Below are 476,490 nucleotides of genomic sequence, written 5' to 3' on the forward strand. Positions count from 1 at the left end.
CATAGGCATCATTTTTGCATCACCATAGTTATTCTACATTGAAGGTAGCATTGCTTTATTACAAATTCATATAAGAATGAAAACATTTAATGGTTGAGTCCTTTTTCAAAGTGACAAAAAATTGTCTTTTTGACATTTTTCCTTCAAAAGTTTGAGCTATGTGATGTTTTAGGACAGAAATCAGTTTTGTATACTTTTCAAATGCAAGAATGACAAGCTCTAAAGGGAAAGTCAACATAATAAATAGGAAAGATAAAAGCTAACTCTTACCAATCCTAAGGTGACTGGTACCAGTCACTAGGCAAAGCTATGAAAGTAGAAAATATAAATCTAAAGCAAGAGGACCACTGTGCACTAACTCCATTGGGACATTAAAGTGCCAATATTCTTTCATAGCAGTCATCACCAAGGACATCAGTTATATAAAAATGTGATATAAAGATGGGAACAAATAGATATCCTTCTACAAATGAAGTAAAAGTGGGTTGTTTTCCATCTGTAATGTTGATAAATGAAAGGTTGAACTATTTGGTGAAAAACATCAGCAGCCTTTGAGACATCTTTTGCAATCACTTTCTACACCTTTCTACTCACTAACATCAGGGCAATGCAGAACATAGGTTGATTGTAGGTCTTTTTACACATACATATGCATCTATGTAAAGTGCAGGAGCTGCAAATACAGGAGCAGCCTAAGCATCTACTTAATGCAGTCTGTTTCAGTCTGTTTCTCACAGTGATCAGTACCAGATGCTGCAAAGGAAATTTCCACAGAATCCAGGAGGTAAGCAGTCATGGAAGAACTGATGTGCAAGAACAGATTCTTCCTAACTTCACGGCGTAGCTGGTGCATGCCCTGAATAATGGCATCTATGCCATTTCCAAATTCACTCTCTCCCATCACCTTCATAACATATATCCTTTTTAGTGAACCCCTTGTCCTTCTTTCTGTACCCTGCTGTAAGCTTCCCCCATCACCACAGCTTCATCAGTCTGCGCCCCAAGAATCCATGGGCCAGCTCTAACACCACAGCTGTACAACCTCTGCTCAAACTGCCAAAAATGAGCTGTGAGCCTGTACAAAGATGAGAAAAAAGAAAATTACATGATTGTTAAGAGCTCAAGGATTTGAGAGAGGAAAGATGCATAATTCTAAATTAAAAAGAGAGGGAGGCTTGTCAGGAGCTACTGGATCAAGTCACCAATACCATGAGTGTTGGTAGAGCTGGCAGCAGTCCAGCAGTGCATTGCAGGGCGCTGTGACTGATGCCTGCCTGGGCAGCAAAGACACTGGGTGCCATAGCTGGAGCAGTGAGTGTATTCCTTAGCCTAAGAGGTCATTAAATCCAGGCTATTTTTTTTGTGTGAGTCAGTGAGCACTTGCTTAGTACTTGTAAGCTGTGCATATCCTGCTTGTAGAAGATCACAGGGTATGGCTACACATGCCCAAAGAAACCAACTCAAAACAGGGACCATAACAACTAATGTGCACTTATTTCTGAAATCTGCTGGACTCTTAATCTCAGTAATTTATTGAACAATCAAATCCATGGATTATGTGTTGTATAAAACACTGGTGATGATTGTGTAAACTGGGAGAAATCACACATTTCTGAGTCCATGCTGCAGATGCCTGACTGAAGCAAATCTTTTTCAACATGATGTTTTATATTAATTTTTAATCTCTGCAAAGCCAGGCAATTCCTACCTCCCAATTTGCTCATACTGTGATGATTCAACCTTGGCATTTTTACCAGATTCACCACAGGGCATTAGTTGCAATATGTGTTTACAGTTTATTGAGAAGATAGCCCACAACTGTGCCTATTTTGTTTTTACAAGCATTTTTGTTCAGTTACACTGGACAAAGCACTCAGCAGCATAGTATTTCATGAGGTCATCTTTTGCACTAGTGATTTTTTTGCAGTAGTAATGAAAATTTCTGAAACAGAATATTGTCTCTAATTACTTTCACTCACATAATTTAACCATCTAAAGGTTAAGTGTCTCATTTAGGCTAATTGACTTCGCTGCCTCAGTGGTTCCTGGAGAGGAACAGAGGTCTTAGCAAAAGCTCTCCAGTGTATTTTTGGTACTTACTTTATCCCAACATTAATCACTCTCCAGGAGTCCCCTCTCTTTCTGCTGAGTACAGAGGTGGTAAAAAGGATAATTTTGAAATGGATGCCCACCCTTGCTTTTATGCAGTGTACACATGAAGTCCTCTGCAGATGGAATCATAGAATCATAACGGTTGGAAAGGACCTTAAGATCATCTAGTTCCAACCCCCCTGCCATGGGCAGGGACACCTTGCCCTAAAACACGTGGTCCAAGGCTCTGTCCAACCTGGCCTTGAACACCGCCAGGGATGGAGCATCCACAACCTCCCTGGGCAACCCATTCCAGCGCTTCACCACCCTCACTGTAAAGAACTTCTTCCTTATATCTAATCTAAACTTCCCCTGTTTAAGTTTGAACCCATTACCCCTTGTCCTATCACTACAGTCCCTAAGGAAGAGTCCCTCTCCAGCATCCTTGTAGACCCCCTTCAGATACTGGAAGGCTGCGAAGAAGTCTCCACGCAGCCTTCTCTTCTCCAGGCTGAACAGCCCCAACTCTCTCAGCCTGTCTTCATACGGGAGGTGCTCCAGCCCCCTTATCATCCTCGTGGCCCTCCTCTGGACTCGCTCCAACAGCTCCATGTCCTTTTTATGTTGGGGACACCAGAACTGTACACAGTACTCCAAGTGAGGTCTCACAAGAGCAGAGTAGAGGGGCAGGATCACCTCCTTTGACCTGCTGGTCACGCTCCTTTTGATGCAGCCCAGGATACGGTTGGCTTTCTGGGCTGCAAGCGCACACTGCTGGCTCATGTTAAGCTTCTTGTCAACCAACACCCCCAAGTCCTTCTCTGCAGGGCTGCTCTGAATCTCTTCTCCACCCAACCTGTAGCAGTGCCTGGGATTGACCCGACCCAGGTGTAGGACCTTACACTTGGCTTGGTTAAACTTCATAAGGTTGGCATCAGCCCACCTCACAAGCATGTCAAGGTCCCTCTGGATGGCATCCCTTCCCTCCAGCGTATCAACCGAACCACACAGCTTGGTGTCACCAGCAAACTTGCTGAGGGCGCACTCAATCCCACTGTCCATGTCGCCGACAAAGATGTTGAACAGGACCGGTCCCAACACCGATCCCTGAGGGACACCACTCGTTACAGGTTTCCAACTGGACATCGAGCCATTTACCACAACTCTCTGTGTGCGGCCATCGAGCCAGTTTTTGATCCACCGAGTGGTCCATCTATCAAATTGTTGTCTCTCCAATTTAGAGACAAGGATGTCGTGCGGGACAGTGTCGAACGCTTTGCACAAGTCCAGGTAGATGACGTCAACTGCTCTGCCCCTGTCCATCGCTTCCGTGGCTCCATCATAGAAGGCCACCAAATTGGTCAGGCAGGATTTCCCCTTAGTGAAGCCATGTTGGCTGTCACCAACCACCTCATTGTTTTTCATGTGCCTTAGCATGTTTTCCAGGAGAAACTGTTCCAAGATTTTGCCAGGCACAGAGGTGAGGCTGACTGGTTTGTAGTTCCCTGGGTCTTCCACCTTCCCCTTCTTGAAAATGGAGGTTATATTACCCTTCTTCCACTCATCGGGAACTTCACCTGACTGCCAGGATTTTTCAAATATGATAGACAGTGGTTTAGCAACTTCATTCGCCAGCTCCTTCAGGACCCGCGGATGGATTTCATCAGGTCCCATGGACTTGTGCACATTCAGGTTCTTAAGATGGTCTCGAACCTGATCCTATCCTACAGTGGGCCTAAGGTCTTCATTCTCACAGTCCCTGCATTTGCTTTCCAAGACTTTTGTGGTGTGATCAGAGCATTTGCTGGTGAAGACTGAGGCAAAGAAGTCATTAAGAACCTCAGCCTTCTCCAGATCCATGGTAGCCAGTTCTCCTGATAGCTTCCGGAGAGGGCCCACATTGTCCCTAGTCTGTCTTTTATTTGCTACGTATCTATAGAATTCTTTCCTGTTATCTTTCACATCCCTTGCCAAACTTAATTGTAGCTGGGCCTTAGCTTTCCTAACCTGGTCCCTAGCTTCCTGGGCAATGCTCCTATATTCTTCCCAGGCCACCTGTCCTCGCTTCCACCTTCTATAAGCTTCTTTTTTCCCCTCTAAGTTTCCTCACCAGCTCCTTGTCCATCCATGGAGGTCTCCTGGCCCTCCTGCTGTACTTTCTTCTAGTCGGGATGCAACACTCTTGAGCACGTAGGAGGTGATCCTTGACTATCGACCAGCAGTCTTGGGCCCCCCTGCCCTCTAGGACTGTATCCCATGAAACCTTACTAAAGAGGTTCCTAAAGAGGCCAAAGTCTGCTCTCTTGAAGTCCAGGGCAGTGAGCTTGCTGCATGCTCTTCTCACTGTCCTGAGGATCTCAAACTCAACCATCTTGTGATCACTAGAGCCAAGGCTGCCCTGGAGCGTCACATTTCCAACCGGTCCCTCCCTGTTAGTGAGCACGAGGTCAAGCATGGCACCTCTCCTCGTCGGCTCCTCTATTGCTTGAAAGAGGAAGTTGTCTTCCACACAATTGAGGAACCTCCTGCATTGCTTGTGCCGGGCCGTACCGTCCCTCCAACAGATGTCAGGATGGTTGAAGTCCCCCATGAGGACCAGGGCCTGCGAGCGTGAGGCCTGTCTGTAGAGCGCTTCATCCACAGAGTCCTCTTGATCAGGCGGCCTCTAACAGATCCGCACCGTAACGTCCCCCATTGCTGTTTTCCCTTTGATCCTGACCCACAAACACTCTGTTACCTCATCACCCGTCCCCAGACAGAGTTCCATACTCTCTAGCCTATCACTGACATAGACAGCAATGCCCCCTCCCCGTCTGCCTGGCCTGTCTTTTCTAAACAGCCTGTAACCTTCCATTCCGACACTCCAGTCATAGGAGCCATCCCACCATGTTTCTGTGATACCAAGGACATCATATCCCTGTAGCCTTGCACACATCTCTAATTCCTCTTGCTTGTTCCCCATACTACGGGCGTTTGTATAGAGGCACCTTAGCCGAGCTCCAAATGCAGCCGACTCAATGGCTGGGGCAGCTGGAACATCTCTACATCGCTCCAAGCACTTATTACAGGTGCTGGCAACTGACCAGGAGTGTTGGGATGGATCAGTGCTCCCCTCCCCCAACTCATCTAGTATAAAGCTTTCTTGACCAGCCTGGCAAGCCTCCTACCAAAACAGCTCTTCCCCTTCTTTGTCAGACCAGCTCCACCAGCCTCCAGTAGATCTGGCCTCTCAAATGGAGCCCCATGTTCTAAATAGCCAAACCCCTGACTATGGCACCACCATTCTAACCATTTATTAACCTGCCAAACGCGCCTAGCTTTTTTAAGGTCCTCCCCTTTGTCCTGGAGAATCGATGAAAAAACTATCTGAGCTCCAGAGCCCCTAACCACCTCTCGCAGGGCTTTGTAGTCCTTCTGAATGTTCTCCAGGCTACTGCTATCTATATCTCTAGCACCCACATGGACCACTAGAAGGGGGTAATAGTCAGCAGGACTTACTAGAGCAGGCAGCCTCTCAGCAACATCCCTGATCCGAGCCCCTGGCAGGCAACACACCTCCCTCGAGACTGGATCAGGCCGGCAGATGAGTGCCTCTGTGCCTTTCAAAGTAGAGTCACCTACTACTGTGACCCGCTGCTTTTTCCTGGAGGCACCAGTAGTGATCCTCTTTACTGGTGCATCAGCAGGATGCTCACTAGGTGTGGTGGGTGCTTTCTCATTAGCCCCCTGCAGAACTGCGAAGCGGTTCTGGGTGGGGACATCAGATCTAGGAGGAAGCCCCTTGTCGTTAATTGTCCTCTTCCTCCTTTTTTTGTTCGTTTTTCTCGTGACTAATTCCCAGCTTCCCGGGTTGCTGCCCTCCTTCTTTCCTATATGAGCAATGCTGGACGTTTGCAGCCCCTGCGCAGTTTGGGCCTGGAGCAAGCAGCCCAGCTTCCTCTCAGCTTCCTTGGCATCTTTTAGCTCACCAACAGCCTCCCGCAGCTCAGCCACCTGCTGCAGGAGGACCTCCACCACGGCACACCGAGTGCAGCCCTGTCCATTGTGCACCCTCGCCTCAAGAGACCAGTCGAGGCACTTTCTACGCTGCGAAGTCTGCGCCGCAGCCTCCCCTCTCATCGGCTCTGTCTGGGTGCCTACGCTGGCCACCGCCGGGGCAGAGCTCCCAGAGCGGGCCCTGGTCCTGAGACGGGTGCTCACCCTCCCGCTCGCCGCCCGCTCGCCCTGACTGCGCCAACTGCCGCGCCACGCCCTGACTGCCGTGCCACGCCCTGCTCGCTCGCCCTCCTGGTCGCTCGCGCTCCCTCGGGTGGGTTTTTCCCCACTGAGGGCTGGTGCCGTCACTCCTGGCGCCGCCCCCTGTGAGTCACTGCTCGCGTGAGCGGAGCTGCCGGCTCCCGGGAAAATCCTGTCGAGGACTTGAGGCTCCTTCGGTGGCTGTTGCCGCTCCGAACTGAGGCTCCTGGACGCTGTGCTTCCCCCCGCTCCGGTGTTAAAGGCGTCCTCTCTGGAGATACTCACCTCGGCAACTGGACTGCAAAGAAATGACACAGCTTGAAATCACAGTTAGTTGATACATATTATTTTAGGGATATAGGAAGCAAGCTTGAGATTTTATATTCCAAACCAAACAAAAACCCCAGGACTCTGTCTTTTGCATTGTTAGGGTGAAAGTTGGATGAAGCTTCACTCAATTTGGTGAGCACAACGGGTCTTTTGCACAGCTGTTCAGCCCAAAGTAGTTCAGCTTCTTTTGTGATTTTTAGGGTTTGGGTTTTTTTTTTTTGGTGAGGTGGAATTTCAGTAGAAGCATCACAAAAGCCCAGACCACAAGTCCACCAGTAAGGCCACGAATATGGTTTTGCAGCTGGTCATCATATTTCAAGAAGATACACAAAAACTGGAGTGTCCAACAATAAGTATAATCAAAGATGTAAAACCACAAAGATATAATAAAATGGGATTGTTTAGCTTAATAATGAGAAAGCTGATAGCGAAGAGTAGGAACTTGATGATTTTCAAAAACCATCATGGAGGAAAAGAAATTATCACAGCAAAGAAAATTTCAGGGTAGACATCAGGAAAAACCTCCTCATAGTAAAGAAGTGCCTGGGGGGACTTGCCAAGTTTTCATTACTGGAACTTGTCAAAGCTAAACAAGACAATGTCTACCAGGAATGACATAGGCATAGATGCTCTGCCCTAGGGAAAGGGAAACAGAACAAATACATCCTTCCTCTGTAATCTTTCATTCTTTAAATAATTTCTTATTTATAATTTATTTCTTCTTTCTCTGAGCTGCCAGGAGCCTCATGAAGTTTAAAAAGGAAGTGCAAACTCGTGCACCTGCACCAGTACATGCTGGGGCAACCCAGCTGGAAAGCAGCTCTGCAGAAAAGGACCTGGGTGTCCTGGGGGACACAACATTGATCATGAGCCAGCAATGTGCCCTCACTACAAAGGCAGCTAATGTTATCCTGGGCTGCATTAGGAGGACTGCTGCCAGTAGATAGAAGGAGGTGATCCTTCCCCTCTAACTCAGCACCTGTGGGCCATGCCTGGAGTACTCTGTCCAGTTCTGGGCTCCCCAGTACAAGAGGGAGATGGATGTGCTGGAGAGAGACCAGCACAGGGCTGCAAAGATGATTAAGGGACTGGAGCATCTCTCCTATGAGGAAAGGCTGAGACATCTGGGACTGTTCAGCCTGGAGAAGAGAGGGCTCAGGGGGGATCTTACCAATGCATATAAATACCTGAAGGGAGGGTGCAAAGAGGACAGAGCCAGGTTCTTTTCGGTGGTGACCAGTGACAGGACCAGAGGTAATGCTGGCACAAACTGAAACAACTCCCAGCTTGCCCAGGGAGGTTGTGGAGTCTCCATTCTTCAAGATTCAAACCCATCTAGACACAGTCCTGGGCAGCCTGCTTTAGGTGGCTCTGCTTGAGCAGAGGGATTGGACCAGATGACTTCTGGAGGTCCGTTCCAACCTCAACCACTCTCTGATTCTGTAATCAATATGGGAAGTAAGCAGACCCACAGAACAATTTTGAATATTACTGGAATTGCTCTTTCCCTACATGTCTGTCTTTTTCTGACACTTGTACCAAGTGTCCATGTGTATGGGCAGGAGGGGATAAATAGCAGACAGCTCCTCAGAGGTGGAGTCCCTGCTCAGCTTCCAGTGACCTCCCTAGGAGCTAATGGTGTTTATCAGCACACTAAATAAAGGTTACTTTTCTTTCCTCCCCATCATCCTTCCCAGCAGAATTTAAGCTTCTGCATAAAGGGGGCTAAAACACAGTCTGACAGATTGTCAAAATTATGCTCTTTATTTCTCTAGAGGATGCCAGAGAAGAAAATCCTTAAGTAAATGATTGAAGACTGTTATAGTCTTCATAATGTTTAAGTAAAGCAAAGACTCTCTGTCTCACGTATGCTTCACTTTTACCAGTCCTCAGTTAACATTAACGAGAGTGTAACAAAATCTTCATTCACCGACACTATGAAACATAACAAAAATGGGGTTGCCAATGAAATAACTTTATTGGCATTTTCGAAATACCTTTTTGCATTTCTGGTTTTTTAGGGTTTGTGTTTTGGTTTTTTTTATTTGGCCTGTTTCCAATTGATAATTAGATTTGAAAATCTGAATCTACTTCACCTAAATACATAAACTGTATGCTAAAACATTTTGCCAGGAGCAAGAGTCTATGCTAAAAAGAGATTTCAGATTCCATATTTCCCCTTCTGCCTTGTGATACTGAAACCCGGACTTTCCTAACTTATTTGGACCTTCCCACTCAAGTTAAGCTTAGCTATACAACCTTCCAAATCCCACCTCCTGCACAATAGTACCTTCTTTTTAATCCATCACAGAAATGCAACTCACTGGTTTCTTTCTTTACAGGCATGCCACAACCTGCCCTAACTTCCTTAAACTATTTCTAATGCATTTACTGGTCTTTAAAGCGATGTAAATATTTTGTTTCAGGTGTTAAACATTCTTCTTTATCATAGGGAAAAGACAGCCAATACTGTACTGAGTATGTTTAGTGGGTGGTGTCTAAATGATGACCCAAGAATATGCATTCTGGAAGCACCAGGAGGTTACCAGGAAAGACTGATATTTACCTGAAGGTATCAAATATCAGTAAGCATGCATGAAAATAAGCAGCACAAAAATTATTTTGATTGCAAGATAAAATAGCAAAGTTCTAAATCTAAAGTAGCCACCAAAAATAATCTTTTAAATTTTCTACACATGAAATTTCAAGATAATCAATCCTCTTTATGCTACAGCTTCTCCCCATACAACATGTAGATGCAATACTTCTTTTCTCTCTTTCTTTCTCTTTTTAAAAGACTTACTATTGTCACTGGCTATAAAAGCCAGCCAGATGAAGTGCTTCACTGTATGTCTTTAATTAAGCTAGTAAGAACATTTAATAGAGCCATTTTTTAATTTTCTCCTGCCACTCTACAATAAAAACGCACTCCCTAGTCTCCCAGTCACCTTTTAAAAACCTCATATAATGAGAAAGAGATATATTGGGCTTTTGATCCTTGCCATTTGGCTAGTACACTTTACTTTTATTCTTCCTTTGTGGGAGTGGAGATATTCAGTACAACATTGTTAGAGTTGCCCCTCTAAAAGTCTTTTCCTGAAGAACATTATACTGATTTTTGAGAATATTTTATTTATAGAGCTTAATATGTCTTTGCTTTTATTACTGAAGGCTGTACTGCAGCAAAGGTCTAACAGACAAACCTGAAAGTACACTAGTTATCCCAACTGTTCAGACTTTCCAGACCCAGATTGGCACTTACTGAGTTTCATTAGCCTTTCTAGGGGGCAGGAAGCTCGAAATGTAATGCAGTTATAAAACCTAAACCCTCTGTACACTCTGGGAGCAAGAGTGTATGGAACAGAGGGGTTAAAAAACAGAGCTTTTATTTCATTGATGCGCCTGACAGAAACCTCATGTAATGGGTGCCATAGCAGAAGAAAGGGGTTTAGCATAATAGTGGGGTCTCAAATACAACCTGGGCTTGAAGAACAGGTTCTTTCAACTTTCTGACAGTAAAATTTAGAAAGGTGAATTTGTTAATAGTGGAGATAAGTAATATCATCTGGGTGCTGTGTTCCTGTGGACTTGGGAAATGTTAAAAAGCTCAGCGTATCCCCAAATGAGCAGTACTGCTAAGAGGTAGACTTGGAATTTGGATCTGGTGATACTGTCATGTACAAACCCTCACATTTTCCAACCCTAACTGTTCCATGATTCTATAAAGAAATCTCATCTCTAATCTAGCAAAATAACCATATAGTTATGCTTGGCTAAATATAATTCCTAACCCAACTGGTATCAGAGCAGGGATTATTTGTTTCCAGCCCAAATTACTTTGACATGTCAGTCAGTGGTGGATTTTCACATATTAGTTACTTACAGCTTCCTCTGAAGCCATGATCTGCTTGTTTAGCAGTAGTTCAGTGGCTCACTGTGCCACAAGTAAGTTAAGCGTGAGCTGTATGCATTTCAACGGAGCCGTTGGCAGAGAAAGTCAATCCCTCTGTTGACGGGAGCTATAGACAACCTACTTGTGTAAGGCAAGCTGCAGTACTCTACCAGGTTACTGTGCCTCACAGCAAAAAGCTATGCAGTAATTTCCTCCTCTTTTCAGTGACATTTCAGTTGACATCCATATTATCAATGTGTATTTTCCATTGAAAGGTTAAGTAAGTTATATAGCTGACTCCAAAGGTATTTTTGGAAAATAACTTTTCAGCTTTCCTGAGATTTGTAACCATCTGGCAATGCACATGGACATCTGATATGAATACCTGAGGCAAGACCTCTAACCCTGTCTCAGCTGTAACCAGCCATAAAATATAAATAAGCAATGTATGAATGTGAAAGATGAAACAGGAAAAGTCAGTCTTGGAGCTGATATTCAGGAGTGACTTACTGTTTCATGGGTTTCAGGCTTTTTTCCCCTCCACTGTGATTTCTGATTTCTTGGACAGATATTTCCAAAAGCAGTAAAAGACTGCAGATGCAATACTTTATTAGATACCATCTAACATAAGATCTACCAGTGGCTGGTTACAACATCACAGATATCTTGCAGGTCTCCTTTAACTGCAAATATCAAAAGGGTAACATCTTAGTAATTGTATACTTTGATTTTGTTATATGTTCTGCTAAAATATACTGTATGTCTATGTAAATATATCAAGTTAATAATATAGAATACCTACAGATCTGCACTCATCTCAAAGCATTCATCCACAATATCTTTGTTACAGAGTTCAGCAGTTACTTTTCCGTAGATTCTGAGTACAAGACACATTCCATTGCACAGCAGAAACCAACTGACATAACACAATAGACAACTTTGTAACATACAGTAAATACGAGTCTCTTCCTGACTGTGGTAGATCATAGCAACATTTTTGCCAAATACTTGCATTGTTTTGTAGAACTACAATATTTCAAAGCTTTATTCAGATGGTGATTTATCAGTATCTCAATTTCAGAAATATATCTCATGAAATAAAATCGGTTTATGATAATCTCAAGCATTTAGCTTGTTTCATGGCACTGTTTGTCTGAAATGGGCTAAACTTCCCAGACTGAGCTGGAAAAACAGCACATAATGTGGCAGTCCATATTTAAACTGCTTTCTAGCAACAAGTGTCTGCAAAGACACGCAGCAGCATGCAAAATTTGTAATGTGGAGAACTAATGCTTCCAAAAATAAGGATACAAAGATCCTGAGTACTCAGTACAATAAATTAACACCTTCTATCTAACAGAGCAGGTTTAAAATCAGGTTACATCAGTCTCACATAAGACGTTAACTTACTCCAAAAATAGTTTGCATGCATGTGAGTCATTGTACACAAAACTGATTTTTTCCACTTCTACCAATTGACAATTATGAATGGCTCCAGTCCCTGGAAAAATTCTCAAATAACAAAAATCTGGCAACCAGGCAAATACATTGCATGCCTAGCTACAGGGATCCACATCTGTATGGGTTCTTTTCTCCGATTCCTGCCACTGCAAGTTTCAAGTGCTATTACACTGGTAAGTAAATCTTACTCACTGCCACGACTGCCACAAAAGAGGTAAGGTCACATGAGGTATTTCTCAAATAATCTGTTTCCTATAAAGCCTTCAGTGACTCAAAAGAGAATTTGAAAAATGTGGGGGAAACTAAATGCTGATGAATGACAATGTATCTATGAAGAAAAAAAGCAAATTACTATATTTGTAAAACCCATAATTGCCTGTGAGAACGACCTCACTTAACTATAAGTTATCGCACTCTTGTGATTCCAGTTCCTGAATGGCATTAATTTATCATTAGGAAGGTTTTGCACTTCATAGGAATATTTTCCTCTAATGTCAAGAGGATTACAATATAGCTCTGCAGAAAGTCTGAACAGCATTTACAAATGACAGTGGGTAGCCAGAAAAACTTTTCACAGCTTAGGTCTCTGCGTAGCTTTGTTTTAGTTATTTGTATGTATTTTGATAGCAAGTTCTCTAGACTGAAATGGAAGTGTCTGCTTTCCTCCGACCTTCTTAGACCTTCTGACTTTCTCCTGTTGAATGGCAAGCTCATTTCCCCAAAGTAATGACTGCTGCTCATACTTTTCTTTTTTCCCTTCCTATTGGATACTTCACAGTTTAAAAAAAACCCAGTTACTTGGAATCTTTTTGATTTCACTGGATTATTGTCACCTTCCTGGTATCTAGTTTCTATTCTACCTGCTTAATTCTTCCTAGAAATGCTGTCAAAATGTTTATTCACCAAATACCCAGAAGTAAAAAAAAAAAATGCATTTGCACAAGATGTTTCAGCCAACATATGCACACGTACTGTAAGATACACATGTGTGTATACATGTAAGTACATATACAGGTAACAGTTTTCCAGGTTACTCAGATTTTTCAGCTCCACTGATTCCCAGGCATGCTGTAAGTCCTCAGTATATGCAAAACTCACATATCCTCTGTTACATGCTTTTAGATGAACTCAGGTGCCTAAATGTAACACTGAATTTGAAACTTATTTCTAGCAATTCTAAATTCTGGAAATTCAGATGTAATGCTCCAATCAACAACATTCCCTGAAAATAAAGTAAAAATAAGCCAATAGTTTGCTTCACTACAGTAAGCACTGTGTTCTACAAAATACCTCAGAAAGGTCTGTATATCCTGCCAAATTTAAGTAAAGGAATGCATTACTAATAAAAAAAAAATTGTCTGTCTAAGCCTCCTGATCACCATTAAGAAAGTTCTCCTCAGCTACCTTCAGCAGCAAATTTTAATCAGAAGAATGGTTTGTTTTCTTGTCCCCAAATAAGTTCTACTTCTAGAGCTCCTCATCCTGCCCTCTGGAAATTATGAAGATAGAAAGGACAATACATAAAGTCTACAGAAATAAGTGATAACAACAGAAACAGTAGATCAGAAGAAAATGGTAGGTCAGAATTGCAAATTTGCAAGGCTTTTAGTATGGGAGAAAAAATAATAATGAAAAATACCAGTGGCAGCAGATCTGAGAGACAAACTTTGGCTTCCAACTGAAACCTTTCAAAATGTCCAGATGGTTTGACAAGTCCAAGTTGCTGAATCGTGGGGAAGTGTCTCTCTTGGCAAGCATTAACCTGATCTTTTTGTCAAGCAGAGGAGTAGAGAGGAGAGAAAGCCTGAGACAGGGAATCACTGCAGCTTACTGCATACCTTGCTATGGCAAGGTCCACTGGCACCCCTGTAAGTTTAGGAGCTGGTGGGAACTGGTGACTTAGTCATCCATCCACTCAGTTCCTAGGTATTCTATACGAGCAATGACACTAAAATCCAACTTTAAAAGGATTTAATACAGTAAAATATAAACTTACATAAATGGAAGTATTTTTATCACATTAACAAAAATAGTGAGGGGAAAGTCCATCATAGAATGATAGAACAGTTTTGTGTTGGAAAGGACCTTAAGATCATCTAGTTCCAATCCCCCTGCCATGGGCAGCATATTTTCACAGAAAACATGTCAAGAAGTTGCTCTTTGGATTGTATTGCCTGAAACGCATGCATTGTGTAGGAAAAAATACCAGGGCATGCAGCAGATGCATTAAATTGGCTCACAGAGATTTCAAAACATAGTTTTGATTATGGAGATACCAGCAACTACAGTGAGTCTAATGGGACTCCCAAGGACTCTTGGTGAAAGATTATTTAACATTTTTATTGATTAATCAGGCAATTCATGTCAAGCTTGCCATTAACAAACAGATGATTTTAATAAAGGATGATGTTACTTTCCTGTTATGGATCAATTTGATTTGCTTTACAGTCAAAGTAATTTCATTGTAGATAACTGCACCATAATATATCTGGAAAAAAAAAAATGCATTGTATGCTGGTTTCAAAAAATGCCTTGAAAAGCAGTAATCACAGGAGAACATACAGAGAACTGTCTGAATAGGAGACCTTGGTGAAACAGTATGGCAAAAGGGATTAGAACAACCTTTCAGGGGTCTGTAAAGGGGAATACAAAGTAGAAGGTAGGGAGTAAAAGAATGCTGAAGAGGGACTCTTTACAAGCGTATGTAGTGATAAGACAAGGAGAAATTGCTTTAAACTAAAAGAGGGTGGATTCAGATTACGCACTAGGAAGAAACTGTTCACTGTGAGGGTGGTGAGGCCCTGGCACAGGTTGCCCAGAGAAGCTGTGGCTGCCCCATCCCTGGCAGTGTTCAAGGCCAGGTTGGACGGGGCTTGCAGCAACTTGGTCTAGTGGAAGGTGTCCCTGCCTATGGTGGGGGGGTTGGACCTACATGATCTTTAAGGCTCCTTCCAACCCAAACCATTCTGTGATTCTGACATGATTCTAAGTACCTTTGCACATATACTACTATAACACTAATTTGGTATAATTTGCTTCCTAATTTGGTGTATCCGTTTACAACATCCAAATACTGCAAAGTGTTCAAAGGAGTGTCACAGAAAGTGGTCTAGATGCTGAAAATTATAATGCTTATAGCATTATATCATAATGCCATCAAATTATGATAGGTGTCTTACAGGGCTTGGGATATCCAGTTTCTTGAAGTGAAGTTTCACAGCTGATTTCATGAGTGCATCCTGGAAGATGCAAATGGAAAACATATCCAAGAATAGGTGCTAGTCAATCTCTGTGAAAAGATGTATTAAGATCCAGTGACTGGAATTTTAATTTAGGCACACAGAAAAGAGATACAATTGTTTTAGTTGCAAACAAGTCACACCACTGTTTGATCTCACCATGAGAGTCACCAAATCACATATATGCTAAATCCTTGATATCTCTGAATGTATCAGTTCCTCCATTCTTCTCTTTCCTTTACGGGACATGATAAGAAAAGTTCCCTGAATTGCTCTCAATATACCCACATAACACATGCTGGAACGGTTTAACCTCACTGGACTGTTGGGGTTTCACAAAGAAATACATGCGCATTGCCAGTATGGCAGAAATACATGTCCCAGCCTTACACTTCATAAAAGCATTACCTAATATATGGAATTCACAGAACGGAAAATTAAAAACTGTAAATATTTACAGCAGTCACTGACTTACTGCCTAAATTAGGGCACTCAGGATAGGATATGTCCCTTCTAATCTTACACAGCTGTGGCCACAGGTCCCCCTTCCAGTCAACAGAGAGAACTGAGGGAGTGGTTCACCTGGACTACCTGACAGCCATCTAAAGGTGAACCACACACCATGAACGTTTGCAGTATAGGATTAGGTGAGATCAATCCAGTCATGCACCTCGATGATGAAACCTGAGAAGTACAAAAAGCAACATTTCTGACATAATTACGTGGGCATTAACAGGTAACAGGTTTCTCTTAGAGTTAATAGGAGGGCTCTCTTAACTCAAGGCCTTTTGGCATACACAAGCCCTGGCATCAGATGGACTGAGACTAACAGCAGGATCAGCATTAACAAAATGAAAGCATGAATTTGCATGCCTAATATTTAACTGTTCTTTCGAGGTGTAGCTATAAAATGCACTCATCCAAAAGATATTTATTTAGGCACAGGCAGCACCAATTGACTTGAGTAAATCACAGTATCCTTTAGCTTGGACAAAACCTTTAAGATCATCAAGTCCAACCGTTAACCATGCACTGCCAAGACCAACACTAAACCATGTCCCCAAGCACCACATCTAGACATCTACTAAATACCTCCAGGGACAGTCAGTCAACCACTTCTCTGGGTAGCCTGTTCCAATGCTTCACGGCCATTTTGGTGAAGAAATTTCCCCTGCTATCCAAGGTAAACCTCCCCTGCTGGGAAGCATGGGATAGGGGTAGAGAGATTGCCAGTGTGCAAGGCAGTTTTCAGCAACTTGAACATGGCAATACCCAAGTGTTACTTGGTCACACTCGAGTATCTGGAGTGCTGTGGGGGCACTGAGAGCTGCCACCCCCTGCAACGAGATGCACTTTGCAGTGTGGAAAGAGAAAGCGGTTTTTAGGCAGGGGACATCTTTTATGAGCCTAATCTAAAAATAAATAAATAAATAAATAAATAAAGCCAAATAAAACCACACACAAAAAAAAAAAAAAAAAAAGAAAAAAAAACCCCCACCTAACCAAACCAAACCCCAACCACAAAAACCAACCACAAACCTAACAATGGAAGATCTTCAGATCTTTAGTCACGCCTATAATTACACTAAAACCTATCACATTCTGTTTTAGGTAAGCGTGGGAGCTGCAGACCATGTGCCACGGTAACGGGCTGAGACCTGGCACGGCCAGACCTTGGTCAAAAAACCATGGGTACTGCCCACAAGAAGGGCAGCTCCCTTCAGTAATAGCCTGAGGAATGCCCATGGATGGTCACACACAGTTTCGCTACCCACAGAAGATGAGGAGAGGGAGAAGGCCCGCCGGACAGGGAGCGAAGCAGGGATGAAGGCACCTGGGGGCCGGGAAGATGATCTCCCCTTAGGAGCCCAGCCGAGACCCCGCACAGCCAGGCGGGCACACCCCATCCGCCACCGCTCCCTCGGGCGGCAACGGCCCCGAAGCCAAACCCCACGGGACGGCTCCCGACGAACGCCCCGGCCGGGCCGGGCCCGTCCCCAGCCGGGGTCCGCGGCGGCGGGGGCGGAGGCAGCGGGCAGGCGCCTCCCTGAGCGGCGCCCCCGGTCCTGACGGCGCTTCCGGGCGGGGGAGCCGGGATGTGCGTCCGGGTTGGGTCGGCCGCAGCGAGCGGTTTCCTCTCGCCTTCCCTCCTGCCCTGCCTCCCTCCCTGCCTCGCCGCCGCTGAGGTGGAGCTGCCGCCGTGCCCTCTGAGGGAGCGCCGGCCGCGCCGCTCCTGCAAGGGAACGGGTCGGTGAGCGGGGCCGCGGGCGGGAATCGAGGCTCCGGCCGGCGGCTGGGAGAGCCTCGGGGCGGGAGGGCGCTGGCGGGAGCGGGGCTGGGGAGGCGGCGGGGCGGGCAGCGGAGCGGCCGGGGCCGCGGGAGGGGGCCGAGCCTCCGCTCTCGGTGTGGCCGTGAGGTGGGTCCTGGCCGAGCGTCGGTCCTCGCTTCACATGGCCGTACAGAGCCGTGGGGGCAGAGCTGGCGCGGGGTCAGCAGCGTTCGCCGAATACCCGATAGAAACGTTCGTGTGCGGGTGTTGAGTGCGACCAGCGGCAGTCCAGACACGTTATCTGCATAGCGAGCTGGAGCGAAGGTATCGGGTAGCCCAGCTCTTCCAGCACGGGGCGCCTGTGTGTGGGCAAAGTCTTTAAAATAGGTGTATTTTCTCCTTTGAAAGGGGGGTTGCTTACCTCTTGGGGGGAAATTTGCTGCCCTGCAGATGCGAAGTCTTACTGTGCTGGTATCCTGGCACAGCAAAAGGCGGGGAAAGCCTAGCTTTTACCAGGTAGACAGCGATGGAGTTGTAACAAGAGGGGCAACCACGAGAGGCTTCAGGGCCTTGGGATGACTGGTTAAGGGATTGGGAGCACAAGAAGTGTTCTCCTCTATCTTACCAGTTGCAGGGAATGAGGAGGGAAGAAATGGGCAGAGCCAGCAGATCAACACCTGGCTCTGAGCCTGGTGTCACCAGGATTTGAGGTTCTTTGATCATGGACACCAGGTCTGCTGGCAGGTCCCCTGTCTCAAAGGGGGGAAAGTATCTTCACACAGGAGTTTTAAAGATCACAGGATCTTTAAACTAGATTTGAAGGGAGAAAGGGCTAAAACCAGGCGCACTAGAGATAAGCCTGGGGGCAGCATGCCAGTGTTTGATGAACGGTGTGCTGGCAAGGTCCTTCCCTGTATGATAAGGGAGTGTTTCTACTGTCTAGAGCTTGATGATGCTGATGGTAGGGTTGAGTGTTTATGGATAAGAATCATGGGGAAAGGCCAACAAGGCAGGTATCGTGGTGGGTGTCTGTTACAGACCACCCGACCAGGACAAAGAGGCAGATGAAATATTCTCTAAGGAGCTGGGAGAAGTGTCGCAGCTGTTAGCCCTTGTTCTCGTGGAGGACTTCAATTTACCAGCTGTCTGCTGGAAATACAGTACAGCAGAGAGGAAGCAGTGTCGGAGGTTCCTGGAGTGTGTGGAAGATAGATAACTTCCTGACACAGCTGGTGAGGGAGCCCGCTAGGGAAGGCTGGACCTGCTGTTTGTGAACAGACAAGGACCTGTAGGCAGTGTGATGTCTGGATGCTGCCTTGGGCGTACTGATCATGAAATTGATAGAGATTTTGATTCTTGGAGAAGTAATGAGGGGTCAGCAGAACTGGTCAGCGTTCTCCTGTAGAAACTGGCTGCTCATAGCTTGGCCAGGTGTACTCTTTGCTAGCTAAAAAACTGGCTGGAAGGATGATCCCAAAGATTGGTGGTGAATGGGGTTAAATCCATTTGGCAGCTGGTCACAAGTGGTGTTCCCCAGGGCTCAGTCCTGGGGCCAGTTCTGTTTAGTATCTTTATCAGTGATCTGGATGAGGGGATCGAGTGCACCATCAGTCAGTTTGCAGATGACACCAAGATGGGTGGGAGGATTGATCTGTTGGAGGGTAGGAAGGCTCTGCAGAGGCATCTGCACAGGCTGGATCAATGGGCTGTGGCCAGTGGTATGAGGTTCGACAGCTGAAGTGCTGGGTCCTGCATTTGGGCTACAGCAACCCCATGGAACGCTCCAGGCTTGGGGAAGAGTGGCTGGAAAGGTGCTCAGCAGACCTGGGGGTGCTGATTGGCAGCTGAACATGAGCAGCTTGTGCCCGGGCAGCCAAGAAGGCCGACAGCACCCTGGCCTGTGTCAGCAATAGTGTGGCGAGCAGGGCCAGGGCAGTGATCATCTCGCTGTACTTGGCACTGGTGAGACTGCACCTCGAATCCTGTGTTCAGTCCTGGGCCCCTCTCTACAAGAGAGACATTGAGGTGCTGGAGCAGGTCCAGAGAAGGGCAACAAAGCTGGTGAAGGGTCTGGAGCACAAGTCTGATGAGGAGCATCTGAGGGAACTGGGGTTGTTTAGTCTGGAGAAGAGAAGGCTCAGGGAGGGCCTTATTGCTCTCTACAACTGCCTGAAAGGAGGTTGCCCAAGATCACTTAAGCAGCCTGTGACAGAGATGGAAATATTGTACTGTGTGATTCCTGAAGTGTGTGATCATCCTTCCTCTTGCTTTCTTTTCACAGCGCTTTTCTGAACATAGCCGTTTACTTTGTTTACAGAATCAGTCGTTTCCTGAATAAGCCAGAGGGTCATCTGAGACGCAGAGATGTTGGAAGAAGATATGGAGGTGGCTATCAAGGTGGTAGTAGTAGGAAATGGAGCTGTTGGGAAGTCCAGTATGATTCAGCGATACTGCAAAGGGATTTTTACAAAAGACTACAAGAAAACTATTGGTGTAGATTTCCTGGAAAGACAAATCCAGTATGTATTAAACAGCTGCTGTGCTATTGATTTTTACCGTTCCCTTTCTTTCTTTGTTGTGTTGCCATCCTCAGATTTATGAAGGCTTGGAAGACCAGGCCTGCTGCTTCCGAAGCACAGTAAAGGGAGTTGTTTTCTCTCTTGCATGTGGGCTAAAATTATATCACTCTATTTTCTGTCCAAGATTTAGAATTCTAATTAAAATTTGGAACTTCCGTTGTACTAAGAGTTTTGACAAGTTTCCGTTGTATTCTACCACCTGTTAATTTTTATTTTTTTTAATTTCTTGTGGAAGAAATAGATGTGCTTATGATAAAAGGATTACACAAATTTATTAGCCAATATAGATAAAAATTATTGTGGAAAAATAAATATGCTATAGATTTAGTCTGCATGCAATATCAAGAGATAATACCCAATTATGTTTGATAAAATGGAAAATACTGTGGTAATGAGAAATCAGAAAACTCTATAAAGTCTGTAAGATGATTAAAAAGACAAAAGGAGCATTATTCAGGTACCTAAGTTTTGTTTTGATGTCTAGGAAAGGAAGAGGAATATGTAATACATATTGTCAGTAAAGAGCTTGTAATGTCATTGAGTGACTATTGCCATAGTATGTTACAGAGGTGAACCATCATTAATATTAAGTTACATTATATTTAAATCAAGTTCAGTTTGACTTGGATTACTCTGCTGTTGTAGAAATTGAAGTATTTCCATGTCAGTTGTTTCGAATAGCTTTTGTTCACTGTATGGATTAAAAAAATGTGTTGTTTATTTCAGAGTTAATGATGAAGACGTCAGGCTAATGTTATGGGACACTGCGGGTCAAGAAGAATTTGATGCAATAACTAAGGCCTACTACAGAGGTGAAAATACCATGTTTGTCATTTGACAGTTTGTCTGCACATCTCTGAAATATTTTCCTATCTTTGTGTTAAGAATTTTAGTTATTTCATGTCTGTGCACAGCATGATGTTTGCCTTTTTCAATTCTTAAATGTTTTTCCCCTTCATGTAAAATCCTTGCCTTAATTAAATGCCACTTCATGCAGGGTGATCAGCAGTGCCCTTTAAAAATCATAGACCAAAATGAGACAAATGCTTGTGCAGAAACTTCACAGAACGTAGCCATTCAAACAATCAGACACAAAGTTATGTTTTCCCTCTAGAAGAGTTTTATTCTGTGAGACATGTATTTGTAAATGTTCTCAAAGCTATGGCTGAGGCACTTAGAAATTAATCCAAGGGAAAAAATATCCACCAGTCATCTTAGAATGATAGTTTACTAGGCATGATAGTTCTCTCGCTAGTACAGGCTGCCTTGAACATGTTAACACAACGGAGTAATAAGGAAAGTGTATTTACTTCATAAAATGGAAACGGTATCATTCAGTCATATAAAGGCAGTCCATCTATTTAGCCAGTTACAAATTGCATGTTTAGGCTTTCTTTGCACATAACAGTGGTTGTGAAAATCTTGCCTTTTTGGTTTTAAACGTGGGAGATACGAACAACTTGGCAAAGATTCCATGATTCAGTTCTTGACAAACTAATTACCCAATGGATGGGAAAAAGACTGAGTTATTTTTACTGCCCCTGTCCATTGCATTCTACATGCGCTATATATAAATTGAATAAGGAGGTCTGATGATGTAAGTCACCCCCTTATTACCTGCCATATGGTAGAACTTTGCCCTCTGAACTTACTATTGCCCAGTTATCTCCATGTTTTAGAGTTCAGAAGGAATGGGTGGAAGGAGAGAGAAGAAGTGAAAGTCTCTTAGAGTGGAAACTTCACAATAGGTTTTCTAGTCTTAAAACTGGACAAGGTGATGCTTACAGATGGTGAGAGTCTTTTAATAAATATTCTCATCTCTAGTAGAGCAAAGAACGTGGGAGGCTTTATTAAGTTGGTTTGCCAGGTGATAGGTTAAATTCAGCATTGACAAATGCAAACTAACCTGCTTTGGAAAGAATAATTCATTTTACACCTATCTCACCGGATTCTAAGTGGAATTGCATTAGAATAATTGCATACATTAGAATATGGTGTGGACACTAGGGAAAACAAACAGAATTTTAGAACAGAAATAATAAGGAAAATTATGGAACACTGCTACTATTTTATTGGTAGAGCTTGATTTGAAATTCTGAGGGTAGTTCTTACTCTGTATAAAATCATACTGGAAGGATCTTAATGGCATGTGAAGGAATTTTAAAGAGCATAGGAAAACTTTTGTAAAGATAGACTGAACTTGGCTTTTAAAAGCTAAATAAAAGGAAACCTCACAAAAGAACTCAAGTGCTTTGTGTCAAAGAAACACAAAGACAAACAGAATACAGGAATGGGGGATATTTGGTGAAACTCAGAGGAAAAAAAAATTCTGCTGATGAAATATTTTTTCATTCTATGTGTAATTAGTTTGTGATACTCACCACAAGATGACACTAGTCTCAAAGACATTAGCTATCTATTTCTTTTACATTCTTTTACTCAATAGCAAATATATTAAAGGCATATAAATAATAAAGTGTTTCTCTGTGTGTTCATATGCAAAGAAAAGTAGTTTCTTAAAGATAACAAAGGGCTACTGAACAGTCAAAGACCACTCACTAATCAGCTGTGGAAGTACCTTCTCGGTGTCTATGGGGTTTAACTATTGTATGTTAAGGCTGTTACAAAACCGTAACAAAAATGGTATAAAACACTTTCTTTAATGTATCATAGTGCTGTGATAGAACGAGTATGAATTAGAAATACACTTATTTTCTCCAAAACAATTTACTTGAAGTAATCACAGCTTCCTCTGAAAACTCTAAATTTTCTGCTTTTCAACATCAGAATTACTGTAGCACAAAGAACAGTGTGCTTTACAGATCCTGCATGCAGAAAAATATTTGCCTTCTGGCCTCCATTAAGCTGTCTGCAAAACAGTGAACAATAAGCAAAACTCTCTTTCCCTTTTTTCCAGCCTTTCCACACCCTTTCCTACTCTCTCCCCTGCATACATGCAGCATGCTGGAAATAGCTTGAAAGGTAACAGCCCCGTAGCCATCATGAAAAACGGGTATAATGATCAAAATAATATGGCAATCTGTTTTCATCAGGGTAATTTATGACCACTGCTTTGACACAAGCCACCACTTGTGGTGGTAAAAGTGCACTTTGATGGGAGAAACTTGAAAATCCCTTATATTTTAAATACTTTATAGATAATTTTGTTCATTTGTTGGTTGGTTGATTTGTATTTATTTGTATTTGTACTTGACTTGTATACTTTTAGGAGCCCAGGCTTGTGTTCTTGTGTTTTCTACAACTGACAGAGAGTCCTTCAAAGCAATCCCTACCTGGAAGGAAAAAGTTGTGACTGAAGTTGGAGACATTCCCACAGTTCTTGTGCAGAATAAGATTGATCTTCTTGATGACTCTTGCATAAAGAAGTAGGAGTTTTATCTTACTGTTTTTAAAGAACAGTATATGCCCTCTGTATGCACACGTTTAAAAAATGTATAAATTTATGGGAGTTCGTGGTGGAGACTTATGGTATCTTGGTTGTCAAACCCATACCCTGCATTGAAATGTGCCCTAGGAGCACAGGTGACAGGTATTGCTGCATGAGTGTAGTTGCTTGGGCAGATGTGCTTACAAAACTAGGAGCTTTCTGTTTACTTCACGCCTTCCTCTGAAGTGTCAGCCAGAAAAACAGAGGAATAACACAAAGAGTTTGATTGTGCCATAATATAATTCTCTCTCTGTCTTTTTTCTCTCTTTTTAATCAGAAATTCTAAACCTGAAGATTTTCTCTCCTGTTAAAATTTACAGATACTGTTAAACTGTGCTGTGCACCAGTGAAGTTACATTGTCTAGTTTGCCTAGTGAATGCTTCCTAAAATGATGAAGAAGTATTAAACAGGTTGTTTAGAAAAGTAACTTAATATTCTTTGCTTCACTTTTCTTTAATTTGTTTTTATTGCTCATTTTTATCAAAACATTATAACTCTATAGAAATCCATAGCTGGTAATATTCTCCAACTGCATGGTGCTGTGCCTTCTTCACTGCATTTTTCTTTACAGGTTTTGCTGTCAGTTCATTCTGCCTTTGTATATATGACCAATTTCATTTGTGCCATCAAATCAGCTTAACAAATTCTAACTCTTATTTACCACAGCATATCATGTAGAAAATACTGCACAAAATCGACCATTCTCCACTTCTTTGTTTCTACCATCTTCCTAAGAGATTTAAATTCTTTCTTCTTTTTGTTGTTTCCTGCACTGGCTTTCTTTGTTCTCTGTTTGCTATCATTGATGACATAAATCAGCTTCTACTCCCTCTGCAAAGAATACTGAGGATTTTTCAAAGGAAAAGCAAAATTGCATTTGAACTCCTCCTTTGTTCATGGTATGTCACTTAGGTTTTGTTCTCAGAATACTCCATCTGCCTCAGTAACATCATCTTTCTGATGACGTGATTTCCCTTGGTGAAATTTTCATAAGTTTCCTCAACTTGTCCTTAAAATTTCACACAAGTTTTCTTTCACTTCACAGAAGAAAGTAATCCTTGATTTCACGTCCACACTCATCTGATTGCAGAGTCTATTGCTTCATTAAAGCATACTTAAGGATTACTTTGTTGTTGTTGTTTTGACTTTGCAGTAGTAATTGTTCTGATTCTAGTGCTGTTAATTACAGCCTTTTTCCTTCTGGTTTCACTGACACCTGTCTTTGAACCCTTGGGAAATTTTAGTTAATGAAGTCAATAAATATTTGAAAAGCAATTACTTTTGGTTACAGAGAAACTGCATGTAAAATACCATCTTTTTAAGGTGGAGATACTGTAAACAAATTAAGGAACAGCTATTTTTTGACTGAGTATTTCTCAACCCACTTTGCTATGTTTAACTTACCATGAAGCATTTTGTCTATAAGAGTAAATGCTGACAAATAATACAAATTAGTATTTACAAAATCTTCTTCTGTTCTGCAGTGAAGAGGCAGAAGCACTGGCAAAAAAGCTAAAGTTAAGGTTCTACCGAGCGTCTGTGAAGGAAGACCTAAATGTAACTGAAGGTACGAGGTGCAGCAGAGTGTCTGTCCTGCCCTGTCCCTCTGCTCTGCAGTGCTGTACAGCGCTCCAGTTTGGAGCTGCTCTGTTATTTCTCAGGTTGTTACATGCTGTTGGTAATCCTTTTGATTTTCCTTAGCAGGACACTTTCAACCAAGTAGAATTACTTGGTATCAGTGTGTTAGGCCCGTTTCCTTGTGTACATCTTTCCTTTCTCTTCCACAATCAGTGCATAGCTTCAATATTTAGAAGTGCCAATGTGTTAAGGCTGCTTAGTCCTAATGACTGTCATAAAAGCACTGAGCTTTGAAAAAAAATTATATGTATAAGTTCAATTACTACAATATATAAATTGTTGAACAGACTATTTTGTAATTGTTAATTATTGATATAAACAATTACTTAATAGTTCAGTTAAATAAAGTATATGAAAAGATTGGATCTCTTGCAGGTGACATTTGACTAGTTCCCAACTATCACTGTTAAATGTACATAATTTCATAACAGTACTGTTACAAAATTCAGTCACTATCTTTTGTGGGGTATGTTTGAATAAATATGAGTCTGATAAGTTTGTTTGCTTAATCAGGCAAACTTAATAGTAAACTAATTGTTTCTTGTCTGTTAACACCTTGGAAGATGAATCTGCAAGAGAAAATGTAAAATGTTTCTGTATCTTTGCATGAGTTATTAATTACAAATATAAATAATCATAACACATATAGGTTCTGAAAATTCTCCTATAGCTTTTGGTTTGGTTGGTTGGGTGTTGGTTTTTTTTCCAGAATCCTAGGTAGACTTTTTATACCCCAATACAAATGAGGGTAGCATGAGTTAATTAGAGAAATGTTGCTGCCAAGTTGTATTAATAGACTTTACATGACTGCTGTTATTCTAAGACTTCTTGCAAAAAAAACCATATGTTAAATTCCTATATAACTTTTAAAAGTTCCAGGTGGCATGAATTCGCACATTTGGCAAAATGTATGTGGCAGCTTTATTATAGGAGAATTGTTTCTATCTGCTGTGCAAGTACTGCAGGCTGTAAGACCTGGGTAGACTCTGGACTAGCCTGGATTCTGCTCAGGTACACAGGCCTGCTGAGAGAGAATCACCTACCAGATCATGCTAAACCTGTCACCACGCAGAATTTTGATACAGAGGTATTAGTGCTGATATGAAGAGTATTTTTAAGCACACCTTTTTTTTTTTTTTTACATTCCAGTTTTTAAGTACTTAGCTGATAAATATCTTCAAAGGCTTAAGCAACAGACAGCTGAAGATCCAGAACTAGTACATACAAGCAGTAACAAGATTGGTATGTATACTGTTATAAAAAACCATAAACATTACTTTGTGCCATCACAGCTTACGGTCTCACGTGTTTCCTTATGGAGTTAATACAAGGTGAATCAGGGTCTATTATGTTCCTATGTTAGGATATTGCCTCCTTTCCTTCTCTAAAATAACTTTATGACTCTCTAAAGTTACATGACTCTCAAACTGATGTACTAAAGTTTCTAGCAAACGTTTGGCAAGTGCTCTTTTATTAAATTTGCTTAAACAAAGATTGTGTAAGGACTTGAGAAAGGATGCTTGCTGGATTTTTTAATGTAATTAGTATTAGTGTTACTCATCTTGGTGTGGATTTACTGGAGACTCACAGTGAAAGAATCTGGCATGTAATCAGAACGTGTTTGTAAACTGCCTTTTGTAAGGGAATACCGAACTTCCATAGCCCTTCTTTAAAGCACTTCTGAGTCAGTTCATTTATTTTCCTTTTTAAAACACCCCCTTTTATTCAGGCTTTTTTCCTTACCTTTATCTCAGCAAAGTTTCCAACTTTAAAATTGTCATGTTTTTCTTTTATTATACTGCTCAACTAACCGTAACTTTGTTACCATGCTATTAGTAGCGTACACATATGCAGATGAGTGCATATGCTGCCCTTCAATTACATAGATGGAAACCTGCTTTAAATACTGCCTGGCTAGTAATTCCAACTGGCTCTTCTTCAAGTTTAGCTGCAAAATTGACCCAGAAATAGAAAAAGCCTTTAAAAACTAGAGTATGCATTTGAGATGTCCTACTATGCAGTAGTAAGAGTTGTGTCTGAAGTGTTAATGTATTGTGCTACAGGAAGTAAAGAAATACAAATACTTTTTTTGTCTTTAAATTCTGTAGGTGTTTTTAACACAGATGGTGGGAGTGACTCCAACCAAAATTCTAGCACTCTTAATGGAGGAGATGTCATCAACCTGAAACCAAACAAACAGAGGACCAAGAAAAACAGAAGTCCTTTCAGCAACTGCAGCATACCTTAGACCACTTTAGGAGGAAGAAAACCCAAGCCAGTGAATTGGATGAAGTTGTGCAATTGAATACAGAATAAAGCCAGCTGTAGAGGTATTTTTACCAGTGCTTTAGCAAATCTTGTGCCTATGGGATTCTTGAGAGAGGGTGGATTTATATAACCTTGCTGATGCAGTGGTTTTGGGTGTGGGGAGTGAGACACCTGGTGGCAAAACACAGAACCGCGGCTGCCCCGTGCACTTCGTATAAATTAGGCAAGCTTCTTTTTCAAGGAATTATTTACAGAGCTATGAACTAGGTATTGCTGAATTGCAAAGCACGTTTAGCACAAGGATAATACTTACAAGTATAGGTACAGACCGTCTGTTGTGGTTTAAACCCAGCCAGCAACCAAGTACCATGCAGCCGCTTGCTCACTGCCACCCCCCTTTCCTCCTTCCCAGGCAGGATGGGGAGGACAATCAAAAGAATGTAAACCCCACGGGTTCAGATACGAACAGTGTAGTAACTGAAGTACAATATAGGGATAATAGGAATAATACCAACAATAACAATACTGATAATGATAGGGAACAAAAAAAAAGATAACTGAGAATTCAGAAAACCCAAGTGATGCACAACACAGTTGCTGACCACCAACTGACTGATACCCAGCCCAACCCGAGCAGCAATCTGGGCCTTCCGGGTGACTCCCCCCAGTTTATATACTGGGCATGACGTGCTGTGGTATGGAATACCCCTTTGGCTAGTTTGGGTCAGGTGTCCTGTCTCTGCTCCCTCCTGGCTTCTTGTGCCCCTCCTCACTGGTAGAGCTGAGAGACTGAAAAGTCCTTGATCAGGGTAACTGCTGCTCAGCAACACTAAAACTTTGGTGTGTTATCAGCATTGTTCTTAGACTAAAGCCAAAACACAGCACTGCACCAGCTACTAGGAAGAAAAGTAACTCTATCCCAGCCAAAACCAGGACACTGTAACACTATGGCCCAAGGTAAAGTAGCAACCTTGCAGCTAAATTTCAAAGAAAACATTAGAATTCGTTAGACAGACACTAAGAAGATAAATGAAGATCAAAAAGAAGACACTATGTTTTATGTCTGACTATATTATATGGATTCTGGCAGTTCTGTTGGTGCAATATATTTGTATTATATACACGAATGCTGAGGTATACGTAAATGTTTGGTATGAATAATTAGGCTAAATTCCAGTGTATTTGTTCCTTGGAGATCAGACAATGATCATAAAATAGCATCTTCCAAAAAAAGTTTCCTTTCAAAATGTTGCATTTCGGATGAGGCTTTCCCAGCTGCCACTGTGTATATTTAACTTGCTCTACTTTGGGCCTAAAAGCTTAGATTTAAAAATGTATGGTGCCAAAAATGCTCCTTTTTACTTAATGCTGTGCTACAGATGTTTTTGTAACTTTGTTTTTCTCTATCTTAACCAGTTGAACAAATAACAGTCTTTGACACTAATAGCTATTCAGCAGAAACATATATCGTATTCCTGTTCAAATTCGGTTGTTGTATCCTGTGTTGTCTATGAAAAAGGAACTTGCAACATGTGTGTCACAAAATATTTATCTTCTCTGGAAAATTTTTTCATAGATACCGTAAACTAAGTCATGGAGGATCCAAAAAATTGTAGCTGGTGACTGCATGACGTTTGTGAGACGTTCTTGAATGTCGTCTCACATTCAAAGTTAGCTGCTGGCTACAGAAAATCTGATTCTGCAAGATCAGAGACATGGCAAAAATTGTTCAAAGTGCTTAAATAACTCTACAGAATTGATTTAGATGTTTAGGAGTCCAAATCTCAATTCAAGTAATATGGGCTTAGGCTCCTAAATCATTACGGTGCTGTTAAAAATGCTAAGCAAGGTATCTTCTATTGACCAAAAATAAACACTTTTTAATCCTCTTCAAGAGCACGCATGCCTTGTAAAAAGTATTGTTTTGTTTACATGGTTTTGTATGGTATAGTTTTAACTTTCTAGGATTTCTACAATGAACCTGCCAGTGACAAATGCAAAATATGCTGCTTGAAAGAATTCAGAGTTTTAATAGTTTTGTAAACGGTGTATGAGAGTGAAAATGAGTTGAGTGATCCTATATATTTTTGGAGGAAGGACTTTTCACTGTGTGAATTCATGTAGGAAGCTTGACTTACTTTGTTACTAAGTCAATGAGTATGAAAACTGAAATGTACTTTTTGCCACTGCCTGCAGGGAGAGAAGTGTTTGGTGAATTATGCACAAACACCAGAGATCTCTGAACTCTGTATTTTACGTTTACTTGTGTTAGACTTTGTACCAAGTACCGTTGTTTCTTTGACAAGCTGTTAGAGCATCTCCTGTTGCTGGCACTAAGGTGGCCTTCAAGGCACTCGATCCCCTTTGCTGGTGCAGCAAAGTGTGTGTACTTCACCGTAATGTTTCCTGTAGTTTCTCCTGGATAAAGGCCTTTGTTTTTTAACATGTGTGTTTAATCCCTGTATGTATGTATGTATAAATGGAGTCTGTTGGTCTTCTCAATTTCAGAAGTAACGTACTTAGCATAAGGCTTACAATTGTACATCATGCGGCCGCCTTACAGCTTCAGGGTGTAGGATAGAGGGTATGAGTGAAGAGTTTTGACAACTGTTTTTAATATGGGAACTTTTACATTTTGTGTCTGTCTGCCAGTTTCACCTGTTTTAATTAATTTTTCTTGAAAAAGAAACAAGCCACAGAGTGTCCAAAACATCCTTTTTGCCTTGTTTGACTTTGTACAGAGTACTGAAAAATAAGTCTGTGTTACGTATAATGACCATTTGTACTATTACATGTTATACAGTGGACATCATACTATTACATAAGCCATTTGTATTTAAGGTCTGTCATTATAAACCACTGTTTTAAGGCCTGAAAACCGAGTAGAAATTTTTATAGGTGGAGACTTGACAGACTTGCAAAATTTAGGATATGTTGAAATTCAGTACACGCACTATAACGTAGGAATATAGACGTGCAGCATTGGGTAACAGTGAGCTTTCACTTCATTCCATTCCCGTCTTAAGTCTAAAGTGGCTCTTTCTTTGTTGTGACTTTGCAGTGCTTGTTCTCCAGTGAGAACGACTGAGGTGGAAACTGTCCCCATTAGCATTTTTCTGGGGAGTGTTCTGCATGTGCACTGCTTGAAAATCTGTTGGTTTATCCTACTGGGGTTAGTGTGGAGATGGAAACCAGGTGACTTGCGCATTGCAGGAATCCTTAGGTATTCACCTCACTCCTCAGTGGGAGGAACTTGCGCCTTTTGGATGCAGAGGCACACCTAGACATTTAGCACCCACATTAATCTTTATTGAAAACACTGGCCTCATCTCCTCTCCATTAAAATACCAAATGTCTCAGTAATTGTTAAAGCCTTAGTGAAGTAAGTGTGACACCAAAGCCCCTGTCGTTTCCGTTTCCGTGTTGTGTCCATTCAGTGAATGGGTGTTCTCCCAGGAAGTGGGACATTGCTTGATGCAAAGCTGTAATGCTAGGGATGTGTTTCCAACTGGAAATAAGGAATCTCAGAGTTGTAAGACTGAGCACACTAAGATTTTTGTGCATGGGGGATGGGTAGTTAATTTAAAAAGAAAATGAAATATTCCACTTCAGACAATTGTGGAGCAACACTTACCATTTTTACTCAAAATGCCTGCATTGCCATACTGTCACTTGATTTCCTGTTTAATTTTTTTATGCTTCAGTAAAATGCATCATCTTTTTTTTCCCTCCTCAATTGCTGGGCTACACAACGTATCCGACACGTAGCTTTCTCTTTGCGTTGCTTCTGCAATTGTATGTTATGCTAAAGGGAACTGTGCAGCTGACCACGTTGCACTGCCTGTAGTTACACAGTGGTACCTGCACAATACTGAGCATACACGCACTTTGAACCTCTGAATTCATCTTCAAGTTGGTAGCTACCAGGTAATAACTGAATGAATGATTTGCCCTGCAGAACCCTCTTGTGGGAATTCAGTCATACAGCAAACTAACAAGCATGCTGCTTGGATTCCGGTGGCGCTACCTAGACCCTACTGCTTCTCTAAATGTAATCGTAGACCTCTGGTTGAAGCTGCAGTACCTGCACGCTAATGGTGCATAAACCAGAGAGCAACGAGCTTGGTTTCATCAAAACCACCTTACTATCTTCCTGTAGGAAGTGACAGTTGTGCCTGTCTTCTAATGCTCAAACAGTATTGAGAGAAGAAAATACTTCTCTGTGTGAAATATGGCATTCAAACAGGTAATCAAAATTAGAGAAGAAAAAATGCAGCAATGCTTAGATTTAAGGTGAAAGGTGCTGTAATAGAATTAAGACAACCCTTCAAACAGTTCCATGTCAAAGAAGTGCTCTGTATGAGTAATCTCAAGGCCAGGTGAGTCCCACTGCTGAACTAGACTCATTCTCAGGTTTCTAGTAGCAGGGTAATACTGATAAATAATTTGTGGATGAGTGTTCTTCCTTCTCTTCCCAAGATAAATGTGGTTCAGCAGGACCGAATAAAGTTGGTCAAAAAAACCTGAATCTGGACCAGGAGAAATCCAGCTCTCACTGTGAGGGTGAAGATGCATTGTTACTAATAAATGACTTCCTCTTATTTGCAAGTTCACATGAATCTGAATGGTCAAAACATAATGTTCAGAACTGGTTTTATCACCGTCATGATCTCAAGTAAATGTAATATATTTTTAGGGAAAAAAAATTCAACATAACTTACGGTAAATCCTCAATTGGAAAATAAATGTTTAAAACTGAATATTCTGTGCATGCCGGTCCTGTAAAATCCCCAGAGGTCATTCTGCTGTTCTCGTTACAAAAGTTACATTAGTTGTACCATGCAACTTAAACATGTTTATTTCATTACTGTTTGGTCTGATACAAGTCTTTCTTTCGTGGTTATATTCAATTGTCGGCCTATTGCAAAAAATTGCCCTAACCCTAGCTGTGCAGCCTGAACCTGCTCGGAAAACTTGTTTGCCTGATTCCGGTCCATATGTTGGGAGCAGTTGGGATCCGAGGCAGCACGTTAGGTACCCCCACCTAGCAGAAGGGCCATTTCTGAGCCCTTGCCTCTGGCTTCTTCACCGCACAGTTCCAGTATGAAATACAGATTTCTGTTCTGTGCTTTCCGGTCACTTTGTTTTTCACACTTGGTCTGGCTAATGCAGTGACAAGGTTTAAATGAATGGTTGTAGACATGGGAAGTGGCATTAAAATACTGCTAATGTATCAAAGGTGCCTGATGCATTTTCTGAAAAGAAACAGGTAAATGCTCACTGGTGGTTTGGGTTTTGTGTGGTTTTGTATTGTTCTTTCTTAGTAAAACAGAACTCGGCATGAGTCTGCCTCTTCGCCCAGGTGTCTGAGGAATCTGGGAAGCAATATACTCCTGCTTCCTCCTGCATGTGGTTTTGCACACAGGAAAACAAGTTGCTTGCTGAACACCCCAATAAGGATTAATTGGCAATGTTTTAGGCAAGAAAGAACCTTGAAAGGTGAGAAAACTCACATTTTTATGGTCATGAAGTTTTAGGTCAGGGAAGTGCTTAACTACAACTGAGTGAAGACCTTGAGAAAGCGAAGCTTTGATGGTATCTGGGTGGGTTTTACATACTGTGCAGCTGTTCTGTGTTCAGCCTGGGGAAGCTGGGCAGCCCCCGAGGTAACTCCAGTTTTAAAAGCAAAACAAAGTGTCTTGTGCTGTGTCTTACTCACATTAACTGTGTGAAAGAAACTTTTTGGACAGTGTCAATGTTTTTAAAATTGGATTGTTCACATATGTGGGATCTTTACTGGATGTGGCATGTCAGCATGCAGGCCTAAAGCACAGGAGAGGGTAGTGATGGCTGTACTGCAGACCTCCTGGGGGTCAGGTAATGTGGGATTTAGGGAAGTGGAAGGCAAACAGACAAGAAAGAATGGTAAAAATAAACAAGTTACTTAGGTCAGGTAAGTCTAACCTGCAGTATTAACTCATCTCTAGATATAAAGGTTGTGATCATTTTGTCCTTGAGAACAAAAACACTTGCACGAGAGCTACAGAAAAGAATAGCTATTGGTACAATGAGGAGGATCTAAAAAGGAAAACAAAAAAACCTTAATGCTTTTGGCCTAAATTGTCTTATAATGGCCTTAAATCCCCCAAATATTGAAGGAATATTCTAAGCACTAAGCTATGTTCAACTTGACTGCTTCACAGCACAGTTTCTGAGAACAACCCCGCTGTGTGTTATTTTCAAGGTGTTTAATGCTGTTAGCTGGAAGATTTACTTTGCTTGTTAAAATTCACAAGGAGCTAAAACACATGAATATAAGCAGTGATTTTTAAAGTGGAATGATAAAATTAATCTCACCAAATTCATGGAAACTTTTCCCAATCTATCTCAAAGCTGGAACTTTCGCTCTTCGAAAGCGCCACCCTGAAGTGCCGTTTCTGCAAACAGAACTCAGTGTCGGTGCCCTCACAGCTGCTGAGGTTCCCAAGAAGTTCCCAGAACTGCAGCGTGTTTCCATGCGTACAGGGGGTTTACAGCCCCGGCACCTCCCATCTCACACAAGGAATGAATATGGTGTCAGAGAATTCAACTGTTCTGCTCTGTGGCTTCACAGGTGATGATGAGAAATGAATGTGTGGAATAGTAGCTGATAAAATACAATTCCCTTTATACTAAAATTACCGGGCAACCTTGAACTACAGGTGGTGGGTGGCCACCAGCCTCCCTGGGCAGGTGTGGAAGAGTGGAGCACAGGACCTGGAGCTCATTTCTAGCCTTGGTTGTGGATGCATTGCTTTTCACTTCCTCAGTTACAAACAGGAGGTACAAGCCTGTCTCTTGGAAGTACTCTGATCTACTTATGAACAGTGCAGAATTACTCAACTACATGTGGTCATGAGCAGGACAGTGTGTGGTTTATGAAAATACCATCAACAGTTTATTAATAGTTTTTGATTTATTGCCATGATTTGTCTTCTGTCCCCAAAAGTCTAGTTCACACACTATGTATACAGCAGAGAAAAGATGAAATCTCATGATAGGACAAACCAATTTTAGTTAAAACAAAACCAACCCAGGAGAATGGAGGAAAGATTTTGACAGTTCCTGACAGTTCAGCAGAAGCACTACTACAACTTGCAGCAGAGCAGGATTGATTTCTAGAGGAGCATTCTTTATTGCCAAAAGAAAACGCTGATGCTACCAAAACCCATTAAATGCTTGCACCTCGCAATCAAAGATACTTTGGTGCTGGGCATGCGTACATATGCACGTGCTTGCACAGGGAGATCTGTTTTTCCTTAGCTTCTGTGTGCTTTTTATGGAGCTTTGCTCATCCTGCGGTTTGCCAGAAGTAGCCCAGAGGACAGTTTAATCCTGTTTGCTGTTGCAAGACTGTCGAACAGATGACTTCTGATGCTCCAACAACGTGATGGACTTTTCCGAATTTTCCAAGTTTCTGAGCAGAGTCTCTAGCCGCCTTTTGATCTTCTTCTGATCCTCAATGGCACACCCAATCACCACAGACTGAAACTTCTGATCGATGGGTCCTGCTGGCACGTCAGATGTGCACGCACCATAAAGCGACATTAAGCGGATTTTGGCGTCTTCCAAATCATCTAGAAGTTTATTGACGATTTCATCGATCATCTTGGTGGCATGCAGGAGGGACTCCTGCTGCTGGGCATTCCGGATGGTTTCCACAGAAACCTCCACCGTGAGGGTTCGGCCCATCAGGCGATTAGCTGTCAAATTAAGCTCTTCTCTCTCACCTACGTTGAAAAAGAGAAAATATTCTAGGTTACGGGGGAATACTTTCCTGTGCAAATAACATCACAGAATCATAGAATGGTCTGGGTTGGAAAGGACCTTAAGATCATCTAGTTCCAACCCCGCTGCCATGGGCAGGGACACCTCGCACTAAACCATGTCACCCAAGGCTCTGTCCAACCTGGCCTTGAACACCGCCAGGGATGGAGCATTCAGAACTTCCTTGGGCAACCCATTCCAGTGCTTCACCACCCTCACAGTAAAGAACTTCTTCCTTATAGCTAATCTAAATCTCTTCTGTTTAAGTCTTCTCCCCTCAGGACAACCAAACTGTTACAACTTAGCAATAAGCAAGGTTGTTTTTTTAAGTGGCAATCAACAAGATTTCCAGGGGGCAGAAAAGAGTTTTTTGCCTTTGCCCGAGTCCTACTTATTTCACAGAAGCGTCGTCTGATTTGAAATGAGGCATTAAGCTCTCCTAAGAATGTAAGCAATGCTTTTCTGCTGCCAACACACCACTTGTTGTGTCACATTAAAGCAAAGCATACAATATTACCAGAAAACATTATTCATTAACCCAACTGGCATGTGAAGGCCCTTCTGTGCCACCAGGAGGGTGAGAATTAGACAGCACCCCGGAAGGCCATAAAGAGAAAACTGATTTCTGACTACCAGATGCAATTAGGGGCCATGAAGAAACTGGGTTTCCCCAAACCATGGACACAACATATTTGACATGTAGGGTCCTGAAAAGCCAATGAACCAGCAATTTGAAGCACCTGATATACAACACACATTTAGGGAATGTATTTAAAGCTGTGTATCTTAATCATCAGGTTCCTGCAGGCTGTACCCTGTGTAGCACTCAGGCCTGTGCAGAACTCAAAGTCACTAAAATGCTGGTTTTTCAACTGTATTTAAGCATCATCATTATCATCAACTTCCCTCCCTCAGCTGAGCTGTATTACCCTGATTTTGAAGATAAGCCAGTGAACTGAGTATGGGCTGTCACGTTGTCCTGGTTTCAGCTTAAACCACGACACACATATACGTAGTGATGTTCATGGCATATCATCCAGCTGAACAACAGTATCTGAAGTTACACAGTCAAGAAAAAGGGGGTCCCAGGATACAGGAATCCTGAGCTGGCTCCAGGGCCTGCACCTTCACCAGCAGCAGCATACACGCAAGCAGAGCTGCTCCCTAAGGCACGGGCTGTCTGACTTCGAATCAGTCGGGAGGGCATGGCAAAGCAGCTGCTTACCTTCGCTGATGTGCCTCATGTCCTGGCTGTTCTGTATGTTGTGGATCATTTCTAGCAGCGTTTCTTTCTCTTGTTCCATAGCAGATGCTGCGTCACGGAAAGCCTCTACCCTGAACATGGTTGAACCAAACAAAATGTTTAAATAATAAAATAGCTGTTCACCTCTATAGCTGCCAAGAACTGTTTTTTTAAGCTTCAGCTTAAGACATGCAGTCAGTTCTTAATTATCCATGAGCCAGCCTCTCCAATTTCATGACCTTTGCCTGTATCTTATCTTCACTTTTCAAGATTCAGTATAATTTACAAAAACCCAAACCAACAGTAACTCAATCAGACTTACATCTTCTGTTTTACTGACAGTGCTGTTCTGTCCTACTCTATGGTTAGTCTGGATATCCAGAGCCTGATGGTATTATAACCCCACAGCAGAAGTCCTGTAGCTAACTGCGAACTGTTATCAGCTGCTGAACTGGAAGAGAAACAGACCAAGTCTCCATCAGGAAACCTGGGGGTGAAGGTAGCAGCAAGGGAGAATGGATGCAGCAAGGGGGCCTGGCTCCCCCGCCACCCTGAGGCCTGCAGCACAGAAGCCCTGTGACCCACCTACAAAGCAACAAACTCAAGATGCCACCTTGGAGCCAAATGACCCCTTTCACAAGGGAGAAAAATGGGCAAGAGGGACAAACTCACACACTTGTCTTAATGTGAGCAAGTGGCATGCCTTGGCTGCTGGGAGAAGATGTTGCACCACCTGTCCTCGTGGTCTCTGGTGTTTTCAATGGCCCGATGCTCACTGTGATTCACACAGGGAGGAAGGTTCTGTGGGAGCAGCTCCTGCTTCTGGGCTTGCAGGGAAGCACAAAACTCGGTTCCTCCTGGAATAGGACTCCTGCTCTAGTCCTGTTCACTGTGCTGAAACACACATGATGCGGTGAGGGCGAGGGGGAAGCCCAGCAGGAATTGCTCTCCTTGACAACTTCAGCCTTGAGAAGCTGTGTGGTTGCATGCCCCCAGTCTGCCCTCCTCCTCGTGGCATAAGGTACAGACCCTTCTGGCCATGGGCAAAGTGAAAATGCCATACTAGAAATGTGAGTGCAGGTCCTTAGTTCATGTCTTACCCCCCGCCATGGTTTTAAGGAAAGGATTTTGCATTAAGCTGAGTAATATGGAAAAGCACACTTGGGAACTATGTACTTTGGAGACCAAGGACAAGAGAGAAACGTCACCCTCCCGTGGCTTTGCCCCAGAGGCCTGAGGGTAGGGGCTCATAGAGGACTCGTCAAGCTGCAACTGGCTGCAAGAGTTGTGCCTAAAACATCAACTCTGCACTCCCAGACCCCGCAGAAAAGCAGAACATCACGTGAACCTGGCTGAGAGTTTCAGATGCTTCCAGCGCACAGCCCAAGAGGTCTAGCTGCTGTGAGCAGCACGGGAATCCATCTATCCCGAAATGTTTATTAAACCTGGCCAGGAAAGGGGAAACAAACCAAAACATCGGTAAGTCTCTTAGGTGCTCTGTGCTCTTCAACATGACCCTGCCCTGAAATGGTGGTGGCTCACTGCTGCTCTTGCGACAGGTACCGAGCTGCTGCTCCTTCCTTCCTTCCCTCCTCACAGGCTGGCTGAGGGCAGGTAACTTCAGAGAACAGCAGTAAGAGAAAAGAGGACGAAAGAATACTGAAGAATAGGAGCATCTGAGGATATAAATAGTCACACTTTGCATGCAGCCTGCTCACAAAATGGGTCTGTTTTACAAAATATTTAGCCTAATTTAGTCAGTGAAAGCACAAGCTTCAGGCCTTGCCTTTAATGTTCATTCTGAGGAGGAGTGGGAAAAAGTTAATGCAATGCAAATTCCTGCCGAGAGCAAATGCTTTTAATTATTATTTTGGAGCGGTTAGTAAGAGCAATGAGGCAGGTGGAGTCATTCCATGCCTCAGATGTCTGCACTTTGTAATTTAGGAAGTCTAGCAGTATTTTCATAAATGCCTCACCACGTCTTTTTAAAAACCCACAGTTTTCATTGTTTTATAAATGCATCGTGGCCACTGGAGAGCTTAAAATGAAAAATTGCAATGGCGTTTTTAAATCAGATTCAGTATATTAATGTACTGCCTTAAAAACTGAAGGTCTGCCTTCAGCGGATGGATCAATCCCTGATCTCCACAGGCTTTGCTGGGTCCTATGAAGAATGTGGAAGAACTGCATTGCAGAGATGCATCCTGAATTGGTGCAATTCTAGAGAGTGCGTAGAACATCATCACTGCTTCCAAAAGCCAGCTACTGGTATGCGAGGTAGGACCTAAAAGCCCATTGATCAGAATTCATGAGTGTATGCTGAAACACCCCCCCCCACACACAATTTACCAACTGGAACTTTGGCTGACATTATTTTACAGAGAGTCATGTAACCAAATCTTGAGAACTATTTTATTTGCAGGAATTGCTACTTGGGAATTATCTTAACCACTTCTTCAACTGCAACACAGAATGCCACACAACTAAAATCCACTGGGATTTTGATTTTAGTGTGTTTGCTTCCACAAATGGCAGTCAAAATGAGCACCTACCCCAGCACTGTGTAATGGCACAGGGAGGAGGCAACGCAGCTCCTGCCACGGGGGCAAAGGGACAGGGAAGCAGCACGTGAGGGCTTCTCTTTGCTCTTCCTTCTAAAAATTTCCATCTTGTTCCATCACACCAGTAATAATTGGTCTAAATAACCCTAAAAATTAAATTCTTCAGTTTTCAGAGAGCTCTTGAAGGCAGAGTGGAGGCACAAAATAATAACATAGCGTATTGGCAGCAAACATAGCACCTCAACAGCCAGCCAGCAGGAGCTGCAGCTTGAACAGGAGATGGGAGGAGATGGCTTGAGAAAGGCAAGGCAAGGGAGCACAGGAAACAGGCAGCTGGCGCTGCTAGGGACCTGGGTCGCAAAACATCCGGACAAGATCACTTCAGAACAGCGCTCTAGAGGGAAGAGAAAAGGAAACCACTTACACCAGCCTCAGGAAAATGGTCAGTGCTCCAGAGAAGATGCTGGGGGCTCTGTCAAGGTGAGATGCCCACCACATCCCTGCCCTATTTCACTGCCCTGGCCTGTAGCGAGGCCTTGGGGCAAGAGTCTCCTCCCGGCCCCCAGCCCGCAAGGACTGCACACCTTTCCTTCCTCTCCCTCTGCAAGAGTGCCAGGTCCACGCCTTGTAGTCAGCTCTGCTGACTTCTTCCCTAAAATGTGCTTTACCTCCATAGGTTTGTGTGATTACTTCCTTGGGATGGGGGACAAAGAAAGAAGATTGGAAGAGATAAACCTCCAGCAAAGGTGATTGCTGTGGAACAGGGTGGAAACACAATCCAAGTCTCAAAAAAAAACCAACCAAAGAAGGCAAAGAAAAGTGAACACAAAATACTCATATTCCTGCCCAATTATCACTTATCTTGATGTGGCAACATGGTCTTTTTCTAACAGATGAAAACATCCAGTTGTATTTTTACTTGGAGTGTGTTTGTCGCATTGAACATCAACTAAATATTCCACCCATTACCTAAGACTTAGAAAAACATTCCTGACTTCTGGTTTTGCGCGGTCCGAGCGCGACGAGCCGCACGGTGCCTTTCTTTCCCAGATGCCATTCCCATGAGCAGAGCATTCCCCTGAGGAACAGGTGGACCGGCCGTGCTTTGTCTCCAGATGAGAAACTGGACACCCGCTTTCTTAGGGCAGCTGCAATAACTCCGTCCTTCACACGACTCCTGACTCAAACAGCTCTCTGTTAAAGCTGGAGGTGCGGACAAGTGTTCAAAGGCAGTAAGAACCATCTGATGATGGTGTGGCCTTCTGCCTGACACGGGGCTGTGCGCAGTGGGCAGAGACAACGCGGGGGGGTTCGCCCTGACATCCTCAGCTGCTTAGACTGAGCTTCCGCTCTCAGGTGAGCGGAGGCATACAAATGAATGGTGGGGGAATGTGGCTGTTCCGAGGGAGAACAGGAGAAAAAGCATGAAAAATGAAGTTTTTAGGAAAGAAAAAACCAAGAGTCTGACCTATCTCATGTACCATTATGCCCCGGACTGCGTGTTCACTGAACCACCAGAACACGGTGACTCATGAGCACAGACTCCGGTCCTGCTTCCAGCTGCTCCCGAGATGTCTTGGCACTCACAGGCAGCCAGGGCAACAGGAAGATCCAAGCCCTTACAAGGGACAAACGTGCCACCTGCCCCCCTGCCCATGGGCTCGCTCCCTGGCAGCCAAATTTATCCCTCTTTCCCACTCACTTTCCTTAAGAGAAAAGGTCCCTCTGCAAACACTGGGCAGGGACGTACAAAAATACCCTGATACTGTCAGAAAAGCAGCTCTTGGGGTGGAAGGGAAGGGAAAAAAGGGAAAGCTGTTCAAACCAGCGCATTTCTGACGGGATGAGGGCTGCCTCGGGGTTCAGCCGACCTTAAACAACTCAAGAATGAGGACTGTCAGGGGGCTGTAATTCACTTCGACAAATTTGCACTTATTATATTTGCAAGCAGCATCTCGAGGGTCTGTAGCTAAACTAAACCGTCTGGAGAAGGAAGAAGTGTGGAAGCTCTTCCTCCTGCCATTCAAATAACTTTGCAATGAGGCATGTTGGTTAGTTGGGCATGGAAAAAACACAAGAATTCAGTGACTTTGATTAAAGTAGTTTGACTCTTTCTTTGTAAACTGCTCCTCGTTTAGAACTATGCCTGTCTGAAAGACCCACAGCAAACTGGGAGGTGTAATTTGGGGTGTCATTTCTGGTTAACCAAACCGTCTGCTTTATTTCGGAGACAGCGAATGCGAAACGCATCTTTGCATACCCTGCTGCTTATTTTGCAGTTACATATTCATGCGCCAGACCTGGATGTGAGCAGCGAGACTTGTTTGCAGACAGTGATTTGGTTTAGTCAAATTCAGAGAAGTCTGAGAAGGACTTCAAGGAGATTCACTCGAGCTGAGGGAAAGGCTAATATAATAGCGCAGAAAGTCCACTCCCAATTAATGCAAAGCACTGCGGGCAGAAAGGGGAAAACGCAACTCCTGTGTCCCACAGAGCTCTGTTAATTACAGGAAAGTCCTAGAAACATTGTGGGTGGTTCTGCGAGAGCCGCTGATCAATATGCGGCTGTAATGAAGGAAAGGGCGTGCTGCAACAGTACCGGCAGGAGGTGAATCAGTGGTACACCCACAGCGCCCACGCATCCAGCCACCCCGGGACAGACACCGTGTAATTAGGCAGAGCTGAGAGGACGAGGGAGATGATTAAAGGCGAGGAATCGCCTCTCATGCTGCCGAGCTGGGGAAAAATCAAATGGGATTATTTGGGGAACGGCAAGTAGCAGGAGGAGACCAGATGCGCCTTGGCGCAGCGAGGAAATACGCATCGTGTTCGGGGCTACTTCGGAAACATACACCTAAGCTGCAGGATGCGATGCTACTCATTTAGAGTTACACGAGTTTCCGTACACTTCAGAGAGGAGGTGGACATAAGCACGGGTAATGAGCACATCCATAGCTGAACCAGTGAGCGCAAAGGGAGGCTGGGGAGACACGAAGCCTCACACATCACCACCGCGCACCGCACATCACTCACACGCCACCACATTCAGCACCGCAGGTGAAAGGCTGGCAAGGGCCTCTGAGAGGCCGAATGACACCACGTTTTACTCTCGTATTTCCTCTATCTCCTTGTTAAACCCCTGCCCGACGGGCGCGGGACAGGGACCGCAGGGCTGCGGAGCGGGATAAGGGACACGGCCCTCGCCGGGCCACTGCTGCCCGGCACTACGCCCAACCCGCCGTCCCCTGAGTGCTGAGGGCTCCCCAAGCCCTAAAGCGTAACGAATCCAAACACCCCTTTGCGCTTCCCCCGGTGAGTGTCTGTTCTCACACCTCCACGCACATACCCCCACCCGCGTGTTCCCAGGGCACGCCACCTCACCTCACACCAGCAGCTGCCATTTTTAAGCCTGCCCCCGCCACCCTCGGTGAGGGGGATCCTCTTCCCGAGGTCACCTCAGGAAGCCTCACCCAGCGCCGTTCCCCTCCCGCCGGGGAAGGCCTCCCGCCCGCCGTGAGGAGCGGAGCCACCGGCTCCCTCCCGCCGCCCGGGCCCCCACCTGAGCTCCAGCTGGTCCAGGTTCTCGAGCAGGCGGCTGGAGCGGTCCGCCATGGATGTGGAGCGGTAGAAGCGGCCTCGGAGCTGCCCGCCGGACGACTGCTGCTGCTGCTGCGCCCCCTCGCTGGCCTTGGCGCTGATCTTGGCCTGGGCCATAGCACCCGCCTGCTGCCGCCGGCGGATCCGCGCTGCGGCCGCTCCCTCCCCGCGCCCCGCAGGCGGCGGCCGAATGCCGGCACCTCGCTCATGGCCAAAGAAGGAACCCGCCCCGCCGCCTACCCCCGCGGCCACCCCGCCTCCGCGGCCCCGCGGGCACCGCCTCACGCAGCGCGGCGGGCGCCTGGTGGCCTGCCCCGGCCCGCCCCGCTCCGCCTCGGGGGTCCGCGCCGCCGGCCCCGGCCCGGTGCGGGGTGTGGTGGCGGGAGCGGCCGCGGGCAGGACTCGCAGCGCTATCGCTGCGGCAGGAGCGCTGGCTCTGGCCGGCTGGATCATCAGCGAGAGGGGCTCCGGTGGGCCACACGCGGGGGTCAATCCCACGGCGGGGACAAGTGTTCCCCGTTGCTGCCCGCACCCCGGTGTCACCGCATCCCACCGCGAGCGGTGCCCGGCCACCGCCATGCACCCTCGCTGACCCAGGGCAGGAGCCCGGAGCTTCCTGGGGTGCAGAGACCCCCGAGCTGCCCCGCTTCTGTCCCCATCAGGGAACTTGGGGGTGACAACAGCAGCAAAACCCGGACCAGCCCAAAGCAGCAAACTCTGCCTCTTGCTAAACCAGAAGCTAAGGGAGGAACAGTGAGGTTTTCAATAACTATATTAACCTTGTTCGAGATGGTAGCTGTTAGTATGAGGATTTGCCCTCCAGAACTGTTCTATGTGGTTCGTTTATTGGTTTGCTCGTTAAAGAAAACAAGAAAGTCCACCACCGCCCAGCTGTTATTTTTATGGAAAGATAGTAAAAAAGTGAGCTACAAAGCTGAAAACTCAAGAAATGGGTGGAAGAAAACAGTAAGTGCTTTAAAAACCCAGAAGCCTGTTTGAGGGGAGAGAAACATTGGAAAAAAGTAAAGCAGAGACAGCCCTTGTTGAAAGCAGAACCTGAACAGTGTTCCTAAAAACAAGATACTTGAGGTGCTGCCACTGGCAGCACATCTTTCTGGTGCCAAGCATAACAGGGCCCTGACTACCTGCAGAAAAGAAGCCGTTCCACCAGCTGTTATTGTCCAAGGTGGTACAAAAAGCCTTACTGGAAAGAAAAGTGCTTAATGTTCTCTTTCTATGCCAGAGAGGGAAAAATCCCTCTAATTCATGTTAGCCAAGGTAGTGGATCTACCCCTAGTAATGATTTATTCCGAGATCCTGTGTAACTTGACTGTACAAAGTGGTACCTTTTCTCTGGCAAGTGCCCACCCCACCAACTTAGCCAATGACTCGCACAGAATCTCTTCTACTTTGGATTCCTGCTGGGAGCGTTGGTTCCAACAATTCAAGCCACACTTGGGCTTTACTTGCTACTACAGTGAGTATTTAAAAAGGAATTTGCTTATCCCCAAAGTCCAGGTTTGGGCAGATACCCCATGGCTCTAACAGACTAATTTTTGGCACCTGGCTGAGAGGGATTTTGTTGCACAGGGATACTGTTTGTGTGCTTATCCCGCTGTGATTCAAAATAGCCGTTTTCTCAGGCTCGTCCATTCAGAATGATATCATGTCCCAAGTGCCCTCGTTAAATTAATTGCCTGAGTTTTCTTTGTTTTACGTAGCTGGATAAGTAAGGGTAAGGCTTGCTGCCTGTGAGCTCATGGGAATAACCTCTTTTGAACTATTGTTCCATCCATCTCTCTACGGTCTTTATAGAAGACGATTAAAAACTGCTTCCCACCCCAAACAGAAACCCTTTGTAGCCATGACAAACAGTTTGCAACCATTTATTTTTCCTGGGATCCTTCTATTCTTCCCATGCCAATTGGTTAAGTATCAATTAGATTGGGTTTAAAAAGCAGAAATCAAAGTAGCTGAGCAGCTATGAACACGTTTTTGACTTGCACAGGGGCTTAATGCTACGCGGGTAGAAGCTGCAGTGGAACACAGCACAGAACAGCTGTAGTTGCGTCGAGACACATCACATATGACTTACCCTCTTTGGCAGTAAAATGGCATTTTACCCTAGAAGTGAGACTGGCACAAACCACGAAACAAAAACATAAGCTTAGAAAAAAAGGCCTTCCAGGACAAGCCTTGACATTAGTGTCTCTACAACCCAGGTATTTTCCCATCTAGAAACTTGGAGGGACCATGAAAATTTGCTCTTCCTGTTCTCTAGAGGGGTAGATTGTCCCCTGTCCCCTCTGTTTCTTGCTGAGGTACGTAAAGGGATAGTTATCACCACTTTTCCAAAACAGCAGATGGCTGGACTGGAAAGATAGGAATCTGTCTCTGGAGGAAGTGACCTACACTTGGACTAGAAGTAGTCTGGGGAAACCAAAGGTAGGAACCGGGTCCTTCAGGGCCATGAGGCAACAGCCCTCGCATCTGAAACAAGGCACAGATTTCCCCTCCTCCTCCCCATGGTCTGTGGTGAAGAGCAGTGATGGCCTGGTGAATGCTGGTGCTCTCACGCCCATGTACCCCTGTCCTCATCTTTTCCACAGCTGTGTTCATGTGATGAACATGATGAACATGAGGGCATACTGGTGATCACAGCCCTGGCTGCAGGTACCAGCAAGTATAACGTGAGCAGAGGGTGCCTGTCTCATGGTTTCTGCAGTCCCACCTCCGCAGAGAAGTTGCTGGATGTCTCTGTTTTAAACTACAGCATTGTTAAAAAAAATGGGTGCCATTTGCAAAACAGCAGTGTACAGAAGAGTCTCTTTCACAGGCACAAGGTCCCTTGAGGTAGCGGAAAGAGCAACTTTCCCAGGGCTCGGGCATCTGATGTATCTGCAGAAGTCCCAGAGCCATGGAGATGACTCTGTGATCTACACCAAAAGCACTACAAATTGTCACACTGCTAAATAGTACCTTAGTTCCAGCTTTGCCTTATTCCAAACCCTGATATATACCTTGTCACACATACCCGAACACTTACATATGAGCTGTCATGGAATAGGATCAAAGAGAAAGTCCACACCCAAGAAATGCCATGCCAGAAATTCCTCCCTTCATCTACAGGAGCTTCATCTGAAAAACTGTCTTTATGCGCAAGTCTTATGGAAACACAGCAGTTCCCACACCCAGAAGGATGCAGCCATGGCTTGGGCCAGCCAACCAAAGGCACTCTGCAGTCTCCCCAGCGCCATCACAGCAGCAGTGAAGATGAGTTTTTAGGGTATGTCTGCCATAACCAACATGAGTTTTTAGGTTATGCTTTCACTCAAAATATGTACCTGCTGTCACAGTGCCCTCTCACTTAGCACCCGCTGAACCTGTGCTTCTGTGTCTTGAAGGCTATCGTTACCAATGCTAATCCAAGCTAGCCCCGGTTTTGCCTATTCACATCACTGTTTTAGCGTGCAGACAAGCCCGTCAGAAGTCTGACTGGAGTCCTCTAGCTCAGAAGCCATCTGAAAGCTGGTGTGACCATTTCGGGGCACGCAGCAGCTCATTCTCGCGGAGAGGGAAATTGCCTAGGAAATGAGCCAGTGAATTCTGTATAGCTGCAGATGCTGCGCTGATTGTCAATGGGGCTCTGCACAGAAGAAAAACAAACAGAAGGACTCCAGAAATGAGGATACTGCAGTCAAAGTGAACTTGCACAGATCTGCAAAAGGAACTTCACATTAGAGCTCCATGCACACCAAACTTTGCCATCCAACTGCACGCCTTGTGTGTACTTGTCGCTTGCCATGAGTTGTCTGACTTGTTTACATCCACTTTTACAGTATCTCAGACCACGTTATTTGACCAAGATTGTTACAACTGAGCTCTAAATCACTTGAATGAAAGATTTAGACAGGAAACTCGAGGATCTTTAGAAGCGTCAGGAAAACATGCAGATGCAGACCTTAATAAAGCTGCTTAGCTGGAAAGAATTGCCAGAAAGTGGCTTTGTGCTAACATCAGCCAATTTTCTGAATTAGTTTTGAAACAGTTCGTCATCCATCCTCCTCACCTCCCTCCAGTTTGCAGCAGTCACTGTAAACATTGCCAGGACAGCACAGGCAGATGATAGAACACTTTCCTTTTAAGAAAGAAAATGGCCTAACTTCATACCTCCATAAACTTCACCATATTTGGTAAGGTTTGGGTGAAGGTTTGCATTCTGTGACCACTGTAGGAGCAGCAGTGGTCATTTCTGCGTACCCTGAAGAGCTGAGAAAATTAACCCACCACTCACAAACACATACAAGGCAAGCAGCTTACAGCAAGCTCATCTCAATTTTTTATTTAGGTTTTTTAAACATGATTAAGCTTCAGAAGCCATCAGGCAGGCACAACATTGTACTGCTCCAGCGATTTTCCTAACAGTTGCACTGACTTGTTTGGCATCTCATCTTGTCTCCGAACATGACCAGAGAAAGGGATTTTGGTTTGTACGAAAGAATATGGCACACAAAGCACCAAAGAGATTAAGAGCCTGATAGCAATCTTGACTTGTCACCATTTTAGTTTTGTAAGACTTATGCATGCACCACACAGAAATTCAGAGCATTAAAGCCAACAGCTGGTAGTAGCCAGGTGGAGGTCAGATTTTTTCCCTCATTAAAGATAAATATGAAAAGCACCACAGGGTTACTTTGGACTAATGAAGGGTGAACTCAAACATCACCACAAAAGCAAATTCTCTTCAGGACGGCTGGACAAATCGCTTCCAGTACAAATGTAAAGGATGCTGGGCAGGCTTCTTTTCACAGATGAGATGTGCTTGTAAATGCAGACAAATCTCTCTGCATATGCAGAGCAAACCTCAAAAATTTCAGCCAGTTGAACAAGACTCCCCAGCCAGAAACATTAAGTCCTGGAACACAATGATTTACAAGACACTTTTTCCAGCTGAGGATCAAGGCGCAGCACCGCAAGATGCTGGTGAGCAACAAGTCACATGTCTGTACATGCAGTGTTTTAAGAACCCAATTTTCTCTGTTCTTCTGGAAACAGAAGTATCAGAAGCCTCTGATGGAAGAAAACTTTACAAAGAAAAATTTCAGGGAGTTAAAGAGAACCTCAAAGAGACCAAAGAAAATGAGGACAAATTTCAGTATGTTGATAATTCTGGAGAGTACTTTTAACATGAAGAGAATACAGAGACTAGACCTCTATTTAGCTGTTCTATAAAAGCCATAGCAGCAGTGGTTGGGTTTTGCTACTTGTTTTGGTAAGCAGATGAGGAGGCCAATACAATGTGTTCAATAACTGGAGCTCCAAGTATAGGCAATGTGTGTGCACATATGGCTGATTAAGTCATGGCCCATCAGGTACAGGCAAACTTCACATATAGGACAGAATAAAATGGTATGAGGAATAAAGCACGCGATCAAAATCTAACTTAGCAGACTCTGGAGAAGACAAGCCTACCCAGGTTTTAAACGTTTGTTGAGCCAAGCAAAGAGCTTTCTGAGCTTGAAACATCTTTTCATGTGAAAGGAATTTGAAACTTTAGGGTCTACGATGAAAAAAAAAAAAAACCCAACCCACCTGTCCAAAAGCCTTTATAACTTGAGCTGAGATGGTTTTGAAGTTGAAAATTTTTCAGTCTCATTCCACTGCTTATTAGAAGAACTTGGTGTTCGAAAACCTGGAACTGATTTAGCTTGAGTCAGTAGCTACAGGCAACTCAAAATCTTCCTGAATAGTGCTTCCTCAGCAACAGTATGAAGTACACACCCAGATTTGAACAGGAGTGCGATGAATCCAAGATTTGCAGTGGGAAAGTAAGCAGCAAGCACAAGGGAAAAACATCAAGAGGTCCTGTTCACTCTACCAGCTGGGTGTCAGAGTCAAACGCACTGGAAGCCTTCAGACTATTTTCTGCTGTATGACTGCTAAAGAGCACTGAGGTAACTCATTAGATTCTTCATTAAGTCTACTTGTTTCAGAAATGGCAATTATATCAGAATCACGATTGGCAATAAAGCAGTGCTGGTCTTGCAGCTTTTCTAACCATGATGACACATGGTTACAGAATAGCTGTAGCTCTATTCTGACTCTGAAATCGAGAGTGAGAAAAACCTATCCTTGCCCTTATCTTCCTCTCCACAAGTAGTATTTGTTTGTATAATAAATATTTAGAATTACAGCAGTTAGAAGCAAACTCACAGGCTGATGAACAATAATAATCAAGCTGGCATTTTATTACATTGAGATTTCTTATTGATTGACAGCAGTCACTAACTGAAGTATAATAGGCTGGTAAAGCTGGACAGCTTGCATAGGTATTTTTAAGCAAAGGAACTGAGAAAGGTGACAGATAACAGTTTTAAAACACAGAAATAATTGTGCACCTTAAAATAAGGACAGTACAAAAATAATTAACACATTTACATTCATTTATCCAAGGCCACCTCTTCATGAACACAAGGGAGTTAAGATGATAGTATATAGGGATAATACAGCTTAAATTCTCTCATGTCTATTCCAAACAGAAACTAGAAAGCTTATTTAGCTTCTGTTCCCTTAAAAAGTTGTTCCATCCTCAGATCAGGGAGAGGAACCGAACCTCTCAAACTTTAACCCACCAAATCCAACACTCTACCATGCTACTACTGAAAGAACATACACATTTATAAAAATAAAGCTAACAAGCTAACTGTACAGTCTGTGGTCCTGGATCTGACATTTATAACAAACAGGACATAGGCAAAATTATGGTCCATGAGGTGAGACTGGCCACAGGCAAGAGTCAGGCCATGTGTTCAATTTATAAACCTGGGATCTAAGCTTCTCTTTATAACAAGATTAGCTAGGCAAATCTGAGATAATTGGAGTTTACTATTTTTGTCCATTGCAAAGACCACATGAAAATGTAAAGACAATGACATCTTGTGACAGAAACATTAAATACAAGAACCAATTTAAACAAAAATGAACAACTAAATACCCCAAAATACCTAGTAAGACCAGCCTACTAATTAGGCAACAACTTATACAGCTAGACTGGAGAAACTTAGTCATCTCCCATTAGAAACAGAATATGCAAAGACTTAAAAAATTATTTTTATCATACACAATATATTGCAGCAGATATCCATAAACTCCAACTGCTCATCAGCATGACAGGGGACATCAGATTATAAACATAACGATGCAAGATACAGACATGTTCTGAAGTGGTATTTCTGAACCTTTGTAAATAGATGAACACGCTTCCATTTTGGTAAGCAGCTCTGATGACATGGTGTTAGTGCACTGAAGTATCTTCATTTACATTTCCTCAAGGCTCCTCCTGATAGCTTCTTCCAATTCTGCATCTTGCTCTGTATAAATACAAACCCCAAGTATAATCTCAAACTATGGTCAATAACCAGTCATAAACACAACTACATTAATATTACTAAATAAAACAACAACTGCCAACTTGTGTGGCAATGTCAGTAGACTGCAAAAAACCTAACAGAATTAAAGTATTTTCCCTCCTCCTGTCTTATGCAATATTTTCAACGCTTGAAAATATAGGAACAACCTCTACAACCTGCCACTCTATTAATTAGGGGCAGCCCAATGATTAATTTAAGAGTATAATGCAACTACATATTTACTGGTCAAAATAGTACCAAGATTAGAACCCATATGTACCCACCAAGAAAAATAAAGTATTAAAACAAAACCATGTATCAAGCAGAGAGGTTTCACTATTTTCATTCCAGCTCCTTCTCAATAGATATTCCTGTATCTACATTGTAAGTTGGCACCACTGTTGTCACTCTTGCTAGGAAGGCCAGAAATCAGCAGTAAGAATAGTCTAGATCAGGGCTGTAACATTTTTAATAATGTGTGTGTGAGGAAGACTGCATTGCACTCATCTGACTTGTTAACCTCTCCTAAATACCTCTCATAATATTCAAAAAAGAAACTCAGTTGCTGCATTACGTTTAGGTTGTTTTGGGCACTAAATTGTTTGGTGTTTGTGATTTAAATATCCTAAGGCATATATGTACAGTAAATATTAATACCAATGGTATAAATGGAAAAATTAAAGCAGCTTTTAGACACAGTATCATTCTTGAATTATTAATCTTCTGCTTTAGGAGGATACAAGCACATCCTATTAGAAAAGCTGTCCTTATAAGAAAAGAAACAGTAATTATATATATTAACGTAATATATATTAAAGCTTTAATTATTGCTGGGATGTTTTATGCAAGGCCTAGATTTGGAACAGAAATAGTACCAATGAATGCTCTCTCATGGCAGTAGACCCATATTTATTCACCTGGACTTTAGTGTAAATCTAGTATTACTGATAAAAAGAGATACTAGTTTCTGAAAGGAAAATATTACATGGTCACAGAAGCAAAAAACAAAATTTTGAAACCAAAATAAAGCAGAAAGGCATCTGCAGACAACTGCTTGATTAAAATATTTTGTCAGTTAGCCACTAAGCATGTGCAAGAATCAAGAACAAGATCCAAACTGTGACTCTGTTGCTAATGGCATGCAGTTATCTCCACAGCCATACCCAGATTGTCCGCTACTCCCCGGAGCTGCTGAAGCAGCTTTTTCTGCCTCCTACACTTGCTTTTTGCTTCCTCCTGTTCCAGAAGTTGCGTGCTTTTTCCTTCTTACCCCTTTCTGGGGTTGATTTTGCTGCCTCGTTCACTCTTACCCTGTGATAGAACTGCCACTAACCACGCAGTGAACACAGCTGAAGCCAGGCTGCTTCAGAAGGTCACATGCCTTCAGCACTGCATCAGAACTGGGATGTCCTGTGTGCACCAAATGCCACAGCTCTACCTGATGCCAATACCCTGTGCTAGGGGCACCTGAGCACAGCAGACTTTCAGTACTGTAGATCAATATGGTGGACATTTAAGAACAATATTTAATAACAGCTAGTAAACGTATAACTGAATATATTCTGGGAATGTGAGATTCGGATATCAGTTTCATCTCGACCCCGTATGAATTATTTATTACTTTTTTTCTTTGGATAATTTTATTTCCATCAGGTGAAAGAGCAGAGTTCACCCTTTAAACAATAAATTGTTTTCAAAGTGCACTGTAGTCTACAACCAAAAATTAATGACTATGTTGTACGAACCACCACTAAGCACTACAGCAAAAGGATAGAAACAATTTCAAATAAGGCAAGATATTATGTGAGCAGACAGCTGTGCTGCTGATTCAAACTTGTGCATAGATTTACAGCTCTTTAGGAGACCAGAGTGCTTTGTTGAGATATAATACCTAATTTTGAACTACTTATTCAGAAGTTCAACTATTTAGTCAGTGGTTCTAGTCTGAGTCAACAGTCATATTAAACGGGTACAAAGTGAGCTCAGACAAGTTTTTAATTGAACAGTACCCTGTGGTGCAGCAATAAAATAGATTTTCAGTCTGTGGCATACTTCTGAGGTTAGGAAATTACTTTTTTTTAATATTTATAACTCACAGTGTTCTTGACTGCTCAGGATTTCCCGGCATATTTTAGAGATTATTCCTAAGAGGTCCCTTGCCATAAAACCGACTGCATTCTTAGTTTCTGTATCTTCTGTAAATTAACAGCACCCCTGAACACAGAAAAGTAAAAATTAACAGACCTTCCTGTTCCTTTGCTTCCTCTAAGCTCCTCTTCATTGTTAGTTTGAGATCTTCATCCTCTTCACTATCTGAACCTTAAACGCACAAATGAAGCATAAATTACACATTTCTTCTAACAATAATAATAATAATAATAATAAAAAAAGGTAACAGTCCACTCTTGCAATTCTCTTACTGTAACAACATTGTAGGTTGCATTTGAAGAAATACACTTGTTATGGTCTGAAAATCAAGGTAAAAATACATTACAGTGGTAGTTTAAGACAGTAACTCGAGACAGTTATTTTTCAGCTTCGTTCTTCCTTTTCTACCTAAAATCTAGAGGAAGACTGCTACAATTGTATATTATTTTAAAGTAGTAAGAAATAATAGGTGTATGAGCTATTGTTACTGTCTACTGCGTTTGCTTTTTTGTAATAGTTAAAAAAAAAAAAAGACATTACTTTCTACAAAGTGTATCAAGGATTTAATTACGGGAAGAAGTGCTGTAGTGTGTCTCTGCCTACACATGATCTTAGCTGTATTTTGTTACCTAAATGTAGTGCTGCAACTCAACTGAGCAGTGCAATTCAGCAGATGTTGTTCAAGTCTCACAGAAGAAAAAGTCAACACATTTAATCTGCTAACTCATCATAGCCAAGCCCAGGCAAAATCCCACCACCTTTCCCTTCGTTCATGCTCTTCATAAGGCTCCAGAATGACAGCTCTGTTTGGAAGTGTCTAGTAGGGATCGGTGTACCTAAGGTGGTTTTTTTGTTTGCTTTAAACAGTCTCAGTAAACTACAGGTTAAAAAATAAACAAGTCAATGAGTCACACCATGTATTCATTCTCCTGCTACAGGCTATTGCTATTTTGGGAGATGGTCTCTGTAATGAGGTCTTACAGTATTGGCAATCAACTAGGTCTCCTACGGTCATACCAACAGAAGTGCTTCCCTTAAAGTCATCACATTTATTAGTACACCAGTGTACTTCTGATTAAATTTAGAACAAAGCAAAGAACATTTCAATATGGACATTTAATTTACTGACTGTGTGACTTGTGCATTTTAAATTACCCAAGTTAGGTATTCAAAGTGACGGGTACACTTTCTAAAAGTTGTTTTCAAACCTCTGACATATATACCTTCTTAGAACAGCAATGTTGCCGACTTTCCCAATTCCAGGAATACAAACTCCAACAGCTAGTATCAAATAGCGATCAGGAGCCCACAAAGATGTCAGAAACAGCTGGATATACACTGCAGTTAAAATGGTCTTTCTCCAGTCACCTGGAAGACTGACTGTGAATCTTTTTTGGAGCTGCCTACTATCTCTGGGCAGAAGAGATACTATTTTTTACACCATCTTCCAAAGCAAAAGAAAGAAAAATCCACACAATGCCAAAAAAAAAGTCATTACAGTCACTTCTGAAAGGGAGGAAAAAGTGCAAAGAAAAGGCTTTGCGCAACTGGCTTATCCCTTATTAACCCTCCTTCTAATCTTCCAGCCTGGAAGACATCCCATACTGCTCTAAAAAGTTTTCTACCTGTTAGAGGTGTAACAGCTGAGGCAATCTCTCTTTAACTCATCTCTTAGCATAAGCATAATGGAAGAATTGAGTTCTTGTGAGCAGGAGCATTAAGGCATCATACAAAAGGGTCTCTGGTTTGCTACCATTTCAAATAAAAACGCACTTTTCTGAAGGCCTGTATGATTTTTTAGGCAACTTGACAGAAGGCAATATTCTTCTAATTGGCATCTTGCATAGATGCTTAAACAGCAGAGGACAGGAGTAGACAGAAATCCAGGAGTTTCTTTCAGATACGAACTAAGGAAGTCAACATTCCTGGAACTGGTTATAGAGTCAGTGAGCATTCACCACAGAAGCAGCCATGATGGCAACCCACTGACACGCTGTTAAAAGACAGCATTTCCTCACTGCTGGCTTCCCCAACCCAGGCAACAGGCTAACTTGATGCTCATTTTTCAGAATGCTAAGCTGACTTTACGGACAATTCTGACAGTTATGAATGCTGAAACAGGGTTTGTAGATAGAATTATTATCTGAATTCATTAAAAAAGTTTAGGATTCATTGTTTATATTAGTGCAGGCCTCATCTTACCAAAATGTTTTGCTAGTCACGCCATCTTAATTACACCCCTGTAATAACATGGGGTACACATTCATATTGGAACAGAGGTATATGCAAACTGGCATGCAAAATGTTTAAACATTTCAAAACCAAGCTGCCTGGCTCATGATTTATCACTGCACCTGATATGCAGTAACTAAATGCTGCTTGATAGTTATAACATCACGGAGAGCAGGTTTGCTTAAAGCATAGTTGAAGACACCACCATTCCACTGCCAGAAACTACGAAACTTGAATACCATTACTACTGATGATTTGATAGTTTGAGGAGGAAAAAAAATCAGCTTGGAGTCAAATGTGTTTATGAAGCATGTTAAAAGTCTTATGAGCTACACTCTGCCTTCGCTGGTCATTATTTGCAAGACTTCTCTCCTCTCTACCCAATTATATTAATGCACATTCAACTTCCCATGAAGGCAGTGACTGAATTCTCTGAAATCTGAGTGGCTAAGAAAGAGCTAAATCTTATTTAGGAGCTTTTCACGCTAAGGCTTGTCAGTATCTTAAATTACACTGAGACTTTCCTTATCCAAAGCGAAAACCATAGTTATGCTTGTCCTCAGTGTTTCCCCCCCTCTCACCCCCACACTCCCCAAAGCTACACAGAGCAAAGACTAAAGGCACAAAAGCAGTAAAGACAAGAATTTTAAGATGTTCTGATATGGCTTTACAGGAATCAGGAATAAAACTGTAACAGTCAGAAGAAAAGCTGTCTGCAGGCAAAAATCCTAGGCAGAAATGCTCCAACAAATAAGGAATTCAGCTCTCTTTAGGGGCCAGACTGCAAGAACTATTAGTGCGGAACTCGGCACTTGTCATCCGAAGAGAAGGAAAGGTCAACTGATGGAACTGATGCATTTTCAAGTCAGAAGACTTGAAACCAGGCTGCTTTTCCACATGGGACAGGTCACTGTGCTTGATCTAATGTTACTCAGTGCGTCTGTACCCTGCAACTGAACTCTGCTCTCAAGGATATCTTAGATTCCAGTTAAGAACATACTCATGCAAGTACCACAGAATGGCTGAGATTGGCAGTGACCTCTGGAGGTCTCTTGTGCAGCCCCCTGCTCAAGCAGGATCACCTCGAGCCAGCTGCCCAGGACCATGTCCAGCCTGGTTTTTAATACTATTGAACAGACTGCGTACTGGGGAGCTCAGAACTTGACAGTTGTGGCTGTACCAGTGCTAAGAGGGAAAGGACCAACCCCTCCACCTGCTGGCAGCAGTCCTCCTAATGCAGCCCAGGGTACTTTAACTTTCAGCCAGGAGAGCACATTGCTGCCTCATGGTCAACCTGGTGCTCACCAGGACCCCCAGGTCCTTTTCTGCAAAGCTGTTTTTCAGCTGGTTGACCTCTCCAGGTGCAGGACTCCACACTTCTTGTTGAACTTCATGAGGTTCCTGTCAGCCCATTTCTCCCCTGTCAAGGTTCCTCTGGATGGCAGCACGACCCTTTGGTGTATCAGCTGCCACTCAGGTTTGTGTCCCCAGCAAACCTGCTGAGGGTGCACTCTGCCCCACCATATAGGCCATTGGTGAAGACATTAAACAGGAGCAGACCCAGTACTGACCCCTGGGGTACACAGCTGGTTACTGGCCTCCAACTGGGCTTCATGCCACTGACCACCATGTTTTGGGTCTGGCCATTCAGCAAGTTTTCAATCCACCTCATAGTTTCCTCATCCAGCCCATGCTTCATCAGCATATACTGCTGGTACTGCTGCCATCTTCTGATGATGGAGACTAAAAAAGAATGTTTAATTTGGAGAAATCGGGCATTTCCTGTCTCTCTTGTTAAAATGCTCAGCACATTCTGTAGCTCCCAACTCCTCCAGGGTCGGAGAAAAAGCAATTGCCCAGTTTCTCAGCCAAGAAATCTTAAGACATGGCCGCTTCTCTGGTACATTTTGTTAAATAAACAACAGCTAAGAAACTCTGACTGTACATATTCTCTCAAAGAACTCCTCCTGCTCACTATTGTCCTCACATACTGCCAAATTCCTGCTGGAGGAACAAAAAAGAAAATAGGAAAGCAAATTCTGAATGAACATGCAACTCAGAGATCTGATAGTTTAACCCTATAGATGCGAGTAAATATAGTGATTTTTTGACCTTTCACGAGTCTCTCATAGAAACCCACTCTGGGGAGAGGCTGGTAAACTTTCACAGCATGCAAGCGCCACCCGCTGTCCTGACATCAAAGCGCCACAGCTTGAATTTGGATTAGCTGCCCAAATGGCTCAGTGTAATTCCCCACCTATATCTGATTCTGTTATCTTGCAGCCTCCCAGGTCACCACCATCCCCTTAATTTCCATGAGGTTTACCAGTTCCTCTATCTCACTAGGCTGGATTTCCCTTCCCCAGCCTTAGTCCTCTTCCCTGCCACACAAGTTCTTAAGACCTGACTACTTCAGTGTGCAGTCTCACACCATCACTTCTCTCTCCTACAACTTTCCTTTTCAGTAACTCCCAATCTCATCTGCCTCTTTCCCATCCCAATGTATGTTAATATCACACTTAACTTGCTGTCTCTCTAACCACTGGACCTTTTCCTTTTACAGCTGATGCCTGAAATTTTAGTTCTACTTTACCTTAAGGACACCATTAAAGTTACCTCATTCAGGATCCTACCCTAACTACTTAGCCAAAAACCTTAAGATCAGTACCCCATCCTTACCTTCAGTAGCAATCACATTCAGTATGCGTGATCATACTGCCTTTAAAATACTGTTCTTGGCTTCCAGAATCCTTTCATTTATTCCTTCTTCAACAGTCACAGCAGGATCCTTACACACTTCTCCCCAATACTTACTGCTCTAATCTCCATTTCTTCATTAAGGTAACATCACCTGTAAATGCAAGTACAGCTACTCCCTGCTGAGCGTTCACGAACACACAAGACCTCTCTTCCTCCAGATGTCTGCATCTCTCCCTGCAGATGCTCATTCATCTGTTCATTCAAGCCAATACCATGAAGGTCATTCAGAGTTTCATTTAACCTTCATCTTAGACACCTCTCAAATTCACATCCAGATTAAACTAAACCTTGAAGAATTTTTTGTGTGACCTGGGTGGGGGAGGTCTTTTGAGTTCATCCACTTGGCTACAATTCTTGTTCAGACTCATTATCTTAGGTGTCAATACACTGTTTTCTCCCTAGGGCATATACATATGTTCAAAGATGCACACAAGAGATGCCACTGACATACCAAAGCCAGTAGTAACTTCCTGTTGTAGCTAAACACAAGGCTACAACTCAAAGGTGACTTTCTTATCACCCCCTACTGCAATAAGCTGTGGTCACCATAAGAACAGTGTAAATAAATGAATATATTCTTGATAGAGTAACTATCATTCATTCACGGTGCATCACACTGCAGGTGCTCATGCCCTTCATATTCAGCCTCTTTGGACAGTGGGGGCTGAAGGCTGCGACCTATCTTCAGTCATTCACAGTCCGTGTTAACTGAAGGTTCGGAAGAAGCAGAGACTGGGCTCAGATGTGGTATTCATATCGGACCTAACACCCACAAAAACATGACTACTGAGAAGGCTAGCAATTATTCTCAGTGTCTTCTGTAAATTAATCCTTGAACTTTTCTTAAATTCTTTTGTTGGTTGTATGTAAACCATAACATTTTGGGGATAGTGGGAGCTAGCTGGGAAGCTTAGCAGCATTGAGATGAACTGAAATCCTGCTCTTCCAAATATAAACTCTCATAGAAGCTGCATTCAGTAGTATTTAAACACTTCAGGCAATAGCAGCAGATTGAAGATGCAGGCTGACAACTCCACTTGAGCACAGTGGAAGCAAACTTCATAGGACAGTGAAAGAGGTGTACTTGGTTGGTTGGCAGACAAGAGAGTACAGCACTACACCACTGATTTTCTCAGTCTCGTGAGACAACCTGGCTCTAAAAGAAAGGAGAAGAAATACTAAAAAAAAATTTGGTCCTCTGATTATTAAAAAAAGTCTGTTTTACTTAAGAGCTCAGCTATTAAAGGATCTCATATGAATATGACTGTGAGAAGTACAGTTAAGCTAAAACCACCAATTCATGCAAAAATCACTCTTATGAACCAAGAAGTTGTGGCATTCCTGTCTGTGTCAGGATGGGTATGATGACCCATAACCTACCATCAGCTTTGCCCTCAACATCATCCAGCACTCATTTAAAGTATAAGCTGTAGCACTACTGTCATGACTAGATATCGAGCGTAAAGACATAAGGGAATAATGGTAATTTTCTGCATGCTACAAACTCTTCTTTGCAAAGGAATTACAAAAAGAGACATTGAAAACTTTTCTGCGCTTCTCAAACCACTTAACATGCATGAATCTCCCATCATGTGTTGTGCTTTCAACATAAAAGAAAAAACTCTGTATTTATGAACCCAGGTTTAGCAGCAGAAGAGAGCAAATAAGAATAAGTATCTTGCCTACTCTTTTCATACCTCAAAGGAAATTCATGCATCCACTACAGCCAATGGTCTCCTAAGGTAACATACAGTTGATATCCTATTGCAAAATATGCAGGAACTTTATTTATTTATTCTAAAATGAATGCACATACCACTGCTCCCACAGCAGTTCTGCTGACACAGTAAAATGGTTCACAAGGTGCAACTGCCAGACAGTGCCACAATCCAAACACAACCCAGCTGCTCACAAGCTGATGACAGCTTGGTGAAGATGACTCAGGGAAATAGCTTTTTCCTTTTGCAGCTCATCCAATACCAACAACTGTCTTACATTTTTCAACACAATTCTCTGTTGTAACTGTTTCTCACTTATTTCTTCTTCCAGAATAATAGCCATAGGCTTGAGAAAGTCACAAAGCAAGTGAGTCTTATTTATATTTCCTTATATTCAGCTGCATTTCTGTAACAGGACAACAGGCTATACCAGCCTGTGATACACTGCACTTTCCATCTCAGACCTCCAATACTGGTCTTGCCACACTAAGACTTGCAAATGCTTGCTGGTGCTGCTGAGCCACACAGTGAAGTGTGTCTTAGGTGGTGGCTTTATCTCTTAAAAACTTCATAGGCTTTTGGTAACAACATCATCCCACTACGCAGCAACCACAGGCCTATCAGCAAAACTGAATTTTCTAACATCCTGGTTTAATACAGGAAGAAGACAAAGGCAACTCTCACTGTTGGGTCTCCCCCTATTGACACTGTCTGGAGAAGGGGAAGAAGGATGGCTCAAGACAATTCTGTTCCTTCCAAATATGCCAGGGAATGCCAACAGCCAAGGGACTCATGCACAATTCCATCACCTTCCAGCTCAAAGTATTATTTTTAATAACAACCCCGTGCATAACTGAAGTGGGATGCAACAGCAACTTAAGTTCTGGGGCCTCCCAGTAGTGCCCATCACCCTAACAGTAAATTTAATATTAACATAGTAAAGGACATCGAAAGATGGTTTAGATTAGGAATCTTCTGAAAGCAAGACCAATATAAAAATAATTACTGGAGTATAAATTATACACAGAAAACGGATCAAAGTCATCACCTCTGAGCCAGTGTACCCTGGTAAATAAAGCTATACTGGCAGAACTACCCAGGCAGGGAGCTGGAGTACCTCTGCATAGCAAGAGTCATTCCCCTCTCCTCACCGTCTGGTATTGTCAAGTCACACAAACTGTACAAGAAAGGAAACCCCTACAGCTAAACTGACTTACAGCTAAATTGACTTAAATTGACTGCTTGCAAGTTACATCTCTCTTCTAAACTCTTCCTTCCGAAAACATGCAAAGGTCCTGAAGCAAAACCAGCCTCCCACATTAATATACAATTATAGCTATAATTACATTCAAAGAGATCTATCAATCTAGGAATTTCAATCCGCTCTGCAAAGAAAACGTTCGTAGTGGGAATGCAATAATTCAATGTGTAGCTTTATGGATAACTGTGGAGAAAAGTCATCTTCCCCCTTGAGCAAAACGAACTGCACTAGTGGAAGTTCTTTACAGTTCTGTAATTCACTACGCCAAGAAATTTTACTGGCATGGCTGCTTCTGGCTGGGAATCACATCTCCGTAATGAAGCTGAAAAGTCTAGACGAGCAAATGCTTGGGGTGGCCAGGAAACACTATCAGCACCTTTTCTGTATCAGAAGCAGATAAATCAACCCCAGCTCACCACAGATCATTCTTTTTCAGGAAACCATTTAATTATTCTGTCTTTTTCCCTTTACTTGATTGATGCCAATTCACCATTCAGTAGTAGCACTCCACTCCAGTCTTCCTGGTAGGACAGCAGCACCATGTGATAGCTCTCATACACCCGCATCAAGACTAGCAGTGTGTTTTTCTGAAAGTAGCTTAGGCCTAATTCAACCTTCTGTAATATGCGCTCAATTTTCAAGCCCCCAAAACCACAAGAAGAAACCAGGAAAAGCAATGTGTCTACAGAGAGATGTCAGGTCATTTTCTAGGAAACCTTTACTTCAAGGTAATTCAAAATACTGAGAATTATTAAAACTCATCTCAGCTCTAGTATCCTTTGCATGAAAATGAGCTAGCTCAAACCTCTTTGATTATCCTACGTAAAACCAGTGTGATCATTTTAGCATGCCACTAATTAGAATGTGGCATTCTAGAGAACGTAAACGTTTTCATTGATGTGTTACCTCCAAACGGATTCATGAGCCATGTGCCAGTGAAGACACTGATCAAGTGACTGCAAGTAGCTAGGAGGACAGTCAGAGTTAAAATAGGCAAAGATATTTTGGGAAATAACAATGCTTTAGCATGGTCACATTTGTTACAGACCCAGAACAAATCAAGTAAATCAGATTTGAGTACAAAGTGACAAATATGCACACAAGAGTGCACTAAACAGCTGCTGTTTAACTAGAAAGGAGTTTTCAGGCTGAAACAACAGTTTGTGTCCTGCTATAATAAAGAATAAAGCAAGGACAGTTCGTTATGTTGAATAAAAATGCTTAATTAAGTCTGGTTTCAAAGCTTGCCCCAAGAAAATTGTTTTTCTGATCTATACTTCATTGAAATACCAGTACAATACAAGAATCAAAGCAACAGCTTGTGTTACCAACACAAAGCGTTCAAGTCTTTTATTGGAAAGAACTATCAACTGGGAAGATTGTGTTTAATGTTTACTTTCTACCTTTTGTGGTATCAGAAATGCTGTTTAGCAAGGCATACATCATGTCTCCTTCAATGTGGTGGGGATTTAGGATGCGAGCTGGCCGCTGGGTCATCTTAAATTGAGTTTCCAGTTCCAGGAAGCTTTTGTCTCCAGAAAGAATAGTGAAAGGAATTTGCTTGGGCAGGTGCTCATCCAGACGACCAGCCTATATGGAAACAAATGACAAGTGTTGAACTGAGATCATGTTTTTATCTTGGCGAGCTTTTTGTAGGACACATCTTCATAGGAAAGCTTTCTACAGCAACTTACCTCCACTTTTATGGTCCAATGCACATTATACCACTGTGAAAGGCATTATTTCAATAGTTTGACACTGCATTTATTCTATACATATGACAACAGGTATAGAAAATGGCTACCAGAACAGTACAGATGGAATATGGAACAAATTCCCAGAGAGGAGCATTTCAGAACCAGCTCCACATACAAGAAATCACTTGTGCAGTGTATTTTAAGAATTCTGAAAAAAGTTAACGTAACATACAAACACTGCTGCAAAACATATAGTTGGATTCTCAAATAGTTTTATTTAAGTGATAAAGCACTGTAATTAAGAACCCCATGGCGTCCCCCATTCTTGTCCTTCACCTGCACCTCTCCCAACCCAGCCAAAGCCCTAGGTCTACTGAAGAGAGACTCTGCTCTTTATCAGCCCAGCAGGGTCTCTGAAACTGGCACCCATCCAACTCCACCTGAAAAATGGTTCTAGATTTGGGCTACTTGAAGAGAGAGGCAGGAGGTACATTTCTCAGAAACTGTAAGATTTGTGGGTGGTTTTTTATTCTTCATTCCCTAATCAGCCCCCTTCCCCTCCACAACAGACTGATATTCTACTTGGGCTAAGTTTTATTCCTATGGAAATTAAAAAATGTAAATCATTCCTCAACAGGCTGTCTTCAGTGACAGGTTTATCATTCTTTGTAGCGGACATAGGAGGCCCATGCAGTCATCTAGTAATTAGTATTTAACATCAACAACACATATCACTTGCCACTCTTCTCTGGGTACAGAAATGTAACAATAAAGCAAGCATGCACCAACTTACATGGACACAGATAGCAAAGTCTGCTGCTTCCCTTCTGGTACCGCAACGTGGATGAAGAAAGAAACATCCAATCCTCTTAAGGTAATTGTAAATTTTGCAATGCACTGGAGGTTTCCAGTTGCTGTAGCCTCCTAAACAGCGAAGAAAAGTAAACAAAAATCAAACCAACCAACCAACACCCCAAACCACAAAACAAAAAGGGGGGGGGGGAGGAATGGGAAAAAAGAAACCCACCAGGGGAAAACAACCCAACCAAACAGAAAAACCCCAACACCCCCTTCCCCCAAAAGCCAACCAGAAATGCCCCATGAATCAAGAATGCAAGGCAAAAGCAAAGATAAATTCTGACTTTAAAGTCAGAATTTATTTTCACCAATGTGAAAGATAAAATAAACATATAACCAAAATCCCCAAAGAACCCTTATTCTTGGGTTAGTAACCAAAGAAGGAAAAAGTAGCTAGCCTGATCCTACACAAAGCCTCTCATTCAATTTTGTATGAATTTTATTCCTAATCCCGAGAAACTCATCTTCTAGACATCATGTGCTTTTAGACACAGGATGCACTTTTTTCCCCAGTTATAAGCACAGTTATGGTTAACATGCAGAAGCAGAGGAGCTCTGCTAACATATTACAAGTAACAGAAATGCTTCTCTAAGGGAATCCCGTACTAGTGTAATGCCCAAGATTATTTTGAACAGACTAACTGCTTGACATATCACATGTCAGAACTGTTTAAGAATCCAAGAACTGGAGCAACAGCTGAAACAAATGCTAGAGTCCTGACAAACACCTGGGTGCAGTCAAGGATAAGCAAAATAAGGCTACAACTGGGGAAAAAAAACTAAGCGTGGCAATTTTCTCTACAGCATCTGAAAACACGTAGTTACTGGCTGAGAAAACAGTTGGATAGAGATGAGCCGAGTAATAGGCCTGCTACAGATAAAAATATCAGGCTGAAACAGGTTGCAAGGGAAAAGAAATGAGCAGCAAGTCTCTCAAGAAGAGAGGAGAAAGCAGGAGACAAACAAATGGAAGGACAATTTGAAGAGAGTAAGAATTTCATAATATTCCCAATTACTAAGAAATAATGGATCTGCAGTGGGGAGGAAAAAATGTTGCTCTACCTGCCCGATGATAGAATGGCTGGATGCAAGAAAGGATTTTGAATGCAAAGTGAAAGCATCATTGATCACACTTCATGTGAGCACCTGTGGAACTAATGCCCAAGTAAAGAGGCTGCAGAACACTGTGTTTCCCATCACTGTGTTACCCTGCCCATTCCCAGTCTGACAAAGATGTAGATGCAATCTTCACTAGATTTCTGCTATTCCCCCACTTTTTCAGCTTAATGGCTATAAGAGGGTAACAAAAATGATCTCAAAGCTCAAAGATTTAGTTACAGACTACACAGTAATAACTTAGGGGTATCCCTCCATGAGAAAAATGCTTTTTGCAAGTCATTCTCATCTGTTGTGACAGCCTTTGTCATTGCTATTTGGGAAAGACTTGTAATCACCAACCCTTGCTTTTGGCGGCATAAATGTACAACACAGACATTTGACCAGGACAGCTGAAAACAGTGACAGAACGGTATTTACTCTGTCAGAGCTAGAACACAAATGGGTGAGGGATATGATATCTGAAAACAGAAACAATACAATGGAGAATACAATGGAGGAACTCAAAGCAAAGCTAAGCCTGTGTTAGCAACAGGAATAACAAAAATAATGCAAAAGCATCATACAAAAATAATAAAAAAATACAATCAGAAATGTTGTTTGGGAAATGCTGGGGAGGAAAAAGAAAATCAGAAAAGACAGGGATGTCACTGTATTTTTATAGGCTAAAACCAAGAATAGCATGCATCAAGTAACGCTGTAAACCATCGTTACGAGAGGGCACCTACACAATAAATCCAGATGTGTCTGGGAGCCTTAGTGTACCCAGGCTCTCTAACAACACACATGACACTAAAACCGCTCAAGTATTCTCTGATAAGAATATGGCCCATTTTAATCACCACTAACTCTTCATTGTGGGTTTCTCAGTTCAAGTGCTCCACGGGCTATTCCGACAGGGCAGCCTACATGCAGCAACCCTGCTGAAGAAATTTCAACTCCTGCAAGAAATGGAGCAGCATTGACAAGGGCTGTGCTGTGCCAGCAGGTGCCTGTGTTTGGAATATCCCTGAGCACAGTCTTAACTAGCACACAGCTACCTTCAGGTAAGATTATCGCGTTAATAAAGGTTCCTAAGAACAGATTAGTAACACGAAGACCATACTATGGATTATTTCTCTTTCTTAGACAGGTCAGAGAAGAGACATTTCTGACAATAACACAGTTCAGACATTCCTGGGTTCAATCAATTTTTTTCTAAACCAAACCAGGGCGTTTTAGCCTTGGAAAAGAGTAACAGCACAGAAGACCATGTCATAACAAACAGAGCAGTTAATGACAAACCAGTTTTGAGTAATTTAGATAGAATAACAAAGTATGAGTGAAGGCAAGTGTCTGAATTCAAGTGAGGAAAGTTTGACATAACTGTGTAAAATTACCCTTTACTAAATAATTATCTATAAAACCCAGACAGAGTAGCTTTGGACTTTAGGTGTCAAACAGGCCTGACATTTCTACAAGTCACATTCCTAATAGTTACTTATCTGTAGAAAAAGAAAAAAATGTTTTTCCCAGGCCAAATGGATTCAGTAACTGTAGAAACAAAAACCAAAGCAATAAAAAACCAAACCAAATCTTGAATCACAAGAGGCTTAGAAGTCAAGGAGTGCAGAGGTGAAGTGAAATTTGACAAGGCGGCAAGCTGGGCAAAGCCTTACGAGAGAGAAGAATAAAACAACAGCTTGTTCAGCCATATAGAAAAGAGAATATAAACAAATGGAGCAGCCAGGCAGCAAGGATGAAATAGAAATTCAGGATTACTAGGTATAATCTAACCCCTCAAGATCAGCGTTTTCTGTGGCTTTGTGTGCATGCACAAGAATACTGTTACTGTGCAGACAGGCCAAAGGCTAGGTAATGACAATACAGGTAATGTCCGAGCAGAACACAACACTCAGGAGCATAACCTGCTTTAACAGAAAAGACCAGAAGACTGGTCCCCAGAACTCCTAACAACCAGACATTAGACTGCAGGTCCAGGAGCACAGCTGACTGAAGAACTTACACTTTACATTAGCAGACATACTTGCTTTGCCTTCATCAGCTAACTGGAATGCCTGTTTCTAAGTGGGAGGGGGTGTTTGTGGGGTGATTCAACAGGCCTTTCTGTCCAGCCTCTGCAGCATGAAAACTCTCAGTTTTCAGGATGTTCTTGATTATCTCTTCCTTTCAAAGATAATCAAGAACATTAAGTAAAGAAGTGGTGCAGTGCAATGGTGTTTACTAAGTGTAAAACACACCTGACAACTCCTACAAGTCTGTTAAGATGATGCTTGTATTTCAGGCAATATATAATTTGAAACTATCCCTTACACAGACTTTACTGAAGTATTCAATGTACCACAGGCAAAATAATTATGAAGGCAGACACTGAGAAAACCAGTAGAAAAAGCATGACGTGGACAAGAATAGTCAGGTAAGGAAAAGTATCAAATTCAAGGGATGCTATTGATAGACTTGGCAAAATTTTTTCTTCCAAACCCATAACAATGTGAATTCCACCCATCACCCAGTACCATTACTGGTATCTTCCAGATGTGAGATATACCTATTAATGTATAGGATGACCAGGGACATCTTTAAGGAGCAAGCCAGAGACAGAACAATTAAAGAATATAAAATCATGCCTTTTGGAACTAAAAATAAGAACAACAATTACGACAAGGAGTTGAGAGCTTGAAAGAAAACAGTCTCCGAGTATTATGGCTGTCCTGATAATGATGAAAACCTAGTATGATGCCACCCGAGTAAGTTCAACAGGGAAGACAGAAAGACTCCTAAACCATTCAGCAATTTTGGAACAATATGCTACAAGAAATAATAAGAATAGAGGAGGTTAAGATTGACTTAGAAAAGTTAAGAACATTTCCGTTACATGGTGCCTGTGACACAGTAACTAAAGGGGCCCTAATGGCTGGTTGCTCCTGTTCTTCATTCTCTCAAAGAATCTCTGCTCTGAGTAGACTTGTTAATGTCATCTTCTTATTTCCTTCAACCACTTTTTACCTTGAAAGCCCCAGATAAATGTCCCTTGGTTCAGGTTAGCTGGCAGCTGCGTGAATAAGCTTCCCCAGTTGTCCAGATCCACTAACACAATGTGAGTCATGGTACTCAGGTAGTCAAGATCAGGAAGTTCATCATCTTCAGTGGGATAAAAAGGATGACTATCTGGTCAATCAACATACATGAACTTAAGACATGCTTTTGCAAATTCACGTATTCAACTGTCCCATAAGCTAAAAGTTACAAAACATGATTCTGTTTGGTAATTGCATTGTTTTTAAATCAACCGAAGTAGCATTTAATAATACACAAATCAGACAAAAGAAAGCAGAATCTAACTATTTGATGGTATAGAGCTGGATAGCTTTCTGGCAGGCACAGAAAGCTGTTGTCCTGCACTGAGACATTTTAATAGTCCATTTAATATTCAACTGCGCACCTCTGACATTAAATTGCTTGCACGTATAAACACATGTCAAATGTTTAGAGACATACTTTTTGTTGCATATCTACATTAATGTGAACCTTTTAATCAAAAGCATTATAACATCACGAGTAATTAAACCACTTCCAATTTCTGAACACAAGGTACACCTTCGGCATTCTTGATGTCATTCTTAGAAGTGACATGAACTTCAAAAAAAAAAATATTTGCATGCTCAAGGCAAAAAAACCCCTAATACGTACTAGGAATATAAATTCTTAGCTGAAATTATTTTTTGGCAAGCTAAGGAAATTGAGAAGATGATGTTATAATAGGACTGTCCACACAGAAAGCACTACCAGGCTCAAAGATTTGTACGTACAGAGGTGGCAAGTTTCTCTTGAATGTGTGCATATTACGGACCACTTCTACGTTTCTAGGAGTTAGATCTCTGTTTGGGGTCCTGGGATGTCCTCTTCCTTTAAACACCAAATTCTGTTCCCAACTAATTTGAAAATTAAATGTTTTGGTCCCAGGGTCCTCATATCTGCCTACTTTTTATCTTTTCTTAAAGCCTTCACACATATGGCATATAGCAATGAATTGTTGAGTCCAAGTTCTGGAAACTCAAACACTGAGAATTCAAAATGCAGCTTTGAGAAATAACAAATATTAAATTCTGAACTGATTTATAGGCTGGATGCAGGCAAATGGTATGCTACATACTTGTACTGACACTGAAACAGAGTGTGCTTAAGACCGTATTAAGAAAAACCCAAAGGTACAAACCTTCCTCAGGCTCTTCAGAACATGTAGAGCTCCCTCTTTCTTCGTTCTGGATTTGTCCCCGCCGAGGAGACGACTGTGGTCTTTCCCAAGTCTTGGGTGGAGATGCCTGAAATTTTAGCTGGTGATGTTTTCTGTCCACACAAGCCCCACTTGCTGTGAACTGGAATACTGCATTATCAAATTCTGTTGCAAGACTTGATAGATCAGGTTTCTGCAAGAAGCAGTGTTTCATGTGATAGTGCTGATGTGCACCCTGAAGATCATCGAAGTTTTTGTTGCATGCAGCACATCTAACAACAAACATCTCTTCTCTACGTTTTGTTGACATGTGAGTGTTGAGATGACTGTTCAAATCAGCAAAATTCTGTGCAGTTGCAGAACAGGTGCAGCATCGAAACCATAAGTTTCCTTTTTGCAGCATGGCTTTCTGACAATTCTCATAATCATTCTTCCTGTTCCTTCTGGAGATGTAAGTTGTTCGGCAACCACAGGTTAAACGGTCTCCTTTTTCTACTGGGAGGAAGTCCTCCTCTTTCTTTATGGATACTTCCACCTGCTCAGGCACAAATGTGTAGTCCATGCTATGAATCTCCCTATAATGGATTAGAAATTCCTCTTCTCTGTCAAAGAAGAGATTACCACAAAGGCCACAGAAGAATTTAGTCTGTACCTCCTGGTTATGATGCTCTTGGAAGTGTCGCAGTAGCGTTCCTTCTTTACGGAAGTAATTTGTGCATAAGCCACAGCAGTATCTGTGAAATGAATGGCTTTCTAAGGACATGCAATGTTGTTTAACACTCTCTTCAGATTCAAACATTTCCTCACAAATGCAGCATTGCCATTTTCCCAGAATAGGGCTTTTTTCAGGGGAGAGTTCTATAGGGCTAGGAATGTCTTTCCTTTCATCTGCAGAAATGCACACTGTGTCAGAAGCAGATGGCATAGGTTCATCTTCTGGAGCTTCTTGCTCATAATAGTAACTATGACCACCATGAAATTCAGTCACGTGTCCCATAATATCCTCTTCTCTGACATCTACAGAGCATGCTCTGCACCAGAGAAGAAAATTAGTCAAGTGTGCTCCCCCATGGAATCGACTCATATGCAGGCGGATAATGCTTGAATTTTCAGCAAGCTTTCCACACACAGCACACTTGTGACAGATCCTATTTGCTGATAAAATGTGTTTTTCTACTGACTCTTCCGTAAAAAACTTTCGAAGGCATTCACAAAACCAGGCTTTTACTTTGTGGGCACTGCCGTGACTTTGCTTTGCTACGTGACCTTCATTCTTGTCTTTTAAATCGCTCCTCCGTTTTGAAGGAGCAGACCCCGTCTCGCTGGTAGACTCATCAGAAGTCAAATGTCTTTTAAGCAGTGGTCTTGACCGATCTACAGTATGCCACAAATGAGACTGATTTTTATTTTTTCCATTGATATGACAGAACATCAAGATGGACTCTGCCATTGTAGTAATAGCTTTAATGTTATGTTGAGTGGTTTGCTTATGCTGGGTGATTTGATTCTGATCAGCAAAGAGTTTATCACAGTTCTCGCAGTAACCTTCTGTTTTAAAGATCTCTGCAACTTGGGAGATGCTCTTCTTTGAGAGTGCCACAGGCCCAGAATTATAACAGTGTGTTCTAGAATGGATTAACAACAAGAAAAAAGTAAAGAGGTTATGATATAACCTATAATGAAACATTTTAAAACTTTCAGATGTACTCTGACATATTACCTAATAGCTGCAGCAATTAGTGCATGCAATAAAGTTGCCATAATGCAACTTTAACTCGCCTACTAGCCTGCCAAGAAAAACATACAATACCTATCTAGTCTCTGCACTTTGAAGAGAATTAGGTGCTGATTTCCAAAACTAGCACTTAGATTGATGCTTATGTTGTTGACTCAATACATTTTAGAATCCAAATGCTGCCAATTTAGAAACAATTTAGAAACTGCCAATTTAGTGGAACAGAGACCAAGTTCTGTTGTTCTGCTACAGAAAGAAAGAAAAGGATACAGACATCAATCAGCATTCCGCAGTGGATTGTGCGGGATAAGGCAGGAAAAAGACATGGAAAGGGGATAGTTTTTTGATGGCTTACTCAGGAAGTCAAATTCTTATAGTCCTAGATGCCCTGAAATCCACTAGCACCACTAAGAACATGTCTACCTATCTATGGATATTCACATTATGCAGACAGCTGTCTCTCACAAACCTGAAATGAGCCGTTAATTCCATATGCGAGCGTAGTGTCTGGTGGCAGGATATACACTTCACTTGGAAGGGGACCTCTTTGCACAGAGATATCAGAAGGTTCTTTGCATAGGATGGGAAAGGTAGAAGAAGGCCAGCCTTCATTTCGTCTATAATATGGAATGGTAGGAAGTGCAACCACATATTAAAGAGTTCTTTCACAGCATTTCAGCTCTCAGATGACATAGTTAAACACAGAATCACAGAGTCGTTAGGGACGGAAAGGACCACTGGAGATCATAGAGTTCAAACCCCCTGCCAAGGCAGGGCCACCTAGAGCAGGTTACACAGGAACTCGTTTGTCACAGGGTTCAGAAAGCAAGCTACCATGTGTCAGCTGAATGAAAGTAATTGTGCAATGGAAGCTTAAAGTAAAAACTGCATTAATTTTTAAAATTTCTCTGTAAATTTCATACCTGAATTTGCATCTTGCTTTTTCATACTTAGTGACTAACTCTACCTACCTATTCCTCCCTTTAGAAGGAATCTAGAAGGTCAGGTCAGATCTCTCTAGAAGATTCTTATTGACCATCTTCCCCTCTGTCTATCACCACCTGCCTACTCTACTATGTATGCTTTTGTTTAAAGCCATAGTGTGTTTAAAAAGAAAAAATGCAATTCATTTAACAAATTCCCACACCCTCTGACCAGCTCTCTCTTTCCCATCCTCAATATTAATTCTCCTTAAATTTTTAGGTGCAGGACTCCTGTTGTTCCCAGTACATACTCCATATCCACCTCCAGGTATCAGCAGTATAAGAAATCTTCTGTTGAAAGAGACCCAGTTTTAAAGGCATCTACAGTCAGCACATTCAGAACTAATAATCTATTTGAGAATAAAAGTCCTGTGCAGCTGATTGTCACTTCCGTGAAGATGGCAGTACTGACCTGACCTGCAGGAAGATTCCTTCAAAGCCTGTATTTACTGTACACTTCCTGCAGACACTCGATGGGAGGGCAGAAGTAGAACATACAGTTATGAAGATGAGAAATAACTATACTAATCCCTTTGGCCATGTAGGCTTATCCTGAAAGCTACACTATCCACAATGTGGTAGCTTCTTGAAAAAAAAGTCAACACCATCTATATCTCATTTGTCTACCTAACATTAAAGTAAATGCTTTAATGCCTATGGCTTATGTCAAAGCCAAAAAAAGTCAGTATAGTTATGATGGTCATTAACCCTGTTTCCAAGACCACAATCAGACAGGTATCTTCTGTGGAATCTAGCAAGTATGGTTCTCAGCCTGGAGAAGAGAAGACTGTGTGGTTACCTCATAGCAGCCTTCCAGTATCTGAAAGGGACCTACAAGGATGCTGGGGAGGGACTCTTCCTTAGGGACTGTAGTGGCAGGACAAGGGGTAATGGGTTTAAACTTAAACAGGGGAAGTTTAGGTTAGATACAAGGAAGAAGTTCTTTATAGCGAGGGTGAGGCAGTGGAATGGGTTGCCCAAGGAAGTTGTGGATGCTCCATCCCTGGCAGTACTCAAGGCCAGGTTGGACAGAGCCTTGGGTGACATGGTTTAGTGCGAGGTGTCCCTGCCCATGGCAGGGGGTTGGAACTAGATGATCTTAAGGTCCTTTCTAACCCTAACCATTCTGATTCTATAGTTCAGGATTTTACCAGCTCACAACATAACTTGTATTTTAGCTTTCAGCAGCAATGCAGCCAGTGCAAGGAGTAAGACCAGCAGCAATGTTCCAGCTAAGCAGGATAAATTTGCAATTATATGGAAGAGAAACTTTCACAGGTCTTTTCCACCAGGAATGCCAAAGACAACTACAAGAAAAATAGCTCCAGACTTCAGGCAGTACAGTAAGGGGAGGGAACATCACAGCCAGCCTGACTGAAATTGAAAAAGAAATTTATGTGTTTTGGTCTGAATTCCTATCAACATGCTAAATGTAAACTTATTTAGGACAGTAGTTGTACAGAGTCACTGGAGGATGGGAAGCATATATGAGAGACCTGACAGCATGGAGATAAAGGAAAGTCTGCTTCTTATTACAGCAATTGTGATGGAAGAATCACTTCTACACAAAAATATGAATTTCAAAGCATCTCCTCTTACAAAACTGGATCACATTTAAGACCTTAAAAGAAAAATAAGAATTCATTAAAAACAAGCTTTAAAACCTTAAGCTTTTTTACACAGCACAATTAAGTCATTTCATAGCATATGGATCAATTATCAGAAGGAATGAAAGCAGTATACTTAGTAGCAACATACCACTCAATTTAGAATCCTGGAGGAAGTGGTTCTCTCCTGACATATGCTGCAAGCATTCCTCTCTTCTGGTGAAGAGAAGGAAGCAGTCTGGGCAAGCAAAACACTGAATAAGCTGCGGCGGGAGATCTTTTATATGTCCATCATTTTCATCTAGCTGGAAGAGAAAATGATCTAGTTAGGAAAAATTAAGTCAAGAAACTATTCCCAGTTCTCCTCACGTCCTTCCATTCCTCTATCCCTTCTGTAGTAATGTTGACACTTTCAGTTTTTCAGATACCACATCTATGTTTATCTACAGCCTACCCCTATGCACTTCAGTTAGTGAGACACAAGGGACTGGCCAGATTGCCTTCCTACATTGGCAACTTTTCCATTCCCTTCTTGCACAACTGGGAGCAAGCACCTTCCCCAGGAACTATGGGCTCCATCGGCTCTCAGCTAGTCCCTTTACCCGGCCTCTCAAAAAAAGCTCCTATCACCAAAGCAGCTGTTTTTCCCTAATCTTGCTAACCACCAATTTCTCAAAATGCTGCTCCTCTGAGCAGTCTGACAGGTCTGTGACTGTCAGCAAAGTTAACTCCTTCCACCCCTTTTGCCTTCTACATCAACTTCACGTCTCTGCCTTCAGGGCAAAAATCCTTTAATTTTGCTTCTGACATTTTTGCTTACTCCTTCCTTACGCCACTCAAAGAATCTTCATGATATGCTTATGCTTTTTTCCACAGCATTTAGGATTATCTCCCCATCCTTCTACACCAAAATAATCCCATCTTCCTGCCTGCTGCAAGAGCCACTCGCTAACTACAGCTAATGCCCTTGGACACACTACAGATACGCAACTTGGAAGCAATGGGAAAAGAGCAAGGACAAACTACGATGTAATCTTTCACGCTTGTCAGGTATGACTACGCATCAGGAGTTACTACGACTAACTAAAAGTAGTCTGATGCTCAGAGTATTTAAAACTTCCCCTAAATTTAACACAGCTTCTCCAGACTAGGCAGATATACAACAACATTTGTTATTAACACACTAAACTTTGAAAACACTATCCATTATCCAATTCAACACCAGACTGCTTAAGTGAAACAATGCACCCAGAAGATAACACCTGAGCATCTGTCAATGAACTGAGGTTTTACAGGGGTAAGTTATGAACAGAAGGGAAAGAGAGCATCATTAAAAGAAAAAGAGTGAAGGTAGGAAGGAACAAGATCCTCAAATACCATTAGCTTATATTCAAATCAAAACTCAAAAAATCAAAAGATTATCCTTTTCTCTTCTGGAAGCTAACTATTGAGTAGCAGCAAATACATAGTAACAGAAGAAACAGTTACATCTGAATCACTCAAGTTTTTTTTCCCCTCATTCTGCTGCCTCTCTTTTCTCCATATCTTTTCTGGTGCTTCTCTTTTTATGTCACTTATTTCATCCTAATTTCTTGCCTTTACCTTTCAGTTTTGGAGATGCAAAAAAAAAAAAAAGGGAATACCTTACAACAGCACCAATAGAGGGACAAGAGGTTCAAGAGATAACTACAGTCCTCTCAAAAGTACACTGGTCTAATGGTCTAGATCTCATGAGAGTACTGTCAGGATGCGCTGTTTGAAACAGCAGAATAAGAAAAATTATCTTGAAGACTAAAAGAAGGGAGGGGAGAAAGAAGGTTAAAAGGAGAAAAAAACCAAAATCAGTGCATAGTTATACATCTTGAAACCCCCTAGTACTTTCGGTCAGGTGAGTTACCTATCCTCATGATCTTGCCTTAGATAAAAGATGATCACTGTACTGCTGAGAGGTCGAAAATATTTGGCTGCATATCACACAGGCGACAGCATTATTTGGGGGCCCACGTAATGTGACTGTTGGGTCACAAGGAGAATGATCGAACCTGGAGAGAAAGAAGTAATTAACAAAGTAGTCCCCTCTAAATAGTCAAAACAGTTTTTTAAGGGGGAAAGGGGAAGGAAAATCTGTCTCTTGAGTTGTTGGACAAAACCCTATCAAATGAACCTAAACTGTAGAATTCCTCACTTCCTCTATCATTAACCATACCAGTTGAAGTATCCTGTACAGAGCTGATTCTCCCTGCAGCTTACCTGTTATAATGACCACTCTGCAGAGGAATCATACCGTTTTTAAGAGCAAAACCTCAATTTCCTACAGAGGAATTTTAAAAATATATTTATTTTTACCTCCATGCACTAGTTCTGGCTGGGATGGAGTTAATTTTCTTTGTAGCAGCTTATACAGTGGGTGTGTTCTGGAATTATGAACAACAGTGTTGATAGCACAGGGATGTTTTAGCTATTGCTGAGCAGTGCTTGCGCAGCGAAAAGGCTGCCTTTGTTTTCCAGACTGCCCCACCAGCACAAAGGCTGGGGGCAGGCAAGAGGCTGGAGGGAACACAGCTGGGACAGCCAACACCAACTGACCCAAGGGGTCTCCCATACCATGAACACTGTGCTCAGCAGTAAAAGCTGGGGGAAGGAGGAGAAAAGAGGGGATGTTTGGAATGATAGTGTTCGCCTTCCCAAGTAACTGTTATGTGTGATAAAGCCCTGCCCACCAATGGGAATTCCTTATTTTGCTTTGCTTGTGTGCACAGCTTTTGCTTTACCTGTTTTTATCTCAGCCCAGAGTTTTCTCACATTTACCCTTCTGATTCTCTTCGCACCCCACTGGGGCGAGTGAGTGAGTGGCTCTCTGGGGCTGAGCTGACACCAGGGTTAACCCACAACACCCCCCTCAGCTCCTCTCCTCACCATTTCCCCATGGACATTCAGTCGTTAAAAGGCAGTATATGCTGGAACTGACCCCAGACACAGCGAGTGCTGACTAGCACTGATGAGCTCTGAACAGTTGTCTGGCCTGTAGCTCTTGCTTCTCTTTCCCTTCATTAGGGGTATTTTTAATCTTACCATCAAGTGTATATTTGCACTTTTTCAAGTTTGGATGAAGATGTAACAGAACCAGAGAACAGAAATGTTGTTTCTCAAAAATCAAAAAATGCTCAAAAGGAGAGAATCAATTCTGAATGAAAAACATCAAATGAAAAAACAACCAACCAGGAAGTTCATCACATCATTTACATAAAATCTGTAACATATTAACCTGCTCTCCAAATGGAATTTTGTCACTATAGGTACTTTAAAGTAGACTTGATGTTGATATACTAAGTTGAAGCATATTATTTCTTTATTTCTTTCACTATGTCCTTACCTTTGAAGGTGACCTAGGAGAAGATGTCCATTATCAAACTCTCTGTTGCAGTGCATCACAGGGCAAGCCATGGGACTGGTGTTGACTTTCCTCTGATGTGCTCTCTTACAAACACCCCTTTTTCCACAGTTAACACTTTCTGGTTTGAGACCTGTGTTATAAAACAAAGCACTTAACCAGAATCTGAATTACAGAGGCTTAAGAAAACAAAAACGCAAGCCCTAAAACATTTAAAAATCAAGTTATATTGATCCTTAAAAGCAAGCTAACAATGCACTGTAACTCAATCCTGCTACAGTAAGTCTGCTCTTTCATTTGAAGAATCTGTCTCTTCAGTCCCCAGTAGGATTACTTGTCAAACACTTCTGACACCTTCCACAAGGTCCTCTATGCAGTATTTTATACTGATTGAACATCGTGACGTTATACATATTTATGTAGACATTTTCCTGAGCAACAGTTCAACAGTAATGTTTTTCCTTCTAGCAGCTTTGCTTATAAAAGTAGTTAACATTGCCTTAGTGGTTTTCAGACTTTGTATATTGAATTTGGTAAGCAGCGAAACATTAGAAGAATAGCTTTTATGGAAATGAGTGTTTAAGAACTTTCAAATGCCACACTGTAGCACAGTTAATATTGTAGGATTTGGTTATGCATGAGGCACCTGCAAGCTCAATGCAATTATCATATGCTCTATCCCGTAATAATGCAAGACTTAGAAAACGTATCACAGAAACTTAAAGTTTCCTATTCTTACCTGGCATTTTTAACCACTGGTCCACACATAATCTTGCAGCTTCTGTGTCACTGTTTGCCCGAATAAATTCGAGCTCTTGCAACCCATGAGCATATTGGGAGTCAACCTTCTCCTGAAGGGGAAAAATGTGTAATTTTAATTCAGCAGGTTACATTACCTGATGAGGATTGAGGAGCCACACAGCAGGAAAATACTCATCATTAACAAAAGGATTTTTTAGCCTTCATTCTTGGACTACTTTAAAAGCTACATAGCTATCTCTGACTGCACTTTACAGTGAGAAAGTATGTGGAGACATTATACTGAGAAAGTATGTGGAGACATTAACAGATTGCCAGATTCTAAGCAGAGGAGACAGGAGAGGGATTTAGGCCTCTCTGGTCTTCAAGGCTACTTTGGACTATATCTAACAGCCTTTTACACTGTTGCATTAAAGTCATGTCATCTGTTGTAGATTATTAACAAGTTGTAACTATAGTACAATTCTGTGACTTTAAAAATCATTAAGGGTGTTCAGAAAATTAGTCTGGAAAAGTCAGCATGTTCCACAACTATTAGATTTGCCCCTGTTGAATTTCATGAGGTTCTTGTAAGCCCATTCCTTCAAGTGGTCTGGGTCCCACTGATAGCAGCCCTACCCTTAAGCCTATTGACTGCACCTCCCAGTTCATAATAACAAAAAAAATCCCATGTCTTTCAAATAGCTGCACAATACAATTAATAGAATTCAACTTTAAAATTCTGCCTTATACATAGAAAATTTTATCCCATTATGAAATATTACCTGATACAGAGATTTCATGTGGCAAATGGCTTCCCCAAAATCTCAGACAAAAGCAGGTAGATAACTAGGTTTGCACAATGGTGGTTTGCAATAATTGTTAGTTTTCAATTATTTAACCAGAATAACTGATGCTGAGGTCCCTCCGCTATACATACAAACAAGAGAACAAGTTTTTGCCACTGGCTTGCATGAAGTTACTTTTCCCCCACGCTTATGAACTGCAATAAGACTAGCAAACTGATCAGCTAAAAGCCACTGAAGAGACAAAGTCCACACTGTGTGTCAAACAATGCCCCAAAAGGAAAAATCTCTATTTTGCTCATCCATCATTTAACTTACTTAATAGTGAAAATAAACACGGTCATGACTACAAGGCCCACATGATACAATTCTACTGAATTCTACATAACAAAAAAACCCCCATAGTAAAATATGTCCAATACCTTAAAGGCTTTGTTTTTCTCTTCTTTTTGCTGTTTCTCAACTTCTACATGACGTGCCAGACGATCCAAGGTTAACGCAACTCGTTCTTTCTGATAGTCAATGTGATCTTTACACTTAGTATTTCTCTACAATGGAAAAGTTAAGCTTTTATTTGGTAACTGTTAAGTAACAGCCACTAATACAGTCAAAAGTGATGCCCAAGATCAGGATGCAATTCAGTACACAATTCCAACCCTAAATTCCATGATCTACCTTGCCAGTTTTCTCTTCCTATTTACCAGCACCTGTAACTTCTGTTAACAAACGAACAATCCCCACCCCCTACATATTCAAGGCAATTCAACATCAACATTAGCCTCACTAAAGCACATAGATGATCATGCTGGGTGTCCTACAAGTCTCAAATTAAAAATTCAGTAAATTCTTCTAAGCAGGTAAACAAAATTGCTAAAGATTTCAAAGGCAACATGCAGCCCACCTGAAAAACTGAGAGCTGGTATCATTCTTGTTCTTAGGCAACACTGCCCGCTATCTTCAGAAAGGCCGATTAGCTTTTTCTAGCATGAGGGCCATACACTGTAGTTTGCTCCTGCTGCACAATCAACTCTAGCAATTAGCCCTGAGGAGTGAGCCTGTGCATGTACAGAAATCCCACCTTTCCTTAAGAACCAGGTTTGTTTCATACATCCTATATTGCAACACTGGAAAACATAAGCCAAAGATGTCCGCTGCTGCCAAAAACAACTCTAGCAGAGTCATTCTCAGTCCCCTGAGGGGACTACAGATTGTGCCTACTCTCCTACTACAGATTGTACTACAGACAGATTGTGCCTACTCTGCAGGTCTCCCTCGAAGGCCCTGCAGAGTAGGCACAATAAGCTTCGGGGATACCTGAACTGACCTGCTTCTGACTCTTACATTCTTAAGAGGAATTATGAAGAATGAGGCTGAGTTTGTCATCAGAATAAGATCCTCCAATCTATGAACTGCTCCTTACAAGTTACTTTAGAAGAAAAATGCCTGGGAATAGGCCAGATAACATGTGCAGGCTAGAAACCGAACACACCGATTTATGAGGTCATTTGTATTTTTCTTCAACACACTTGCTAAAACCACTGAAAGTCAAATAAATGTTCCAAGTCCATTTCAAGGCAGCAAAAAATGGCTCAGGAAAAAATGAACTGTTGGCATTCTTACCTTCCACTCAAGAGTAGGTAAAAATCAAAAGACGTCAATGCTGGTTTATTTATTACTTGTTAAAAACACCTCTAACAAGTATTTTTATGAAAAGTAACTGATGGGAAAAAATACAGGAGACTAATTATTTTATCAGCTGAGAAGCCCCAAAATGTATTACAGCATACTCACATGAACATAAGAACTGCTATTAGGTTCTTCATCCTCGCTACTGACAAGATCAATGCTTTCAAGTACAGGCCTTAAAGGTCCTTCCTGAAAGGAGTGTTAAAACACACACACAATATTATGTTGTATTCCTTGGAGATAAAATGTTGCATGCATTACAGCACACTGTCAGCATTACCTGAAGGAGAACTTCCCCAAGGTTTTAAGAGGCTGCAAGTCATGGAATTCTCACATGGCAGCTTTTCCACTTAACAGACTAATCCACAGAATTGGTAAAACATGCAAGTAAGTATTCACAAATAATTCAAATATCAGCATATAGATATCAACTAGAAAAAAAGTTCAAATTAACAGTCTTACTTTGGTTAATAACCTTATATTCTTCACTTTCTCAAGCAACTTAGATCTACATTTTTAAAGATACTCAACTTGTGCCGTTAATTCAGTGGTAATAGGGTAGCAAGCTGTTACCAAGAGAGGAATGGCCTTAAATTTTACTAAGAAATGCTAAATGGGCTTTCATTGTTTTCAGGATTTGTTTTGATTGGCTGTTTTTAAAAGACACAAATTCCAGCTCCAAAAGCATGGTGGGTTGACCCTGGCTGGATGCCAGGTGCCCCCCAAGCTGCTCTATCACTGCCCTCCTCAGATGGGGCAGGGGAATAAGATGGAAAAAACCCTCATGGGTGAAGACAAAAGCAGTTTAAAAAAGCAAAAGCAAAGGCCATGCACAGAAGCAGAGGAAAATGAAAGATTTATTCTCTGGTTCCCACCAGCAGGCAATGGCCAGCCGCTTCCTGGGAAGCAGGGCAGCAGTGGCTGCAGAAGACAAACGTAACAACGAATGCCATCCCTCCTTTCTCTTAGCTTTTATTGCTGAGCAGATGTCACATGGTGTGGAATATCCCTTTTGTCAGTTTGGGCCAGCTGTCCTGGCTGTGTCCCCTCCCACGATCTTGCCCACCCCCAGCCTACTGATGAGGGGGCATACTGGAGAGACATCCCTGATGCTGTGTGAGCACTGCTCAGCAGTAGCCAGAACACTGGTGTGTTATCAACACCTTTCTAGCTACCAACGCAAAGCAGAGCACTATGAGGACTTCTGTGGCGGAAATTCACTAATATCAGCCAGACCCAATACAAAAAGAAGTGAAAATCTTTAAGCATTCCAAGCATTAAGAAAGTGAGAAACAGTCTCATACACTTTTGAGCCCTGAAAGCTACTCCTTTCTGAGCGGATATTACATAAGCACAAGCATCTTCTCTGTATTAGAATCACAATGAAATGGAGTCACCCATCCACACCACATACTCAGAGCACAAAGACATGTCCATTTAGTCTCTCCAGCATTCAGTTCCAAAAATGTGCATCGAGGAAGCCTGGTCAGGACTCCATGCAAAGACAGAAGGACAAAGGACCCTGGACATCAACAAGTACTTAAGTTTTCTCTATTCCTCTAACATTTCTACTACCAGCTTCTGGTAGTAGGATGTTGGCACAAACATGAAAAAGCAAACGGAGAAGCATAATTAAAGCCAGCAACCCAAACTAAGCATGTAAGTCTTAATTTCTTTAAAGAAGATATATAAAATAATGTCTGGAGCTCCATTCACATGCACTATGACGAGTCTTCAGCTTTTAAAGGCAAAAAAACCCAGCACTTCATCCACATAATCTGATGTCGTGCAAGACTATAAACAAAGCCCTATCGTGCTACATTATCACATGCCAACTAAATCATCAGTGTAATAAACACGAAACAGGATGAGTAACTCTACATACACCAACCAAAAATACTGCTGGTGACTCTAACTCACATCCATGGTTATGTGTGTACACATCTTCAGTGAGAGGCCAAGCTAACTAAAATCACCACATGCCATAAAATGTTTCCTACCCCAAGTTGTTATCTTACCTCAGAGCAAATAAACCAAAACCAAAGATAAGGTTTTGGTGGTGAGGGGTGGTGGTGGCTGTTGTATTTGTACATGTAATGCCATCTACATTATACGACAGTGGTTCTGACTAAACTACAGTATTAACCGTTTGTCTGGCAATACTGCTGGCAGATACCACAGAGCTATTGCATAATGCACAGGTATTCTTTATTTGTTAGAAAGTTAAGTTTTCCAGGCAGGAGGAGGACTTAAAATAGTCAGCAGACTGACTTCTTGAAGAGGTGCAGTACTATATCCACCATCTCTGCCATTTATTTGGCAGTGTCCTCAAGATCTTGACAATCAACCAGCTAGGGCAGGCTGAGAAGATTTACTGTCTCACAAGAAGTAGCAGAGAGAACAGCAGCAAGCAATTCTCTCTGCTGTCTTTACTGCATCTCATTCTTTACATTCTTCCACCTTTCAAGGCTGTAAAGCTGTTCAGCTGGCCAGGCATAAACAGCCCTCACTGTCTCACTGGCAAGAAGAGGGATGAGATCTTGGACAAATGACAAAATTTACAGGAATCAAGCTCAAAAGAGTGCTTAACTTTTTATGATTAAAGAGAACATGGTTTTCTATATGAAATGTAAAAAACCCCTCCACAACAGGTTTGCTTTTGTAGAAACTGTCAACCTCTATAAACTTGTTGGAAATTAAATCTTTATTAACAACAAGTGTTAGCAAGTAACAGTTCAAAGATAGACTCGAACCACCTGACTGTCCAATCAGTTCAGTGATGTGTTTTGAACGTTCAACTCTGATTCTAATAGCTGTAGCTTCTTTAAATGCAGAGGTTTTCCTTATTTCTGTATTTGCTCCCTGGGTTCAGCAACTAGTTAAGGAAGTTGACAGCTGAAAAGCAGATTATCTTGCTTTCAAGCCTAGGAAGTTCTAGCGACCAGAACAGTAAATTCACTGTAACACAAGTAATATTATACCTGTTTAAATGTTGTTTGCATACATGAAACATTCTTTTTTCCCCTCTGAATTCTGTGCCTCTTACTACACAATTTTTGTGCACTACTTTTTGGGTTGCATTCCAGTTTTAACACAAGTGCAAAAGGGTAATTCTTAAAAATTACTCCTCAAAAGACGTACACTCTTATTTTCCACAAAAACAAAGTGGGAAAGAAAAAAACCTAAACCCTGAAAAACCAACCAAACCACGACACCATCTGCCTATATACACTCCTGCATAATGCAGTTCCCAAATGTAGCATTTATTTGGGCTAGTTTGTATTTTTTGTGTTTCACTGGTTGGTTGTTTAACCTTTAGATGAAGATTAAAAAAAACCCCTGAAATTAAGAGTGTAAGAACTACAATCCTGGGTCCAATCAGGAACTCACCTGTGCTACAAAAGACAGAGAGAATTGGGGAAGATGGTATAAAATTATCCCAAGTATATCCACTCTGCACCTGCTTAAGTCAATATATGAGAAAGCTTGATTGAGAGGCATAGAATCATAGAATAGTAAGGGTTGGAAAGGACCTTAAGATCATCTAGTTCCAACCCCCCTGCCATGGGCAGGGACACCTTGCCCTAAACCACGTGGTCCAAGGCTCTGTCCAACCTGGCCTTGAACACCGCCAGGGATGGAGCATCCACAACCTCCCTGGGCAACCCATTCCAGTGCCTCACCACCCTCACTATAAAGAACTTCTTCCTTATATCTAATCTAAACTTCCCCTGTTTAAGTTTGAACCCATTACCCCTTGTCCTATCACTACAGTCCCTAAGGAAGAGTCCCTCTCCAGCATCCTCGCAGACCCCCTTCAGATACTGGAAGGCTGCTATGAGGTCTCCATGCAGCCTTCTCTTCTCCAGGCTGAACAGCCCCAACTCTCTCAGCCTGTCTTCATATGAGAGGTGCTCCAGCCCCCTTATCATCCTCGTGGCCCTCCTCTGGACTTGCTCCAACAGCTCCATGTCCTTTTTATGTTGAGGACACCAGAACTGTACGCAGTACTCCAAGTGAGGTCTCACAAGAGCAGAGTAGAGGGGCAGGATCACCTCCTTCAGCCTGCTGGTCACACTTCTTTTGATGCAGCCCAGGATACGGTTGGATTTCTGGGCTGCAAGCGCATACTGCTGGCTCATGTTAAGCTTCTTGTCAACCAACACCCCCAAGTCCTTCTCTGCAGGGCTGCTCTGAATCTCTTCTCTGCCCAACCTGTAGCAGTGCCTGGGATTGCCCCAACCCAGGTGTAGGACCTTACACTTGGCTTGGTTAAACTTCATAAGGTTGGCATCGGCCCACCTCACAAGTGTGTCAGGGTCCCTCTGGATGGCATCCCTTCCCTCCAGCGTATCAACCGAACCACACAGCTTGGTGTCGTCGGCAAACTTGCTGAGGGCGCACTCAATCCCACTGTCCATGTTGCCGACAAAGATGTTGAACAGGACCGGTCCCAACACCGATCCCTGAGGGACATCACTCGTTACAGGTTTCCAACTGGACATCGAGCCATTTACCACAGCTCTGTGTGCAGCCATCGAGCCAGTTTTTTATCCACCGAGTGGTCCATCTATCAAATTGATGTCCCTCCAATTTAGAGACAAGGATGTCGTGCGGGGCAGTGTAGAACGCAAAAAAAAAAAAAAAAAAAAAAAAAATTAATCTTCATAACCGGTTGGGAGAGGATTAACATGGGGGTTGTGGAACAGAGTTTTCTTCCCGTCATCCCAGGGGAAAGGCTTGGTCTGGATCCGGAGGTGAGTGTAAGGAATAAACTCGGGTCTCTCGTGCTTCTTCCCTTTCAGGTAGCAGTTCAGCATGCAAACACCCACAACAGGCAGGGCCACCACGAAGGTCAGGCATCATTAACATCACAACGCTGGTTTAGATCCATCCCAGCTACATCCCAGATTGTTAATACAATCAAATCTGTTTAATTGGTGGCTGGCAAAAATGGATCCTCATATTCATCTCCAAGGACAGTTTCTCCTCAAGGGGTTCTGTGAAGCTCATTTTTACTGTCTCCAGAAGTTTTCTCAGAAGGTCCTAAACTGTGGTCTCTCTTTCTCCCCATTCCTTATTTCCATCAATCTTTGGGTAACCAGGCCTAGCTAACAGACACCTGGCCCACTGGCATGTCATGTAAAGCTTTTTTGTTTGTTCAGTTGAAATGCATTCAGGCCAAATACCCAGTTTACTTAAAAAGCACAATTAAACTTCTGCATAATTATACATACACTAGCACACAGAAAGCATGAAACTAGCTTTCAATATGTGTGACCACAAACTTAATATATCTTTGACAAAATAATTACGTAAGAATAATTGTGTACACATGTGTAAACACACTAATTATCATGGAAGAAGGTTGCATTAAAGTGCACTAAAAAGATCTGGCATAAGTTGTACTATTTGTGCTCTAAGTCTTTGTCCCCATAGGTTTCCAGCTTTAAGACTGCTGAGTAACTGACCCACGTTGTGAAACAACACGTACTTAGAAAGTTTTGATTTCTGCAGCCTTGCAAATAATAAAATTCAAGTCCTTGGCTGACTTGGGTTGGCAGCAAAAACCAAAGTCCTGTTTCAGAGATGCTTCATAACACCTCTACAATTTTATTCAGTTCCTGCTGTGATGTAACTGAAAGCCAGAGAAGCAAGTATTTGAGTCTGCATACCTAATATTTAACACCCCATGGCGAAAGGAAACAAAACATTTACGTAGTAACATGTTTTGGCAAATCACTTGATTTTGGTATATCCCAGGGCCAAGTGTTCTTCAGATACCATTTTTATTGGAAAACAACAATTACAAGGAAAACTAAAAACTTGACCTGCTCCTTAAGACCTCTGCAGGAACTCAGAACTGCAACTGGTTTTAATGAATCAATTTTTCTAACATCATCAGTTCCCAAAATAGGCCAGAAGTCCTCTTCAGGTTTGAAATAAAATGAAGCATTCATTTGCAAGAAAGTAATCGGCTGCTCAAACTCTTCCAGGACAGAAAGGGGCTGTATCTTTTGTTATGAAGTGCAGCCAAAACACTGCAAAAGGTCAAGGCTGCAAAGTGGATGAAGTATATTTGTTTTTCCTGAATCTGAAATTGAAATCACTATTGAACAAGCCAGGGCCTATGGAATCATGTTTTTCTTTGAATTTGGACTTCTGAAATAAAAATCACCAACAGTGAAGAAAACTTGGCATAAGTTGCATCAGAAAATTAAAGTAATTTTTAAATACATAGATCTTCAATTTTCCAGTTGTTATTTTGCATATATAATCTTCCTATGCACTTAACACATGTTTACAGAAATTAAACACGAACACCCTCCTTAACATTGTTTGCCATTGTAACACAACAGAGGAGTCATGAGGTATTTAAATACTTTACAAAACCATGCATTAGCTTGAAGTCCCACATGAAGTAACAGAAGTAAGGGCAGCCCCTGCCTAGAAAAGACACCAAGTTTATCAGGGAAAACTTGTATTTTTTAAAAAAGCAGCATAATGAAGAGCTTCATCTTTAAAGAAATGTCAGGAAAAAATATTAGCGGATCAATACCATTAAAAAAACCCCCAAAACAATTCAGGAGTCCAGTGCTTTCAGTGCAGACTGTGGCAACTTGAATAATCTGTCTACTTAAGTGCTATAGACCCCATTAAACCTGTGAACCTCCTCACTCTTGCCTTACCATTACCAAGGAAACAGAATGGGGGACCATCCTATTTTAAGAAATCGAGCCATTAGGAATACTGGCTCGCACTGTAGATACAACTATATTGTATTTTTCTGCTGGTATGCAAAACTTTAGAGTTTAATGACTTTAAGCAGCCAAAATATGTTGTAATGCAGAATTAAAAGGTGGGGAATCATGGAAGACCAGCTAAGTTTCCTGAATGAGGGTGAATCTGGCTGTAAAAGCTGAAAAAACTCTAGCAGCAGCAGAGCTTTTGCTCCATCAAATGGGGATTTTCCTCACAGTCCTACAGTAAGAATTCAAATACCCTAAGGCAAGTAATTGAATTGGAAAACCACCCCAAACAACGAAATAAAAAACACACATCACAAAACCCCTTCCCCCCAAAACAAGCACACAAAAAACCCACACCAATGACCAGGTAGCATTCATACACAACATCTATGATGAAGTCTACACACATTATTATACGGAAATGATGATCTAAAGCTAGCCAGGTAGTTTACAAATCCTTTTGCAAAGTCCAAGTTCACTCTCAGAGGGGCAAATGGGAGATCTGATGACACACTGCCCATATTAGGTGATGGTCAGGGTCGCACACCTTTCCCCTCATCTTCACCAATGACAACAGTAAGCTCTTCACCCCGAGATACCAATCCTGCACAAACTAGCCTAAGCACAGTCATCTTCCTATATATAGCAGCCTCGCTTAGAAGCAATCATCCCTGGGACCACAGATGCTCCGTATTATCCACAGGTGAAAGCAAGAAAAAGTTAACAGAAGCATCGATTTTAATAGATCTCTCTCAATTACTGCTCCTGGTGCTCCAGCAGCCCTTCTATCATTACACATTCAAAGCCATACTAGCTTCCTCAATTCTTTGCCCAGTATTTCAAGAAAATGAAGCTTACACAATCATGCTACATGTGAATGCTTGTGTGTGTATATAATGAACTTTGAACTCGTTAGTCAATTTTGACCAATTAAAAGACCAAGAAGCCTCAGAGATCAACTACTTGTAATTTTCACAAAAATATACGTCCCTCGTACTTGAGCACCTAAATACCCCTGCAGAGAAGGTCTGTGCATTTAACTTCATCAACTTTAATCAAACACCATACAACATAATTAAAAAAAAATAATCTAGTTACTGTTCAGCATTAAGGATAAGACAAATCCATAGGAAATCAACCATTATTAGTCCTGGCATCAATTAACCACTTGATCTTATTTGAATAATTTGTTCCTTAAGGAAAATCATCTTTCTGTTCTTGCACATATCCCTGCCATCCAGCACCTCCGTAGGATGATATATTGAGGCCAGAACACAAGCAGCATCAAAACCACTCTGCTCCTCTTGGACATTCAACAGATATGGTTCTTAAAGTCACACCACATAAGCCACATGTCAGCATCAGACTAGGTCTTGTACTGTAGCTATTATACAGTGCTTCACAACTTAAGAAGACTGTTTAAGGCCTCTAACCCATTATTTCCTTCCTCTTCTTCTAAACAAAGTATAGTGGTTTACACAGTTTTGCAGAATGAGCAGTGCTTTATTCCATTAACTTCAGTGGGACTACTAATGAAGCAAAATGCTATGCAATCTGATTACCAGAAAAGTCAGCTACAGTGGCTTCTCCTATACCTCACTGATCACTGTAATCCCTCACTCACCTGCTGGGACACTCAAGTCTATATTCTCTGTATAGAACCAACTGACATAATTTTACACTCTTCCAAAAAAAAAACCAAACCAAAACCCAAAAAACCCAACCCAACAAAAAAACCACCCAAAAACCAAGCACATAAACCTTTAAGATTCACAAATTAAATTATCTTTAAATCCAGAAGTAATGCTTTCCACTGAAAATAAGACCACAGCCACAGCACAAAAAGACCCCCTCCTGTTTCACTGGGCTACCGAGAACATACTACAACAGGCAGTGCATTTCCAGTAACAGATCTACTTACTCCAACGAACTCAATCTCATCATCTTCACTTTCAGAGGTTGATGGTCTCTTGGAAACGCTGCTGAAGTTACGAGACTCCATTACCTAAACAGAAACAAAACATGCTTCATGAATTTATTTTGTAAGTTTTCTTTAACCACGCAGCATTTTCCGTTTCACGCCTACTTTGGCTTTACGGCCACAGTTCAATGCTCAAGTGGCAAACCGGAGCTCTCGCCTAACGGCGCTGATGCTACCGGCAGAACAGAGGACAGTTTAACAACAGCCGCGAGGTGCGCTCCGGCGTTATTAGCAGCTACGGGCATTTCTGATGCTTCCGGCCGCTGCAGAACCAGCGCAGAGCCTGGCCCCGGAGCTTCCTGCTTCAAAACAAGCGCCATCCGCCTAAACGGAAACACCTCCGCGAGCGGCCCGGAGCGGCGGCGGCCCCGGCCCCAGCGGCCGGCGCTGCTGACTCACGTTTCTCTACCCGCATGGGCACCACGGCCCCCGGTCAGTCAGACCGCCGCAAAGGCCGCCCCGCCTCGGGGGAGCGGCGGCCTCCCCGCCCGCTCCGCGGGGTTGGGTTGCTAAGCCACGGCCCCGCGCCGCTCGCAAGGCCCCGGCCCCGCCGCAGCTGGCAGCGCCCGAGGGCACCCCAACGCACCGGCCCAGCGCGCCTCCGCTTCCTCTTCACCCCGGGGGCGGCGGGGAGGGGAGAGGTGGGGCGGGAGCGGGGCGCGGCTTGCCGGGATTTGTAGTTGCCCGCCTGCTTCGCCTCGCTTCCCCCATGGCAGGTGCCGGCGCTACTGCGGCAACGCCATGGCGCAGCGCCCCCTTCCCCCGCGGCGGCGTTTCGGGGCGCTTTCCTTCAATAATCTCCTGCCTCCGCTGTTCCCCCTTCGGTGGGGATGCGCAGAGTGCCTGCCCACAGGAGGAAAAGCCGCACGCCGCTTCCGGGGCAGGCGGAAGGTGGCGGCCATCGGGCTGACAGCAGGCAGGGGGGAAGGCGGGAAAGCCGCCTGTGCAGGGCGGGCCGTTAGCGCCGCGCTGAGGCGGAGGGCGCAGAGGGTCCCGCTGGTGCTCGCTGCGCGCCTGTGGTGCGCCGCGTTCAGGCCACCTCAGCGCCTGCTCACGACAGCTTCCCTGCGGGAGACCGTGCCAAGGCAGTTCGTGCAGTCTAGACAGGCAGTGTCCACTGCTCTCCCCTCATCTACTAGGCCAGTCTTCTCTTTATCAAGTTGATCAAGCATGACTTCCCAGTGGTAATGCCATACTGATGACTCCAGATAATTTTCACATCACTGAAGTGCCTGAAAATGCTTTCCAGGATTAGCAGCCCCATTGCCTTCTTGGGGGATCAGGGTGGAACTGACTAGCCTGTAGTTCTGTGCATCGTCCTTCTTGCCCTTCTTGAAGATGGAGGTGACGCTTTCCTCCAGTACTCAAGCTCCTTTCCTATTCACTATGATTGATCAAAGATTATCAGGAGGGGCTTTGCAATGATATCTTCCAGCTCCCTCAGCACTTGTGGGTGCATCCCATCAGGGCCCATTATGTCCAGTTTGCTTAAGTATCCTCTGAGCTGATCCTCTTCCAAAAAGGATAAATCCTCCTTGGTTCAGCCTTTCCCCCTGATCTGTAGGGTTTCTGAAGGCTGGTCTTGATAGTAAAGACTGGGGCAAGAAGGCATTCAGTAACTCAGCCTTTTCCACATCCTGTGTCACCACGTCACCTGTCATTTAGCAAAGGGCCCATTTTCCCCTAGTCTTTTTTGTGTCACCTATGTACTTACAGAAGGCATTCTTGCTGTCACAAGTAGGATGGCTTTGATATCCCTGGCTAGATCCAAGTCCAACTGGGCTTTAGCTTTCCTAACTTCATCTCTATATGCTCAAACAATGTTTCTGTATTTCTCACAGGTTACACCTCCTTGCTTCTACCCTTTGTATGCTTCTTTTATGTGTTTGAGTTTGACCAGGAGCTGCTTCTTCATCTACACAGGCCTTCTGTCATTTGTGCCTGACTTCCTTTCGCTGGAATGAACTGCTCCTGAACTTGGAGGATGCGATCCTTAAATATATAAACCAGCTTTCTCAGGCCCATCTTAAATCCAGGGCCTTATCCCAGGGGGCTCTTCCAAGCAGGTCTTTGAAGAGGCCAACGTTCACTCTCCTGAAGTCTAGGATTGTGAGCCTGCTTTTTACACTCCTCCCTCCCCTCAGGATACTGAGCTACACCATCTCATGGTCACTGCAGCCAAGGCTGCCTTTCAGCTTCACATTCCCAACAAGCTCCTTGTTGGTATGAGGTCCAGCAAAGCACTGCTCTTCACTGGTCCTTGTTGACTCCCTTATTACTTGGAAGCGGAAGTTACCAGTGCGCTCCAGGAACCTCATGGATTGCTTATGTCCTGCTTTGTTGTCCCTCCAGGAAATATCTGCATGGTTGAAGTCCTCCATGAGGACAAGGGCTTGTGAACGTGAAGCTGCTCCTATCTACCTCATTTGCTTGTTCTTCCTGGTCAGGCAGCCTACAGCAGACATTATAATATCACCTTTACCTGTCCTCTTTCAGTCCCTCTCCACAAACTCTCATTTGGTTCCTTGTCCATCACCAGGCAGAGCTCTATACGCCCCAGATGCTCTTTCACATAAAGGGCAACTTCCCCTCCTTGATTTCCTAGCCTGTCCATCCTAAGGTGCTGGTCACCCTTCACTGTAACACTCCAGTCAGGGATGCCATCCGCCACATCTCTGTGATCCCAACAAGATCCCTGCAGCTGCACACAGACTAACTCACCAGGTTTATTCCCCATACTCCTTGCACAGTCAGCCATCATACTGGCAAAAACAATTTCACCCTGCTTAGTGAGGTGGATATCATCTCTCTCAAGCAGATGCTGATCTGCAAGCAGTGTCCGGTAGTCATACAACACAAAACCTTGTAAAGACAGTTACTATTACTAACATTAGTCTTAAGCCTCCTTCCATAGGTGAATGAAAAAAATAGCTTTATGATAGAATACAGACACACTGAGATGCAAGCTTTATATACTAGTTATATACTCATTAACAAATGCAACTTAATCACTACTGTTGGACTGTAAAACAACACTGATTTGAGCAGTGGTGTTTATGGCATTATTAAAGTAATAGAAACCTGACTACCACTTGGAAAACTAAAGTCATTGCTGCCTAAACTTTCATGTTTTGCATTTATAACTTAAATTTGCTAATGGTGTATTGATAGCAGCCATTCTGTTTGTATCTTGCATTTGCACTTAATTACTTTTGATTCTTGAGGACAGCTAATATGAGGTGCAATAGTAACAAGTTACTAGCACAGCAAGGTGGCATTATTTTTCCAAACTCTGATACCCAATGGAAATAACACTTTTCAATATGAATGTTTCAGCAGTAATTCATGTAAATGCTTACTCTTGTAATGACCCATCCAAACATCCACCTTTTATTTAAACAGTACAGTTAAGGAAAAAAAGTAGTAAGGGAAGTGCCATGCAATCACGTCAGCATTTCCAATATGCTAACAAAACTCTGAAACCCTGAATTTGTGTATTTCAGCTAATTCCTGGGAAAGCACAGGCCTCCCAGTTTGGGTCAACTTAGGAAAGTTCTTATACAGAGTTTATTTCATAGAGAGGAGGGAAAATGTAGCCTGCTGGACTTCCTGGCTGCACGGCACGGTCGCTATCTAATTCGGTATGACAGCAGGCATTTTCAACACAGGCAGTAGATTGCCAAAGGCAGGAGCAGACAAACCTAGGAGAGCAGGGCGTGCTCACAGGCTCCTCTTCATGAGCCAGGATCTCCAAGTCCAAACCTCCAAACAAGGTCTGGGTATCACAGAAGATGTGGAAGCTCTTTCTCAGCAAACTGTCTTTACAAACTCTGTAATGCTCTGTAGCAACTAATTCCACATATTCATTATGTGCCCTTGATTATTTTTTTCATAGAATTTAAATGTATTTGAACATCCTTGTTTCCTCTCCTTGCTCATAAAAGTGATTGAAACATTGCCTTTCTAAACATCGATTTCCTTCTTGTGTCAAGAATGCATGCTGCCATGTGCTCTTGATCTAGCAAATTTGGATGTCTGGTGGTTTGGTTTTTTTGTTATACTCTTATCTATATACCATAATAAGAGGGGACATGCATTAAAACCCCTGATTTATTCAAGAGGGTACCCTTTCAGGAAGTTTTTTATCACGTTCTTCACACATCTCCATTTTTTTCCCTTCTGCAGAAGCAAGCATTCTTACTGAGCAGTTCATAATAAACAATGACCGCGTTCTTTTCCATGGTAATCTTCAAATTTAATCTAAAATGCAGTAGTAGAAACAAACAGTTCAAATTATTAGTTTTAGCATTGCTTACCTTTTCAGCACTTACAGTCATACAGCTGTTAGGTTTTCTGCAGTAGCTGTCAGCCTTCTCCAATTCTGAGTAACGCAAATGTGTTCTCTGTCACTCATGTAAGAAGCATTTTATGCTTCGTGGCACCACACATTTACGTATCACCACTTGATTTTGGTGCAAATTTTGGGAGAAACAGCATTAGACTGTTCTGCTCTTCTCTCCCTTTCTGTTACTTCTGAAGTGTCTAATCTATGATTATCTAGGCTTGAATTTTGTGTTCTCAGAACTTGTCAGGGTCATTTTGGAAAACAACTTGTATTTTCCTCCTTCTTGTCATACCACAAGGAGAATGGCTTTTCTGTTAACTGTATAGTTGTGTAAAAGCTATTTATCTTCTATCCATTGGCATAACATCGGTCCTATACTTTAGGTAAGAGGAAGGGACTTCTCTTTGCAGCTTGCTCCCTCTTTACTGTTTGGTAAAACATTAAAATGTCTCCTCTTTGTTGTTCTTTTTGTTCAAAACACCCATTGCTCTCCCTGCCCCTTTACCCTACCATGAAAACCCTCCTCTACTCTTTGTGGTGAGCCACCAGCCGCACTGGTTTTCCTCCGACAACTTACCAGTTCAGCAGAACAGAAAACCACAGAACATCATGATCTGCACTGCTGCACCAGCAGCAGGAAGAGCAGCTGCTCTGTGTGCCTGCCCAAGTGCTTCTGCACCTCCTGAGCAGCAGAACAGCTGCAGCTGTGCTGTATCAGCTGTGACAACTTTAAGGTTAGAGAGCCCTTGTAAGGTGGGCCAACCCCTTCCACAGCTAAAACTTACCAGCTGTACAGAAGCTGGCTTCAGAACAATTATTAAAGAGAAAATAAAAAGCAAGCAAGAGACAAAAAACCCAACCTTATGTGTTAAGAATATACAACAGAGGCTGATGTAAGAAAAAGCCCAGAAGACAGTAAGGACAATAAAATAGAACTAGACATAGTAATGTTTCATTTTATTTGATAGAAAGTTGCTTCAAAAATATGATTAACTATATACATTCTTATATGCTGTACATACAACTACATATACAAAATGTACATAATAGCAAACATCCTTCTGTTACATTTTATAGATGGTAGTTAATAACATGAGATATATTTCATACCTGCTTTCATCCTGATCCTATCTAGAAGAAATTGATAGAGATGAGACATGAAAAAGGCTAGCAGATCACTTAATTCATACCCCAGCCCCCACTACAGTCTTCTCCACAGTGTATTTTATGAGTGCATTGCTCTAGTACAGTTAGGTTTGCAGCACTTTCCTTTAGAGGCATTTGGCTGCTAACCTTATCCATTTTTTTCCCAGCATTCGCCCTAACGCTATTCGTAAATTATTTCTGTAACTCAGATCTCCAGAGTTATAGAAATCTTCCTCAAATCAAGCTAGGTTTCTTTAATTTTATAATGTGAGGGTGTCTGTTGGTTTTGGTTTTGAATTTGTTTTTCATCTTGATTCCTTAGTTGCCTCTTTGCCATATATAAAATCAATTCAACTATTAGTACTCTGTTCTGGGGGAAGTACACTCAAGCATAAAAGCTATAATCCAAGTGTTCTCTCCTTCCTGTTCTACCAGCCACTGTAAACCTGAAATCAGTCAGCGAGGTAAAAAAATGTACCTTCCCCCCTCCTGTTCCTCCTCAGGCAATTGTAGGGTGTGTGACTGCCAGCTGCTCCCTGGGACAAGTGGTGTCAGGTCTCAAGAGGAACTGGCAGTTGCTGGGATTTTTCTGGTCCCAGTCCCAGAGGGAATGCTCCACTCTCTCTCCAGGCAAGAGGTAGCATACCAACATTGAAACACAGGGAGTAGAAGCTGGTACCTCAGCCCTTCACTAGTCACTTTCACACAAGAAATTGTCCTCCATTTCCTGACTGGAGGGGTCGGGCAACCTTACCCTGTGGACCTGATGTTCAGGGAAGAAGGGACAGTGAGAGCTGCCAAACCTGCAGAGTTCCAGCAGCAGCAGGCCTGCGAGAGAAGCCCCAGCCTCCACAACCAAACAGGCTATCCTGGAGGACTCTTCCCTGAGCTGAGGGAACATGGCTTCTTTCATTACCTTTCCAGCTTCCAGAGGTTAAAAATAAGCTGCTGCTTTCCTGCAAGCATCTTGAGAGCTGCAGTTTCATTGCCCTAAGAATGTTTAACAGCATCCTTAATGATCTATTTTATTTCTCTGCTCATGTGGCCCTGTGCTTTCTAACCCTGTGCTAGCCATACATAGGGTTCATTTCACTTGGACATTTTTCTATTATCTTTTTATATCTCTGTATCTTTTTAATATTAAGATGCAAGAGCTTTCTCTGATCAGAAAAGCAGTTTTCCATCAGCTGTCAAGGTGAAGGCAAGGGGATTACGGTTCCTCTTACACATTCTTTTGGCATTATTTTAAATAATGTTTTTTTCTAACTAAGGGGAACTCTACTTGTATTCTTCAGAGCAAGTTTATGTTTTCTGAATTACCGCATAACATGCATATATTTAATAATATCTTAAAGCCAAAGATATTAATATGCCTTTATTTTCTTTCTAGGTTGTGGGATTTTCATTTGTTTGAGAAAATACTTCTCAGGCTTCTCTTCTGCCTACATTATCTCTGTCCACTGTTGCTAGGCCCGTTTAGATTTTATTTCCTTTTTATTTTATACTACTCTATAATCTCAGTTGAGAATTTGAACTGGTATGAAATATCTTCTGTTATTCCTTGTCTGAATTCCTGAGATCCTGCCTGCAACCTTGGTTGGGAGAGGGCGCTGGTGAGCTGCTGGCGAGATGGGACTCCGCCTTAGAAGAAGTGGGCTTGAAACAGTCCTCCTGACCTTGTGGGATGGGAGGTGGAGGAGTCAGGTGGCTGTCACTTTGCTGCACTTGTGCATTAGCAGCTGGTGAATCATCATCCTGCTGGTCTTGTGTACTGGGAGGAACAGCGGAAGAGATGATGCCCTGAGGAGCAGCTGCTGAACCACTGTTGAGACAATTTATAACTAATCTTGAAATGCTAACATTACATGTGCAATTACTATTTTTCTTAGTTTCCGAGCAGCAGAGCGAGTTAACTAGTTAACTAACTGCACCGACACATTCCCGTTCCTTGTTTCACCTCAGCCTTATGATTCTGAGATGGTGACTTGTCTGTCTCATTGGATTTGACTGCAAATTCCTTCCCTTGAATTGTAATTGTATTCTGGAGAAAGGCGGAGGAGGTGGGCAAGGAAGGAGGAGCAGCAAGGGAGGAGATCAAAACTGCAGTGTCACCAGTTTTACTTGTGCGTAAACTGTTACTAAAGGTACTGCATAACAGGATTTTCTCTTGACCCCTCTGTACTTCGTTGCTGGAAGGTGAACTGAAGGCATTAACAGTGAGATTATGAGCACTTTCAAATTCTAATTTTCTTACAGAGAAAACTTGTGTCACCTGAGTTAAAGGAATCACCACCGTTATCTTTATTACCTACAAGGTGCTTAAATGCTTTTACAATGAGGAAATTATGAACAGATGTAAAATGAATCCATTATAAAAGCATTCAAATAAGACTAGGTGGGTGCTATCTGCATTGGTTTCAATGGATGCTGGACTAGATCTTACGTAAGTACTTATCAATAACAGACATAAAAACCACGTTTAAAATATCAAGTTTAAATTAAAATGTCTATAGGCAGCATTAAAAAAACAACCCAGAATTGTTATAGTGCTAGCTAAAGATCCTCCCGTAAGGATTCAGGAATACTGTGTCTGTACATAAGAAGATTAGGAATTAGCAAAATTTATGGATTCATCTGATGAAAACAAAGATTTAAAATATAAAATATATTTAAGATTTAGTACTTTCAAAGAATATAGTCTGTGTTTCTGTGCTGTTATTTTCCCACCTGTGTCAAGGACAAGGAAAAATACCACGGTGAGTCTCGAGGTGAAAAGCACTAATGTAAGAAACTGGATTTTAGCTGGGCTGGTGCATTTGTTTATTGTTTCCAGATGGGAAAACCTGTGTATGTGGATTCTTCCAATAGATATTATCTGAGTATTTCTCAAGTAGTAATTCATAGACCGCTTGTAGTCCATGGAGTACTACCAGGTGGCTTAGAGAGGAATTTTAGTAGCACTAAAAGCACTGCTACTTTTCAAACAATTGTGTTGTAACACAGTCAAATATCTTGGGGGTGGGTTTTTTGATTGGTTGGTTGGTTTTTGGGTTGTTGTTGTTGTTGTTATGAAGTGTCTTACAGTTAGAAATATGGATTTTAAAACATGCATGAGATAACTGAACTACTTCAATATGGAAAGTGTAGGTAAGGAAAAATCTGTTCTCCCTGTCTCACTGATTTGAATCTCTTGTCCATTCCTTGTTAATCTCTTATCCTGTTCCTGAGGAGAGGCTGAGAGAGCTGGCACTGTTTTGCCTCAAGAAGGCTCAAGCAGACCTTATCTGTGTGTATTAATATCTGATGGGAAGGTGTAAAGAAGATGGAGCCTCTTCTCAGTGATGCCCAGTGGCAGGACCAGAAGCAACAGGCACAAACTGAAACACAGGAGGTGACATCTGGACATCAGGAAACATCTTTTCACTGTGATGGTGACCGGGCACGGGTTGCCCAGAGAGGTGGCAGAGTCTCCATCTTTGGAGATATTCAACTGAACTGTACATGGCTCTGAGCAACCTGGTCTAGATGGCCCTGCTTTGAGCAGCAAGAGCTGGACTAGCCAATCTATAAAGGTGCCTCCCAACCTCAATTATTCTGTGATGCGTACATTTGGTGTATGTGGGAACAGTACTATGCAAATAGCTGACTTTACTGAAGATAGGGATGAGTTCAGCAATTTCAGACTGAAAAATAAGAATACCCTTAATAAGCAAGAGGTTACTTAGTAATTCCTCTGTCCCAATAATTTAGATTCTTCTGGCAGTAAAAGATTGCTAATTCAGCTTTCCAGCAGTACTTTTATCAGTAGGTATAAAAGAAGTGCAATTTTCCTTATCTTTACTTGTGGGTTAATTGAGGCGCTAGAGGTGACATGAAAATGGAACTAACTGGTCTCTGGAGAGCCTACAGAGAATAATAAGAAAAGTAAATAATGCCAAATCTAAACTAGACATATTGATCAAAGGAACTCCATGTGTTTACTTCTGTATTCCCTTCCTGTAATTTAAATGGCCTTGTGCTGCTTTGCCTAGAATGAACAACTTTTTCTGTGCCATAATGTTAAGCTGGACTGCTTCTGTATTAGGTATTTTCATAACCTTGTACAAAAAGTATTTACTTACTTGACCATGCATATATGAACATGTACCTTCATGGTAATTTTAAGACTGCTTTTAGATTTTGTTACCACAGGGTAATAAAAGGAATGACACATTGCAGACTACCTTTTTTTTTTTTTAAGACTTACCAAAAGCTATGCCTCTGAAAAGCACCTGAGTTAAGATCTTTGCTTAAAATTGGCTTCTTGGTGCAATTGTTCAGTTTTTGTCCCATCATTCGTCTAATTAAAGCATCATCTGTGTTTGGAAACAACTGTTTTGTGATTCCTGCAAAATAGAGAGACGATATATGTGAGGACTGCAAATCAGGGAAACAATAGATATGTTATCTAAAATGCATTTCTTCCATCTTTGAAACTTCCAGCTACTTCAGCTTTTGCTCCAGTTACTTTGCTGTCTCCACACACTACTTCATAGGTTTTGCAGTTGCCAGATCTTGTTTTTCTCTGCGCTTTCCATACTGCTGTGCCTGCTCTTGGCAGACTCAAAGGGAACTCCAGGGCCACAAGGGCTTCCTGTAGTGAGTGACTGGTGTATGCTCATTCTCCTTCTCTTTGTTCTGTTCTTGATCAGAGAGTCCTTTTCCTATCCTTATCAGTCCTCATGCCTCTGAACCTTACAGTGCTTTTTAATTAATTTTCATTTGCAGGTGATGTCTCTTTCCCTTAAAAATTCCCTTCTGTTTTGCCTGGCTAACTTGTTTTGAATGCAATACTAACAGGACTCAACATCAGGAATGCGATTCCTGCACCCCTCTTCTTCATCATCTTCCCTTTCCCTTGACTTTTTATCCCCTTTAATTTCAAGTCTTACAGTTTCTATCTTCTTTAAATAATTTGATCTACTAACTCATTTTCTACAGTCTAAAACTCCCAGGCTTCCTTCTTATTTTTCTTTTTCTCTTGTATAATGTTGACACTTCTCTATTTGAATTCAGAAGTGTTCTCATTTCTCTTAACACACTTCTTTGACTACTCTATAGGCTCCCCTTTGTCACTGAATTCCTTGCAGCATGCTGTATTCAGTATCCTGATTATCTTCTCTGCTTTCCTTTTCAGCTTTGCCTAGACCCTTCGCCAGAATCCACCTTTAGAAGTCATTTGTAGCTCTTAGAATCATAGAATCATTTAGGTTGGAAAAGACGATTAAGATCATTGAGTCCAACAGTTCTTATCCCATGAAATCTTTTAAAATTTCCTCATACATCATGAAATGGTCTCATCTTACAGCCTCTAAAGATACTTTCACTGTCTTAAACACCCCTTCCTTTTCTCTCTGGACTTTGGTCCTTGTTCTCTAGCTAGGTTCTTCAGGACAAGAGGTTTCTGCAGCTGGTAACTTCTGAAACTGCTGGGCAACTTCAATAAAACTGGACCAAGGTAGAGGAACTGGAGATAAGCTGGGAAGGGAACAGATAGTCCAAGGGAATGGCAATGGGGGAGGGATTCTAGCACAGAATTTAGGCTATGTTGTTCAAGTATAAAGCTGTAGGTGTAAATCAAATAAAATCCAGACTTCATGGGCTCACAAAATACTGTTCTCTTTAAAGCTACTACTTTCATCTGCATCTTTCCTATGCACCAAACTTCTTCTGCCTTAAACCTCAGCATAAACCAAATTTTTTTGCCTCTCTGATCACTATTCCTGTCTTCCATACTTACTGTCTCATTTTGCCTCCAGCGCTATTTAAAATGTCAGAATTCATAATGTTCACTAACTTCAGAATACAGCAGACATCATTTTAAATTTGACCCCAGTGTGTCCTCTCTTTGGCTTCCTTATCTGTTAGCATCATGCTCTGAGTTTGACTGTTGTAGATTAACCTTTCAAAGGCTAAAAAAATTTACAGTATCACTGTGCCTGAGTAACCACTTAAATAAACCCCACAAAATTCACACAATAGGAATACTGCTGCTTAGCATTTCACTGCCAGCATTTGTAACAGATGGTTTAAATGTATGTAGCTGCAGAAGGAAATATGAAACAGCACATCACCTGAGCAGACCAGCTGTTAAGCATTACAGCCCCTCCCTCAGAGAAAGCCCTCTGTCAAGTCAGCACCACATCGAGTAACATTAACAAGCCATCACCTATGATCTCCTGAACTTCATTCTGATTCATAGCTGGTTTTGCCGCTTTATCCTTTGAAGAGGAGGACTTTGCACCTGTGAGGCTGTGTGTAGCCATGTATTCATGTGTATAAAGTGCTTGCATCAAGTCATTTATAAACTTTTGAGGTTTGCTCTTGTTACAAAGTGCAATCTGCCATTTTTCGATCTTGAACTGGAAAACAAAATTGGTCATAGGCATAACTATTGCAGTTCTCTAGAAATATTATATAATATTACCTCTGAATTATCTTTTTAATTTTCTTTTTCTAAACCATAATTTCAAATGCAATCTCTGCAAACTGTGTGCTTGATATCAACACTAAGCTTTCACACCACTCAGTGTTTGGAACTATACATGCAGGTGCTGGTGAGACTAAGGACCTCATTCATCCTAGCAAACACTTCCCCAAGCAATCCTTACTAGTCAGTAGCGGAGGCAGGACATGTTCAGGCATATCTAAATCCTTCTGCTTGCACTCCATGCAGGCTGGCTGTGCTCCAGTTCTGGCATGGGTTCTGTACAGCCTTGGGAGCATGGCGCTATGCCCAAGCTAATATTCCTGCCTCTGAGCAGACAGGGCCTAAGAACTGTGACATCTGGTCCTGGGCTCTGAGAATGACTTCTACACACAGCACTTGTACAGCCTAAGCATTTGAACTCTCCTAAGGAGCAGTTTTGAGCTACCCTTATTAGGTTAGGTTGCTTAGAAAATTAGGTCTTTTTATTTCTTTGGAGAGGGTAGGTCAAATTTTGTGTATTGCAATATTCAGTCAAAATCACACCTTGATAATTTTTAATAGGTTTTTTGGCATTTTAGAACCCCACAACAACATAGAAGAACGATTTCCACCGATTGGCATGACTCAGTGCATAAGAATGTAAATTGCGAATGCAGAAGCTAGAATTATTCTTTTGGTTGCATCTTTATTTTTTTCATGTACAGCCTTTGTGCCTCTGATTTCTCAATGATGCTCTGTTATAATTACAGGGTACAGGAGAACTTCTTTACTCATGTACGTACTCATGGATGTACTCCATACATACATGTATTTCTACCGGTGTCTAGAACAAGAGGAGGAACATACCATTCTCCATTTACTCATTAACCGTTTAAAGAGACTGCTGGTATTTTTCTTAGATCATCTCTGAAACACTACCATTCCCCTTTGGCATCTAAAACATTAGCCTGGAACCTATCCTTGGATCTCAGTAGTTTCTTCATGCATCCACAGTCACAGATGTGCAAAGTCACCGAAATCAAAACCAGTTTTAGAGTGGAGCCACCACACTGAATTAAGTCTTGTACTTCCCATGGAAAGAGCCTTCTGCACAAAAGGAGTTCATTAGTCATGTCATCAACTGAACGATGATAAAACTATTTTTACTAATGCTTATTTTTTATATTGGTTATACTATAGCAGTAAAGTCTGTACTGTATAAAGTTTTAATTTTTGTGCCTGAAATTGCCTTTTAACTGACCTGTTTTTCGGTCTGTTGCTCCTCATCTTCCATATTCAAAGTTATTGGTGAGCTGGAGTTACTGTGCATAGCTGCGTATGAATCTGCTAACGGATTGTTAGATGCTTTCCAAACAGCATGTGAATGCAAAGTGGATGCAGATGATGTCACTCCCCCTTTGAGCAGTGCTTCAGCCATCCCTACCAGTTCCTCAAAATGGGTGACTGCCTGGGGCAACACTGAAATCAAATGGAAAGCGAGGGGTAAAATAGTAATTGAAGCTTTCAGACTCTAATTAAATAAGCATGTATATTTTTGCAGTTAGATTCCTGTTACAATGCAAGAGAGTCAAATTAGTCAGCAAAGAGGCTCTAACATACTTTTTTCCTGTTCTCTCAAATGTTTACCTGCCATTCTGCTCTCCCCACCCCTGAAGAGCCAGCCTGTTTCTAGAATAGGTCAGTTCTCTGCAACGCCAGGAGGAACCGTTACTTTACAGCCATCATGGCACTAAGCAGGATATTTCTCTTTTTTCTTTTTGCTCTCTCAAAATCTCTACAAGTCTGTAAAGGCATCAAATATGGGGTAAATAATGTTATGTCTGATTTTTTTTTTTCTTCAAATAAGTTACATAGACTGCATAGATTTTTTTATTTTTTAATCTATAAAGAATATATTTTAAATACCCTTTTCTTCAAGTAATATTTAATTTCAAATATAAACTTTTATTGAGTCCATTAAGAAAAATCAATTCAGAGCAAAAAGGATGCAAGAGATGAAGAATCAGCAAGATAGAGAATCACTAAAGTACAGAAAACACTGTAGAAGCCTAATGCAAGTGCTTACGGTGCAAGGTAGTGGACATAAATGTGTCAGAGAAGACGTCAGACACTAACAGAATGTTTAAAAATAATATTCGAAAAGGTGGATATGAATGATTCAAACCAAGACGAGTAACATATGGAATGGGATCAGGTGGGCAATGAAACTGTTAAGCACTTGAAAAATCAGATAAGAATAAAAAAGGGGATACTAGGCTGTCTAGGGATGCTCCTTCCCTTGCCAAAAACTCTTTAAACCTTACTCATTCACTAATGTTTTGCAATTTTGGATGCAGCCTTGGCTGCCCAGCGTAAGGGACAGGGACAAGTAAGAGAGGCTTCAGAGACGATAACTAACTGATGAAGGATTCATTTATAAAAGAACCTCTGGGAAAGGACTACATTTGTTGCACCTGGAACCGAGATTACCGGTAATGAGGAATTACCAAAGTAATCAGAAATTAAATCATTCCAGAATGAATAAAATTTCAGTAGATCAAGACAGACTGCTAATAAATAGTCACTTGGACTGGTCAGTGGAGTGTTCGAGTCTAGCCAATGGTTATACACAGCATACAGAAAGGTTCTCTTGGGAACAACTGACAGGATTTAGACAGATTTTTCCATTTGTAACTCTACGATTGCATGCCCCCCATGTAAGACATCTTTTCTAAGTGCTGCTAGAATTAAATGTTGCCATGTATCAAACACTTTGATGCTAATGGTAGGCCTTGATCGTGTCAGGTGCCTGATCATTGTAATACCCATCCAAATGGCCTCTTATAAATCAAGCTTTTCCATGGCCTTCAGGGTTTCCTCTTTATCACAATACTTCCCCTGACTTTACCTTGAAGCATCACCAGGGCCTGCCTCAGGCGGCAGTTTTCTCTCATGGTGTCTGTCAGCTTCCGCTTGAGACCTTTTATTTTGGCACACAGTTCTACCTTGGACAGCTGAAATAAAGGCTCTTCATCCTCGCTGCTACTTTCACTGTACAGAAAGTTGCTTCCTGAATAAGGTTCTCTCTGGAAAAAAACCCCATACAAACTGTGCTATCCAGAGCAACAACAACATAAAATTAAAGCATTAAAACTAACATTAAAACATCTGGCAAATAGAATATTCTCTCTGTACATTTGTTTATACAGAATGTATAAACAGACTCAGTGCATTTTAATAATAGCTGTTTCTGAACACAGTTATTACCATTCCTCTTAACTGTAAAAATGAAATGTCAGTGTAATACATAACTGTTAGGTATTTCTCTCTGTGTTCTCCATTCACTGATTTTCCAAGGTAGTGTGTTTTAGAACTAACTTTACTAAAACAGAAGTCTTACACCCCCCTAAACAAATACATTCCAGTTTGCTTTTCGCTTAATACATCAAAATTGCTGAAGATGAGATGTTTACCTGTTTGTTAATTAAAGATGTTTCAAGTTGAGTCAGGATGTTGGCAGGAGCAGATGCCTGCAATGATTTCTTCCTCTTTATATGCTTCATCATCTTCCCCTGCAAACAGGAGCATAATAGTGCCTTTGCATTCCTATAGAGCCTTTCACTACAGTATTTCATAGTATACCGTAAACTTTTATTCACCGTGCATTTGACACTCTTGGTTAGTATTTCTGAAAAATATGTTTGTAACTTTTATGTTTTCTTTTCCTGTATTTTGTCAGTGCCAATCTCAGCACAATGCAAAGCTTAGAAAACCTGGTCCCTTCCTTTTCTTATGCAGTGGTCAGATTTTTGTCTCACAGCAGCCATGTCTTGAACACTTCCCTCTTTAAATAGCAAAGGACAAAATCTGCTGGCCTAATTACTATAACAGGTTATTGTGCTGAGGTACTACATGAAGATGCCTACATTTATGATACGTATTTGTGTATTATATTGTGAAGAATCAATAATTACAGTCTATTTCATTCCATTACAGATCTACCAATATCAGGTAGAGAAAGACAGAAACTCACTTCTTTATCCAGGTCACTGTCCTCGCTTTCTGAGAATATCATTTCTATCCTCTTCCTCTTGCCTTTTCCAAGGACTTGTATTTTTGTAATTTCATCTGCTCGTAATATCTTTTGCATCATTTCCACCAGCTCTTGGGGGTCATCTGAAGTGATGGGGGGAAAAAAAAAGGCCGAAGCACAGAAAATCAGGTAGCAATACAACCAAATTAAAATTTCCTATCAAGCAAATGTTCTGGAACTGCACTCACCACTCATGTACACAACTTTCACCAGGTGCCTTTCTGTCTTTCTTTCTCCCACAGGCCAGTTTACTAGCACGTGCTCATTTGGTTTCAGAAGTCTTTCTAGTTCGTCGTCATCACTGGGAAGGTCTTGTATCCATGAAGTCTCTCCAATTTGCAGTGAATTATCATTTACAAAATCAAACAGTGTGAATTTTTTCATTGTTAAGTGGTTTTCTTGTCACACAGACACTGCCTGCAGGATGTCATCGGAAAAATAGCTGTTACTGTGTCATGCCACAGGAATGTTACAAGGATACTTTAAAAAGCCCCAACCAACCTTCCTGTTCCTGGATATTGGTAATTATCTAGATCAGGAAACGAAAACTAGCCAAGCAGCGTGTTATATCGCCCCTGAAATATGGGAGATGGGTTGCTCCATACATGTACATCAGGCAGTTGCCTCCAAAACTATGCACAGAGAACAGCCTGCCTCACTGAGCCCTTACTTCCACATTACTGCGACGCCTGATCTATCTCCTGTCTGGGATCTCTATTACTACTACATTTGCCTCAACAAAAGTTTTCAGTCCAGCCTCTGACTAAAAGATATAGGTGTCATAAAAAATCCCTAGACTGAAGGAAAGTACTAGCTATACATGCTATTAAGAGGGATGTATGACTTCCAGGGCTGTATTAATCATGTCGCAGGAAGCAAGATGTACAATAGCAGCCACAGATACCCAATCCAGAATAACACAGGACAACTGACTGCGTGAGGTACGACACATTCTGGCAGTGGAAAATTTGACGTACAAAAGAAATGACAGGACTGGAAGAGAGCTGAGCTGCTTCATGAAGAGTGATAGCAGCAAGGAGAACCCAACCCCAAATATACAGCTAAATTCTTTGCTTACATAGAACAATACTTTTAAAGCAAAGGGTTATTTCTGGGCTTTTTAAAGCGATGAAGTTCTGCACTGGGAGAAGGGAACAAGTCATACTTTGTGCTTTATTTTTCAAATTACACTGATATGCCTTACACAAAAGTGTGAAATGTAACATACATTATTAAACTCTACTGGAAATGTAACCAGTAAGTGCTTCCATTATACTTGGAGAAGATATTTTATACTTTAAAATTATTAAATCAGATAAATAAATAGAAAATCTGATTTTGTCAAACCTTGATTTTTTTTTTTTTCCCAGCAAACATATGGTTTAGCCTGTCAGTTCCCAAAGGTGAAATACTTTTACAGAGCTGAAAACTCATCAATTCCCAGATGTGATAGCATGACTTGCGATTTACTTGGCCTCAATCAGTCAGAAGCAAATCTAGTGCCTCGTGCAGAGGCTGCCAAAAAGGAAATTCAGAGCTAGGAAAGGAGAATTATGCAGGGCTATTATGTCAAAGTGAGAAAATCTGGCTGCAGTGCTTCAAGAAGCAACATCAGTTCGTTTGAAAGCCCAGCTCACCGCTATTCACCAGGTCTGTGCTACGCCTCAACAAAGCTGGCTTTTCACACATCGGTGAACTTGTTAGTTTGCTAAAGACAGCTGCGTTCTTGTCAACATGTTTACTGATACAATGAGGCAAGTGGCTTAAGAAATCACCATTAAAGAGAGTATTAAATCATGCTTTTATGCAGAATGCGTTGAGTGTACTAGTAGTAGGATTGATAAGTACTGCCCTGCTGAAGAAAGGAGATCGTGTTTGCAAGAATTCATGTTAATTTTATTTAAAAACAGTTAGAAAGACTGGGAACATCCCTCCCATGTAAATTCTGGAGAGGAAGCAGTCTGAATGTCTATGCTTAGCATGAACCACCAGAGGCCTCATTCTGCCACTGGTCCATGCTAAGTGGATCCCCACACCCCAGACAGGGATCACTCGAATGAACAAACATATAGACAAAGCAGAACCTCAAGGAAGAAAAGTTTCAGCATTGACCTCACTAGGGATAGGTGAGGCCCAAAATCAAACAGCATGTTTGCCCTAACGACAATATACAGGATTTAAAACAGTTGGTGTATGCAATCACAGGGGGCATCAGTATTCTTTCTTCTTTTGCAAAAATACCCCAGTCAGTTAACATGAAGATGTTAACTTCTACCTCTGATCAACCCAGCACAGCAATCCCCATCACACAGTGCTTCGATTCTCAAATGAAGTACTTTGAGCTTTCCCATCCTTGGCCCTTGGCAGTTGTGAGCTACTTCGTTACTCTCCTAAAAACCTACATAAGATGAACAGAATTGCAGCAAAGTTTGAGCTGCTACAGCTAACAGCTGATGGACTGACTTCTGTATTCTTTTAATGTCTCCCTGTAGTCCCCTAGCAGTCTGTATGTTGTCTCTCATTTTGTATTGAGACAAATGTTCTCTGAGCTATGGGACATGCTTGTGGTCTTCGCTCATACAGGGTTAGCAAGTGAGCCCTGGATTTCCAGGGACACATTGAATACACAGGCTGTTCACATTATGGAGGGCGAGTGATGATTCCCCACAGCACTGGGGATATTCACATACACACTGTGTCAACACTGTGCACATTGATAGTAAGCCCAACAGCTTTTGGAAGGTATCAGACTTGTGTACATGTAATACAGCTTAATGGAATGGATGCACATGTGGACTTCTGGATGTTTGGAGCCCATGACAACAGTGCAGTGCCACTGGTAGGCACTGGGAAGCACATGACCAGCAAAATTCCCCACAGTCTTTACACCAGACAAGCACCTGGATCCACAAAAATCCATCCCACCACTCAAAGCCAGGGACAGTTTCACCATGGTCATGTCAGGATCTGGAGCTCAGCAGTTTGTCTATGTTATCTGTAAAACTCTTCTAAGCTGTCAAGATTCTTGCCTGTGGTGGGAGGATGTACTAGTAAACAGCTAAACTGACTTCACCAAGAGCCTTAACAGCTGCCAAATTAAAATACAAGCTACATAAGATGCTGAGAGAAATGAGGAATGCATTTCACAGATAGTCAAGGAGGAGAGATGGGGTCGAAGCACTCCCTTAGCTCCCAGCATGAGTCTGAAAGCCTCCCAGCAGCTTCCCGAGGCTTGTGCTCAGTCCCGTTGCTCCTGCTGCTTTTGAAGGGACTAAGGCAGGTAAGCAGTTGTGGGGCAGCAACAGTGACTGGCCACATCCCCTCTCCTCTGCTGCAGCTCTGCTGGGCATCAGCTCAACTGTTTGCATTACAGGTAAAATGACAAAATTATTACATTGCCAAATAAAAGGAACAGAGGGCAATAGTTGATAGTATTTTTCTGTCATGGAGCTACGGCTTCAGCTTCTGCAGTAGACATTAATCAAGCTATGTCTTTTCACAGAATTTATTGTGACAATCCATGGGCCCTGGGGATAATACTTAACTGTCTGCTGGCATCATCTCTAGGCAATGATTAAAGGGAATGGAAAGGTAGAACAAAATGTCTCTAATGAGGAAAAGGAACAGTAAAATACTTCGCTTACTAGAAGCGAAGTCCTGCAGGGTTTTCTCACCCTGTTTTCCCAACTGGAGTCAATGTGAACCTTGTCTGAGTCAGGACTGCTGGAGGTGCCTCCCTCTAAAATGTTTTATTTGCCAAAACAGACTAAAGGCAAAATATACTGTATCATCAGGAAAACAACTCCAACAAACCAAAACCAAACAAACCTTGGGTACTGGTATTGACCTTACCAAACTTCTACTGCCTTAATAGTGAGAGGTTGTCTAGCCACGTTTGCCTCAGGCACCACAGAAAGAGAGGTGATTCATCTCACCCTAAGACATGTATCTAAAAGACAGCAGATGACTTATTGTCTGGAGAGCCTGTTTCTCTCAACTGACTATCCAGTGACTACCCAGGGATAGGTATGTCTCCTTACAGAAGCTGCCATGGTCCAACCCATCCTATATTAGGTTTTTCTGATTTTGAATAGTAGGATGGATTCCAGCAGACCTTCTGCTCTCGGGAGCCAAAAGGATGAAGTCTTTTAACGTGTATCTGGTTCCGTTTTAAATCTTTCTAATACAGTTCTGCAAGCCATCACGTAAGATTTCTGACACTGAGTGCTTTGTTCAGTGGTTTAATTGGAAGATACATAATGGTTCACAGACATTACCCTGTGTGCAGCTACTAACCACAGACAGAATTAAATGACCTTTGAAAGCCACTTATGTTTTGTGAGTTACTTAATTCTGCTCTATTCTCCATTTGAAAACACTAGCTACTTATTTGAGAAGTACTGAAATGCAAATCTATGATTTTCCACTCTTCTAAGACACAAATCTGTCTTTACTTTTTCTAAAAGCAGGTGATTTGTAGAAGGGGTGATAAAAAAAAAAAAGAGCCATTTAATTTTAAAGCTCTGCAGAGAAAACATTAATTGGACTCTTAATTTTTACGAACATGTTAGCACCTCACATTCTGCACAGATGCTACACATTTGCACACAGAATATTGTTACTAAGCAACCCCAAAAGCCAGAACAAAAAAAAAAAAAAATACCCAGCAAAACCACAAAAGTCCTTTAAAGACATATCTCACCCTTTGACTGACATAGTCTGTTCCATTCAGCCAGAGCTGGCAGATGGCTTGATGAGATCATTATTTCTCTTTCCTTTCAGTAAACGCAGTGTAAAGTATTACAGATGTACAACATGAGATTGTATGCCCACTCAGTGGGTCTGATTCTGTCATCTTGTAATAGGGCTTTGCCACCGATTTCAGCAAAACAAGAAACTGTACCACAACTGTGCAACACAGATCCATAATAAAGTACTAACATTTTATATTATCTACAGTGTAAGTCCAGTCTTTAGTAATCCCAGTTTTCTTTGAGGAAAAAAATCCCAAACCAAACCAAAACCCAACCTTTGCTAGACTAGAAATTCATCTACCTCACTCAAAACTATTTATTTCCAATTCAGCATAATAAATTGTAGTCACAGATTTGGTTTGTGTTAGACTGTGGCATTTTACACTGAACTTGTCAGGACACTAAACACAATGTTGGTGTAAGACTCGAGCTGCGCTGAAGTCTCAAAATTCCCAGTATTCTGTGGCAAGTGTATGATGGAAAACATAACCATATTTAAGAATGTTATATACTCTCCTGTGGGTTCTAATCTTATCCCCTGATACCAGTGTAAGATTTACTAGCAATTCCACTGGAATTAGGCACTGTTGGAAGAACGCAGAAGTGTTGTTACCACTCAAAAGATTTACAATGTGATATCTTAGTCATTTTATGGGGAAATGTGACTTAAAAGCACAAATCTGCTGTTCTCAGCTGAGAAATAGAGAGTACAGATTTTCCAGAATCATCAGTATCGCTGTGTTCCAAATTCATCTGGAAATCTGAGGGAGCATCTATGAGAACATTACTGCAACTTTCAAGATTATAAATGCACAGAAATGATCCCACTTGCCTTCCACAGGAAGGATAAAATGACATGATTTTTGTAAGTGATATCCAACACGTCATTTCTTGACGATAAAGCACTCTCCTGGTGTGACTAGCTATGAAATAATCTGAGATACTTCTCTAAACAGCGATCCAATTCAGGGTAAAGCAACATCTTCTGACTTTATTTATGCAGATAGTCTTGCTGACTTCAAAGCCTCAGCAGCATTTACAATCCACAGGATTATATGCAGAATTTGGCCAATACCTTGTCCTACAAGCCAGAATTTATTTGAGTGACCCAAGGTAGCCATTATTATTTTTCACACTAGTGCCCTCCATACCATGAGTTTTAGCAACCTGGAAGTTCTATAAAATAACATTAATATCTAAATATGCCAAAGCCCTTTGCAGGACTGTGCCTTAAATCAAAAGCTTGAAGAAGTTTGTTGGAAAAGTTCTGATTTTTGCATCAAAATAATAATTTTATTTGTAATACTGAGTGATAGGAAAAGATGACTAATTCGTTTACTAAGCAGGTATATTTAGTAAGTCTAGAAGTACTAAACTTTTGTTCTAACTAACAATTTGTTCAACTAACAGTGAAACACAGTGTTCATTTTAATAAATTACAAGACTGTAACCTAGCATTGTTATTGGGCTTTCAGTGCAGGATTCAGTTCTAGATTAAAATGCCTACATTTAGATGTCACTGTTGCACCAGGTGTCTAATTTACCACTGCAGTCACGGGAGAGCTAGGGATCAATTTGGCTTCCTATATGTAAGTATCTAGAGCCAGTGTCCTCTGGTATTCTGCTTGGCCTTCAGTTGCTACTCCAGAAATGCAAATCTCCCACAGGTCTTTTATCTCAACTGCCATCCCTTTGGAGATGTCTCAGCCTTTGGCAACTCCAACAGTCGTAAGAGTCAAGCCCTTATCGAACTCAACTAAAACTCCCTGGAGAACAATTCAGCTTATTTCAAATGCTCTAGGGCTCAATTCAGTTGCCTAAAAATAAATGTGTGGTGCAATGTTAGATACCATAAATTATTATACCTGGCCTCCAACTGCCTCTTCTGATGGGCACATGTCCCACACAGGGCCTAGACCCTCTCCCAGGCTCATGAGGGTGGTTACTAACTCCAGGCACCTCAAATGGCACTAAACACATCAGTTCATGAAAGTGAGTTGGGCCCCAGTGATTGAACTGCGTTTAAATAGCTTAGATACCTCACATACTTATAAACCACATACATACATTTATTTATCTATCTTTATCTTAATCACACACTCAGTGAAAGATCCCCATCAAGATGCCAAATGACAAGACACATGAAGTTATCTTAATTCTACATCACAGATTAGTATCTTTATTAAATAGCTATTTCAGAGCCAGCAGATGGAAAACAATACCATTTTGATTGGCTTGTTCACAAATGCCATGCTCAACAAAATGCACCAATATACAGACCAACCAAAATCAGTTTATTTATTGAGCTGGATGAGACACCCAAGCTACAGGAATTTGAATAGTCACATGAAAGCTCTTTCCATGCAGGTTAATATATCCAAACTCTTAGAAGCCGTAAGTAGCCTGAGAGGAGAAACAAGTCAGTGTGGCTCTGTAGTGTCCAACACTTGGCTATACTCATTCTGACCTGGCTCGGGTAACCCAACACAACACCTCTTAACAGCTCCCTAATTATAAAGGTTAAAGACCTTTATAGGTTAAAGTGATGCATTCACTTATTTTGTCTAAAGATGTTTATGGGAAGGCAACATCGTTAGGGAAAGTCTGACCACATGCAAATCTGTGCTGAGGTGCAAAAACTGTGCACTTGCTCATGCAGTCGAACACCCTTTTCCTAAAGGCTGAAAAATAATTAGACATACTTTCCACATGCAACTAATGTGCTTTCAAATTGGACTTGTTCAAAGAAGCCCACTGATAACCTGATACATACATATATATATAGCCCACTTATATACCTGATAGTATATAAGAGGATGCATCTTACTCTTTTTATAAGGTGGCATAAGTTCTATCTTTTGATAAGCTGTGCTGCCCCAAAGCATTGCTATCGGTGACATTCTCCTTTCAGCTCTAAGAGCACAGAAGTGAAATAGCAGCTAGGAAATCCCAGGCTTGAGCTCTAGTCGGTATTTAATAACCTAGTGGCATCTTAACTATCTCTACTCATATGTTTTAACTGGCTGTCATAGGTGAGTGATGATAGATTAGAAGTCATGCCTGCTCTTTCACTCCAAAGCTCTTCCTCAATTGCTCTGTTTTTGCAGCATGTTGGTAGGAGGGAATGAACTTCATGATGTCCAGTTAAAGAAAAAAAATCTGCATTACTATTAAAGGTCATGAGGTAGAACAAGAAACATATACATTGTCCTCTTACTCCAGGGACTACTACTGCAACTATGAGTAGTTCTGCGTGTCCTTAAAGAATTGGCAGAAAGGCACTTGTCTGCAAGGACAACAACCTCAAACCTTATTAGAGCTATTTTTTCCCCTCCTGTAAAATTAAATGTCTTTTTAGTGTATGTAGTTCAACCTAACTTTATAAATTAATATAAGAGCTGAACAACCAGTGTTGTGTATCGGTCTGAAACAATCCTTAAAACAACTTCCAATTATATACATAAAATACTAATGAAGTGCAATTCCCCCTGGGATGCAAGGCTGCATTCAGATTGACAACTGCTACATTAAATACTGCCAAAAATGAATACAGAGCAAATTTTAACCAAGGACAAAGGGGCATACCACTGCTGTAATAAAAAAAAGCCATAGGAGTTTTAGCAGTATATTTCCATCTGGGGTCAAGATCAGCCTCTCTGTCTGCAAAGTCAATTTATGCCCACAGAATTCCTGCCAGCATTTTTCCAGCAACACTGTAAGCCATGAGTGTACAGCTGCATGGCTCACAGTCCCTTCGATTTACATTTAGTCTAATAAACAGAGGGAATCAAAACATGCAAGTTGTGTGAGTTGATGAACCTGCAAAATAAGGACAATTACCTCTACATATATAAAGCAGGCAGGAATTTGGTTTTACATGGTCACCTAAGACACCTGCAGACAGCAGGATGTTCCAGTCATGCAGGGGCCTAGTCTGTAGCACTGCAATCACACAGTTTGGTTTTGGGTAAATCATACAACCTTTACAATTTAGCTTCTTTTTCAAAGGATCTGAAATAATAATACATATTTTCCTAATTTCAGTGATACTGTAAGAATTAACTAATGCTAGCGTGCCTTCCAAACATACAAAGCACTTTATGGAGGAAGCAATTTAACAAGCTTGGCAGAACAAAGATGTGCAATAACCTTGCTGAATTTAGAACATATCATTTCACGTAACAGATTTTTTTGAAATGTGATGCTTGTATCAAGCTAGAAATTGTTTTTCTCTCAGCTGAAGAATGTATTTTATAAGGTTTAATCATCTACCACAAACTCCCACATCTTCTCATACACCATGCTTAAACTGCTAGGACAGCGTGCAACCCGTGAAGTAGAATATTGAGGGGGACAGTCAATTACTTCATAGCATAAAGTTGATAATACTCATATATGATGATATTTTCTGTATTTAGTTTGCTTGCTTCTTTGATTTCTACTGTATTTACTTTTTGATTAGTAAATCAAAAAGTAGATTAGGTTCCTGTTTGATTAGAACAAAGCAAAGATTTTGTTAAGAAGTCTTAGATGATTAAAGAACCCTTCTAACCAGTTAAGGAGTCACTTCAGCAGAACATTTTACTTCATTATAATTAAGTAGTAGAAACACAGTCCTTAAAGCATAGCTACATAGCAGTGAAAGAAAATGATCTTATCCTTTCACTTCCTCAGCAACTCTTCTGAAATCACATCATGTATCAAATCCTATTCTCATGTCCACATCGCCAGATCTAGCATGTGACCGTTTTCTTTTGGCTCACTGATACAGGGACTCTTATAATTGCAGAATGAGGTCCACAAAGCCTGAATCTGCAGGAGCAGAGAGGTGCCTGCACAGAATTGTGGAGTGCCCTTGAATCCCATGGCTCACGCTGATGGAGGTCAGCAGATGTCTGCAGGCATGGGTTCTCCACTCAAAATGCCATCATATTTTCTTTTTACAATTGTTTTTTATCTCCTTTCAGCCTAACCCACAGTACTCACAGTTTCTTTTAAAAAGCATTGCTGAACCTCATGTAAATTGACAAGGAATATGCACTACTCCATAGATCGTACTGTAATTCTGCATACATTACAACGGTAAGGGTAAGGGAAGGAAGTATCTCTGCCTTCAGCTTTGTTGGGCAAGACTGCTAAGTCAGAACAGGTTATCATGAAAGACTGGCTGAAAGAGTATTTTAGGTCAACTCTGTCTTGTCTCTCTGCAGGAAGGCTGCTGGTGCTATAACACATTTCCCACTCAACTCTTCCATTAAACTGCAGAAGTTTGACATGATTTCTCTGCTGTTCCTCTCCCTTACACAACTTGGGAAAACTAGTAAACAACTGCATTCTACAGTGACTACAACCAGAGAAACATCTTCCTGTCCTGTTCCTTTCCACTGCAAACGCTTGCTGCTCACCTCTTTTCTGCAGAGTCTCTGAAGCAGAACTTTCTTTTTTCATCCCTCTGCCAAAGTAGTTATCACCACCTCCTCCCTCAGCATTGCTCATGTAAAAGGCTGCTTCCATGCCAAAAACTTCAGCTATGCCTGTGACTCTGTTGCTGCCCTGTTTCCCTCTGATGCCCATCATAACAAACATCTGCAGGATGCTACCTCCCACTTTCTCGCACCTCCACGTCATGCATACTCTGAAATGGCAGCAGTACCCCTTATTTATTTCAGGGTTGATGGCTGCCTTCTAAGATTACAAAACGCTCTTGGACTTAATTTCAGCCTCTCAGTAAATTAGATCTGTCTTCTGACCTCCCTTGCCATTCCACACACTCTTGTCACACTCAGTCTCAAGACTCCGTTACCTTCTTTTACTTCCTCTTCTCTGAAATAGCTTCACCTCCGGGATTCTCCTTCTGAGGTCAAATCTCAGCTGAGAGGTTTTGTTTTAACCTTCTCTCTTCATTCCTTTTCTCTTCTCTGTTTATTATCCTTAAGATTCATGAAAAGTTTCCTGGAAAACATTCTGTAAAGAAGCTTAGATTAAAAATGCTGTACATGTAAAGCCTCTTTTAATTTCTCTTTATTACCATTTGAGAACCCCCCCCCATGTCTACCCACAAGTAGTTTGCTTATTTTATTGTGAAATAACTTTACCAACTTAAACTTTATGGAAGTAATATTTTAACCACACTACCACACCCTGCAGTATTTAACAAACACAGAGCAGCAATGAATATAAAGAAAGCCATAGCAGGAGTTTGCTATACATGTGAGACATTTGACTCAGAAGCCTGGAGCAGTAGCTCTCTGAAAGAATCACACACATCAGCATTTCTTGTACTAAGCTGTACTCTTTTGCATTTGGAAAAAAAATATTAAGCAGTTGTCATGAAATTTTTTATATCCTTTTGGCAAGATATTATCCTCAAGACACCAGCGGGCTCCCAGTTTTAGAAGGGAAAAGCTATAAACCTTAAACTAACAAGCTAACATTAGAGATCTGTCTGTCAGACGTTTTCTATGCCCTGTGAATAATGCACACCAAGAATAACGTGAAAATAACCATTCCCTCTCACTTCTCTGCAATTTACCGTGCAGTCACTGCCATGGTACATTTCCTCTAGCATCCCCTTCTGAAACAATAAATAAGTGCAGAGCCAAAGGTGGTGAAAAGTTTCCTGCTCCTGCAACGCACTGCAGCGCAGCAGCACTGCAGCAGGGCAGCACGCTGCCAGGAGGATCACTCTGATTTGCTTCATGTTACACTGAGGGAACATGAACCGTTTGAATAATCTCCAGGTAATCTGCATTAAAACCATTTTACTGCAGTGTACTGCGGTATTAGGAAAGATTTCAATATCCCACCACGTGATGCAAGACAACCTTATAGCATTTGTCAGCTCCCCGGCAGCGAGGGAAAGCTTTAAATCACAGGCTGCGACGTAGCAACTTCCCATGTTACAGAGCAATGACAGGCAATTCTGGCTCGCTACGCTGGTGTATAGTGTGAAATGATACAAAATTCTTGCAATAAAATATTATAGACCTAAAAGCCAACTTTCTTTTTCCTTTCTTTACTTAGTCCCCCAACCTGGTATCAAGAGAATCTTTCAATGAAAATGGATTTCCATAACATTAAGGGTACAGTGAAGTGTTACAATGTTATTTGCTCAGTGACAATTTAATTTTAGTATTCCAGAGACTATTTTTCCCACTTTTACTTAAGCTACCATGGATATGTTTCCCTCTCTGCCCGTCCAGCTTGCATATTTTGTAGTTAATTTAAATCTGCACATATGCTTTTCTATATAGTTTTATGGAAGTCATATAAAGCAGTAGCATTTCAATCTTATTCCAGTGTTTACACATAGAGATTTTCAATATTTCTATGAAGTTATAGAGTCACAGAGTCATAGAATAGTTTGGGTTGGAAGGGACATTTAAAGGCCATCTCGTCCAATCCCCCTGCAATGAGCAGGGACATCTTCAACTACATCAGGCTGCTTAGAGCCCCGTCCAACCTGACCTTGACATTTCGGAAATGTTCCTCAGATTTATGTGCTCACATCAAAGACGCATGAAAAGAGCATGGATTTTGTCTGGAATTAACCCAACTTTTCCCTCAATAACACAGGCAAACACACTACTGCAAAACAGTACCTGGATGTATTTTCAGCACCTGAGTTTTTCTGGCGCTCGGTGAGACAAGGGAGTTTAGAACTGCAATTTCAAAGACCTCTGAAACGGTCTGAAGTACGGAGCATCATCAAAGTAACAGCTACAGAGGTTCCGACGGTGACATGGGTGAACCCTGTTACTATCCGCAATAGCAACCCGCACACGCCAGGTTGTTTGCGCCACACTTGACGCCTCAGCTCGGGCCGCAGCTCGCTGCAGTTTACTGCAGTACGAGGGTAACAGACACGGCACGGCCCCGCTGCAGCAGCCCCTGCGCCAGCCAACTTCCACTCGGCTTCCACGCAGGAATCCCTCCGGCGAGCGCGCAAACCGCACGCGGCCCGGGCACCAGCAGCACACCCGGTGTGTGCCCTGCACCCCGCACCCGTGACAGCCGGCGCGGGGCTCTGCCCGAATCCCAGCCGCGGGACCTGGGGTCGGCGCGACGCGCGGGCCCTGCCAGGACGTGTCCCGTCAGCGCTCCCCAGCCCCTTCCCCCCGCGACGGCGCGGCCACCACATCGCGCTCCACGATCCTTGCCGCGGCTCCGCCCGCCCGGGGCGCCGCCGCAGAGCCTTCCCGGCCACCGCGCACAGGCCGGCACGGGAGACCCCAGCCGCGCCGCGCCCCGCCCCGCCGGCCCTCTCCCCTCAGGTGAGCCCGGCCCGCGCGGGAAGCCGCCCCGGTACCTGGCAGCGGCCATTTTCCGCCTCCCTCTGCAGCAGCTCCAGTGCCGTGATGTCACCGGCCACCCCGGCCCAGTCCCAGCGGCGGCGGGTTGCACTGCGCCGCGATCCTTCCTCCCTCCCGCCGGCGGCGGCGGCGGCACCCCCGCTCCTCCTCCTCCCGCCGCCCCGCCCCGCCGCCATGCTGCCCCCGCCCCTCTCCGCCCGCCCGGCCGGTGCCGCGGGCGCTCATCCCGCCGCGCTCCTCGCTGCCGCGCGGGCGCGGAAGGGAAACCCCGCCGCAATAGTCACCGCGGCGGCGGCTGCTGCTGAGTCACGGCCTGGATTGCATCCCGCTCCTTCACCTCACCCTCCTTCATCTCCTCCTCCTCATCCCCCGCGCCGCCGCCCCCAGCCCGGCTGCCGGCTCCAGCAGCGCGGTGCCGGCGGCGATGCCCGCCCCGCTGCTGGGGGGAGAGGCTGCCCGGCGCTGCCCGGCCCCTCGCCGCTCGCCGCAGACCCGCGCACGCACAGGGGCAGCCGGGCGCTTGAGCCATGATTGCCGCGGCTTTCCTCGTCCTGCTGAGACCCTACAGCATCCAGTACGCCCTCTTCTTGCTCCTGCTGCTGCTGGGGACCATCGCCACGATTTTATTCTTCTGCTGCTGGCACCGCAGGCTGCAGAAAGGGAGGCATCCCATCAAATCCGTCTTTTCGGGTCGCTCAAGGAGCCGAGGTAAGAGACGCTGCTGGTACCCGAGAGTGGGGGGGAGGGTAGTGCGGTGTGTGTGCCCCGGGCCCACCGTATCCTATCCCATTCCATCCCGCGGTTTCTGCCGGGGGAGGGCCGCTCTGCCTCGGGTTAGCCGGGCAAAGGCTGCAAAGAAAACCAAAGCCGAGCCCAGGACTGCGGCAGCCTTGTCTCCACCCATCCCTTAGCGAAACCTGGGCCAGAGGGAGGGAAGCGAAGGGCTGGGAACCCCTCCAGGCCTCCGCGGGCTCTCAAGTGCAGCAGAACTTTATGCTCAACTTCTTCCCGATGAATTAAATATAAATGCCGGGCGGAGCTGCCGGCTGCGCCGGGAGAGCCAGACCCCGTCCAAGGATATGCGCCAAAGAGCGAGCTATTAGGCAGAACCGTTAGCCAGAGCGAAATTCGTGGTGGAGCTGGTGGAGCCTGTGTGTCTTTCTGCTTCTCTTCCAGATGCTGTCATGAGAACTCATCACTTTCGCTCTGAGGTAATTTATTTAGCACGCAATTTCAAGGTCAGAAGTTGTTCTCTTTACCTGAGTACATGTTGTCGTGTTCTTTTGTTAATGAAATCACGTAGCACACTTTTCATTTTGCATGAAAGACACGATGTCCTCCGTCATTTCTTGTTTATTTTTCCCCATGCGAAGTGGGAGCTCTTCCTTCACATTACCTTAACCGGCCTGCTGATTCCTGTCATTTCCAAAGCAATTGGCTACTTCAGGAAGAGCTATGCCTGCTGTGTGTGCCAGACCTCCCTCTGTCCAAAAAGCAACCCTGAGCCCAGTTACTGCCTGCACTGTAAACGTGTGCAGCGCTGGTGGGTTTTGCCTGCAGGGCTTCCCCTGGCTTGCTTTGCCTCCAGCCCTCACCTGCGCCTCACTCCCTGTCAGGGAAGTTGCCTGCCTGGCTTGGACGCTGCCGCGGGCGATCCCGGAAGGATCCAGACTACAAGCCTGCTCAGCAGGCACCTCATTTCATGACTCTGTGTTCATAGCTCAGAGGAATCAGAACTCTTAGATGACAGTGCTAACAGCATAAGGTGAAACCCGGTCACTTCCTAGGGATTCCGAATGAGGAGATAATTGCTGGGAAGGTATGGAAAATAATGTTTGGTTTAGCATCTACTTTGTTTCCATGCTGCCTTGTAGAGCTCCTGTCTAGATATTTCTCTTGCCTGGTTTCCTGCTATTGATTTAAGGCGTATCTTCATGGTATTGCCTGTTATTCTGGAAGCCTTGAGACAGAGTTGTGCACTGAAATGAGCTCTTGGGTTAGATTATTGGCATTCTTCCTTACCCGCTTGTGGATGAGAAAATTACCCAATTATGAGCAATGTTTTCAGAGGTAGTGTGCATGCAATACATTTTTGCAACATGGTTCATATTGGCAATTTGCTTTAAACTGCTTACTATTCTGAAATTTGTATGCACTATCGCCAAAAGAAGATGATCTAGGGAGCATCCTATCTTTAACTCATGAAGTCTGTTTTTGTTACTGGCTGAACAGTGCTGCACTAAAGCCGACAAACCAACCTGTCCCTTTGGAAGTCAAAAGATTTTTTTCATTATGTATTTCCTCCAATATGAAATACTTGGTTTCCACATAAAGTTCTCTTACTCTTGAGACTAGATAGAGGTAAAGTTTAATTTGTTATGCCCTTTTAAAATCTATGTTGTCCTGTATGGTGAATCTTAAAAGGGAAGTTTGCAAATTAACTAGTTTATTTTTATTAATTCAGCATGTGGTTATTTGCGTATCACCCAGCTGGAAATAGACAAATTTAAAATATTTCATAGAAGTTTCCATTTACTGCAATGTGCTGGAATAAACCAGTAAGAACTGTTATATTCTTTCATAGTTTTCTAAATTTTGTTTAGATAGGTTAACACCAGTGCTAATAGTCTAAAGTGCCCTTTTAAGTAAGTGATGTGGAGCTGATTTCCCCTTCGCTCTCTGATAATAGACTTTCAATTCTTAAGAGAAAATGATGACTCAATTTCCAGTTCTTTTTCAAGCAAAACCTTATTTTAACCAATCTAACTGAATTGATCAATAACAAATTGCAGGCATACTCCCATGAAAATATTGGCAGCATTATCTGAAACAGAATTAGACATTCTCATTCTATATCAGCACAAAACATTATGCGCTTCCAATAAGATGTTCATGAAAGCAAAGCATATAGGCTTTGCATAATCCCCATCTCCTTCCCCCCCATGAACATAGCATCTCAACTTCAAGTTTTATAGCTTCCACTATGCTCAGTTGTTTGTTGGGTGCAGTGATAAGTGGCGTTTCTTAATGATAATAAAAGATAATGAAAATAGGTTCATGGTAAATAGGAGTGGGTTGGCATTCATCTCCTGAGAGCCGGGTTCAAATCCAACTTCGATCACACGTGAACATGCAGGTGGTCTAGAGGCAGTGCACAGAGAATTATAGTTGCCCTATCTACAGAGCGATTGGCAATTCCTGCATGATTGGCTGCCTGCCAGGAAAGCCTTATATTTGGAAAAATAGATGTGTAGCAAATTTATGTTGAGATTCTTTGCCAGAGCTACAGCTCTCATGGTGCATGCCTACATTGTCTTTGTCTATATGCAGTGAGGACTATTTAATCGTTTCCTTTAGTACTGAACCCCACATTAAAAAATAAGACCCCATACTATGGAAGGGAAAATACTTAAATGCGTTTGAAGATGTATTTATGATCCTTTTCAGCTCTCCTGTTCTGAAATTTATATGCCACCAGTGAATTGAATCCACAATTCCATTTTTGAGGGTCTTGATTTTGAATGTCTCTGCAAAACATCTCATTATTATACAGCAAAAGTCTATGCAGATATTCCTTATTACAGAATGAACTTAAACACTCGACCCCCTGCCTCAAAAGGAGGTAAATTTGTGTGAATCGTTATGAATATAAAGTAGGTTAAACTCTATCTTTGTTAGAGGAGCTTCATAACAGAAAAATGTACCAGCAGGAAGATGTGAGAGTTTCCTGAGGTAGTACAGCAGCCTCTTCACCTCCCCACTAATATTTATTTACTACCATCTGAAATTTGTTAGGCCTATTCTTTAATATATTTTTTTATTGCGGTCCTTTAAGTTCATTAGGACTATAACTGCTCTTAAGATCTCTCCATGCTCCAGGTACTATAGATACTCCATGAAGTCACATAGGAATCACACCCAGAATAGTTAATGTTTCTAATCCAAGGGAGACCTAGATATGCCATGGCTGTAAAAAGAAAACAAGTAAATTTCCAACGGCAATATTCATTGCTTACATGACAAATCAGACTTTGATGTAGCTGTTTGCAGTAGTCTCTCTTTATTTTGAGAATCAGTTGTAGAATGAAATGTCTGTGCTCGCTGAAAACCATGCCAAAATAACAGTATAACTTGGTGAGAGTTTTATCAAAATAGGGACTATGATCCATTGTTGGTGGTATTATTATTGTTATTGTTAATTATTTTTCCTTTTATATTCAAAAATGTGAATGTTATCAGTGATTCACTGACTTCTCATGCTCGCTGCAGAGTTTGTTTTTTCATGAAGTATAGGAATTTTCTCTGAGTACTTTGGGGTTTGATGTATTTCAGTGTTTAGCATCTTACACTTTACAAAGAGGTCAATGTCTTCTGTCCCTTACAATTTAAAGGCATTGCTTAATGTGTTTGTGTTGCCACTTCTTTCTGAATTAGTTTTCCTTGTTGTTGAAGACTCTGCAGTCATGGGATTATGTGAGATTTTTACCTTTCAATTAAAAAGGAAGTAAGCTTCTAGCCCTTAGGCTAGAAGGAATTAATCCAAATGGTATAATTCTTAAAATCTTTGGATTAGGGATAAGAACTGTTGAAAAGGAAGGTTCTCATTTAGGGTCTTGAAATGGTTGGTTTTATGAGATTGTGAAGGGATAGTTGATGATTTTCATGCTATTGGGAAAAATCACCAGATTTATACATCTTTAGCCTGACTTTTTCCTCTGAGCATTTCAGTTTTCCTTTATCTTACCTTTTAAATTAGAAATACTGTGATCTCAGGAACTGAAGGTAGTGGTGTCAGTGGGTGGTCATGAGCCGTATGGTATCTTTTTGTATATTTTGGGCAAGTTTCCTGTGAATGTTTCCACTGAGACCTACAGGTATAAACCTACTAGGAAGCAAATCCATAGAAGTTTTAAAGTCCATTGTAAATCCCGACTTCATATAACCCAGGTGCATGTCTGGTGGGACTAGACACACCAGTAAGGCAAACAGGAGCTGACACTTTATGGAAAGACTCTCTGGGAGGGCTGGCAGCTTGTATTAACCACAGCTGTAGCAAAGGAATAACATTTCGTCATTTCAGTTTTGCAGACCCCATATTTTACTCTAAGTATACTGAACAGTCACTACTCAGTCTATTGTTTTGACAAGGCTGGTAGTGAAATAGGTCAGCCAAGACTGATGACAATTTTTAAGAGCAAATGAATTTGCTAAATCATCCATTATGGTACAATGGATGCAAAGCTATCATACACCACTATCTGGTAAATGTATATGTCGACCTTGCCAACAACTGATGCCCAGAAAAAGTGTTCATAAATCTATCCCTAAGCATACCTTTACCATAATCGTCCCCCTTCTGAGGCTGATTGTGAGACAGTTGCCTAAAAATAGGTCTAGATATCTTACAAAACAATAATAAATAGTCTTTGAAGAGTTGCACCATAATTCATCCTGAGCATTGCAGTTATTTATAAACTGCTCCAGATACGTACAGATCCAGTGAAAAGAGAAATCAGCAGACCCTCCAAGCTGAATTCTAGTCTTCTATTTGATTGGAAGGAGTGCATTCAAGGAGCTACAGAAATGTACAGGTCTAGCCAGAAAAATACATTCATTCACCTATTGAAAGGCTGTCTCATTGTCTTTGTGGAGCTGAATCAGCCTGAAAATATTTTACCTTTGTGTTCAACACGCTTTTCCCCCAGGATGTTTAAACTGTTTTTCCATTAGCTGTCTAAGAGTTAAGGAACAGGTTCAAGGGAGAATAAATCGGAGACAAAAATAAGTTGTTTTCTGAGATGTATGAAAGCAGTTATGAACAGGAATTAATGGAGAGCTATAAATACAGTTTACACTGTATAAGGACAAATCCTTCTATCCATTTTTCATAACATGTCCAATAATGTGGCCCAGACAGTACACCACACTGAGCTGTTAGATGACAGACTAGGTACTGAGATTCTGCTTACTGTATGTTGTCTGTCCATCACTGTCAGTCAGCTTTATTCGCTGCAGTGCTGCCTTTAGATAGCTCAGCAAGCATCACTCTATGCTGAGAAACAGCCCGTTTGGCAGTCGTATCACAAAATAGATGGCAATTCCCCAGTTGATGCAGCAAGACCATTTGAGCTGACTCCAGAGGAGTTAATTTGGGTACCTTTACTCTGTTCTGTGGTATAGTGTAGAAATGCCTGATATGTTTGTATAGCCAACTGGTTGCCTGCATCTCTATTTTAGCTTCCCACAGTCTGCAGAGCATTGAAATGCTGAGGGGATCTTCCTGGCTCCATCAATCACCTGATAAAGTACTGACATTGTGTCACAGTCCACATCAGTAGTAAGGCACGGTCTTGATACACTGCATGGTGGGACCTGCATTATAAATGAACACATCCTCAGAGTTCTCTAACAGGATAGGGACAACCACTGCATATAGATCCAGTACATAATAAAAGTTCTTCCTATTTAGTTTCCCATTAATACAGTTATGTCAACAACCTCCTACCTGTCATGTAAGGATTTACACATGCAGGATTCTCAGTAGGTACTATTATCTCTGGAAATGTGTGTTTTAGATGAGGTTTCAGTTTTGGTTGTTGTATGCTGGCTATAGTGCAGCAGCTGCTTGCCAGCCAGCAGAGCCCTGGTTTCAGGGGGTTGCAGGTGGAGCATGGCTTGTCGCCATCCGTTAGCAGCCATGTTATACACATGTACAGAATGAGAACTGCTGGCTCCTGGTTTTGGATGAAACTAACCTCAGGTTGAAACTGTGAATTAAAATAGCTGAGGTCATGCTTGTGGTGGGCACACATATTACCACATCTGCTGCGGAAACTCTTCTTGTACAGACAGAAAGGATCTTGCAGGGATCCATAAATCACATTCAACTCAGAAAAGCTTCACCATCTACACTGATTTCTCAGTTACTGTGGTTAGATTATTAGCGTGACAGATCAGGTTGTGGATGCCCCTTCAGAAACTGCTCAGCTCTTTAGACTGAGGGTATTAAATGAAAGAACAGGGTAGTATGACCCTGGGGGCTGTTTCTGCTCCTGGGCTGTTACATTCATTTGCCTAGGGCATGGAAACATCACCCTCTCTTCCACTCCAGGCTTTTTTAAGGAGAGGCATGTTTTGATGTGCTATGGAAGAACCACAGAGAGCATGTGGAAGTCACCTTGCTGTTTTCGTGCAGGATCCTATTCAGCTGAGCTGGGCAGGTACCCTCCAAAGCTGTGACCTCTCCAGCTGCCCCCTGTGCTCAGCAGCCTGGGAAGGTCTCTGGCTCTAAGGAGGGTGTGCTTGGCCCCCTCCAGCTCCCCTGGGCAAGGACTCAGGACTGTGTGGCAGAGGTGCTTGAGCAGGTCATCAGGCCCACAGCTGATATGGCTGATCTTGACCTAGTGCTAGCAAAGCTGGCTTGGTTTTGGCCTGATTCCCAAAGCTTCTAGCTCTCCTGCAAGCCTGGGTACCTGCTATCTGGGTACTTCTGTCATCAAAAGTGTCTGAGCCCCTGCTGTGCTCCCTTGTGCCCTACTGTCTTGCATCAAGGAGGGTCGGAGGTTTGCTGTTCCTGACTCATCAGTGGGAATGAAACATGAGTTACAGCTCAAGTGTGAAAACACTACATCAGCTATAGAAACTAACTGTGGTTGACATTTGGGCAGAGACAACGTTTCTTGCAAGTTGTGGCAGTGTCCTTATTGCCCCTGTCCACTCAGCTGCTTTAAATCTAGCACTTGGCTTCAGGATGGCAGTGTGAACAGTGCAGACTGGTAGTGAAACATAGTTCTTACAAGACTTAATTTATGATTGTCGAAATTGATAGCAGTAACTATACTGAAATACATAATCACAGCAGACTGAGGTATTGTGTTTATTCTCCTGCTTTGTTCTAGAGAGAACAAAATGATACAACTAGGTCGAGGCACCTGATCTGGTGCCGCTACCTTCCTGCATGTAAAGCGCAGCCGGAGTTGGAAAGTGACTTTGCAGAAACAGCATCCTCTTATACAGCATGATAAACTCGCTGTAGGCATTTACAGTTTTAGTGTGTAGAGCTACTCAGGTGATCTGGTGTGGGTGTCTGCTTCGGGATGAGCCAAACGGGGTCTTCAGGCCTCGCTGAATGTATCCACTAAATCTTTCATTGGCTACAGCAGGAGCTTAGATTAGTTGCTTCTGAAGGAGAGACCCATTTGGATCTGTTGTTGGTGTCTGAATCTAGGTATCTTAATAGATATCTAGATATCTAGATTCTGCCTTAGGTGTCATTTTATTTTTTAAACATATGCCTGTTAAGTCTCTCATCAGTTTTGTATCTGTTTTATGCTTGACAAAGTACAGACCCATCTTCACATGCTGTGGTGGCATAAATTCTATTACCAGTTTATGCTTCAAACAAACACATTGGGCAGAGGAGAGTAATTTATTTGTACCAGATATCAGGCAGCGCCTGCATGGTTTAGCAGTCTGTGCATTTATTTCTTATTCTCCTTCTTACTGTATTTTTAATATTGAAAGTTAATTCCTTATGGCAGATTTTTGATGTATACTGTACACTGCCCTAGCTGAGGAAAAGTGATGAGATGTAAAACAGAGGAAGCAGGGGTGAATAGGGACATGCTTGAGGAGTGTGCTAGTGTATTCTAAATTAAACTTTCCCTTGCAGACCACTGATTAAGCAGGACTCGGATTTATTTTTGTTCTTAAATAATTGTTCAGTTTCTACAGAAGGCTTGCAGTGCCCTGAGGTAATGGTGAAGAAACTGGGACAAGCCATTGCAAAGGCAAGGCAGCTGTGGAGGGCTGCAAGCCGCCTTATCAGAGAATGATAGGACTGCTTGGAGAACAGTTTCTGTGATTTATAGGTTTAGACAGGAAAGAGTATTTAAAGGGTATCTTGAAGCATGACTGGGCATGCTATTTGGCTATTTGCTTACACATCCTCAGATTTTCCCAGTGTTACAGCCTACCTGCTTTGATAGGAAAACTCAAACATATTGTGTAAACCAGCAGTGTAATGCAGCATGGGTTATTAAAAACTGTATTCTAAATTCACATCTAAACCCTAGGTTCACACAAGGGCTCGTATGTATACACTTGCGGGCCCACTTAAGAAGTTGAAAGCAGGTTATTGATGATGTATTTCATGAACTCGGTTGGAAAAGTAATCTTGTGCAGGTTATATAAAAGTCAATTGCTTTTAATCCCTTTGAACATGTGGACTGATCTTGGAAGATGACACATGCCAAATCACAGACTTCAATATCTGAGAAATGGTTCCAGCACTGCTTAGAGTTTAGGTTTTAGAAGATAAGAATAATATCTCCTAAAATAAACATAAGGCATGCAAAGCAGCATCAGTGAAAGCTTGTTAATGAGGGAGTGGAATGAGAAATTGAATGTAAAAATCTTACATTTGATGTTTTAAATCTTGATTCAGATCTTTATAGGAGTAACCCTTAGGTTAGATTAAAAAAAAAAACAAACAAAAACCAGACAAAAAAAACACCAAAAAAACCCAAAACAAGAGAACCACACACACACATAAGGTTGCAGTCTATGTTTTGAGACTTGATAGAATCAGGAAAGAGCAAATGTTGTTGTATCCTTCTTGTACATTTGTGAAGTAATATACTGTATGAGTACAGGTAATCTTCCTGCTAAGACCTAGCTTTAATTAGCAATCTTTACTATTAAAGAGGATGTATAATTAGTTAGAGGACTTAAGTTGAATCCCGGATTTTGGGTTGAACTTGCAGAACTGGCAATTAAATAAATGTTCTGAGGTTTTATTTGCTTCTTTGTAAGCTGAGGATAATTGGGATGGAAGTCACTACACGAGAAGAAGGGAAATAATGCAATCTTGGTCACTTCTCAATTTAGAACTGTTTGTACAATATAGATGCATATATATGTTTATATGTGCAGCAGGAAGGCTCTTAAATTTCTCTCCTTCAGCATGCAGGGGAATTTGATACAATGAAGTTGCTTAATTAAACCTGCCTTTTTAGTTCAAGTAGGTACCTCAGCTATAGGGTTTAATTCTATTTCAGCCTGTCTGCAAAACAGCTGAGAATTCAGCATCTTGAGAATGGTTTTGATACTACACATACTAATGCCTCCAGGCCCTAAGATGTTGCAGGTTGCATATACATTCATGCATTCACAACCCGTGTCAAAAACCTTAAAACCAAGCACTCAAAGTTCGATATCCTATTTGAGCTCCCTTTGGCTTTAGTATTCATTAGTGCACCTGCAAAAGTGCATTTAATCTGTGGGACTCACTCAAGTATCTGTAAAAACTCTGCAAACACAAGAGTTGAGTTCTGCTGTCATTTCTCCAATTGTGCTGAGTTGTGGCTTACTGCTAGCTAGCACTTCTTCTGTGGTTCGCTGAAGTTCTGCCAAGAGTGTAAACTGGGCTGAAGTCCAGTCCACTGGAGTTAATGCAAAGATTTCTGTTGACTTCAGCTGGACATCAGATAATGCACGCTTATTTCTCTTGAAGTTAGTGTTTAGTGGTTCTGAAAACACATACTGGCTGGAAAGGTCGAGTTCCGAGATTAGAATTCTGACACTCAACATATTCTACATAAAATAACACACTGGAAAAAATGAAGAATGAATATGGTTCCTTACCAAGCATAAAAATAATAGATAATGTATGATGAAGGCAGTAGGGGTAATAGAAACTAGAATAGAAAAGGAAAGGATCTGGTGAAATAATACAATTGTATACTGAAAGAATGGAGGAGTCAAAGACTTAGGTCACTAATAAGCAATAATGCACACATGGGATAGGAATGATGTATTCATATGGTGCTACTAAAGTATCAGACAAAAAAAAAAAAGGAAGAAACACAGAAAAACTAAATGAAAGAAAAAGGTTCAACATATTATCCGAAATGTCCTCATCTGTAAATGACAGACAAGTTTTTTAGGAAGTTTCAAAATTCTTGTTATTATATTAATGAATGGGCTAGGAATGGGAATAGGCAAAAACATAACGAGGATTGCAGATCATGACATACTTGATTATCAAATACCAGACCATAGTGAAGAAATTCTGAAGAATGGGGCAAATGAACACACATGATGTTCATAAGTGCAAGGCTGGGTATGTTACAGAGAAAAGTTGTTTCTCCACTTTATTAATATTTAAGTTTCTGGTCTCCAGAAAGGGCCTTTTGAATTACTTTTGACAATTCGGTGAAGACATCTTTCAGATGTATAGTCTGATCAGAAAAAAAGATGGGATGGATGATATTTAAACAAGAAAAAACATGCTATACTATTATATAAATGAGCAGTACACATTTATAAGAGCACTGTGCTGAATTATGGGGATCCAGTGAGAGTGATGTCTGAATAAGGACAAAAAAAGAGATACTGGAAGAGACTGGAATTGTTTCCTGTAGGAGGAAAATAAGAGGAAATCTGATGATAAAATATGTATGGAATGATGAATACTGTATTGAAGGCAGATCAAAACCTAGTCATCATGGGTCTGATACATCCTATCTTATTTTGAATACTTACAGTATAGATGTCTACAAGTGAAGTAATCGGCTTGGGCCCTCTTTATGGCCAGTGGGGAGAAATAGGTGCCATTCCTCTGACCTGCTGACTTCAGTGGCTTGAAAGGGAACCCAGGGAGGGGAGGTCTGCTGAGCTTCCGTCAGAGCGCTTCCACGCTGTGTTTCTATACACAAGAAATCAGTCACTGAATCAGAGGTGTGAAGTTCAAACTTGGCTGGATAAGAAGGTATTTTCTTACAAGACCCCTTACTGTGGAATTAATTTTATACAACCAGTTGGTTGTGCGCTCTGGCACGCAGCATCCAGGCTTTGCAAAATTCACTGTTGGTTTGTGTGTAAGGATAAACACAAAGGGTCCAATTCCAGGAAAAAAAAACCCAGTAAAACCTTTCAGAGAAGACTTAAAAGGATGAATTTAATCTAAAAGAGGATGATCTCCCCAGCCTCCTTCCACAGACAGAAAACCTCCCTTGAGAGAGGTGAACTAGGCTTTGGCCCTGATCCAGCCTCCAGAGAACCTCTCTATTTCTGCTGACTGTAGAGTATGACTAGGAAGATCAGTCTTTGCGGATTCAAACAGACTCTAACTGGAAGGATGCACATGAATGCTTTGGGAGAGAAGGTAATCCCAGGTTCAATTCACCTCTCATCTTCCTCTGTGGTATCTAAAACTGGTCCTGGTGGTCATCTGAGTTGTTTCTTTAAGGAAGAATACTTTGTAGTGTAAATATTTGTGCAGTTATTTTAGTATTTCAAAGACAGATTGTCTAAAAATATGTATTTGAAGTCTTGTTTGGTTTGCCTTGTTTCAGAATTTTACAGGCATAAAAATGAGTCAGAAAGTACGGTCTAGGAATGAGCAACTCCCTCTCAGTGCAAAGAACAAGAAAAGGTTTGTCACTGTCCAGTGACACAGCATTCACATGATACTGGAAACTACAAATTGCTTAACAGTGTTAGAGCAACCGCGTTGTGTTGCCTGTGTGATTTAAAAATCTCTAGTGTTTTCTCAGTGATTTGGTCTCAGGCAGTGTACTGTGCCTCCCTGAGTAGTTTGTAGTACTTTTCTGCTCTTCTCTGAGCACTGACTTAACCTCTAAAATAGTGCTGTCTTTGCCAAATAGATACTTGTGTAATTTTCCCTTTTTAAAAAATTTTGATTGCTGTATTAATCTGGTAAGTTTTCAATTTTGGGTTCAAATGAAGGATAAATAACACAGCTGACACAAGAAGCATCTGTTCATTTCACTGTTGAGAAGGCATTGCTAGTCATTCTAGTTTTGCATTGAGTGCAGGAGTAGCATCTCCCATACGTTGCATCACTTTTGTCTCTGGTCTTCATGATTGATTACCAAATTGTGACATTTTCCAGATCTGTGTTTTTGCTCTGGCAAAGTCTCTCTGCAGGAATGAGTAAGCGTTTTGGGTTTTGGTCTGAGGACTCTGCCCTTGTGAGATTATCTTTGTTGATATGGAATTAATTTTCCACCTGAAATCATGATCCTCTGCCTTTATTGCATTATAATCCTCCCCAGAGCAACCATTTGTGATACTGTGGGCAGATTATGACTTCAACTGAAGAATAAGCTTCAGCAAACAGAAGCAGATGAGCTCTTAAAGAGATAAAGATCCCATTTTCTTGCTACTAATAAACAGCAAAAGCAAAAAAATATATAAAATACAAAGGAGAAGCACTGTATATATAAACAGACTTTTCTGGAAGTTGTGACATTTTCATATTGAAACATAATACTCAATCAGTAAACTTTCAAGTATTTTGAGATACTTCAAGTGAGATAGACCCACATACTTAAATCCCTATTTGGGATGCATTTCTAAGCACTTTTAGAGCTGCTTAGCTTCTACCAAATTCTTCTGTTACATAAACATACTTTCCCAAAGAGTTTTATCCAGCTAATGGGGATGGGAGTATGGTGAGGGAGCAGCTGCAGCACAGGGTATATAACCAGGCTTCAGCCAGTAGCCATCATCAGTAAATGAATCGTAATGCATTTAATGTGTAGAAATCACTTATGAATTCAGAACTTGGAATAGATTTATTGGGTATTTTGGTCCCCTAAGGAATATTTTCTTTTCCTGTGGAATAATCCCCGATGCATGCTAATATTTTTTTGTGAAAGAAAATTTCCACAAGAAGTAAGCTCTGTAATAGCAGGCTCTCCGTGTTGTATTTTTCCCCTGTCACACTGAATAGCCTAGTATCATGTTGAATGATATGTTGTAAGTATGTGTTAGGATTTCACAGTGTAGAATGTGGCAATAAGTTTTCCCATTGCAATAGTGTGGCAGAGTATGTGTCTCACAGATTTACATCTTTCAATGTTTAGAGGTCTTCCTAAACCTGCGCAGGTCTGCTGGCTTCAGTGGCTTCCGCTATGCTGCTTGCGTTAGCTGATATGGAGATGGTCCTGCTTCCATTAAGATACAGGGAGTCGAAGTCTGGCCATACCTGTAGTCTGAATGACTATTGCTTCAGAAGAATAGGAGGGATCATAAAAAAGGGTTCAGGAAATTTTGGCTGTATTTTTCCATCCTATATATTTCGTAGCCATGATGCACCACATACATGAACCCCCCCCGATGGACTAAAGCAGAGTTGGGCTCTGTTCCTGTCCCTCCTGTCCAGTATTCAGGAGTAGAAGGTTGCTGCCTGGAACTTACTTCACCTTGGCACTTCAATCTTTTCACATCGCCTGTTGCATGCGAATGTATATCTGTAGCAATTATTAGCATGTGTACGTAAATATATGTTTGTGTGTTTTGGCTATTTAGGAGTATGTTTACTTACTGGAGCACACCTTTAAATAATGAAAATAGCTGCCTGTCTCTCTGGCTGCCTAGAACAGACTGCATGCTCTTCCCTTGCAGTCTCATGAACATTAGAGGAGTAAATCCAGTTTGCACAGAGCCATATATCTGACTTTTGATTGCTTTAATTTACCAGTGTAACAACATTTTAGCATAACTTTTTGGTGCTGATTTCCTGATTAAAACAAAACAAAAAGGCAAAACAAAACACAAAAACCAAAAGCTAAGAGAAGGGTGAAAAAAGAACCGCAGGTTTATATGGAAATGTATTGCTCCCACTAGTTTTCAGCTGGCAGGAACTCAGGGTATTTAGATTCACAGCATACATTTCTGCAGTTTTAGGTAAAATCTCCCCTTGTAGAAGCTTGCTTCTTTATATGGTCCAGCCATTTCTGGGTGCTACATTTGTGGCATAAGAACTTCAGCAGACATATGGCAGCGTTCAAGGCCAAGTTGGACAGAGTCTTGAGCGACGTGGTTTAGTGTGTGGTGACCCTGCCCATGGCAGGGGGGTTGGAACTAGATGATCTTAAGGTCCTTTCCAACCCAAACTATTCTATGATTCTGTGAGTTTACTAGAAAAATAAAAGAAGGTAGAAAATAAGGAATTGTTGCATCTATTCTTGCTTTTGAAAGGGAATATAGTCCTTAAACTGCAGAGTGTCATGAAGGACATAGATTTGGCTCACTTATTGTGAAAGCTGATGTGACTAAGTGAATTAAGCTCTTATTTACAGCCTGGCCAAATTTAATATCAACCAACATTTAATCCAGTACAAATGACGCATGGCAGGCTCGTGCATGTTCGTAAGGGGACTCAGTGAAATGAGAGAATGCTCCTTGTAAATGCTCTGCAGGTAGCAATAGCGGGCTAGCATTATACGTGTTGCCATTAAAGGAATTAAATTCTGTAAGGCTATGAGACATTCTGGATGATGAGATTTTCACAGCAAGCCTCTAAAAAGCATTTGTGAAGGGCATCTTTTCCTGAGTTTATTAATTTGGCCAAATATACATGTATATCTCAGATGGCAGCAAAAGGCAGCATTCTGTCTTAATTATTTATTCCAAATGGTAAAGTCTTCCCTCACATCTAGCAGCATCAGAACTCTTAACAAGCACGGTTAGTCATCAGTAAATACGACAATTGCCAGCTACCAATTTTTCTTCATTTTCATTCTCAGGAAAAAATGCACCTTTTCAGCTCATGCTCCCTAAAACAATTTCTCTTGAGGCCAAGAATTAACCTGGAAAATTTTAATTATAAATTTTAAATTAGAACTGTTTAGTTATAAATAACTAAAAGCATGAGCTTATAAAGCAAAGCAACAGGAGTTACTCCTACTAGTTGTGTCAATAACATATAATTGAGAAATATAAACCAAATGTGGTCTTAACAGCACTTGGCAACAGCTCTTTGCAGTTTGTATAGATAGTATATTAATTTAAGATGAGCATGCTTGTACCTCAAGTTGTTGTTAAGATCCTGTATGATTTTTCTGTTGTTACACAGCTCCATTCTGGGAGATGTCAAACACGATGATTGCTTTTTCTGTTACAGGGCTTTAGATCAAGTCCTCGTCATGCTAGAAGACGTGTAGCACCACGCCTTGAGGAAACACAACCCATAGTGGAAGCTCACCACCTAAGTGAGCAGGAAACTTCTGTAAGAAAAAGAAAAATCAAGAAAAGCAGCCGAGTTCAACCAGAATTTTATCATTCTGTCCAAGTTACCCCGACTCGAAAACCTGTAAGTATTCTACCTTGAGGGATAAACAGCACTCAGTGTATTATAGAGGCATGTAATATAATTCTAATATTTTGGCCATCCATATTCTCTTCCTCAATTTAAAAACCTTTTCAGTTCTAATGTTGAGTGAATCTATATATAAATTTGTTAGACTGTATTTAATGCTGATGCATAACTCTAAAAATAATCTAGTTCTGAAGAAGGGGTTTTGAATTTTGATTTCTGTCTAATATTCAGTCTTTATTCAATATTCCTATAAGATACTTAATCTGATAGTCTTATAGGGATGTGACTTAACAGGTTTTTGTAGTACATGTGCATGTTATTGAAATTCCTCACTCAGATTTAACAGAGATTCTATGTACTGAACCAAGTTGATATTAAAACTCATTACTAGATACAATTTTGAGGTCTTTTCTACTTTATACAGTATTTATGATCTTTCTGCTTAACAAAGCTTGTATCAAGTCTCATCATTCTTTGCTCCTCAGCTTGACCTACACATAGTTCTTTTAATATTGATAACCTACTTTTAGTAAGGAAATACGACAATTCACTGAAACACTTAGTTCATAATGTAAATGTGTGTAAGGATCCTTCCTGCAGATACACTGCATTTCTCCTTTTAGAGAGCTCATTGTTTTGATACATTTGCTGACTAACCTATCTGTACCAATGTTAAAGGGATTGAACTACTTCTATTAAGCCAGTATTAATAAAAACATAACTACTGAGCATACCCTAAAAAAGACTATCTTGAGGTTGCTCCAACCTGACTGAACCTTCCTAGATTTGTGTCAGTTGAGCACCAAGAATTATCAGTGAGCGCTGAAGCTGGTTTGAGAAGGAGCATTTGCTGATGGAAATACGTTGCCTGAGAGAGCAAGAAAATTGTGCAAAGACAGAGCTGCCAACAACTGCCAGAATTTTTACCTTTCAGCGGATACATTTTGCTTGTCTGCTTTCACTTCACTACTTGGCAATTTCCTCTGTTCTCTCATGCTTCTACTTATTTTTTTATTTTACTGGGGTGCTGTTTACATGGTTTAATTTCATCTGGTGGATTTGTCTTCTGCTCTTTTTTAAAGGATCTGCTCTTCCTTTCTTATCAACCATCTCTCTTTCACTCCCATCCTATCTTGCACTCTTAGACTACTTTGTCTATTATTCTTACTAGGTCTCTTTTCACCAGGCTCTCTGCTATTCATTACTTGCTTCTGGTTCTTTCTCTGCTTTGTTGTCCTTCCTTCATCTCTTCCATCATTTCATCTATTACTTTCTATCCCATTCCTGTTTTTTGGATTCCCTTTTTTGTTTGATTGTTCTTAATTTTTTCCATGGTAGGCCTATGCTGTAGGTAAGCCTGCCTGTGATTGCTGAGGCTATTACCAACTGCCACTGTTTACCAACATGGGAAAAGGAGCATCAGTGGTGCTGAGCTGAAGAGCTAAACCTGTGGAAACTGTGTAAACAGCAAAACAGGCTTTGAAGAATGGATTAGTGAAGCTTAAGAAAGCCCTGCTTTTCCCCCAAGTCAGTAACATGTCAGGGACTTCAGGACCAGCAAAGAAAAAAATGTATAAGAGTAGAAAATGTGCAGTGTTACTATGTAACTTCACTTTCCTATCATTTCATGGGTCTGTGCTGTGTCTGACAAGACCTACCACTGAAACAATAATAAATCCCAGATTTAGAGAAAACTTGTCTCAGTGCTGTCACCATTATGTCACTGTCTTTTGGCAGTATATCTCTTATGCAACCAGATATAGTTCTTTTGATAGCCTTTTGTTCTACAGCCTCAATGAACTCAACTTCATTTCCACAAAAAAGAATAAATCATTATCTGTCTTAGACTACAATCCAGAAAACGTAAGTCACCAATTTTATTTCTCATGGACATTGCAAGTTATTCTGAATATATTATTAATGCCATGGTGACAGGGTGAATAAGGTTCATGCCATGACAAATTACTGCAGCTTTGTGAAGTTCCACACAGTCACTGTGTCATCCATCCCGCAGCTTGTAGCAGCTTCATTCCATGTAGTCTCAATGTCTCGAAGATGAGAGACTTTTGGCCTTTATCATTGTACAGTTTTACATCATTCAGTGCCAGAAATGCTCGTTAAGCTGCATAATTTCTTTCCATTATTTTTTCCTGTTATTCCTAGCTCTGCCCACTTGAACCACTTTAAATAAATCATCTGTTGTCTTGATGTTTACGCTATGGAAATATCTGTAGGCAGCTATGGCCATATCCTGCTTAGTCATCACTTGAAAAAAATATGTATCATGTCTGCTAACTAGGAGACTTAATTTCTCCTCATAAAACAGTTCTCCCTCTGATCATTCTTGTTGCTTTTTTTCCTACTTGTGCTTCTTTGTCCCTATTTTCTGACAAGAGAGAATGGTATTTCCAAAGTAACTATAAACCAGCCTTATGGAAAGGATTTCTTTGCTCCAGGAAATTTTTGAGAAATCGGTCTGAAAATACATTAGCCTGTTTTGTTACTGTACAAGATACATACTCAAAGACTTTTCAGATATTTCATTAGAAGTCTTAATGGATGTCTAGATGCTAGGCTAATATTATTCCTGCTAATATAGATTATTTGTATTTGGCTGGTTTTGTTGTGTCTAAATCCTGTTTTGCAGTTTCCTAGCCATGGCTATAATTATCTGAATTTGCTTGGATTATTTCTCGCTTCCTGCATAGCAACCTGAGATCTTTCCAGTATTGTCCGTGATCTTGTCAGATCTAAATTAGGTGCAATTGTGTGTATTGGAGTAATCCTGCTGAAGACAATAATTGCTCCGCTTGAAAATCTACATGAGCAGATATTTGCAGAAATAGAACATCAGTTTCCTCTGAAAATTTCATTATTGTTTTACACCTTCCAGGTCATAAATGAAGACATTAAATACATTTTGTCCTAATACTGATCCTTACCAGAGTGAATGGCAATTTTCACCTTATTTTATTCACCTTCCTGCAGTGCAACATCAACATAATGGTGTGTAGCTTATCCCTTTTATGGCATATAGTTATATCTTGCACTCTCTAGGTCACCTTCTCATTGGTGGCTGTATTATTTGTACTGACATTCTCTAAAGGTGACAGTTTTACATCAGCTTCACTCTGAGGAGAGTACAGAAGCGTGCTTTGAATTTTTGAACACACTGGAGAACTCTTGAGGAGAAACAGAACTGTGTTCTTTGAATCAACATGACTTCATGCAAGTCAAAGGAGCGTCACATACCATTCCTTTCAGCAATCAGGTAGCTGATTCTGTATGGGTAGTTAAATTTTCCAAAGGTGTGAAAGATGTGCAAAAGTCTCCTAGTGTGAGCTTGCTGCTGTCTAGCAATACTTGTCCGGGGCAAATTTTAAACTGGCGGATTTATTTACAAGCATTTTGCAGTTATTATCTGTATTTTAAATAGTGGTCTGCTTTGAAGCAAAACTATAAAACTTTGCATGTTATTAATAGGTTTCTTTCCTGTGCTGGCCTGGAACTGAGAGATGGCATTTAGTTTGTGTAAACGTATCTGTCTCCTGAGCTGTGGGGTCAATCAGACATACAGTTCTGCCAGATTCTAATCTCACCTACATGTCTAAATACATAGGTGAAAAGAGATGCTGTCAGAGCAGTGTCTTTTGACATCTCAATTGTTAACCACTTTGAAGGGCTCCTAAATTGCCTGAATCATGTAGCCACCAAGAATTATTTAAGATCATGAGTTGCAGTACCAGAATTTGCACTTGGGTTTGTCTTAACAGCATCACGACATGCGGCAGATGAGACTACAGAGACTGAGGCATAAATATACCCGGTTCCTTCACTTTGCAATGTGAAATCCCTGTTTCTACTCAGAAGCCTTGTACTTCGCACATCCAAATTTACCGGTCTATTTTGCCCCAGCACTGTAGCGACAGCATATTTTGAGTTGATTATGTACTGAGTAGTGTAAAAAAGAAAAAATGCATCTCTGAAGTAATCTACAAAGAATAAACTGATGACAAATAGCGATTTCAGAAGCGCTGCTGTTTGTAGGTATCCCTCCATGTCTCCTAATGAACCTGTTCATAATTATTTAAAGACTGCCCTTTGCTGAAGCAGTGTAGCTCCTTAGGGGTGGGTGCAGCATTGCTACCAGTCACTACAAGGGAACAGAGAGGGAGGCCAGATGTCTGGGAGGACACATGTAAAAAATCTACTCATGTAAGCTGCTTTGCTTGGCTCCACTGAGACCACTGCCATGTCTGAAATGGAGCTTGCACTGTAAAGACTCTGATGATGCAAGCTTGAAAGCAAAGTTTATCAGTTTCTAATGCATGTAAAACCATAAGCTGTCCCATCCATGGGTCTTGTTCAGCTATCCTAGTTTTTGCTTTTGTGTGTTTAAGCCTTAAAACTAATGAGAAAAATGGTACAACAGTTCTGCAAGAAAAACATTTAGTAGGTTTTCTTTAAACATCTGATACCAAATCATTTATAGGAGTCTGGGTATTAGCTGACACTTAGCTTACTAGAGATAAAATTGTTCATATAGATGAAGTTGTTGTAGAGAGCTTTTCCGGACATTTTAGTATATCTCCTTAAATAATTGCAATTTCATTTTCTTAATTTCCATTTCTTCTTAGTCTGATGTTATTTACTAGTTTTCCAACACCGTGATGTACTTTACGTGGTATTTGAAGGACCCAATACAGGTGACATACAAAACCTAGTTATTAACCTGCACAAGACTTGGTTAATTCCAACTATTAGCTATTTATTCCTGTCCTGGGTTCAGCATTCATAGCTTCCTTCTTTTGAGACACCTGCTTGTGTTGATTAGTCTCCCATGAATTGCATTTAGAAGCAAATATTGCAAAATATTATCATATCATTTTTTGCCTTCAGCATCTTTATGACCATTATATTAATGTTCTCAAAACGTGTGACGAAGCTGTGAGCTACTGTATGCTTATGTGCATATACACAGGCATCCTCTCTCCGGGTAGTTTGAGCACAGCCATGATGAAGAAAAGCAGGGAACACATGAATGAATATAATAAAGGGAAACAAGGACTGCAGGTTTTCCTTCAAGACTGTTGTGGTTTAACCTGGCAGGCAGCTAAACACCAAACTCACTCCCTCTCCCCCCGCCCCAGCGGGATGGGGTAGAGAATCAGAAAAAGGGTAAAACTCATCGGTTGAGATAAAGACAGTTTAATAGGACAGCAAAGGAAGAGAAAATAATGATAAAAGAACATACTAAACAAGTGATGCCCAATGCAATTGCTCACCACCCGCTGAGTGATGCCCAGCCTGTCCTTGAGCAGCAGGCCCCCCAGCCAACTCCTCCCAGCTTTACTGTTCAGCGTAACATCTTATGGTATGGAATATCCCCTGAGTCAGCTGGCATCAGCTGTCCTGGCTGTATCCCCTCCCAGCTTCTTGTGCGCCCCCAGCCCACTCACTGGCAGGGCAGCATGAGAAACTGAAAAGTCCTTGACTAAGCGTAAGCCCTGCCCAGCAACAACTAAAACATCAGTGTGTTATCAACAGTATCCTCATTCTAAGTCCAAAACACAGCACTCTACCAGCTACTAGGAAAAAAATTAACTCTATCCCAGCTGAAGCCAGGACGAAGACCTAAAGGATATTGAATGGGCATTTTGAGAAGCTCAAGAGAGTTTATTAGGTGATTGATTTGTAAAGTTTTTAACAAGATTTAAACATCTAGCCATGTTAAACATTTAAAATACCTCAAAGAACCTATTTTAGGCGTGTAGGTTCTTTGCAAATAAATGATAAATCTAGTCATCTTTGAAATAAAGAGAAAGCCTTCAGTGGTCATTAGGTTGGCTTCAAAGGTGCCTCTTCTCTTTCCAAGCATACACACACCTACCAAGAGACTGTTTACATCTCTTTCTCAGACTGTTGTGTGTAATTATTTTTCTTATAGCAAATAACTCCTCCCTGACAAATTCTTCATAAACAGTTTTGCACAAAGACTTCATTTTCCCACTTTTCTGCAAGCTTCTGTGACCTCCTCCCTTGCTGCCTGCTCCCCATTTCCTCCAGGCTTTTTTTCCCTCTCCACCCTGAAGCTCATCTATTGCATTGTACAAATTGCCAGTTTCTTCCACTCTTCCTGCCCAGCTCCTCCCGGGCAGTTTAGGTTTTTAAAGGCATTTCTTAAAGGTGTATTGCCATGAGTTTTACTGCACCGGGGAGATGATGTATTTACAACTTTAAACCTGCTGTTTGTTAAAACATAATGGTAACATGTAAAGAATTAGATATGAAATTTAAAATTATTGTCTTCCCAGTGATTTTTTTTCTATGAAGGAGTCACTACAGCTATTAAGCATAATGCAAAAGAAACAGTTAATTGCAGTAGTGCAAATAATTACTGATGACACATCTATGTAAAAATACATAGAAATAAGCATAGCAGTAACAGGACAAATTCACGTTTAGAGCACCTTAACTGACTACACTGCAAGCTCGTATTTGGAGAGTTAAGGTAATCTGAATTAATTTTCTCCTGTGGTGGCAGATCATGCTTGTTTTGAGTGTATTGACTTAGATTTACATGTGTGTGGTTGAAAATAGCATCACTTCTGTGTTATTTTTCTATACACAGTTCCAAAGCATCCTACACCTGCAGGCAAAGTCCTCTAACGTAGCAGGTTTTGTCTTGATAGGTAAGCTGATTCCATATAATTTTCATCTGTATCAATTTTCATTCCCAGGGGAAATGCTTATTTACTGAAAATGGGATGAGAGCTAAAACCAGCCTGGCTCTGTTTGATCTGAAGTGTTGAAAGAGGGTCAAAGTGCACCCTTGGTCCTTGGAGCTGAAGCTAACCTGCTACTAAATTAGAAGTGAATGAGGAAAAGTATTCCTCAACTGTTGTATCAAAGAAATAGAGCTGTAAAGCCTTGGCTTGAAAAATGCCTAATAGGTTTTTTTCCACTGCTATTTTGGCATGATTTGTATTAACTGGGATTTTGTGCTCATTGTAAAACAATATTACCTGTGTGCAGTGCAGCGTCGCTGGGAAATTATTTGTAACTGTTCAGAATTTTTCTTTTTTAAATCCTAGTGTCCCTTCTTAGGAAGTAATAACATCAAACCTAAGCTGCTAAACTGTGCCAGCATGAAAAAATATTTTATGTAAGTGATCATAAATAGTAAGTTCTGTATGGTAGCTGAAGGCAGGGTAAAAACAAATATTAATCAGCTCTGATTTTGTTACAGTGGTGGTGTTCGCACAACTTAAAATGACCTAATTGTCTCACAGATGCACAGTAATTATAGAATCTAAATGCAGATGTTTCCTTTTCCTTCACTGCCACAGGAGTCACTCTTCAGAGTTGTATTGTGTCACATCCTACTGTGGCACATAAACAGTACATCTTTATATAGCAAGGGACTCCCTTATCCATTTGTATTTATATCTAATGCTACACATGGGTATTATGTTAAAAGAATAGTTTGGCAAAGGCAAGTATTCAAATGTAAGGAAGCTCTGGAATTGAAGTTACACGTGCAGCTTTAATTCAGTTGATTATGCATATGCACTGTCGTGTAGATTTTAACTGTATGGTGGCGTACGGGTTTTTCACAGGATGTACTCTGTATTCATGGTAGGATGGAAGTGCTCTTAGGATGACTCTTATGTGTAGGAGTTCTGCTGCAGAAGTTGTAAAGCGTGTAAATGAATAAAACAGGAGATTGCAGGGAGAGGATCTCTTATTTCTTTAAAAAGCAGTGGGTGCTGCCTTGCAGATTGAAGGGTGGGCACAAGGCCGCTGTGAATGTGCTGAACAACTGGCTTAAAACATTTTTGTATTCCAGTTTCTAAGTGCCAGTTGCTAAGCATGTAGTTGGGTTTATAAAAGTTCTCAAGCTGCTACTTACCACTGAGCTCCATGTGTGCTGTGGTCTCAGTATTACTGATATGCAATTCTAATAACTCACAAAAATTGGATCTCTGGCATCTCAATGTGACCTAGGTTACAAAATTGACTTCCTGGTTTCAGTTCACACCCTGTGTAATGGGAAAGATCATTAGTATTTGTGAAGCAATCAGATACTACTATAGTAATGAGCACCACAAACCAGTCTGTGAAATGGTAATTTCTTCTTCACACCAGCATTTGAATAGCATGAAGTAAGTTAAGTTCTGGGGCTGCCCACTGAACACAGGATGACAAAACAAAATACTGAACAACTGTTTATGGAGTGAGCATCACCCAGCGTTTGCACTAAATGAGAGCGAGACACTGGAGATGTAATAGTATACAATCGTATCATTATGATTGCATCATGATGTACAAACAGGCTGAACTAAGGTTGCATGGTGAACCTTGAATCTAGGATTTGGTCATGTTTTAGTGCTTGACTTTGCAACCTTAAGGAAAGTATTTTAACAAGAACTTTGTGTTTAACTTCCTACTGTGTTAAAAAAAAAAGTAAACTTTAAAACAAAGCTCCATTGTGTGGCTCATCAGCAGGTTTTGACACTTGAACTACAACACAGAAAATTCTGCTATTATATTTCAGTGAAAGGCTGACTCTATCTGTATTCCTCCGTATGACTCAGTAACACAGGGAAAGAGATATTCTTTTCTAGAGGAACTCTCAGCTTCAGGAACTTCAGGAACCCTCAGGCTGGAGATGGGGTGAAATTTCCATTTCCTACCAGGCTCCTGAGGGAGATGCGCTTTTTTGTGCTCATTCTTCCCAAGCATGGCTCTATCTGTGCTGTCTCCTCCAGCCTGCTCCTGACCTGCCTCTGCCCCACTGCTGGCTCCTTCACTGCTGCCCAGTCCTCACTTTTCTGGTGACCTTAGCCCTTTTCCTCTTGTTTTGTCAGTCCTTGTATCACTCCTCCCTGTCACAGCCTTGCATAACCCTTCCCAGGCTCACCTGGTCACTTATCCCGTTGCTCTGAGGCACTTGTTCAACCAGTCTCTTTCAATTTTGTGTCTCCCTGTGGCCTGTGGTTGTGTACTCCTTCCTTGGCTCTTGTCTCCTTTCTCAGAGACCTTTTCCTCACACACAGTTCCTACTCTCCCTGCTCATTAGACTACTTCATTCAAAGCTTTTTGCTGAGGCAATACCAGTTTCATGCCAGCATGTCATATCTTTAGCTCTCCCAGCACTGACAGTTACTAGTCCCAGCAGTTACCTTGCAGTCTGTTTCTCCTCTGGTCTTTGTCCAGAGTCTGCTGCTCCCTTGAAAGCTTTTCAGCTGCAGCTCCCAGACTCTGCCGGACTCTGTGTTTGTCCCTCAGGCTGTCAGTCCTGGTGTATTTCTCCAGTCCTTTCCTCCAGTGCACCGGTTCCGGTGTTTGTCCTTTCTGCATTCAGGCTTCTTCCTCTTGCTGCCTAAGCACAGCCCAGCAAGTCACGGAGAGCATAAAAGAAAGTCTCGCGCCTGTCAGGTCTGGTGCCTGACTTCCCCTGCTCTCCATGCCTCTTGTCTGCACTGCCATCAGCCCACAACTACAGCAGGTAACCATCAGACAGAAAGATTAGTTTTGCCTCCGTATCTCCAAGCCGGAAGGATCCTGCTCAGCTCCTCGGTGGGGATGGTAGGTGTCCAGAGAGCGAAGGTAAGAGCCGCAAGGGTGGAATTCATTTGGTCAGTCTGTGGTGGTGGCGTATTGGTCCAGCAGCTGAAAGACCCCGGGGAGTCTTGAGAGGCTTTCTGTAGTGGGTGCCAATCTACAGAGATTTTAGTTCATACATTGGAGACATTTTAATTGATAAATTCAAACTTGTTAAAAAAAAAAATCTGATAAAATCACATTGTTAGTCACCTGGGCCCTAGGAATAGTTAGATCAAATTATTTACCTTTGCAAAGAAGGATTACTAGCAGATGAGGAATGATAAAAAGAAGTTGACTTGCTCAGCAAATCCAAAAAGGCTGAGAGGAGATACTGTGCAGGCTGTGAACACATCAGGGAAGCAAAACAGTTATTCAAGGAAATGAACACCGGTGGTTGCAAGAAAACAAAAGACCAGGAATAAGTTTTGGCTGGCAACTAGAGGAAGATTACTTGTAATCAAGAGAGCAGTAAGTTCTGGAGCAGCTCTCTTGGCAGAGCAGTGAGATGAAACCCAGACTTTAAAAGCTTTACTTTATACTTCCTGATGCCATATTTATATCTCAAAGACTTATCACTCTGGCAAATGTAGACAAATTTTTAACATAGATGGCAAAAAGCCTATGTCTAGTTTAAAGGATATTCGTATTTGAAGTATCCATCCCAAAAGCTTTAGAGTCTTCTCAAAAAAGATCACAGGGCTATTTTTTTAATGTTGACAAATAACTATGGGATGTTTTCACCATCTTGCTCTCAGACTTTTCAGTCAGCCTTTGGCTAATTTTTTCAAGAAAATTCAACCTTGGGCAGGGAATATTTTCAACCAAACATAAGGCAGCTTATAATGGATTTTATAAGAGAAAAGAATCTGATAATTATTAACAGTATTACTAGTGTTGTGTAATTATAAGAACTGTGTTTTCAAATAGTTAAATGTTGATTGATTCCTGCATCAAGTCTTGAAATTTTGTTTTAAAATATGGGATTGAAACAGTTTGAGAAGAACAAATTAATGTTTCATTCTATAAGGAGGAAAACTTATCAGTCAGGAGTGTTACCAGTTGTTACTAAAAGCAGAATAGCAATACTACTGCTTTAGATTTTCATTATGTCATTAAAGATAAAAAATGTTCTTAGTCCTCCTTTTATTTTTTTTTTCTTGAAAACAAGCTGTGCCTATCTGAGATTCAAAAGCTACTTAGAACTTTAATTTGTTCCTTGCTGTCCAGAGTATTTTCATACTCTGATATACCTTTTATGGCAGGAGTAATTTGGTTTGCTATTAAAACATACATAATACAATCTACAATGAGAGGTTTAGAAGGCTGAGGGAAGTATTTGAAGATAGATGATTTATTATTCCAGACTCTTCCCCTGTTAGATGGTTGGCCTTGAAGGCATAGTAAGCAGATAGAACTCTCTGCCTTCCTCAAATCTTAGTTGTTCTGTCACATTATTCTCCTTTGTGTCTGGCAGACTAGGGGGATCTGAGTGGATGCAAGATAGCTGCAATTAAAAATTAATACAAAACCTATTTTTAGATAATGGGAAAGGGTTGGGTTTTTTTGAAACAGTTATATACAGCAGTCATCTAAGGTGTATGCATTTCTTTTACAGAAATTATTCACAATTTTGACATCGAACTCCTGACATTTTAGGTATTTTAGGTATTAATACCTTTGAAGCATTAATTTTGAAACAAGAGAAAGATAATTATAATGGAAGTAACACTTTTATGTTGCTGATAGTTTTAGCATAAAACTCAACTAAAATACCTATTCCCCATGCTGTAGCTTCTTCCCAGATACTCAGAGCTCCAAATATTCTGTTCTCATCTGCAAAACCTTCAGTACCTTTCTATTGGCTTCTATAATGTAGGTAAGCTATTTCAAGATTAAATCCTACAGTTCATATTGAAAAATTAAACAGAGGAAATAGGTGAGAAATAAAGGAATGGATTATATATACAACATATCAGGGCTGTCATGTTGATGGTATTATTAATTTTCAAGTAATACTCAAAAAGAATCCACATTTCTGTTAGCACAGTTTTCCTCAGCAGCTTTTCAAGAGCACTGATAGCTTGGGCACAACACAGCTAGTTTAAGCTGAATATTACTTGGCCTCACTTATATACAGGTCTTGGTTAGACTGAATTAAGCATGCCTTGCTTTTCAGTGGATTCATTTGAAAACCAAAAAACAACCAGCAGCTTTTCCTTGCATAGCAACATACTTTCCATGCCTTATTTTGCTCTAACAATGGCTATCCCCCTTGGTGGAAGTTGCTGAGATCTGTGGTGATTATCTTGACAGTATCTGATCCATCAGCTCATCTCACAGTTAACAGGGAGCTACAATTGTGGAGCATCTCTCAGTGTTCTGCTCTTGAAAGAGATCTCCCATGAATTAACAAAATTAAACAGAAACTCTACTTGTAGATTATGCTACCTGGTGTAGCATAATATTTATTAATTTCTTTTTTTTTAGCTACTAGAAGATGGTATCACTTCAGGCCAATAAGTACTTGAAATTTGATGTATCTCTGCAAAATTGATGTACGAGCTACACTGTGGTTTCTGTTGCCTCCATTGTATGTCTCATCCAGGGACTACTTCAATATTTTACCCAATTACTACTTAAAGCAGAATATATAAGCAGTCATCAGAGCAGGGATGAAGCACATCCTTCTCCCCAGAGAGTGCCTTGCGTGCTCTGATGCAGAGCACTGTGCTCCCTCTTCCTCTTTCTCATTCCACACCAAGAAATCTTGAACTCTTTTTTTTTTTTAAACCTGTACCACTTCCACAACCAGGAGGTTGTTGCAGAATAGTTTCTAGGCTGACTGATGGGAGACAAGGGTTTGAGCCTGGGTTTCAAGCTTCTTAAGACAATAAGGACAAGGTAAACAGCTGCTTCACTTCTTTTAGGATTCAAAAGAAACTGTTGTGAAAGGGTGACTGAAGACCGATTTCAGGAGAAGGTTTGAGGGTATCTTATGTCCCTGAAGAATGAGATGCTGCATCACCAGTTTTTTTCTGACTACTTAGTTCCTACCAACACCTCAGTTTTGCATCACATTGGGTTTAGATGTGCAAATAGATGGTTATCCAGTGAACACAGTTTTAATGTTACAAAACTGTATTGTAGTGACCAAGTACATATGTGGATCTAGCCCTTTAACCATTTTAATTTCATGTCCTCAAATAACCTATTTCTTTCATGAAAGTTGCTTCTGCAAGGTTATTTTAGAAGTGATGGAATGGTAGAGCTTGACCTACCTAGCATCCAGAAAAGATCCCATCTCCTTTTGAAAGCCTATGAAAGCATCAGCATTTCCTTGTATGAATACAATCACAGGCTCAAAATGCATGTGACAGAGTAAACACTGAAGCTTATTTCCATCTTCTACCTTTAAAAAGAAAGAATGTAAAATCTCTCCAAAAAGCAATAATTTGTCTTGATGTTTGAAAAGCCTACCTGTTCACAAAGGTAGTTTAACATTGGTTCAGACCCTGGGTGCTCTGAAGTTTCAGATTTAGTGTATTTGCCTTCCAGCTTTCTGCTTGTTGCTTTATAAATGACTGGCAGAGAACCATAAAAAATATTCACTTAATATGGCTGTGTCTCCACTGGTGGATTTTTGGTGGTGTTTTTTTATTTTTTATTTTTTAAGCTTAGCATTGTTGGTTTTACATTGCCCTTGTTTATACTTTCATTTGTGTGTCTGTTTTGGATTTTGACCATTTCTGACAACATGCAGTCCCAAGGGACTTTCATAGCCTGATTACATATATTGGATGTTTTGTATTCCGCATTGCATTATCATCTAATCAGGTTAAAGTGGTAAAGATTTACTAATGGGAACATTCAGTTGCCCTAGATTTTGTCTCAAATTTATTAAGTTTTTTTGCTTTAAAAGTTGATCCACTTTAATATCAGTCAATCCTGGGATGTTAAAGGACAAAAATAGCCTGTTACATTCAACTGGTATTCTAAAATATTCTAAATTAGGAGGAATCTTGTTGAAACACACTCAGCTCATAATTGAAACACTTCATTTCTGTTCATATTTATCCATTGCCCACAATAAACATAATGAAAAGAAAATGTGTTCCAGGAATTCTGAGATAGTTTAGTACAAGTGAAATATAAATAACTCATAACTAAACTGAAAATTAAGTTTCAGGCAATGTTGACCTGTACTTCTCAACAGCTTAAAAAACCAACGGTGTGAAAGGACTCATTGCAGTGGAAAATCTTCTCAAAGATAAGATGTAAAAGTGCAAGATACTTCATTATATATATCATTAGATGTGGCCAGTAGAGTCTCCGATGTGTCATAGAGTTGGGGAATTTTTGCAACATGATGATAATTCAGTATCAGCCTCTCAGCAGCTTTTGCCAGCTGGACTGCTTGACCGAGTTTAAAACCTGACCTCTGCTAATGCTTCTGCCTCAAGGAATGATGGTGCAAAACCCACTGCTGTTCTTGAGGGTATCAGATCCTATACAGCAGTGGCTTATCTGATGTATGGTGTTGTGTGTTACCTTACACCTTTTTCCAGCTACACCATCTTCCACCTAGTTTCCACCTGATCTTCTGTGGTGCTGCACCAATGACAAACAGTCCTCCTTGCCCTCCTCAAGGGAAATCGTGCCTTGGTGCTTAGCCAAATTAATCTCTTACGAGAAGTAGACTAAATACTTCTTTGAAATCATCCCCATTACTGGAAACCAGCTCGCTTTTACAGCATGGTAGCAAGCCTGACTCTCGGGCGGCTCCTGCAAATCACCTGATTACAAAGAAAACTGTAGACACTGGCAGAAATTAGTTTTGCTCTCCTAAATGCTTCTCCTGAGCACTTTGCCTCCCAGGACACAGCAGTGAGGACTCTGTGTGCAGTTTGCACCCCCCTGTGGTACTGTCAGTGAAACGATGCATTAACTTTAATCCTGTAATTTGAACGCAGAGTAAACTCCGCTTAGATTTGCTTATGTATGACCAAGAGGCTTCAGTGCCCAAGCTGCTATATGCATAACTGCTATGCAAATGCAACGCTTCCCACTGACCAACAATAAGGGCTACACATAAGTCTTTAGGCTAATGAGCAGAAGGAATGCATAATCAGAGGCATAGAATAAGCAGCTACAGCATCTGGGCTGTGACCTTACGGGCCTTCAAGCTAAGAAGGGTCAAGCCCTGACCCTTTCTGAGTCCCAGAGCAGGCTAGGTAAGGATGTATCTGATCAATATTTTAGTGGATATAAAAGGCACTTCACTCATGTAACCCAAAAAAGTGTTGGTATTATTAACAGTTATGTTTTTCACTTGCATACGGCAGTGTGCTTTATAGAACAAGAACAGAAGTGCCTTACATGTTCCAATTTTAACAGAATATAACTTTTTTTTTCTTTTTCACATGCTTCCCTAATTAATTGGCCAGGAACCCTTTTCAGGATAGTACAGATGTTCTGCATTATTTTGTATTTTTTGAACCCATTAATGTGCTGCTGTAATCATGGGATGCTTTTTTGGGACTTACGGCTAGAAACAAACCATCCAGCAGGATGAGTGGTAAGCATGTTGTGAATAGTGGCTGCCCAAAAGGAGAACAGTTACAGTCTTGTTTTTAAAGCTATTAATTTACTCAAGAAAAGCGGTTGTTCAGTACATTATAAATGTCTCTGGAATAGCAAAGTTGAGATTCTTGAAAATACTTATGTTCTCATAGCTCTGTGTACACATAACTCAGAAGCATCTCCATGCTGAATAAAATAGTAAACTGCAATTAAGTTAAAAGTTGACATTTCTTAGATGAGAGTTTGCTAGATTTTGCTGTTATGAAAAATTCCTTTCTGAGCTTCCTGCCCTGTTCTGAAAATAAGATGTGATTCCTTAAGAGTTAGTAAGATAAAGTGGGCTTTGTTCATTCATTTTATTAATGCATGCATTAAGTAAGGCAGAAGATCAACTTAAAAGAAGACGGTGAGTTGTAATACATGCAGATGCCAAAGGTTGCTCTGTCATTGCCTGTTCAGTCTGATTTCATAAAGATACAGGAGTAGGGTCTTCTGACATAGCTTATCTTCAGTACTGTAGCATAGCTGAACAGGACAGTCTCCTCTTCCCTAAAACTGACATCTCAGTAGAGAGTATGTAGAATATGTTCAGTGGTGCATATGGAACGATCGCTCAACGGTGCTTTCAGTTTCTAAGGGTAGGAGGAACTACAGAAGGAGTTGTTACTATAAAAAATAAGAATGGGCTATTACAGCCTCTTTTGAGGAAAGTAAATCCTCCTGGTTAAAAGATGTAGTATACTTGCAAAGATAAATCTGAGAGCTGAGAGATCTTTCTTCCAAGCCTCAATAATAACTGCTCTTGTACTTTGTGCTTCCATATTCCAAGTGGCTACATAAGTACTAACTTATTGCTATAGAATCCTTACAACGCCATGTCTGGGCTCTTTCTAATTTTCATATTATGGATTAGAAATGAAGAAGGTGAAGAAATTGGGAAGTAAAATCTGTCTCCATGGATGTGATATGAAGATATTGAGGGTTGCTGAGCAGCCAGTAGAAGATACAGGCCTGAAAGAGGATATTCAGAGCTGGGATTAAAGGGAACGCTTTCTCTTTCATGGAAAAAATCTGGAGCTGAGGATAGGCCACAAGAAGCCTAATCCCTGACTAAGCACATCAGGGGCCTTGTTAGCCCTACCTGGTACAGCAGAGTGCCCTCTGTGTCCTGCAGCAAGCTGTGCGCTTCCAGCTCCCAGCGGGAAGACACCTGTATGTGACCATGCTGCTTTTTGAGAGCCTACGGGGAGTTTTATCTTATTATATAAACTGGCAGCAAAATATTCCCGGCACTAGAACTAATTATGGAGGCAATCAGGGCTGGGATCAGACATCACATGTTTCTGTTTTTCTGCACGTAGCTCTTGCTCTCTCCACATAACAATTCAGCAAACAAGAATTCAGTTAATTAGCTTGATGTATTCATTCCCTCCCCCTCTCCCCTTTCGAACTTCACCATGAAGGAGAAAAGAGGATTGGGATAAAAGCGAAGGAGGTCAGGAGGAGCAACCACTAATAAGAGATCCCCTCTTATTTAGCAGATTATTTAACTATATGTTATTGGCAGCTTTATGCATAGCAAAGAGTTACATGTTGTTACTGTAAAGTATGCAGGTTTTGAGTTTTAAAATGGGTAAAATACCCCCAGTGTAATGATAATGATTCACTTGTCCACCTCATGAGACAATAAAAAGGTTCAGACAGCAACAATAAATTTTAAGTTTTATCAGTTCTCAGTCACAGCACAAATTTCTTCTGTAAGTAAAGGTACATTTTAAACCCCCCAAAAACAAACAAACAGGGCTATAAGACAAGCCTAAGATAATAGCTGTTTTAATATAAAAATATCTGGAATCTAGATGGGCTGAATGAAGGCTGTCTCTGCCTAACAAAGCAAAGCATACTACACCTCTCCAGGTTGAGAATAGGATACCCCTAAAAATTAACATCATAGCTGGGCCAGCACCAGGTTACACATTTGAAAGACTGTCAGGACAGCTCCCATGTGAAATCACAACTCAAACCCATCGTTTCCTAGCTAAATGCCCTGGAGAAACCACAAGTCTCTCCAGTCAGAATCACAGAATGGTTTGGGTTGGAAGGGACCTTAAAGATCATCTAGTTCCAACCCCCTGCCATGGGCAGGGACACCTTCCATTAGACCAGGTTGCTCAAAGCCCCATCCAACTTGGCCTTGAACACTGCCAGGGATGGGGCAACCACAGTTTCTCTGGGCAACCTGTGCCAGTGTCTCACCACTCTCATAGTAAGAAATTTCTTCCTTATATCAAATCTAAATCTACCCTCTTTCAGTTTAAATCCCTTCCCCTTTGTCCTGTCACTACATGCCCTTGTAAAAAGTCCCTTGTAGGCCCCTTTAGGCACTGGAAGCTGTGCTAAGGTCTCCCCTGAGCCTTCTCTTCTGCGGGCTGAACAAGCACAACTCTCCCAGCCTGTCTGCATAGATGCTCCAGCCCTGTGAGCATCTTCATGGCCCTCCTCTGGACTTGCTCTAGAAAACGCAGAGAAACGGCACCTTGCCCCCATCGCGCCCTGACAGCCCATGTGTAACACTGTATCCTAAATCCTCAACATGGTGTCGAAGTGTTACTGTTCTGACATCTCTGTTTCCTAGTTCACCCTGAACAGGGAAGCTAGAAATGGCCGTAGCCTTATCCCTGCACTGCATCAGTGCTTGTTTACGTTTCTGGAAGCGCTCCTTTTGGGGGGAAGGGAGAGGGGAATTACTGGGAAGCCTGGAGGCGGATACTGTCTGGGATCTGGCGTTTGTTTGCCGAAGCTGCCCTGGCAAAGCGTGACCGAAAGCCGCCCGGTGTGCCCCGATACTCAAAGGGGCTGCCCTGAGCAACCGTATCCCCCCCTCCCTGACCGTGCTCGGGAGCGCGGGGGGGGAGCCCGTCGGGGCTGCCCGGGCGGTAGCACAGCTCCCGCCGCCCGACGCGGGGTCCCGCGGGCCTGGGTCGTTCCCAGAGCCGAGTTTACACGAACCACTTCAGCAGCAGCTCGGTGACGGCCGATCTTCCCCGTGTCCTGGGGGGGGAGCCAAACGCTATGGATTTGTAGCCCGGAAGGTTGTTTTTTTTCCTGGGTTGCTGCTGCTGCTGGGTTTATTGTTGGGGCTCACTGGGAGGCTCATTCGGAGCTGGTGGCCCGGCCGCAGGCCACGGCTGTGCCCGCACATCCCTCCAAATGCATTCCCCCTAAAGACCGGCTGTTCTTTGGAGGATCGCCCTCAGCGCTCCGCACACGCACCCCTCTTCCCCCCCCCCAAATTCACGGCGATGGTGAGCGGCGTCCTTCTCCCCTACCCTCCTTTTCCCGTGAGATGCTCTTCCACGCCACGCGGGGCGGGTACTTGCCGGTGCTGCCGGAGGCCCCTTGTCCCGAGCCGCTGCCCACGCACCGCGTCTGTCTGTCTGTCTCCCCATGCAGAGCTCCGGCAACGCGTCCTACCGATGCTCCATGTCGTCCTCCGCCGATTTCTCCGACGAGGAGGACTTCAGCCAGAGGTCGGGGACGGTGTCGCCGGCGCCGGGGGACACGCTGCCCTGGAACCTGCCCAAACATGAGCGGTCCAAGCGGAAGATCCAGGGCGGCTCCGTGCTGGACCCCGCCGAGCGGGCTGTGCTGCGCATTGCCGGTAAGGCGCGGCCGGGGCTAGCGGGGTGGCGGGAACGCAGAGGGACCTCCGGTTCCTCGCCCGGGTGACCGCGGCCCCTCCGAGCGGTGACTAAGCTCTTCCCTGGGCCGCGTTTTCCGGCGAGGGGAACTGGTGCGTGTGGGAGAGTGCAGGTGCGCCCGTTCAACTTTCGGGAGAAAACGCATCGGCGGCGCGGGGGATGCAGCCGCGGCCTTGGCCATCTCGTCCGCTGCCGGCACTTCGGCTGGGGGGATTGAGGGAGGTCCCCGCCGCCCCGGGTGGAAGCGGCGGCGGGCTGCCAGCAGTGCGCGGAGCGGCCGCTGCCGCCCCGAGGGGCCAGGCGCTGGTCTTTGTCCGTGCGGGGCCGTGGCTGCGCTCGGGTGGGGAGGGGAGCACGGGGACCGGGACGGAGCCTCCCGGCGTGCCGGGGCCGCGGCCCGGCGGCACATGATGTCGAAAATAGGGCGGAGGTCTGCTTCTCCCCGGCGAGAGCTGAAAACCGCCTGTGAATGAATCTCGGGAAGACGCGGCGGTCCTCCGTGCTCCCCGGGCACCGCTAATCCTCCCTTTCCCCCTCTTTTGTGTGTGCCTCCGCGCGTCCCCTCCCGGGACACTGATTCCCAGCGTAGCGCTTCGTAACGGCGCTGCTGGGGGCAGCGGGGGACACGGTGGCGGAGGGCGCTCTGCGCAGCCGGGTTCTCGCCAGCCGCAGAACGCAGTCACAGGAGGGAGGATGCGGAGCCGGCTCAGCCCGGCTCGGCTCAGCCCAGCCCAGCCCAGCCCAGCCCAGCCCGGCCGCCGCGGAGCTCGCCGCCGCCCCCCGGAGGCAGAGCGCGGGGCGGGGGCCCGTGGCCAGGGCAGGAGGCACCGCTTCGGGCAGGCCCGGCGGCGGGGTCAGGGCCGGGAGGCGGTGGCGGGGCGCAGGCGCGATGGGGGATACGGCCGGGGGCTGGTGCGCGGCGGTGGCACCTGCGGCGGGGCCGGGACCCGCACCCGGGACTCCCCGGCCCTACCCCGCCCCGCCGCCGGGGTAGCGGCCGCTCCCGCACCGGGCAGTGCCGGGGCTGCCCACAGGGGCCTTGCCCGTGACCCCCCCGGCGCTGTCCGCTGTGCTGCTGCCCCTCCGTGCCGCAGGGCTCCGTTGCCCCTGCCGACCCGTCTGTGCCGCGGGCGTCACGTCCCCGACCCGGCAGCCGCCACCCTTCTCATCCCGGGGGGAGGCCGGGGCAGAAACACGGGGCTGGGCGGGCGGGAGGCAGCTCGGGGCCGCGCCGCGAAGGCAGAGCTCGGCGGCCCCGCAGGCGGTGCATCGGCGATGGGGCCGGGGCCGGGGCCGGGCGGCTGCGGCGGGGAGGCGGTGGCTGCCGCCGGGCTGGGGCCGCCCCCCTGCGCGCTCCGAGGGGCGGCCACCGAAACCCGAGCGTCCGGCGGGGGCGTTTCCTCGGCCGGGCTGGCAGCGCCCTCCCCCCGCCCGCCTCCCGCTAGCCCTGGGTGTTCTCCCGCGCCATCCCCCAGGCCGTCTCCGGGCAGCCCGGAGCCGCGCAGGGCAGCGGGTAGGGTTAGCCTCCGGCCATGGCTGGCTACCTCTCACCCGGCGCGTATTTCTACGCCGAGGAGCAGGAGTACCTGCAAGCGTACGAAGATGTCTTGGAGAGATACAAAGGTAGGGCAGCCCTCCCCGCAGCGGCGCCGCCGCACCCGGCCGGGCTGCCGCTCGCTCCGAAGGCTGCGGCGCGGCGGGGGCAGGTGCGGTGTCCTCGCCGTGAGGGGACGGGGATGGCCCCGGGTCCCGGCGGGGGAGAACGGGCGGCAGCGGGCGGCGGCTTCTGCCATAAATGAAAATACCATCCCTGCGGCCCCGGTGGGCGAGACGCGCAGCCCTGTGCTTAGAAGTCTCTTTTTTTCCCAGCGAAATGCAGACACGGTGATATAGGTCGCGGTGTGCATTTGTGTTTAAAGCTTCCGATTATTTTGACCTTTTTATTTTGGATTTGCTTTGTGGGCGGGCAGAGCATGAGCATAGTTCATGTAGCACCTGAGCTTTTTCATCAGAAAATGAGGAAAAAGGCGTTTGTCACAGCAGAGATGCATACAGCTAAATTTATCTTGCTAGAAAATGTAAATGACATTGCTAGAAATGTACCAAGAGATGGTTCGGGAGATGTGACTTGTTACTGTTCTCAGTACATTTGCTAATATTAAATCTGAAAATGCTCATCAGAAGTGTTGCGGGTCTGATTTTAATTCAAGTGTGAAAGGGATGGAGTTAACTATTCCGATGGAATCTTCATCCCAGAAATAGTTTTTACAGCATGTCACAGCATATGCTGACATTTGCAGTGCCGAGTCCTTTTGTAATGTTTGGGAAAGAGGTTAGATTTTTATAGCTGGAATTTTTCAGCTGCTTGTTTCCAGTCAGTTCTAAAGATTTTGGTTAAATGGTTTCCCCTGATGGGAATGGGAGTGGCATAGTTGAAGACAGCTTGATTTGAAGGTACCAATAGCTGATTGTATTTAATCCAGGTTGTTAGTGGTACTATTTTGAAAATTAAACCCTCTACAGATGGTTATTTTGACATGAGAACTTGTTAGGTCTAAGTCTACTTTATACTTATGTCACTTGCGATTTCATGTGTCATTAACAGTGTTGACTAATGACTCCTTTGTGTCTGCTGCCCATTGTGTCAATGCAGCTATGGAGCATGTGCACTATTTCTGGACTGAAATGCATTAGTGCATTTCAGTTGAGAAATAATTACTGTTTGTAATAGATCCTTTTCAGAAGCACATCTTTATTCCATTCTCTCCTGTTAAGTCATCAATTTACATGTAGCTGAACTGATTTTTGCAGAATTTTAAAGCAAGTAGACTGTTTGCTTCGTAAATAAAGATAACACTGAGAAAACTTGTTTTTCTGTTCTGGTTCTAATCTAGAGCATTGCTGTTCTGCTTTACATTACCTTTGATTTGCTGCTGGAGTCGGGTTTAATGAGGTTCATTCTCCTACCAGTTTGTCTACTTGCTAAAAACCTGGGAAAGAGATTAGGCCTAATTTCCCCTATTTCAGTGAGAGGTTTATTAGGAGAAGGATTGAAAGATTTGGGTTAAATATTGGGGGACAAAGCAATTGTAATTAAAATAAGCTCCTAAAACCAATTCACATTTCTATTAGAAATAAAGCACATTCTGGAAATACATATGATATTGTGGGGGTAACATTGGTCCACTCACGTGCTATTTTCAGTGACAGCCAAATCCTGAAATGATTTGGAAGGATCCAGTTTCTGTTGTCTTAGGTTTTAGTGTCATATTTAGTATACTGGTATGCTGTGTTTTGCTGCTCGAGGTATACTGTATTCAGCCATTGGGAGCAAAGGTAAAGATTCAGGCTCGTTTTAATTAAGATATATTGGAAACCTGGAAAACACATTTTTAAAAATGTGTTTCCAAGCCGGTCATGATTTCCCATCCGAGTCCCAGTAGTATGACTTCACTACAGCAATTGTTGTTCTGATGACTTGCTATGGGAGCTGATCTAATCAGAAAAGAATTGCTACAATATAGGCTTTGAAGAGGGAGTGCCATTTCTTTGGATTTCCCTGTTTTGTAAACACTGCTTTTAATTTTCTAAATCAAATGCAAACCATGTTGATCTTATACATTTTTAAAATAAGCTCCAATCCATAATTTTAATCTAATAGTTCTTTTCCCCCCTCCTTTTTACAGTCTGCAGAACACTCTCGTATTCATCTAGGGCATTATCAGGGTGCCAAATTATCTATACCCCAGCTGTTAAGTACTGTAACTAGCAGAGTCAGCTGTACAGAATTCATTGCCTGTCTTGGAAGGCTGGGGATCGTATGATGCCACACCATTAAGACGTTTGGGCAGATTGATTTAGGAAGAGAGAAAATCAGTCCTTTTTAAATGTAGAAAAATGACATTGTACTTCTCACCCGTTTCCACAGCCAAAGTAGGCTGCAGATCTTGAAGACTGTGCAATTCCAAGTACCTTGTTGCTTTAACAGTTGAAACCAGAGTGTTTGTATGTCTCCAAATTCTGTCTGCTGACTGTGTCTGTGGCTGTGACAGTAAATAATTAGGCAACTGTTTGCTAAATCTGAGATGGCACAGAAGAGCTATTTGCTATGGGAGGAGAGTGGTGTTTTCTGATTCCTGGTCAGCTCAGTTGCTGGCTGTCATGGTGTTTTTTCTTGATTCATACAGTAATTTGTTGGCAGTACTTCTAAAGCAGGAGGAAAAAAAGTCACGTTATCTCAGATGGTTGAGAAATCATGTTGAATCAAGCTACTTATTCACAAGGGAAAAAAATGCTTCTTTGTTAGTAGCACCTCGAAGAATTCAGTGGCAAAGCCTTTGTTGTGATAGTGGTGGTAAAATGTCTACTACATTTTATCTGAAATGTTTGATGTATTTCACATCTTGTTTGTGACTGAATAGGAAGATGAGAAATCGTGCAAGTATTTGTTAATATGAGTAACAGTTAAAAAAATCTATTTGATTTCTCTAGGAGATTGTGAAGAACTTAAAATATTAGTCTTGCTACTTTGTTAGTTATCTCACCATTGCCCGGGAACAAAAATGAATCAAGTTATTGTTAGCTGCAGTCTTCTTGATAAATAAGAAAATGTCCAGTGATATTTAATGCACATTTAATTTTTCAAATACTAAATTCCACCTCTATCAGATGACATAGGTATGCATTGTTCCATACCAACATTATTTGAGTATTAAATATTTGAAGATCCCCATTTTAAGCATTAGCTGCAGTGCATTCATAAGGTTTCCTCAGGTATAAATCTGAAGTAATGCACCAAGATTCAAGACGTGCATATATGATCCCTCTGAAATTGTATAGTTCATTTCAGGTAAAACTCTTCTGTATTTCAGTTCAGGTAATAAACCTTTATTTAAATATCAATTGCAACAACCTTCTTTTCCTGCAAGATTTTGAACATTTATGTAATAAAGCTGCTTCCCTTTGACATCATTATTGCAACGGGCACGTCTGCTGATGGCTGCAGGTTGGCTGTTTCTGGAAAAGAACTAATTCTCAGAGTTAAGTACTGAGTAAATGACAGTTATTCGAGAACATTCTTACAACCGTGCAAGCTATAAAAGTTTAAAATACATAGGGTTATCTGGGTCCCGTAGACCCTTTAGTGGTGTCGATTTTGGTTCTGTAGGAAACGTATCTGTTAGAAAATTCAGTTTGAGGTGACCGTCCACAGAAAATACAGCCTTGCAGTTCAGGAACTTGACTAAATTATTGTCAGTGATAGGAAAGCTATCACATAAATGTTTTCTTTGGATTGATGCATGATTATAGCCTCTCTCTATGCGAGAAGGAGGTGCAGGTCTGGGACTGGGGATAGTAAAACTCAGGCTAGGTTATTTAAAGTTTGGTACATTCTGTTTCACTATTGGCATTTCTCTCTTGCTTTAAAAACACCTGTAGTACTACACATTCAGCTGGAGCATGGCAAACAGTTCTGTTTCTGTATTCTGAGAACAAAGATGGTGCAGATGGACAAGAGCTAGCAGGTCATCTGATGTATTTTGTTGCCTGTGTAAGGTTCAGAGGTGATGTAATTTGTTCTAATGATTGATTGAAGGCAGCATCAAGTAAAGCTGTTTTGGCATTGTTTGGGTATAGTTTTGGAATGAAGATAAAAAAATAGATGCCTGTCATCCAGCTCTTTGGAGCTGACTGCAGGAAGGGACCATTTGCTCAGAAAGGTTTTTGTACATCTGAAAATGAAGCTGCTGCTGCGTTTTAGGAATTTGGAAGCTCTTAAATGTGTTTGGTGTCAGACTTAGTCCAGGGATATTCTTCTTCAGAGATGGCTTCATAGGGCAAAGACAGGAAGGGCCATGGCAGACACTTGGGCTCTGGGCTCTGTGAACTTCTCAATTTCCTTATTGATGCTCTGAACTAAGGGGCCTGAACTTACAGTCTGCAGAGATACTGCTCTTCTGGGCTCTTGGCTGTGAACTAATCAGATCTCCTGCTCCAGGGCTTCTGATTTTGAACTTGAAAAGAAACCCTGGAGTGAGTAATTGAGGAGATTCTTCTAATTTATTTTCTTTCTCCTTTGGCGTAACAAAAACCGGTGGCATAGAGGTGTTAGTTTTGTAGAGTGTATAAGGAATTTCTGCCATGGATGGTTTTGTCCAGCATCTTTTCAGGTGCTGGTAGTGTCTAGCCTTAGAATCTATTGCTTTTTTGTTCATGTAGGACAGTTGGGGTTTTTTTCTGACTGGTGGAGGGTACGTGTGGATTATCCAGCTGCATGTCACCTAGTCCATTCTTTGCCATGGTGAAAGTCTGCAGCACAATGACGCTGTCATTTCGCCTGTTCCTAGCGCATTTCCTACAGCAGGTTAGCCTTCTGGGAATGGAGGATTTTAGCCAACAAGAAGTACCTTCAGTTAGGGATGGACACGTAATGGCATTTGTGCTGCATGAAGTCAGGCAAAATTAATAGACTCCTTGAGCCATGTAGAAATGTAAAACCTGCAGTTTTACTCTGTTTCAACGTTCCTTCTCCTTTAAGACGTAAGTTCTCACTTTTCAATTACTTAGAGATGGGATTTTTTTTTTTTTTTGAGTGCACTTCATCCTAAATATGAACCAGATCATGCTGATTTGACTTGTGTGAGCACTTCACTTGAGCTAAGTTGAAGAGGTCTTAATTTTGTTGGAATAAAATAATGAGAACCTGGGTGTTAGCCAGTTCAGCGAAGTTTTGTCTGTGTAAAGGCCTGAAGATTTGGGCAGCAGTTTCTGAAGCTGAGTTTGATGGCATACATAAACTGCAGTTCCGTCTCCATGGCTTTAAAAGATACCTGTTTGAATGACTAAGGTGGGCAGAGTTTGGCCATTGATTCCAGTATTTTTGGTATGTGAATTAGGGCAGACATCAAAGGTCTGTTTCATTGCTTTTCTGGTACTTCCCAATTCCCATTGAGTCAGCAACATCTTTTAAATAGAGCTCACAGGAATATTCCATAATTCCTCTTTTATAGCCAAAACCAGGAGGTTATGAAGTATGGGAGGTGGGAGGAATAAACTTCAGTCACCAATGTGTTTAAAAGGCTTGTTTTGGCTTAGTTTATATTTTGGGTCGAGGTGTTTCTAACTGTTTGCTGTGATCTGGTTTGCTAATCTCTAGTGATATTTTGCTTGAAACCAGATTATACTATTTTATTTTATTTTATTTTATTTTATTTTATTTTATTTTATTTTATTTTATTTATTTTTTCTCTACGCTGCTCAAAGCATGCCTGATCTGGGGAACTTCAACATATACTTGGAATTAAGCATTTTGTAAAATAAAAATAGGCTTATTCACATGCTTGAAGTTAAGTGCAAGTATTTATCAATTCAGGCTTAAAAGAATAAAGTTTTGTAAATGTCAAATATGAATGCAGCTTATTGCTGCATGCCTGAAATGTTTCCCATAAAACATCATTAAAGCAGTTTAATTTAACAAAGCCTTGATTTTCTGTAGTGGGTGAAAATATTCATGCACTGAATGCTTTCAGTCAGCCCAGCTTTCTAACAGGTGAAACAATGCTTACAAAGACACTTCAGTCTGGGGGTCAAATCCTGAAGGGCATGTTAATAGTCAGATCTTACAAGTTGATCTGTGTAGGCAGACTCCGGTGCTTTTGTGGGAATATACTGGCTCCAGAAATTCACCCACACAAGCCTCTTCCCAAGACTGGGGCCCAAGTAATAGCTTAGCCTTTAATAAGGCATATTCCTGCTGAAATCATTTGTCCTTTAGGGTATTCTGATTTGGTCTTAGCTGCCTTAAAAGCAAGTTAGTATGTTTCTGGACTTAATTTCGTTATACCTGGTAAATACTTAATTTTGTTGTGGAGTTTAACCTGTCAACTTTTTGGATTTGTACATTTTAAAGTGAATAAATTTGTGAAAGAACAAAGATTGTAGGCAAATATATCCAGGGTTAAATTCTGTACATTGCAATTACACAATTAGTGTAACTATTTCTGTAAGACAAGGAGGATTAGGCCTCTGATGGGCTTTCCAGTAGCATAGGCCAAAATCTGTTCTTGATTATAGCCACATGGCCCTTTTGAACTTGGTTTGCTCTTAAATGTATTTTCATTGTTCAGTTTCATGGTTACTATGTGAAATTACATTACTTAATGACATGTTCTGCAATGCATATAACTACGGATCAGCAATTAAGTGGCGTTCGTAGCCTAACTATGCTGTAAAACTAAATTAGTTTGGCCTGAGATTCAGGTATCCAGCTATCTGACAGCTATGACACTTTGCACCACTTGGATCTAAAATTAGTAGAGCTCTTCTATACTGGCATTAGAAATGTGTATGTGTTTTGGTTTGCAACATGGGTAAAAGTCTGACTCTCTATACATCTCTCAGAGACATGTTTCAGGCAATGGGCAGATGAGGCTATGGGTGAACAGAGAGGCCCCCCCAAGTCTTCTGCTGAGTACTGAAATGGGTATCCTGTCATCCTGCTTGCAGACTTTCCTTCTGCCTGATCAGGTTACAGTCTGGATGTTCCTCTTGTGACAAGGTCTCTTAGGCAGGGTAAAAGCAGCATAAGAAAGCCTATGTGGTCATTCTGACAGGCAATTTACAGTAGTAATGGTAATAAAGTGCTAGCAAAAGAGTGTTTTCGAGAAATACTGTGGTTTTTACTCAACAAAACTTCTGTTAATTTTGGTAGGAGTCACGAACTTAGTTATTGACATCTATAAATATTTAATGCCTTAAATTACTTTGCCTTTAGATAAATTTTTAATCTAGAGATAAAGGGTTTGCATTACATCCTAGAATTTGGGAAATGACTCCAGTAGTTGTCTGGAGAAGCCACTGCTGCGTAGTTGTACATAATTTCTGGGAATAAGGAAATGTTGCTAAAATAGTTCTGTTTTCAGAGTAGGATATTTGCAAAACCACACAGGAGCAGTTTGATTGCTAGCCCTGATGATTTTTAATAGAAATTAGGTTTAGTTTCATTGCTGTTTGTGCCTTGGAAATTCTCTCGCAGTGACTTGGTTGGTTTTGTTCAGATCATAACCTAATCCTGGAAACCATATTATAATGCTGTGTATTACAGATCAGTTCTGCATATAAAACTCAGGTTTTTGAAAGATTTTAAATATGAAATCTTACCAGGAGAGAATCCATCATGATTTTTAGAAAGAAGTTGATTTCAGAATTTAAAAAGGACCTGTCTTGAACGTACTGACATTTTCTTGTATTGTAGAGCAAATTTTTTTCTCAGGCTTATGGCTTCTACCCTCTTTGTTCAATTTTTAACAAAACAATTGCTGAGAAACATATGTTACAGTTTTGGGAAGGCTTTTGGTTTTCTTCTTTGCAGATAGCTTTTCTGATGTCCAGTTCACACTAGGGCTAAAGCGACATTTGGCTCAGGAAATCTTGAGAAAATATCTCAAGAACAGACACAGAGGAGCTACAGGAAGAAAGCCAAAGTTGATTAGGTCCCTTGATGAAATTACCTTACAATTTGACTGTGCTCAACAGGATACTTTTGCACTGTTCTGTTTCAGTTTTTTAAAATAGAACTCTTGTTAATCAAGTCCATACACTCCTTATGAGGCCAGATCTAGCTTACCTCTGAGAATATAAGCATAAACTCTGATTTTCTGCCTGTTGCTGTTGCGAATTGTATTAAATGAAATCAAGTTGATTCGTGTGAGCAGTACATGTTTCTACCTAAATTGTACATTTATTATTGCTTTCTCATGGATATACATTTCCTTTAGATCTTGTGTTGCACTGAATCAGTCCAGCCGTCCAGCATGCTGTTTATAGTGGGTTTATGGTAGCACTGAGCAGCTAATCTGTAGTTTGCAAGCATCAAACAGTTACGATCTAAGTTATAATCTAATTTGTAAAGATGATATTGGTGCCCTAGAAACAATACATGTTTATGCCTCCATATTTTAACCATCTTACTGAACCAGTTTTTGGCTTTGGGAACCACATAATACTCAAGGGAATTTAAAGAATTAAGTTTACACTTGGAGAGCATGTGTGTCTCCTCCATAATTTGCAATTTAATACCAAATGTAAGGATTTGATTAAATAGTATTAGAAAGTTGAGGATCATCTTTATTCTAAGCATGAAATGTATTTTGAATTTGGTGCCTAGTTTTTTGTAGTAATTTCGGTGACCAACATTGTGAATGGTCTGTTGAGATTTAGATGTATGACTAAAACATTGATGAGTCTTCGTACAAGTTGTGCTGGTTGTTGGATTTTTGTTTTTGATTTGTGTTTCCTCAACCAATACACTTTGAGTTTACCCACCTCTGATCTTCTGTCATTTGCCTTCTGGGCATACTTCTTCATTGAAGGTTGCATGCCCTCTTCTGTTTTCCTAGTCAGAAATACCTCAAGGGCAGGGCAGGGAAGCCTTTTTTCATTTTAAAAAGCTCCTATAAAACCCAGTGTGACTCCTGTTACTCTACCCTTGGTTCCCCGTTCTTCCTTCCTCTATCACTTTGAAGTTAAATCTTAGCTGTAGATGGGATTCCTTGTGGGCCTGCATCTACAAAGTGCAGGTGAAAGATTGGCTTGCTTTCAGGGGCTTCTTGTGGGACACACTTGCACACCCCCTGTAGCAAGTTTGCAAAGGAGTGAATCACAGTGGTCCCTTCCTACTTGAGGTTGAAAAGGAGGAGGAGACCTCAATTCCAGACTTCTGCCTACCTGCTGCTGGAGCAGAGAACACCCATGGAGCACTAGCTCTGTTCCTAGAAAGCAGCACGGATTTCGCTTCCTGAACTGTGATTGAAGCCATAGAGAAACCTTTGAGCTTTTCCTTTCCATAATCAAATATGAAATATGGATATATGTGGAACGAGATTTCTCAGTCTATGTGCCCTTGTGCTGGTACCTGCTGTGCTTGAGTTCCTAGAGTCGGGATAAAGCCTAACTGGGACTTAAGTCTCAGGTCATGCTGGTGTCCTACTGTGAGAGTTTTTCAAGTGTAGCATTTAATCCCTCTCAGTGAAAGTACTGAGAGAGAGATGAATGCCCAGGGGACAGACACTGACATGGTCACTTTGTTTGAAATGATTGCCCTTTTTTTGCTCTTGGTTTCAACACTCTTAACTCTCACCTGGGCCTGTGAGCATTGCCGCTCAGGATGAGAGTCAGTCTGGTCCCGTGCTTACACTTCGACTGCCAAATGCTCCCTCCCTTCTGAGTGTGACCACGTTAGTTAATTATGCAGTGCACTAAGATGTCTTTTGTATCTCAGCAGCATAACCCCCCAAGATTTGTTTTCTGTGTATTGGCTTAACTAATGACTCAGCTGATAAATAATTTTAAGTTGATTTATTTGCCTTTTTCCCCTTTTGAGTAAATAAAGAGGCCATCACCGTATTTATCTCAATGACTAACTGTTAGTGTTGACAAATGGCTTAGATGCTATGTGAGATAATGGTGTCTACTTGTAATTTGATTTTGTCAGTGTAGCAAATAAGTGAAAGGGAGTCCTAACATTTTTGGTCTTTTCAGTTGGGTTTTCTTTTTGTTTGTTTTTTTTATTTCAGTTAAAATGCTTTTAATTCTGTATTTCATGATCAAAAATCTCAGCTCCTGCAATCTCTTTACATGTCTAAGTTCTCCCCCTGCCATAGTACTAAAGCACTTAATGACTGTATATGCACTTCAGTGCTCCTACTACTTTGTGAGACAAGACAGCGTGATTGTATGTGGTACCTTTGTTGCGTTACTGTTTTATGTCATAGGTCTGATATGTATTTAAAAAATTTTTTTTTAGATAATTCTAGAATACCAACTATAAGATTTATTGATCTGTGTGCAGTTAGAAGGCAGTTTTCCACTGGTCGTCTTGGTAGTTCAGAGATGCTCAGCTTCTGCTTTTCATTCCCAATATTTATTTTTTTAAATTGTATTTCATATCCTGTCATTGTCTAATAACCTTTCAGTTTCAGTAGGTTGGGTTTTAAGTCTTAAAATTTTGGAGTTCTCCCAGTCTGAAAACATCTGTGTGATCAGACAAGATTGCATTTTTTTGTTTACTGCCTTCTCCAACTCTTTAATAAATGCAGAATGCATTAGTGATTTCTGTAAAACCACACCATTCTTCTCGCACTGGAAGGCAGCCAAAATTCAAGACTTAATTATTCTGTAAGACATTTTTCAGGATACAAAAGGATTACATGCTATATCCTAGCTGGTTTTGGTCAGGTTTTGGAAACGTATGTCAACTTTCCCTCTATTTATCTATATATACCTATACCTCTCTCTCTGTATATATATACATACATATATATACACACCCCCACCCCACCGCCTTTTTTATTTATTTATTTTTATTTTTTTTTAACTCTACTGAGTCCAAACAGTTGTGGAGAAATTTGATTTATCATTGCAGAAATTATGGGAATTTGGCATTATATTCTTAGTATCTTTCCCAGTATTTTAGGGCTTTTGTTTTGTTTTAATTTGCACTTTCCAGTTACTCCCAGTAGAGCTGATCAGAACTGCATAATAATTTCTCAATTCTTTTAATTTCTTGCAAATAATCTGGAGAATGATGATGTGTTTTAGTGTAAGTTTTTGTAAGCAGCTTTCTTCTCTGATACCTTAAGTTCTTTCTGGATTTGTAGCAAGGTGATGGTAGTTGGCTATGTAAGCTGCTTGTAGGTGGATGTAATTAGGTTTCCTGTGCAGCTACGTAATTTCTTCTTTGAGACTCCTTCCTGTGATGGAACGTGGTAATTTCTCTGTAAAAGGAGGCTTTGGGGAAAGAAACAATTTGTTGTCTTAAAAGCTAAGTTCTCGCTCAGTAAAGAATTTATTCAGATACTTAGCCCTTGCAGTAGCATGCCTCATCTTGCTCCCTCTGTGATTCTGATCATCCATGAACATGTGCATTATTGTCTGATTTGTAACAAAATTCTCTTTGATAGGTGCTGTGTCTCTTATATTGTTTGTTATCCTGGTTTTCCAACCATTGCATGGGTAGGGCTTCTATCTCACCAAGGAAAACATTTCTGGCATAGCAAACTTTTATAACGTGTCTGTTTATTTGTTGGCATTGGACATTCAGATTACTAGCCTTCTGCTACTGAAGTAAATAATAAAAAATAAATAGGGGTGTGTGTGTATTGTTAATCTTAACAGTATATGTTATGTGTTTAAGTAGTGTTGCTTTAGTTTTAGTTTCTCCTGCTTCTGTGTGACTTACCTCTTATGCTTTACTCTGTTTTATAATTATAAATCTTGGTTATTTTAAATACAGGTGATTTTGAAATATAACTTCATTTATGACATTTGAAATCTTAACTGCAGTAAGGTTTTCAGCTGTTTGGTGGTCTCATACTGATCTTGTAAAATGCTTCTAACACTTGAACAAGATGGCATCGTGAGTGCCTTCCTCATTGTTAATAACAAGTGATCCCAAATCCTGTCCAGCATATTGACAGTGCATTCTGTAATCCTGCAGATAAGTATCTGTTAAATTATATCTTGAGACAATCAAAATAAATACTGAATGAAGATTTCAAGATTTAACCTTTTTAAATTAGCAGTAATTTTTTTTCTTTCCCTGATTTGGAGGCAGTAATGGCATTTTTATTAACTTCGGTAACTACATATTTGTATTCCCCTGTTCGCCCGGTTCATCTTCCCTGTGCTGAACATTTCCTGATGGATACTATTGGCTGCTTTATGAAGAATGGCATCCTTCATGATCTAACTGCTTCTTCCTGCAAAGTTTGTAAACAGGAATTTTTGTGTGTCAGTTACTGTTGATATTTTTAGTATGACAACCCATTTATCTGCAGGCGGAGCTTTTTATCTCACCCGTTGGCCCATTTTCACTTTTGGCATCAGGGTAAAGCTATTTCTATGATTTAATTGGTATCATAATTGCTGTTAGTGTTGGTTTTGTCCAGGCCCGGAGGGCAATAATGGCCCTGACTGTCCCTGTCCAGTCCCTCACCTGCCCATAGCCCAGGACCCCACACCAGCCCCTGGGGCCGTCAGCCCCTGTCCCAGCGATGCCACAGCAGGGCTGGTCTGCAGCTCCCCACAGCCCTGCCCTGCCCAGCTATGGGCCCTGCTGAGCTTGGCCCATGCATGAGCCCATGTCCTGGCCCAGCCTCAGCCTGGCACCAGGGAGGTGCCAATGCCTGGGGCTGAGGCTGCCCGGTGCCCCCGGCTGCCCTGCTCCTGGCTGGGGCTGTGGGACGGGCCCTGGCTGCCAGGCCCTGCCCTGATGGACCCTCCTTGGGGAGGCCCTGCCAACCCTAGAAAGCCACTGGCCTCCGTTGCACCATGGCAGTTCCCTGCAGGTCCATCTTTTGCTTCACATAGTTTCTCTTGTTTAAATTGCCTTTCTACTACTAGTTACTTTCTTTCTTTGTAATTTTAGCCTCTCTCCTGGCTTCACGATATGTGCATGGCAACTTTTCAGATCGGAGTGTGGTTTACACCATTGTGGCTTCCCGTGCCTTCCTGGCTTGTGTTATATCGCGTCCTGTGTGGTGTCAGCCATTCTAGTAATTACTGTGTAGTTGAAAAACTGCTGCGTGAAAATAATGCATTGTAATGATGTGTAAGACGGTGTTAATGATGCAGTTTCTGTGGATATAAAATTAATTTGTTTATTCAGCTTTGGTAAAGCTTGACTGAAGCTTTCTGACAGGTACCTGCACTGCCCTTTCTCAATTATGGATGTCTGTTTACTTAAGGGGAAAAAAACAGGCCTCTCCCTTCTCTTCACACTTTTGAACTTTTAATCAGAAAGGAGTATGGAAAAGTTCAGTTTTAGGGCTGATAAGTGATTTCATTACAGTTGGGCATAGTAATTGGCGGCTGTCATGTCTGCTTGGGGAGCATAGCTGCAATAAGTAGCTTTTGTTACTCTTCCTTGCTGTAGGAATAGTTATGAAATGCCTGCAGAAACTCTTCAATTGCTCTTACAATGTGATGGATTAAATACTACTTATTGTATATATTGAGGTTTTTTTTTTGTTTGTTTCCTCCTCCAAGCCCATTTCTGAGTAGACTAAAATGTAACGCCAATAAAAGACTTCGTTCAGGAGGTGAGGATCTCAGAAAGGTATTCAGAGAATATGAAGCATCAAGAAGTCTTAGAGAAAGTGAAGAATTGAGATAAAGGCACTGCCTTTTTATGAGGAGTTGACAGGAAGATCAAACATGTGCTTGAAGATAATGGCTTTTATTATTATTAGCAGGGCTTAATTACTTCAGCCAGTGATGGAGAAGGAAGAGCTGTAGAACAAGTTCATTGCACAATTTAAAAGGTACTAAGAAGTAACTTTAACAAGACACTAGGGAGCTGGGAAGAGAGCTCTCTTAGGAGCTACGAGACCTCATGCTTCATGTGTATGTATCACTAGTTGGAAAAATAATGAGGTGATGTTTGGAAAATACTGTGATCCTTGGAAGAAAGGCTCTGCAGTGTATTGTTATGCTGATTTGATACCCACCATTCAGACCACCCAGCAGAAAACTCTTTTGTCCAGTACAGCCAAGAAATGAAGTCTGAGAGGTGCTAAAGGCTTAATGCAAACTCAGTGATGTTTAGCAGAAAGAGTGTATGTAACAAGGCCACATAGTAGAGAAAGGGTAAAATACAGTCCTAAATCTTGCCTAAATTAGGATGTTCCATACAGCAGTCCAGGTTAGTTGCTTTCAACCACTGCCACCTGCTTTAGGCATCTGAATTTATGAGGAGTATCAGTGTTTGGCTTAAAAGGCCCTTGGATATCTGTGTCTTCTCAGAAATACTGAATTGCTCTCGTCTTCTGCCTAGGGTTCACTGTATGCCAAGGGTCAGACAGCAAGCTGCCTGCATGTTTTCTTTGGTTTACTAACCAGGGAAACCTAATCCAAAACTGAATGCTGCTTCTGTGTGAATTTGCATAAGAATAACAGTGATTTGAGTATTTGCCTGAGAATTAGACATAATTTTAGGCCTCTCTGAGCTTGAAGAGTTTTGATTATCTGCAACCCAGAATGCCACAAGTTTTCAGATGTTTGGGTAGGAATATAGTGTTCTTCTTGTAAAACTGAGTTACTGTGTGAACTTGTGGGAGTAAGGAGACTGAAAGGAAGGCAAGTTATAGATTGGTGTGCGGAAGAGGAAAGTGTAGGTTCTGGTTCTTGCCTTGTTTTTTGTTTGCTGATGTTTATATTCATAGAAAATTTGGAGAACAGGATGAAACAGTGAGCTGAACTCCACTGTATGGTAACACTTCTACTTCCGGCCAAAGAAATTCCACTAATGTATTCAACATCGACAACACATATAAAAAGTAGAGCTGTCAACATCAAGAATACCAAGAGAGGTTATGACGCTGCCATTTGAGGGTGTAGATGTCTTCATCGAAAACACAGATAATGTCTTCCACTCTGTTGAGAGCAGGGGATCCACACAGCAATCTGTGATAGGAAACTCTATAAAAACTCTGTCAGAATTAGGCTGTGGCAGGCAGCTGGAGCAGTTTTTATGAAAGCAACAATGAGGATTTGGAAAATACCCATAATTTCCCTTCTCCCTAATACCTTCTCATCTGTCATCTGGGTAAGAGGATGGAAACTCAGAGGAACTTTTTGGGGAGCAGAGAGTGCTGATTGCTCTGCGAGGGACTGGGAGCCGGCGGTGATAACCAGGCTAGCAAAGACCCTGCCCATGGGCGCAGCCCCACAGCCTCTGAGCGAGGCAGGCCTAGGGGCAGTAGCCATAGTCAGCAGTTTGGATCCCCCAGGTGGGTTGGGATGTACCACAGGCCCTTAAGAGAACTGCCGAGACTGACAAGTCTCCAGTAGTGCCATCACTGGCTTCCCTTCATCATGGACTAATAAAACACCTTGGTGCTGAATTGAGTTGCACACACTAAATCACTCATTTCCTCCCTGCCCTATATATACAGTGTATTTTTTAATATTCTCTCCATAGAGTGGTTACTTCCAATATTGTTACACATTCCTTAAATAATGAGACAGAAATTGGTTTGCAGTGTTCTGTTGCCCAGAAGAGAAATGTCTGTAGTTGTTCAGGTGAGTAGAAGATGCATTCATTCTGTCCCTGTGGCTACTGGCGTGCTGCTTTGCCTGTCATGGTCTGATGTCCTGCTGTAACGTGGGAAGTGCTCCAGCCAGACCAGGAGTACCTGCAGCAGCTAACATGATTGTTAGCTAGTTAAGTACTCCAGATAAGGACTGCTTTGTGTAGGCCTAGGATGGTTTAGTTTAGAGGAGGGGATTATCTGCTAGATGAGATTCTTTGTAGCACGCTAGAGAGATACAGTTGAAGAAGGGAAGAGATTCTTGCAAGGCCTTGCACAGTCTCATGTAGACTTTGTAACTGACAGCCCTTGACTATTTGTTGTGTTTAAAGCAACTCTTGTGGGTTGTTTGTTTGTTTGTTTGTTCTGTTTTTTAGTTACATTTCAGCTTGCCACCCCATGCAGATTTTCTGTATCTTGTCCTTGTCTCATGATCCTAAAGCTTTTCCTGGCTGTCAAAAGTCTGTTGCTGTGAGGTCAGCTTGGGATCCAGCAATTTTGAAATCTGTGAATCTCCCCTCACGTGTCTGTGAATGTTGCCTTCATGACCTTACGCCAAGTCAAATATCACTTGAGCTATTTTTGGTAGCTGTTATTTCAGCAACAAATTTCTACCTGAATCTCTAAGCAACAGCATTTCATCAGGACCATGAATTTCACCTGTGGATCATTTCTGAATGATGGATATTCTTCTAAAACTTCCCTTCTTTTTAGAACCACATTTAGTACAGAAGAAATAGAAAGAGGTTCAATGTTCCTAAGATGTTGGTTTCTTTTACTGACTGTTTCTTCCTCTGTTTGTTGTGGTATGTGGAAGTTAAGAAGGCACAGCTGTCTTCACAGCTGATATTAAAGTGCATAACCTAGTTAATCTTGCCAGGATACCAGCTGTCTGGTAACCTTTTCCTCCAGCTGAACATCAGGACTCACTCCAGGAGCGCAGTTGCTGCATCCTCCACACACTTCCAGGGTAGGTGAGAACTGGAGTTAGCACAGCAGCAATGTGGTGTAAACTGTGAGCAGCTAAGCAGTACAAGCAATATGCTTTGGACTTAACCGCTGAATTGGATATTTTGTTCAGGAGAGTAACGTTTCAGCTGCTGCTTGACCAAGGCAGCTGAAATGGCTCTTGCATATCTTTCTTGGAGAGGATGGTGTTGGCCAGTCCTGTGCAGTGGGGCTCGTACTGACTTGCTTGCGATAGAGTACAACCAGCTTTGCACACCATAATTCAGTGAGACACGGGGCGCATGATCATTTCTGTTGTTTGGAAATAACCAGCGTCACAAGCATCCTGGGTTTTTGCACCTCCTGCGTGCATCTGAAAGGACTGTAATAACTGCTGTGTGGTGTTGCAAAACAGAGAAGTTGCTCTAGACTAAGACAAAATGAGAGATTACAGTGCATGAGCTAATCTGTATTAGCTGCCTTGTGTGTCTGCTCATGCTCAGTGGTGAAATGGGATGTAACTAACTCACTCTTTCAACAAGCAATGTGCTTCTAGGCACATCTGACATTTGCCTCAGAGTAACTGTGATATATCTGATAGCGCTCCATGTCCCTTCATTGCCTGGCCTCATAGTACCCAACTTGTCTTGGGAAGGCATTTCCTTTCCCAGAACGCAGCAGACAGCGTGACTGATGTTTGCAAGGATTAGAGGTAAGGGATTCAGGGTAGTCATTGTGGTACTTTGAAACCTGGATTAAAAAGTTGAGGCAAAAGTTGCTTGTCTTGTGCTTACATCCATGCTAGTAAATTAATGTAGTTGGGACCATTCTGTGATACTGATGCCCACGGCCATGGAAGAGCCTGCGTCCATGCTTTGAAATGCTCTTTTTCTCCAGATGGGGCTGCAGGCAAGCTCTGCTGGGAATGGTGCATGACCCATGCTCACCCTGAGCTGTGCCTGAGGATTGTCTGGGGCACAGACAGTTGGCATGGGCTGCAAGCAAGCTAGGGATGGCTTCATGAAAAACTCCCTAGAATTGTGGGATTTAATTCCAGTGCCCAGGAACACCAGGCTGGTGTTTAATTTTCTAGGGTAGATGTAGTCTGAAAACTGTCCTAACATTTTTTTTACAAGTTTAGTTTTTTAGAATTTCTAGGCTTTGGTAAGTGTCATTGTTGGCTCCTGCTCACAGTAACTAAGCAATCTAAATCCTGATGTCCTATTTCTAGGCAAATTCATGATGCCAAGATTGGAAGAATTGTATGAGCATATTTAGAGCAAAAAATTTTGTTCTGAATACTAAGCTATGGTGAAAGATTCCAAATTAATGAAAGGGTTATTTAATTTGTTATGATTTTTATTTGTTTGATAAAGTATTCCATCTGCTTGGAGAAGCTGCTTCTGGTGGTTTTCCTGACATTTTTGTAAGTTAGTTTTTGCAAATACAATTTCAGTTTGTGTTTAAAATGGGTATTTCATAAGGGAGTATTCCAGTCCATGGGATAAGGAAACTCAGACATTTCAGGAAGGGTTGAAACAAAAAACCTGATGTAAATTTAAGGTTTGATGCTATTACTACATGATCTAAGCAATGCTTAAATGGTCAGGAAGGTTATATATGAGCATTGAGAAGAAGTTGAATACTTGGCTGAAAAACTAGTATAAGATCATTACACAAAACAAAGGTGCTTGCTTTCTTCCTAGATATGATAGGCACAGAAGGAGTAAGCACTAATGCTTGTATATATTTTAGTAAGATTTTGATACTGTTATTGATATAACAGTTACTTGAGCATTGCAATATGTCAAGTCCACCCTAGAATAAGCTGAAGTGCAGTGGAAATGTGCCTCCTAGTTTAGAGGAGAAAAAGGAATAATTAATAATCTGCAATAGCGTTAAAAGTTGAAGGCTTACATACAATCAGTATCTGCAGAATTGCGATGCAGTAAAAATTTGGGAGAATGTGAAATGGTTACAAGTTGTATGCTGTTATGGTCTGTCCCGTGGTCTTTGGCAGAGCTGACTATGAAAAATACAAAAGTAATTTTGCTTGGTTGTGTTGATGGAGTGTTGTATTCCTCATTTGCTTGTTCTAAATAGGAGTTTGTGAAATGTGAAAAATATAGTTCCCTTAGGTAAGGCTTATTACTTCTAAAAATACCAATGATTTGTGTGGAAAGAGGATTTTGGCAGCCTTTTCATATGGAAGAAATTAATTTTGTTTTCTCAAAATTTAGGAAAATTGATTTATTTTTTTTTTTAATTTTTTTTTTTACCCCTAAAAATAGTTTATCTCCTTAAAGCAGAAGATCTGTGATTTAAGGCTTCTTCGAAAGTCCTTCAGAGAGCACATATTTATGTGCATGTGTACACATAAACATGCACCACACATGTGCAGCATTAAACTGTGATTTTTAAAATGGAATGACTGTACATACTTACAGATTATTCGGTTAATAGGTTTATGGTAAAAGGATTTTTATCTTCAGAGAGAAAAAAAAAAGAATTAAAATCTCAATGGCATTTATTGGTTGAAAAAAGACTAATTTTAATAATATTGGGGGGGAGGGTGGTGGTGTCTGTGGGACATATGGATTTTCTTTACACTAACTTAGCTCTGGATACCTTATTTTAGGTTCTGACCCAGTCATTTTGCCACATTCAATTTGTCTTAGGTCAGATTGTATCTTTCCTGAAAACTTCAGTTGTTCGCACTACCTCTTGGCTGGTTAGCCTAGCTCAGGGGAGAACAGCCACCATAAATAATAATGTATGAGATGCAGAGTGAAATTGGATTACTGCTTAGTCATTGTTTTCACTGTGATATGAAGATGATGAGTTAGCAGCTAATGAGCTGCACTTGTTTGCAGTGCATCCTCTGGCAAATTAGACAAGGTGAATGGTCATCATCAGCCCCCTAGAAGAAGATTTAAATGCATAGGATGTCAGTAAGAGTTAACACTAATTTCAGATTCAGTTAACTCTGCGGTAGAGGCAAGGGGAAGAAGAAAGCTGACCAAAGAGAGTGCAGTAGATTGTTACATCAAAAATGTATAATGTAATGGTGCCCAGGGTTTGGGCTGAAGAGTCTGAATTCAGAGCACGTGCAGAAACATCTCATTCTCCAGCTCTAGAGAGCTGGTTGATTTACTGACTTTGGGCAAATTTTTATACTCATCTTCTTCAAGGCAATGGAGCCCCATAATTAAAAGGAATTGCCAGCACTGTCTGAGTAATGTAAAGATGTAGCAAGATCAGCAGAAAATGTAAATAAACAGTAGATAAAAAGTATTGCTTTTTCAGCAAAATAGAATGTGTTTAAAAGACCAAAAGAGCAGAAAAAGATCTGAAAGCTGTAATGAATACATAGATCTGAGCTCAAAATATCATGCTATCCTGAAAAGCTTAATATTTACTGTCGAGTGTTTATTATGTTTATAGAACTAGATGTAGCAGGAGCACTAAAATAATAGAACCATTTTAAACTGTACTGGAAATATGGCAGACTAGGAAAAGCTAACCTTAATTTTAAGTAATATATATCCTAAGTTTGTACATCCTTTCCTTTATTTTTTTAATCATAATTTACCTTCTTTTGCTCAGTAGTTTTCTGTAGTCTGAAATAGCATAAAGTGCTTGTGGGACCCAAGATGCAGAGATCACCTTCTGCTTGAAATGCTGAGATCAGATACCTTGTTCCTCCATTCCCAGCAGCACAAAAAATGCTCTCCAGAAGTGATGTGGGGTAACTGGATTTGGAGCAGACAAGATCAAAGGCAATGCTTACTTTACAAAAGTCACAGTTGTTTCTTTTATACCCCACTGTATTTTGTGGGCTAGCTTAACCTTTTTGAGTATGAGGAAAGTCTTCATTCATCAATTAAATCTCTTCCTAAAGTAGAATGCTTGGAAAGCATGTGAGTTTGTGTGACCACAAAGCTCTAGAAGACTAAGACCTCATGCAACCCAGTGTTGACTGCTGACATGACACTCATGTAAAGTGATTTGCAGACACTTCCAGAAGAGCTGATGTCTTCAGTGGAAAGAACTGTTTTCTTTCTGACTTTTTTTCCCATGTTGGAGTTACAGTTACATTGCATAATTGAAAACTCCTTATGGCATGGTCACTGCAAACTGAAGTTTGTAGGAAGAATAGGAAAAATTAGTTAGGAAAATTAGTTGCCCATAATTCTTTCTATTCATCTAGATTGTTTGAAGAGAAAGTAAATAACCATGCAATGTAGGAGTCTTCTCATGTGAGAAGTAAAGCTGTGAAAAGGAATGCAGTAGTTTCTCAAATAAAAAGGCAGCCTCCCACACGGGCTGAACAGATCACTGCTGTAATGAGGTATTTAAATTCAGTCATCACTTGAAGTCCTTGATAAATGTCATAGTACTGTTCTTGCAAGTCTTGTTATTGCAAGTTTGCATGAATAGTTTACAACTAATCAAGAATTAAAAGATGGGGAGGATGAAGTTGTATGTGTATCGGTATGCATATGTGTATAGGCTTGAGTTGTCCTGAGTGTCAAAGTGCCTCATGAGGCAAAGGTAGTGTGCTCAGCTGTACGGATGAGGGAGAAGATTGTGGAAGGTTAGCAGAATTAGTGATTTTGCTTTTCTTTGTTCGAGGAAAGGGAGGAATTTCACTCTGCCTTCCTGCCTCTTAGGTATGGAAAAGGAGCCTCTCTGTAAAATGGGGCTCGTCTGGGTTTGAAAATCTGGGCTGTGCTGGCTCTCCTAGGAAGGCTACAAATATAAAGACTGCTCATGGACTACTGTTAAAGAAAGGAAGGGGAGAGACGAACAGTTGCTCTATTCTCTCCTGAATAGGCTGTAACAACATACATTTATACCTCTAAAAACTGATATATTTTTGCTATAGATGTTCAAAGGACTTCATGATGATATAACAGATGAGGAATTTCAGGAACATTTCAAGACTTTGGATAACACCGCTTCATTCCCTTTGCCTAGTCACTGAGCATTGGCTGATTTCTTGTAGGTAGGAGTTGTTCTGGAGAAGTGTTTTGAAGTTAGAGTACAGAGGTGGTATTTCAGCTTGAGTTAAAACTGGTTTTTGCCTTTGAAATGTCTTTGCGATGAGTTACGGTGATGCATAGCTTAAGACTGAGGTGCCCAAAGCTGCTCTTGCTCTATGAAATAACGAATGTTTTTTGCTGCCAGTGGTAGGAGTGCTCCACAATATATGCTCTTTTTCTTTGGTAAAAAACTGTAACTAGCCTGGTAGCATGAATCATTTTCAGAGGAAGGTATGTGAAGTCAGTGCTACCGAGAGGTGTTTTTAAAGGCCCTTACTCATAAAAAAATAAAGTTACATAAGCACTGTTTCAGACATGGACTTTTAAAAATACCTGTGTGATGCTTGTTACGGAAGACTTGATAGTAAATCAGTCCATTGCAGTTTCATTTTTCCTTATGACAATTAATTTTTTAATGTATTTGAAAGTCACTTGGGTATTTATACTTACACTACTACTTCTGCATGTTGTTGGCAGAATGCTAGAGAGTAACGCTTTAAAGAGTGTGAGTAGCTGCAGTTAAAGACCCTGTTATATCTTACATCAGTTGTTGTGATCAAGGGTTTGACTTTTGTCACGTTATCTCTAAAATACTCCATTGCGTTCATAGCTTTGTCTTTTACTTATGTAAAAGTATGTTTATACCAAAAAAGATGGTATGTTTGAACTTCTTACTGTTGCATTAAAAAAAACCCAAACCCGAACCCCAAACAAAAACAACAGAAAAACCAACCAACCACTCCCTGGCCAATCATGATAATATTAAGGGACATGCAGAAGGCTAAGACAGAAATGTTGTGGTCAAGAGTAATCACTGAGTTGTCAAAATTAGGAGTGTGGGACCTTAAACTCAGAACCACTCTGTCTGTTGACTACAGAGTGCTTTCCAGGTCCTGCCTCACAACCTATCCAGGACCTGACTTGGGGTGAGCCTCAGGCACGCACTAAGCTTTTGCTTTTCTTTTGTGTCTCCTTTCAACCTGAATCCTGGTTTCCAAGGAAAGGAAACATGGGTATGAGGGTGGAAGAAAGCTGTAGTGTGCTCAGATTAGGTCCTCAGTCTGAATAATCTTACAGCCTATTGCAGAACATGGATACTCTGCAGTGTGGGTGTAGCCTACAGAGCAGTGAAGTCTGCTGGTGGGTCATCAGCAGATGACCACCTTGATGAGTCAGGACTTTCTCCACTGAAAATGGAAGAATGCTCATGACTAAGGTGCTGTAACACAATGGAGGCAAATGCAGTGACTTTGGCAGAGGAGAAAACTGAGAAGCTTCTACTTTATCTTTTTGCAAAGCCACACACAGACAATGTGGTGTGTGAGTTTTAAGTTGTGGATTCAGCCTTGAAATGGCTGCTAAACAACACTTGATATCAGTCTGCTGGTAATGGTGTGGGAGAGCAAAACCTTTATTTTGAGGAAGTGATCTTGCATGCTATTTTTGAGGTAACGTAAGAGCATGATTGTGCTACGATTAGGATGGTCAAAACCAGATGTCTACTAAGCTTATTTCATTAGGATGATGAACTTAAAGAGGAGGACTGTAGAAGTACGTGGCGATGGTGAATTTTAAGTACAGGAAGCAGCTGATGTTCAAAGAGCTTCAGGGTATTTATTACAGAAATGGAGTATGAAGAAAGAAGTCTCCAACATGGAAGACTCCAGCCCTGGAAACCTGATGATATGTCTCTGCTAACCTAAACAGATGTGCATTTATCTCCTTCCAGGGAAACAAATCTGCCTATGACTGTGAATTCTGAACCTTTGAAAATTTTCCTGTGATAGTTTTTATAATTGTGGCTCATGAATGTGAGACAAAAGTAGTTGAACACCTAGAATCATTCATTGTCCTTATGAATGACATCTCTCTGTAGGCTGACAGTCATTCTTGCTTGCATGTTTTTTCATATTCACATTCCCTTTTACATGAGGAGGTATGTTTGTAAAGAACTTTGTAAGATTTGCTTTTCATGTAGTTAAAAACCTTTATGCTTTTAAGTACTCATTGCAATTCTGAATGCTACAGCTTGCCTTGTAATTGGCAAATATTCTTGCAGAATGCTAACTAACATTTGAAAACTCACCATTGTCCTGCCCACATTTTTGATCACTTCCTTTAGAATGAAAGTGTGGAAGGGGATTAACTTTTGCAGACTACTGAGTCTGCATTTTTGCCTTCATTACAACCACACTGAAATCTCAACCCTTGCATGGGAGTTACTGCTGGTGGGATCTGTCTTGTCTTTTGGTTAGTACAGTGTCATCCGCTGTGCTGTCAAATACAGAAAATGTAGGATATGGTTACAGAAATCATATGACTGGGACATTTTTTGCCTTTAAAAAACCCCAAAAACTTAAGTTTTTTGTTTTGGTTTTTTTTTTGGCTGATCAAATATTGTAAGGCAGTTTGTGTAAAAACCCCAACAGTGTAATGTCAGACCCAGTTTCTCTGGAAACTGTAAGATGGAGACAGAAAGAACTTGAGCCTGATTGGAGTTGCACATAGTATTTTCATTTTTACAATTCTTTATGCCTTAGCAGTAGGAGAGATGTCCTTTGTGAAGGAAACTCTTGCATCAGTTGGATTCCAAAAGTATTTCAAGATTTTTCCATCTTAAAGCAGGAGAAAGTTAGTGAATACTCAAACTCAAAAGAAATTTTAACAACCAGAAATTTTCTTGCAGTTTGGGAAAACCTGTTTCCAAAGGAAGGAGTATGTTTGTATGTTTGGGGGTTTCCACTCGCACATTTACAGTACTGCTAAGAGCTTCCAGGCTGTTCTTTGCTTATGATGGAGCGCTCGTGGCTCTCACAGAGAGGCCTGTGCTCCTGGAGGATGTAGAATTGAGACCCATGAGAATTTCAGTATGATAAAACTTGAAAATAGGTGACTTCTTTGACTTTATAGTAAGATACACTGTGAGTCACTAGCATTCCATGCTGAAGTCTCCTTCTATTACGCTGATAATAACGGTATCAGTTTCATTAATAATTATACTTTTCATGTTTTTTAAATTTTCCTTGAGCTCTGTGACAAATACTGAAATAACATGGGGTGAATGTTCTTCTGAGATTTGTGTTCACTTTTTTTCTGGGTGATTTCCAGAATATATCAACACAGGTAAGTACTGTCCTGTTCCTTTCACGGGAATAAGAAGGTGTGCAAGTTCAGGCTGCCTGGAGTGGGTTACCAGAAGGAAGCAGGAAAATCTAGTGATTTTGGCTAAATTTTTGACTTTTATCTGCTAGATGACATGAGTCTGTAAATACATTTGGATTAAAAGATTATGTATTTTATCATCCAAATATAAATGTGTTTACATGGTTTGAGTGGAGGTTGGCATTGGACAGGGCAAGTAGACAGGAATTATTCCCCCGGGTTCCTCAGAGCTGGTGTCCCAGTACTGAGGGAAGTTCCAACTTCTCCAAAACACTGGCAGTTGCTTCTTGCTAATTACACTTTATAACTGTACTTTCTTATTTTAGACATCTCTGTTATAACAGAGTTTCCAATTTCTGCACCAAAATGTTTACCATATTATTTTTTTAATTCACTTTCATATTATCTGGTGTTTTCATTTAAACTTAGCTGAGATGTAAAATTAACTCAGGTAAATCCAATAGGCAGGCACAAATAAAATGTAAGGGGTTGGTAAAGGTTGAGCGATGTCATAGAGTAATTTCCTGGGGCATCTGCAGCCTGGGGAATTTGAGGATCCAACTGGAGATTGCTGGGCCCAGGAACAATGCTTGACCTTCCATAGATGTGTGATTCAGCAAGTGAAGAGGCTTGCTAAATCCCCTTCTAATAATAAACAGTCATTAACTGTCAGAGAAAAAAATTACCAGGACCTTTAATGTTCTTCACTAACAAAATCTCCTTCTAATGGGGTTCCATGGCAACATGTTTCAGGTGCGTAAATCAGTGGCTAAAATGCTTTTCCCTGGGAAAGTAGTATCACTGCAAAGTTCCATCAGATTTTCCTGAAAGAAGTTTTCTTAAAAAAAAACCAAACAACAACAACAACAAAAAAAGCCAAACAACAACAACAACAACAAAATTCACGTCCCAAGCAGAGAAGAAATCAGATTAAAAAAAGAAGGGGGAGAAACCTCCTTAATGAAACAAGAACACAGCATCTCGAATTCAAACTCTAGGAGTGTCATCTTCTAGTAGTGAGTTTTTTGAGGCCTGCTTAGTGATGCACCTTCTGGATGTTCTTGTAGTGCCTGTGTTACAGTGCAGTTGCTTTGTACTGGGGAAAAACAACTTCTGGGCCATAACGTAATCTCTGCTAAAGATCTATTATGATTTCCCTTATTTGAAGTTGAAATTGTAAGTGGGTTCCATTATAAAAGGTGAATTGCTCAACACTTCATTGATTGAGGTTTTTTCTAGTGGTTTGACAGATACCTGGCACCAAAGAGTAAAATTTGATTTTACTCTTTTCTAGTGAAAAAGAAATAGGGAAACTTTGAAAGAATCTTTCTGTTGGCTGTTTTTTTGAAAGATAACCTCAAAGTGAAAAATAAGGAGTATGGTAAAGCAGAAGGAGCACGTGCACTACACTGACCTATTTAGTCTGTATTTCATCTGGTGGTGATAATCTGGGATGATACTCCTTAATTCTGCTAAGACTATTTACAAGAAGCTGTGGTCTTTTTTTGCTTTTTTAAATGGTTTGAAAGTAATGCCATTTTAATGGTGCTGGGTAGTCTGGAGTTTGAAAAGTAATCATCCTTTGAGAACAGTAACAATCGACAAAATAGTTGACTTTCCAAAATTGGAAAAAATGGTTCTTGAGGTGAAATAGTTGTGTTGTCCAGATAGAGGCATCAGGACTTGCAGGCCTCCCACAATGCTGCTTTCCTTCTGGAATAAACACCTTTGTCTCTTGTAAACATGATAGCCCCCTTGCCCTGTATGGGTTATACTAAAATTACGTGGTGGCTGTGATTAACTGCTTTGTTTGCACTAGATTTCAGGGTGAGATTGCAGTTCTCCCCTTCGTGTCTTCAGTTTGACATCATTGGAGTAAACCACCTATTGGTGTGTGAAATGTTTCCTATCCATGGCTGTTTTCTCTTTCCTCCTTAGTGAGAAGGCTCGTAGTTCTGTTCACAGAAATATGCTTTAATGTTTAATTAATATGGAATTTAAATGTTTCCAAATTAATTTGTGCCTATGGTTGTGCTTGGGGAGGGGGAGGGGAAAAGGGGGAATTTATATTGTGTATGTATATGTACATTTTCTGTAACTTTTGGTTGAGAGAGTAACTTTGGAAGTTGATCAGTTAAATACCAGATGCCCTGCCAGTTCAGAATGGCAAAATTCATTATGTCCTGCTGTTGCACATTCAGACTAAGCATTTTTGGGTAAAGAGGACTCTGACGTTCTAATTTCCCATTCTGCTGTCTGCAGTAATGGATTTTCAATACGCTAATGAAAAGTGTAGGAAAATTGGAAGGCAGAAGCTGGCAGGTAAAGATGACAAATTTATTTTGGCCTTGCTGTTGGCTAAAGGAGAGCTGGAAAAGCCAGAGACTGCCAGACAGTGCTTCCTGGCAAGGAGAACTGACCTATCTCATACCTTTGGAAAAAGCACTCTGGATGACTAGATGTGCTACAAAATTCTTACTCCTTGCATCTGGGAAGTTGTTTTGTGGCCTGTTACCATCATTCTGGAGACTGGAATGTTCGTACCTCTGCAACTGGTTTACATGCTGAGCCAAGGCACAATAAATAAGGTTGACACAGAAAGCCATAGTGATAGTCATCCTTTTCTGTTCTAAGTCTGGTGATTACACAGGCTTAAAATGGATGTTGCCTTTTCATAGTTCAGTCTCTTTTTTTTGGTAATTTTTCTTTCCATTTCTGTAGTACCTATGTGTCCCAGATCAACCTTGGTTCCTTGCATTCTGTTGGACTGTGGATGAACACCTCATAAAGAGGTTTTGTTAGGCTTTGTGGCAACCAGACAAAGTGAGTTGTAGAATAATATTTTGCAGAAGTTCAAAACAAGCTTGTTCTGTTTTTTTCATTTTAGTCTTATAAATTACTCTTGTTAATCTCATGATATTACTACATTTTAAAATAATTTTGCAGAGTCTAGTATCTATTGCTGTAGTGCAAGAACAGTGTGATCTTATGACTGGTGAAGTAACTCTGTTATTTTAGTCAGATTTTTTCAGTTTATTTGAAGGAACACAACATCAGGAAGACCGAACTGGCTAGAAGAGGTAAATTATTCCTGTAAGTCAATTCTATTCTATGACCTAAGTCATTCTAACCAGGAATTTAAAAGGAAAAAAGCACCCCACCATGAAAATGGTTGTTTTACTATTAAGCTAAAGAGGAATTCACTGTTAGCCAGTGCTGAAGTGCAATAAATAGGAAAAAAGTGTTGTGGCACTTTTATGTACTTACATTTTGATGTGCATTACCTGTTAATCACACATACTAAACATGGTTGCACAGTTCTGAATAAACAGTACTAGCAATCTGCCAAGGTAGTACTGAGCGTGCGTATTAGTTGTCATCAGAGATTCTTTTTCATATTGGCTGTAACTTTTACCAGGTGATGTAATTTTTTCCTGACTACACAAATATAATTAATTAATGAAGAAAACCCTCATTTAATTCCTTAAAGAGGATTTATGGGTGTAGGGGTATTGTTTGTTTGTTAGTTTGTTTTAACTAATGGTTCAGGTATGGTGAAGAAATGGTCTTTTGCCAGCCTTTCCATCTCTTTCCAGCTTGAGAAATATATTTAATTCTCTACTTAGCCAAGTTGAATGCTTACCTATCCTACTTGGAGGACATCGTCCTAATTCTACAAAGGTTGGATAAACTTGATATTCTCTTCAAGGTATGTTTTAGAGTGCAGAAATTAAAACCCAAAGTGATTTAGATTATATCTGCTTGAGCGGCTACCTTTTTGGCATGATCCAGCATGACAGTTGAGTTCAGCTGGCCAAGTTGCGGTAACAGCTCTTGACTGTAAATGTCTGGGGGCTGCTGGCAAGTCTGTGTTATAGGCTGGTGGAGCTGGCTTCCTCCCTCTTTTGACAGACCTGGAATCAGTTGACCTTCTAGTAGTAGTCCATTTTTTCATTTCGCCTTTTGCAGCAGGAATCAACTTGTATTGAGGATAAGTTTAGAATTAAAATCACATCTTTTACAACAAATATTAAACCTTTAATTTGCTATTGTTTTCCCAAAGTAATTTGTTTCAAAGTGTAAGTCTTCATCAGTGGTGATCATGGAGTTCTGCTTTTTTTTCTCTATTAGTGTTTTTATTTTAGCCTTAGAAACATAGCTTCGTTGGAAGATTGCTTGAGGCTGTTGCAGATGCTCTTTGTGATATGCTGCTGCTTAGTAAGAAGGAGAAGTATCAGACTACTAACAATTACATCCTTTCCCTAAGGCGATCTTTTAGGTGATTTGAGTTAGAATACTAATAGCAATTTGATTAGAATTTGAATACTAATAAAAACAAAAGAGAAGCAGCTTAAACTTTCAGATATTGTCTCTACTTTCACCTGTCCTGTGGTTTAGAAGAATGCTCTTCAAGGTATGGGGGTGAAGTTTTAGGTAATATGAATCAGGAAGGTGGCCAGCCTGGGAAAGCACATCCGTTATTCATACTGCACAGCTGTAGGATTTCTGCTGCTAGCAATGTGACTCCTGTAAAAACTGTGCTTCCCAATGCCAATTTTGGTTGCTCTGTAATGGGATGACTTTTAAAAGTAGTTAGGTAACAAGACAGAATCCCTCAGCACTTTCCAGTATCTCATAACTGGAAGCGAAAAGTTGGCTATTTTAACTTCTTTCTGATTTATTTATATGCTGAATCCATTTTCTTAGTAGGAACACATCTTGCATTCTGGCATTGCTACTTCACATATGGCTCAAGAGGCTCAGATCAGGTTCCTGAACATGGAATTAATCTCATTCTCTAGCTATTTCTGCATCCCTTCCATCATCCTGGCCTGTATGAGATCAATGCCAGGTTTCCGCTGGATTAAAACTTAGAAGAGTCTAATAATATTAACCCTACCTCCCAGCTTTCTACATTAAAGATGTTGAGCAGTGTTTTTGGATCTTGTTTCTAGAAAATGAGTGAGTGGAATAACATGTTAATAGATGATAATAGTACATGGTATTTGGGGGTTTAGGGATTGTTTTAAAAAATAAATTGAAATCATGTAATTTATTTTCTCCACAAAGTCATTCCCTTCTGAAATGGCACTATGTACTGTCAATTGCCCTCATAGTAAAACTTCAGTAAGAATTTTTGTTAATCGGTATTTGGTTGTTTGACATATTTAATAGATGAACAGTGTCGAGATTGGTAAAAGAGAAGGTGAATTTATTCAGTTGAACTGAGTTTTCTTTTTTCTTGTTTTTTTCCCCCACAAAAATATTTTAGGGCTCGTTTTCTAAGATTTAAGCATGAAGTTTATACCAAATACACATTGAAGTGTAGCTACTTGGCTCTTTTTTATCAAACTGCTGACTCAATTTTGCTTGCTTTGGCACCCAGAATGAGAGGCTTAAAGATATTGAAGATTACATCTTCCAAGATTGCTTTCAAATCCTGTTTCCTTCTTGGCTGCTGTAGCAGATTCCAAACATGACCTCTCTACGTTTGTGAACTCTATACATCTGTTAACTGTTTATGTGCAAAAATGTACAAGTACAAATCCTGTGATAACATGACATCACTCAGTCACACCAGATGTTGCCTGCTCCCTATCTGCTAATCCAAAAAGGTAGATTCATTAGACCTAGCAGTTGATCTGAAGTAGGTGACTATATAATTATCTTGCTTATTTACGTTGTTTCAGGTTATTGCAGAAAGTCTGTATGCTTCACTTAAGAGGATGAGCAACTCTGTAGCTTAGACCTTCTTGCTGATGTCTGCTGTCCTTTTTGTCGAACTGGGATACCTCCGTTTTGCTCAATGGGATATTTATTTTGGTATCAGTTGAGCAACAGTTAAGCAGTGCATTCCCAAGCCTCTTCTCCCCTGTCTTTATTATGATAATCTGTGTTTAAGCTTGGGTGTATGATAGGCCTAGCCAACTCAGTATCAAGGGGTCACAGTGGTTCCCTGCATAATTCTGAATTCTTTTTCCTCTAATGGAGGAGAGCGTTTGCCCCAAAAAGAGCAGTGGTAATGTAGATTGTTCTCGTTTTCACCGCTGCTCTTTCATTGTAATAAATGTCTGTGAAAACTGTATAGCTGATCATTCAGACAAATACCAGTTTCCGGGTACACAAAGATAATGGTCTGCTTTTATGGAAAAAATGCATCTTTGGAACCACACTCTGAAAAATAATTAAAAAAAAAAAAAAGGAGAGGAACTCCTGAAAAATGCTCATGATGGAAGATGTCTCTCGCTGCGAGGTCTCTGTTTTTGAAGTGCAAAGCTCCAGTGGATGCCACTGGAGACGTATACCAATGCAGGGAAAACTCTTTGTCAGTAGGCATTTTGGATGCCTCCTTGCTGTTTGTCCCTTGAAACACCAAATGTGTATGTAGCAGAAGTGGGAGCCAAAGGACTCAAGACCCTCAAGTCTCTAACTTATGTCTCTTAACTTTCATTATCAGGGAGATACAACTTCTCTTGCTTCACAGCTGTCAATGTGAAAGATTTTCATCTGTAGTATTCCACTGATATAAAAATATAATTTAAATATAGTATTGAAATCCATGGTGGTTTTACACTTGTCACTGCTTTTTATTGTCTTAGTCATCACTCCATTTCTTAGCTACTTGAAAAGGGCACTACTAAAAACTGATGCTATTATTTTTCACTTTATATATGACTCCAGTTCTGAAGCATTGCTGCTTGTCACAATCTGCCTTTTCCAGTGGCTATAACAGAAAGCCATAGCTGAACCTTTCTGTTTTCCCAGGAGTTTTATGCAACTGGAGTCAGATACTGGGAATTTGGACTCTCATGTTACCCACCCTCCCGCCATGGTCACTCCCTGTATTTCATCATGTCCATATCTTTGAGTTTGGTGGTCCTTTTGAAAATACCAAAGCATTTTAGGATATTCATCATACCATGGCCATGGGTTTAGTCTCTGGGCAGTTCAGTCTGGGTGGCTGCACAGCTGTTGTTACAAGGATAGTGGTACTTTCCTCTTTGCAATCACAGTTCCCAGGCAGTAGTATTTTTGTGAATAGTATAGCAAAGTCCTGATCTCAATCTCACTGAGATTAATGCAAGTATTTCTCTTTGATTGTAGGATCTTTTGTTCGGAGTGTTAAGTTTTAAGAAGATAAAAGTATACAAGGATTTAATTGTTCATATTAATATTAACTGAGATAATTTAACCTGTTCAGTATTTAGTCACGTAAATGCTTATGCTTCACAGTGGCACAGCATGTTTGGGTAATGTTAAGGAGTTATTCCAGTGTAAAATGGATGAACATCTACAAGGATGCCGGAAAGGCACTCTTCATCAGGGGCTGTAGTGCCAGGACAAGGGGCAATGGGTTCAAGCTTAAACAGGGAAGATTTAGGTTAGATATAAGGATATTTACTAGATATCTAAGGATATTTACTGTGAGGGTGGTGAGGCACTGGAACAGGCTGCCCAAGGAAGTTGTGGATGCCCCATCCCTGGCAGTGTTCAAGGCCAGGTTGGACAGAGCCTTGAGCAACCTGGTCTAGTGGTAGGTGTCCCTGCCCATGGCAGGGGGTTGGAACTAGATGATCTTGAGGTCCTTTCCAACTTTAACCATTCTATGATTCCATATAATTGAGTCATGAATATTTTACCTTTCCATTGCATTTGTCACACAAATCCAAGTGACGCCTCCTTATTTCACCCCTTGGGATTAGAATTCTCTGGGTTTTCCTTGGTATGTTGTCCTCTAAAATAAAATAAAGTACTAACGCTGGTCATTTTATTCTGTGCCTTATAATAATAGCTGTTCTTACAGAGGTTGTGTTTCTAGTTTTATATTATTTCATAAGAATCCCAGTTTATAGTACAAACAATAAGATTTTGGCTTGGATGGTAGCAGAGAAAATTTTGGTAATACAAATCCTAAAGATTGAAACAAGATTCAAAAGTTGAAAGCAATGAAAGAGGTTATTGCTGCACAAGTTAGGGAAGACAGTCCAAAAGTAATAGTGACACCATGGCTTCATCTTAGTCTGCATGATAAATGTGCTGTGTGCATCATGTGAAATTATTGCTGGAACCTGCCATGGAAGAGTAAGAACCCAGCTGACTGTTTAATATGTTCCTTACACAGGGCTGAATGTATGACATGGAGCGTAAGAGCTGATGCAGGAGCTGACCTTATCAAAGGAGAAAATAGTTTAAAAAATTTATGAATCTTCCTAATGTTTTTATATGAGAGCATGGGGAAAAACTTAGTTGTGTCTGGAACAGGATAGTCGATTTCTTTTCATAATTTTTGGCCTGGTTAGTTGTTGTTTTACTACTGTTGAATAGTGCTGCAAGTCCCTCAATTTTAGTGGTGGTTTAACTTTGCCAAAGGAGTTGTGTGGATGCAAGGCACACCCATCATTATTATTTAAATGTTTATATTACATTACCACTTGGATAGGTAGGAGGTGAGGAGGCATCTGTGTCCTGTATGAAGAAAATGAAGTGCATGGGAATGTGTGGAGTGATGAGATAAAATTTAAAAAGAGAATTAGGAAGATTTGGCAGGCTGTGCATGTAAATCACACTTCTGAAAATCCAGGTCTTGAACCAAGACATCTTTCTTGAATGGAAACAGAAGTAGATGCATTGTAAAATTTTAACTCTAGCTTTACAATTTCCATACATTTCAACATCAGAATGGTCTGTTTTCTGTAAGCTCTGTACATAGGTATTGTTTATTACAGGGACTAATTTTGCAGAATATAAATAGCTTCTGTTAATATGCAAATTCATATACATAGCATGGAGAATGTCATTACATATTTCATTTGTAACTTTAAAATGCCTGTTACAGAGGTTATATGACATGATAAAAGTGTTCACATGAAATAGTAGGTATACATGCTTCAGCCTTTCACCTGCAGCTTGCTGGAATGCATCCAGCCAGGACCTGGTAAACAACCAGGCCCTGAGGGGCCTTCTCTCCCCAGTTTCTTTTCATCGGCAGGCAGTTCAGCTGCAGTGTTGTTGGACAGCCAAAGACAAAAGCAGAAATGCTGCAGTAGTTACCTAGATTCCGTCTTTGTTTTGCTCAAGATGGATGTGGTCGTTCAAATGGTCCCTGTCCTTTCTTATGCCCCTTTCTGACATCAAGATAAAGTAATTTCTTCTTCTTGAACTACTTCAACCGGAACAGGTTTGCATTTGTTATAATTTCATCTGCCAGCTGTGATCTGCCTTCCATCTGCAGGGAGACAAGGTCACTTGAACCTTTCACTCTGTCTTGGGTGGCTTGTTAACCCCATCACTTCTGGGACCCAAGCAGGGCTGTTACCTTTTACTCTTTTCTGCATTGTGCTGTAGAGGGGACTTGGCAGGCTACTGGATGAGCCGTGCTGCAGACACCGTATGTCAGTATGGTTCTAATTAAATCCTTGATGGTGAGAACCAGGGGGAACAATGCCAGGTGCCTTCCCCTACTGAAAGCTATTTTCATGTCTAGAAAAGTGCAAGAGAGCTGTAACTTGTGTTTATAAGTGCACTTACAGAACAAAAGCTGCTGAAAAAGGCAAAGAAAATTGTGTTTCCCAGTTCTGCAAGGAGGAGAGCTGGGTTTGGAGAGTTTGATTTGACTGATCATAAGTTAAACTAGTTAAGCTTTTGTGGCAAAGAACAAATATAAACAAATCTGTTTGTTTACTAGTAGTAAACTCTGCTGCCATGATCTTTAATAACAGCATGTGTGCAACCAGATGATGTTCCATTGCAGTGAACTAAAATTAACAGATTAAATTTAACCTACTGTAAATGTGAAAACCATTTGTTAAAAATGGGAGAAGATTGGCTTTTAAAAATAAGGAAAACCCCCCTAATTAAACTAATTAAAATTAATTAAAAGATTACTTTAAGACAGCTACAAAATGGCTATAAAGTTTAGAGTGCAGATGTGACATCTGTCTTCAAGAGCTTTGGCACAGCAAGGCTGTTCTCACACACCTCTAGGACGTGGTTAAACGTGTTTTATAGGTGGGGCTGTGATGTTTAGATGCGAGCATCTCAATTACGTTACATTATCAAGGTTGTCTCTTGTGTATCCATTCCTTCTGCTGACTTTCATGTAACATGGAGGAAAAGAGGTGCGTCCTGTTTGGATGACAAGTGCTTAGGGACAGGGGTATCAAAAGGATGAAAACACAATAAAGGGATGGTGGATAGCAAAAAATAAAAGGGGGAATAGTCAGTGTGGTGGAGGGAAGCAGGAGACCAAGAATAGGATATTTAGGAGGAGATGGGGGTAAAGAAAGGAAGGCCACAGAAGGCCAGATAGTTGCAGAAGGGGATTGAGAAGAGCTGCATTAATGGGTGGATAAAGGGCTTTGGAGAATACACCCTGGAAGTTAAGCACAAGAATTCTTGGTCTGCACACAATTTTTCTGTCCAAAAATACATTGAAACTGCAGATAGTCTGTGTCATCCTCCTTTCGTGGCTATTCTGTGTAGAAGATAGAAAGGCCTTTTTAATGTCGTAATTTAATTCATCAGGCAAGTGGTAGAAAGAGCAGGCCCATGTCTCTTATCAGAATAGTTTAATATTTCTTCAGTTTTAAGGTAAAAGTCCTTGCTAAAAGACTATATGATTACAAATGAAGTGCTCAGACTTGGAATAGAAATTGTAGTATGAAAGTTGTAAATCCAAGGTAAAATTTCAGCAAATCTTTACAGTTAGATCTGACCAAAAGAGTACACGAGTGGGCCTTTAAAGCAGCCTAACTAGGTGTTAATAGCACTCGTTAAAATTTAACTGCGGGATTTAAAGGGCTTCTCTATACCCGCAGTTACAGGATTCCTTGGGGTAGAGGGACTGCTTCCAGAAGAGCAGTTTATTTCCGTTGATCTTAATCCACTGTAATGTAGTTTGTCTGTCCATTCAGTTTAAACTGGAATCACATAAGGCAGTGGTATTCATGAAGTTAGGCAAGGTTAGTTTAAAAGTATTTTTAAAAAATTGTCTGGTATCTTCTCCTTTCAGTTTATTCTCCTGTGAGGGCTAGGTAATCATTAAAACAAAAAGCAAGAGCAGCATTTCTGAAATTGCACATTTAAAGTTACAGCAAAGCTCCCAGTAATATCCTAGAAATCAACATGTGTGCTAGGAGCTGGTTCAGAACTGTGCCTGACTCCTAGGCAGCATCGGCCTTGTGGATGCCCTCTGGATTACTGAGGATGTGTGTATGGCTGAGCTGCAGCTTTCCATCTCAGTTCCTTCCCAAACCAGTTGATATTTTGTTGTTTATGGGTCTTTCACCATAGTTACTAGGGTGGTGAAACTATGCTAAAATTAGTATTGGAGGGAGAAGTTCTTTGGGAAAGTTTTCTGGAGAAGGGGCTTCGCTGTTTTATTCTGGAATTATATTTGTCTTCTCTGACCCCATTGCATAACAACCTGGAATTTAATTTTTATTATATAAAAATTATGTTTATAATTTAAAATTTGATATGTATTAAATATATAAAAATAAAATTATATGTGTCATTCTATTTAAATATGTATGCTCTTGGGCAGACATTGTGTTCCTTCATCTTGCTTTGCTTTCTGTATTCATTGCTGATGAACTGGGTGGTACAAATGCGAACAGAGCTGTAAGACGTATTTCCTTTAACCTTTTCTCTGGGTGGGCTTTCGTTTAAAACAGTTCTTGCAGAAGTGTTGCCTAAAAGTAAAGAAAGAAAAAAAGATGTTTGCAGTAGCTGTCTGTTCCAGTGTTTTTTGAGTACATAGCACAATGGAAGGCAATCAGTGACTACCACAGTATAAACAAGCTAACAAAGAAATACAGTAAAATGTTATTATCCTTTTCCTGTCTTTCAGCTCCTAACTTTCCCTTGCGTAAGACAGAAAAGTGAAATACAGTTCTTGCTCTGGTGCAAACGCAGAGCCCAGTCAGGCAGTGGGGCAGATGCAGCCAAGTTCCCCATCCGAGTACAGTAACAAACTGCTTATCCAATGCTTACAGGCATAAGCAGAGGACATGCTGTCTGTAGGGAAAATGTGTGAATAGCTTTGGTGTCTTTGTTACTCAGTTTCCTATAAAAATACTCAGTTTTACTTAGCTATTTATTTAGCTGTGTTCAGCGCAAGTTAGAGATTTTCCAGTGTGTTCACAAAATGCTGTAAAAACATTTAATGTGGCCATTAGCTAGTACTTCCTTGTACTGGCAGTTTCTAAAAATGTGCAGCTAAGGACCAATAGGTATGCTACTGCTTTTCATTTTCATCGCTTTATTTCTGATATAAGTTTTAAGGTTTTTTATTTTCAAGGAGATTTATTTTGAATGTGGGTGTGTTTGTGTATTTATAATTCTTCTTTCTGAAGATGTCTAAGCCAGCCACTTTGAACAGGGCATGAGCTTCTGTTTGCTGTTGGTAACCATGACTCATCTGTGTTATTTTTAACACTGCAAACAGGAGTGTATTTTTTTTTCCCCAAATGATTCTGTTCTCTCCCCCCCCCCCCCCCCCCCCATGGTTGAGTTTTTCACTTTATTTACCATCAATCTGGAAACCTAGCTTATATAGCTGTAACCCAGCAAGCTGCCTAGAGCTGAATATTTCAACAATTGCTGTTGTTGTGTTGTAACTGGAGCTGTTAACACAGGGTGACATTCTTGCCCTTTATTAGTCAGTCGGCTTTGTGCAGCTGTTCCGGGTGGCATTTGGGGAGACAAGATCTATCACACCTACAGTGTCTGTGGGTCCCTGAAAACTGAGGAATGTTTCGGCTGTAGTCTGTGTGATAAAGAAGAAGAAAAAAATGTTAAACCCAACAAAAAGGCATATCCTTGACAGAATTATGCTTGTAAACACATCCAGAGTCCTGTTGATTTGGTTCAGTCAGTACACCCAAAGCAAAGAATTAAAGACAGACTTGGGTTCACTTTTTTTTAACCTCCCTAGTAACATTGTCAGAGCCAATCTTAAGAAAATTGTTCCTTTATAAATAATATTTTCACAGAAGCACGAGCTTTTGCTGTGACTACCATTCTAAATAATGCTTTGCAAAACCCAGGCTTTCTGAATAAGCTTCCTCTTAGTGTCATGTATCCCTCAGGGATTTTGGAGGCAATCCTCAGCACTGCATAACTGGTCCAAGAAAATACTGATCTGTCTGGGAGACTGGTCTCTGATTCTGCCTTTAAGCTTCGTAATGTTAATAAATATTTTTGCCTTTTCATAATGGTATACATCCTCAGTAAGCCATTAGCCTATAAAATGTTTGCCTTTGCAAAGATAGTGGTGTCAGGCCTGCCTGTTAAACAGCTTTTTCATTCTTGACCTTTTGATTGTTAATGCTCAGTAATCTCCTTCTTCAGTTATAGAAGAGTAGTGTTTCAGGAGTCTCTTCTAGCACAAGCATCCTGGACTTTTGCTTGAAAGATCTTACCCAGCTCACTGGTTTGTAAGTCATGGACTTCTGCTGCAGCTCTGTCCCAGTTACTCCTTGTTTCAGGTGTATGGTCTGTATAATTGTGTTTCTAGTATTCTTTAATGCGACTTACAGAAATTGATACTCCTTTGGTAATACACAGGTGTAAGAAATATACAGTCCCCTTCTAGCATGGGGACAGTTCCAGAAGATCTCTGTGTTGGGGCTTTGCTGGATCACATCTGTTTGGGTTTCATGGAGCATCTTTGCCAAAGATAAGTTCCATTCATACCATCATTTTTTATTAGCAAAAAATCTTGCTGGTTTTGTAGGAGAGCATTTAATCAGGTCTGTTATTTCTCTGTAGCTGCACCTTACATGAAAGAATACAAATTTAATGAAATTCAATTTGCTGCAGTGGGTGTAGAACAATTTTAACGTGTATAACAAGCCAGTTGTTAACAAAATCCCACTCAGTTGCAAATAAATTTCCCTCCCCCCCAAGTTGTAGCACCCTGCAGTACTGTAAAATCAAGTACTTCACATCTTGCCAGCGTCTTGTGACTGGTAGACTGTATCTTATTTCATTACAGTAATTTCAGACAGTAACTCATTCGATCCTTTTATCTTGGGCAGTAACTATTTGAGGCTTACATATGCTCTTAGCATTTTAATAAAAAAAGCTCCTCCCTTTAAAGAACTGTGAGAGTTGTAGGGACTCTTAGATGGCACCTGAGCTTGCTTTTAGTAAGGTAGTTTGGGTAATACAACAGTTCAGCTAGGGCTGGGTGCCATAAGCTGACTTGCTTTATGCCCTTCCATTTTCCCTTAGGCTGGATTGGCCCTGGCCATGTCTGTAAGCTGCAAAACAGCCATTTTGACCTAACAAACTGTAGTGTTTCTTGTATGTGTTGCTGCAGAAGACAAGACTTCGATTTGTCCCTCAGTGCCGTGGTGACATATGAGAGAACAGAGCTACATAGACAACAGAGAGATCGGACCTGCTCAATCCAGTCCTCATGCTTTTAACCTTCACAGAAGTTTGCTTTTGGTTTTAAGGAGTGGGTCTGGCTCTACCAGCTGTCTGTAGACTTTGTCTATCCAGCTGTCTGTATGTGTTTCCTTCCTATTTGAATAACAACAGCTTAAGTGAGAAGGCAAATCTCCTCCATGACTGAACACTTGGTTCCGTTTATTTTTGCATGATTCCTGCCGTGGGTTCTTGGAGCCCCTTTCCTCCTCTGCAGTCATTCCTGTCACCTGGTTTCCTTTCATCAGCTCTGTCACACGACCTCATGTGCTGGGGACCCTCCTTGACCTCGTGCTTGGCTGGCCTGTGTCAATGTGCAAGTTCTTCAGGTCATGGGCTAACCAGGGTTCCTGAGGCTTCATGATCATTCTGAGCATCAGATTTCTACTTTTGGGATGCCAAATATCCATATATAAAAGCACTGTTAATTCTATATTGCAATAATAATAAAAAGCTATTAGAACAAAACCCATTTATAGTCCAATAATATTTGCGAAGACTAAAAATACATCCTAGCTTGGCCAGAGAGGCAAGTTTTGGTCTCGCAACCACGGTGGTGGTAATCAATCCCTCTGCCTGGGACAGGCAGGTGGCATGTCACTCAGCCTGGCTCCCTTACTGTCATCCTGGCTCTATTGCACTTGTGCTCTCTGTCTCAAAGTACATTAGACTTCTTAAGGTTGTATTTCATCTCCTCTTATAGCATAAATCTCCTATTGAGTATAAGTCTTTAAGGATTTAGAGGGAGCCGGGCAAACATGGAATAGTCATTGCAGTGGCTAAGTTGGTGGTGATTTTTGTAATCCAGTTACAGGTCTATATTCTGATCAGTGTTCTTCCCAGGATTTGGAGTTTTCTGAAATACTTGCATTGTAGTTACATTTTTCATTATTTCTCTGTACCTACAAACTAAGCTTGAAGTACATTATTATGTATTTCAGCATTCCAAGAGAAAAACATGATTCTCTACATTCTACCATAGTGTTTTCCATCATCTCATGAGATGAAAGGATATATAACAGAAATTTGAAGTACAGGAGTGAAGAAAATCAACTAGCACTGAAGTCATCGTATGCACATTTTTAGTCCTCTGAGAACAGAAATTGGGCGTCAAGGTTTTAGTGAATAATTTATGTTTTGCTGAGTTGAGAATACGGAGTATGGCTTTTAAAACATGGGAGTAAGGCTGTAACTGAAGATTTGGCTAGAGAAATCTTTAAAAGCTTTTGGAGATGAAAGGCGTAATTATTTCAGAGTAAGGGGAGATGGAGCTCATGAATGACTCCGGGAAGAGAGGTGTTGCACAAGTGCGCTTATTTGGTGTTATAATTAGTGTGAAATCTGAGTACCTTTATACTTCTGGCTAGGTAGCTAAATCCAGAAGAAGGACCTTTTGGGGTTCTTTGGCACAATGATTTTGGAAAGCAGGCTTGCGTTAGCTACTGTGTCAGTAAAACTTATACTGAAATTTGTCAAAGTATGACGTAAAGGTGTGACAAGATACACAAATCTCTCATATACTTCCAGTTCTCCAGATCTGAAGGATCTGTAGGGTGCTGGAAACCCCTTAAAACTCATTTGTACCCATTATCTTGGGTACATTGGCTTCATTGGGTATCTTGGCTTCATTTATACCCGTTTATCTTGAATTGAAGCTTCTTTGCTGTTGAAAAAAAGGTAGCATCTCTGTCTGGAAACAAAATTTGATTGATCTTTAACTTTGCCTTTTACTGAAAATGTTCAAATGACTTAATAATTTAAGGCTAACAGGAGCAAAGGATATGAAATAGATTAAAAATGTTAATTGCACAAATTGCAAAACCAAGAATTTGTAAATTTAAGTGTTTTTCTTCCAGGCTAACTTCCAGTTCAATAGTTGGAGTACCCTTTGGGTTTGTGTTTGGGTTCTTGAGAACAGATGGAGATATTTTATGAGTTAGCTGTGTAGGTCTTTTTTGTCATTACTAGCGGAAAGGAAGCCCTGAAAGAGCTTGGTGTTTACCCATTGCTTACAAAGAAATCCTGTTGTGACTCCTTCAGTTGGATGCATCCATACTGTAGACTTTTGCAGTTAGGTCAGATGGATTGTGCTGCTGTTGTTTTCGTTTTTAAAACTGCCCACAGCAGAGGTGTTAAGGAATAGTCTTCAGAGGGAAAAATCTTGGGTTTTTTTACTGTACCTACAGGAGTTTGGGATCAATTATAACTAATGATATTAATGTAATTTTGAAAAGGTTTTAGATATATTCCTTTATTGCCATAAGGTACAGTGCTTCAAACAAGATTCAGAATCCTCTTACTAAATTTCAGAGTGCAGAATATCAGCCTGGCACTTGCTTTTTGCAGATTCGTATGGTCACACACGAGGAGGCAGTTTAAGTTGGCAGTAAGATTATGGCCACATGTAAAATGATCTCTCTTACGGATACAAATATACATTTTGCTAATAATTTTTGATTTATGCTTTTGGTTGAAAACTCTCTTTATCTTTCATAAAAACAGTAAAGCTCTGCAGTTATTCATACAGAAACTTTATTTTGAATGTACTTTATAGCTTCTTTAGTGATAGTTTTGTTAAGCGCTATCACTAGTACTGTAACCTCCGGTTACAGAGCTCCCCACCTTTCTCTTTCAGATGCATCAGAAATGTGGCTATTTTAATAATTTCTTCTTTGCAAAGAATTACTTGGAGAGAAAAAAATTGTAAACTCTCTGAAATGAAGATGATTTGTATGCATATGCTGGGCTGGTTGGTCATTTCAACAGACTTTGTAACAGAGACTACAGTTTTGGGGGGATACTGCTGCATTTCTTTCTCAATTCATGAGAAGGATCTTGTTCATTATGCAGCTCAAAAAGTGGTTATTCTGTAAAAAGTGTAGATAAATCAGATGAGAGAAGTAATTTCTGAAAACTATATAGACAGAGCATAGTGCAAGCAAAGCAGGTGTAGGTGCTTCGTCCAAATCTTTAGAGCTCCAACACATCAGAGTTCTTGTGTTAGCTGGATTCTTTTGATTGATACTTGTGATATGTCATAGTAGTTTGGCTATAATTTGTAGAGCGTACAGTCCTTTCATCTTTAAATACATTCAGTATTTATGAGCAGTTTGATCCATCCTTGTGACTTGACCTGTTGCTGTAGCAAAGCTGTTTGAGCTATGTTTTGCTCCATCTCTTGTATCTCCTGTTTGCTTTGCCATCTGTTTGGGTGAAATACAGCCAAAATTAAACTTCCTGTCATATTGATCCACAAATTTCCTCAAGTTCAGTCACTTTTTCTTCTATTTTTTGTCACTGTTGAGAGCATTTAGAGTTGCTAAGGCTGATATACACAACTCCTCTCAGGTTCTTATTGTCTGGTTTCAGACTACAGAGTGCTTCTGAAACCGCACCTTTCCTTCTGTGTGGCCAGCGTAAGCTGTCCTCCAGAGAGGTCTGAGTCTTGTAGTGACTGCCATAAGTTCTATCTTTATGCTACTCCAGATACCAAGCTTAAGCAGTTATTTCAACATGTGTTTTCACTAAAATCATTATCTTGCTATATTGTTGTCCTTCAGTCCTCCTCTTCACCTACAAAATGTATGAGCTTCTTGTCTTTATCTTCAGTACCACTCAAAGCTCTCTTTGCCCTATCACTTCTCATTCCTTACATTTTCCTATTCTTCAGATAGTGCCATTTTCAAAACTTACTTTGTGCATTGTTCTTACGTTGCTCTTTGTCAGCCATTCTGTGTGCACTGCCTTCTCAGAAGTGATCTTTTCATGTTCTTGAAACTTTAAAATCCCTATCCATGGTGGCACTTCTCTTATCTATGGGACAGCACGGAGCTGCTATTAATATGAAGTCATCGGAGGTCCGTGGACCTTTGAGTATGGGTGAAGGAGGGCAGAGCATCTATTGAGGTGGGTTTAGACATCCCACACTCCGGGGGATCAGAAGAGCAAAGGTGTCTCATCTCCTCCAGCGCTCCCTTGGTGCCTCTACCACTGAGTAAAATCCGTAACAGGCTGGTTCTGGTCATGCAGTTAGAGCAAATGGGAAGGGGTATTTAGGTGGTTAGTAAGTTTAATGAAGAAACAGGTACCTGCCCTAACATCATCCCCAAGCCCCACTGGCCCCTTATTCAATGAGCGTTAGTACTTTCACAGGACTTGATAAGTAATTTTTGCATCATTATCATGGATGATTCAAATGATACTGTAAATTTCCTAAATCAATGCATGCTGCCATGGGTATGGGAAGGCAGTGGATCATTGAATGAAAGATGTCATTTTAATTGGTGGTTTATGTGTGGAAATTCACTTTCAGAAAGAGTGGTAATTATTTGGGAATAATTTTCATGGGACTAAATTACCACTATTATTCCTTTCTCTGTATCCTGAGTTCACAGCTTTTACATTCAGCTTAATAGCACCAGCACAGCCACATAGAGCAATTGTGGTTTACATTTTCTACTAGCATAGGTAGGGTGTTTGTTTCATACAGAGCAGGAGCTTTGTGATCATACCAAAGCTCATACAGAACTTTCACAGTTCTCTCTGTAATTTACAAGTTAGAGATACATTTTGATAGACTGTGAATATGCATAGTAAGTCTGTGTTAAAGGAGCAGGTGCTTAAGCTGGATAGATGCTTGGCAAGTTTGCATGTTTCAGACTCTCTGAATTATAAAATAAGAATTTAAGATAGGAAAGATAATTGGATGATCAAGGCCTCCTGTCCAGCCAGGTAACTCTCTCCTCTACCCCGCTGCATGTTGTTTCCAGCTGCTTTCCACTGCTTTTCCAGATGTTTGTATAGCTGTATATCCTGTACAGCAACACTGTATTTGAAAAGCAGGCACACCTCAGTCTTTAAGTAAATAGTTTTCCTATTTTCCTTCTAAACATCATTTTGCACATCTCAGCATGACAGCTCAACCAGCTGGCTTCTCTTTACACAAATGAAAAAATTGCTTTGCTATTAAGTCTTTGTGAAGTGAATTGAGACCGTAGATATTCCCAGTGAAAGAATGTGTGTGTAATAGTTCAGCTCTGTGAAAGCATTCACTTTGGGTTTGTGTGATAACCAACAAAAGTGGTCAGTGTTTGGTTTTTTTTTGTAGGCTTCTTTTGAAAGTAAAATCTGTTCGTTGGAGCAGGTATTCAAGTGAAATTGACTGGGATACTTTTTGTTTCAATATTTTACTATTTTATTTATGTGAGCTGGCATTAAATCTCTGGAAGTCTGATAGTGGTTTCAGAGTGTGCGTGTTCTTTGTCTTCCTGAAACAGAGAAAACAGCCTAGTAGTTCTTTTACGTTTCTTTGTTGTGGAGGAGAATCTGTTATTGTTCATGAAACTGAAGGAAGAACAACGGGTGAGCGTGCTGGTGGAGATGAATGAGGAGCAGTATCATATATGGCTGTGGCGTAAACATCAGCTGGTTTATTTTATTCTTTAAATGCCCATGGATCCTGATTCTTGTTCTGGTAATCTTCACACTGCATGCGAACCAAATTCATCTCCTTTAATGTAAATGTATCAAAGAGTGTGAAGATCAGAGGGGAGGGCAAGACCTCCTGATTTAGCCAAACCCAGCATCACAAATCTCTGCCTGTATCCCCTGTTTTCAAGCTCTCTCTTTGCTCTACTAGGGAGTATATTCATGTACTTTGTGTGCTGCATTAAAGTTTCATAGTCTTAGCTTGTACTGAGGAAGTGGTGATGTAAACTGTGCTGTTCAGAGGCTATGTGTGTCACATGGAAACATTACTGCTTACCCTCCAGTTCTGCACACTCTGCGGCAGTCTGGAGTTAACACAGTTACTGCAAGCACAGGACTTCAAAGGTTGGCTGAACAGTTTGAACAGGCAGTGCTATTCTGGGTCTTCTGTCAGGACCTTTCCATGGATTTCTTGGAATGTATCCCTCTGCTTTTTCTCTAAGGGAGAGTGTAAAAGCAGAGCAGCAGGACTTGATCAAAGGACAGACATATATAGAGTCAGTGTAGACCTCCTGGCTCTGGGGGCTTGGGGAAAGTGATTGCAGTTTTCTTACTGTAGTGCTGCTTACTGCAGTGACCTGAGTTTGCACTAGGTTAGTGAAATAGGCTCTAGTCTCATAAGCCTTTTGCTGTTTGGTTAGGCTCATTTCTACAGTATGGGATTTCTCTTAAAACTCGCATCAACACTTTAAAATATATAAGCTGTCATTTGGTGTTACAGAAACCCATTTTTAATTTGCATGAAAACTTCCTGTCAGTTAGGGTCCACCAGGGATCGATACTGGGCCTAACACTGCTTAATATCTTCATAATGATCTGGAAGATGGGATCAAGTGTATCCTGACAAACTTGGATGACAATACCAAATTGGGTGGGGGAAGAGGACGCTTTGGAAGGAAGGGACACCCTGCAGGATGACCTGGATAGGCTGGAAGAGTGGGCTAACAAGAACCTGATGAAGTTCAACAAGGACAAGTGTAAGGTCTCGCACCTGGGAAAACAAAATCCAAGAGAGCAGCACAGGCTGGGATCTACTTGGCTGGGGAGCAGCTCTGTGGAAAGGGACCTGGGGGTCCTGGTGGACAGCGAGCTCAATATGGGTGAACAGTGTGCAGCTGCAGTAAAGAAAGCCAGCAGGGTTGCATCAACAAGGGCATCACCAGCAGAGATAAAGTCGTTATTCCACTCTACTCAGTGCTTGTCAGGCCACACTTAGAATACTGTGTTCAGTTATGGTCAGATGGGGACAGGCTGGAGAGGGTGCAGAGAAGGGCCGATGATTAAAGGACTGGGAAGCCTGTTGTGTGAGGAAAGGCTAAGAGAACTGACTTTGTTCTGCCTTGAGGAAAAAAAGGTTCAGGGGAGACCTTGTCACTGTGTGTTTCAGCATTTAAAGGGTGGCTACAAAGAAGTAGCTACAAAAGGCTACAAAGCCACTCCCTTTTTGCAGGGAGTTAATGGAAAAGAGGAGGCATAGTGGGCACAAGTTACTTCTGGGGAGATTCCGGTTGGACACGAGGAAAATTTTTCACGATGAGAGCAATCATCCATTGGAATGATCTCCCCAGGGAAGTGGTGGGTTCCCCAACACTGGACGCTTTTGGCATTCGGCTGGACAGGGTGCTAGGTCCTCTAGTCTGGGTCATACTTTTGCAGAGAAAGGTTGGACCAGATGATTCTTGAGGTCCCAACCTGTTATTCTGTGATTCTGTGGATTCCTTGATCACTCTAGTGATCCAGCCCTCAAACAAACAGCAAAAAATCCCACCAACCAACAACCTCAGCTTTTTGTTGGGGTGGTAATCTACAAAGGGGTGATGGAGCCACAAGTCAGGAGGGGCTGTGATATACCTCGCAGCACAGGTTAATGTCTACTAAGATTTTATTATTTTTTTTTTTTTTGACTATGTGCAGGTTTAACATGTCTTGATAGCTGGATATAACATTTTCACATGGGTCTTCTCTCTCATATAGAAGGCAGAAATCAAACAAATGGAACAGGCTTATAGGGAACTACTGTTACTTTGTTATTTCCTTGTATTTCTCCTGTGTTCTGTTCTTGATTTCTCATTTAATATTTTAGCTGTAAACTTTCAGGGGCTGGGACCCACATTTGATTTATGTTTGTAAACCTTTTGGAGCACTATGGGACTGGCAGACACTAGAAAAATGCTTTTTGAGCTCATTTCATGTCTCATATCTCATATTAGATATTTAAGTACACACTGCAAAATGACTGAGATCCTATGAGTACGACGTAATCTCTTGGGCTTCCTTTTGGTTTTGATCTATGTGCACACAGTGAAATAACAATATTTCTTCCATACAGGTGTGGGAATCTTTAATTTAAATTCCTGCAAATCATATCAGAAGTACAGTTCTTGTTCCAGTAGTTGGAGATTTACATAGCATCTTCTGCACAGGGTAGTAGAGCCTGGCAAACCTGCAGAGATTTTGTGCAGCTGAGTTAATCCCCACGTTTCAGGAGTAGGCCAGCTGAATCCTTCATCTTGCTTCCAGCATAGATGGAAAGAAGTAGTGGCAGAAAGAAGGTCCCAGTGAGAATTTGAGGAGTGCAGTTTCTTATTGAGCCAGATGGGTGTGCAATTAGCAAATTTTTGAATGTTTTCAGGGCACAAAGTGTTTTCTTCTTGCCTATTGTGGTTTCATGTTTGCTTGCATCTCTAGAGTCTAGGTGTGGTGCGTTACAGAGTATCACAAGTTTAAATGGTGAGCCAGTCATTCTTACGGTTTAGATTTTGTATGGTCTTTATTTTTGTTTTTGAGGTGGTCATAGCTCTATCAAAGTCATTGGGAGTTCTATGATTGCTTCTTCATCTGCAATTAGGATTAAACTCTTACCTCCAAAAGTATCAAAGAGCCTTATTTTGTTTCGAGCAAACGATGGTGCTAGCAGAGAACAATATTGCGTGCTATGCCTTCTTTCTGTTTCAGCAAATACCTCTTGATATCAGTCTATATCAGTCTTCATGATGAATGTTGTAGTCAAACATACCTGACATTCATACTGTCATGCGTGATCTGATATAGCTGGGAAGTGGCTAGTTTGGAAACTGTAAAGAGTTTAGCCACAGCAGTCCACATCTTCATGAGATGAAAAATCTGTCTGTGGCTTAGATCGTGAATTCATGCCCCCAGATACAGCTGTTTTACTACAGTTATCCAAAGTAGCTTGTTAAAGGGTGTCCAGAGTTCGTCAGCAGGAGCCTGAGGTCTCGCTTGGGGCCAGGAGGGAAGAGTACCCAAGCCACGTGGGCAGCTTGAGCTTCCCATACTCCAGAGAAGTCTCCTCACTGATCCATGAAGTTCTGCGAGATCTTTGCCTTGCATTGACTCAGGGAAACTGCACTTACTTGTTTACATGTAGAATTGGGTCTTTTGTTTAAGAAACAATATGTGAACAACTGGGGTGTGTGTGCAAATGGTGCAGCTAATGGTACGATTTTTTTGACTCTGTATTTGAGTGCTGATAAGCCCATCTAATCAATTAACAGATTGTTTTGGGGATATGAGTCTAAATATTGCATTTCATTTTGCAGCAAGGTAGCATCATATTTTCCAGAGAGAGTTGTGTGTTTTGGGAAGCCTTTCACAAGAGCCAATAGCAGAGCAAATAGAACAGTTCGTATGTGACTAAAGGCTTTTTTATCTTGCAAGCATTTTAAATTCATTGCAGATATACTGCTAACATAACAAAGCAATTAATTTCAGATTTTATGGTCTGTTCTATTCATTTTAATAAACAGACATGTTAATCAAACATTATCCTGGTATTTAGTTATGAAGAATTGCAGCATTTCAAAGATAAGTATTGTTCCCGATCACAACATTTAAACTTCTGTGATATTTTAAGTCTTCTCTCTGTGAATTCTGTAATATTTCAAGTCTTCTCTCTGCAGTATTGTTTCGTTGCTTCACTTGTAAGGCTGGGAAGCTGCCGAAGCGGGTCACTGGAGATGGGTGAACAGACATGCATTAAGTAAATCATACATGAAAGGGCGATATCTTTGGGTTCTGCTTGCAGCTGTTGCAGTCAAGACAACTTCATTGGGAAGCCCACTTAAGGGATGACTGAATGTAATGCAAAATTGAAATGCTGAAGTTTCCCAGTTTATTTTCAGTATTGCTCATTTTTAGTGTGTGTTTTCCTGCAACTTATATAAAATTGAGCATTTCCCAGTCCACTGCACTTACATCTGTCGTGCATTTAATTCACATTCTGCCTATGAATTACATTGATCATTTCTTTAAAGAACATTTTTTTCAGAAAAATTTGCATTTGAATAGCTAAATGCATATCCACAGAAACGATTTGGCAAGTAAAATTTGCAATGCTATTTTGTAAAAGAGATAAAAATATTCTCTTTGAAAAACGTATTAGAGATCTTAAACATTGATTGTTTTTGTCATGAAGACTGAACGCTAAATGACAGAAGCCAGTGGGGGCTTTACTTAGTTAGCTGTTAAGTTCAGTGAGGTCTGAGTTTGGTCTTACTTGACTGTAATTCCAGGAAAACCACATGATTTCTGGTTCATCCTCAGCTCTCAATGCATGTAGTTTAATAAAAGTAGAGCACAAAGGGGTATCAGATCTTAGAATAAATGGGCAAACCTTTTATTCTGATTCATCTTTGTAATCAGACTAGCTGTATATGTGACCTTTCACCCCAGCATGTAAGAAATCTCATTGTTTTTCAGAGGAAAGGAAGCTGGAGGTAGGCTTAAATTCTTCACAGAATAATTGGAGCAATGAAAAAAATTAAGGGAAGACCTAAACTGAGGTTCACGTTTCATTGCTATTGAAATTAAGAATGCAAAGTTCGGATAGGAGTAAATTTCAATTACTTCGGTAACTATGTGCATATATGATCTAACATGACGTATAAAGTGCAGCTTTGTAAGAGTTGATGGCTTATCCGATAGGAGCATGCACAAGAGGAGCCACTCAGTTGAAAGAACCTTGCCATATCAATGCAGATCTCATAAGAGGAGATAATAATGGAGTGAGATACATTTTCTGGGAACATACAGGTCAGATGATGCCAATTGCTGAGTATTTCCATTTGTGAGGGCAGCAGCTGGTTGTGAGACACAATGGTTTCGCCTCACCAGTGTCCTCTTCTGACAGCAGCTGGTAGTGGATGCCTTGGCAGAAGTAGGAGGAAGATGAGGCGGCATTTTTCCCATCCTCACGGCTGCTGAACATGAGCCAGCTTGTGCCCGGGCAGCCAAGAAGGCTGACGGCATCCTGGCCTGTGTCAGCAATAGTGTGGCCAGCAGGGCCAGGGCAGTGATCATCCCCTGTACTCGGCACTGGTGAGACTGCACCTCGAATCCTGTGTTCAGTCCTGGGTCCCTCTCTACAAGAGAGACATTGAGGTGCTGGAGCAGGTCCAGAGAAGGGCAACAAAGCTGGTGAAGGGTCTGGAGCACAAGTCTGATGAGGAGCATCTGAGGGAACTGGGGTTGTTTAGTCTGGAGAAGAGAAGACTCAGGGGCGGCCTTATCGCTCTCTACAACTGCCTGAAAGGAGGTTGTAGTGAGGCAGGTCTTGGTCTCTTCTCCCAAGTAACAAGCGATAGGGCAAGAGGTAATGGCCTCAAGTTGTGCCAGGGGAGGTTTAGATTAGATATTAGGGGAAATCTTCATGAGAAGGGTTGTCAAGCATTGGGACAGGCTGCCCAGGAAGGTGGTTGAGTCACCATCCCTGGAGGTGTTTAAAAGATGCATAGATGTAGTGTTTGGGAACATGGTGAACTTGGCAGTGCTAGGTTTACCATCAGACTCAAATGATCTTAAAGGTCTTTTCCAACCTAAACGATTCTGTGATTCTCTCCAGGAGAGTACTGAAGAGGCATCAATGCCACGTGTAGCTTTTGGTGTAATCCTGGCAGTAAGCCTGTCCTCCAGAGAAACTGTTCTAATTTGCAAACACTTCGATCCATGCAAGTGATAAGGATTCATGGAAGGGGGCATTGGTGTTAGAAGGATCTGGCCTCTGAATTTGTCTTTGGGATTGAGGAATGACAAGAATGTGTAAGGAGATACCTTAGTTGCAGCAACTGTTTTTTAAGTCCAAATTTTCTAATCTGGAGCCTCTTTAGATGCTGCTGTGTTACAGTGTAGGTTCATAAAGTAGGTGGTCTGTTAAGACTGGAGCCATTTTTTTGAGGTACTTTCCAAGCACTTAAAACTCAACAGACTTTTCAGTATGTGTGTCTGATACATGAGAATAATGTCTGCAATAAATGTGTCTGCGATAACAGGTAAAAGCAGAGAAACTCAAGTTGATTAACTAACCCTTGAGGGTTTATTGCGATGATCTACAGATCAGATGATCTGGGAAGATGTGTTTTCTTTCTGCAACTCCTGCCTCACCTGCATTCTCAAATTACCTTCGCTTAAATGGTACTGCTGCTGCTCGTTTCATGGTGATGCTCTTTCCTTACTACTCACTGTTGGTAGAGGGAAGAAAAATAGACTTCCTGGTTTAAAAAGCTCAACATTTGTACTCAAATGTGTATTAGTGCACGTAAAAAAGTCAAAACAAGCAAACACAGATGTTTAGTTTACTCCTTCTTGTGAGTTAAACCCAGAGGACTGGCAGCTTTGCTTGCTGTGACAGCAGATGGGCTGTTTGCTCCTGCCTTTTTAAAAAGGGGAGTTGCTACTTTGTGTAAGCTAGGAGAAGCTCTGGTCACGCCTTGGCTCTCCTTTCCCTGAGGAGAAAAGCAGCCCTGCAGTTTTGAAGGGAAGAATGAAAGAGTTTGCTGAAGATGAAAAGGATCGGAGTGCAAAGCTGGTGGAAGTGATGTGCTGCATGGGTCAGTAATGTAGCCCAGCGCTGGGCTGGCAGGGCAGCAGGGCTGGCTGCCTTTGGAGAGAGCAGGGCTCTCTGGAGGGAAGCTTCGCTCCAGAGGCTTTCAATGGGTTTCCTTCCCTAGTCTGGTAGTTCTTCTGTAGTTAGCTCCCTGTTTTCTGCTTCATCTGCGGGGTTTGATTTGGTGTGCTCTGCTCAGAGCTTCGGCACACTGAATACTGTTGCACTGTGTTTTCCTCCCAGTGTGCATTTGCTTTCTGGAAGCATTTGGGGTTTTGATTAAACATCACAGTTGTGATGGTTTTTTTGGTTTCTTTTTTTCCTTTTTTTCTTTTATTTTTCTTCAATCCTGGTGTTTTTTACAACGTGACAGGTGGCAGCTTTCTTCCTTGTCACACATTTCTGTGTGTTGAGTACAGAGTTTTTCTGCAAGCGTTTGTGTAATAAATGCATATATAAATGCAATAGGGGTAGTAAGCATCACTTATGTATGTTGTCATTTCAGTTGAAACTGGAGTTTAAATTAATGGTGACTGCATGTTCTAACAAGATACAAGGAAGTGTTTGGGTTTTTTTTTTTAACTCTTTTTTTCTCTTTCTTTTTTTTTTTTTCACTGTTGTCACAGTAACACTTCCCAAAGTGTAAACTTTTGTAGTGATTAGTCTGAACTAGCTGAAGTTACCTTAGAAAAAAAGACACATTGTGGGCTGGGATATTAAAATATTGAGAAAACTCGTGTTCCTTTTAAAACAGCTACCCATGATGGAACAGTTACAAGTATTCCTGGATTTCTTTTGTTTCTGAGGTTTTCCGTTCTCTACAACTACCAAACAAGGGCTTCTACATTATTAGGGTAAATAACTGATGTCAGAAACACTGTCTTGCTGGATGAAAGCTATAGGGAAATGTATATATAGCAAAAGGTTTTCTTAATCTGCCGTATTTTTTTCTCCTGTAGTGCAGCTTTGCTCTTTAGTTTGTCTCTTACTCCTCTTTTTTGGGTCTTCAACTAGAATAAGAGAGTGTGGCACTGTGAAGCAGGGAAAAAGCATATGCCAGAAGCTTGGAAGATCTTGGGTGGCATGGAAAAGGCATGTAGGGAACAGCAGCTGTTCAGTAGAGAGCTGAATGTGCACATACGCTACACATACTACCTGAAGAACTCATTGCCACAGTGAACTGTAGCAGCAGAAGTTATAGATGTGTTAAAAAAGGATTGGAAAAAATAACAGAAAAAATGCATCTATGACTCTTAAGTGCAAAGATATGTATAAGCATGTAGAAAGTTTGTGAGTCACATATGGTGAGTATACAAAGGCTTCACAAGGCTTTTGCTTGTCTTGTTTTTGCATTTGTTCCTGAATACTCATAGTCATTTCTCAGTACTGGTAGAAACAGCACACGGTGCTCAGTTTGGCTCAGGGTGGACTCTTGCATGATCTCATGCTGTTTTGAAAGACCTCTGTATCACACCAGAGACTTGAAAGTCCATGAATGTGGACCTTCCATTAATTTTTATTTTATTACTTATGTTACCTTTGACCAATCTGAAAAGAGTATTTATTTTTTAAAATATAAAATGCATGTTCTCATTCAACCTTCTGGTGGTGGCAGTAGCTGCAGAAGGGGTCTTGTTTTGCTACCTGAGCTCATTGCTCATTCTCAGTCACACTACAAATAGCCTGAGTCAATGAAACAGCTGCAGTTTTGTTGTATGGGGTCTTAGGGGATCTCGCTATTTTAGGCTTGCACAGATGGTCCCGGTCCTAAAGCACTACGACTCCTGCTCCAGGGAGCTCTGGGACTGTGAACGGGCTCTGTAGCAGTTGTACTGGCTAATGACCATACATAGGTTTGTGGAGATAACTCTTGTGCTGGAGTGGTGGTTAGGGTTTCTCTAACATGGCTCAGTAGAACACATGTATATTCTTCCCATCCATAAGTGGGATGCTTTCTTACCCTGGGTCTATTGCTTTCATTGTTTCTTTTTAATATTTCGTGGGCAATCATTGATGCTAACTGCCACGCCAGGGAGCAAACTGTTGGCAGTGGCTGGGTCCCATATCTGGGTTAGTAGACATCCCTATTTATTTTATAGAGGATTAGAAGAAAGAGAGTCCTTTTTCTGACTGAAGCTGTAGGTCATCCTTGCATGTTGGAACAAGGATGATATTCCAGTTGCAAAGCATAGTGATTAAAAGAGCCAGCTTGCGTATAGTGAGAGATTTTCTATTGCTAAATACTTTAATAACGGATTGTGTTTTAGAGGCTGTAAGTAGTGTTCATAGCTCTTAGAAAGTTTGTTTTGATCTTTTTAGTACATTTTATGGGATGGTTGACTTCTAGAAAATTGTGTTTTTGTTAGTAGTGCTGCTACTGTACCATCAGGGCTGGTGTCCTGGAGGAACTCACCCAGAGCTTTTCCTCAAGAAACTTTTTCATGACGTGCTGTGATGTACTGCAAAAACATTTGCATGTTTTTATTTTGATCAGACATTTTGGAGCTTTTCCAGCTTTTTATTCTGTTTTTAAACCTTATTAGAATGCCTAATTTTATAAAGCTCTCCGTAATTAAAAAAAACCCCAAACAAACCACAAACCAAACAAACCCCTGCGTCATTTGTAGATCTGTTAAACCCTTTTCTTTTTCCTTTTTGCCTCCAGATGAGCGGGACAAAGTGCAAAAGAAAACCTTCACAAAATGGATAAATCAACATCTCATGAAGGTCAGTTGATATTTCTATGATGTCTGGATGACTGATTACTGTAGCAGTGATTGTGTCTTTTACTAATTGTTTGATTTCAGGATGCATCTGTGTTACATATAATAAAGGTGATCTTAAATTGTGAGATTTATGCATGTACTTGGTCTTTGAAGAGTCATGGGGGAGTTGAAATGCTGCTGTCTGATATCCCAAGGGGATCTATTTGAATACTTGAATTTGAAATTAAAATGAGTCAAAGTTTAAGGGATATGATTTTGTCCTGCAAAGCTTGAATCTTTTCTGGCATTACTGTGTCATGGCTGTAGTACCACTGCTAAGGCAAATAATAATAAAAGAGAGTAAATTTGTTTGAAAGTACCATGTTGAGGACAGGGGAATGACCTTGAGGAGTTCTGGATCATCCCGTGGCATCAGTATGCTGCTCGTGGATTAGAAATAGAGGTTTTCTAGGGACAAAAGTCACTTTTCAATATCTTTCTTTTGAATAGCACTGAACCTTGCCTCAGGGACAGAGCACATTATTTTTACAACATGTACAGCTTTTAGTCAACAGACAACTAAAGGCCATGAGTTCACCTTCACTGCATGGCCCTTCAGTTCGAAATTTAATCTGCTGTTTCAGTGCCAGCTGTCTAGCCCAGATATTTCTCTGGAGAAACAGACTGTATAATTACTTAACATAACATGCTTTGATTCCCCCTGTCCCCACGGGAGGGGTGTGGGGAAAGGGGGGGAGTAAGAGTCATATTAAATAAAAACGTATCTGCATCTGTCAGAGTTGAGATTTAATTGATGAGTGTAATGTTTATACACTGTTGGAAAGATCTGCTTGTATTCTTATTTAGAGAAAAATATGGGGGTTGGGGAGGGGCAACTTATCTCTTTGCTACTTATAGCTGCTCTTATGGGTATTTGAGAAATATTGGACACCAAAAAACTGAATTCCTTCAGGGTTGTTTAAAACGAACTGTTTGGGTTCAGTTTTTTGTTTTGCTTGTTTTTTTCTGGCTCCTCAGACCTGTAGAAGATGCAGAATTCTGGTTTCACATATTCTAAGAATTTGAAATCTATGTAGCCCTTGGAAACGGTGTGACATAGGGAGCTAACAAGGCCCAGATGTGAGATTGGTCCCAGTTTTGTCTTTAGCGAGAGACCTCTCTTCCAGAGTGGTCTTTTGGTCCTTCCCACCATGACTGAGCCATCAGGAGTGGTCCTGACACCAGCCTCAGTGCAGCACACAGCCTTTCTGTGGGCAGGGTGAGTCTGGAGTCACAGAATGGCTTTTAATACTGCTCATACCAAGAGGTTTTCCTTTGTGGATTTGCTAGACCCAAAGGAATCATGCTGCAGAGAAACAGCTGCTCCAAGGAACCCTTCTGTGCAGATGCCTCCTCACCATAATCTTGAAATGCCCCAGTGGCCCCATAGCCTTGCAGAAGTCTTCTACTTGCTAATGAAAGGAGACAAGAAGCTGCAGACCTGCAGTCATTTCTTTCTGAATTTTACCTCATAATGTAAGAAATGGATCCATTGTCCAGTACTTCAGACAAATTAGATCTAAAGAAAAAAACATACAGGAAGATTGCCAGTGCTCTGCCAGCAAAATGCAATCTCCAAGTTAACCATCAGGCATTTATTCTTCTAATTGAGGGCAATTGTTACCGTATTTGTAGAGGCTACTAGTCTTTTATATATTAAAGATGCATTTTAAAGATGCAGTTTTTATTTTCTGTAGGATATGGAAAAACCTGTCTGAAGCTTTTTGGAGAGCAATCTTTTAACAGAAGTTAAAAACGATGCCTGTTTTTACAGAAGAGCAGTGTATTGAGAAATCATATACACCATCATTTTACACGCTTCTGAAACACGCACAGTCATCATTGCCATACTGTTAACCTCTTTGGAGTAGCTTAAAGAAGATTTAGGCTCTAAACCTGCAAAGAAATCGGGGTAAAGAGTTCATACTAAATCCTTTTGACTTGCTTGCCAAGGTCAGTGGCCTTAGGCCTTCATCTTCACACCTTCAGTGTGAGTGACTGTAAAGGTAGATATAGATAGATGTACAGATATATGTGCGTATGTCTTTGTACTGCTGGCCTTGATTTTCATCTCACATTCCTCACTTTAGAATTCAGTACAGATCAATAACTTTCACGACTTTACTTTTAACTGTAGCTCTTCCATTACCGTGGAATTTATGCAGCAACACAGCTTTATTGTTTGGAGATACTCAGTTCGAAAGCAGTTGGTGATACAGGTGTCAAATTGCTGTTCTTACAGCATTGTTTTTAGAACAATGACTTGCATGGAAATTAAAATACATCCTTCAAATGCACTCTCAAGACACAAGGGCACATTTAGAAAATATGGTATAATGGAGGGAATATAAAAGCAGCACAGTAAATGAGTGTGCATTTTTAGCAGAGTCATTAGACCTATCCTGGTCTCTACATTAAGTTGAATTTGAATCTAGTTTTCAGCTACCTCAAATTTAATAAATACATGAAACTCTTATTTGCCCATTCATTGCCAGTGTTGCAGACAAAAAGGTGGGAATCAGCTTATTTCAGGCATCTCAATATGTTTATTTGAGCTAGTTACCCAGACTTCTCTTGTTGGTAGCAGAGAACGGGTCTTTCTAGATGAATTGTGTCCTGGAAGTGCTTTCACTCCACTGGCTGAAAAAGGATGTCAGTGTGCTTTATCTGTCACTGTGTAGGGTTCAACCAGAAGCAGAAAGGATGAAGGTGATTATGGTAATTATGGGAGATCATGGAAAACACCAGATTGTGTGGCTAGGACCTGGCTATGAGCATGGGGACGGATTGCATTTTTTCTTTCATCTTTTTCTCCGTCCTGTTTATGTTCTTTACTTTCTCTTTCTCCTGTTTCTTTTCTCTGTCCCCGGTTTCAATTTTGGTTCTCTTTTGTCTGTCTTTTCTATTTTTCTTTTATCTTCTTGTCTCTTTCTATTCTTTCCCTGCCTTCTTAGTTCTTTCCTCGCTCATTTTAATTAATTTCCTGTTCTGCAGTCCTTGGGAAAGTACTGGACTTGTATTCCTTTATAGCACTATGTTCAAAAGAGTTTTTTTTAGGTCAGCAGCATGATGCTTTTGTGGGTTACCTTCATTCATTGGGGGATGGCATGGAAGCTTACTGTCATTCTTCTAATTAAATTCTGTGTTTATGGGATTTACTGAGTAACAAACTCTGCAGCAAGTGCAGAGGAGGGCCACAAGGATGGTAAGAGGCCTGGAGCACCTCCCGTATGAAGACAGGTGAGAAAGTTGGGGCTGTTCAGCCTGGAGAAGAGAAGGCTGCGTGGAGACCTCATAGCAGCCTTCCAGTATCTGAAGGGGGTCTGCAAGGATGCTGGGGAGGGACTCTTCCTTAGGGACTGTAGTGGTAGGACAAGGGGTAATGGGTTCAAACTTCAACAGGGGAAGTTCAGGTTGGATATAAGGAAGAAGTTCTTTACAGTGAGGGTGGTGAGGCACTGGAATGGGTTGCCCAGGGAGGTTGTGGATGCTCCATCCCTGGCAGTGTTCAAGGCCAGGTTGGACAGAGCCTTGGGAGACATGGTCTAGAGTGAGGCGTCCCTGCCCATGGCAGGGGGGTTGGAACTAGATGATCTTAAGGTCCTTTCCAACCCAAACCATTTTGTGATTCTGTGAAACAAGATGGCTGAGAAATATTTATCTTTCTGCCCTCTGTTCCCCATCCTTAGTTGCATTGGATTCAAAGCATGTAAGGGCATAGTATATAAAATTCAGTGTATAAGATTAGTCATTTGGCAGTGCAGTTGATTTTGCTAAACTAGAAACACAGTCATTTCAGAAATATTTCCTGCAGATGATCTTGAGATACACATACTTTGAGAGACAGGTATGTAATCTGTTAAGTTATCTTTGAATTCCACAGTTTCAGATCAAGTGGACTGTCACTACATTTTTTAAATGCTGACGTTTTTCTTCATAATTGATAAGAGCATTGATTAGAGCATTGCATTTGCTAAGGCTAGTGTTTAATGTCTGAAGGCGAGGCTCCAGTTTAAACGTTATCTTTTACTTGTTGACATATGGGCTGAAGAGGTGAGATATTGGACTTCAGACTCGCCTGCTGCTGTGGTATGAGCCTCCAAAGAGAAACTCACATGCCGATGTAGAGTGGCAGTGGGGTAGAGATCCCTCTTAACTTCTCTAAACCTGCCTCTGCTTCCAGCAAGTGTTTCACTTTGCTGCTGTCAGAACAGGATGTTAAATTCTAGTACTTGCTCCAGCAGTAAGTAACCTTTGATGTTACAAGGAATTCATGTGAGAAAGGAGTTTCGTTCTAGTGTAGTGTTCACATGGTCCTAAAGCACCCAAAGAAAACTCCAACTTTCATGAAAGCCCAGAAATTCTTCTGGCACTCCTTTAAATCCCAACCCCCAAAACCTAAGGAAAGAATCAGAGAAGCATGAAATACAGGGGAAAGATGAGAGAAAAGTTGGAAAATAAAAAAAGTTGAAGATGAAAAAGAAGTAAAAGCAAATTCTTCTTTGTTGTTCAGTTCCTTTCTCAAACTGATTTAAAAATACTTCTGTAGTGCCAGGTCTTAGACTTGACAATTAAATGGGATATTTTTAAATACTTGAAGTTTCTTTATCAGAGGTTATAATGTACAGAAAATAGGACTAAAGGCAAGGCAAACAGGGGCTGGCTAGATTAGTGCTCTGATGGGAAAATATGGTGAACACCCAGGTATCTTATCTTCAAGGGAAAACATTTCTTCTTTTTCATGGAAGAAAAGGTTGTAGACAGCCTCTTAACTGACCTTTGAGCAGCAATAATGGGCCCCTGGAATGCCCGAGCAGCTCCCTGGAGAAGAAGGGTTGTCCTCCCCACTGGCACTGGCAGGAAGCCCCACCACCAAGTGCCCACCGGGGTGCAGGTTGGCTTGAGACCCTCGACTGGCTGGACCTTAGGAGAAACACCCTGGAGATAGGAGCAGCGGGCAGCATCCCTGCACAGTCAGTAGTTACTCCACAAGTCACTTTTAAAGGTCTTATTAGCAAGAAAGCTTTTATGAGTAGCAGGACAAAATGCTTTTAAAAGTATTGTTTTAAAGCTCTCTGTACAAAATCATGTGTTGCAGTGATAGTGCATTAGAGAGAGCACAGCTTTTCATTGTTCAAAGGCTGAATGAATAATTCAGAGTAGGAACCTGAAGTTATTGATTCCTGTGCGTCCTTCAGGCAGCACATGGTTTGCAAATGGCTGCTTAGGTCGATTGCTTTGTGAAATATTCAGGTATGCCCTTAATGGCAGAGGGACGTTCCTGATACAGCGCAGTCACTCCCTTGCTGAAAGCTGGCACTTTACTGACACTAATAGTTATCGTTCTAGATAGCACTACTCTGCAGTATCTTCTTTTCAGCAATGCAGTTAATCTGTTATTTAAAATGCCCCACCACCTCTTCTTTTAGAGAAGAACACTTTTTAGCTCTACGTTTATTTTAAGGGCTGAGGTGCCTGGTGTTAGTCTAATGGTAGTGACTTCTAAAAAAAACCTCAATTTTAACACCTTTCATTTTTGAAACATACTTGATGAAAAAAGCATGGGTTTTTTGTTTTTTTTTTTTTTCTTTTTTTCCCCTGCGTTAAGGAAAATAAAAGGAAGATTGGTTGCTGTGCTCTTGCATCTAAATGAGTCTTCTGTGTATTCCTCTTAGTTAATTGTGACAGCTGCTGCAATCTGTTGGGAGTGAATCCTGTAAAGTCCCTCTTCCAACATGGCACGCAGCTTGCTTTAGGCATTGGGTGCAGCTGAAGTACCAGTATTTCCTGCTCTGTTTTGTTTTTCAATTGTTCAGCGAGGCCTATTGTCTGCTTGGTAGATAGAAGAATATTTCAGTTTTTCTCGGTCTTGAAGTGTTTTTTGTTTGAGATACGCCTCTTCCAAAAAATTAAAGAAAAATAACTCTCGAAGAAACTCTTCAGTAAATGGTTTTGTTGTTATCCCTGGAAATATGCACCATTATAGTTTATTCACTCTGCATTGTGTACAGATTTTACAAAGATCTTCACCTGGAGGTAAAACACACAGAATCTTTCCTCTGCTTAATATAATCTGTGGCAAAAGCAGTTTGCAAAGCAGATCAGCAAGTAAACTCAGGACTTTTTTAGTGTTTAATCAGAGTTTAGATGGGAGAAGAAGGTAACCAGGAGACGGGGGGAAAAAATAGTGACAGAATACCAGAAGTTAAAGCTGGAAAAGAGGAGGGTATTGTACAAAGTTTTAAAGCCTAGTGGAAAACTGCATCACAAAAATCTCTCTGCAAGCAAATAAATAAATAAATAAATAAATCCAAGTCAATAAAAACTGTGCCACAGATTTCAAGTTTATTTGATCCTTTTTAATGCATTCAGACTTCATGACTAATTGAGGGCAGGAAAGAAAATAATTGAAAACAGTAAATTAAATATATATGAAATATATGATAGCTTGAGTGCATTGATATTTTTATATCACACAGCACTACAGAACCAGTTGAGTGTATGCTTTTATGATCCCTTTCATTGTGGGTTGTTTTTTTAAATTGTTTTATATAGGTGGTCATATATGAAAGAGTGATTATAAGGTGAATTAAGTAATGAGATTACTGCATGATGAAATAGAACCTCTAGAATCAGTATGTTTTCTATGATAGACTAATACATTAATATATTAATTCATTCTCTTTTTGTGGCTTAATTGTTTGAAATTAACTCTCATCATAGATTTTATTTAATGTTATTTATTCCTTAGAGATTGCAAGAGATAAAATTCTACCATTGGTAATTAAGTGTGGGCTTTTTATGAATTGTTAAATTATGCATGGAATTATTTTTTATCTATATACTTTTGATGTATCTGTATTTCATAATCATTTATATACCAGGACAGAAATACTATGGCTTGATCTAGCTCCCATGGGGCCAATGTAACTGTGTCATTGGCTCCAGTGGGAGTAGTATTTGTCCCAGTATGTGGACTCCACACAGTGAGCAACTTCCAACACATGAATTACCTAAAAAGTTTGATCTATGGCAATATTTGCTATAATTTGGGAAGGTAGGCTTGCCCTGAGGTAACTTGGATGTGTGACTGCATGAGGACCTAAGAAGGCATCAGAATAAACATGCTTTTCCTATAAAGAAGCATGTGTTATCTGTTAAAGGCTTTTAAGGTGCTTGTAAACAGGGAAATTTAAAGGTAGTAACATAACATTTAAAATTCTCCTCTACCTAGAGTACCTTGACTTTAATCAGAATCACGTATCTGCCAGCCTTATACTTTACCTGCTTTAGGCATGTGTGGAGTGTATTGTCTTTGGTCAGAGTTAGTGTATCCCTGTAGTTTTAAGCTGCGAAAGCTGGATTTATTAGATGAGTTTGATGTTATTAGCATTATATTTGCATACTTTGAAAAATTTTAAACTTCATCCCTGGTTAGTTATGTTTGACAGCGTATAGTAAAGGTCTGGAAAGGTGAGGGTAATTTGGAAGCATGAAGGGAGAAGAAAACTGGGTGCGCTGTGGGACTGAAACACCATTTCTCTGGCCGAAGTTTGAAACAGAACAAAAGGTGATTGTGGTTGCTGTTGATTTGAGGTGCTGAACTGAAACAAGGATGCTGATGGTAGGTTTTTGGTGGCTAACCAGCATCGGAAGGACAGGACAGTACAGCAGTGGGGAAAATCATTCATCATCATAACTGACAGGAGGAGCAGATGTGGAGATCTGCATTTGAACACCTACAAAGGTGCCCTCAGTAGCCTATGCAAGAAAGAGGCATTCGTTTGGCACAGCTCAGCTCATCCCCAAGCAAGTGTGCAAATCAGGTCAGAGCACACTTGCCATTCTGTTCCCTGCTGGCTGCAGGAGTTGGGGTGGCTGCCTCTGGTGTGGACGTGTGTCTTGCGAGAGGAGTGCCAACCCAAAGAGACCTTCAGCAAGTCGCTAGCAAAGCTGCTGGTTAGTTAGGTCCGGACTGATTGGGAGGGACTGCTTCAAAATTTAGAAAGGGAAGGTAACTTAACAGCAAGTGATTGCAAAATTCCTGGCTTACCTCTCAACACATGGAAGTGAGTAGTAAAAAGAGGATAGTGAACTTCTGAACAGCAGGACTGGGGAAAGCAATAGGTAGAATCTTCGGAAATTATCCAGGAGAGGGAGGAATGCAGGAGATCTGGCAGTTATTGAAGGTGTTTGTGTTGGAGGTACAAAAGCAGGCTGCAGACAGGCAGGACAGATAGGAGGTATGGTATAGAATATACTGCTGCTTTTCAGAGATGTGTGAAATTACAAAGGAGCCATACAAGAAGTGGAAATAAGAGCAGCAGGACTAGAGATTCATATAAAGGAGTTAGTAAAGCATAATAGGGTTAAATCAGACAAGAAAAAGGTCTAGAAGGAGTTACAGTGTGACATGAGTCTACAGGAGAAAGGTTCTGTAATTATGTCAGAATATGAAGAAGAAAGAAGTATGGATGCATTACCAATGAAAAAAAAAACCAAACCAAGAGAAATAGTTTTGAATGGTGTAGAAAAGTCTGAATTGTTCCGGCCTCTTGAGTCTACAAAATACTGACTTAATGGAACAGTTTTTCGTAAGACAAGGGTGAAATTCAGATAAGGAAAAAGCAGGTGGAAGAATCTTCAGATAAGTTATGTGCTTTCTGGTTGCACAGCTTTATTCGCCCAGTACTTGGGAACTAATTGAAGTGATTTATAACACTTTATCATTCTGTTTAAGGATTCAGAGAGGGCAGGGGACTCGTAGGAGTCTGCAGTTATGGTAAGAATAATACTTCTCTCCCAAGCAGAAGAAAAGAATGGGGAGTTACAGACCTCACAGGGTGGTTTTTCTCCCTGGGAAGACTGTGCAACAGCTGGTGTTTGAAGCAGGCAGATGAAGGGGAAGCTGTCTACATGGTGTATCTACATTTTTTGACACGCTGCCACATGTACTTTTATTAGCATTACTTTCACAAAATCTGATCGAAAGGATCCCAGTTACAGTTTACTTGGATATTGCCATCAGTAATAGCTGCAGCTAGAATGGCACTAGGAAAAGCCAGTGCCATCAGTTGTGGCTGCCATCAATCAGGTGCTGCAGCAGCATCATCTGGCTCTGGGAGGCTGATGCTGTGAGCAATGACCCATCTCCCTTCCACCCAGAGACGGCATCCAAGCGCCTGCTGCCCTTGCTGTGCCGCACCTTCAAGTGAGGATTTGACCTCTGTCACTTCATCCTTGTAGTGATATCCCTGCTTCTGTAACACTGCGCTGTACTTTTCTCTGGCTCAGGCCTTTTGTCATGTCGTCAGCAACAAGTGTCACCCTTGCCCTGCACAAATTTTAGAGGGTCCATTGCCTGCACTGGGCTGCATTGGCTTGTGCCCAGGTTGCTCCAGGAACTACAGATGAGTTCTGCATCATGCCTGTGGGCCAGCACAGCGCTTAGGGGACAAGGAGACAGCTTGTAATTCTGCCTTGCCCTAGACACATGAGTGTGCTTGTGGGCACGATTGCGAAACTCCGCCTGGCTGCACTGCTCCAGATCTTTGTGACGACAAGAGGTTTGTACTGTGACGACAGTACGACATCCGTACTAAAGCAGTTAGAAGATAAGTTTTCTCAGAGATCAAGGACAGGTTGTGATATTTTGAGTTTGTTTAGTCTGAAACAGACAAGACTGAAGGGAGGCGTGATAACGTGTCTTCAGTATGTAAAAGGTGGTTGTGCAGATGCTTGTGAACAAGTATTTTCAGAGGTCAGGCTCTAAGGGGAGGGACAACAAAAAATTCAGTTTAGTTTACAGAAGATTAGGTTGAAGATTAGCAAGGAAAAATCCCCCTCTCTGAAAGCAAGTCAGTGTAGTAAAGCAATGAAGTATATGTACAACATGTTACATTTCCTTCATTTGAATTGTCAAGAATAAATTAAAAAAGCATCTCTGGCGTGTTCTAGCCAAACTCCATTTCTCCACTGCACTGGGTCAGGTGAGGTGATCTTTTCAGTCCTTTTTAGCCTTATAGTTGTATTACTCTGTGACAGCCTTGTAAGACCCAGCCATTTTCTGGCAAAATAATATTCAACTTTGGAGTCTTAGCACTGATCACTGCCAAGTTTTTTACTAAAGCTTTTATTTTATTAAATTAGTCATTTCCATCTGCATCAGTCCTACAATTCCAGTGAGAATGCCCTCTTTCAGTGGGCTGCCATGTAACGTGAAGCTTAGAAAGGCATAAATACAGATTAATGGAGACTACAAAGCCAACATTTAAGCCTTTCTAAGTATAATATTTTTAAAATAGCACAGAATAAACGTCACAAGTGAGGCTTTAAGCAGGTTGTGATATAAAAAATATGATAGAGATATTGAGAGCGTTTTATAATGACGTTTGGTTGGTTGTTTTGGGGTTTTTTGGGTTTTTTTTGTTTTAGTTTTTCTAGGATATTTATAAATATCTTTAGTCTTCTGCACAAATGCTTCTGAACAGAGAGTACTACACTGAGGAGAAATCATAGAGTTTCTGAGGTGCAAAAGAAAGAAGAGAGATGGACATGCTGTGCATTAAAATCACGACTGTCACAAGAAGCATTAATGGGCCGGGTGCAATGTGTGGAGTCACCTGGGACCTCCCATGACATATGCCACATGAGGCATCTGTCCTTCATGCTCACTGAGAACTGTCCACATAATGATGCTGATTTGGTTGATTTGGTGAAGTAGATATTAAAGCTGGCTGGACAACTTTCAATTGTAGCAATAGCGGAGTAGATGTCCATTTCATGTTAATAGATACCCATTTCTGCTGAGCTTGTGAATTTATACAGCATGGGCTGCGCTCAGACGGATTTGCTGATCCCAATATGCAAAGTTTACAGGCAGCTGACCAAGACCGTGCAAGTGTTAAAAGCAGTGAGGGTACTGCCGTGATGATGATGATAAGCAGAATGGGACCTATGGAGGAATTCTGAGTGGCTGGACCATTGTTGGTTGGAGAGAACCTTTCAGCCCATTCTTCAAAAAGATTTGAGATGTGTGAGCTGGAATAGAAACACGATTTATTTTTCCATAGGAGATGGAAAGAAGGTTTTTTTGACATTTAGGGCACTTGATTAAACTTGTTCTGTACAATAATGGTGTTTCAGATATCACACAACTACTAAAATCCAGAATAGGGTTCAGGGATGTGCATGTTTATGTCCGACTGTTTGCTGTATATGTAAGATTATGTACCAGCTTGCATACTTGCTGATTTGGGGATTAGGAGAATATTGGAATATTTCATGAAACCAAATACAGAAAGATAATAAGAAAAATGTTAGGACAAGATTTAGAAATGGTCTTTTTTATTCATTTGAGTAACAGTATGTTTACCTCAAAGCCATACAAGTATCTTTTTTGTGATTATTAAAAGATATCCAGAGACATGTGAAATAATGGAAAGCCGAGGCAAAATGCAAAATAGAATATGCAAAGCAATGGATTAATGGGATGGTCAAGTTGTCTGCAAGGAACGTGAAGGTTAATGTTAAAAAAAAAAAAAAAAAAAAAAAGAAATTGTGACTGATCCAAGCTTTTAGCTACAAGCACAGGGCTGTAGAGGGGTGGAACACACGAAGGGTGTTAAAATCATAAAGTTCAACACGCTAATTGAGTGTTGAGCATTGGCCAGATCAGAAAGTGAAGGATGAATCCAAGGATGCAATCAAGGATGAATCTTCAGTTAGAAAACATCTGTTATAAAGCAAGATCAGGGCCATTGAACTCACTTGGTACAGGAGACTTGTTTAAATGTGACTTAGTGAAAGTACTTGATATCTTAAAGTAATGTTATGAAATTAAATGAGTAGTGTTAGCTGTGTCTGCTGTTCAGGAGAATTAATAGGAACAAAATTAAACAGCTAGAAAATGGCTCCTGAGTATGAAATAAAGGACTGTTTAATTTCAGAGAACTGCAAGAAATGTTTCCTGCGGAGTGGGTTATTAGACTGGCAAGCAAAAGGAAAGAGTGAAAGTGGGTTCTGGATCACTGGACCTAAAACTGTATTTGCCAGACTTTGCTTGCAAGTGAACAGGCGCACAGAAAGACTTGGCACAAGTTTTTCCCCTTGTGCCATCTCTCCTCCAGCGCTGGCTGCAGGCCCACACTGTTGGGCTGGGGGGAGCAAGTCTTTGTGTCCTGGGCACTGGATGTCCAGTGCTGGAGCATGTGCGCCAGCACGGAGGTGGGGGACAGCACCACCTGCAGCCCAGCACTCGGGCTGCCTGTGCTCTACCCTGTCCCCAGGGATAGCTGTTCGCCGGGGGTCACTGCCACCGGCTTACCCAGTGGTCACATCCTGCCAGAGCTTGTTTGTTTTTAACAGAATGGAGGAAGTTTATTATAGGATTCGGTACAAAACAACAGTTGTGATCAGGGTGTGTATTTGGAGTTTGTTTTCCTCCTCACCCCTCCAAAATAAATTTGGGTTTAAAGTAAGGAGATTAAAGAACATGAGAGACTTAGAGGGAGGATGTCAATCTGCATGTAACCACTTTGACTCCCTGATCTCTTGGTTGGCCATGCACCACAGCTCAGTGCCTTGCTGCGCTTCGCGGCCTGTCGGGATGGAAGTTACCCAAGGTGGAGCGGCCCTGCAGTGTTATCAAGCAGTGCTTGTGTACTTTACATGGGGGAATCTAAAAAATGTGTAGAGCAAAATAAGTAGTCTTGAAGATGTCTGAAGAAGCAGCAGTGCTTGGCGGATCAGTCACGTGGGAATGTTTTGACAAATCTATATTTTGACAATTACATGCTGCATGGATCTTGTTACAACCTGCTCAGAATTTTAGAGTGTTTCTCGTAAGTAAATCATGCTGTATATGTTAGCATTTTTGTACATAAATTCAGCTCCTCGTATGAGATGTTTTTCTTACTCTTGTGGCATAGGGTTATCTGTTTTCATGCAGTTAGAACTGCTGTTGTGATTCCTTAATTTTCAAAGGTGAAAAGACTAAACCATACAAATTTTCAAAACTGAAAGAAAACTGTTTCCTCATGAGTAAAGCTTTTAATACAATTTGTCCTTTAAAAACAAGCTTAAGTACATTTTTAGGAAGCTGAAACATTAGGGAAACTCATCAGGATGTCAGGACCTCAGGCAGTAGCCGCAGGAGTTTTTCAGATGTCTTCATGCTGATGGCATTTTCTGTGGAACAGTGTAATTATAGGAGCTCTTAACTATCTGTGTCTATTATCTTGAAGAAAAGCGTTTTACTGTAGTTGAAGTGAATGGGAGTCTTAAGGGATCTTTTTTCCACTGGCATTGAATCAGGTTCTTGAAGAATAAATTTGAAGTTTATTGTGAAGCTTGCGGTGGCCTTGTGCCAGCTGTCGCTTGGACTTATCGGTGACCTCAGTGGTAATCAAGGCCTGACCCTTTTTTCCCAAACACAACCCTTACAGTTCTAACTTTTGAGCCTTGGCCCATTTTCCTCTGGAAAAGCAGTAATGCTTTATGTGTGTGCCGGGCATTTAATTAACTTTGCTTCCAGAAGCGAGGAGAACAGTACTTGAAAAGACTTTCTCAGGCTATGTGGTCTGAAAAGCCTCTGTTGGATCTGTAATGTAGTAATTCTTGTTAATGCCTGGGGATGACACTGATTTTATAAAGGCTTGTCAGCTGAAAATCAGTTATTCAAAATAAATGTGAATCAGATTTCTTTCTCATTTTGCCTGTTCTGGAAACTGTATGAAAAAGTCTAATTTGGCATGTTGTCATAATGATCAGTTCAATGATAACATAGGCAAGGATACTCCTGATGTTTTAAGAAAGGTGCTTGATTACAATAGCCTGCTTTCCTCACCCTGTAAACATGGATAATTTTGCAAGTGTGTGAGCACAAAACTCTGCCTTGTTTCTGAGCCCTGCAGCCTGCCACAGTGGTTGCTTCACTTCCCTCAGGTTGTTCCTGGTAGCTGCCGGTACATGGGAGTTACTTCTAGTTATTCCTGCTTGATCTAATTATATATTCTCTCCTGCCTCTTTAGCCTCTTTGACTCTAGATTCTGCAGCACATTAATGTTTGTTTCCGCTCCTTCCTCCACTATTTCAGTTGAGAAGATGGTCCCTTGCATTTTAGGTGCTGGGCTGGAACACACAGTGCCCTAAAACGAATCTCGTGTTAGGTCTCTCTACATGTATGCTGGGTGTGCACTGCTGTATACACAGAAAGGGCCACAACCCTATTTTCCTGCCACATTTACTGCTGAATAAGAAAAGGGGTGTGATTCTTCTGTGTTGTCATAGAATCATAAAATAGTTTGGGCTGGAAGGGACATTTAAAGGTCATCCAGTCCAACGCCCCTGCAATGAGCAGGGACATCTTCAACTAGGGTTGCTCAGAGCCCTGTCCAGCCTGTTTCCAGGGATGGGGCATCTGCCACCTCTCTGGGCAACCTGCTCCAGTGTTTCAGCACCCTCATTGTAAAAGAAATTGTTTCTTCCTTCTATCTAATCTAAATTTGCCCTCTTTTAGTTTAAAACCCTTCCCCTTTGTCCTATCACAGCATGCCCTAGTGGATGTGTGGCAGTGTGAGAGAAAGTAGCCTTCGTACTTTACTCCAGTCTGTGTGTCTTCTGTCTATCCTTTTCAACACCACGCTGGTTTTGTTTGTGGAAGCAGAAGGGACAGTCCATCCCCTTTTACCCATACAACAATAAGCAGCCTGTGGTTTTATTGTGTAAAACTATAGATTTTGTTCCAGTATCAGCACAACACAACTAAAAATATCAAGAAAAATTGTAAGAAACAAACATGCTGTGGAAGATGGCTTGCTCTTTGCTGTGACCCATGGCAAAAATAGAGATCACTATGTGCAGATTCAGTTCCCTAAATATGGACATCTAAGACTGTTTTTGGCGTGTGAGGTTATTCAGGACAGACATCTGTGGGGACTGGCCAGCAGGACTTAGGCAAGCCTTTGTCCTCCTGGAGAAGCAGGTGGAGGCCAAGTGGCATACATCCTAAACATAAAGCAGCCCTATAGGTGTGTGTCCAGGCAGCTGAATCGTGTATTTGTTCTTTGTTGGTGGAAAGGAGATCCAGGCAGAATGAAGGAAGTGGTGACAGATTTGCTGTGATGCCAGCCCGCAGAGGAGGAAACTAAGCCTGGCGGGCCAGGCTTTAACTGCAGAAGCAGAATGGAATGGTACATGAGGTTGGAACTGATAGCAACTTGATTGTAAGGACAACCAGATGTGTCAGCTGAACAGTATGATAAAGCTATGCGAGTTATGCAGGGTATTAGATTGCTAGCTTTGGGAGGCAGCAGCCATCTTCACCGTCTTCGTTTGTCAAGTGCTTAGTATGCTGGTATTTGGGGGCAAGACTGCAGCTCTGTGGCTGCTACTGTTTTAAAAGCTGTTTTTTACTAGTGGTAGTGCACGTTCACCAAGGCACTAGACTGCAAAGCTTAATTTTACAGGAGAAGCACGATAGCAAAATATTTCATGCTCATGTCAAGGGAGATAGAAGTTTTCCTTACCACAAACATCATAGTATACCTGCCAAAGGATGACGATCAGAAGATGAATCACTTCTGAAACAATGCTTCAAATTCTCCCCGTCTCCTTTGACTGATGCAGCCACTTTTCTTCTCTTTTGTCAGATGCCCCTCAGCCATGCAGTATCTCCCACGTCTTCCTGAAAGAATCTCTTCTCATGCCCAAATTATCAAAGCTACCACACTCACGTGGGCATATTGCAAAAAGTTGCCTGAGGCAGCATGTAACCTACTTTGCACGTGGACCTTGCAAAATGTAGGGCTGACAAATCTGCAGTTTTATTGTAAAGCCACAAGAACTGTTGTGAAATGCCATGGGGCTCAGCAGATCCCACAGATCCATCCAGGGACTCCCATGCGCGTCTAGTACTTGTGGTACTATGTGTTCCGAAGGAGCCTGAATGTGGCAGCACAACAGTGATGAAATAGTAATACTCGTATCTTGTGAGTTTAAAGATCTGAGAATTCATTATATATGTTGAGAAGCAAGACTTGGCCAAGCGATAGAGAGGAATGATTTTTGCAAGCTTTTTCTCAAGTGTAGGCAAGCGTAGGATCTCTTGAGAAGCACAAGATACTCCTTTTTAAAATAAGTGATCTGCTGCTTTGAATGAACATGCTTGCTGCACATCAGTTGCCCAAATACTTCTTTTTAGGTGGACATCTGCTGCTCAAAGTATTGGAGGAAATTCCTTATTATCAGCATACCAACGTAGTATGTCCTACGTAGTTAGTCCTCACAGTAATTGTCAGCCAATGGTAGAACTAAGACAGACATCTAAGGAGTACTGCTGGTTTTCTTGTTTTGGCAGCTCTATGCCACTTTCTTCATACACAGTATGAGTTCATCTCTAAAGCATCTGTGATTTCTAGAAAGATAGGCTGGGGAAGATGGTTGTCTCTGTAATACTTTGGAAACCTCAGAGTATGAGAAACAAACAGAAGGTCAACAAATGTGTGTTGTGAGAGACAGATGAGCAGGATAACAAAATTATCCAGCAGGATTACAAAATTATCCTTCATCTAATGGAAAATAAAAGTAGACGGATTAGAAACGGTAGTATTTTCTCATCCTACAATTCAGATACCTGCACGCTGGGCAACTCCCATGACTTCTGCGTTGAAAAGAGTGTAGGCATTGGCTTGGTGCTCCACAGATAGTTCTGCTGTGCTGGTGCAGTGGCTTTTATAAGTACACCCCCTTCCTCTGTCCTTTAACCTGATATCCTCCCATGCTTCTGGTCACCAGCATGTGCTGTGAGTCTGCTCTGGTTTGGGATTCTACTCTCCTAAGGGAAGTGGAGAGTGTCACATCCTGGCCGGTTGGGCAGGGAGGAGTGGGGAACCCTCTGCGGGCCTTTATTGTAAAGAAAACTTGCCTGCTTTTGTCAGAAAGAGTTTAGCACTCAGTTTTGCATAGTTCTCTGAATAGCAAAATAAAAAGTCACAGTTGGTTTGGGCTAAAAATTAGAGACCCTTGTGTTTTTCATCTTTTAAGCATTTAGCACAATCAGATCTCGTATCAGGGATTTTAATTATATCTACACGGCTTCCCTTTTCCTTCTTTTTACTACTGATGTAGTAAGAAAACATCTGTTCTGTTTCTTTGCTCAGCTTAACAGTACTTCAGTATTACCAGAGAATTTTTCTCTTGGATTTTCTTTTTTTTTCTTTCCCCCCCCCTTTTTTTTTTTTTAAATGAGTTGTTTACAGGATTATAATTTTTTTTTTAATCACAATTTAAATTAAGATTGTATTATTTTGCATATATGTGTGAGTGTGTAAAGCTGTGTATGTAAGAGTACTGGTATGTAACTTGACTGTGTATGGAGAGTCTGTATGAACGTTTTGGAAAACATCAGTTGTAATTCCTTATGGAACAGTCTTCTAGATGACTTGTTCTGGCTAGTCTTCAGCACAAGCATAAATATGTTCTGATGTTATTCTCAATTAAGATGATGGTCTTTCTGAAAACAGATTGTAGGGCAATTTCCTGTTTAAAAGTGTAAGTAAGAAAACTTGAACTAAAAAGCATTCATGAAGCTACTCACTGGTATGGAAACCGTTATTTATTCAACAAGATGGATCTAGAAATTCCCCCGAAAGTCAGGTAAATGGAGCTATTGTGTGAAGCTGAAGATCTGGGTCAATTCCTGCTGCTCTTGTTGTATACACAAAAATGTTGGCAGTCAGTTGAGTGTCCCAAAGATCTCGTATTGGAAGTACAGTTCATCTCTGGCAGAGGTGGTAACATCAGAAGAAATTTCTGATGTCGTGTTTTATGCTCTGTAAGCTTAGGAAGTTTCTGATTTGGTGCCAGGGAACTGACATTAAATTGCAGCTGGAAAGCCCTCAACCACATTGAATTGTAGCTGGAAAGCCCTCAACCTCTGCCCTGGGTGGAAATGTCAAAATTTTCTGCTTCCAAGAAATGAGGTCCTTTGTTTCATGTTTAAAGAGCAGCTGGCTGAAATTGTGAAAGAAATTTCAGATAAAGTTATAGTTAAGCTAATGCTAAGAAACAAGAAGTTGGCCTGTGGACAGACATCTCCCAGCTTTGTTGAGCCTGTCAAAAAAACTAGAGCTTTTGTCTGTCTTGCTTCTCGTTATATCTGCTCCCTCGCTCATGGTTGGCCTCACAGGGGCCTGCTGGTTACCAACTGGTCTCAACCTGATCTAGCTGAATGAGGTCAGCTGGCAAAAGCTGGCCATCTATGGGGGGTACCACAGGAGGGAATCAGTTGGGTGGGTGACTGTTGGTGATAGAGTGTTGCTAAGCTGTACAGAGCATTAACCTCTGCCACTGGCACAGCTTGTAGGAAGGGCTGTACGTGTCCTTGGCTTCACTAGATCAACCTCGTGTCATATTTCTTTGGTATGGTATATAAGGTGTATGTGTGGGCTATCGGGAAAACGCGCAAAATACTGGGAAATCTGAGGTGACCAAACATGTTAACTGGTAGATGGTATGCTTTGATTAGCAATAAGTTTAAGGCCAGAAAGTGCATTAACTTTTGGCCTGACTCCAGTGAACATGTATACTGATGATAATATATACATTGTGTGTATATTTTCATAATTCATAGGCTCTAGCTAGTGTTGTCTCTTAGTGATGGTTATTTAGGCCAAAATAGGTGGGTATTTGGTATCATTTAAATTGTCAGATACTGATTTTTTTCATTGCTATATGCATTCATTACCCATAACTTCATATTATTTTTCTTTTCCTTTTTCAGTAAAATGAAATAAAATGTGATGGAAGTGTGTGAGCATAGGCATAGACGTGAATTTTGCCTGTTAAAATTAATCTGGGTTTGTAAATTTGTCATGAAAGAGAATAAATTTAAAAAGCCACGCTGAGGTATATCTGAGATTTATCTGTATATTAAAAGATGTGTTAATATGAGTGTGAATTCTCAGGTATAAATGGGGATCTTCTATTTAATTTTTGCATTTATCTGTGCAGGTTCGCAAACATGTGAATGACTTGTATGAAGACCTAAGAGATGGACATAACTTGATCTCACTTTTAGAAGTCCTTTCTGGAGACACCTTGGTAAGATTTTTGATCAGAATTCAGTGATTCCAGTTTGTTACATACACATTTGCTCTGTTTGTTAACTCTGCTATCAACTGCTGTCAGTTTCTTTGATATTTTCCATACTATGTGACTTGATGCCAAAGACACAAGTTGTATTTCTGTTGGTAAAATATTCCACTGTGAATTCTGTGGGGGAATGCAATCTGTTCTCTTCATTTCCTGTGGTCAGTGAGACTTCCTTTCTCAATAGGGTAATGCGCTACTTTTTTCTGTTCTTCCTTTTCTTTACAGTTTTCTTTTAACAAGTACTGGATGCTTAATATCCCTTCACATTAAAGGGAGTAACTTACAAATAACAAGGATAAAATGTCCCTGAAATTGTCTAACACACTCCTCAGGTGTCATTTCCTTTCTTTGTGAGCATTACTTCCCTTGCTTGGTATTTGTTCTCTTCGTTATGTTCTTCTTTTCATGCTCTTCTTTTCATTTGTGGTCTGTCTTGTGTTTTTGCTGTCCTGTCTCCTGTTTGTTATATTCATTAGCCAAGAGAGCGAGATTTTTTGAAGACCTTACGGTTGGTGAGTTCAACAGAAGCATGCGCAATTGAACAGCATGAGGATGTGGAGGATGAGGATAAGGGGGTAGGTGCCGACCCCCATAACTGTACTAATGTAGTGTTTGAAGTGTGGTGTCTGCTAATGTGAATTCTTAGTTTGGTGTGCTGCAGTAGTGTGCTGTAGGAAGGACAAAAGAACTCACGTTGGTAAACCAGGATACCTATGTTTATGATGGAGGTATGGTAAAGACAAATTTATATTCAGCCTTTTTGTGAACAGCTAAAACACAAATGTTCACGATTTCTATTTGTTTTCTTTCATTAAACTGTACAAAACCGTGGCACAAGTGTGTACTGGACAACATTGTCAAGATATGACAAAGTAGTATTTTTAATAATAAATAGGGAAATACCGTAATTCCATTAAGTCAAGATTATTTTTTTTACTTGCAAACAGTATTGCCCATATACAAGTAATTTAGACAAAGGCTTGAAGGCTCTTCTTTGTGAAGTCAATGGCAGAAAATTGATTTGTCTTAATTAGAAGCACCAGTCTACTGCACCCAAGGTGTATTTGACATAATACTGGATAATATTTTAATAATATTTTAATTCAGATGTGCAGATCTATTTAGAATTTATCAAATGTGATAGCTATTTGTCAAAACAGATAGTCAAAGTAGTCAAAGATAGTCAAAGTAGAAGTGTCGCGACAGCTCTGTGTAGCAGCTACTAAATACATGGATTGTTTGCAGGATTTATCTTTCTTGCAAGAAAATGCTGAATTATCCTTTCATTGTATTTTAACCATCCAGAAGGGAAATATCTACTTTTAAAGTGTAAAATGCTGCGTGCATGTTAGTCCAAGTGAGCTGTTTCATGCCTTTGTAGACCTCGCATTATCAGCATTTGCTGAAGAAACTGAAGGGTCCAAGTGCCTTCTTTGGCTCCCTGTGTGTTGTGTTGCAGTTGTGATTTCAGTGGAATTTGTGTGCTTTTTTTCTGGGATATAACTCAAAATGCTGCATTTTAGCTGTACATAAAAAAAAAAAAAATTAGAATATTTCCCCTCTGAGATGCTATACCTAAATACATAGTTCTGGATTTATTATACCCTCTTTGTTGTGGAAAAACAAGTTCCAGGTCGCAGCCCCTTGTTCCATACAGAAAGCTACTTGGTAGCAAGGTCTGCAGAGCTTCGAATCCTGGGCTATCAGTGTGAAAAATAAGGGGCTAAACAGAAAGTTCTGTAATGGAAATTAAAATAATTTGTGTCTTAGTTTATGCTTCTTATTCAACTCCATTTTCTCATGTTTCCTTTTGGCAAGCATCTGATACTCCACAGGGGGAAAAAATGGCAGTTGAGGAAAGCTTGGGCTTGTCTGTGTGTTTTGCAATGATTGTCTGAGGAAATACTCATATTAATGGCTGATCCCTAGCAGTTATAGCCCGCTTCAGTTTATTGCTGTCAAGGTTTGTGAAAAATCCGAAATAAGGAAGAATAATAAAAGGATTTGGATATGATGATATAAATTTAACTGCTTTCCCATTGCTGATCTGTGACAGCTAAGTAAAGTATGGTTTTTCTGTGTGATTCTTCTTGGTGATTTTACACTAACTGCATGCAGTTTTGCCATGTTTCCATTAACACACCACTCGTGCTTATTTTGCAGTTTCTTCTTGCTGGTTTTGACTTTGCTTTGAGAAGAGTGACTTGCTGTGTTTTTTTCCATGCTTTAGAATGTTCTACCCAAGTCAAGAGTTTAAACTTACACCCTAGGGCTGTATATGTTGTATTATTCTGTTTTGAGGAAGATATTATCTTTATTAGAGGCTTTAAATAAAGATGTGTTGATAACATAATGATTATGCAGTCGTACCATAAATAAACAACATTAAATCATAAAGTTGCATACAGAGGTAAAGCTTTTCCATCACGGAGTTTACCAGAGCAACATAAAGGTTCATCACATTACTTATATTTTGCTTTGCTTAATACACTGTAAATCTTTTATAATAATAAATGGCAATTTAGTGTCTGTAGGTAGATCCTTGTAGGGACTTTTTTAGCCCTCTTAGCCTTAATAGTACTTAAATGTGTCAGGGAAGCAGCTATCAGCCCGCATGGATGAATGTTACAGTTTGGGACCACTGATCTCTCCTGCCATTCACTGTGCCAAAAAATGTCAACTACAGTTTAAAAAAATAAATTGTTAAAGCACGTTTTTCCACCAAAGGTATTGGCTTCATTAAAACTGCAGTGCTTCACATGTGTTACACGGTGTCTTTTAAGTCAGACCGTTTGTTCTTTTGTCTGACAAGAAAATTTCACAACTATTGTTTTCCAATTTTAGCCCCGAGAAAAAGGTCGGATGCGTTTTCACAGACTCCAGAACGTCCAAATTGCACTTGACTATTTGAAAAAACGCCAGGTATGGTGAAAAGCTTAATAAATGCTAATGAAAATTTTGTTACCTGTGGCTAATAAATATGTCCTGCTTGGTCCTTTATGCTTGCTGTATATTAGCTGCCTGTGTAGGCTTGGCTTGATCTCATGCTCGATATGGTTGAGATAGATGTGGCAAAGGTAACTTTACACCACCCTTCTCTGAGCAATAACATCAACGCACTCCATGTGGTATGTGATGCTAAAGAGGAGAAAATTATGGGTTTGATCCTCAGGAGTTGCTTATAGTAAAGTTAACTATCTTTCATGCTCCCAGGCACTGGCTGGTATGCGGTTTTGTTCACAACCTAATTTTTAGTGCAAAATGCAGATTCAAAGAAATTGATTATGTTTGTTTTGGGAAAACTTTCTCAAGCCTTGATCCTGATGAAAGCAAACCTGGTGCCCTAGAGAGGCAGCAGAATCACCTGTGGAAGATTGAGGCTTAATTTCACCTGTATCTGCTTTAAGCCAAACACTTGAAACCCACACTGCTGGGTGGTTTTCCACTGCTGTGAGTTTCTTTCTGCTCCTGAATTTCTTTTAAACATTTACAAGGCTCATGCTTTCTCCTTTGCAAAATAGCGATATTAAAAAAATGTCCAAAACATGGAAGGAAAAACTGTACCTCTCTATCCGTCCCACCCAAATAAACTGGCACTGGAAATCTGCTCTCTGATTGGTCGATATTTATTTTTAAATTTTACTTGCTCCTTAAAAGGTTTGAAAAAATATGAGGTGGCAAACCACAAACAGATACTTAATTCGGTTATAAAACCAGATGTCTTTTCATATTTTGAGTGAAATTGAAAACTATCTTTTGGGTCAGTGATGGGATATGTGTGCACCGAGAACTCAATCCTGCTTTGCTGATTTCAAAGCGAACTTTTCCTGTTAACCTAAGTGAGCCATAGAACAAATACACTATGAAATGAAAGGATAGCTGCTTGAAATACCAGTCCCAGCAGCATTTTTATGCAGCGAGACCTCTGGGCTTGTGCTGCACCATGCCTTATTTATGCACAACAGATGGTGTGTATTAAAACACAGGAGATGTAGGATCAGGTCATCTTCATGTTTATGAATGTGCACGTGTTACTGGGAACTGCAGGTCTCCATCACGCTGCCGTCAATTGTGATCTGAGGTTTTTTGTACTCTCTATAAGCTCACAGTTTTGTGAACATGGCTGTACTCCACTGTACAGAGTGCTTGTAGGGTTTTGACTGTCTTGGCAAGTTGCCACTGGGACTTGCATTTGATAAGGTTTCATCCTCCCGTTAGGTGTTTCTAAACTGTATTTAGGAGGTAACTTGCTCAGGTTGGGTGTATAACCTCCAAACACAATGCTTTATTGTGATTGTAGGGCAGAGAGATCCTATATGTTGATAATTTTGAAGCCTGACTTGGAAAGAAAAAAACCCAAAGATAAGCCATATTTGGCTGTCAAATAAAACATATTTGACAAATATGTCAAATAAGACAATTTTGACAAATATCTCAAATAAGATGGTTTTGCCAAACACAAACAGTTTTTATAATGCAGTGGGAGGAGGACATTTGGGTTTGGTTTTAATTTCTTTTTTTGTTCTGTGGTATATACTCTCTTTCTTCCAAAGAGTGTTTTTGGTTTGGTGGTGTCTTCTCCCTGTCTCCGCTAATAGTTAAGATTATGTCTGCAGATCAAAAGCAGGACATGCCTTTGCTTGTTCAGTTGATAACAGGATATATGTTAAAAAGCATACGCATGTAACTTTGCTAACATAAGCAAAAAATGCCTTTTAGCTGAGTCATCTTTAATTGCTAGGCTATACGGACACATAATACATATAGAGAAATGAAACTTAATAAAATAAGACAAAATAGAGTTATTGATCTCAGTCTGGATGTGAGTTTATGGGAGTGGCAATAATCTCAGCCTTTGTTTTAATCCTGTTAACCATTTCATGTTTATAGCACTGTGAATGAGTACAACAGCAGAAGTGATAATAATTGTTGTAATTATTAAGCCGTTGGTTATTTAAATGTGATACTGAATCCCTGGTTTTGTCAAACCAGATCGTTGTGTTTTAGCAGACCAGTTCTCCTGCTGCTGAATTTCAGCTCTGGTGCAGAAAAGTGGTGAGGGAATAAAGGCAGTGACAGCTTCCCAGGTCTCAGCACTGCCCTGAGACTGATACACCCGTTCCAGATCATCGTATTCTTGTTATCCTTTCCCTTCTGACAAGGACTGAGGTGAAGGGTAGTTGTCACAGGGAGCGAATCTGCCGGTGTAGCTGAGGAATCTTCTCAGTTCGGTGGGAGAGGGCAATTTCTGACGGGCTGCTGACAGCCAGAATGCAATTCCTTTCTGCTTTTGAGAATTAAAAAAACCAACAGAGTAGACTCAGGCAGTGAGTAATGCATTGTTTATAGTCACACCTGTGTTAACGCACTATATATCTGTGGTATTTATTTCAAGTTTCTGTGTATTTTCTTTCTACAATGGCAGGTGAAACTGGTTAACATCAGAAATGATGACATAACAGATGGGAATCCCAAATTGACTTTGGGGTTGATATGGACCATAATTTTGCACTTTCAGGTAAGCCTCATTTTGTTTGACAATATGTTCTTGGTCAGATTCTTTTGCAGAGTATGATGAATGTGACAACTTAGACAGGACTCCATATAGGCTGTCCAGAAATATAGATTATGTCTCTTCTGTAATGTGTATTTGAAGGTTTTGATGATATAACTTATTTCATGGTGTAAACTGAATCTTAAGGTGGTGTTTGTTTGCTAATTTCATGTCTGTGGAGAAGAAAATTGGTTTTGAACATCTTTAGAGACAATAGTTGATGTATTCCAACATTTGGACAAACTGTCTAGTTTTATTCTACAGGCTTCTTTTGATGAGTATTAAAATACATGAAAAAGTTTTAAATCTTTTTTTCATTCTGGATCTGAATTTCTCTGCTGATAGGAGTATCAGCAAGCACGACTTAGCCTTTTTGAGCAGTTCATAACACTTCAGCACTTGTTTTCAGACCAGCGATGGTAATGCGGGTCACACTAGGTGGCACTCTGGTTGTTGTACACTGGTGTTATTGTGTACAGTATAATGCAGCTTTACAGTGTGTGGTGTTAAATTGCTCCTCAAAATGAGGCTTTCATAATGGCTGTGGCTGTAGATGATGTAATTCAGATGACAGATAATTCCCATTTAGTGACTGCAGCATTGTTCGTGATAAACTCCCTGCTGTGCAAGCATTTTAAATGATCAGCAAATTACATGATCATACAGAAAAAACATAGTTTACTTAGGAATATCCCACACTGGTTTTATGACTGGGAAAAATTTTCTTAAAAAAACCTCCAGAAAGGCAGCTAGGATCTAATTTGCCTTTCTGCAAATCCTAATGAGGGACAGAAGACATGAATAAGGCCAGCGTGGCCCTGCTCTAAACAGGGTGCACAGCTTAGCCCAGGCCAGTGCACAGGGTAAAGGAGAAACCGCTACCTGCTCACAACTAGAAAGGACCTGAAATTCCCTCAGCACTCCCTTGTCATGCCAGTCTTTGCTCCCACATGGTTATATGGAGAAAGAAGGCTTGGTTTAAATATATTTAAGCATCACCCATGGAATTAGGCAGCAATTGAACGTTGCTGTGTTTTAAGAAATAAAGATTATTAAAAACTTATTAATAGAAGCTGTGAGTGGAAATGAAACCTTTCCTTGATGTATGTTTTCTTTCTGCACCTGGTTAATAGTTTTTTGCAGGGTGAAGTTGTTAGTTTTTCTTACTAGCTGAAGCAGAGGACATCTGACACAATTTTGGGTGCTTATAAAAAGTGATGAAAGTTAGAATTACTAGTTGTATCTGTAAAAGAAGGGAAAACATTTATGTAACAGTAACTAATCTAGGTGTCATGGTGCAACAAGGATTTTCCACTGTCAGGTGGCCAGCTCCATATGAAATCTGTTGAAGCATTTAAATTGTAGCTGAAGCAAACTTACTTAACGCTGTCCTGACCTCTAAGAGGTGGAAACTAAATGTCTACCAATACAGTGCAGATCTGTCAGAATAGAACAGAACAGAGTATTTCAGGTGGAAGGGAACTATAACAATCATCTAGTCCAACTGTCTGACCAATTCAGCACCGACCAAAAGCTAAAGCATGTAGTTAAGTGTATTGTTGAAATGCCTCTTAAACACTGACAGGTTTGGGGCATCGACCACCTCTCTAGGCAGTCTGTTCCAGTGTTTGACCACTCTCTCAGTAAAGAAATAACCACTACTTTCCACAAGTAGTGGTTCTTGTACTAAATAATAAGCCTCACTAGTAAATACAAAATAACTGAAGAACAGGATTTAAAAAGAAAAAAAAAAGTTGTCTTTTTTGCAAGTAATGGCTGCCGTACCTACACTGAATGCGGAAGGGATTTGTAAAGTGGTCTCAGAGACACCCTCTGTGCTAATCTGTGCTAGCCTGACATTTGCTTGTATGCAACTTCTTTTGAAGTATATGGCAGCTTGGTCTCATTGACACCTATATGTGGCCAATTCAGATTCAGAATGTATAATGCAGTTCCAAAGAGTGTGCATACACCTCACATATTTTTTTGGCTTCACTTAGATTATGAATGAGGGAAAAATCTGAACAGAAAAGACAACAGCAGGCTTCACAAAGGGATGAAGCTTCATGATAACAACTGTGTTTATGCATGGAGTAATCCTGTAGATATTGAGAAAGTTGTGATGAGATTCAGTTTGAAATTAAGACACCTAAATCCAGATGCTTATGGGGAGCTGTGTTTATATGCATTGTGTCTAAATTGTCCCTATAATCTGATAATCTGAATGATAAAGGTTTAGTCTACAGAGCCAGTATAGCCTAGACGGTGAGTCAACTGACCAGCTACTAGAGACTCATTCATTTCACTAAACATAAACATCTCTGTTGTTGGAAATTTACGAGACACCCATGTGAGTACAAGAAATATGATGTAGGTCTTATGGGAAGCCCACTATTATCAGATCAGGCAGGATAAACTGCAACTTAAATGGTGGTAAAGATATTTAGCAACAATTAGAGGCCTAGCCAGTAGAGTGGGTGAGGTTGGTGGAGCAAATCACATCACTTGCAGTAGAAACATAGAGCACCTACTGAGCTGTTCAGCTGTCCAGCATAAGTACTTAGTGTGATCTGAGATTACACATCATATCCAGTAGCATATGCAGTGAGAAGGAAGCTTCCTTAGGTCCTGTGGTGTATATGCTATCCCCATGTAGGTATCTCAGATAGTTTTAAGTGTCTTAAATGTTCCAGTCAGTTGACTTTCTTCTTATTTCTCTACTTCAGGGTGTGAAACATTCCTGTTGATGCGTTGATTGTACTAACTAGATCTCCAGGGCATTTGATTTAGTTTCATAAAGACAGGTGACATCTGAGTGACATCTGAGACGTGCCAGACTATCCAGCACATGCATGTGGAGTTCTTTGATGAGACACCAGATGTATGAGAGACCTATGCTCTTCCAGACCTACAGCTGGAGGCCAGTTGGGATATAGCGGAATATCTCAAAGAGCTCTAGAAGTCCATATTTCAGAAACTAAATCCTGCCTCCACTGGAAAAGATGGTCTCTTCAAGAGCTAGCCATCACTTAAACATGTAGACATGTATGTCAGGGTGTCTTAATCTGAACTACTCCTTAAATTTTCCCAGCATTTGCAGAAGTAGTTAATTTCTCAGTGAGTATAAGGAGCTGTTTCCTGGGTGATGTTACTGCCTCTGCTCCATCATTTAAGTCTGTTCTAATAACAGTGCAACCTGGAAGGTAGTCAAGATGCCAGGTACTTTTTTTGGCTGTTGTTTATGGCTTCTTGTTTCTCTGAGTCATAACTCTTATCTGAAGGATAATATTTCCTCAAAATAGAAAATCCTTCTGAGTATTGGAAGGAATTTAGGAATGATTTAGGGGAAAGACATGATGAACAAAAATGAAAGATGATATGCCTTTGAGGATTATGTTTCTCTTGCATCTGAATTACGCCTAGAGATGGTTATGGCTTTGTGACTTGGTACCCATAATTAAATAAATACAAATGTTGTTCTGAGTTATACCACTGACTTTTGCAGTTGCACAAGTCAAGAAATTCTTCTGTGTCCAAAGTAATTACATACAAGATGCAGAAAGGTGGAATGGGAAATCTAGTAGTTTATTGAGTTGTTAGAAAATAATTTGTCCTGTGGGTACTGAAAATCCCTGAGACATGTATGTTATTAGGATTTAGGCAAGCTTTCAGTGTATATATTTCATATGCTTTTAATAAGACGCAGCATTTAAAAATTCATTTTCTTAATGTAATAACTAATGTAAGTTATTTTCCTGGCACCTGTAGAAGATGCTAAATCAGATTAGAGTATTCTGTATAATTATAGGCTGCATGTATAAATATCCAAATTAATACTTGAATGCACTCCTTCAACACCCAATATATTTTCACTGATGAAACTGGAATGGACGAGCTGCCATAAATGAAAGAAGATTTTGGCGTCAGTAAGTAACCACAATTTTAGTAAGATAATTTTTGTAAAAATTGGTGATCGCTTCTTTTCTAACCACTGCAGTCATTCTATAATTTAGTAAGTGTTAATTATGTAGAATAATTTGCAGTTGGTTGGAAAAAAGCATGACAAAACAAAGCAAAACTTGCAACTTTAAATTTTCAGGCCTCCAAAATTAGGCCTTTGTGAACTCAGACCTCCAAAAATTTCTGGAGCTTCTAAGACATGACTTGGTAGACTTTTTCCATTTCAGTTTCATCATCATTTTGCAGTTCAGGAACTGCTATGAAACACTTTTCCTTCCACTCTCCCCAGCTCCCTGCTGTCAGGCCTCTTTGCAGGATGCTGCTTTTCGAGGCTTCAGTCAGTAGTGCTTTTGTCTGGATGTTACAGTACAGTTATATCTCTCTGGCCAGATGGGTGCTTTCTCTCAGGCTTCCTTGGGACACATATAACCTCTTCACATTTCCCTTGTCAATCAGCAAATACTGATTTTTTTTCTAGGGTTTTTTTTTTTGCTTCTGATTCCCCATAAACCTGTGAGCAAAATTCATTCTTTATCAGTCTGCCCCAAAGCAGTGTATGGACTGTTCATTTGGTCCAGCAGATCAGTAGTTAACCTTTTACCTGTGTTGGGCAAAAAGTAAGAAGGGTGGATTTGTTTGTAGATGACTTGTCTGAGGTAAAGGGCAACTACCCAGCCATTTCTCGAGTTCCTGATAACCCTTACTGCAGCTAGGTCTCCAAGCCTGGAATAAGGGTAGTAATTAGATGCATTGGTTGTGAAGGCTGTGGCCTTGGAGCCCAAGGGTTGAAGTTTAATCTGCCTCTGCTTTAAAATAGCTAGAACAGTTCAAGGTCTGATCTTCTCAGAGGTTTAAAGATGGAGCTATGTTGCCAGTTGTCTAATCTCTGGCTATAAGTAGTCATAGGATAAACTGTATTGCACCTGGGAGCTGCAATTCCCGGTCAGTAGCCATTGCAGCAGACCTGTCATTCAGCATTTGGTAGGGTATATACTCTTCCTGTATTTTATCCCTCAGCTGAACTCTAGTTATGTCTTCTAGAATTCTTCAGCAATTTAAGAAAAAAATGCTGTCTCTCAGGTAAGAAAATGAGTACGGAGTTCTCGGAATTTCTGCGTCTCATCTGAACCACAGCAAGGATGAGAGGCATTAAGGCTCATTGCAGAGTCATTTTTAGATTTTATCTCTACAAATATTGGGATATCTGTAGCAGGATAAGCTTTATGAGCACTTAGCTCATCTGTTTGGTTCTTTTTGTCCTTAAGCGCATAAAACCACCAGCAAGGAACAAATTCCTCTTTTTGTAAGCCATGTCAGTGGATATAAAACCTCTCCCACTCAAGGTTGTGACTTCTGGTAGCTCAGTGGTACCTGAAAGCTGACCAGTACTTTCAGATTTTGAGGAGTGGTTGCTGGTCCAGCTCAAACAGCTCTGAATGTAACCTTTTGTTTGTGCTGGCAAGCCTTTATTTTTTGACTTGTTCTCTATCTCGTGCTGCTTTAATTTTCACTTTCTCTTTGGCTTATGTTTATCTCTCTGTCATTTTGCATGTGACCTATCGGCTGTACAAAAAAATGCTTGCTGGTTATCTGGTATGCTGTTTTAGTACCATGAAATGACACGTCCCATTTATGCTAAATGCTCCATTGCTTTTGCTGTGTTGCATAAACTAGAAAAGAGGAGGAAGGGATCTTAGATCCAAGACTACCTGAAATGCGTTCCTGGTAAGCTTTTGATAAAACATACTAGGCATGGTTTCACTGGCAAAGTGGAATAACCTTTCCTTTACAACATTTGCTTACTATATGAAACAAATGATAGAGCATAAATTAGCAATGTTCAATGTACAAAGGATGAATGGTCTCAGAGGCTTGAAGACTCACATTCAACAACACTGCCACTATAATGTGTAATACACCTGTCCATTTTAAGAACATAATGCATTTCACAGACATGATTGATAAATTACAGAAACCTATGGTTGAATGCAAACCTATACAAGTCTGCATGAGCTACTTCATGGCTCAGTGTTGATCTTTGTTTGCTATGTCTGAATGTTAACCTCTTTATTTGTGATTAAGCAGCTTCTAAGACAGATCAAATTGCAGATAAGTGTTGGTCTAATCCTTTATTCATGTTACACTTCTCAAGGGTTTATGTGGCCAGAAAAAGGCTTTCACTAATGTCCCTTTCAAGCTTTCCAGCATTGGTGAGAAAAAGTTTGTACCTTTGGGTTTTTCATTTAAAAACCAAAACCAACCAACCAAAAAAAACCCCCACAACAATCCATGATAGTATATTTTTAATAGCTTTGATAATCTGGATCTTTGGCTTTAGCCAGCACTGAGCTTCCTTTCTGGTCTAGTCAGAAGTCTGAGACAATGTCACTGGTGTGGTCAGGTCTTTACTATGTTGTGGTGGTTCTCGTAGGCCTCAGTGGTAGTCTCTTATGATGCTTTAGAACATCATATTTTTTTGCTCTAATAGACAGGTTTTAGAAGAAACTTCAATTTCCCTTTTCTCGATCTCCAGTTTAATCCTGGTATCTCTGTCTCTTCCCTTGCAGAGAACAAAGTTACAATGTTATAGATTTTCAGTTAGTGGTCATTTTGTCTTTAGTTACACACACTTTCGGTTAGCATCTTCCCTTAACACGGAATATGATTTTGCATAGGGTTTTTTATATAAAAACCCCCACAACTAATATAAATATAAATTGTCTGTTTGTTTGTCCTTGATCTTTTCTTTGGTTCAAGAGCATAAATGACTTACTTAAAGTGACTGTAAAGTTACTTTTTGGTTCATGGAAAAACAACAGCAGAAAGAGAGGAGGTAGCCTTTTCACTCAGGAACAGCTGGTTAGTATTGTTAAATTGGTTATCAAGTACCCAAAATACAGTTTTTCTTACCTATTTCTAGGAAGATAGAAAGGCACAAATACTGCTAATAATCTGCAGAGATATATCTGAAATACATTTATTCCTAGCTAATATTTACCAATGGTCTTTAATATGTTTTTCGATTAGACAGTTAATGTAGCATGAAAACTTGCAATTGTTCATTCAAATGCCGGATACTCTTTAATATTTTACATAATTTCTGCTTTATCAAGATAATAAGATTTTATAAGAGTACATAATATAATATTTTAATATTATTATCCTGTGATCTATTTAACCATATGTTATTGTTACTAGATATGTTGTTGTTAAAACAGAAGCTATATCTGTGTGAAATTATATCAGTCTTGGTCCGTTGCACTGCAAAATCCTGAATCATCTTTTCTGATGAGAGAGGAGAAAGAGAGGTATATTTTCAGGCATAAAAGCCATTTGTTTGTACAAACACAGTGATGTCATTTACAGAGACTGTTTTATGTTTAATGTGCTTTTGTGCTCATTAAAAAGCGGCCATGTCAGGACCCATCTCAGTCCCATGTGGAAGGATGTTTTAAATCAGTGAGTCCTCTGGCTTTGGCTGAAAGTCACTTTTCTAAGCTGACTAGAATACAGCTTTTTCACTGTGAGTAAAGGGAGCAAATGTCACAACCACACCCATATGTTAAGCACGGGACAGAGGCAAATACAAATTGAGTCCATGAAAGAGCGTGGTCATAGCATAAACATCTCCTTTGAAAAGAAATATGTTAGCATTGTACCTGTACCTAGCTGCCTGTCAGTGGTACGCAGTATTCTGTAACAGCCTTCTAGTCCCTTAGCGTTACGGTACAAAATTTCTAGCACTGCCATCAAATTTTGCCCCACTTCCCTGAAAGTCATAAGTTGCAATGAGCATCCATATTCTTAGAAATTCTTTGGAGGCTGATCCTACTTCTCTGCTGTATTACTTATTCTAGATCCTGTCAGTAAAAAGTCGTACAATATTTCAGTGGAACTGGCCCCTGGGATAAAGTCTCTGTGTTTCATTATTGCAATTCTTTTTTGAATAAGCAAGCAAAACTCGATGGTAACACCTGATAATGCTTGGCAAGTCACTTGCTAGTTCTTTCTCAGCATGAGAAGCCATACACATCTACCCCTGCTGATGTGTGTTGGTTTTAGTAAGTTTTGCATATCAGTAACAAAAATGAAGTGGAAACTTAAAAAGAGATTTTCCAAACAAAGTATGCCAGAGATTAGGCTTGGCTGCATTTTAATAGTGTACGTTTCTGCCTAGTTTCAGGTGTAGTTAGATGCTTCTTGGCTGTTATATTGAGAGCTACACAGAAATGCCTATGGAACAGGAGCATGGGAGGGGGATAAAGCTCCATTTTTGTAAACATTAACTTTGTGGACCGTTTTCTAGACAGACTGGCTCTTAGGATTTGTTTTACCTTTATCTGCTAGAAGGTTTAACTCTGCTGTCAAGTTCCAGCCCCCAGTACACAGCACCACTGCCCTGAGCTAGCTGTTAGGCTTCTATGATAGTAGCAAAGCAGCAGGTTATTTATAGCTGACAAATTGGTGAAAAATCACAACAGCTGCTGTGAAAACTCCACATACAAAAATTTGACTCCCAACAAGCTGTCACAGCAATCTCTCATCCTTTGCTTTAATCTTCCTTTCTGTGGATCATTGGACACGTAATAAAAACATCTGAAGTGCAAACCAACTCTCCTAACTAAATCCCTGCTATTTGCTGTGCTGCTTGCTTTTGGATTTGGAGTGTAGCTAATAGTTTCAAAGGTTCCTGCATATTTTTCTACTTCATCTTGTTCAAGTTACTATATGAAACAAGAAGTTAAAATGCATGCGAGAATTTTCTATTGCTCATAAGTGCTATGTCATCTCCGTGAAAGGCCATCAGCATTACAGCCCAACGCTGGAGCTGTGATGTTTATTTAAGAGGATTGGTGGCCAGAAATAAGCCACAGTGTCTAATCAGACACAGGCCCTGCCTGGGCAGCGTGCCACAACGTTTATTGCGTGTGCATTTCTCATAAGCAAAATGGCTACGAACTGAGGAGGATGGACGGGCAGCCTGGAAGAAATTACAGTGCAAACGGTGGTTCTGAACTTTCTGAGGAGGATTTAAGTGTATGTAAATATACTGGAATGAATGAGACTGTGTGACTGTAAGTTACCGAAAGCCAAATGGGGAATGTCTGTGGATGTGTGAGGGCTGAAAAAGAAGAACAGTGTTTAGATCCTGCCAAAGCTCCCTTAAGTCCAGCTAAACATTCCCCTGGAAGAAAATATTTCAGAAGAAAAAGGAGAAAGAAATCAACCGAGGAGGGACCAGATTCAGTACAGGTTAATGAAAAAGAAGAAAAAAGCCAATATGAAGTGGGGATTTCAGAAAACATCGAGATTCATCCCAAGGGTGTGGAATTGCCTGATTCCGTCCCCCGGAGAGTGACAGTGGCTGGTAATGCTCTGCCTGTGAGTAGAGACCCTTCGGCTGATCTTGTTAAAGCAGAAGTTTTTCTGGGTGAAACAAAGAGTGATTCTCTTTGTGGGGGCAGTTTTCATGGTGATAATCAGAGGCTCACCAAGACTGATGAAACAGAGACATGGTTACAGGAGCAAGACAAGAGCAATTCAGAGAAAAACTGTACAAGGAAAAGGAAGTATTTGGAGGATGGCAACAGGAGAGAATTAGCATTCCTGAAGAAATCTAGTGGTCTTTGTTACGGAAAAGCAGCCAGCTTGGATTCTGCTATCCACGTTTTAGGAAAAAAATGTGAAGAAACTGGGTTAAACATAACTCCTTACAGAATCATTGAAGATGTCCCAGAAAGCAATAAATCTGAAAAGTTGCATCACTTTCTTTCTGAAAGCAAAAGTGATCCACTGCTTGAACAAAAGAGGTTTTATTCTGCTGATGCTCTGCTTTCCCAGTTGCCAAAAGAGAAGGCATTATTTAGCACTCCTCCAAACAGAAGCAAGGTAAATATTTTGGCACAATACGTTATCCTTGAAAGTTAGCTCAGCATAAGTATTGGAACAGGATGTTTTCTGTCACAAAAGTATCTGCCCTTTGCTTTATAAGCCTTTTACCCATGCTGTGATACTACAGGTGGTTGTTGGACAGAACATATTACTTGATTGTTTTCATAGGTTGTGTAATACCTCTGTACTTCAGGAGTATTGCTGTATCCTTGTGCTGTTTTGCTGTCTGTGGTTTGATTTGGTTCCTAATTTAGTGAAGAGATTTTCATGTTAAAATGGTTCTAGAAGGTGAAGTGAATTTTAGAGAGTTGTTTAAGTTCACATTCAGTATCTGCAGTAAATTTTATTATCAACTCTTGACGGTCTTGTAATTCCTTTGAGTTTTGTATCAAGGGAAGGAATTTTTTTAATTCTTTTCTGTTATGGCCAGTAGGAACTGAAGAATGATAGAAATATGTAGGCAGCTTGAAATAGAAGTGAGCATAAATCATGTTAATAATGCTCTAGATTTTTTTAAAAAGTTATTTCCTCTCAAACTGTCTGGATGACCTGTTAATATTAATTATTGAAATTCCTGCTTTGTCTGAGGATACAATTATTTTCCTTTTACAACAAAAGAAACCAAAGCACAGGCTTACTCGCAGAATGCCTGAAGGAAAGCAAATTTTTGTCTGTTGGTATCCATGCTTACCAATTCACTTAATTCAATCCACATTAACAGTTCTGCCCCACTTATCTTCAGCGCAACTGAGATCTATAAGCGTGGGTCAAATGCTGATAGAAGAATCTGGTCCAAAACTGATTTCCCCCCTTGCTCAACAGGGACATCTGAGCTTTGAGTTGAGTGAACAGAGGCAATGGGCATATGCCAAAGGTACTCTTTCCGGGAAAGAGCTAACTACAATTCTGTTGTTTATATTATTTACTGTAGTAACAGGAATCAAAATTACATTTTTTCCGAGCTTAGTTTTTAAATACAGATACACACTAGTACAAATAACCTCCTAATACACATGAAGATCTTTGCCCTCTTAATCTTAACTGGAATTCAGGAACAGCTTAGGGATGTTCTTTGAATTGAACAAAACGTCATTACCGAGTAAGAGAGCATGAGGCCGTGTCTGTTTAGCCAAGCATGGCCACTTTTGCCTGCATAATCATCTAATATTGCTGCAGTTACTACTCCAGCAAGGCATATACCTCTTGTTACCACAGGCAGAAGGGGGGAGAAAAAGAGGCTTCTGTTGAGCTGTTACATCAACACTGAGACTTGTGCTGCTATCATCAATAAAGCACTGCATAATGATAAGAAAACTACTGGCAGATCAGGCTAAATGACCAAGTTGCTGAAATAGCTAGTTTTCAGTTCAGTTCTAGAGCAGGTGGCAGTTTGCATTAAGGTCAAGAGGTGAATCAGGACTGAAACAGGCTTCCTGGAGCAACTCCCCTTCTGTGTGATGTTTTAGCATAATGCAGGTAGAGTAGAAAATCAAGGCTGCAATCTTGGCTTCTCTGCAGGGAATAGTGCCACTGTGATATTGATGTGTTGAAACAAGCCAGGGTTTTTTTTTCAGTGTAAGCAAAAGATAGCTACCAGCTTGTGTTACCACCAGTTTTTGGTGGTTGTCAGCTTGTGTCAAGACCAATGGCTTATGTGTATCACATTATCAATTGTTGTCATTATTCTTGCAGTCTAATTTGTTGTAGTTTCCATTCTGGTTTATGGACGTAAATGTATTTTAGAAAAAAATGTCTGGTATCTAAACAGCATCACTCAGGTACTTCCAGTACTCAACTGTTGTCTTGACTTCAAGTTCCTCAGCTATTTTTTTGCCATGCATCTACATAGTGTTTGATACAGTGGATTTCTTCTCATCTGCAGCATTACTAATAGCCTGCAGGAATAAAACACATGTATTCGAGTAAGGTTAAAGGCAGTATAGTTGCTTTTAAATAAAAAAATGTAGATTATTTATGATCAGCATATTCAGTAGAATACTTCTGGCTAGGTAATCATCTGTTTATTACTGCAGTTATAATTGTAAATAGTTGTAAGATAGCAAGACACATTCCAACAGTGCGTTCCGTCGTATAATCTTGTATTATCTATTCATGTAGTACAGTTAAGGGAGGGAGAAATGCCAGTTGGTCTTCCGGAATGTGGTTTGCTGGGCAAAGGTGCAAGAGTGTGGAGTTTCGCTTTATTGGCATTGTTTGCTTCCTTGTAATATTTGCAAGAAGCAGGTGCAATGCACTTTAAATGCTGGTGAATGAAGGAGATCTATAATTCATTAGTTCATTAATGGAACTACAAAACTAGGCTGGAAAGGTTCTGGACAGATCATCTAGGTCATCTCTGTATCTGAAGGCAAGATAACTTAAAGAAAACCATTCTTGACTGATACCTGTTCTTCTGGGTCTGCCTTATTGGTGGTTTCACATACTTCCTGAGTAATTATTCCATTGTTTATCTGTCTTTTGTACTAAAAAGTGAGTTTAACTAAAAACACATATGCTCATTTTAAACTCATTAGTTCTTTTTCTATTCCCAGAAGAGCTGATTTATTAACTTGTTTTTCAAAAGCATTTTACATATTTGAAGACTGTTGGCACATCTCCCCTTAGTTTTCTCTGCTTTAGACTAAAAAAAAAAAAAAACAACCCAATTTTTCAGTCTTTCCTAACAGGTCATATGTTTTTAGATCTTTGTCATTCTTGTTTTTCTCTTTCGATCTGCTTCAACTGATCCAATATTTTTTGAAGGGTGTTGTCCAAAGCTGGATTCTTACTTGTTTGTGTTCATAGAATCACAAAATCATGGAATAGTTTGGGTTGGAAGGGACCTTAAAGATCATCTAGTTCCAACACCTGTGCCATGGGCAGGGACACCTGCCTCTAGACCAGATTCTCGAAGCCTCATCCAACCTGGCCTTGAACACTGCCAGGGATGGGGCAGCCACAGCTTCTCTGGGCAACCTGTGCCAGTGTCTCACCACCCTCACAGTAAAGAACTTCTTCCTAACATCTAATCTAAATCTCCCCTCTGTCAGTTTAAAGCCATTACCCACTGTCCTGTCACTACATGCCCTTGTGAAAAGTCCCTCTCCAGCTGTCTTGTAGGTCCCTTTTAGGTACTGGAAGCTGCTCTAAGGTCTCCCCAGAGCCTTCTCTTTTCCAGCCTGAACAAGCCCAACTTTGTCAGCCTGTACTCAAAACTGCATCACTGGAACCAGTGCAAGCAAAGAGCTTGAGGCTTTCTGGTGTGTGGATTTTGTATACTGTGTGAAGCAGAGGGAACTTACAGGCAGAGAAAAAACACTTGAAGTTGTAGGGATGAACTAGTTCTCCCAGTTAGATACAAGAAACAAGAGTATTTAGTGCCGATTAAGACTTTGATCTTGAAATATAAGGGCTGTGCAAATAATTACCTTTATTTGCTATGTTTTTTCATATCACTTTTTCTTGCATAACTTGTAATTCACAGGCTTTGAGATAATTTGGTGAACTGGATCTCTAACAAACAACTGTTCAAACTCATGCAAACTCAGTAATTTTTTCCATGCTTACAGGAACAAATGTCCTCTTAGTAACAGCTTCTAGTGGGTAAATGATAGGCTTGTGGGATATAAGAATGAAAGGTTCACACAAACTTTTGCTTTGAAGGACAAAATTTGAACAGTAGATTTGATTGCCACTTAACTTATTTTCTGTTCTGGTATTCCTCATGTAGTAGTCCTTTTTCTTTCCTGTGACAAATGGTGTTAAAAATATTAATGATAATGTGTAATTGGTAGATGTGGCTGTCAAAGGCAAGATGTGTTCTTTCTTTCTCTGACACCTTATTTTGTGGGGCTAGTATTTTACTTCTTAAGTAGTTCCAAGTTGATAGGGCATCCAAAGTAGAGCTTCTAAGTGTAATAAAATATAGCTCTTTGAGTCACCATTTCCCTGGGCGTATTTTAATACTTTTAAAATATGAATACAGTGTTTATGAACAAGTCTGAAATCTTAGCTTTGGAATCTGAAACACTTTATTTAGAGAACAGCTCAGGCTGTTTCAGATCTCAGGCTAATGTTAGTTCCTTAACCAGTACTGAAATGGGCTACCTCAATGAGTGAAAAGCGATTTCAGTTTTTGAACCCAGCCTAGTCTGTTCCTTTTTATTCAGATGGCCAGTTGGGGTGCCAACTGGTACTTGGAAGATTTTGGATTGAAAACGTGTTGATCTTGGGGTAATGAGCTAAATTCATGGTTTAGCCATCCAATATATGGACTGTGAGCTTGCCTAGTGGTCACTTCCAGAGTGAGAAGTGTTCTCCTTGTGTTTGTGTCCATAGCTACAAATGTTGTTTGAACGTAACAACAGATAAAAGTACAACCTTCAGAAGTTGCCTTCATGTCTGAAATCAGTTGTTTCCAGAGGAATCTAATGTGCACTCAAATATGCTGTGTTTGCTCTCTCTGCAGTCTGAAATGTCCACAGCCATCGCTGGTCAGTCAGCCGTGAAGGAGGCTGGAGGTTTGAACTTAGCAGTAAGGAATGGCCATTAGCAAATTACATTGTTAGCTTGCTTGTGCTGGAATATATTAAAAAATGTGATACTTAAGGATTACACACAGAGGATTTTCTGAAAATGATGGGGAAAAAAATACAGGGTTTTTGGGTTTTTTTTGCTAGGCATCTGGCACTTCCAGATGACATCATCTCTTTCAGAAGCGTTGTCCGGATAAGTGGTAGATGGTTGACTTCATTTATATTGTGGTTTGGTTGTTCTGTGATGAATAGAAACTAAAGCTACTGAAAAAATATTTAGTTTGCTTTCTTGCTTTGAAATACCAAAGAATAAAGGTAACCCACACTAAGGAAGTCTTACACTACAAATGAGTTCCCTGGAACTTTACAAGAAAATTTTCACAGTGATTTTGAGTTGGTCTTTCGCTACAGTGGATTCCCTGTTGTCTTCACATGCAGGACTCACACCATCTGTATTTTGTGTGATTTCATGTAGTAAATACTTGGTGCAGGATTTTGAAATTTATAGAAATTTATATTTAAACTTATAGAAATTTATAAACAGTCACAGCTGCATGTGTTCCCTTCAGTATTTTAAACAAAAAAGTTGGGGGGGGTTTAATTTTTTTTCTTTCTATTTCTTTCCCTTTTCTCTTTGATCTTTCTGAAAAATGTGCAGTGTTGAAGCTGGAGACAAAAGGATGAAAAAACTGTCAGATCTTCAGAGGTTATTTGTGGGCTACTTGAACAGTTAAAAATATTTTGCTTTCTAACACTGATGCCTGTATTTTTCCCTTAGCTAGAGTCATCAGATATGGCGGCCTGTGACAAGTACCTGAAGAACAGCTTTCACAACTTGTGATTTTGTGGATTCTTGGATAGAAAATAAATTAATTTGCTCCCTGTATTAAATTTACTTACAATTTACTGTATAGCTATAAATGCTCATCTCCCCTGAAGGTGTGACAGCTGGTTAAGCTGAAATTGCAGCAAGCACAGAGGCAGCTACGTTCCTTTACTAAAGCATTACCAAAGGCTTTAATGAAGGGCTTCCTTTAGTCCCTGCTTCCTAGTGCTTCAACCATCTCTTGTCAGGCATTGATGTAGCAGTATTGGTAGGAAAGTTAAGTCTCTGTTCCTGGCACTGTTTTGTGTGTTTTCTAATGTGAGAAGACCCTCTAATTTCCATCCTAGCCTGTCTGAAGTCCCCCAGCAATAGACCAGGCAGAAGATACCTTTGTATGCAGAGGTTTCCAGGCCAGGAGGCATCGTTATGACTGTCCCACTTGACCTCATGAATGTAGCTCCCTGGTTTACAGTAGAGCAGGATCGCTGGAATTGTCAGAGCTCAAGATAAGCCTCTTCTGCAGCTAACTGGAGCACCTGTCTCACCCCCAACGTTGTTTGTGGGCAGACCTCCACTGAGCCCTGACCTCAGTGTGGCTCCAGAGCTGGAGGAGACCTGTCTCTCCCTGCGGCGCTGGGTGTAGACTTGTGTGATAAAGCTTCTTACAGGTGGGCTCATGGGGGTGCTTGTTGTCCACCCACAAACCTTGGCATTATCTCAAGCCCTCTTGCCTCTGCCCAAGCACCTGTGCCTGCTTTTTGTGATGTCTGAGCTATGGTACTCGGGTCCTTTTGCAGTGCCTCATGGTACCTGGGTTCTGAATGTTCTCTGTAATAACATTATATTATCTATTCTTGTTTGAATAAGTGGTAAAAAGTGGTCACTTAAAAGAAAGACAACATGCAATAGAACTTCCTTTTCAAGGCATGTTTTCTTTTAGTTCTGCCTTGCAGTTCACATTTACATTGAGTACAGTGTCTATAACATGAGGTGCAAAGAATAGGTGTGAAAATTGGGGAAATGTCTGCTTCATGTTTATACTGAGGTAGTTTTCTAAGCAAACTGACTGAATTTCATTAGGGAAGAATTTAATGTACTAGAAAGTAGTATTTGTATGTAAAATTTCCAGTACTTTCATGCTTTCCCTAACATGAAGTTGATAATGCTTAGGTAATACAAAACCAAACCTTCTGTATTAGGCAAAATTTTTATTTCTAATCTTTCAGTCACTCCCAAATGCTTCTCAGAAAACTTTACCCTAAAACTGTTATCGTTTTTCACTGTAGATGACGATTTTATTACTGAATTCCATACAAACAAATACTAGAAATTAATCTGTTTCAAGAGAGGAGCATTGTAGCTATATAAAGTATATATAATATAAATATGGGTATTACGTAAGCATAATATATACATATAAAGCTATGTACATATAAAACATTGTATTTTATATATTATATATATTTTATATATAATATATATACATAAATTATACAATTTATGTATAATAGGTATAATACATAAAATAGATTATTATGTGCATTACCAGCATAAGATAGTCACATATTTTTCATAATGTAGTAGTGGTATATTGTCACCAGAAATTAAGAGGCTGAAAACTGGCTAACTGAAGAAAACTGTTGAAAAAGCTATGAATTTTGTATTTCATTGAAGACAGTAAGAGTGCATAAGGATAGGATATGAAAGAATATTAATACAGTACATAAATAATTATCATATTCATGTTTGCAGATATCAGACAGGAAATTCTTCAGTAACACAGAGTGGTTTCCTGCAATGTTTTAAACATTCTTATGGGCTAGGTGTAATTGTAATATTTACATTAACTGTATTTTAGATATCTGATATCCATGTTACTGGAGAGTCAGAGGACATGTCTGCTAAAGAGAGACTGCTCCTGTGGTCGCAGCAAACAACCGAGGGTTATGCTGGAATACATTGTGAAAATTTCACTACCTGCTGGCGTGATGGAAGATTATTTAATGCCATCATTCATAAATACAGGTGAGTAATCTGTTCTCTTGGAAAATGTTCATTACAGAATTTGAATGTACATAGAAAAAGGGCTCTGTATGCCCGTAATAGCACTGCAGCTGTGGAGATGATACGGGTTTTTCCTGGACAGTTCACTGCTCTTTGCAGCCACGGGATGCCTATTAGCCCTTGTGTGACATTCCTTCCTCAGAGAAACACCTCCATGAATCCTGCACATCATGGTACATCTCCAAGCTGCTGAGAAGAATGTCCCCAGGGTTCAGTCTTCTCCACAATCCCTTTTTATCATACTTACATTTAAGAATAGGCAGGGTAGAGTCCAAAGCTGCACTGCTGGTGAAAGCCGTCAACTACTGCATGATCTGAGATATGCCTAAGATCTCTGTATTCTTCTCTATATGGCTTTACCATGTCCCTGGAGCCTAGAGCTTCCACAGCGTTTCTGCTGGGAGCACAGGTCTACTCTGAGATGCATCTCTTGCATCTCCAGGGTATTCTTATGGAAAATGGGACCAGCTGGCTTGAATGTTCTCAGTTTGAGAACAGAATTGTGTTGCTGTATGCTTTTGTGACCAAACTCTTACCAAGTTAAACAGACATTGGTAGAACCACTGGTGGCTGTGGCTAGAAGCTAAAGGATACAGTATGTTGAGTTGAAATATACTTAAAGATGTCTGCTGTCAGGAGAGGATTTCTAGTTCTGGATTCTAGGTGAGAACAGGTCTCTCTTGACAAAGCTGACTTTGGCATCACAGCACAGCAGAGGAAAAAGATTTAAGATCATCACTGTGCTCAGTGTTTCCTCTTGGTTGGTGGCATCTCTCTAATTTTGTACGGTTTTGTTTCCTGAATTGAGTAACAGGGTTTGTATCTTAGAGTACCACATGGGAGTGTATTGTGGCCACTGGGCTGATTAGTGTGTGCTGATTTGTCCTGTGCAAAGCTTGCAACTTTTGGGTTTTATTACAGCATGTGTAGTTTGTGCTGTATGCCCTGGGGCATATCATAAAGAAGTTTGAGGGTTCATCACTTCTTGGTAAAATACTGAAGTATACCAAGTACTGAAGTCCCAAGTAAGGCAAATTTGGTGTTTTCATGCAGCTCCGTGGAACAGACCCTGGAATGGATTATTCTATTCTTGGATATCCTCTTGTGGGACCACTTGGCTCACCATAGAAAGAAGCCTAGACAGAGCCAACATGTATGTGGTGTGGGGACTAGGACACTAAAGTAAAATGGGAGATGAGTCAGCAGATGCAGCTGCAGCTTTTTCCTTTTCCTCACATGCTGTGTAGAGAAGCTGCAAGTATAATATACAGTGCTCTGAGTCCCAGAGAAGTTAGCTGTGGCAGTGCATAACTTCATGGTAAAATGGAGCTGCATCTGAATCAATGAGGTCTTTTTCTGACTGTGCTTCTGTTCTGGGTAGCCAGTCAGGGAGGAGGTGCATGCCAGCAAGAAAGTCTTCTTTTAGTAACATTGGCAAGACAAAGGGAAATAGCTGGCGGAAGACTAGGCTGTTTTACTTTGGGACAGAACAGCCAAAAGAATGAACACAGCACAGGCAAGTATTTGAAAAAATAAACAATGTGAAAGATACATAGATGTGGGAGGGAAAAAAGGAAGAAGCTTAATGAGATGGAATAATGGAAAATAGTTTCCAGAGCTGCTTCAGCCTGTATACCACTTCCATAGAGCAGTGTGGGCTTTTCAGCTCAGCAGCTAGTTGTTGTGGTACAGATCAGTTAAGCAATAACGAACAACTTGAGTTCTGTCCCCCGGCTGTGCGAATGTTAATGCCTTGGGATATGACTAAGTACCTGCAGCTGCTTTGCTGGAGCAGTGTTTCTGGCAGCGTTCTGTGAGTTTGATTCACAGTGTTTCAGCAGGGAAGCACAGGCACCTTTGACATGAGTGCCTTGCACAAAGCGGATGATTCAGTGGCTGAGGAGCAGAGTCCGCGTTTTGTGTGCTTCTGTGCCAGTTTAGATTTAGCTTATCCTCTTCCTGTATACATAGCTTCTCCACCTAAGGATCCCGTATGCTTCCCAGGAATGTTTACCGCCTTATCTGATGTCTTTTTGCTGTGAGAGGTTACAGACTTTTGGTCTCCATCTAGCTTGTTAAATCAGTGAAGCTCTTCCACTGGTTTCAGTGAGCTTCTATGTTTCTTTCTTTTGCTGTTTAGTACCACTAAAACCACTAAAACGGAGATGATAATTTCCAGCTATTGCTCACAAGATAGGAATGGTCTTCCCAAACAGTCATCTAATATTTTTGACTACAGTGTTTTACTCCAGAGAGCTCTTTTAAAGTTTGGTTTGTGTCCTGAGCAGTAAGTAGGTTAAACACTAACAGAATGTGCATGTTTCTGGCAGTGATTCTCCATACGCTTTATTTGTCCGTTTTAGTAGCTCCCAGTGTGTGGATCACAGGTGGTTTCAGGAGCTAGGCTGAGCATCCTGTGGGTGCTGCAGGCTGGTGTGCTTCGCCGGGGTGGATGACCAGATGTGTCTGCTTGGGTGGTGGGGTTGGACTGTGGTGCTGCCATCATGAAGCACGCCTGTGGGTGCACATCTGTTGGTTGTGGTGCAGTGTGGCAGCCTGTCCTGCACCAGTTATGCCGTGCTCACTGGAGATACCTCTCCTTACAGAAGCACAGTGCACCCTGGGCCAGGAAGAATATCCTCTGTCTGTGAGTAGGGATGTGACTTCCAGTGTTGGAAGGGATTTAAGTGGGCCCAGACCTAATTTTTAGGAGATGACATTTAGTGCTACGACAGTAATAACCGTAAGGCTCAGAAATACCCAGGCGTGTTCATGGTAGCTAGAATTGCAGTTGTACTGAGTGATAGTAAGCTGTACGCTGGATAGAGAGTACACGTGTACCCATGTCATGGCACAGCAGCGGGGGCTCCTCACGGAGGATCCGGTACATCAGGGCAGGTCCTGGCAGCCAGGGCCCGTCCCACAGCCCCAGCCAGGAGCAGGGCAGCCTCAGCCCCAGGCATTGGCACCTCCCTGGGGATGGGTCTGACGGGTGGGTCACAGGTAGGCTGCGCTGCTGCAGGGGCCATAGCCCAGCTGGGGGCCAGAGGTGAGAGCCCCAGCAGCTCCTGGAGGACAGGAGTTACGCTGTCTCTGAGCTGAACCCGAGCGCAGACAGGCAAACGCCATGCTTGCAGCCCTGACACCATGGCTGAGAGGCCTTTTCTGCATGTGCCACTGAGAACACAATCCACGTGAGTCCAGCATGATCCCTGCAGTCGGTCATCTGTGAGGCGGTGAAATACCACTGTCCAGTTTGAGGTGACAGGGCTGGAGTGGCAGGTTATAATTACTTCCTTTCCAGGCATAGGCAATCTGTCTATATTATAAGTACGCAGCAGCTTCAGGATTTCAGGAAATTGCTGAAGCTGTGGTGGGCTGGGTGAGAAGCTGGGCTATGAATCAGTTGCCAGCAGGCAGGGAGCCTCTCCCTTCAGCAGGGCTGAGACCTCACCTGCTCTTAATGGCAGGTCAGAATTGTTTCATCTGGGCTGATGGTAGCGGTCTCCATTTCTTTTGTCTTTGTCCAGGCAGCGGATGCCAGCACTTTTTGGTGCAAGCCAGCTAAGATCATGATGCAGAACTGCAGGAATAGGGCACAGATTTGCCATGTCTCCCTGCTCTCCCAAAGTGTGTGGGAGAAGCAGGATGTGGCCAACATTTCCCTGGCATGAGTAACAGTAGTACCCACTGCAGCATCTCTGGGGAGATCAGCGGGCCGGTGTGTGCTGTGGGTGAGCCACGTTCCTCCCACCTCCCAGCCCCGTGAGCACCCACAGCTGGGCTGGCAGCACTCTGCTGCCAGCGCCAAGCCTGGGGATGCCGGATCACATGCACTCAAGCCAGTCACCTGCTCTCCTGAGCAAAGGCAAGGTGTTTGTTTTCTTTCCTCTTGAGCAACAAGGGTTAGGTTGTCAGGGCTTTTCGTAAGGGCCTGCACTCACTTTCTTTATTACTTCTCTTAAGGATATGAATGAGTTTCCAGTGATATTTCAGTGTTCCTTAAATCAAGGAAAGTAATTTTATGAATGACAGAAATAAGCGGAAAAAATTACTCTATTTGAGGTACTTGGATACAACTTCTTTCCCCCCCCCCTCCAAATTTAGGAGAATGTAATTTGTTCTCACATGAAAAGGTTGCTTATGTTTTCAACAGTTTCCAGTGGTCTGTGTTTATAGGGTAAGATTGAGGATTACTTGGCTGAACTTTTGAAGCTTCTATTTTATGACATCCTGTACGTGGTTAAATCCCTGGGAAATGAATGGGTCTCCACACTGGTCTCAAGAACTGTCCCAAGGGGCTCCATTGCAGGCCCTGTATTTTGCTTTTAATGCTGTTGCTCTGTGTGAATATTTGTTCTTACATAGAAAGACCAAATAAAATTATAAATTTAAGAAGTCAGTTTTAATACTGAACGTTACCAGGTTTGTTAATTGTACGATTTTATTTAAGTCTATCAGCTTTCAGACTGTTTTTTGAACCTCTACATGTTTCTTCAGATCTGTGATCAGGCCATTAGCAAAAGCTACAGGTATGCCCAGGAGATTCGAGAACATGGTGTACGTCATCTGTTACGTAATTTGCCTTTTATATCTTAATTTTTCATCGAAGACGTCTGTTATTTGCTTCAGTATGTTGTGTTGGAAGGAATCTGACTTCAGGCAGTTTCAAAAGTACGTGATGTTTCTTTCATACCATCATATCATATGTAGGAAAAACCTGTAAGACAGATTTCAAAGTTGGAGGCTGACTTTAATCGACGTGTAGTGCCCAGATTTTCCTGGAAATACTGCTGTCTGCACACTGGGGTCTTCCATCTTGCAGCTCTTACCGCCTCACGTATTTCTAGTCACTAGACTCTGTTTTAGGTAAATGCTCTTGATTTGTGTTTTCATTTTCTTATGTATATACCTTTTGCCCTGGCAAAAGAAATACAATTTTTTTTGGACTGTATCCCATTGTTAAAAGGTATAGAAACAGTTGGTGTCTGTAGAGAATGAAGGTTACTCTTCTTTCATTAGGAGTTGCATGTCAGATTGGCGCTAGTAATCTGAATTACAGATCTACCTTATACTTTGCAGATGCATTTATTTTAAAGCAAAGCAAATTCAAATAAAAAGTTATCCCAAAGTAACAAACTGCTTTTTTTTTTTGACCTCATACTGCCCTGAGCCTTTGGTACATAAGGACTGCAGGCAAGTTCACTGAAAAAGTGTTCGAAAATAGAATTTAAGAAATAGCAAAGATAATAGCTGGAAGATTTACAGTTAAATGACATCTGTAGACCCTTTTTAAGGACAGTTGCTACTGATACTCAGGAAACAGACATGATTACAGACCAGCTCATCTTACTTTGTAAAATAAAAAAATGAAGTATGGAGGGTAGGAAAAGATTAACGTCAGACAGATGCTTTTGGTAAAAAATGTGCGCACTCCTTTCCACATTTTATTTTTTTATTCTTACAATTTTTAATAACAGAGAGGTAATTTTGCTTTTAGTGTTTACGAAAGGAATTCCAGCAAGAGCAGTATGTTCTGGTGTAACTAGATAATAGCATTTAATGAGTAGCCCCAGCGGTGCCTGTGTGGTGAAAAATAGTGTCTGTTCAGGAAGCACTGCAAACTCCCTTCCCAGATAAAGCCATGTTTTTAAGGTCTAGTCTCAGGTCTTAGGTCTCTTCTAGTAAATGAAGTCTTGAGAGCAGTCCTGGGTCAGTGTTGTCCCCTGAACTGGGCTTTCGTATTGCCTGGGAGGGTGTGACTTCTAGGTGAATTTCAGCAACCATTCAAAATGGTTAGGAAAAAAGTGAATAAACTGTGTTTAGGTCAGGCAGCAGTCTGACAAGCAAGCAGGACCGTAGTTTACACATGAAGGGTTTGAGACAAGAAAACAAGCAAGGTTGTTTTGTATAATGCTATACCAAGGTTCGCCAAGACCACATGCAGACAGTTGTCTAAAATTTTGGCACCACTTAACAAGAATGGTAAGTATTAGAAGTGCTGCACAGAGGGAAAGTGGTAGGAGAGTTCAAAGGGATGCATTTTGAGCACAAGTTTGGAGAAAAGTGGTTTTTACTATACTGTAAAAGAAATGTGGGGATCTGATCCAAAGGAGCCTTTGCTACTGGTAAACTTTGTGCAAGACCTTAATGATGCCTGCAGTTTTTAGTTTGTGTATGGTTTACAGAGAAAAAGGAGAAAATGGCTACTATTTCCAGGTGAAGGAGGAGCAGAGGCTAACAGTGAATGCAGCACACAAAGATTGTAGGTACACTGGGTGCTGACAAATTTTCCAGCTTCACAGTGCTTTTCTTTTAAACCATTACTTTCATAACTCCATACACTTTCAGGATTAATAAGTGGATGTTTTTCGGAGTGCAACAAGCTAGATTCCTGCCTGCTGAATAACTGTTCTGGTTTAGAACAAGCTGTTTCAACCTTATGCAGGACGATTTGCTGTGTATATATAGTTAATTGAACACTAAGCTCCTGGCTGCAGTGCATGTGGCATCCCTCCGATGTTAAAACATGTTGCAGCTGATCAGGTACTGACATGAACACATTCCTTAAGGGGAGGGATAGCGATGCCTCAATTTGCAGTAACATGTTGGAACACCCTGGGGGAATGAATGAGAAAGAAACTAAATATTACACAGTGTCAAGCCTTAAAATGCTAGGGGATATGTTTTAAGTAAAGAGATTAGTTGGGTCTGCTAGTTTCAGCTTGCTGTTTTGTGACTCGTAATTTATTGTTAGCCAGCTTTAACAAAAAGAAAATGTGAGTTTGGTTACATTGCCCCCCCTTCCCACCCACTTCGTTGTTCAGAATCGTGGTTGTTTCTGTTTCCAACAGTTTTTATTATGTAGAAGAAACAAACTTGGCATTAAGAATTGACCATTTGGGAAAAGATAAACAGCATTTAGGCTGATTAAAAATATTGACAAGCAGACGTGCCTTTAATGTTACTTGTCTGAGTATGCATATACATATAACTAATGGGTTTAGAAATAGCAAGTAACCTCAGCTGCAGTTCAGTTGAATGCACTCAGAAAAATTCTTTGATGTATCTTGGTAAAGACTGTATCAAAATAGTACTGGAAGCAGGCCTGCAATATTAACATCTTGTGTGGTGGTGGTGGTTAGCCTTAGTGGGTATTAGATGGAAGACTTCCAGGCAATTGGGTTGATTAATTTCAGATCTGGACTTAAAATGATCCTTGTGTATACGTTGCTGGATCCTACTACTAAGCAGCAGCCGAATGAAAGCCAACAGCCCCATACAGAGAGACCTTGACAGGCTTGAGAGGTGGGCCCATGCAAACCTGGTGAAGTTCAGGAAGGCCAAGTGCAAGGTCCTGCTCCTGGGTCGGGGCAATGCCAAGCACAACTACAGGCTGGGTGGAGAATACATTGAGAGCAGCCCTGAGGAAAAAGAATTGGGGGTGTTGATTGACAAGAAGCTCAACATGAGCCGGCAGTGTGCGCTTGCAGCCCAGAAAGCCAACCGTATCCTGGGCTGCATCAAAAGGAGCGTGACCAGCAGGTCGAAGGAGGAGATTCTCCCCCTCTACTCTGTTCCTGTGAGACCCCACCTGCAGTACCATGTCCAGCTCTGGGGTCCCCAACACAAGAGGGACGTGGACCTGTTGGAATGAGTCCAGAGAAGGGCCATGAAGATGCTCAGAGGGATGGAGCATCTATGGAGACAGGCTGAGAGAGTTGGGCTTGTTCAGCCTGAAGCAAAAAGGCTCCAGGGAGACCTTAGAGCAGTTTCCAGTGCCTAAAGAGGGTCTACAAAAATGCTGGAGAGGGACTTCTTACAAGGGCATGTAGGGATAAGAGAAGGGGGAATGGCTTTAAACTGGAAGAGGGTAGATTTAGATTAGATATTAGGAAGAAATTCCTTACTGTGAAGGTGGTGAGGCACTGGAACAGGTTTCCCTGAGAAGTTGTGGCTGCCCTGTCCCTGGAAGTGTTCAAGGCCGGGTCGGATGGGGCTTTGAGCAACCTGATCTAGTGGAAAGTGAGGGGTTGGACCTAGATGATCTTTAAGGTACCCTCCAACCCAAACCATTCTGTGATTCTTTTTGTAATAACTGAGGGGAAAAAAAAATACTGGGATGAAATCAAAGCTATTATCTTGCTTAGGCCAAATGGGGATAAAGTAAAAAGTAAAGCTTTGGATTGAAAGGCCAAGTTTTTCTTAAGGGTGTCAGAAGTCTTTATCCAAAAGGGCATGGTGTCTGAGCAGTGGTGGCATATATGCCCGTGACCAAGAGGTCTTGGTCTTCTGGCAATGCTTTTGGCAAATTTGTGGCACATGTAGAAATGGTTGCCTCCCATGCAGGATGGCTCAAGAAGCCTTCGGGAAATCTTCTGAGCTTATTGCAATACCTCACCCTTCTTCCCTGTTGGTAACTGTATTAGTCCCACTAGGAAGCCAGTGTGTCGGGCCATCACTGCTAGGGTCTGGGGGAGCAGAACAGAAAAATCATTTGGTTGGGTTTCTTGATTGTCTCTTTGGTATTCAAACACTCTAAGGAAGGATATGTTATTTATGATTATTTCTGTAGATTGCACAGTGTGGGTTGAGGTTAACAGCTATGAGCCTCGTTCCTGTTTAAATTTTACCATAGACAAAAAGTTGGCACAGTTACTATACCATTCTGGTTTTGTCATGACAAAACCATCTCATATTACAAAGAGAATGTAAAATCTGGTTTTAAAGTTGGTGAAAGAACTGGCTGAGATTCTTTCTAGTTTCACTGATGTGTGTACTGAGCTTCAAATCTACATTGCAAACCTACTGCCAAGTTGTGATAAGGGCTCGTTAGGCATGGCTGAAGCTGAACACCACGTGTAACTAATAGGTCTTTGATGTTACAATGCCTCAATTGTGTCTTTATCTAAATCAGTATGGCAAGTGACAGGTAAAGTTTTGCTGTGCTAACAAAGGTGGGTCAGGAGGTGTCAGTAGATTTATTAAACTCTGCTTGTCAAATCAAGGACATGCATGATAGAAGGAATTATCTGAATTAGCTATGTATATTGTTATCTGAGAAAAATCCCCAATTTAGTGAGAAAACCAGAGCTTCTGAAAGAGGAGTGGCCTAGGGTATAGTGGAAGATAGTGTTGACTCGGGAGTCAATGTTGTACCTCCTTTCCTCAGCATAGTGTTTCTGACACCAAGGAGCATGCTGCAGAACCTTGTGCTGCATGTCTGTATTGTGGTCCTTGATTCTGATGATGGAGGAGATCTGTTCCTCCTTCATGCCACGAAGTCATAGCTGCTTGCCATTTTCTTCGAGAGAAACTCTCCTCTTCCTCCTCTGTAAGTGATCTGACACTGTGGAAGGAAATCTGAATTTAGTCTGCTCCCTGAAACTTGGGCTTCCAGGTTCTCTGAAACTGGGTTACTGAACGCAGCTAGTCCTATATGCCCTTTTATTCCCTAAGACACAGCATCCTTTATATTGAAGCTCCCATGCAATGATGGAAAGAAAAAAATCAGGAAAATAACTGTGGTAGGCATATACATTAGTAAAGCATACCTCCAACTCTGTAAGCAGATCTCATGGTCATGACAATGTACAGAGCGCTGCATCTGCAATCACTGAGCATCAATAGAAATGCATAGGTCACAAGAATAGCATGTGTTAGTTGAAGTCCAGGAGTCATTCTCATTGTGTTGATGCCTCAGTCTTTCCAAAACAGGCTCTTTGGCAAGCTTATTTTGAACAAGACTTGGGTTTGTACCTGACGTGGAGACAAATTCTTTAGTAACTTCCCAAACATTGACTCTACATACAAGATGGTGTAAATATTTTTTAGCGTTTTTGAAGCTCAGCTAAGGGATAGGTTAAATGGTAGGTGTTACTATATAGTAAGTTAAATAATAAATAGATTTTGCTTTATCATCTCATTTATAGAGTTCCTGGGAAAGTAACAGGAGATATATGTTAGAAGAGAGAGAGCTAATGTGTCTGTTTTACATGGACATTTACTATTTTCTGATTCCTTTTGTGGTAATCTTTCTGCTATTAACCAAAATCTCTAGAGTAGATGATAACATATCTCTTGTTGTCTCTTCTGAAATATATGTTGAATCCTATCTGCTTGAGAAGTCTCTCTATTATTGTCTTTTTTTTTAAATTTATTTTATGACTGTGTATTCTGGCATGATCTTAATTTGTTTCACTAGTCCTCCCATCCCTGAAAAATGCATGAGGCTGTTTGACACCTGTCCTTTTCAATTGTCTGTGAACAATGAAGCAAAGAATTTGTTTAATTTTTATAGCCATTTTCTAATGACAGCAGTGGAAAAGCTAACTGGACTGTAGTGACTGTAGTGATTCACTTCACTGCATCTTCAGTCATGTTTTCTCTGAGTTCTGCTTGAAACTAACTACATTAATATTTCTGCTCAATATAAGCCAAAAAAGAAATATCATTTTAATATCAGGTATTACTCAGGCAGCATCCAGGGTTTTGACTGAAACGGAATTGTGTAAACAGCTTAGATGGTTCATGTAAATAACTTCAGGCTTGTCAGTTAGCTTTGTGAACCCATTTAACAGTATTTTCATGTGCAATATTACTCTGTAATCTTAGTAATATTACTCTGGAATATTACTATTTTACTAGGTATTAGGTTCTGTCTATGGGAACATCCTCACATGCCTAACTTTGTTTATTATGCACAACTCTTTGATTTCAAGGAGTCTTTGCAGAGTAGAAAGCTTGCATTTGATCCATGTAACTTGCATTAAAAACCCCTTCATTTCTTTATGCTGTTCTGCAGATCCATTTCACTTGCTTCTCTGTGTGGTGCTATTTATTTTCTTGACTTGATCATAATTTTGTCAGCTTCCTAATTGAAATTAATCACATCTTTTTTTTTTTCCCCCCTCACTTCTGATACAAATTGTGTCTAATTTCTAACACCTACACTAAGATCTCAAATGGCAGGCACCAGTCTTTTATAAATGAAATGATTAATGACTTGCGATGTAGAAGCCAAACCCCTTGACTTAGGTGTGGCCGCAGCAGAAGCATCTCCTTTGCATGGAATGTTCTAACGCGGCTGGTGTTCGGGATGTTTATGTGTGTGTTTTGATGGCAGGGGCACAGCCCAGTGAAAAATCTGCCATAAGATGACTCACACTATTATGACAGAAGGTAGAGTCATTGTCTTTTACTTAAAATGCATTTAATTTAGTTCTCAATTGTGTATAAAACCACTTAATAGTTTATGCAAATTGATATAAAATATATTTATACTACATGACAAATAGCTTCTACAAAACTCATGTACTTTCTCTTTAGCCTTAAAAGTGAAAATGTTTGCCATGATGGATGGTGCTAATGGTAAATCTAGTGTTTACTTCAATTAAGACAATTAGAAAAATACGTATTAGAACGATACTCCTCACAATTGCAATTTAAGCAGTTAGTAGCATTTCAGAGTTCAAAGGAGAAATAGAATACTAAAGATACTGGAAAATAATTGTCAGCCTTTATTATACAGTCCCACAACACTCACCATGCACAATTTGTGCATGGTAATACCATATTGCCTTGGTTCTTCAGAGAAGGATGGTTGGTGTTCAGTGATCACAGCACTGAAATCTACATGTGAATGCTCAAATTCAAATTCCCATGTACCTAATTAGTGGACAGGTATCTCTGCAAGCTTACAGCAGGTAAAAATTACTTTTATTTAAAATCATGAGAAAACACTCTTAAACAAAGGGAACAGTGTTGCAATCTGATTTCCTGAGCCATGTTTTTTGGATGCATTATTCTGGGGCTAAAAAAAGGCTTTTAGTGAGCTCTGGGAGGTAAGCCCCTTTTCCCGTGGCTTTGCAATGTATCCCTCTACTATTTGGAAAGAGGAAAGGGTGACCTGCAGAGGGTGGAGGTCTCAAGCCCCTGGCAGCATGCACTTCCCGTTGTCAGTACCAGGTGCTTTTGTATTCAAGACGTAATACCTTTTCCCTTTTATAAACTACCAGTGGGCTTGTTCTCAGTCAGCTATTGAGCCTCTGTCTGCTTCAAAAAACCAACAGAGGCGAATGCTGTCTTCTGTAGTATTTTCTGGTAGATCAAAACTTTAGATGTAGACTGGTTAATCTAAGTCGGTATGCTGTGTGTTAAGAGTATAATTAACTGAAAACACCAGTGTTCATTGCAATTTTCCCTTGTTCTTAAAGGGGATCTGGAATAACCCTATGCTATTAGGAGCTGCAGTGATAGGAAGGTATGTTTAAAAGGCGAGGGGGCGTTTCACAGAGTGGTCTGTGATTTTTGAGTAATACATCATTTTAGAGATATTACTCAATATCAGTTGTTTTCATCATTTTTTTACTTGTATCGCTGTGAGATACAGATGAGAACCTCACCTTCTCTTCATCTAAATGAAAGCTTTATTCTGAGAAGATTATCATGTCAGTGTCTCTGCAGCTTGCAGCTCGTTTTCTGAGAATAGTCAAGGCTTTTACAGTAACTTGTCATTTCTTGTTCTGAGAGTTGGCAATCGAACAGGCAGTGTGATTCTTGAGCCATTTTTATCAAGTGTGAAACAAATGTAAAGAAGGCAGGTGAAAAAAAATAACCAAACCACCAGTGTACGCTTACAGAAACCTGCTTCTCTTGTCAAAACCATTGTGTGAAAGCGATATTTATTACTCATACCATTTCTATTATTGTGGCTGAAATAAGAGACTGGAGTGCTCTGTTTCCTTTTCTAGTATTGCCTTTTATTTTTCATGGGTTTTCTGTGCTGCTGAGAGCAACAGATGATACTGGTTTTGTTGCATTGTTTTCATTGCACTCAAATTCAGAGATGAATGGCATGAGCTTCATTGTGCTCCCACTAAGCATATTGGAAGTGGAAAGTCCTGCTGGTTTAGGAGGATTATGTTTCTTTTTACACCGCCTAAGTTTTGTTATTAATTAAATGTTCTTTCAAGAAATAATAGGTGCAGTATTATTATTGGTCTTGTAGACTTGTCTTCTAAAGAGCACAAGGAAACCAGTGATTCTAAATGGTTGAAAAGAAAAACATTTTTATTTACAGTGCACTTGTAGTTAGTTCAAAGACAAGCTTGTATTGAGTTTCACCTTTTTGTGATCAAGGGAATTTTGGGGTGTTGCCAAATGGAATGGTATCATTCGTTTTGAACAATGTGATATTTAACAGTTTTATTTCCGTCTGTTGCAATAATTTAAAGCTTCTGCTACATAAAACTAAAAAAGTAGTTTCTCTAGAAAATGAGAAAATTTAAGGACCGTGTTGTTCACTAATGCTTATATGTCGTGTTTTTTTCTTACAGGGTTTTGTTTTAGGGTTTCGTTTCTTCAGTGTGGGACTGGCTTTCATAGCGTAGGATTCAGTAGCAATGGTTTCAGGCCCTTGTGACTCTAATCAGCTTCAGTGAGATGAATTTTTGCTTAGCATCTTTGAAAATCCCTTCTTCCTTTTAGTTGTTACGGCTAAGAGGACTCCCAGTGTTGAAAGAGGCAGACAGTAACACACTCTGCCCTGAGAATCGCAAGATCTAAAAGCCAAGTACCACATAGCAATCCTAAAGGACAGTATTAATTTGAAGTTTTACAGTAATTTTAAACATAAAAGTAGTGATGTTGGTACAGGATGATACTTATGGGCCTTAAAAATGTTTATAGGTAAGATCAGCTTAAGAGAAGTATTCCATTAAAACAAGAATGTTGTGTCTGGCAATGGAGTTTAGCAGGATGAAGGTGTGAAGGTGTAAGTGCATGGGCTGAGGGTTGTCTACAAGAGAACCGGCAGCAATGTTTATCCGAAGGAAGGGCTTCAGTGCAGTTCGAACAACACTTCTTTAAAGCCCAGTAAGAATCACTGTCTTCCAGTCTGAAGTGATGTTTTTGTGACTGAACTTGTTTCTGTATGGGTTCTCACATGTGCTGAAGAGTTTGATGCAGGATGACTAAAAACTTGTAAGGGCAGTAGAAATGAACTTCTTCATGGAAATCAGTCCTAAGGGAAAAGTGAGTTTAACCTGCTTAAAGGCAGTGGAAAGGAGAAGGTGCTATAGTAGAATGGCAGTACACATTAAGAAATAAGCATAAGAAAATACATATAGAGAGATATATATATATAAGGGATGGCTAAAACGTTTAGCTTGTAGATAAAGAACTGACAGTGTTGTAGTTGCCTGCTGCTTGTGTTTATCACTTAGCACTTACCTCAGCTTCACATGATTTTAATGAAATCTCTCTTAATGAAAAGTCTGTTGCTGTATCCGTCCATGGTCTTGGTTTGTTTTACTAATACAGCAGTGATTTAAAGCTGGGAAAGAGTTGTAATCAATTGTTACTTTTTTTATTTGACAGGCCGGACCTGATAGACATGAATACCGTTGCTGTTCAAAGCAACCTTGCAAATTTAGAACATGCTTTTTTTGTAGCAGAAAAACTTGGTGTTGCCAGACTTCTGGATCCCGAAGGTAAGATAACTGCAAAGGGCTTTGTTGCAAAAACCCTAACGTTAAAATAAAATCCAGTCTGCCTGCAGGTTGTAGCGTATTTGTGGGCATTCTTACAACTACATGATAAAGTGCTGTTCTGTCTTGCTCTTTTAGATGTTGATGTTTCTTCACCTGATGAGAAGTCAGTAATAACTTATGTGTCATCACTTTATGATGCATTTCCCAAAGTACCAGAAGGTGGTGAAGGCATTGGTGCAAATGTAAGTAGGAGAAAAATACTTGTGCAGTGTGTGAGCTTCATTAACACAGTTGTTGATTTCAGAATGTTAGCTGGATCATCTGCAGGACTGCTGTCACACTTCTCTTTGACATGGTTTTCCAGGCTGAGACTTTAGAGGCTTAGCTGCTATTTCATGTTCTGGACATGAAAATATTGTGCAGAGGGCTTAACTGAAACCAAAATACCTGAAGTTGGAGAAAGATAAGAGTGAAAGTTCTTACTTCTCAGTCATGGACCTATAAATTGTGCCTCTCTGATCAGTTTGAAGTTTATTAAACTAGAAAATTTTGTGTTTTCAGTGGAATTATTTGGGACCAAAACTGGAGAGTGAAATCATATATTTGGAAGCTTTAAGTGAACTGTCATGAGCAAGTAAATATTGTTTCAGGGTTTAGAAATCTATTTTCTGTGTGTGTGAAGACCTCAGAGTTCAAAGATAAAGCAAAAATGAGCTCTCATATTATTTTCTTCTGATCTGTGGTCTGGGTTGTGCTTTGGTAGGATGTTGAAGTCAAATGGGTTGAATATCAGAATATGGTGAACTACCTCATGCAGTGGATCAGACACCATGTCACAATAATGTCTGACAGAACGTTTCCCAACAATCCTGTGGAATTGAAGGTGAGGTGTGGTGTCTTAAACTCCTTGTTGGAATGACACTTTATCTTACTGACTCAAAGCATGCTTGAACAAACGAAGTGCCTGTTGATTTATATAATCAACTATAAAACAGTACTACTCTTTAACCTTTTCAGAGTACAATACATTATAACATATGAACAATCAAAAGCTAATCTTTAGCTTGTCACTGATCATTTTTTGTAGAACTCAAGTAGAACAGTGTAAGAACATAAGCTTATGAAGAATATTAAGAGAGGATTTGGAAAGTAAGGTTACATTCACTGTAAGTAAAAGTTAATGATGGTTTTTATGTTTCTGTAGGCACTTTATAAACAATATTTACAGTTTAAAGAAACAGAAATTCCACCAAAGGAGGCAGATATAGTAAAAATTCAACAGCTATATAAACTGCTAGAGGTAAGTTTTAACAAGCATTAAAATGTATAAAGTTCCTTTTCTCTGGCTTAAAATAACAAATATGTATGATTGTTAAGGTCTGGATAGAATTTGGACGCATCAAACTTCCTCAAGGCTACCATCCAAATGATACTGAAAAAGAATGGGGAAAGCTTATTATTGCTATGCTGGAAAGAGACAAGACGCTTCGGCCTGAAGTGGAGAGGTATGCTAGTGAATGTTTGGCAGGCTTGGTTAATACATTTTTGGTTGGATTAACCTGTATTGAAAATTGTAGATGTCAGTTTCCCTGATAACATCCACATTATTTTTCTAGATCAAGTAATTCTGCCTTTGTTCAAGGCCTGAATTTCTTTACCTACTTCACAAAAGCAGGTCCAGATGGAAATAACTTGGGTGGTTTCAGAAGGTCATGACGAATAGTATCTGTGCCTCAGATCATGAACACACTTAAACACAAATATAACCACCTTCTCTGTACAGTTAGTCAGAGCTAGGTTCATACCACTTTGCTGTCTCATTTGGACTTGATTTCATATAAGCAACATCCTCATCCTTTACATGAAATGTATATTTCACTTGGTACACAGCATTGTGGGCTAACAGTCTGTTCTGAGGTTATTTGAAACTTGACTGTACTCAAGAGCACAGTCTTCCACAGTAGTAGAGTGTGTGATGCTGTTTGGTACATCACTAGTAACATACTGAGCGAGTTTAAAACGTTGATGCAGTCTTAGAGTATTTTTGCTTTTTAATGGTACCTCTTTTGAGTTCTGTGGCAGACACAGGTGCTATGCATTCATTAATTAAAAAAAACCCCCAAAACCCCAAAGCTTTTTATCTACGTTAAATGAATAATAGGGCTTCTTCCTGCAGGTAGGTATAGACACCTGGGTCTGGATTCATTCTGCTTAACTTTAAGCATCCAAAGGAGACACGTAAGAACTGAATCACTTTATAGAGTATCCTGGCACTGACTCTCTGGTGACAATAGGGTGACGATTCTCTCTGGTTTAGGTGCCTGAAATCAAGTGTGAAGAATCCAGATCATTGCGTAGGAAGTCATCAGAAAGACAGATTTTAGCCAGAGAAGGTCCTAATGACAGTCAGAGTTAAATATGTGTCATGCTCACAAAGGCAAGAGCATAACTGAAATGGCATGTTCAATGCGAGGTGTTGATTCACAGCTTTCTGCTGTGAAAGAAGTTCCTATAGAGAAATACAAGGTTGTCCCCCCTTGTGCAGAGCAGAACACTGGAAAGCAGCTTGCTTTCCAGTGGAAACACAGCTTGCTAGATCCTTGTAGGTTAGTCTGTCCTGACCTGCCAAAAGCAAAGTTAGTGCCTGCCTTCGCCAAAAGAAATTCTGTTCATACTTGCCAAAAGCTGGATTATCTTTGTCGAGAATGTGTAGAAATGACATTAGTTTGTTTTTACTTTTTTATTCAGATAGACTGAGCACAGGATAAACCAAACATAAACGTAAACTCCTTCCCATATTTCAAGATTGATAAACACTCAAAGTGACAGATCATATGGTGATGGTTACTTCATGTGGTGGTCACTGTAAAATGAAAGAGAAAAGTTAATTAAGTGATTCTGGCTTAGTGACCAAGTTAAAATCGTTGGTTGATCTGGACAGAAGCACTTGGTCCATGTTTGTTGTATTGGTCACTAGCGCATCTCACTAATAGGAGGTTTTTATACAGTTCCTGGGCTGAGATTTGGTTGTGGCAAAAATGTGACCTTAGCTAATACTGAAATTTGGCAAATCCTAAATATTTCAAGTCTTGTGAATACATCTGAATGTATTAACACAGATTGACAACATGTGGTCAGATTGCTGTATGAGATCGAAATTAGTATGATGTCAGTGAGGAGAGTGCCAAACTGAGCTGTAGTTTGCACAACTAGCAGAGTTTGGCATTACTGCAGGGGTGTGTCTATGCCTTTGCTGTGCTCTTCTGTATAAACACAGTCATGATGTGGGTGTGGGTTTTCAGGAGGTCCGAAAAGCAGGGGGTGAAATACTGAAAAAAACATCCCTAACCCAAAATCTGGGTTAAAATGTAAACTCAAGGGCATTTATCAGATTTTTCTTACTTGCTTTGCGGTCAAAACAGCAAGAAGCAATTAGCTCTGAACGTGGAAGAAGTTGAAGGGAAATTTGCAGGAGGACAGATTAGTGGGACAGGGCAGTTAGTAAACATGCATACTTGGACAGTGGAGTAAAGATGGTGGGTTGGATGGTGTACAGGTGTCTCAGGTTATATTGGCATGTGCTGATTAACCATGATATTTCCCCTGGTTTATTGTGCAGTTCTATTTGAAGGTAAAAGAGTCAGCCCAACCTGGAGGTGTTTTGTAGCATACCATGGAGCGTGGAGTTCTCACTTCACACTCCTTTTTGAAACCTTTCATTGAAGCAGACTCTTCAGAAACACTGCAAGGACTTCTTTAAGGTCTTATTTGGCTTGCAGACATTTAGTGACACTTAAATAAAATATTTGGTGTGTCTGTCTCCTAGAAACGCCCTAATGTTGCTGCCTAGTCTGTACTTGCAAAGCTTTAATGCAAGGTAGGGAAGCCAAAAGCAAGGTAGCATACATAGCCCGAGGTAAAATCCTTTGAAGAGCTGGCAGAATATTAATTGCTGGGTTTTGAGTATGCGTACCGAAGCCTATTTAAAGGAGGAGTGCTGGGTGTTTCAAAAGCCAGTAGTGAAATTTCATCCCTAGAAGCTGTACATTTTGTAGGAGATTTATCTTTTAATTTTTCAGCAAATGTAAACAGCCAGAAGGACCATGCTCTGGACGTGAAAATGAATAGCAGTAGTTATAGTTATCATAGCAGTGATTCAGTGTTTAGCAACAGTACTAGTGCTCGAACCAGCATTGACTCTAACGAGAATTTCCTTTCTGTTAATTGTGGTCCCACACTGATTAAATCTTGTATAAGCTTTGGTAATGGCACCTTAGAAGGAAACAGGTAACTTGGCATATGCATTTGTGCTTTGTGTTGGATGCTGGCTGTTTGTTTTTAGAGTCATGCAACATGTATAGAAAATATAAATAATACTTATTTTTCTGAAATGTTCTGGCATTACCTAGGTTGGAAATGCTGCAGCAGATCGCAAACAGAATTCAGCGGGACAGCCGGAGCTGTGAAGAAAAACTAATACTTGCCCGGAATGCTCTGCAGTCTGTAAGTCAGTCGGTGATTTTACTTGTCTGTGTGCACGAACTTAATGCAGTGGAATGGTTTCTTAAAACAAACAACCAAAAAAAACCCTTGAGGATTTTTGAGTGCGTAGTTAATAGCTGCTAGTTTTATTTTCATTGTACTGTTAATTTAGCATTTCTTTGAGAAAATACCAAAAATTGCCTAGACTGAATTCTGTTACATTTTTTTTTGTCAGTAGATGTAAAGCTTTGCAATTGTTTCCAGATCAGAAGAAGTTTCTACAAAAATATTAAGAATTCTTACAGCTCTTTTCTGTTTGGTTTAGCTGCGGGGCTTAATGGCTTTCTCTTATTTATTCAGGACACTAAGCGATTGGAGTCAGGGCTCCAATTCCAACATGAAGCAGAGATTGCTGGTTATCTTCTTGAATCTGAGAACCTTCTCCGCCAGCAATTGATTAATACCCAAATTCTTACCGATGGAAAATACTATCAGGCAGACCAGCTTGTGCAAAGGTACTTTTCAGTGTATTTATATGAATAAATAAGTAAATGGATACCCATTATGGACAACATTTTCAAATCATTATGTCTATGGATAAACTTGACAATCTGTTACTGGACACCAAATAAAGATTATCAGGTATTCTGGTGGGTACATTGCCCATAAATGTTGAAGACAAGAGGAGCTGTTAGTACTCATTTGTTAAATTGAAGTCATTCATCAGAACATGACTTTAATGTTTACTAGATACTTGAGTATAAAGATGTTAGCTTATATTTTTGCACCTAAAATGCTTTTAGAATTTGCTAACTTTGATTTTAAAAATGGAGGCAAGATTTCTGGTGATAGCTCTAGGTGTCTTAACAGGTAATAAGTGGGGTAACATTGGCTTATATGTGGCAAAGTGCGTACAGTCTTGGCAGAAAGATGCATTTAAACAGCATAATGCAATTTTATGAAGAAGTGGCTCCAAAATTTTTCAGAATTCATCCTGGACTGGGTGGGATCAAGCACAAAACAACTCCTTGGCAGTGAACTAACTGCAAGCGTTCGATCTGCTGCAACATGTAGTATCTTGTAAGATTTCTGCTTTGCTGATTGTTCCCTGGAATTGTGTATGGTGCATGCTAGTGCCCATATCATGCTGATTTTCTAGTCATCACCTGATCTCTGCCTCTATTACCTGTATTTATAGAAGTATAAGCTGATGTACCCTATACTTTCTGATAGAAATGCTTATTTATAAATATTTAAGTATGATTAAAGTGTAACAGGTCATATGAATTCATATTACTATTCAGTTCAACGTGATAAACCTTAATTATAAGTATTCATCAAAATGATCTTCGTTTATTTATTTTTTTTTTTTTAACAGAGTTGCAAAGCTTCATGATGAACTGATGGCCATACGGGCCGAATGTTCTTCCGTATACAACAAGGGGCGTGCACTGACAACAGAGCAGACAAAGCTGATGATATCAGGAATAACTGAAAGCTTAAACTCAGGATTTACAACAAATTTAACCCCTGAATCAAATGCTGCAATGACCCAAGGTTTAACACCTACTTTGGCTTCTTCCAGCTTGACATCTGGCCTTTCATCAGGTCTTACTTCCAGACTCACACCAACCATCACTCCCACTTACACAGCAGGCGTCCCACCACGGTTAATTCAAAGCTATGTGACAGGAGTAGACAGTGGGACTCTGCAAACACTCAAACTGATGCAAATCAGGAAACCTCTTATGAAATCAGCTTTTGTGGATCAGAATTTACCAGAAGAAGAGGTGAACATGAAATTTGTCCAGGACCTATTGAGCTGGGTGGAAGAAATGCAGGTAGCAATCTTATAGAAACAGTCTGCTTCTAATGATTACATTTATTCCTGGTAGGTCATGGCTAATTTTTCCTTCTTGTTTGTAAGGTGCAACTTGATCGAGCAGAATGGGGTTCAGATTTACCAAGTGTTGAAAGCCATTTAGAAAATCACAAAAATGTCCACAAAGCTATTGAGGAATTTGAATCCAGCCTTAAAGAAGCTAAAATGAGTGAGGTACAGCACCATATGCTTTATTTCTTTGGTTACTTTCTTACTAGGTGACCCATAAACTAATGTTGAATTTTAGAACTGTCTGTCTGAGTTTTACTTCTGATCACTAGATGACACATCATGAAATCAGTAGATCTAATAATTTAACATATCTAACCAATTTGTTGTCTTTTAACCTCATATACCAAATACAGATCCAAATGACTGCCCCTCTTAAACTCAGTTATGCAGAAAAATTGCACAAACTGGAGAGTCAGTATTCAAAACTCTTGGTAAGTTTGTGATACCTCTCTGATGCTCAGCTTTTCAATGTACATCATCTTTGATACGGGATGAGCGTTAAATTCTGATATTTGTAAATCTTTTTTACTTTTAATAAAGAACACATCAAGAAATCAGGAAAGGCATCTAGATACTCTTCACAATTTTGTGTCTCGTGCTACTAGAGAGCTGATATGGCTCAATGAAAAAGAAGAGGAAGAGGTTGCATATGACTGGAGTGAAAGAAACCCCAATATAACAAGAAAAAAGGAATACCATGCAGTATGTATTGCTAGCATAATGCAGAGAGAATACTTAAACAATCTTTCAGAATTCAAGAGATTCCTAAAACATTTCTGACTTTTTTTTTTTTTTTTTTTTTTTTTTGTCTGGGAAAAAGGAGTTAATGAGAGAACTTGATCAAAAAGAAGAAGTTATTAAATCAGTTCAAGAAATAGCTGAGCAATTGCTTCTTGAGAATCATCCAGCCAGGCTAACCATTGAGGTAAGTTAGCAAAAACAACACAGAAACAGGAAAACGGTTTTGTGATTTAATAGACTTCAGATTTTTGGGGAAAAGAAAGGAAGTGCTAACTCACAAGAAATGGAACAACAAAACTCTAAATAGTGGGGCCTTTTTAATTACATCTTCTATGTCACTGTTGTGTCTGTCTTTGTTTCAAAAGAAAGTAAACATCTTGGGTCACTTAGGTAAAACCCCCTGGAATTTAAAATTGAAATTTCCAGAGTTGGTCTGTGCAGGTATTTCTGGTCGTGCATTGCATTGTCAGGCTGGCAGCACAGAACAGTCCTTTTGTGGTTTCTCTCCTGTTGTGTTGAAAGGAGTTTCAGTAGAGCTTTTTAGTTGCTTATGTATGGGTTCCAGTTATTGTTTAGGGTTGGTTTCACAACGAAACGTGTTTGGATGTTAAAAATCTGACCAGGTGATGTGATTTACTTCAGGATTGAATCAAGCTCTATATTATAGGTAAACCATTTACAGAAAATTTATTGTAGCTGTTGTAGGGTCATAGCAAGTTTCCAAAGGAGAATGTAAAATGCTTTTCCCTGTAGATCTTCAAGAAAAGAGTAAATACAGACAGTGGGTGGTAAAAATGGAAACAATAAAAATTTTTATTATATAAGAATTATATAATATTTTTTATAATTTATTTTTATAATTTTTTATAATTTATTTTTTATAATTTATTTTTTATAATTTATTTTTTATAAATTTTATAATATGTTTTATTATATAAGAATTAAAAAACAGAGAGGATGGATTCTTATGGTTCTCCAGCTCAGTGAGTTTATGTCTGCGTAAATTGGAAACATGAAGAAAACTCCTCCCTTCTTTCCTTCTCATGACATTTACTTGGAATAATAAATTACTTTTTATGTAATACGGGGAGTTCTGTTCTTCAAAAGTATATGCTGTTCTAATGGCTTCTTATCAGTGGAATATACTTAATATATATGAATGTATCAAGTATACATATTATGAAACCAGACCATCACAGTGAAAATGATTATGCAGGTTATGATGTCTGCAATAATGCTATATAGGGACATTTGGGGAGGAAGGGGGGGGGAGAGAGAGAAATTTGTAGGAAATTGATGCCTTTTCTGCAAAAGAATCTAGGCACTAAGGCATCATTTTGAAATTCACTGAAACCAATGGAAAAAGTATTGAATTCCCCGAGCAGCATACGGAATTGAAAAATTGAGCTACTTGGCTGATTTCAAAGTCAAGAGTACCCTCTGCTGGTGAGCACTCGTGCAGTGCATCTCTAGTGGCAGCACCCTGCAGACAGTATAGGAGGCATCATTCGAGTAGGGTTACGTTTAAGTTTCTGTGCAACTGCTACACAAAATTATACATTGCAGCGAGTCCTGATCAATTATTTTTATTGTGTATTCAGTGTTACTATAATAATCTGATTTGTCTCCAGGCAAGAATCCAGCTATTTCGATCGAGTAAATAGAGGCACAGAATTGTAGATGAGCTTAGACTGGGGCAACCTCAGAAGATGTAGTCCAGCCCCTGCTTAAAGCAGTGTCAGGGCTTTTACTGGCTGAATTCTGGACATGCCTGAGGATGGTGATTTCACAGCCCCTCTGGGCAAGATTTGTTATGTTTGACTATGCTGTAGGACGGGTTTTTTTCTCACTTCTAATTGGAATTTTCTTTGCTGCAGCTTGCTTTTCCCGGGTGAGGAGCTCAGGTTTAGATGCTTGTGTTTGCTATGTTACTTTTGTGTTTCCCAAATTCTGTAATTGTATGCGTGTTTTAATTTTAATTTCCTTTTACAAAATACATCTCTCTTCCTTAAAGGCCTATAGAGCTGCAATGCAGACACAATGGAGCTGGATTCTTCAGCTCTGTCACTGTGTTGAACAACATTTGAGAGAAAATGCTGCATATTTTGAGGTAAGAAAGGAAATCAATGAGAATGTGAAATGTTTTTAAGTTTTTTCCATAGTCAGAAAGTTCCACCAAACATGCTAGTTGCTGTCTCACAGCTGTTGTAGAATTGACAATTGTCATACTCAATCATTAGATAATAAGCCATGCTCCTGCAGTGTTGCCAGGTCTGTATTGTCTTCACTACAGTTATATCAGTTCACAGCAGATGAAAATACGGCCTGGCGTTTTTTCAGAGTGCCACAGCTGCAAGTAGAGACTCTGAGAACAAAGACATGTTCTCTCCCTGTCATGTACGACTGCCATCAATATAGCTTCTGCAGATGATGTAGAGGGGAGGGTTGGTGATGGCCGAGGGAGAACATATTTAGGTGGCTGTTCTAGGACTACCCAGATAGAAACGGAATGTAAGGGGAAGAAATGGGAATTCTGGATTTAAGAAATGAGGTTTCAGGGACAGATGGGGTGAGGATTATCACGGGACATTTCCCTTCCCAGTTGTGCTTAACCAGGACCCTAGTATGGAGGTGCAGACGCCCATGCAGAATTGCCAAGCGTGGCAGCTCATTTCCCCTCCTGCATGAAATGGTTGCTCCAGGGTGCTTGCTGAATTTTGCAGCTAGTTTGCTGCAGTTTGTAGGCTTTGTCTGTTCTTTACATATGAAAGCAATTGTAATTCTAAGGGAAGTAAGAATCACTTCAGAAAAAATTTTCCATTGCAGGAACAGTAATTAACTAAGGTTCAATAACTGCTGAATTAATTTTGCATGTAGGTAGTACCAAGAATAACTGGTGTTACAGTGTGTGCCTTCTTGAAGAGTACTTTTAGACATGAGATCATGAATAATGTCGTGTGGTGAAGCGGTCATGTCAAGCTACTAGAAAAGATTATTTGTAAAGAGACATCACAAAGAAAAGCTTCATAGTGTAGCTGTTTGTATACTATTTAGCTTGTTTAAAAATAACCGAGATATTTATCTCATCCTAGTTTTTCACTGATGCCAAAGAAGCCATGGACTATTTGAAGAATTTGAAAGACACCATATACAGAAAATACAGTTGTGATAGATCAAGCAGCCTTCATAGGCTGGAAGACCTTGTCCAGGAGTCTATGGTGAGAATTTAAGCATCCTATTAATGCGAGTTACAATTAAACAAGAAATTTGTAGATTATAGTTGAATATAAAAGATGTGTGTTAAAATTATTCTTTTAAAGTGGAGGGGAAAAAATATATTTTTTAGAACTTACACTTAAATAATTGTATCTCTCCATATGAAATTACTTTTGCATAACTTCAAAATGTAGCTTTAATTATTTCTCTATTTTTACAGTCCCAGATGTTGTGGGAAACCAATGGCTTCAGAAGGATACTTGTTCTTGTAAAATGTATTACTTTTAAGAAACACAGTAAAAGAAGTCATGAAAAGAAAAGCTTAACAGGATCAAAGAAGCAGCACTGTACTCTAGCCATCTCTTCTGACGTATTCTTCTCTTAACTGTTTTAGGAAGAAAAAGAACAACTCTTGCAGTATAAAAGCACAGTAGCAGGCCTTGTGGGAAGAGCAAAGGCAATAATTCAGCTGAAGCCAAGGAACCCTGACTGTATACTCAAAACATCCATCCCAATTAAAGCCATCTGTGACTATAGACAAATTGAGGTTAGAAACTTGAATTTCCTCAAATCAATTAGAGATGTGAGAATTAAACTAAAGTTTCATTAATTACCCGGTGAATGTTCCCGGTGAATGCTGGGCTCTAAATTTCTTCCACCCTACTAAACAAGAGCAAATACTTGTGTTGAACATTGGTTTTCTTGTTCTGTTGCTTATTTGTTGACACCATATACAGAAGGGCTTTGTAGAAGTGTTTTGTAATTAAATGATTCTGCTTTTCTGTTAATACTAGATAACTATTTACAAAGATGATGAGTGTATATTAGCAAACAACTCCCATCGTGCTAAATGGAAGGTCATTAGCCCGAGTGGTAATGAGGCCATGGTTCCATCTGTATGCTTTACAGTTCCTCCACCAAACAAAGAAGCGATAGATACAGCTAACAGGTAGGGAGAAAACAAAACATTTTAAAATAATACATTTATATGAAGCTTGGGTTAAAGTAACAACTCTTTTTTCTCTGTTTCATTTGTTACTCTGATCTAAAGTTGGAGTCTTTTTATGTTTCAGGATTGAACAGCAATTTCAGAATGTTCTGGCCCTTTGGCACGAGTCACATGTAAACATGAAGAGTGTGGTGTCCTGGCATTACCTGACAAATGAAATTAAAGCAGTTCGAGCTGGCAATGTTGCCTCGGTATGTGCTATGCCTAGAAAGGGCCTTGTGGCCATTCGCTACAGTACCCAGAAACGTATAATCAACAATTTGCAGCCGTCTTCATCTGCCGTGTGGGAATAGCTGGCGGTGGCCGTGCTGGTTACCACTGTGCAACATTCTGCATTGATCTAAACAGCCATACACAGCTATGTTTGGGGAAGGAGAAGAGAGGTGGCATCATGACAGCTACCTGCAGCTTTATTGTGCTAATCTCTCTAGTCACCTATTTTCAGCAGAGGGACAGGATCTCTCGAAAGCAATGAATTTTGTTCTGCAAGAGTCTACCTTTCTGCATTTATGTTGGAAATATCTGGGGAGATTAGCTTCATGAGGCTAAGATTAATCTTCATGAAACCCCCCCTTATTATTTCCTTGCACTGCAGTTTCTTACGAATGGTTGAACAGCTGTGAAGTGACATTTAGTCTTTCAACTGAACACTCATTCCTTCATAATGCATTTTTTCATTCTTACACATACCTGTAACCTCAAATGTTAAATAACTGGCTAGGATCGATTTATCAGAAATGAAGTAGTGATACAGATCAAAATGCTGTTCTTTCTGGCTCAAACAGTGTGTGAGATCACTGAATTACACAATATTAGATGTATAGCATAATGCTATTTAATATCATAGTGTATTATACAACATTGGTGTATATCTGTCCACAAACTGTTGAAATAGTATTTGCAATACCCAAAATGACATTTTCACTCCTAATTTCCCACTGTTGCTGTTGGAAAGAAGGAATCCGAAATAATTCTTGAAGTGTCCCTACTTGTATGACTTTTGCTGGTTGCTTGTTTTGTTGCTATGTGGCAGTAGATGGAGAAATGGTGCCTGATGTAGGGTTGGCTTAACGCAGTTCATTGCTGGCATTAAAGATGGAAAAGGATTTTATGGTGGGTATAAACTATCTGTTGTCAAGTGGACTCCAACTTAGGAACAAGTAAGCTATCAGAACCTTGATTCTTTGACTTTACCATCTTAGTAATTGGACGATGTTGCTTTTTGATAAAAAGTGTTACAAGGAACTGTGTGAGTCATTGCTGATCCTGCCGTGGGTTTATAATTTGTTGCAGATAAAGACCATGCTGCCAGGTGAACATCAGCAGGTTCTAAGCAATTTGCAGTCCCGCTTTGATGATTTTGTGGAAGATAGCCAGGAGTCCAAGATCTTTACAAGCTCCGATACAGCACAGCTGGAAAGGGAAGTTAATGTTTGCAAGCAATACTATCAAGAGCTTTTGAAATCTGCAGAAAGAGGTAAAACGTAGCTGAGAACAGTAGAAAGATGTCATCAGAAAAGAGATTGTAATTCTTGATTAAACTTCTCTCTGAGTACAAACTCTAGTGAATTACCAATTTTATCATATTTGTATTGTTACTGTCCTGATTCTTCTGAACAGCTAGAGAGCCATCATTTTAAGTGTGCACAATTACATTGTACAGAAGCTTTAAATTTTTTTAACTTTGTATATTGAGCTGTGTAAAAATATTGATGTGTTACGTAATATATAGAGTGCTACAAAAAATTTATATCAAAGAATTTATGCTGTGCATTACACCTCACTGTTTAGTCATGCCTGCCTTGTTTTTGAATGCTGGAAATGCAACTTGCTTACTTTGTTGAGTTCATAAACCAAATTAGAACTTTTTTCACACTGTTAAGACAAGAAAAGTGTCCTAAATATTTTCCGAGCTCCACAGAATACCTGTAGTTACTGCTCTCTTAAATCTGTTTTTAAATACAGTAAGAACAAAAAAACCTCAAATATGTGTTCTGATTTACTGTGAAGTGGCTAATGACTTAAAGAAATAACAGTAGTGCAAAGCTGATTACTGCATTAACATAATTCACTACGCTTAAGGAAAGATGTGCATCTGAGAAAGAGGACTTAAAGAAGTCCTGGAGGTTTACTGTAGTATTGTATCTGATACCAGCTGACTGAAAGAATCAGTCACTGGGTTCAGCAGTTGTCTGCATAGGGGTGATGCCTGTACCTGGAATGGATGTTCAAAGATGTATGCTAATTTTTCATGTCTGAGGAGGTGATCTAATAATAGCTAATATTTAAGGGTTCCTTAAAGTTTGCCTTACAGCCAGAATTCCAATTGGAACTGATGGGGTTTCAGCCAGTTATGAAAAGACCTGTAGAATGGTGACTTTATAAAGCGTTTCATTAGAAGACATGGTGAAAATGACATGATGGCTTTGTTTGCTAACATGTGCATGTTTCTTTCATCAGAGGAGCAGGAAGAATCTGTTTACAATCTGTACATCTCTGAAGTCAGAAATATCAGACTACGGCTGGAGAATTGTGAGGAGCGGTTAATACAGCAGATCCGAACCCCAGTGGAAAGGGATGATGTACATGAAAACTTGGTTAGGATTTCAGAGCAAGAGGTGAGCTCCTGAGAAAGGCTGTTTTACCTAGGAAAAGAGCGTTTTTTTTAAAAGAGATGTATCCAGATCTTTTGAGTGTAGCCAGGAAGGTTTGTGGCTTGAAAAGAGTCAAAGATTAAGCTTGTGTTTGTGAAAAAAGAGATACCAATGAATGACAACCGTTAGTTTCTCTCTTATGCATATGTTTATTTTTTAAAAAATTGATGGCGTTCACATAAGACAAGCAAAGGAGACCAGCCCTCTACTGATTATGATATATAGACTATACATCAAGTTGATGTAGAATAAAAGCACTGTCAATCACCTTTCATTTTACAGGAACTGAAGAAAGAACTGGATCGACTGAAGGATGACTTGAGAGTCATTACAGATAAATGTGAAGAGTTTTTCAGTCAAGCTGCTGGTTCACCTTCAGTCCCTGCTCTGCGCTCTGAGCTCAGTGTTGTTATTCAGAACATGAACCAAGTTTATTCCATGTCTTCCATTTACATAGATAAGTACGTAATAGGCCATCTCCACATATGTTCTAGTTTAGTTCTGTCTTCAAAATAAATTAAAGATATTTGTATGAGAATACTGATCAAGGAAAAGGGAGTTAACATTTTAACATTGTATAAAGGGATACCCAGTGATATGGAAAGGCTGAAAAACAGGTGCATTGAATGTTGTTATTTATGGTTCAGTTAACAGGAGATTACTGTTTTTCAGATTAAAAACGATAAAATTGGTGCTGAAGAACACCCAAGAAGCAGAATTGTTAGTAAAACGCTATGAAACTAAGCTGTGTGAAGAAGAGGCAGTAACAGCTGACAAGAACAATATTGAAAATCTGATGGGTACATTGAAGGTAAGAGTTGGCCGGTACTTTTTCATGAGCAAATTAAAAAAGATAGGAAAATGATCTGTCTTATAACACCTGTTTTAGTTAAGCTGTACTGTATATTATATCAAAAGTTGGCTTATGTATTTGGAGGAAAGTATGTATTAGGATTGACATCTCAGAAAAAAATGAGAGCTTTGGAGTATTAGGAATTGAGTAGTTTGCATGTGCATTCTTGCTGTTAGGAAATGCTTTGAAGTATCTGATCTTCCAAGAGTGGCACTTAATGCTGCCATAAGACTTATTTTTTGACTCTTCAGAAGGTAACATATGCTTATGGTAACATAAATATATTGTTATATAAATGTGCCACAATAACATTCCTGCTGCTGCTACGGTATACTAATCAGGGCTTCCTAGGAGCTTTGGCAGACATCTTTCAGAAAGGGTGAGATTGAAATTCAGCATATACGTCATTTTAATGTTGTAAATAATGAGTAATGCTTTTTTGTTAGGCAGAATGATTGGCATCTAGCTACTGATTTTTTGAAAGCTGTAGTGTATAAGATAAGCATGCTTATTTGCTGTCTGTGTTTTGATCTCTGTGTTGTGGGGGATGCTGTTACTTAGAATTATTTTGTCAGTTCATGTTTGCTAATGAATTGCTTCAGACCAGTGTTTGAGCAACGAGAAGTAAAATACTTGTTTAAATATTTTTTCATTTATTCATTTATACATTTTACTCATGTAAAATACTCATTTATAAAGTAGTGTCATAATTTAGGAGTTATTTACAATTTATCATTTGTCACACACTAGCAATGGAGATCTGAAGTAGATGAGAAAAGACAAGTGTTCCATTCCTTAGAGGATGAACTGCAGAAGGCAAAGATGATCAATGATCAGATGTTTAAAATGCACAAGGAACGTGATCTTGACTTTGACTGGCATAAAGAAAAAGTTGATCAGTTAGCCGAGAGGTGGCAAAACATTCATTCTCAAATTGAAAATAGGTTTGTATAACTTTTTGTTATAATCTCTTCATGTTTTATGCTGATTTTTGTTGGTTCTGAGGAAGAATAATCAGAATCGAATGTTGAAATAGGTCAGAAGAGTTTTCTGAACTGTTCGTGAAATGTACTAAGATAAAGGATTCTTACTTTTTCTGTGCTGTTGACACTGTTGTCTTACTTTTCCATAGGAAATGTCTGTGACTCTTGAGCACCAAAAGATTAACAAGATGTAGAAACTTTATTTTCTTACAACTTAATGAGACACAGTAGAGAGAAATTGTATTTTTTTTTTTCTTTCTAAAAAAAGCCTGCAGAAATGGCTTGCTGTTCTGTGGAAATACCATCTGTTTTCTCCAGTTGATAGGCTAAACTGATGAGCTTACTCATCAGTTATGATTGGATTCATGTTAACTTGCTTTTAATAGCGTAAGTGCTAAGTCTGGAAGTCCTTAGTTTCCATTGACTTCTGTGATAATTTTGTCACAATAACTTTTGGTGAAGTGCCAGTATTTTCTTGTGGTGTAAAACTGTTTCCATGCAGCCTCAATATCCAGTTGAGATGTTGCTCTAAATTCAGCCATAGAAAACCCTAACAAGAGCATTAAAGGTAGTGCTGTTGATATAGAAGTTCATACAACAACCTTTCACATTTTTGTCTTTGTTTTCTAAGGGGTGAATAGCCACTCAGGTGCAATACTGAAGTTGTTCACTTGTAATTAACTAATTTAGTTGTCTCAGTTTAATATTGTTGGAAATTAAAAGGAAGGTGGGTAAAAGCTGACTCATTTAAGCTGACTGCAGAATGGGTAGCTTTAAACCCACCTCAGATTTTTCATTGTTTTATAGCATGACATAACTTAAATGATAAACCAGTAGTTTTATGAGGTACTGAAGTGTCCTTATTTCCTCAGAGAGCAAATGTGAACCACATGCTTTCCTCAGAGGACTATATCCTGAATAGAAGATGCTGAAAAATTACTGTTAATACATAGTGGCTTCTAGTGTCAATAGGACAGATTGCAATAGTTGCAGCATGGAGCTGTAAACAAGCTGCTTTCTGCAAATGTTCGCTCTGCTGCTTGCTAACAGTTTGACACTGATGATCATTATATAAAACATATGTACAAATATTGGCTGCAGTTACCATGATCCTTTCTCTTTTCCATGGTTATTAGCTTTAAAACATGCTAAAGTATGAAATCTGAGCACTGCAGTTTCCTCTGCTCTTTTTCAGTCTCCTTGTGGCATCTTTAGAACAGGGCTAGAGTGGTTAAAAGTATTCATTCCGAGTCAAACTATAAAAAATTGTTTAATAAGTATGCTTATCCTGCAGTGTTTTGAAGTGGTCATGTTCATATGATCTTTGAAGTAATGGTGTAAGGAAAGAAAAACTGTCAGTGTTCTCATCATCATGGAAACAACTTTCAAGAAAAACACAGCACTCTCGGGCCAAAACAGATTTAAAAATGGACTTACAGGATCAGTTGCTTTTGCACTTTAGAATAATGAAAGGCTTTAGTTTTAGTGTAACTCCTGTGGTTTTGTGGGAGGCACAGAGTGTGGTGAACAACTACTCAACTCCAGCACATCACACTCCTCTCTGGTTCACATAGGTCACATTTGAAATACTCTCACTTCTTATAACAGAATTAATGGCTTTTGCAGAGCCTCCTCTCTTGCTTGGGGTTTCCTGTGCTCATGGAGTTTCAAGCAGTTCAGCTCACTAATGAGGGATATATGCAGAGTTTCCTCTGTAGTAGGATCTCTGCTGGGAATCTTGGTGTGTGAGAAGTTAAATTACTGTTCAGTTAGTGTTATTTTAGTATCCTTATAGTGTGAGCTATAGCAGACCTAAAGCATCCAAAGCCTTTAAAGCTCTATTTGGTTTAGTGTTGTACTTTTTGTCTTTAATATTCCTCTTCTCCCCTTTGGCTTATCTTCTAAAATAAAATCAGGTTGCGTGACTTAGAAGGTATTAATAAATCTCTGAAGTATTACAAAGATACTTACAATTCTTTGGACACTTGGATTCAACAAGTGGAAGATACTCAGCGAAAGATTCAAGAAATCCATCCTGAAAATAGCAAAGCATTGGCTAAACAGTTGAACCAGCATAAGGTATGAAAAAGATTTCATTGTAGGAAAGTAACGAAGAATGACCAGATAATTAAAACATCAGTTTAATACAGTGCTGTCAGTCACATTTCTTGATATGGGGTTCTTATATCCCTCAGCCCTTAAATTGTAAAAATTCTAAGTCATTGCCAGCTTTTATGGTTTTATATTTATAATGCAGCTAGCATCATGTATATATCATTCACTAACTATTGCCTTTTTATAGATGAGATTGTTTTGGTCCTCAAATCTGTGAGAAGAGTAAAACCTTGCAGAGTAACTAAAATTCTGGACTCTACTTATGACATCATTTTTTATTCAATACTGCTCTTGGTATTTATGGATATAGAAATATTTTCCTGGAAGCAGAGCTAAACTCAGTGACTGTCTGCTGCAAGAAGGAAATGCAGCTTAAATAAGAGACAGAATAACAAATTATATGCATTATGTGTTATACTCCTGATTTAATTTTAAATTCACTCACCGGCTATTAAACCTGGCAGTTTTTTTTCACTGCTTCTGTAATGTAAGCCTGACAAAGCCCAGGACGTAGGTTTCACCATATGTACACACATGGAAATGAGCATATTATGTAAATTTTATGATGTCAGATAAAGTAGAAATGCTAATAATAATAGTAATAACTCTTTAAGATAAAGATGTAGATTAATTTTTTACAGATGCTGGTTTCTGAGATTGAAATGAAACAAAGCAAGGTAGATGAATGCCAGAAGTATTCAGAACAATACTCAGCTGCTGTGAAGGTAATAAATAATGTCATACTTAGAATCCTTTTTTTAAAGTGTCAGTATCATGTGGAATGCCAATCATTTTGCATATTTTCTCTTTTTGCAGGACTATGAGTTGCAGACTATGACCTACAGAGCTATGGTTGACTCCCAACAAAAATCTCCAGTAAAACGCAGAAGAATGCAAAGCTCATCAGATTTCATTATTCAAGAGGTAAATGGGTATCTTATGACAGGAAAACATGGGGGATTTGAGTCTTTGCTTTAAACAGAATAAACACAAGAATGAGATTTAGGATTTATTAGTGATTAAATAGCATAGCCCAAGCAGATTATTTTTTTCTCTATAGGTATGTGATGTGATAAGTGTTGGTCATTATGCAGTATCTGGATAATGAGACAGTGTATTGCTGTTGAATTATAAAAAAGCTATATGAGAGATGTACCTTAGTAAAAGTGTTTAGAACTATATCTGGGTTGGATCTTGATAAATATGTCTCCCTGCTAACTGTTAGAGAGAGGAACAGTGACCAGCACTATTTGCCCCCCTTATAACCTGTTCTTACAGGGAGAGAAGAATCAAGTGACTGTGAAGTCAAAACATTGTTTTCTGTTTTTTCTCCTTATGGCTATCCTCATAGATTCTTAGGATTTATTTATGCAAGTGCACTCTGTTGATGGCATTCAACTTTGGAATCAAGAGTAGGACTTTGGATTCCACAGTTAGGATTTTGGAATCAAAATCGGGATGGAGTCTAGAGTAGTGTTTATCACTTCTTTGAAGGATAATGTGTTTCCCTCTATCTCTCCCCACCTCTTTGTTTCTCTGCAGTTCATGGATTTAAGGACTCGTTATACTGCCTTAGTGACCTTGATGACACAATACATTAAGTTTGCAGGTGACTCTTTGAAAAGACTGGAAGAGGAAGAGGTAGGTCATCCCCTGGCAGCCAACCAAGCAAAAATAACAGCTAGGTGTATGAAGAGCAATATACCTGTTGGAATTACTCACAAAGTTAGCACCAGATATGAAAGACTAAAATTCCTTGTACAGGTGGATAGGAGTGTTAAATTATGCCATTAACATTCAGATAAGCAAAATCCTATACCATGCATGCATTTTACCAGTTCTTCCAGCTAGAAGGATCATATGAGTCACTAAATTCTGATGGAGATGTAGTTGCATATAGTACATTTTAACATGTTCATATTTTAGGGCTTGATCTTTTGGATAAATGCTGACATTAAGATGAGGGCAACCTTAGTGTGCATGCGCTGTTGATCTTCTATCCAGGCCTTAATACTCCATAGTGTGCATTCTGCTCCACTTAACAACATATAAGGAAGATCTTTAAACAGGGAGGTGTGATGCCCTCTCAATTAATTTCTGAAGTTTCTTTGACATGTTTAGATATTTTCTTCCTTCTACCTTTCTACTGCATCGATTCCTTGGGCTCAGACAGTGTTTTATTTATGCTTAGGGTTGAATCTTAGTAACAAGAGTAGGTTACTGAAATCAAGCAGAAAAATTACTCAAAATACACGCCTGCTGCAGAGTCAACCTTCCAAATAATTGAGAAGAAAATACTTTCAAAATCTTCACTTTCTCTTGAAATGTTTCTCTCCAAAAGAGATTATATAGTCATTCTTTAAACAAATCAAAAAATGAATAGTCCTTTTCAAAGGAGGAATGATATTTTTATTTTCTTCTGGGATGACCTCTGAAGTCTGTGATTGTTCCAAGATTTTTCTTCCATGCCAATCTTTCTTCCTAACTCTCAGAAATAGCATTAAGAATGCATGGAATAAGGAAAAAATAAGATGCTTTCCATGATCTCTCAGTTTATTCCATGTGCTGTCATGCTTGGGGCTTACCAGAGGAGTGAACTCCAGCAACCTGTGAAGTCAGCTGAAATCTTTCAACGTTTGGAATGTAATGAAGCTGTTGAATTTGGAGAGGAAAATGCATCTAATGAAAGCATGATGGATGTGGAATATTTGCAAAAAGATAATTCTTCCAGTATTCCTGAACACACAGAAAATAAGTTGGAAATGGACAGAAGAAAGTTAGATGTAAGCAGATATGATGAAATCAAACCTGGTAGAACATTGAAGCAAATTTTAACTTTCAGTGGTCAAGAAAGTAGCATTAGTGGCAATAGTGAAAAAAAGCTACATACAGAGCAAGAGAATTTACTGGGTTTTGGTAATCAAATTAAAGAAGAAAATTATAGAAAAGGTTGTTTTGTTTCAACTGAGATTTGTGTGAGTGTGAGTAGCAGTCCTTGTGAAATGTTAAATGAGCAAATTCTTAATGGAGAGAGACACAAAACAGGGGGAGTATCAAAGTTGCCTGAAGTGGTAATGATACACAAAACCACAGGAAAAGATTTTTCAGGAAAGTCAGGGAGTGACGTTTTGACAAAGGAAGAATGTGAGATGCAATCGGAAAGTAATTTTGAGCTAACAGTGAAGATAAGTGAAGTTACTCCAAAAACTGGAAAGCGTGCCCTGGACAAGCAGCAGGATTTTTCACCAAGAGTTCATTTTGAACGTCAGCATAAAGAACATTGCTTTGCAGAAAGTAATAGCCATAATACTTTAGACTCTGAAGACAGAGAGTTTCAAATGTGTGGTGAAAGGGATGCAATACCTTTGGAGAAAGTTGCATCTTCTTTCAGAGAGGTGGCAGCGCACAAGGGAAGTGAAAAAACAAAGTTAGATTTGCAATCTGTGAGCAATCCAGGCTTTTCTGGTGGTGTTGAAAGGTATACAAACAAACTGCACAGAGCATCTCTGGATAAAAGTTACTTCATAGCAGAAAACAAAATCCTACAAAAATCAAATTTAAATCCAAATGAAGCCAAGAGTACAATGCAAGAAATTTTGCCTGTCTCTTCAGGAAAAATTTTGGAGAATAGGTATGCAACACAAGTCTCTGAATCGTATCAGTTAGATTTTGAAGTGTCACCAGTGCAGAATGATCCAAGTTTAGGGACAGAATTGTTAGGAAGTGCTGGTGATTTAAATGCAAATACAGCCCCCTCAGAAATAATTTCTGAAGGAGAGGATTATTTTCCATTATCAGAACATGGATTAGCAAAAAAGTTTTTGAGTCACAATGAGAAAGGAAGTGAGAAGAAGATATCACAGACTAACATTTATGGTTTGGACAACATGAGTATAAGTGGGAATAAGCTGAGTGTAGAACACAGCTTAGAACAGGGCCAGAAATATAAAGATTTATTGCTAGTTGCAGAAAGGGACAATAGAGATAAGGGCCATAGCACAAAGGGACCTGGGAAAAACACTGAACTCCAGAAAACATCCTGTGAAAAAGCAGAGAAAAAAGCCTCACTTGAAAAAAAAGAAAAGCAAAAAAAAAGAGACAATGACAATGAAGAGAAAAGGAGCACAACTAATATTAAGGTACCAGAGTTTTTATGCAATGAAAATGAAACAGTTAATTTAACAATGATTCTAAACCAACACAAATCAACATCTGAATCTCATAATATGTCAAGGTCAAGTGATTTAAAATTGATTGAACAGAATTTAAACTAAAAATATGCTAATGATCTGTTAATTACTGTGCATTTTGTGATCCCTAAATTTTTTAAGTTCTTATAAATTTATTTTTATGTTTATTTTGTATTACTGTTTAATTACCATCTTTTCTCCACCCAGCTGATGCTCAGCCATGTTCATTAGAAATAATGAAAGCTAACAAGATATAGTTTGTGACTGTATTTTTATTTTAGTTCTCGATTTTCAAGCACATTAGATTTTGTATATATGGGAGCATAAAGAAGATCTGATAAGAAACCAATTTAAATGTTTTGTATCTGTTGAGGTCTGTTCAAAATTGTGACATGGGGAAATACGGAGAGGAACTGAAGAAGCTGCCTTTGCATTAGCCTTTTAGGAAATGTTTTGTGTATCATATGAAAAATAAGTAAATGTGGCAAATTTGAACTAACCCAACATGTTGTTGATTTGAAAATGTTGCTATAATTACCCTTCATGCCATGTTTGTATGATCATAGGAATATAGGTGTGTTCTTAGTTCATGTTAGCTCACATTTGGTAACTAACACCGTAACAGTGCTAATGAAGACGAGGTATGTATAGTTTCAACCATATTATTTCTGGTGAATACACATCTTGTATGAGTTTCCCTTGATCTGCCAGCATATGGAGACTACTGGCTGACTGGTTTTCACTAGGATTTTCCAAATTACCATGTTTATACTTCTAACTGTGTCTACACTGCAGAGTAGCTGTGCTCTTACCAGTGCCCCGGCTGAGCCAGTGGAGGCACTGGGACTGTGGAACACACTACAAAGCATAGGTGTGCTGCAGTTTAGATACTTCGCTCTCTGGAGCTGGTGCATCTTGGCTGTAGCTCTCTGTATTGCTTTGCTTCTTGGATGGGATTTCCAAACTTCTCTTGTGTGATTTTTGCTTGCAAGCATAAAATCCTTCTCTTAATTCTTACTGAACTGATGCAGAAATGGTAGGCCACTTTTGCCTTGGGAATTCTTGTGCATAGTGTTTGGCTCAGTGTTTGCTCTACCTATTTGTTTGGAGATAAAGCATATGCAAGCTGTTGTCTGACGCTGCTTACCGCTAGGAGGCACCTGACTGCAGTGAAAGGCTTCAGGACTTCCTCACTTTGTGGATCTTTATGAAGGCTTTCATATTTGGCTAATGGTAGCTTCCTGAAGCCTGATGGTGGTGGGAACTGCTCATCCTACTTTCTGGACGTACCGTATATATATGAGTAAGTATTTTCCATTCTGCTTTTCAAAGAGCCTAACATTTCAGATGCTGTATTACAAAAAGTACATATCAACATATCTCATTCTTCTACAGATTTTGAAGAATAAGGAAGCATCAGTGCGTGAGGCATATTCAGATCTAAAGGCACAGCAAAATAGCACAATTGATGAGAACAGAAAACTCATGGGAAAGGTAAAAAACCTTGAGCAGATGTTGGAGGATGTGAAGAAACAAAAATTCCAAGTGGAACAGGAGCTTCCTAGACTTAAGGAAGCTGCAGAAAAAGAGCGGAAGAAGCAGCAAAAGGACATGGAAGAGATCCGTCTTCAGAAGACCAGGGCTGAGCAAGAGGCAAAACAGTGTCGTAGGGATCTAGAGAACATTGAGAAAGAGAAAGCAGATGCAGAGGAGGAGTTGGAGCATGTAAGGCAGCTCATTTTGCAGGCAGAGACTCAAAGAAGTATACTGGAAGAAAACCTTCGTGCTTTTCGAAATCAAATAGAAGAAAGCGCCTTTACCAGAAGAAACCTTGAAGAGCATCTAAGAAGAAAAGATACTAATCTTCATGATTTAGAGCAACAAAAAAGAAAATTAATGGAAGAGCTGAAGAAAAAAACAGAAGGAGAGGAGAAATTTATGAAACTGATAAAGCAAATGGAACAAGACCTTGAATTTAAAGGGAGCCTATTGGAAATAAAGATGCAAGAGAGAGAGAAGACTGAAGCCAGAGGGAAAGTCGTTGAAGGCAGGTACTCTGTAACTAGAGAAACTTCCCTGCCAACTTTGACAGCTGGGCAAGGCAGCCAGTGTAGGACTGATTCTGAAATTACAAGTTTCCAGAAGAAGCAAGAAGCCAGAAAGGTAGAAGAGTTTAAACAAAAGGTAGATGAGCTAATCCTTGCTAACAGGAAAGCTGATAAAACTATTAAAGACCTGAAATATGAACTGAATGAAATTGAGCTTCAGAAATCGTCAACAGAAGAAAAGTCTCGTTTATTAAAAGAAAAACTAGACAAAGTCAATAGTGAACTTAAATGCCTAAAAATCAAGTTGGAGGAAAAAGACCAAGTAGAGCAGGGATATTTGCAACGGCTGAAAGAACTGGACAAGCAACTACATAGAACCACAGATAAAGCTGAAGAGGTGATGCAAGAAGCTATAGATCTTAAGAAAATTAAGATGAACTATCAGGAGGAGCTGAAATCCCTTCAGCAAGAAAAGGCACAATTAAAAAGAGAAGTAGAGGAACTAACTAGGTCAAAGACAAAAAGTGAAATCACTATCAAACATTTAAATTCACAAATCTGTTCTCTTCAAAAAGAGAAGCTGGCAGCTGAACACAAAACACAGTCATGCAAAGGAGAAGCAAATAATCTTCAAGACCAATATGAGAAAATTCAAGAACAGTTGCTTCAAAAAACAAAAGTAGAGAAAGAAAACCAGCAGGAAATTCAGATGCTGAAGAATGAATTAGCCAAAAGTAATCAGGTGTCAGAAACATTGAAACGAAAGATAGAAGACCTTAATAAATGGAACACTGACACAAAACTACTGATGAAGCAAATTCAGTCTGAATCGGAGAAGATGACTTTGGAAAAACAAAGTATTCAGAGAAAAAATGATGCATTAAAATCCCTAGCAGATGGTTTCAAAGAACAACTGCATACAACAAATGAACAATTGCACAAACAAACAATAATGGAGCAAGAATTCATATGTAAAATCAAAAGCCTAGAAGTCGATCTAGCAAAAGCAAAAGATGTAGCTAATGAATATAAACAAAAATGCGATAAACAAAATGCTTCCACCCTAACCACTGACCGGGAGGTTAAAAATCTAAATGCCCAAATAAATGCTCTAACTATGGAAAAGAGATTGAGTGAGCAGAAGATACAACTACAACAAGCTCATATACAAGAGCTAAGTAGTAAATTAAAAAAATTACAGGATGAACTCCATCAAAAGACTCTGGATGAACAAATGGCACGCAAGATGATGATTCTGTTTCAGGAAGAATCCATTAAATTTAAACACTCTGCAGAGGAATTTAGGAAAAAAGTTGAAAAATTACTGGAATCCCATAGCATCACAGAAAAGGATATTTCTGACATAAAACTAGAATGTGTTGCTCTTCAGCAGGAAAAGCATATGGCTGAGGAAAACATCATGCTGTACAAGGTACAGATGGAAGATCTGCAAGAAAGGCTTAAAAAATGTCATGAACAACTACAGCAAGGGAAGCAGGCTGAAATGGACTATCAGCAGAAGTGCAGGAGACTTGAAGAAGAATTGGAAGCACAGAAGCGCATGGTTGAGAGCTTGAAACAGAAAATGGATCTGCAGCTCAGAGAGAGTGAACATAGGTTTCTTTTGTTTCAGAATGAAGTTCACCAAAATAATAAACTTCAAGATTGTGGATTCAAACTGAGCTGTGAGAGAAGAGGGAATGATTTCAATTACCTGAGTGACACCACAGCTCGAGAGTTTGAGCAGCTTCCTCCACATGCAAAACCTAGCTCACCTTTGTTAAGGCAGAAGCAGGAGAGACCAGGTTTTAAATCTGATCAGATAGAAGGAAATACATTGTACATGAGTGCTGATGATAGGATGCCGAGAGAGGTGGAGTTCCAGATGTCAAGAATAAACCAATCGGGAGAAGAAAATTCAAGCCCACAATCTTTTACGGAGTTGATTTCTCAAACGAGTACACACTTTGAGATAACTTTCGATAAAGGAAGCCAAATATCTGGAACATCTGAATGGGATACATTGAGAAACAGGAACCTACACAGTTCCAGACAAACTATTAGACATGGAGAAGACATGAAACATGAATTGGGAGTGGTAAAACTGCATCCCTTGGAGGTACACACTACCTTTTGTGAGGGTTTGCCTTTCTAGTGCTGGTTTTTACTAGGCTATTTGGTTGGTTTTAGTTATACTTTATCACTATTCTGTATTCTCTCTAATGTTTCTTGCCTTGGTGAAGGGAACCCCTTCATTCTTACATGACACAAAAAACTTTTTATTAGACATTTGTAACAGGTTTGTTAATATCTAAGAAAAACATCATTTTAAAAGTTTATGTTGGAAATAGGAATTCACATATACCATTGTATCATTTTTGGTCAAAATAAGCTTTGATTAACAGTGCTAAGTTCATATAGTAACAAACAACAGTTGTTGCTTAGTCTAGTCATGTTCCTGTTATTGAATAAGTATTTGAAATGGCAAATGCACTTTAATACTGTAGCTATCTATATTTCTCTGCTCTCCAATGCTCGTAGCAATTCTCCTTTCTGATTTACGTTCAGATTCTCCCTTTTGTTTCTCTGGTGGTGGATTTAGGAGTATATTATGTACAGCATAGTTCTGCAGATGTATTTCTCACTGTGTCAAAAAATTCCTATTTACAGATAGTGAAGAACAAGCAATATGACATGCATGTTGAAGTCACAACATTAAACCAAGAAAATGACAAGACTTTTGGTAATGAAGAGAGAATGCTTGAGGGATACAAAACATCCGAAAGGTTTAGGAAAGAAGACTTTGCAAAGTTGAGCTCTTTCTTAGGGAGAGAGAGTTTGAAAACTGTTGACGATGCTACTCAGTTGGAGTATTTCACGGAGGAATATGATAATATTAAATTTCAAGGTCTCCGACATGATGTAACTGCCAGACAGTTGATCGAAGTTAAACTTCTAGACAGGCTCACAGTTGAGCAGCTTCTCTCAGGGCAGAAAACTATTGATGAGGTTCAGAAAAGTCTTGAAAAATTTTTAACTAAACCCACAGCTATAGCTGGGCTGTACCTTGAATCCAGCAAAGAGATACTCTCTTTTGCTGCAGCAGCAAAAAGAAGAATCATAGGAAAAGCACTGGCATTAGCGTTATTAGAGGCCCAAGCAGCTACTGGTTTTATCATTGATCCCACAACAGGTCAGAAATTCTCTGTTGATGATTCGGTTATTAGAGGGCTTGCAGATACTGAATTCAAGAGTAGACTGCATGAGGCAGAGAAAGCTGTTTTGGGCTATTGCTGTTCTGGGAAAGTGATGTCTGTGTATCAGGCTATGGAAGCTCGACTCTTAGAAAGACAAAAAGGTAAAAATATCCTCGAGGCTCAGATTGCAAGCGGGGGAGTCATTGATCCTGTAAGAAGTGTCCGTGTGCCTCCAGAAACCGCGGTGCAGCTCGGTTTGCTTAATAATACAACTTTAAAATTTCTGCATGAACCTTCTAGTAATGCAAAATGTTTTCACAATCCAAACAACAGGAAAGCAATGTACTACTGTGATCTGCTGAAAATGTGTTTATTTAGTGTAAGCGGTAAATGCTTTCTGCTTCCAGTTGGTGAAAGGAAAATAAGCAGCCCATCAGCAGAGAAAAGTCATAAAATTTCTGTGGTAGATGTCGAAACAGGAGCTGAAATGACTTCATATGAGGCCTATCAAAAAAATTGTGTTGATAAAGCTACATATCTTGAGCTTTCAAAACAGGAATTTGATTGGAGGGAGTCAACGTGTTTTGACTCTGATGGGAATTCTTTTCTTTTGCTTACAGATCTTAAAACTGGTGTACAGTTTAATATCGAGGAGACCTTAAATCAGGGTAGAATTGGCAGAGCATTAGTCAATAAATATAAGGAGGGTTTAATCACAGCTAATGAGTTCGGTGATATTTTAGCTAGCAGTTCACAGCCAAATAAAGATTTAAACAGTCCTGTTGCAGGGTTCTGGCTTTCTGAAACCAATGAAAGAATTCCAGTCTTAAAAGCCTCACGGAAAAACTTGGTAGATAGGGTTACTGCCCTCCGATGCCTTGAAGCTCAGGTTGGTACAGGAGGCATAATTGATCCGTTTACTGGGAAAAAGTACAGTGTTTCAGAAGCTTTGCAAAGGGAGTTAATCGATGATGGATGTGTCAAGCACATGCAGCAGTGTGAACTGATCTTCACTGGGATCATTCACCCTGTAAAGAACACAGTAACGTCAGCTGTTGAAGCTATGAACTTAAATGCTGTAGACAAAGAAATGGGCATGCGCTGCCTGGAGTATCAGTATTTGACTGGTGGGTTGATAGATCCAAAGTCTCATTCCAGATTGACAATGGAAAATGCAATCAAGAATGGTATTATTGATGCTGTCACAGCTACAAAGATGAAAGATGAAAAATTGCATGTTAAAGTTTTAACATGCCCCAAAACAAAGAAGAAGATAACCTACAAAGAAGCTTTAGAGAGAGCTGTTTTTGATTGCCACACTGGGCTGCGACTGTTAGAAGCAGCTCAGCCCATGAAAACGGGAATTTCCAGTCTTTACTATAATTCATAATGGAATAAAGATATTAGTAGTCATTTTGGAGCCTGCTTTAAAACCCATTCAAGTCATGAAAAAAAATCTCTGGTGGCCTTATGGAAAACCATAAATGGTGGTTTTTAAAGTAATCATGAATTACTGTAAAACTAATTAGTGCAAACCACTGATTAGTATAAAGCACTAAAACTGGAATTAGATATTACTTGTTAGAAAGTTGAAATGTATAGATAAACTTAGGCAGATTCATAATTTCAAAATGCAGAGTATATGTTCAGTCTTTACCTGAAGGCCTTGTCTGACATGAAGGTAGTGTACGTGAGAAGTTATACTGAGGTTGGTGCAGTTAACATTAATGCAAAATGGGTAGATTTAGGTGAGACAAGAATCAGATTCTCATATTAAAAATGGAAAGGGATTTCCCGCTTTGCAAATGATCACAGTGCAGTATTTCATGTGACCTGATACTTAATTTAATACTGCAAATCAGTTTGCAGACATCATTTCTTGTACGAAAGTGGCAGTAAAGCATACAAGGGTTAAATCTGCAGTCCAGTAACTATGTATACATAAGTAATTTTTCTCACACTGGTATTCCATTCATTTTAGTGCGCTACTCACATCATAAAGTTAAATATCCCAATTTTTTCTTACTTCAGGTAACTTTTTTATTTAGAATTGTTTTCATGCTCTAGTGGGCAAATGAGTTACAATTACATATCAAATTAAAATCCATTAAAATAAAATGTCTTCATTTTTACTTCTGATACATGGAAGGGTTTAAGTATGTTTTCTAAGTATTGATGAATTTTAAACTACTAACAGATTGTACCACTGTAAAAAGAAATGTACTTTCCTATGCAGAAAGAGATTAAATGTCTCAGTATTTTACTTTTATTGTTCTTATTTCTGTAGACATAAAAGCAATGTATTCTTCTTACTTGTAATTTAGTAATCCGTGTGCATAGACTGCAAAATTGTGATATCCTGTGCTCGCTGTACACATTCGCACCTGAGGGTAATGCAAAGGCAGCAATTCAAAGATGCTTTATATGCAGATGCTTGGATTTTATCTGCTGAGTAATGGCTGGGAAGCTATGCTTTTTCTTAATATCAGTTCTTTTTAAATGAATGTACATGCGTATGAATAAGCACCATAATCATAATTACAAATCATTTAAGGAATTATTTTGTTCATGTCTATAATTATGTGGCATTTTTGTTCATACATCAAAGTGTCAGTGATGCATGTAGTGAAAAATAAAAAGAAATCATTTGATGTTTATGTGATAATATTGCCATTGTGATAGAATTATGTTTCTGTGGACATTACTGTTAAATATTCCAAGAATTTACATGTTTTTTATAATTCGTGGTGCTTATCAGAAATCAATGGAAGAAGAAAAGAAGGAACATGTTGAGAAAGCTGGGGATTTACTGAAATGGGTGTCAAACCTCAGCAAGACACTCAGCAAGGAAGAAGGAGAAAAGCCTGAAAAGACAGATTTGCCTAAGCAGCAGGTACACAGATGTCTTCTGGTAAAATACCACTTCCTCTTTTTAGGTTTTTGTGTCGATTAAAATGACAAAATACACACTCCACATTTTACTAAAGATGTAGTTTCACATTTGGCTGTGAGTGGGGGGTTGGGTAAATCAGAGAATCGTAGAATGGTTGGAAAGGACCTTAAGATCATCTAGTTCCATACCCCATTGCCATAGGCAGGGACACCTCACACAAGACCATGTTGCCCAAGGCTCTGTCCAACCTGGCCTTGAACGTTGCCAGGGACAGAGCATTTACCAGTTCTTTGGGCAACTTCTTCTAGTGCCTCACCACCCTCACAGTAAAGAACTTCTTCCTTATAGCTAACCTGAACTTCCCAATGAACATCAGTGTTTAGGGACACAAACATCTTATTCAGGAAGAAGCACAAGCTGCTTTTTACAGGCTTGGTGTGTGACGCTACACAATGTCAGTTTAGGGAAACTAGACTCTGCACCCCATAACTCCACCTTTGTTAGAGGGACACTGCATCCTGGGAGGATGGCGTTTCATAGGTCTTACTCCTTGTCCTGAAATACTTCAGTGAATAAGATGGTAACTTCTACCCTGGCACCAGGAAAGAGAAAGGTGGCAGGAGGGGCCTGAGGGCCAGGTTTCTCTCTAGTTGCTTTTAAAAAGTTATTCTGAGGGGTCTCTAACAGGATTATCAAAAAGCCTGCTGTTTTAGGGAATTCAGCAGGTGTCAACTGAGAGCCCTCTTTATTATCACACTAATCCACAGGCTGCTGGAGTGGCCCATCTTGACACCTTTTGTATTTAACCCATACATGATTGTTGTGTTCACTTGCAATTCTGACCATAGATTTCCATCTGTGAAGTTTCCTATCATTTTCAACAGCTCCCCTGCTGTCCCATAAAATAGATTTGTGACACCTAAAAAGATTTCAGTAGGTGAAGGTCTACCTGCACGCTGAGCAGCAGAGGGACGGAGCAGTGTCTTGTCCACATCCCTCACTACAGGGCTGGATGTGTGGTCATGCAAACATGACTTTGCCCCTCCTTGGCGGCCTGTTTCTGGTGTTCTATTCTGGTCACACATGCTGGTGCCAATTAGAGCCACTGAAGCAGCATGTGCATAAATAAAGCTTGCTGTCAGGCAGGTCAGCAGTCCTGCAGTCTTGATGGCCACTGGTCCCATCACAGTGCTTGTTCATAGGGGACCAGTGCTAGTTCTGTTACTGAGTTTGTTCCTGTATCTATAGGAGGAAGTAACCTTGTATTTGAACATGTTCATTGGTAAATCACTAGTAGGACCCGGATTTGCAAAAACATTGAACACTGGTCTTTTTCTGTCCTTGTTAATGACAACAGTGCAAATCTTTGTTAGCGTTGGGCCAGTGCTCAGCTCCTTAGAGCATCTCGGCTTACCACAGCAACTATAGGTGGCATCTTCCCTGCCCAGCCTGACCCCTCAGTGAGTAACCTGTGAGTTAGCTGTCTTGGCTTCCTCTGGCCTACCGGAGATGGGTGTTTGCTGAGGGTGTTTCCTTCCCTTGTGAAACAGCCCTGCAAGATAGCAGCACCTTCCAGAGGTGTCTGATTTCGTGTCTCCAGTGACAGGTGCTGTGGCAGGTTTTGTAGAAACATGTACATTTTATAGCTAATGTTATCTGAAATACATTTCACATGGAGGACTGGGGTTGCTATAGTGTGTAAGCATAGACTGGGCGAAGCTGGTGCCAGTAACAGCAGAGCTCACACAGCAGCTGCAGTGACACCAGTTCCCCAAGTGACACATGGCTCCATGTGCTACCTCAGCTTGCACACATTGTCTTCTTGTGTAGTACACACAGTGCTTGCTCTCTTGGTTTCTGTCCAAGCAGCACAAGTGGTGGGATTGTGGCTTGCTGGTGGTGATTGCGAAGGGAGACTGTTCAAGAACATGTTCAGGCCCTTTGACACAAGGCACATGGGGACAAAACTGGTTGTGTCCAGACCCACATGAACATAGGGCCCAAGCACCTTGCTAGAATTGTCTTAGCACTTATGTCAAATATATCTCAGGCTTGCTAGTAAGTGTATAAGTTGTAGACTCCCCTTCGATAATTTGCCCCTATTCATCCTAAATGAATGCTTTTCTTTGAAGAGACTGCAGACAGTTTCTCAGAGAAGTTAGAAGATTAAATTCTTGCAGGTTCTGCTGCCAGAACAAGTGCTTTAGTGGGGATAACACAGAAATAATAGCAGGGAGAATATTAATAAATAATTCATTTTTTTCCAAGTATCTGATACTTCGTTTGTCATTGAATTTCATGAAGGTTTGTGGCTGTCTGTTATGGTTTTTGTTTTAAAATTATCTCTCATTTTGGTGAGCAACATTTTGAACACATATCTACATAAAGCTGCTTTAAACTGTGCAAACTATAATAAATGGTTTTAAATTATTCATTAATTTCAGACAAATAACATGTTAAATTCTATTTGTTTCACTCAGTAGTTTTATAATACAAACAGCTTATTTAACCAAAAGATATAGCACAATGACTTATGTGTATGTAAATGATACAATTCCTTAATAATTAATATTGCTCTAAGAATAGCTGGTTTAAAAAAAACCAAATTCTTATATTATTGAGTCTAGTCCTAGAGTTCTAGGGTAGAAATACTATGTTGTTTGTTTGGTTTTCTTGTTATAGCTGCGCATAATTAAGTCTTGAACACGGATTGTTTATTTTTCAGATTTCCCTGCATGAAATGTCAACCAAGAAAGAACAAATTGCTGAAGCTCTGCAGACTACACAGTCATTTTTAGCTAAGCACAGTGACAAGTATGCAATTTTTTATTGTTCAAATAATGTAAATAAATTGAATCAGTTTGCTTAAAAAGAAATCATATCCTCATCTTACAGTTCCAGTTACTTTTCATGTACGAATGTGGTTTTTTCCGTAATTTTATAATTTTGTCTTCCCATTATGGGAAACTTCATGTAGTTCTGTTTATTTCAAGAATTTGGCTAGGTTTATATACCTCTGGTCGGCTTAAAAAACATTAAACAATAATTTTAATCTGAAGTCAAAATAATTAACAAATTAATAGTAAATTAGTACTTGAACTGTATGTCACAAGTTTGTTTCATCTGTGTCTGAAATCAGAGTGTTTAAGATACTAAATTGCTGAGGTATCTTATGACTCCTTGCTAGCTGTTATCTGTCTTAACTGGTAATCAGTAGGCAAAGGCACATGGAAAGGTTAAATGCTTTAGCGATAATTCAATAATCAAATTCTAGATTAATGTAGCTTCTTTTCCTCAGTAACTACAAGCAAATTGTAGCTTTCCTGAACATCTTTGTAATTAGGCTGTATTTTTTTCAGACTTTTAGCAATTTCCCATGCAGATCACTCCCTGCAGGTTACAAATTAGTCAGAGATCATCATCTTCCTTTATTTTCTTAATAGAATGACAGATGAAGAGAGAAATGAAATGGAAAAGCAAGTCAGATCCCTCCAGGAGAGCTACAGCTTGTTATCCAATGAAGCTTTGAAGCAGCTACAGGAAGCACAGTATTTGGGTGATGAAAAGATGGAAGAAAAGGTAACAAGATTGAAACTTACATTTCAGTTTCTTTTGAGGTTTACTGCATGGTTTTGGAACTACACATGATCAGCAAAAGAAGCTCTGCAGTTAACAGTGTGTGAAGGAACTTGAGATTTAATTGACTGAAGGTTCTGTGTATTTGCTATGGCCTACCGTGTGTGATCTTACCTGTGCATATGAACATTCTGCTCATCAGATTTTTTTGTGAAGAGTCTTAATAATGTGTGCCTTGCATGAAGAAAGATAAACAAATCATTCATCTCTTAACTCTCCTCTTAAAAGCCATTCTTTGACTGCTAGATAAGTCTGTTTCCGCTGCAAAAATGACATCATAAAATAACATGTTAATCTCTCCCATATATCACTCAGAAATGTCCCACAAGACGTCTACTTTCAGTTTTTCTTGAAATTTATCTGGCTTTGAAAATGGGAGCACATAATGTGATTTGCTCTGAGACACTACAAATACATTTGTTAATGGATCTTAATCTTAAATATGGAATTCTCAAAAATTATGTTACAAACAAGTGTTCTCATACAAGCATAGAAGAGGCAGTGTCTGTAATGAGTTCAAATAATGTTGCCAGACTGACTTCATGCTTTCCATGCAAACTAAATGCAGTATTTGGTGCTAGAGTACCTGATTCCATATTGTTGAGTGTATATACAGAAATGCTGTATGCTGTAAACATGAATAGCATGGTGGTTTTGAATCGCATACTGTTTCTGAATATTCTAACATTTCACAGACATTTAAAGCATGAAAATTTGTCTTTCAGGTATATATTCTATTTGCTCACTCTGCAATCATTTCTTCTATCGTCTTTCACTAACCCTGTTTATGTACGCAAAGCATAGGTTTTCAATTCACAGATGCATGTTGATTTTAAATCTTTTATCACATCGTGTGCTGTTGAATGACTGACATAGATCACTTGCGCATTTGAGCTGCTAACATTCACAGCATTCCTCCAGGCCTGGTGAGTACATGTTTTTATGCTTATCATGCATTCAAAATCAAAAGAAAATTTAAAACATACAGTCTGAAAATAGTGATAGTTTTTCTTTTGTATTCCTTTTCAGGTGAATAAAGTCATTGCTGGTGTCATTGACCAAACGACTGGAGAAGTCCTGTCAGTCTTTCAGTCTATTTTAAAAGGTTTTATTGACTATGACACTGGGATTAGATTGCTGGAGAATCAGCTGATCCTTTCTGGAATAGTTTCTCCAGAATTAGGAGTATGTTATGATTTGGAAGAAGCTAAAGCTCATGCCTTAATTGATGAGCAGACTCTGTTGCAGTTGCAGGAATTAAGTTATGCAAAGAAGGTTATTTCAGAATCATCATTATCAAATCTTCCAGTTGTTTCAGCCTTAGAACAAGGTCTAATTTCAGAACCTTTGGCTATTAAAATTCTAGGGAATCAGCTTTCAAGTGAGCACTTGATTTTGCCATCTACTGGAGAAAACCTGACTTTGCAGAATGCTTTCCGGAGAAATCTGGTATCTCCAACATTATATGCAAAACTTCTGGAAAGACAAGATACTTGTAAAGATCTCATAGACCCCAACTGTGCTGAGAAGATTTCCCTTGAACAGATGTTTCATAGAAGCATAATACACAAAGAAACAGGGCTAAGACTTCTACCTGTGAAACCACAAGAAAAAGGTAGAATCATGTTCAAATGTGGAAGGAGGATAACTGTTTTGAGGGCAGCCCATGAAGGACTCATCGATCGGGAAACAATGTTCAGGCTGCTGGGTGCTCAGTTAATATCTGGAGGTATAATTGACCCTGACTCAGGGAAACGAATGACTGTTGAAGAGGCCATGAGACAAGAGATGATAGATCAGGACACTGCTTGTGGGATCCTCACACATCAGGTTCAGAGTGGTGGAATCCTTTGTCAAAATTCAGGACAACGCTTGACTGTTGATGAAGCTGTACGATGCAACTTAATATCATCTACCAGTGCGCTGCTGGTATTAGAAGCACAGAGAGGCTTTGTTGGACTAATTTGGCCTCACACTGGTGAAATATTCCCTGTATCAACTTCTTTGCACCAAGAGATGATAACAGATGAGCTGGCATTCAAAATACTAAATAATAGGCAGAAAATAGCTGCGCTTTACATTCCAGAAACTTGTGAAATAATCAGTCTAGATAAGGCTGCACAGTCAGGGATAATAGACATGAATACTGTAACTGTTTTGACCAATGTTACTTTACCAGATAAAATGCCCAATGTAGAAGAATTAGAGTCCCCTTGTAAAAACGCTGCAAAATGGTTATCGACATATGAATTCCTGCCGTCTGTATTGCATGACTGTGAGGAGGAACGTGAAGATTCTGGCATAGAAGGCCCTATATATCATAATTTTGATCAAGCTAAGAAACTATTCATGTCTTATCTAATGGTAAATAGTTATATGGATGCAAACACTGGAGGAAGACTTTTGTTATATGATGGACAACTGCAAGAAGCCATCAGTATGTTGCTGGAAGGTGGTGGTGGTGCTGTGTACAGTGCTGATGTGTCAGAAGTGGAGTTTAATAACAAATACATAAGCCAAAAAGGAATTAACCTAAAGTTGGCTGGTAGTGTCCACTTTAATAATGTCGCAGGCAGTGTTCAGGGTGATCTTTCGGATGCTGAGGATACTTCTAGTAATGAGAAATTAATTCAGTTTGAAGATTGTGAGAATTATGTATCTTCACAAGGAGATCTTCATGTGCATGGACCTGATGTTTGTGATGCTATTGGTACTGAGCAATCAGAATATACACAGGAGACGTTGTTAACTAACCCTACAGGACTTAGAAATGTAATAAGTAGCACTCAAAACTGCATTAACAGAAATGCACTCAGAGGTCTTCCGGCGGTTTCTGAGTGGACAGAACTGTGTAAGCAAGATAATCAGAAGGCAAATTCAGGAAACGTTGAAGGATATCTTCTAAATAACTCAAATCCAAATCTCCTTTCAGAAACAGAGAAAGGAGATATTTCTATGGCAGACAGTCTGCATAATGAAAACAGGAATGATAAAACCCCACAAAATTCCTTGAGCGTAAATGATTTGTCAGATAATGAAACCTGGGTAGAGCTGCGTAGGTGCACAAAATACGAGCCTTGCATACTGCAAGCTGGCAATAGCAGAACAGTACAGGATAACAGCAATAAAGATGATTTTCAGAGAAGTTTTGGTTCATCCATCAGTGGAGATACTGAATATAGACTTCCAGAGGAATTGGTTAGGCAGTGTGGTGACATACTACAATTTGGAGATAATGGATACAGTAAGCAATCTCTACAGGACTACGCTGATGTACATAACAGACTATCCCTAGAGGACTGTCTTTGTGCACATGACAGGCCATCTTTGGAGGATTGTACTGATTTGCAGAGTAAGCTGTTTCTAGAAGACAGTGGAGACATGCACAGCAGGCCTTCACGGGGTCATGACACTGTTACACATGGTGGACCACTGGTGGGGGACAGTAACAGTACAGCACTAAGGCTAACAGTAGAAGAAAGCAATCTTAAATTCGAAAAGTTACTGCTGTGTGACAGTAGTTCTGACTCATCCATAGAGGACAGTGATGGTCTCACACAGTTTGAAAGTAGCTGCTTTGAGCATGAGTGTGGTGAGGTAGCTGCTGCAGATGACAGCTCTCAGCTTGATGATGATGACGATGATGCCTACGAAACACCTCGGGTTGATGATGATGACAGTGATGTCTATGATACTCCACAAATTGATGATGATGATTCCTATGAAAGTCCTCAAGGTGATGATGGTTTTGATACCTTGAAGTTCGGGGATGATGAAACACGAGAGCCAGAATTGTCTGGAACATCAGTTCCATTAGGTTTTCTAGAGGAGAGGAGTGGTCTAATAACCCTTAGAGAAGAGACTAGCTCTTTTCAAGATCTTGCAGCTGATGGTGGAAAGAGTGTCCATGTAAATCTGATGGGGATACCTGAGAATGTAAATACAGCTTCTGCAAGTGCTGAAACTATGGAAAGAATCCCTGAGGATGAAAGGGAACTAAGAGGGAACTTTGGAGGGAAGGAGCAAAAATTACCAGTTACTCTACAAAGTGAAGGAAGCAATGAGGGAGGCCTTAGTTCTTTACAGAAGGTGCATGAATCAGAAGTACAAGTCAGAAATGAGGACAATGAACTGAAAGGGGAAAGTGACTCTTATGAGGATGAATCTGAAGGTTCACAGGACGAGGAAGGCTATGAGGAAGATGATGACAGTTATGATGACTCTGACACTGATTCTGACAGTGGTGAAGAAATGGATATTTTTCATTCACATCATCAATGCATAAGCAAAGGTGACCAGCTGTTAATTTCCTTAGGTGACATAGAAAATACTGATGAAAATAATCAGAATGTTGATGACTGTTGCTATTCTTTAGGCCACAAGGCAGGATATACTTTACAATTCCAGTCTAACCGTGAAAATGGAAGACTATTCTCAGGAAAATGTGAATCTGCATCAGATGTTTCTGGGGAAAGATGTGTTGGTCTTACGTGTACAAGTGAAGAAGACAGACAGCGGGAAACAGAAGATGAATACAGGACTTATGTTAAAAGTAAACAAACGTCACAAGATACCACTGAGCTTATTCAGTCTGAAAATACCTTTGACACTAAGTGGCCATCCTGTAAGAGTGAAGCAAATGATAAAACACAGCTTAAGGTTCCAAGTTCTCAGTTTGATGATTCTGTGACACCTGATGTTAGTGTAACAGACTTCATAATTACAAAGCAAGCTACTGATGATGATGAAAGTACTCAGACAGATTTGCTTCTCTTGGAATCCTTTACTGATGGCATGAATAAAAACAGTAATACCATGCCAATGTTACATTCAAATAATGGGCAAAGACAGAGCAAAGCAGTATTTGCAGAGGAAAAAGTATTAAATGATATGGCTGGGATGGAACGACTAAAGGAAATTTCATCCCAAATGGACAACAAATTTCTTACGGATGTGCCTTACATAAGTAATGGTGATAGTTCAGTTAGTGACCAAGTACATCCAGTCACCATTTGGAAGCATGGTCAGATAGGAAGAGGTTTTGAAATTCTTACAGAAAATAGAGTAAATATTATGGAGGAATGTGATACCATGGGGCCAAGTAAAAGTCCCATTCAGATGGAAAGCCTTGGGGAAATATTTGATGCATCAGTAATTAAAGCTGATAGAGAAACTCCTGTTTCAAGTAAAGAAAAAGTAAATGCTGATCAAGTTTTGCTTGACGTTGGAGATGGCGTGAAATCAGATGTATTTAAGAGAGATTTTAACATTTCTGCTTCTTTAACACAACACACAACAGGCATAAAAGAAGGTGGCCATTCAGAATTGAATAAAACTGAATCCTGTTGCTTTGAGGGCAGGGAAGAAAGGAAAAAGGGAATATGGAATGAAAAGGATTTTCTGCTAAATGTGGAGGAAAAGCATTTAAGTGAATTTAACACTTACTCTTTTCCCCCAAATGATACAGTGAAACCAAAGGAAATTAGCATAACTAAAGAAACAGCGAGAGTTATCTGTCAAAATACTGACGATGTTCTTAAAGACTTTTCAGAAAACAATGGTAGTAAATTTTCCACAATAAAAGCAGGTGCTTTAAGAAGTATTGAGGATGCCAAAGAATCAAGGGATGGGAGTGAAGTGCTACCTTTTAGGAGTTCTACCTGTACTGGTAATGTTTCTTCTGCAATTCCAAGCAGCACAGGGGTTGAATTGATTTACGGTGTCCAGAATGAACATGAGATGTTGAAAAACATGAAGGGAGAAAGTTGCACAGCCAGCGAGACTTCTTCCCTTGGAAATGGTTTCAAAAAACAAATGTCCATGGAGTCACTGCAAAAGGAAATGGGACCCTGCAAAGATTTTCAAGTAAAGGATGGTATTTCACAATCACCAGAAATGTCTGATGTGCTAGTGGAAGACTTAAAGAGTATATTACAAAGGAAATTGAAAATGGGACATGGTTACTGCAAGCAGGAGGGTGAACCCCTAAGTTACTCTGATACCAAAATTTTAATGCAAAATTTACTTGCAATGGTTAGAAGCACCCAGCTTGTGAGTGACACATCTAGTGAGTCAAATCTCAAGCAAATAAGCGATGCTATCAGAGCTGCATTAATGGTTACCACACCGTGTCCAGAGCCAAAGGACAGTGATGCTCTTTCATTGCCTTGGCCTGACTGCAGAAGTCCTGATCTTCTTCATGATATACTCAAGCAGGAATCCTGCAAGCAAAAGATGGCTGATCCAAATGAAAGGAAGAGTGAAATAGACATGAAAGCTCCTGTTCCGAAACTTACTACTTCTGAGTTTCTGGAGATTTTTCAAATTTCACCAGGAGATGAAAGTACAAGCAAGTTAGAGGAGCTGATAAGTGGTTTGCTTACAAGCTCACAGATTGCTGGTGTCACCACAGAATGTGAGGGTAAAGGCAAAGTAGATGGGCTTTGTACTCTTGTCTCAACAGAACAATCGGAGTTTGGATCAGAATTTGCTAAGGAGAAAGCATTGGCAGATGACCCAGCTGTTGCTTGGAAAAATGACCAGGAACATGGGAATACGGACACCCTCTCCAAAGGCTTTACAGAGCCTGTTTTCAAACCAAAAGGAGCAGTCCTGGAAGACACCTCCACTTGCACAGTAAGTAACAGCAACTGATAACGTGGTATGTGTCCTGTGTGAAAAGAACTGCATGAATCCTTCCAAGTGCTGGAGAGAATAATTAAACTGGAAAAATGGTTGAAAAAATAAATTGTAAATTTAAAATATAATTAAAACAAGGACTTTTATTGCTTATTTTAAAGCCTGTCCATTTGGAGAACCTTATCTTACTGTTAAAATTCATTTTCAGGTCAATGGAGTACAGCAGTGTTTAAAGCTAACAGAGAAAATGAGAGGACATTTGGCAGTGCTTCAAGATATGAAAAGCCGCCTGGATGTCCAGCAGCCTATTAGTAACAACCTGGAAATACTAAAAGATGAAATGGAACAGCTAGAGGTAAGTGAAGTATTCTTTATGCTTGTACTTCAGTGATGAGTGCTAGGAAAAGCCCTTGGATTAAAAAAAGAGAGATTTCAAATATAATTAAAGTTATTCAGATTTAAATGTCTTTCTTGTATAGTAATTTAATGCATTTTATATATATTCTCTTTGTAGTCATTTGAATCAGGACTGGCTACTTTTGCAATTATCTTAAAAAAGGACATGAAGTTGACAGAGGAGTTTTTAAAGCTTTGTAACAGGGATATTCCTGAAGAGAAACTTAAAGAGCTGAAGATAAGTTACAACTACCTGCAGGAAGCATTTTTGGCGGTCTGTGATACATCTTCGAAACGAGCAAAACAAATAGTCTCTGCTGTTGACTTGGAAATGGTATGTTTCTATCAGCGTACGTTTTAACCTTCTTGAAGAAGGTTTCTTTACCTTCTTCAAGATAATTTGTCTAAAAAGAATTTTTTTTCCTTTATTTTGTTTTATCTTACTATAAAAATACATGTATGATTCTATTTCATGTGAGAGAAAATGTGACTAGACTCCAGAAGCATAAATAAATATACAGCTTCCCTTTGTAGTCTAAGCTTGCAGTATCACACGAGGAACTTTTAAACAAACTGCAGAGATTTTCAGACTGGATCACAGAAAATGGGAAAATCATGAATGACTTCACAGTGAATACTAATGATATGGAAGAAATGAAGCAAAGTTTACAGCTATTTAAAGTAAGTATTCTTTATGACAGGTGTTGGTGCTTATTATGAATGACAAATGTTGCTACTTACTATGAGTTATCAGCTAGTTTTTTTATACCTGTTTATTAATCTCTTACTGAAACAGATGGATAGAACTGATTCATTAAGATGACAACTACTTCATAATCCAGTAATAAAACCTTGCTGATTTGCATTATCTCCTGAAAAAACTTTTGATGGAGTTTGGCTTACTGAGAAAGCTATTGGTTCTGCTTACATTTGTGGCAATAAATCTGACCCTTTTTGGAAATCTGATTTATAATACAGATACTTCAGTGGTTAAAATTGGGTCTTTATGTATATGGTCCAGAAACTTTACTGAATTACCTTCCAAATCAATTATATGGGAGAATGGAAGATGAGGAAAAATACCTTCATTACACACTCTATGAAATGAGTCAGGAAAAACAAGTCAGATCAACTTTTTAGTAATGTTCATACACTGCTGTATGTATGAATGATAAAAATGACATTGTTTTATGGTGCTTTAATAGTGTTCCAGTATGCATGGTAATGTCATGTGTGTAACCGTGGGCAGAATTTGCCATGCTGTTGGAAATGGGGCTTCTCATTGTGGAGTCAAGAATAGGAATGCTTTCAAGTAAATATTTTAACATTTCTGGGTCTTCAGACCTAGAACCTGGAAATGTTAAACCTAAAATGCCATAAATCTCCCAGAGTTGAAGGTCAGCCAGTTGTCAGACATCCATGAGAAAGAGAGATGTTCAAGGTCATCTTATTTATTACTTGGACGTGGACTGTCTCAGAGGCAAACCATGCATAAATTCAAAATGCTGTGTCTGAATGTGTTAGAATGATTCTGACATGGAGTTTTGATTTACTGTGGCTAAACTGTCTCTGAAAAGTATTTTGGAAGAAGGGCTAAGAAAAGAGTGATACTTGTGTTTTATTTGTACTGAATTTGTCTTCGTTGCTAGTCATTTCCTTCTGTTCATTCACAGAGCAGTGCTGCAGAGCTTGGCTGTAAAAAAACACAACTGGAGTCCACTGCGTTTGATGTTCAGTTCTTCATTTCTGAACATGCTCAAGATCTTTCTCCTAATCAGAGCAAACAACTGCTGAGGCTCTTAAATACTACCCAGAAATCTTTCCAGGAAGTACAGGAAGCAATAACATCTCAAGTGGAAAGTTTAGAGACTCAATTACAGGCAGCGCAAGAGCTGGGTGATCAGAAGGTTTGCCTTTGTGTGTAAATGTGTGCTGAGTGTTTCTGTCTATGGATGAGGAATTTTAATACCAGCATGCAGTATTAAGTGTATTCCTATCTTAGGTTTTACTATTGATGATTCTACAGGGATGGTATTGATCAACTTGGTGAATTTTCATTTTTGTCTTTCCTTGGTACAGTCACAGAAACAGCATCTTAGATTATGGACAGACACAGTTTTGGGCACGAGCATCTGTACAGCCTGAGGTGACCAGGTCTGCTCTTCCTAGCAGTGAGATAAATTTACTTGAGGTTTCTCACAGGTGGTGTTTAGCAGCTGTATCAGTAGTTAGATAAAGCAGTGGACCCTTTCAGCTGCAGCTGTATTGAGCAGTGAATTTACTATCACACCATTGCTCATCGCTTCTGTCCTGCTGAAGATATTTTCCTTTAATTTGCCAGGTCTTGACCTTTCTTTCTAGGTCTTTATAGTCAAAGAATCAGATTTGCTACCATGGCTTATTTTGACTGAGACAAGTTAGAGGGACAAACATATGAGTAAATCAGTGCTGATATTTGCAGTTCTAGGCATGGGCATTGGGAAAGCTATGCGTCTAGTTAGGACAGTTATGTCTTCAGCTGGCATGGCTGCAGTTGGCAAGCATAAGTAGCCTTTGTAGAGTCAAAGGAGGCTGATAAGATGCTGCAGTGTAACTGCATCTCCTCTTCTCTCATAGAAGCCTTCTTAAGACTCAGAATAACCACCTCAGCCTCCAGTTTATGCATAGTGAAAGGTGTTATAGCATTCTGAAGACTTCGTATTATTTTGCCATTCTAAGAACATTTGTTTCCACCATACTTTGTGAAAAGAATGTGAAACTGAGTAAAGAAAAGGCACAGATAACTTCTAGGACTTAGTAACAATAATGAGCTTGCATGTTTTGTTCTTTTCTATTGCTTAAAAAGTCAATGTTTCTATTCAGGTAACATATTATGCATACCAACAAACACTAACTCACAATCACAACTAACCTCTGTTTTGATATCCTTTTTTCAGAATTAATAGTGTTTATCACAGGCTTCAAGCGGTTAAGAGACTGGACTTTCACTCCTGTCGTTTGGAGATTTCATCTTTCACATGTGTGCATGGCCAGACTTCTACTGGGCAATTCCATCAAACATGGTCTCTTTTACTTACAACATACTTGAGGTTTATTATCCATAACTTCTGTATGTTCATCTTGCTCTTTGTACCACTGCTATCATGTTTACAGCATACTTTTAAAATGATTGCTTTGCAATATTGATATTCAAAGGTAATTCCTATTAGAGTGTCTTTTGGTTCCTGAAGTGAGGATGTTTTTGTTTTATTGTTCAATTTACTTGGCTCTCATATAGGATGTGGCTGAACGGCAGCAGGAATGCAAAGAGAAACTGCAGGAAATCTGTGATTTGCTTACACAGACTGAAAATCGACTCATTGGACAGCAAGAGTCTCTTGTTATTGGAGACAGCAAGGCTGAGCTGGAACAATACCAGACCAAACAGGAGGTATGCACAATTCTAGTTGGATAAGTTAAAGAAGCTGGAGTGCAGAGGAGAGTGACTAGACTCTTTTGTTGAAGAACAAGACTTGTCATGTGAGAGGAGAGTAAAATAGATTTGTTTGACCTACCAAAAGTAAAGGCTTAACGGCATGCATTTAGCCCGCTCCCCATGAATACATTTTAGTATGTGCCACTGAGAGAAAAGAGATTTTCAACCTAGGAGACATTACAATAGGGAGTATGTACTAGGCATTTCAAGAAGTACTCTTGGTGCAGGCATGGAATTTGTTATATATTACCTAAGATTGTTCCTGTCAGATGTGATAAAACCACACTTGTTTATGATGCTAAAATAATGTAACCAGCTTTTTAACTGCTCATCAGTCGGTGCTTATTCCTGTTCACAGTATTTTGAAGAATTTTGCTGGAGGCTTTCTCTTGACTGAGGCTTTCCATTGCCGCACTCTTCTTTTGGTTTGAATTCTTTTTTTCTAGTGTTGCTTGCAGTCTCCTTGGTGTAAGAGAACACCTTCAGTTTGCTTGTTTTCCTGTTGAGACCTTGCCTTTCAGCTTTATCCTGTCATCTATAAGCTTTTACTCTGTCCTGACTGATACTAATTGGGTTTATAATAGTTAAAGGACTGAAGGACGTGGTACTCTTCTTCTTCCTTCTCCTAGTAGTATTTTACTATACTCTAGAACTCCAAGTCAGGTTTAGTAATCTATAAAGGCAGAAGTTTCCTTATTCATTTTGCCTTGCTTTACCTAGCTCCAAAGTAACAAATCTAGTTTGTCGAAGTTGTTATAGTCAGTAGAAAGATACAGACACCTCTGGGATACCTCTTAATATCGTTTACCTTTCTTAAGAATTTATGGCCTACATGGGGTACCCATGGGAATGAAGAACTGGTGTAGAATATGGTTAATTTTTTTTCCATCAGCTGTTTGTGACTGCCTAGCAGACCAGTTGTGATTTCCCGAATGATTTTGTGTAGACACCATTGTAGCAGAGTGTCTCAGGAGTGAATTGAGGGCTTAAAAAAGGTATTTTTTAGATTTGACAGAGCTTGCATCCTCAGTGAGCTGTTTGAAAGGGAGCACATGGATCTTTGTCATAGAAGAAGAATCGTGTCTTGATATAGTGTCCCCAGGAAAAATCTTTCTAACATACTTGCTCAAGTGCTAAAATAAGCTGCAGATTTAGCTGCCAAGCTATATTCTATAATTGCTGCAAAATCTGTGGTGTAGGATGAGAATCAAATGTTTTGTCTTGCAGCTTTAAGAGTGTTACACAGCATATAAAGAAAAAACCTTCCTTATTTCAGTAACTGGGTGAATGTATTCAGTAGCATAATTATTGTTAAAATTAAAGCTCCCCTCAAAAAACTGGGAGGCAGGGGTTTTATCTGACTCTTACAGGACTAGGCAAACTGCTTTGGATACACTAAAACTAAACATCTGTCCTCTGTGGAATTTAATTGACTTAAACATTCTTTGGAAATTGAAATATTATGATTGATTACAATTAAAGAAAAATATTCTTATGGCATTTCTGGCCTGAACAAAACCTGAAAACTTCCACCTGGGAAAGATGACCACAAGTTTCTGACTTCTGTTCAGTCCCCTTATTCTCTTCAGCTTTCTGTTGAGATGGTAGTGGAATGGAATTTGTCCGCAGACTCACTAACTACAGTGTAGCAGATTTACTTTATCTCTTGATACCTAAAAAGTAAGATATATTTTCTTCTGTATGCATGGGTATACAATATTTGGGCTGCTAAACAAAGGAAAAATGTGGCCTCATTCTGAATAGGAGTGGAAGCCAACAGGCTTGCAATTTAAAAAAAAGAAAAAGATTGAGCTGCAGCAACATTGTCAGATGTTGAATTGATTTTTTTTCTGCAATAATCCTATCTGCAATTTTGTATCATATAATGTATCACGTGCTCTCCCAGGTTAGAAAAGACCATTATGGTCTTTCCTTACCCCTAGAACAGAGACAGTTCAAATAAAGGTTATTGGAAAGATCTAGTCAATAATTTACTTACTCTTATTTTCTTTCTTTTTTCTCAAAAGGAAATACAAAAAGACATGAGAATGAGTGCCCAGACATTGGCAGAGATTGTGAAAAATACTGAATCCTTCTTGAAAGAGAACGGAGAAAAGTTGTCACAAGAAGACAAGACTATTCTGGAACAGAAACTGAATGAAGCTAAGACAAAGTGTTTGCTCCTTAGCCAGAAGGCAGAAGAGTCCAAAAAAGAACTGGATAAAGCGATGACAACAGCAATTAAGCAAGAAACAGAAAAGGTTTTTGGGCAACCATTTTATACCTTTATCAAACTTTCTATGTCTCTTACGGAATTATTCTTGCGACTTATTATTGTGTGGTGGGTTCATCCTGGCTGGTCCTCAGGTGCACACCAAAGCTGCTCTATCACTCCACTTCTCAGCTGGAGAGAGAATATAACAAAAGGCTCATGGGTCAAGATAAGGACAAGGAGAGATTACTCAGCAATTACTGTTATGGGCAAAATAGACTTGACTTGGGGAAATTAATTCATTACCAATCAAATCAGAGTAGGGTAATGAGAAATAAAAAACACCTTCACCCCACCCCTCCCTTTTTCCTGGCTTTAACTTTACTTCTGAATTCTCTAACTCCTTCCTCCCAGTAGCACAGGGGAACTGGGAATGGGGGTTGTGGTCAGTACATCACACGTTGTCTGTATAGCTCTTTCCTCCTCAGGAGGAGGACCCCTCATGCTCTTCCCCTGCTCCAGCATGGGTCCCCTGCAGTTACAAGTCCTGCCTGCAAATCTGATCCAGTATGGGCTCCTCCCTCCACAGGACCACAGGTCCTGCCAGGAGCCTGCTCCAGTGCAGGCTTCCCATAGGGTCAGAGCCTCCTTTGGGCATGCCCCTGCTCTGGTGTGAGGTCCTGCACGTGCTGCAGGTGGAGATCTGCTCCACTGTGGACCTCCATGGGCTGCAGGGGCACAGCCTGCCTCACCATGGGCTGCACCACGGGCTGCAGGGAAATCTCTGCTCTGGCACCTGGAGCACCTCCTGCCCTCCTTCTGCACTGACCTTCGTGTCTGCAGAGCTGTTTCTCTCATGTTCTCACTCCTCTTTCCAGCTGCAGTTGCATGGTTTTCTGTCTCCTCTTCTTAAATACGTTATCCCAGAGGCGCTACCACTGTCACTGATGGGCTCGGCTGTGGCCATCTTGGAGCTGGCTGGCATTCGCTCTGTCGGGCATGGGGGAAGCTTCTAGCAGCTTCTCAGAGAAGCCAACCCTTTGGCCCTCCTGCTACCAAAACTTTGCCATGCAAATCCAATACATATTGATATACTGTGGAGAGATTTAGTCACCCAAATGATTTATGACTTTATAAGCTGTTTGCTGGTTTATTTTCTTTATAAAATAAACAGCAGCATATATGACAATCTAAATTTTTATTTAATATTAATGTATTTTAAATGGTGTGTTTGCATATGATACTTTGTAGTGCCTAAAGATTTCTAAACTGAAACTGTGACATTTCAATGTAGGTTGCAGCCATAGAACAGCTGGAAGAAAGTAAAAATACAATAGAAAATCTCTTGGATTGGTTATCAAATGTGGATAAAGAAGCAGAGCATGGCCGGAAGTTCAAGCAGACGATAGAACAGAATGGAACACACTATGAAGAGGGAGATGTGAAGGCTTTGGAAGGAGAGGAGGATGATGTCAATGGTAATCTGCTGGAAATTCAGCAAGACATTGAAACTCAGGTGGATGGACTAGTAAAAAGCACAGAAGATAATCTGAACCAGCAGTATCAGAAAGTCAAGGTACTCTTACTGGGTTTATATTTAATGCTTAGATTTTAAACATATCAGTCCTCATTCAACATGAATGAATTCAACCTCATCCTTTCTGTCTTAGACTTTAGAACAGACACTAGGAGGTTTTTGACATACAGTGGTAGGAATTTCAGTAGTTAGAATGTATTGGAATTTGTCACTTTTTTTGTTGTTACTATAGTTTTTTCCCACAAAATAAGAAAAAGGACATATCTTACAAGGTAAATGTTTAGAATCCTAATGGTGAGTCTATTTTTAATTTTTATAGTGAGCAATTAATGCAAGTAAATGAAATGAGAAAAGCAGCAACATAAAGTCATAACCTGTATGTGACTTTTTAAAAAATCTTTATAATAGCCAAAGATTCAAACCCCTGCGATTCCCTGCGAACACTGGTTGCCAATAGCTGCAAATAGAGGTTTGCTGAAATTACAGTCTGCATTCCCTGTAACTTAAACATATAAGCAAAGCACTATTTGCAGGCCTCAGAAGGATGAGTTACATAAAACCACAGTACAGTATTTTAAAAATGGGTTTTCCAGGTAAGATGATCGGAAGCACTTAAAATAATAAAAGCTCAGGTTTATCGGTTTCATTGACTTACAGTTGAGCAATCAAGAACTTTTAGGTGTGGTTTGATGGCCGTGTTGATGAAAACAGTTATGCTGATAGCTGATATATGGATTTTCTTATGAAAAAAAGGGGGGGGAGGGTAAAAAATCACAACAAAAAAACTAAAAAAATAAGATCATTTGGTTTTGTGTACATGATGTTTTTACTTCCACTTTTTTGGTAGTTCTTTTCTGCCTACAGGATACTTGCCTACTGTACCCATAGAAGAAAAGCATACCAATCTATTACATAGCTATTTTACATAGAAGTAGAAGACCTTGAAGAATGGAGATTTTTTTTTTTTTTTTTTTTTTTTAGAATATATTTGAAATAGGGTTTTTATTTGGCAAACAGTTCTAGTTCCTATGACTTCACTTTTTTGAGAGATTGAAACAATTTACAAGCATAGAATGTGTCTCAATTTCCAATGTCAGAGGGACTAAGTATATTTGATAAGAATCACTGCTCTTGAAATTGAAAGTTTGAGTTAAAAAAATTGAATAATAATGTTTGTGCACTCAATATAAGAAGAAAGTATCCGTATTCTTTTTAATGTTTAGTGCTTTCATTCCTTTTGATCTGTTAGTCTGAAATGGTAGGTACAATGTATGTAACAGGAAACAGAATAGTTTTGATTTAGGAAGTTGCCTACCTTTGACTGCTTTCTTTGATAAATCCTATTTTGAGACAGGGAATTAGGAAGATTTTGATTACCCTAAGCACACTACCCAAAGCATTCACTAATAAGCAAATAATTTTTACTGAAGAAAATATTGAAAATATTGATAATGTCTACTTTTACTGTACTGTACAGAGTATAGGGGAAAGTGTTTGTGTGGTGTATATATGTTCTACTATTTCCAAGTTCCAGTGATATTTGAAGACTCCCATTAGGTCATGGGCTGTGTATCTGACTAAAATTACCACTGGATGTTTCATAAAATTTTGAAACTGCACAGAAATATGATGACCAGGAGTGACTCACTTAAATTACTCACAAAATGTTTTTTTAATAAATAATATGAAAATAAGGAAAGCTTTTTGTCATTTTGATGGACTTTATTTTACTCATCGTTTCTAAGGAACCATCCGAGGAGGTGCTGGTCATAATTTATTCTTTCTTTTCTTGTAGGCTCAACATGAGAAAATTATTTCCCAGCAGCAGGCTATCATAATAGCAACTCAGTCTGCTCAGGCACTGCTTGAGAAACAAGGGCATTACCTTTCCCCTGAAGAAAAAGACAAGATGCAAAGGAACATGAAAGAGCTGAAGGCTCAGTATGAGACTGCTTTAGCTGAATCAGAACGGAAAATGAAATTGACTCATTCTCTAAGAGAAGAACTTGAGAAATTTGATGCAGACTATAGTGAATTTGAAACCTGGCTGCAGCAGGCAGAACAAGAACTTGACAATTTGGAGGCAGGTGCTTCTGACTTCGGTGGTATTATGGTCAAATTGAAAAGGCAAAAGAGTTTTTCAGAAGATGTTATATCTCACAAAGGTGATTTACGGTATATTACAATTTCCGGACAAAGAGTTTTAGATGCTGCAAGGTCATGTAGCAAAAGAGATGGTGTGAAGGTTGACAAAGATGGTATCGATACTTCGGCTACATACACTGAAGTGCAAAATAAATTGGATAATGCTTCAGATCGTTTCAGATCTCTCTATACTAAGGTAAGTTTTATTTATACTGAGTAGGAAAGACTACTATAATTTGGAATTTTGTGTTGAAGGGGGTTAGCTGGTGGAACAAATACTGTGGGAATTCATAAATTCTTTGGTTCTTAAAGTTAGGTAACAGATAAGATGCTTTTCTAGAAGATTGCTTTAGTCAAGTGCCGGACTGTTTAAGGTCTGAATGGATGAAATTTTCTAAACTGTGTTGTAAGGGAGAAATAAGATTAGATTTTTCCATTGTTCTTTCCAGCCTTAAACAAACTCTTTGAGTTTATGACAGAGCAGGAGACCTGAGTAACATTTTGCAGTATAAATAAATTGTGATACTTTTAGATGGATAATATTTCTTTAAGTTCCTTGTGAGATTTCCCACAACTGTTTATTTACTTGGCTTCTTACTAATAAAATCAGTATAGACAGAGACTATGCCAAGATTAACATTCAAAATTTCAATTTGATTTGTATCCTGAAATAGTTTGTCCCAGTGTGACCTTTGTCATCAGCACTCAGCATGCAAGAGCATAGTGATTTGAGGATAGCAATTCTTTTCCACTATTCTGCTAGATAAACATTTTATCCTTAACAATCTGATCTTAGTCTCTAATTAACGGGAAACTAGCAGTGCAAAATCCTCTATGTACCTTAGAGAAGGAGGATAATCCAGCTGTTTGTGGCAGGTGCACATATGGAATCTATCTGGTAGAACTAGACAAACATCACCAACTGGTCTCACATGCCAAATTTCCTGCTGTTGTAAAGGAAACAAGAAAGCAGTGTTTGATACTGATAATATTTTGCAATTTTAAACTTTTGAGGTAATGATTGATTAAACCATTTAAGAAGGAGTTGTTGTCAGTATCCTTTGACTATGCCATTTCATAATTTTCTAAGATCATAGGTTCAGACTCCTTAGTAGGGCTTCAGTGTCCACTGATACAATGCTGGTCTGCAGCAGTTGCCTTCTTTGTCTGGGAACTTTCATCACTTTAATGTTTGCTTGCTCAGAAATGTAAATTCTGTGAAGATATGGGTTTGACTGCTTGATTACAAAAACTCTGTAAACCCTCTTCTCTCAAATGGTTTGTGAAGGGAGGCTCTCCGTTTACAGAAATACATTTTAATTTTTCCACTTACACGAACAGTGAAGCTAAAAGCCTGTTTTAACACATTAGATTTCCTCCAGTTGGTTTATTGGATTAGTTTGAGTGTGAATCTAAAGATTTTGCCACAAAATTTTCAGAGAGCTTGTTTTTGTGCACATAACAATCCTATGCCAACAGCTTGATTTCTATTCTCAGATTTGTCAACTTGCCCGATTCTGTCCTTTCCATATATACGTCTAGCACAGGCATAAGACATACTTAAAACATTTGACCATAAATAAGGAGAGCAAGTAGACTTTTCTTATTAAACTGTGTCTTGAAAGACTGACTTCTAAAAAGTGAGATCTTCCACAATTTGTGATATCTTCCAAGTTGTAAATGGGTTTGTAGTAACCTTTTTGCCTTTTGTAAAAGCTTCTTGCTTTCAATAAATATTTATATTGCTTTTATTTTTGTAGATCTGTATTCACACACATGCATATAACTTTATAGGCTTATATGTTGAAGGAATCTGAAAGTCAGTTCTTTAACCGGTTATGAAAATGAGTGCATTCTATGTTTGCCCACCAGATGGAGACCAAGTACCATATATAAATATGAAAATGCAGCATATGGAAGGTTCAGCCTACAAATATTGAAAGTAACTGTTTATAAATATTATGACTTGATACAATCAGATTTGCTGGTTAAAACATCTCCGAAAAGTCTAAAAGAGTTCCACTGACCTTTTTACATGATGATTCACTGTATATATTTTGGGGCATGTTAACATATAGGACTAATAGGATCTTTGTCACATGACATTCTTAAGTGACCAAAACGAAGTGTATGTGAAATACTGAGCCATATCACTTTGGGTTTGCTCTGCAGGTAAAGTATTTATGAGAGCAGTATTCTGCTGTCTGTAGTTTCATGAACATACACATATCTTCTGTTTTTTTTTTTAAATTCTAATTTCACTGGGTACATTTTTGGTGTCAGAGTGCTGATAAAGAATCTTTACATTGATGGATCAAAAAGTATTCCTAGTTCTTTTCCTATTCTAGTATAATGGGTTAGATTCCAGTTTCCCACCTGCATCAATGAATTAGCAACCTAACTGATGCTTGAGGAGCACAAACTGGGATGACCTGCATAGCCTGTCCAGCTGTCATGCCTAAGTTCAGAAATCAGTTAGAAAGTGGAATGATGATAGGAAAAAAACCATGCAGCATTTCAGGAAGGAAAGTATGATCTTAAGATTGGTATGAAATGCAGCACACAGTTTAATGCCTGGGTATTTGCTTGTTTGTTTTCTACTCTTTTAGTGTAGCATCCTTGGAAATAACCTTAAAGACTTGGTGGATAAATACCAGCATTATGAAGATGCGTCATCTGGACTTTTGTCAGGTCTCCAGGCCTCTGAAATAGCTGTGAACAAACAACTATCAGAGCCAATTGCAGCGGATCCCAAAAATCTCCAGAGACAACTAGAAGAAACCAAGGTGAAAAGCTTTAAAAAGCAGAAATACTTCTGTCTTAAAAGGATCTGCTTTTTATCTGAAAAGTAGGATAATCTAATATAATCCAAATGGCTGCAGGCCAAATTCTTGCCTTGCACGTGGGCATGCAACTATCATAGTTCTGAAATTCAGCTGTTCAGAGTGTTACCTGAAAAACGCTAGGGTGAAAAAGAATGAGGGACCAAGGTGCCATTAGGAGTGATGAAAGCAAGATGTGTTTCGTATCACTTAGCAAATGATAGGGTGAAATCTGGAAAGTTTTTGAACTAAGAAAGGATTTAGTGATTACAGTTTGCTATCAGAGTATGGCTTGGGACAGAGTTCCTGATAGAGAAGACTATTTGATGTTTGTTGTCTGTGACTTGCTTTTTTATGTTTACATTGGTGTATTACTGTATTATGAAAGGGATCATACTGGATAAGCAGTGTGCTGTGACCAGCCTGTTTGCCTGCTCCAGTTGTATCCAGGACTATATGCCCTGAAGAGATTGACTATAACATAATCTGCACTGCACAGAAAAACAGTATTTTGTTTTCTTTTTTCTCCCACACACACACTGAGGGAGTAACTCACAACTTTATGTACGTCCTTACGGAGGCAAGACAGGTTATGAAGACTGAAGGTAAAACTCCAGTTAGTTGCATAAAATGTAGGTTTACAGAAGGCTCTAGGAACCCAAGTATAAGGTGAGCTATATAAAGTTTCATACCATCATCTTTGAACTGAATCTTACATGGTCACGAACACATTCATTCATATTTTTCAGTGAGCAAGGCTATTAGGCATTTCCTCTCTGTTTTTGTCTATGCTATGTGGAGTATCAGTGAAGGTCTGGTATGTTTACTGTTGACAAATGATAGTCAATGGCTCTTGGAAAGTACATGCTTTAACCAATTTCCCTTGCATCTGCCTGAGCAGTAGTGACCTGTACCACATAGTATCTTTCAAATCTACCACTGGAATTGCCAAACACTTTGGTGTATGACACATCAGAGGAGACAAATCCCAGTGATACTTTAAGATGTCAGAATTGAAAGTGTAAATTTTGAACTCCTGACAGCGAAACAATCTAAGTACATTTGTGCTTCCAAGCACTAGAAAAGTAGGAGTAACACCAATTACAATTTGAAGCTTCATTTAAACTTTTTGTTCCTTATGCCAAAGCGAATTATATCCTGTATAATGCCAATTTTCATGCAAGTAATACAAAAGGAGTGAGTACTGGGGTTCTTTTATGAAACACCTACATGGATTACTTGCCACACAAAAGAACAGTCAATGAATATAAGCTTGGAAGAAGGGAAGAGGGTACAACGTGTCAAAAGATTCAAAGGATCAGAAAAAACAGGAGGCTGAAGAAAGAAAGCCAATTAATGGAAGCAAAACAAAGAGTATTTTTGAAGAAGTCAGGTGTTGCAAGTTAGAGCTGTCCCTTGTAGGCAACACATGCAGCTGATAATCCAGCTAGACACAGACCTTGGCACCATGGTGGGGTCTAATCTTTTTATAGGGATTAACTATTCTTCAGTGCGCCTGGCATCAGCTTGCTTGCTTTCTGACATCATACAAGGTTTTCTGGTACTTTTTGTTTTGTTTTCTCCCTCTGCAAGTACACTATATTTCTCTAGTATAAGGAAAAATTCTTCTCAGGTCTATCTGAGTTTTACTGTGTCAAGTAGGTCAACAAGACATGCTATGTTCTGACATACTGTTGTGCTCTGGATACCAATGCTGAATGCGCTGACATGACTTCTTTGTCCTGGCAGGGCAGATAGGATTACCTTCTGAGTCATATGTTCATTGAATTAGTATGTATCAAAAAGTAAATGAGAAGTCTCTTCATTTTGGACTTGTATAAAGCAAGGAATCAAAACAAAGATACACCAAAGATACACTAGCACAGGGGCCTGAAATAATTTAAAGACTATTGACCCTAAAGTACTTTTATACACTGGGGAGAGAAAGACACTTTCAGAAGCTGTTTCGGCCTTCCTCTCTTTTTCTGTTGACTCTGGAGCGAGTCACTGCTGGCCTAGTCTCTAGACCTGTGTTCCTTGGTTAGATGGACAAACTTAGGCATAATCCAGTGACACGGGCTCCAGGAGATTGCTAAACTGTGAAGTCAATCATCTTGTTTCAAGCTATTGCTGTTTACACTACAATATCAGCCTGATCCTTCGTCAATACAAGTGACGGTGAACATGTAACTACTACAGATGACTGTGTTTCCCCTCCCTGAACTGTTCTCTGATGCTGAGTTGAAAAATACACTTATTTTTCTTCTGGAGAGTATATGAGTCTATACAAGTGGTCCTTAAAAAACAATTAATCAAAAGACACATTTCAAAGTTACATGCAAAAAATCAGTTGAGCCAGAGAAGTACTGTAAAACAGAAGATGAAAAGGATGGTGAATAAACTAAAACAAGGGCCAGAAAGTCAACAGCAGTCATAGCCACTGGTGAAGATTCTTCTTAAGGAGAGGTCACAAGTTGAGTTAGTTTATTCCCAGCACTAAGTGTAAGTTGTATGGAGTATCTCAAGCCTTGCAAATGTAACTACTAGCTGTACTGAAAAGTATAACTGATAATTGTGGAATTTTACAGGTTCTTCAGGGACAAGTGTCAAACCACCAAATTGCTGTAGAAAAACTGAAAAAAGCTGCTGAAGTGTTATTGGATACAAGGGGAGAATTGATGCCAGACAAAGATGAGATTCAGAAAACACTGGGTAAAATGTTTACTTTTCTTAATACCTCTTTTTATCACTTGTGTCTGCATGCACGTACTGGAAGCGACAAAATACAGAGTTTTAACATTCTTGTGTCATCGTTCAGGTCCATGTTTTGCTGAGTCATAAGCTATTACAACACAGTAACTTCATTGTTGGTCTGTCTCCTACATTGATCCATGTGATTTTCACTTAAAAGCTGTCATTTTATTTTTTACACCCTCCCACCTCCACCCTCTCAAAATAGGGATTATGTTTAATTCCCATGTTACCGATGGGCATGCCAAAAAGAGGTAGTTATTTGCTGAGGATCATAAATTCTCCAGTGGGAAGGAGCATGGTAAGGTTCAAGGAGCTGACTCCAATTACCTGTTTCCAAGTAATTATTTGGAGTTTGCTTAGCCAAGGAACTATTTCCTTCTGACTCCAAGAAGCTGTCTGAGATGGGGTTGACCTTGGCTGGCTGTCAGATGTCCATCCAGCTGCTCTCTCACTCCCATTGCCCAACAGGATGGGGATAGAAAATAAGATGGAAAAGCCCATGGGTTGAGATAAAGGCAGGGAGGTCGCTTACCAATTACAAGTCATGGGCAAAACAGACTTGACTTGGGGAAAATTAAATTTCATTTATTGCCAAATAAAACGGGTTTCAATAGTGAGAAACAAAGACCAATTAAAGCAAAACCTTCCTCCCACACTGCGTTTTTTTTCTAGGCTCATCATCACTCCTTTCTTCCCAGCTACTCATACCTCCTCCCTGCCCAAACACTGCAGGGTAGATGGGGAATGGATCATTGTGGTCAGCCCAGTAATAGCTCCTCACACTTTTCCCCTGCTCTACCATGGGTCCTCTCTGTGGGCTGAAATCTTTCAGGATAATCATGCCCCAGTGTGGGCTCTCTATGGGCTGCAATTCCTTCAGGGAATATCCACTTCCTCCACCACGGGGTCCTGCATGTGCTGCAGTGGGGTTATATGCTTCAGCATGGTCGTCCACAGGCTTCAGGGGAATCTCTGCTCCTGGAACACCTTTTCCCTCTCTTTCTTGTCTGACCTTGATGTCTGCAGGGCTGTTTTTCACACTTTCTTTTCTGTTACTTCTCAGTCCCAGGCAGCACTTTCCTCCTTCTTAAATACATTTTCTCAGAGGTACCGCCAGCTTGGCTGAGGAGCTCAGCTGTGCCCTGTGGTGGGTCAGTTGGAGCTGTTTGGAACTGCTTGTGCCTATCATAGGGCAGCCCCATGCCTCTTCTCACAGAGGCCCAAAACCTTGCCACTATCAAAACCTTACCACCTACACCCTATCAGTTGTGAGAAGTAGCAGAGCATGACATTCACCACTGTCTGAAGTTTGAAGACTCTCTATGTGTATCACACAACTTGGCTCTTACTGGAATCCCATGAGTAAATTGCAGAGCAACAAAATAAAACAAGTGTGGGCTTGCCTCTTTGGAGCTGGTGATGAAATTCCGTGGGAGATACATGGAACTTGTAACTTTCAGAGGCTTATCCCAAAGTGTTGAAGGTCTAATGAAGAACCATCTGGAAGAACCTTGCAGCTCTAACAATAACATAAGAGACATAATTGTAGAAGAGCTATCTTACACTATTTTATTTCATGGGAACAGTCAACAGCTGTCAAAAGCTAGACCTGCATAGGAACCAGCTTCTAAAAGCTGGGAAGTACAGCTGTAAGCTGCTCCCTCATTCCCCTTCTCCTGTGGGCTTCCTGGCTCTATTTGAAGATTCTGATCTTTGCTTGTGTGGTTTTTTTCTGAATAAAGCTGATGCTTTTGCTTCATCCTGATATTGGCAATTTTTGACTCACGCTTAGCTCGTAAGAACTGGTAAAATGAGTTAAAAGCTTAGTTTGGCTAAAGGAAAACATTTAAATATATTTTCTCTTTATCAGATGATATTGTGGAGAGGTATGACAATTTATCCAAATCGGTGAACGAAAGGAATGAGAAGCTCCAAATAACACTGACACGATCCCTGAGTGTGCAGGATGGCTTGGATGAAATGCTGGATTGGATGGAAGGAGTTGAAAAGAGTCTTGAAGAACAAGATCAAGTGCCTTTGAATTCTGCTGCTATTCAGGATATTATTAGTAGAAGCATTGTAAGTAGCATTCTTTGAAAAAAGAAACTTTTGTTTGATAATTCAGAATTCAAGAAAGAATTAAAATCTTTAGCAGATTCCAAATACTTAATAAAGAAGACTGTTTTGTGAAGTGAAACTGCACATAAGGATTTTTGTAGCTGAAATAGATCTACACTGATGATCTAGCTGTACTGATTTGTTGCTTCCTATGGTGGACCAGTTTCAATTCTTAAAAATTTAGTTATAAGCAATACAAAGTAGTTCTTGTTTGTTTCAGATGCTAGAACAAGACATTGCGGGTCGCCAAAGCAGTATAAACACTATGAATGAAAAAGTGAAGAAGTTCACAGAAACAGCAGATCCATCCACTGCATCCACACTGCAAGCTAAAATGAGTGAACTTTCAGGACGATTTTCTGAAGCAAGTAACAGGCATAAAGAGAAGCTTATGAAAATGGAGGAGTTAAAGACTAAAGTGGAGTTATTTGAAGGTCTGTCAGAGAAACTTCAGTCATTTATAGATGAGAAAAACCAGGCACTCAGTGAGACGGAGGCGCCAAGAAAGGATGTTAGAGAAGTGTCTCAATATATGCAGGTACTGCAGCCTTCCATTTGTATATGTTGTGCATTTCTAGTCTAACTCATTTAAGTGAATAATAAAAAAGGCATGCTTGTTTCTCGACTTTGATTGGTTAGCTAAAATCAAGAATTCAATTTTTAACAAGTGATTGTCAAGTCTAATATGAAGAATGTAATCCTATTTTGCAGGAAGCTAGTGTAGAATTGGCACAACATAAGAAGGATCTCGAAGTTTTGCAACAGCTTCTTGAAGAACTTTCATTCCATGCTCTTCCTGGAGATAAAGCATTGGTATTAGAAAAAGTAAATGCTTTGTCAAAGAAATTCAGAGAGGTAGAGGAGACTGTAAAGGAAAAGTAAGTTGAATAATGAAAGTGTTTCCGTTTTGGCTAATAACACAGTGTGAATGTTGTGATGACTGCTGTCCTCTTGCATGCAATCTCAAGAGATTGCAGTTAACCACTTAGTAAGAGAGCTTTCTAATTTAAAAAAAAGAGATTCTATTTGGAAATGCCTCTGTAGTTAGTCTCTCTGGTTCAAGAGCTCTAATGTGGGCTGTAAAGACAAGTGGTGTTTAAATTTTGTGACATTCACTGGAGTCCTATCAGTTCCAAGAAAACCCTACTTCCCCCCGTCTCTGATAGAATATAAATTGCTGCTTGTGCAAATTGCTTTAGAGTACTGTTTGGAATCAGGCTGCTGGAGAAATTATTAGAGCTTCCATATAAATTGCCTGTACAGCAAGACTAGATTTTCCACATTCTGCTCATATCCATAAAATTCGCTTTTGTGACTCTTTGAATTTGGGAATAGCAACATCAGATTGATACTGTCTGTTGGGTTGATTATCAGAAGGAACACTGTCATTCCTTTAATTGTCTTTGTCTAGAGAAGAGGATGTATCATCTTGTCAGAAACAAATGGATACTTTTGAGCTCCTTGTAGAATCATTAAAGAAATGGATAAAAGAGACGACAGAACGAATTCCAGCAGTGCAACCCTCTCTGAATACAGAGGAATTAAAGAAACCTTTGGAAGATACATTGGTAAGACATTGTAGAGGGAAAGTGAGATACAGCTGAAGGAAACAGGGCATCTATTAGTAATATAAAAGTACAGACTTAAGTTGTAAGCAGTCACAGTGATTGGGACTAGGAAGCTTGCTGTCTGCATTTACATTCCCATTTCCTTTGCATGTTTGGATATACTGCAGGGGATTCCCTAGTAGCAAGGCTGTTTCTTTCTCTATACTAGATGTTTTAAGTCTGAAGTCAGTTTTGTAATGAACAAATTACTGTCTTTCTTAATCAGAATTTAAAAGATGAATGGACATTAAAAGCACCTGAACTGCAGAAAATGAATAGCAGAGGAACTTTGCTGTGTAATCTAATTACTGCTGTGACTTCTCCTGCCAAACTGAGAGCAGTTGCAAAGTCAGGTATGCACCTTCACTTCACTCCAGAAAACTTCTGATAGTGAGAAATGGACTTATTCTGATTAGTGTTCAGTGCTTCACATATCTGCAAGTAGGAGAAATACAAACCCTGCTTTTGCAAACACTGCACACCTTTACTGCCACAGAGGTAGCTCTTTAATGGCCACAAGGCTATTCTGTGTGACATCAAAGAAACACATAAAGGTTTGCAGAGTCATGAAGTTTTTGTTAGAAGGGTGACGAGGACATGATTTGTCAAAAAAGTGAGCCTACTGATCCTGATATGATAGCATAATTAATGCTAGTTAATGATTTAGTGGAAACAACGGCATGGAAGGGAATCAACTCCATATCTCAGCATGACTTTTTTGGGCCAAAATGTGTTTCAGCTAAATCCTTTTTGCTGGTAATCTGATTTTAAAGACAGCAAATCTATTTCCATGATTTTCCGTACTCTACTGTTTAAATGTTAGTTTGTTTTACATAAACCAGTAATTCTGCCAAGTATCATTCAGGCCATAGTTCAAGGCATGTGGCACCTAAGGTGTTTTAATGGCCATAAGCGCATTTTTAGTCAGTTCTTGAACTAGGTCTGGAAACAAATTCAAGTGTGTTGGCCTTCATTGGTCATCTGCAAAAGGCTGGGACGATAGGGACTGCCAGAGGATACCTATTTGGGAAGAGTAGAACACTTTCTCACATCTCTTCATGGTAACTGTCTCTGGTTTCATTCTTGTTTGAATTTTAAATAAACAACATTTGAAGAACATTTTTGAATCTTATATGGGATATTTGGCCTCCTTCCTCGGCCCCTTTCTCTACTCCTGTGCATCCAGATAGAAAAATAATGGAATAACTAGCATATGAGAGCAGCTGTAATCCTCCAAAAGAGAGTATTTGCCCTCCTGGACAAGAGCTGTACTGTGTATCACTTAATCACAGTTATAAATATTGGAGTCCAGTTAACAGAGCATGAAGATTTACAAGGCTCTGGCTGGGGCCTGTGACTTCTCTTATCTGGTTTGTTTTCTCTTGCCATCCTCCAGCTGCCGCTAATGTGGTCCTCACTGTCCAGCTGGTACTGTGGGGTGGGTGCATAGCCTTTTCCAAGGCAACCATTAATCTTTCTCTGTCAATTGCTCATCTGGGAATAAATATGCGCAGGGGAGCAGGAAGTGATTCTCCTTGCAGTTCTCTGTAGCTTGACCATTTGCCCCAGCTCTGTGGTCTGATAGTGTTTTACAAAGTCCATGTAGCCTTGGGTCCAGAGGCTTTGAAATTGTGTTTAACTAGTAGGGCTTGCCTGGGTGAGTAGCTGCCTCTAAGTGATAGTAAAGACTCCACGTTGCAATCCTTGTCACGGAGCATGTGCTTATGACAAAACAGGAAGGGATTCGTCCAGTTGGTATCAGTGCTGCTAAACCAACCATTAACATAGCACTGCCAAGTCCACCTCATGTCCCTGTGCGCCACATCTACATGTCTTCAAAATACTTCCAGGGGTGGTGACTTAGCCACTTCCCTGGGGGGTACAGGTGTCCTGAGTAAGCAGTGCCTTTGGTTGTGGTGTCTGCAATGAGCATTCTTATGCTGCTTTGCTATGTAATGTTTAGTGCTCTCCTCAGAGTCTCAGTGTTTAATGTTTAGTGCTCTCCTCAGAGTCTCAGCTAGCCCTTTTTCAGGCCATAGCCGTACCCAGGCCATACCCAAACATGGCTGGGGAAAATCTTGTTCTCAATAGGCAGTAGGGAAGAGGTTCCTTTTGGAGAGAGGAAGGAAGTGATGTTATCCATATGGATATGATTAGGCCTCACAGCTAGGGCATAGACCTTTGTCCACTCTAGTAATTTGTTTAGCAGAGTATTGTGAGAGCTAAGACTGCTAATATATCATGCACATGTGCATACTTACATGTGCATCCATGTGCACACCCATCCGCTATGCACATGCTGTGCATATGTGGTACCACTTACATTACTAACTGACTGGAGCAGCTTAAAACATAGAAGAACTTTAAAATATTTAAAGGCTAAAAAAAAAATATTTGTTATTACAAGGTTAGCATTCAAGTATTTCTTTAATATTATAATGACAGCTATGTGACATACTGTTTTGAAGAGGAAATGCAGTTCTGAGGTTTTGGTGGGAAAAGGTCCAAGTAAGCGTGGGATTTCATCTCTCTTAATCCACAGGTGGCACAATGTTAAATGGTGATGGAGGAGCTCCAGGAAGTCAGGATTTCCTGAAAAATAAAGGTCAGTAAAAATTTCAGGATGTGATAAAGAAAAGTACTTGCCCATTACCGTTAAATATTTAAGTATATTTTTTAAATATTGTATGTAAATCTGCTTGTAGCAGTCACTAGTAGACTGAAAATTCACATTACCATCATGAAAGGCAGCTATATTGACTAGGGCATGATACTAAAATGAATTGTAAAAATACTTACCTTCAGTATCTTCTTTGAAGACAGATCAAATCTGGCTGTGTTTTTTGAATCAATATGCACGTCTATAAATGTATACAGGGATAGCTGATTTAATATAACACATGGCTTTTGAGAAAATTTTAATATGTGTGTATATGGTTTGAAACTTCTTAAACCCACCAGTGTTCACAACACTCATATATACAAGCATACAAAGACATGCATTTTACGTACATTTTTATCACTGTATGTGACCAACCCTTTTACAGAAACAAAGGAATTGACACAGGCATTTTATATGTGCTTATGCATACCATGTCCCGAGTCTGCAGTGTCTGCTTTCCTAAACTATAGTCTACTTAATACACCATCTGCCTGCTGTGCGCTCTCAGTGATAAAACACATTTATAATGATACATGAATGGCGAGCAAAAAATAACTGCAGCAGTGTCAGGCTGTCGTAACTATCTGAACTGCAGTCCAGTATGTTCAACTTTTTGTCATGGAATTGTTGCTTAAAATACTAAAATAACAATGGGTAGAAAGATTGAAAGGTATTTGTGTACCTGAAGCTCTTATAACTAGGAACTTATATTAGGTCATTCGCATGTAGTGTTACCACTTTTAGAGTGAATTGGAAATAACTTTTAACATGTTCAGTGACTTCTTATTTGGGGACTATTAGCTATTGTAACTCAGAACACTGTTTAGAAGTTCTTGAAGTTTAAGTATTGTTTAAAGGGCTTGTAACCTCTAACACAGTCTTTGTGCATCTTTCCTTTTACAGAACTGACAACTGTTCAACAAGCCATGTCTGATGTAAATCACAGTTATGAAGATTTGGGAGTTTTGTTGAAGGAAAAGATTTCAGAACTAGAAAGTATGCTTTCAAAAATGCAGAATATTCAGGAAGAGTCCACATCAATGATGCAGTGGTTGCAAAAAATGGACAAAACTGCATCAGATTGGGAAGCTGCTCCAACTGATAGTGAAGCGGTTAAAGCCCAAGTAGAGCAACATAAGGTACTTTGTGCCTTTAAAAAATATTCTTTCTTGCAGTTACTGGGCAAATTGTATTTGAATAACTGATATCTCAGCCTAGGTTAATGTTGCAGAGGGTATTTAAATGATCCTAGTAAGCATGCCAGTCAGGCTTAGAGCAAATCTGGCAAACTGTGTTAGTGGAGTAAAAGGAGCACTGTGTCAGAGAGGAGTCGTGCAGGTCAGAAAATAATAATTTTGGTGGCCAATTTAAATAGGTGAGGCTATATTGATTATGCAATCAACTTTTTTGATCTCCTTAGTGGTTTAGAGATATACTGGGTTGCTTATAAGATCTGAAGGGCTCTATCTATCCAAAAGCTGTTTCTGCAGCTGCTGGTTCACTGACACTCCACAGACCTCCCAGTTGCTGCAGCTGTAGTGGCTTATGTCTGTTTCAAGGCAGTGTTTCTCTTCAGCAGCCACGTTATGCTTGTTAAGTTATATAGCTGCACAACAGTCTCCTCCCTGCTTTTTAATTGATAGAAGAAAACCACTGAATCAGCAGTAAGCTTCCGTCCTGTTTCAGCATTTGAGACATATGCTTCTCTAGCAACGAAGGACAATATTTACACATATAAAGGCTCATCTATAAAGGGTAATGTAATGGATAGGTAAAATTTTTTCCTTGCCCGTGATTGTGGATAAACAAGGACAGAATTTGATTCAACTGAGGTTCTTCTTTTATATTTGGGGGGGTCATCCTTAAAAAGTAAGCTGAACAGCTACCAACTTTCCTCAGACTTGGATAACATTCAGTCCTAAAACTCAAGACTAAACGTGGAAGAAAGCTAGCTCCTTATTTTTCAACACAGAATGTGCAAAGCTAACGTAACTGTCTTACTCCTGCTGTAGTAGTAGAGGAGTGTTCACAGTTGGAAAACTGAGTGAGTGCTCAGGCACTCCTTCTGAAGCAGCTGGACCTTTTACTAAGTTCTAAATCAAGCACAATTTGTTCAGTGTTTCTTTTAGTAGGTTTTAGATAATTAAAATGCAGCTCCACACGGCAAGCTTTGTTACTTAAGAATATTCACGTAAGAGCCCTTTGCGAGGCATGTAAGGACTGTTCACTTCTGTCTTTAAGAACAGCATGAATTAGGAATTGCGGGGCATCTCAGTCACTTGAAGCTATGGTGGTCATTAGCTTTAGTTCTAGATGATCTACAAGAAGCAGTCTATCTGTGATAGCAGGACTTCCACTGAGGCAAATGAGGCCACACCATGCTCCTCTCTGCTGGTGCTAGCTGGGTTATTTCTGCTGTGAACTGTACTGTGCGTTAGTCAGTTTGTCTTTTGTACGAGAAGGGAATCCAATTATATGCACATATCCAAGTATATGTGAATATGATGAGACCTAGTAGATCTTATTTATTTGAATTCTTCTAGTTCTGTCACATGTTCAAATTAAAGAATAATTGTTATTATTACTGTATTTTAAATCTGTCAGATTTTTCTCTTCCAAAAAAACCTTGACCAGCAACATATGCTATTATGAAGTGTTTTGAGAGTCATAGCAGAAAAGTAGTATGTAAGTGTTAGATATTATTATCTTCATGCTTAGCATCTCAGTATTATGGACTTCAAACTTTATGCTTTATTCTTCTTCTTTAGTCTTTTATTTCTTTACTTATTTTATCACTTGAATTTGCAGCTTTTTGAAACTGAATTAAAGCAAAGTGCGAATAAAGTGCAGGAACTGAAGGACAAAGTGACAGAGCTGTTGGAAAAGAACCCTGACTCTCCTGAGGCGCCTAAGTGGAGACAAATGCTGGATAAAATAGGTACTTCAGTAAAGCTGTGTTATAGCTCAGACTGATTTAGAGCTTGGTTTATTCTGAGTTTTTTAATGTATTAGCAATCACTAGTATTTTTAATGTCTTACTCCCCCCTTCTCCTTAAATTCTGTGGAAATAACTGCCTTTACAAGAGTGTAGATTTGGAGTAATAACACATGTGTCCATGGGTTTTGAATTTATACTGCAATTGTAAAAAGCTATAGCTTGACTCCCTGTTTGAGAGGGCTTTATCTTTCTGAACAGTGTGCAGCTAAAACTTGACTGGTCAGTTACTGCTTGAGATACATATGTTGCTCTTACAAAAGATAACCGATTAAGTTGATTCTAATTTCATGTAAAGAACTGTTTGAGTTGTTGGTAATGCTATTTTGCATGCTTTTTTCCCATGCACTGGTGGCTTTTGTAATTTTGTGATTTTGGTGGCCTTTTGCCATTTTCTAAAATTGATTCCATAAATTTTGCCCTAAAAAGTGGAAATTACCATTTTTGGACAATAGGTTTTGAGATACTGCAGTACATAATCATCATGAGCTTTTAAAAATTCTTCTTAGGTTTGTAATATTTTAAATAAATCATAGGTCAGTCTTGTTTCATACTGAAAGGCATTTCTATAGCAACACAATGAGTAATTTTAAAGCTGAGAATTCTTCTGATCTCTCCTGTTTGTAAGGGAAACTCTGAAAAGTTTAAGTGGCAGGTAGGGTCTCCAACAGAACTTGTGTAGTGTTGAAAGGGAATTAATACAGAATGAGCAGAGGTCAAAGACAGTGAAGTGACAAAAAACCCCTGAAAAAACAGGGATGAAATTCAGAGACAGTGAGACTTACCAAAAGGTCAAAGCTGACTGAGCAAGCACTGACAGTATCACAGAGGAAATGGGGAAGTTACAACATCATAGATAGGCCTGGGTGTGAACCTAAGCTCACACAGCGTTTTTGAAATACCTGTGTGCAGAAGTATTGTCATGGCCTGTCACTAGGTACTTGGTTTAGATGTCTAAATGAGGCAGTTAATCTCCACAGCCTCCTAATACAGACATTTGAACGAGATGTGCTCTTTCAGAGCGTTGCTCAGAGTAGAAGCCTAAATTAGGGCTTCTGCTCACCCTTGTAAGGGTGTCTGCTTCTTTTTACTGAATAAGCAGAAGGATTTGTCTATCTAAACCAGGCAGCTAAGTTATAACTGAGTACAGCCCTTTGGCTTTTACATCATTTGAGACCAAAGCCTGAATTTGGTGGTATTTCATTTTGTAATATTCTAATCCCATTTTATTACATGTTGTATATTCATTGCTCTAAAAGTTCCACATGTGGCTCTGCTAAACTGCAGACCTTCATCCAAGCGTACATGGATCTGACTGTTAAAAGATGTATTTGCCGAGTCACTGCAATAAGGCATCTGGAGTTAATCAGCAAGAAGCCTTATTAGAGAGCTCTGTTTATGTTTCATATCTAGTCTGCTGTCTGACAACCCATCTGCTAGAGCATGCATGCAATATGTTAACATTATTGTTGTTAGATTCCAAATGGAAAGAACTCAATCAAGTTACATCTGAAAGACAACAAAAACTGGAGGAGTCTTCAAACTACCTGACCCAGTTCCAGACAGCAGAAACTCAGCTAAAACACTGGCTTGTGGAAAAGGAGCTAATGGTCAGCGTGCTGGGACCGCTATCAATTGATCCTAATATGCTTAATACACAAAAGCAACAGGTTCAGGTGAGTAGTGCCAACATTCATTATTGATTTAAGTTTCTTCTGCTTTTTTGCTACTAGCAAAGACTGATTTGCATCTGCATAGAGTACAGTAAAGTTAGTATGAGACATTACATTTTTTATCAGCAAATACCAGCTTAAGTCCTACTTGACTACAGTAATGACAAGAAAAAATTATCTTAAGAGTGAAGAGAGATCAGAACAGCTAAAGGAGATACTGATCCTCTGATATTTTTCTTTTGGTTTACCCATACTGTAGTTTCTCTGTAGTCAAATGAAAATGTTTCTTTGAAGTTTTATTAATTCGATTGTGTATGTTACATTTTATGGTCAGTCTTCATATACAGTCTATGTTGTAGAACTAGCTTTTTGAGATTTTATTCACTTGACTTGACTTTTATTCACTTGCCAGTAGCTAATAAAACTGTGAAGGCAAGTGAAATGCAGTGCTGTGAGTAGATATAGAGCCAAGAGCATGAAAGACTAAAAGTGTCATGAAAAAGTGGAGTAGTTTACTTACAGAAATACAGCTAACTGCAGACAAAAGAAAGGTGGACAAAGTTGCAGAAACTAGAAATGTTAATTTCAAACATTTATATTGCTGCCAGTTATTTTAAACTGTGATGAGAAATAACATTTTTATTTTGCAAAAATATTGTTAAAGCTGGTATATCAATATTGGTTTAAATGAAGTGTTTAAAACATGAACTGTGTCTGTGAAATGAACTAATACTGTGTGAAAATGACTTTATATTGGTTTTTTAAGTGCTTAAAAAATCTAGACAGCTGGCATAAAACTTTTGTGTATCACTTAACAGTCCTTAAGAGTTAAACCTAACTGACTTAGAAAGGGTTTGGAATGTTGCGTAAAATAAAACCGTAATACTTGTCCCTTCTTCTGCAAGCACTGTGACTTACTGACAAAAAAGGAAAAAAACTGGGAACCAGTGACATAAACTTTAAAGGTCTTACAGTGCACATCCAGTCATTTTGTGAATTATCCAAATATCCTCTGTACTATAATACATTGCAACGTAATGTCAGAATATGCTTTCTTTGAAGTTCTATCCTAAGACAATTATTGAAACCGTCTGGGAAGGAAGACACTGCTTGAAACTAAACAGCAATTATTTTACTTGGTACAGTTACTTACTGTAGTGTTAACAGAATTCATTGTTTACTTGTATCTGCTGATTGAATTTCCATTAGATGATATGTAAATGAACCTCATTTTTGCTGGTTATTTGATGTTAAAGCTTGGAAACAAAAGTTCATGTGTAGAAGATACAATTATTTCACTGGCTTTTAAACTTGGGGATCGATTACTCAATAAGAGAGCTTAGCTATTTCAAATTCTACATTATTTTTGTTAGGAGCACTTTGCTTCTTTTTTTCATGAAGTTAAATGCTTTTTGAAATTTTCTTTCTTGCCAGATTCTGCTCAAAGAGTTTGACACCAGAAAGCCACAATATGAGCAATTAACTATGGCTGGTGGAGGGATTCTGAAGAGACCTGGTGAACATCCACCCTCACATGAAATTGTAAAAGAGCAGCTGGCAGCTGTGGCGCAAAAATGGGACAGTCTAACCAGCCAACTGAGGAACAGATGTGACCGAATTGACCAAGCCATTGTGAAAAGCACAGACTATCAAAGTCTACTCAGAAGTCTGTCTGATAAGCTAAGGGCCTTGGATAGCAAACTAAGCAGCAGCCTGGCTGTGAGTACACAACCTGATGCTGTGAAACAACAGCTGGAAGTTGCTAGAGAAATGAAGGAGGAAATAGAACAGGAAATGAAGAATATAAACGCAGCTCAAGCTCTTTGTGAAGAGCTGTCAACACTGGTTGGAGAAGAGTATTTGAAAGCAGAACTTACGAGACAGCTAGATGGCATCTTAAAATCATTTAAGGATATTGAGCAAAAAGCAGGTTAGTATTTATTTAGATAGAAATAGTAACCAAAGAATAAATTAAAGCATCACTTTGCACAGATGTTGAGTGGGCTGAGCCTAATGACAGTTCTTTATCAACCCCCAAGTAGTTGTACATTAGAATTTAGGAGTGTGCCCTTAACTCGAAAAGGTAAAAGCAATACTTGGGATCTCTAGTGAACAATTTGGAAGAGAATCTGAACCACAATAGCAGGGCTACTTTTCTCATCTCTTCCTTCAGGTTCATTCTTCACTGAATTAGAATACCAAAACAGGATTCTGTTCATTGAGCTTCCTAACTGCATAGGTGCAGAGTGTAAGCCAAAATCGTAATTTTGGAGCAAGCACCAGTTAAAGGCTTGGTGAAATGCAACGGTAATTGTATAAAACTGCCTGTGAAAGAAGGGGGCTGGTAGTATACAGCCTTCCCTTACCCTGTGAACAACAGAACTGAGCAAGTAATACACTGTAAGCAATATCTTACTTTGTCCTCCCTAACAGCCTCAGTTTTAGCTTTTCAATTTCCTCTGGTCACAAGGAACTTCAAACGATTCTCTCTAAGAACATGTGTTGCCTGCAGGTCATGAGTTAGACACTGTTAGGCCAGATTACTTCATATTCCCTGTGCTTACACTTCATAATACCATGAAACATAACTGGGTGCTTTTTAGCCCCAAAGTCTGCCTGAACAAGATTCATGTAGGCACAGATTGGCTAAACTCACCTCATTTGATTCATGTCCAAATGCCTTTGCTGCTCTGCTGTAGTACAGGCACAAGTCTGTCCCTTGCAAGAAACCTGGTTGACTTGGTTGTCTTCCAGTCGAATACCACATACTAAGGACCAGCTTTCCTTACATTGATGATCATTCATAATAGAATCAATATTAATTATTTTTTCTTCACTGAATACTAGCAGGTTCTGATAATGAACCTCTGTGCTGTCTTCTCTTTTGTAGATAACCATGTTCAGCAGCTTCAGTCAGATTATGCCACTTCTCATCAGTTCCAGCAAATGTCTAAGGACTTTCAGGCTTGGCTAGGCAAAAAGAAAGAAGAGCTGAACCAGGCTCGTCCTGTATCTGCCAAACTTGATGCCTTGCAATCACTTATAGAAGAACAGAAAGATTTTAAGAAGACCATGACTGATCAGATTAGTTCATATGAAAGAATTGTTGCAGAAGGAGAAAGTATCTTACAGAAGACTCAAGGAGCTGACAAAGCAGCATTACAATCCCAAATTGCCACACTCAGAAGTAACTGGGATGAAATTAATAAGCAGGTAAAAGAAAGGCAAGATAAATTAACAGATTGTCTGGAGAAAGCCCTCAAATACAAGCACCATGTAGAAATTCTGCAGCCATGGATAGAGAAGTGCCAAAGCAACCTTTGTGAATTAAAAGTTGGCATAAACCCTGTTGAAATAGAGAATTCTATTGTTCAGGTGAGGGCCTGGCAGAAGGACCTGGATAAACACCATGGGATGGTGGAGCTATTAAATAATACTGCTGAAAGTTTGCTCAGCGCAAGTCAAACAGATAAAGAGATTGTTCAAGAGGAAACTAAGCTGCTGAATCAGAAAGTGAATGTGGTCACAGAACAGTTACATAAGAAGAGAGAGTGCTTGGAAAATATGGCACAAAGGCTGAAAGAGTTTCAGGAATCATCCAGGGAAACTGAAAAACAACTTAAAAGTGCCAAAGAACATCTGGAAGCTCACGACTCACTTGGACCTCAGTCATTCAGTAACAAACACCTGTCAATGATGCAGGCCCAGCAGAAAGCCTTGCAGGCCTTAAAGCCTCATGTTGATTTAGCAAAAAAGCTTGCCCAGGACCTGGTGGTAGAAGCTTCTGATTCAGCAGGTGTTACTGACCTTTTGCTCCAAGCTGAATCTTTGGAACGAGAATACACTGCCGTGAACCAGCAGGTTGAAGATAGGTGCTCGTTCTTAGAGACAAAACTTCAGGGAATCGGCCATTTCCAAAACAGCATCCGAGAGATGTTCTCTCAGTTTGCAGAGTTTGATGATGAACTTGATAGCATGGCTCCAGTGGGAAGAGATCTCAAGGTACTGCAATCACAGAGAGAGGACATAAAATGTTTCCTGAAAAAGCTGGAGGATCTTATCTTGAATACTGAAAATGCTAATAAAAACTGTAAAATTATGCTAGCCACAGAAGCTGAAGCTTCTCCTGATCTTGTTGGTATAAAAAGAGACTTGGAAGCTTTAAATAAACAGTGCAATAAGTTATTAGACAGAGCAAAAGCCAGGGAAAATCAAGTGGAGGGTACTATTGGCCGAGTGGAGGAGTTTTACAGTAAGCTAAAAGAATTTTCCAGTCTGCTTCGGAGAGCTGAAGAGCATGAAGAGTCACAAGGTCCTGTTGGAATGGAAACAGAGACAATCAATCAGCAATTGAATACATTCAAGGTAGGAAAATCTCTCTCTTACTGCTACAAAGTATTCTACCACAATGCAATTTTATTAAATATCATTGTGAAAGGAATTGGTTAAGTGCAGACCTTGGAGAAGTCTTGTTTCACAGCAGTCAGTTCTACCTGTATGCTTTTAATCTGTTTTAAATGAGGTATCTTCTTGTGCTCCAGAGAAGCATTCCTTCACTATGGCTTAGCAGACATTGGTAACCTTGCATTCCAGCTCACAGTTCTTGCCCCCCACTTCCCTCTTCATCTCCCCTCACTGTCTTGTTTCCTTAAGCAATCCATCTGCCTTTATTGTTTTTGAGAACTGCATATTGTCTCTGTTCTGATGTCCATGTATTACACAAACTTTCTTCTTCACCGTGGTGTGAGTTCTAGACTCCAGTGTTCACATACCAGCCTGTATTCACTTTGCTCATCTGAGCAGTATATTTTTTTTTCACATGGGTATAGGCTTCAGCATATGTAGGTTTAAAGACCTTTTGCTATTTTCTGTTCTGATACACTGGCCAGTTCTACCTCACTGAATCCCACTGTTATCTAGAAACACCCATATAAGAAGAAATCAGGTAAAATAAGCCCCCTGTTATATTGGGAGTTTACTGTAGCTTATCCAAAATGCACTTTGGAGCTTTGTTTGTGTAGCTTTTTTAACATGCCAGATAGCAATCTTGTTCAGATCAGAAAAATGCATTGCAGTGATAATGTGTGTTAATCGTGCTTTGGTGCTGAAATGAAATAGATACATGTTTAGTTTAGGCTACAATAAATGAATTTCCAGTGTTCACTGGAAAGATTCATAAATCCTACAGCTGTAAGCAGTGTTTAAAAAAGATCATAAATCTTCTAATGGCTATATAGTAGCCCTGAATATTTTGTGCAGCTTTGGTTTTGTTTCAGTCTAATATTGATTTAAATGTTTGTATGACTTGTACATTAGTTCACAGTTAATCATAAAAACAAACCTTCATAACAGGATTTGATAAACCGTGCTGTTAAAAAGATGACCTTGGACAAAAGTCATTACATGCTTGGCCCAACAGAGGGTGCATTTTGCTTGGGTAAATTAAACCACATTAGAAAGGAAAAATAAAACAGTAAAAGTTTAATCTGGGAATTTCCAATGCAAGTTACTGTGAGTTGCTACGATCTTTCAGAATGCATAAATAGAGACAAAAATCTTGAACAAATAGTTCAAGATTGAACAAATTATGAGAGGATTCCATTAGACTGGGAGCATTAAAATTGTGTGCCAGTCTGTCCTAACAAGTCTATCTCAATTTAAAAGAGAAACAAATGGCTTTTCTTTGTATATGGTTAGTAAAATACTTTGGATATTGGAAAACAGCAAAAGCTCCTGCTGTGATTGCCCTTGCTTACACTGACCATACAGGATTTCAGTTTTAGCCAATTTGTGATCTCTTACCACATTCATTTCATTTTCAAACACTAGTTGCAGCTTCAGGTCTTTGTGTGTCTATGTGTGTGTTTGTAGATATATATATATTTTTGGCTACAGAGAACAATGTTTTTAGGGGGAAACAGCCTGAAGAGCCGACAGTAGAAGAATCCAGTTCCCTGTGCGTTGTTTCAGTGTTGTACTTGATTAGGGCATTGGACAAGATGCAGCAATTCCACAGTTCAGGAGTGAGAGCCTTCTCTGGTTTGTGCAGACCTGTGGGGAGACAGTGTTCCTGCAACCAAAGAGCTTTTATGGTAAAAAGACCAAAAAACCTAGAAAAGTGTTAAGGAGAATAGTGATAGTGGCATGATTATATCCAGAAGGCTACTCCAGGATTGTATTTATATTAGATATTTATAAGCTTAGAAATGTGTTTTGCTTGAAGCGACTATTTTAGGCCATGCTTTTGCTTATGAATGAAAACACAATGCCATTAAACAGGAGGTGAAAAATGATGAAAAGGTGAAGGGGTTGTTTGAATAAGTGATGAGTAAATGCAGGAATAAAGCAGCAGAGTGGGGAGCCTTTGAAGAAAGGAAATAGGAAGACCAAGAATGGGAAATTTTGCTATATGAAGGTGATTAGGTAGCAAAGGGATACTTAGAGCAGGAGGATCAGGATCAACGATTACTCTCCTAATACTCACTGTGAGTGCTGCTGGGGCACAGCAAAATTACAGTCGGTAATATACCTCTTCGTACTCCTTACCCTCCCAGAGAGCAGTTTCACCTGAGGCAGCAAACTGTAGGGAGTCTGGCTCCCACAAATCCTGCTCCACTCGCGGTGTATTTGCTCACATGTTTGTGCACGTATGCAAACACAACCTGAAAATGTGGCTCTGGCCACAAAACCACAGTCTGGCTCCTTACTGCTTTAGCTTCTGCGGTCAAGTACAATCAACTTCTGTTCCTCACAAGTAAAGCAAAAGAACTGTTGCTGGGTAGATAGATTTATTCATATGAAATCTTCACTCTCTTCAGGGAAGGATCTCCTGTAATGGGCCAGAGGTGGTTTTCGTGGTTTGACCAATTTTTATGTACAAAGAGTTAGAGCTTTGTGAGTCTTCTTGGCATGACATTAAAATGTATAGTTATTTAAAAAAAAAAAAAAAACAGGCTTTGAGTTGTATTTTTTATATATATATTAAAATATATATACATATACATACTTTATTTATATTCCTTCTTTGTAATCTACTTATTCTACTCAATATAGAGTGTTAAATTGAAAGTACTGTCAGTGTTAAACTATACTTATTTACAATGCAGATATAAAAGATGCTTTCTATAGATGAAAATCTCCAGCGGAATCCATTTGAAAAAGTACAGCCCTGACTCTTACTTCACAAAGTACTCCAGGAAGAGAATAATCAAATTAAGAATTTGTCTCAACTAATATAAATTAATTACCAATTAACTCAGATATTTTTTTCTCTCCCCCCCCCCCCCATCTGTATGCAATGCATAGATTGGTACTAAAAGGAAGCTTCAGTAAATTAGGTAAATTAGTGTTGAGGTACACTGAGTCTGCCACCATTCTTCAAAAGCAAAACACAAAAGAATTGTGGAGACGGGCTGAACCAAATGCCCTGGGTTTGGGTAGCGACACAGTGCTCAGGATGTTTGCAGTAGGAGTAGTATCTGCAGCTAGTTTCTCTCTGAAATAGAGAAAGAAAAACCCCAGAAGTTGAATTACATCAAACTTTGCACAATTCTTTGTACTGCTATTACAAGGCATTCTTCTTAGTAAAACCGACATGGCACTGTTACAGCGTTCATCAGTGTATGGTTCATTTGATTTTGCTTTTCTGTTTGGAAAAAAAGGAGATGTAGTCATTAGAGCTTGCCTTCTAATTGGACTTTATGGGAATTTTTAGCTAGCCTGAGTATTCCTGCCAATGAGCTTGAGCTAAGATTTTAATTGGCTTATGTTATAGAATCATAGAATTGTTCAGGTTGGAAAAGACCTTTAATATCATAAAGTCCAACCATTAACCTAGCACTGCCAAGTCCAACACTAACCCATGTCCTAAGCACCACATATACACGTCTTATGTTAGTTATGTAGACGGTGTCTGTCCTCTGATTTTAACTTTGAAGGCAGATAATGTTGAAAGAATAATCTTTCTCTTTATGATCAATAAGAAACTAAAAATGTTGCACTTCCCATGCACTGATTTACAAACCCTGGAATAAGATGCTAACCTTACTTGGGATTTACTACAGATAGGGTCTGTGTTGAAAAGCAAAGGTAAAGTAAGCAACTGTTTCAACTTTTTTTTTTTGTAGTATTGCATTTGAAAGTCCCTCATGTGCCATATGGAAGTCTTCAGTAGATACCATGAAAATGGTAAAATATTTTTTAAATGCTAATAAAATCATTTTGCTGTTGAACAAATACAGACCACTTTGGGTTATATACTTGCCCTATACATGGTGCAGCACTCCTTGAATTCAGTAAGGATCTGTTTGTGGGTGTTTTGGGTGAGAATAACCACAGGTGACAGCACCTCAAAAAATACTTTTCTTACCTTTACCATTATAGTATATATTCTGAACTACAGAATCTAGAGGTGAGTATCTTTTGGGCATAATTTTAATGTAATGTTTTCTTACCAGGGAAGAGGAAGAGATAATTTGTCTCCTGCATTTTCAGTATTTAGACTTAAGTATTTTGATATGTAGCTGGCTGTGTATCACATCAATCAATAAACATGAAGTGTGGTATGTTTGTATTTCTTGCATACAGCATATCCTGCTGGTTGCTTAATGCGGAAAGCTCCAGCTGATTGTTGTTAATGCCGTGTTAAGTTTTAGCACTAAGTGCCATATGCCGTCCTTAGGCTGAGGTCTGAATTGCCACTACAACTGATTGCCGCTGTCACCCAGGCAGCGCGGGTCTCTGGTGTTTAGGGGAACGGTTTCTGCTGGAGCAGAGCAGCTTGGTCATGACAGCTTCTGTACTGTTGGCGAGTTACCTGTGAGTTTCCCAACCTTTCACCTGCATGATTATAAGCTAGAAGTGTAGGTGCAAAGTGTTGAACTGTATTTAAAAGATGTAAATGTCCAAAACCCGAATCTTTGTTCTGTTAGGCTGGTTTTGTGTTGCTCTAAGTTCCATAAAAAAGATTGTTTTCCAAATGTAGATACTTGTTTCCAACATGTTAATGTTTCTCTCAGTGGGATCTAGGGGTTGGCTTGGCGCTTGGATGGTGGTTGTCCCGTCAGACAACACCTCCCTAAGCTGCCACCACAGACACAGGAACCACATTGAAGAGAGTCAAAACTGGGCTGAATGTCTCTTTGCATGTCGAGTGGAGTAATATGTAGCTATTCTTATCACTAAAGTTGAGTTTGGGGGATGTTTTTAAAATAATGCACAGACAAACTTTCAATTTAATTTCAGAGTGGAAGCATCCGTTTAGGTGACGGCTTTATCGGGTGGGGAGATGGGGTGCAGATGGTGGTCCAAAGCGGCGCTTTGGTGTCGTTACCAGACTTTCTCTCAGGGACGCGACCCGGCCGGAGCGGTGCGGTGCGGGCTGACCGTACCGAGCCGCGGTCGGGGCCGCCCGGTCTGGGAGCTCCGGGCCGCGGCGGCCTGCCGTGGCGCTCAGCAGTGGGCTGAGGCGGGCCTGCCGCCGCTGCCCCGCCCGGCCCGCCGCGCCGCGCCGGCAGAGCCGCCTGAGGTGGAGGTGCGAGCAGTGAGGGCGCGGGGCGCCGAGGAGCAAAGGAGGCGGCGGGCGGGCGGGCGGGGGCAGTCCCCGGAGCGACGCTGCGGGAGCGGGCGGGCCGGGAGCAGATGTTGCCTCAAGAGCAAAACGGGGCGTTTCTCGCAGCGCGGCGCTGGGCGGGCGCTGCCGCCCCGCAGGGAGCGGGGCGAGCCGCAGAGCTGGGCGGCTCGCTGAGGGAGGACGGGGCGAACCTCCCGCCGCTCCTCCTTGGCAGCCGCGCTTCAGAAACGAGGGGGAAGGAGCGCGTGCAGCCCGCTGGCTGCGGCTTGTAGTCGGGACCTGCCGAACGCAAACCTGCTGTGCCTTCGGGGGACACCCGCCACGCTTGCTCTGCCGCTGCCTTAAACGACTCTCCGGGATGGCATCGGGAGAATCGGTGTAAAACGTTCGTTTTCCGACTGCCTGCTCGAAGGACGCGCTGGCTTGGCTGCTAGAAAGTGATGTTTTCCTGTGGGACAGCACATTAGTGGAGGCACCGCGAACGAGCCTGGTACAAGAGGAGGATAAGCTGCCTTTCGGATCAAGGTTATTTATAGCTACTGCCAAAAAAGTAAAGGGCTGGTTTATTAATCTTACTGTTCTGGATTTAACTTATTTCTCCCCCCACCCCTCCAAAGATTTTCTCCGTGCCTTGGTCTGGACCATACACAGCTACTGTGGATTCTGTCATGTTAAGCTGCCGCACCATGTTTTATTTATAAGGGAGATGGGACTCTGCAAACCAGTTAAATGGATTACAGTTAAGCCGTCACCTACAGAAGATAACGTGCTGCCTTCTGTAACGCTTGTGCATTTGGAAGGCTTATTCGGGAGATTTCAGATACAGATTCTGATGCGGAAAAATAAATTAAGCCTTCCATGGAGTGTTTGCAATATTTGAGCCACTGCTGGGTTTTGTTGTACTTTGTTTTTCTGTGACCGTGGAAGATTTATGTTACTTTCTTACTGAAGCACTTTATATTTTAGAGGGGAGGGGGATAAACCTCACATCCAGGTAAAGTTGCATTTAAACTGATGCACTGATTATGAATGACCTCAGCCACCTCATAAGTTACGGTGTATATTTAGTATCTATGCATCTTATGCTAAGGGCAAGTTCTCTGTAGTTCTTCCGAGTGCCATTGTCTTTTAAATGTTTCCCGTGTATCCATGAAAACGGAGATATAGTGGTATTCTTGTACAAATACTCTCAGGATGGGGAAGCCACTTAGCAGGCCAGACTGTTTACGTCAGAATCCCCCATGTGTTGGCAAAGGGGAAGAAGATGAAGATCTAAATATTGAGGACTGCTACGTTCCCCAGAGGTCCATCTATGACACTGTGCGGCTGAATGAACAGATCGATTCAGGCTCCAAGGGCAGCCTCACCTCGAGGCATTTCACTGACCGGACTTTGCCCTACAGTCACAGAACACTGGACATCAGCACTTTGTGCTCCAATGGTGCCCTCACTTCTTCCAGTGTTTTTGAGCTCCGAAGCCGTGAAGCCAACAAGTTAGATGAAAAAATGATCTTTGATGCGCTCAAACTGAACAGTGATATAATTCGGACAGCTGCATTACCTAAAGCGAAGTCTCATGCAGAAAAGAAGGAGCATAGGAGATCATGGAGAATGCTTGTTCCACCCAACTTTTCGGATTACACAAATAAAAGTGAAAGTTCCTTTAATGAAACTGTTGATGTGTCAGATACAGCTAGATCGGGCAAATGCAAATGGGGTACAAATTCTCTTACCTCAGAAGAGGATGATTCTGGTTTATGCAGCCCTCCAACAGAAAGGGAAGAAAAACAAGATACACTCTTAGCAGGGGAGCAAACTCAGACCCGAAGTTTATCTTCTGCAGAAGATATCCATGCAGTAGGTCAGTTCAGACCATATTTTCCAGCAATTTGCAGAGAGCAGCACACTCCGCTGCTTGCAACCACTAGTGTCCCCGTCAACGAAAGCTGCAGATTGGCTTTGCATGACGTTTTACCCCCTGGAAAAGTAAAACAAAGCAATGCTCAGATATTTGAAAGTGATCAGGAAGAGATGGAGGGGGAATACTCTCACTTACAAGGTTTCAAAGAGAAAACTCTGTCACATGAAGATCCTCTTCAAGGTAATGGAAGTATTTCCCTCAACAAAAATGAAGTGGAAAATGGATATGGAGTTCATGAAAAAATTAAAACACGAGACACAACAGTAGAGGAGGATCACACAGATGATGCACTTCCTCATGTAGATGTTTATTACATGAATGTTCCTGCAAATACTAGTGACTTGGATTTAGCAAAATATGACATTTTACCTGATACAGAGGAATCCAGTATTGCACGTGCGGGCTCAAATGAAATGGCATTTTCTGTTCAACAGCTTGAATTAGATAGTACTGTGAACTGTTCAAAAGCTTTCCCAGGGAGAAGTATCTGGTCCACTGACATCCAAGAAACCTTGGATACAGTCTGCAATGGCCTATTGTCTAACAAGGTAATTAAAAATAAAACAAAAACCAAAACCCCAAAAGAGTTGTGAATAATTGTGATGCAGCCTTAAAGATATTTGTTTAAAGCTTGCTTCAAGTTTTGTTGTTGCAAAAATGGGGGTGTTTTTTTATCAATTTGGCAGATGCAGTAATTAGTGTCATTTGCATAGCACATATGGCATGTCCAGGATAGTGAGATGGTCAGTACAGAACATGAACTGGGGGCAAATTCTGAGGGAGGTGTTTACTCCTAGCTCTGTGGGGCAGGGTTATTTATTGCCGGCTGGTGCTGTTAGTCCCGATGCAGAGTGCCTCCTCTGTGCACCCGTGTTGGCGCTGGCTGTTTGTACAGAGCGTGGTTACGGGCAATGCCATTCAAGGGCAGCTACAGCCCATGTGTTCAGCCTGAGCAGCCTTACTCATCAAGGTATAAGCAAGAGTGGTTGTGGTTTCCAAAGCAGGCAGATTAAAGGCTCACCGCCTCTTCTGAAAGCCGCCTTTTGCTAGAGAACAGCTCTGACAGTACGGTAGTATTTTACAAGCGCAGGATCTTGCAGTGCTTTGAAAGTGGTGGATGAAGTAAGAGAGTAAGAAGTGAAGCTTTGTAATAAGGAAAGGGTGTTTGTCGGGTCTGTAATTTTTTTCTTCCCACTCTGGTTGAAATCCGAGATACTTCAGGCTTTGTTGCTAAGTTGTTCTGGTAAACTTTGGCCTCAGCAATAATTGTAATTTATTTTAAGCTTCTCTCTGCAAGGAATGCATGCGTTTTTAAAGGGCAGATTATGGAGATCAGTCCTCTCTGTGGCAGGACGTTGCTCTCAGAAAGATGAGGCTTTATGGCACATAAAAGAAGAATTTGTTATTGATTCTGTGTGGAAATATTATTCTGCCTCCTCCCTACCCTACAGTCAAGAAAAACACAAACGTTTTCCTTTTTTCTGGGAGCAGCCAGCTGGTTGCACTCTCTGTTTTTCGTGTAACCACAGTCCTACAGTTTTCAGGGTGGGTTTGTTTTTTTTTTTTTGTCAGTAGGAACAAAGTTCTTAGGGCTGCTTCATTTATTTTACCCCTCGTGTTTAGTGTAATTGCTCTAGCTTCTAGATTGACTTGTCAAGCTGGTGGCAGCGTGCTCAGCCACCTGAAGTCTGGTGGTTTAACAGCAATCGTTTGGCACGCAGTGTTTGGTGCAAAAGAGGAGAGTCACTGGTACCTCAAACCGATCGATCCCTGCTTTTCAGGATGCTGAGAAAGGTTGCTTTGAATGCACGAAGTGTACACCAAAACTGTTACTGAATGCTGCTTTAGAAATACAAGGATTTAGGGTCAAAAGTTGAGCATTCTTTAGCATTGTTTATTCATTGGTTATTTTTCACTGGCCTGTGTAATTAATTCAGGGGCTTCAGGCCATTTTCTGATCTCATTGACACTGGTGTCAGTGCAGCCTAATGCATCTGAATACAAATGGAGATTTACATTGCTGTTGCTAATGGTAATAATCTGGCGCTGAAAAAGCTTAAATACCTGAAAGAGTAAAATGAAGCAAACAGAGAACTGCTCAAACTGCTCTTTGGGTAGGGTCAAAGCCCTGGCAATTTGCAAGAATATCCCTCTGAATGAAAACCCATTCTCCTGGGCATCTGCTGGGATACTGTTTCAGCAGCATCTGTAGTGCATCCTCCTCACTTGTTACCATTATATTCTCCTAAAAACTACCTTCAAATAGCTCTTTCTTCACTCGTTTGTTTTTTTTTTTTTTTAACTTAAAACTTTTGCTTTTGTCCTGATTTTGAAAAAAAGAAAAAAGAAACCCCACCCAGTTGTCTCTCTTGTTGTGTGTTTGTTTATTTGAGGACAATTTGGCAATCCTTCTGTACCATTTTTGGTAGATTTTGTAGATGGCTGATTAGACAGCTAGATGAGTTTATCGGGTCTTGATTTTTTTATTTCCTCTATTAGAAGTTCTTCTTTTTTCTCCTCCCCCCCCCCCAGTTTCTCCCCTTACTCACTCTCTCCCTTTCCTTCCTGTCTAAAACTACTCATGGAAATGGGCGTCATTTTCCCTCTGTGGTGTATCGCATTTACTCTGTTTAAACTGAGTCCTTTCTGTTTATGTTAATGATTTTTTCTTAGGAAGGTGCTGATGAGGTGTAGTTTCCTTTCTTCCAAACACCAATTTTCAGCCTTTTTTTTTTTTCTTGTTGTTGTTGTTGCATACTGTGATGTAAACACCATGTCAGAAGATACACTGTTTCATGTGTGTTTTGTATTTCAACTGCAGGTATTCCAGAAAGAAGAAATTGAACCCTTACAAGTAAAACAACAGGAGGTAAATTGGTTGGGTCAAGGCCTTATTCAAAGTGCTGCTAAAAGTTCCAACACAGAAGACCTTGAACATGACCTTGAAGATGTCAACACCCGATGGAAGACTCTTAATAAGAAGGTTATTGTTTTGTACACTATTCTGCTTTTGTTGGGTTCTGCTTTTTGATTATTTGCTTGCTGACGTCTTTCAAAATACAGGAAATTAAATACTCTCTGAGAATAGGAATTATATTACTTTACGCAATCACTTTGTTGGTAACTCTGAGGATAAGATTTATATCACTAGTAGCCAGAGCTATTACTGTCATTTATAAGGTTTTGTCAAACTTTCTGTAGGTCTGTCCTGCATTTTTATTCAGGAAAGACTCCTCTCGGACTAGGTGTTCCTTCCTGCTTAAGCAGACCAGGGAAGTTTGACAATCCAGTCAGAGAGGTTAGAGCTGTGACACATTCATGGGAAAGGTAGCTATGTCATTTGTCGCCAGCCACTTTCAAGTAGTTGTTTTTCAGTCTTTGTTCACATGTTTTTTCACTCTGTATTATATTGGTTCATGTACACTGTTGTGCCTGTGCAGTGCACAGAGTAGTGAGACAGCTTGGCTTTGTGTGACTAGCGGCACATTTCCTTTATAATTTTATTATATTATATAGGATTGTATTGGTTAGGACATGAGATGGTACTACTGCTTTGGAAAACTGGCTGTAGATTATTTTCTATGCTTTTGAAGAGTCCTCTTCCAGCTGTAGCTGCTGTTGAAAGGGTGGGAAGTAGAACCAGCACTCATTTTTCTCCACTCTGTCTTCATGAAGGAGTGATGCAGCAGAACCGCAGATACCTGTGGTTCACCTATTTGCCTTCGCCTCTCTTATGTCTTCTTCCCATCGAATGGATTGTTGCCCCTTATTAAGAGTTGCTACTTTGGGTTCCTAGCTCAGTCTTTCTATAAGGAAAATAAAGACGATCTAATACACAAACATCCTGTCAATATACTTCATAATGCTGTAGCTATATAAAACAAGCTTACATCTCTTGTAATAAGGAACTACTACTGATTTGCTGGCAATCAACCTCCTCTTTTCATTTAACGTCTGTAGTCCTGAGAGATGAATGCCAAATTGTGCCATAGTGCTGTTATGAATAGCTATGAAAATGAGAGTATTTGTTTGTGATATTGCCAGGTGTTCTGCAGATTTTGGCTACTAATTTCACAGGAAAAAAAAGAAAAGGTGAGTAGAGTCTGATCCTCTGCCTTTTTTTTCAGGTTGCCCAGCGTGCTGCACAATTGCAGGAAGCCCTCCTTCACTGTGGGAGATTTCAGGATGCCCTTGAATCTCTGCTTAGCTGGCTCATTGATACAGAAGATCTTGTGGCTAATCAGAAACCACCATCTGCTGAATTCAAAGTTGTGAAGGCCCAAATACAAGAGCAGAAAGTAAGTGAAATAAGTTCAGACTATCTCTCTTTCCACTGGATCAATGAGAATAAATTCTTAGGCTTTGGCAAAACATAAAATCTGTTCAAGTGTATTACATGACATTGAAGGGTGCCGAGGTGTATAAAGCAGCCATCTGTTCAATACTCAAGAATCTGTCTAGGGTTGGGAGAAGTGCTTATTTTCTATGACACTGCAATCTGAGCTGTGGTTAGAATTATTACCACTACGTGGAAAGGATTGCTAAAGATCTATTGGGAAAAGAGAAAGCGTGAAATCCGGCGTTTGGTCATTTGGAAAGTAGGAAATAAAAGCTAGTAAATTTCATTGTAATAATTCCAAGGTAATATTGCAGATTATGGACATAAATATTTGGCTTTTGATCCTGATTCTGATCTGATCATGGTTGGTAATTAGTTGGAATGCTGTTGGGAAATGGTCTGTGCTATGTAGAAGCACTATCAGTGTTGTCAACTCTTGCAAATTTTCATAATGGCTATAGCAAAAAGAACTAAAACGTAGCTCACGAAACATACAGTCCATGCAGTTGTTCTGTGTGGCCCACTGCCCCCCAGAGATTTAATATAAAGTTATGGTCAGTAATATTGGGATTGTCATGTTGGGATATCTACAGAGGCAAAATGTTAGTGTTACCAAAGGCAGCTAGAGAAAGGAGGAAGGGAGGATTGTAGACAGAGGTGTGTTTTATTCTTTGCGGAGAAAATTTACTGGACTAGATCGGTGAACTCAGTTGTATCTCAAACAAGCAGAGAGTTGCTTGTACAATAGTTTTTATTTAATATTATTTACTAATAGTATTTTTCTAACTGTCTGTATGTCAGAATTATCTTTATGTTTCCAAATCTAGAAGGCCATGTAACTTCTAGATTTGTTCCTATAAATAAATATATAATTTGTTCCTATATATAAATATATAATGTTCCTATAAAATGTATCATATACTCTGAATATCTCATTTCCCTCAATGGTATTAAATAGAACTTCTTCCTCTACATGTTCACTCATTGGGCTGTGCACATCTTTGCCACACAGAAACCAAGGAGATTGTTTGGGCTTGGTGAAACTCTGCTGTTCATAGCAAAACAATTGAGAAACTAAAATGAACCTGTCTTGGGGGCACACTGCACTGTATGTCTGTGTTTCATTTTGTTTAGCATTATTCACAGTTTCATCACAATATAGGCAATGGGGTTACTTTTTTTGCTCTAACAGGGTTTCAACAAGTCTAGTTCCTTCTGATTTTGCACTTGTGTAGTTACAGTGTTTCTAATAACCTGGTGCCTGATTGACTGCTTTGTAGCTTCTCCAGAGGCTGCTGGATGACCGCAAGCCTACTGTTGAGGTAATCAAGCGTGAAGGGGAGAAAATTGCAGAGTCAGCAGAACCTGCTGATAAAGTGAAAATCTTGAAACAGTTGAGTTTCCTGGATAGTCGATGGGATGCACTGCTCAGTAAAGCTGAAACAAGGTATTTAAAATTCTTTCATATATTTGAAAAATGTAGACATAGGATGTGACAGATGATTAGAAGCAGCACGTGGAACTCTCTGGTGTGAAATCTCGTAAGTACTATCATTCTTGATGTTAATATAATAGGTCCTCTGAAGGAAAAGTGAAGGAACTTGAACAGACCAAAAGCTTTTAAAAAATTTAGCCTAAGATGCTACAATCTGCTATGATTAACTTGATATGTATCTTCTCAATATTTTATCTCCATTAGTTGGTTAGAATGCAGGTTTCTTGATGCAAGAACCTGTTTGCATAGAATCAAGTGCAAATTTTACGCTTAAATAATAACAACACTCCCTTGGAACTTCAAAATCTTGACATGCTGCTGTGGAGGAGGCACTCAATTCTTCCCTGTTTCTGTCTGGTGTCATCCGTATAATTAGTTTTTACAACTTGATCCTCATACTATCAGTTGATGATGTACTTATGCTGGGGGGGGAACACAAAAAACCACAACCAAAACTCAAAACAACCAACCACAACCCCCCTGAAAAAGAAAACCAAAAACCATTCTCATGGTATCTATGTATACACACACTTAGATTTATGAGTTGTTGTCAATGTATAAAATACCTGGAACGTTCTGAACTGTGAATTGTCTTTGAAGAAATCTGTGTTGAAAGGTTTGCTAATCATGTTTTCTGGGTGGGGATCTGAAAAAGGACAGCCTTGTTCAGAGTAGAGAGAGGAAGAGTATGCATAACAGGGGGCCTGAGAAGGCATGTAATTAAGAACAAGAAAGGACTCGGAAAGTTGAAGAAAAATGATTTTAAGTGAACAGTGAAGCTTTACAGCGAAGAACAAATGGATGTTAGGATTTGGGTGCTAGAGTAACATTGAACTCAGGTTGTTGTCTCCAATTCCTCCTGGCAGCCCCTCTTTAGTTCCTTTACTCTGAACCTTTTTTGTTACCTCATGCTACTAACATGATTGATTAATTAGCAGAGTCAACCACTAATAGACATTATTTCCTTCTTTCCTTTTTTTTTTTGTTTTTTTTTTAATTGAAGGCATCTGACTCATTAGGCAGGGTAAATGTCATGTTTGATTTAATATTATTCTTCCAGTCTGGTGATATTTGATTAAAAATCAAATTTCAACTTTTCTAAGCTATCTATTAGCTGCAAGCTTGTCTCCATTTTAGTTAGGCCAGTCTCTAGAAATGAAGAGGAGATTTGAGGATGATTTTGAAAACTATGTAGAATACTTCACTGAGTGTTCTGCGGCTAAGTGTGTCAAGTCTATCTTGTTTATAAGCTTTGGGAAGCACGTGTAAACATAGCTTTTATCTGGAATGAGATCCCCATTTGAAAAACAATACTGTGATGTTTTTCATGTAGGGCAAATCTGTCTTTAAAAGTCTGCTGGAATGAAATTTTTTCAGCAGTGGTTGTAGAGAAGACACTTCCTGTAATCAAGAGCCTTCTCTGAAATGTAATAATCTGAAAGAGAAATGTTTTAGATACTGCTTTTTTGGTTTGGAGGTCAAGTCTCTGCTTTTTTAAAGTTGTCTCACTAACTTTCTTGAGAGCTTTTATCCAGAACAAGAGATACAGAGGTAGAGCCGAATAGTTCTGTTCACATAATTAAACAAATCTTTAAAGATATTTTACAGTGCTGAGGAAGCATGACAGTATGTTCTAGTTCAGTAGATCCTTTGCCTAACTTTAAAATGTTTAATAGTCAAGGGAATGTAACTTTATGCTTAAAGACAGCGAGAAACTTGAGAACTGTCCTAATTGGGTATAAAACAATGTTTTGCTGAATTGAGTGCTAGATTACTTTTAGCAATAAGTGTATGAATAAAGTGATACTCTGTTTATTTGCAAAAGTTGCATATTAGCTCAAAGAGTTTCAAACAGCTTCAGAGGTGTTTTTTCTAAATTTTATTTGATTTTAACTTTACCTTGGTTTTCATTATCACGGATATATTTCTATTTCATTTGATGACTGGTTCCTACAACAAGACAATTCTTTATTTTGCAAAGGATTCAAGGGCCTTTCTTATTTTTTTCTATTTTGCACTTACTTTATCACAAAAAATAACCTTTCTCTTGGTGTGTTGATAGGAACCGTCAGTTGGAAGGCATCTCAGTAGTAGCACAGCAGTTCCATGAAGCTCTCGAGCCGCTGGTGGAGTGGCTGACTGCCGCAGAGAAGAGGCTTGCAAATGCAGAACCCATTGGAACGCAGGCCTCCAAACTGCAGCAGCAAATTTCTCAGCATAAAGTAAGATACAAACCACATGCTTGCTTGTGTCATTCTTTTCAGACGCTTCTGTGAAGTCAACTCAAGTGGCAAAGCTGTTGCAGTGTATGTGTGTTCTACCAGGCTGTTTCTTTGGTTATTTTTTTCTGTAATTTGATTTTTATATATTTATGTTGGCAATATGTCCTGTTTCATTCAGTTTTTATTGAGTTCAACTTACGTGTCTTTTGTGTTTTTCTGATTTTCTTTTCCATTATTCTTCATTATTTTAAAAAAATGTAGGCCCTAGAAGATGATGTCCTAGCTCACAATAAGAGTTTACATCAGGTCATTAGCACTGGTCAGTCTCTAAAGACTATGAGCTCCAGGGAAGATAAAGATATGGTGCAGGAAAAGCTAGATTCTTCTCAGGCCCGATACATTGAGATTCAAGAGAAGATGAACAGCAGGTCTGAACTTCTCCAGCAAGCTCACAGCAATGCTCAGATTTTTGGGGAGGATGAAGTTGAATTGATGAACTGGCTGAATGAAATCCATGATAAACTGAGCAAATTGTCAGTCCAAGATTGCAACAGAGAATTGCTTGAGAAACAGCACTCTGAACTACTGGTATTTTTATTTCTGTTCATTTATTATTTAATTCATTTTAAAAATTTTATTTGTATTTCCATACTTCATTTATTTTTCATTATTATATTTTCTTTGAAGTGTTTATATGCTAATTCCAAATAAAAATATTATAATTTGTTGTGTCTGTGCTAACACAAATGGCCTTTTCTCTTAGGATCTTCAGGGAGAGATTCTTCTTAGAAAACAGAATGTTGATTTAGCTATACAAAATGGCTTAGAGCTTCTCAAGCAAACAACAGGTGAGAGCTAATATAAAACTATGAATCATCAGGCTTTTTATCTTGTACTTGCAAGTGCTCATGAGAATCAAAGTAGAACTTTTAAACATTAGTCCATATTTGCTCGTTAAAGCAGTCATAGTTGCTTATTTTAGTAAAGGTTTGAGGTCAAGGTATGTTATGTTTTGGGGCCAGTTTTACTATTAATGTAAGTAAGCAAAAGAACATTTTTGACTGTAGAGAGATTGGCCCTTGAATCCTTCATTATTTTCAGTGGAAAATTATTTTAGTGAACCTGCATTCCATTCCTAATAGCAAGTTATGGACATTACTCATAATGGAGAGCTGTTTGGCAGTGGATGCAGGCAATTCCCTGCAGGCATCCACAGATGAACGAGATTTTAGACTACCTTTTACTGCAAGAGGAAAGCTTTGTCCATTGGAGCTAATACTGTGGGAAAAATTACATTCCAGTTGCACACATGTCTGTTCTGTAGATCAACATCTGTCCGGACTTTCCAGCTCTTCTAAAGTTCTTGAACTCTTTAAGACACACACATGGTTGGGGGTGAGGGGATATCCTTTTCTGTTCCAAACATTATATAATGAAATCTGAATATGTGCTAATAAACTTCAGTATGTTGGTTTCAGTTTAGCCTTTTGTGTTTCAAATGAATAGTAATGAGGGTGTACAGTGATGTCAGATATTACTGTAATTGAAAATCTAATTAGTATTTTGTTGATATTTTTCCGTCACATTTTCAGTAACTCTTTTTTAACTTTTTTAGGTTTCTGTGTTTATAAGAAGTATTTTGAATTTAAGGGTGATTTTTTGTTTTTTTAAGAACATTTCTGTTAAATATTGTATCTTAAGTTTTTCCTTTCTAATAGTTTAGTAAAGCAGAAAAAAGACAGGTCAGGAACTTAGCTGAGGTACACTTCATAGATCTCTGAACTTTAGCGATGGTAGGATACTTTGCAACAGGCGAGGATTGATCTTGTCATCTTGTTTGGGTTATCCTGTAAGTTAAATACTGAGATCTCTGTTATAGGTGAGGATTAGGACTTGGGTTGGTTTTTGTTTTGTTTTAATTATTTGTGATCATAGGAAGTAACATCCCTCTATTTTAGGTGATGAAGTTGTAATAATTCAAGATAAACTGGAAGGCATTAAAGCAAGATACAAAGACATAACAAAATTGAGTTCTGATGTATCCAGGACCTTAGAGCAGGCTCTGCAGCTTGCGGGTCAACTGCACTCAACTCACGAGGAACTCTGCAAATGGCTTGATGAAGTGGAGGTGGAGTTACTCTCATATGAAAGTCAAATACCAAAGGGTGAAGAATTAAGCCAAGTACAAGAAAGACAAAAAGTATGTTTTAGAACCTGTGAATTATTTACTGCTGTGTGATTCAGCTAGGCTTTGTGTTAGCTGATGTTTGGCATGAAGTTGTTTTGTGAATAAGAAATTTTGTCATCACATCTTTTGACTAAACGTAACAGTAGTTAAGAATCAAACTCACTTTCCAGAGTCATCTGTTATAATCACTTATGAAATTGGACTGAGGTTTATTTTTAGCACAAAAGAAGCACAACATTTCCTTTTTATTCAAGCAGCTACCTAATCCTGGGAAAACTCTTAAGTTGTCAAAGTTAGTTTGGTTCTTTAGTTGTGACATGGATAAAATCCTGTAAAGTATGAAAAGAGTCAGCATTTAAAAATATGGATTACTAATCTTGTTTAACAATATATACTTCAAAAGAAAATTTGTAGTAAAATCTCGATGGTGCAGATGATGTGGGGGGGAAGTTAAAAAACCTCAAATCTTTCCATTAAATTTCTAATATAAAGAGAAATGAAACAGCGGTGGGGATTTCTAAATGGGTAAAAACTCATTCCTGAAGCATTGTGTGATGATTTGATTGGAATTTAATCCAGGCATCATGCATTTAAGAAATCACTTGAATTAATTGTATTTTGCTTTATTGGATGCCTGATTTCACTTGCTGGTGATTTAGTTCCTTATGGAGTTGCAGGTTGCAAAGAATTATTTTCTTCAGTTGCTTTATTAAGTACTAAGAACTCCTATAAAATTACAAAGAGTTCAGACTGCCATACTGGCTGGAGAAATACATGTAAGATATATGCTGTAGAAAATTCTCTTCAAGAATCACCCACCTTCCTGTCAGGCAGCTTACAATATCAAAAAGCTAATACAACTGAGATGAAAATAAGTGTGCTAATTTATCCCTTTGGTTTGTGTGGACAACATTTCAGTTCTTGACTCATGGAGTAGTTGAAAGAATAAAAAAACATGTGCAAGCTGTGTGTGTTCAGCTCATATGCTGACATGTTTACTTGAAATGGCCTTTTACAGGAGCTGAAAAAAGAAGCAAAGAACAACAAAGACTTACTGGACACTCTCAATGAAGTTGGCAGTGCCTTCCTGGAGCTGGTGCCATGGAGGGCCAGAGAGGGGCTGGACAGAATGATAACGGAAGACAATGAACGTTACAGATTAGTGAGTGATATGATCTCTCAGAAGGTGGATGAGATTGATGCTGCCATCCTGAGATCCCAGCAGGTACTGAAAACTCTTCTTTAGTCAATAAGAGTCTCTGGCCATGTGTACCTGAATAAAAGATGTCCTTTAATAATGTTGCCAAATGTTTTTTGTGCTTGAGCATTAGAAGGCCTGTTCGAATGAAATGGGACTCCACTGTTAAGACATGAATGCTAGAACCTGGCTAATCTGTACACTGTTAGAGTTTTCTGCCTTTTGTTGACACAAACGTCAGGCTTGTACCTAAAATTGCTGTAACTATCCCGTGGCTTTTTAAGTGGGAGTTTGCTTAAGTAAGAACTGAATGGCCTATGTCTTTTGTAGATCGTGTTTGTTATATTAAGTAAAATACACTCCAGATCCCCAGCCAATTTTACTGGATGGCACACTGGAATCACAAGGGTTGCCACACCTTATAGCATCAGCTGATTGTCTAGCTCCTCTGTACTTTTCACAATTAAAAGCTGGATCATCTTGTTCAAGCTGTAGTGGAGGATTTAAATAACAGTCGCTGTTATTCATATCCACAATGCTTTTCTTCTTGGGGCTCAAAAATTTAAGTTCTTTAATATGTGGAGGTTTCTATACAATCACAGAGCTGTATATATGGGTATACTTTGAGAACTGGCACTCTTAATTTCCTCACTTAATGGTCCCATATTTAGGTTTGCTTATAATGCATTGTGGAAACGCAATTTGGCAGTGTCTGCCTACAGTTCAGGCATAGAAATACTGGTGCAGATTTCTGTTTCTGCTAATAGTTCCCATAAACAGTTGTAACAGGACCAGGAGAAGGCATGTGTGATATTTTCAGTTTGCTGAGAGCTGACTGAAAGAGGCTGGCAATAACTCAGATCTTGTAACTGAGGTTAAAGTAACTTCATGTTTCTTTTTAAGGGGTTTGCTATGAATATTATCTTGTTTCATTAATCAAATCCTCAAAAATGAAGGGTGATTTTTTTCAGTGAGTGATAATGTAAGATAGGAGAGTGTATGTTGGCTCTCACACTTTTCTGAATTCTGTGAGTGTGTTGCATCCCCTAGCACAAGTTCAGCAAATTCAGGTCCAAACATAAAAAGACCAGAGCTGCTGCTCCCCTAGCTAATGTGGCAAAGGCACATTTGCACCCTGGACCTGCATACCCCTAACCTCCACTTCAGCCCAACTCACATCACCACAGTATACGTATATATTATATATATATATATATTCTACACTATATCCTGTGATAAATATCAATAGGCTTAACATGCTTCCAGTGAAGGATAAGGTACTTTCCATTTAGGTCAGAGAAAAACAATACAAAATTAAAAAAGCTTTTGGAGAAGTTAGTGCTCAGTAAGCTTATCCTGTGGCAACTTGTTTCAAGTGCCTGTACTATTAAGAAGTTTTGGGTGGAGGACAAAGCCACGAAGAAGATGAAGGGTCAATGGGAGTAGTGTAGGGTTCAGGCTAGGCATCACTAGCTCAAGGTGAGAAATGCAGCAAGCTACATGAACATGTAAGCATATTGTTTAATGTGGAAACTGTTTATTCAGTTGAAACTGGGAGGCTTAATAGATTAATGCAATGTCCTGGTTTTTAACTACCTGGGCAAAATGCTCCCAGATGGATAGAATTATCCTAGGGATAAATCTAGCTGCGTGTTGTAATTTTCGTTTCTCAACACTGAAGGCATTGGTTGGTGTCTTACCCTGGTGGAGGCGTGCTACATAGAATAGGTCATATTCTACTTTTGGTTTGCTTGTTGTTTTTCACTGTAAAGCAGCCATAGAGAGTACTTTAGAAAGCATTCATGGTGCAAATCACAATGTCATTGTATTTGGAAGTCATTCATTCCTGGTTAGAAGTAAAAGTACCACAATGAACTATGCTTGGTTAAACTGGGTGGGGATGAAATAGATGATTTTATAGTGACTGAAGTGAAGTTCAGTGCTCATAAATAACTGTTGTGCATAATGGGAAGAAAACACTTCAAAATTTGGATGCAGGGAGTACCAGTTTTCTGCTTTTTATTCTTTAGTGTTATAGAATCATAGAATCATAGAATCATAGAATCGTAAGGGTTGGAAAGGACCTTAAGATCATCTAGTTCCAACCCCCCTGCCATGGGCAGGGACACCTTGCCCTAAACCATGTGGCTCAAGGCTCTGTCCAACCTGGCCTTGAACACCGCCAGGGATGGAGCATCCACAACCTCCCTGGGCAACCCATTCCAGTGCTTCACCACCCTCACTGTAAAGAAGGGTGGTTATATTTGAAATTTGAATTTGAAATTGGAAATCCTATACCCTCAGCAAATGGGGTTTAGAATCCTGTCCTTCCTCAGTGCTATGTAACCTAGAAATTCCACTGCCATGCCTTGATTTTGTTCTTTCCATAAAATATTTGCTCAACATTACTTACATACCCATGGATATTTGGTATCAGGAAGTCACATTGCAGTTCATTTGTATGTCTAACACATGTGAAATCACCTTCTTAATTTCCTTCACCTGCATCATAAATAGATGGGCTTCTGAAGAGCTTGGCAGTTTCTAAAGCCAGGAATTAACTATCACTGGTGTGTGTGCTTTGTGCTGATGTTTACAGTCCTGATTGTTTCAGAACGTACCTTTCTATTAGGAAGTCACAATATTTAGGACAAAACTTTCTGTTACTTTAAATGAGAAGTGACATACAGTGAGACAGAATGTTTGTGCTCTCTTTCATATAACAAATGGATTATAAGGGCTGAAAAAGATTGACTCGTACAGAATGAAATCTCAGAACTGCTTCTTTTTGTTTTGTGTGACTCATGATTACTCACTAAGACAAGACTGTTTAGTGGCTAAAGTGAACTCCAGCTACGTTACAGGAGCAGGGCTGTCATGGTCTACAGCCACAAAGGCACAGACCAACATATTTGAAGGACAAGAAGGACAGACAGTGATCAGAAAGAGACTTCTGAGGATAGCATAGGTATCAACAACACAAATAGCAGGTTCTGACCTAAAACGTCCTGATAGACTGTCACAGTAACTCAGAGCCCTGTTAATGTTCAGCTAATTGCAGTGGAGGTCAGAGTTTAAAATAAATAAAGAAATAAATTAGTTCTTAGTAGTTTCTATGATGACTGGTTTGTACATCTCGTCATCCCATGTAATATTTCTCTATGGCTTAAGCTCAAAGCTGCCTCTGCTGAGAACTGCACCATGTGGGTGCTAAGATACATGCCTATAAACTTGAGCTGAAGAGAGAATATATGAATTCTTTTTTTTTTTTTTTTTTTAATTTGGTCTTACTTCCCAGAGGAATTGGATCCCCACACATGTCTTTTCAGGATCTCAGTCAGTCTCTCCACCGCAAATTAGTAAGAAACAGACCTTTAAATCCTCTCATTACTTTAGTGCTTTGGGGTAATTTCTGAAACATTGACATGTTGACTAATGATGGTCAAAAGTTAATCTTTTAGGAAAAGGACTGGCTGCACCCAAATGCCCCAAAGAGTTTTTGCATTTAATCCAAGGTCTAGTTTTGGATGAAATCCTGTCTTGTCTGAGTTCAGTGAGGTTTTTCCACCAACTTAGTTGAATTGTGATTGTTTTGCCTTTATCGTTTAATACCAAAGCAGCTCTTAAGATTAAAAGGATAACATCAAACAACTGTTTCTTAGGATAATTGCAACACTAGCAGTAGTAATAAACATAGAGATGGAAAAGACGTGTGAAAGTAGACTAAAATGAAAACAATGAATCTACTTACAATTCTGAAATTATAACCCTTTTTATTTTCTTATGTCTGTTAGCTGTAGGCTTTGGAAAAATGTATTTGCTTCTGTTGCTTTGTCATGCTTATGAATTAAGCTGCTGTATTACAATCCCTCAGAATCATTTTGGGCTTCATATTTCATTTATATAAAAACCTCATATGGAAAGTGAGCTGCTGTTTTCTAACAATTCCAAAGTATGCTTTTTAACCTTCTTTACGTTTTCTGAAACAGTCATTCTAATTTCACGTCTATAGGACCGCTGAACTAATTCATATCTCCCTCATTTAGTTTGATCAAGCAGCTGATGCTGAATTTGCCTGGATTGCAGAAACAGAAAAGAAACTGCTGTCTCTGGGTGATATTAGGCTTGAGCAAGACCAGACCACGGCTCAGCTACAAGTTCAAAAGGTAAAAGAAATGCATTTCCAAATGTCACGTTAATTATTGGCCGGCACACTCTCCATCTAGAAAATGTACTGGCACAATTTAATTTTCAGTCCATCATAATGCACTTCAAAAATAGTTTTTGATCCATGTACTCCTTTTTTTTTTTTTATTTATTTTTTATTTTTTTCCCTGACCAATTTTTATTGTATTTCAAGGCTTTTACCATGGAGATTTTGAGGCACAAAGATACTATAGATGAACTTGTTAAATCGGGGGATAAGATTATGAACACGTGCACCGAAGAAGAGAAACAGGCCATGAAGGTAAAGTTCCTTAAATTGCAGCTACAGCAGTAGATAGCAGACATGATATAAATAGAAGGATTCCTATAGTGTATGTCTTGAAATACTAATGAAAAAGCATTAATTACTGCCACTTCTAGTCTAAGTGTAGTACTGGAAGAAATGCTATTGTGTATCCCTCTCCTTCCTTCAGGATGTTCAAAGAGCAAGCACCGTGTACTTGCTTCATTGCCAGACACTAATTTGTAGCCCCATTTATCATCTTCAACCACAGTAAATAGTATTTTAGCCAATGGATAATTGAGTGAATAGGTGTTAGTCATCTGGGGTAGTGTGTATGGAATCTGGCTGTTCATCTTCCCCAGTTCTCTTGGGTCAGTGACACTCTATGTGTGTGTATTTCTGTGCTGGATTCAATGGCTGTGCACCTCAGTGTGAATCTTTCATTTCTGCTGATTTCAGTGTGGACTTTACTTGCCAAGATTATTCCATGCTGTTGACTAACACAGTCCATGAAAGGCATTCTTATGCCTTTGTTTATTACACACACAGAGAAAGCCTGATGTTGGGGCTGCATATATGTACAGACAGATTTTTCATGTTAGCATTTAAGAATGGGTTAGTTATGGGGTTGGGGGGTTTTTTTGCTGAGTTGCAGTGAGGCTGGATATATAGTGTAAATTTAGTCTTTCCAATGACTGCCCTCCTTGAACAACACCACTAATTGTGCTCTGCTGGAGGATCTGAATAAATCTGATTTGCTCTTAAGTGAATTTAAAATAGATGAGAAGTTCTGTCCATGAAACTGCAGCCATAAGAGAAAGCAGTATTATGTGAGGCTCTATTAAATATTTGTATTTGTTAAAAATACTGTATATCTATGTGTTAGGCTGTGTTTTGTCCTTTGGATAACATCTTTATACTTAATTTACATGCAAGACATAACAAATGAAAGGATAGCTTGTTCTGGCAAAAAAAGATTCTTCACATATTCAATGGCTTGCTTGCATGTCTAGATTTTCCAAGGCTAAGCATTTATGTGCATTGTCACATATAATATTTCATTAAAATGATAACATGGGCAGTCTTCCACAGGAAAAATGTATAGCTGGTTGATACTTTATTTTATTATCATATACCCAAATGCAGTAGACTTACAATGTTTAGACTTTATAATTTTGTCATATTATTAATGGTAACACATCCTCATTACTTAATGTATGATAACCTGGAAAATAATGCTTTGCGGTTTCTGTTGCGAGTTTGTAAGCGCAACATTGCACCCTATTCGCTTGCCAGATTTAGAAACAAAACAAAACAAAACAAACCCAAACAACAGGTTTTTTGTGTATTGTTCATGGTACTTTGATTCAGAAATGCTAAGCTTCTGCCAAGTGTCGCTGAAGATAAGCCTCTTCAGTAAGGAAGTGGGGCGAAGATCTGCAGTCAAATCATTTGCAGCTTGACTGGAAGCCCTATGAATAAAGTGTTATTTGTAAATATCAATATTATTAAATATGTTCTAGTTACTTTGAAAATACTCAGCCAAAGTGTGGTCGCCCACAGTACCGATTCTGTCCACCTTAAACTCTGATACTGGTAGAAACATTATCAAAACTAAAATGTGGTTCACTGTGGTTTGGTTCTATAATTATCGAAGACTGTTTAGAAATGAAGGTAATAGACATGGAAAAACACACATTGCTATTTTTTGTTAATATTATTTTACAGAAAAAAATGGAAAGCCTCTTACAGAAATATGATACGGTCTGTCAAATGAACTCTGAGAGGAACCTCCAGCTGGAACGGGCTCAGTCCCTGGTTAACCAGTTCTGGGAGACTTACGAAGAGCTTTGGCCATGGTTAACTGAAACAGAAATGATCATCTCTCAGCTTCCTGCACCAGCCCTTGAATATGAGACTTTAAAGCAACAACAAGAAGAACATAGGGTAAGCATTTTGCCAGTTTTGAAAAACAAAGGGTCAAAAGCCGAGTAGTATTCTGCTTAGAACTGTGGAGTTCTCTGCTAAATGCTTATAACCTAGACACTTCTGTTGAAAAAATAAATCTTTAAATTAGTAATAGAAAATAAATACATTTTCAGTCATGCCTCTACCGTTCCCAAACTGTGCATGCAAACAAGATTCTCTGTGGAAGGCAGCAAACAATGTATAAGCATAAAAGAGGGCTAAAGGGGGGGAAAATTTGCCATTGAAGTGAGAACTGAGCACACAAAAGTTGATAGTTAAGTACACTTAAAAGTGCAAATTAATGTCAGTATTAGAACAATCCAGACCCATAAACAGAAAGAATAGGTATGGGATGTTCTAGCAAGAAACAAAAGAGGGTAAAACATGACTATCTAAAGAACTGGAGTACCTGCTGTCAGCATGCTGAAAGTGAAATTCTATTTTTGTGTACAGTCTGTGTACAAATATGCATGTATATTGATCTTGCGTACATGTAAAAACATTGGCTTTTGTTTTATTGGTAACATTGGAGCTAAATTTAGCTGAACCAGGAAGATGGACAATTAGAGGGCCAAGAATTGATTGCTTGGGTTCCAGCCAATCCCATAGTAATTTTTCATGTCAAGTATGTATGTTATGTAATAATTAAAAGAAATAAATGTTTACCATAACATCACAAAATAGAGGCATCAGTGTTGTAGGCTGGCCACCATATGAGCTTTCCTACATGGAGGAATAATCAGCTGGGATAAAAATTAGTGCGTTTCATCTATGGCTACTACTATCACATGGAATCAGATGTATCCCACTGAGGTTAAAAACCTGCATGGGTTGGCACATGCAAAGCCCATATGGCTACTGGAGATACCTGTCTCTCCCTGCTAAGGATAGAATAACTAGGATTTTTTTGTTTTAGCTGCCTCAATTAAGTGACTCAAGTTAGATAGGATGAACCCTGTCTTCAAAGTCTTATTTACTCTGAGACCAGTTAATGAAGATGTGCCACTCTTATGTACTGGTAAACACTGGGTTCACTCATTTGTCTTCCTATTATGTCCAGAATGAACAACCATGTTCTATTAAGACTAGCTGTATAACATGTGCTTTACAAACTATCTTGATTAGTCACCGTAAACCAGATCATGCTTGCTTTACTTACAGGATTGTTCCTCATCTACTTTAATCATTCTGCTTGCATGAGAGGCCCTTCAGACGAGCTTCTATTTTTGCATTTTCCCTGGGCTATGCCATTAGCTGAGATTTGTTTGTTAAGTAGAAGATTAATGTCAGGCAATTTTAACACATAATCTGATCTGAAATACTTGTTTAGTGGAATCATTTACCCAATAGCAGATCATGGAGAAACCCAAGTCATTTATTGTTCTAGTAAAAAAAAAGGAGAGGAAAAAAGTATTCCGAATGTGAATTGAAAACAGTTTTTTATATTCACTTACATTTCTGTTCTGATGTATTTACTGATGACAGTCTTTGTTCCAAGTCATGGAATTCACAGATTTGATTCTGTGAGAGTAACATGCAGTCAGTTTGGTTTGAACTGAGCTGTGGTTATGTGTAGCATAAGGTTTGGACAAGAAGTGTGCACTCTTGTGGCCTTCTGTAAGTTATCTATTTGTGCACAAAAGTAGATCACACAAAATTATTTTCTAAAAGCTTTCAACCTGCTTTTAGTTTCCCTTTTTCCTCATGTTTGCTAGTCAACATTGTTTTTCCTGTTGTGAGGCATATAGATAGACTTAGGTTCTCAGTAAGTAGCTAGAGTCAGGGGGGTTTGTATTTTCATTGCCGTTTTGTCATCAGGGGACTCTGGAGAGTCACAGCCACTGTCATTTCAATCGTCTGAGCATGTCCTCTGCTGGGAAGGAGTGAGTAGGCAAGCCAGTATCAGGATTTCTTTTTAAGGGAAGGACCTTAGTTGAAGAGAAGAGGATTTATTTACACTGAGAGTGATGTAGGCGCTTTTGTGAGTCTTCATTAATTTAAACAAACTCTCAGTTGGGAGGAACAGAGCATGTGCCTTTCATGTTCCTGCACGGGGGCTGCATGAAGTTCACAGCACCAAAAAGGACAGCTCCTCACAAGACAGTGGGATTATTCTGAAAAGGGAGGGATGAGCAGATAAAATAAATAAAACTGGAGGGAAGGATGAGGCTACTCCTACAAAAAAAGCCCCTTTCCCTTTGTCAGATCTATGGGTACAAGTAAACAAAAGCAAAATCCTTAGGCTAGTTGGAAGACACCTTGTGACCTTTTTACTTCCACAAGCTTCTGCACAGTCTTCTGCACAGTTTTGACTTACTTTGGGGGTGGATGATGAGAGGGAGTAGACAGCTGAGATGAGATTTAATTTCCCTACTAGTTACTTGATACACTTGGTAAAGCAATAGTGCTGCTGTGAAGATAGAGGGGTCTTGTGGCCAGAGGGGAAACCGCTAAACTAGGTCGAGAGGTCTCTACTGATCAGTCTTCCTTGTCCTTTTGTCATTTTCACTGATTTCTTTGACTCATCCTTCCTTGTGCTAGTTTCCTCTTTTTAAATCAAGGATAATTTGAATTCATATTCTTGCAATGCCAGTGCCTCTTTCTATGATGTTCTTCAATGAAAGGCTTTGCAGCAAGTGACAGATATCAACATGAAAAGTGGTGGTGTTACACCCATCTGTAATATTGTTGCCATTTCTGTCATTATGGGTACTAAATATGATGGGGAATGCCTGTTGCCAGCATCATATGCATAGTTAACATCTTATATTTTACCTGTAATCATATGTCCTACAAGAGTGTTGCACGGACCTTTCCAGTACATCTGTAATTCTGATGTTTCATGTCTGGATAGCTCTTTGTTGGAATGGGAGCAATCACTGGCAAAGCAGTCATTACCTTTGTTTGATATTATTTATACTTTACATTAGGATGAAGGGTATTTGTTTGGAATTTCTTGCCAGCTGGATGTGTTAGAAGTGTGGACAGCTTTAATGTGGCGGTGTAAGCATAAGAAACTGATAAGTTCTTTCATTTGTTATAGCAACTGCGTGAGCTGATCGCTGAGCACAAGCCTCATATAGATAAGATGAACAAAACTGGGCCTCAGTTGCTGGAGCTGAGCCCAGGAGAAGGTTTTTCTATCCAAGAGAAATATGTGGCAGCTGACACCCTTTACAGTAAAATTAAGGAAGATGTCAAAAAGCGAGCACTGGCCCTGGATGAAGCCATCTCTCAGTGTACCCAGGTATCAATTTAAGTTTAAAGTAAAATTGGATTCATTCAAATGGAAAAATACATGGACATTGTCATCCTACATGTGTATACCAAGACTAAACCACCATTTTATGTCGATTTTTTAACTTAATGGCTTGTGAATGTTCATATCACTGCCTATGGCATTGAATTTTCTATTTCTTAAGGACTTATAATGTTATATATGGGTCAGCATTACAACTCTGCTGCAGCTGAAAAACGTGATTGCTTCGTAAATTTTGAAGCAAAAAAACCCGACCACATTTGGTCTAGAAATGTGGGATCTTATCTTTACTTCCATTTTCTCTTGCTGGTCTGTTGCTAGCTGATGCTTTGTTTACATATGGATGTCACTGTTGATCAGTTATCTTGGGTATGGTTATATCTGGAACTTGGCAGCTTTACTTTAAGTCTGTTACCAATGGAACTAGAGGGTAGTTTAGCAGTGGTAACAGCAATTTTTCTTCTTTGCACACCCACAAGAACTTCACATAACGCATGCATGAACTGTTGTGTAAAAGTATTGTGAGTGAAGTTAGACCCCCAAAATGTCATCATAAGCATAAAATTCAGATCAAGTCCACAAAAGCTGTGTATCTTAGGTTCATCATCCTATGCAATGAACCTTGATAGCATATTAAGTGTCACATTCTAAAGACTTTTAAATATTGGGTTAATTGTCATGAAACCCAAACTGAAATTCTTTTACTCAACCCCAAATTCAGAAAAGAGCTCAGTATAACTGTGTACACGAACCCATCCGAAAAGCTGAATAAAAGTAGTTTGTTCTATACTGCTGTTTTTATAGGAAATTCCCATTTTTCTCTGTTCACTGGCGATTAAGTGCTATATTCTGCTTAGGTCTAAAATAATAAAGAAATACACCTTAAAGTTCTCATCAAGTCTCATAGGTCGTTGTACTTGATGTCATATTCCTAGCCCCTGCAGACTGAGTTTAAGAACCTGAGGCAAAAAAGTGACATCAGATATCATCCTGCTTTTGAACTGGTTACAGACATTATATAATACCTTCCTAATTCACACCTCTGAAAGATGCCTGATTATTTAGATTCAGTGTTTATCATAAATGCTCAGGCCTCCCCCTATTTGCAGCTGCACATAAGAAAGTTGAAGGTATTTACTTAGTATTCAAGTCCCTGCTTTGTATGTGATAGACATTAACGTGTTATACTGGCTAAGTACAGCAAGCAAGAATAAAAATGCATTCTTTGGTAACAGCTAGAGTATAATCAGATGTTGAGAAAATACTTAATGGTTTATGCAGTACTTTAAGGTTACTTTTATGTACCTAAATGTATATGCAGATTCCAAAGCAAAACATTGTAATGCCAAGAATATAATTTTATATAATCTTTTTTTATTAAGAAAGATACGTAAATATATATTATCAGAGCTCTGTACTGTGATGACTATGTCAGTGTTTGTCTAGACAGTCCTGGAAGAATAATTATTTAACTCTTCAGGTTTTAAATTATATGAAATTGCATTATATATCAAAGGCAGGACAAAACATATGGAGCCAGAATGAGAGGTTGTAACAACTTGCATTTCTTCCTTTTAAGTTCCCAAACACCTTGTCTCATTCATTGAAGTGCGAGTACAAGGAGGCCTACTGAGTGTACTGACAACTTAAAAACGTAATTTATATGTCAGTTGTTATCACTTATGTAAGGTTTTGTTGCCACAATCAGTTTTTCAGAAGTCTTGAATGTGGGAAGTCTACTTATCTTTCATAACACATTTTGCTGGATTGTATGATATTCACACTTCTAACAAAAACACTGAGTCCATAACATTAGTCAGAGTCTGATTGAAGTGGATTGTATGGTGGGAAAAAGTAATTACACTTGTATTGCTTATATTCCTTTGAATAGAAAGGATGTAGCTATTTGTTCACATAAGGTAATCTTGTTGTGTTCTTTCTAGCACCTTTCCCAAGTGTAGCCAGGAGTGGTTTTTGTAGATCCTGGGGGATCATCAGATGCACCCACAGTTTATTAATCTCTTTAATTTGAAAGGGGCATGGTGGTGAGATATTTTCAGGAATCTAGCTGGATCCAAAACCATATTGTAAAGACTAATGCTGGACCTCTACCAAAGGCCATGTACCATGTTAACATAGCTGTCATTGAGCTTCTGGGCTCAGTCAAACATAGGTGAACATAAAATACACACTGTTGTGCCCTTTTAGGTGCAGAAATAATGTACCTTTACTGCACTAACAAGCACCACCTGGACAGTAACAAACATCTTTTTGAATGACCTTACATATCAAATCTTAGTTGTGGTTATATGCCAATATGTTGGTCCTGATATGAAAATGTATGTATTTGATATTAAGGTAAATATCTTTCTAAAAGAATGAAATCAGAAAGCCATGGCTCTTCAAAATAAGATAAAAACTGCTGTATGAATTACTCAGGGCTAAATCCAAGTGGTTTCTGACATATAGTACCTTCAGATGGAGTGTCTCAGGACTTCATAGTAAAATTCTTGAATTGGAGAGGAAGTACCATTTCCAAGATCATTTTTGTAATTTAGATATTAAAAGAACCATGAGGAGGGTATTGCAAGTTGCATGTATATATGTTGGATAAAGATGTTAAATATGTTAATTTTAATGTACCTTTTTCCAAGAAAATTCCAGGTGCCATTTTTCAGTTGTTGGTTTTTTTTCTTTCTAATTTTTCTGCCACTTCTTTCTGTCCTTTACCACCCTCCCAGTTTCATGACAAGATAGATCCAACTCTTGAGAGTCTGAACCGCATAGTTGAACGTCTGAGGCAGCCACCTTCGATCTCAGCAGAGGTTGAGAAGATTAAAGAGCAAATCAGTGAAAATAAGAATGTGTCCGTGGATCTGGAAAAACTTCAGCCAGTATATGAGACGCTTAAACAGAGAGGGGAGGAAATGATTGCTCGCTCAGAAGGAGCTGATAAGGATATATCTGCTAAAGGTAGTAGACTGAGGAAAATTTCATGTAGTGGAAATGCAGCAAGCTGCAGTATATAAAAATCTTGATTTCTGATGACCACTAATCTGTGGATTGTGTTCTGCTGGAGAAGCTGCTAAAGATTTATAAAAGCAAAGCATTCGTTTAAAATAATTCATCATGGATTTGACCTTTGTTTTATTTTTAAAGGCCATTTTGGTTGTTTCCACTTAACATTATAAGGAGCCCTGTAAAGAAACAATTTTAGAGTCTAAATTTTAAAATGTACACATATGTTTCTGCTGTAGAACTGTAGAGAGATTTACAGCCAAGAATTGTTTGCCAGGGTAGTAATCTAGTTCCTTTGTTGTTTAGCTGTTCAAGATAAACTAGACCAAATGGTCCTCATTTGGGAAGACATCCAGACCTTGACTGAGGAAAGGGAGACCAAATTGTTGGATGTAATGGAACTAGCTGAAAAGTTTTGGTGTGATCATATGGCTGTTGTAGCTACTATTAAAGATACTCAGGACTTTATTCGAGAACTGGAGGGACCTGGAGTTGACCCATCTGTAGTCAAGCAACAGCAAGAAGCTGCTGAGGTCAGTAGAAAGTATTTTGTTGACTTGAAGTATTTTATTTGCAGCATGCAAAGAAAAGACAGAATTACTATGGAATACCACAGGAGAGATTTTATTTTTTTTTTGTTACGGACCACGAGGGATAATTGTACAGAAATTTACTGTAATGATATCTCAAGAGTCTATGGTAAATAACATGTATCAGTGCTTAATTGCAATGAGCATGCAACATGTGCCTGTCATTATATTTACATACCTGTTTATAAACATGCGTATAATAAGCATGTCACCAAGACTTTTGAAAGTTACACATGCTTTAGATTCCCTGAGTAAAACGTAACATCTAAATGAAAGGTGTGCAGATGTATTATGCTCTAAGCCTGTAATTAGTTATAGTTAAAGATTTGAAAGTTAAATGATAACCTCTGGAAAAGAAAACACTCTGATTAAACTTCTCATTTATTTTTTCCATCTCATGTTGTAATTTAGACTGATGTCAGCTGATTTCTCTCTCACACTGCAAAGGGATGCATATATTTTCAGCATCCAATTGTAAGTCCAAGTGACCTTAAAGAAAACAAAGGTGGAATCCTGCTGTGTTCTATCTTGAAAGCAAACTGTACATAGATTATTAAATTTAGGTTTGTATGTTTTTCTCTTTGTAGGCTGTTAAAGAAGAAATCGATGGACTGCAGGAAGAACTAGAAACAGTTGTGAGCCTTGGCTCTGAACTTAGAGCTGCTTGCGGAGAGCCTGACAAACCTATTGTCAACAAAAGTATAGATGAGGTATGGGAAATACAGGTGCTTAAATCTGTTATGTTGGGTGCTTGTTCAGCTGAAATAGGTGTATCCCACCTGCCCCCAACAAAATCTGAAAATAAAAATTTTGTGGCACAAGCGTGACACCCCTGAAGCCTTTGTGGCAAAGTAAGATTTGCCTTTCAGGTACATGAATCTTGACTCAGATTAGAATGTACAGACAGTTTTGTTTTATTGATTTATGGGTTAAAATTTTTATAAAAGAAAGTTGTTTGGTTTTTGTGTTTGTTTTTTTTTTTTAAATCCTCACTGGCTAAAAGTAGATGGCTATTTTTTGCATAAGTAATGCTGGAATAAATTTCAGCTGTATCTGGTTTATGCCAAGCGAGACATCTTTACTGAGACAATCCTGTTTGGATGATTACAAAGTACTTGTAATTTCTCTAATACTCAGCAATGTACATTTCTGTGAAGCTACCTTTATTATAACGATGTAACTCCAAATGATTTAATAATTGTATTTCCCATATTAACTATAATCCCTATATTTAGAAAAATATTCAGTAAGCAGTATTGGAAGTTTACAGAAGTTATTGAAGTTAATCCAGAACGTCTAGTGTATTCTGAGGGAAACTATGCAGTGATGGGGAAATCAAGTGTGTTAATATGGAATGAATATGGGCTATTCATGCTTCATTTGTTTATGTTACTGATCAGTGAATAATTAGTGAATGCACATTATACAGCAGTAAAATTCTTTTGTGTATTGGAGTAAATTGTGCTTACTTGCAGCTGAATTCTGCTTGGGATGCCTTAAACAAAACATGGAAAGAAAGAGTGGATAAACTTGCTGAAGCTATGCAGGCAGCTGTTCAATACCAAGATGGACTGCAAGTAAGATGGTGTTATATACCTAGCCCATTCCTGAGTCAATAGGATTTAATGTGGTTGTAGTAAAAAATGCCATGTGATTGGGTAGGTGACAAGTGATGTATCATTGTGATTATAGTGACTATTTTCTTCATAGACAGATTTTTCTCAGAGTTGGTGGGAGTTTTTTTGGTTTTGGGTTGGGGGTTTTTTTGCATTAAAGAATAAATCCATTGCATTGTTTTCTTCATGTAGTGTATACATTTCACTGTGTTTAGATTGAAGATTAATGTGCCCTTGTTTATTGATAAGAGCAGAGTTTTTTGATACTACACGTTCACGATAATCCTGCTCATATTTTCTTGTGATAGTGCTTCATATGATACGTGAGTTGAAGTTGTGACATATTTACATGATCTGAAAGGAATGGAATAGGTCCATATACTCACTTTTTATTTCTGTGGAGGACAGTCAAAGAACTTCAGTTTTATTCCACCTTTTAAATAAGACAAATATTTAAGGTTTAATATTTTAAGCAAAAGATATTATTAACATAATGTTGCTGGACCATTATACTAATTCTTCCATTATACCAATTCTTAGTGTAATTTATCCTGTCACGATACCTTAGAAGATTATTTGCTTTTTAAATCTGTAGGTAAATGTTCCAGCATTTTTTTAAGATACCTTTTACATTGTACATCCTACAGTTGACAAAGTTTCAAAAAAAAAAACCCCAAACAAAAAACGCCACCACCAAAAAAAATCCAAAACAAGGGGGTTGGACTAAATGACCTTCAAAGGTCCCCTCCAACCCAAACTGTTCTAAAATTATATGATCTTTCTCTCTATGTGCTGGGTGGGGGTTTTTTGCATGTTTTTTGTACATTTTGGCTGAGTGGCAAGCCTCTTACCTTTTGTCACTTAGTGGCTAGGAAATTGAAACATCTGAAAAGATTCCAAACATGGTCAGATTTTGCAAAACCTATTTTTTGCTCAGTGGAATGATAGGCTTTCTTGGTTCATTAAATCTTTAAAATTAGTTTCACATGACACTGAGGGCAGTTGCTTGTCTGTTCAGTGCAGATCAAGCAGCAGAATACTCCTTAATAGTAACACAACATGCCTATTTTCCAGGACACCCTCACTATGTGTTTTCTCCAAGTTCTATGTTTAGACTGCACGGAGGTTGACTTGTAGGGTTACATTAGGAACACTGCCATCGGTTTAAGTGCTTTGTAGTTCCTGTGGCTGTACATCGTACATCCTACAAACTTTGTACTTTGTGAAAGAACTGTATTTGAGTGCCTTCTTATGCCTATTTCAGTAGACATGAAGAGTATCATGGGCAGATTGTTAGCTGCAGCTGCCTTGTCCTGTTCAGCATGCTGGGGGTAGTTCTCCTTTTCTCGGGGAGCTGTGAAGCAGTAGGCAGCTCTGATGAGCTGTCCTAAGCTTTTCTCTGTAATGAATCACAGATAACAGGTGGGAGGAAAAGGGCCTAGCAGAGATGTTTCTTCGCTTATGCAATTACCCAGATTGATACAGCTGTTCTTAATATGTAAGTAGAGTATTCTTGAGGTGGTTCTGCATTATATCAGGAGCAAAAGAAGTATCCACAGAGCCTCAAAACTGAGGAGGCTTCATGTGGTTTTTAAAGTTATAACTACATTGTCCTGTGGAGATTCAGTCAAGCCTTTTTATCTTACGGAGATTCACTCACTTACAGCCCTTTACTACATAGTATGTACTGAATGGGCGTCGTGTTGCTTGCACAGATAACATTATCACAGAATCACAGAATGGTTTGGGTTGGAAGAGACCTTAATGATCATACAGTTCCAACACCTCTGCCATGGGCAGGGACACCTTCCACTAGATCAGGTTGCTCTAAGTCCTGTCCTTCAAAAGAAGTTTGTAATTGTCATTTAAAGCCCTGTCCTTCAAAAGAAGTTTGTAATCGTCATTTAAAGACGGCTACCGTCTTCCATTTTCACTCCAGAGGAATGCACAGTAGAGTTTGTCTTGTATTTACCTTTCAGGGTATTCATAAAAATTGCTGGTTTTACTCAAGAAGTAGACTGCCACTCAGCAGGAATAGTACTGGCAGAATATTTCTGCTAATAGAAACTCAGTCTTGCAGCATGTACATTCTTGTAACCATTACATGAAATACTTTTGTTAGTATTTGATCCCTTGTGTTGCAAAGAAACCTAGGTTTTGCTGAAGAGAGCTGTTTTCTTTCAAAGAGCGCAGCAGTATTTTTCTCCGGAGTAAAAAACCCCCTGATATTTTACTTAATAAAGCTTTCAAGCATGACTATTTCTCTGCTCTCACTTGAATTTCATACTGTGATTTTCAGGCAATATTTGACTGGGTAGACATTGCTGGCAGCAAGTTAGCATCTATGTCCCCAGTTGGAACAGATCTGGAGACAGTGAAGCAGCAAACTGAGGAACTTAAGGTATGAACTAGTAATTCGTTTCATGTATATTTTCATCTGTCTGCATTTTTCTGTTATTCAGTATTCTTCTGTATTGTTCAAGAGTCCAAAGTAATTTTCAATGTCTAGTAAAAAGAATCTGTATGAAAATTTCAAATAACATAGAACTGCAAACTATTGCTTTACAAATGTTTCATTTTAAAATCTCTTCCAAATTTTGGTGAGACTACATTTTACTTTATGAATATATTCTGATAGCCCACAAATACTAGTAACAGCATTCATTCTCTTTCAAAGGCTCTAAGGTTATTATGTGCAGGGTTCTTTTGCTATGACCTTTATGTTTTCTGGTTTCTGCCATGAACAGCTTCCTTGAGACTCTGAGAGAACATCTCCAAAGCTCCATTTCTGCCATTATAGGCTTGTGTCTAAATGGTTACACAGATCACGACATTCCCAATACATGAGTAACGTGAAAATCAAAATTTCAGTCTAACTTAGAAACCTGTCTATATGGATCTGTGACTGTGTGCTGCTGACTGGTAGGCTGTTATGGTGTATATAAAAAAAAAGGATATGTAATGATCAGGAATGTCCTCGGTTTTTTTGCTCACTTGTACTTTTTTTTTTTTGGCTGTGGGCAGGTTGTTTAATCTATGTTATGGTGTAACTTCAAATGAACCACAATCTTACATAGTTCAGAAGAACACACATATGTGAGTTGTATTCAGACTGCTGCCCAAATCACACATACAAGAGGGTGTCCTACTGAAGAAAAAGTGCTTTCAGCTCTTTTGAAGAATAATTCTATTTGAAGTTTAAAGTATTATATTATCACAAGCACAAGAGCTAGAACTTACTGAAGATATGTTCTGCCACTTTTTAAAGACCAGGGAGATCACTAGAGAATACTTTCCTGTTGGGCATCTTTATCATCCTCTGGTCATAGTCAGCAGTATGTGCTAGAATAGTAAGACGTTGCATATTTTCAGTTAGCTGGGACTGTCTGGATTATCAGTGTCTTAGGAACATTTTGACCCTGGAAAACAAACCCCCAAATTTATGAAAGTTGGCAGCGGTGCATTAGTAGTGCAAATATTGCTGTACTATGCTATATTCAAAAAGATCATTACTTGTGATATATTTATTTGTATTCTTTTTCTATTATCATAGCAATTTAAGACAGAAGCTTATCAACAGCAGATTGAAATGGAAAGACTGAACCATCAGGCAGAACTATTGCTGAAGAAGGTAACAGAGGAGAGTGACAAGCACACTGTTCAAGACCCTCTCTCAGAGCTCAAACTAATGTGGGACAGCCTAGAAGAAAAAATTATAAGCAGACAGGTAAATGAACTTGAACATGGGAGCTTTATTCATGACTTAGATTTTTGAGAAATGCTTTTTATTATATATGATGTTTTTATCAATTTACGCATTTATTCCTTTTCATTTGGACATTACAGAACTATATATAATGGAATTTGAATTTTACAATTTATTGAGTTGGTTTTATGGTTTTTAAACCCTTAGCAGTAATTTTGTCACTTCCTCTGTTGGCAGTGCCATGTCAAATCATTATTATTCTATTTTGGTTATTTGATGGCATCTTAACTAGCAGTTAAAAACATGTTTATATGTGTAGAAGTAGTATTAGCTGCTGAACTGAGCACTTGGAAAAAAAACATAAAAAACCAACAACTTAGTATTAAACTGTTTCAGCGCTCTTTCCTTAAATTATAGAAATGAAAGAGAGACTGAAAGATGCAATGCTTTGAAGTGGTTTTTTTTTTTCTAAACCGAATCATTTCACAACACAGAAAAGGTTTTTAAAAGACTATGCACCAAATTGCATTTATATTGGAATTATGTTTTAAGCGATGAAAAACTACTGTCATATCTCTGACGAGAGAACCTTCAAACTTAACTCTGCTCTGGTTATGTGGGTTCTATGAAGGTCAGGAATTTAAGCCTGGAATGTAAGGCTTTATGAGGGAATTGCTAACTCAGCTCTAACTATAAAGCAGTTGCTTGTTTTGGATAACTGTTTCTCCCTGGGTTTTATGCTATCATATGCATGTACTCTGCTCTGGATTACGGTGACTAATGGTAATATAAGCCAATTCAATAGCATTGTGAAAACATTTTATTGTTAATTTTATTTTTACTATAGCACAAGCTGGAAGGTGCCTTGTTAGCCTTGGGGCAGTTCCAGCATGCCCTGGATGAGTTACTGACATGGCTGACACATACAGAAGACTTGCTGAATGAACAGAAACCTGTGGGTGGAGACCCCAAGGCTATTGAAATTGAACTTGCCAAACATCATGTATGTAATTATAATGAATATTAACTGAAATGTTCTTTTGATGTTTATCTTAGTGGTGAGTCTTCTAGTAAAATTTAGCACTTGATAAATAATTCTCTATAGAGATTTTCAAGATGCAGGTTATAGCTGAAATGCAGGCTTGGAATCACTAAGATCTTTCCTCTTACTCCTCCATATTCTTTTGTTCCTTGCATATGCCATGCAAGTGGCATAGGTTTTAGCCAGAAAAAGAGCAGCTCACCCTAGTCTCCACATGTATTCATCTTCATCTGACCCAGAGAACTCAAAAGTTATTGAAGCTACTACTCTCCCTGAAGCAATAAACTCCTTAATTAGTTCTGTTTAAGCCAGGTCTCACAAAATGCACGACTGTTGCACGTCCTTTATTCTTTCTTCTTTCTCAGAAAATAGTGATTTCTTGTTCTGAATTTTGCAAAATTGTATCTCAGTTGGATCCAACTTAACATGGAGAGCAGTCCTGGCAAACTTTATTGTGACTTTGGAGCCCATGGAAGAATGCTTCCATTGTGCCTTTATAGAATCATAGCATAGTTAGAATACTTAGGGTTGGAAAGGACCTTAAGATCATCTAGTTCCAACCCCCTGCCATGGGCAGGGACACCTTGCACTAAACCATGTGGCCCAAGGCTCTGTCCAACCTGGCCTTGAACACTGCCAGGGATGGAGCATTCACAACTTCCTTGGACAACCCATTCCAGTGCCTCACCACCCTCACTGTAAGGAACTTCTTCCTTATATCTAATCTAAACTTCCCCTGTTTAAGTTTGAAGCCATTACCCCTTGTCCTACCACTACAGTCCCTAAGGAAGAGTCCCTCCCCAGCATCCCTATAGGCCCCCTTCAGATACTGGAAGGCTGCTATGAGGTCTCCATGCAGCCTTCTCTTCTCCAGGCTGAACAGCCCCAACTTTCTCAGCCTGTCTTCATAAGGGAGGTGCTCCAGCCCCCTTATCATCCTCGTGGCCCTCCTCTGGACTCGCTCCAACAGCTCCATGTCCTTTTTATGTTAAGGACACCAGAACTGTACCCAATACTCCAAGTGAGGTCTCACAAGAGCAGAGTAGAGGGGCAGGATCACCTCCTTTGACATGCTGGTTATTTTGAAGATTATCTCACAAGAGCAAGAGAACATCACTACCTCTGCGTGACTCTGTGCTGTTCATGGCAATGTATTCCTTCTAGGACTGAAAATTTCAATGTAGTCTTATTAATCCTCTCCTTTCTTTTAAATCTGCCATATGGTTTTTGGCCTGTATATGATGTGAAAAGTATTCGGAGTCCATTTTGGATTTAGAGAGAATTGATTAAAATTGATAATACACAGATAATTAAGGTGTTTTCATTGCATATTTCAATGCAGCTATGCAGCTTCTAAAGCCTTTTGCATCATCAGTTGGAATTTGAGCCCAGTACAATATCTACATGCCCTATATGACTAATGTTATAAATGGGCTCTTTAAAAAAAAGTTACAAACCCAGATTCTGCTCCATGAACCTTTTATATTCTTATTGAATGGGAGTAGTTTGCTACTGAAGAAGCATCCAGGCATCGTTTATGTCTGTGCTGAAGGAGTTTGCAAACATGTGAACTAATCTACTTCCTTTTCATAAAACAGAGTTTCTAGGTTAGAAAGTTCACACAGAAGTGCATCCTGCTGTGGTAGCCTGTAAAAACATCCATCTCTTGAATAACTTGGGAGAGAATAGACCTTGTTCTTAGTGAGCCTCAGCAGGAAGGAAAGGATAAGATGAATCTGTTTCGCTGAATATCACCTTTTCTGCTCCATTCAGAAAATAAAATAACAAGTATCTTCCAGTGCTTTACTTAGAAGAGTTAAAGCAAATGTGATGTATTTTGTATACAGGGGCTACTTGTGACTTCATGTTTCATCAAGTTCTCTGTATAATTATTATTCTAAAGTTCCTTTGTATTTAGCTTTGTCTTTTTTTCTGTATGCCAGCATTTTGTGGGAGGTGAGTTTGAACCTGTCCCCTGGAAGACAGCAGTCATAAACTTGAGTTTCTTAGATGGAGTTTACCATTCCCTTTCCAACCATTTTGCATATTCTCTCTTTTTTTTGGCATGGTATGGCAGTATTCTTATTCCTCTTTCTCTTCTCTTTTCAAACAAGCAGTTGGCACTACTATTTATAACAAAGTTTTTACACCTTACCCTCAAAACCAAAGCAAAATCCTATTAAAGAGAAGTATGTAGTAAATTAAGGAAAGTGAAGAAATACTTCTTCACTAGCAGTACTAGAAACTTTTCATTATTTCAGAAATATATTATTAGAATATATTATAATATATTAGAATATAATATATTAGAATATAATATATTAGAATATAATATATTAGAATATATTATAATATATTAGAATATATTATAATATATATTGTTTTTTCCAAGATCTAAAAAAAAACCAGTATTTTTGCAGAAAAGTCTGTTATAGCTTTTGATTGAAGAGACCTTAGTTATTAGCTTTGTTTGCTAATACCTGTGCTGATGTTAACTGTTGCCTTGTCACTGGATTAGGACTAGCTCAGTCACTGTGATTGCTGTCGTTCAATAGTTTATCAACATGGCCAGTCTTACATGCTGTGTTACAATTGTAGGTACTACAAAATGATGTTTTAGCTCATCAGTCTACGGTGGAAGCAGTTAAGAAAGCAGGAAATGACCTGATTGAATCGAGTGCTGTTGAAGAAGCAAGTAATTTACGGAGCAAGCTGGAACTTCTGAATCAGCGCTGGCAAAACTTGTTGGAAAAAACAGAACAAAGGAAACAGCAGCTGGACAGTGCCTTGATCCAGGTGAAAAGGAAATGATCAAATAAAGAGATAACTCGGGAAAAGTGTCTTTTTACATGAAATACATAGATAAATGTATTAGAAGAGGGCCTAAATCAAAACCATAATGCAGACACTCCTGAATTTGGAGAAAGTTTCAATGCAGCTGTATCTTCCACAGCTGGTCACTTTTATATTGCTGATAAAGGGTGAAATTCCTGTATAGGCATATTATTCAGGGAAAAGGTTGATCTCAGAGTTGCTCATTTAGCCTGCTTTCAAGATTTCCATGGGATTTTTGTTTTTATCATTTAGATTGGATTGAGCTAGTTCAAATTTTGCATTGGTTTTTTCCTTTGGGTTTTGGTTTTTTTTTTGTTTCTTTTTGTTTGGTGGGGGGTTTTTTGGTTTTGTTTTGTTTATTTAATTTCCTTTGATTATTGCAAATATCTGATAAAATGTGTTGCCAGTATACTTCTTCATCTGAGCTGGTAATAGAATGGAGAACATTTAAGTAAGGTCTAAAATGATGTGGTGTAATTTAGGCCCAAGGTTTCCATGGTGAAGTTGAAGATATGCAGCAATGGCTGACAGACACAGAACGTCAGCTGTTGGCATCAAAACCTGTTGGAGGCTTACCAGAAACAGCAAGAGAGCAGCTTAATACCCATATGGTAAGTATCAGTATTAGAATGTTTTGCAAATTGCATTTCAGGACTAACTATCTTTCAAGAGTGTTTATGGTAAATACAGAGCATGTTCTATATATCACAGTGTCTGTACAGTATCTTAAAAAATTTTAATAGCCTTCAAAACAACGCTGTTATTTTCAGTGTCGGAAAAGTAGCTGCTTGGGAGATGCCCAAAGCTGAACCATTAATAGTGTTGAGACAGAAATAAAGGAATTTTTCCATCTTTTTTCTTAGAAAGAAAAACAGAAAGTGTTTATAGATTTTTCAGTGATTCTTATTCTTCTTTTACTTCTGTCCTCGTTTATACTTTTCTAAGGTATGAAGATGAATCTGAAAATGGTTCGCATTCATTGGGCTTTGCATTAAAAGACTCGATCCTTTATTCTGTATCTAACCAAAGCTGACATTAAAGTCAACATTAGCAAAATGCAATAAGGACTACTGGCTCATATAAAGGCTCTGCTTTAGAAATGGCAAGCTGATCAGGATGCCTGAGTTATTCCCTTCCTGCCCTTCCTTTCTCTTTAAGAAACATTCTGTGGAGTTCTCTGCCCTGTAGAACCATAGGGCTTAAAAAAAGACACTTTAACTTGATGTCTCACCTCAGAGGGAGGTGGTTCATAGTGCTCCATTCATGTAAAATCACGTTGTGCTGTTAGGCCAGGATATAAACTCAAACCAAGTGATCTAAACTCCTGACCTCCTGGCTCAGATGTAACAGTGATATTTACTGAACTGTCCTTGAACTCAAATACGCCTGACACTATTTCCATTAGAATGCTCCATTGTCATAGCTTTAAAAGTCAGATTTATTTTAGAATGATGCTGAAGATCCTTGCCCACCAATGTGGGGCACTCTTTTGCTCTTCCGGGTTTGCTTTTTCATCCAAAATTTACCAATGACTATTTTTGAGAAGGAAAATAATTTCAAGTTTTAAAATCAGTTATGATAGGAAATGATGATGACACAGAAATAATCTTCAAATAATTTTTGAACCCCTCCAATCCTTCTCTTTTTGTCTTAAAGGGGAAAAAAAAAAAAAAAAGGCAAACCCCACCCCCCCTTTTTTTTTTCTTTTTTTTTTCTGTGGGATTTGGGCATAATCACGATTCTGTGAGAGCCAGTGGAGCTCTTTCCATTTTTTTTTTTCGTCCTGGACTTAGTCAGATCAAGACCAAAAAAAATTGCCCGGAAAATTTCAGGGTTTTCTTTGGTACATTCTTTTAATACACAGATTTTCTATACTTATACGTTCAGATAGATTAGTTAAGGAATCTTTAAACTGAATGTAGTATTACAGTTGGAACAAATATGAATGTGTCCCAGTAATATGTTGTCGATATGTACAATCATTTCCTAAATGTACATCTACATTTCAAAGATTGTTACTATCATATAACTGTAGGCATTGAATTGTCATCCTTTAATGTATATAACCCTTAAAAAATAGGGCTTGATTTCAGTATTTGAGTTCAGTTAAAGCCCAGTGCATTCTGTGTAAATTCTCTCTCCCCCTCTCCTTTTCCCTTTCTGTTTTCGTTTTGTGGCAGCTGAAATGTTGAGGCCACTTGTCATGTTGAGTACTACTTACCATAAGTTCCACATTCAAACTTGCTCCTAAGTGATATAAACCATGTCAATTTGTGACATGAAACTGAAGAAGAAAGTTTTGCACTATATTTTTATTTGATTCTCATTGGAAATAATGTTTGAGCCATCTTCCTGAGTTACAAGGTCTGTTTCTATAGATAGGAATAAAAGAGCACTCAACCATAATCAGTTCACAAATGGAGTTGGGATTGGGCAGCATTTCTAGCTAAGGCAACTCCAGGAAAACAAAAGGTATGAAGAGACATTACAGGACACCAGCGGGAAAGGGGCTTAAAAAAGAGGGTTCTTTGGCTCTCTCAGTGCTGCTTAGAACACCCCTCCCTTTTTTTCTTACAATAATTTTTTTAGTTCTTCCTTTAAAAAGAACTTTGTTTCTGCCCTGTTAAGGAAGGCAGAAATCACACTTCTGGTTAAGAGAGTGACTGCACTGCAGATAGAATCACTGTGATGAGCCCCTGTCTTAGGCTGAGCCCAGCCACAGTGTTTGGGGCTACTCCTGTCACACACTCCTTGCTGTGTCTCACCTATGCTGTGCTCCTTATGTTTACTTTTGAGGGGTTCTTGTGCTGCAGTAAAAAAAGATGCTCTGGGGAGTTACAGAAACCAGAAACACTGTAGGGAGGTTGGGAGGAAGCAGGCTAGATGACACCACTGTTCATAGTCCTCAGAAAGAAAGCAAGAAGCTTTCTGTCCTGTTAAAATCTTAGCTCATAGTTGAACTTTTCTGCATTGCTTTGCCCTCCTCTGTGATCAGGTACAACCCTGTGCACAATTCTCTCTTAATCTAAAGAAAATGTTGGGTTTGGGCTCTTGTCCTGGGAATCAGAGGAAAAAGTTTTTCCTCCTATTTGCAAGCCGCTTGCTGCTCGTGTCCTGGAAGATGTTCCTCATTTTGGAGTCTGCAGCAGCTTCATTAGTACATTTTGTATGGTCTGTTACAAATATTGAACATAGCCTTCTGACTCATAGGAATGCAATACACCTCATTTTTAACATGGTTAAAAAAGAATAGTTAGTAGAATAGTTAGCAAGTAAAACAGTTGTTACCATTATTCTACCAGCTTCCTTCGTATGTGTAAAATGTCTTCAGTGCTGTTCTGTAGTTAATGAAGATAGAAAACAAGAGACAATGTACAATAAAGCAGCCCTCCCAAGTTGTCCCACCCATCTTTGAAGGTGTATTGAATAGGTCTGGGCTTTCAGCGCACTGCATAATGCAGACACTTTTTGTTTCAGATGGACTTTAAACCAACTTTAAAATCTGGTGCAATAAACACATAGTACTTTCTTTGCCAAGCTTTGGATCTTAGAGAAAATGTCTGACAGACAATACAAGTTCTCATTTCCTGAAGAATCGGGCCCTTTCTTTGCTCATTTGGCTTTTTATGATTTACATATGGTTCCCTTATTAGCCTTAATCATATGCACTAAATGTTGAGGGAGGAATAAATGTTATCCTAGCATTTGTAAAGAGTATTGAATTTCTACCTGACTTATTTTTTGGTGCTTGCTTTATTTAGGAACTTTGTGCTGCCTTTGAAGCCAAAGAAGAGACATATAAATGTCTAATGCAGAAAGGCCAGCAGATGCTCGCAAGATGCCCAGAGTCTGCTGAAACAAACGTTGAGCAGGACATAAATAACTTAAAAGAAAAATGGGAATCAGTACAAACAAAGCTCAGTGAAAGAAAAGTATGTGTTTTTACATAAAAATAGAAGTGTAAATCATGTATGTAAGGACATTAATGTTCAGTGCATTATGCATACATACTTGCTTGATCTTTAAGTTTAAATTCAGTTGTAGAGACAGTTATGCAAAATGCGTTGGTGTATTTAGAGAGTACTGGGGAAAAATGGGATTCAGGAAGATGACTATCCATAATTTGGAGCGAGGATGTTTGAGAATGGCACGAGTCTGTTCCATATGTTCCATAGAAATACGTTAAATGATACTGATAATGCTCAGGGCTTTTCTGGTTTTTATTTCAGTAATTGTAGACATGAGAGAGTGAATAAAATTATTTGATCATTCAAGTTTCTCTCCTTCTCAGTACAGAATCGCTGCATTAATTTTCCTAGCTTTTATCCATTTGTTTTTTCTTAAACTTCCCAAACGCTTGGCCGTTTGCCATGTACTTCAAGTGACTACCTTCTCTTCTAACATAGATCAATGGCATGACTTCACCGATATGCAACATACATTTTCTTATTATGCATTTCATTTTGCTTTCATTCCTTCACGAACTATAGTCCATTTGTTCTACCTCAGTCAAACAATGAAGAATATCAATAACTACAAACAGGGTAACTCTCTGTACAGCCCTGATATATATAAAGAACAAATATTTAACTCACAGTGTAGTCTTATTTTAATGTAAGAATGCTGGTGTCTCATAAGGTAACTGTATAATGTAAGAACATCAAACTAATTAATACCAAATATGAGCACCTTCTTGCAGGAAGCTGTAAGGTTAGAGTGCTCAGCTATGCAAGCAGTGCAGTTGTTTGAAAATCACTGACTGCTGTCTCATGATCAATAGAAATTCTGTATTCAAGATTCAGGCAATCTAAGTGGCAATTGGACTTTGTTAGAAAGAAGTGGTCTGAGCAAACTTGTACTTTGTTCTGCTGGTTTTGTTCTGAAATTGGTAAATCCATATGTCCTGTTAAGTAGTAGAAGATGTAATGTTCTAATGTGGAAAATTTTATCTTGCTACGAGGTGCTGTACTTTCTATTCATCTATCATGTATAATTTTGCTGTTACTCTTCTATCTATCTCCTTCAATATGCTCAAATGTAAGCTGTTACTTTAGAACTCAGAAACTTTGAGTTGGAAAAATGTTTTAAAATGCTAAACTAAAATGGTTTACTCCAAAATGCTGAACTAAAATGGTTTATTTGGCTGAAGCTCCTGCACAATATCAACTGCTATTAAAGTATGACCTATCTTTACAGACCAAACTGGAAGAAGCCCTCAATTTAGCAATGGAGTTCCACAACTCACTTCAAGATTTCATCAATTGGCTTACTCAGGCTGAGCAAACTCTAACTGCAGCTTCTCGGCCAAGTCTTATCTTGGACACTGTCTTGTTTCAAATTGATGAACACAAGGTATGTAAAGAAACAGATGTGTAATGTTTTTCTCCCACTCTGTAGAGATACTTCAACAATGTCCAAATGAACCATGTAATGCTGGCACTCGAAGAAACATTTGTTTAGAATTGCATTTTATAGTCTTTCTTGCTACGTCATTCTTTTATCAGACTGTTTTTTTTCAGTGTTTACCCAGTGCTTGGGCAACATAATATTCAGAGTAATTTTCTCCCTTTTTTCAAAGGTTTTTGCCACAGAAGTGAATTCTCATCGAGATCAGATCATAGAGCTGGACAAAACTGGAACCCACTTGAAATATTTCAGCCAGAAACAGGATGTTGTCCTTATTAAGAATCTGCTGATTAGTGTACAGAGTCGATGGGAAAAAGTAGTTCAACGCTTAGTTGAAAGAGGAAGAGCTTTGGATGATGCAAGGAAAAGAGCCAAACAGGTAATTGGACAACAGCTGTTGTACACTTCTTTGAACTTAGCTGTAATTACATCCAGACTTGAAGAATATGGTGCCTTAAAGCACTTTCAAGTAAGTCTTGAGCTTAGCGTAACAGACACTGTTGAGTTAGTGGAGCAATTTCTGTGATTCAATCACAGAGCACTTCATTCAGGAGGTGAAAGTGTTGTTTTCAACCCGAGTGGTGACTTCTGTCTGCAATACAGGATAGTCTGAAAGAAGAAAGTTACAATATGGCTTCCAGATGTATATTAGTGCCATCTATCCTCAAAAAGAAGTTTCACAATCAACCCCTTATATTTTAAAGAATGTGATGAACCCCTTTCAAGTAATCTGTGGGAGTATCCCTTAGTATTTTCTTTTTGGATTTGTGTAGTGCTCTGATTGATACTCATCACTTCCTCAATCTCTTATGTTAGTTACTAGACTGATATTTTCTGTGTGGTAAGATATCTCCATTTATTTTCTTAAAAACCTGGAGAGTTGTTGGGGTTTTTTGGGGTTTGGTTTGTTGGGGGGTTTTCTGGGGGGGCTTTGGGGGTTTTTTTTATACAGTTTTCCTCACCAGGGAACGTTCAGGTTTTTTCCTTAGATTCATGTTCCCCTCACTGAGGAACATAAATGATAAGATGCAAAATGTGTGAGAGGAGTATAATTTGTTTAAATATCAATAGGAAGTTCTAGCTTCTTTTTATTCAAGTGAACATGACTATTCAAGATTTGGTAATGTTCACAGCCAAACCATGTTGCTATGTTTACTGCTACTACTACTCAGCTCGTAGAGTAAGAACTACTCTGAGCAATAAATTAGCTTATAAGCCAATCAAATGATACTTGTTTTCCAGCAGTTTCTTTTGTGCATTCACACACACAGCAGTTCTGCAATGAGATGGGTTTCATCTCTATATCCATTTACAGAGCTGAATACAATAAATTACTAATTTAGGATGACACCTACTTCTGCAGAGCAGGGAGGGAGTATGAGAGGGTACAGGTGTCAAGGCCTGAGACACAGCCCTAAACAACAGGGTCCAGGAGCCTTGAGAGATTTCTGAACTAGTTTCTGTGCATTCATCTGTAGGCGTCCTAGGCAAGAATCATTTTCAAAAGAGACAGAGAGAGAGAAACAACCGGCTTAGAAAAATTGAATCCCAAAGGGATGCCACTTTGTGAAAGCTCTTTGAATCTTTAGTCTTTCCCTGCTTCCTTCCCTGAAGCACTCTTTTTGTTGAGACAGGAGGGAAGATCAAGAATCTGTTCCTTGCCCGTCAAGATAGCATTTGATATAATAAGAGCATTTATGAGTATCCCAGGGAAAATCTTGGGCATCCATCCATACAGGAGTTTTCCCTAGTGATTTACTACTATTATGGGACATGCCGATATGTTGTCCCATATAGGCTATAGCTAAGTCCCATTCTTGTTGTATTTACAATTCATTACTAAGAATATAGGAAGCTAAATGAGCAAGGTGTCAACAGAAGTTACAGCTATGTCTCTGAAAGATGCATACTGTATGTGTAGGTCATGTACTTTAAAGGTTCTTAATTCATCTGGGAGAAGGCAGGCTAAGTGCAGTGGGCATGTGCTTGGGCTAGTCCTCTTTGAGAGACCAGGGAGAAAAAGCATACCAAATCTTTCCAAAGTCTGCCAAATACTTGATTGGCCTGTAGAGAATTGGTTGGGGTTTAATGTTTTCAAACTATTTTATGAACCAGTGAATTTTAAATTCCATGCAAACCTCACTTCCCTGCAGTTCCATGAAGCCTGGCACAAACTTATGGAATGGCTGGAAGAGTCAGAGAAATCTTTGGACTCAGATCTTGAAATCGCAAATGACCCTGATAAAATAAAGATGCAGCTCGCACAGCATAAGGTGAGTCATGAATGATGACATACAAAGTGCCCAGTGAGGTGGAGGTAAGCCTTTCAGCCTCGTACTGTTCAGTCAGCAAAGGAAGTAGATTTGTGGCCTTGTTACAATGGAGTGCTTATTTGCATCAAATTAAATGGTGGCGCGTTACAGGTGAGCAGTGAAAAAAACTTTTTATGGTATCTGGTCTGTGGGGGAATAGTAATACAGGACCATGGAAACTTTAAAAAACAAAGTAATATTATCTCAGTATAGGACTCTCTGAAGAGGTTTTATTACAGGGATTTTTCAGTACTTCAACCACAAATTTACCATTTTTCATCTAGAAAGTACAGTGACACCGTTAGTAGCATAAGTGGTTTCTCTTAATGGGATTTAAAATTCCAGGACCAGCTTTCCACAAACCCAGCTACTGCAGGTGAAAATGTAAAAATCTCCCTGATTGACTTGCCTGTGCAGAAAATAAAGATAATATAACAGCTCTGTAGTTCCATCAGACACAGAGCAAAAGGAAAGACGTAAGAAGTCTTCACTTCATTTTTACTTTTGAAAAGAGCCTAGAATAGTATATTACTGAGGATCAAGTAGGTGAGTGGTAGAATCCTCACAGGCAGACTGTATCTCAAGATTTATCTTGGAGCAGTTTCATCAGAGTCAGAATTTTGAGAGATCATTAATTTTTCTGCATTTTGGCATGTATTTTCTTCTACTTTTCTTGTGAGTTTTACTGTTCTCCATTTGCTGCTATTTTTTCATTCTGCACAATATCCCCAAGGGTTTGTGTATCTAATTTTTTTCTTCTCAGTGTAGCTTCTGATGATTGCTTTTACCTCCAACAAGTTTTGCCATGTTTATTAATGATTGTTTACTGCATCAGTCTGCTTTATATTTTTATCATCTCTCAGTTTACATTATGATTTAAGTATTATTTATCAACCAGGAAAGCATTCTCCTTTAATATGGCTAAAGTTGGCTGTTGGTCAAGCAAAAAATAGTTTTACCTATGTTTGCTGTAAAAGCTTCTAGATCAAACCTACATTAACATTGTTATGCAAATGCTGCAATTACAGTTTGTTCTGGGATTGCTGATGCTTTCAGAATTTGAAGTCAGCAGTGGAAACTGAGGAAAAAAACCTTGCTGTTAAGATAGTCTGTCTTGTCTTCTCTGACTGTACTAGTCTTTTAATCATTTCACTCCTGTCTTTATGTAAGTTCAAACTCCTCACAAGTACAGTCCACACGCTGTGACTTCGCTTTGAGGTCCTTTCAGGACTCTACCTGCGTTCTTCTCCCCTCTTCTGAAATGTTACACTTGATAATACCACTTGTTCTTTATACCTACAGCAGTATGTTTTATGAGTGCAGGCTTCCTCACATGGATTGGCAGACTCGTCGCTTCTCTGTGATATCTTTTTTTCAGCTTCTTTTTGTATAAAATGCCTGCAAAGAATAGCTACTTGAGTTGCTTGAATCGCATTAAGGAATGGGATGGGACATTAGGATTGAAACTGGCAGTTTGGAGGAAAAAGATGAATGTGTGTGAGAGAGGGAATTCTGTGAACTTTGTGACTTTAAACTTCAAACAGTTCCCCCCCTTCGAGAAATCAACTCAATTGTTTTTTAATGAGCTGTCAAACCTCCAAACACTGCAATGTCCTTCCTTGTATTTTGAGTCTTTTCCTTCTACTCCCACATATACCCTCTGTGTCTGTCTTTGTCTTTCTGTCCAGCCTTGAAGGTTTCCTTGCTCCATTTAGTTAACGATTTTGCTATCTGAACTGAATGTGTGCTGTAAGGAATAATTTGGAGTCACTCTTTGCCAGTTGTTACTGCCAAAAGAAAAAAAAGTCACTGAAAGAGAAAAGCCAAGATAATATGTTTTCTCTCTCACTCACATTTAGTGTGTTGCCAGGGACTTTTGGGGGTTATTCATGGTCTGTTTATCAGCAATTTTTTCTCATTTTTGGAATTCAGGAATGGAAAAACCCATGCTGGGTCACCCAGTCCATTCCTGTGCTAATGCTCAATGTTCCTTACAGTGCATTTATATGAACCTGGATAATTTTATCTGTATGTTCCCATCTTCCTTAAAGGGAAGGTAGATAGATGAACAAAATCTCAGTAATTAACTTACCTGTCTGCTCCGAGCAGCTTAAACCAAAATCTACTCTCAGTTACATCTCTGTGAAATAAAATGGAAGTAGATGTGGTACAGTGTGTGTAGTCTCTCAAAGAAAGAACTGACTACAAGCCTTTGTTCACCTTTACATCTGTTTTACCTGTGTGATCCTTCTCTGGCTGCAATTTCATTGTGTTTCCTCATGCACACCAAGTCACCCTGTGCATGTAGTGTTAAGTAGTTAACAAACCCCATCGAATAAAAGACGTACAGACATACTGTTTGCATTAAAGGAACTTTTATTTAAAAAAAAAAAAAAAAAAAGTTATTTTCATTTTGAAAACTGTTTTTATTGTCATTTTAGGTTGACAGTGGTGGTTGTATTCTTTCTTAAAGTGTGTTTCCTCGTTTTATATGAGGAAAATAAAAGGACAGTAAGGAAATACTACATGACGAAACAAATGTTTTTGGTTTTTTTTTCCCTGATGAATTCTTATCCTCAGTAGCCTGAAAATACCTTAAAGTAAGGACAGTACAGTGCAAAATACCAAGCAAGTTTTAAAAAAGGAACCTTGGATCACCCTGGGTAAAGTGTCCCACTGTCCACATGGCATAACCCAGTGTCCACCTCCTACTTAAGACACCTCCATTCCACCTAAGCTTTCCCTGACACACATTCACGTCTAAAAAGAGCAGATGACTATGCGAATGCATGGGAAAGTTGGTGGAAGAGTTGAGAGTTGCCGTGGCACAGGTTGGTGCGGGCCAGCTGGGAACAGCTTGCCAGTCTGAGGTGAGCAGCTGTGCACGTGCTGGCAGTGACCATGAGGAATCCTTGCAGTCTCTACATGCCTGAGGAATTACTGTGAGATATAAGTGGTAACTGTTTCCTTGCTGGATGTGGTGGTACTGAATGTTGCTCTGAACCAAATGAAAATCTGTTTCAGCAAACGTTGAGCAAAAGCTCTTTCGGCTTTTTGTGGAGGTAAAAAAAAAAAAAAAAAAAAAGAGGAATATTTATTTGATTCTCTATATATGACTTTCCTAAAGCAAACTTGTGACTTTTTTCCTTCTAAACTGATTTCCTGCTAGCAGTTCACAAAGGGGTGAAATAAAAGACTTCAAGCATTGCTACCATTTAAAAGTTGCTGTGTTGGGCTGGTTTTGTCTTTTGGCAGTGTTCCTTTGTTTAATTATTTACTCTGTCAGTCGGTGAACTCCTCTGCGGTCTCAGATGAGCTATGTTTCTGTGTGTTCCTCTGTGCCTGTGGAAAGCTTTCAGAGGCTTTTTGCAGAAGGAGCTGTCATAGTTGGCAGGCAGATGCAACTGCTGTGTCACTGTCATCTTCCCAAGTCCCTGGATCACAGAAACCTGCTTCTGATCATTATTTCCAACCCAAATTGAGTTATTGGATGTCACCTGGCTGCTTCTTTGCCTGGATCTGTACACATTTGGCATACAGTTCTTCCCAGTTACAGTATGTTTCAGTTTTAGGAGGGTCGAATGCTTGTGGTTGGAGGTTTCCCGGCTTGACCATGATGAGCTAAAACAGAATGACCTTTGTAGCCATTGGGGTGCTCTACACTGGCTTGACATCTTAGTATATAAAAATATAGTGTGAAGACTACTCAGTTCATGGCTTCCAAACTAGCAGTTCTTTCACATTCTTCTGACTACCCTTGCTGAAATTTAGGAATATTATGGCAGGATGGGAATCATTGCTCTCACTGAAGGAGGGATTTTCCAGAAGTTGTTCCAGTGGGTAGAGCTCCATTCCCAGAGAGGGACAAAAGGGATTCTGCTCCTGTCAAGCCCCATATAATTGCAGGTGCACTGTGGGACTAGCAGCCCAGAAATTTTGCAATCAATCAGCTTAAAATTTTCTTGCAGCAACATCTACAATTTCCATTGCAAATAATATGTTAGAGATTGATTAATTAACTGTGTCCTGTAAGCAGTTAATGCTATATGGGTGTTTTCTTTTTCTTCCATATGTGTAGGAATTCCAGAAATCTCTTGGTGCCAAACATTCTGTGTATGATACCACAAATAGGACTGGACGCTCCTTGAAAGAGAAAACCACCTTGACTGATGACAATTTGAAACTTGATGATATGCTGAGTGAACTAAGGGATAAGTGGGATACAATTTGTGGAAAATCAGTGGAAAGGTAATGGAAAACGAATTTAATTGTTCAGCAGATAAGAAAAAGGCTTAAGAGAATTCTTTTGGCTTCTGTTTTGGCTTTTGTTGTGTAAAAGTAAAAGCAGAGTGGCTAGCTTCTTTGATAATTAAGAATGCCAAAGCAGTAAAATACCAGAAATGCACATTCTCCTGGTAGTATGGAAAAGGACTGGGGTGAGAGGTGGGGTGGGCCCACTATTTAAAAAAAAGGAAACACCAATTTAAAGCTCTCAGTTGTTATTATTTTATGGTGAAAATGTTTTCTTAAAGTGAATAATTAGTGTGTGTGTTCATTTTAATTTTTTTTAATTTTCAATGTTTTTTTTCCCCCAGACAAAATAAACTGGAGGAAGCCCTGCTATTTTCTGGACAATTTACTGATGCTCTGCAAGCTCTCATTGACTGGTTATACAAAATTGAACCTCAGCTAGCAGAAGATCAACCAGTACATGGAGACATTGATTTAGTGATGAACCTGATCGACAATCACAAGGTAATTCCAAAAATACTCTTTTTTAATAACTAAATTGGTCATAAGTGCAGCATTTTAATGCTGTCTTTATTTGGCTGTTCAGTAATTTTTAGAAACAGTTTTGGAACACAAACATGTTATCAACAATGGAAGATGCTATAAAACATACATGGAAGAAGATAACTGTTAGTCACATTAACACCAGTTAGCATTGAGATACTCTGTTTAATGCTGCTATCCTGTGTGTTTATGAATATCGTGTCAAAAATCACAAGTGTGCATTAATGAATATGTGATTCTGGGCAAGAGGCAGCAAAACTATTTTACTGGAAATCTTTGGGGAGACAGGGTTTTTTATTTAGTTAATCTGTTAACCAAATGTCCAGGGTACTCACCATGACTACAGCAGCCTTGCAAACCTCTAGGGCTGCTGTATATTCATTGAGAAGTTGCAAGGCTTGAGTTATGCATGGGAGTATACAACTATACAATGGCCCAGGAAGCCTACATTGGCAAGCCACAGTATTTTGGTACTGAAGTGGTTTTGGAGATGGGAGCAAGTAGGAAGTGTAGGATTGTGCCTCTGAATCCCGGTTTGCAGTTCAGTATGTTGAAAGAAACGGCTGTTGAAGTTAGTGGTATTGCAAAGGCTACACACAGTTGGAGCTCTGGAGCCTGGGAGGATCATGAGCTGGTGGTCCGTCTGTTCATCTACCAGTGACTTGCAGTATCCAAACACTGTTCAGTGGGGAGGAGGTTTTGTCGCTCATGAAAAAAAGTATTTTGAAACATGGGCTATCCATAAAAACTAACCTGGAATATCAAGAATTGCTTTTGAAATCCCACTGTATATTACAAGTAAGTCTTGGTCAGTAGCATGGTATACTGCAATTGTTGTATCTTTTAAGAGCTTCCTTTATGTACCTGGAGCTTGTTCAATCTCAAATGCGAGCATCCTCTCACATAAATATATAAATATGTGGTGAGATATGCAGCCTTACAGTCAGATCCCAAATGGGGGTTTATTTCTGATTTTCTGATTTTAAACCTTCCTAATTGTTAGTGTTTTATCTGATCTTTTCCTGCCACGGCAATCTTGTGCATTAATCAGCGTGTCAGATCAGTTGCTTTGATGAAGAGGGTAAAGCCAGCGTGGTAAGGAGGCTGGATTTCCCATGCATTGCATGAAGGTGGGTTCTCAGGATCTGCCTGACATTTTCCTACCATATTCCAGTTTTATTAGGATAGGGTAGAGTGTAAATATCTTCATATGGAGTCTAATAAGCTGAACTTCTGTGTTTTGCATCACTTAGATGGAATTACTCTTAACTAAACTAAATCTTTATTTCAATTTCTTTTTATAACCAGTAGTTTTTTCTTATTCTTTACATAATTATGTCTTAATGAGTCAAACATTTCAAATATATTTGGTGGTGCCTAGGTTTTCCAGAAGGAGCTGGGGAAAAGAACAAGCAGTGTCCAGGCTCTGAAGCGCTCTGCAAGGGAGCTGATAGAAGGCAGTCGTGATGACTCTTCCTGGGTCAAAGTCCAAATGCAGGAGCTGAGCACTCGATGGGAGACAGTTTGTGCTCTATCAGTATCCAAGCAAACACGACTGGAACAGGCTCTTCGGCAGGTAGAGGACTACTAATGGTGCTACATGTACTTTATGCAGCGAAAATACCTTGCAGTCTAGTTGCCAAAATTTTAATTTCATTTTCACTTGATGTCGTTCAATTTAATTTAATTTCATTTGAAAATACTCATTTTCTTGTTCATACATTGCTTACCTTGTCTCTGTCCCCTTACCACAGCGCATAAGTAATGCCTTTTAGCATTTATTACTGTTATTATTAGTCTATACCACAAATGCAAAGCAAATGTTTCAGAAACCTTACCATCTAAGGAGGTCACTGAAGATACAGTCAAGCGTGAAGGGTGACTAAGAACTATGCCCCCTTCACAGGAAGCTGGAGATTGCAATCACATTTATGTCCATCGTCCCTTATTGGAAAGAAGTAAATTTGTGTACTGAAAACTTGTTTACGTTGGCACAATTACAGTGCACAGTGAAGTACACTGCAGTAAGAAGGAGCTGTGCACTCAGGAGCTAGAACAGTCTATGTGTGTCAGTACTGGCTGGTACCACTCCCAAACAAATAGGTCCATCTGTACTGTTTCCAAACCTAAGACAATATGGATGTACAGCTCGGCAAAGATACACTAGCTTGGGTTGATGCTGGGTTTGGGCTCCTGCCATAGTGGTGTATCCACTATACAAAATTCCTGCCCTGCTTTTCCTAGGGTACTGTGTTTGTCCAGCTCTCCAGTCTCTCAGCAGGCACAATCCTGAGCTACCTCAGACACTAATTGTGTCTGAATATGGCTGCACCTGAAGGTGGAACTCTCTTGTTTCTCCCAGACATAAAAGGGTCAGTCACCAGCAGGATGTCAATTCATTTTGCTTAACTGATGATTTAGGCTATGCAGAAAATACAGTTCTCATCTCCCCAGCTGGTCCATGAAAGCACCTCCCGTGTAATTTGTCAGCGTGAAGGCATGACATTCTCAACTGAGCTGCAAATACACTATAAATCAGATGGCTAAGAGCATGAACAGGCTTTTAGGCTTCGTATAATTTTTTTGGGAAGCGTGAGATATTTTTACAGTTATGAAAATGCAGTACTGTATATCATTGACTTTTTAATGGAAAGTTAATGTGCCAGTACTGCTGCATGATTAATGACTCCAAATGTGGAATTAGTCTCCTTGTATAAGCTGCAGTGTGCCTGTCAGATCGCCTTCTGAGTGACCATGACTTCTTGCATTTTAACAGGCAGAAGAATTCCACTCTGTTGTCCATGTCCTTTTGGAGTGGCTGGCAGAGGCAGAGCAGGCTCTTCGTTTCCATGGGGTCCTTCCGGATGATGAAGAGGCCTTGCGTACACTGATAGACCAGCATAGGGTAAGCAAGAAAATGAAGGGGGTGCTCTTCATTTTAATAGGTCTGTTAGAGGATAGAATAAAGGAAAGGAGGCAAAGTCTATCCCATACAGTCCTATGCAGCATCCAGTGTTTGTTTTTGCAACTGTCTCTATAGAGAAGAAGAAATAGAATGGAGCTGACAGTTTGGTGCCTATACTGGTGTTGGGCTGTTGTTTCAATCATCTTGGCTTGCTAAGAAAATAATGGGCCTTTAGAAAGTTGCTGTAAGCATTTAGAGACAGATGCAAACCTCTCTGGAATATATGCTGCCTGACAGTTATAACACAGTCTTCTAGCATAGAAAACCTTAGCACCATTGAGCAAAACAGCATATACTTTTCTCACAAGGACATTTGTAAATGTCAGCAGAATGATGTTATCATCCGTTAACCTGCTGTCATGGTGAAACAGCATGCTGTCATGGTGAAACAGCGTGCTGTCATACCTCATGTGCCTTAGGTACTGCAATACTTCAGTGCCATAGGTACTGCAGATACTAGATTACACAACATCAAACTAGCTTTGCAATAATGAAAAATGGCTAAATAAGGAACATAGAGGTCATTTACTCTTCAAACAGGAGGATACAAACATACACATTTTTAAGTGAGAAGAGAAGGCTGCACGGAGACCTCATAGCAGCCTTCCAGTATCTGAAGGGGGTCTATAAGGATGCTGGGGAGGGACTCTTCCTTAGGGACTGTAGTGGTAGGACAAGGGATAATGGCTTCAAACTTAAACAGGGGAAGTTTAGATTAGATATAAGGAAGAAGTTCCTTACAGTGAGGGTGGTGAGGCACTGGAATGGGTTGCCCAGGGAGGTTGTGGATGCTCCATCCCTGGCGGTGTTCAAGGCCAGGTTGGACAGAGCCTTGGGCCACATGGTTTAGTGCGAGGTGTCCCTGCCTATGGCAGGGGGGTTGGAACTTAAGGTCCTTTCCAACCCTTACTATTCTATGATTCTATGATTCTAAGTCTCTACAAAACTCTTCTCATAAGTGCAGTAGTAATAGTACCAACGATGTAGTGCCCACAATATTATAGAATAAATTATAAGAATAATGGATGTGTTCATCTTTGTTCTGAAGAAAGTTATAACAAAACTTACGGAGAGTGGAAAAGCATCCTGTTTAAATTGAGTTTGGGAATAATATTATGCAGAGGAGTGCGTGCAGGGTACAACTATAATGGTTTGTAACTAAGGACTGCAGACTGCAATGTTTTGAAGAAGTTTTCAGATTTAATTTAGGGCCCTGGAAACTGGATGCTGTCCTTTAGCCGGCAAATGTATGTGTGCATCAGTGTGTGCTGACTAATGTTGGCAGTAGCAACCTGCTGTTTCCAATGCAGCGAAATTTGTCTTTCAGCTGCCTTTTTCCTCCACATGTGCTTCATCAGTTCCCTTTTATTTAATTTTTTTGTCTTCTGAATACAGAAGAAAGAATTGTCTGAATGAAATCTTAGGTCCACTGAAATAATTAGAAAAAAACAGCTTAAAATGCTCCTTCTACCATGTAGGTTGACTAACAAAATATTTCTGTACAAAAGCTCAGAATTGTGCTGCCAAAGCTAAAGCATAACTTGGAACTTCAGACCAAAGCAAAGTTTGTCTCTGAGAAACCCTGTCCAGGTGGGGAGAATAGTTGCTAGCACAACACAACCAAATTCAGTGTTAGATGTGGCCATACTGTACTTAAAGTTTTTTAGGAGACTTTAGATGATGTTCTCCCAACCACATTTTCTTCTTAAAGGCCAAATAATAGACATACAGAAATTTTCAAGCTAAGAAAGATTGTGGCACTGTTGCTTTACCACTCAATAAGCACATGGAGCAAAATCTCCCTTGAGTAAGGGGTCTCTCCTCTTAAGCTTGTAATATCAGCTTTCAAGAAACAAAAAAAAAAAAAAAAGGAAAATAAGAGAAAATGTAATGTATGAGTTTGAAATGTAATGTCTGTATTATAGTGCTGCAATACTAATGTAAAAAAAGGTATGACTGACATTATTTAAGTAAATATGAAATGTATTTTCCTTTTGTCACTGTGATTCTTGTAACATAGTTTTAATGCATTTGTATCCAGCTACATTTCGAAAGGTTTCTTTGGGATGGTATTTTGTCCAAATGGTCTTCATGCCCATTACTGATTTTCTTTTCTTGAATACTGCATATGATTTAATGAATTCCGTCTCAGGCAGAGAAGTTTCTGTCACTTGCCAAACTCTCCAGGGACTGAGAAGTGTGGTGGGTTAATGCACTGCATTAGTTAATGAGAAGCATCCCATCACCTCTTTTGTAAATGCGTCTGTATCACTGGACTGCCAGAGTTCAATTCAATTAGTATCCTTTACTGAAAGAAATCTTAATAGACTGAATGGAATGTGTCATAGATTCACAGTTTGAGATATTATAGTACAGTTGTTCAGGGAAAACAATGTTGTTGTTACCTCTTTTTTTCCTAGCCCTGACTCATTTTGATACTCTCAGTAAAACCCATCTTGACTTTTCAAAACCATTTTGAACTGAAATACTGTAAGAACTCCTATGTTTTTGAGAGAGGGACTGCTATTATGATTGGGTCTTGAACTCTGACATTAATTTAAGCTTAAGCCAGTTAGTAACAAATCTCTTTAAATATGCAGCCTATCTATTCCAGGCTTTTAGAACAAGGTAGAAGAGGTTATTTCTTTTATACTTTTCTTTCATAATAGCTTCATATTTACTTTGTAAAGGCCCAGAATAGCGTCATTATGAGTTGTTGTAGAATCTGGTTTTACAATGTTTAGGTGGCTGTGAATTTTCTAGACTCTGACTTGGCTGATCTTTAATTTCTGGAATCCAAAATAGTCCTTTGTGGATGGAGAGAGGAAGAGTTTTCAGAGACATGGTTCCATTTTGTAGCCCAATTAAAGATGCTAAAATGAAACAAAAAATTCCACTAGGCACTTAAGCAACATTTAGGCAGAACAAAATAGGCAGACTAGTAAAACCATTATAGTAATAATAATTAAAAACCAAACCAAAACAAAAGAGGAAATGCAAACTACAGAAAGGATGAGAAAAGTCCTTCAGGGTTTTTTTGCTGTTTCCGCCCACCCCCCCCATCCATTTCTGGTCCTGCCACCCTTTCCTCTGCTGGACTCCCTAAAAACATCAGTGGCTATGAGCTTGGATGTCTAAAGCTGTAAACATCCTTTTGTTTTTACAAGATTTTTCCCACATGGTAGAGCCCCTGAAAACAGCTGGTTAATTTGCAGCCTCTATCCCTATTCTTGCTGTATTTCTCCCCCTCAGCTGCTGAGTTACACACTTGTGTTAGTTTAGTATAGCTGCTCCTGAAGTCCTCTATTTTCTTGTCTGAGCATGTAATTACAGTTGGTCATTTCCACCCTCTGCTAGGAGCTTGATAGGTTGTTATGAAGAATTGTGGTAATTGACAGACAAAGCAAGTCATCTGAAATGTTGCCAATAATGATTCTAACATTCATACAGTCAATTTACAGCACTTCTAAAATGCTGTGCTTTTCCTTCTATTTTTAATAACAATGTGTCTTTTCAGTATTTGCAGTGTGGTGGACTTCTAAGGAGCGGCAAGCTGGGGTAAACATATTAGAGCTTCATTTATGCTTTATGTGGAACAAGATTTTTAAACATTTTTAACTTTTCTCTTGCAAATTTTGTCAACATCTAATTGAAATTGTTACCTCTGGTTTAGGAATTCATGAAGAAACTGGAAGAGAAAAAGACAGAACTGAATAAAGCAACAGGTATGGGAGAAGCTATCCTAGCTATCTGCCACCCAGACTCCATCACCACCATTAAGCACTGGATAACAATCATCAGAGCCAGGTTTGAAGAGGTCAGTATATGTCAAGCAATCTTCATTGCAATAGTCCATCTTTGGAAGATAGCTGACAACTAACATGGTAGTTACACTGGGAGGAAATGATCCAGCTGTTGAGAGCTAAACATTTAAAATACCCGCAATGATGGATGTGAATACCATGCTTCCTTAGGTTTTATTTCAAAATTTATAGGGCTTTAAGAACTAAAGCAGATGGTCAATCTTCTTTGTATGTATTAAAGGAAATACTGCCTTACACTTCCCATGTGAAGAAAGCCAATAGTTTCAGGGGGAGAAGCTTAGAAGTTGCAAAGGAAAGATAATACAGGCAAATTTGAAGCATTTTCTAATTGTATTAGGGAGGATTTCAGTCCAACATAATCTAGATGATTTCCAAATGATACGAATGGCTACAAGTAGGTCTCAGAGGGTGTACCACACTCTTGGCTGCTAAGGTGGTATTTTCTGTGTATAGTATGTTTAAAGAAAATCAGAATACTGTTGTAAGTGAAGTATGGCTTCAGGAGTGCCCAGGAGGAACACCAAATCCTGTATGATTAACTAACTTATACATATTGTTTAATAACTTTCTTAATATGTTGCCTGAACGTGCTATTTATTGCATTTAACAGCACCTAATCCTGAATATCTGGGGGAAAAATAGTTGAACTGGGAATTCTAGTTGCCTAGCACCTTTAGTGATAAGCCACTACATCAACCACCTTTGATAATCAAACATCAGTAGGTCTGGAAGGAAGCTCTGGGTTTACAGTTAGCAGAGCAATTTTGAATACATTTGAAAAAAATTTCAGATGTGCACATATTCATACATTGATTCTTTTATCAAGGTCTTAGCATGGGCTAAACAACATCAACAGAGACTGGCAGGAGCTCTGGCTGGGCTTATTGCTAACCAGGAATTGCTGGAAGCCTTGCTGTCCTGGTTGCAGTGGGCAGAGACTACCCTTACTGAAAAAGATAAAGAGGTTATCCCCCAGGAGATCGAGGAAGTTAAAGCACTTATAGCTGAACATCAGGTAAGGCATGATAAATGACACTTGTCCTACACATTCGACAGATGCTGCTCACATTTCAGCTAGGCTTCCTGATCAAGTGTGAATCTCTTCTTAGCTGTTTTCTCTCCTAGTAATCAAATCCCTTTTCAGTTTTGTGATTTGTATGTGTATGATGTGATTGTAGTTCATTCAACAGAGGTAAAAAACCAAACAAAAATGCAGTGCCACATTAGTCTAAAACCAAACCTACAACTCTGCATAGGAACAAGAGTAATAATAAAAAAACCCGATGTGAAATATATGATAATGCTGCTGCCTTAAGAACTAGTGTTGCAATGGGGTTTGAGTGACTGAATTTAAAAAATAGGGTTATGAAGTGCCAGAGGGAGCTGCTGGTGCAGTGAATACTCATAGACTTAGTCCAGCTTATACATCAGAGTTGCCTCACTTCTGTGAACTGCAGTCTGGACAGCAGGGAACACCTGAGTATTCAGAGTTAGAATTCCTTTATAATCACCTCACCATACACAGTTAATAAAGGAGTATGACAGACTTTTTTCGGATTTAGCCTTCCTTTAACAGCCAGGCTATAATGGTCTTAAAAGCTTATACTGCCAGTTTTGCTTGCCTACAAATTCTCTCTGTTTTTTGTGAGGCTGGCATTTTAAGAGGCTTTCTGTGCCATTCCTGAAACTTTGGTGTTTTGCTATTGTATGTGTTTTTCATTCCTGTGGTCACTTTTGTGTACTGCTAATTAAAACCACCTATATCTATTGCAGACATTCATGGAAGAAATGACCAGAAAGCAACCTGATGTGGATAAAGTTACAAAGACCTACAAAAGAAAGGCACTTGAACCCACTCCAGTACAATCTCATATTCCTGTCCTTGATAAGGGGAGAGCAGGAAGTAAGTAGCGAAGTATTTTCGGGCATTGCTCTATGTATAAAGATAACAGATTACTAATAATTGAATAGGTTTGATTGGCTTCTAGTGAAACAGGGTGAAATTCTCTGGGCTGATTTTTCTAATTCTCATTTTTAATTGTGAGGAAATTTTTCGTAGCAGACTTGTAATTTTAAATTTTGTCCTGTACTTCTTGAATACCTATTTTTAAAGTGTGCAGCTTTCATGTGCTATTAAACATCCAAGAGTGTGCACTTTCTAAGTCTTTGCAAATCTACCATTATCTGAAAGCGCAAACAGCTTCTTTTACGTAACGATGTAGAGACAAAATTTTTGCTCTTACTGTCTATGGAAATTATATGTATTCAATTAGAAAGTGTGTTCACTGAAGTTGAGTGGAAGGTGAATCATCAAGTGAGGAAATTGCTTTTTGTATTTTTAGATATACTTACCCATTGTGTTTTATTCTTACCCATACATTGAACCTGCTTCTAAAATCAGGTTGTTTACTTTGCAACTCTCTGAGAGGTTTGCAGATACTTAATTGAACCTGTGCAGCTTCACTGATGCAGCCACTACTAGCTGCTTCTGGCTAAACAAAAGGTACTTTAACCACGATACGGCCTTTCCCCAGCAATGGTTAAAACCAATATCCCATTAGATGGAATCATCAGGATATGGACTCATTATTTGGGACAGGAAAGTCAAGTACCCTTTGTGTGAATGTTTGTTTTATTTGAGTTGGGTGAAGATACACATTTTGTCATGTTTTAATAGGAAAGCGTTCCCCAACACCAGGCATATATCCATCAGCAGCTCAGGCACAAATCGAAACCAAGAATCCACGGGTGAACCTTCTAGTCAGCAAATGGCAGCAAGTCTGGCTTCTGGCCTTGGAAAGAAGAAGGAAGCTTAATGATGCCTTGGACAGACTTGAAGAGGTCAGAAAAAGACTGTATAGAATATACATATTTTTTGCATAATTTTGTTTACCCTAATTTAGGGTAAATGAAATCATTACCCTGATTAGATTGTCAATACTGTAAATACTGTAAACAACTTCCGTATTTGTTGTGGTGTACTGTACAATACAGTTAACTGAAAACACCAATACACATGATTTAACATGCTTTAAAAGCTGTCATTCTCATTTCAAATGTGAGGAGTTAAGATGCTTAGAATGTTCATATAGGTTCCCAAAGAACCAGTTATTCGAAAGAATGCAATTGGTAGCTGCCTCACTGATTTTTTCTAGACTGATTAATTTCAACTGAAAAAAGTTTTTCTCTTTTTTTATTAAGCTGAGAGAATTTGCCAACTTTGATTTTGATATTTGGAGGAAAAAATACATGCGATGGATGAACCATAAGAAGTCTCGTGTGATGGACTTCTTTAGAAGGATTGATAAAGATCAGGATGGAAAGATAACAAGGCAAGAATTTATAGATGGAATTCTTTCTTCAAGTAAGTTTTAAAATTAATGTTGAACTTGGAACAAACCTCTCATGAAGTCTTACTGTCTACATAGTATACCATATGCAGTTTCTTGTTAGAAGGTCACAGATTTCCCTTTTGAAGTCATTAATTATGATTATTTTAGTCTGTAATTATTTTACATGAAAATATTTCTAGATTCGAGAACCTCTTTCTTGTTCTTTTACATTCTGAATCAGATTATAAATGTCACATTTATATTATTGGCTAACTAATAGATTACTGGGCTCAGATTGTCATTCCTACAGTACACTAGCCACTTCAGCAATTACTTTTCATTGACTAATCAAAATAGTAAAACATACCTTATAAAACCTGTATTTTTCAAGGTCAGTTCATATGGTTTTGGTTAAAGAATTTACATGGAGTAGTTCTAATAATAGAAGGAAATAATGTAATTTCTGAAACCAGTGTTTCCATGTACCATGACCATATTCGTATACTTGTATAATGAGGATCAAAATGCCAAGCAATCAAACTGGGAAGGCACTTTTCCTAGGTTTCCTGATGGATTGGTATTCCTTAGGTATGCACAGTTGGTGTACTGTAGTCCTTGCACATCATGTCTGTGTGTGATCATGTTACCCTTTAGCAACTGACTCCTAACAGATAAGAGCCTGCTACTTAAAATAGTCCTTTATCTTCAGATCAAGGAGACTTCTGCTTTGAGCAGTGAAGATTCAGAATTGGGCTTTTAGCATCTCGTGTTAAAGTTATTCAGTTTGAGAATATTGTAGTGTATATATTTCCCCCCTGCTTTAGGAAATGCAATAGTATTGTCCCTATCTGTGGACGTTGCTGTTTTGCATGAATTGACAGAAGTTGGTAAAAAAACCCTGATACCACCAAGCTACTCATTTAATTCAGTTGGTATCAACTTATAACTGCTGAATACTGATGATATAATCCCTGTTCACCATCTTGAAATTTTCTTTAACCATTTTTAAAGAATCTCTCTGTGGGTTAACATTCTATTGCTGTGAACTCCCATCTAAAGAAGGATTTCACAAAACACCATGCGTGTTTCTGCAGTGGGAAGGCCTTGCATTCCAAATTTGATTACCAGTGAAATTCTCACTTGACCTTTCCTCACTAATAATTTGTCACGTTAATTTGTGGTATTTTATGCACTTTGAAGGTCAAAATGTTAAAAAAAAAATATACATATGTCTTACAGTTGAATATGCACCCTCAGTGTCTCTCTTCAAGCCACACTGTGATACTTATTTTAATCCAATATCTAGATAAACACTGGAAATACTTTTTCTTCTTTTCCCCCAGAAAGATTCCTTCACTCTTTTGAATGTCCTTGGTTTTTTATAAGCATTATTTGTCACTTAGTGTCTAAATGCCTTTTAATATTTGTGATAAAGCCTTGCATTGTAGTGGGATTGGAAAGCCAAAAACCTTAGCTTTTGTTGCTGTCTTTCCCTTACAGAATTCCCAACAAGCCGACTTGAGATGAGTGCTGTTGCAGATATTTTTGATAGAGATGGTGATGGATATATTGACTATTATGAATTTGTAGCAGCTCTTCATCCAAACAAGGATGCATACAAACCTCTCACAGATGCTGACAAAATTGAAGATGAGGTACATTCTCTGCTTTCTTAGATCATATTCTGTTCTGCAGGGGTCATGTTTTCTAATAATTAATTTTATTTTCAGTCCTATATAATTTGAAGTTTACCAGTTACACAAATCTGTAGAAGTGTGATATTTGCAGTAAAGTAATTCTCCAGTTGTGATTTTTTTTTTGCAGGTTACGAGACAGGTAGCTAAATGTAAATGTGCAAAACGGTTTCAAGTGGAACAGATTGGGGATAACAAGTACAGGGTAAGTCTTCTAAGGATCTTCTTAGTTCTTTCAGCTTAAAGATTCTTCATAAGATATGTTTTATGCAAGGAATGAGTCTATATAAATTTACAGGTTTTTTGTATATGACAGTGACAGATTTCGTTCTTTAAGCTTGTCTAAATTTTATGTTTTTTTTCTTGTTAGAAAATATAGGTGAAAAATATGGGAAAATGCTGCTGCTTGTATTTATTTTTGCTGAAGTTACTGAAGCTTGTTTTCAGTGTATGGGGATTTTTTAAAAGCTAACTGCACAAACGCATGCCTACATAACATACAACAGCTCCTTAAAAGCCAATCTTTCTGCCTGGAAACCCAAAGTGTTTAAACTATAGCTGATTTTCTATTAGTTCTATAAAAACAGTGACTGATATTTTCCTGTGGTACTGTGTTATACTTCAAAGATCTTTTACCAAAGCACATTTAATCACTTTTATCCTCCCGTGTTGTTTTATTGGAGCACACTGTTCCTTCTGAAGTGTAAGAAATGCATTAGAAATCTGCAGAAAAAACTTAGATCATAGGAAAATAAATATCGCATTGTAGAGAAAGATCTGCTACCCCTAGATTCAATAACCAGAACAATTTCAGATGAAATATTCAATATTTGGCTAAGAGAGATTACTAAATACTTGTAAATTATTTTAAAAGACCACAGAAACAGCAATGGGAAGGCAACAAAGGCCTCGAATATTTTCCAGTATTCAGTCTCTGGATGGCTAGATACCCGCTCATCTCTGACGTAGATGCTTTATTTAGAATGTCTAATGTGTTAGTTTGCATGTGTTCTAGAACCATGTAGAGAATTTCCTGTAAACTAATCGTGTCTTTCTTCCATTTTTCATTTCTTATCAGTTCTTCCTGGGAAATCAGGTATAAACCAGTGGAATGTGTTATGAAGTTTCTTTTTTTTTTTTCTTTTCTTTCTTCGTTCCCCCCCCCCCCAAACACATAGTGGTTTAAGCTTGCAGCGATCAGTCATCTTGCCATCCTTTCATCTTCAGCTAATTCATTGCTGGTCAGCTGTGGTATTTCTTTATATGCTGTGGAGCATTCCTTTTCTCAGGATCCCTTCTCTTCAATCCTTCATCTGCTTTCTCTGGCCATTTTCTTCATTAAGGAGATTACTTTTAAAGGAACCAGATAACGGTCAGCAGCAATTCCACTCGTAAAAAATCTTAAGCATTTAAACTGCAATTCTAGAATTACTATTATTTTATCAGTTTTCAGGTTTATAGTGGAATGCTTCAAAATTCTGTGTTGTATTTTTTAAAGGCTAATAGCAGTAAACAGATCCCAGTGTCATCACTTATTTATTGCCCGTTAGAGAAAAGATTTCATTTTCATCACTATGCAAATCAAGCAGACTGATCAGGAACCTAATGATTGTTGGCATTTCATGTACTAACACAGTGAATCACTAAATACATATTTTTGAAATAGGCGAAAAGAACCTACAGCAGGTTAGCTGAGGCTTCTCTAGTGACAGTGAAGTTTTATGGCTATTGTCAAGAACAGCCCTTTTTGTAGCTTAAACTAGACTTTTATGTTTTTACCTCTGATTATTTGAAACAATGGTAAATCCTGTTCGGGGAAAGTTGGTATCCAGTCTATTTTAAGAAGGAAATGGACTGAGTTACCATTAGGAAAAATGCTTTTGATAGATACCTGTGTTACTTTCCAGGAGCCTCACTGTATCTGATCCTTTATATAGTTGTCTAATGGGGTCTAACTGAAGAATTAAGCTAGGATGGGGAAAAATAAGGACAAGAAAAAAGTGTCTGTAGAACCTCTAGAAAAAATTCTCTAGAAACAAGGCAATGAGAATAAGCAGCATCAATTTAGATGTGATTTTTTTTTGGACTTTGATCTGCATATATAAAACTGTTCTATGTTCAGCACATACTGAATGCATTATTAAAAAGCCCGTACGAATAATGCTCATGTGAATGTTCTTATAACACAAAATTTATTATTGAATTAAGTGGCAACTTTGCTTTTGTTTGGTTCCTAGAAGTAATATTCCTTTAAACTTACTCTCTCTTCTTGGCTGAAGTAGTACCAAATAATGAAAGTTATTTTACAACTGGGAGCATGTTTATGTGGTTTGCATTTAAAGCATTTCAGTCCCCTCATGGGAGCAAGTAGGTACAATTGAACTATGGCCAGCCTTCTCCAGGGGTCAAAGATTATCCCAAGGAGTTGTATTTGACTTTCTTTCGTTTCAGTGCTCTGTATGATGGCGTGAGAGCGCATTGCAGTTGGCCCTATGATCCGATACAAAAATAAATGTTTTAGTGGCATTGGCTAAAAAGTACTGAATTCTTCTGGTTAGTTTTCATGAGATTATAGGGTCAACATTTTGGTCATGTTTTATTTGATCTGGATTTGGACAGAGATACTGCATAGGTTTTGTTATGCAGGTTTCAAGAGCAAAACATACATTAGGCCTGGCCATCAGCCCTAAGGAAGAATGGGCTAGTACCAGAGTTAGTATGAAACAGGTTTTTGTGCATCTCTGAACTGTGAAGAACCTCAGTGTGTAAACAGAAGAGTGACAAACAGTTTATAACAAAGGATAATAGTAATAACAAAGGAGAAAGGACAGTAGTGATAGCTATTGATCATTCATTGCTTCTTTGATGTTCCCTTCCCCACGTGCACCTCACTATAGGTGACCAGCGTCAATGCTGTACATGAAAATATTCCTATAAATGAATCAATTGGTAGAACTGTGCAACACTCATAATGCATTGGACTTCCAGCCCACATACTGATTGTTTAAAGTGATGCTGCCTTCCTTTCAGCTGACATTAAAATGTAGACTGTTGCAGAAAAGAGTTTGCTTAAGATCTTAACAGTGAGATAATGAAAATAAGTCTTCATTAATTTGCACAAACACCAATCATAACCAATTAAATAATGTGTTACTAATTTTACTTCCTTTATGAGCTCATTATATTTGAGAATCAAGCATAAAATTAAACCTGAGATTCTTTCTTACCGTCCTGCCATCTCCTTTGGATTAATGCAGTGGCATCTGATTTGAAATCTTAACAGCTTTAATAATCTGCATAAATAAGTCTGATTTTTAGCATTTACTAATAATTAAATATCAAAATAAACTTTTTAAAGTGTCTAATTCTTAACCTATCAATGCTGAGCTACATCTGAACAACCAAGAGCCTCAGACTGTTGTTTGATTTTTGTTGCAGTTTGGTGACTCTCAACAACTGCGCCTTGTTCGTATCCTAAGAAGTACAGTCATGGTTCGTGTTGGAGGTGGCTGGATGGCACTGGATGAGTTCTTAGTGAAAAACGATCCTTGCAGGGGTATGTAACACAACTGTTAAAATGTACATGCAGACAATTATTTGGATACAATCACCGTTCATTGTCTCTCGAGGTGGAGATTGAATTGTATAAAATGGCGGTTCTGTAAACATCATCTCACTAAATGTCACGTAATGATCTGTTTTTTGTAAACTTTAAATCCCGTGGTTGAGATCTTCTTCAGTTGCACTGATGTATGTCTAGAACAATTGTGGTGTCTCCTGCACAGTTCCTCCAGCATTAGAGTATTGTAAATAAGAACTGATCTTGACCTAGACGGAGTTTATGGCATGTAAGCTGCTTGTATGACTTGGCAGAAATAGCACAGAGAAATGTCCAATAAAACCTCCTCAACAAGAGAGAAATTTTAAGGCAGTAATTCAAAATAAGGCAATTGAATCAAAGAGTAACAACCAATAAAATCTTCTCTGGCCAGTGGCTGCGCCCAGGCTTTCAGGCTCTGCCTTCGTGGCCCTGTTTTCTCATTGGCATCCTCCCCAGAACCACTTTGCAGAGCCCTGAGCCTTGTGTAAAGCAAGTGGAAAATGCTCTGGTCAGGATGACTTTGTACTCTGGGGAAGTAGAGAGCGCTCTGTCACAATGCCCACCAGGGCATTGTATCCAGTGCATTGTTTTATCAGTACACAGCAACGTAATGACGTTTTAGTTTGTCGGAAAGCTTACTTCTGTAGTGGGAAAGTAGACTCTGTCAGACATTGTTCTTGGAGAAGCCGCTGGAGATACAAAAGAAGCCATTTGTGAGGGGAGCTGGATAGATAAAAGTCAAATAGTAGCCAGAGTAGTAAAATTGCAGGAAGTGTAACAATGACTATGTTCAGAGTGAGCTGATATTCTCTAACTAGGTAATTCTATATATTAACTAGCAGGATTAAATTTACTGCGTTTTTATCTTTTGGGAGTTTTGTAGAATCACAATATTGTAATAGCACAAGGACAATACAAAGGAGTTCAGGAGAGGCAAGTGAGCTAGTGAAGGCAGGCATCAACTGTCCTGCAAGACCTTAATCCAGTGTCAGCTATCTCATAGAGCTTCTGCTTTGGGACAAAGGTTTCTAAACAGCATGATAGAGATCTTGAGAGGGTGGAGAGCTTGTATTTGTAGCAATTGTTATACCAAGTCCAAGAACGTTAAATCCAAAAAGAAACTACCACAAACCCCCATTAAATCCAAAAAGAAGCAACCATAAAACCTCTAAAGGGCTGTCAGTGTGCCCCTAAGGGCTAGAAACCTTTGTCTACATGCTTAAAAGGTATCTATAAAATTTATTATCATAGTATCATAAAAGAGCTGTCATAGCCTTATGGTGACATCTGAGTTTTTAAGCAGTAATAACAATAGTCCTTTTGGTTATCAACATATTACATATATTGTTTATTAAAGAAATGTGATGGTAACATAACATTTTTTGGCATTGGGCCACAGATGTAACTGAAATTTAGCACCTGATTCTGCACCTACTACTATAGGAAAGTCATTTATGCCTGCAGAGTCATCCTTATCTTATAGCTTTCTACTCCTGTTTCTCAAAAGTGCAGGGTAGAGAGAAATGAAATGTGCCTCAAAATATTTGACTTCATTCATTAGTTTTGAAGTATCCCAAACATTTTCTCAGGCCTATTGACAGCTAGACTGGTGTAATTCCCACCTGGGTTGATTCTGAAAGATACAGTACTTAATAACTGTCGAATTAATTGAAATTCCTTATTACTGTCCTCAGATTAAGAGTTCTTTGGAACTTTATCCCCTCTTCTTTAATAAATCTTGTATTCTATGTATCTGTATAGTATTTTCTGTAGTACTTTATCCCTTTTTCATGGAAATACATGAGCAGATGAGAAAGTCAGCACAGTGGGTCTAAAGGAATGCTAATCTGTGTAAAAACATCTGGACACTGGACATTGTGCATTGGTATCTAATCCTAGTCTTGTTGAAGTCAGTGGTGCAAAGTAGTCATTAATGTCAGTAGTACAGTTTCAGACTTTTCCTTAAGCACTTCACCTAGAAAATCTGCATTTGCACCAAGGGCTTCTTGTGTATTCAGTTAAATCACATTTCAAAGGAGTGTTGTCATAAACAGCTTTAAAATTATTCGACCTAGTTATATAGAATATATATAGAAAGCTTTTATTACTTCTTTATGTCAGCAGATAAATACCATTGTTACAGACATATACTTGGGACTGCAGTCAAGTCTGTCCAAGAGCTATTTGCTTTTTGCCTAGGAGACCTTTTGAGAACGCGCCTCAGAGCACTTAGGGGCAGCTTTTGCTCTGAGTCCTGTCTTTGGCCTGGTGCTCCGAGTCTCTTGCATATGCAGCTGCTGTACTTGATTTCTTCTCTTGCTAACGATTTTCTTTAATGTGACCCATGTCCTGTGTCATTTTTTCTAGTTCATCATCACGGGAGTAAAATGTTACGTTCGGAATCAAACTCTTCAATTACCACTCAGCCTACTATAGGTTGGCAAACCCCTCTCTTTGTCTCCCTCTCCTCCTCTTCTCCTCTCTCTTCATTTCCTTCCCACTTTTTAAATATAAATACTTTTAACAATATGCTTCACCCATCACATTTAGCTTAATATGTTCCTACATGGGCTGGTGCTTTGCAAGCTGATTTTTTTTGACACGCTTGAAGAGTGTTTCAAAAACAATTGTCATTCACACTGACACAGTTAAATCCTAACATGTCTTGCATCTATTCTTGCAGAACATTCACTTGTATGTGTGTTTGTGTGTGTGAGTGCTTAGCCACCAGTTACCTCATCATAGTTTGGATTTTCTGTTCATCATTGCATGTTGCCAAACTACATAACGACATAGTTTTGAATAAATATATTTGCTGCTTTCCTGTAATTTGTACTTAGCAATTTCTTCTGGAACATCCAAGCAAGTATTATTTATTATGAGTAGCTGTAGAGTTAGCAAAACCTGCTCATCAGGTTGTGTCTATGTATTAATAGTTGATTGATTAACAATGATTTAGCACGTTGAGCATTCCATTATCACGCTGACTTCCTTTGACAGTGGTTCATTCCTGCTGGCATAAAGTATTAGAATAAGTGAGTTCTGCACATAACTCTTCTGTGTCCAAAATAAATGCATTACATAGTAATGCATTTTATTTATTGTTAAAATGTGTTGGAGTTGGCATGGCAAAAATGACTATAAGCAACCTTGTGACAATTTTCCTGTCTGACTAAATGAACACCTCTCTTTGCTGCAGCTAAAGGGAGGACAAATGTGGAGCTCCGTGAAAAGTTCATTTTGGCAGATGGTGCCAGTCAGAGCATGGCAGCTTTCCGACCAAGGGGCCGTAGGTCACGACCCTCTTCAAGGGGTGCCTCTCCCAACAGATCTACTTCTCTGTCAAGTCAAGCTGGCCAGGCAGCTGCTCCACAAGCAGTTGCTACAAGTACGCCGAAGGTAAGGAGAAACAAACAAAAATACACTGCTTAACAGATCTGGGTTAACAGATGGGTTACCTTTTTTCTCACTTGTTCCAACAATACTGGTGCTTCTCCTAGCTGATAAGGAAGAAGTATCTCAATTTTATTTCATAGTCTGGGGAGGATCTGAGAAGTTTTTTTGGTGTATTTCCTCTACTGTTTATTTATGACACAGGAATAGAAGAATTCTTTACATTTAAGGCGCCACATGAGCTAACTGGCAATTTGGGAGTTGCTCTGAAAGAGCAATGAACCTCTCCATTTAATTTAAAAAAGAAGTTCTGCCATTACTTTGTGTCAGAATATTTGTCATCAGTTCTTCTTTCTGCTTAGTTTTTACTTCTACTATAAGATTTGGTCTCCCTGTGACAGCCTGGGTATCCTTCGCCATGACATTGTTTTCCATCTACTGTCCTTCATGTTTTGATTTACCGTTGTTTCATACAGACACCCCATCATTTAACACGCAACTATGGTAAACCATGGTTGACAAACAGCAAAACGTCAACTCCTTCTAAGCCACCAGAATCCTCAGACTATCAAGGGTCATCTGCAGAGGTACAGTAAGGACCGAGATTCTAGTCTAATGACCTTCCTTCACTAAAACTGTCACCTCACTAACAGCCACTAGAGTTTCAGTGCTTCAGAGCTGCAACATCTTTGGCATATTAATGCATTGTCTTTGTTTTAGACCTTTGTCATATTATTTCTTTCCTTATTTTTTCTTCACAAGTCTTTTTTTTTTTTTTTTTTACATTCTGTTCATTATGGTTTTTGACTTTCAGGAAAACTCAGCCTCAATGAATTTATGTTTAAAGTGCAAATGGTTAATAAATCATAACAGTGTGCAATGAACTGGTTCAGCAAATGTGGAAAAGTAGGAAAAATCATGATCTCCAGTGCAAAACCATTAAATAAAGAAATACCCGATCACTGTGAAGAAGATGGCACAAAAGACTGACTGTGATACATAATGTTTCCAACAACTGGAAGTTTTGTTTAGCTGGGTAGTGACCAGTCGTTGCTCTAATAAGATAGCTATTTGATGAGTTAACAGGAAATGAGCCTTGGTCTTATTTCCAGCCTAGGACTTACATAGAAATTGCCGGTGTAACAATTAGGATTGTGCCAGCATTTAAGTTGTATGATGAAAATTTGAATGGGCTTGAAGCCAGAGTGTCTCCTCTCATGTCATTACAGTCAGTGAAAAGATTGCAGCTGGATCAGGCTGCAGACCTACTTGTCACTTGTAGGAGTTACTCTTGCCTTGGGTTAGACGGAGGGCTCGGTGAGGGGAAGCTTGTGCCACCATCGCCTCTCTTGTATCTGCTTTTCACAAATCTGCACTTTGATGCCTATTGCTATTCATGTGACACCGTCTGGTGCTGGGTTTACATGACCTCGGTGTGGCTTTGTTCAAAGATGCATAACAAACTTTGCACTCCCTCCTTCTGTGACAGTGGGTGCCTGTGCGCACTGCAGGCTTGTGTATATATACAGCACTTCAAGCACATGGGGCTGTTGCTTAGAATAAGTAATAATAGCACAAAGTTGAGTCAGTTGTCAGTTTCTAATATATTCCTCTATTTCTTTCATCTCTTAGCTGATTCTAAGATTAATTGATGGTACTTAAAAGGGTTTATAGACGTGGAAAGGTGTCGTTTTCATCAAATTACAATGAGGTGAAAGCAGTTGGTGTTGATTTCAAATGAGGGCACTGTATTTATTACCTGCTCTTACAACTGCCAGTGAGTTTCTTTTATGTAAACCACCATGGTTTAAGATTATGAATGGAACAAGTAGGGTGGCATAGGTTGCAGTGAATTTCTGAGGCATTCTGCAGCATTTTCTGCCCAAGAGAGTGGTTACTTATTTTACGTGTAGACTGCATTTGAGTTTAGGGAAGATGTTAAGAACAAGCTTGATCTCTTCTTGCACCAATGATTCTGTCCCAGTGCCTTGCCCAAAGTGCAGAAGTGAAGGTAATAGGGACCTTTCCCTTAGTAACTAATTCTACCCCACCATTTTATGGGAATCAAAGGCACAGAACACACAATGCTGGTATCCAGGCCACTTAGCATGCCACATTCATCACTGCAGTGTTTGGTCACTGTATTGGATATTTACTCAGTATTTTTGTGTTGCTTAAGTGAATATGAATACTGTGGTTTTATTTGCATGCACCTCCTGTCTTACATACTACATGCGTTTGAGATTCAAGGATTTAATTCTTGTGGCTTTGAAAGAAATTGGCCCATTTGGGGCAAATTATAAATCAAGACTCATTTTATTTCAAAACTGAGAAAGCAGGCAGGGTCAGCTTGTGGAGTAGAGACATTTCAGACAATATATTGAGAACAAGAACTTTCTAAATTAGTCTTTTGTCTTTTTTCTGCAAGAGGCTTTGAAATTCAGTAGTTTTGTTTTGCCTTCAAAATATTTGTAAAATTAAAACAAATACTTTCATGACCTGTAGCCAGGGTCAGAATGGTGGAAACTCAAGTTGTGCAGACATAAAACCTCCACTACTTAGCTCTAAGTCATGTACCATCAACTAATCTTACGTGCTTTACTAATGACAAGAAGGTAGCATTTTTCTTTCTTCATCTGCATTGAAATATGCATAAAGAATGCTATAGGGTTAATATCAAGCAGACTGTTAAAGTGATTTTGTTGTTTTACATTTGGACTACGTCAAATATTAACTGCTAAAGGAATATTCAAAATTTCACGTTATGAAAAATGTCTGTAATGACTCAAACCACTCTTTCAGATTTGCAGTGAATGTTGTTATGATGATCATATTCTACGCTGTGAGCTACCTAATACCAGCCAGACCTTGTCTTCAGTAGTGGCAGCGAAAAAAGCCTTTTTCTCTTCTTTTTTTTTCTTTTTTTTTTTTCATTTTGCATAGGGAACACCAATTCAAGGAAGTAAGCTCAGGCTGCCAGGATATCTTTCAGGGAAGGGTTTCCACTCTGGAGAAGACAGTGGCATCCTGTCAACAGCAGCTACCAGAGTTAGAGCTCAGTTTGCAGGTGAGTGTTGATACTTCAGAGCTTGGTCTGCCCCTTGCATTGTTTTCCACCTGAATGCTTAGGGTCATGTGAGGGAGGTGTCAGAAGAGTGGGAAGGAGTGAAAGTCCTACATTAGTATGGCCAAGGGTCTGCATAATCAGGATAATGGTCGTCTGTTTACATGGTTGCAGAGCCAGTACGTTTGGCTCTGGATGTGCAAATTCATGACTGCAGCCTTCTTGACAATGTTATCTCCAGTGTATCTGCCTAAGGAACTAGGGAAGAAGCATTTACTTAAAAGAAAGGGTTCAGTTCTTCACAGTGTTCAAGTTCAACTGTGATGGAACACGGTGGTCACTTAATCATGACTTGTCCATTCCTTGCGAAAGAAGAACTGTGAGGAGCAGCTGTAGATGACCTTACTAATGGAATATCCCATAGCGGTTTTTAAAACAGTATATGAAAATAGAAAGCAATGAAGCTGTGGTCTTCCAGGATCCTCAGAGCAGCTCTGTATAAGGGAGAGGGCTGGATGGTTAGAACAGAAGATAGCTTTACTGGCTTTCCCTCACATCTTAAGCTCTGTAGAGCATACTGAGCAGTACTGGAAAATCCTGTTCAAAGAGTGCATGTCTTCTATAGGTTTGAAACAGGAGCCACCTAAGATTCCAGTTTCAACTTTTATGTTCTTCACACATACAGGGAACCAGATTTGTTAAGATCAAAAATATTCAATAAGAAATGGGAAAATTATGAAAAAACACGTTAATGATCTTCTGTTAAAGATTCTTTGTTGTGGTTTTTTCTTCATGGCGCATTGTCTGGGCAGGCGTTCACTTTAGCAGGCTTGCTGAGAGCTCATTTACTCAGCCCTTTCTTTGGGAGAATGTATACTCTGCCCTTGTTTACTTGCAGCTTTCAACTGTATGGGTTTGATTTTTTTAAAAAAGGAACATACATCGAGAAATTGTGAATGCATTAAGAGGCCAGATATTGAATTCTTTCTATTCATAGCTGAGGAAATGGCGGTGGAAAGAAAGGCTCTTGCTGTGGAGTGAATATACAATGTGTTTTTAGTGAGTAGAGATAAGTTGCCAGGATAATACATTTTTAATGAGATGTGCTAGTGACAAATTAACTATGGCTCAGCATTTGATCTCACATTTCCTTCTCTTTAGTGGGAGGTATGGCATCATCTAGCTTGCTTGGCAGAGAAGTTTAGTTTGTGCAATGAGGAATGTTGGGGGTTGCCAAAGACTTAGCAAAAAGACCTGCACGCCCTTTCCATCCTTACCTCCAGTACTGATGGTTATACTCTCCCTTTCTAGAAACCAGAAGAACTTCAAGCAGACCCGGAAGCCGAGCAGGAAGCAAGGCTGGTAGCAGGTCAAGTAGCCGCCGCGGCAGTGACGCGTCTGACTTTGACATTTCAGAAATCCAGTCTGTATGCTCAGATATGTCAGAGACTGTTCCTGCCACAAGCAGACCGACACCCCGAGCAGGTTCTCGGCCAGGATCAGCCAAGCCTTCCAAAATTCCAACTCCCCAGAGAAGGCCACTAGCCAGCAAATTGGACAAGTCCTTGAAGAGATAATATGATTGGCTCCAGAAAGGTCTTTTGTTTTTGCATTAAGTATTTAAGTTCGTAAGATGTAAAATATTATGTAGAAATTATTGTGAAATATCGCAAGAGGTGGATTTTTAATTCTGCAGATGGCCTTATTTGTGTATTTGTCTTCTTATTTTATGTGTATAATTTTTGTCAGATTTGTTTTTGGTTTTGCCATATCCTGTGAGAAGGGGGAAGAGTTTTAATGTAAACTAACAGTTGTACACAGTAATGTGTAGAAAGTACGCTAAAAATAATTGCCGAATGTACAGTGTACCGAATGTACAGTAAGTCTCTGCAACCTCAATAAAATAGGCCTATCACTATGTCATTAGTTAACAGTAAAGGATACCTCATGATTTTTCTTTAAAAAAGAGAAAGAGAATACTAAAATGCCAAAAGACACAATTACACATTTTGAGCTAACTAAACAAACACGAAAGGATGTACGGCAGAACTACTAAGGAATACAGACCCACATTCACAGTACCCTTATTTATACAGCATCTCTCAGAGAACTCACAGAGTTAATTAAGCACTTGCCAGTAATATGATACTCCAATACCTTGCAGCATTTCTGTGCCATTGCTTTCAATGAGGCCAGACACATTCTGGATATCTGAACTATTATTCTGTAAGAATATCAATATAAAGTGCATTCATGTAAATGTGAGGTTTTCTTTTGCTTGAGTGGATGGTAGCACTGTATCATTGAACTCATTTTGTATCAAAGCAATTCTGCTTGCAGAAAGCTCCAAAATAAACATGTCCCTTAACTTTATTTCTATTGTATTTCTTATTTCACAGGAAGATAATTTTCTGCATTATGTTTTAGGGCATATATCATTTCAGATGACCAGTAATTGCCATAGGAACATAGGCTTTATGTAATTTCCCATTGTCAGCAATCAGATTTTGGTTAGCTACTGTATTTGTTTAATAAAACACTAAATTGCACATACCAGATCATATGACATTATATGTAATTATTGTGTGTCAACAGTTATTTTCTCCATATTAAAGTGTGACATTTCTATACCATGTGTGAAAGGCCTGAAGACCAATTCAGTTGTTCTTTGTGTCAGGAAATATTTTTGCTGTTCATGGAGTCTTTGAAAGTATTAATAAATTTCAGTGGGAAAAGGGTGCAAGCTTGAAATGGGAGTGCTGTAGAACAGCTGGGTAGATGCTGTAGTGATAGAATCCCTAGAAATTCAAAATGCTCTTTGATAATATCAGGAAGACTTGGGTAGAATTTAGCCAACATGACAGACCAAATAGTTGGAACCTGACCATTTGTATACTAGAATGTGCTGTACCTTTACTACAGCAATTTTAGGGGAAGGCTGGTTTTTGGTTGGTCCCTCAGCATGCTGAAAATGAAGCAGAAGCTCAGTTGACTGCATGCAGATAATGGTGATATCTGCATTTGTTGCTAACACTTCTTGACAGTATTACTATAGGCAATGTTTTCTGAGTTGACACAAGAGCTTCCTGCAGATGCACAAGTTGACTCACACAATCGGTTTGTAAGAAACAGGAAAACAAAACAATACTCAAAAAGATAATTGAATCAATCAAAATCCACTTGTGTCCTCCAAGACAGCTCTGTGTGTGTTTGTGGGAAGCAGGCAGTGACCAGTCCTATTGCAGCTGGTTTGGGAATCAGCACATGCACGTACTGGGTACTAAAGCATCGGTCTTTTCTGCAGTGCTTTCTTTCTGTGTTTCACCTCTTCTGTTGCTGCTATTTGTCCAGTGATTGCTTTCCTTGAGCACTAACATGCATCAGGATGACTTCAGTGCTTTTTGGAACTGCTGCTGAATAGAGAAGTAGTCTACATGTACATACGGCCACTGGATCATCTCTACTTGGCAGCAGGAGAAAGGAAAAGGGCAGAATTTAGGTGCTTGCACTGATAATGTGGCTGTAGGAGGAGGTGGTGCTCAACATGACACTCCTGGTGCGTTTTATAACCACAGGGCTGAAGGTGAAGGACATAGGGATGGGAAATCTGAGTAACTCCTTTGCAAGAACAGTTATGTAGTTCAGTTCTTTGTATCCCAAATGGATGGAGCAGCTCACTCCGCACTGAGGTACTGTTGGCACCTACCTGAAACGCTTTGTATATAAATTTTACTCTTAGCTTAAATGTATGTATAATGCTTAATTATACAACTTGCTAGATTTTTCATGTTGCTACACTGTAACTTTACAGAAATATTAGAGCTGTGACCAGCCTCTGAGAAACTCAGTGTCAGCTGAAAGAGCCCAAGGACTAAGTGGATTTCTGTGGCTCATTGGCTACTGCAGAACAGGGGAGGCTGGGACTGGCAAAGGAGGGAAGTTCAATTTTGGGCTGGAGAGAATCATCCAATACTGGAAACCCAATTAATAGTAAATAAAATGGGACTAGGAATTCTAGTTAGAAAACCCAAATTCATGTTAGAAAACCCAAATCTGTCTCCTTACCTTATTTTCCTTCTTCCAAAAATTATTTAACTGCTTTAGATAGATGCTAAGAACTCCCAAAACTGAGGCTTTCCAAAATTCTGTTCCCTGTGCTACAGAAATCATAGTGGCAAAAATCTGAAAATAAACATTGGATCTTCTGCACATCTGTGACCCAACAACCAACCTGCAGAATTTGATGAAAAAGGCATCTTGTGGACTTGCCAGTAACCGATGGGTAGCTCAGTTTTAGTGAACTGGTTTTGTAAAGAAAGAAGTGGTGTTCAATTTCCATCTCCATGTAATTAAAAAATGTTTCTTCTTTGGTGCCAGCATAAATGAGAGAGGAAGAATCAGCTGCATAACCACATCTCCACCTTGTTTAGTCACGTGAGTTTTTACCTAACCTCCTCATCGGAGGTGCATTTTCTCCTTTCTATTATCTTCCTTCCAACAACAGGAGTTGATCAGGAATTCACCCAGCCTGCTGGACGACTCTGAGTAGAGTCAACCTTTTCGTGTGGCCTAGACTCAGGATGGAAAATCCACCATGATTCTCCTGCACACTGCAGGAGCAGAGGTGATGGGGAGGGAAGAAGGATTGGAAAGACGATGGCAATGAGACTCGTATTTTTCAGTGTATGTTTAGCACGCGGAAGAACTGGCTCAGTTCTAGACTCCTTTACTTTTTCAGTCATTTTCAGCTTTCTGCGTTTCTGTTTTGCTGCCTTCAAAATGGGAAAATCTCCATGGAATATTCTGAAAACTGCAGATGAAATCTGCAAGTAAAAAATACACCATTAGAAGAGTTAGTGATGCCTTGTGGCCTAGGCAACCTCAGCTTCTTCAGCTGAGGTATATTGGGAGCCTTTTAATTACATGCTAATGTAATAAATGATGGTAATTCAGGCTTTGCCTGCAGCACATCTCTTCACAAAAGTGTAAGGATGAGGTTATGTGCAATCCTTATTTAAAAAGTAATGCCTTTCATAAAAATAAACTCTGATGCAAGCAGCTATGCCATGCCATAGTCAGCAGCAATGTTTGAACTCGTAGCTGCCTCTGCTGATGTCTGAGATGGGACCAGCGAGACTGCCTACACCCCACAGCTTGTGTATGAGAGAGAGGCCATAGGGCTTATGATGTTGGTCACAGTATGTGGCCAAAGGACACATTGCTGAGCACTCGCTGTAATACTCTCTAAATAACCATAGGGATAGAAAATAATCATTTTCTGTTTTGCTGTGTCTTAGTACAGCTGCCCTAAGAGCCCCCAGGTGTTTCCAGTTCCTGGGCTGTATGGCAGCATCTGAGCTCATCCTAGGCTAGTGGTACTGAGCTCGATGGTTGCTCTAAATGTGGGCCATAGTAGAGTATGCTGACGTTAGCAGGCTTCTACCTTCATGCAGGGTGACCGGAATTTTGTAGAACAAAGGTGCTTTCTAAATTAAAATTGTTCTTTCTGCTGAATTTGAATAACGACATGGAGATGAGAGAGATGGTTGTCTTGGGTGCTTGCTTCTTTTTCAAAAGCATTGGCAGGTTAAATGCAGGTAGGTTACTCATCTCTGTAGAAAAAAGATGTATTTTTTAAAAAGGGGAACATTGCAGAGGAAATGGGAGGTCTTCAGAAATAATGGATGAGACAGCAGCTTAAATTTCATGTAACTTGCATGAAAATGCTTAATGGCTGATACTATTGAGGGGGTTTTTATGCAGACTGAAGTCCTTTTGTTAAGACTTGTTCAGAGTTCGGCTGTTGCAAATGAAGTGGTATCTGACCTGCAGCTAAAAGAGTCTTTGGGGTTGTCTTTTCATAATTAAGTAACTCTTCTGAACTGAAATTGTTTAAATAGTGTGAATTGCAGCTCGGGGTGCTCAAACTGCATTTCTGTATTTGAAGGCTGAAGGAAAGAGTGATGAAGGTGAATTGCGTAACTTGTCTGGCATCTTGGATGAGTCAGTATGAGAAAGTTAATAGATGTGTTCTTAGAACTTGGATGATTGAATATGAGTAAGAGCCCCAAGCCATAAGTCAGGCCCTGTCAGCATCTACAGTGTTTTTTGTTCCTCCAGGAGGAGGCAGCCAGAGTGATGATAGCTCTGTCCGGACAGGAAAAGCTGACTTGAAGCTTTCTGTGGGGATCAGGATGGTCTTTCCAACATTCAGAAAAACATCCAATACCATTAGTACTTTTTTTCCTCTTTTTGGGTCTTGATCATGGCTCTTCCAAATCATCTTTTATTGGCAGAATAAGGGAGACCTAGGGACCTATGGAAGAGTTTGCACTGTCTGGGCTGTTTTTAAAGGCAATGAGTTCATATGATAAAGATATCTCTCTCTAAAAGTCTACGATCAAAGTGTAAGACAGGAAACAAGTCAGTTCAAAATAAAGATGAAAAAAAAGGCTTGTAAATACTGCAAATACTGAGCAACTCCACATTTGCAGAAGAGGGGGATAGCTTCACTTCTAGCAACACTGATTTGAAGCTTTATAGACCAAATCAACAAACCAGCGTCAGCAGGAGTATGTAGTGGCTGCTACAGGAACTGAAGGGTGAAGTAGCTGAGCTGCTACTGGGAGTCCTCTCCTCTCATGTGAACATGAGAGGATTGAAAAGTGAGCTCTGGGAAACTGCTGACCAGTTTGGACATGAAAAAAATGGTGCATTAGTGGAAAACTGAGTAGGTACACTACGGAAGGCTTAGCTTCTAGAGGGAACTCACACCTTACAAGCTGCTGGAAACCCTTGAAGGTATCAGTTAGTTTGGACAAAGGTTGAGATAGACCACATGGCTTTGCAAAGAAATTCAACAAGTTCTCAAAGAAGTAAGCACTTATGGAATCAGAAGAAAAGGTCTTCATGAGGATAAATAGCATGTTGAAAGCTAGGAGAGACAGCGTAGGAGAAGGTGGTCAGTTTCAACAGAAGAAAGAGGTCCACAGTGGAGCCCTTGGCAGGTCTTAACACAAAGCTGCAAATGCTGGCTCAGAAGTTCCTGAAGTACACACTGTTGGACAGGTGCTCTGGAAAAAAGCACTGCTGCATTGATTCATCATGCCTCTTGGGAGGTGTGCATTGCTTTGGGCTGACACCGAGGATCCCGCAGTGACTAGCTCAGCCCCAGCCAACTAACCTTTAGGTGGCTCATTTAAGTAGAATAAATCCCACTCCAAATCAATGAGTCTATTTCTAGCTAAGGGTAACATGGGATGGGCTTTTCATGAATGGTTTGGAAGTCCTGCTGCTGCTGGCTTTTGTCACTTACACACCCTTTTGGTGCGCTGTGTTTTAGGGATATGCAAAGCATGGACCACTGTATAATTTAGCACCATTTCTAGTCCCATTCAGGAGATGTAAATCATGTAAGATGGGTGGAGAATCCAGTCACATTACTGTTCTTTAGAGACATTAGGAGCTATTGAGCACTCCTTCAGCAGCAAACCCAGATACAAGCGTGTTCCCCTCTGTGCTGCTCCCAGTCACACACACCTCGCAAGGCACCTGCAAATCCTGTTTCCTTTGGGTTCTCTGGTCATTCACCCTACTGGGATCCACAGGCATCAGTGTAAATGAACACATCTTTCATGGGACACTCTAGCAGGCGTTGCACATCCTTAAGACCCAATGCATTTAAAAACTTTAGTCATTGAAAAGATATCACACTGACATGTTTCTCTTCCTTTCAAGTATCCTATGGATCAGAGGAAGATAACACAAAGGGGTTTTCCCAAAAGACATGAACTATTCATTACTTTGGTGTGGTTGCTTTTTGGTTGGGTTCCCCCCCCCCCATTTGCATTCTAAATAATTATAATTGAGCGTGGCTGTGCATAAATAGGTCTTTCTGGAATTAAGAAAAATAAGTAAATGTTCAGTTCTGGGTGCAATGAATGTTTACTGAAAACTGTTTCTTTGAATAGCTCTCAATTCAGTCAAAAATGAATCCAGAGCACAGTTTATTATAGTGGAACTCAAGGACAAAACATTCATTTTAAAGCAAATTTAATTTGTTCTATAGAAATACAATGAGATGTAGTAAACAAGCCTCAAATAAATCAGGCAAGCCTGACGCCTTTTCCAAAAGGAAAGCAAAACACTAGCAGTTGATGTTCTTTCCACACATTGTTTTTCCCTCGCAGAGTATGTCTTCAAGTACTCAGTACAGTTGTTCTGAACTGTAGAGCAGCTCTGCAGCACTTCCTATTAAGCTGAGCAAACTGCATTTCCCAGCCGGTGAGCGTGGCTGTCTAACAAAAGCCAAAGCGATACTTTGCGTGGCCAGATGGTGAGGAGGGTGTGTGAGTGTGAGCCGCAGCTCCTGAACTCGGGCTGAACCTCCCGCCTGTGGTCCCTGCGCAGGCACAGCTGCGTCCTCACCTGGGAGACCTGGCAGCAGCTGGAAAGATGTAGCCTGTTGGGAGGCGATGCCTCATTATTCCTGCCGATGCTCGGGAAGATGGTTAGTCTGACCGCAGCTTGTTCAGACATTGGAAAGCCTTCGTAAGCCCGCTGCTGTGGTCGCTCAGCAAGCACAGACTTCTCCATGTGATTTCTTCCTTATACACATGCTGCGTTTGCTTGGGAGATTAAATAATGAAGAAATAATCTTTAATAATCTGTTAGCCCCACACAATTCAGGAGTTTATTTCCTCCCTCTCGCTTTTTTTTTCTCCCAGTTTATGAGGACTTATTAAATGTTTCCAGATTTTTGAGGAGGGTTCTTAATAATGCAAAAGAATTTTAATATAGCTCTTGCTAATGGAAGAGCTCTTGCTAATTACTAATGGAAACTTCAGCCCCAGAGTGAGCATTTTGTATTTGGTAGCTTTAAAGCTTTCCGAGTGCGAGAACTCCTCCTCCCCTCCAAGTTCCCACTCTGTTTCAAGTGATGTGTGTATGACTCTCCAAAAATGTTGCCATGATCTCATCCAGTAAAATAACACTGGTCAGTACTAGCCCAAATCCTCTGTTAGGCTGTGGCGGTTACGGGGCCACAAACCTCTCTCCCCATTGCAGGAGCAATGCCTCGAGGTCAGTGGTCCGTCTATGGGCAGAGCTGGTGGCTGGGATGGCAGGCAGTCGCTCGGTGGCCCAGTTTCATGAGAACAAGACTTCTGTGACAGCTGGGCACGCTCACCCCCAGCAGCGAGAGGCCTTACTTGCCCCAGCCAGACCACGCTGGTGCTGGGAAAGTTCTTCACATGTTGGACCTGTCCTCTTTCTGCTTCAGGTGGCTTCGTCGGGCTCAGGGCTGGCTGCTTCTTTCAGTTGCTTATCACAAAGTGGTGGCTATGTATAGAGCAAGAATTACCCCAGTGATTTCCAAAGGCTGCAACTGAATAGCTCTTTACTTGGTCAGGAATAGTTAACGATAACAACATTGCCTCTTGGCTGCTCTTACATTTCTTCTTTGGCAGGAATCTGAGCATCTTCTCTTTGTGTCCTCCACAGAGGCTTCTGTAAGCGTGGCAGGTGGGAATTTGGGAAACCTGATCTCCTTTCCTGAAGGTGCACACATGTAAATGTGTATTGAGTGTGTAGATCCAAGTACATGCATGGGAGGTAAAAGTGGGACCTCGATAGGCTTAGGTATATGGCCTGCTCTATACAGGAATGTCTATTCATGTTATGTCTTTATATATTAGTCGTCAGACTCTGGCCCTGAATGCTATGTTGTTAAACTCTAAGGTATAAGACGTGGCCTCCAACTCTACATCACCTTGCGCGTCCTGCTGGTCAACAGAGATGGACCAGGATTTACGCTACTTCTGTGCAAGTACCTCATAGGAGTAACTGAGTATTGCAACTCAGATCTGCAAGTTATGGTTTGTTCTTTTCTAATCTTCCCTCAAGGGCAGGTATGTGTGGTGATTTCCAGTTTGGTCATGTTTGTTTCTTTATTCAAAAAGCTTCATGGTTTTTCTGTTGGAAGGACTGTTGGAGATGTATTCCTTTCTCCTCCAACTGGAACAGAGTAGGTTCTGTGAAACTTCTTTTCCTTTTTTCATAGAATGTGGCTGAAATTTAGAATTAGTTCCTCTAAAACCTGTAGTTGAAAAAGAGAAATAATTTTGTAGAAAATGCCATGATGCTGGAAGGGGCAGAACTGTCTCCTGTGATTTTTATTAATCATGATTTGAGTTTAACTTGTTTTGGCAGAAAAGACAGGTAGAAAATGCAGACCCATTCCTTTGCCTTCTTAACTTTTTCTCTGGTTTATGTTATTCTTGTCTAGTGAAACACTAGTAGAAGTAGGCAGTCAGAAATTTCCTAAACAGCAATGCTAAGTAAAAAGGGGGATTACCAGGTGGAGTTGAGTTTTTCAATAAAAATGGCAGAGATTAAGGAATTTTTTTCCTTATCTTAGATATATAGCCTGCTGTATAAAGGAATGTCTTGCCATAGTATGTCTTTATATATTAGTGATCAGACTCTGGCCCTGAATGCTGTGTTATTAAATTCTAGGGTACAAGATGAGGTCTCCAACTCTTACATAAATAAAGGGAAATATTTTTGACTGATTACTCAAATGATGTTGAAGGAGTTTGAGTTCAGGCACAGGGATGTCATTCAACCATTAAAAAAACCCCAAAACTGAATGAATACCCAATTGTGCAGTAATTTTGCAGGGTATGATTGTAAATGTACTGAAAACATTCAGAAGCACCCATTGGATGGGCAGTATTTTAGGCAGCTGTGATAACATCAAGTGATGATTTGGAGAGTTCTGTTTTGAGGGTTGGTGGTGGTTTTTTGCGGGTTAAGTGCCTGTGTATGAGCTTACCAGCATGAGGTCATTTGCAGTCCAACACAAGGATGTATGCATGGCTTGGAAGGTAGAGGTAGAGATAAAAATCTGTTGGATTAAAATCCAAGAGATACCATTTTTTTGTTGTGATATTAACTTTCAATGAAACATTTTCCCGTAACTTGTAGTGTGTACACTCAAATGTGTAGTCTCAGACTGGAGCACCAGCTGTGTCTATCACTGGAGAGATCTAGTTAGGAACGCATATCAGAGAAAATTATAGCATAATTTATTTATACCTCTTAGAATTGCAGAAATAAGGCTGTAATCTGTGAGCCTGGAGACAAAAGGTTTTGTCCTAGTTCCTATCCTGTCCAAGGATGCTATATCACAGTGATAAAACACCATTGTGATGGACAACAAAGGAAAAAGCAAATTAAAGCACAGTTCCTAATTAAAGTTTGAAATAATTGTGCAATTCAAGTAGAAATAACTGACAGATTTGTCAAGTAAAGCATGAGCAGCGTGTCTTGTAGCACAAAGCTCTTTTCCTGGCTCTGAGCATTGGGGTGGATGGGGAATGAGTTTGGGGTTGACTTGATCAAGCCTGGAGAAAGATGGCTAAAAACCAAGTTCCATTTATATTATTTTAAGTCAGTATTTAGTTGTGTTTTCTGTCAATGTTTTTCTTCAGTTAGTCTTTGGGGAAGGGATGCAGTCCAAGAGAAAACAGGGAGTCTCAGATTTAGTGTCATATCATGCAACAGCTATTCTTTGGCACGGCTCTGCTCTGGCAGTAAAGCAGAAGATGAGCAGTGCTTCTTCAGGCTGATACAACATCAGGAGAGTCTTTACACAGACGGACATTGCAAAGCAGTGTAAAGAACCAAGCTAGAGTTTCAGGCTGGATGATACTGGGGCATTTCTTGAGCTGGTAATTCTTGACACAGTTCTGTAAGACACCAGTATAAAGCACTTGTGTTGTGTGGTCGAATTACTGGAAATATGAAAAAATACCATATGTAATAGTTTCCTGGCTAGTCTTGGTTTGCCTCAGAAATGCTTCGCTGATGCTGTGCTTCCACTGAACATTAATATAACAAAACACATTCTGTTTTCAGCACTTCTGATGGTCATTCTCCTCTCAAATCTCAAACTCTTTGTTGCCTGGTGTGGTGACGTGGTTACGGCACTGTGCCAGGGCTTTTGCTCCCTCACTGCACTGAAGGCTGTATCGACAGTGATGACTAGCAAAGTTGGCAAAACAGAGATGGCATGTCTTGCTCACAGGGGGTTGGTTTTCTTGTTCTTGGATTTCATGGTTCTAGATGGAAAAATTACAATGACTGTTTGGTACTTCTGTTCCCTACGATGAATGAAACTAAGAAGTAAAGTGCAATGTGAGAACGCAAAAGTCAATATATGCAAGTACTTTGAAAAATGCCAAATAAATTCAGCCCTAACTTTAATCTTCAATGGTTTGCCTTAGGATACTTTTTCTTGTTCATACATATCTCTTCATAACATATTACAAAGTTCACCTGGAGAATGGAATTCAAAATGTACTAAAACACTTTTTTTTTCTCTCTTTTCTTTTTTTACTGAGGCCAATAGGTGCTTGATTGATTTAGAATGGGATAAGTATTCTATATACTTTCAAACTTTCTCTTATGTTAGAGATAACGTGTTATCTAAATTTTGCTCCAAAGAGAAGTTTAAAATTAAGAAACGGAGGAGATGGGAGAGCAGGAAAACACCTCTGTGTGAAGTTAAGTTAGAATTGCTCTGAACAACATGGCCCAAAGAGCAAATGCTTAAATGCATCTTGTTTCTAAAGGTAGGATGTACCAAAACTGTCTACAGGATAGAAGTGTTCAGTCCTTGTAGTAACTGTCCTAAACTCAAACTTATGATTACTGTGGCACTGCTAGTCTCTTATTCTAGTATCTGTGACCTCTTCAGAATGCTGCTCTACTCTTACCGTTTATGACTAAGATAGTTAAAGAGCAGAAAGAAGGCACACATGAATATGCTGCCTTTCCAGATAGGAAGCAGAGAAGCAGGTTAAGCAATTTGTCTGGGAATAATCAGGAAATTTGCTGGCAAATCAGGAAACTGATTTGGCACACACTAATCTTCAGCAAGTCCTCAACCTGAAAAGCATATCCCTTTTTTTCAAGCACATCGTTATTTAGTTGTGGCTGTTTAGGAACCTAAATTTAATCCTCCTTGTCTGAAAAGACATCCTGGGTTATCTGGAAATCTAAATTATGATTCATTCTAAAAATAGTTAAATGTCAGTGTTTGCTCATAGAGCATTATCTGGTAGAGAAGGCATCGGATGTGCTAGGTACAAATGTACAAGTCAAGCAGTTACTCTACACTGTGCCCATCGAGTGTTTCTGCTAGGGAACACAGGCTCAAGGGAAACACAAACATGAATATGAATTTATCTTTCAGTTTGGGGCTCTGGAATGTTTCTGTTTTAATAGTGTTCTAATAAAATCAAAACATTGAATCTTTCCCAGCAAAGTTATAAATAGAAAGTAGGCACCCTCCTTCTTATGCAGAAAGATAAACTGCAAAAGGACATTGTTCACAAAATGGAAAAAATCCAATTAAAAATGCTGACATTTTGCTTGTATTTCAGAGCTGCTGCACTGCTGTAATAAGCAGCTGTTATTTCTCCCTCATTTTCCCGTGTAATTGATTTATTCTCATGACTGAGAATGGCATGATGCAGCAAGAGCAAGACAAATGGCCTTTCTGCTCAGTGCCTCTGATGGGTGAGCTGATGGGAATCTTAAAATCTAGGTGGTCTCAGCAGCTTGGGGGCTGTGCAGACTGTACAACCAGAATCCACTAGGAAGATAGATCAAAATGTACTTCTGCTCCTGTTATAATCCACATCATGTTTATAGGGGTCTGGAACTTCCTCTGCAGATGATAAGAAAACTGAGAGGAGTCACCAGAGGGTTGTGCTGCCATTTGGAGGGATCTTGACAGGCTGGAGAAGTGGCAGGCAGGAACCTCAGGATGTTCACCAAAGGGAAAGTAAAAAGTCCCGCACCTGGGGAAGAATAACCCCAGGCACAGGACAGGTTGGGGCCTTACCTGCTGGGAAGCAGCTCTGTTGAAAAGACCCTGGGGCTCTTGGTGGACACAAAGTTGATCATGAGACAGCAATGTGCCCCTGCGGCAAACACGTCCTGGGCTGTGTTAGCAAAAGAATTGCCAGCAGGTTGAAGGAGGGAACCCTTCTGCTCTGCTCAGCCCTGGTAAGGCCACATCTGGGGTGCTGTGTCCAGTTCCAGGCTCCCCAGTCTTAACATGGACATACTGGAGGGACTCCAGCAAAGAGTCACAGTGATGAAGGGACTGGTGCATTTTACATTAAAAGAGAGACTGAGAGAAAAGGAGCTGTTTGTCAGATTGGGGGAGAGATGGGAGTATAGAAGATGGAGGTAGACTCGTCCCAGTGTTACATTGTGAAAGGACAAAAGGCAGTGGGCACAAGTTGAAATACAGGAAGAATACTGAGAAAAGACTTTTTGCTGTGAAGGTGGTTGGTGCTGGAACAGGTTGCCTAGACAAGCTGTGGAGTTGCCATCCTTTGAGAAATTAATAACCTGACTAGACATAGTCCTGAGTGCCACACTTTAGCTGGCTATCCTCTGAGTAGGGGGTTGGACTAAATGATCTCCAGTGATCCCTTCCAACTTCAACAACTCTCTGATTCTGTGAGTTATACCCTCATCTTTAGATCATACAAAATCATATTCTTAATGATGTTTGATAGGTATAATATTACTAAATCTAGGAGCATCAGCTACAGCTAATGGCTCCCAAGGAGCTGTCAATACAGGTAGACAAGAATTAGGACGATGAAAGCGAAGGTCAAAGAAACAAAGTGATTTGCTGAAGGCAAGCTGCAAGCCTCCTTCCTCATTCCTTGTACAGTGCTCTATTCACAAGTCTTTTTTTTTTTCCTTCCCCCCACAACTCTCTGGATTTTGTTTCAAAGTCTGCCTGGGCAACGAATGAGATCTGAATGCACAGATCTTGCTTGTTACAAATACACTAATTTGGATTATATTTCTGAACCAAGTTTGCCCTCTATTCAGCACTTTGGGGAAACAGAGGTACATTCATTCTGTGAGAACCTCTTCAAAGATCTATTCACAGCCACTCATAGGAAGTGCTACATCTCTGGGCATGTGTGAGAGAAAAAGCACTTTAATTGAACGCAGGAGTGTCTAACTGACTGCCAGATTGTGACTGGCCTCTGTACAAGCCCAAAGTTGCACTTAATCTGCCAGGAGCAAGAAATCACTGCCACCCCATCCTCTTTTGCTCTATGACCAGGCACTGCAGAATGAAGACAAATCCTTGCCTGCTCTGCTAAAGTAGCCATGGGATCTGAAAACAAGGCTCTATGCAATATAGAGCATTAATCTAGATAACGGACATCCTAAACATGGCTTCTATTTACTTGCAGAGCTGTGAGTCTCTAGGTACTCAAATACAGTTGAAGGGTTTTAGATTTGAGTAGGAAAGGAAAGTTTCTAGAGTGCTGGGAGTAAAGACTAGTCTGGGGTACAAAACTACTGTAAAAGGGAAGGGAGAGATTCATGTTTTTATGTAGCATTCTTTTGACTATTTGTCTCTATAGGTACCAGCAGACCCTCTGCTCTCTGAATTTTGTTTGAACTGGACATTTCCACTCAAGAGCAAAATTTGGCTTTAGCTTCCCTACAGTGCTGTGCAATGTTATTCTACTCTATAATATGTATGCATGACTCTTGCTCCATAGATGTGGAAGAAATCACAAGTCATGTATTGTGACTGTGAACTGCAGTTTCATTCAGTTCCTTTGCTTGCTTGCTGTATAACATGTTTCATTTTCTGCCCTTCTATTATGAAAAGCTAATCTACTCATGCTTTCCTAGAAAAAACCCTGATGGGTCATGGCTAATAACACAAAACATCCATAAAGAAGGAGAGACAAGATGGGTACCCAGGGATGCACTTACACCGTTCATTAAGAATACACAGATCTGCTTCAGGAGATTTGATAAACATGGATTTTGCTTGTAGAAAGCAAAAGATAAAAAAGCAGCCCCCCTCCTCTTTTTCTGCAAATTGAAAGGAACTGATGTAATTGTTCTAAATTCAGTACAATGAAGTGCTATCGGACCAGTGCCAGCAATGTTTTTCCTGCCAGTGTCTGCTCCTCCAATCAGTTTAATTATGAGCAATTGTTTGGGTTGTGCTGTGAAGAAATATTAGAGAATGGAAAAAAGAACATACTTCAGGTCATTATTTTGCAACTGATTCATGGTTTGGCAGAAACCATTAACTAGATTTTATGCTTTACAACACTGTAATAGTATCAGCGTGGATCAACCTTGCCATATAAGCACATACAGCACAAATCCACCATTTATTTTGACAAGGTTCTAGTTGAAGCATTTGAAAAATGCTGAAATAACATCAGCTATTGGCTAGAATTTTTGGTTAATCATGTGCCTGCTCTTATCCAAAGGATCTGAGCAGGCTATGAAAAAACTGGCTGTTATTAATGCCTCCTATGTTTATCTGTCATGTTGTATTTTGATGATGATTTTTCTTGTGCTTGACACACATCTCCTGTCTTGTTGCTGCATGCAGAGGCATTTTGTAATCTTTGATCTGTTCTTTTAGAGGGCCAGACTGGGGGAAGATGGTTCTTTCCCCAGCTTGCAGAATTGCTCTCCCTCTGACAGTTTGTTTTCCTTGGGATGCTGAAGACTTAATAGGCTAACTGGATTGCTCTGGAAGTAAGTCCTGATTAAATTGTCCGTCAGCTTGTGTGGAGTGGTTTCAATGCAGACTAGATGAGGTGGTTATTGGGGCAGTGCTTGCTTGCTGAATGCTCTTAGTGCAAAGTTCTTGCAGGCCAAAACCCAAAATGCCAATTAATGCTGTTCAGCAGCCTGGTCAGCTGCCAGGACAGGAGCTCATCGTGCACAGCACCATGTTCTGGAGGGGAGAGGTCTTCACATCGGTGAGGCTCACGTAGCCACCCTTGGTGTCATTCCTCTGCTAGTGGAGGATTCTAGATTTCAGGCACTGTCAGATAAAATTTATCAGCAAACTAGAAGAAAATGCCTTGGAACACAAAGATCTTACAACACCTGTGGCAAGCGTTAGTTTTCAGGGGTTCATGCCTAGATCTGATATATGACATGCTGCAGCAGCATGCTCCCTGCAGAAATGTAACATAAACTAGCCTGATCTGGATCCTGTTCCAGCAGAAAACAAAAGATGCACTTGTTTTCAGATTTACAAATGGAAAATGTTCTTTTTTCCCACTCTAGTGTGACTTGTATACACTCCTGTTTTCTGATACCATAAGGAATCTTGGATAACTAACGCATCTCTCCTTGCACTGAGTAATATGAGATTAAAGCAAATAAATCACGTAAATGCTGCAGGTGGCATCTTACATCTCTGCCAGGTTCTACGGTCTTTATATTAAGCATGTTTCTTAGGTGTAATTTAAGTCTGCAAAGTTGAAGGGGTACAAGGATCCAGCTGTTTGTAACAACAAGGGGATCCAGCTGCAAATCATTCAAGACTTGGGCTGCTCCGATTCTGCTGTTAAGATGTGAGCAATGGTATTTTCTGGCAATGAAGTTCTGCATTTCAACAGAGTTCAGAAATAATAGAGGAAATGAAGTTCTGTGTTTGGATCCTACGTTTAGCACTTTCATGTATCTACTTAGCCTGAAGATGGAAGAGAACGTATTTTGCCTGATAGGGTGCTGCACCTCAGTTAACTAAGCTGGGAAAACCATATTCCATTAGGAAGCCATGTCTCCTGTGCATGTGAAATCCTTCCCTTCCTGTGGAGATGTTACAGAAAGAACAGTAATGTTGGTTGCTGCAGGAAACAGAGAGTGGGGAAACAAAACTGCTGTTTGGAAAAGTAGGATCAAAAGCATAATTGGAGATAAGAAGATAAGACCATGTCATGTGTTGTAGATGTTACCAGGGAAGAGTAGAGATTAAAATCACGGTATCCTAGGTCAATTTAATAGACTAAAACCATCAAAAAGGATTTTATTCTAGCCACTGACATAGCTAATGAATAAGGGCAGAGGTGGGTCTCATAAAGAAATTTCCATTACCACTGATGTTTTTAAGCATTGTATTTTGACAACAGTCTAAAAATAAAATTAGCTATGTTGCCAGACTTATAACTGTTTTATTTTTTCCAGCTGTATTCTTAGAGTTACCCAGAAAAGTGGTGTTGATTTGAGGTCTGCTCTGCCGCTGTTGCCTTCTTCTGCTGTACTCTTTGGAATGGTAGAAATAAGAAGAGCACTTATCTGGGCCTTCTACCAGCCTCATTATACCGCTTAACATTACTTGCTGATAGTAAGCTTTTTGCCTCATGGGAAACTGTCCCCCTAGCATCCTCTGGCTGCTCAGCCTTGAACCTCAGCTTTCATTGTACTGCCCCATCACCGAGTTATGTGCTATCCTCATGACTCTTTGCTTTCACGTGTGGTAAACTGCCTCTTTTTCTATACCATTTATGAGTACCTTGAAAGGCACGGTTCCCTGCAGGAACATAACCTCCACTGTGAAAGCTGTTTTTTTCTCCTCCCACCCTTAAAAACATTATTTTATAAAGGATCTCCCCTTTTCCTTATGACTAGCCTTAGTTTATTAGGGGTCTTTGGGAAGCAGCTTGTTCAAAGCTTTTTAGAAATCCAAGAAAAATACTTCAGTAGTTCAGTTACCCTTGCAGTAACTCCAGTAGTTTGCTGCCATGTGACTTCCCTGTTTCCTAGGAACACTCCTCCGCAGGCTATCCTGTTGTGCATTGTCTGCTGCTTCTATATCTTGCTACTGTTTCTAACAATTTCTCAAATCCAGAGGTCAAATGTATTTGTTTGTTAGTAACTCTTCAAGTCACATAGAACTCTTAAAAAAAAAAATTAACCCTGAATTTGCCAATTCACATTTTTCTGCTACTGTCACTGATTTATAACAGTAGCTGGAGTTGGGTGTTACTACCAAGGAACAGTCTGAGCCTCTATAGAGCATCTCCCAGTAAAGATTTACACAGTCTTTGCATATAGCTGAGTATATAGATGAACTGTAGCATATACAGTGCCTGGCAGGAATTAGACTTCTGCTTAGAGTCACGAGCAGTGTTTATGGCAGTGAATTATGCAGTGCCTCAGCACTGGTACCCAGTCCTACCCATAGAGTTAAGCTGTTGGAAAGGCCTCTGACATGGTTTCGGCCAGAACCAACTTCCACCCTCATAGGTAATTCCTGGTCACAGTTTGGGAGTTGGAAGATGTCCTTACCCCATGCTAATAGCTGTTTTAGATGCAGCCCCCCTGTTTTGCAGAGTGGGTTTAGTGGTAGGGATGTGAGCCATAACCATGGTGCTCAGCATGCTGTGCCAAGGACTCTGCTAGGTGCCAGCAGTACAACTGCTCTCAAATGAAGGGTTTTATTTACTTGTTAATTTTCCCTCAGAACACCTCAGAAGGTCCCAGCGCAGCTCCTGTGGGCAGCTCGGTAAGCTATACTTTATTTGCACAGCCTTGCTTACAATCCATTTGGAGATCTGTGGTGGCTTTTTTCCATCTCCGTATGCTGATTTCTCCTGAAAACCTGCCATGGGACAGTACCCATCTGCACGTGCAGTGGCTCCCATGGCTCATTGGCACTGCTTCTCCTGTCCCATATAAGGTGCCCTGTGTTCCTCTGGCAGCGCTGGCTGCGTGTGTGCCCTTCTCAGCCGGGGGCCACACGTGGTTTGGATTTGCAAGTTGGTCTCCTTCCCTTTGTTCAGTCTCATCACAAAGCTCTTGGTTCTGCTCTGCTGCACTAGGATGAGGGCTTCCATTCTCACATAATGCCTATGCACAGCCATCACAGACGGGGTCCTCCCCATCCCATCTTTTGGACATTGTTTACTTTTCTGACAGTAAGCGCTACTCACATTCATGGTGTTACTATTTCATGGCACCAATGGATTTAAATTTCCAGTAATGTTTTAAAGAACATGTATTTCATGGTAAGAATCCTTATTTTCACCATATTATCATCTATTTAAAGTAGAAAAAAGTCTTTGGAGATGCACTGACCCCTGCTCTTCACCTATGTCTTCCTCCTTGCAGTGCCCTCAGCACAGTCACCCAGCAAGTGAACTCCTAGTCCCCTTCCTACAAGGGGGTCTCTAGCAACATTCATGCAAGACAAAGCAGCAGCCACCTTTATAGGCTTCTGCAGGATGGTCCTTCCCACCCAGCCTATTTGCCTAAAGTTAGTGAGATTTAAACTCCAGGGAGATGTCCCAGCAGAGCAGTGCTGTGGCTCTGGCTGTGCCTTGCCAGCTTGTACAGCCCAAAAAGAAGATTAATTGACTCCAGCTGGCAGCATTAAGCTGCTGCTGAGACCCAAACTAATATCTCTGTGCAGCCCATTGGCCTTGCAATACGAAATCAAAAGGTTCTCTGTTTTCATATACTGTCTCTGACACTGGCCAACAGCAGATTCTTTGGCTAATGATGTTTATACGCAGACCATCTCACTGAGAGTCACCCTTGATATTGCTAAAACGATGATCTACTATGCAGTACATATACAACCTTAAAAGTAAGATCCATGGAAAAAACCCACCATGTAGTATATTACGCAAAAGACAGTGTAAGAAACTCTCTGGGTACTGTTATAACACAAATTATTTCAAGCTGACATTTATTGCAAATTATCTGTTTTCATTTCTTTTGCCCTCAAGGATTGTCTGCATCATGCCTTTAGAGTCCTCTGCATGGGTCTCTCAATTCATCTCTCACCTCAAGCTGTCAGCTAGAGTGTAAACTCTGAAAAAGGACTGGTTTTGCAGCTTTGGGCATATTTTTACTGGTTTAAAATCCCCTAGAGTTGTAATACTTTTTTGCTGGTCAGGCTACTTTACTCTGCAAGTAAAATTACTATTAATATAGACAAAAAAACTTCTAGGGCTCTCAAATTTTCTTATCAGAAAAAAAAAAATGCATTACTACATAAATATTAAAAGCCCAATTCATTTTTTTTCTAGGTAAAGAGCAATTTTCCACAAGCTAAGCAATGAAAATACTTGTCTGAAGGAAACTTTTGTTTTTGCTTCTGGGGTTATTGGCTTTTGATTCAAATGCAACTTTTACCCTTTGATTCATTTTTCTGATTTGCCTCATGAGAGGAATTCTCCCTTTGTTTGCAACCTGCTTTCTAGCTGAAAAATGTGGTGATGGAGAGTTTTATGGGATCTATAACACACTGTATTTGTAATTGGGACTTTTCTTCACAACTGTAACTTTAATTATTTTTTTCTTATATCTATTTTTTACATTCATGCCTTCACTTTGTATCAACTTACCTTATTCTGGCGTGGCTCCCGTCTAAAGGAACAGCTAAAAAGCTCTGGCACTACAAAAATTAATTGGTAATTTTATGTGGTAAGTGCAGATGCAAGTCCTCTAACCAGTCCTCAAGCAGTCTAGAATGGTTGTGATTATCTGTTCTTTATATTGTCTGCATTCAAAGATGCTAAAGCGAATCTTGTCCTGCCTGGATACACTGTAGTTGTTCCATGCAGTTTCCAACAATATATTGGTTTGTCCATGTAGATGTCACAGCTGGGGGGCAATCCAATCTTCCTGTCAGAAGCATCTTCTAAGCACAAATGTGCTGTTCATGCAGACAAAGCTAAGAAATCTACATCCTTGACAGACGTAGTCCTTTGAATGCCAAGAGAGAAGTGGCAGAGATAAACTTGCCAAGACTGAGGGATGCTGCACTAAGAAAACAGACTTGTGATGGCAAAGGGTCACCACCACTGGCTGAAGGGGCTGCTCTATCCTCTTTTCTGGAAAAAGATCATGGTGTTATGGTCTGAGGATCTGAAACAAATCTACTCTTGGGGTTAAAAAAGAAGAATAAAACTCAAGGAAAATAAAATTTGTACTATACAAATTTCAGTGGCTGATTGTTAATTCTTGGCCACTACAAAGTCTAGAACAACAGTACCTGTTTAACTTCTCTCTGTGCTCAGTAAATAACCTAATGCTGTGCAATTTCTGCAGTAATTCTGCTGCTGTTTCTAATGATATTGCATGGGGAGTTATTTTCTACTACAGGTGTCACAGATGTTCTGCTAAATGTTGTTTAGATACTGATTACTGGTAAAACTAATGCAAAGTACCTGGAATGAGGAAGGAGGTGGGATGCTCACAGGACTTTGGAGATTTCTCTGCCTTTTTTACCTTGCACCGAAGAAGAATTCTTCCCTTTACTTGAAAGTAAGAAGGATGAAACTAAGCTGTCAAGCAAAAAAAAAAGCTTGAAAATAAATATTAAAATTATGGCCAGTAGACTGTTTAAAGCAGAAAATACTTTTGTCCAGACTGCTCTTCAGAACAACTGCAATTTAGGCTGTGCAGGAGGGCAAGCTGTGGAAAAAAAATAACTGCTATAGATGACTATGAAGGGCAGAGAATGGTTAAAAAATAGGCTATGGGGGAAGTGGACAATGTAGCTGGTGTCTCAAACCCTCTCATGAGGCTGAAGGTCAAGAGAAAAAAGAAGCCTAGTCAGTAAAGTAGGTTAGCTTGACAGAAGCATCCATAGATGGTAAAGAAAGGAAGCAATTAGACCAGCTGCTCCCATGGTATGCTGGGGTGTTTTCCAAGAACAACGAAGAATTTGGATGACAGGATGAAGTGCAGCACTGCTCGGTGCTAAACCACTGAATGCTCCTGGGAAGCAGCACTTACACTGGCTGCCCTGCTGTCTAGGAGCTGGGTAGCAATGTTAAATTATAGGCTGGGGAATGGCCTGACTGTGCATCCTATGATGCAGCTGGCATCCTTGGTTATGTAGGTAGTTCTGTGTTCACAGGGGGTTTACATTTTTGCTATTGACACACTTACTGCCTTTGAAGGAGCTTGTTAGCACAGGTAGAGTGGCACCACCAGCAGCTATCAGGATCTCTTTTGACCCAGAAGTGGATCAGCTATGTGTGTGTTATGCCCACACAAGATAACAAACCTTGAGCAGGCTATAGGCCAGAGCTTCCTGGGCACTGCTTCCCTTCCATGGCTGCAAGCCTGCTGGGATATGCACCTAACCCTCTTCTCTGCAGATGGATCACCCTGTCCACACCTCGGCTCCTGCCTGCGGAAATGGAGATTGTTCCAGTAATACACTTTTAGCACTCTGGGTGTATTATCCTGGGGGCACTGCCAGACTTGAGTGGGCCACACACATACATACGTGCTGCTGGAGGAGTCTGCTCCAGCTCAGTGCTGCCTGTGCTGAGCCCTGCCAGCTCCACAAGACATTTTGGTCTTTACACAACATATTCCTTTTCCCTCTTCCTTCTATCCAGGCATACACTATCTAGGCTTTTCATTCCTCTAAGCAGTCGCTCATTTCTTTTGATGAAATTTATCTAAATTATACGAAATCTCAGAGGTGACTTGGTGCTACATGCTGACAACAGGAAGCTTAATCTCCAGCCTATTCAACATAGATACCTTCCTCTCTGCATGGTAAGCAACCCAAATTAAATTTGAAGGAAAAGGATCTTCTCTTTTTCCTCTGCTTGCTTGGTTTTATTATTTTTTTTTTAATCTTGTTGCTTACTAGATTAAGCTAGGTTGAGTTCAGTGGAGAATTTGAAACACTAGTCTTTGTGTCAACTTCCAGATGACTGCAAGTCTCCTGAGTTAGGTGCAAGACCTAGGTAGGTTCCTTATTGCAGTGCTTCCCTGCTGTTGATAATTTTGGAAGATCTCTGCATGTTTTGCATGAACTTCAAAATACTTCTCTAGAACGTGGAAGAAACAGCTAATATTAGAAGAAAAGTTACTGGCTTGTAACTGAACCAATTTTTCTAAGTCCAGAGTGTAAAGGTATGCAACCATTTAAAAGCAGAAATCTAACCTGGGGTAGTCTGGTACAAACCAGTTGTTAAAGAGTGTTGATGGTAATGGTGTGACCAATGCAGGTGCATGCTTCTGCCTCCCACAAGGATCTTTCCTCAGCATCCATTAACCCACCTATTTGTGAACTCTAAACACTCAGGCTCCTGATTAAACTCTACTTAGAAAAGTGACCAAGATCAGAAAGACCCTAAATGAGGACCAGACTACAAAGAAAATAGCAGAGATACTGAAGGAACCAAGAGGAAAAGAGACATGTGAATGAGAAAATGGAGAAGCTTATGGTTTTGTTGCGAAGTCTCAAAAAATTTGGGCTGACAGGTGGAAACAGTTCAAGGGAGAGATCTGCCTTTTCATAAAGGCAAATGAAGATACTTTAGGATGTGAAATGTAAGTAATTTTCTGAGCATTGCAGAGTTAGTAGGAAGTAATATCTTTAATGGCCTACGTATTGTGAAGAAGAGTAAATTGGTTATTTGGTATTGCTTTGCAGATTGTGCATGTGCTTACATCCCCAGAAAGAAGGAAAGTTTGGAGATGCGTCAGGAGAAGAAGAAGAACCAAGAAAGTTTTTTTATTATAGAACTGGGCTGGCTGAGAAAAACATGCAGTCCTGAGGGGATGATGATGCCAGATTGTACGAGTTAGATACTGCCCTGAGAAAAGTTTGTATCATGTAATAAGAGGTAACACCTCTTCTCTGAAGTTTACCCTGGCATCTGGCCTCATTTCTTACACAGAGCCATTACATCCCTGCCTTGGGAGTCCACGCTACACTCCTCAACTGTCTTGTAACATCTCAAGTTGTATTTTTTATTGGTGAAAGCCTGAAGGAAAAAAAAACAAAATCTCGAAGCCCGGGACTGAGATGTATAATGAGATCTCTGAAGGAACTATTTTAGTATTTAACAAATTGGTGAAGTTTCAGATGTGACTCTGTGGACACTGCATCCTGAAGAAAGATGTGGACCAGTTGGACAGAGTCCAGAAGAAAACAAAAAGAGTGACGGATTTAAAAATATCATGCCCTATGCGTTGGAGGCACTGGGATTGTTTAGTCTAGAGAAAAGAAGACTGAGGGAAGATGCGATAACAGTGTTTGTTAAAATATTTTAAAGGATGCTGCAAGGAAGAAGGGAATAAATGGCTTGTTCCAGTGGGGAAAGTGCAAGGAGTGATGGTCTTAAGTAACAGTAGGAGAGATTTCTGTTAAAATTCAAGGCAAAAGAAACTGTTCTCATAGTAAAAATAGGCAAGCACTGGAGGTTCTTGAAAGAAGTGTGAGGTAGTAGAAGCCCATTATTAGAATTCTGTAAAATAAATGTCTATACATACATACATACTGTGTGTATGAATATATACACATCCAAAGTTTGACTGGAAGGATTTAGTTCAGTAGTGAGCTTTATAGTCTCTTATGGACACTTGAGGATGACCATTCTTTCAACATGATGTGAACCAAGCTGAGGAAAATGCAGAAGCTGTTGCTTGTTCCAATGTAGGTGGTTTCAGTCACTCAGGGAGTGACACCTGGATTTTAGTAATGCAGAAGAGAAGCTCTCGGGCTTTGCGAAAGAAGGCACTTGAAGGCAGGCCTTGGACCACAGGTAGGTGTCAGCTCTGTGGGTACTGCTGGTCAAATGCTGCTGTTCAAGATAGAAATGACCTTGCCTCGAAGCTTTCCAGGTGGTTGCTGGAGTCTAGCTTCTTTCTCTTCTCTTCCGTTTTCCAGGTGCTTCTGTGTGCTCACACCAGGGCACCTGGCTCCCATGAGCTGGAGAACTCTGTCCTGCTTATGTGAAAGGCCTGCCTGCCTTTTAGCTTCCACTGACATTCCTTGGACAGCAACGACCACTTGGGCCAGCTCCACCCCTCTCCAGACTCCAGGTCCTCTAATCATGTTTCATGCCATGGATGTTTTTTCTTGAATCTACACACTTTCAGTGCTTAATGTAGTTTTGCTGATAAGGTCTGCTGACAGCCTGATGTTCCATTGTCCCCAGAATATTTCCCTGTAAACTGCCACTTTCTGCCTTCCTTAAGAATTATCCTGCAATCCATGTGCATAAGATGGCAGCCAGAGGTTGGTGGAACTTTAAAGCTTGAACTTATCTGCCTCATTAAATAGCCAGGAGAAGCTGGCTGCAACTCTCCTTCAGAAAGCTCAGCAGAAGATTAGGGTATAAATAATCCATTTGGCAGGGTTAATACAAAAATACCTCTCTGTTTCTCAGCACTTGTTTTTCATCCATTTTGTTAGTTACATTGCCTCACTGCCTCTGGCACCCACTACACAGTTTCTATTTCAAGAAGCTCCCTGAGTGATGGCTCTTGGGGGACCATAAGGACTTTCTTTTAAACCTAGATTTGTTCCTGGCATGCCTGTGGCATCGTAAGTAAATGGACATCCCATTCGCACACAGCAGCTAAGACAATATGCCACATATGGTGGGTGCATCCACAGCTCCGCTCCTTCCTTGCAAGTGCCTTCTAGCTGTCCGAGAACCTCAGTCTCTAAATCGCACTCTGAGGCCGTGTGTGCTCTCTGGAGTTTTGTTCCCTAAGCCTCAGGGATCAGTACAGACTTCAGGAATAAAGCTTTCCTTCTCTTCCTCTCTCCCGGTCCTCGGAGCCTGCCCTGGCCATCTGGCTGCATGCCTCATGGCTTTTAGCCCCAGCAAGGGGCCGAGACAAAGGAGCCATTCTGCAGTTCAGACTTGGAGCCCACACAAAAGCACTTAGATAGGCATTTCCACCTCCCTCCCTCCTGGAGACCTGGTCCACCGCTTAGCACATGAGCCCCCCGTGGAGCTGGCATTGTGTCCTGTCTCTCCTCTCGCCATGCTGAGCCATTCTGAGGGCTCTCTGGCTTCTTGGTCTCCTGCATTATTTGTCCCAGCTGCAAGGTGCTTCCCTCCCAGCCATCACCCACTCCCTTGCTTGGCAAGCTGCTTTTCTGTTCCCAGCTGCAGCTTTTGCCACTGCTGTGTGTAATTCAGGAAATGGAGCCCAGGGCAGGAAGGTGCTGTACCAGGCATGAGCCCTGGCTGCCTCCCTGCCTGTCCTTGGCCTTGCTGGAGCCCTCCCCTTGCTGTACAGGCAAACTCTATTTTTTCTGAACAGAACCATGCTACACTGCCCAAGCATCCAACAAATGCAAGATGTGTCTTATTTCTGCCTTATTAACTGCTTGTTTCTGGGCTCTCCGTGAGCTGTTTATTAAGATATAGTCGCACCTGGGGTTTTTTGTTTGGTTCCCCCCCCCCCCCCCTTTTTTTTTCAGTGGGCTTAATCTCTCGCTGCATGAAAAGAGTACAAACCACCCTTGTGCTACCTTTGATAATACTTTTTTTGTTTTCTACAACCACAGTTACAGGGATAGTTACAACTGACAGACTTGGCAAATACTCTATACTTCTACCTGGAAAATCTCAGGTAGAAATATAGGTAAGTCTGTAATGTCAACACTATCATATATAATAGCTAGTGCGTTTAGACTTTGCTTTGTGTGTTCTGGTCCTACAGACCTGCTGTGTGCTCCCAGGTGAACTTTAATTCGTGTACACAGTCAATTTGCTATATGCCAGGTCAAAGCTGTTGCTCCAAGCAAGCTGCATGCTACCCTGGCAAAAATATTAAACTAAAAATGAGGAATATAAGAGGAAAGCAATGAGTCAGTTGCAGAAGTGGGGCAAGGAGCTGGCAGAAGAGAAAAAGGCATGATTTCTTTTGACTGTGTTTTTTCATGTAGTGGAGATTCTCTAGCAGTTTAAGGCAGGGAAGATATTATGGAACCAGGCTAGGCAACAGCCAAGACAAGGGACACCTCAATATGCAATAGCCAGGCTTCCAGCTATGCAGAAACTTTGTGTATACCACTCATCCTGGTGGTATAAATGCTGTGTATTTTGTCAAGGGCAAGAGGGAGCTCCTGGTTCTTTAGTGGCACCTCGTGCTATAAAAGGGCCAGAGTTAAGCAGGCAGAGATGGGACAGTGGGAACTCAGAGGAGCCTTGCAGCAAAAGCCGGAGGGAATATGCTGTGAACAGGACAGGGCGTTTCCTCCAGGCCTGACAGGAAAGCAGCAAACCTGGAAAGGAAAGAGCAGCTCAAGTGTTTGCATGGGTGTCTCTTGGGCAACCTTGGTGAGACAGTGCAGTCCCAGGGAGCCGGGCCCGTGAGATGTGTTTTTAGCATCTGTGAACCTGGTTATTGTGTGCACTAGGTCTCTCCTTCTCTTTCCTATTGTTTCACTTTTCCGGCTTTGTTCCTTTCAACATCTCTCTCTGATCAGGCTCCATAGCAATTAATACCACTGTAAACAACCACTTAAGACAGCTCCATATGCTTTAGAAATAATATCCATGTTTTCCAGAACGAATGCATTGGATGAAACTTGCATGGATTGTCCTCCTGCTCTTCAGTAGGCCCTGGTGAACCTACAAACGTTGCACGATCTGGGACAGTTATTCAGTCAATCCTTGCATACTGTAAAGCAGAGCAGTTCTATTTTGCAAGATTTCAATTCTGGTGCCAGCACTTGCTCTATGAGCACTGTGTATTCTGTAATTACATTTACTACGGCATGTGCCAGTGAAAATAATTTGCCAGAGCCAAGTGTGAGCATAAAGCAGAATATATATGTATGTACAAGTAGTTTTGTGCATTGTAACTAGTCAAGATGTATTACATATAGTTACACCCTATCTGTGTGACTATTTCTTACAGATAGTTCATCCAGCTCCAAGAGGAAGTTGGTAATTTATTTTATGTGGAAATATCCTACTTGAGGAGTTTATTAATTTAGGAATAATGCTGCATAAAATTCTGTCTGTCTGTCTGTCCTCCCTCCCCAGGTCAGTGTTTTCGCCTTTTCTGGTTTAAATCCCACTTCTCACTAAGAGATCTCATGTCTCTTTCGTATTATCACTGAGCTATCAAGAATTTTACCTTCTCTAAAGAATCAGCTGAGAGGAACTGGCTGTATGGCAATGCTACAGGAAAGCCCCAGCCATTTGCTGCATCCCCCAGCTGGAGTCCTTGCTCTTTGCAGTTCAGCAGTTCTATTGCATTACGATTTTCTTTGCTTTCGTTGTCTGCAGTCAAGTATCTACAGTATCAGCAGCTGCCAAGATCTTTGTGAGAAATATAACAAAACCTTTCTGTTTCTGAGAATTGCTACATTTGCACTTGCTACTCTGTCCTGAATTTCCAGGGGTATAATTGGGGATAATTTCATTGTGTTTTTCCCTACAGCCCATTCTGAGGGGTCAGAAGGGTTCTCCAGTGTGCCCACTGCATTATCTAAGCACTCGTGCTATATACCTGCATCCAGCTACCTAATAGCTCTTTGATTCAGTTACAAGTTTAAATACTGGATTTTGCCAGTATTTGCCAGGAAAAATCACCTGCATGTTTAAAATTTCTGTCTATAATGTGTGCATCGTTCCCAGTGTGTGGTCCTCAGTATTTCAGCCTGAGCTCCAGAACTGACTGCCTAAAGCCAATACCAGAAGCACAACAGCTGTCACCCTTGGGATGCCACATCTGTTCCCCACTCCTGCCAGGGTGAACTCCAGTGCTGGAGCTGGTCTGCAGCACAGGTGTTGCCAGCTTGGTGTAAGGTGTGAGCAGATGTTGGAGGCATAACGCAGCCATTTCTGCCCCTTTCCTGACTCCAAAGCATTCTGTTGTTCCTCTTTGTTCTGCCTTCTGCCTTGTTGTCATTATAAAAATCAGTTGGAAAGCTCATTTCCATGAGGATGCCCCAAATATTTAATGGAGAGACTGAGTTTTTTTTCAGGCTATAAAATACAGTCACGCTCCTTAGTTAAAGGCCTTATACAGCTGCTGTGATTGAGACCTAAGACTTTTAGACATGCTGGTTTTATTCTCAGCAGTCTTTCTGCAGTCCATCTGTCCTTACATGGAAAGTTGTTATCAGTAGCTTTTCATGAAAAATCAATGTAAAATTAATACATTTGATATTCAGATTCTACTAAAGAGAATCATACAAAATCCATTAACAGATGCATTAAAATATTTTATTGTTTTAATTTGGCTCCCAGCTTAGGGCACAGTCTCCAAACTATTCCATTAGTACTGCTGACTCCTCTTTATATTAAACTAAAAGCTAAGATAATGTGTGCTCATAGCAAACAAATGATGCAAGATGTTCAGTATGCCAGTACAGCTGTGCTGGAGATATGCAGTTGGATTTAAACCACTGGTAAATTTACACAAGCTTTCCGGAGAACGGACTAGCTGGCTTCAAGGCAGAGCATTAGTTCCCTCCTCCTCTTGATACGGATGTCATTAGCTCTGGAAAGAATGGGAACACCACAGAGTTATTTATATAGGAAGTTTTGTTTGTTTTAACGCATGATCTCTGAAGTGAAAAACAGTCTCGTATATTCTAAAAACTTATTTCTAACTAAAATAAACAAATATGTAAGGTCTTGTAAGTCAAACAAAGAAGTACTGAACTCTTGCAAGGTTTTTATGAAGCCAGTAGTTGAGACAGCTCAGCGATGATATTAAAAGTGGAATCTCTTTAGCAAATATTTTGCTGCCCTCCACTGGACCAGCAAGAGAAAATCCTCTGCTAATACGTGTGCCACTGAGACCTTCTATTTCAGAAGTAATTGAGGCACTGTGTTCTACCTGAAGTGAAAACTAGATGGTTTTGATTTTACACTGCAAAACGTTAAAGCTCTGCCTGGTAGACTAGTGACCTGCCTACTACCCAGGAAGGTGTGCACCTGAAGTTCTGTGTTCATCTATAGAGGGATTTACTCTTTACACTACAAACAGAAGAGCAGTACAGAAGAGGGATTTTATAAATAGATACCTGAAAATAGGAAACATTTTCTCCTTTCTATATTCCTTTAATATTTTGAGCTATGAATATTAGAAATCTTCAAGAATCTTTGCTTGTGGGTGGATTTTATGCCTAGTTATTGTATGTAACGTCCACCTTTTATACCAATGGCAACATGTTGACCTTGCCATTTATTCATTAGAAACTTTGTACCAGTTGTAGTCTTCGGCAGAGGACTAATACCAGCATTTTATCTAGAAACATTTACTATTAAAATATTTCCTAGGTTGAATCATATTTCAGATACTAGCCTTTAAGAATCACTTTATCAAAACAGGACACAGAAGCAGTCACTGGGGCTGAAGGGGAAGGATTTCATGTGAAAGTGGAGAAACTACAGCTGTTGAAGGGATGGGTATTTGCAAAGAAATGAAAGAAGTAGTGGGCTAGCACGAACACTGGGATCAGAATTTGTGAGGGTTGCTAAGATGACTGGAAGAGATATTCACTGTGTACCTATGGCTGCGAATTTTCCCATGTAAAGGAGCATTTTGATGACCATAGGATTGGTTCGTGATGGTGCAGATGACTTCCTGTGGAACCCATTAGGTTTCCATCCTTATAATGCAGAGCATAGACACTGCTAAGCCACTGCTGCAAGGGAGAGTTGCTGGGTTTGGCTCTGAGTATTTTTCACCACTGATTTTGTTCTGACATTTCAGTATGAAACAGCGGAAGTGGAATCAAGAATACAAAACATTAATCTGTTTGTTTTCAGTCCAAGAAACTAGGCATGAGCCTTATCAGATGACAAAAATGAACCACATGATAATCAAAGCCTGAAGAGCCTGAAACTTGGTGGTAGATATATGTGAGGATGGCCTGTGTTTTTTTCAAATATTCATGTAATTTGCTATTGCTGTCTGAGTGTTATGGCTGGAAGGGTTACTACAGAACAGGTTTCAGCTGAAGTCTTAGTTTGAAAGCTACTTAATGGCTACCATGCTGGATTTATTTTAGCCCAGTTGATCGGCATGCTGCTGCTCTCCTGAGTTGTACTTCACTATTCTCCAAATGCTATCTTTTGCTATTGCTAAGTTTTTGCAAAGAGTTTTCCCTGAGATACCAAGAACTCTATTGAGAATACGCTGTGCTCACTCTTGCAATAAAGGTTTCACGACATCTAAAGCAAGCTTAGACATGCAGACTGAAGCTGAACTATTTTCTGATAATTTTAAAAGGAATAGAAGAAATCTCTGTTTTTTTCTTGAAAGAATGATAGGAGATGAAATTACAGCCCTCAAACCTATGGATGAATACACTACTTTACTTTGGAAAAAAAACCTATTGTTGTAGTGTTTTAAGTCAAGGAATGACTGAAAGTTACATTGTGGTTGTGCAAATGCAAAGGTTACAATATGCAGGCAAGCACCCCATTCAAGCTTGTAAATCAGGAGTCTCAGTGTGGCATTAATGTTTTTAAACATAATAGTTCTCTGTTTTCTCTCAAGATTTTGTTTTTGATATAAGTGCTATATAATAGACGTTCATTAGCACTAGATTTGCTTAGGGTGGGAGGGAAATCTCTGCTCTGAATGAGTGGGGAGCTGCTTCTTATGAATTGTATGGTGAAATGCTATTGCTTCATATGGAAGGAGCAGCCAGCACAGAAGGTACAGGCTTGGTCACCACATGCTTAAGTATCTAGCCTACCAGTAAGAAAAATTATGGATTAAAAGGAGTTTTTCAGCATTTTAGGTCTTGATGGGAGATGACGGAATTTGCTACCACATGTATTCCCTGGAACTTATAGTGTTGAGTGAGGAGATACACCTAGGTACCAGTGAGTTACCTGGTCCCCTGGTGCTGCTGCTAGTTATTCAGCTGGACACAATAAACCCCAGGGAACACTCAAAAGTGATGTTTTGGATTACTGGCAACTGTTCGGTTTTCACATATTTTTTCAAGGATAAGTTGGTGGTGTGGCTGGGACACCATAAAAGGGCACAAATGGCTTATTTTGGGTCCATTCCAGTGTCAGCTATGGAGTCTCCCATTCCTCTGTCCTGATGCTTCAGGGTAGCCTAAGGTGAACGTCACCCTGGAGTCTCCTTAAGGTGTGTGAGAGGAAGAAATAAATAAATGGTTACTGTTGGACTGTTCAGCTATAACACTGATTGTTTCCTTTTCTGTGTGGTATCTCTAAGACTCAAGCAGCATCATTTGGAGATAACCTCCAAAATCCGCAGCTGACATATTTCTTTTGAATCTACCAGGTCCTTATAAAATGCTGCATCTTGTTACTATACAAGGCCCAGCATGTATGAATAGAATTACCTCAAAGAGGGAGGATCATTAAGAGATTTTTCCCCATGACTTCTAATTATCAGCAAAAATCTGTTTTACTCTAGTGAATTAGGATTTTTCTTAACTCTCATTTCTGTAATGAACAGGCAGCCAAAAATTCTATGGTAGGTATGAGTAGCAGCTAGGAAAGTTTTGTTATATTTTTGGTTCAACAGATGTCCCTTACTGCTGAACTGTAAGTATTGTGCTGAAATATTACAAACCCACTCTCAGATAAATCAAGGAAAAAAAAATCTTCTAAGGAAGGCTCAATAACTGAGAAATCTGAAGCCTCAAGGGTGGTTGAGTAGCTAACAAAAGTTGCCTTGCTAGTAAGGTGTCATATATGAAAGCTCTTGGGCAAATGGGAGAAGAGCAATCCAGAAATATCTTTCAGCCTTGGTGAGACTTCTAGTCAACTCCATTGGGGAAGGGACCTTCCAAGAGCAGCAAAGACCTAGGAGTCCCACTCTCCTACAGGAAAGCAGAATTTGTAGGAAGCAGAAAGGTGCCTAAACGTTAACGGGGGCCTGATAAAAGCATTTGGTGGGACGCATCTTAGTGGGTCTGTTTTTATCTGTAGCTTTTACATATTTCCTTCTGCTTGCCTGTGTGCATCACATGTGCTCATAGACTTCCCACAACAGCTTTGCTTCTCCCGTGTCAAATATCTGCTTTTTCTTGCTTGTTTTTGTAAAGTTGTTTTACTGTATTGCAAATGTTTTACCCATTCCAGGTGGCTGTTCTTCATGACTGCTGTGAAAAGGCAGCATATGGTTAACTGTGTTAGAAGAATTTTTACAATTGATTTCTCTCCCTTTTCTTTATAACAATGTGTGATTTTATTCAGGGTAATTGGAATACAAAAAGGGCCAACTGGTTAAACTTCAGTTCATAGAAGAATTTTTTAATGGTGTATTACAGGAATGTTAAAAGCACTTTTTTGCCAAGCTATCAAGTGCAAAATGTGCAGGATGTCTTTTAAGGTAGATATACACATACTTTAACAAATATGTCTTTTTAATAGCTGTGAAGTGATATAATAAACATTTCCCTATGTTAAATATACAGACATCTAAAAGTAACTGGGCACACTAATAGAACATTTTAAGCAAGATTTTGAAAGATGGCATTTGAGATGTCCTTTAATCTTTAATTCAGGCAGTAATTTCTATGTGTCATTATTTATTTGAATATCAGTATTTAAGCACTGTGCTCCAAATGCATATTGTTATTGTTGCTGCAACTTCCTAATAGCATATTTATGCTATTATCCTTGTTTTGATAAACATTTGTGTGTGTCGGTATATGCAGATCTCTTTACTCCTCTGCTTTTTTTCTGTTTATGGCCAGAGACAGGCTGATGGAGAAGATGATAACGTAGGTCAGCTGCTACAAAGCCCAGCAATTGCAGGCTTGATGCTGAGCTGGATATGGTGTTGTCTCCAGCAAGACTTGGAAGGGTATTCCTGGAACTCACGGATCAGTCATTCATATTCTCTCCAAGAAATAGATTTAGATCAGATATTAGAAAGAAATTCTTTACTGTGAGGGTGGTGAGGCACTGGAACAGGCTGCCCTGCGAAGTTGTGGATATTTCCTCCCTGGAAGTGTTCAAGACTACTTTGGATGGGGCTTTGAGAAACCTGATCTAGTGGAATGTGTCCCTGCCCACGGCAGGGGGGTTGAACTAAATGATCTTTAAGGTCCCTTCCAACCCTAAACCATTCTATGATTCTATGATACATGCATGTTATGTGTGTATGTAGATATACGTTATGTACCTGTATACGTTCACTAGTCCTCTGTGGTGAGGATCACACCATTGCAAACACAGCACTGTGAGTCTGTTGATGGACAACTGCAGACGATCATTAATGGTGATCAGAACTAGAAGGAATAGGAATGGTTTGATAAGTGGGAAGCTTGTGGACCTTTACATATTCTCATGAAGGGTCTGCTTGCTACCTCCCTGTAGCCTTAAAGAAAGCAGAAGTTTGCTTTGCAGGTAGCAAATGAGTAAGGTGAGATTTGTTTTGCTATGAGTAATTTTGAGCCTTATCTTTTTAAGATGAAGTTAAGAGCAAAACTCCTGCTGGCATCAGTAGCTTTAGGGCTGGATCTTATAGTGAGAATGATAAGAAGTAAATCTACTTAATATCATACCTTTCCTATGTATAAAACACAATCCACGTCTGGCTGATTCAGGAAACAGGAAAGAGAAAAACATCAAAACCATGCAGGAAAAAAAAAATATAGCCGCATTAATCATCTAGTGAGAGTCTGTAGAAATGCAGAAAAAGGAATTCTTAGAGTAGACTTTCCTGGTAAGCTCTAAGTGGCACATTCAATATTTAACTTTGCTTCTCAGCAAAAGAGAGTTCAATTGTACTACTTCTGTGTGCTACGTCTGGAATGTTGTTAATGCACATTAGTTGAAATCCTATTATTTTCCCAACAAGCGTGAGGGGTTGCTATATTGATAATCTAGTTATGGAAGATGCTGCTTGCTGCTTTCTTCTTGTGGATGATCCTTCAATCTAGTTTTCAAAAGAATAGCAGTGCATATTTCTAGATTATGAATTTACATAGTGAAGGGATATTTATATTCCTAGCATATACACATTTTTTGTTCAGTGTAGAGGTAGAGCATCTTTGGAGAGAGACTTAGAGCATACGAAATAAGAACACCTATAAGGTTATCAACTAATTTTTTTATGTTTGTATATGTATTTTCTGTGTAAAAATAGCTGAAAGCCTAATGCTTAAGAGATTATTAGCAGTGGACTATCATTAACAGTGATCAGAATTAACTAATACTACTACTACACAGTCCATAGTCTGCAAGCTACCAGCAGTGAGGCACTGCAGCTAAGCTTACGAAACTGAAGCCCACACATAAATTAATCAAGCGGATGAAATTGTTCAGTGCAGCTGGATAAGAAACACATTTCCTGAAAAAACACTCCCTTTTCATTTCTAATTACCTATGAAATAAGCAATTGTGAAGAGCAGATATTTTTTCCCAGGGCAAGAAGTCATTGTTAGAGCTGGGGAAGGAAATGTCTCATACCTTCCAACTAGTCTGTTGGCTTGAAAGCGCATTTACTGTAGAATGCACCAGGTAGTCAAAACAAGGAATAAATAAAAATCTCACTGAGCTTTCTTAAAGGAGAAATCAAGTGATCAATTTAGGTGCAGATTTAGAAGTTGTGCAGGGCTGGGATTGTATATTCTCCAGTCCAAACCACTGTAAACTTCCAGTTTTAGAAGGTGATGCGGAAGCAGGTCCGTAATTTTGTCTTTGACTTTGACTTCCTCCAGAGCAGCAAACTCCTTTGGGAATTGCCAGCACCAGAGCTGTGCATGCCCTTGGCATACAGACCTTCTTTGAAAGAGTAGCATCTTCTTGCTCCTTTGTGTTGCTGAACCTGACAAATTCAAAATATAGGCTGGGAAATAACCACAACAATTATATTTTCTATTGGCAGCATTCACAAGGTCAGCATTTCTAGATAAGCAACTACCTCTGAAGAGGAATTCTGCCATGGAATTCAAACAGATGGGCAGAAATTCTACAAAGCATGAATTTGTGTGGATCCACCTCAAACAAATGAAAGTAATAAAAATATTTCCAAATTGTGGTGTTTGAGCTTTTTCAGGAGTTCAGATTGTCTGAAGCAGGTGAGATAAGCATAGCTGAAAAATCCAGCTCATGAACTGTAGCCCACCACAGAAATCCTACCACACAGCACAGGAAAAGCTCTATGAAAGCTATAAATTAAGCTCTCCGAATTTTTGGTTTTTTTGGGTTTTTTTTTTTTGTTTTTTTGAGATAAGACACTACTTGTCTCAAAAGACAAACAAATCATTGTGTTAATTGCAATCAATACATGTAAAAGCACCTAAATCACTCCCTTTGGGTGTGCTGGAAGGCAATCCACCTTAAAGGATCAGGTAAATGGACAGCCTGCTCTTGGTAGTCTCAGCCTGCCCTGGTGCATGGCTGATGGAGCACTGCTGAGTGCTAGACAGACTCACAGGAAGAGCAGCCCCCATGTCTTCGGCAGGTTTGCCTGAGATAAAAATGTAGATAGCGACCTTTTCTTCTTTGAAGTCCCCAGACATATGGTTAATTAGTATCAGGAAGCGTCATGCAGCCAAATCCTTTAAATACTGATCTTAAAATGTGTTCCTCAATATCTCTTGATGTGGGTATCTCTGCTGCATTACAGGGACATTAAAATAGCTATGTGAAAACTCTTAGAAATGTGATTTATTGAATGGATCTTTTCTGTATTTGTCAGCAGGCAGACTCTAACAAGCAATGTATTTCTCTTACAGTGTGGCTTACCCAAATGGCTTCCTATCCGAGTACTCCATCATCGCAGCCTTTGAGGTTGTGAAAGGCAATCCACAGCTTGGGTGGGGTTTATGGCAAGTCAGCAATTCTTACAGGGAAGACCATGTCAGCATTCATGTCCTGACAGATTGGCAATCTCTGGATCTTTTCTATACTGCACCAGATTAAATGTTTATGCTTAGGATAGTCAAGAATGTAAGGAAAGCTTTTGATGGTTCTTGGCACAAGATAGCGTTGAGCAAGAAAGAAAATAATGCAAAATCATTGCTTAATTGTTAGAAGGTTCATTCTATCTCAGTAAGTGAGGAGAGCAACACTTACAGAAATGAACATTTTGCCACTGAAACCATCAGCTCATGAGTCTTCTGGTTTGGTGAGTGGCTCAGCCGGATGGATGTCTCTTTGCTTCCTCCTGGTATGCAGTGATGAGCATGATGCTGACTGGCTTGACCAGTGAGCCTTACTGATGGGACATGCTAGTGAGTTATTTTTTTCTGAGAGTTTGTTCACCTTTTTTTTTGCTAAATAAGCTTTTTACAAGTGCATGTTTTTCTGTCATCTTGATGTGAACTGCTCCATGTGTAACCTCTTAAGGAATGTCTTCTCATTACAGTCAGTATACTTTTTGGGGGATGGGGAGGTGTGTTGTTTTTAAGTCTGCCAAAAGCATTTTTTACATTTATGTTTTTTACTGGGAACTTTAAACACTCCTCAGAGAGATTTTTTTTTTTTTTTTGAATTCTCCCTTATGTATCTGACAGAAATAAGAAAAAACCCTCTGCTTTCTAAAGGCAGAAGAATTGAGCTTTTAACTGTGGCTAAGGTGTTTTTCTTCTTTCTTATTATGTCGTTATCTCCCTTAAGAGCTGTTTACTGGTCGGTATTTTTTCTCGCAAATGGAACAGTATTATTTAACCAACACCCCCCTCTAGTGGTGACCATGGGGCTCAGAAAGGAGGGAAGTTTTCATGCTTGTGCGATAGGCCACACTACCCTGTGTAGTAGTGGCATCCTTTCTGTATGTAAGTGCAGTGTTGTGGTTATTAACCAAGCCTAGCATTTGTGACAGTTAACTGTATTAATTTTAATATTTTTTCTAAATCCTAAATGGAAGAAAATAAGAGGGAGAGAAAATAGATGAAATATAGGTGCTATACTTTTAATGCAGAGAGTGTTATTCCTGATAAAGCTGCAGATGGTGACTATTCGGCTTAAAATTTTCAATTGCAAAAGAAAATGAATTTATTGGTGGAAAAAAAATGCAATTGGCAGAGATGTAATTGCCTCCAAGTCAGTATTTGATTAGAAGACTCTGCAGCTTCTTCACAGGACCTGTTGGTTTGCTTGACTGGCGTATTTGTTTACTAATTAGTGTCATACTGTGTGCAGTTAAAAGCAATTATTTTCTGTGTCTCTCAGGTAGTCTTACAGTAACTTTAAATACACTGTAATGCTATAAATCCTGGTTGGAAGACTGCCAGGATCTTCCTGATACAGTCAGGCTGTGCTCTCTTCCCGGCACTGTGAGCTTCCTCTCATAATTGCCTTCACTGATGATGACTTAATATTAGCTTTCTGGTTCCCCCCAATTCTCTGTGTTGTCTAAGAACATGCAGCTTCTTTATCGACTGTATAGCTGAAATGAGGTTGCAGGCAGAAAGAGCAAACTTTAGGCTCCACCCAGCATATGAAGCAAGAGCATTTGGAAACTGAGATGTTTTTTGTCAAAAAGAAGAGACTGATGTTCATAGCGTGTGCTGCCTGTGGAGGCGGTTCAGAAGGGGGTCATTAGAAAGGGGCAGAGCAGAGCTGCTGTGCCTGTGAGCCAGCCTGGTGCTGCATAGATCCCCTCCTGGGGGATGTGCATGGTGCCCAGCCATCAGTCATGGAGGAGGTCCTGCTTGATGTGGAAACTACAGGAGCCCCATAACATTTATGTGGTTGCACTTGCAGTGTCTGCCAAGAGGCAGCTCTACCATAGGACTTTACAGCCTTTCTAACTCACTCTGAGAAGAAGCAGCTTTGCAGTTCCTTACACATTGAAATCAAAATCAAAGCCAGGACCAAGTCCCATTCTTGAGAGCTTCTGGTTGAAATCCCAGCTGGCTGCCTGCACTTGGCACAGCTGGGGCTGCTTTTCTCTCCACCTCCCTCCGCCTCCTCCCTGCCTGCCCAGGCTTTGTCTTGGAAATCTTCCCAGAGGCAAAGGAAGAAAAATCCTGCCAGCTCTTCACTGCTTGTTCCTCCCCTGCCTGCAGAGCCTCTGAAACTTGTTTGCCAGCAAATTTGCCTTTGGACAGAAATCAGGACTCAGAAAATATATCACACATCTTCATTGCCAGCATGGAGGAATTGTTGAACTAGGTGTCACTGGAAACCATCATGCCAGGGTGCCATGTGAAGACACAGAGCAAAAGCCACCAGGTAACCTTTTAACACAACTTGCTGTCCCTGAGGAGGTTTTCATGTCCACATGGAAGCGCTGCTGATTCCCCTCAGTACCCAGTTCTCTTTTAACACAACTATCAAGGGCAAAAAGGACAGTCAGACAGAGTGATAAATACAGTATCCTTATACTTCAGTTTTGATACTAAAACTTCAGTTTTGATATCATCCTTCTGTTATCAAGACTGTTATACTTCAGTTTTGATACTAAAACTTCAGTTTTGATATCATCCTTCTGTTATCAAGACTGCTTTGAAGTGAGTAGGTTGGGAAGCAGAGCAGCAATGCCAGGGTGCAGGCACTTTCCTCCATTTGTGCTGGGCTCTGGTGACAGTACAGTTTTTTCTGCACCCTTTAAGAGTGAAAATCTGCTGGTCAGCACAATTTCTGGGTTGCCTGCACACTGTGATCCCACGACAAACTACAGACAGCATCTCACACCTCTCCCCTCTGCTTGTGGAAAAGCACCCAGACTCTAGAAACTTGGAATTGTTTAGCTCCTCTCAGTGGGGAGGAAGCAAGGGCCATGGCCTGTTGAGGACTGCTGCTGTGGCATTTGAGATTTTAACCATTCGTTAAGACAACATGCACTTAAGATTCTCTGGGGGAAATAGGGAGAATAAAGCCCCAAGCTGAAGCTGAAATACATGGAGGAAGCTGAGAGGTTTTATTCACTGCTGTCATGGTAGGCTTTGCCCTGTTACATGACCTCATCTGTGCTGCGCATTACATTTTGTACATGTGAGATGGGAAGATTTCGCATGCTTATCTGTCACTGTTGCCAAATACCTGAACTAGGAATGCTGGTTTCTTAGCCCTGAATATTATCCTGGATATAGGCTGTCGTGGGAATCACTACTGAGGTTAGTAACAGCAGCATCTTCTCCTTATACATACCCCCATGTCCTCCAGGACTGTGCTGATCAACAGGGTAAAATTGAAGCATCTTCTGCCCCAGGGTGAAACTAGGAGGTGAATGGAAAATGCTGCATTTCAGGGCAGTAATTTAAAAATATTCAACAACAATAAATTCACTAAACATGAAACAATGCAGTTATCTCTTGTTAGTGGAGTTCTAGGTGCCCAAGGAGGGTATGGAATTGTCAGAGTTCTGGCACAATTGTATGATTTTAGTAGATTTTTGTTTTCATAGATCTCAGATTAGTTTTTCTTTCCATTTCCTTAATAAAGACAACATTATTTTTCGTCAGGAAATAGTGGTTGTTTAAGGTGAGAAAGGTCTGAGAGGTTACATGTTAGATGGACTAGTTTTTGCTTTTTGTTCCGTGTACTTTTGACATACGGGAAAACCAAACAAGCTAAATGTTGGTTTTGTACATTTTTTACATTAACTTTTAAAGATAAAATTAATACATTGACAAGGAGCTATGTCACTTTTTCATCAAAATCTTTATCAAGATACTTTATCTGTAAATGGTAAATATAAAAAAGCATGTGGGAGGAAAATGAACTTCTTTTACCAATAGTATAAAGCTACATCCTTAGATGCTTCCTTTGTATAACTGTTAAAAGCCACAGAACTATCCTATATACCTTAGGCAAAGAAACTCAGACTGTACAATTTCCTTATGACTTGAAGTTATACAAATGCTTGGAAAATCAGATGAAATCAGTAAAATGAAAATTACTAATTTGGTTGACAGGCTGATTAATGCTGCAGTATTTTCTATATTATGAATGTTTCAAGGGGGGGGACAGCTCTTTCACTATTGTAAATTCTCCCAGTAATACCTTTGTGTATCTCTTGTAGTTTACATGTATTATTGGAGTCTAGATTTGAAATACGTGTAACATAATGTTGACATTTTCAGCTACAAAAGAGACATAAAACTGTTATCACTGATAGCAGCTGTTAGTATGCATTACTTTTTCCCCTTTAGGGAGTATCTGGTAGACTTGGAAACAGGACAACCCAAAGCAAAAGGAGAGAAGGTTGATTTTATGGCCTCTCTCTTACATGAAGCTTTTATATCACTCTTACTGTCGTCTTTCATGTCCAACTGGCTAATTGCAAAAAAAAGTAACTCATCTCAGAGTAAACATGGTCTTAAAAAGCTTTGTGGAATGGGATGACAAAACACTGAGAAGGGCTGGGGCTAAGTGCTCCCTGTTTTATTCAAGACAAACAGAACTCGGCCTCTTTTCTTGGCGGCAGCAGGCTGGTCAGGCAGCAAATGCCCCCAGCCGCAGCTTGTGTCCCTTTTCCCCATATGCCAAACTACGTGAATGTTTGGCATTCACGTAGGAATATGGAAGGAAAGTAAGGGCTGAATAGTTTATTATGGTGGGGATATGCAAGGATCAGAGGTCACAAAATGTAATAAAACACCCTTCATTTGTTGTGTAGCATCTCCCTGCCGCTGTAGGGGTCACTGACGGTTTCAAAACTGAGAAATAAATTTGAAAGCACTAGTCCTATGGTAGGAAAAGCCTTGGTATGCAAGTGGTCATACCAATGACTTCAAAGACAGCTTTCGTATCACTGATTTAATACTGAATTGGTGGTCGTGTAGGATTTTATAGAATGAAGCCTTTCTCGCAATGCCCTTTTCCTGATGACCTCTAGAAACCTGTTTCTGGTTACTCATGGTTTTTTAATTATCTTATCTTCTGCTTTTCTGTGCCAGAAAAAGAGAGACAAAAACTTTCTCTAGATATGGAAGCATTTCATTCCTGCCCCAAAACTGCTGTAGTGTATTGCTGGTTCACTCTAACCATGGCTGTATTTTGTGTGTGTGTGTGAATTTGAAAACTCCAGAGAAGTACATATAAAACGTTATAGAAAGGTAAAGATACATGAATTGCATTGAAGTCTCTACAGCAGCGTGCTACATTACTGGTGTAGATTCCTGGGTAAAGGTAACACATCTGTGTCTAATATTGATAGCTGTTATTCAATGTGGTAGGGAGATCAAGGAGAAATTGAGTTTATAGGAGTTTGGGGATCCCAAGCTATAACGTCTAAAACTTCATAACAAAATGTATAATGTTCACTGCAAAGCAATTTGTATACTAAAATTTTATTACATCCTTCCTGCAACACTCTAAGTATTTTAATACGTAATGTAGGTATTGTTAAATCCATACACGAAGAATAATTCCTTATTAGAGCAAATAGTATCCAAGTGTATCCAGACATATCCTGCTTTTTCAACACCACATTTCCTGTAGTCAGAATTAGGACTTTTAAAAAACACTTTTCTGGGATTTTTTGACACCTGCAACCCAGGAGCTGTGCCTGTAGAAAGAGGATTTCTTGCCTGTCAGACACACATTAAAGAGGAAGGCTTCACTGGCCTACTGGCAGCATCTTCTCCTCTGGATGGCTGAAAATTACTTATGAAATAATGGAAATAGAAATTGGCATGCACCCACAGAGCTCTGGGTGACTAGGATAGGGTGTATATCCATACTAAGGATGTGCAAATGCTAAGGATGCCTGGAAATAGCTTCTTTCAATGACTAACTCTAGCTTTGCACAGCCTTTGAGGCTTTTCTCTCAGAGGCAATTTTTCCTTATTTGGTTATGAATTAAATACTTCTGCTAAACAAAACTTATTTTGAAAGCTTGTGAAAGAGCAGGAAAAGAAGCCAAAGCATTCTCTGTCATTAATATAAATCAGACAGCGATTCAGAACAGGTCTATCATTTTACCTGAGTCTACAAACTCTGTGACAGAAGACCAACAGTTCTTCCCACTGAAGCTCTGATTCATACTGATGAAAAATCCAGGAGTAACTGCATCTTTACTTCCACCTAACTTTTCAAGATCATAAACAGGACCATAAACAAGCTGTGCATCTTTCTCATTAGCCGGTAAGGTCTGGTTACTGTCACCCTAGTCTTTAAACGCTGAAATTTGCCACTGTAAGCCACACTGGGAAGCCCTTTCTTGTTGTTCATGGCAGAGGGCTGCAGATCTGCAAATCCTTTGGATAGATTCAGCTCCTGTGGCAGCTTGAGGAAGAACTAATTTTCACTTGTCATCTCTTTGTTGCTCATTTTTCTTGAACAGATGGTCACATTTCTTTAGTGTTTTTAAACATGACAAAATTGGCAGGCATAACTTCAAGATGTTTCATTCTGTTATCTGTTTGAGATTGTCCCTTCTTGAAATAGCCTGGTTTATTGTCACAGAAGGCATGCACTGGTGTATGCTTTTTCTTTTAATCTAGGTTTGAATTTTCAGTGGGTCTTAGCATATGTGTATATATGTTAACAGATACAGAAGAACTAATTGTCTGGCTGGGATCTTTGTGGACCTGGCTAATAGCATACTCTAGGCAGAAACGCGGCCACTGGCTTCTGAAAGATCTCTTATGAACAGCTCTTCTTAGAGCTGAATATGCTCTAGGGCAAATGGAGAGACAAGTGGAGAGAAGCAAACGCTAACTGTTTGCATGCTGCCTGACACCGTGAGCTGGACCACCTAAGCCCTTGAAAAAAATACACAAGAAAAGGTACTTCACTGAAACTTTCTCATTTTCCTCTGGTAGCTGGTGGTCGCAGAAGATCCCCAAATATGAACCTGTACCTGGAGCAGCTGGTTCAAAAGGAATGGCAGCAATTCCCGGAATTCCAGGACTTGCAAATCTCTCTGGGGCAGCTATGAGTTTAAATTGTTACTAATTACGTGGAATCAAGTCACCATGGAATCATGGAATCAGTTTTGTGATCAACATGACTGGATGTGAGATTTAGGATTTATCTTAACATGCATAGCCATCAAGCAGCTAAGAAATATAGCTAGCATAATTTTAATTTCTGCAGGGTTATGCAGAGCTACCAGGATGCCGTGGACAAAAAGTACTGAGAGAGACAGTACAGTCAGCAGAGCACAATGAAGGTGAAAGTGGACAGGAAATAGATTTCACAGGTTAAACAGATATGGAAAACAAATTAGCAGCTAGGTGGACACATGTCCAAATTCTAAGTGTAAATGTGTGTGACTGTAGGAAAAAAACACAACATCAAATACAGAATATATTATTGAAGATTTTTTTTCCCTTGAATTCTCCCTTCTTAAAGAGAAATCTTCCAGTGCTGCCATAATTACTTTGTACTGTTGATGAACAACTCGTACCTCAATGCATGTCCTGTGGCACATGTTCTGCTGCAAACACAGTGCTCCCTGAAGCATGGAAAAGCTGGGTGTACTCACTGCCACTGCTCTTAATGGTGCCTGGCAAAGAGCAGGGCAGTGCTGCTGGCTGCGTCTGAGGTCCTACAGAGCTCCTATACCCACCATTAGTCATTCTCACCTCTGTTTGGGTGTTAAATGCTTCTGCGCAGCAGAAATGGTACACATACACCAGGGCTGCTCCTGGCTGTTTTATCCTCCTCCAGTCAAGGGGCAACATTCAGACTCCTCTCACTGCTGGACAGATATATATAGGAATCAAGCAGAACCTGGCTGTAAATCACTGGAAAACTTATTTGCCTTACACAAAGAGACATGAACAGAGGATCAGAGAGCTTCAGTTCTGTGCACTTCAAAAATGTCTATTTTTTATTCCTCCAGAAAACTTGGTAATTGCATGAGTAGCAGGCTGTTGGCACTGACCACTTGTGCCATGCTTCCTGCACGTCGTGTGGCCTGAGGTCTGCACTGCACTGCAGCCTCTCCTTTCAGTAACTCTGTCTGGGCAGAGGCATCAGCCACCACTGGGGTAGATGGTCCAGATCCCCTAGCCAGAGCTTCAGCCTTTGCTCTCAGACGAGTGCCCCCCATTATGCTGTGAGGGGCAGGCAGGATGAGTGCCCTTGACGTGTGCAGATGGTCACAGAATGGTGCTCGGTTGCTGGGTTATGCAAACTTCAAAACAAATGTAAAATGATATGTCGAATAATAGGAATAAATATATAAATATAGCACATGATAATATTCTATGACATCTCCAAATTGAACTTGCCAATTAAGAGCTAGATACTTTGTCTATTAAGATGTTAAGAAAAATGTACTGTTTTCAAAAATCTTAGTGAATAAAAGCCATCAGGATAGTTATAATAATAAATATCACAGAGGAGAAGTACAAATCATTTGAAGTGGAAATTATTGAAATAATCAAGATTTTTTAAAAAATAAAAAATGAGCACTTATAGAGACTTCTAAATGTTTTCTGTGAAAGGAGTTTTCTTCCAGCTTTAGGGAGAATTTTGTCTTCCAGGTATATATGCTAAAAGAGATGAAAAGATCGTTTCCTATGCATGTATTTAGATTTTTTACTAGCTTTTTACTCTTGTCTTTCTCCTGTGTTTTTTTAATTTTTTGTCAACTATATATATTTATTGCATTTTTCATCTTATACAGCCAAGAATTCTGAATAAAATATCAGAGATCCTTCACTACCTTCATCATCATGATCCGTATTTTTTAGGTTGTTGAACCTCAGTGAAGATGCTAATAAACTGTAAAACAGTAATTATACAGACTGAAAGCTGGTATGTACACCAGTGGGAAATAGTTGGGGTTTGAAATTAGATGCAATATCAACATTTACTTTCTACTTTAAAGGGAGAAAAAGTGTTGAGCTCCTGGAATGAATGGGAATAAAACTGCAAAAAATTATTCCTCAGGCCAGTGAAAATTCATGAGAGAAGAATTCTGGCTCACTGAATCTGAATTTGACTTTACAAGGAAATTAATCCAAAACGATAAGATCTCAGACATTTTCTTGTAAAATTTTTCCCTATTTTTGTAAAAGCCACATTTAAAAATAATCTCACTTGAGTATTTGGACTACAAACGTCATTTTAGCCTTAGCTGGATACTAGAAGATGGCAGTACAGCCAAATATTTTAAAGCAGATAACTACAGGAAATTTAGGAGGCATTTTGGTGGGATTTTCTGGTGGAACTGTTTCTACTTTATCTTCCTAATGTTTCTAAAGCTCTTTAACTACAGGGACTACCTTTTTCAGAAATTCATGTAATTAGAAGTTTGTGAAAGAATGCTTTTAGACCAAACTTCAACTTTTGCAGACAGCATGAGGAAGAAATGTGCAAGCAGCTGCCCCCTCTGCAGAAATGTGCCAATGGGTTCTTCAGGATTTAAAGATACTCTTGGATTTGTGGGGCAAAAGGTAAGTGGAGTGGGAGAGAAAATTAGGGCCATTTCTCAAATCTAAATGTAGCTGAAGCACTGAGTGACATGGAACAGGAAAGACTTTCTTTGGTGTAATGTTATACTTGACTTTGCTCTCACTGAACTAAAGCCAAAATGAGTATTCCATTTCCATCAATAGGAACCAGGAGAATTTGTTTTTCTGTAGGGAAAACAAATGCAGATATATTGGGTTTGCATGGCAAGCATGGTAGCTTGGGGCTACAGGGGTGGCTTCTGTGAGAAACTGCTTCCTCAATGTTCAATAGAGCCAGTGCCAGCCAGCCAAGATGGACCTGACGCTGGCCAATGCCAAGGCCATCAGCAATGGCGGTAGTGCCTCTGGGATAACATGTTTAAGAAGCAGGGGGGGAAATACGTGTGCAACAGCAGCTAGAGAGAGCAGTGAGAATACATGAGAGAAACAGCTCTGCAGACACCAAGGTCAATGCAGAAGGAGAGGAGGTTCCAGAGCAGAGATTGCCCTGCAGCCCCTGGTGCAGCCTCTGCAGCCCGTGGTGCAGCCCCTGGTGAGGCAGGCTGTGCCCCTGCAGCCCCTGGAGGTCCATGGTGGAGCAGATATCCACCTGCAGCCCATGAAGTTACAGTAAAAGATTAGAAATATCAATTTTAATGCTATTACAAGCTGAGCATTGATTTAATAAACTTCTGAAAAACTACACCCAAATGATATGCAACAATTTTAAAAATGTATGTTTTAAAAAGTATCCTTGTTTTCAACAACTCTGAAAGAAACCTGTGGCTCATAACCAGAGTATACATCTGCAACTGATCTAAAAGGCCTTGAGGGACCATGATTTACCTGTCCCTTTCTTGAGGGACCTTTGAGGGATCGTAATTTCATATATAGTTGATTAGTATTTTCTAGTACCTACAGCAAAAAGTACAACACAAGAGTAAATTCTGAAGAAAATATTTTATTGGAGTTCTTATGTTCATTACTGTTCTGCAGCCAAAACCTTATGATCTAAAAGAAGTAGGAGGGTTTAAAAAGTTAGGAGGAAAAATATCCAGGCTGTTTCTTTTTGGCTTCATATATGTTCTTCATATACCTTTGTAACTCTGTTGCTGACCACTGCCTTCAGCTTCATGAACTATAAACAAGTAAGGTTTATTTTCCAAATCTAGAGTTAAGTACTATGGTAATGAGGTATTTTTAGCGATGCTTTCCAAAGATAGACAAAATACTATTTTGAGAGTGGAATGAAATGGTGAGAGATTGTGTGCCAAGTTGGAAAATAGGCAAAAATAACCTTATTTCACTTCTCAAATTTTAGGTTATCACCTCATAGCGACCTAATGTTAATAACCTAACCGTATTACAAGTAATTTAGTCAGACTGAAAGTACCCATATACCTTTAATCCTTCTTTTCTCTTCCACGTATTTCAATATGTACAGACCACAGTGCAAAATTGAAAGCATGGAATCATTTAAGTTGGTAAAGACCTCGAGTCCAACCATTAACCTAGCACTGCCAAGTCTACCACTAAACCATGTACCTCCCTGAGCCTTCTCTTCTCCAGACTAAACAATCCCAGTTCCCTCAGCTGTTTCTTATGAGACTTGTGCTCCAGGCCCTTCACCAGCTTTGTTGCCCTTCTTTAGACATGCTCCAGCAACTTCATGTCTTTCTTGTAGTGACGGGCCCAAAAGTGAACACGGGATCTGGGTGCAGTCTTACCAGTGACAGCTACAGGGGGACAATCTAAATGTGCTAAATGTATTTACGTTAGCATTCTTTATTCCGAGCTTCCCATATTGTCCTTTGTATTTCTTTTCCTGGGATATTGGGGGAGAAATCAACTGCAAAATTGACTATTTGGATGACCGTTTGCACGTTTTCTTTATGAAACCCTAGGACAGAAATGTTTTTTCTTGCTTGTAGTGTTTATTCCATGGGACTATAACACTTATGCTGCTTACCGTGCTCTAAGTATGCCAGAGAGCACACAAGGAGACAGCTCTGCAACAGGCATATCCCAACATTTACAGCAATGTAATCTCACAAGGCTGGTTCCATTTGTCTGCCTGGTGACATATTTCCTATAAGAATATATTTTCTCTCTGATGTATTCGAGTAACAGCAAAATAAACAGTTTGTGCACTGGGTTGAAGCATTTTAAATGAGTATGCATATATGAACAGTTAGTTTTTGTACCCCTGCATCCACAAAGCAGGTGTTTGATTTCAGCTCTGTTCATTTTTCGGTTCTCCGTACCAGCTGTGGGCTGCTAGCTCCTCCTGCAAGCCCTTGAGAAGATCAGGGCTGCCAGGCTGTTCACAGCACCTTGACCCCAGCAGCCCCTCCTGGGGGTGGGTAGTTGCAAGATGAACATGGTATGTATTGGGGTAGGGAGGGAGATATTCTGGGAAGCTTTATAGTCTAGAACATGAGATTGCAAAGCAGAAAATCTGTTAACATTCCTGATTATCATGTACCACATACAATCCAGTAAATTATGGCTTTAGGTAAGTTATTATCTGTTCTTGGCCTTCCTTTCCTTACCTGTAAGATGAAGGTTATCTGATACCTACCTCTCTTCACAGGTGGTAGACTACAAAAGTGCAGAATGGTTGCTTTCCCCCGGCTTTTCTATAAAGTAATCTTTTTACTCTCAGTTACAGCTGTAAGGAAAGTAGTTATATACAGGTGAATATGTACATATGCAATGTCATATTCTTGTATCTCCGGAAGTACCAATCTACCTCTGTTTCCACTTTGTATTCCTTGGTTGTAGTTCTTTGTTATTTGAATTACCGATTTCTGACTCTCATTCTTTTCCTTATTGTTTATCACATACAGAATATCAAAGCTGCTCTTTCTGTTGTCTTTGAAACCATGCACAGCCCAATTGCCTTGATCCTGGTGTAGAAAAAAAGGGCAAACACAAAAGTAAAGGCCATTCCTTGGCTGCAAAGTGCACCAAACTTCCTGCACTCCCCCCAGCATCTCCTGCTACATAACAGCAGAACAAGGCACAGTTCATGCTTGTTAGTGTAACAGGTGTACGAGATCTGGAGGAAAAAGGCCATGGGGGTCAGGAAGGCTTAGGTTCATACAGCCAAGAGGCTACTTTGTTCGCTGCTTTGCCTGCCAGACCTATTGCTGTTGAAATGATGGCTGAGATACTGCATTTTTTAGATCTATCTTCCAGCTTGAGTTAAGGTTTTCCCTGGTGAACCATAAACTTGAAGCTACTGGACAAAGGGAAGTAGGAGTTTAATCCTTTTAGCTGCTAGCAGACATCCTTCTGTTCTGGTCTTCTTAACATCTCTCTCCTCAGCGGAACTATCAAGAGAGAGGGATAGCTGAGAATAACAACCATTCCCCATACTTTCCCCTTGGGGATTCAAGGCAAACTGGAGACACATGTCTGTAAGTGACATGAGACTGTATTATAAGCATGAGAGCAAATGGGCAGGAAGGATCAGCTGGTCCAGGAAGGTGCAGGAGAGGATGAGCTATTGGTGAGCACAAGGGTTTAAAAATTGCTTTAATGAGGCAGGCGAGGATATTTCAGTGTTTTTTTTGAGTTATCTGTTTGGGAGATTTGTATTTCTGGGTCAAGCAGAAGCCAGAGTAGCAAGTAAGAAAGGCATAGTCTGCTCTGAACCGCTGTGTGTGTGCGAGCACTGCTTAGAACTGAATGTCATTTATTCCAGGAATAATGTATTTCTATCTTAACCTCACTTCAGCAATGTTGCAGGAGCAATTCCTTCCATTTTGGAGGCAAAAGTTACAAATGAATCAAACTGACTGAGGTGATGGTTGGCTGAAGAAAATAAGATGAAAAATTATTTGTTAATGTGGATGCGCCACACACCTTGAAGTATAACCATGCAGTACAACCATGGGCTTCTGCAAAATTGTCACAACCTGTTCAATTGAGTGATGATAAACAGCTAGTGAAAATAAAGCTGCATTAAGCGATTTGGCTTTTGTAGGAATATATATGTATATAAACAAAATGAAGGCTATGCAATTTGATCAGAGCTTTATTCGTGATTTCTCCTAAAAGGGCTGTATTTTATTATTCATTTTGGAGAATGGGATTGAGAGTGTTATTCATTTATAATTCAGTTTGACAGCAGTCTTAACATCTCCATTTTCCCCATCTTAGTGAAGCTCAGCCCATAGACCAGCCTCTGTCCTGTAAACACTAAATTGTTCACAAAACTGTTATGGCTAGTCACACATAAAGATTTGCTGAGCTAGGTGATGATCTCAGAGCCTGACCTTGTTCAGAGTCTTTTGTAATGCCTTCCATTTTTACATCTGGTAACTGTGGTGGAAGATAAAGTAACAGCTAGGATTGTTCCATTGATTTATTTGAGTTTTATTAAGAGCCTTTTAGATGGAAGATTAATTTCTATTTTAATGCAAAATGTCCTTCATAATATTTTATAATAATTTATAATATTTTCCATGTTGGAAAGTAAAATTTACCAGTGTTAGAAAAAGCCCAGTTCAAGCCTAGTTGTATTTATTATAACACAGCTTTGCTTCAGTTAATCATTCAAAGCACAGAATATGTAATGCTGCCTTAGGAACAGCTTTTAGATCTTTTGTTGAATTCAGTATGTGGCTGTAGTTGTTCTCTCTTCATAATATTTGAGCTGCTGTTAGAAAAGAAAATTGTTTGGTTTCTGAAGGGCTTTTATCAGGCAGCTGTTACTGGAGTGTCTTCTCAGTTTTGCAAAGATGAATTAGTTTTATTTGACAATACATTGAATGGCAAAGTGTATTTTCGTATCTCCTTCAAAGATGTGAACTTGAGGAATAAAAGGACTGTGGTGGGGGGAAAAAAGCCACTGCTATGGTATTAAAAACACCAACCTCCCTGAAATTTCTGTTCCAGAGAACTTCACCTTTATACAACCCATTCTCCATGTTCTGCTGATCAGATATTTGATCTTATACTCACACTAAGAAGCTCACGCTTGGTGGCTGGTCACTGAGACCCCAGTATTAGCCACCTGCTCAGAATCATAGAATCATAGAATAGTTAGAATCACACAGACAAGGACATGTTTTCCAGGACGTCTTTTAAAATAAACACTAAGGGAAGTTTTCATATGAGCTATCCACTGGATGGCAGAAGAAGATCAGAAAAAAAGAACACAAGGGACATGCAAATCTAGCCACCATTTAAACTGTTTTTTAACAACAGTATATGAATCTTCCACCTGAGCTGGTGATGTTTGAAAATAACATATCTCATGAAATATTTTATTGGAAAGGCTTTTTTTATTCTTTCCCTCTTTCTGTATGTAAGCAGAAGCAGACTACTGCATGCCTGCATTCTCATTTCCTTTTTCTTTTTTTCCTTACCACCTGCAGGAGAGCATTTTCAGAGGGGAAGAGAGCCTGGGCTGCCCTGCCTTCTCATGCTTTTCTTCCCAACCCTTTTCGTGGAGGATGCTGCTGCTCATATGAGAACTCCCCTTTAGGGTTTGTTTGCTCCCTCCTTGCGCAGAACTTGCTGCTTTGGAAAAATGGTAAGGAGATGTCATAAACTTTCACCTATTCCAGTATTACCATGGCTAAAAGAAATTGTTAGTATTGAGGATATGAAGATTTCTTCCCAAAGTACATGTTCCCATGGTGATCCAGGTCGTTGAGCTACCCGCTCTTCCCAGTAGCTGTCCCTTTCTCTTGCCTGGGTTTGTAACTCAAGGCAGATTTGCCCGCTTCAGTGAGGAGTAGAACCAGCTGTAAAATAGTGGATAACTGGTTAAGAGACTTAGAGGGAAGCTGATAAATTTAATGGTGATTAGCACATCCACCCCAGCATGGTTAGTACCACACCAGTTTTAGGTGAGCATGATGAAAATAGAGGTGAAGGGGCATGAGGTTATGCATTAGTTGGCTTTGAAGGCAGCCAAGAACCAAAAGGTAAGTTTTCTCCTTGAAATTTTTCATTATAAAAATAAATCTAAAACACAGTCTATATGTTTCCTTTTGTATGTGTAATTCTGTGAGAAATAGACCCGCCTAAGTTAATATTGTGCTTCCTATGTGTAAGCACATCCTGTTACAATAACTGAGTATCATTCCTCTTCGCAAAATAATTTGGTATAAATAATTTGCCTACTGTAAAGCCCCCAAATCCTAAGGCTGACTTAAGAGATTCTGAGGGTTTATAAGAATATATTATTTTGGACCACCTCCTATTTTGTTTTGTTGGGGGTTTTTGCTTTTTTTAAAATGACCTCTCTGCAATGTGTGTGAGAAAGGAACATATCTAGTGTTGGCACTGCTTAGGATTTTTTACAGGGCATTTGTCCTTGTTACCAAAATTTGTCCTTCAAATCCACCCATTTCTCTGCCCTCTCAACAGCTCTGCTTCAAAACCCCCTCTGTTTCCCCTTATCTACTCTTTCTGGCACTCCTGGTTTCTTCCACTGCTTGGTCAGGGGAAAGATTCAGTAAACAGTATGGTTAGTCCCCATGGATATTTTTGTCCTATTAAACTCAATGTCCAAGAACGTCTTTATTATGTGTTTTACTATTCTGAGGCTGTGAGAACTGTGGCTCTTTGAAAGATGTACTGCCTAGCAGGTGGACAGAGCATGTGGTAGGATGAGTTAAGCTCAGCATCTGGACGATTATTTCCAACTGTGTGGAGGGCAATTGATCTGGAATGCTTTTAATATACAAGGGTAGTTCCCAATAGCGTGTATCTGGCATTCTTTCTTTAGAGGACAATGAATGCCAAGCCGTAATAACTAAAATGAGGTCACCTGTATCAGGCCCAAGCTATTTGACAGCACACTTTGAAATCTCTGCAATGAATTGGATGAAAGAAACAAACCATTGAATCTTGTTCTGGCATGACTCTTACACCCTTTTTAAAACAACTAATTATGGCAGTATTATTTCACTTTGAATGCCACTACTAGATGTACACAGCACTATGAAAGTTTGCATGTTTTTTCTGACTCACATGGTATAGATTTTTAGACAAAACTGCTTATAGCTGTATTTGAGTTAAAATCTGAAGTTATGATACCACTGAACATGCATGGTGAAATACACAAAATTCCGCATCCTAAAGAAATCTTATATACAACTTGCTTTATCTATATTTGAAGATCAGTAGAAGTTTCTAAATAAAAGTAAGCGCTCTGCAAACAGATGTGATACGTGCAAATAATGTGTTTGTTATGTTGAGGTTTTCTTACTGAATAGTAATAACCCTGGTACAAAGAGGCAAGAGCAGTGAGGGAAAGAATGATGTTTTCCAATTCTCTATATATTTTTATGCCAGATGGAAAATAAGAAATGTAGTCTGCTGAGCACACTCACTAAAAACTTGCACATTAATCAGGTCCAAATCTACTGACAGGAGTAAGTTCTCCCAGTCAGTCTCAGTTCTGGGAATTGTGGCATGGTGAGACCACAGCACTGTTCAAAAGTAACATAATCTGAAAATATTAATACATATCTTACTAGATTTATTAAATACTTTTAGATATAACTTTAATATTTTCTGTCTATACATCAATGCTAGGTTCATTTATCAAGTCACCCTATTTCTTGGATATCACTTAGAAAATGCCCAGTTTAAAATCTGAATGGAAATTGGAATAATATTAATTCATCTTAGAAAATTAACTGCAAGCACATCTTGGCAATATTTAATTTTGATGATGGGTAAAATACTCATCACAAAACTCGCTTGAAGTAAAAGGAGAATGCCAATTTACAGACTTTAAAACAGAGAAAAAACCCTTGAAGACATTAAATAAGAAGAGAGTGTTGGTATTGTAGTTTGGTTGATTGGTTTGGTTTGGTTTTTTTAAATTCTAAACGTATAGCTGGGGATACTCAGAGTGCCCTACTGTATTTAAATATCACATGGTCAAATATGTTTCTTTTTTACCTTTGCCTTCTGTAGTATTATAATTATAATTTAAGACACACCACACTCAGTTACTGAGATGGAAATGTTTTTTATTCAGGGAACACACAGAATTATCTTTATTACCCTCTGTGCTAGTTTTCTTTTTTTTCCCTTCACTATTTAAAGAAACAGCAGAAACTTATGACAAAATTTAGCCAAATTGAAATGTCATTACTTTACACAGAAACTGTACAGAGTACTCATGGTCTAATGCTAATGCTGAGGAGAGGTTATGGTCTTGATGACGTTGTATGATGCTGACATGCTGACATGAGCTTTGGACATGCAGTGGTTTACAAAACTACTTCTAGTAACTTGAGCATATACATTTTCCAAGTAAATAGTCCAGACTTTCCAAATAAAAAATGTAGAGTGGAAGGACATGCTGGAATCAGAGAAAAAAGCCAGGGTGTGGGAAATGTTAACTCACAGAGCAATTGAGTAATGCTGGTTGGTTCCTGTCCTGTTCCCCACTGACCTTTCAGTAAATGAACCCTGGGATGACTCAGCCTGCAGTCCCACCTCGGCATGGTGTCTGCCCTCCTTCCCTTTGGGACTGCTGAGAGGTTGCAAGGGCAGTCACCTTCACTTGGCTCTTCTGTAACGGCATTTTGCTGTTTGGGTTTTGTTTGTTTTTTTCAGCTCCTATGCAAAATCATCCTTTCCCTTTCCTTGCATTAAGGTAGAATGCGTGTATTGCCATGTAAAATTACACCCTTTCAAAAAGAAGCTCATTCTCAAACCTTTTTCTCAAAGGTTTTTGAAGTTTCTTAACTGAGTTCTGACTTCTCAACTACCATCCTTTTAATTATTTGATGCCAATTTAGCATGATGCATGTTACTACCAAGGAAAAACATCTCAGTGTCACATAAAACATAATCTATCATCTTTTTCTCATACACCAAAGGGCAGTAACCAGTGACGATGACAAGAATATTAATATCTGTTCAAGGAAAGTATTATTGTTGCTTCACTTCCTATGTTTCCAGAAATCAAGTTCCCAAAGACACTGGGATCAGATTTTATGCTAGAGTCACAATTTTATTGCACCAGTTTATTGTTGAACCTTGTGTAATAACAGGATGGACTTGATTATACTTTGAGCAATAGCACTCGAAACTACAGAACTAGAAAGAAAATTCATGCCTGTTCTCTGGACTACCCAGGGTCCAGCAGACTTGAAAAGGAGTCAGAAAAATCACTGAGACATTGCAGTGAGCCATTGAAGAGCCAAGCAAGCCTTGTGGCATCCAGTCAACGTGTCATTTCAGGAGTCTATATTTCCTCAAATGCAATTCAATTTTATGTATTCTTTCCTGATTTTTTTTCCCTACCTTCTCCCCGATGCTTTCCATGTTTTCCTGGCTCTGTGTTCACATTTTAGGTCTTGAAAGAGAAGGGGGAATAATACATTTACTTAGTGGGAATCTGTGTGCTAGGCAGACTGAAAGGGAAAAATCATCATTTTGGAGATGCCGTTAAGTCTGATATCATGGAGTTATTCCAGGTATCTGTGTTAAAAATACCCACTGAATCTCATAGTTCCCTTGACTGTTGCTAATTAACTTAAATTTATGACATCCTTTGACAAAAATCTCCATTATCTAATTTCTGTAATATAGTTATTCCCCTGTTTAATGCATTTTGACAGCTACCTTTAAGATCATTAAATTAAGTGAATGGTTGACAAACTGTTAGGAATAGAAGTGTTCAGTATAAAATTAACTTACAGTGGCTGATTCTTGGAGCTGTCAAGAGGAGCCTGATAAAAACTGGGTGCTTAAATATGTAGTATTAGAATAATGGAATAAGAATAAAATGGAATAATGGAATAAGAATATACAATTTATAACTGTATTTCAGTTATAAAATCTTCTAATGGAAAACAATGCAAACCTGTAATAATTCCCAGCACTATTATCTATCATACTGGAAATAATGAGTTGTACTTTATTTGATATAAACTTACTGATATATATGATTTATAATATCTTAATCTGATGGATTTTGCAATATAATGGGAGTACTTTTCACAAACTTATATTATAGTAATTATAAAAATTTTATATGGAAGGCTAGAACCTGAACTAGGAAGTTTTCTTAGGTAGCAATGTGATGATGCTTAACACTATTTTCTCACAACCTACAGATATCTGAAGAACCTGAACAAAAGCAAAAGCAGAAAAATAATACACACAGAATAAGAGGGACCTCCTGAAAAAAAAAAAATGGTGAGGGAGGAAAGAAAGTAGAAGGTGACCGTTTGCTTAAATCAAATCATTGACAGGGAAGTACACCCCCCTTATTGAAATCCTAGCCCTAAGGAAAGCTATGGCAGTTGTCACTGATCTTCAAAAGGGCCAGACTTCATCCATTCTTTCTCTACATCAAGAATAAATTTCTAGTGTTGAGCAGGCTATAGCACAGATGCAGTATTTTTCAATGCCTGACTGTATCTTTACTCACTTTGGCTTCTGTTGCTTTAATGACACTGCACATAGGTTATGGTAAAAACTTAAATATTGTTAATTCTTAATATGAAAAAAATGTTGCTCTTAAAATGCAAATCAGCACATAGCAAATGGAGCTACTTTATCGGTCTTAAAATTAGGAGATGGAAAAAAAAAAGAAATATCTGCTTTTGAAGTCAAAAGTGAATAAGATGATAGTGATGGGCATAACACACAATAAAAAAATAAGTAAGGTTAGGTAAGAAGAAAAGCTTTTAACAATACCAGTAAATGAAGCTGATAAGACACTGCCTGGGTAAAGTCGGAATTTTCTATTGCTGGATATCTTTAAGAGTAAATTAGGCAAAGACTTTGTGGAAATGATTTAGGATGGAGACTGTGATTTCTTGATGCTTCTGACAATCTCTTTTTTTTCTTTTTTTCTTTCCCCTCTTTATGATTCATTGGCTTCCATGCCATCAGCTTGTCTTCAGCTATAATTTTTTAGGAATTAACAATAACGGATGACTTTTAATTGACTTTCACTTGACTTTCACTGACCATTTTAGTGATTAACAGAAATTTGTTTTTCAAACTGATTTTTTTTTTTTTTAACCCTTCGGAATCTACATACTCTGCCAACTGGCACATGCAGCCATGGTCATTTGCCCAGTCAGGTTTAGCATTTGATTATATGTTTAGTCTGTATCTGGACTCAGACTGATGTTCTCTAGCTTGAAATTCTTTGAATGTTTCCTTTTGCTTTGTGGACTTTTCCTTAGAGGAGACAGAGTACAGCTGCTTGGGTAGCACATTTGACTTGGTCAGCTGAAAGCCTTCTCCAGTGCTGCTGAAAAGCCACTTTACAAAGTGACTGTCATTCTTAGAAGTCATCCAAATTTACAGATGAAGTTATTCTCACTAGGTCTATAGCTGAGTCTACATAAATAATTGCCTTTCACTTTCCAGCATTGTGGTGTTATTCGAATGCATGTTTTGGCAGCTTGTGAATTCACAAACATCCTTGGAATTGCTCCGGAGTCTGTGGTCTATGTACCTGTGAGTTCTACATTAAGTAAATTTGTGACAAAAAAGGAGGATCTCCATAGCAATCAAATAAATGAACTTCTGTGGTTCTCTGATTTTTGGCCATTTTTGTGGCCAATTTGTTAGCAGTTTTTGTTCTGGGTCTGTTGAATTTGACTTTTTTTTAATTTTTTTTTTTTTTTCAAAGTACAGACATAACAGAAAACTTTGACTTATCACAGATCTATGGCAAGTAATGGGAATGATTCAGGAACAGCATAATTTAGAAGTTCTTCCCTCCTTCAGGATTAATCTTTTCACTATTTCTCAGTAGCTTGTATTTTCTGCTTTATAAAATTTCTGTACAAAGCTGCTGCAGATGTCACTCTGCTCTCCTCACATATGTAGGAACTTTCCGTTACTTTATTCTCCATGTTTTTGGACACGAGGTTCCAGCCCACCATCACTGACTTTTGTCCCAGGAAAATTGTGTGATCCTTTGTAAATGAGCATTATTTCTTACAAATTTAAACCCTGGCTCTTAAAAAGCTTTGGAGTACTTTCCACTTCTACCAGATGTTCCACCCATGTTTTATGGGAACAGATGAAGTCATTTAAGGATGTGAGGGTGTTTTTGATCCTCAGAACTTGGGTTGTACTCTTCACAAACATCTGAAATGTCCCTGGTGCATTCAAAAGTCTAAAAGGAATTCTGCACCACTGAAGCAATCCATAGGTTATCATAACAGCTCTTTTTATTGCCCTCTCCATTTCTGAATGATAATTCAACTTGAAGGATGTCCATGTACTGGATGAATGAAAACTGTTAATATATTCTGCTCCTTACCTTTTTTCCCAAGTGTCTCTTGCATAACAAGGTGGATGGTCTTGGGCTTTCTGTGAAAAAAGACTTTTGTAAGCAGAAATCTTTATGTCCCTTCATTTCTCTATCAGATGTTTTGACACAATTACAAGTGTGGAAGATCACGGTTATTGTTGCTTCAAGCCATCATCACCAGCCCATGACTGGCTTTTTTCTTTAGCTGCACTTTCCCCTAATCATTCCTTTCCCCCGGAGCTTAATCCTTCATCCAGCTTTAATCAAAATTTTGCAAAACAGCAATCCCAGTTTCAAAGAGCACTTCTTAACATTGCAGATGTACTTTATGATGATTTATTAACTTTCTAACTATTATGACCCCTTGCTCAGAATGAGAGTAATAAGAGAATATCCTCCTTGCCACCCTGCATTCAAGGTCATTGCTTCAGGACGTCATGCTTCTTCCTACTGACACTGAGCACTCAAATATTACCCTGAAACTACCTTATTCTGTTGGTGATCTGAGGATGAGTTGGATCAAATCCCTTACCAAAACACCCTGATTAGAAATGTTAATACTATAACAGCACAAAAAAATTTACAGTGAAAGAAAGCACACAATGTAAGCCACACTTCTCGTTTGCAGTGGCAGAGGATTAGTATTAAGCACAATTTCTTCAGCCCAGCCACCTGAACACTGCTTCGTTTTTGCAGGTCAGCAACCAGTCCAACAGTTCTGCCACTTCCAAGCCATGCATGTCTGTAGAGAAGTGCTACAGGAAAGCAAGAAGCTCTGGGTTGCCCAGTCCTTTCAGAAACTGCTGCCAGCCCTTCAGCAACACCAGATTTTCTTCTCCTGTAAGGTGGCACTCCTCAGCATAGGCTGTTCTGCCATCTGAAGTCTACTGCACATGTACATACCATGTGGCTTGAAGCCAGCTAAGAAACAAATTTTTCCATTCATCTGGCTGGTGACCTTTTTATTAGATTTCTGCACCTTGAAGTCCTTCAGTGTTTTCCAACTAAGTTGACAAACACTCATGTTTTACTTCTTTCCATTAAGTTTCCATGACAATTTCTGCTCATTGATTGCAACTCTTGATCATTGTTTTATGCACTGTGTTTTCTTTCATCACCAGGAGCCATTTTCACTCAGGCTTCAGAGTCCATCTCTTGCTGTTACAGGAATTGCAGACTGTCAGAGGAATTGCCCAACCAACCAGTTGCCTTCCTGTGTATCCTGTCTTCTGCTTGCAGTAACAATGGCAAGCTAGGCAATTATCAAACTTACAACCTTTCCATATTGAGAATCATCTATAAATTAAGATTAAAAAGGACTAATATTTAAACATACTCCTTATATACAGTACTTTCTAAATGCTGTTTATTGCTTTAGTTCTTCTTGAATATGCTAGATTAGAAATCCTAGGCTGACCTGACTTACCTGTTCCTTTTTTTGTGCAGAAGTCACCAGCTGTAACTGGTGACTTCTGTGAATGGTAGGGCAGCATTTTGAAGCAGGACTGAACTTTCTTCTTGCTCCCCTTGTATCCAAAGCAGCAATAGGGAAACCACCGGTAAAACGAAGTGCTTCTCCACGGAGATGCTTCCTAAAATGATGCTTACATAACTTAGAAGGTCAAAGTCAGCTTTTGGGACATGCATTTATCAAGCTGCTGTAAGTTAATAATCACACCACAGAAAAAGTCTTGAGCGTTACCTAATGCAAATACATTAGAAACAATTTTTGCCCATAGAACATCTAAATTCAGTTCTGAGCTTCAGCTGATCAGTATGGATTGTATTAATTCACTAGAGAAGAAAATAGCTCAATGTGCAGTTTACAAGATGCCTGAGTTACAGGACAGCTGTTGAATTTGGAAGTTCCCCACCCCATACACTAGAGTAATGGAGTTTGCTACGTGCAGCCTTCTACCTGTTATAAATCCTACTTTTGTTCTTTTCTTTTTTTTTCTCATGGAAAATCAGAATGATTTTATCTGGGACAACTTTCTGTACAAGCTGACTATATGAAAATTCTATATATAGAACCAGATTCTGTATCCAGAGTCATGCTGAGTGTGGTGCTCTCAGAAGGTCTAATGGTTTAGATGAATCTATTGAATTAATATAACACTACGCAGTGAAAAGCGGGGAGCCTAGCTCTTATTTACTTTTTGTATGTGTGTGAATAGAAATCTGTAAGATTTCTGTAAAATCTTTCAAGTTCAAGGAGTTAATTTTTTTCCAAGTTCAAAAGTTTCTATGAATTTTAAATACTCGTCTTCCATGTTAATGACTACAGTTACTGAAAATCAAATGTACTACCCCATTTTTGAAAGACCTGTTTCATCCATGGGGCTGTTTGCATTATTTAATTTCATTCCAGATTTGTATTATTAATGAAGGATAAAGACCTAGTCTAAATGCTCTTAACCGTATGTTGAAGAAGCCTCTCTCTCTTCAGTACCTACGTAAAGAGGCAGTGCTCCTAAAGTGGACCACCCAACTCAGGTGTTTTTATCTACTGCTCAAAGTGCCTACATTATCATCATTGAACTGTGAAGAGCTACCACTTTAAATATGGAAATACAACCTTCCAAACATCAAGCTTTTTAAAGCAATGGCTTAAATGACAGGGATCGTGGAAACTTCTGTTTTGCAAATCCTAGGCTCCAACTACTATTTTCCAGTTGTTTATTTCTCATGCATTAGCTCTAGTTTCTCTTTTCCCAGCCCCAGTCCCTGCTCTCATCATGATAATACAGAATTCATTTCAGAACCTTGACTACGCCAATATGTTAAACCAAAGTATATTTATTGGAGATGTAAAATACGAAAACGTTGGTAAGCAATAATGAACTTCTATTTCTTAAAAATCAACCTGATCTTGCAGAGACGGTTTAAGAATGTGGTGTGGTTGCTGACAGCTGAATTAAATGTCTTGCTTTGCTAGTTTTCTGTGGTGTAAATTCTAAGTGGTGTGGTTACTACAGCTCATGTATTTACTAGGATTTCATATACAGCTTGAATTTGTCCAGAATGCACCCTCATTAGGGTGTGAGGTGTGATCCTGGTGTCCTAAACATAGCCTAAACTCTTACTAAATATTGCAATTCACAGGCAAGCATATGTTTATCAGAAGTGTAAGTACACTTTATTTACTAGGCATCTGCTGAAGTGAAAAGAAGTATTGCTACTTACCAGGAGTGGGATTGGTCTGATGAAAATTATCTGTCATACACAGGTGTAAATTGAGCTGTGTCAATAATTATCTCTAAGCTTACTGGTTTCTGGCTGGCTTCCTACTATCTGTTGGCTGATTTTAGGGGTGGCTAAAAGTCAACAAATCATTGGCATAGAATTTCACTGAAACTTCAGGCCAGCCAAATGTGAAAACTAGAAATTATGTCTGAAGCTAGCAGAAAATATTCTTAAGCTGGAAAGTATATCAACCTAGCCTTCTACAATACATTCAAATGCTACGATTTTGTATGTGGTCACTAGTAACAAATATGGAAGTTAATGTAAATCTCTCAAATTACATGACCTGAACACTGTATTATGTTGAAAATAATTTAAATATATGTATTTTTTAACCATTATGTAGAACAGTTTATGATTTTAAAAGATGTTGTTTCATGCCCAGTCTCTCATGCCCTACCACTTTATCTGTTCTGTTTGTCCCATACCAAAGGGCATCAGAGAGACCTGTGTTGCTGCTGTGAGGGAAGAAGGGGAATTTGTGGCTGGTGAAATGGGTCTTGGGAGAATTGACCTTCATATGATTTCTACACTGATGAGCCATGCTACCTCCATGACTCACATCCTCAGGACTGTGCCCTGAAAACACTGGTACACCAATATGCACACCATGTAATTCTTTTGAGTAAAGCTACTAGTGTGCAAGTTATTACAGAAGCAGACCTATGTAATGAAGAACTGTTTATTAATGTACATCGTACCTTTTCCAAACATTTCTCTTCAGTTAAGACAGCAAAGCTATGTTCCTGTTTATTTTGTCCTTCAAAACTTCACTGAGGAAAAAATGGCAAAACTAATTTTTTTCTCGAGCAAAGAAGAATAAGGGCTGCAGAACGTGATTACTATTTCAGGAGGAGGAAAACAGAATTGGAAGGACAGTTCTTGATAGGTACTTTACTTAATCCCAGTCAGTAAAGCTTGAATCTTCAATATATTTAGGTAGTATGGATTTAGCTCAGTGTAACTCCTGAGAGTTTCCGCAAGGAAAGTTTTCTGTCTACATAGACTTGGCTAATGCAACTTGTTTGTAGAATAACCAGAAACTTCATTTGAAACCACAGAATTCTGAGACAAAGAGAGACATCGAGTGCTTTCACAGTGTGGGAGGAGGATGACACGATTTCTGATGCCTGAAGCAAGATGGGAATGTAGCAGAGACCTCAAAATGACTAATTTGGACACAATTCATGCTTAAAATTTAGGCTACATTTTCATTTAATTTCTCTTTTGCATGGCCCCACTGGGCACAATACTTTCTTTTATGCTTTATATTAAGAACATTCTTTTTTCCCCCCTCTACAGACTGACCACCTAGGAAATAATATCAAATATTATTGATAAGTAATCAGCTAAAAATTCACCATTTTCATAATTCAATAGTAGGAGAATCTTCACAGGTGAATAAATACCATAATGGCAAAGCAATGATCTACTGAGGGCTGTGTTCACATCCACTTTTGTGCATCATTTTTTCCCTAACAAGACTTACCTTCTGATCCTATTTTTTGTGTAAGTTAAGAAAAAAAATTATTAGTGAAACCTGGGTGATCGCTGATGGATTGAAGTCATATGATAGTTGTGATTGACATGGCTGCTTTATTGCTTAATGCAGATTTTGTTAAAAAACAAAGCTTATACATATAGAATTACAATGTTCTACATTCATTCCTAGGAAACAGAATTGTTAAACAGAGCATCATCAAAACTTACAAATGATTCATGCTTAAGGAGTCACAATGCATTGAACTTTTTTAGCTAAAACAGGTATTGCCTACTTTATGACAGTTCATATGTAGAATCCCTCAAAAGCCTCTCTTCTAGAGACTTTTTTATATATGAATAAAAACCACACAAAATACACATATGCATGTCTTTAGGTATGTATATATACATACATATGAATGAATTCACAGCAATCAAACTGTATCATCACAAACTGAGGTATAAATTGCTTCATTGCTGAGCTGCTCAGTTTTCCAAATGTGTGGCCAGAGCGAGGATGGGAAACAAGGAACTGCGATCAAAGGTGGTCCTTTCAGGTATTCCCAAATAGTGCGTTTCTGGGGTGTGATTTAGATTGTAAAGCATCTTTTGGTCCCCTTCTGTGTTTGGATAGGCAGACAACAGCAGGGTTGATTTTTTTTCTTTCTTATTTGCACTTAACTGGAAGGTGATAGCTCTTTCTGTCAAGTGTGGAGATGTTTGCCTGAACTTTGTCTTTGTGTAGGAGTGTGCAACACAGACGCTTACTGCCTTGTTTGTTCACAAAAATCTGCAGCTGTTCAGCAATCCTCAAAAGAGGTTTCAAGTTAAAGCGTATCAGGGTTATGTTTGAACCCAGATTTATCTCCTGGCTGAATGAAACACAAGCTTGTACACAGGCATGAGTATAAGGCAAGCTGGAAAGATCTGTGGGAAGAGGGAAGCTGAGGTCTCTTAGTAATGTACATCCTGGCTACAAAATAGATGAGCTGGTCATGGGTACTCCTGTGCCTACAGTACAAATAGACCACAATGTCTTCGAAAAGCACATTTAGCATCAAGAGGACAAGTTGGCCTCAGATCCTGAAAATTGCAGTGGCAGGGGGTGAGGAACTCAAGTGTGAGAGCAAGAAGCCTCTGTCAGACTGCTGGCTTCCATAACCCATACCTACCTTTTAACACAGCTGTCTGTTATGTTTGAGGGAACACATATGTTATTCACAGAGAACTAGTGATGCTGCAAACCCCTTCCCACCTGCCAGCCATGTTAGCCAGGCATCCAGCTGCCACTTCCATATTATTTAATGAATGCTTTTCTCCACATGCATTACTTTACAGGAGGACAGGACCGTGTTGCAAAGCTCTAAGGTTCCTCCAGGACCTTCATGGACATGTAAAAGGAGACATAAGGAACATCATCCAGATACAACTTGTAAATAAAGGACAATTAGGGAATGGCTCCAGTGGTCTTAAATACTGCTTTGCCTGTGCTGGGCTTGCCATACGTTGCTCAGGTGTGGGGGTTCTTGAATTTTGTGTAAGGACAGTGAAGGACACCAGCTCCTGTCTTTGGTAATACCTCTCTACACATGTAAGTGATGTGTTCACTGACTGGTCATCCAATTCCCAAAGTGTTCCCACCAGCCTGTTTCCTGGACACAGCAGTCACTGAGGCCAGGGCTTGCAAAAGTCATCCTGTCCCTTCACCCAGAAAAAACAGTGCCAGAAGACAGGTGGGAATTTATTC

At 40.1% G+C, this 476,490-nt stretch overlaps 8 protein-coding genes and 1 long non-coding RNA gene across 20 annotated transcripts; 4 read left to right on the forward strand and 5 right to left on the reverse strand.

Moving 5' to 3' along the window:
* Window positions 1-17,338: 17,338 nt before the first annotated feature.
* Window positions 17,339-32,320, forward strand: RAB23 (RAB23, member RAS oncogene family). 2 transcript variants are annotated; one of them, XM_030490352.1, is made up of 7 exons: window positions 17,339-17,496; window positions 19,836-20,037; window positions 20,824-20,909; window positions 23,327-23,483; window positions 25,031-25,113; window positions 26,334-26,426; window positions 27,293-32,320. In XM_030490352.1, the coding sequence occupies exons 2-7, from the start codon at window positions 19,883-19,885 to the stop codon at window positions 27,430-27,432; spliced, it is 714 nt and encodes a 237-aa protein (XP_030346212.1). In that variant the 5' UTR covers window positions 17,339-17,496; window positions 19,836-19,882; the 3' UTR covers window positions 27,433-32,320. The 2 variants fall into 2 exon arrangements, with proteins under 2 accessions (XP_030346212.1, XP_030346213.1); XM_030490353.1 differs by having other exon boundaries at window positions 17,346-17,500.
* A 2,046-nt stretch (window positions 32,321-34,366) lies between these two features.
* Window positions 34,367-42,964, reverse strand: BAG2 (BAG cochaperone 2). 2 transcript variants are annotated; one of them, XM_030490354.1, is made up of 3 exons: window positions 42,622-42,964; window positions 36,484-36,593; window positions 34,367-35,221 (listed from the first exon to the last, which is right to left on the reverse strand). In XM_030490354.1, the coding sequence occupies exons 1-3, from the start codon at window positions 42,774-42,776 to the stop codon at window positions 34,821-34,823; spliced, it is 666 nt and encodes a 221-aa protein (XP_030346214.1). In that variant the 5' UTR covers window positions 42,777-42,964; the 3' UTR covers window positions 34,367-34,820. The 2 variants fall into 2 exon arrangements, with proteins under 2 accessions (XP_030346214.1, XP_030346215.1); XM_030490355.1 differs by lacking the exon at window positions 42,622-42,964 and adding an exon at window positions 37,174-39,039.
* A 5,915-nt stretch (window positions 42,965-48,879) lies between these two features.
* ZNF451 (zinc finger protein 451) lies at window positions 48,880-88,711 on the reverse strand. Of its 3 annotated transcripts, none has more exons than XM_030490162.1 (15): window positions 88,355-88,711; window positions 87,709-87,792; window positions 79,144-79,227; window positions 77,775-77,900; window positions 76,548-76,659; window positions 75,791-75,941; window positions 74,333-74,459; window positions 72,569-72,722; window positions 70,297-70,444; window positions 68,075-69,717; window positions 66,865-66,999; window positions 62,678-62,808; window positions 61,591-61,777; window positions 52,313-52,387; window positions 48,880-50,029 (listed from the first exon to the last, which is right to left on the reverse strand). In XM_030490162.1, exons 2-15 carry the CDS (start codon window positions 87,787-87,789, stop codon window positions 49,977-49,979), a joined length of 3,207 nt encoding a protein of 1,068 aa, XP_030346022.1. In that variant the 5' UTR covers window positions 87,790-87,792; window positions 88,355-88,711; the 3' UTR covers window positions 48,880-49,976. The 3 variants fall into 3 exon arrangements, with proteins under 3 accessions (XP_030346022.1, XP_030346020.1, XP_030346021.1); XM_030490160.1 differs by having other exon boundaries at window positions 66,865-67,026; XM_030490161.1 differs by having other exon boundaries at window positions 66,865-67,026; window positions 88,168-88,371.
* Window positions 83,697-83,900, reverse strand: LOC115609314 (cytochrome c oxidase subunit 6A2, mitochondrial-like; the record flags this gene model as incomplete). The annotated part of the gene is made up of 1 exon (XM_030489341.1): window positions 83,697-83,900. A coding segment is annotated over one exon (204 nt), but the record flags the coding sequence as incomplete, so codon positions are not given.
* Window positions 88,712-93,053: 4,342 nt separating the features above from the next.
* On the reverse strand, window positions 93,054-116,969 carry BEND6 (BEN domain containing 6). 3 transcript variants are annotated; one of them, XM_030489409.1, is made up of 10 exons: window positions 116,863-116,969; window positions 114,358-114,518; window positions 103,989-104,217; window positions 103,741-103,883; window positions 103,181-103,279; window positions 102,616-102,793; window positions 100,969-101,186; window positions 99,468-99,660; window positions 97,506-97,644; window positions 93,054-95,081 (listed from the first exon to the last, which is right to left on the reverse strand). In XM_030489409.1, exons 3-10 carry the CDS (start codon window positions 104,182-104,184, stop codon window positions 94,814-94,816), a joined length of 1,434 nt encoding a protein of 477 aa, XP_030345269.1. In that variant the 5' UTR covers window positions 104,185-104,217; window positions 114,358-114,518; window positions 116,863-116,969; the 3' UTR covers window positions 93,054-94,813. The 3 variants fall into 3 exon arrangements, with proteins under 3 accessions (XP_030345269.1, XP_030345270.1, XP_030345267.1); XM_030489410.1 differs by lacking the exon at window positions 116,863-116,969 and adding an exon at window positions 116,156-116,187; XM_030489407.1 differs by lacking the exon at window positions 116,863-116,969 and having other exon boundaries at window positions 103,181-103,281; window positions 103,740-103,883; window positions 114,358-114,749.
* Window positions 116,970-117,060: 91 nt separating this feature from the next.
* DST (dystonin) lies at window positions 117,061-413,438 on the forward strand. Of its 6 annotated transcripts, XM_032920005.1 has the most exons (104): window positions 117,301-117,574; window positions 118,043-118,077; window positions 132,801-132,989; window positions 151,638-151,845; window positions 207,557-207,618; window positions 226,668-226,757; window positions 227,285-227,383; window positions 229,653-229,730; window positions 232,234-232,326; window positions 249,434-249,600; window positions 264,019-264,131; window positions 264,267-264,373; window positions 264,895-265,014; window positions 265,336-265,431; window positions 265,509-265,636; window positions 268,541-268,634; window positions 268,974-269,128; window positions 269,992-270,454; window positions 270,541-270,669; window positions 270,861-270,938; window positions 271,048-271,209; window positions 271,328-271,432; window positions 273,263-273,358; window positions 274,341-274,466; window positions 274,859-275,011; window positions 275,259-275,413; window positions 275,538-275,664; window positions 276,767-276,950; window positions 277,934-278,091; window positions 278,410-278,588; window positions 278,800-278,938; window positions 279,731-279,924; window positions 281,880-282,042; window positions 282,720-282,803; window positions 282,895-283,002; window positions 283,621-283,719; window positions 294,272-294,406; window positions 297,132-297,220; window positions 297,850-297,985; window positions 299,072-304,678; window positions 304,890-305,036; window positions 305,196-305,411; window positions 305,612-305,758; window positions 306,751-306,984; window positions 308,355-308,507; window positions 310,580-310,813; window positions 312,059-312,340; window positions 314,097-314,642; window positions 317,056-317,232; window positions 319,857-319,980; window positions 321,893-322,101; window positions 322,361-322,678; window positions 322,852-323,018; window positions 323,552-323,708; window positions 323,974-324,100; window positions 326,290-326,352; window positions 327,313-327,548; window positions 329,218-329,347; window positions 330,881-331,080; window positions 332,512-333,007; window positions 333,968-335,442; window positions 345,391-345,552; window positions 346,697-346,867; window positions 348,189-348,355; window positions 350,466-350,625; window positions 350,887-351,213; window positions 351,389-351,473; window positions 352,584-352,825; window positions 353,832-354,038; window positions 358,058-358,177; window positions 358,372-358,479; window positions 360,190-360,408; window positions 363,473-363,676; window positions 366,430-366,661; window positions 367,013-367,239; window positions 367,884-368,006; window positions 368,772-368,873; window positions 371,212-371,313; window positions 372,466-372,639; window positions 373,466-373,621; window positions 376,259-376,456; window positions 376,978-377,106; window positions 380,257-380,427; window positions 381,692-381,847; window positions 382,074-382,280; window positions 384,055-384,174; window positions 388,292-388,461; window positions 388,809-388,968; window positions 390,389-390,583; window positions 391,784-391,912; window positions 395,646-395,789; window positions 396,623-396,811; window positions 397,570-397,699; window positions 398,474-398,637; window positions 398,998-399,160; window positions 400,629-400,783; window positions 400,953-401,027; window positions 401,901-401,918; window positions 404,261-404,378; window positions 406,791-406,859; window positions 407,623-407,822; window positions 408,293-408,403; window positions 410,760-410,883; window positions 412,192-413,438. In XM_032920005.1, exons 1-104 carry the CDS (start codon window positions 117,394-117,396, stop codon window positions 412,455-412,457), a joined length of 23,571 nt encoding a protein of 7,856 aa, XP_032775896.1. In that variant the 5' UTR covers window positions 117,301-117,393; the 3' UTR covers window positions 412,458-413,438. The 6 variants fall into 6 exon arrangements, with proteins under 6 accessions (XP_032775891.1, XP_032775896.1, XP_032775892.1 ...); XM_032920000.1 differs by lacking the exons at window positions 227,285-227,383; window positions 299,072-304,678; window positions 304,890-305,036; ... (1 more) ...; window positions 305,612-305,758; window positions 306,751-306,984 and having other exon boundaries at window positions 117,061-117,574; window positions 118,043-118,104; XM_032920001.1 differs by lacking the exons at window positions 117,301-117,574; window positions 118,043-118,077; window positions 132,801-132,989; ... (4 more) ...; window positions 305,612-305,758; window positions 306,751-306,984 and adding an exon at window positions 151,327-151,489.
* Window positions 128,412-142,757, reverse strand: LOC115609339. Its single transcript, XR_003991823.1, has 3 exons — window positions 142,181-142,757; window positions 132,706-132,903; window positions 128,412-128,573 (listed from the first exon to the last, which is right to left on the reverse strand). It is a non-coding gene; the product is annotated as an uncharacterized LOC115609339 (long non-coding RNA).
* On the forward strand, window positions 287,487-290,471 carry LOC115609338 (plectin-like). The gene is made up of 2 exons (XM_032920006.1): window positions 287,487-287,571; window positions 287,664-290,471. Exon 2 carries the CDS (start codon window positions 287,754-287,756, stop codon window positions 290,469-290,471), a length of 2,718 nt encoding a protein of 905 aa, XP_032775897.1. The 5' UTR covers window positions 287,487-287,571; window positions 287,664-287,753.
* LOC116915270 (plectin-like) lies at window positions 289,088-293,501 on the forward strand. The gene has a single exon (XM_032920007.1). The coding sequence runs from the start codon at window positions 291,011-291,013 to the stop codon at window positions 292,901-292,903; it is 1,893 nt and encodes a 630-aa protein (XP_032775898.1). The 5' UTR covers window positions 289,088-291,010; the 3' UTR covers window positions 292,904-293,501.
* Window positions 413,439-476,490: the final 63,052 nt, after the last annotated feature.

This window comes from Strigops habroptila, chromosome 6 (assembly GCF_004027225.2).
Source record: "Strigops habroptila isolate Jane chromosome 6, bStrHab1.2.pri, whole genome shotgun sequence".
Classification (NCBI taxonomy): domain Eukaryota; kingdom Metazoa; phylum Chordata; class Aves; order Psittaciformes; family Psittacidae; genus Strigops; species Strigops habroptila.

Excerpts from the sequence above, each read along its gene's own strand:
- BEND6 (XM_030489407.1), bottom strand. The coding sequence starts at position 104,184 with ATGAAAAAATTCACACTGTTTGATTTTGTAAATGATAATTCACTGCAA. Across the intron at positions 101,187-102,615 it reads GGCCCTGGTGATGCTTCAAG|TGTTGCCCCAGGCAGTCACC; the intron begins GTAAAGTCAGGG and ends ATTTGATTTCAG. Across the intron at positions 99,661-100,968 it reads AGCAACAGACCGAAAAACAG|TTCAAGATCGAAAAATGGCA; the intron begins GTCAGTTAAAAG and ends TTTGTTTTCCAG.
- LOC116915270 (XM_032920007.1), top strand. The coding sequence starts at position 291,011 with ATGCATGTTGAAGTCACAACATTAAACCAAGAAAATGACAAGACTTTT.
- DST (XM_032920005.1), top strand. The coding sequence starts at position 117,394 with ATGATTGCCGCGGCTTTCCTCGTCCTGCTGAGACCCTACAGCATCCAG. Across the intron at positions 305,412-305,611 it reads CTGCTGTTGACTTGGAAATG|TCTAAGCTTGCAGTATCACA; the intron begins GTATGTTTCTAT and ends TTCCCTTTGTAG. Across the intron at positions 404,379-406,790 it reads GAAAAACGATCCTTGCAGGG|TTCATCATCACGGGAGTAAA; the intron begins GTATGTAACACA and ends CATTTTTTCTAG.
- BAG2 (XM_030490354.1), bottom strand. The coding sequence starts at position 42,776 with ATGGCCCAGGCCAAGATCAGCGCCAAGGCCAGCGAGGGGGCGCAGCAG. Across the intron at positions 36,594-42,621 it reads CTGGACCAGCTGGAGCTCAG|GGTAGAGGCTTTCCGTGACG; the intron begins GTGGGGGCCCGG and ends AACCATGTTCAG. Across the intron at positions 35,222-36,483 it reads CATGAGGCACATCAGCGAAG|GTGAGAGAGAAGAGCTTAAT; the intron begins GTAAGCAGCTGC and ends TTTTCAACGTAG.
- ZNF451 (XM_030490160.1), bottom strand. The coding sequence starts at position 87,789 with ATGGAGTCTCGTAACTTCAGCAGCGTTTCCAAGAGACCATCAACCTCT. Across the intron at positions 77,901-79,143 it reads ATAGCAGTTCTTATGTTCAT|AGAAATACTAAGTGTAAAGA; the intron begins GTGAGTATGCTG and ends TTTCCATTGTAG. Across the intron at positions 52,388-61,590 it reads CATTTCTGATACCACAAAAG|GTTCAGATAGTGAAGAGGAT; the intron begins GTAGAAAGTAAA and ends TGTGCGTTTAAG.
- RAB23 (XM_030490352.1), top strand. The coding sequence starts at position 19,883 with ATGTTGGAAGAAGATATGGAGGTGGCTATCAAGGTGGTAGTAGTAGGA. Across the intron at positions 20,038-20,823 it reads TTCCTGGAAAGACAAATCCA|AGTTAATGATGAAGACGTCA; the intron begins GTATGTATTAAA and ends TGTTTATTTCAG. Across the intron at positions 26,427-27,292 it reads TACAAGCAGTAACAAGATTG|GTGTTTTTAACACAGATGGT; the intron begins GTATGTATACTG and ends TAAATTCTGTAG.
- LOC115609338 (XM_032920006.1), top strand. The coding sequence starts at position 287,754 with ATGGGAAAGGTAAAAAACCTTGAGCAGATGTTGGAGGATGTGAAGAAA.